Source organism: Dasypus novemcinctus, chromosome 5, assembly GCF_030445035.2.
Source record: "Dasypus novemcinctus isolate mDasNov1 chromosome 5, mDasNov1.1.hap2, whole genome shotgun sequence".
NCBI lineage: Eukaryota > Metazoa > Chordata > Mammalia > Cingulata > Dasypodidae > Dasypus > Dasypus novemcinctus.
Window position 1 is genome coordinate 4,311,565 of NC_080677.1, and position 559,958 is coordinate 4,871,522.

Here is a 559,958-nt window from a genome sequence, read left to right on the forward strand (position 1 = left end):
TTCTAGGAGTAAATCTTCAAGAAGCAAATCTTAGAAGTAACACAAAAAGCACAACTGGAAATATATAGATTAGATATAGACAGAGATAGAGATGGTTGGATAGATATAGATGAAGACATAGATGATTTAGATATATATAGATGAGTTATAGGTATAGATACATAAATTGGACTTCATCAGAATTTTTAATTATTGTGCTTCAAAGGACACTATCAAGAAATTGAAAAGACAGTTCACAGAATAGGAGAAAATATTTGCATCCTATATCTGATTTATGTCCAGACAATGTAAGGAATACTTAAAACTCAGTAATCCAAAGGCAAATAACCCAGATGAAAAATATGCCTAAGATGTAAGCAGACATTTCTCCAAAGAAGTTATTAAAATGGCTAAAAAGCACATGAAAAGATGTCCAACATTATTGGTCACTAGATAAATGCCAATCTCATTCCCTGGTGGGAATGAGACACCATTTCATTCCCACCAGGATGGCTACAAGCAAAAAGATAGAAACCAATAAGTGATAGGGAGTGTTGAAGAAATTGGTACCTTCTTATATTGCTGGTGATAATATAGACTGATACAGCCACTTTAGAGAACAATCTGACAGTTGCTCAAAATGTTGAACATGGCGTTATCACATCACCCAGTAATTCCCCTGGTAAATATGAACCCAAGAAAAAATGAAAACATTAGTCCATGCAAAAATCTCTAGGTGAATGTTCAAAGCCTCATTATTTACCACAAAGTGCAAACAACCCAAGTGTCCATCAGTGATAAACGCACAAACAAAATGCTATGTCTCCACACAATGGAATAGCATTCGGCAATTAAAGGGAGTGAACTACTTGTACCAGCTACGACCTAGAATAACCTTGAAAGCATTATGCTAAGTGAGAGAAGAAGGTCACAAAAGGCCATGTGCCATCTGATTCCATTTAGATGGAATGTCCAGAACAGGTGAATTTATAGAGACATAAAGTAGATTCAGGTACCAGCAGCTGGGGGAAAGGGAGAACGCAGCGGGACTGTTACTGTGTACAGAGTTTCCCGTTGGGGTGATAAAATGTTCTGGATGTAGATAGTGGTGATGGTCACGCCATCCTGTGACTACCCTAAAAGCCACGAATTGTACACATTGGAAAGGTAAATATCTTTGGTCTGTGAATTCTATCTTAATAAAGCTCTTTTTAAAAATGGAATCTGACTCTGAAATAGCAAAGGCATGACCATGGGACTGAGCGAGAGGCAGAAGGCGTGACCTTGCAACAGGCACATTATTTACAACTTCAGTCTTATTTAAGACTTTCAGTCTGCCCTTTTTATCCAGCTACCTCTCTTGCTGCTTACTGATTATGCTGTCTATGTGATTAGTCACCGCACCGCACTGAAACTCAACACTTCTTCCGCATCCGATTAAATCTATCCATCTCCCTGTACGGCTGATTGCCACCAAGTTGGCGGCTGTGATGGGCCACAGTCTATCCACTAAGGAACCGAGGTTTCTGATGTGGAGGTGGCCGAGGCTCACTCCCATTCCTGCCGTGCCCTTCCACCTGGACAGCGAGCTCAAGCATGGTGACTGGAGCAGAGGTGTGGCCTTGAGCCCCTCGTTAGATGAGGGCATTGATTTCAAGTCTGAAGCACGCCTACCTCAGTTTCATTTAGCATTCATCAGGCAGACAATAAACGAGTCTATTTTTTTTTTCACTTGAAGGAATGTGGATAGGAATAATAACATGGCACTTTAGTTATGTGGACATTTGTGGGTGACAGAAATACTGCAAGAAGAGTGAGTCTACTACAATGCATCAGATTAGATTTGGCAGGTCCTTCTGGCCTGAGAACGAGCCCATTATATTACCTGAAAGGGCATACATTTACCCAGAAATTCCACTTGTACAGAATGAAGAACCAGATGCTGGGAATTAGTAAACAGAACAGTGCTTTTTGCAAGGAATCTGGCATCGTGTTAGGATCCGAAAATAGCAATAAGATATGTGAAACGAGAATCTCAGCTCAGAAGCATCTCTTGGATCCACCTCTGCTTCTCTGTTCCCACTGGTGTTACATCGACAGGTCCTGCATCAGCCTTAGCCTGCACTGTATAAATGCCCCTTCACTGTTCCACTGTCTGCCTCAAAGCCCCCCAAACTGTGCAGTCGCTGGAAACAGCGGGCTTGGACTGTGTCTACAATCCACAGGATTGTATTTATTCCATATAGGAAGCTCTTTTTCATCTCGTCTTTGTTACATTGCCCTCGCAATGCTATAAAGAAGAGGTCACTTGCAGCTCTGTAGCACATCTGTCATTAACTGAGCATTTGCTATGAATCAGGCACCAGGCTAAAGGCCTTACTTCTTTTAACATATTTAATCCTCCCAACAAAACTGTACCAATTGACAGGCAAAGACATTAAATAAACTGTAGCATTTCCCCAGGTGGAAAGGGGGTAGCAGTCCCAATTCCTCTAACGGGCACATCCCCACATCAACCCACACAACTGCCGTCTCTCCATCGGCCTTGGTGGGTTTCCATGACATCACACGCACCACCTCCTGTCCATTATCTGCCTGGGAAATGCTTTCAAAGCCCAGGTCATATGTCAGCTCCCCTGTAAAACCTTCCTGACCCCCTAAATATTGCAGTGATGACATTCCCTCTTTATACTTTTGATGTGCCCTCCACTGCTTCTCATAGCACTTTGGATTATTTCAGCTATACGATCTCTGAGTGCCCATGGGGCATAGGCCATTTCCTTTTTGTCACGTATGATGTACCTTGGAAAAACAAAATATTTTTTGAAGATGTGAATTCAGAGATGATTCCAACAGTTCATCACTGACAAGACCTCTTTGGAGTCATAGCTAGCTTTAGCTTGAGAATCTAAAATTTGAAAAATGTCATATTTATATCAAGAGATTGATGAATCTTGTACATGGCATGTACTGTACAAGTTCTATGTATACATTCCTTTATGCAACATCTGTTCCAATCTTTGAAAATTTCCAAGCATGGACTACTCACTATCCCATAAGACAACTCATTCCATTTCTCAAAATAACCCTAGCATACTTGCAGTTTCTAGAATGCCCTAGATACCATTGAACTTCAAGGATAGCCCCTCCTTGAGCTACTCTTCTTCACCCTCTTGACCTCATTAATTCCTGTGATTCTATATAGCTCTGCTTGAATACGTCTTGTCCAAGGAAGCCATTCCTGACTTTCCCGTCTAAATGAGGAGTTACTATCACCACCTCTTGTAGCTCTCTGTACTCCCCCTTCACAGAATTTAGCACAGCAGCAAATAAAGTAAATTTGTGAACTTACTATTTACTGCCTGTCTTCACACCTCAAAAGTTTTCTGATAGCAGGAGTCACGTCTATTTTGTTCATCCCTGTATCCCTGGTTTTTAACAGAATGCCTTGCATAACGTGCTCACTTAATAGCTATTACATGAAATTAAATAAATTCATCTTTGTAATGTTTATTCTGTTATTGGGCTGAAAAGTGTTTCATCATTTCTGACCATTGATCCTATCTGTTAAATTACCCTCTAATGCTAAAGATGCACTGGGTGGGGGATAAGCCTGTTGGTGCAGTATTAGGTAGGGTCAGAGCTAGAAGCGAGGATTGCCAAGTGCTTGATGTGCTCTGAGCCCCCACTTGCTTCAATCTGAATGAATATGTGCTGCATTTCGGGAGAAGAGAGAGACCAGCAGATGCCACCTTGTGCCTCTCAGGATAGTACCCCCAGGTGTGTAACCCCAGACACACCCACCACCTCTGCCAAACCACTGGTTCTGCCATTGCCCTATAAGCAGCTCCTGTGTTTCTGGAAAAGTAGACACATGGCTCTCCTCCATGTGCTGGATCCATCTGTGAAATAATGGCTTTCATTTCAGAGTTGGAGTTTTTTTTGTTCAGAAGCCAGCACACTGGATATGTCTCGGTTTTGCCTGACCTCTTAGTTTTTCCCAGTGTTCTAAAAGGCATTGAGCTAATTGCAGTCAAGCAGACATTATGTTTCTTGGTAAGATAAGCAGTTAAGCAATTAGCTGGACAACTACATGGTTGCTGCATTGCTCTGAAGCATTCTCGACCTAGGCTGTGGATAATTTGGGGGCCAAACTGGGTTTGAGTGGGCCAGAATCATGAAGGGGACAAATGGGACTTTTGCCCAAGAGCTGTGACTGTGGAACCTGCTAACCGTCTCTCTTGCCTGAGGAGTTTGTTTACTGGAAACTTGAGGAATGTTTCCTAAAACACCGGAGGTCTTTGATGACCTTGGGATTTCACCCTTAATTCTGGGCTTAAAACCCCTTGTCTCACATTAGACAGGCTCAGGAATTACACCTTCAGATCCTCAAACGCACAATTCCCAGGAGTGGCCTGAAGACGGTGCTGTTGCAGACCTCCAAGATTGCTAGGTTTGATGGGAGACAAAGACCAGTGAACATAACAGAATAACACCAAGGTAAATAACACGTCCTTACAGAATCCATGGTATTACACAGATGAAATACATTTGGCTGTACACAGGTGGAAGGAAGTAGAAAAGACGATTCTCTCTTTGCATTCTTTGTGAGGCTAAGAAGGATTACAGGACCCATAAAATATCCAGGTAATTTATCCAGGGCCAGATTCCACTGAATTTGCCAAAGTGTTTGGAAGTCGGGTTGGTGAACTCAGATGTTGACCTAGTTAGGGCTGTATTAATCTTGGCCTAGGCAACATTCTTGACTGATTTCTTTAGAGTAATAATGAAGGGAATTGTGGGACTAAGAGATGGACTTTTTCACACACTTGGAGTAGTTCTTTGTCCTATTAATTTGTGGGGTTTCATAAGGCTCAATCCAGCCTTTGGGTGGTCATTCACACAGGACTGGACTTGGTCAGATGGAGATTGCAGTCATCTGGGTCCCTAGTTAGTCCACAAATCTGCTTGCTCTCCCTTCTTAGCCTTTCACAGACTCTATGATGTTCCATTTCTAGCTCTGCTATTTATTAACTGAGCAGCTTGGATAATGTTCCATAACCAGTTTTCTCTGACCCGTATGACATAGAGCAGACCTGTTACCTCTTTCTTCCTAGACATTCTGCCTTGTTAACATAGTTAGAGGCCTCTTAGATGTTTCATTAATGAGCTTTGGTGGTTTGAAGCTATATGGACTCTGGAAAAGTACATTCTTAAAGCTAATCCATTCCTATGGGTATAAACCTCTTACAAGTAGGGTCTTTCAATTAGGCTACTTCAGTTAAAGCCTGGTCCAAGGTGGGTCTTAATCCTTTTACTGAGTTCCTCTTAAAGAATGAAATTCAGTCAAAGAGGAGGAGAAAACCATGGAATCAAGAAGCTGGAATGGGAAGTGGGTGTGGCTCAAGTGATAAGGCCTCCACCTACCTTATGGGAGGACCTGGGGCCAATCCCTGGGGCCTCCTGGTGGAAAAAAGAAGAAGAGAAAGCATGCCTGCTCAGTGAGCCAGTGCCTTATGTGGCAAGCCAAGTGCTCATGTTGTGAGCCAAGTGCCCACATGGTGAGCCAAGTGCCTGCATGAGTGCCCATGTGGTGAGCCAGTGCCCACACAGTGAGCCAGCGCCCACATGGCAAGCCAAGTGCCCGTGCAACAAGATGATGACTCAACAAAAGAGAGACAAAGGAGAGAGTCAAGTAAAGTAGAGCAGAGACCAGGAACTGAGGTGGTACAATTGACCAGGAAACTTTTTCCACATCAGAGGTCCCCAGGATCAAATCCCAGTGAATCCTAGAGAAGAAAGATGAGAAGAGAAGACAAAAAGAGAAATAGATGTTGAAGACAGTGAATGGACACAGACAGCAAAAACAGCAGGGTGGAGGCAGGGGAGGGGGAGGGGGGGGAAATAAAGAAGCTGGAAGCTACATACTAAAAGAGATACCAGCAGATGCCACCATGTGCCTTGCCATGTGACAGAGGAGTCCAGGATCACTGGAAGTTGGTCTTCAGGAAGAAGATATCATCCTGAGAATTCCTTGATTTGGACATTTTCACAGCCTCAGAACTGTAAGCCTGTAAATTAAAAAATTCCCATTGTGAAAGTCAAGCCATTTCTGGTACACTGCATTTCAGCTGCCTAGCATGCTAAAACTCAGGGCCACCACTTTGTTAACTCAGAGTGAGCTGAAATCCAGTCTCTTTTACATATTCTTCCATTTTGCTCCAACTTCCAACCATAAATAAAGATCATAGGCAATTTTGTCAGACAGACCTAAGTTCAAATCCTTGCTTTTCCATAGCTACCTGTGAGATCTTGGATGAATCCCTTGAAGATTCTGAACCTCAGTTTTCTCATCTGTAAAATGAGAATACTGATTCGCTTCCTTCAGGATCACTGTAAAGATTAGATATGATGGCATTAAATTGCTTATTGCCATGCCTCGCTAATTGTATTCCTCAGTTCTTAATCCAAAAGAGAGGTTGATATTACAACCATACTGTTGTTATGTCAGTTATATACTCAAGAATCTTTCAAGGGTCATTTAAAAGGATTCCTATTTTTAAAATCACCTTCAGTCTCTCCTATAGGTTCTAGGTAACTGATGAGCACCACCAGTTGCATACGGATAACCTTGATCAGACCCAGAAGGTGGGTGCCAGGCAGAGGCACTGGGGTCTTTGCCAGGTGAGTACAGAATGGTAGACTGTACAAAATTGGGACTGAAGGCCCATGTTTGTTTTTAGTGTCTTCTGCCTTTTCTGTGGCCTTGTCATTAGAATTCCTTGTAGTGTCCATTTAAAAAAGACCTTCTTTGATAGCTGCCCTGAATCTCACATCTCGTTTCCCTGAGCTTTAAGATGATAATAAGGATGTGGATGGCTTGTCTATCAAGCTGGAGGATGACTCAACACCAGGAGGCATTCACGGGGGTGAATCCAGCATGACAGAATCAGCACAAGTTCATACGCTGAAGTCGTGAGCACAAGCTGACAAGCTGTGGTTTCCCACAGATACATGTAAAACCTGGCTTGGTGTTCGAACCCACACACCCACAGATGTTGATTTGAGAGGCTGCTGAGGCTAACCACATACCATTTTGAATTAATATTTCTTGGGATTGACAATAAAATATTTTAGTACTTGTTTTTTAGTTTGTCAATAGCTGCCAACAGCAATATACCAGAAATGGGTTGGCTTTTATAATGGGAATTTATTAACCTAAAAGTTTAGTTCTGAGGCTGAAAAAAATGTCCAAATAAAGGCACCAAGCCATGCTTTCTTCCCAAAGACTGGCTGCAGGCGATCTTGGCCCTCTCTACATGTGAAGGAATGTGGCAATGTGTGCCAGGCTCTGCCTTCTCCTCTGGTTCCATTGTTTTCAGCTCTGGCTGCTCCATCTATGTCTTTCTCTCCCAGCTTCTGTGGGTTCCTTTCTGAGCGCCTGTGTCTTTTCTCTCTGTATCTCACTGTATTCATCACATTTAAAAAAGATTCCAGTAAGAGGATTAAGAGCCACCCTGGGTCACACCCTACTGAAGTCATCTAATCAAATTCCCTTGACTGAAGCCATTTAATCAGAAGGTCCCACCCACAACAGGGTCACACAACAACAGGGTCACACCCTCAGCAATGGATTAGCACTAAGGACATGATCTTTCCTGGGAAATATACAGTCTCAGATGACCACAGTACCCCTGGAAAATCCAGAAAAGCTTGAAGAAAACAATAGAAAGGTCATGTGGTGCATTGAGTATATATCCCGGGAAACACATGCTCTCAACCTTAACCACAATCCTGTGGGTGTGAACTTATTTTAAATAGGACCCTTTGAAGACATTTTTAGTTAAGGCATGGTCATCTGAATCAGAATGGGCTTCAATCCTATTACTGAAGGTCTCCTGAGAAGAAAGCCATAGGGAAGAATGGGAAGCCAGAAGGCAGCTGAAACCCAGGAGAGAAAGGAGAGGACATCACCTTGTGACAGGAAAGCAAAGGAATTCAAGGATTGCCAGCCCTCCAGAATGCTACTGGCCAATGGAGGAACCAATCTTCCACCCTCTGAAACCATGAGACAATAAATCCACATCATTTAAGCCAAGCCACTAAGTGCTATTTGTCACAGCAGCCAGGAAACTACAACAATCTTTTAAGACCCAGCACCTAGGAATAACAACTATTAAAATTCTCCTGTATTTCTTCCCATTTTTTTTTTCCATCTGTGTGTGTGGAAAGGAGAATGCTTTTCTGCTGGACTATTGTTTCTGAGGGCAATATTCGTGCACAAGGGACACTTGGGAATATCCAGAAACACTTTTGCCTTTCACAAAGCAGAGTTCAGGAATGCTGCCAAACACCCAACAGTGCACAGGACACACATAACAAAGGATTGTCTGGCCCACAACACCAGTACAGTCAAGGCTCAGGAGCATCAGCAGCACCTGGCAGACTCCTTAAAGCATGGATTGCAGGACCTCCCCTTAGAATTTGTGATTCAGCACCCCTGGGGTAGAGTGATATGTGCATTTCCAACCGACTTCCAGGTACTACTGCTACCAATCCCAGAATCACACTTGGAGTAGTGAAAAACCAAGGAAGGTTATGCCCTGCTCACTCTTCCCAATGAGAGAAGGGTCAGATTGCCTGAAGCACTACTGAGGCCCCAGCATTTCAATTGTTAAAGCATTCCCATTAACAGCGCTCACTCTAGAAGCTTCCCTCAAATGTCTTGATCTTGTTCCTGTTCCCAAAGTGCATTGCAGGGAAGGAGAAGAGAGGATCTGTGAACTTCTTGAGGTTGTCCTCAGGCACTTAAAGTCAGACTGCACAACAAGGGCTCAGTGGGAACTGAATTGTTTGTTTTATTCTGTTTTGTTTTGTTAATAAATAAATAATAAGCCTTAAGGGCATCTTTGGATTTCAAGGTCTCAGACAGTGAGCTAGACCATAAAGGAATGATAAATGTTGTCAAGGAGCAGATAACAAGGCGGGAGTGGGTGACATTACACCAGAATGTGCATCTTTGGAGGCTGAGGCTAATTTACCAGGCGAAAGTTAGGAGAAAGCTCAGTAAAACAAAGCACTTGAAACTAGAATGTTTTCTCTAGGAATCCTGTTTCATTTTTCTGTAGGAATCCTGTTTTTTCAGAAAATCAGTGAGAAGCTGGATTGGTTTTAAAACTAGGTTTTGTTGTTAGTGTCATAAAAGTACCAGCTGGAGACTAAAGGGAAAGCTGTGGTGTTCCTGGAGAAGGGCTGTGAAGGTAGGGAGCAGAGTCTAGAGGCCCAGGAAAGGGACAGCAGCTGCTTCAACCCAGAGCTCCTGCTCTTGGAATGACAGAAGAGGGACCTGGTTTGGTTGGCATGGCAGCAGACAGGACGACTGCTGCCCATAGATCTGAGAGAGTAAACTGGAATTGTCAACCAATAGAGATCCCAGAGGGTGCAGCAACTCCTCGTGGGGTTCTCCATCTCCAGAGCATGATGGACACACGCGGATTTGATTGGCTTGGATAGGGAGTGCTTTTGGTAGACCCGGAACTTAGTGATTTTGTAGTTCTCATTTTGAGGGAATCCATGATATAAAATCTAGTAGGACAACTCTCTGACCCCCAACGCAAAAGCTTAAAGGAAGAATAGCACTGCAGTAAACCAGTGTTAGCTCTGTAAAAGGGAAGAACCAACAGACAAAGCCAGGTTCATATATTCGACACCTGGCAAACCTGCAGAAAGGACTAGAGAAGACAGAGAAGGGAACAGAACATTATGCATGTATTTTTCTACTGCCTCGAAGGTAGTGGAACTGAGGTGGCCGTCAAAAGAAAATTGTTTGAGAGACTCAAACGGAGGTGAAAGGCTGCATTCGGCTGTTTCCCATCAAGCAGCACTTGACACAGGCAACTCCCCAAGTGGATGATCAGAGCCAAGAGCTGGGTTGGTTGGAGGGAAGGGGCAGATCTGTCTGTCAGGGATTGTAATGACCTCATGCATGCCCCAGACCTTCAGAACTTGGGGGAAATGAGGAAGGGGGTGAAGGGAAAGGAATCAGGATCGTATTAGATCTCTAACTCAAGTCCGTAAGTGGATAAGATTAGACTGGGCATTCAGTAACTGAGGATGCCTCAAAATCTGTACAATCTGCCTGAGATGGCATTAAGGGATGAGAAAGGGCATCTGGATGATGGCTCTGGCTGGAAGATAAATGGCTTTCATCTTTTTATTTCATCAAGTTTTGACTGTTCAATACTCCCAGGACTCTGGAGCAAGAGTTCTAAAGTGTTCTTATCAATTTTCCCAGGACATCTCTGGCCATAATGTAAAAGGAAAAGAGGTTGAGTAAAGCAATTTAGGAAAGTGCCAGAGGTTTGGAATAGTAGTACCTCAGGAGGGAAAAAGAAAAGGGAAGCAATAAACATAGTACAAGGTGCTCTGATGGAAGAGGGAACAAGGAAATTTTAATAACTGCAATCATCATAGTTATCAAGACCAATCTCTATCAAGGGAGTAGAGGAGTACCTTTTAAGTACACATGCAGTTCTGGGCCATGGTTCCTGGGCTGGAGAGCAAAGGAAGAAGGTCCAAGAGGGGTGGGATAGAAGGAAAGACTGGAGAAGAAGCAGCTCTTTGAGGTTGGTGTGTTAGTTGCAAAGGAAGGTTATTTCAGATTAAATTTGTTGATGGCACTGACTTGGAAGATGTAAAATGAGCTGAAAAATATTGTATTTTAAAAAGTGAAGAGCATGTGTCTTGAGAACTGGGTAGGGGTAGAGAAAGGGATTTGGCCTCCCCAAATTGTCTCAGCTCCTAGGAGGAACCCCTAAATCCTTGCCATTTTTTCCCATGATAGAAATGCCCCAGTGCATACCTGATAATTTGTGCTAATGTGAGTAGGGAGGTGGGCCTGACCCCTGGGGAGGAGTAGAGTTCAACCCCATGGACACCGATTCATTCAGTCATGCCTACCTAATGAAATCCACTGAAACTCTGGACACTGGAGCTCAGGTGAGCTTCCCTGATGGGTAATAGTGGTAGAAGCAGAAGGATGACACATCATGACCCTCTCGGTATCTCCCAGACCTCATACTGTGTGTCTCTTCTTATTTATATCTTTTTTTAATTACTTATATCTTTATTTATTATTATATATTTATAATAAAACTATAATCTCAAATATAGAGCCTTTCTAACTCCCATGAGCAGCTCCAGCAAATTATCCAATATTGAGGAATGCGATAGGAACTCCCAAATTTGTAGCCAATTGGTCAGAAGTGTGGATGGCCTGGGAACCCCCAAATCTGCGGCTGGTGTCTGAGGTGAGGGCAGTCTCATGAGTACTGGGTACATACTCTGTGAAGTCTGGACTAAGTCAGGGCAGTTAGCGTCAAAATTTCCTTGCAGTTAGTATCCAAAGTTACTGCAGTAGGAATTTCACCTAGACATTAATGGAGTAGATTAGAAGACCTAGGAAAATTTCAAACTCCTTAATAAATAGAGGCAAATGGACTGAAGGGTATTTGGTGGCAAGGACAAGGATGACCTGAATGGGTCCTCTGGAAGAAGGGGTACTTGCACAGAAGATGAATGGAAGGGATAAGAAGCATGGAAGAATCCTAGACATTGAAAGGGGACACCAGGAAGACACCACTGTTCCTACCAGAACATGGGTATAGGGTATGTAGAAAAATGGCTAGCCTTATCTCAAAAGGACCACAGAGGGAAACGGTGCCCTCAAGTTTGATCCAGGTTTCCACTAAAGCAAGCAGCTGAAGCATTCATGGAGCGGGATAAGACAGAGGAAGACTGGTTTGTAATACACGGTGGAAAGTTTTGAAAGGGTATGGGATGAATAGCGTGGAGGAGATCTGGAGAAGTATGGAAATAAAGGAACCAAAGAGGATGGAAGAGCAGAGGAAACTGCCTTTTGAGAAACCCCCCCAAGATTAAAGGGCTGAAAGTCTCACCTATTACTGAGAGTCAGTGATCTGCACCCCAGAAATGTGGGGGCTGTGATCAACCATTGGGAATTATAAAGTGAGAGCCCTGTTGTCGGTCTTGGAGTGGGGAGGGGAGCCCTCAGTTCACTCAAAATTTGCTTGGTAGAGATGGTCTCAGTGGATGGTGTCATAAGTTTATTTCTCAGTCTCATAGCTCCTCCCTTTCAGTGCTTCTCATCCCTGCAACCCAGGCTGAGGGACATGGCACTGCAGAGCGTTTACCAGTTGAAGCGTGATGATTAGTCTTAGGAGGGCACCTTCTGTAGGACATGACTGGCAGAGTTCAAGCTTACATATGGAAGGAAAATGATAATAACCACAACTCTTCTGCAATTTTATCACAGGGATAGAGATACAACCACCTCAAATACAGCATACGAATCTAAAACCCTTCATGTGTTTATTTCCTATCACAATCTGCCTTTCAAATGGCTAAATGTAACAGTGCCTGGGTATAAATAGCACAATGACAGCCACCACTTACAGAGTCTTTCTACAAGTGTAACTTTTTTTACTGCACTTTGCTGTGTTGGGCTTTTTACAATTGAAAGCTCGTGGCAGTCCTGTGTTGCACAAGGCTATTGGTGCCATTTTTCCAACAGCATGTGTTCACTTCATGTCTCTGTGCCACAATTTAACTAAGGTATGTACATTGTGGCTTTCTTAGACAAAATGCCATTGCACACTTAATGGAATATAATGAAAACGTAACTTTCATATGCACTGGAACCCAGAAAATTCATGTGACGCACTTTATTGCACTATTTGCTTTATTGTGGTAGTCTGAAATCAAACCTCTCTGTGAGGTATACCTGTGTTGCATTTCAGAACTCACTGTTGAGATATCATCTCGACTAACAGCACAGTAACCCCTTAGGAGGGAGGGCTGAGTCTCCGCATTTTACAGGTAAGAAAATGCTCTTCTATTGTCCAAAGTCATAGAGCCGACTAACGCCTCCTATCTCGAAACTCTATTACTTCTCTGTTATTTTTTTCTATATATTTCTCAAAGGCAGTGCCAATGAAACTCTGCCAACTGTAATTTGAAATAAGATGGAAAAAGTCTTTCCCATTTGAAATATAGTCAAAGCCCTTGAATGGGTTACGAAAGATATTAGTCCTAGGTGGGGAGATGAAATTTTCCACCCGTGCAATCAAGCTCACTGTATTGAGTGCATCTTACCTTTCTAGCCTTTGCTCCTAGTGTGGGTGCAGAATTATGCTTTTTGAGAACAGTAAGTTGGCCCTTCCACCTCCCACAAGAACTCTTCCATATTCACTGGGAGAAGTGATAACATTTTCTGCAGGTCATGGCCAACCATGACTTTCCTAACCATTACTGGTTGTAAGGGCCATGGTTTCTTTCAAGCCAAACAATACAGCTACAGGACCTACTTAGGGAAGATTTCATTTAAAAGAGAAACAAAGGCATTCAGATAGTATTCCTGCAAGAAACTCATTTCTAGAATATCCAAGATTGCGTTTATCCTTCAGTGGTTTATGTGGCATGGGAAATCATTAAGGCACAGTAAATGTTTCAAGGAAACATTCTTTGCATTCTTCCAAGCATTCTGTCACGCTGGCTCAACTGCCATAGTTGGCATCTGCTTTCAGGACCGATGTTTTCATAAAGCACCTTTGCCCCTCCTCAGTCCTTTTGTTTCCTGGGATTCTGCCCTAATTCACAAACTATATAATTATTTACAGCATTGCACCAGCCTGGTAAGTTCATTGAATGTCTGTCTCTCACTCCTCTGGTCTTAAACATGGTAGACCCCCAGCTACTGTTCTTGAGTGAAAGAATGAGCCAAATCAGAGGCACGTAGCGAATAGGCAGCTGTGGCAATGCGCCTTGTTGTGAGATTATCTACCTCTCCTCTTGCTTTTATTATGAGTAATGTGATGCTGGGGGCTCACTGTTACATTGCCGATTCATATTAAATACTAATGAATGATGCATAATGAACAAATGGACATTTATGCTGATAAAAGAGAGACTTTCTGGCCTTCTAATTCAGCCGTGGGGGGCATGTGGGAGGTCCTGGGTGGCCTGGCTAGGGTTGCAGAAGGTCCACGTTCTGGACCCTGATTCTCTCAGCACCCTCGTTCTACTCAGTGAAGAAAATAGCCTGGGTTTAGCCAGCTGTTAGTAAGTGTCCTATCTCCAACTTTCAGCCATCACTCTTCATTTAAAAGAATGCATTCATCATCCAGTAAATGTCTGTACCATACCCAGCCTTCACCAGCCACATTGTGCTAATCTAGCAATTAGAGTAGGTTTTAACTTCCTTAGGCCCTGGCTTTTTCAGACAAAAAAAGAGATCATTAAACTAAATCCTAGTGGTCCATGTGGCTCTCAATTAAAATAATCCTTATAAAATGTAAGTCTTTCCCCCAATACTCATGAGTAACTCTGTTTTTGTTTTTAAAAAAAAAAACCTTTTTTCCTTCTTCCAATAGTTTCTTTTTTTTTAAGTTATTTATTTATTTATTTATTTCATTCCCCTTCCCCCTGTCCACCCACCCACCCCCGTTGTCTGTTCTCTGTGTCTATTTGCTGAGTCTTCTTCTTTGTCCACTTCTGTTGTGTCAGCAGCATGGGAATCTGTGTTTCTTTTTGTTGCGTCATCTTGTTGTGTCAACTCTCCATGTGTGTGGCGCCATTCCTGGGCAGGCTGCACTTTCTTTCGCGCTGGGCGGCTCTCCTTACGGGGCACACTCCTTGCTCTTTGGGCTCCCCTACATGGGGGACATCCCTGCATGGCACAGCACTCCTTGTACACATCAGTACTGTGCATGGGCCAGCTCCACACGGGTCAAGGAGGCCTGGGGTTTGAACCGTGGACCTCCCATGTGGTAGACGGACATCCTAACAATTGGACCAAGTTCACCTCCCCTGAGTAACTCTGTTTTAAGGTCCAGCATAAGGGAGAAAGGCAAATTTGTGCTTTGGGCATTTTGTCAAAATGCCCAAAGTAGATCTCCCTTCAGCTGAGTCCCTGGGGATGGTCACACATGAGTCACGGGTGATGTGACACTTCCCTCCAGACCGTAGCAGCAGGTCAGCATTCTCCTGGCTCAACACGGCCAGAAGAACATTGGAGAACATTTTCTCACCTCTTGAACTAGTTCTCTTTCAACTACAAAAATGGGAAGTGAACTAGCACATCTAGTAGGGATGTTTTGCTTGTGTTTTCGGGAATGATACCAAGGTGGCTCCTGGAGGTGAAGGAATCTCTGAAGCAACCTTAGTTTCTGGAACTGGAACTAGGATTCATTGCTGTCAGGTCCATCTTCCCCCCTCTCCCCTCCCTTCTGTTCTACCTCCTGCTGCCCCCTTATTCTTTCTCCATCTCTCTTCTCTGCTTTTCTCTACCTGGCCTTATTCCATAAGAAAAACTCTTTCCAAGTGGTGGGCAGGAGGGCTGCTAGCAACCCCAGCATGATATTATCACCATCTAATCTTTTTCTAATATCAATATCCAAATATTTATGTACCAAATATTTACTGAAAGCATAATTGTGCTCTATTCTGGGTGTTTGGGCTATGTCAATAAAATAAAAAACAAGGCCAAAAATAAACTGAAAGAAAACTCAGTTCATGGAATGAAAGAAGACTGGCCCTTCTTGGGTCCTGTACCCAGCCAATAGACTGATCCCTTGCTGAGAATGCTAGAATTAACCAGGCCTCAGTCTTATGCCCATTCCCAGAAGGGAGTTACTAAGATTGGCAGCCCTACCAAGCCCATGGAGTGGGGGACAGGCTATTCTCAAGAGGGAATTTAAAAACTAGAGTATGTCTGGAATACAGCCTTACTCCCATAACCCTTCTCTACTCTTTGAACACTATGCCACCAGGCTGAACCATCCCTTCCTTGAGGAGATACACCCTCACATTCACTAAATAATTTGGCCCCTGCCCTGTTTTTCATGCCCTCCATCTCCTCTGCCATGAGAAACTTACAAAATTTAGCAGCTACATGTGACCCATGAAACAATTGTTTTCACAGATTCTAGACCTCTTCCCATCCCAGTTAAATTTAAGCCCAGCCAACAATATAATCTCATCACTAGTCTTTGTCATAAATCAGGATTTCCCTACTTCACAAATAGATATGGAAACCCCTTTCTCTGGCTCTAAGCTCCCATAATCTGCATCTCTCATTCCCATTACCCTCACTCATGAAATTCATCAAAACTCTTGTCCTGGGACCCTAATCTCAACAATCTTCCTGACATCATGTTTCAAACCTTCCCAGACTAAATCCCAGGGCTCACTGCTATTCTTCCGAGTAGTGAAGCCCTCAGCTTTGTAGAGGAGAACCCTGAGAAATCAGACCTCTCAATGCCTCCACGGCATGGCTGGCCATCCACCTGGTGCCCTGGGCCCTGGATGTCTCTGCTGCCCAAAGTTTCCTCACCTGGGCACCACAGAGAGATTGTGAGGCCTTCCCACCTCTTTTCTTGTAGCCTGCTGTCCTTTTTTGTTTCTGCCATCCCATTTATTTCAGCCTTAGTTCTTTCTCCTTTCTTCTCTCACCTTCCTTTCAGAGCCTGAGTCCCTAAATGATTTTTTTCTAATATCATCACCATCTTCCTTACTCTGTGCTTTAGAAGCTCTGTTCTGGGCCAGTCCTGTAGTCCTAATGCCCCTGTAGTCCTGATGTCCCTATGCCACACAAAGAGACTTGATGTGACATGCCCTAAAGACTTGTCCTCTGCTTGGTGACCTTGATAAAAAGGTAATATAGCAATCATTTTTATACTCTAAATTCCTGGCATAGTGTCTGGCACAAATAGGCACTCTCAAAATAAATTGCTGAATTGAAGGAAGTTGAATTTCACTGGGTTGGATCCAATTAAACTACACTATATAATGTATAACCTGTTTTAGTTTGCTAAAGGTTGCCAATGCAAAATACCAGAAATGGGTTGACTTTCACAATAGGCACTCATTAGGGTAGAAGCTTACAGTTCCAAGACTGTGAAAATGTCCAAGTCAAGTCATCATCAAGAGATGCTGACTCACCAAAGCTCAGCAACTGGTGATTCTAGACTCCTGCCACGAGGCAAGGCAAATGGTGGCCAGCCTCTGCTTCTCTAGCTCACCTCCTGGGGCTTGTCCTGGGTAATTGGGCATAGGGCCCGTCTGTCCCCTGGCCTTATCCCTTCAGCTTCAGGTGCCTCTGCTGATTCCAGGCTCCAGCCTCTCTTGTAGCCTCTCAGGGTTCCTCTGTCTTTCCGTGGCTGAGGAGACCCTGGAGTCCTTCGCACATGGCAGCGTAGAGGGACAGCTCCACTTCTCTGTTTCTCCCACTTGTTCAGGACTCCAGCAAGAGGGCTGAGACCCACTCTGGGTCATGCCTGGCTGCAGCGCTCCAGTCAAAGGTCCCCAAGTGAATCCTATCCAATCAAAGGCTCCCACACCCACAAGAATGGATTAACTCCAACAACAGGATCTTTCCTAGAATTCACAAAAAGCTTTAAACTGTCACAGTGCCAGAGCTGGAATGCTGGAAGTTCCCTATCACAGACACAGGTAAATGGAAAATGAAGAACTCACCTGGGTACAGCCTCTGACAACACCACAGAGAGAAAATGCTGCCTGACACCGCAGTGGGCACTCACCTAAATGACCTGTATTTGACAAAGTCTGACAGCCTTAGAATCAGAGTCATTTAAAAGAATTCAGAAACGGCTAAGATTGGTTCTGGGTGAATCTACCTTTAGGAACCATATGATCTGAGAGAGGAGAGAGTTGACAATGTTTGTAATTGGCAAAAAGTGAAATACAGTAATAAGGAAAGAAAATAATTTTTCAGCAGTTTACATGTACACACTGAAAATGATTCCCAAACATTTGTTCAAAAATGGGGTGGAGAACAAAGCTAGCTAAGAAAGCAGTCTCAACTCATAAGCTTGAATCATTTTAATTTAGTCCATCATACTCTTTCACCCCACGTGCCATTACTCACTACCCGCTGCCCTTTACCTAAATATTAATATATTTTAATTGTTATTTAATTCTTAAGATGCCTGAAACGCAGAGACTTCCCCCAAATATACACTAGATTTAATCAAAGATGCTCTCATTACAAACCTACCACCTACAAAGAGCAGAACAAGAACTGGGGTGATGCAAAATTAACCGGACATGGTCCCTGCTCTTCAGGTCTTCCAGTTCACTGTGCAGAGTGGTGCACGCATAAGGATGAGGGATCACTTGTGGTGGAATCTGAGGACTCTTAGAGACAGGCCCTCATTTGCCTATCTCAGCCCCAAAAGACTTTTGAGATTCAGTTGGGGGTGGGGCTTTTTATTTTCCAGCAATCTTCCCTCTGCAAAATGTCAATGACCCCAGAGAGACAGGAAGAAACTCCCTATCTGAGAGGAAACGATAGTTTGCAGCACATGAACCATAAATGAAGTGTGCCTGAGAGATGGTCAAGAAAAGTGCTTGGTATGAGGTGTCTCCTTGGAAGGCTGGAGTGGACCATGGCATGGGGAGAGTTAGGCAGGATGCTCAGACAGCCCACAGGGGCGGCAGCAAGGCGCAGAGCAGCAGCGCCAAGGAGAATCACAGCTCTGCTAAGGGCCACTCTTACCACGTCATCTGAAAAGTATGTTGGCTCTGAAAGGAACTATAGGGACCATCTTGTTTTACAAAGCAGAGAAGTGACTTGCTTAAGAGGACACAAGAACCTGATAGCAAAAGTATGATGGAAATCCTGGTCTTGCGATTCCAAGGCAATGCACGGTCTACAAAGGCAAGCAAAAAACTGCTTAGACACAACTCTGTTCTGCTTTATAGGTCCACTTCACACAAAAATCTCTTGGGCAATACCTGTTTTGGTCCCTTCTGAAGGAGCCTAAAAGTTGGAAACACATGTGGAATCACCCGAGTGTATTGGCAAAATTTGTTGGGGGAAATAACTATTAAAAGCACACATATGGTTCTGTGTTGATGAAGAGAAACGGTTAAATGAGGATGAGCATAAAGCAGTATCTTAAGTGAGGTCAGTAAAATTAGTATCAGAACCATGAGAGAAGTTTATCAATTGAGGGAGAAAATAATACTATCTAGCTAACAATTATGAAAATGTTAGAAACCACTAAATCTGTAGACTCGCTCTTTCAATGTATGGATTGGGCTGTCAGCTACATCAAATCCTTTGTGGAATTAGAATGTCTGCTGCAAGCTTGGTGTCTTCTTTTGTCCCTCTATATCAGGGTTTCCTAACCTTTTTTGTTCAATGAACTCCTTTGCCAGTCAGGTGAAAACCACAGTCCCCTTACTAAGTCCACACGATACTGTGTATTATTTAATAAATATATCACACCTGTATGAACATGTCCTCACAAGAATAATGTTGTTTTGCATTTCAATTCAAGCTCACAGACCCCTTGTTAAGAACCCCTGCTCTATATCAAGAAGCACATCCCAAACACCCACTTAGGTTTCCATGGTGCACAGTGAAAACAATTCCATGTGCCCAGATGATCAAAAGCCCAATAATTCATTAAATTTACACTTACTTATTTTCTTGTTGGTTTTCTAATAAGCTTCAAGCATATATCCATGCAAGAAAATAGTGAAAACTGAGGGTCAGGAAAAGTTCCGTAAGATGTCCAGATAAAGGGATATAATAGATGACAGAAACAAAGCCCAATGAGGCCAAGGCAGTTGATAAAGGGAAGCCAACAAATTGGTTTTGAGGCTCCTTGTATCCAAGGCAAAAAATATTAGCTCTCAGAATGAACCAGGTGCTCTATATAAATTCTTTCAATGACTCTAAGAGATAAGCACTACCATCTCTTTTATTTTAGATGAGGAAACTGAGGTTCAAAGACTTAAGTTTTTTGGCCAAACTCAAAATCCTAATGTGTGCTAAAAGCTGAGGTTCCAGACTAGGTCAGCCTAACTTCAAAGCCCATGCTCACACCATACAAAGTAAGGAGCAGAGATGCTCCTGATTCTGTTATGTCACACTTCCCTCATTGCAGTGTCCAAAGTATCCTTGCTCTCCTTTCCTCAGTGAATGGCAGACTCAGACAATCATTCTATTTTCCTATAGAATCTGGTCACTGTCCACAGCTCTGCCATGATCCAACATGTTGTCCCAGCACAGGTCCCGAGGAAGGTGCCTTAGTTCATGACATCTGCTATCACAAATACTACACATGTTGCATTAAACAATTGGGATTTATTGGCTCATGCTTTTGAGGCTAGAAGAACTCCAAGATGCACATATCCACAAGGCTTGTTTTCCCCTCCAAAATTGTAGCAATCTGGTGCTGGCTGCCAGCAATCCTTGAATTCCTTGGATTCTCACCAATAGTGTTGTCCTCTCCTTTCTTTTCCAAGGCCCTGCTGACCCCCTGCTCCTCCCTGGGGCTTTCTCCACATAAGGCCTCCAGTCACCCAGATGAAGGTCCACCCTGGTTCAGTTGGCCATGCCTTAAGCAAAAGTAGCATCTTCAAGAGGTCCCATTACAGTGTGATCACACACTCAGGGACAGGTTAAAATTAAAATGTGTAAATTGGGAGCACATACCTCAGTCTACCTCAGATTCCTTAATGTAGACAAGGAAAAGTGAGTGAGTACCGGCTTTGGGATCCTAGCTTCATTCTTTGAGCAAGACATTGAACTTCCATGGGTTCCATTTCCCTCATCCAGAAAGCAGAGCTGACACCATAAACTGTTGCTTAGAAAAGACATGACTACTCCTTTCTGGAGTATACTTTCTCTTCCTTGTTCTTATTTTGCCTTGATGTATTACCAGCAAAGGCAACATGCTTTAATTACTTACTCTTGCTCTGTGACAGCTCAGCAGAAGCAGGCAAAGTCCTCAGTGAGACAATGCCTTCTCGCGAAAGTTTCACTTCCCATGAAAGCCTGATTTCAGAGGAAAACCATGTGCCAGTTCCTCACAAGACACAGGTATGGGCACAACCCTTCAAGAAATACCTGAGAGGGAACGCGCTTACCTGCCTGGCACTTCTGATCAAGCTCCCTCGCTTTTGAAGTGGAACCAAAAAGAACTGAAGCTGCTTTCATTTCCGTACAGGACTGTGACTTTGAGAACATGATTGTATCTCATGAGTCTAAAGCGATAAAAAGGAAGCCCCTCAAACACGGGCGCAGTGCCCTCTGTGAGGAGCGCCCACACCCTGTGGTTGTCGGGCTTGGCTTCAGCACGTGGCCCAGAACCTTCCCACCAGCCTCTGCTCTGTGTCTAGCAGCCACGATGGAGACAGCAGCCACCCCTGTCACTCACCAACCCCAGGCACAGTGACCTTAGCTCTGGCCCAAAGAAAGCACATCAGAAATGATTTTGTCTCAGTATTTGGTTGTTTTCCATTTGCATCACATTAGTTACATATCAGTCTCCAACTGCAGTCTCCTTGACTGCAAAAATCCTGCTATGGCAAGAAGTCCCAGGTGGGAAACAAGGCAGCACAAGCCTTCTCTCTGCCCTCATTAGTCAGCTTAGTTATAAAGGAGGGCAGAGAGGCCTTTGCCCCCCAATTCTAATCTGCCCCACCACCATCTCTGCCCCCACCACCACCATTCCCCTTCTACCATCTCCAATCATTCAATGCAATATTTGCTTTCTAAGGCATTGGTTTGGCAAACCTCATTTTTTCTTAATATTTTTAAGTGTATAGTAGTGTTGGAATATCCTTTCTTGCTGGTGAATTTGATTATTTTATATGTCTCATTCTATTTTAACTTCAAGGTCTATGCCAGCTCTTATGCATCTATGTTGCTGTGAATCTTAGTTTCAAGAGATATTTTAAAAAGAAAACCATAAAGGTAAGGAAGGAAAAGGAGAAGCAGATATAGAGTAGCAGAGGAAGGGATTTACTGTTGAAGACTTTAAATATTCTTCTTCTTAGAGTTCTATGATTCACAGTTTCACTTTCATGTGGTAAAGGCTTTGAGAAATCATACGCTAAAGAAATCTGTTGAACTCATACATACCTGAATATATTTCACCAGGATAGGCATTTTTGTTTGCATAACACTTATAATAGAGAAGAAAACACTGACCAATTAAAACCAAGAGATCTCTTGCCCTCATGGGTAATAGGTCTTTGCCTCCCCTCATATATGGGAGTACACCTTCAGAACTTTGCAGGACCAGGACTAAAATTAAAATACTGAAAAGAACAAAACTTCTTCCAGGTGCTTGTAACTGTCTGTGGGCACAAAAGAGGTTCTTAATTGTGTCCAATTCTTCTGTAAAAGAAGACCTAGGACACAGCCAGGGATTGAACACATATAAAAGGTTATCTCTCGAGTGAATGTTGTGGTTAGGAAATGGTATAATGGTTCAACTTAAAATGTGATTATTCAGCTATCCTTGGGAGTGTGTGTGTGTGTGTGTGTGTGTGTGTGTATGTTTGATTCAACAGTTATCCATCACCCATCCAATGACTTAGAAGACTGGGTATATATATCTGCCCCTCATAATGTCATGAGACTTCATAAACGCCCAGTCTTGGAGTGCAAACACCCACTTGGAGTATTACTTTCAACCATGGGTTGGCAAACTTTATCTGTAATGAGCCAAATAATTGGCAATTTAGGCTTTGTAGGCCATATAAAGTTCCTGTCACAACTGCTCTGATATTGTAGCACTTACAAATGCAGTACATAAATGCAGTACATAAATGAATGAGCAAGACTGTGCTCCAATAAAACTTTGTTTACAAAAACAAGTGGTAGGCCAGACTTCTCCTGCTGGCCATAGTTTGCTGACCTCTGCTGTAGTCCAATAGAAGTATCTGCAATAATGGAAATATTTTATATCTGTGTTGTCCAAATCCAGTAGCCACTAGTCAAGTGTGGTGATTGATCAACTGATAAACTGAACTTTTATTAATTTAAATTTTTTGGACAGTGCAATTCTAGCTGAATATATTGGTACAGATACCATATGGCATTGCTGTGTCCTTCAAATGGCCTGGAGGTGACAGGATTCCATCCTTAGGTTTGAATAGCCCTAACAATTAAACCATAGGGTAATCCCCCAAAATTAAACCATATGTTTCTCTAAACAAGGGACAAGGATATTCAAAATGGGGTTTTAAAGAAGGAAGTGGTCTCTAGAAGGAACAAGGACCTAAGAATAGAGGAGCATTGATTGAAATTAAAATGTGCCCATGAAGATAACCCTTTAAGAGTTGAACTTTTGTTGTTTTATTTTTTGGTCATAGAGGATAGTCATCAGAGAAATCAGTTTAAATGATTTTCTTCTTTCATGGTATAATTCCTGTTAGTCAGCCCTACCTCTCCAGTAAATGAATATGCCCATCATATCAAACTTTCTTATGAAGAATAAAGGGAATGAGGGTAAAAGGAAGCATTGTCCACCACAGGTTTACTTTTGCCTTCTGATGGTCAAGTGAAGAGAAGCAGTTTCCTCTTGAGGGAAGACCATATCCTAGGGGCTCTGACCACTGAGCAAGTACCAAGTGAGCTATGGCCCAGGTGGGGATGAAAGCAAGTGGGGAGATCACAGAAAATAGGAGCCGTGGCTGGAGGATCAATGAGGAGGTGGTACAGAACCTACTGTCAAAGGAGACTTGCACTATGGAGGCCAATGTTTGATTAATGGCACACGGAATTGGTGTTCCGTGGAAAGTGTTTTGGCCAACACCACAAATTTACATCTTAGGTGTTTAAAATTTGCACCGGGCGGGGGTGGGGTTCCAGAGGACAAAAATCTTTTTCTACTACTTGGAAACTCAGGATGACAAAATAGGTCTACAAAAGGCCACCCAATTTCCTTTTCCCTCCTCTCTCTCATTTTTCCTTCCAGAGGGCAAAGAGAGGGAGTGATTAGTTCATTTCTCCAATTATAAAACCAGTGGAATTTTCAGCATAAGGAAATTACTCACATTTCCATTATAAACCTGGGACTACTCACTCCATCGGCCTTGACACACGGTACTGGCTTGATGCATCTTCTCTAAAGCCTCTCTCTCTCTCAGCCACAAAAATATTCTGAGATCCACTCAACACCAAACACCAGTTGTGATCTCAGTCCTGATTTATCATATTCATATTCAATGAATGTTACACACTTTAGAACAACCTTCTTTTCCCTTCCTACTCTTTCCTGGACCTCTTGCCATGGATCTCACATTTTGAATCTGACTTCCAGAAAGGAAGACATATCACATCCACTCCTGTGTGAGCCTTCCATTAAAAAAGAAAAGACTTCATTCAACAAGTAGAAAACGGTTCCCCGTGAGCTGCCGTCATAGGCAGCCCCTCATCGACAGATTCAGACGATGTCCCTAAAACAAACAGTGGTGGTAGGGAGCCCATGTTCAGATTAAGACTGAAAACTCTAGCCCAGCCTGAGAGTGGAACATTCCAGTTGGCTGGAATAGAGTCTGTTATTGCATTCACAGTGCTTTATCTTCTCAGATGTTTTCTATAGATTACATTCTAATAGGAAATGTTCACATCAAACTAAGTTTGAACGGTTCATTAATTTATGCAAAAGCACCTACTGAATTCCTGTTGGTGTTAGACTCTGGGATTCAGCAAAGAATAAGACACGAACCCTATCCTCAGGGAGTGTATAGTCAAATAATAACAGTGTGGATCCAGGGCACAGTGCAGTGAGCAAAGGGAAAACTTGGTTATAGTCCAGCTGTAATGAATCATTGAGTAAAGAATACAGAAACCAAACATTAAAATAAAAAGTCATCATTATAATTAATTACAAATTAGTTCCTTTAGAGACATATTTACTACTTTTTAGTTAAAGCCCCTAGGTTCAACATGGAAGCTGACTTTGATGAGAAAGCAATCTTGAGTTGGACTCTGTGGCCTTGTAACTAAGTTTTTACCCCAATAAAAACCCTTTATAAAAGCCAACAGATTTCTGGTACTTTGCATCAGCGTCCCTTTGGCAGTCTAATATACCATACTGAGGGGACATTTTAGAAAATAGAGTCCAGACTCTTCAAATATGTCAAAGATATTTTTAAAAAAACACACACACAAAGGCTGAGGCTCTCTTCCACATTGCAAGAGTCTAAAGAGACATGGAACTGAATGCAATGAGTGGACTAGATCCTGGACTAGAAATTAAATTGCTACAAAAGGTGTTTTGAAACAACTGAGAAACTGGAATGTAGACTGTAATTTTTATAATAATATTGTGTCAATGTTAAATTTCCTGAATTTCACAAAGTTACTGTTATTATGTTAGAGAATATCCTTGTTCTTAGGAAATACACATCGAGGTATTAAAGGGTAAAAAATATGACAGATACATCTTACATTTAAATGGTTTTGAAAAAAAACTGATAGAGCAATTGATAGGTCAATAGAGAAATATGCTAGATAGATAGGTGATACAGATGATATTTGATAGAAAATGATAGATGATATATAATATAGCAAAATAGTAGCAATGATGGGTTTGTGTAACATGTATGCAGGATTCTTTAATCTGCTCTTATAACTTGTCTGTAAGTGAAATTACTTCAAAATTAAAAGGGAAAAAAAGTGACAGATTATATGTCAGAATCATAGAATTGGTTCTTACAAAATTCATTATGTTCTTTCCTTCCTGAGCCTCAGTGTTTTCAGAAGCATAATGGGAAAATAACAATACACTGTCCTGGGCTGTATGTAAGCACTAAATAAAACGTGAAAACAACAATTACAGCAATTCACACATAGTAATGGAATTCGATGAAAGCAAGTGGACTCTAAAATTTTGAGTAATTATCTCCAAAAGATGGGTAAAAGAAAATTGGTGGTGTACATGCTGCTCCACCTTTGTTACTAAGAAAGGGTATTATATATTCAGACCACGCTAACCAAAATGAGTTATGTGTCTATTTAGTTAAGATGTTTCCTTTGTTCAGTTTTATTCTATATACCAGTGTGGTTTTGTGCATAATGCTGACTTAAAAATATTCAGCTTGCAAGCAGCCTCTAAATTAAAATAATAGTAATAAAAAAAAACAGGTACAGTGTGCTGGTTTTGACACTTATTAATACCTGAAATAAAGCAGCAGCAGCCTCAACACCAGTGTCCTCTCTAGAAATAAGGATCAATGTCTGGATACTATTTCCCACCTGAAAAGTTTTGGAAAATTAAATAGGAAACGACGTATTTTTCCAGTGTGAAAGAGATACAGTTCAACTATTATTAGCATTAACGTGAGGCAAGATCCTGTGCCTGCCATTGGAGAATAACTATCATTTAGGTGAGCACCTAATATATGAAAGATACTTGGCGCACCTACCCTGCAAGTTACATGTGTGGCAGTATGAAATTCTTCTTTGAATCCCAAAAAAGGAAAGATGATGTTTTTGAAGTAATCCATTCCTGAGGGCGTGAGACCCTGTTAATGGGACTATGTCAGTGAGGCCTGACTCAGGTTGCGTCTCCACCCTCTTGCTGGGTCTGATATAACAGAGATACAGAGAGAGATACATGGATAAAATAAGCCACCAGATTGCATTTCATCCTGCAGTGTAAGAGATCATCCTGCCGATGAGCAGAGGAGAGAAGCCCTAGAGAGGCTAGAAGAGCTGAGGCCCAGGGAAAGATGAGCCAGATGCCTGAGAGCCTGCAGTTGAACTTGGGAAGAAAGCGGAGCAGCCAAGACTGAGAGAGGGGGCCCGGAAAGAGACAAGCCCTGCGCCTGGTTGCCCACAGCTGAGCTCCAGGAGGCGGTAGATTCTGCAAGGGAACGCAGGGGCCTCGGGAGAGACTGTCAGCCATCTTGCTTCACCCTTTGGCAGTTAACTTTGGTGAGAAAGCATCTCTGCTGATGCCTTGATTGGGACATTTCACAGCCTCAGAACTTTGAATTCCCTGTTATAAAAGCCATCCCATTTCTGGTACTTTGCATCAGCAGCTCTCTGGCAAAGTAAAAAAAAAAAAACATGTTATTATTCTTATTATCTAGGTGAAGAAAGTAAGTTCAAAGAGTTACATATTTGGTCAGATCACACTGTTCACTTGAATGGTAGCTTGCTTTTGCTGACCTTGAGATGAGGTTGTCTAAAATCCACGTGTGGCGTCTTGTACCTGGTGAACACCTGCTGCCTCTTCTCCTCCCACGCTACCCTTTGCTCCTCCCGCCACACTTGATCATGGCTGTTTCTGCCCACTCTACAGGGCAGAGCTGAGGAAGAACAATCTTTTCCAGGTAACTAATTTGCCTCCAGCTTTGTCCCCAGGTTTCCCCGGAGGTGATGACCCAAGATACTTAGGAGTCCCAGCTTGGCCACCACACATGTTACTTATTTCCTTTTGGCTTTGTTTGCCTCCAAACAGTGAGGAATTCAGTCATGCAGACAGTTAAGTCACCAGCTTAGAGTTGCTGAAGGTGGACTTTAGGGATGACATTGCACCAAGGCCCCACCCAGCTCCTGGTTTTAAGAGATCCTCTGCGAGCTGAGAAGGCAAAAGAGGATGGTTCTGGACCTCATGATCATGGGACAAACTAGAATTCTAGAGCCGGGCTGTGAGCCACTGAAGACTTCCCTAATAATCTGTGGGTCAGCATTTCTCAAGATTATAATGCTCTCAGCAGTGGAAGAAAGAGGCTTGATGGGGAAAACTGATGGAAAATGGGAGATGATCCCATTGGGAAAAGCTTGGACTATATTTCCTCTTCCTTTCTTTTGGGGAGGAATTTTAATCCATTTCTACAGCTGCAAAAAGTTCAGAAGAGGGGAAATGAATGGGTGGAACTGGGTATATTTGGGGTGGTGAGATTCTCCTATATGTGATGGACACATGACATTATGCACTTGCCAAGGCCTATGGAACTATACAGTGCAAAGTGTAAACCATAATGTAAACTGTAGACCTTGGTTAGTAGCAATGCTTCGGTATTTTTATCAGCTGTTATAAATGTACAACATAAATCTAAGACGTCAATAATAAGGGAAAGAATGTGTGTGGGTGCGGGGGGGTGAGGGGAGTTATATGGGCATTCCCTATACTTGCACTATATGTTTTCTGTAAATATAAATCTAAAACTTCTCTAAAAATAATTTTTTAAAAAAATCCTGGTCATCCATCCAGCATGACTTACTGCCAAAATATAAAATTCAGGAAGTTAAATAACATCACTGATAAACTTCTGTCTTCTTGGAAGACTCTGTCCACATGTCATTTTGTAGGTTTCCAAGAGCTCATCTAAATATTGTCTTAGTTGTTACTCCCAAAAGGTAAAAATGGTTTCCTTTTATGGCAAACAGGTTAGAAACTCATGCCCAAAGTCACTCAGTTAGCAAGCTTGAAGCCAGGGTTTTGAGTCCATTTCTTTTCTCCACTCTTCCATACTCACTGGTATGGAGTATCCTTGAAATTAGCTTTAACAAAGTCAAGCTCTAATAAGACAATTTGTCCATAAAGTTACTTTCATGTTAACTGAAAAGGCTCCATGGATCATGTTTTATAACCTCATGGAGCAATTGCAGTTCTGCACTCGTGCTCTAGAGTCTGACGCTTCCAAGGGAGGTTAGAAAGCTTCACTGGGCATGCCTTGCTTTACCTCCACTTCATGATGGCCTCGTGAGGAAAACTGGATTATTCCTCTTCTCCTAGCCACTGCATTCCCCTGTGGCATCAAAGATGGGCACAGTGAAGCGATTTATTTCCTTGCTGACAATAATTGCTCTTTTCATAATAAAGTAGCAGCCCGTGACAGGCTAGGAGGGAGGCAGCTACCATTTGCACATTTATCTTGACTAATTAGCCACGAGCAGAGGAAAGCAGCCCCACACAAATGACTGATTTTAATGTGTTTCTCAAAGTTGATTGAACGCAGAAACGCATCTTTGAAATATCCATCTTGTTGTCAAAATGGTAATCATGGCACAAGGCTGCTATATTACACTGTTCCAGAGCCAGGGAGTTATAGAAATGGGAAATAATGTGCTCTACTAATGCTCTCTAAAAAATAAGTAAAACCTGCTTGCACTGCATATAGTCTGTTCTTATAATCTTCTCAAGATAAGTGGAATAAAAATTCCTGAAGCAGGTAGGTGGCCCTGATTCTCGAAAGCAGCTTCCAAATTCCAGATCCAGTAGCAAATTAAACTGACAGCAGCTTCACTGCCAATAACATCACCCCTCCTACCAACTAGAAACACAAGGAGCAAATATTTCCAAGTTTTAGTAAAAAAGGTCTAAAATTCTCCAAAAGGCAGAGAAATGAAGGCTAAATCAACAAGTAATGCCACAGAAGTCAATTAACCATTTATTGGGCAGCAGTTTTTGCTTATCAAGTTGAGGCTTCTTACTTAGGGATTCCCCCTAGCACAGGAAAACTATACCTGCCCTTGTAGGGAAGTTCAGTTTGCGTTAGGCTGCTGATGCAAAGTACCCGAAATGGGTTGACTTTTAAAACAGAAAGTTTACTAGGGGTAAAAGCTTTCAGTTCGGAGGCAGTATAACGTCCAAATCAAAGCCCCATCGGACATGCATTCTTACCAAAGTCAGTTGCTGGTGATCCTGAATTCCCCTGTGATCCTGGCATCCGGCCATGTGGTGAAGATGGCCACCAGTCTCTGCTGAGGTCCCCGCCTTGCCTCCAGAATCTACCTGCTCCCGGACCTCAGCTGTGAGCAACGAGGCACAGGGGTCGTCTCTTTCCAGGCCTCTACCCAGAGTCTCGGCTGCTCCACTTTCTCCCCAAGTTCAGCTCTGAGCCATCAAGCACATGCCTCCTCTCTTTAGCCTTGAGCTGCTCCATGGACCCAGCCTCTTGGGGGGCTTCATGCTTAAGCTTCAGCTCCTGGCGAACCTGGAGTGCTCTCTCATACGGCAGGGTCACAGATGGTGGCCTCCTTTCTCTGCATCTCTCTCTTTCTGTGTCTCCGTTTATATCAGACCCAGCAGGAGGGTAGAGACCAACCTGTGTCACACCTCACTGATGTAGTCTACTCAAGTGGGCTCCACGCCTACAAGAATGGATTAGTTAAAAACATAATTGTTTTCTTTGTGGGATTCATAGAAGAACTTCAAATTGTCACAGTGAGCTAAACGTTTCTGAGGACCTAGCTATGGAGGATATGAAAGAGTAGAGACCAGTGTACATTCCCCTTTATGTATTAAATAGCAAGCCAAGGAGAGATTCACCTTGACCTTTGACTCCTGGCAGATCATCTCTAAGATACCTTCATTTACCTGGGAGCATTGGGACAGAGCAGGCAGCCCAACAGCATGATGTTAGGTGACAGCTTTGAGTCACATATTTTCAGCTTGACCTCATGAAAGCCTGGAGACCAAGGTCAGCCACGTGGGTAGTCAACCAGGTTTGAGCCCCAAGTAATATGAACACCCCAAGGATTCATAGCCCCATCACTGATGATCTTTCTTAGTTGGCAAGTCCATCTGTAATATCACACGTTGTTGCTGGGAAACTTAGTGCTGTCTACAACTCTTCTGGAAAAATACACCTAGAAAGTCTACACATGGACGTTTGCTAGAAAGTCTACACATGGACGTCCAATGCATCTCATCTGGCTGATTTTAATCCTTTATGTAATAAACCATAACCTTGTGTTACAATTTCAGTGAGTTCTGTGAATTACCAAGTGTGAGGACAGACTTGGGGACTGGCCCTAACTTCACACAAGCCATTGGCACAGTGCCTTGCACAGAGCTGCCCAGCATTGTTTGTTGAGCCGATTTGAGTGAGGAGGATCAGCAGACTCGCCCATGGCAACAGAGCAGGAAGAGTGGTTATAATTCTATCAGTGGAGGAATTGTTATCCAAAGAAAGGGGTGCTCTTAATCACTTGCCAAACCCTCCCATTTCATAGTTCCAAGGGAATCCACAAGGTCCAGAAGGGGCCCAGGCTGGAAGGGAGTAGAGACAGAAAACAGTTGTAGGGAGATGACAAAGGAGATAGTCACGTTTTACCAGGAGCTAAGGCAGAAGTAACCCAGAGTTTATTTGGCCCATAACCAAAGGTTAATTCTTATATAAGGTATTCCACAAGAGAAGGTGTGATGCCAGATGTATTAGCCATCCTCCAAGACAGTCCCCAGTGGTCCACTCCACCAGGGAGTCACATTTTTTTAACATTTTTTTGTCTTTATTTTTTTTTTAACGTTACCTTCAAAAAATATGAGGTCCCCATACACTTCCCACCCCCCTGGCCCCACTCCTCCCCCCACAACAACAACCTCCTCCACCATCACGAGACACCCACTGCACTTGGCAAACACATCCCCAAGCACCGCCGCACCTCATGGTCAACGGTATACACCATAGCCCACACTCTCCCACAGTCCACCCAGTGGGCCATGGGAGGACATACACTGTCTGGTAACTGTCCCTGCAGCACCACCCAGGACAACTCCAACCCCCGAAAATGCCCCCACATCACATCTCTTCCTCCCACTCCCTACCCCCAGCAGTCACCATGGCCTCTTTTTCCACACCGATGCCACATTTTCTTCGATTACTAATCACAATAGTTCATGAATAGAATATCAGTAAGTCCACTTGAATCCATACTCTATTCCTCCATCGTGTGGACCATGGAATGTTTGTGTCCACTCCACATCTATATCAAGAGGGGCTTAGATTCCACATGGATGCTGGATGCAATTCTCCTGCTTTCAGTTGTAGGCACTCTTGTCTCCCTGGTGTGGTGGTTGACCTTCTTCACCTCCATGTTAGCTGAATGGGGTAAGTCCAATAAACTAGAGTGTGGGTGTTGCAAGTCTGTTGAGGCTCAGGGCCTGGCTATCACATGGTCAGTCCAGAGATTCAGGTCCCCTGGGTATACACTAAACCCCAGCACCAACTACAGTTCCAGTAAAAGTAACAGGAGAGTCTTGTGGAAAAAGATCACATCAGGTAGTCACATTTTTATGTGGCTCTCTCCAAATATGGCAGAAGGAACTATATCATATATGTTATAAAAGACACTCCAGTTTCCATCTTGGGAACTCTCTTGATTGCTGAAACCTTTTACAGATATCCACAAGGTGAGGAACTGAAGCCTCCTACCAACAGCCATGCACGTGGACTTGAAACTGTATCCTCTAGCCCCATCCCAGCGTTTGCCTGGAAACACCCTGAGCCAGAACCACCCAGCTAGGCCATTCTCAAATTCCTGATCCTCAGAATCTATGCAAGATAAAATATGTGTTATTTTAGGTTAATTTTAGGGGTAATTTATTTCACTACAATAGACAGCCAATACATGTGGCAAAGTAGGAAGCTCTCTGTCAATGAAAGCATCCAATCTAAGTGTGGATGAAAATGAGTCAGAGGTGGTTGGAAGGAGATTCCTGCAATAGGGGTGAATGCTGGAAGGGATGGCTTCCGAGCTGCCTTGCAACACGAATATTCTAGAACCTTCCCACGTTGTGGCCCCTGTCGAGATCTGCCTCATTACTAGACAATTAGAAGAGGTCCCAGTGAGCAAGCTGCATTTTTCAGAAAGAAAAACCCCCACCCAATGTTCTAAAGCCACAGCTCAAAGTCACCCCAAATGTAAATGCCTCCATCAGGGCTCTTTTTCGTTTGTCTAGTAAGAGAGAGTAAGAGTAAGAATGGAAACAGTCTTTCTATACCCTTCCTCCATGCTTCCTCTGGGAACCACTGCTCTGTGATGACACTCAAAACCAGAGTCAGGGTCGGGGGTGGGCTCTGTGCTTATGAAGGGCGTTCACTGCTGTTGGTTGGGCTGAACTCTGGAATGCCCTTTCTGATATCCTTCTTGCTCTTCTAAATGTGTACCCAGAAGCTACTCCGTGATGGCCACAGACAGAATTTAGAACCAGTGGGTTTCTGTGTCTGTTGCAATTATCCAAATGTATGAGAAATACACACTTTACTAAAAGATCAAATTTTGAAATAGATCTTTTTTTTTATTTTTTGGCGTATTCAAAATTCACCCTTAAATAGCTATAAAAGATACAAGTCTTTTCTTTTCCAATGTCCAAGGAGGTGAGAAACTCTTTAATGTCTGGCATGATTAGATAGCTCTGCAGGCTGCCAGAATATCTTGGGAGTGTGTGTTTTACTGCCAGAAGTAAATGACTGTATCAACCAATACGTGAGATTTAATATGCAGAGCTGGAGCTGGCATAAAAAAAAAATGATTCCTCCTATCATTTTGCTATACTCTTCCCATTGATATGGCTTAGAATGTGGAGCTGAAATTAGAGTACAGCATGTGAAACGCTTCCTTATAAAAGCATACAAAATTAACATAAATCTCTGAGAAAATATTGCAGACCCTTGAAAAAGCACAAGACTTAAAATAATATTTAAGTAATATCTTACGATGAAACAAAATAGCTGCTGGTTAAGAAAGATTTACTGGAAAAGAAGTTTATCCTAGTTTGGTTTTCAAACACTGGTTTAGGAGAAGTGGCTGTGGCTCAATTAGCTGGGCTCCCGTCTACCACATGGGAGGCCCTGGGTTCGTGTCCCGGGGCCTCCTTGTGAAGGCAGGCTCGCCCGCGTCCTGCGGAGAACCACCATGCCCGCAGCCACCACGGAGAGCTAACTCAGCAAGATGACACAGCGAAAAAAGGGAGACAAGCAAAAACACAGAAGAGCACACAGCGAATGGACACAGAGAGCAAACAGCATGCAAAAAGCCACAAGCAGGGGGATGAAAAAAAAAAACTGGTTTAGGAGAAGTGGATGGACACCCACCTACTGCAACAGGTTCAGTTCCTTGTGCCTCCTGGGGAAGAAGAGCAAGACAGCAAGCTGATGAAAGGGACTGGTGTGGCAAGCTGATGCAACAAGAGGATGCAACAAAAGGATGCAATGAGATGACACAATGACGAGACACATGGGGAGACAAGGTAAGAGTCCTAATAAGCAGGGAGCAGATGTGGTTCCAGCAGTTGGGTGCCTGCCTACTGCACTAGAGGTGCTGGGTTTGGTTCCTGGTGCCTCCTAAAAAGAAAACAAGCAAGACACAGAGAGCAGACAGCTAGTGCAAGAAACAAGGGGGGGGGGGTGTAGAAATAAATAAAAATAAATCTTTTTAAAAAACTGGATTAGAACTTGGGGAAAGTGGGAAACTTGAATGCCCTCTTGTACTTTCTGGAAACAGAATGTGGAATCCCTCTCCCACATCCCTGACACCTCGTTTTTTATGTACCAGGCATTGTGCTATGTTAAAACATGGAAAGACCATCTACCTTCCAGGAAATCAGTGGCTAAAGAGGGAAATATAGCATTTTACCATAAATTTAATAGGTATAATTGGCTCTTTTAGGCATTGGAATACCCGAGGGACGAAAATATAAACTCTTGTGACCCATGCGATATAAGCTATACAAAGGTAAAGATTATGGAAAAACAAAGCATGGACCTGACTGGACTGAGAGCTGGGGGTAGCCAGGGTCACTCCTTCATTCACCATGCCTTATGAAGTTCTTATATAGATCAAGAGCTCTGCAAAGCACCAGTGATAAAGTGATGGGTAAGGAAGGCCAGGTTTTCCCTCATGGACTTAAAGACTCGAGAGTGACGCTAGGCAATTAAATGAGCAACTAAAGGATTCATCGCAATAAAACTGACAACTGAGAAAGAACAAACTGAGCTGCAAGGCAACAAAGGTGTTTATTTGGGATCTTAGTTGCAATTTGGGGAGCAAGACTCAGGTGACGTCTCAAATTGGGTCCCGTCTTGTCACTTCCAGGCAAGGGTTCTTAAGGAAAAAGAAGATTACATCAGTTGTTTGTGAGTACTGGATTTTCAGGGTGCTCCAAATGTCCTTCAGGTTAGATTACTGATTTCTTTATCTTGTGGTTTGTTTTTGGTGTAGGATGTTTTGAAGAACTTTGCTGCTTAAGGCTTTGCATACTTTAGCAGTTTGATATCTGGCTGATATTTGCATAAGGGTAATCTCCTTAATGGCCTCCCAATTCCATTTTAAATCTCTTAGTCAGAGTAACTTTATTTTGTTTTGTTTCTTCTCACAAGCTTAATTTTCACATAAGAAGTCATGATAATGATGGTTAAATTATATGATAAAATGCCTAGCACAGAGTCGGCTCTCAAAAATGCTCGTTATTTTTAATAAACTAGACATCTTCACTTGTTTGTAGAGATAACCCATAAACAATAGCAAACTGTAATGATTTCAGGCACAAAGAAGGTGAACACAGGAAGTTTTGATGGATCCTATAACCTTGAGTTAAGTGCAAGGTACTTGTTCCTAGTCTCTGTGGACTTCTATTTGCCCAGCCAGATTAATTTTTCTCTCCTAGTTTCTATGTCTATAAGAGCTCATTAAGAGATTTACCTGCTTAGACTAAATGTTTCTTTCCTTAATCCATCTCATTACACTTCCAGCATCCTGGTACTGGCCTAAACATTTGAATTTCATAGCTCCCATTAATGCAAATAGAATCTCATCAAGGTCTAAAGATTCCTAGGAGAGCTGGGATTGAATGTCTTCATTTGAATGCATAAAATCACAGCATCCTCTTGGATATTTCCCTTGTTTACAATATTTCCTTTGGTCAGAGGTGAGATCATCAGTGCTATGCAAAATGACTGAATACATTTCAGATTCATTAAGTATGGGAATGGACCCAGCTCACTTGATTCAACTTCAGACCCATCCAACAAAATGTGTCATGATAAGCTGAGGGAGGCATGGAGTAGCCCCCTGCACAGAAACTTCTGACATTCAAATGTAATTAATACTTAACCCCACCACAATAAAAGAATCAGGAAGAAGAGAAAGACTAAACAAAGGGGGGAATTCCCTATAAAATGTATGGCACAAGGTAATCGCCTCTCTGACTCCATACATAGACAGGAAAAAGACCAGCAACAACCAATGTGGATCTGAATCCTCATCACAGTTTATACCATCTATTTGACCTTGATAGGGCCAGTTAGCAGCTCTTTGTCTTCATTCTCCATCTGTAAAACAAGGATAACAATCTTTACCTCAGAGATAGCAGGGGAGATGAATGAACACAATATTTAGAAAACAGGTAAAGCACAAAAAACAGAAATAACATAGGGATTACGTTTCCATGAGAATCTATGAAGAAAACCATAAAAGTGTAAAATGATTAAAAAAAAAAAAACAAGAAGAAACAGAGAATAAAACAATCATTATTAAGGAAATTGAAGTGGTATTCAGAAATCTACATATGCATGTATAGACCATACAAACACCTACAAGTAATTTCAAAAGACTTTATTCTTTTCTGAAACTATTTCACAGGCTTTTTTAAAAATGGTTTGAAAAGTACCTAGCTCATTATTTGTCTATTATGAGCTTGATACCAGAATTAGAAAAGGATAGTACAAGAGAACGTAATTATAGGTCAATCACACTAGGGACCAATAAGCAAAAACTCTAAATATAAATGTTGTCCTGAATGATATTACAGATACTGACGCAGGACGTCAGATACCCTGCCATAACCCACTGAATGGACTGGGGGAGAGTGTGAACAACAAGGAAAGTTATAATCCATGTGGTGCGGCAGTGCTCCAAAATGTATTCATCAAATGCAATGAATGTGCCACAGTGATGAAAGAGGCTGTTCATGTTGGAGGACTGGGGGGAGTGGGGTATACGGGAATCTCTTATATTTTTTAAGGCAACATTTTGTGTGATCCGTGTATCTTTAAAAAAAAATGACAATGAAGAAATTTGCTAAAAAAAAATGTAAATGCCAAAACATCATTTTCAATAATGTAATAAAAATACCTGATGGCCAAGTGAGTTTTCTCTGAAGAATGAAGATACTGCAACATCAAAAATCAATTTTAATAATATATCATACTTGCAGATTGAAGAAAACCCATTTGATCATTTTAAATGATGGAAAGATGGGAATATTTAATGTTTATTTACAATTAAATAAGGGCACTTAGCAAGATGAAAATAAAAGGAATTTCCTTAACCTGATAAATGGTAGCCAACCTAAATGTAGAACATAACTCATGCTAAAACATCAGCTAGGTACATTCTATTGAGAAATGAAATAAGAAACAATGCAAATTCTCACTTCTGTTCAACATTATACTGGGGATCCTAGCCAATGCAATAAAATTAATGTTCTTTTAAAAAGCAAGAAGATGGGAACGGCTGTGGCTCAGTCAGATGAGCTCCCGTCTTCCATCTGGGAGGCCCTCAGTTCGCACCCAGGGGCCTCCTTGTGAAGGCAGGCTCGCCCGCAGGCTGCAGAGCGCCACCCAGGCCTCAGGCGCTGCAGAGCGCCGCCCCGCCTGCAGACACCTCTACAGAGAGCCACTCAGCAAGGTGATGCAGCAAAAAGAAGGGAGACCAGCCAGAACGCAGAAGAGCCTGAGCCTGCAGCTGAGGGACACGGAGAGCAGACAGCACACAAAAGCCGCAAGGGGGGACAAAAAAAAAACAGAAGACGAGTGAGAACTAGAAAAAAAACAAAATGCTGTGGAAGTAGAAAGATTCATTGATCGCATATTGAAGGCCAGGACTTGAGAAGGAAAAAGATTTCTTATGACCGGCTGGGCTCGGGGACTCCTGTCCAAAACCCAAGCCCTGAATAGCACTTTTGGGTCCCTTTTATAAGAGGATGTAGGAGTGGGGGGTCAAATGGTGTTTTGTGTGAGCATCAGATAAGCTTCAGTTAACACATATGCCCCCCATTCCAGGTAAGCTTGAATTACACATTTAGTCTGCATCCTCCCTGACTATCCAAAGCCTGCAGAGCCTCTGTCACTTACTTGGCTTTGCAGGAGCTAGGCAGACTGGAGGGGGTGGCACGGCTACAAGCGGTGGGGCTGCAGTTCTTACTGTTTGCATCACACGTGGCTTATGCTGGAACCTTAAGCTTTAGCAAGCTTACACACAGCCCCCACACTTAGCCCACGCCATTCCCCCCTTTGATGCCAGCTTGACTTGTCAAGCCTTGGCATCACTGTTGTTGGAGTCATGAGGTGGGTGGCTGTCTGTGTTTTTATTGCATCATTTGTTAAAGCGAGTGCTCTAGCTATTATTAAGGGGAGGAAGCAGGGAAGTATGATGAAAGCGTGGGCGGAGTTTTGGCTGTTCACTATTTTGATTGATCACCCCACCTATCAATTTCCCAGTGAAGGTTCAATGATAAAGTTCTTAGGGAATATCTGGGTTTTTTCTTGCCCCCAGGAGTCTGTTCTGGATGGCAGAATCCTGGGGGTGGGGCTTCCAGCAGCCCTCTTGGGGGTTCCAGATGTCCACGTGGACTCTCTGCCAGGTTCCAGATCCATCTATTAATTCCCTGTTTTATTAGCCTGCTTTATTCTCCCTTCAGAGAGTTAACACCTCTCATCTTAAAGGGGTGCTGAAGGGAGATGATCTTTTTCTTTAGCTACTTCCTGCCGGTTACGGGCCAAGTCCCTACTTGACCAGGTGTAAAAACTGTTATTTTATTTTGACTGGAGGGAGATGGATCTGGCACCCTATGAGAAGTTGGATAAAGTTCTCACATGACCAACAAGATGCTCATTCTGGAAGAAACAAACTCAAAAATTAGAATTTTGAGAATACATGGTTTTTCTAAGAGGACACTGGACCATAGAAGTAGAAAAGTTTAGGTGCTTGCAAAGGTGGCACATTTCTAAAGTTGGTGGGGAACAGTATGTATATATATATTTTTTAAGTTATTTTATGCTGTTGGTTAACCCCAGAGAGAAATTGCAATAGACAACAGGATTAGGCATAAATTGTTATTATCAGTTTTTATGGTACAGAAGAGAAATGAGAGGAAGCATTTCTCTTTTCAGTTAAGCCCAAGGAGATGAAAAGAGCAAGCTTTTTAAAGGGAAGTCCGGTTTGTCTTTTTCTTAGCAATTGGCATTTGGACCAGTATTAAAGGAAACAGTTGATTTTGACATAGACTCTACTTAACTTTGTTTCTTGAAGACATATCCCAGGCTGCTCAAGGACTGGCACCCGAATGTTTCATCAGGTATTTCTGGTGAACTGACACTCTTGGGTAGCTGACTTTATTCAGGATTAGTAAACCAAGCTGCATGTTTGCTTTTTAGCTTTAAAAGCTGTGGGAGTGACTAGAACTACAGAGTAAAGGTTTTATATTTTGGTTTTAATTGAGCGACTCCTGATAAATTTTTTTGACTGTTTTTACCAGGCTTTGTTTTTTTTTTAAACCCGTTTGGCTAAGCTGTTAGGGTATTCCTCTCCAGATGAGTGCCTTGGTGAAGTTTATGAAGTATTTTTACTGCATTGTCCCTGGCAGGTAGACTTGAGCATTTTTAACAAGCCACCTCTCAGTTTCCAGTGTGAACCCCAAGCAAGCTGCCCTGGTTACACTATGGAACTTTAAGTATTAATATAGGTGCTGGAATAAGTTTGATACACCACTATTTGCTCTTCAGGGGTTTTTAGTAATTGAGCTTGGTATTAGTTAACTGACTACCTGTAAGCCACTGGTGGCCCTGGGCTCAAGCACATTTTTTTACCTGGTGTGGGGTGAAGATTGAAAGAGGTTGCCCCAAAGTTAATTTAGTGATTTTTTAATTAAAAACCTGTTGGCTTTACTGCTTTTAGGTAAGGTGGCTATTTTTATCTTATAGATATGCTTATTAACTATTCAAATAATGAAGTTGATCAGGACTTTTAATATGTTCAATGTTCTTCTGCATATGATTTACTAGAAGCATTATCATAGTTATCAGACATATATCTAGAATAGGATATAGGTACAGTACTCAATACTAAAATTAATATATTACTCCATGTATAAGTTTGGGGTTTTTTTGAGCTGCAATTAATAGCTTTAAGCCTCAGGTTTGCAGTACCACACAGGTTATTATTCCATGGGAGCAAGCTATAGTGCCAATTGTGTTTAAGTTCTACTCACAGTATTCTGGTATTCATTGCTCCACTTTGTATGTTCTTCACAGAAGCTGCAGCACCATTGACTCTAGAGAGAAAGTAGGGGGCAGATTTGACCAGCCTGGTGCATAGCGCTCTCTGGTACTATGAAACAGTGCCAGTCTGGAGACAATATTTATTGCACATTTGTCTACACTTAGCCACCGTTGGCTGCTGCAGGAGTTTGAAACTGCAGAGAGTTCTCATTCATTTCAGGAGCACGACCAGAGATGTAGTAGATACTTTTATTGTTTTAGGGATCGGTGACCAAATTAGCCAATGACTCACATGGGGAAGAACCATGCATGTACTGGACACCTGGTTTGAATGCACAAGAGACTTCAACAATGTTCAAGTTTATCTTTTGATTTTTATATTTCTTTTAAACACTTTTAATACAATGTGCCATATATTAAATGAACTTTCAGGACTTTGTTTCTTACTTTTATACTTTTACAATGAAGACATTAATTACACATGTATTTTACTTTAGCAGTGAAGGAAAAAACACCTTTTTATTTTTAAAATGAAAACTGAAAATTCCTAATGGAACCAAGGTAATTTTTACTACCACCACTTGAATATGCACATTGAGATGACTTTCAGACAGGTTTTATTGTTACAAAGTTACTTTTGGATATTAATACTAATTTAGATTTTTAATATACTGGCTTTTTAGAACTAGCCATTTAAATGCTTTAGTTTGAAAGATGTTCTAACAAACTTTTTATACTTAAACACAATTACATAGATTGGTTGATTTACTTTAAATTATAATTGGCAACCGATGGATTTTACTTTATGTGTTTGGGAGAGGTAAGATTTACATTTTTTAACTCAATTTTATTAAACTCAATTTTATTAATAAGCTTTTTATTATTTTAAAGATTTAATACATATAATATTAACTTATTAACCTGGTATCTTGCAAACCAAAGAGTTAACATTCAGGCTAAATACATTGAAACTGTTATTGTTTAAACAAAGAATGTTGTTTTCTTTTACCTTTTTTTCTTTATAGGGGCTTAAAACTTCTTCTCTTTGATAAAACTTTAAAACTGTAAATAATCTTAAAAGCATACTGACTTTTAGCCTTTGGAATATAATATAATTATTTAATTTGCTTTAATTATAAATTAGTAAGGATTTTTTTATAGCTTTCCCAATAGTTTTTATATTGATATTTCTGTATGACTTTTCCATACCACTTGTCTAATTTGAGTTCTAGGAATATTTATCACATATATAACTGCATATTTAATTTTAACCATTTGAGCAAATTGGCAGACATGAACAGTTTGACATGGAAACACAACTTAGTTACTTAAAACTTTTCTTTTTCTTCTTATAAAACAAATTTAACTGTAAAACAACACTTGAAAGATTTTCCTGAAGGCTTTTCTTTGCTGGCTTCTCCAGACTAGGGGTTCATGGTTTCCCCCCTTTATGGCTTTTTTAATTAATGGCTTATAACCAAAATGTTTCTAATGCTATGATATATATATATATATTTTGTTTTAGAACCATAAGCAGAGCGAAGGAGTGAGTCCAGAGTGGCAGTAACCATAAGCAAAAGCACACTCAGTTTATGATTACCATCACAATAATTGAAGTCTAGGGTAGGTGAGGTTGGTTATAAAATAACTATAATTAAAGGTGAATTTAAGTTATAATTACTATTACTATAGTAAGCACTAAATAAATTTGAAGTAGTTATAAACAAAAGTAAATTAGTTTAATATTTCTATTACAGTAGCTGAAATTTAAGCTACATTCTTTCTGCTGTAATAATTTCAGTTATTAACTTATATATATATATATAAAGGCACTTATACAATGATTTCAACTCTTAGTTTCTAGAAAGTTTTACTTAAAATTAATTTGGGTAACTTTATTTATTAATTATGCAATTAAAACAATTTTATTAGTAACAACTTTGTGCAAGTTTTCCACCTTTTCAAGCAATTAAATAAATTTCACTCATGAGTTATGCATTAAATACACTAGCAACACAGTATTGGCATTTAAAGATTCATTTTTAGGTTACTTTTAACCTTTATCCAACTTGTAACCAGTGTACCCCAAATCTGATTTTCTATGCACAAGCATAGAAAATTAAGCTAAATACAGATTTTAAAGCTGAACACAAGGTTATGCACAAATCAAAACAAGAATTTTATATACTTAGCATTTCTGGGAATTCTTTGACCTTAATTGATGGCACATGAGGTTTGGTTTGTTTGTTTGTTTATTTCCTTAAGGAGACACAACATGAGGTTTCTGGGTTTCAGATTTATCTGTCTTTTTTTTTCCTTACTCTGGTTTAACTGGAATTCAGGCTTCTATAGAGAGACAGCTTTCTGATTCCCATTACTCCAGGGAATCATAGAGCTCCTGCCACTGGGCATTCCTGGGGCAATCTTAGACTTGGGAGACAGGCTGACTAGATTTTAACTTGAAGCTGCCAAGCCAAATTGTGCTTTTTCTCCTATTTTTTCAGAATTCTTAGATGTAGTCTCAGTTTTATGACTTTCCTGTCTGTTAGTTTTCCAGTTAAACCAGCTATCAAAAGGCTATTAAATGATCAGAGGTTAATTGCTCTAGCTAACAGGATTTGGGGTTCTGAGAAAATAGCCTTCTTGCTAGACAAAGGCATTTTGATTTTTACAATTTAAAAACATTCCAAAGCATTCTGACACCAACCTGCAAAGAGAAATTCAGTAGCAAGAAGTAGAAAGGTGAAACATGGGTAAAGGTAAATTACGCACGGGTGTCCTGGCCTGTGACCGCCCTGGGAGAGGAACTTCCATGACATCCATTTTGGCTTTTGCCCTCAGCCTTCTTACTTCATTTTCCCAGGTAGCTGAGTGTGGCTAGATAGGAATGCTGCTTATAAAGGTGTGGACCCACTGGGAGGGGTACGTCTTTGGCTTTCACCATTGCCATGCACTCCCCTAGGGGAGAGGGCAGGAGAAGGCAATGGCAGGAGAAGCCCAAGGACAAAGTTTGGCTGCTAAAACGGCTTGAAGAAGCTTTGCAGGGCCCAGTGCTCTCCCAGGGAACCTCTGTCATGGCAAGGCCATGGTTCAAGCACTGCCCTGTGACCCAGCCATCCTGACTGGGGCCAGATTTTACAAGTCTGGGCACATGGCACAGACACAGACATGGAGAATTCCCGAGCCCCGGCAAATGACGAGAGCGGTGCACAAAGGGCAGGAACGGGTTCAGAGGCAGGAGAGCGGAGCACACACATGCTCAGGCTCTGCGGTCTGCTTTATAAACTATTCATTGTTCTACTCCTTTGCTAATGGCAGGAGAAGGGTTCCAGCTTAGCCAAAGTTCATTATTTCACACAATTCAATACCACTATCCAGAGGCATGAAAACACACACTGGCATTGAATAAACCGGCAAACATGAAAGAGCCACGGCACACGGACAGAAATACAAAGCCCATCAATTTCACCCATAATTTCCATTTTTCTGGTCAGGCTGTTTTTAAGCTACAATTATTGCAACCCTAGGGAGGGGTAGCTTCTAACACCAAATGTTTAACAGGACTTTTTGCCCACTTTTGTTGTTTATAAACAAGCTCATTTGCAATCCAGCACCAAAACAAAGATTTATTTCTGGCTAAACCTTTCCACTGTTTAACTTACATTCAGACCAAGCTTTATTACAAAAACCAATCCATTTTTCTGGTAACTAAGATTTTCCAAATCCAGACCAGTTTTTCAGGATGCATTCTAAGTGGAAAGGACTAGGATACTGTTGCCTTATTTTCTATGACAGTGGAAAGAGAGAGAGCAGTCAAAATAAGGGCACAAGTGGCAGCAGGCTGTTTTGTCCTTTTTTAAAATTTTAAACTGAGGTAGCGAACAGAACTTATGCCCATCTCCCACTGTAACCAAACCTTCACTATTTTAATGAAGGCAAAACCAGATGCCAACCCAGTTAGCTAAAACCAAACATCAGGCTTTTTTCCTATCTTTTCAGACCTGGAGAAGATAGCTTTCCCCTGAACTTTTGGAGGTATTAGGGTCTTTTTCGGGGGCTGATCAGGCCCCCTTCTCATGTTAAAGTTAGGTTGTTCTGATACTGTGCCTCCCGGGGGCTCTTACCTCTCTGGCATGCTGAGTTTTTTCATTCCCAGAATTTCCTTTTAGACCTTCCAGTGCATCTGATTTTCCCAAGGAGGACTCTGGCAGAACCCACATCCTCTTTCTGGACTGAAAGGAGTTCAGGGGTGCCCAGACTTGGGGTTCACCTGAACCCTCCTGGCTTCCTCGGAGATGCCTGAAAGGGGCAGTGAAGTGCTGCCATCTCTGGCCTTTGTTGCGATCCCAGACAAGCCCCCAAGAAATGTCGTGGAAGCAGAGAGATTCAGTGATCGCATATTGAAGGCCAGGACTCAGGAATATTTTTTGAGAAGGAAAAAGATTTATTGTGACCACCCAGGCTCAGGGCTTCCTGTCAAAACCCAAGCCCTGAATAGGATTTTCGGTCCCTTTTATAAGAGAATGTAGGAGTGGTGAGTCAAATGGTGCTTTGTTTGAGTATTGGATAAGCTTGAGTTAACACATATGCCCCCCATTCCAGGTAAGTTTGAATTAACACAGTTAGTCTACATCTTCCCTGAATATCCAAAGCCTGTAGAGCCTCTATCACTTACTTGGCTTTCTGGGAACTAGGCAGACTGGAGGGGTTGGCATGGTTACAAAAGGCAGGGCTGCAGTTCTTACTGTTTGCATCACACATGGATTATGCTGGAATCTTAAGTTTTAGCAGGTTTACACACAGAGTCCAGTTTATTCATGAAGAAACACATAGCCCCCACACATAGCCTATATCAGAACCACCTTTACTTATAAACAATAAATCCTTATTTACAATGTGGTATCTCCAAGACAGTCAACGAAATACTACTAAAGCTACTTTAAAAAATAACAAGATAGCTAAAGATAAGGTAAACATACAAAAAATAGTAGTATCCTTGTATATGATGCCAAATATCAAAACATAATAAAATTGTAAAGCACAGTTTCACTTGCAATAGCAACAGGAAACATAAGGCATTTGGATTAAAAAAAAATTTAAGATGTTTCAAATTTTAATGGAAAAAAATATTTATCACTTCTGAATAAAAATTAAATAAGTGTATAATAAATATAATAAATAAATATGTAGGTAACATCTACATAGCTTTACATCTATTGATACAGAAGTAGAATAAACATAGATGCAGATACGGATGCAGACAAAGACTAGAAATAGAGCCACGGGCATAGGTAAGGGTAAGGAAATTGTTCTAGTTTACTTTGCTGCCAAAAGCAGATGCCTTAAAATGTGTTGACTTTAATTTAAATATGGAAATTTATAATCTTAAAAGCTTACAGTTTTGAAGTGGTAAAAATGTCCAAATCTGGGCATCATCAAGATGATCCTTTCTTCCTCAAGATCAGGTGCTGGTGATCCTGGGTTCCTCTGTCACAGGTCGAGGCATATGGCAGCATCTGCTGGTTTCTCCCTTCTCTTCTGGGTTTCATTGCTCCCAGCTTCTTATTTCCATGGCTCTCTCTTTCCCTTCTGAATTTCATTATCTTATAAAAGACTCCAGTAAGAGGATTATGACCCATCCTGAATGAGGTGGGTCACATTTTAACTTGAGATTCTATTCACCCAAAGACCTTACATACAATGGGTTCACACCCACAGGAATGGATTAACTTTAAGAACATACTTTCCTGGGGTACATACAGCTTTAAACCATCACACATATCCTTGGAAAGAACACCAAGACACATGGTCTTTCCATATGCAAACACATTCATCCTATCACAATATCCAGGAAGCCTGAAGTCATTTCAGAAACTGTTTAGGACAAATCTCATCAGATTTTGCAATAGGTGTGATCTGAACTGGGGCACATTTCTCCTCTGCCTGTGGATCTGGGAAACCTGGAGAACAAGTATCTGCTTCCAATATAAAATGGAGGGATTGGCATAGGAAAAATATTCATATTCCCATAGAGAGAAATTGGAAGGAAAAGAGAGGACGCAGGTCCTCAACAATTCCGAAACCATACAGGGCATACTCCATTAGATTTCAAGGTCTGAGAGTCATCAATAAAATGAAGTTCTATCCTCAGGGCTTGATGGAGCAGTGGTCCCACCCTTTCCCATGTGCTTGTGCTGCAGTTCTGCCCTCCCCAAACACTGGTGTGAAGGCTCCAACATCCTAGGACATTGGGGTGATGGTCAGGCTCCTGGCTCAAGTCTTGTCTAACATTGGAATAGCATCCAGCCTCTCCACAATCCCTCAGGCATCTGAGAAACCTAGGGTGATAACACTGTTCCTAAACAACAGAGTGGAAGGCAAGCTCTCTCCAGTCTCCAGGGATGCCCACTCCTTCCACATACAAGAATGGGTCTGCTCTCTTGAGTCCAGACATCACCTTCCATGGTTCTGTCTTTGAAGGTTTCTGCACTTTTTAGTCCAGGCTGGCAGTAGTTCTGTTCCTACAGATCACATGAAAAACTTGTTGGTTTTGCATATAGTACACAGGAGTCCAAACTATCAGTCAGCAGAACTGTCCATGAATCCTTCCTGAATAACTGCACTTCCAGTCCTGACTCGCACTGAAATGACTGACTGGTTCTCTACTCAGTTAAATCCTTACATGGAACACTATTCTCTAGGTACTCATTTTCCAGAAGCTCAGAATTTTCCAAACCATCTATTTCTGGTTTCTTTGTTCCCAAGAGTTCGGCTCTCAGTTTATGCTTTTCCTCTCTTGTTTTCCTATAAGCTTCAAGGAGAAACCAGGACACTTTCCTTATTTAGTTTGGAAATCTCCTCAGCTAAATATTCAAGTTTGTCACTTTCAAATTCTGCCTTCTGTCTGACATCAGAACACAATTTTGCCAAGTTCTTTGCTACTTTAAAACAAGGGTCACCTTTCTTCCAGTTTGCTATGACACATTCATCATTTCTAAGTCCTCGTTAGAAGAATCTTCAGCATCCATATTTCTATCAGCAGTCTCTTCAAAGCAATCCAGGCCTTTTCTATTAAGCACTTCACAATTCTTCCAGAAAATACCCCTTACCCATTTATAAAACCATTCCCAGATTTTGGTATTTGCAATAACAGCACCCCACTTTCCTGGTGCCAGCACCTATTTAAGCCTGGTAGACTGCTGAAATGCAATATAGTATAAATGACATGGCTTTTACAATGGGGATTTATTAGTTTACACTCTCACAGCTCTGAGGCTGTAAAGATGTCCAGTTCAAGTATCATCAGGTGATTCTCTCTCCCTGAAGACTGCCAGTGAGTCAAGACTCCTCTGTCACATGGCAGTGTCTACTGGTCTCTCCCTTCTCTTCTGGGTTTTTTTTTACTTTGAGCTCTGGGTTCCGTGGCTTTCCCTCAGTTTCTGTGGCTTTCTCTCTCCACATTCATTCTGTTCATAAAGGCTCCAGTAAGGATTAAGACCCACCCTGGGCCAGGCCTTAATTGGTAACCTAATCAAAGGCGCTCCTCAACTGAAGTAACCTAATTAAAAGACCCTAGAGATTGCCCAGTGCAGTCACCCCTCGGGCTGAAGTGTGGTTTGCTGGCCTGGTTGGGGAGCAGCTAGGGTGGCTGGTCGGACTCACCGCCACCCCTGAAGGGAGCTCGGCATGGGCGCAGAGTGCCCTCGGGTCTCCCCTTCTCGGCAGCCATGCTTCTGCGGCCGCCCCTCCTCCCAGATAGCGCCACACGATGCCTTCTTTCTCCCTGCGCAGGCGCAGGGCGGAAAATTCCAGTCTGCCCTTTTCCCCTCCCCCGACAGCAGCAACAGCCAGGTGTGGGCGGAAAAATCCAGTCTGCCCTTTTCCCTCCCCCCGACAGCAGCAACAGCCAGGCGTGGGCGGGAAACTCAAGTCTGCCCTCCACCCCAGCAACAGCAGCCACCAATCCCTAAACCCTGCCCCTTCCCCCAGCAACAGCGACAGCCAATCCCTAACCACCACCACTCCCCCGTCCAGTACCGCCCACTGACCTTTCGCTGGCAACCAATCAGAACAGGGCATGGCTTCGACCAATCAGCCTTCCCCAGCCCCTATAAAACTGTTGCCTCTCCCTCAATAAAGTGGACTTGCGTGTTTACCTTGTCTCCGCGGTAGTTCTTCTGCCGTGCGCCCTCCAGTCCTGAGAGCCCCCGACAAGGGCCTGGCCTCCCTTGTCCCCAGTTCATCGCCTGCTTCTCCGGGCGACCCCTTCGTCGCCGGCTTCGCCGGGCGACCCCGTCAGCCGAACCGCGCAACCCCTGTGAGACCGACCCCTCGTCTGCTGCCGGACCGACCCCTCGTCCCAAGTGGGACCGACCCCTCGTCCTAAGCTGGACCGACCCCTCGTCCGCAGCCAGACCCCACCTCTACCGACCGAGCAAGCCGCCGCAGCCCAGTGTTTCTTTCGACAGAGGGACTTTGTCCTGACCCTAGTACAAAGAATCTTGTGCAGCTACACTACAGTCCTTTTGCCAGAGTATATTTTAAGTATTATGTTTACCTGTTGTGGGGCTAAATTTTCAAACCAGAGATAGTTTTTACCTTAGCCATTATCTCTCCATGACCCTGACCCTTTGGTGACTCATGCTACTCAAGGGACACCATCTCCAGCAGAGGAAACAACCTGTCACCTACAAAGACGCTGAGTGAATGAATGAGTGAGAGCGTGAGATAAAGATTGATGAATTCTTTCACCACTTGACAGTGGAAATCAAGAGCCAAAGAACCTACTGCATCACAAATAACTACTGCATCATCATCATACAATCTACACGATGATAACACTTTGCTGTAAACCTCTGTCATTCTATACTGGAGAAAGTACTATTTCATGGACCTGCAAGCTACTATCCCCTTCATTTATCTCTGTCTCCCTGGGTTTACATTCTTTGTCTCCTTTTTGGTTTTTGTTCTTTTTCCTTCCACCTCTCTTTTCCTGATCCCTCCATTTTCTCTTCCTTTCCCTTTTGTCCTCTACTTGCTACCTAAGTTTCTTGGGCAATGATCCTCCTCCCTTTCTCCCTTTTCCTATCTCCTCATTCTTAGTACACTGTCTCCCTCACCCATCCCTCCTAACCTCCTCTGTTTTACATCCTCCCCTGTGCAGCCTGATCATGAAATAATAATGAGAATGACAAATCGAAAATCGTGAAGGTCTCCAAAGCATTCTCAATTCACCCAAGTACACAAATATACTGGCAAGTTTGAAATACTGATGACAAAACCTTTCATGATAAGTTAGATAGAAACCTTTTATTAACCAAACCCAAGGCACAGGCAGGAGCCTGCAAGGTAATCTTTAATTAGAGGAACTTTATCAAACTCCTTTTTCGAGATGACTCATCCTAAATCAGAAGGAATTAAATGAGCAGGGGAGGTAAGGCACAGTCACATATTAACCCTGTTTTGTTTAGTTTCTTTTCCTTCAGAAAGGGGTCAGCCATGCATCTGATAATTTATTGGCACAATGCAACCATCTGGGTGGGCTGCCAGATAAACAAACAAAAAGTCAGGACTCATTTAATGTGATGCAAGCTGTGAATCTGGTGGAAAACGTGAAGTCCTCTGGATACTTTTATGTTGCAACTAGGGACCTGGAGTGTAGTGAGACTTAGATGCCAACCCTAAACAAACATTCACTACTTTAAAATACTGTACTTCTGTACAAACTTTTTGCATCTGCAAGAATTTCTGTCCAGGAAAACAAGCTAACACCTACTGTATTTTGAGACTAGGAAATTAAGGGATGAGTGAGTTTGAAGCTTGATCCTACCCCTGTCAAAGGGGGAGTTAGTAACTTGGACAGCAATATAGGAAGGTAGTTAAGACTGAAGATGATAGAAACAAATACAAGACAGAATTCATTTACAAATCCTTCTTTGGTGTTTACTACCTGCAGAACCGCAGGCTACTTGTTTTGTTTGTCCATTCATTGTTATAGCAAAGATATAACACATTCATATAAAAATATATCAATACTACATATATTATATACAAATATGTATCAAAAACAGACTTCTGCCACTTGTTTGGGTTTTTTTGTTGTTTTTGTTTTTCGTTTAGGAGATACCAGAAATTGAACCCTGGACTTCTACGTGGGAAGCAGGCACTCAACCACTGAGATACATCCCCTCCCCAGTGAGAGTTGGTTTTGTTCATTCATTTGTTTTTAGGAGGTACTAGACATTGAACCCTTGACCTTGTCTATGGGAAGCAGACACTCACTCTCTGGCGCTATATCCACTCCCCATGCCACTTGTTTATGATATACAAAGGTAACATATTTCATTCTTTTGACAGTTTCTTCTAATATTTATATTTTCTGGTGTTGTTACAACCGTGTTTCTTTGTGAAAAAAATTGCTTATGCTATTCCTTGAATTTTCTGTTTTAGATATCATTATTGGCTATTCCTGTGGATATTGCAAATTTAAATCTCTAACATTCTACCCCAGAAACACAAAAGCATTCCTCCCACTAACCCCCCAATTCAGTTATATCAAAAATTATAGTTGGTTCCATATTTGTTTTCTTTTATGAAAATATCTTTATTGTTCACAGCTGAACTGTGTGGTATGAGGTATTAGTCAGCCAAAGGGGAGCTGATGCAAAATAAAAGAAATGTATTGGTTTTTATAAAGGGTATTTATTTGAGGTAGGAGCTTACAGTTCCCAGGCCATAAAGCATAAGTCACTTTCCTCACCAATGTCTATTTTCACATGTTGGAACAAGATGGCTGCCGACGTCTGCAAGGGTTCAGGCTTCCTGGGTCCCTCTCTTCCCAGGGCTTCCTTCTCTCTGGGCTCAGAATTCATCTCTTCCCGGGGCTTGCTTCTCTTTCCTCATAACAGAGCTCCTCTGTGTGTCTACTTCCTGGGGCTCCAGCTCAAGATTCCAGCATCAAAACTCCAACAGCAAAACTCCAGCATCAAAGCTCCAGCATTAAAAAGTTTCCACTCTTTCTCTTGCCATGACTTTTATCGTGAATCTTCACCCACTAAGACACAGGAACTCAACAGCCTATGGGCGTGGCCCAATCAAAACTCTAATTATAATTTAATCATGATCAGGTGCAGACCAGTTTACAAACATAATCCAATATCTATTTTCAGAATTCATAACTACATCAAACTGGTACATATGATTACATCTCTTTTCTGGTACAACTTTGTGTTTTCCTGGAGTCATTGTCCTCTCTCTTTCTCTCTCTCCACCCCTGCCCCCCACCTCCATTCCCCTTTCTCTCTTTCTCTCTCAGTAGAGACAGGGAGATCTCTCAGTGTTCTTTGTATTATCATTAAGGTATACCCCAAATCTCAGAGAAAAGCATAAATCCCATCTCTCTAAGTCCAAATAAATCCCATCTTTTTTATTTCATTTTTTTTCTTTGACACATGCTCTCATGGGCCCTTCATCCTCCTGTTTCACATGCAGGTTCTCACCATCACGTCCAAGAGCCCCTTCTCCTACCCCTGTATAGGATCCCTATTTATTTCCTGGAGCCTGTGCCTTCCTCGTTATGGCTTAAGTCCTTCAGCTCTGGTGGAACACATTCTCCAGATGGTTTTTAAGAAGATGTAAAAGCTAAAATTTTTGAGAGGTGTATGCCTGCATATTTTGCTAATCTACTCCCACACTTAGATGATCATCAGAATGAATATAGATTTCAAATTTGGAGATCATTTTCCCTCAGAATTTTGATGGCAACTTTTGACTATTTCCAGTACATATTTTCATTAGTTTCCGATACCACTGTTTAGGATTCTAGTACCATAGCTACCTAATGTGAGGGTCTGGAAGATTTTACCACCTCCTTGTCGCCAGTGTTCTGAAATTTCACAAAACTGTAAATTGGTACAGATCTATTTTCATCCTGTTTGCAGGGCACTCAAGCTGAGCATTCAGTCTAGATACCTGTGCCTTTCACTATGGGAAATTCATTGACTCATTTCTTAAAAACGGGTTGCCTTCCATTTTCAGAGGTGCTTTTGTTTGCTACTTTTATTATTTGAATCAGACCTCCAGGACTGATGTTCTAATTACTGTTTGTATTTCTTTTGTTCTTTAGTTCTATGTTGACGAACATTGACTCAACTCTGCCTTCCAACTTTTCTATTTAATTTTTCATTGCTGATTATTATTAAGTTCCAAGAGATTTTTTGTTTTCTGAATTTTTAAATAACCTCCTATTGATGTGTCATCAGATGTCCTATTTTCTCTTATCTGACTACATTTTAACTATTTTCAATTTTCCACTCCCTACATGGTTTCTGTTTACTCTAATTTTGTCCCATTGTTTTGTTTTGTTTGCTATTTGTCTTTTAATCTAACTTTCAAGTTAGATCTTTTCTGCAAATATTTAAACATTCTTGGCTGTCAGCACATATTAAAGGATGTACCTAAAAAGCTGACCCAAAGCTTTCTCTGTTTGGATGGGATTTATTACCTGGTGGCATCAACAAAGAAAAATCTGGCTTAACCATTTCAGTGGGTGGTCTCCATATATCAGTATCTGCAGGATTTTCCCATGGGTTGTTCCATTTCTCCAGAGATGAAGTCCCCAATTTTCTGCCAGGGCTGGGGGTGGTAGAAGATCAGGGTCCTTATAAACCTGATTAGATACTAATATTCTTTGTTATCTGAGAACACTTTACCATTTCCTCTAAAGGTTTTCACCTATTATTTCTTGTTTTGTGTAGTACCTCTGCCTTCAGCTGTACCTGGCAAGCTGATTTATCCTTTCCAGAGAGTAAAATTCCAGGTTTCTATTTAGGTTAGGGAGAGGCAGTTGACAGGTTCCTCAAGGTGGAAGAAGGGTTCAAACAACCATCAATCCAGCCCCTACTTTGAGTTCCCACTGTGGAAGTACAAGTTTCCTCTGGCTCCTGAGACTCTGATATTGTACAAATGAATTGGCTTCCACTGAGCTTTCCCAATTGGTGGCTCAGACTCAAATGTCTACAGCCTTCCGAGTTTCTTTTTCTCAGCTATTACAGCTTTAAAAATATTACTGCAGTTGTCTTCTCTCCCATTTTCTTTGACCTTGTGGATCAAATGCTTTTGAATCTGTGGGCAAATGTCTTTTTAAAATATAGCTTTATTATAACTGTAGTGACAGTTCCTGCAAAACCAGCAAACATGTGTGTGCAATGCTCACTTTTCAGGAATCACTACTAGATATATGACCTTAGGCAAGTCAGTTAACCTCTTTGACCCCATTTTCTCATTTTTAATAATATTCAACTTTACAAGATTGCTTTGAGGATAAGGTGGATAATACCTCTAAAGTGCTTGAAGATGAAATAACATACTTTCGGGTACTATGGCACAAGCATGGGTTAAGTCTTCTAACAGGTAATTAAAAGAAGATTGCCCAAAGTTTTTTCCCTTCAAGAATTCAGAGCCCTCTGCTTCTTTGGAAGAAGAGGAAGTTGAGTTTAAATAGAAAAATATCCCAGTTGATATGCATATTATCTGCAACCTACCTAAAGAAAACTATACTATTTAAAATGTGGGTGGGAAATCCTGATGTGTCTAATGATAGAGCATTAGCAAGGGGAAGTTGAGGCAGTTTGAGATAACTTAATGAATCACAAAAAGAGAAAAATTATGTTTGTAAACCATTCCTCTGGGTGTGATACACTTTCAGTTGAGAGGCTTTGATTAGATTACCTGTTAAGATTGCTTTTAGGGCTTTTTTAAGTTGTTCTGGGGATTTTTCCTGATGGATAGTTTATAAGGGCTTTTTGTTGGACTATGTTGGGGAGGTGTGACTCCAGTTCAGTCCCCACCCCTTGCTGGGTCTCCTATAAGCCTACCCTCACAGACAGATAAAGAAGAGAGAGCTCGGTCGTTTTTTGATTCCACCATGTGACAGAAAGGAGAAGGCTCAAACAGCTGAGGACCCCGTGAGAGATGAGCCATTTACCTCAAAACTTAGAGCTGAAATTGGGAAGAGAAGGGAACAGCCAAGACTGTTATAGGAGGCCTGGAAAGATGCAATCCCTATGCAAGGGGAGAGAGGACTACAGGATGACATAAGGATGAAGTCTAAAGAGACTGGGCCCTTGGAACTCAAGAGGAAAGGGCGAGCCAGGAGGGGAAGGCTGGACTTGGGCAGAGATCGGTGGCCATCTTGCTTCAAACGAGGCAGTTGACTTGGATGAGAAAGCACCTTTTATGGTGCCTTGAGGTAGACTTTTCATGGCCTTGTAAGTGCAAGCTTTTACCCCAAATAAATACCCTTTATAAAAGCCAAAACATTTCTGATACTTTGCATTGGCAGCCCTTTGGCAGACTAATATAGAAGTTAAATGGAGTTACATCTGTGGTTACTTGTTTTATGTCATTCCTGATCTCTTTATTGGGCAATTCAAGAGCAGCGTTTTGGTGGAACAAAACCTAGATCTTATCTTGGTTCAACTACTTACTGGCTAATTGGATTTTGTTATGTTACTTACCTATCTGTGACCCTGTTTCAATGTTTGTAAAACAGTGAACACAATAGCTTCTACCTTAAAGAATCTTTGTGAGGGTCACATGAGATAACCTGTAAAGTACTTAAAATTTAGCACACATGGTATCCTCAGTAACAGGTAAGTAGTAGTGTCATTTTATCTTAATGACCAAAAACATATTTTTAGAACCTTGAATAATTTTCACTCAAAACTTAGGTTTTCCAAACTTTTTCTTGTCTAGAAAGTTCACATTGTGTCACACACAGAGGTTTGGGAATCTAACTGTGGTGTTTTAAAGGAAAGGCTTAGTTTTCAGTAGGCAGGAGTTTTGTTTTCACAGCTGCAAAATGTGGTGAGCAACAGTCAAAGGTGGCACTGGAGAAAGGGTGACAGTGGTCAATGCAAATGATCCTATTGCAAATGTAGGGCTGGATGCAATTTCGGCAGAGCTGGTGGGATTTGGGAATTGCTTCTAACTTTTGTTTTTGTTTTTTATCAAAAGAGTAAGTTTAGAAAGTTGGACAAGTAGGTAGGCAGTTGCATGAATAAATGAGATTCCAAAAAGTCCTTGGACTCAAAAATACCGAGAGGTCCATGAGCATAATTGTGAAAAATGAGGCAAAGAGATCTAGGAAGAACAGATGGAAAAGACATCTCACAATGACTCAAAAATTCAGAAAACAACCATTTGCAAAAGTGGTTGTCAGACTCTGCTCCCAGGGGCACTGTGTCGTATGAGCTGGCCAGAGGTATCCTGCCACCAGAACATAACAGTGGCAATCTTTTCATAGAAAGTAATCCCTCTGGTCAGTGAATTTTCCTTAATTGAAGCTTTTCTTTAATTCAAACTTTCTTTGCCTATTCCTGTTTTCTGACTCCAGCCCTCCTGAATATACACAAGCAAGAAACAAGTGAAAATGCCTTGGGCACCTGACCTGGTTGCTAAGCAGCCCTGGCTCAAAAGCCCCTCACTTTCTCCTTCAGCCCTTGGCTAGAATCTTGTCAACTCTACTGTTTACAGGTCTCCTTCACTTTCGTAGTTTCAGGGTGGCAAGTCCAGACCTTACTCAAGGATCACAATGTCCTCATGTTTCAAGCTTGATTATTTTGTTTTAACCTTTTTTGTTTATTTCTTATTATAAAAGTAATTCTTGTCATTGTTGAAAATGTGTAAATTGTAGAGAATCACAAAGAAGAAAATCTTAATTACCAACAGAGATAAGCTCAGTTAATGTTATCTTTCTAGTAATTTTTGTATATATATATATATTTTAACAGCAGCATCATACTGTATGTACTTACTATGTAGAGAATATTTTTCTATTCCTCTACCACATAGTCTCTACTGACTACTGTTTTAGTTTCCTAGGCCATTTAATGAAAATACCATGAAATGGGTCAGGTTGAACAACGGTGATTTATTCGCTCAGTGTTTTGAGTCTGGGTAAATATATCAATCAAGGCATCATCAAGGCAAATGCTTTTGTCCTGAAGAATGGCTGTTGGTGATCCTTGGCACCTCTGTCCTGTGGCCAGGCACATGGCAACATCTGCTGGTTTCTCTCTTCTCTTCTGGGTTTCATTGATGTAGCTTCTTGCTTCCTGTGGCTTTTTCTTCTGAATTTCATTCTCTTATAAAGGACTCTTCTAAGAGGATTAAGTCCCATCGTGGATGAGGTGGGCCACATCTTAACTGAAGAAACATAATCAAAACGTCCTACTTACTTCACACTCACAGAATGGATTAAATTTAAGAACATGTTTTTTGGGGGTACCTACAGTTTCAAAGCACCTTAACTACATATAGAGTCTATCTTTTATGTATGCCAACATTTATTTATTGAATCCCTCCACTTGGGTGCGGCTGGGGTTTGTTTAACCCCGACGCTGACGGGGGGTCTGGAGGGGTCAGGCTAGACCGCAGTGGCGTCTGAGGCTGCGGCAGACAGCCTCAGAGGGGCTCTCAGGTGTGGAGGATGCACGGCAAGGGGAGGAAGAAAGCCGCGGAGACCAGGTCTGTGCGCAAGTCTGGTTTATGGTGGAAGGGATACGGCTTTATAGGATTAGGGACTGCGTGGAGGGATTTGATAGGTGCGGGCGGGTACTGCTTCCTGATAGGTGATTGTAAGCGGTTGCTAGGCAGAGGGCTGGCTGAGAGGTTTGGAATAGGGGAGGGGAAAGGGGGAGTGAGAGCTGGCGGGATGTTGGGCTAGGCGGGAGATAGAAAGGGGGAGGGCAGTGCCGGCCAGCCGCTAGCAGCAAAGGCCTAGTCAGGCGTGGTCACCTTATCTAGGCCCAGTGGGCAGAGGCGGTGTCACCTCTTGCCGCACTGTTTGCTACTGTGGCAAGCCGGGCGCCCTTCCTCCCACATCTCCCCCTTTGTTTTTAAATATGGCGGGGCTCTCAACGCTGGGGGGGGTCAATGGGCTTGGGGTTTTTGGGCCCTTCGTGGCGGGCGTGGCGGCTGTTTGCATCTGCAGGGGTTGGCGGCGCTATCGGCTGATAGCGGGTCTGAGCTCTCGGTGGGGGGGCTTGGAGGGGAATGTGGCAGATGGGGGGCTTTTTGGGCTTCTGTGGCTGACGAGGTTGTCGGCTGCGCTGGCAGGGTCTCGGCTCGGCTGTGTCGGTTGTGGGAAGCCGCTGGTACCGGACCTGCGGGGCTAGACTGGTGACAGAGTTAATCTGGACTTTGACGAGCCGGATAATCCGTTTGATGATCCATGGTCTTAGGGCTAATAGGAGGACAAGGGTGAGGAGCGGGCTTAGAAAGGGGAGAAGGTAAGAAAGGATTCTATTGGGCAGCCCCCAAGAGAAAGACCATCCGGCTTCATGTTCCTGCTTTCTCTTGCGGAGGCTCTCCCTAACTTATGCGAGGTTATCTCGAATGAGGCCAGAGTGGTTAGCATAGAAGAAGCATTCTTCTCCTAACGCTGCACAGAGCCCCCCTCTTTTAGGAGGAGGAGGTCTAGGCCCCTGTGGTTTTGGAGAACGACCTCGGACAGGGAGTTGAGAGATGTTTCAAGGTGGGCCATGGAAGTCTCAAGGCGGGCGATGTCTGCATCGACAGCTTGCCTAAGGGTGGAAAAGGAATTATCTTGGAGGCTGAGAGCTGCAGCTCCAGTGGCTGCGCCGGCAAGACCTAGAAGGGTGGCGGTGAAGACTTTCCATTTCTGCTCGTGCTGCAGGGAGCTGAAGTGCTGCCAGGAGTCAAAGAATTGGTTATCAGTATAAAAGAGAACGCGGGGGGCAATGAGTATGAGCACACAGGTGTCGCCGGTGGAGTTAAGGGTTTGAACATTGAGACATGGAGTGAGGCCGGAGGAAGAGCATAGCCATTTGGTATTATTAGGGGGAATTAGGAACTTGGCGGCTGCACTTGGGAATTCAGTTTGTTTCAGATATTTCATCATTATAAACAATGCTGAAAATATTTCATTGTCTCCTTTAATATAAGCCATGTCTCTTTAGGCTGACCCAACATTTCATATCTGGTATTAAAAAATAGACAATATTCTCTGCTTTGGGAATCAGAGAGTTGTAACTTTAGAAAGATTTTATGAAAAAATTTAAGAAGGTTATTTTTTGAATGGTTAATATTTTAGAGATAGTTGACATTGGGCAAGCTTTATTCATTTACTTGGAAATGTCACTTAAATCCCACCAAATGTCAAGGAATATGAGGAAAATTTCAATGGATTGTCCAATACAGGTGAAATTAGTCACAGCTAACAGATAATTTTTCTTTGCCTCTGCACTGGCTATTACTTTAACTCTCCAGGAAAAGCAAGAGATCAAGAGAAGGTCAACACGGACATAATAATATATGGACAGTTGAGAAGTAAACCCTGAAGGTACTTTATTCTAACCTCCTTCATTATTCAGATGATAAATCTAAGGTTCAAAGAGTAAGTGATGTGCCCAAGGTCAGAGTCAGGGTCACAGAAGAGGCTGGAGCTTCTGATTTCATTCTACTGAGGTAGTTCCCTACACATTTCCTTTTTGAAGATGTCTCACTTTTTCCTAACAGTGTCTTGGACAAAATTTCTCATTCTCTATCTTGTCTTTGTCAAAGCCATGTCCACTGCTGACTTCCCAGAAGAATGCCAAGCAAAGAAAAGTTTGTTAGACTTACTGCAGTGGGGTACACCACCACCTTCACAGAGTCTTAAGATGACTCAGAAGGAGAGAGTCAGGAGAGGATATTTACAGAGCTTGTGCTCTGGCTTAAAATGGTTAAGGTGGATTTTTTTAAAGTGGGAAAGGGATTGGAAATGAGTACGGTTCATGATTTAGGGTTGGTGAACCCAGTGAGGTGGGGGGCTTTTAGCCAGTCTTGATAAGTAAACTATTCCTTGACAAGTGAGCTATTTGCTGAGGTGACCAATCTAGTCCTGAGATAATAACTGTTTGCCCAGATGGGCTAATTATTTTCCTATGCGATTGGGTTTACAGGAATTTCCTAAAGCAAACATTGGTTTGTCTTATAGCCTTATCCTCCCAGAAAAGAATTTCCTGATACAAATAATTAAATCATGTTGTCGCAGATTGTCTTTGTCCTTGGTCCTCAGAGTTAAGCCATGTGAATGTCATTGGCTATAATTTTCGGTCACTTAGGAAAGAGTCTTTAACCACAATCCAGTCTGGTTAGTCAACCACTCATATAAGATGGGGTTATTATTGACTGTGCACTTTGTCACAGACATCAGGGCAACAATCACAGGTGACTGTGTCATAGAGACCTTGGTGAAGTTTTTGCCACCTGCAGCAATTCACATTGAAGCAAATACTTTGCAGAACAGGAAGCCTGGGAAGGCTCCCACTGGGACTAGAGCAGTCCTTCAATAATTACTCATATCTGGAAGGCAAGACTGGACTGTCAGGACCAGGCCATACTTCACCTAACCTCTTTAATCCAGTATCTATTAATTTAATTATCCTTGACTGACTAACCACTAAATGCCAAACACCAAGCATGAATTAAGATGTGTCTCAAAGGATCTGTGATCTGGTGAAGTGGAGATATACATAGCTCCATTTTACAGAGAGAAGTGGTTAGAGAAAGTCTCCCAAAAAAGATGGCATTCAAACTGGATCATAAAGAATGAAGGATTTCACCAAGTGAAGATGGCAGATGAAGGAAGGGACAGTTAACAAAGAGCCTACACAAAGTGATCTTAAAATCTAGGAGTATTCCTAGAGCATTGGAGAGCATAGGATATGCGACAAGGAGATGGAGTGGGAAAGGTAGTTTGGCCATATTTTGGAGGGACTTTTATCTTCAAGCAAATGTGAGGTAGTGAAGATTTTCTAAATCAAAATTTGATATGGGTTTTATTCCAATATTCTTGGTGCTTTGGAGGATTGATTGGAGAAGGGGTCAGAGAAAGCTTCACACATAAGAAAATGGGCTAGAAGGGACCCATAATGGATAAAAGAAGCAAAACAATCACCTCAATCCCCCAGCCTCAGGCTACATTTTACTGGCACCACATGAACAGCAAGTAAAAATAACAGTTTCTGACTCAGAAACAGAGAAAATTTGGCCATTTCTTTAAAATGCCCCTCATCATTTTAAGTGAATAAATCAAGAATCAAAACAAACTCTTTCTTGTGCCTTTGTTTTTATCCCCAGTGAACTGGTGAATTATTCCTTCCATAAAGATTCACTCAGCAAACTCTCATTTATGTCAACTTGACCTTTGGTAAGAATGTTTCAGGTATGGCTTCTCATCCTGGTAACAAACATGATTCCTTTTTATGCAGAGCTCTGCATCATCAACAGTCATTATAAGATTTCAGGGAACGGGTTAGACTCTCCTGAATCCCTAATTGAAGACTGGATCTTCCAATCAGCCGGCTATCTACTCAAGTTTCTGGGAGTAGAGTACAGGTAAAGAAAAATACTGGGACAATTTAAAGAAATTTTGAAGGATTCAAGCACAATTACAGTAGGTTGGCCAGGAGAGTCTGCAGTCCTACCTTGTTGACCTGTATTCTTACCTTTGACTGCTCCCGAATCTGCTGCATGCTCTTCCCATTTTCCATTTTTGAGTGGGCTCTATTAAGCCCATAATGAGATGTTTTAGGTTGAATGTGTCAGATGTTCACAAAGACACATTTGTGGATGTGTCTCTTGAGAAATCTCCCAGAGCAATTGTCCCTAATGATTAGGAATCTGGTCTAATCAACAGTCATAATAGAAATCCACACAGGATGCCCAGATACATCTTCTGAGACGCCCAATGCTAACGCACAGGTACTGTACATCACAAGGCAACAAGGTCCCACCAGTAGATAAGATCACCAGATGATATCTCTGAGAACATACAAATTCCAAGGGGAAGCAAGCCTGAAGTGTAGTCTTAGACATTCCATTTCTCACAATAGTGCCACTGCTGCTACTGAAATATGACTGAGAGTCACAATGTAGGGAGGAGGGCATGGAGAAACCTTATCAACTTTTTAAATTTTTACCTCCTCTAGACTGGCCTTGAGATGTTCCTAACTTCCTCCTATGCTACTTCTGGGCATTATAAGGTCAGTGAATTCTACTTTCCATCTTCAGTAAGTTATCTGAGATCATGCTAAGACAGGTAATTGGTGAGAAGTTCTGGGACTGATATACGACCCTGGAGTCTGGAAGACCTTGCCTTGAATTCTTCCAGAAAGATGAATTAATTTTAACTTCAGCTATTTTAATTATTCTCTCCCCCAGCCTCAGTGTACCTATCTATAAAATAAGACTAATAATATCTGTTATAGAAATCTTATGAAAATTAATTACAGTTAAAAATGAGAAGAAAAAAGGCAATATATTACATGCAAGAAACTAGAAAAATGATACTACATATTGTTTGACTCCATCTGTACAAAATATAAATTCAAATAAAGTAGAAAGGTGGAAACAGAATAGCAGCTATGTATGACAGGGCATAGAGAGATTGTGAGATGATTATCAAGAGGTAGAGCTTTTTGTTTGTCTGGTTTTTGCTTTTTATTATGATTACTATTATTGGAATAATGAAAATGCTCTGCTAATGAGTGAAGTGCTGAATGTACAACTGTGTAAAATTCCATTCATTGTACACTTTGGATGGATTGCAGGCTTTATTAATACATGTCAATAAAACTGATTTTTTTAATGAGAAGAAATATCATTTATTATATCAATTCTGGGCCAGAGACCTTAGATGAATAATCTGGAGAAACCAATTCATAAATAAGGAGAGTTTCTCTTTTATAAAATGAGTTGTTTTTGAAAGTTCTTTATAACTCTAAATCTGGCATTCTTAAAAGCAATTAAATTAGCTTCAGTAAATCTGAAAGGTTTGTTTGCAGGCCACTCTGTGGTTATTGCCTCAACAAGATGACTAATTTTCTCTTTGGCCAAACCTGTGATACAAATGAAAGTCAAATGGACAAACACACTTGACAACAGGGCAGCCACTGCAGCTTCCAAGACGCATTGTGCAATAAATACTCCAAATGCCCGTGAGAGAGTTGCTATCAAATGTCCGTCTGAATACATGAGTTTATGACTCCCACAAGTCAGGAAAAATGGAACTATAAATCAAGGTCCCTGGTGTAAAATTATTGGGATAGCTATCCCCTCAGTACTTGAGGAATGGTCAGCCACTGTGATAATAAATGGGTATGCCTGAAATCCCAAAGTAGGAAGTTTTACCTCCGGGGGAATATATTCAGTTCTGCCTCCTGCCTTTTCAAATAGCATTCTATGGGAAATGTGCAGACCAACTTTTTGAAATTAGGCACTTGATGATGAATTTGAATTGAGACATAGCTATAATGTTTGCATCCATTAGCTTCAATTCATCTTGAGAAATCTGAATTTAGAAACCCAAAGCTGCAGCCTTCTCTGACATACAAATAATTCAGTTTTACCTCTTTTTTTTTAAATTGAAGCTATGGCTGTCTGTGTTTCTGTCTACCACCAAGGATAAAACACAGACCTTCATCCGAAGGTCAATGGCTTTTAATCCCAATATCAGAGAGTGATGTCAGATCATCCAGCAGTGACAATGTCTCCAGTGCTCTAAAGCTCACCGAGCACTTGCGCATCTTATTGTAGGCTGTGGGTGGATTTGTGCCTGCTGCTCTGATGGGTGAACTGAATGCCCAGGAAGTAAAAAGTCCAAGGTAGCTAACTGCAGGAAACAAAAGAATACCCACCTGCAGCAAGAGGAATCCTGCCACGTGAAAGAAGATCTGGTTGAGGCTAAATGTCCAGAAAAGAATAAACGTGACGTGGTGAAGGCGCGCTCGGCAGCTGAGGGTGCACTCAGCAATCACGTTCCACAGATGGGGTGGGCTACGTGTAGGAAACCTTTCCAGAGGTTTGGAGGGGTCTCAGATCTAGGACCTGAAACAGACCTGACGGCAAACCCAAGCTCTCCATAGCACCAAGTCCTGAGAAGCTGGAGAAAACACGTCTCCTGCCTCATTCAACTTTGATTTTCAGTGTGGAAATAGGAAAGAAAATAGCACTGTTCTATCAAGCGTTTGAACAGTGAACTATCCTAGAAACCATTTTTGCAGAGACTATATTAGTGGGCTTAAAAAAATCACCCTCTGCATATGGGAGAAAAGAGCTTTCCTCTGAGGTCAGAAGGGTGTCACACATGTAGATATTTGCCAAGAAAAAAAAAATCAGAATATTTTTTCCTAAGTACTGTAATTCACAAAATTATCTGAAACAGCTGGTCATCTGTTTAGGAGACAATTTCACATCATCCCCTAAAATAAATGCACACCAGGGTAACTGCATTTGCCTATTTGTGACTGTCTTAACTCACAGTTGGAACAAATGATATTAATAATAGATGGTGATCTATAGATGACCTACAGCCTCCCTTTGCCATTTTTGTATATTTCACAGCAGGAAGTTTTGACAAATGTTCAGCTGTAAGACAGCAAAGTCATTTTAGGACTGTCCATATGAGTACATAGCTTCTGCCTCTAACTGTGAGAGAAGACAACTGGCCTTTCTTTACACCAAGGCATAGATGATTTTAAAATTGCAAATCAAGAGGTCTCGTAAGGACTTGCAAAAGAATCCTGGGTCCTTGCAACTTCTGAAGCTCTCAGACATTTCTTCAAACATGGATACAGTAAGGTGCAAGTGAATCTTACACAGTGACTCGTAAGAGATGTTGAAAGTGTTGAACCAAGGAAACCATTGTTCTCTGATCTTCTGCAGCATTTAACTTGGGGACTCTAAGATTATGCCAGGATGAACAACTACTTCATGATCAAAGCTTTGCTCATAACATCAAGAGAAAATGTCAAAAAACACAGTAGAAACTCTTCCCGGCAGCGTGTGCGCATTTAGCCTTCCCTCCACCTGAGGCTGGGGCAGTAGAATTGCAATTGCAAATACTACGCCAGAAAGATGAAAACTGAAAATGCAGAGGTGAAATCTGTGTCACATACGTCCTGGGAGAGGATGCAAGTCAGGGGAGACGTTGGAAAGAGCTGGGAGAAGCTGAGGGATCGGAAACGCAGGGACGTACTGGAGTAAGTACTCAGAGGTGAAAATATTTTCAGTGCAATCACGAGGTGACGATTATGGGTCACCAAAGGCTAGAGAACTGAAACCCAGACCACATACCCGCAGGCCATCTCCCCCCAGCACTCCCCAGCCCTCTCCAGGCCCCAGGCTCATCGCTCTCCGCACGGGCATACCCACTGAAAAGCCATCTCAGTCCTTCTCTAATGTGGGTACCGTCTGAATGGCTCTAGTTGCCATTGTGCATTTGTATTTAGCGCCTTTAAAAAATAAATATATGTATATTAAAAATACTAAATAAATGAAAGGGATGCTCTTGCGTCTGACTTGCTTAGCCAATTCTGACTTAATTAGCTACTGCATGATGTGGTTATTACCCAGCTGCTGTGAGTAGGCTAGCACCTCACTTAGTTGTTGAGAGAATTAAGATCCATTAGCCCTTTAAATCTAAGCTTCAAGAATAATGGAAACAAGCCTATAGGGTTCCCAGAGAATCCGAGCCAGGATGGTCCCAAGGTAGAATTGTCACATTTAACAATGAATGTACAGGTCCAGATTAATTTGAATTTCAGATAATTTTTTTTTATTTTAGTGTAAGCGTGTCCCAAATATCCAGGAAGCTTAGAGACCGTTACAACGACTGCTCACCTGCGTGTTACCTGGCAACGCAGCGCAGCTCTGAGGTGGTTGGTTTGGGACAAAGACGACCGCCCACCCCAAAGGACACCCCCCGCTCTAACTGTGCGGCAGCTCCGCCGTCCACCTGCTCTTCGGCCATGCCAGCGGATCGCAAGTAGGACCAGCTTGAATGGAATCGGCGATCCTCACACATGCGAGAGCCCAAGAGAAACGACATCGGGTTGAACTGTGTTCCCCAACATGCCATGCTCAAGCCGCACGCCCTGCCCTGGAGGTGACCTCACTGGGAAATGAGGACTTGGCCGCTGTTGTTAGGACGAGGACAAGCTGGGTTGGGTTAGGGGGGCTCTCTGTCACCATGACTGGCATCCTTAGAGGGGAGAACTGGACACAGGCTCGGAGGGGAGCCCGCATGGACGGGCAGACAGACCCCAGCCCAATGCCAGCAGCCAGTGAGGAGTCTCCCCCCCAGACTCCAGGGAAAGCCGCCCTGGGACCCCTCGGTTCTGCTCCAGAGCAAGGCAGAACGATGCTTGTGCGCAAAGCCCCCAGTCTGTGAACTGTGTTGGCAGCCCTGAGAACCTGAGGCCAGAGGTGCTCCCTGTCAGGCAGCTAAAGCAGCAGCCCGCTTCAGGGCGGACCCTCCAGTGGGCACCCAGGGACACCCGTGCCCCGAGCTGCCTCCCTGCACCGACGTCGTGTCTGCAGGCACCTGGCAAAATCACCTGCATACTAGTCATCTTTTGATTCCCTTCAGGCCAAGTCCAAGAGCTTCAGTTCTGTTAAAAAAGTAAATAAAGAGAAACTTTGATAGTGAGAGGGAGAGGCTAAGCTAATCGGCCATTCCATTCCAAAAAGCCTCTGGGATACATGCCTGACTCACTGAGAGAAATAGCCACAAATCCTTTATGTCCCACATCATCCTCCTCAAACAATGTGCCTGTTTGCACACACACACACACACACACTCAATTATCTTGGTGGGATCATTACATGGTTAGCATTGGATCCTCAGCTCTTACAAAGAACTATTCTCTTTTTTTACAGTTCAGCCAATATACTGATGATTATGTGGTACACTGGCTTATCTAAAGCCTTAAGGGAAAAGCAAGCCACTCTGAGCTTCAGCTGGGAAAATGGGTTCTTCTGATCATCTCTTACAACTTCTTTTAATAAAACGCAAGAGTCACAACCTCCTTGAGGTCTGTGTCTGCACAAAAACTGCCAGGAAACTTGGAGTTAAGTTTTGACTGCACTCAAGCAGCGCTTTCTCCCGCAGCTGGGGTTTCTGTAGAGACCTCCCAACCAGGCTTCTCCTTCAAATGCAGCTCTTTATCCCCTTTCTTCCCAAGGTAAAGGTTTCTTTATTATATTTTGCCTCAAGTCTTTTGTTCAAATCGGTAAGGTAAAACTACTCATGATTTTGTTTTTAAAGTCAGTTCTCTTTTTCAAATATTCTCTTGAGATGCTAAGAGGGCTTCAAGGAGATACTTAACTAACCAGCAGGTGTAACAGGGGTCTCAGCAGAGAGGCAGCCCCCTTCTTGCACCCACGGACGGCTGGTGGTTCTCCACCCAGCCTGGCAGGGTGGGCCGAGAGTGGGAAATTTCAGAAAGGAGGGCAAACTTTGCAGTTGAAGCACTAAGCTGAGATGTTTTCTTAAGTGGTCGACCTTCGAAGAACCTAGCTAACTAATGATACTTTTCACTAAAAGCCTCTGTGTGCGGGTGCCACCGATTTCCAGCCTCTAATTTAATCCCCTTTGGAGGCCCCGAGGCCCCGTGCTAATGGAGCTGGATGGTGGGGAACATCAATTCCGGTTCCTGGGGTAACACTTTAGCAAGGGCCCCCCCGTGGTCAGAGCCTACATTAAGCACAGGGGAAGAGAAGAGAGCCCGTGTGCTTCTGTGGGCCTCCGGGAGGCGTGCACCTCCAAGCCTCTTGAGCTGACCCCAGAGCTGCCACCCCTGCCGCCACAGACATAGTCCCCATCAGCGGATCCCAGATTCCACCTGAGACCTCAGCTCCAGCCTGCCAGGAGGCATGCATTGCTTTAGAGGTTTTATTTACATTTATTTGTGTGCGTATTTATGTACTTATTTATGCAAATGAACACGCCCCCATTCCTCCTCCCGCTACCTACCCCTGACTCTCAACCTCTAATCTACTTTCTATCCCTGGGAATCTGCTATTCCTGGTCACCTCCTGTAAGTGTTAGCACAGGACATTTGTCTTTATGTATCTTGCTTATTTCACTGAGAATAATGTTTTCAAGGTTCTTCCACGTTGCAACGAATCTCAGAACCTCATTTTTCTTATGGTCGAGTGGACCACGTTTTGTTTATCCATTCATTTGTTGATAGACCCTTGGATTGCTTCCACCTTTGGGCTCTTGTGAATAATGCTGCTATGAGCCTCCGTGCACAGTGTCTGGTTTTCAGTTCCTTTGAGTGGTTTAGAGTTCTAAAGGGTAAAAAAGAAGGGAAAAATGAGAAAAATCCAGAGACCCAGTGGCAGCCATCTTTACATAACTATCCCTGGATTTTAGAAAATTGTTAAGTTACCTTGAATGTAATTATTTCTAACTTTGTGTCTTCTTGAGCAGGAATTTGATTTTCACTTCACCTTTTGGACTTTGAGGGTCTTGTGATATCATTCACCTCCACTGTGGTAGCTCTCAAGGTGTGATGCCCAAAACACAACCTCTTAGAAATGCCCATTATCCACCCCATCCCAGACCTTTGGAATCAAACTCTGGGGGTAGGGCCCAGAAATCTGTTCTTGCTTTTTGTTTTCACTGGGGCAACAGCTATAGCACAAAATTTCCCATTTTTTATGTATACTCTTTAGTGGTATTAATTGCCTTCAGAATGTTTCACTACCATCAGCATCATCCACGACCAAGATGTTTTCATGATCTGTTGAGTACTCAGCAGAGATTCCCAGCCCTGGTAATCTCAAATCCATTTTATGTCTCTATTAGCTAACTTGTTTTAGATACTTTTTGTGGTAGTTTGAGATTACTTTATGAATTCCAAGAAGAGAAATACTGTGTGTGTAATCTGGTCCATTCCTGTGGGTGTAATACCATTTGCCTGCATTAGAATCCACTGAGGGCCCTTTCATTAGATTACTTGGTAAGCTTACTTTAGGGCTTTTGATTGGACTATATCAGTGAGGCATGACTCAGGTTAAGTCTCCATCCTCTGGCTGTGTCTGATATAAACAGGTAGACAGAGACACAGACACACAGTGGAGGAGCAAGCCGGCATATTTGATTCTGCAATGTGATAGAGAGGACTGCAGTGAAGACTCAAAGAGCTGAACTGCCAAGACTGAGAGGAAGTCCAGTAAGACACAAACCCTATGCCAGATTTGCCGACAGCTGCAGAAGTGTGGAGACCTTGGCAAAGATCGGTGGCCATCTTACTCCACCAGCTGGCAGCTGACTTGGGCGAGACAGCATCTCTCAGTGCCTTTTTTTTTTTTAATAATTTTTTAAAATATATTTTTTATTTATTTTTAAGATACATGGATCACACGAAATGTTACGTTAAAATATATAGGAGATTCCCATATGCCCCATTCCCCACACTCCACACTTTTATCCTCATCAACGTCTTTCATTAGTGTCCTACATTCACTGCATTTGATGAGTACATTTTGGAGCACTGCTGCACAGCATGGATTAAAGTTTACATCGTAGTTTACACTCTCCCACTCCATTCAGTGTGTTATGGCAGGATACATAATGTCCTGCATCTGTCCCTGCAGTATCACTCAGGACAACTCCAAGTCCCGAAAATGCCCCCACATCACATGTGTTCTTCCCTCTCCCTGCCCTCAGCAACTACCATGGTCGCTGTCTCCACACCAATGATACAATTTCTTCCATTGCTAGAGTCACAGTAATTCTATTGTAGAATACCAGTAAGTCCACTCTAATCCATATTTTATTCCCCCATCCTGAGGAAGCTGGAGTGGGCTGGGAATGCCCACTCTGCGTCTCAATTGAGAGGGGGCTTTGATCACACATGGCTGATGGAGGGGACTCTCCTGCCGACAGGTGTAGACTCTCTCAGTTCCTTGGTGTGATGGTTGTCCATCCTCACTTCCCTGTCAGCTGACCTGGATAAGTCCAACGAACTGGAGAGTAGGAGCTGCAACTCCACTGAGGCTCAGGGCCCAGCTGGCACATGGACAGCCCAGAGATTCAAGTCTCCTGAGCATACACCAACCCCAGCCACCAACCACAGGTTCAATAAAAGGGACAGAAGAAGCATATATAGAGAAGTCACATCTGAGTCCACCTCCATCACTCTCAAGAGTCTGGTGCCTTGAGTTGGACTTTTGGTGGCCTTGGAACTGTAAGCTTTTACCCCAAATTAATCCTCCTTATAAAAGCCAACCCATTTCTAGTACTTTGCATCAGAACCCCTTTGGCAAACTAAAGCATGTAAGTAAGTGGAATCAGACCGTAGTTGCCCGTTTGTGGCTAATCTCACCTAGTATCATACTTTCAAGGTCTGTCCATGCTGTAACATGGATCGTTACTTCATTCCTTTTTATGGCCAAATAGTCTTCCATCATGTGGATAAACCACATTTTGTTTACCCATTCATCTACTGATGGACACTTGGGTTATTTATACCTTTTTGCAACTGTGAATAATGCCACTAGGATCATTGGTTTCAAGTCCCTGTTTTCAATTCTTTGGGGTACACACCTAAGAGTAAAATTGCTGAGCCACATGATAATTTGAGAAATTGCCAAACTTTTCTCCATTGCCTGTACCATCCTCCTTGTCATTCAGAGAAGTCCCTGTGAGATCCAGCCTTCTGGGGAAATCAGTTCTCACTCCTCCCATTACTACAGAACATTGAACAACAAGACAGAAGCTCTGGTCTTTCAATACCACTTGCCAATCCCAAAAGTTTAACCCTCATTCCTCCTCTAGAATTTCAAATGCCCTGTTCCTCAGAGAGCAATTTGCTGTGGGGGCAGTGTGAGCCTTCACTCAGATGATAGCTCCCTCACAAGTAATGTGGTAACTTAGGGCAAATACTCACCATCTTTGAGAATTCAGCTGTATAACAGTGATGATAGGGATTTCCTCATAGGATCTCCTCATAGGGTGATATAAATACCCATCAAATTAATATATGAAAACCCCACTGTACATAATAGAGGCTTACTAAGGATGATTTCCTTCCTCCTAAAACAACTATCCTTCCCCCACTCTATCTTAATTATAGTATGCATTCTTCAACACCCATTGCAGACGCTAGCACTTTTTTTCCATGAAGCTTCCTTAATCCCGCAAAGAGAAGTGGTCGCTCCCTCTTTTGGGGGAGTTTTTTTAACCTCTTTTAAATCCTGCTTTGTTTTATTGACATGAATGTCATCTTGTACTTCACTACTCAACTCAAGTTGCTTCAGTAACAGGGAGTAAATTTTACTTATCAGTATTACTGCAATGCCTTGCACACAACACATAGGTGATTTGTTGTTGTTGTTTTTTGATGCCCGTGGCTTTGCTAAGTTTGCATCATAATGCAAAGCCCAGGCAATCACCTCACTTCTGATTCGTTCACTTTGCTACTGGTCCATGGTAAAGGAAACAAGGGTTGTTTCATTACAACACCTCACATGTGAATATTTTTCATGGCTTCCTCTAGACTGGGGAATCTTGATTAATGGTCTCAAGGTTTTGATAAGAACCCCACCCTACTGAGTTCAGCATTCAGCAGGTGCTTGATGAAGCACCTTCTCCTACTCCTGATGACAATACATCAAGGAAGACACTGACACTATCAAATAACCTCAAATCCTTCCCAAGAGGAAAATGGAAGGAAAGGGGAATTGTCTTGTTTCTTTGTAAGACATCTATGACTTTGTGTACTATCTTATGGGAAAGATGAGGAGTAAGGAGAGTTGTTTGGCTGCCAACTGGCCAAGAGGACCCCAGAGCTTTCAGCTGAAAGAAGAGATGAGTGAGTAGACTGGAGGTTCCCCATAACTGGCCTCCTAATCCCTAAAGTTCATCAGAGCCATTTGACCCTCAGGAATTGTTCCCTTTCTCTAGAAATAGATGTGCCTTTGACAGAAAGATCCATAGGTACCTAATACACATTGGTAAGCCTCCATGCTCCTGAGCTCCATGAGAAGATAAGGTATTTTTCCCAGTTACTTTTTCTTTATTAAAGGTAAAAAGTGTACTTTTCTAGTTCTGTGAAAAACTCCATCTTCTCAACTTTCAGCAGCTTGTTCTAGGAGTTCCAGGCTACATTTCCCATATGGCCATACCTGTGACCATTTTCTTCCTTGACGCACTGTGTGGATCTCCCCTGGTGCCACCTGCATGTGTGGAGCCTAAAGCTCCCCCACCATCCTGTATATCAGATGTGGGCTTTCCCAGTATAACACCCACCTTCTTCATGGTCAGTTTGTGTTCCAAGGTGGAGGGAGGCAAACCTTCCCCCTACTCACCTCACTTTTTTTTTTTTTAAAGATTTATTTATTTATTTCTCCCCCTCACCCCCCACCCTGGTTGTCTGTTCTCTGTGTCTATTTTGCTGCGTCTTCTTTGTCCACTTCTGTTGTTGTCAGCAGCACGGGAATCTGTGTTTCTTTTGTTGCATCATCTTGTCGTGTTAGCTCTCCGTGTGCGTGGCGCCATTCCTGGGCAGGCTGCACTTTCTTTCGCGCTGGGCGACTTTCCTTATGGGGCGCACTCCTTGCGCGTGGGGCTCCCCTACGCGGGGGACACCCCTGCGTGGCACGGCACTCCTTGTGCGCATCAGCACTGCGCGTGGGCCAGCTCCACATGGGTCAAGGAGGCCCGGGGTTTGAACCGTGGACCTCCCATGTGGTAGACGGACGCCCTAACCACTGGGCTAAGTCCGCTTCCCCTCACCTCACTTCTAATACACATTTTTAATCATTCTCGCCCTCTTCACTGTCCTTAAGGATATCTCAGTAAAACATCTCCTCTGGTTTTTCCTCAATCTTAGTTGATGTTCTTTTGCTAGGTTTGGGCATGTGGATATTGGTTTGGGAATGAGGGACATTCTGTGCCCCAAATCACCCTTCTCATTCTAGCCCACTGACTTTAAACTAAAATGGATTTGTCTCAACTCCATTTACCCTGAGCTCTGTTGGAGAAGGCTCTTTGTCCCTGTTTTTTATGCCATTTGTAGGTCAATCCTCACCTCCTGTCTTTTGGACAAACCTGGGCATTTTTTAATATAAGGTGAAAAAAGTTTAGGCTCAAACTGTAAACTTCTTCTCCTCTAACATTTCTGTTATAATTAATAAACTTTTCTCTATGCTTGTGACAAAGTTACTTTTTGGGGTAAAGGGATACATTTAACAAATTCTAAGGGATAACATAAGTTCTTAAATAATTTTTCCCTTGAGACCTAACATTGACACTCCATGTTCCCTGAAAGGAAAGGCATTCATAAGACACTGAAGTGAACCACAAAGTTTTTACTCCAGAATAAAAAACTGCCCCCAAATTTAACAATATTTTACTTTTTCTTTTCCATTTTTTCTTTTTTTCTATCAGAATGAAAGAAAAAATTCAAACCAGGAATTATAATTCATCTCCCTACTTCTGATCTACCTTTTCATCCACATTCTCAAAAAAGTATCCACCAAGTAAGGCATATAGGCTCTTCCCCATATGAGTAAGATCTTCCTCATCACAATAACTCTCCTTTTCTAGCCTCTTCTCTGGCCCTTCTAGGTCCTTCAGCCCTTGTAATCCAGGTTCCCCCCAGACTATCTATTCCTTATTGCTAGCACCAATAACTTTATGCCTTAGATAATGGTTTTTCCTCCCCAAGTCACTTCTTTTCTCAAGATTCCCCTGTACTCCCACTTAGTCTTTTGGAGTCTACAATATCACATTTTGCATTCTATAGTTACTTATATATGCGTCTTTATTAGTCAGCCAAAGGAGTGCTGATGCAAAATACCAGAAATTGGTTGGTTTTTATAAAGGACATTTATTTGGGGTAGGAACTTACAAATACCAGGCCATAAAGCATAAGTTACTTCCCTCACCAAAGTCTATTTCCACGTATTGGAGCAAGATGGTTGCCAGCATCTGCAAGGGTTCAGGCTTCCTGGGGTCCTCCCTTCCAGGGTCTTGCTTCTATCTGGGTTCAGGTCTCCTCACTTCCCAGGACTCCAGTTTCAGCATCAAACTTCAACATTAAGAACTCTCAACTCTATCCTTTGCCATGTCTTTTATCTGTGAGTCTCCACTCACCAAAGGGTGGGGACTCAATGCCCTACTGGCACAAGATGTTTACATTATTACTTAATCAAGTAAACCTCTGAATCCAATATAATCTAATATGCCCAGAGGAGAAGATCAGTTTACAAACATAATCCAATATTTCTTTTTGGAATTCATCAATAATATCAAACTCTACAGCATCTGTCTCCAGTTGATAGAATCTGAGCTCTTTAAAGAGCTAACTCTCCTTTGCCAGCTGCCTCAGTTTGCCAGAGTTGCTATGACAAATACCACAAAATGGTTTGGCTTCAACAACAAGCATTTATTGTCTCACAGTTTGGGAGGCTAGATGTCCAAAAGCAAGGTGTCACCACAGTTATGCATTCTTTTTTAATTCTGCAGAGTTCTGGTGTTGGCTTGCCACCACCCTTGAGGTCCCTTGTTTACATCGTGACCTCCCTTAATCTCCTCTTTGTGTGTGCTTTTCTGGTTTCCTCTGATGTCCAGCTTCTGGATCCCCTCTGTGGCTTGCTCAAACTGACAGTGTCTGAATTCCTTTTGCTTATAAAGGACACCAGCAATATGGATTAAGACCCATCCTGCTTCAATTGGGCCACACCTTAATGAAAAATGACATCTTCAAAAGGTCCTCTTTACAGCAGGATCATACCCAAAGGAACACGAGTTAAAGTTAAGAGCATGCCTATTGTTGGAGTACATAATTCAATCCTCTGCACTGGCACACAACAACATCAAATTCAATGAGGCATGTCATAAAAATGGATTCAGTTTGGTTGAATGCATTGTTAACACAGTCCTAGGTAAGACTTGTGGCCAAAAGAGTCCCAAATACATTGTTGCCATTGTTGCTATTTAGAATATAAAAGTCATCAGTTTCTAACTAGAATTTTAAAAAGTGTTTCTGGATAAGTCTTAAAATTTGGCAAGCTTGAGATAGGAACACCTAAGTATGTCTTCTTCAGTTTTAAAACAGGAGAGTCTCCTGGCAAACCAAACTGCATGTTGCATACCCTAGAGAAGACCCCACTACCTAGGACAGAGCATGCCAAGGACTTACTACCTGACAAGAGAAGGAGCCCTGGCTGGCTCTCCTAATAGAGTGCCCAGAACAGATACCCTACCATTCTGGGCAGTGGAAGAACCTAAGAGAGTTTGGAAGCTGCCCATAAGAACACTCAGTCCTTTTTGTGTTTGTACCTCCAGTTGGGGATCCCTTAGATCCCTCGGAGCTTATAATATTCTGGATCCCTCCATCTCCATCCTCACCTACGGGCCGAAGTGCCGAGGATAATAAAGGGGTGGAGTGAGGAGGGGCAGAGCCTTCGCTGCAGCTGCCTGCAGCTCTCGTTGCCAGGGTTACCACTAGCCTGTCTCTGTGTTGCCGAGTATTTTGCTCCCAGCTTACAAATCCAATGATTCTCTGAAAACAAGGAAAGGAAGGAATGTTTTTACAAGATTTGTCATGTTCTTGAGAATTCCCACTTAAGAAAACAAATGTCACTGGTTCTCAAATCGAGACTTAGACAGTCTCATTAGGATTCAGAGGAGTCTGGGCATTCCCACAAGACCAACTGGCAGGGAGAAATACAGACAAACAGGCAGACACACACACATGCCTATGTGTGCATATATATGTGTCTGTATATGTGTATAATATGTATATGTGCATGTATCTATACATACACCCAAGGTCATGCACACAGAAACATGCATATTTACATACGTATAAGAGGGTATATATTATATGTTGTGGGTGTATATTAATATAAAGTATAAAGCATGTAGTAAATAGTATATATATATATATATATATATATATATATAAAAACATATGTATTTCCTTAAAAATAATGGAAAGATTAACTTACAGCCTGAAAATCTTCCTGGGAAAGAACAGACTTAATTTAAAAAATGTGGGTAGCAGCTGAGGCTCAAGCAATTGAGCTCCCGTTTACAATATGGAGGATCCGGGTCCAATCCCCGGACCCTCCTGGTAAAAAGAAGAAAAAGGCATTCCAGACTTGAGCGATGTGGAGAGGCGCAGGCCCCCATGCAGCAAAGGGACACCCCAAAGAGAAAATGATGCAACCAGATAGAGAAAAATAATGTGGAGCTCCAGGGGAGAGCTCCAAGTAAATAAATGGTCCTCACAGCTGACAAAATTACATATTCACTTACCCTTTAATCTAGCAATCCTCCTTGCAGGGACTTATCTCAAATATACACAAGCAAAATATGAACTGATATATGAACAAAGCTTGACATTACATCCTTGTGAGAGACACAAAGGTCTGCAGATGTCCCCAGTGTCCTTCAGCAGGGGGTGGTGACTAGCCTTGGGCCAGCTCCACGGAGTACTAGGCAGTCATCGAGAGGAAGAGGGAGATCGCAAGGTGCCCGTGCGGAGTCTCTCCCGTGCATGGTGAGAAGTAAGAGGAGAGTGCAGGAGGATGTGTATGGCATCACCCATACCCATCCTTCCACCTTGGCTGTAAGAAAGATATACCTGTATACATGTACAGGCACATGCATATGTGTGTGCTATACCTTACATATATTTATATTGTATATACGATGTGTTCTTTATTATGCATATTGCTTATTAATATATTATATAATATGTATATGTTATATATACTACATATGCCATGTGTTAATATGTTGCATGCACTATATAGAATATAGAATGTAGAATACGTACTATCTAGTCTATAGATAAACAATGGAAAGACAAATCAAAAACAATAAAATGGAGATCTCATTTACGGGAAGTGGGAGAACAGAAGGGAGAGGACAGATAAGGAAGCCAGATCCTTAAGGCTGCCTGGTCTTAGTTTTGACTTCGGAATCATGCAGATATTTTAAAAAACACAAAACACAAATATTTTTTACAAAAAGCAATTCCTAAAAACGAGAAAAGAAACCAAAACAAGCAGAATCTAACTGTAGTTTAGGCTGTTGGCATAACCACATAGAGAAGAACGATTTCAGGTGAACTGACAACCCATTGTTTTGACTGTGCCGCTTCAGTGGGGTAGAGCCAAAGGATCAGAAGAACTGCTAAAATATCTGCAACTACATCCCAGCTTTTTTGCTAATCGTTGAAGTAGAGTGAGTGTGATGTACCCCCGAAAAAAAAACATATTCCTAATCTAAATCCATCCCTGTGAGTGTGAACCCATTTTAAATAGTACGTTTTGAAGGTCTCACTTTCATTTCTTCAGGGTGTTGGCCACTGACTCAAGGTGGGACTTAGTCCTAGGACTGCAGAAGGCCACAGAGAGAAGGCAGGAGCAGCCGGAAGCCGGAAGAGACAGGAGAAGGCCCCGCCGTGTGCGCCGCCATGGGACAGAAAAGCCAGGAACGCCGAGTGCACAGGCCAACTGGAAGTTACTGATCCCGGTAGGAAACTAGGCTTGTAGCCTTGGAAACCGTGAACCAGTACTTTCCTGTTATTAAGCCAACCCTTACCATTGTTTTGGCAGCAGGAAAACTAAGGCAGTAATAATACTGGCATGTTTATATCTTATACTAATAAATGTATATACATAGGAACATAATGCAAATAAGTAAGTTTAAATTGGAAGTATTAGGAAGAATTCTCAATTTATTTTTCTCCTTCCTTACATTTTCCCGGCTCTGGCTATGGCAAAGTCCTGGAATAACAACCCAGGATTGATGAGCACCCATGATACCTAGAAACCAGATGCCTTGGAGGAATAGGTGGAGCAGGAAATTACAAAGTGAGTTGAGAGATCTAGCTGTACCAGAAAGCTGGGAAGTTATCACTTGCCCCTGGGGTCCTGTGAAAGGGACAAAGCAGTCATCCTGAAGGAGCTCCACCAGCGTGAGCCATCCAAAAGAATAACAGCCACAGGATGTTGAAACACATCCTTTTTATAACAGTAGTAATAATAATGACCTTATTTCTCACCTCAAGATTTCCAAGGCTCCTGTTATTATCAGAAACCTGGAAGTGTTCACGTGTCTACCATAAAGAAGGAAGTCAAGCAGCAATCTTGCCTCTCCTGGATGAACTGTATTTCAAGGTAACCCAATAACTGTGGTGGGAATGTTAGTCTATATAGAATTGTGAATACCAAATGCAGGAGGAAATTTAGAATTTGAAAAATAACCAATTCATAACCCCTAATGGCATAATGATTCTAGGCAACAATCATCTATGGTAGCTAAAACTATTATGTGGAAGGATGATGGGAAAGCCTTAGTTTGGATACACAGTGTATTAATCAGGGATCTCCAGAGAAGCAGAACTGACCAGATATATACATGTAAATATTCTGTAGGGCAGGCTGCAAGTTGGAAACCCCAACGAAGATGAAGTTGAATTACCCAGGGGGAAACTGACTGGCAAATGTAGGGGCAGGAATTCTTCTTAACTTCTCAACTTTTCAACTCTGCTTTAAGATCCCAGGTGCAGGAGGAGACTCCCCTCAATCCTGAGGGCAACCTCCTTCCCTGACTGTGGATGCAATCAGCTAGCCACGGATGCACATCCACCTGCAGCAGCCCCACAGCAACCCCCTGTGGCTTCCCGGTGGCTGTAGTGGCAGTGACCTCCTCACACACATCAGGTACTTGGTTGGCACCTGGAAAGTCAGGTCAGCTTCCTCCTGATGGAAGTTCTACTGAGGAAGGGATGTGTTGGGAGTTGGAGTCAACACAAAGAGAAACACAGCCAGTGAAATTTCTAGAAGCAGGATTTTAGTGCCTATATCCACCAACCCTGCCCTGAAAGGAAAAGTCAGGTGTTTGGGGCTCACCCCATCAGTGATCTCAGCCCCTCAAAATCGAGCCTCTAATAAATCCTCCAGTGTATGAATCCTTCAAAGTGCCTTACTGGAATAAAACACGTGTATGTCCCTTGTTCTTTCCTCTTTCCCTGAAGTGCAGGCTCCCGGTAGCTGATGCCATTCCTAGAGGGGCTGTTTCTGCTCGAATCACAGAAAACTCCAAGTAAAGGAAGACAAAAGGTTGTTAGATTCACCATCAGACCCAGCTCTGCCCTCCCTGCCAATCAGGACAGCCTTTGCAAAGAAAGCTCATCGCATGCACACTCAGAAGTGCCAACCCAGGGCCCCCTACATCAGGGCAAGTTTACGTCGTAAAGCAGGACGGGTTCACACTGCCTGGCTGCATGGACACTGGCTGTGTAGAATGGGACCCAGGTACTCAGGGCCAATGCCCTCGGGGAAATACAGGTGGGAGCCACAGTGAGAAGGCCCCACCACTTAGCTCAGAGCTCCCTCACTCCCAAACCCACTACCCCACCTGCCCACGGAAGCAGGCTTCCTCCCCCGTTTGAGGCGCTCCCCTGGGTTGCTCAAAGCCTCTATTTGTTCTACGGAAGCATCTACCTTATCATTGCCTCCAGGCCTCTGTTCAGATCTGCACTTGCTCCAGAAGTCAAAGACAAACTCTGGAAAAGACTTGAGCACCAAAAAGCCAGACTTAGCTGTCAGGGGGGTGTTCGAAACCCTGGGGTGGATGTGTGACATGGGGTTACAAGTGCCTTAGACCAGGGAGAAGAGGCGAAACTTTAGACTGAGATAAATTTATTTACACGAATGTACTTTCCTGTGAGGCTGGGTTCAAATTCTGAGCTCAAGCAGCTGGAGGTGGGCAGGGTGCTAATTGGTTGCTAGGTTGGTTGACTAAAATTTGCACAGAAGTATGCTGACACTGAATGGAGATGAGATAGCTGCGATTCTTTGCGATAGAAGAAGGAGTAGGAGTCCCAGGGAGATGGCAATGTTGCCGGATTTCCTCTAGGTTCTTGGCTGTTACATAAAAGAATTTAAGAACATGCCAGTTGAATTAGGCCAGCAGTTTATTAAGAAAATGAGAGAGGAGAATAGAAATGGGAGAAAATATCAGATTACTGGTCCCAGGCGTACTTGCTAGTCCAGACAGAAAGAGGAAAAAGGGACAATTTAACCTCTGCACTTGCTTTTATTTTTTTAAGATTTATTTATTTTGTATTTATTTCTCTCCCTTCCCACCTCTCCCCCCCCCCGCCCCCACCCCATTGTCTACTCTCTCTGTCCATTCTCTGTGTGTTCCGCTGTGTCAACTTGGATTCTTTTCAGCGGCACAGGAATCTGTGTCTCTTTTTGTTGTGTCATCCTGTCATGTCAGCTCTCCGTGTGTGCTGCGGCATTCCTGGGAAGGCTGGACTTTCTTTTGTGCTGGGTGGCTCTCCTTACAGGGCGCACTCCTTGCCCATGGGACTCCCCTATGTGGGGGACACCCCTGTGTGGCATGGCGCTCCTTGGGCACATCAGCACTGCGTGTGGGCCAGCTCCACACGAGTCAAGGATGCCCAGGATTTGAACCGTGGACCTCCCATATGGTAGGCAGACGCCCTATCCATTGAGCCAAGTCCACATCCCTACACTTGCTTTTTAAACCATTAATTATTTCTCCCACTTGTTAATGTTCAGGGAAGGGTTCCCAGTTGTTTGCTGTTTTGATTGATTACCCCACCCATCAATGCCCCCAGGGAGGGGGCACCAATGATAAACCCTCTTGAGAATACCCAGGGTTTTTCCTTGATGCTGGACAATCAAGGAAAATTCTCACGGGTTCTTCCAGCAGCTTTTGGCGTGGGGGTGCTCTTTCTCTCAGAGGATTTCCAGGTGGCATTCCATGACCATGTGTCTCATGGCCGTGATTTTCTGCTAGGTCCCAGATTTCCCTTCTCATCCCTAAACTACCTGCTTAAGCAATTTTGGAGTGTTTTGTTTTTGTTTTGTTTTTTTTTATCGTATCTGAACATACTGCATTCAACTGGTAGAAGGAGAAAGAAGCAAGGGAGAAATGTTTGCCCTTCCTGGGAACTGTGGCTCAGAGGTGGCACAGGACATTAATGCTCACAGTCCATTCATTAGAAATAGTCACGTGGCCTTCCTAGCTGAATGGAAAATAGATTTCCTATCTGGCCTGTCCTTCCCAATTAGCACCCTATGCAGTGGAAGGGGAGAAAAGGAGCTGATCAACAGCTGCCCATTTCTGCCTGAGACACCCAGAGCCCTAGGTAGGGAGGCCTGGAAAGCTTGAGGAAGCACATGGAGTCCTCACTGTGAGAATGTACTGATGACCTCCACTTTAGCCTTCTCAGGACTTTACCGAAGTGCCTAAGCTCTGTGAGTCCTGAACTACCCAGGGATAGTCAGCACCTGGCTGTGAACTAATGCTCACCCTGGGGACCCAGCATGGGGCTCCCGTGGACCAGGTAGGAAAGAAATAGATTACATTCTAGGTTTCCATCACAGAGAAGGGAATAATTGCCATTTCTCTCATCACCAGAAAACATGGGTCTCAATATCAGATAGCAAAATATGAGTGGGATTTTGCACCCTCTTGCTAATGTCCCTCATGTCTCAGCAACACTGGGCTCTGTTGCCTTAGAAATCTTGGCACTCAAAGGACAAATGTTTCAACCAGGGTGCAAAAATGATTCCACGGAACTGGAAACTGAGACTGTCACACAACCATTTTAGTAGATTCCTGGTGACACTAGAAAAAAGTCATATAGGAGAGTTTTTATGTCAGTTGGGAGGATTGATCTAGATTATCAAAGGGAAAATGAGAATCTATAAAGTGGAGAGAGGAAATACATCTGGAACTCAGAGAGCATTGGTCTGCTGGCACTGCAGAGGTGAAATGCCCAATGGTCACATGAGAAGAAAACTACAGCATGTCTCTACTGCTATGATCATCAAGGCATCAAACCCCTGAGATAGGAAAGTTTGGGTCACTCAACCATAAAGAACTCCACCCATAAAAATCTCTACTCATAAGGAAACCAACCCATCAAGAACTCCACCCATGAGGAACTCTACCCATAAACTCTAAGGGGAACAGAAATAGGGGATAGGCCGTAAGAGAGGTGATCAAAGCAGCCAAGGCTTTGTTCAGGTCAGAAACAAGGATGCTGTGTCTGCCATATTCTTTCACTAGCTAGGTCATGAATGTTTATATATTGAAATGGATTTCATTTTTCTCCTCCAATTTCCCCATCTTTTACATAAATTATGTTGATACGGTTAGCGTTGCTCCTTAATCAATAGTTACAAAATATCAAAACAGACTCATAATAAAATAAAGAGGACTACCATTACCCAGCATTTCCATGATATCAAATATCTCTCCCCATTATCACTGTTTCCCCTAAACCCTATTTCAAGTCTTCCTTCTTGTCTTTTTTATAACACATTCTTGATTTTATCTTTCAGTATTTATAATCTTCCTCTTGACCTTCTGATTCAAAATTTGTGAAAAACAGTCTGCCCTTGATAATAACGACTCCTAACCTTACATCAGTCCTCTCTAACCTGCGTTTCCTCTAGACCGCTCCCCTGAAACAACGCTGACCGAGGCTTTCCTGGTCTCTAACACGGACAATAGAAACCCTCCTGCATCGCTCCTTGGACGGGGCTTTCCGCCATATTTAACACTGCTGAGTATTCCCTCTATGAACTCCTCAAACTTCATAAGCATCTGTGACCTGTTTTCTTGATAATCTTTGGACTTGGTTAATTTTTTAATTTAGGAAGTATTTACTGGGCCTATGCTATAAGGTGTTTAATGAAAGAATGATACTTGGGGAAATCAGAACTAGCTTTCTGAAGGAGGTGATGTGTAAGCTAATACCTGAAGGAAGAACAAGAATAAATCAGGCAGGAGTAATGTCATCAAAATGGTTACATAAGATATCCCCTGAAAAATCCTCCCCAGAGATTCACTGAAGAAAAAGACAAATCCCACTTGCTCAGAACTCAGGAGGATGGTAGAGATCAGAGAAGGATTTTGCAAACACTAAATCAAAGAAAAAGGAAAATATCAGGTAGGGAACTTCTGTACTAGAGCAACTAGTCCACTCCCTCTTCCTCACTCAGCCCCACGCAGCTTGAGAGTTTCTCAGAAGCAAGCCCTGGGAAAAGAGGAACCCTGAACCCAAAGAGAAGCAAGACCCTGGAAGAAAGGAACCCAGGAAGCCTAAACCCTCGTAGCTGTTGGCAACTATCTTGTTCCAACATATGAAAATAGACTTTGGTTGCAGAAATAACTTATGCTTTATGGCCTGGTATCTGTAAGCTCCTACCCCAAATAAATTCCTTTTATAATGGCCAGCAGATTTCTGGTAGTTTGCATCAGCACCCCTTCGGCTGACTAATATACTACCTAACTCATTCCATGAGACCAACATCACCCTAATACTAAAGTTAGATAAAAATACCACAAGAAAAGAACATTACAGAACAGTTTCTCTAATGAATGTAGATGCAAAAATCCTCAACAAAATAATTGTAAATCAAACCCAACAGCACATTAAAAGAATTACACACCATGGTCAAGTGGTGGTACAACATAGGAAAAATCACATAATATGAGATACCATATTAACAAAAAGAAAAGTTAAAACAATGTAATCATCTCCATTGCTGCAGAAAAGGCATATGACAAAATCTAGCATGCTTTCTTTATAAAAACACTTAGAAAAATAGAAATAGAAGGAAACTTTCTCAACATGATAAAGGCGATATATGAAAAACCCACAGATGGCATCATATTGAACGGTGAAAGATTTAAAACTTTTCCTCTGAGACTTGGAAAAAGACAAGGATGTCCACTGTCAATGATATTATTCAAAATTGTAATGTAAGTGTTGGAGAGGATGTAGAGAAATAGAAACACTCATTCATTGCTGGTGGGAATGTAAAAATGGCACAGCCATTCTGGAAGAGAGTTTGGCAGTTCCTAAGGAAGATAAATATAGAATTACACATGACTGAGCAATCCCACTAATAGGTACAGAACCAGGAGAAATGAAAGCAGGGACTCAAACAGATATTTGCACACCAAAGTTCATAGTGGCTTTGTTCACAATAGTTAAAAGATGAAAGCAATCCAAGTGTCCATCAGGAGAAGAATGGTTAAACAAAATGTGATACACACACACACACACACACACACACACACACACACACGATGGAATTGCATTCAGCTGTAAAAAGGAATGAAGTCCTTATGCATGAGACAACATGGATGAATCTTGAGGCCATTATGCTGTGTGAATAAACCAGATACAAAAGAACAAATATTGTATGAGTGCACTGATATGAACTAACTATAATAAGCAAGGGTATCAGCCTCTTCAACGTCATTTAACCTGGTTTTCCTAGGCTTCTTTGAGCACCAAATCCATTTTTTCACGAACTATCTATTGGCAACCAACAGACCACTAGTTCACAGACCATCAGAAATGCTATTCTGAGATAGAGAAAATCAAAGCATTTTTATCCCTGTTTTACAGATGAGAAAATTAAGGCACAAACAAATCACATGACAAACTTAATATCATCCAACAAAGGTTACTTGGCATTAAGACTTGAATTCAATATTTCTGTTCTGAAATCCTCTTCTTCTTTACTTCAGCATTTTGAGGTCCCACCTTACGTTTGCTAACTTTTCATACATGGGAACTTTGCACAGAAACCCTGACTGCCATGCCAAGCCTGGTTGCCAACCTCTTAAACCTTCCACTCACAAAACGGGAGTCGCTGGATGGCCTCTCAGCCGCCACATGAACAGCAGGTTTAATCTCACTTCATTCTTTCCTAAAATAGGCAGGAGGACTAAGAATTACTCGCCTTGCACTCTTTGGCTCAGCATCGAGTTACTGAGATTGCTGTCACGGCCTGGAACTTGTTTCTCAGTTGTGACAAATAACCTTCTGTCCTATTCCTAAAAACGGCTACCTGCCTCCTTGTACTCAAGTCTCATTAACAGGGTCTCAGTAACGAATTCCCTGTCCAGAACTCCCAAGAACTTCTGGAGAAAGAGTGCCATGTTCTTACAGGAACGCTGACCAGGCAGTCGAGCTGGGACCCCGTCAGCCCATGTAGATAAGGACTTCCATGGGCCAGGGCCAGCCCGTTACGCTCCACCCCTGGCTCTCTTTAGCTGTGCTCTGGCTGTCTGCTGGACCATCACTGGGCCAAGGACTTCAAAGACCAGCAGCGTGCCTCGGTTTTGCTGTGCTGTCCACTGCTACATTCTTCATCTATTATTTTCTCCCTACCCTACTGGACTTTTCCCCACTTCCTTTGGAATACTCCATCTTCCCGTTTCTGGATCCACCTGAAAATCCAAATCCAGTGACAAGTAAGAGATGGCACTGGGATTGCTTAAGACGTTTGAGGGAGAGTCTGTAGATGAAGAAAACTGAGCATTGAGAAGTGAGCTGTGAGCTGCTCAAAGTTCTCAGCTTTTAAAAGTTGGTTAGCAAATCAAGAACCAATGCAGGCAGCAGAGGAGGACACGGTGTGGTAACCAGAGAACCAGGAGTGTGTGCGGTCTGCCAGTCCAGGGAAGAAGATACAAAAATTCTGAGCTGTTGAGGAAGACTGAGTTAATCTTGGGATTTGAGCTCATGGAGTTTTTTGGTGTCCTTGACAATCATAGCATGATGGGGACAAAAGTCCAACTGTAGTGGATTCAAGAGACAGTTATGTGTTTTAAGGGAGTAAAAAGAAAAAAGTAACTGGGAATGACAGAAACTGAAGGGAAGCCAAACTAGAGGAGATTTTGCCACTCATTTGTATGAATTCATGAATGCGTCCTTTGAAAGGGACAAAACTGGTGGTACAATAGAGAGAGGGAGGCTATTAGCAGAATCAAAGGCTCAACTAGGGCGGTGCAGGTGGGGTCCAGTGCTCAGGGAGAGACTGGTTTTGGCGAGGGCAGAGCAAGTTCATTCTGTACCTTTATGGGGCACGGAAGAGGGGTGGAGCTGCCACAGGCAAGGACATTTCAACAGTGTGGAAATGAAGAGGAGTTCTTCCACCTGAAATTATCTATTAGGGGAATAAGAAGGAAGGCATGGGGCGGGGGCGGGGGGCATGCTAGAGAGAGCAGCTGTGATGCAATCTCCAATTGCCCAGGGAAGAGGAGGGGGCTGCCCCGCAGTGCTGGGCCCACTGACCCCTTTGAATGAAATATATCAAAGCATGCCTCTCGCCGTGACCCCCAAGGATTGTATCCCAAAGACATAAATAAAAGGCAACAGCGAAAAACTTTTAAGGCCGAAACATTTGAATCTGAGGAAGTGAATATAAACTCTCTCATGCTACATTTCAGTTATGTGTCAACATAAAAATAAAGTCGAGAGAGAAAACAAGAACAGCAAATATTTGACATATCAAAAGACACCCTATTCCTCTTTTTGACTTAATAGCCACCCATTAATCCTGCACTCCTCTTTCCATTTCAAAGGCTTTGCAATAGAAGACAAAAAGTCAGGCATTCTCTTACATCAAGACTGCAAATATCCAAGATGATTATAGCACGGAGAGAACCAGGCTTTACAAACATTTAAAAATATGCATTTGTACAAAATGAAAGGAAGTCATTTCATTCTTTCCTCGCCTCTCAAGAAACGATGCACTTGGTTAAAAGGGTCATTCAATTACCGAGGAAATAATAACCTCCGGTTTTCAGAATAAATAACATCTTAGTTCGTGTTCCAGTTTGTAATATCAAGATCTCAAACGTGTAGCCCGACTCGCTTCCCAGGAGCTTAAGGCATTTACACATGTTGTCTAATTTATCAGTATAAAAAGGCAGGAGTGGATATTTTAAGGTCTGTTTTGCAGATGGTGAAAGCATAATGCAAAAGGATTGGTATTGTTCAAAGTCATGTAGCTCCTTAATAACACAGTTTCAAGGAGACATAATCATCTGCCATAGTGAGACTTAAAACGAAAAACAGAAACAATATAAAACCATTCTCCAATGGGATATCAATCTTTCACTGCCACTTTAAAATGCATATTTCTATCTTCTACCCAGGGAATTATTTGTAAACATGCATAAACTAATTTTATTTCCCTATCCACAATCGTAGTTCTCATCTGCATCTAAGGATTTCCTTAAAGTGATATTCCAACTCCACAGAGAAACACTGACTGTGGTATGTTTGAAAGAATTAGTTCCTCAATTTAAAGAGCAGTTTTTCTTGTTGACGTCTCACATGGAAGCGAGGAGACGGGCTCCTGGGATGCGCCGGCGTCACCATGGGGCAGAGCGAAGACTCTCGGGCACAGGACACAGCCACGTGCCAAGCTGCCACAGCCAGCTGTGGCCTGAAACAAGCCATTCATTGCTGTGTCTCAGGCTCCTCAGTGTAAAAAGAAGCCTTCAGGTCAGGTGTGCTCAGATCTGCCAAATTTTCAACAGAAACCAGGAAATCAGGGTTCTGTTTTTGTTTCCTAGGCCGATGGAAGCAGGTAACTTTAAATGGGTTGACTTTAACAACGGCAATGTATTAGCTCACGGTTTTGAGGCTGAGAACCTCAAACCTGATCCTTTCTTCCTGAAGACCCGCGGAAGGCAATCCTGGACTCCCCAGCCCTGTGGCAGCATCCGCTGGGCTCTCCCTTCTCTTCTGGATTTCGTTGCTTGCAGCTTCTTGCCTCCGTGGCTTCCTCTGTCTTTCTCTGTATCCAACCCCTTTAAAAAGCATGCCAGGAAGAGGATTAGGACCCACCCTGATTGCCTGGGCCACGCCTTCACCCAAGGAGCCTCGTCAAAGGCCCTGCTAACAATGGGGTCACACCCTCAGGAACGGATGGATTTTAAGAACACAATTTTGCTGAGATACGTCCAGTTTCAAACCACCACCGCGCATTACACGGAATCGCCAAATTTCTCTATGCTGACAGCTCTTTTAATTTTTTCAGTTCACTCTGTGGACCAAACCAAACACGCCTGCAGGCCCCCTGTCATCAGCCCCCAGCTTGTAATGTAATCCAGTCTCCGATCCTTCTCCCGAGTTTTCCCAAGTGACAAAAGTCCTGCTGTCCATCTCAGAAAGGTGAGACTTCTTCTAAAGTAAGAACCACGAGGCCTGCGTCTTCTCCCCTTACCTGTTCACATTGCTTTTAGACTAACTCCCAACTCACACTGGCTTCGATTTTGCTGCTGCTGTGGGTTTCGGTCTAAGAATCACGTGCTGGTGAAGGAGTGCTTGGGTCACTCCCATGGGGTCAGATGGCACGATTCAGAAGATTCAGATTTGGCTCTGGAGCTAGACATTAGCAGAGATGGAAATGGGGGGCCCTGCCCAGTGGCTCTGTCACGGGGGGCAGCCTCTCGACACACTCGTGACCCTGTGGCCTGGATCCCAGCTGGCTGCACGGCTCCCTGGGTTGGCTCTGCCCCTCTGTGTTGGAAGTGAAAGAACCATCCTGGCACAGAAGCCGCCATCCCCCGGACGAATGCGCCGTCACCCTGAGACTTTCATCAGGCTTCATGCACCAGCACCAAGGCAGCCACAGCCCAGGGGTTTCCTGCAAATTCTGGGTCACCTCCATGCTGCACGATGGCAGGGTCAGCTATAGAAATGCAAAAGTGACCCCAGCAGGAGTCCAAAGGGAAATAAATAAATGGCCCCACGCCACCCCAGCACAAGAGCTTTCAGCCCAGTACTGCCAGGCAATGATAGCTGACAGTTGTCCTAGACTCTCGCCTTTTTCAGCTGAGACTCAGAGCAGGCAAACTCTCAGGGTCCGATTCGGCCAGCCTGCCCACTGGGCATGACCCAACTACGTCTGAGGATTCGCCTCTCGCTCCTTCGTTCACACCCCAGGGACACAGCGGAGTCTCCTGGACGTGACATCTGTGCAGTCACGCATGGGACCCTGCCCGATTCAATACTCTGCTCTTACCATCTTGAAATTCTTAACAGCTTCGTCTTTGAACTTGCTTTTCATGAGTGAAGTCTGAGGGGACGGCTCTGCACACGAGCAACTGGGAAGGAAGGGAAAAGCCCCCTGTTTTCATTTTGCACCGTCAAGTAACTGGTCCCGCCTGCGGGAATTGCCTGGTCACTTGAGCCCGCGTCATCGGGAGAAGACTGTCCAGAGGAAGATCTCTCCCTCCAGAAAGTCAAACCATGACCCTTGCGCAGTGCTTGCGGCCGGCTTGATCTGAGGTCATGCCAGTTACAGAGCAGGTCGTGAAGTCTTTCTAAAGGTGGTTTTGAACGCCGTCTCCCTCAGAGTTTTAGTCCACCTACTCTGAGAAGGTCCAGACGAGCCCTCCTGTGACAAGGATACCTTCCACCTCGCCTCCTGCTCACCATCGTAGAGGTTTGCGCCTACGTTTGTTCTGGTCAGTAAATCTGCACCACGAAGAGAAATGGGAGGCAGGACTTGAAGTCGACCCGGCAGGAGGCAGCCTCCTGGTGAGGTGAGACTCTGCAGGCTCCAGATGAAGTTTCCTCCCCTTCTGAGCCCAGGGTCCATGACCTCTGACCCCAGACACCTTTCAAAATTAGAGTCAGTGAGTCTTCCTGGCACGGGAAGCTCCTGGATGCCGGTGCAGTGACAACTTCACGTGGGCAAGGAGGAGAGTTGGGGGTTATTTTTTAGAACCTTAGGGTAATCACATTTAATTTCCTCCCAGTACCTCTGGTGTTCTTTGTGTTCCTAACGGCCTGAATTATTTTTATTTCCTTTGTAACAGCTTTCCTGGGCTGGAGCCTGGGTGACACGGCTCTGGTTATCTTTATTTCACAGTCCATAATTAAATCAGTCTCACCATTGGTAAAAAGACCCATTCGACTATGGGGAAAAAGTTGGGAGAAGAAGAAATAAACAAAAGCAAAAAATAATAATAATAATCCCTGAAGCCACCGCGGTCACTGCAGCTATCGGCATTTAAATTGGAAGTATTTAAGTTACAGTACCGGGACCTAAGAGCCTACTCTATATACAGGTTCAGGCAGTTCAAGTCCCCAAAACTGTACAATTTTTTGTTTTGTGTTATGTGCTCATATACATTTTCTTAAATCAACTGTTGATGGCATTCCAGGCACTGGGCTGGGGATTTTCCATGCAGAAAATCAAGGGTGACCATGAATCTGAATAAACTTAAACTAGCTCCTCTGAGAAGCGAGGGAAAGCTGGGGCAGGAAACTGTTACAACTCTCAAAGCAGAGTAATTATCAGAATGTCCCGATTCTCATGGCTAACTTTCAAGAAGGCTGTGACCCGCTGCTTTCCAGCCATGCAATTGTGGAGAGGTAGGTGCAGCAATTTGATATTGTTGATGACTTCCAAAAAGAAATATTGGATTATGTTTGTAAACTGGTCTTTTCCCCTCGGCAAATGAGATTATATTGGATTACCTAATCAAGTAAACCTCTTGTGCCTGTAGGGTGTAAGGTCTCACAGATAAAAAGCATGACAAAGGACAGAGTTGAGAGTTTTGATGTTGGAGTTTGATGCTGAAGCCTTAAGCTGGAGCCCCAGGAAGTAAGCACACAGAGGAAAGAGAAGCAAGCCCCAAGAAGAGAGGAACCCAGGAAGCCTGAACCCTCCCATCGGCAGCCATCTTGCTCCAACATGTGGAAATAGACTTTGGTGAGGGAGGTAACTTATGCTTTATGGCCTGGTATCTGTAAGCTCCTACCCCAAATAAATACTTTTTATAAAATACAATTTCTGATACTTTGCATCAGCACCCCTTTGGCTGACTAAAACAGCAGGTAACCTCTCGTGCTGTTTGCCATCTGTAAAATGGCACTGACACCTATTGCAGGGGATGCTGTGAGGACTAAATGGAGTAACACATGTAAAGTCCGCAGTCCAGTGCCCCGACCATGGGGGTGAGATAAATGACCACCCCCTTAGCCTCTCCACAGAGCCAGCCTTCCCCCCGCCGCGAGCCAGGCCTCCTGCCTGCATTCTCTGCTTTCCCGTCTCCAGCGTTCTCCACTGCATGAGCCTCCAGAGCCTCCAGCCCAGACACGGACGTGGATGGACTTACCACGGCCACTCTCACCCCTGCCGTGTTACCAGCCCAGCCCGCTGCCTTGCTGGTGCCTGTGAGCATCTCCCACGTGGCTTCTCCATTCCCCAGCAATTCGCAAGCTTCCTTATTCTCTCCCAGCCCAGCTTCCGATTAGCCCATGCCCTGCCCAATGGCCCCTCGCATCCTGAAATCCCAGGTGCGCAGGTGCAGGGCTGCAGGGGAAGAGCTTTCCTCTCCCATGGGCCCTGCCTGGCACAAGGCTGTTCTGGGCAGGTGGGGAAGTCCCTGTGCCTGCCAGTGAGGCACTGGGAAAGATGCAAAGAAGAAAGCCCAAGTCACACCTAACCTCGTTTGACCCAGGAATCGCCCCTTAAGTTTCATTTAAATAGAGCTACTTATAGGAAAAACGTCCAGAGCTACTCCCCCTGATGAAACACTGGTTCTTAACGTCCCCAGACCACATCTCCAGCATCACCTGGAGACTTGTTAGAAATATAAATTCATCAGCCCCCCTTCCAGGCACCTGAATCAGAGCACCTAGGGCTGGGGGACCAGCAATCTTGCTTTAGCAGGTCATCTTGGTGATGCTCAGTGTGAAGACCACTGTGCAAATGTACCTTCTCTGCTCATCTTGGTCAGCGTTCTCTTCTTCTTTCAGGTTTCAGTTCATTATTATGTCTTCATTTGAGCCGTCACTGGAGTTCCCCATTCCTCTAGACACTCAAAGAAAATTAGCCCTCCCCCCTTTCAAGGGCTCCATCCCTTTTTTTCCCAATTTATATCTCTTGGTACAAATTAATTACACCCTACTTCATTCAATTAACCAGTAATTAAGAAAGCCTTCCATGCCCAAGCACCCTACGGATGGGGCATGAAGGACATGGAGCTCCAGAGGGACCTCAGACCTCACATCCATGGAGCTCCTACCAAAATCGGTCACCGTGCTCAGAGCTCTCCATGAGGAAGTTCATGTAATCCTCACCCGTGTCCAACGTGGGAGCAACTCTGGTTATAACCTTGTCATGAAAGAAATACCAGAGGTTCAAGAAGGTCATATAGCTAAGGTCACCCATTGAGAAGTGTGCCTGTGTCTCATATTTTCACCAGGGCAGGGACATTGTCTGACTCTGCCCAGGATGCCCATTGCCTCCAGAGGCCAGCTGTGATCACATATAGTAAATGGGATTTGATTGCACCTCTTTCCACTCCCCCACATTTCATCCCTGGACAGTCCACAAAATTGGTCACCACCTTTAAATAGTCAAGAATAATTCTTGCCAGTCACCGGTCGTTGCATATTACCCAAGCTCCAGGTCTCACATCACCCCAGCTCTGCCTTCAGCCCTAATCGGTTTGGACTCTGCTATGCACTGAATGATGTCCCCCCCATAAGTGTATGTTGAAGTCCTACACTCTAGTACCTGTTAAGGTGACCTTATTTAGAAATCGGGTCTTGACAGATGGAATTGGGCAAGTTAAAATGAGGTCCTACTGGAGTAGAGTGGCTTTTAATCCAATAGGACTGGGTTCGTTTTAAAAAGCAATTTGGACACAGAGCTGGAGGCAGGTACAGGGGACAAGGCCATGGGATGACCGAGGCTGAATGAAATGATTGAAATGCTGCAGACCAGGGAACACTCGAGGTTTCCAGCACTGACAGAAGCCAGGAGGGAGGCATGAAGCAGCTTCCTCCCCGACAGACCTCAGAGAAAGCACGATCCTGCCCGTGCCTTGATTTGAGACTTTCATCCCCTAGAACAGCGAGAAGGTAAGTTACTGTTGCTTGAAGCCACTCACTTTGTGATGCTTTATTATAGCAGCCTGCAGCAGTTTGAGATTATTTATAAGCTCCCAGAAGAGAAAGATTGTTTGTAAACTAATCTATTCTGGGTGTGATACCCTCTGATTCTATTGCGTTCAACTGAGGGGCCCTTGATTAAATCACATGTTATGATAAAGGCTTTGATTTGACCATGTCAGTAAGGCATGACTGCAGTTGAGGCCCAGCCCCCTTGGTGGGCCGATATAAATGGACACTCACTCAAGACCACACACCAGGAAGAGGGGAGAACTTTGCCATGTGGCAGAAAGGAGAAGGCTCAAACAGCAAGGCCCTGGGAGAGATGAGTCGTTCGCCTGATACTCTGCAGCTGATAAAGAAAGCCCGGAAAAACATGAGCCCTAGGCCGAGAGAGGGAGCCCTGAGACACAAGCCCTATGCCAGCCCACAGCTGAGATCAGGAAGAAGCCTGGCCATGGGGCTGCAAGAGGAAGAGGAAGCCCAGGAAGGAGGACCAGGTGGAGATTGGCCGCCATCTTGCTTCAACATGTGGCAGCTGGCTTTGGTGAAGAAGCAGCCTTGAGCGGGACTCTTTAGGGCTTCTACCCTAAATAAAGCCAGCAGATTTCTGGCACTTTGCATCAGCACCCCTTTGGCTGACTATGAAACTAAGACAGCCTCCTTGTTCTCTCTCCACCTTGGTTGTTTCCATTACACAAACTGTGCCCATGCTGGTGTGCACGCCCACACACACACATTTTCTCAGATGCCCTCACATTCTACCCCTTACAGGAAGTGCCTCTTCTAAGCTCCTACCTCGCTTACTTCCGAGCATCACTCACTTGGCTCTAAGCTCACCCCTTCCTTCTAATGTGCCATCACTCCTTCAGGTCTGTAGCTTATCTCTCTAACAAAAGCCGTTGAACTTCTAAAAGCAGGTCCCTTGGCTGTATTCCCTTTTGCTCCCTGCTTCCTCACTAAGCTCAGGCGTGGGAATCCATATGCCATCATCAATTTGGTAAGGCATCACTTTTTAGGATCCCACCATGCAACACCGCTGAGCAAGAGCTCTGCACACGTCATTCATTCATTAGATAATCATCAACTGCTTTCTGTATTACAGGCATGGTATCATCCAGTTCAGACTTCCTTCTATGCACTCTCTCCTGTTTAGACATGGTGATGGGGATTAGTCAATCAGACAAAATTGATTTCATTTATTTGTACTCTAAAATCTTCCTGAATCAGCTCTTTAATCAACTACTGCCAGGAGTGGGGAGGATGTGAGAATATTTGAGAAAGGACAAAATCAATGTGGGATTCAATGAGTTGGAGCTAACATTTCAAATAATCATACAAAATCCACACATGTGCCTGGAGGTTAGCATTCAAGTGGGAATGACCCAAATTCACATGTCTTCAGTTAATGTCCATTTCTTCATCCTTCTGCATAGTATTTTTTCTTTTTTCCTTTTGTATGTCTTGCGATGAACTTACAAAACCTTTCTGAATTTACTAAACAAGTGCTTTCCTCCCATAATTGCATGCTAATCATTTGGGGATGAGTTAGGACCTTGCCATCCACATTTACGGGCGTCTCTTCTGTGGTCCTGTTCCCATGTTCTGGGCTCAATGTCCTCGCCTGCTCTTTTCTGCATCTATCTCGATGCTGTCCTGTCCCGTCCCCCGGGCCCCCATTCTTGTTTTTAAGTCATTCTCCAGGATGGAAAAGAACAAAGAGGCAAGAGGCAGGCTGCCTGGGCCTGAAACAAGGCCCACAGCCTAAGAGCTGGTGGGTTTGGGACAGTTTGCCTCCTCTCAGTGCCCGTTTCCTCATCTCTCAAACAAGCGAACAGGAGTCCCCACTCTCCCGGGGTCTGCAGATTCTGTGTGTTGCTGTGTGTAAGTTCCATCATTATCATTAGGACTTCCTATGACAGGAGTACATTCTGGAAATGTGTCCACCTGGGGGGTGGGGTGCCTGCCACACCTGGGGAGTGGGGTGTCCCGCCACACCTGGGGAGTGGGGTGCCTGCCACACCTGGGGAGTGGGGTGCCTGCCACACCTGGGGAGTGGGGTGTCCCGCCACACCTGGGGAGTGGGGTGTCCCGTCACACCTGGGGAGTGGGGTGCCTGCCACACCTGGGGAGTGGGTGCCCGCCACACCTGGGGAGTGGGGTGCCGCCACACCTGGAGAGTGGGGTGCCCGCCACACCTGGGGAGTGGGGTGCCCGCCACACCTGGGGAGTGGGGTGCCCCGCCACACCTTGGGAGTGGTGGGGTGTCCCGCCACACCTGGGGAGTGGGGTGCCCACCACACCTGGGGAGTGGGGTGCCCCGCCACACCTGGGGAGTGGGGTGCCTGCCACACCAGTTCCTGGCCGCAAGGTCCCACGTGGGCTGCCCTCATCCGCACACTTTGACTCCTGGGTCTCTCTTTGCTCGATGGAAAAGGCCGTTTGTCTCCCTTGCTTTAAGGCAAGAAGTGGCTTCTCCCAGTCAAAGGGGACGCTGTCCCCACCACACTGAATGCCTACACTGCCTGTTCCTTTCTCTCTGTTCAAACACCTTCCTCACCAGAGCAACACAAGGAAGGGCTCACACCTCCCCGAGAGCTGCCACTTCGCTCTGTGCCCGGGAGCAGAACGCTGCAAAGCCTTCGGGCCTTTCAAACCCCTTCATGTCCACCGAGAATGGATTCTGCCCCCTCGTTTTTTATTTACTTTTACGTTTATATTTACAGCCCCCACCTTAGTTCAGAAAGGATTTAACACAGCTTACAATGGTTTCTTTGATAAACAAGACAAAATAGGTTAAAGTTCGGGGTAAAAATAAGAATGAAGGAAGTAAGTTAGAGGAATGAAGCAAGGATTTAGTTTAGTGTTCAGCTGTATATTATGGCCGTGGGTGGACCGCAAATATTTTATTTTCATCTTCTAGCAGTCAGTGTGAGGAGGGAAATAATCAGTTATAAGGCTCCCAGACTCTGGAAGATGAAAAATATGACTGATGCTGACACCTACAGTGGGGAGAATTTCTTCTTTGGGCTGTTGTGAGGGGAAGCTGTGCGAGTGATGGATGCCTCTTGGCCATGGTAGGTGTTCATTACAGGCTTATTGATTTGCAATCTTTCATTTTCTTATCCAAAAAGATTAAAATGAGAATAATAAAGCGAGTGAATTTTCCTTTCTCTGGTCTCTGCATAATTCTCTGTATATTTCTTTTGATGAAATTAAAGGTTTTTCCCTGACAGTATTTTTCAAAATGTACATCCTGAGACACAATTTTTTGAGTTGAGTTTTCTTTTTGCAATTCTATTAATATTGTCCGCTTTCGAAGTTCAGACGACAGATGCATTTCGCTTTTGATTAAAAAGGTGTTAGAAATTATGCTGTAGAAATCATGTGTTTTCTTTTAATACTTGAGGGGGGATTTTTCTAATGCATTATTTCTGTAAAGATTTACTGTTGGAAGAATTTAACGGAACTCAAGTTATAAAATATGTACCATATTTAAATATGGATCTATGCACCTGTTGAGCTGTATCTAAATGAATTCTTTCAGCATGCTGCCATTTCCAAAGCATCAGGGCTGTCCCCTTTCTCATTTCTTTTGGAGTAACTCAGCCCAATTATTGCAAAACCCATGCATAGTCAACGCCTAGGGATACAGCCATGCACACACCTGGAACGAGATGCTGTTGCTCACTGAAAACAGTGAATAAATAATTTAAGGAATTCAGAATTTAAGAATTATTAGTAGGTATCATTTGGTATCACTTTCTCTATTTCTCACTGTATAAATCCACGTCACTTTTTTTAGCCTCCAGAGTTAAGTAGGTTCTGCATAATGTCACTAAAAGAAGAAGCTTGAAAAATAGGGTAGTGAAAAGCACATCAATTCCCAACCTGTTTACCCACTATAAAAAAAAAAAAAAAGTACCAATCTTATTTAAAATGCTGCGCAGTTATTGGCCTTTATGGGAAGACCCAGAGATCCCAGAAGGCGCTGCCAGCCCTCTAGGCAGAAGTGACAACAGAGCTTCTTTCAATCAGACTTCCAATCCTTGTGGTTTAGGAGAAGATATATTTTTTGTTAACTGAACGATTAAGTGTTGCAGCTGAAGCACTTTTTGAAAACATAATCATGGCAGTTTTAGTTTTGAGGGGGCATGCCTTCCAGGATTTCTGTGGTCCAGCAGTGACACCCAGTGGCCAGAAAGCACTTGGGTGCAAAAGAAATGGGCTCTTCACCCTGCAGCAGTGAAGGAAGCTGGATGAAAGGGAGGCTTTAGGGCTCAGGTGGCGGGACCGACTTCATGGAAGGGAAGAATAAATGCAGGCTGGACGGCAGTGTGGGGGCAGGAGGATGCTGTGGCCTGGTGGCACGTTAGGGTGATCCAGGAAACTAAAGGATTCTGGTTAGTCAGGGTTCTGTAGGGAAACAGAACTGTCAGGAGATACCTTTAAAGGTTTTGAGCTTTTATAGAATTGTCTCACGTGACCGTGGGGAGGCGTGAGTCCAAATTCCACAGGGCAGGCTACAAGCCAGGGGCTCCAGTGAAGGTCCTCGAAGAATTCCCCAGGAGAAGCTGGCTGGCTGAAGTACAGACCAAACTTCTCTCTTCCAACCGCTGAAATCATCACTCACCTTTCAAGGTCATCAACTAATTAGATGAGACATCTCATTGTTTAAGGCTATCTCCTTGGTTGCTTGTAGATGTAATCAACTTACTGGCGATTAAAGTCCATGAATTGTCCTCACCATAACAATCAAGACAGAGCTTCTTTTTTTTTTTTTAATTTTTTTATCACCCCCCCGCCCCCCCCCAGCCCCCCGTTGTCTGCTCTCTGTGTCTAGTCGCTGTGTGTTCTTCTGTGATAACTTCTATCCTTATCAGCGGCACCAGGAATCTGGTTCTTTTTGTTGCATCATCTCGTTGTGTCAGTTCGCCGTATGTGCGGCGCCATTCTTGGGCAGGCTGCACTTTCTCTTGCACTGGGTGGCTCTCCTTATGGGGCATGCTCCTTGTGTGTGGGGCTCCCCTACGCGGGGGACACCCCTATGTGGCGCGGCACTACTTGCGCACATCAGCACTGCGCATGGCCAGCTCCACACGGGTCAAGCAGGCCCAGGGTTTGAACCTTGGACCTCCCATGTGGAAGGCAGATACCCTATCCATTGGGCCAAGTCTGCTTCCCTAGAGCTTCTTGATCACATCGCTGGGCACTGATCCCTGGCCAAGCTGACACAGGAGCCCTCCCATCACATGGTCTTCCTGATACAACTGGTTAATTAGTAAGAGAGGCCAGGTGCCATGCTGATGGCAAGGCCTTTCCCAGTGCCAGCTACGTCCAGTGGGATCTGGGGTGTGTGGTCAACAGAAAGTGATGAATGCAACTGGAGGGTTGGTCTAACACCCCAGACTGTTAAAGCTGGGCCAGATCCTCAAGCATCACCAAGGAGCTCTTTCAGATAAGGCAGGGGGAGATTATATGACATGCACACAATTTCAGCCAGTGACTTTGAATTTTGGACAGAATTGCCGTTGTCTGCCTCCTAGGCCAGCATTCTTCTCCATGACATCAGAACATTGTGATCAATTTTGTGGGAATATAACGAAATATATGGGAAAAAGTAAGGATGTGCTTCCAATCACTATACAATTGTAAACTAATATGAAAATATGTGAAATTGAGAATTCATGCACTTAGTTCTGTTAAATATAAACAAGTTGGAGATAAAATCAAGTGCCAAAAATGATTTGTTCCTGTACTAAAATGACATGGCAGTGGAGACTGTGGGTACATATTAAAAACTAGAGGGGTTCTGGAAATGCTCAATGCCATTCCCGTGTTTGATGATGAGTTCCTCTTTCTAAAGGAAGACCAGAGGGCTGACTCAAGGCCAGGAGCTCAGAGCTACTTTTCCAGGAGCAGGACATATGTGACCACCACCCTCCCTCTAACTCTCAAAAGACATTTTCTTCCTACAGTCAGTAAAAGACAAGGCATCTCAATGCAAAGACTTAGATAACGTGGGTGTGAATGTGCGTTCTATCACCTATTTATTGGGCTTTTTGTTGTTGTTGTTGTTGTTTTGGTACCAGGGGCCAGGGACTGAACCCAGGACCTCGTATGTGGGAAGCCAGCCCTCAACCACTGAGCCACGTTGGCTTTCCTAACTTAGTTTTATCATTTGTTTTGCTCGTAGTTTGTGATTTTTCTTTTGTTTTTAAGGAAGCACCAGGAACTGAACCTGGGCCCTCCCATGTGGGAAGTGGGTGATCAACTGTTTGAGCCACATCTGCTCCCTATTAAATGGGTTTTAGTCAACTTCCTTACACAGTCTGAATCCCAGTTTCCAAATACATTTCAAAACAATATTATTTACCTCTTAAAGTTATGGCTAATTAATAATATAAGCAAATTTAAAGTGCCCAGCACTTAAAGCAGGATCATTTATTTTTTTCTCATCTTTTATTGTGAAAATTTTCTTTTTTTTTTCATCTTTTTTTTTTAATTATTTATTTATTTTTAAAAATTACATTAAAAAAATATGAGGTCCCATTCAACCCCACCGCCCCCAGCCCCCACTCCCCCCACAGCAACACTCTCTCCCATCATCGTGACACATCCATTGCACCCGGTAAGCACATCTCTGAGCATCACTGCACCCCATAGTCAATGGTCCACATCATAGCCCACACTCTCCCACGTTCCATCCAGTCGGCCCTGGGGGGACCCACAATGTCCCGCAATTGTCCATGAAGCACCACCCAGGACAGCTCCACGTCCCGAAAACGCCTCCACATCTCATCTCCTCCTCTCACTCCCCAAACCCAGCAGCCACCATGGCCACCCTTCCCACACCCACTCCACACCTTCTCTGTGGACATTGGACTGATTGTGTCCATTGCACATCTATGTCAAGTGGGGGCCTAGATTCCACATGGATACTAGATGCACTCCTCCTGCCTCCAGTTGCAGACACTCCAGGCTCCATGGTGTGGTGGTTGACCTTCTTCAACTCGATGTTAGCTGAGTGGGGTAAGTCCAATAAATCAAAGTGTAGGAGCCAAAGTCTGTTGAGGCTCTGGGCCTGGATGTCATATTATCAGTCCAGAGATTCAAATCCCCTAAATATATCTAAAATCCCAGCACCAACTACAATTCCAATAAAGTAGCATGCAAGTCTTGTGAAAAGCGATCCCCTCTGAGTCCAATTCCACCACGCAGAAACACCAGCTCCAAAGAAGGGCCATCTGCCATGGCAGTGAACCCCATCTGCCACAACCATAGAACCCGTGGGTCTCTTTATTCCTCAAAAGAACCAATACCTGGGGTTGTATCTACTTTATCTGTCTCTTAGACTCTGCTCAGTTGTGCATAAGGGGATTCCTTCTGACAACCTCCAGACTCTTTTTTAGAGACTCATAGCCTTATATTCTCATTTCTCCTTTCCATTTCCCCCTTACATTAGGTCAAACAGCATTTTGAAGTCATGTTATTATATGTAGACAGGGATATTCTGCTGATCTGTATCGAACCTTTAATTCAAGGCCATCTTCTAGTTGCATCTTCAGCTGGTATGTGGTAGTGATCCCTCGGTGCCAGGGAGGCTCATCCCCGGGTGCCATGTCCCATGCTGGGGGGAATGCACTGCATCTACATGCTGAGTTTGGCTGTGAGAGTGGCCACATTTGAGTAACATGAAGGCTGTCAGGAGGAAACTCCCAGGCACAGTGCTACTCTAGGCCCTATTCTCATTGCAGGTGCACAGGCTCAAAAGCACAGCCATTAGCACCAGGAGCCCACTGCTGGGCCCTCCTTCCTTCCCGGTTCTCGCCGTTGCACCTGGGGGACTGCCACTGCTCCCCCAGGGTCCACGACAGTGACCCCCCGGCCAGGGGCCCAGTATCCCCCCAGCTGTTGTTTCTAACTGTCTCCACCATGAGTATATCTAGACATTACTATATACCCTGGGCATATGCCCTGTATAACTCCCTGTCAACCATATATATCCCATCAACAACATCCCACATCAGCATCCCTCCGCTGCCACTGCTGAACCACTCTGCGATCCAAAACTTCCTGCAAAGTGAATCCCAACATAATGTCAGCTTCACAAGAGTCTTAGATCACCGAAACCCATATATACAATATACAGTACTTCCCCAGATTCACCATAAAACCTTTTCCCTTCCACAGCGACAATCCTTTAACTTGTTCATATCGTATTTCCTGAAACTGATGTACAGATTCCGAGACAATAGCTTTCAAACAAGATGACATCCGTGCCCACTATGTGGTCCATACTTTAGGCTGTACAGTCCTCCAAATTTTTTAGCTATCCTATGTTCTGCCTTATGGTCCACATTATTAGTCTGTCGTCCCCTATATGTTCTTGGTGTAATATCACATGTTCCATATTCATCTTCGTGTACTCTCACAAAACTCCTCCCCTGCCCCCATATTTACCTTGGTTCCATCCATTCCACATCCATTTTCCCCTCCCCTTGGGGCGCACAACGCCAGCCAATCTCCATTTCCCGAGAAGCCATGTCCAGAGATACTTGCAGCAGTATTCAGGGCCCGACTTTCTCAATTGCCCTAATGCCCTGGGAGCCATCCTTTCTCACGAGAGATACAGTTCTTTCCACTTGACGGCACCAGTCCTCCCCAGGATGTGGGTCCACCCCAACTCCCACTTCTTGGGTCTCTTCCCAATGGTACAACCCACCTTGGCAAAATGAGCCTTCAGCTATTCGCCCAGAGTCCATCCCGCATCAGACCATACCCCCTGAGCATCCTAAACAGGTAACCCTCCTACTTATACTTTGATACAATTTTCTCAACATTTTGTTCTCAACGAACACCTGACACTCTCCCATGTTCGTATGTTTCCCCTCCCTCCCCCCAATTTTTGGACAATATTACCCCTCTGCCCATCCCCAGCCCCCCTCAAACCCACAAAGCCCCACCCGAAGGCAACCCCCTGCCCCCATTTTGTCCCTTCTTTGTGCTCATACTTACCGCCAGCTCATCACAGATTCCACCCCTGCAGATGTTAACTCACATCCTTCCTCCACCCCCCGATTTCCTGTAAGCCTCTTTTCCGGACTCTAGCTCTCTGAGGCAGTTTGCTTATTTCATATCATTGAGGTCATGTACTATTTGTCCTTCAATGCCTGGGTTGCTTCACTCAACATAAGATTCTCAAGGTTCATCCATGTTATCACGTGTGATTGTAGTGTATTTGTTCTAACAGCTGAGTAGTATTCCATTGTGTGTATATACCACATTTTATTGATCCACTCGTCTGTTGATGGACATCTGGATTGATTCCAACTTTTGGCGATAGTAAACAATGCTGCTATGAACATTGGTGTACATATATCGGTTTGTGTCCTTGTTTTCAGTTCTGATGGGTATATACCCAGCAGTGGTATTGCTGGGTCATATGGCAAATCTATGGTTAGTTTTTTGAGAAACCGCCAAACTGTCCTCCAGAATGGTTGGATCCTTCTGCATTCCCACCAGCAGTGGATGAGTGTTCCCCTTTCTTCACATCCTCTCCAGCATTTGTATTCTTCTGTTTTTTTCATAGCTGCCAATCTTATGAGAGTAAGATGGTATCTCATGGTAGTTTCGATTTGCATTTCCCTGATAGCTAGAGATTTGGAGCATTTTTTCATGTGCTTTTTACCCATTTGTATTTCTTCTTTGGAGAAGTGTCTGTTTAAATCTTTTCCCCATTTTTTAAATGTGTTGTTTATCTTTTTGTTTTCAAGATTTATGAGTTCTTTATATATGCAAGTTATAAGTCTCTTATCAGATATATGGTTGCCAAATATTTTCTCCCATTGTGTGGGTTCCCTTTTTACTTTCTTGACAAACTCCTTTGAGGTGCAGAAGGCTTTAATTTTGAGGAAGTCCCATTTATCTATTTGTTTTTTTTGCTGCTCGTGCTTTTGGTGTGATATTCATGAAGCCATTTCCTATTACAAGGTCCTGTAGATGTTTCCCTACACTGCTTTCCAAGATCTTTATGGTCTTGGCTCTTATATTTAGGTCTTTGATCTATCTTGAGTTGATCTTTGTATATGTTGTGAGATGGTAATCCTCTTTCATTCTTCTACATATAGCTATCCAGTTCTCCAGGCACCATTTGTTGAATAGCCATTCTCTCCCAGTTGAGAGGGTTTGGTGGCTTTATCGAATATTATATGGCTATATACATGAGGTTCTATATCTGAATTTTCAATTCGATTCCATTGGTCTGTGTGTCTCTCCTTATGCCAATACCATGCTGTTTTCACTACTGTAGCTTTGTAGTATGTTTTGAAGTCAGGAAGTGCGGTCACCCCTCGGGCTGAAGTGTGGTTTGCTGGCCTGGCAGGGGAGCGGCCGCGGTAGGCCTAATTCCGCTGCCCCCATAATAGGGTGGTTGGTTGGGCTCACCGCCACCCCTGAAGGAAGCTCGGCATGGGCGCAGAGTGCCCTCGGGTCTCCCCTTCTCGGCAGCCATGCTTCCGCGGCCGCCCCTCCTCCCAGATGGCGCCACCCGATGCCTTGTGGGGCGGCACCCTTCTTCTTCCTTCTCCCTGCGCAGGCGCAGGGCAGAAAATTCCAGTCTGCCCTTTTCCCCTCCCCTGACAGCAGCAACAGCCAGGAGTGGGCGGAGAAATCCAGCCCGCCCTTTTCCCCTCCCCCGACAGCAGCAACAGCCAGGTGTGGGCGGAAAAATCCAGCCCACCCTTTTCCCTTCCCCCGACAGCAGCAACAGCCAGGCGTGGGCGGGAAACTCAAGTCTGCCCTCCACCCCAGCAACAGCAGCCACCAATCCCTAAACCCTGCCCCTTCCCCCAGCAACAGTGACAGCCAATCCCTAACCACCACCCCTCCCCCATCCAGTACCACCCACTGACCTTTCGCTGGCAACCAATCAGAACAGGGCGTGGCTTCGACCAATCAGCCTTCCCCAGCCCCTATAAAACTGTTGCCTCTCCCTCAGTAAAGTGGACTTGCGTGTTTACCTTGTCTCCGCGGTAGTTCTTCTGCCGTGCGCCCTCCAGTCCTGAGAGCCCCCGACAAGGGCCTGGCCTCCCTTGTCCCCAGTTCGTCGCCTGCTTCTCCGGGCGACCCCTTCGTCGCCGGCTTCTCCGGGCGACCCCTTCGTCGCCGGCTTCACCAGGCGACCCCGTCAGCCGAACCGCGCAACCCCTGTGAGACCGATCCCTCGTCTGCTGCCGGACCGACCCCTTGTCCCAAGTGGGACCGACCCCTTGTCCCAAGCGGGACCGACCCCTCGTCCAGAGCTGGACCGACCCCTCGTCCGCAGCCAGACCCCACCTCTACCGACCGAGCAAGCCGCCGCAAGGAAGTGTGATCCTCCTATTTCGTTTTTCTTTTTCAATATGTCTTTGGCTATTCGGGGCCTCTTTCCTTTCCAAATAAATTTCATAGTTAGTTTTTCTAGTTCCTTAAAGAAGGCTGTGTTGATTTATATTGGGATTGCATTGAATGTGTAGATCAGTTTTGGTAGGATAGACATCTTAATAATATTCAGTCTTCTTATCCATGAACAAGGAATATTCTTCCATTTATTTAGGTCTTCTTTGATTTCCTTGAACAGTCTTGTATAGTTCTCGGTGTATAAGTTTTTTACCTCTTTAGTTAAATTTATTCCTAAGTATTTGATTTTTTTATTTACTATTGTGAATGGTATTTGTTTCTTGATTTCCTCCTGATCTTGCTCATTATTGGTGTACAGAAATGCTACTGATTTTTGAGCATTGATCTTATAACCTGCGACTTTGCTGAACTCATTTATGAGTTCTAGAAGCTTTGTTGTAGATCTCTCAGGGGTTTCTATGTATAGGACCATGTCATCTGCAAATAATGAAATTTTGACTTCTTCCCTTCCAATTTGAATGCCTTTTATATCTGGTTCTTGCCTCAGTGCTCGTGCAAGTACTTCCAAGACAATGTTAAATAGGAGCGGAGACAATGGGCATCCTTGTCTTGTTCCTGAGTTTACAGGAAAGGATTTCAGGATTTCGCCATTGTAAATAATGTTGGCTGTAGGGTTTTCATATATACTCTTTATCATGTTCAAAAAGTTTCCTTGTATTCCGATCTTTTGGAGTGTTTTTATCAAGAAGGGGTGCTGTATTTTGTCAAATGCCTTTTCTGCATCTATAGATATAATCATGTGATTTTTTTCCTTCAATCTGTTTATATGGTGTATCACATTAATTGATTTTCTTATGTTGAACCATCCTTGCATACCTGGAATAAATCCCACTTGGTCGTGGTGTATAATTCGTTTAATGTGTTGTTCAATATGATTAGCAAGTATTTTGTTAAGTAGTTTTGCATCTAGGTTCATTAGAGAAATTGGTCTGTAATTTTCCTTTCTTGTGGTGTCTTTGTTTGGCTTTGGTACTAGGATAATGTTGGCCTCATAGAAGGAGTTCGGCAATGTTCCTTCTGTTTCGATTTTTTGGAATAGTTTCAACAGGATTGGTGTTAGTTCTTTCCGGAAAGTTTTGTAGAATTCACCTGTGAAGCTGTCTGGCCCTGGGCTCTTCTTAGTTGGGAGATTTTTAATGACTGATTCTATCTCTTTGCTTGTGATTGGTTTGTTAAGACCCTCAATTTCTTCTTTCATCAATATGGGCTGCTTATGTGTTTCTAGGAATTTGTCCATTTCCTCTAAATTGTCATTTTTGTTGGAATATAGTTTTTCAAAGTATACTCTTATGATAGCCTTTATTTCTGTGGGGTCAGTGGTGATATCACCTTTCTTATTTCTTATTTTGTGTATTTGCATCTTTTCTCTTTTTTTCTTTGTTAGTCTCGCTAAAGGTTTGTCAATTTTGTTGATCTTCTCATAAAACCAGCTCTTGTTCTTGTTTATTTTTTCAAGTGCTTTCTTATTTTCTATTTCATTTAGTTCTGCTCTTATCTTTGTTATTTCCTTCCTTCTTCTTCCTGTTGGGTTACTTTGTTGTTCTTTTTCTAATTCCATCAAAAGTGCAGTTAGTTCTTCAATTTTTGCTCTTTCTTCTTTTCTGATATGTGAATTTATGGCTATAAATTTCCCTCTCAGTACTGCTTTTGCTGCATCCCATAAATTTTGGTATGTTGTGTTATCATTATCATTTGATTCAAGGTAGTCATTGATTTCTTTTGAGATTTCCTCTTTGACCCACTGTTTTTCTAAGATTGTGCTGTTTAATTTCCAAATTGTGGTGTGAAGTCTGGGCCTCCGTCCCTTGCAAATTTCCAGCTTCACTCCACTGTGATCAGAGATATTGTTTTGTATAATTTTGATCTTTCTGAATTCATTAAGCCTTTCTTTGTGGCCTAGCATATGGTCTATCTTGGAGAATGTTCCATGTGCACTTGAGAAAAATGTATATCCTGCTGTGTTTGGGTGTAATGATTTATATATGTCTATTAAATCCAGCTCTTCTAATATACTGTTCAAATGTTTTGTTTCTTTAGTGATTCTCTTTTGAGATGTTCTGTCCAGAGTTGATAGTGGTGTATTAAAATCCCCCACTATAATTGTAGATGCATCTATTTTTTCACTTAGTTTTTCCAGCGTTTGTCTCACGTATTTAGAGGCACCCTTGTTAGGAGCATAAATGTTTATGATCGTTCGATCTTCTTGACAGATTGTCCCTTTCACTAAAATGTAGTATCCTTCTTTGTCTCTCACAATTGTTTCGCACTTAAAGTCTATTTTGTCTGATATTAATATAGCTACTCCTGCCTTTTTTTTATTGTTGTTTGCTTGTATGATTGTTTTCCAGCCATTCACTTTCAACCTCCATGAGTCTCTGGGTCTAAGATGTGTCTCTTGTAGACAGCATATAGATGGGTCAAATTTCATTATCCAGTGTCCCAGTCTGAATCTTTTGATAGGTGAGTTTAATCCATTGACATTCAGTGTTATTACGTTCAGAGAATTATTTGTGGTAGCCATATTTTGGTTGGATTTGTGTTTGTTATATTTTGTTTGTAATATTTTATTTTCCCCTTCTATTTTTGTCTTTTTTGTTGCTCTTACACTCTCCTCCATCTCTGACTGTCCTGTTTTTTCCTTTCTTCCTGCAGAACTCCCTTAAGAATTTCTTGAAGGGGAGGTTTCTTGTTGATATGCTCTTTCAGTTTCTGTTTATCTGTGAATATTTTGAACTCTCCATCATTTTTGAATGCTAGTTTAGCTGGATAGAGTATTCTTGGCTGGAAATTTTTTTCCTTTAGTACCTTGACTATATCATACCACTGCCTTCTTGCCTCCATCATTTCAGATGAGAAATCAGCACTTAATCTTATGGAGCTTCCCTTGTATGTGATGGTTTTCTTTTCTCTTGCTGCTTTTAGAATTTTCTCTTTGTCTTGAGCATTGGATAATTTGACGAGTATATGTCTTGGGGTGGGCTTGTTAGGGTTTATGACCAGTGGAGTGCGCTGTGCTTCTTGGATATGTACATCTGTCTCTTTCAGTAGATTTGGGAAGTTTTCAGTCATTATTTCCTACAACACTCCTTCTGACCCCTTTCCCTTCTCTTCTCCTTCTGGAATGCCTATAATATGTATGTTTGAGTGTTTTGCATTATCATTCAGGTCCCTAAGTCCTATCTGGATTTTTTCTTCCTTTTTATTGACCACTTCTACTATCTGTTTGATTTCCAATGTACTGTCTTCCACATCACTAATTCTCTGCTCTGCCTCTTCTAGTCTGCTGATATTTGCTGCAAGTGTATTTTTGATTTCTTGAATTGTGGTGTTCATTTCCATCATATCTGTTATTTTTTTGCGCATGTCTGCAATTTCCCCTCCAAGTGTTGTCTTCATGTTGTTAACCTCTTTCATTACTTCATCAAATTTGTCGGTGATAAGTGTTCTGAGATCTTTCATTGCTTGTGCGAAGATCTGCTCCCCTTCCTGATTTTTAGTTTGTTGATTGGATTCAGCCATGTTTTCCTGATTACTGGTTTGGTTTGTAGATTTTCGTTGCTGTCTTGTCATCATTTTTTCTTGACGGGTTTAATCAGTTCCTTAACTTCTTTGTCTAGTCTTGGAGATTAATTAGCTGTTGTTTTTGCGTAAGTGTTATATCTTCTCTTTGTCCCTTTGTTCTTCTTATTCCAATTTCTTATTGCTGGTTAAGTTCACTTTAAAGGAAAGTATTAGTGCTGGGGAAAGGCAATTGTGTAAGGAAGGAAAAAGTGTAAAGTAGTATTGGTGATATATGTTAACAAAGCAACAATATGAGTTCTGGGAAGATGGAGGTTAGATCGTGTAAATTGTGTAGAGTTATAGTAGTAGGAAAGTACCTATAATGAGGTAGACGACTGAATATGGGAGGAATATGGTACGTACTAAGAAGCTATTGTTTTCATAAGAGAGGGAAAGAGAAAAGAGAGGTAATAGTTTCAAGGGCGGATACCAGATGGAAAACTAAACAAAGGTATTAGAAATTAAGAGTTAGACACTTTGTGGGTCAAAGAAAGGGAGGTGGAATATAGGAGAGATAGCAGATGGTGGAGGATATCAAGTTGTAGGGGAAAGGGGATAGTGTAGATAGCCTAAATCTATTCACAGAGAAATGAGGCAGTGGAGGATGAGGAAACCCAGCAAATGTGAGGTGTTTCCTGCAGGACCTATTGTATTGTTAAGATAAAATAGAATAAGAAGAAGATCAGGGGCAAGAAAGAGAGGATTAAAAAAAAAAGAGAGAGACTTTGGGGATATGCTGGGAGAAAAGACTAGGGGATAATGAAAATCAGAACATTAAAAAACTAGAATAAAAAATAGAAATAGAATAAAAATAAAAACAAAACAAAATAAAACAAAGAAGAAAAAATGCAAACGTTAGGGCTAGGGCATTCAAGGGCCTCAGATGAACCTCAGGGCATGGTGGATTCAGGGATGGACAGTCTGAGGTATTGAGGCCTCAAGAGGTGTGAGTCTCTGGCATGTGGGCCGCCAGAGTCCAGGGAACTCAGACCTGGCAACCTCGAGTCCAGTTAACAGGAAGCCTGGGAGCACCACAGTGCATCACTGTCTTCAAGGATCCCCGCAGCTGGGTGCCAGCCCTATGGGTGAGGTCTCATCCACAAGCTCTATCCTGTGTTCTGTGTTCTACAATTCACTTACTTACTAGGGTCTATTGTGTGGATATACCACCAATTGACTTCAGGAACCCTCCCACCCTGTGGTCCCCAGGAACGTCCACCCGGGGGCTCCTCTAGGCTGCAGCCAATTTAATGACTCATATCAATATCCAGGTCCGGGGGAGGGGTTCCAGCCAGAAACGCTAATAACAGAGTCCAAACCCGAAATTCCCACGCTTCACAAAATATTCCCCTAATCAGCTTCCAAACGTCTGCCACCCCGCGAGACCCTGGTAGCATCTATTTGTTGCTATCCCTTTGAGACTGCTGTAGGTCAGCAGCCGGGCTTGGGGGGGAGGGGCATGGCTCTAGGCGGAAACGCTATTGTTTGTGTCCGCAATCAAAAATTGCCCCCACTTATTGCATCCAGCATCCAGGTGGAATCTGACCCTCCTCTTGACATAGAGGTGCAATGGACACAACCAATCCAATGTCCACATAGAAGAGGTGGCATTGGATTGGGAAAAGTGGACATAATGGACAAAGGGTATGGGGAAAGGCAGGAAGAGATGAGAGGTGGAGGCGTCTTCGGGACATGGAGCTGCCCTGGATGGTGCTTCAGAGGTAATCACCGGACATTGTAAATCCTCACAGGGCCCACTTGATGGAATAGAGGAGAGTATGGGCCATGATGTGAACCAATGTATATGAGGTGCAGAGGTGCCCAAAGATGTACTTACCAAATCCAATGGATGTGTCATGATGATGGGAACGAGTGTTGTTGGGGGGGGGAGAGGGGGGGTGGGGGGGTGGGGTTGAATGGGACCTCACATATATATTTTTAATGTAATATTATTACAAAGTCAATAAAAAATTAAAAAATTAAAAAAAAAAAAAATTGCCCCCACTTTGCCCTAAAATCCCTGTCTGTCTGCCCAAATGGGTCTGCAAGCACCTCCCTTCCCACCAACCCCCAATAGGCCGCCCAGGGCCCACGAACTCCCCAGTACTGCAGAGCCTCCAAAAAAAAAAAACAAAGAACAGAAACCCGGCCGCCGCTGCTTGGCACTCGGCCCGGCTCCCCCGGCCGCCGCCGCTCGGCGCTCGGCCCGGCTCCCCTTGCCGCCGCCGCTCGGCTCAGCTCCCCTCACCGCTGCAGTGCTAGATGCCTCGGCTCCACCTACCCAAGGAGGGAATCCTCCACACGTAGCTGGGATGTCCGTATATATTTCACAGACGGATCCTCTCTGTTACCTTCCCTCCAAATCAATGTCCAGACACCTCCGGACCAGCAAAAATCCTGAAACAGCCCGGTCCCAAAGAGTCTCCAACGCCGCCCAGCCAACTCCCTGCAGGAGCTAGTAACCGGGAAGTTCACTCAGCCGCCATCTTGACACTCGAAAATTTTCAAACATACAGGTGAGTTGAAAGAAATTTAGTGATAGTTCACAGAACCAACATGAATATTTTATAATTAACATTGTATTATACTTGCTTTACCACTTTTCTGTCCATCTTTCTGTTCCTCTACCCATCCATCATTCATATTAATATTTTTGGTACATTTAAAGGTAAGGTACATGGGGAGTGGATGCAGCTCAGTGGTCGAGCACCTGCTTCTCATGTACACGGTCCTGGGTTCAATCCCTGGTACCTCCTTAAAAAAATAAAAATAGAAAGTAAGACACAGGACATCAGTTCCTTTCCTTGCCACCATATTCTTGAGCATGTATTTCATTATTATAACTAGAGCTCAATGTTTGTTTATGGGCCTTTTTCTTTTGAAATAAAGGTCATATACAATTGGATTATGAAATGTATGAATTTTAAGCATGCCATTCCATGAGTTTTGATAAACGCTCATACCTCACCACCCAAACCCTTGCCAAGATACAGAATACGATGTCACCCCAGAAAGCTTCCTCGAGACCTCTCCCCTTAAATCTCCACCCTCCCTCCAACGACAACAGCTGCTCTGATGGTTTTCATCATATATTATTTCTGCATCATCTGCTTTGGAATTGACGATGTCATCACCAATCCATAATTAGTGCTCATGTTTGGGTTATACACAGCTTTGATCAGCACTTTCTATATTCCCACCTAAAACTGATCCAAAGAGACCCAGGACCTGTGCAATGTGATAGGAGACCTTTCCTCAAGTAGATGCCCATAGATTAATCAACAGTTTTATCCCCAAACATGCATTCTCCATTATTGTTTCTTTTTTCCCCTTTATTGGGGAACTTACGAGTTTACAGAAAAATTGTGCATAAAATGCAGCATTCACTATTAATTAAATTCCATAGTTTAGGGTTCACTGTGCAGTGCAGTTCTGTGAATTATTTTTTAATTTTATTGTGTTACCATATATGCAATCTAACAGTTCCCTTTTAATCATATTCAGATACATATTTCAGTGCTATTAATTGTGCTCACAATGTTGTACAACCAGCACTCCCATCCATTACTGAAATATTTCCATCATCCAAATAGGAACCCTGCACATTTTAAGCTTTGGTTCAATACCAACTTAACTTGAACAGCATGTACATACACCTTTCCTATACCCCTCTGTTCCCCACCATTTTTTTGTGCTTGTTACCACTTATACTTTTTTATATTGTATGTCCAAAAACATAGCTTTATCATTACTTTTTATGCATTTGTATTTTAGCACCTGCAGGAAGTAACAAGTGGAGTGACATATTAAACATTATCCTACAATCATACTGGCATTTATAATTTCCCAAATGGTTACATTTACATGGGTCTTTATTTCTTCATGCTGCTTTCAACCACTGTCCAGTGTCCTCTCCTTTCAGTTTTAAGCTCTCCCGTTAGCATTGCTTGTAGGGCAGGCATAGTGGTGATGCACTCCCTCAGCTTTTGTCTTAATCTCACCCCCATTTCTTAAAGAAAGTCTCATTGGATATAAACTTCTTGGCTGGCAGTTGTTTTCTTTTAGTACTTTACATATTTCAATCCACTGCCTTTTTGCCTCCACAGTTTCTGATTTCTGATGAGAAATCGGCTCTCAATCTAATCAGGACTCCCATCTACATAACACGTTGCTTTTCTCTAGCAGCTTTCAGAACTCTTTCCTGTCCTTTGCATTTGATAGCATGATCAATACACGATAGGGTGTGTTTTTCCTCATGCTTATCCTGTTGGTGTCTTCTGAGCTTCTTTGATGTGCATTTTCACATCTTTTGCTAAGTCTGGGCAGTTCTCATCATTTCTTTGACTATTCCTTCAGTTCCTTTCTCTCTTCTCCTTCTGGGACTCCCTTAATGGGTAAATCAGCGTGGTTGGTGGTGTCTCAAGTTACTTTTGCTTTTACTATTACTTCTTTCTTTCTGTTCCTCAGCCTGACTCATTTCAAGTGTCTAGTCTTCACATTCACTGATTCTTTCTTCTGCCAACTACAATCTATTCTCAAAACCCTCTGGGGCATTTTTCATTTCCATTATTGTGGTCTTCAACTCGAGTTCTGTTGGTTCCTCTCTATCTGTACCTATCCCTTCATCTACACTCCTGTATTGTTCATTCATTGTTTTCCTGGTATCCTGTAGTTCTTTCTCTGTATTTTCCTTCATCTCCTTCAACACTTTTAAGAACATTTTTTAAAGGCTTTATTCAGTATGTCCACATTCTCATCTTCTTTGTTGGTGCTTGCTATATTTTTATCCTCTTCTTTTGGACTGCCATGATTTCCTGTTTCTTTGTTTGTCTTGTACTCTAGTGTTGCACACCGTACATTTTAGTATTTTAAAATGTTAACTCTGAGATTTACATGCTGCTGTGTCTCTGCTTTGGTTTTGTAATCAGATAAGACAGAGATTTTCTTATGCTTCGGCCCACCTTTCAGGAAGGCCTGCCCACAGTGAATGCAGTGTGCAGGTTTTCCTCATTGTCTGGCTCTCTTTCTTGTCCTGGGCCTTTGCTTGCTGGTTGTTTTGGAGTCCTCCTGTTTACAGGAGTTTGGTTGTCCCCTGTTTCCTTTCCCAGGTGTTTAAAGCCAGTAGGCCTTTGTCCAGACTGTCTGCCTCTAGAGTTTCTTACACCCTTTCCTTGTCTCAAGCTGCTTTTGTCTGGAGAGCAAATTCTAGAAAGAGGTTCACCTTCGAGAGTACTTTACCCAGTCGGTCTTTCCCAGCCAAGCAGGGCCAGGTACCCAGGAAGGGATGCAGACTGCTCAGTAGCTGCTGGGAGGCAGTTGGCAAGAGCACCAAGAGCTTCTCCTATAGCCCCAAAGCTGAGCTTTCCTGGATGCCCAGACAATGCAGCCCTCCAGCTCACTGGAAAACTGTATCCACTGCTACTTGAAACAATGACTGCAGCCCTTTGTCCAGGGCGGGTTGAGACAATGGCTGTCCTCAGCGCCCTGCCGCAGCAGCCCTCCTTGAACAGTCTTCTGCCTTATCCATCCTATTGTTGGGAAGAGTATCTTTACGTCCCTTTTTGTCACCAGCAAACTAGGCGCAAAGCAGCCTGCCATGGAAGTGGGAGATGGTGTCAGTAGCCACTGCAGGGAGGGGGTGATTTACTGTTCTTTACTCTAGTTCATCAGCCTCTTCCTCCTGCTCTTCCCTGGATGCTGTACACTGTTCATCTGGGCTCCAGAGTTTGAAATAGTTGTTTCAGGCAGTTCTTGCCTGTTTACTTGCTGCTTTGGTAGGATTGCTTCCTGGAGCTCCCTACTCCACCATTTCTAAAAATGAATCGTATCAACGACATGACAAATGCTTATTCCTGTACAACACAAACCCCTCTCAAGATATCTACCATCCCCATCCACCCAGGACTCTTTTTTCTACTTTGACAATGAAAAGCACGATCGCCAGATCTCGGTAGTAACTCATCTTGAGGGCCAGCATTATCTTCAAATACACCCATTTCATCTTATTCACAAAAATGCCAATTTTTACTAGAAACAAAGATGCAAACAATAAAGAATACCTATATTTAGGAATAAAATTTCTAAACAGGCAATAAATTGACTACTGGAGTAATCCAGAAAGGAAACTGACCAATATGTGAGAAATGTGTGGCCAGGCCTCTATCTCTTCTGGTCTCTTGGGTCAGCTTTAGAAGGGGGTATAGAATGTGCTAACTAGAGCTGCACCTTACACAAATCGGAGCACCGATTACAGAATGTTGATCAAAGAATCAGTTCCCAAAATTTGGTGATATTTAATAGGGATAAAAGAAAGGATCTTGATTTAAGCTTAAGAAAAATAACTGTTCAGTATCCAGGTGTGATGGTGGCTTGCAAACCACCTCTCCATCCTGCCTCTCAAAGTCTAATGTGAAAATTCTGGGCAGATTCACATCTGTACTGGAGAGGAAAGAATGGTACAATCCATAAACAAAAATCATTGCAGAGTATTTTAGAACAGTGAGGAGAGAAGTTAAAGGAAGGTCCCAGGAGGCCAACTCACTAATTCTTTTTAATTAAGTTGTTCAGTATCCTAGGAACCAGGAAAAGTCATCAACTGTGTGACTGTAGAGGAAAGAATTGAACAAATCAAAGTTACAGGAAGGAAAAGACTGGCATAGTTTAAAAAGATCTTCCAACTAATCTTTTTCAACAAGGTAATGGCCTTACTCAGCATTGCGATCCCCCATCATTGAGATAGTGAGGGAGAAGGCAAACAGCCAATATGGGAAGATACTACGGAGAAAAACTCATGTGTCAGTGTGATAGTTAAGTCGTTGTGTCAACTTGTTTAGCTTATAGTGTCCAATTGTTGGTCAAACAAGCACTGGCCTGGTTGTTACCGTCAGGCTATGTCTTGCATTTAAATCATCTGTCGACTGATCACATCTATGGCTGATTACATCTTCAGTCAACAGAGAAGATTGCCTCCAGCCATTAAAAGAAGTCATATTCAGTCAGTTGTAGGCCTTCAGGGAGAACTGATTCCAGCAAGCAGAAAGAATTTCCATCTCTGCTTCAGCCAGCACACTTCTCCTGGGCAATTTGTTGAAAACTTCCATATGAGTTACCAGCTTGTAGCCTGCCCTATGGAATTTGGATTTTCCAATCTCTGGTGTCATGTGAGCCAATTCCTATAATAATCTTATATTTCCAGCATTATAAACATATATTTATCCTGTCAGTTCTGTTTTCATCAGGTAAAGTTTAGAACAGGGCGTGCTTCACGAAGAATGGGATTTGTACCACTGAAGGCATGTGCCATGCCCCATGATTTAGGTTTAAGAGATCATTTAGGAGCCACTTGGACATACACTACATAACAATAACACATGAGAGCAAGTTTAATTCGAGAAACCAGTTGGCGGCCTTGTGAAATCTTGTCTCAGAAACCACAGGCTACCACCTATGCCCCAAGTAAGGCCACAAGAAATGGTTTCATAGTTACTACTCAAGGACCATTTCTCACAGTTTAAGCATTCTCCACTCCTCCCACCCCACGAATCCCAGCCATTTCCCTGCCTCACCAAGCCCTGCTGCCTGGCTTCTTCAGAAGGATGCACTTCTACTCTTTCCTCATGGCAGGTTCTCCCTTATGGCAGCTAGCTAAATAAACATATCTTGGACTACAGGCATGACCCAGTTGCTTTTTCTTGGCCAGTTTCAACAGTCCCTTTACTCTGCTTTGTTCTGACCTTTGGATGATGTCAAGAAGAAAGTCTTGCCTCAGTGAGAGTGGTTCCCTCACAACTCTCTAGCACTTCATAATCTCCATTTAACAGAGAGCTGCACCTGCACTTCCAGCTCTTGGATAGCAACCATGTCTGGCTAGAATTCATTGACATGACATGGTTTAAAGCATATATAGGGAAGCAGACATGGCCCAGTGGTTAGGGCATCCGTCTACCACATGGGAGGTCTGCGGTTCAAACCCCAGGCCTCCTTGACCCATGTGGAGCTGGCCCATGTGCAGTGCTGATGCACGCAAGGAGTGCCCTGCCATGCAGGGGTGTCCCCCACATGAGGAAGCCCCACACACAAGGAGCATGCCCCATAGGGAGAGCTGACCAGCGTGAAATAAAGTGCAGCGAAATAAAGTGCAGCCTGCTCAATGGAGAGTTGACACAACAAGATGACGCAACAAAAAGAAATACAGACAGATTCCCGGTGCCACTGATAAGGATGGAAGAGGTCACAGAAGAACACACAGAGAACAGACAACAGGTGAGGGGGGGTGTAAAAAATAAATCTTTTAAATAAATAAATAAATAAATAATAAAATATATATAGATTGTTTATTGTCAAGTGAGGATGGATTTCTGTTGACAGTCATGATGTAAATGTTTTTTACTAAAGAAATCTATTTAAGTAAAAGAAATGCAAATCGATTTAAAGAATATTAAGTAAATATTAGCAGAAATGATAATCAGATCCAACAGAAACATGGATGGAATACAGGAATGATAGAAAGTTGGAGAAATGAATTAAATGAGCTCTTCAGTTTTTGATAATGTATGGTCAATATTTTAAAGAAATACTCAGGGACCATTTGCCCCAGTAGATATTTTCAATTGTTTCATATAGGGATTTTGTGTTTTTGTTTTTGTTTTTGTTTTGTTTTCTTCTTATTTTCTCTACAAACTCAAATATTTACATTTTTATATTTTTCCTACTTATGAAATCTATCGTACATGAAGCAGTACATATTGGAATCATCTTGTCCCAGACCTCCCTTAAAGAGGAAGTCCATTGACATGGAAGTCCATTTTTGTTATCTTATTAATCCAAAGCGATACAATTGAGCCTTAGGTGATACACATCTCAGCACAAGAGTCCTTTTTCACTCACATGGAAAAATATTAATTTGCAGCCAGTGTTAAGGTCACCTTGAATGATTCAATAATGGTGAAATTACTTTGATTCCTTAGGCTGGCAAGAAAGACATATTAAAGAGTCGCCATAATTGAATATATGTCAAATCCTTAAATAATGATTTAAATGAACAGAGAGTAGTAAGGGGCCTATTCGCCTTCATCAAATGCTTTCAGCTGTCAGTTCATTCATAAAGACAAAGAACAAATAGTTTCTAGGGTAGACAAACTAATATATCAGGTTTAGATTTCAGAAATCTTTTAAAATGTGGGGTATTTTTTTTTTCACTTTGACTAAAGTAAAATATTCTGGACAAATACCTGTTTCACTGCAGTTTTAACTGCAGCACATGGCAGTATTCATTACTCTGAAAAGTTGATTGACTGTTCTCTCCTGGGAAGGGGATATGACATGAGTTGAGTTAATGAAACATTCACATGTGTCATCTCATTTAATGTCATCCTCCCAACCCCAGGGGCAGGGAAACAGATACCCCCATTTATTTGAGGTTCAGAAGATTCAGCAACTTAGTCACTCCACTAACCAGTGTCCTTATGACTTCCTAGTGCCTGATGCAGAGCAAGTAGGTGGCATTTGTTCACTGTTTTCTTTTCCCTTCCCTTCACAAGAAGCAAGCCCTGAAGGAAATTGGCTTTTCTAAAATCACATGAATAGTAGAAGTGATGAGACTAGAACCAAGTTCTGCTGACTTCAGATCCTATCTTTATGCTGAATTTTTCCACTAGCTGTTATCCTTGAATATACTTTTCTCCATTTCTTCCTTTTATACCTTATTTCATTGTGCAAAATAGTCTACTACAATCATAAATTGAATCCATGTGTTAGAGTCATTTGTCATAAGTGCCAAATTCACTCCTTTCCCCCTTAAAATCTCTTGATACCTAGAGCTAGTCTCCCTTTTGTTGACTCTTAGAAGTGGTCCCCTTGCAGATCCCAGTCCTCTCCTGTCTGCATTTGAACCTATCTCCTCACCTCTTCCAGAAGCTTGCCCCTCCACTCCGAATATGCACCACCCCATACTCTCTAGTAGTTCTCTGTTCTTCTGCTCATCCTTCTGCCCCAAACTCATTTCTGCCAAGGCACACAGACCCACCAAATTCGATTCCCCTGGTGGTGGCACAGCTAAACTCCATTTTTCACCCTTGCTTCTAGGTAGGGGTCACTGGGCCGTATGCCCAGTTCCCAAGGAGCAGAACCCTGTGCCACTTCAGGACTTGGCCGCTAAGTGTGTGTGTCCTCTCATGCCCACCTCTGTCTCTCCTCGGTTGGCTGGCTGCACACAGCCCAGAGCAGGACTCTGTGACTCTCCTAGAGGGTGGAGCACCAGGGGGCCGGAGACACTGGACGGGAGTTGCTGGTTCCACTCATTAATGGTTCCTGCTCTTTTAAGCCTCTTTGTACCTTCCCTTCCTTTCATCTTCATATTGGCTCATCCCTCTTCCCATACAAACTTAGCAGTATCCTACCAAGAAAACATCTTCTCTGGATCCCTTTTTTCCCTCAAGTTCTGACTCACTTCTCGCAATTGCTACAGTGAAAATTTTGCTTGAAAGCAGCCTCAGCAGTGCTGCTTTTCTCCCATCCACTCCTTAATCTTTTGCCGTCTGGCTTCCATCCAAGCCTTTGACTGAACCCCTATAACGGCTTTTTCAGAGGTCTTCCTTGGAACAAGACCCACAGCAGGACAGCCTTCCAGTCGCTAGATTTCCTTGACTGTCTCTCACACTGGCCAAGGTTGACCAACACTTCTCTGAAACACACTGAGTTTTTAAACTTCACTCGCTCTTGGTCCTCTTCTGCTCTCTGTGATGGCTTCTCTCTGTCTCATTTACTTTTTTCTCCCTCCTCCCCCAGATCAAACTTTGATTTCAGACATGTGTCGGTTTAAGTCCTGGATCCACCAGAATTTATCTGACCTCAACCAAGTTACTTAAATTCTTTGAGCCTCTGTTGCTTCACCTGGAAACTGAGAATGCTTAGGGAATAATTATAAAGGCTTAAATGAGAAGACTAGCAAAATGCTTAGGAGAGAGTGTATTTAAAAGTTAATTGCCTGTCTGTCTCATTTTCCCATCTATTTGGATTCCATCAGAGTGAACACTCAACAAAATACTTGTTGAACTGACAGAAAATCAGCAGTAATGTGCAATAGCCAGCTTCTGGCATGAGCCATTAAGTTAGCTAAGTGGAGAGTATAAAGTATAACTGGAGAATGGAAGTTTCTCACAAGGCTATTTCTTTGCAGATTTCCTACCTTCTGACCCTTTGTGATACACCCACACTCAGGACACTGTGGCAAGCCCATGTGTTGGCTGGCAGGGGATTGCACAAGCATGGGAGTTTAAATAAGTTTGCCCAAATTGTGTGTCGCTCAGATGTGGACAACAGAGGAATAGAAAGAACATATTTCTTCCTGCCTTCACCCAAAACACATACCTTTAGTGAAAACTCTTTTCTTGCATAAAAGATCTAAAGTTATTGTCATGTTAGAATCAGAATTTTTGATTTTTTTCCCTTTGAAACAGTGTTTATATCCTTGTGTTGAAACCACTGAATTGCCTGGTTATTTTGTTCTGGCTGATAGTACATTCTTGGAATTAGGAAGGCATTACAAATTCTTAGAAACCATGACTAGAAGATTGTTTTAGAAAGCCGGTTCTGGAAGGAGAGAGGATTAATTCCAAGACAGAGTTTCTTGTTTATTGAATTTCAAAACATGATTTAAGAGTTCTTTAATACAAGGAAAGATTTGTTAATATCCCAATAAATGTACATCCTCTCCACTGGAATATCTTGTTTTAGAGAATTTGGCAATCTTTGAAACGCTTTATAAGTTTCATTATACAACAGAATAAAGGCACCCTGTAATACTAGAGAAAATAATTTTAGAAGTTTCATTGATATGTAATTCACATACCATAAATATTCTCATTTAAAATGTCCAATCCAATGGTTTTTAGTATGTTCACAGAGTTGCACAAACATCACCCCAAATTATTTTTAGAACATTCGTTTCTTCTCCCCAAAATGAAACCCCATCCCCATTAGCAGTCCCTCAGCACTTGCCTGCACCTCCACCCCAGACCTAGGCAGCCACTAATCTACTTTCTGTTCTGGAAAGTTCCTGCCAATGGAATCATACAATATGTGGTTTTTTGTGGCTTCTTTGATTGAACATAATGTTTCCAATATTCACCCATGTTACATCATATATCAGTGTTTCAGGCTTTTTAATTGCAAAATACTATTTCATTTTCTGAGTATGCTACATTTTATTTATCCATTCAACAGTTGACAGGCATTTGGGTTGCTTCTACCTTTTGCTACTATGAATAACACTGCTATGATCATTCACGTACAGGAGTTTATATGGACATAAGTTTTCATTTCTCTTGAGTTATATACCTAGCAGTGGAATTGCTGGGTCATATGGTAACCACTTTTTTAGGAAGTGTCAAATTGTTTTTCAAAATGGCTAAACTCTTTCAAATTCCCAACAACAACATATAAGAGTGCCAATATCCTCACTTCCTTATTCTCTATAACCTTTGTCATTTTCTGATTTTCTGTCTTTTTTTTTTTCATAATTCTAGCCACCTTAATGGAAGTGAAGTGGCATCACATCATAGTTTTGATTTGCATTTCCCAAAAGACTAATGAATTTGCCTTACTTAGCCAGGGTTGTTATGATAAATACCATAGAACTGATTGGCTTAAGCAGTAGGAATTTATTGTCTCACAATGTTGGAAGACTAGACCCCCAAAATTAAGGTACTGGCAGGAACAGACTCTCTCCAACATCTATAGCATTCTGGTGGTTACTTGTCTAACCCAAGGGCATAAGAGTTACTCTTACGTTTTCTTCCAGGATTTTTAGAGTTTTACCTCTTACATTAGGTCTTCAATCCATTTTGAATTAATTTTTGTAGATGGTATGAGATAGCAGTCCAAATTCATTCTTTTGTGGGTGGTCATCCAGTTTCCCAGGAACATTTGTTGAAAAGACTATTTCCCCTCCATTGAATTGTCTTGGCAATATTGTCAAAAGTCAATTGAGAGGGAGGGCAAAATGGCAGTGGAGTAAAGAACTCCTAGAGTCAGCTCATGCTACAGGGCAGTTAGCAATCAACCAGAACTATCTAAAGCACCTGTTTGGGGACCCTAAGAGACCAGAAGAGCATCCTGCAGCATCCTTGAAAGAATGAAAGGAGGAAACTCCCCATCTGCAGAGAAGATCCATATTAGAACACTCTATGCCCTGGAGGCTGGTGCCCATCCTTCACTGGTGGCACAAGCCACCTCAGGAGATATTCTGTGGCTGGAGTTGGAAGCTCCAGTTCCCAAAAATGGGGGAGGAAGAGACAGTTGGGCACCAATTTCAGCTACTGATGAGTAAATTTGGCAGGCTAAAGCATAATCCTAAGAACAGCAGCTAAGTTTGAACCAGTCCAAGTCAGAAAGAGTCCAATAGCTGCCATTTTAACCCATCCCCCAGCATGAGGGGAAGAGGGGTGAACTGAAAATCACAGTGATGGTAGGGATCAGCTTCTTTCCATCCAAATCAGACTGCAGCCCTAGCCTAGGCCCCAGCCCCATGTCTGGCAGGGAGGACACTGTACCAGCCTCTCTGGGTAAATACAGGTACATTCAGCTGGCACAGACTGAATAATTGGACACTTGGAGTTCCATCCCTATACCCCCAATAAAATAGGAGAGGAGCTGTGTTTCTTCAGCCTCTCTGGGCAACTTCAGGCACTTTCAGCCCACACAAACTGGTTTGATGAGCACCGCAATTCCAACTCCACCCCTCCAGCCCCATAAGATAGGAAGGGGCTGGTGTTTCTTCAGCCTCTCTGGGAAACTGTAGGTGCTTTCAGCCCACACAGACTGGAAACTCAGGCACCTGTAGCTCCATTCCCATTCCCCAATAGGAAAAGAGAGTTGTGTTTCTTCAGCCTCTCTGGGTAACTGCAGGTGATTTCAGCCCACACAGACTGAATAGTCAGACACCTATAGCTCCATCCCAGCCCCCAAGTAAAGTAAGAGAGGATCTGTGTTTCCTCAGTCTTTCTGGGCAACAACAGTCACTTTTGGCCTGCATTGTGAATACCTGTGGATAAACCCCCAACCCCCAATAGGATAGGATGGGGCTCGTGTTTCCTCAGCCTTTCTGGGCAACAGCAGGCACTTTCAGCCTGCACAGACTGCTAGACTTCAGTGGTTGCCTCCCTACCCCCTAAAGGGCAGAAGGGACAGTACTCCCTTGGCCTCTCAGGAAAACTACAGGTGCATTCAGTCAGGATAAATTAGATTGTTGGGTAGTCAAAAGTTCCATCCCAACCTCAAGCAGGGAGGGGTTTGGTGGTGGTATGTCAGACTACCTGGGCAACTACAGTCATTTTGGACCTGCATGGTATAGATTGCTGCCCACAACTGCAGCTCTATCCCCACCCCAGGCAGAGTAAGAAGGGTCATGAAGCTTCATTAGTCTATCCAGGCAAGTACACATGGTCTTGACCTGCATGACTTGAATTATTCCACATGGCTTTGCCTCTATCCCTACCCCTAGCAAAGGATAAAAGTAGAAGAAGCTTCATTGGACCCTGGGGCAACACAGACAGCTTCAGCATCCACAGCACCAACTACATCCTTGGCTCCTACTGCACAACCATCAAGGGAGAAAGGGCAAGAAAGTCTAAACTAAAAAGAGAAACTGCACCCAGAATAAATGCATCTAGCAATCCAGATGCCAAGACACCAACAAAAAATTACAATACACACCAAGAAACAGAAAATATGGCCCAGTTAAAAGAAAAAGACAAGCCTCTAGATGACATAAAGAAGTTGAGACAATGAATCATAGATGTTCAAACAAATCTCCTTAATAAATCCAATGTGATGGCTAAAGAGATTAAGGATATTAAGAAGACATTGGATGAGCACAAAGAAGAATTTGAAAGCATACATTGAAAAATAGCAGATCTTATGTGAATGAAGGCTCAATAAATGAAATTAAAAATACACTGGATTCATATAACAGCAGATTTGAGGAGATAGAAGAAAGGATTGGTGATTTTGAAGGCATGGCCTCTGAAAGCGAGTGAACAAAAGAACAGATAAAAAAAATGGAAAAAATTATGCAGGGTCTCAAGGACTAAAATATAGCAAGAGACATGCAAACATACATGTCATAGGTGTCCCAGAAGGAGAAGAGAAGAGGAAAGGAGCAGAAGGAATATTTGAAGAAATAATTGTAGAAAATATCCCTACCCTATTGAAAGACATAGATATCTGTGTCCAAGAAGCACAACATACTCGCATCCAAATAAATCCAAATAGACCAACTCTGAGGCACATACTAATCAGAATCTCAAATGCCAATGACAAAGAGAATTGAGAGCAGCAAGAGAAAAGCAATGCATAACATATAAGGGATACCACATAAGATTAAGTTATTGCCACCATAGTTTCTCATTAGAAACCATGATGGGAAGAAGGCAGTGGTATGATATATTTAAGACAGTACAAGAGAAGAGCTGCCAACCAAGAATCTTATATTCAGAATGATTGTTAGATATTCACAGATGGGCAGAACTGAGAGAGTCTATAACAAAAAGACTGGCTTTGCAGGAAATACAAAAGGAAGTGCTAGAGCCTGAAAAGAAAAGAGAGGGGAGAGATGCTTGGAAGAGAGCCTTCAAATAAAGATTACATGAGTACATCAGTAAATGTAACTAAAAGTGTCAAAAGAGTGGTGAAAATAAAATAAACCCAAAGTCAAAAATGGGTGAAATAAGAACTGCCTTTACCATAATAACACTGAATGTTAATGGATTAAATTCCCCAATCAAAAGACACAGACTGGCAGAATGGATAAGAAAATAGGAGCCATCTATATATTGTCTACAAGAGACTCACCTTAGACCCAAGGATGTCAATAGATTGAAAGTAAAAGCCTGGGAAAAGGTATTCCATTCATGTAGTAACCAAAAACCAAAGCCAGAGTAGCTATACTTTTATCAGATGAAATAGGCTTTAAAAGTAAAACTGTTATTAGAGATAAGGAAGGCCATTATAAATTAATATATTAATAAAAAGGAAAATTCACCAGGAAGAAATAACAATCATAAATGTATATGCTTAACCAGGATGCTCCAAGAAACATGAGGCAAATATTGGCAAAAGGGGAGAAATAATCTCTCTACAATATTAGTTTGAGACATGAATACACCACTCTCAGCATTAGATAGAATATCTGGGCAGTGGCTCAATAAAGAAATAAAGAGTTTGAATAATATGATAAATGGACTAAACCTAATATACATATGCAGAACATTGTACCACAAAACAGCAGGATATACATTTTTTCAAGTGCTCCTAGATCTTTCTCTAGAATAGACCATATGTTGGGTCACAAAGCAGATCTCAATAAATTCAATAAGATAGAAATTATACAAAACACTTCCCCTAATCATCATGGAATGAAGTTGGAAATCAACAAGAGATAGAAAAAGGGAAAATTCACAAATACATGGAGATTAAACAACACACTCTGAAATAATCAGTGGGTCAAAGATGAAATTTCAAGAGAAATCAATAAATATCTCTAGACAAATGACAAGGAGAACACAAAATATCAGAAACCATGAGATGCAGTGAAGGCAGTGCTGAGAGGGAAATTTACAGTCCTCAATGCTTACATTAAAAATCAATGCCCTAACTACACAACTACACAGCTGGAAGAACTAAAAGAAGAATAGCAAACTAATCCCAAAGCAAATAGAAGGAATGAAATAACAAAGATAAGAGCAGAAATAAATGAAATTGAGGACCAAAACAAAAACAAAAACAACCCACCAACAGAGAGAATTAACAAAACCAAACCAAAACAAGGAGATTAACAAAATTGACAAACCCTTACCTAGACTGATAAAGAAAAAAAGAGAGAAAGTTCAAATAAATAAAATAAAAAATGAAAATGAGGACATTACTACTGACCCCACAGAAATAAAAAGAGACCATAAAAGGGTACTATGAACAACTGTATACCAAAAAAACTAGACAATGTAGGTGAAATGGAAAAATTCCCAGGAATGTATGTACAACATACACTGATGCTAGAAGAAATAGAAGACCTCAACAAACCAATCACAAGAGATTGAAGCAGTCATCAAACAACTCCCCAAAATGAAAAGCCCAGGACAAGATGGTTTCACAGGTGAGTTCTACCAAGCATTCAAAGAAGATCTAATACCAATCTTATTCAAACTCTTCCAAAAAATGAACAATAAGGAACACTACCAAACTCATTCTATGAGGTCAATATCACCCTAATACCAAAGCCAGATGAAGATATTACAAAAAAGTCAATTACAGCCCCATTTCCCTTATGTGCAAAAATCCTCAACACAATACTTGCTGAACTGATACTTAATGTAGAAGTTTTAATTAACTTTACTGTAAAAGTGTGGAAGTGGATGGAGTTGATTACACATTATAGTGCATAGAAGCTGGTTTATAAATGGGAATGTGGATGGAAAAGGTATGTAAGTGTGTAAATGTCAATTAAAAGAAAGCTAGAGAATAATCTAGGGGCTGAATAACATAGTGAACCCAGAGGTGACTGAGAACTGTGGTTGATGGTGTAGATGCAAATGTGTTCCTTCTGTGAGTTTAAGCAGGTGTACATGACTATTGCAGGGTGGTGGGAATGAGGAGAAAGATGGCAAAAATACAATTGGTGTGACCTATGGACTGTGATTAACAGCAATATTGTAATACTCATGCATCAGCCAAAGATGTACTGTGGTAATAACGGGGAAGTATGGTAAAACTATGCCAAATGTATGCTATTGGTTGTAATAGTCTGGTAATATTATCTCATAATTTGTAACAAATGTTCCACCACAGTGTGGTGCATTGGTGAAGGGGTGTTGTATGGGAATTCTATACTTGTGCATGATTGTTTTGTAAGTTCACAACTTCTACAATAGAAGCATGTTTTAAAAAATAAATAATAGGTGGATTGGGAGAAAAATACACCAACTCTAAGATATGGACTATAGTTAATAGTAAGATTTTTACAATATTCTTTCATAATTTGTAACAAATATTTCACAACAATGCAAGGTGTTGGTGATGCATTGATATATTGGATCCCTGCAATATGTTATGAATGTTTGTTTTCTAAGTTCACAATCTTGCTATACACTTATTGTTTATGTAAGTTCATGTATGAATGATATACTTCAATAAAAAAAATTTAAAGTCATTTGAGCATATATAGGTTTATCTGGACTCTCAGTTCTAATCCATTGATCTAAATGTCTATCTTTTTTTTTTAAAGACCAAAAATTTCCAAGATTTAATGATAAACAATATACATAACCAGGAAGATCAAATAACCCTAGTCAGATGAATTCAAAGAGATCCACATATTACAATCAAACTATGAAAAACAAATGCAAGGTGAAAATAAATGTCTATCTTTACATCAATACTACATAGTGCTGTTACTGCAGTTTTGCAGAAGTTTTGAAATTGAGAAGTATGTGTTCTTTAAACATTTTTTTCTCTTCAAGATTATTTTGCTTAATATGGGTCCCTTGAATTTCTATGTGAATTTTTGGATCAGCTTGTCAATTTCTTCAAAGAAATCCCCAGCTGAAATTTTGACAGGGATTTTGATGAACCTGTAGATCAGTTTGAGAAGCATTATCTTAATATTAAGGCTTTCAACTATGGACACAGATTGTCTTTCCATTTATTTTAAATTTTCTTTAGTTACTTTCAACAATGTTTTGTAATTTTCTGTGTACAATATTGAACTCCTTTTGTTAAATTTAAATATAAGTATTTTGTTCTTTTCATGCTACTGTAAATGTAATTGTTTCTTAATTTTATTATCAGATTGTTCATTGCTAGTGTATAGAAATAAAATCGATCTATAGATAGATAGATGATAGGTAGGTAGGTAGATAGATATAGATAGATGATAGACAGATAGATCAATCTATCTTCTATCTCGATACCGGGTTGAACTCATTTATTAGTTTTAATCATTTTTTCAATTGATTCCTTAGGATATCTGTGTACAAGATCATACCATCTACCATTAGAGATAGTTTTACTTCTTCCTTTCCAATCTGAAAGGAATACTTTTTAATTTTCTTGCCTAATTGTCCTGGTTAGAACTTCAGTAAGAGGATGAATAGAAGTGGCACAAGCAGACATACTTATCTTCTTCCTGATCTTAGAGGGGAAACATTCAGTCTTTCACCATGAAGTATGACATTAACAGTAGGTAAAAATAGATGCCCTTTATCACGTAGAGGAAGTTTCCTTCTATTCCTAGTCTGTTGAGTGCTCTTATCGTGAAATGATATTGGATTTTGTCAAATTCTCTTTCTGAATCTACTAAGATCATGTGTTTTTGTGTCCTTTACTATTAATAAGGCATACTACATTGAGTATTTTTCAGATGTTAATCTAGTATTTCAGGGAAAAACAATGCCACTTGGACATGGTATATATTACTAGATTTGGTTTGCTGGCATTTTGTTGAAGATTATCAGATTTTCTATTTTCTCTTGTGTCAGTTTTGGTAATTTGTGTCTTTCTAAGAATTTTTCCATTTTATTTAAGTTATCTAATTTGCCGTTCTAGTGAAAAGAATTTTTAATGATTTTTAAATGAGCAAATATCTATTGCATCTATTATATGCCAGTTGTTTGTGCTAGAAGCTGCAGATACAATACTTTAGAAAATCTGAATACACCTATAACAAGTAAATGGATTGAATTAATAATTTAATTTTTTTTTCACAAAGTAAAGCGCTGGCACAGATGACTTCATTGGTGAATTCTATCAAACATTTAAAGAAGAATCAATACAAGTTCTCCATAAACTCTTCCAAAAATAGAGAAATGAATATTTGCAAAACCTACCTCTTCTTCTCACCCTTTGTTTATCATAATAGATAACTTCAACTCAGTTTCTGGCACCATTCAGCTCTCTAAATCATAAAATCTAACTCTTGCAGGCCTTGAGCGATACAAATGGGTACCCACATACTCTACACCTAAAATAGTAATGCTTAAATTAAGCTAACCAGTTATTAAGTAAAATAGGCTCTATCCTCTTATTTTTATGCATACACCTTCATGATGACATGGAAGCACACAATAAAATTAGGGCTTCTCAGCAGTCTTGGCATCCTACTCTGCGAGAACTTGAGAGGCACAGGAAAAACTGGCCCTTAGCTCCTGTTGCCTTCACTCACTCCACTCCACCTCCCTTCTCTTCCCATTCATGGCTCCATCCCACACTGTGAGGTGTGGACACCACAGCCTGGAGCTCCAAGCCCTGTCCACACCACTCCCTGGACAACCCCGAGGCCCAGAGACATACACACAGGGGGCTCACTGTGTGTAGCAGGAGATGAGGCTGCTACAAGCCTTAGAAGTGGACTCGGGGACATCTGGGAATGGACATACAGGATACTAAGCACCCAGTACGTGGCCCAGGAGTGGGATTTGTGGTTCAAGTGTGCAGAACCCATGGGCTCTTGCAACCTGGTGGTTGCAGCACAAAAGGAAAAGTTCCAGAGCCCTTTGGACTACCGTGACTCAGGAAGGGGCACCTCTTGCCCAGGTTTAAGGGGAATACTGTCCTCAAGTCCTGCTCAACATTTCCTTTTCCTTTCTCACCATCTCTAATGGAAGCCAGGTATATCAGTCAGGGTTCTCTGGGGAAACAGAACTGACAGGAGGTATCTGTAAATATTATGAGAGGTTATAAAATTGTGTCACATGACTATGGCGATGCACAAATCCAAACTCCATAGAGCAGACTGCAAGCCGAGAACACCAATGACGATTTTTCATGAATTCTCCTAGAGAAGCTAGCTGGCTGAAGTAGAGATGGGAATTCTCCCTTCTGACTGCTGAACTCATCACTTCTTTTAAAGTTTTCAACTGATAGGATGAAATGTCTCTCATTGCTTAAGGCAATCTCCTCAGTTGATTGTAGATGTCATCACCCATAGATGCAACCAACTTACTATGATTTAAGTTTATGAAATGTCCTCACAGTAACAATTAGGCCAGCGTTTGCTTGAATAAACAACTGGGCATCATTGCCTGGCCATGTTGACACAGGAGCTTAACCATCACACCAGATTCTATGGATTCTGCCCTTTAAATATTTTTCCTATCTGTCCACTTTTCTTATGCCAATGCTACCAACTTATGTCACCCTAGTCTTCTGCCTTTCCACCTGACTGGCTTCTCACACCCACTCTTGTCCTCCAATCCATATTGTAGCCAGAGTGATCTTTGAATAATGTAAATCTTATGACCTTCATTCCCTTAAATGCTTTCAACAATTTCTCATCGCTAATCAGGCAAGACATTTCTTGCAATAAAATGGGAATTACCCATTAGGCTAAATAATACATATGGTAAAGGTACCATTTAAGGGGTCCTGTAAGCGGCTGGAGCGTGAGGGTATCTGGTGTTTCTGGCTTGATCAGTAAAAACAGAATGTGTTCAGTCAGATATTTCTGGAGACCATGAAGGTTACAGCAAGTCAGAGGGAGAAACAAAGTCAAAGAGGCCAGTCTTGAACTCTGCCAGGGGCTCAGGCTGCTGGGCCAAGGGACTGGGGAGGACCAATGCAACGCCCCACTCTACTCCTCAATGATGCTACATGAGAACGAAAAAATACTGTGCACATGAAGGTGAGAGTAATTTGTGCAGAATGACACATTAACTGTTTCCACCTCAGGAATAGGAGGTCCAGGGGGATTCTGAGAAAAGTCTGAGTTAGGGATGGAAGAAGGGACCACAGAGGAAAAGGTCTGGGCACACTGCTGGCCTTCTTAACCATAGAACCCTGCTAGGTCACAGCCCACCTGAGTAACGAGGAATGCACACCTCCCGTCTGCTCACCTCCTCTACCCATCTGCGCATTTTCCTGTTGACATTGTAAGCTGGCTTGAGTGCCCGGCAATTTTAGCAGCATGCTGCCTTGATGGTGCTGCCTGCTCCTTGCTACTGTTAGAGAGGATCTCGTTTGCTCCCAGGGAGCACAAAGACAGAAGGTCAACAGCTGCCCTGAGCACAAGGTTCACCATGCTACCTCTTCCTGGCACCTTCTCCTGCATCTACCTGCACACTCTCACACCTGCTCTCTGCAACTGCCATGCTCAACTTCTGTGGGCACCGGCCCCCGCACCACATAGGAGGGCCTTGGAAACACAATCTTTATGGGATGGGAAATATTCTTCCTACCCCGTCTTTCTTGGGTGACTCCTATTCAGTATTTGTAGGGTTTCAGCTTCAATAGCACCTCCATATGCAGGCATTCCCTGATGGATAATGCCATCCCCAAATTAACTTCACATTGGTTGAATACCTTATAATATTCACCACATTTGTAAATACTAGTTTGAAGTGTGTTTAAAAAATTCCAATTTAAACCATAATTGACTACAGCTTCTTTTACATTGAGTGTTTACTGCCATAAATTAGAGGAAGGAAATTGATCCTTTTATTAGGGAAAATAAATACATAAATCTTAAAAAAAAATAGAAATTACATACTTTTTTTATAAAAGTGTCTGTGTGTGATGACGTTTATGGAAAAGGAAATTAAAGAATGAGTCCCTCATCAGGTTCAGCCCGTTAAGGGGTGAAACCAGGTGGAGCTGGCAGTGCAGGCAGGGCTGGCTCCCAATTGCCGTACAAATCCAAGGACAAGTATCCGGTGCCACCTCCTCGTAACACTGGTAGAAGATCTGTTGCCCTCTGGCAGAGACCACAGACCCACTGAGCTTGCACAGGAGCGTAGTGTCCCTTCATAGAAGAATGATGCTTCCCTGCCATGAAAGAGAGAGGTGCACCAAAAAGTTTCACATGCTTTCCATTCTAGAACTTTAAACCCTTTAAAAAACCTTAAGCCAAGAAACTTATCACATACTTTGGGGCAAAATTAATCACATAAAAGAGGCATCTTTGGCTTAAATAGAAAGTAGAGGGTTACCACAAAATTCCTATTAAAATTCATGTGAAAGTTAAGTAGTTGATGCCTACCATTATCCTGCAGGGATAGAAAACGACCCCCAAAGAGGTATAATAGGTGAGGAAAAGTATATTCCTAGAAGGAAGGGATCAAAGACAGAAACATGATTTTATTTAATGTTTTCCTTTATAACCCACAATAACACAAAAACAAATTTTTCATTCTTCAATGGCTTACTTATTCATTTCTTTCGTTGCTTGTTCATTATTTTTGAATAGATGATACATGTATATGGCACAAAACTCAGAAGAAGCAGATGAGAATAAGTGAAAAATTAAATGTCTTTCCATCCGTTTCCCCAAATCCAGGGGCCAGGGTCCCCGGCCCACCCAGAGGCCGTCCTGTGCCTGTGCACGAGCGTGACGCCTGAGGCTTTGAGTCTCAGGACATCAGGGTGCAGCTCCACGTGAGAGACTTCCTTCTCCCAGGACACTCCTCGGCATTCCCGGAAGACCTTATTTCCTGGGCACTCCCACTCAGGCCAGAATGATTCCTGGCCTGATTCCTGGTGATTTCAGCATCCACACAGATGATCTTCGGTGCCCTCACCTCTCGATTCCTAGAGCCCCCTCCTCCTGTGGGCTTGGCTTCCACACCACCCCAACCACCACCTCCCAGGTGACACCCTACTTTGTTTTTTCCATGAAGAGTAAGCCCTCTGTTAACTCAGCCGTGTGCATCTGGCCTTTTTTGCTCAAACTCTCCAGGACCCTAGCCAGAACAAGCCCCACCCTGATATCCAGACCACAAACGGATCAATGTGCTTGTTCAGAATCAGAAGGCATGTATGTATGGCGATAATATAAAGTACAGATTTGCTGGGATGTTGGCTTTCTTTCTACACAGAGACCAGAAACCCACCTTAGAAAGAGCAATAAAAGTTTTATTTTTGGCATGTGTGTGTCACGCACACATGGATTACAAGTTTCTTTTGTGCTGAAAGTTCCTGCATAAATACATGAATATGTCTTCGACCTTTACCCAGTGCTCATGCATTTGGATTTTAAGAACCAGAGTTTTTTTTTTCTTAGAAGTACAGTAATTGTTTCAGAAGCAGATGCCCAGGAAAAGGGCAGCTTCCCTGAACTCAAACTGAAGACTTAGCAGCAGCCGCAACAACCGCCAAAACAAACGCACCACAAAAGCAAATAAATGAAAATCCCCACCTCCACCTAATGCCCTGCTCTGTATTTTAGTGTTTACTGCAAACACGGGATGGATGGATTCAAACCCACTTTAACAACATCTGAGCTGCTACAAGGAACCGCACAACGGGCAGTTCCCTCGCATCCTCTCCATTTAGCCCAAACACATCCCCAACTCTCACCCCACCACCCATCCCACCAGTCCACAGACCAAAAGTAATTTTCTCTCTCCTGCTCCTTAAACATCCCAAGTTTCCCAAAATCTTTATTTTTACTATATACCTATATTGCATTGTTCATTTGCATAATTGGCAGGTCAGTTTTCAGCACTCTCCGACCCCTGCAATCAACAGTCACTGTCTTGAGGCGAACACACCATGGCATTCTATTACACCTGAAAATTTGGATATCATTCCTTGAAATCTGGATAGTAATCACAGCCCCATACCTGTGGCTCCATGAACGGTTCCCCACCAATTCCTCTTACCCCTCTCCCACACCTCCACTCTCACTCACTACACACCAGCCCTACTGACCCTTTTCCTGGACCCTAAAAGTGCCATGCTCCTTCCCATCATGCAACCGACATCAGTGCCCGCATGGCACTGCATCCAGCCCTTTTCTTCATTGGTTCTTTCTTATCTCTCCAGTTTTCATTTGGTGAAAACCATACTCTCAGGTGAAAGGCACAAACCCCCAGTTTCGACAGAAGCACGGTAGATAGAGTGATGAACCCAATTTTGACACGTTCTTACTCCTACTTCACGTTCCTGTCAGGGGGTATCCACCATGGAGGATCTCTTGGAGAGGTTATTCTCGTTAAGGTGTGGCCCTGCTGGGTGAGGCTGAGCCTCAATCCAGGTAACTGGAGTCTTTGGTAATGAGGAGAAAGTCAGACAGTAGTTAGAGAAAGCTAAGGGGGGGAGTTGGAAGCGGAAGTCAACAGGGCCAGAAGAGAAAGGGGGGCTACCAACTTGGCTCAAGGCAGGGGTACAAGCCAGTGAAGCCCAAGGAGCGCCAGCAGCCAGAGGTGGGATTTCACAGACTTTAGGGAGAAAGGTCAGCTGGCTGATACCTCAGTTTTTAACTTCTACTAGCATCAAAACTGTGAACCAATGAAAAAATAAACTAGGACAGTCCTTCAAAGCTAAAGGACCTATTTGGATACAGCTGCATGCTAAATGGAAATAGAACAGAAACAGGGAATCGTAGAGGGCAATGGCTGAGAGAAGTCTAATTCAGATCGCCCAGTGCTGCCGACCCTTGAGTGGCAAGAACAAGCCAAATAAGAGAAGAAATTTCATATGCACGAGGGATCCAGTAGGTGGATGTTTAGGGCAAAGTTTCTCTCCCCAAATTAAATAATATTATAATAATTAAAGCCGTCTGACCCATTAAGGCATGCCCTTGAGGGGCTTCTGCAAAGGTGAGCTGCTAAGAGGAGGGAACGCCATACCTGGGGAATGCCCGTTCAGCTTCAGGATTCAGTGGCTCCACAATGGTCATTGTGGGGAAAATTGCAGGCGGAAGTGGGGGCCAGAGAGGGAAAGACAGCTTTTGTTGGCAACTGGAAAACAAGACGTTAAGGAAAGATGGCAGAGAATGGAGAGACTCGGGAGAAATGAAGAGGCAAGGAAAGCGAAAAGGTGAAGTCTTTAAACCACAGCCCCGCCTCTGCAGTTTGGCTGAGGGGGCTAAAAAAAACTTTTGGCCAGATGTTTTGCTGGGCTCAAATGTGAGGATGCGTTGGTGAAGCCATAGATGCATAATTCTGTAATAGAAAAGATGTGGAGAAAACCTTGGTTGCACTTGGGAAATTTTCTCTTATCAATACCGAAGTAAAAGGGTTAATAAAATTACTCAAATATTATCCTGAACAAACATGCATGGGATATTTGTGTTTGCAGAGTCGTGTTAAGACTGAGAAGTTGGGGAAACGGACTTTGGCCCAGTGGTTAGGGCGTCGTCTACCATATGGGAGGTCCGCAGTTCAAACCCCGGGCCTCCTTGACCCGTGTGGAGCTGGCCCATGCGCAGTGCTGATGCACGCAAGGAGTGCCCTGCCACGCAGGGGTGTCCCCCGGGTAGGGGAGCCCCACGCGCAAGGAGTGTGCCGGTAAGGAGAGCCACCCAGTGCAAAAGAAAGTGCAGCCTGCCCAGGAATGGTGCCGCACACACCTCCCGTGCCGCTGAGGACAACAGAAGCGGACAAAGAAACAAGACGCAGCAAATAGACACAGAGAACAGAAAGAGGGGGGAGGAGGGGATTAAATAAATAAATAAATCTTTAAAAAAAAAAAAAGACTGAGAAGTTAAGGCAAACTGTCATATTATTAAGTAGATTTAATGGTATTACTAAAGATTCACTTACAGCCTGATTAAAAATAGATTTAAAGCGGTCCACGGTTTGTTTACGTATTTGCTCGTTTATCTATTGCCTCTCTGTCCATCTACCTATTTATAACTTCGCTTCATGATGCTGGGGAAATACAAAACACTATCAAGTTCAGGGGCCTGCAGTTTACCTGCGCGACCACTAGATGGAAGTGGTGCCCGCAGATTTATGTCCAAGGCTTCTGACAGCAAGCCCAGCCCCGCTGCGGTGCGAGGCGATGCCCTGGGGAGCTGCGCGCACGCCTGTTTCATCTCTCAGGGGAAGGTTCGCGTCTGGTTCTTGCAGAAAAGCTGTGCTGCCCCTTTCCTGCCTCCACCTAATCCAACCACCGGGTCCTGGCACCCCCGATTCCACTCTGCCCTCCTGCACACGCGCACAAAAAGTGCCCCCGAGGCTGGTGTCTTTTCTCCTCTTTGTGGAGGAGGAACCACCAGCAGGAGCCCGCACCTCACGTCTCACGCCCTCGGGTGCCCGCGCCCCTGCAGCCAGACCGGAAAGCCCCCTGGGCACACCCAGGCCTCGCGCCTGCTCCGCGGGGCCGCTCCCCGCTGCAGGCGGCCTCCAGGGGTGGGGCGTGGTTTCCCTGGCCCCTCCAGCCTGCAGCCCCCCAGCGCACCCCCTGACTGCGGCCATTCATCGGGGATCCCGGAGACGGCGCCGTGGCGGAGTCTCTGGAGTGACACTGTGTCCCTGGACTGGTCTCCCCTGCCCCACCCACCTCATCCAGACTGCCCCTGAGAAGGAGTGTATCCAGGTGCAGCTGGCCGCAGGACACAACTAGGTAAAGGGTGGCAATGAGATTTCAGCTCTAACTCCAGCTCTCAGACTCACAAGTACCAACTACGCCGCACCTGTTCCGTCCACGCCGAATGCACCTGGAGGAACACTTCTGGCCGCTGCCTAAAGTGGGGGTGGCCAGACTGGGCCCCAAGCCGGCACCAGAGTTGTTCCCAGAAGCTGGTCCTCTCGCGGCCGGGGCGAGCCCACGCGGCTGCTTCCCACTGGACGCTTTCAGCGGTGACCCCCATCCCAAAAGGAGGCTTCTCCTCAACCCCAAGGGGCCCATGATTGGAAACCAATTTAGTTGCCTCTTGGAAAATGCTACTGTTAAAAAAAAACATGCCGTCAGGGGGCATGGATGTAGCTCAGTGTGTGAGCACCTGCTTCCCCCATACGACGTCCCAGCCTGGATCCCCAGTACCTCCAAAAAGAGAGAGTGACACCCCTCCAGGTGATTTTAGTACAACGTTTTGCCCTCAGTGGCTCCTCTGGGATATTAGCAAATTTTAACTGACCACATTAGTAAACTCACGCCCAGCTCGTAGAGACAGTGAGATATAGTTTGGGAAATGTGGGTGCAAGATTCCAGGAGACAAGTTCCAGACTAGGAAGTACAAAGACAGGGTAATGGGGGGTCTCCCATGAACACCTGGGAGGGTGGAAAGGAAGCTCTGGGGCCTCTGAAGGGAGTTGGGGGCACAGCTGCCCGGCCTTACTGGATGCCTCCAGCAAACTGCAGCCCACGACAGACAAACACCTGCAACGATTGTTTTGTTCCTCTCACTCCCAAATTTATATTCCCAGTGTTTATAAATACAAAAGTAATGTAAGCCCAGCTTGATGGCAATAAAATTGATGTTACATAATGCTTTCTCTTTATTTAATCTAAGCACCTCCCGTGTTTTTATTTGCCTCCAGCACCTGAATTACCCCTGTTCTAATCAGGCAACAGTTGTCATCTTCATGTAGTCTTTTTCCCTTTTTTGTTTGTTGTACTTCTAATGTGGAATACGTTAAACATATACAAATAACAAAATAAATTGAGAAAAGAGTGAAATGTTCTGCTACAGCCCCTAGCAGCCGCTGCGTTCAGCTACAGTGAGCCAGAATGAAGCCAGCCTTTTCCAGGCCCTGGATCTTTCCAGGTAAGACCATGTCTGGAACGCACTTCCCAACCCTGGATGTTGACTGCAGAGCCTTCCAGGAAAGGGCCTTTGCCCAGATAATCTGACTTCCTGCCACAAATGGAAGTTCCAGAAACCAGCCCCCAGCTGGCCTGCCACACACTGACTGCCAGCGTTTGCCCGGAGCAGCCTGTCCAGATGAGCCTTCACTGAGGAGAGAGAGTCCTGTTCCCAGGAGATCGTTTAATTGGCTTCTACTGTGTCAGATCCTGCATGAAGTGGGCATGAGGGTGGTCCCAATGTGACAGCACCTCCACCCCCCTCCCCAGCTGCAGCGGTCTACCTTTACTGCTAAAGCCAGAGCTAAGTCAGACAGCGTAAATCGACTGGTCAGCTGGTGGAAGTGAGGCCTCCAGGGACCTAAAAATTAGTCTCTCTTTCTAAGAAGGTTAGAGATCAAGACAGTTATTAAAGAAAAGAGAAGACTAAATCCAAGAAAGTCCAGAATATTCTAGAGTTTCTACCTGAAATCTGCCAATCTTGCCTTGGAGTAGCCCAGAAATTTCACGTGAACTTTCAAAGACATTGGAGATGACAGGTCGGAACAATGTTCTGGAGATCCTCCAAACTGGTGTTCAACGGGTTGCTAGTGATGGCCAAAGCAAGGCGTGACCAGACCTTGGTCAAGCCAGGCATGCTTCATCATAAGAATTCCTCTGCTCGTGGGGATGGCGCTCCTGGCATCTGGCTAAGATTTTTCCATGCCTTTGCCTAAGACCTTGATCTCCATGCAGGCAGACGGTGCGGTGGCGACAGTGAGTTGGACCTCAGAACCCATCAGCAGCCATCCCCACACCCCAGTACCAAGCCTTTCTGTAGTGAAGAAGCTAGAATGGCACCAGTTGACATCTCCTGGTCTCCATGGCAGCTGATATGTCAGAATGAAAATTAGTTTGCATCAATTGTGACACCCCAATTGAAGCAGAAATTAGGTGAGGTGTCTCCCCACTGCCTCCACCCTGGCCATGTGGCCACAGAGACCATGCTTCCTTTCCATGCCAGCATTCCAGGATCTTGCCAGGAACTTCATGGGTGCTAGGCGGTGGTTGCAGTGGCAAAGGCCAATCTCAGGATTCCCTGGTCAGGCAGAAGTTTTGTGCATTTTGAGAGACAGGCAGGATGGTAAGCTTTCGACTTCAACGTCAGCAGTGGCCTCCTGACTGACCACACTGGAGTTTGTAGCTCTGCAGCAGCCCAGTTCTATAGGACTTCAGGAGCCATCCCTGTGGCCTGGAGCTCCTAGCTCCTCCTATGATTTTGTAAGCACCAATTCACTGCCTTCATTCCTTTTCTTCTTTTAAAAGCTAGACATGCCCAGGGAGGAAACACATCCTTTCACTCAGCAAGAATCCCAGTCTTTGCACAGAGCAAAGGTGAGAGGCTGCACAGGGCAGAAGAGCGTTCTCCATAGGGTTCCCTAGCAGGCACTGGACAATTTAGACCAACAGAGCCAGGTGGGATATACTTGTTTAGAATAAACAGCTCAGAAATGATTACAGGGGGGTTATGGGAAGATGGAGGTGAACTGACAGGCAGAGCTGAGTGCTCTCAAAAAAACAATGGAGAAAACATCAAAAGCTCTCCGAGGGATGTGCTGTGGGAGTCAGCAGACCAGGACAGTGCTACACAACCCCCAGGAGGGCAAGGGACAGAGAGACAAAGAAGCCGAAAGGACAAACATGAGTCATCAAGCCCTGAGGCAGCCAGGAAGGGCTCCCCTCCCCCACCCAAGATATTAACCTGGGGTAAACCCCTGGTCACCCCAGCAGGGTAAAAGGGGAGCAGACATCTTCCTCCCTGTTAGCCGTTTCAAGGAAAAAGGGAGGGAGATTGGAATGCTTTTCTTCAGTGAATTCAGCCTGCAGAGCCCGCTTTGAATCTCCACTCTGGAGATTCAACACAGGAACACAGGAAAGCTGAAACTGAAACACCTCTGTGGAAAGGTGTGCATATGAGTGCCATCTGCTGGCCAGTCTGGAAATTGCATGGTCAAAAACTGCTTACACTCTCCGTGTCCAACCCCTGGAAGAAAATCTGAGCCCAACTTGTAAGCCAGGCATTTGTAAAGACTAGGAATAAGTTGAACCAAATATCAAAGAAGAGCAGGCGGGGGGAGGGAGAAGGACAATAGGCAAGAGAGAGAAATTAGCCATCAGAGTAAATTCATCAACATATTCAAATGCCTAGACAGCAGCAAAAAAATTATGAGGCATACTAAGAAACAAGAAGTGAGAGCCCAGCCAAAAGAACAAACCAAATACCCTGAAGAGATACAGGATTTAAGAAAATTAATCAGTGATAATCATAAAACTCTCCTAAATAACTTCAAAAAAATTAAAGAAAATACAACTAAAGAAATAAAGGGTATTAAAAAGATACTGGGAGAGCATAAAGAACAATTTGAAAGCCTGCAAAGAAAAGTAACAGACCTTATGGGAATGAGATTAAAAATAAATTTTAATATAAGAGAAGATTTGAATTGCCTGAAAACAAAATTAGTGATTTCCAAGACAGAACATCTGAATACTGGAAAAGACAGAAGAACAGAAAGAGAAGAGAATGGAAAAAATGAAACAATCTCAGGGAATTGAACGACAATGCAAAACACACAAACATTCACATTATTGGTGTCCCAGAATGAGAAGAGAATAGAAAAAGGGCAAAAATAGTATTTGAAAAAATAATGACTGAGAACTTCCCAACCCTTATGAAGGACATAAATATCAATATCCAGAAGGACAATGCACCCCAGACAGAATAAATCCAAAAAGATCTACCCCGAGATACCACTATTCAGAATGACAAATATCAGAGATAAAGAGAAGATTCTGAAAGCAACAAGAGAAAAGCAAAGCATCACACACAAGGGAAACTCAATAAGATTAAGTGCTGACATTTTATCAGAAACCATGGGGAAGAGAAGAAAGTGGTATGATGTATTTAAGGCACTGAAAGAGAAAAAACTGCCAGCAAAGAATTCTGTATCCAGCAAAGTTGTCCTTCAAAAATGAGCCTAAGTTCAAGTCTTCACAGACAAACAAAAACTAATGGAATATGTTACCAAAAGATCAGATTTGTAAATTATTCTAAAGGGGGTGCTGCAGCCTGAAAGGAAAAACAGGGGTGAGAAATTTGGAGAAGAGTTACAAAATGAAGATTATTAGGAAGAGTAAACTAAAGGAATTATTATGATTCATTTGAATCTTTTTTTATTATCAGTTAAAGTTTTAGACATGGGGATATTTATTCTGGAGAATCAAAACTGCTTTTTGTAAGATGAGTTGTCAGATGAAGCATATAAATCTAAATGATAGCATTATTGTATAGTACTTGGACATGCTTTGATAAGTTATAGTTTATACTTAAGATTTAAATTCTTAGCAAAATGTTTTTGATGTATAAGCTTAATTTAATCCAAATATGTGGATGAATGCATTTTAAAGACAACTTGAAAAGCAAATTCTTGAATAGCAAATAACTTGTCAGTATTATTAAAATGTGACTCATTGACTTTTGTTTCATGATAAAGGAAATAAGTGATTGCTTTCCCTCCTAGAAATATACTGCTGTTTCTATTCACTCTATTTTCCTTGCTTCTGTGGAGTAAGTTTGTCACAAAGCTTAAATGTTTTTAATATTCATTTTGATTCAAAGTTGTGGTTTTGTTATATGTGGAATCTTTGAAAATTCAGCCAAAATGCTTGCCTATGTGAACATTCTGAAGTTTCTCTTAATTCTGATTTGTGCTTACGTTTTTTACATTAAAGAAGTTATAACAATGGTAGATTTCTCCTTCAGTATTTGCTAGATGTGTGAAATACTGATAAATATCACAACAATGGTTTTATTTTTTAGCATACTACTGTATGTAGGTTAGTCCTTACTGCAAGTGAGTCATTCTTTTAAATGTTCATTTTTTACTGAGTGGATTTTACAGATACATCATAATAAATTGTGTCACTACATTTTTAAAAATAGGGAAGGATAAGGAAGAGGAAGGGGGATACATGGGAATTCCTCATACTTTTGCTGTAACTTTCTGTAATCTAAATCTCTTTAAAAATAAAGTTTATTGTATTAAAAAATGATTACATAAAAAATGTGGGAGGGAACATAAACCCTCTCTAGCTATCAAAAGGTGAATGTAAAATAAAAAGATATTTTAATCTATCAAAGTGAAAACACTTTAAAATAGTAATATTCAACACTGTATGAGGTGTGGGGAAATAGGCATGCTCCATCAGGTAGAATGACGTCAGCTGCATTTACCCTTTCCCAAGCTTTCAAAAAGTGTTTATAAATTGACCTATACTTACATAAGAATGATATTTTAGTTAATTTTCATTTTTATCTTCTCTACTTTTTACTTTGTATTTTTAAGAGTTTATACTATGCCCAAGTAATTACCTTTATTATCAGAAAAAGATGCCCTGTATTTTAAAAGTTTAAACTCTCTATGATATAATTATTTGGTCTGATGATTTCATTTCTGGCAATACTTGCCATGAAAATATTACAGATGGCACAAGAGAGAGGACACACACATGTGGGTTTTATCCAGCTTTCAAATCATAGTGTTTATGTTAAATATTATAAATTTTATATATTACCCTATGCTCTCCATTTGATAAGTAATTACAAGCATAAGTCAAAAAGTTTCTTTTTAAAGACAAAGCAATTGATAGGTTGTGAGATGATGGTAGGTGTCTTTGTTTGCTTGAGCTGCTATCACAAATCCTACACAACAGGTCGACTTTAACAACGGGATTTTATTGGCTTACGTGTTCAGAAGCTACAAGTCCAAAATGAAGGCATCGCGAGGCCACGCGTCGTCCGTCCCCCAGGGCCACGGCCTTCTGGTGCTGGCTGCCCCTCTTGTTCTTTGGGTCCCTTGGCCTTCTCCTCACACGACGGCGCCCCCTCCTTTCTCCTCTGGGCTCTGTTGACCCCAGCCTTTGGCTCCTCCCTGGGGCTTTCTCTTTAGAAGGTCTCCAGTAATTCAGTCAAAACCCAGCCTTAACAACCTCTTCAGGAGGTCCTCTTTCTAGCAGGTTCACACCCCAAGGAATGTGGATTCTGAGCACTTCTAAACCGGGGTGCATGGCTCAGACGAGAGCACGTCTTTTTTAGCTTTTACGCTGTAGTTCAGCACACACTGGTGGAGTACTTGCTGATGTGTAAATATGCCCTAGGCATCGAGGACCCAGCAGACATCTAAACCAAGCCCCTGCCATCAGAGAGCTTGCCTTCTAGGTGGGAGGGAGAGAGCAAATGAGAAAATGCATAAATAGCATGCCGGGTGATGATAAATTCCTGGGAGAAAAATAAAGCAGGGAAAGAGGACTGGGAAGTACAATTTTAAATATGCCCGTAAGAGAGCACTTCTCTAAGGAGAATGGAGGAATGTAGAGAAGTAAACCATGGGAATGTAAAATAGTGAATCATGGGAGAGTTGCAATCAGAAGGAACAGCAAATGTCATTGCCCAAGGTGAGACAATGTGAAGCATTCAAAGAAGAGCAAGAGCCCAGTGGGGCTGGAGTGCCAGTGAGCTGGCAGATCCTGCCCCCAATGGTGAACAAAAACCAAAGAGTGAATGCTGAGGAATTTTGTGAGTTTGAACTTGGTCATGATGGAAGTGTTCACACCATGGAAATTGGCAAAAACTACAAATTAGGGCTTTTTTTCCCCAGGAATAGCATTTGTTAAACATTTACAGCTCACCGGTGGGTGACACGGAGAGTGGTAGTACTAGACTACAGAGAAATAGCTGGAGCCAGTTCCTGTGGGCTTAGAAGACATAGGCAGGATGTTGGCTTTCCAAGAGGCATGTTAGAGGGCTTTGAGGAAAAGCAAGACACTGTCAGAGTTAACCAGGGCTGCTATAACAAATATCACAGACTGGTTGGTTTAAGCAATATGATTTTATTGTCTCATGGTCTTAGAGGTTAGAGGTTCAAAACCGAAGTGTCCGCAGGCACATGGTTTCTCCAGAACCTCTAGTGTTCTGATGGTAGCTTGCGGCCATCCTTAACCCGTAACTCATGACCATCTTGCCCCATTTTCTACTGACTGTTGCAGTTTCCTCTACATGTAAGGACTCCAGTTATCCTGCGCCAAGGTGCACCCTGATTCAGTTTGTCCTCCCCTTAAGTAAGAGCATCTTCAAAGATCCATCTGCAGACAAGTTCACAGGACTCGGGGTGGGACACGAACGTGTCTTTATGGGGGACATGGGTCAGTCTCCAACAGCTGGACTTTTGTTTTAAAAGGATCACGTTGCAGTCATGCTGGTTATGGATTCCAGGTGGATAGAATCTGACAGGGACAGACCAGCAAGGCGACTCTTGCCAAATTCCAAACTTTCAAAATAATCTGACTTCTTCTTACCACATTTATTTGGAAAGTACCATCATCGGGACAGGCAGTAGCATGTGAGAAAACAAGAGAAGTCAAGGGTAACATCACGGTTTGTAGTATCAGCAGCTGGCAAGAGGAGAAGATGGGGAGTACGACTGGAAGGGCAGGCTTGTGGGGTAAATCCAAAGTTTAAGATGCTTCTTGGTGATGCAAGGGGACCTGCAGGGCAGGCATTGGAATAAATGTCCCTGACTTTCCGAAGAGAGGTTCAGACACACTTCGTATTTCTAACACAAGTATGAATTACGTTTATATGCCTAATAAAACAATGAGTTTTATATACAATTTAAATTATTAGCTCAAGTTTCAAGCTCAACCCCCCAAAAATTCATGAATTGCTGTGTGTAAAATGTTTGCAACCATTTTTCACTAGAGGGCAATATAAATTAATTTTCCCTATTTACTAGTCTTTTCAGAGAGAGGGAAAGCAAATCAAATAAAATGATGAATATTAGGCTAGAGGTGCTCTAAACGTGAATAGCTTTTACTATCAGATTCTGCATTTGATCATGTCGGCATTCTCCATTACGATATCATTTAGGCAAAGCCATTCCAAATATGGCGATTTGAAAATGGAAATGTTCAAAATTAGTGGAAAGTTCGTTCTTTCCTTTGAATTTGGTCCACTGTGTACTGACGTATCTGCCTAGATGGAAGGCAAAGCATTCCCTCTGGTTGCTACGGGAGCTCCTTGCTCCTTTCTCCCTGGAGAAATGGCAGGAGCAGGTCGTGCTGACAGCAGCCCGTAACCTCCCCGCAAGGCTACGTTTGCCTTGTCAGATTGCTGCCCAGGACGTGTGTTGCGGATGGCGGGTAACACATTTCCAAAGAGTTATCAGCTCAGAGGCCACGTCGGGGAGATGAGTAACCAGGTGCAAGATGGTAGAAGACAAGGTCAACATGAGTTAGTTGAGAAAGCAACCGGGGAGAGGAGCCACACAAGTTCAGTGTGCTCTGTTACACATTTTATTAAAAAGTGAGATCACGTGGCACGAGCCAGAGGCAATCCCCTGAGAAGAGGGGTCTCCTTCCCTGGCAAGACTGTCCCCCAGCTGCTGGCTGCCTCGCGCTCAGACCCTCTCACGTCTCTTCTGATTCAGGAGCCCCTCTGCTGCCGAGGCCACAGGGCCCATGCCCAGCTTGGCAGGGGAAAGGCCAAGGGCGAATTCGGCAGCCAGCGCCGGTGGCCACCGAGAGCACGCTGCCTTCGTGACCAAGGAGGGCGCTGAGGCCCAGCACGCGCCCTCCCTGCGGTCTCTGGGCTCAGACCTGTGGCCTCTGGGTCCAGACCGACGCCTGTGCTGACACAATGCCATCGTTTATTTTCCCCCTGAAAGGTGCTTAAAAACAAAGGACCCACTGGTAGGATCGAGGTCGTTTTTCTCAAATACTTGAATATTCCCATAAATACAGTAAGACAAAAACAATTTTCATCCATGTGCTTTCTGGTGGAAGAGTCCAAGAGTGAAGCGCTCCCTTCCTCCTCCAGGAGAAACCACGCTGCCTGGTGTGTGCTGAATACCTTTTTCTAGACGTAGGACATTGCACAGAGCTGCAAGGAAGGGAAAGCATTTTGAAAGCAGTGAGGAGGTATGTATGACAGAGGCTAGAAAACAAAAGGGGGAAGCAGGAAAGCACGTGATGGTTCTTCTAGAATTTAAGATTTAACCTGGGCAATAACAAATCAGCCTGATTGTTTGTAAGCCTTCTTTTTCTAACAGCAGCATCTTATGCTTTCAAGTGGATCAGTAACTGGAATTCCAATGCATGAATTCCCGAAGGGGCTGCTGCTTTGACACAGGCGAGGAGGGGTCTGAGACCCCGTGTCCAGGTGTCTAGCCGAGCCCTCTGCTCAAAAGGCACATCTCCATCTTTAGAACTTTTTTTAAATTCTAGCCACAGCAAGGTTAGGTTTTAGATTAAAAAAAAAACAAAACTACTTAATGTCCAATTAATTTTTAATAATTGAGTTTAATCTATCTATATATATATATATGATTTCATAGCTTAAACCATCAGGGCCTGGGAGCAAGTGAGAAAGTGTTTTCCATTCCCATAAGTAAATAGAATCTCAAGGCTTCTATTTCATGGCCGGGGCTCAGTCAACATATTCATAAATTATCACCTGAAAGAAAAACCACACTTCTACTGAGGTGCCTCATTTCTGTTCTCAGTACCAAGCACGAAGGTCATAAAGAGGCAAAAAATCTTCCTTCCTGGTGTCTCACATTCATTCACTTCCCACTGGCATTGGCCTCTTCTATCCTTGGAATCCTCCATCTCTAGTTTCCTTCATGTCTTGCAGATGATCCTGAAACCTGGTCTTTATCCCATCACCCCCCTGCTCAGTCATCTCCTGTGCTTTCCTGCCCTCCCTAGGAAAAGTCCAAGCTCCTTGGCTGTCAGGTCAGGGGCCACCCCTATGCTGGTCCTGTCCAGAGCCTTATTTCTCACTAAGTGCCCGTCCTGTGTAGTTTGCTGGGAGGTCATCTCTGGGAACAGAGATCCTCAGGCTGAGCTGAAAAGACTGACCTCTCTCAGGGATGGGGAGGTAACATGGATCTCTAATTCATTATCTAGGGGCCAATCTCACGGATGGGAAGAGAACACACAGGACAAAATCCAAGGGTGAGACTAGGAAGAGATGAGGGAAGAGAGGCAGAGCCCAGGAGAGTCAGAGCAGGGGGCAGCGACAGGGCTGAGGAGGACGCAGTGGGGCAAGTGGTTTAGGGCTGAGCCTTGACTGTACAGGAGGCAGCCGCTGTGGGAGAGAGGCAGGTCCAGAAGGAACCACGGTCCACTTTAATTAAATTCACAAAAGCCCAATGTAGATAACCAGAATATGCTCATAATAAATTACAATAAATATTAGTTATTAAGGAAATGAAATTAAAACTACAATGAGATTCCTCTAAAACCACATAAGAATGGCTGAATTTTAAAAGTCTAACAATACCAAGTATTGGTGAGAGTGTGCATGAATTGACTCTCTCATACTCTGCCAGTAGAAATGGAAATTGCTATTTCCACTTTGGAATACCATCAGTAGCTTCTGGAACTAAACATATGCCTGCTCTGTGACCCAACAACTGTATTCCTAGAAATATTCCTAAGAGAAATGAGTGCTCATGTCAACTAAACACATGTACTAGGATGGGCCCAGCGGCTTTGTTCATAATATCCAAAAATTAGAGGAAAAAAACAAATGTGAATCATAGACTAGATAAATAAATTGTACTCTAGCCATATAATAAACTATCACAAAGAAATCAGAAGAACAAATAGCAACTACGTGAACCACATGGATGAATCTCCCAGCCAAAAGAAGTCAGAGACAAAAGATTACGTATGTTTCTTCCAGTTTAGGGAAAGGATACAAAGGATTCTTCAAGCGTACTGAAAATATTCTATATTATGCAGTCTGACCAATATTGTGGTAATGCAGATGGATATGTTTATAAAATTTCATAAAGCCACATAGTTAAGAAATTTGCACTTGAAATATATATGCCATACAATGAAAAGACAAAATAAAAAAACTAAAAGAATTTATTTAGATGTCATTAGAAGTTTATAGAGTAAAACAAAGATTTTATTAGACGAGTGAGAATAACAGGACCCCAAAGACTGGACTGAGAAAACTTCTGGCTCCATATCAAGTCCATCTCAGGCAGCAGCTAATTCCAGTCTAGCCCAGTGTTCCCAGTGCTTAGAAGAATATTTGGAATATATCAGGCCCCCAACAAATATGGTGGTAATTAATAAACAGAATTAGTTAACCTAAGGTGATATAAAGCAATAGCTCAAAACAATAGAACTTTGAGTTGAAGACAATGGTTTAAACCAATAGTAGACACAACAGCAAAATAGTGCTTTTGTTAACCTTCTCTCCCTTCCCCATCTCTCTTTACATATATTTTTCCTCTTTTTTAATGAATATATCCTTTATGGTGGTCTTGAGGCTCATATTTGTTATTCAAATACAATTTGTTCTAATTTTTATAAATCTGATAAGGGAAACCTTGTAAACGAAGATTTAATGCAATTAGAAAATCCTGGAGTTTTGCCAAAAATTGATGATACCAAAATGAACAATGGTAAACTGAAATTACTGCATGGATAAAGGTTTTCTTTGTTCAATTTTTCCAACTTATCGAAACCTGCCTAGCATGTTAAGTATGAAAACGCAGATAGCAAAGTCTCCCAATTGCTAGTTTTGGTCTGTGATGGAAGACAGTTATTTAACACAACGGTGAAGTAAAATCAAATGTAAGTTTTCCCATATGCTGCTCCTTGAAGAAACATCTCACACACATCACCCACTAGGCTCTGAAACAGCGCTTAGTGAACTGGACTGAGTCTGTGTCCAAAAGCCACATCTAAGTTTGGTTTTCTTTACTTGCCTTTCTAGCTTTTCAAGCTCCAGTGTCCAGTTTATAAAAACCTAGCAGACCTCAGGTGGCTACAGTCCACTTGGGAGTATCAGAGACACCCCCTTGACAGCAGAGAAGCAGGCTTAGCAAAGAGGGAACTCACTGGATTCTCATGAAAAGAAATGTGACACCTCCTGGGCAATGGCTGCCTGAAGTGGGTTCAAGGTGGGCTCGGAGTCCACATCCAGGATCAGCAGGAAAGCCCTGCATGGATCAGTGCAGACCGCATCAGGAGTGGGAGAAGCAAGCAGATGGAGAGCGCCCCCTACGGACTCCCTGGAGCAGTGCAAAGAGGCAGGATGGTTCTGATAAAGGGAAAGAACCTTGAGTGTGAAGGAGAATGCCACTTGTGTGTGACTTCAAGGGTCTTTTATGAATATGTTTTTAATATCCTCAGAAGAAACTTTTTTATTGTAGTAACATACATACAACTCAAAATTCCCCATTTTAATCACTTTGGAGTGTATATTTCAGTGGTATTGATGGCATTTACAGTATTGTGCTACCATCACCAATATCCATTACCTCAATTTTTATCATCGTAAACAGTAGCATCCCCTTCCTCTCTCTCCCTAGCCCCTGGCAACCTGTAATACTTGCTGTCTCATGAATTTGCATATTCTAGATATTTCATCTAAGTGAGATCCCACAACACCTGTCCTTTTGAGTCGGGCTTATTTCCCTGGTTCATTCACGTCACCACATCTATCAGAACTTCACTCCTTGCTAGCACTGAATAGTACTCCATTGTGAGAATATAACACATTTGGTTTATCCATTCATCTGGTGATGGACACTTGGGTTGCTTCCACCTTTTGGCTTTCTGAATAATACTGCAATGAACATTGGTGTACAAATATCTGTTCAAGTCTCTGCTTTCAGTTTTTTTGGGTATATACCAAGAAGCTGGATTGCCAGATCATGCAATAATTCTCTGGGCAAATTTCTGAGGAACCATGTCAAGATTCTCTTGCCATTGAAGAGCCATCTCAGCTCAGGGTCTTATCATCAGCCTTTAAATAGAGGTGTATGTATGTGTGAGCCCAACACTGATTGGTTTTAGGAAAATTGATTCACATTAACAAAATTCACAAGAGGCAGATGTAGAAACCAGATATCAGCTTCTGAAATCATGATGAGCTGTATTGTTCTCAAGAAGAGGTATCTTTACTCCTTGTTGGAGAGTCTCCATGGAAAACAAATCATTGCCCAGAGGCAGGGCACTAGTTGTGCACATCTGAAGGCAAAGGCCATTGGGGTGAGATGGCCTGAGGCCGCCATGTCCCATCTAGTTCCTGAGCCGGCTGGTCAGGACATAGTGGAAGAATGACAAAATCTGAACCTGTGGAATTCCTTCGTCTATTCTCCAGGAAGTGCATGGTGCTTCCATGAACACTTTCTTCACAGATGCTAATTCCACCCAGATATCTTTCACATTCGGACCATTCCAGAGTCTGTCAAAAATCGACACATGCTATTTTTTCAGATTATTTCAACAGACTCTTATTCTTATCCACTATGTGCTGATTTTACTTGCTCAATTGTCAGGGTGTAAATTGCAAGTTCTCAGAAGTTCCTTTCTGTAGCTGCCCCTATCTACTACTTACAAGTGACCTTGGGTAAGTAATGTTACTTTTTTTACCTAAAATATGGAATTTATAAAATATTAGTATGTGGGTGAGATTTAGACAAGAGACCTTCTGGAGGTTGCTACCAACCTGAGGTTGATGATTTCAGGGATCAGTGAGCCTCAGACTGGAGTCCTCTTACATAGATTTGCAGGCACCACTGACGTTGTGACTGATCCTCTTCTTTAGAACAATCTTCATGGATTTTCTGCACCAATTTTCTTTAGCAGTCAGTTGTATTGTTTGGCCCACGCAGAAATGCACTTCTCTTTATAACAATTGCTCTTTAGATCAGTTTAACTATTTGTATTTCACAATATACCACTGCCTCACAACAATTATCTAAAGTATTCATTATTATTATTTCCATTTCCAACATTATTATTTCTTTTAAAAAAAAGAGAGAGACTGATAAGTTTTAAGTGATGCCCTAGTTTCTATCACAGTTTATTTCCGGCTGTATTTCAAACCACACGAATTTTAACTTCAAATCCAAGGTTTTTGCCACTAAAAAAGGTACCCAACTTTTGGTTCTATCTGCATTTTCCCAATTTACAGGCAATTTCAGACAATAGGTTCATGCAAGAATCTGCTTTACATCAGCGTCCCCAATAAGTTCAGCAAGAAAGATTTAAGCATGAAAACATGTAAAACAAAGATGAGTAAATGGTCCTTACACGTCAAGCAGAAATGGGCTGCTCTACCCCAGACAAAGCCACTGGTAGAACCAGGACTTATTGCACAGGTCCCTGGGTTTCTGATGTTTCCAGAAGGGAAAGGATGCCAAGACCAACTTGACACCGGAGATCCCATACGTTCTTCCTCGTGGGCTGAAACTCAATCGCTGCTTTAAGACACAAACCCCGAGGATCCTTTGCCTTATTTGGAAGGTGCCATCACAGCTCAGACTGAAACTTGAGTAGGTCTGCTCCTGGACAGCTTGTATTGCGTATCATGGAAGCATCAGATCCAGAGAAAGACACTTGGCATCTTACGTGCTGATTATTTCGTGAGGCTGCACTTGTGAATCTCTGACTTGGAGACTAGCAGACTAATGGATTTTCAAAGAACACACTTATGATAATAAGAAACAGGAAACACAAGGTTTTGCCCAGCAGATACGCTGAGTAACGAAGCCTGGTGGTGAACACCTTTCTTGTATTTCCCTTAACATCTATATAAGCCAAATAGCTCATTAATAACTACTACCAATTAGATCCTATGTTTTAACCTTCTCCAGTTCCCTTTCATTGAAAAGAAGATAAAGAGATAATTTATAGTATGTGCCCATCTAAAATAAAAACTGAATTAAGAGATTCATAATGCAGCAAATCCTCATAGATATATAGATGATTACCAGAAACTATATTTCCTTAACACCTTACATTTGGAAAGAACATGCAAACAATATCTCATTAGTAATAAGCATAGCATATGATTATCTTATTGCATAATGGAAAGTAATTGCCCCAAATGAGATGGGAGAATCCTGTAGCCAACAGGTGAGGAATGAAGAAAGCTGTGGAAAGGAGGTGGAGCTCCATAACTGTGACTACAGTTTTTGTTGTTGTTTTTTTTTTTGGTCTTTTCTCATTTTGCTTTCAAAGTAAAATGATCTGCCCACATTCTCAATCATTACAATCCCAGAACTATATTTCATTCACATGGTAAGGTAAGTCACGTAAAGGCATATAAAGAAAACATATTCTAAGCACATTTTTCTTATAATCTTCTTATAATCTTATTTTTCAAATTATTCAGTCTTTGCTAAAGTTTGTCTCAGATACATTTACCATAAAAAAAGAATATTTTATATTTACTATTTCTGATTCCTTCATCTATAAACATAATCATCAACATGAACAATTCATGTAATCCTTAAAGGGAAAAGACCAGCATTTTCTTTGTCCCCACTTTACAGGTGGGAACAGCGCAGCTCATTTGAGTGCCTTGCTGGGCTGGAAAGCCAGTGGGAGCCTTTTTAGCCTCCATATGCATACCCGCATAGCCCTGGAAGCTATACCCAACTCTTTTTTTTTTTTACAGTTTTCTTTTTAAAGGAACTTTAAATTACATACATGTTACATCGAAAATATAGGAGATTCCCATATACTCCATCCCCTCCCACTCGCACATTTTCCCCCATTAACATCTTTCAGTAGAGAGGTGCATTTGTTACAAGTGATGAATACATATTGAAGCATTGCTACTCACCATGGTCTATAGTTCACATTATGGTTTACACTTTGCGCCACACAATTTCATAGGTTTTGACAAAATGTGTAATGGCAGGTATCCATCATTGTAATATCAAGCAAAACCATTCTAATGTCCCAATAATGCCCCGTGTTATCCCTATTCTTTCCTCTCTCTCCCCTCAGAACCTCTAGTGACCACTGCCTTAATATCAATGTTACAAGTTCTTCCACTGCTAGAATAATAATAAGTCTACTTTGGTTGATAGTTGCATTCCCCCCTTATTTTTGTTCCTTCTCCAGTGTTGAGGACTTTGGGATGGTGATGCCCACTCTACTTCTGATTTGAGAGGGAGCTTAGATCCCATGGGGCAGAGGGATGGAACTGTCTTGTGTGCAGGCAAAGATACTCTCTGCTTCTTGGGTTGGGTGTTGTACATTCTCATCCTTTTGTTAGTTGTCCTGGTTGAGACTGATGAACTGGAGAGTAGGTGTTGGCTGCAACTCTGCTGAGATTCAGGGTTCACCTGGCATAAGAACAACTGGAAGATTTAAGTCTCTGGGGCACATGTTTAATGGGTATAGTGCTAATTATAGGCTCAAGTAAACGGGAAAGAAGAACCATGTGGACGAAAATTATAAAAAGAGTCTAACTCTGACAACACTGGTGGAGATGGGTTATCATCTATTCCAAGGTAAGGCCCACTGACAGGATGCCAGTTTCCTGGGGTTGTCCGCCCTGCCTATTGTGTCTATTTGAGGCACTGTTTACTGTCGCTGTCAATGAGAGTCTCCTGAGATGTGCACAAGAATAAGCACTGGAATAACCTCTGGAGAAGTTTGAAATTAATTATGAATTCCAAAGGAAGAAGGATTATATTTGTAAACTGATCTGTTCCCTTGGGTGTGAGCCCCTTTGATCATATTAGATTCAGCTGAGATGACTTTGATTAAATTATGTTAAGATTAAGGCTTTGATTGATTAGACCATGCCAGTAGGGTGTACCCCAGGTTAAGTCCCCACTCCCTTAGTGGGCTGATATAAATGGGCACTCACTCCAGAAGACACAGAGAAAGGACAAGGGGAGGACTTTGATCCTGTGGCCCCAGGAAGAGAGACAAACGCTATGCCAGCCTGTAGCAGAGAGAGAGAGGCTGAATGTTCACAGGGGTCAGCAACCATTTGCTTCAACACCTGGCTACTGACTTTGGTGAGAAACCAACCTGGAGTTGGATTCTGTAGGGCCTTCTAACTGTAAGCTTTTACCCCAAATAAATACCCTTTATAGAAACCAACAGATTTCTGGTACTTTGCACCAGGACCTCTTTGGTTGACTAATACACCCTTCCAACTCCCTTTGAAATCTCTTAACCATAAAAATTTATCTGCATGTAATATTTCCCCCTTTTGGTCTTTCTCTAAAAGCATCATTAGTTGGTCCTTGCTGTTAATGTCTTGGTGCCAGGGAGGCTTATCCCTGGGAGAGTTATGTCCATATCAGAGGGAAGACAGTGAATTTATAAGCTGAGTTTGGCTTAGAGAGAGGCCACATTTGAGCAGCAAGGAGGCCCTCAGGAGGTAACTCTTAGGCAATATATATTACCTGGGCAGGTTTCAATTTCACAAGAACAAGTTTCATAAGTATAAGCATCAGTATCAATAGCCTGCCACATTGGTCCTCCCTCCTTTGCTAGGCACTGCCCATGTACTCCAGAGATTCTCACCACTCTATGAGAGAATGTAGCAGGCCTTGCCAGGATGGGAATTCAATATTCCTTTGGTTCTTGCATGGGTCTCCACCCACTGAGCAACACCCTATGACCACAGGAACACAGTCACGCTCCACAGAGGCCAGCCTCAGGCACACACCCCCACAAGCATCCCCCCACCACTGACACCCCTGACCAGTGTCCCTCTGCAACCCAAAACCTCCCAAAAAATGAAGCCAACAGAAAAATAAGAAGAATGAAATAAAGCAAAAAAAAAAAAAAGAATTAAAAAGAATTTTTTGTATTGTGCCTTTTATCATTATAAGATCTCTTATCTTTCATGTATATTGACAATTTCTTCTGTATTTCCCCCAATGTCTTTTTTTTTTCCATTTTATTTTCCAAAAAGTTTTAGGTAACAGAAAAGTTACATGGAAAATACAGTAGATTCTCATACACCCCACTTTCTCCCCCCAAACATCCTCCCCTACCAAAAACATCCTACATGAATGTGATACATTTGTAACAATTGATGAACCAATATTGAAGCATTGCTACTAACCATGGTCAGTGGTTTATATTATGGCTTACTTTTTGCATTGTATACTTTTATAGGTTCTGATGAAATGTATAACGGTCTGTATCCATCATTGTAAAATCACACAGAATAACTCCAATGCCCCAAAGATGCCACATGTTCCACCCATTCCCCCTCCCTCTCTTCTCAGATCCTACGGCAACCACTAAGTTTCAATTTTTGAACAATAAGGTTCATAGTTACATGCATTAATACTGAGGTCTTGGCGTACTGGTCTGTTTTCTTCTATTAGGCGCTGCCTATGTACTTGAGATGTTCTTGCCTCTCTATTTGAGAACATAGCAGTACTCTCCAAGATGGGAGTTTAATGTTTTCTTGTTTATTGTGTGGGTCTCCACTGGGATAATATCCTATGCCAAGATAAACACACTCATATATATAGAAGCATGATCCAGATGCAACATTTCCCACATATCCCTCCACCACCAATGCCCTGTACCAGGGATCCATCCTGCCATATTTGCCCCAAAAATAGTTTCAATCACAGACCTACAAACCCCCAAAATTGAGCTGTTTTTCCTTCCATTCCTCCCCTCAGTTCTATAATTAGTCTATCCCAACCCCCCCACACACACCCTGTTCACCCTCAAATTCAGCACCATCGACCCCTTCCACATCCCTGTACCACCTTCACCCTCATCCACTGCCAAACCACCTTTGTTCCACCTGTTCATAGGTTTTGCCCATAGTGAGCATTGGCTCACCACACTGTCTCCCTGTCTCCTGATAGCCTGTCTTCCAGACTCTAACTCTGTGAGTCTGCTCAATTTGCTTAGATCATATCAGTGAGATCAAGTACTATTTGTCTTTTAATGATTGGTTTGTTTCACTCAACATAAGGTCTTCAAGATTCATCCATGCTGTCCTGTGCATCAATACTGCATTCCTTCTTATAGCTGAATAATATTTCATTGTGTGTGTATATATGTACCAAAATTTGCTTATCCATTCACCTGTTATGGACAGTCGGGTTGCTTCCAACTTTTGGTAATAGTGACTAATGCTCTTGTGGAAACTGTGAGCATGTATCAGTTCATGTCCCTGCTTTCACTTCTTCTGGATATATACCTAAAGTGGGATTGCTAGATCATGTGGCACTTCTATAGTCAGCTTCCTAAGGAACAGCCAAACCACCCTCCACAATGGCTGGACCATTCGACATCCCCACCAGCAGTGGATGAGAGTTCCCTTTCCTCCACGTCCTCCCCAACACTTGTAGGCCTCTGTTTTTTTAATAGCCACCAGTCTAATGGGTGTAAAGTAATATTTCATTTTAGTTTTGATATGCATTTGCCTAGTAGCTAGTGATGTTGAGCTTCCTTTCATGTGCCTTTGAGCTATTTGTATTTCCTCTTTGGTAAAGAGTATATTCAAGTCTCTTGCCTATTTTTTAAGTGGGTTGTTTGTGTTTTTATTTTTGAGATGTAGGATTTCTTTATGTATACTGGATATTATTGCCTTATTGGATACATGGTTCCCAAGTATTTTTTCCCATTGAGTAGGCTGCCTTTTCACTCTCTTGACAAATTCCTTTGAAGCGCAGAAGTGTTTAATTTTGAGGAGGTCCCACTTATCTAATTTTTCCTTTGTTGCTCATGCTTGGGGTATAAAGTTTATGAAACCATTTCCTACTACAAGATCTCATAGATACATCCCTACATTATCTTCTAGGATAATGGTCTTGGTCTTGACTCTTATATTTAGGTCTCTGATCATTCTTGAGTTAATTTTTCTATAGAGTGTGAGATGGTGATCCTCTCTCATTTTGGGGGCTGTGGATATCCAGTTCTCCAAGCATCATTTGTTAAAGAGGCCATTCTCTCCCAGTTGAGTGGGTTTGTATAGCCAACTCTTGATGGGCAATCATTTGAAGATTAATTTTTTAAACAAAATCATTAATCTGGAGCTTCCATGTAATGACTGTGCATCCCCCAAAATGATTTCCATTTCTGACAGGTCGTAGGTACCCTATGTGAATGACTGAATCTGTGAACTTCCAAATAATCAAATGGTTGAATGAATGGATCAGCCACATGTGTTTCCATAGTTTGATCACTTGAAAATGTCCCCATCATATCTTTATGTATGACCTTAGGTTCACCACTGAGAAGCGACGGCACCTGAATCTTCAATGATATTTTCAGGCCATTTAAAAATAGCTCTTTAATTTTATAAAAGAAAAAGATACAAATGCAAGATATATATCAAACAATACAGAAATAATTTTAATATGTTTAAAATCTACACAGGGGAGCAGGAATAGCTCAGTAGTTTGAGAGCCTGCCTCCCACGCATGAGGTCCCAGGTTCAATCCCCTGTACCTCCTAAAAAAACACCATAAATCCGACCATCAAAAGTGAACACTCAACATTTTGCTAAATTCTAGTTCAAATCTTTCTATGCATACATATAAATATAGATGTATAAAATTTTACACAAATAGGATCATCCCCTTCCAAAATATTAGAGAGCTTTGATGGATATACTATCATTAAGATAATTCATTGAAAAAAGTCTATATGCAAAAAATGCTTTAATAAAAGCTTATTTAATGTCCAGAATAGCTAGGCAATGATCTTGATTCAATACTAATATATTGTGTCAGCTTAGATTTTAATGGTATGTACAGATTCTTTGATGAGAAAATATTGCTAAAGCCATAATAACACAATTCAACCATTTTCAGATCTAGAATTGCTTGTTAGAAGCTGATTAGAAATTATATTTGATATTAAATCTGTATCAGGATGCAAATATTAAACCTAAAATGAATAATCAAATATCCTTTGGAAATTTCCAGAGTATGACAGCTTAGTATATATGCATTAAAAATATCACCTTTTAAAAGGTAGCTAAAAGGTTTATCCATGGCTTCAAAGACTACCTTGCCTCATCAGTACTGATATTTTATAGCAAGAAGCTTTCTTTGGACTAGAGCTGCCTTAATCTTCTGGCAAATCTTCCTGCATGCTCTTTCCCAGTTTCTCCCTCCTCTCTCTTTCCTTTTACTGGAGGTAGGGGGAGAATTTTTCTTATGTCTGCTAACGTTTGTTGATTTCAGTGGAACTATACTAAAAAGGGAGTTTTCTAGGACATATTTGTATTTTTCAATCCCGTAGGTGCAGGGAGCCATAAAGGAGGAGAGGAAAGTGAAGTCTGAAAATGTACTGAGGGGAATGCAAATTGTAGAAGGCTCATTTATCAGCCCCATGAGTGTTGACAGCTTTTTGTATGGTGGATCCAAACAGAGAGAAACTTTGGAAATAGCCTATACATGGGAAACAGGTAAAAGAGAGGTGTAGAGTCTAATCACCTTGGATGGAGACCCCTTTGAACGAGCAGTCTTCTCCTTGGAGAGAGTGGGGGTCTCCGTAACCAACATTCTGACCATCGAGTCTGTTTGACCATCACACCTGTCAGATGCACCTGCAGACAAAAGACTTTTGTGGATTGTTTGGCACCATCTGTGAGATAGGACTCACAGCTGCTGCTCACGTTCTATTTTGTTTCCTTCCATAGAAAGTGGGAGAAAGGGGGAAGCTCAGATGGTTATCGTACAACTACACAAATGGTCTTTATTTTCCAGGTGGCAAGGCAGCATGTCAATCACCAGAGATGGCCAAGTCATCACCAAGACGGCAGGTTCATCACAAGGAGTTGCTTTTCTCCCTCCACTTTGCTTGAGATTAACAGCAGCTCCCTTCTCACCCTGTTGGCAGGAGAGAATTTATGTTTAGCATTGCACCATTTTATGCCATCTGGTTTCATTTCGACAGCTGATTTAAAAACCAGACAATGAGCATGGCTGTTCAATGAAGAAAAAAGGAGAAAATGCACTCAGCTGCTGATTTTGGCTATTTTGTCAGAAACCGAGACAATATTTATATCACACGCTGGCCCAAATGGCTAATGACTATAACTGTTTATCTGTTTTCCTACTTCTGGATTATTCTACTCTGGGAGTTTGCATGTCTCAACATAACACAATCAGAGAACTGACAAACATGAGAAACAAATTACTAAAAGGCACACACACGCACACACAGCCTAAGACCTTAGCCTATAATCTTATTGTCATGTAAGATCACATCTATGCCTTGCCAGAAAATATTTTCAAAGATCTTTGTTGGGGAAATCAGTCCTCTTTACCTTCTTTGGTGATCGCACAGTCAGCAAAATCCGTTGCCCACTCTGAAAATAATCACTATGTTCAAGGTTCAGAGCTTTCCTGCTCTTCAAGCTAAACAAATCTGTTTGTCAATTATTTTTGGAGTTTTCTGCTACAGTAGTCATAGGGTAAGAAGTACAGAAGAGCTTTTAAAGGGTGATTTTTCAGGGATGTGAATTATATCTTAATTTAAAAAGGACAAAAGGGGAATCCTTCCATGTGTGAACACATACACGCACATGCAAGCACATCTTACTTATGTATTTTCTTCTTTGCTTGTTTGTTTATTTTCTAAGGAGCTACAGTGAATATATTATGAATTTTGTTCACAGTGATGATAAGAGTTTTGTCTCTCTTTCATCTTTAAATGCAGCAATTTTGCATTTCATTAGCTTTATCACTTCTACTTTACTTAGACTTAGTTCTACATTTTCTATATTTACAGATTACTTCTTAAAATCTTTTTATTTTGAAGAAATTTTCAACTCACAAGATGGTTGCAAAACTACTACAAACCCTATACAGTGAATTCCAGCATATCTACTGATATCTATCTGTATATCTATCTCTCCATCTTCACCTACCTTTCTATTTTCTAAATATTTGAGAGTAAGTTGTATGCATCATGCTCCTTGAACACTTAATACATCCACGTACATTTCCTAAAAATAAGGATATTCAGTTTTGTAACCAAGTTAAGTTCAGTTAGCAAGTTTAAGAATTTTAACATTGATATAAAGCTTATAGTCCAGACTCCACTTTTTTTTCAAATGTCCCAAAATATCCTTTTGGGCATTTTCTCCTCCATTACTAGATCCAGTCTGGTAGTATGTTCTGTCTTTAGTTGTTATTTTCTCTTTAATCTCTCTCTCTCTCCTCCTTCCCCCTTAATATTGTAGAAACATATATACAATGTGAACTTTCCCAACTCTACCACTTCCAAGCATACCATCAGTGGAACTGATCACACCACAATGTTGTGCTATCTTCACTACCATCCATTACCAGAACTTTTCCATCATCCCAAAAAGAAACCCGGCTATCATGATGCATTAACTCCCCATTCCCCCTCCTTCCCCACCCTAGTAACCCAAACCCTACTTCCTTCTCTCTATAAATTTGCATATTCTAGCTGTTTTATGTAAGTAGAATTATACAATGCCTGTTCCTTTTTGTCTGACTTACTGCATTCAACAAGTTGTCCTCAAGGTTCATCCATGTAGTAGCACATATTAAAACTTCATTTCTCGTTAAGTCTGAATAATATTCCACTGCATGGATATAACACATTTTGCTTATCCATTCATCTGCCAATTGACGCTTCCACCTTTAGGCGATTATGAATAATTGGTGTACAGATAGCTGTCTGGTAGCTTTCAATTTGTTCGGCAAAATACATGCTCAGAATTGGGATTGCTGGGTCATATGGTAGTCCTATGTTTTTCTATGTTTAACATTTTGAGGAACCTACAATTTTATTTTTTTAGGGACTAAATAAGCATTTATTTATTTATTTGTTTGTTTTTACTATGAAATTTTTTATTCTATTTGTAGCAGCTTATGAAAATACAGCCAAACATAAAGCTTGAGGACAAATTGTACACAAACTTTACAATGTGGGATTTGAATTTAAAATAAGAAACATAAAAATCTACACAAAACTGATGAAAATCAAGCAGAGATACCAGGATTGAAATTTATAATCCATGTGTGAAAGGGAGTTTTGTTTCCTTTCAAGTGCCATATTCCGCCATGGAAGAGATGAAATGAAGACGTAAAGCTTTTTTGATTAGTTTAAAATATGATATCAATTTTTAAAGTTACACATAGACTAACAGAAGTCCATCAGTTCATCTGGATTGATCGGATACTCCAGCTGGATTGCTGAAAACAAATTAGGCAAACATGGAAAGAAAATCCCCCTGTGTACTTGCTGGTTCCTGATGGGCACACTGCCCTCCAGGCCGTGACGGCTGCGCTTTCCTCATCAGAGCTATCATTGTGGGCTTCGCGCCTCTGACACCTCCCAAGCCCCGAGTGCTATCAGACTCCTGAAGCTCTACCTCCTCTGTGTCTCCAAGGACCTTAGGAGCTTCCGGTCTAGATGGCAGAAGATCGTCTAGTTCAGAAAGCTTGTCTGGGTTGATCCGGTTGTTTTCAGAAAACTGTACATCACACTTTATGTAAACAACACCTTTTTCAAAGGGATTCCTGTACTGTGGCATTCCTTCACCTTGAACTACACAAGCACATCCTGGTTCAATTACTTTTCCAGGGAGGTATTTCACAGCAATCTGAGGGCCATCGAGGTGCTTAAATGTGAACTGAAATCCACACAGAGCTTCAACAAGTCCTCTCTTATATGTCACGTGCAAATCGTTTCCAACTCTCTGGAACACCTCATGTTTTTTCTCTTGTAGCAAAACAACAATGCCTCCTGGTTCCACTCCTGGAGCCAGGTCTGCTTCCCCCAGTGGACGTAATTCTCTGTCCATGTCTCATGCTTTTGTCTATGTGGACTTCAAGAATCCTGACTTCTTTAATCACTTTCTTGCCCTCACATTTTGTACAGGGGTCCTCTTCACTAATTACCTCTCCTCCCCCTTACAATCAGAGCACACAGCCTGCATCTGCTGAGCCTTGCCTGGAGCGAGCCTTCTGATCATGATGCAGACACCTCGATCCCACAAGCACTACACTTCTGAACAACTCCTGACTTTCCACCTGGCCACTGCATGCACTACAGAGTTACATTCTTGCTAAGTTATAGTTTGGTGGTCTCGCCATGATACAGATCTTCTAAACATACTTTGAGTGGATGCATCATGTCTTCTCCTCTTCTTCTGCCATTTCAACTTCTACTCTGATTGTCCAGGAAGCCAAACAATCCCTCACCAAAAATGTGAGAGAAAATATCATCCACGCGACCACCTCTGCTGCTACCTTCCCAAAGACCTTGCTTTCCTTATCTGTCACATAACCCATGCTTCTCAGGATTTGAGAGTACTTCATAAGCAAAACTTATTTCTTTCAATTTGTCTCTGGCATTTGAATTCTTACCAGGATCGTGTTCCTTGGCCAATTTTCTGTATGCCTTCTTGAGCTCCTTCTCGCTGGCACCAGGCGGGATGTCCAGGATGTCGTAGAGCTTTGTGTCAGGTCACGTCCGCCATGGTGGCCGGCCCAGGCAGCACGCGGGTAGGAAGGCGGCGCAGGGCACCGAGCGGAGCCAGACCGACGCGCGGCGGTGGTGGCAGTGCAGGCCAAGGCAGACCTGCACTCATTTAATACGAGAGTTTTTACATTTAAGTGATAGCCTTTGCTTTCTTTTTTTTCTTTTTTCTTTTTATTGTTAAAGAAACTTTAGTTACATAAATGTTGCATAAAAAATATAGGGGATTCCCATTTGCCTCACTCCCTCACCGCACACTTTCCAACATTAGTGTGCTATATTTGCTAAAATTGATGAAAATGTATTGAGGCAGTGCTACTAACCATGGACTGTAGTTTACCTTATAGTTTACATTCTATCCCACACAATTTTGTAGGTTATGATAAAATATAGAGTTACCTGTACCCATCATTGCAACGTCATGCAGAACAATTCCAAGATCCCAAAAATGCCCCCATATTACACCCATCCTTCCCTCTTCCTCCCCTCAGAACCTCCGCTAGCCACTGCCTCTATATCGTTCATAGAAGCTCTTCCATTGGCAGAGTAACAGTAACTCTATAATAGAATAATAATAAGTCTATTTCAGTCCATTGTTCATTACCCACTCTTGAGGATTTGGGGTTGGTGATGCCCTCTCTGTTTCTAATTGAGAGAGGGTCTAGGTCCCACGGGACAGATGCATGGGACTGTCTTGCTTGCAGCTGCAGACTCTCTCTGTTCCTTGGGATGGGCATTGTCCATCATCATCTCCATGTTAGTTGTCCTGAGAGAGTCCAATGAAGTGGAGAGTAGGTGTTGCCACTCTGCTGAGATTCAGGGCTCAAATGGCACATGGACAGACCAAAGATTTATGTCTCTGGGACATATATCTAACAAGCATAGTGCTAATTATAGGTTCAAATAAAAGGGACAGAAAAGCCGTGTGTAGGGAAACTATAAAAGAGTCTAAATCTGTCACACTGGGAACCATAAGTTCCAAAGTAAGGCCCATTGACAGGCTGCCTAATTCCTGAGTTTATCTGTCCTGCTTATAGTGTCTAGATATCCCTACAGCCTTGACTTTAAATCCATACTGGCATTGAATTTACACACCCTTAAGGAATCAGTTGTATATTTTCCCTTGCTTCTTTCACTTACTCTCCCTCACCTTCAGCACATGATGTCTTTTTTTATTTCAGTACTACCACAGTTTATGGGTAACCAATCTCAGAATGGACAACCCTGTCCTTGTTTCTTTCAGAACACCTTGAGCCTCAGCATTTCTGCTGTCAAGTCATCCATGCCTTGCTCCACCTCCAGTCCCATCCCTTCACTACCCCAAGGGCTGTAAATCTTTGAACAACTATCGTTTTTAGCTGTGTGCACACAGACATCACTTGTGTCCTGGGCTACTATCTTTGCATTCTTGGCCTTTGGTCCCAATCCGCTGGCCAACTGCTGATGAGCAGAAAAGTTTTCTACTCTCTTTGTGATTCTTTCTTTCTCCTACAATGTCCCCACCCACAGAGGTCAGTCAAGGAATGTTGCTGAATTGCTGGAGCCGCCATTTGCCAAGGGCAGTTCCAACGATAACTTTCATAAGTTTCTAAAATGTAATAGTCAAGGGCCCTGCTCCCCCCACCTAGCTCTGCGTCAGCTGCAAATGCGGGAAGACTGCTTTCCATTCCTCTCACCCAGGTCATTGATAAAGATGTTAAGCAATCCGGGGCCCAGAGCAACCCCTGAAGAACAGCTGCTCTGCAAGACAGGTGTCACTGATGCATTGATAGCCACTCTCTGGCACAAACCTCTTGTCACTTGCACTGTAAAGCTTGAGATGCATTCTCTCCCTCCCATCCTAGAACGTCTGTCTGGAAATAGTTGCTTGTTCAAACATGTTTCATAACTGAGCTACAAGCCCAATTATGATTAGAGATCAATATTTAATGGGATGTGAAATCATTTGCTATGTAAAAGAAAAGATCCATAAAGATTCATTCACATGTCTTGCGTGTACAAGAAAATAAGAAAATTTATGGTTGCATAAAGTAACAGTGTGGAATAATAATCTTTATTTCCCACTTACTAACAAGCTTTAAGGCTTATTAACAGGATATTTGTAACAGGCATGTCATGAATATGGCCCAGAATTGATAGTTTGCACTAATATTCTTTTCATTATTCTGTACACCATTTTTTTCTTATTTGATGCTGTTTCCCATCTAGCTACTTGTAATTTTAAAATGTCTGATTTAATGGTATCTTTCAAGGTTTAAAGTCCTACCTTAACATAAAACCAGACACAAATGGAACACCAGGTTAAATGGCAGAGAGCAGCTGTTAGGTCTTAAGAATGAGAGTAGCCTACAAAGAGCTTTACTTGTCCTTTATGATCGAATTTTAGAATCTCAACGATGGGAAAGGAATTGCCAAATGGTTGTTTCATCTGTGCTTGAGAACTTTTACTGCTGGAAAACTCACAAACTCCAAGGGCTCCTTTTTTCCTCTTTGAGGAGTTTTGTCAGTCGTTTCTTCCTTCTTCCCACCAAAGCTGTCTCCTGGGAGCTCCCAGCCACCCATCCTTCCCGGCATGGGGAGCCCAGCTGTACTGCTTAGAGTTAGAGTGTTGTGCCCCAAGTTCCAACTTTATCTTTAGTAAGTGTGTTAATTCAGACAATTATTTAACTCCCCTAGAACCCAGCTTCCTTGTCTGTCAAATGGAGATAAATCATTACTTCATGGAGTGGTTTTGAGAATTTTAAGTTACTGTAACAAAAACACTTAGCATATCGTCTGTCTCATAGTAAAACAGTCTGTGTAAAAAATTCTAGAAGTCTATGGTGTCCTTGACAAAAATGCCTCCATCTAGCCATGAGAAAAGATCAGACAAACCCAAATTGAGGGACATGCTAGAAAAATAACTGCTCAATACACTTAGTATCAGTACTCAGTATTCAATACACTCAATACCTGAGGAAAGACTAAAGAACTGTCACAAGCTGAAGGAGACTTGGTGACATGACAACACATCCACACTATGGATTAGAATAGAAAAAAACATTTGCAGAATAACTAGTGAATTCCAAATAAAGTGCACAGTTTGGTTGATAGAACTGTTCTGAGGTAGACTTCTTAGCTTTGCTAATGTGGCCACAGCAACGTCACATGTGAACACGATGGGAGGTTGGGTGAGGGGCAGGCAAAGACTCTGTGCTCCTCTTGCAGGTTTTCTGTGAGTCCAGAATGATTTCAAATCAATTATTTGTTTTCAAACTGTAAAAAAAAATCCTAACGTTCTCTTCAGTTATTTTGAATAGCCTCATGGCTTTCCTACTGCCCTTTACTACTCTCTCCTGCTCTTGATGCCTTCTTTGAAGTTCTTCATCATTGTAAACCTCTGCACCTTGAAGAGCCTGCATGGAAAATGAGAACAAAGACCCAACAGCCTGCTTTGCCCACACGCAGGTGGTCTTGACCCAGGCAGGTCCCTTAGCACAGTGGAGCTGGCCTGCAGACCGCCCAAGAGGTTGGCGGCCGAGGCCCCGGGGCCAGCAAGTCCGGGTGGATCTTTCCAGGAGGCTCTAAAGGAGAGCAGGATAGAGGGGTGCAACAAGCAGGACTGGGGGTCAGGAGAGGGTCTTTAGGGCGGGACTCATTCCAGCACATTAGTGTGCTGACGGGACTGCTCTGGTGAAAAGGGAGAATTTAATGATGGAGGTTAAAAAAAAAAAAAGGAGGGGGGAGCATTGCCAAAGGAGAGCCACTGAGTGGTCGGCCTTTGGCCTTCGCAGCAGAAAGGTTCTCCCCTTACAAGGTGAAGGTCGGGCTGAGAGGTGCAGAAGCAGGTGGAGATGGGAAAGAGAGAAAGTGCCTTTCTGACTCTCCTTCCTCACGAGTGATGAGCGTGGTCCCCAGGTAAGGCTGAAGAGCAAGGAGGGGTCTGGAGGTCGCAGGCAATTAAAAAGCAGGGGAAATAGTCTCCGGGATGAGAAGTCCTAAATTCAAAGGAGCCCTCGCTCCCTAGCGGTGTGTTCTCTCCAGCACGTTCGGTGTCTTGAGCGCAGTGTGGACGCGGCACAGAGCAGGGGGCTTCCAGGTGACACGAGGGAGGGTGGGAGGGGCTGTGGGGTCCCATGAGGACAGCATGGGAGAGGAAGGTCCTGGTGGGCTCAGAGGAGCCGGTCTGGTGAGACGGGGGTGTGTGCTGCTTTCAGGTCGTTTTTATACAAGTTGCGATATTTGGTGCACTGTTTCCTTCCTACCCTTTCTCCCACTCCTGAAAAGCCGCTACTAATTAGAGGGTACATCCTGCAATCAGTAGAGTCTCCGAAGAAGGAAAATAAGGCAGATAAAAGCGTAAAGATGCCAGAAGCAGCACCAACTTGCTAACGTCACTAAGGTGCCGTTTACTGCGTTTTAGAAGCAGAGTCCTCGTGCAGAAGCCAAAAGGCCAGCAGCCACCACAGACAACCAAGAAACGGCATGCTGGGGTGCAGCTGTGGGAGGCCGCCAGCAAACAAGGGGTGCAGCTGCGCCCGGGCAAGCCGGTGCAGGCACGGAGGCCAGGGATCTGCTCTTGCGCTCAGCTCCCTCGCCAGCCCTTCTCCATGCTTCCCTCACTTAGGGCCGCGGGCTTTGGCTTCTGCTTTTCCATCGGAACCCCGGCTCTGGAGACCGCCGTGGTGAGCTCCAGCCTCTCCGGCTCTCATCCTTGCTCTTCCGTTTCTCAACTGGGATTGGCAACTCCAGTTTCAAAGAGGTTTGCATGATGTGGACCCTGATCCCTTCAGAATCAGCTTCTAGAACCTGCTCTTGGTGCCACTTCCTGCTTCTGGGGGTCATTAGTGAAGGGTGAGCCCACTATTCCCCCCGCTGCCGCCCCCCAATTCCCATCACAGCTGGGCAGGGGGTGAGCTTTGCCTGAGCACCTGCAATTTCTTGGCAAGACCAGGCATCAGTTTAATTTCTTCTCTACTATGAAATAAGAAATTTTAGAATCTCCCCTAAAATGCATTGTGTACTGCCAGATGCAGTGTTATCAAAAATAAATTATAGGGAGCAGATGTGGCTCAAGCAGCAGAGCTCTCTCTTCCCATATGGGAGGTCCCAGTTTGGTTCCTGGTGCCTCCTAAAAAAATAAAAACAAACAACAAGCAGACAAATGGAAAAAAAAAATTCAGGGGAGCTGATATGGCTCAGTGGTTGAGAACTGGCTTGCCACACACGAGGTCCCAGGTTCAATCCCCATCCCCTGATACTTCAAAAATAAATAAATGAACAAAACAAATCATAAACATATAAATGAATAAATAAATAGTAAAAATGGGTCTCGAAGGGAGAATATCCAAGGATCATTTCTGGCTCATCCTTGTTTCCCTCACTATGGTCCTGCACACATAGCAGGTATTTATTGATACACTTTTTTTGTTGCACGGATGAAGGAGATCCTGGAACACTTCATCATCTTAACATTAAATGACTGGGTAACCACAGATTTGGCTGGACTGCCAAATGGGGATGGGTGGATGGGGGTATCTCCAGCAGTTCTGCCATATGAAAAGCCTGACATAGCCACAAAGAAAATGTGAAAGAGTGCCAGAATCAGAGACATATACATAAAGAACTTTTGGCAAGAGACAGTGGTAAAGACCAGTGGAAACTCACCAGCCACAGGCGGAATATTTTCCAAGTCTCCTCCGTCTTCACTGGGTCACACCAGCATCAGATAAAAGAATCCCAGGGAGAGTCCACAGTTCTTGGTTTGTTGTCCCCAGCCAGAATCATCCCCGGGACACCAAGCTCATGAGCTCCTCTCCTTCCTAATATCTCAAGCATTGTCTTGTGCAATCACCAATGACTTCTGTTATTGCTATGGGTGACCCTTCCTTCTTAGCATTTTCAAGCAGAGGCATCTCCTCCTGTTTCCCAAGATTTATGTTGACACCAAAGTCAGCTCTTAAAAATACCAATGAGGACTTCAGCACAAGCCTACTGCCACAGATCTCCCATTATGCTCCCAAATCTGCTCTCCCATGTCCAGTATCTTAGATCCTATTCTCTGTGGCCACTTGGGACTGATTTCATAAAGAGAGAGCCAGAGAATCCTTAGACGCAAAGCCTAGCATCCTAAAAAAGCACACTCACCCCACCACCCCACCTGCCCCCTATGGCTGAATCTCTTCAAATGTGTCCTTCTCAGAAGACTTTCTCTGTGTTGCCATGGAAACCCTGAGATTTCAGTGGAGATCCTTATGTCCTTATGATTAAGAACCTTAAATCTGATATCTCTGGGCCTGATCACCTCCAAAGTATCTTCACTCATCAACAGAGAGGCCTTTGGGACCCCCATGGAAACAGGACTCCAGGTTGAGGACCCTAGAATGCCCAGGATTCTACGATGTAGGGCCACCTTCCTTGGGGCCCTATGCTCATAAAACTTTGCCCCTATCTAGCCTTTAAGTCCATGAAATTCCATAGCAAACCAAACGGTGCAAGTTTCTGTCACACCAATACAGTTGAAGATCTAAAGTAGCCCTGCAGCCCCACCCTTTCGGGTCAGAAGATTGTTGAAAGGTCCACAAAGCACATGTCATATAAGCCCCCACAAAGAGGAGCTGAAAAGCTTTGGGACCATGTGGCTTGAGCTGCCCACCTCCCTGCCATCAGGTTGAGATGCACTTTGGAATGCACAATCCAAACTGCTCACCAGAGGAAAGCACAGAAGGGAGCAGCCCAGAGTGGAATCAGCAGCAAGAGTGAGGTGAGCTTATTCACTGCTGGCATATTTGGCAAGTGGTTCTCAAATGCAAGTCTGTGCTGGGCACAAGGCACCCTGCAGGTCATGAGGCAATAAGAGCCCAGAATGGGAGAGTGGTAAGGGGTCCCTGAGGTGTAGGATGGCCACGGCAACCAGGGGCAGTTGCCCAGCTCAGACCCTCATGGCAACGGAGTCCTGAAAGGCCAGGTCAGTAGAGGGGTCAAGCCTTGGTGTGACTCTAAACCAGGGCTTCATTAAACCACTGAGTTAGTTTCTTTCCTAGGAACCAAGAAGCATGGACCTGGTTGTCATTTTTTTTCCTTAAATTAATATAAAAATTGAGAACATGGCAGGATTAGGAAACAAGCAGCCACTTCACCCATCCAGCTAATGGGTACCAGTCCCACCTGCCACTGTTCTCCCCTCCCAGGTTGCATTTGTATGGGCAGGAAAAGGGTCCTTATCTCCATTTTCTACACCAGGGGACTGAGGCTTCCCTGGGAAGCCCACACACACACAAAGAAGTCTGGGATTAAGTTCAGCAAGTAGCATGGGAATAAGAGCATAATAATCTATGAAGCAAAGTGTACGAGAAAAACCAAAAGTGACTGTGGACTGGGTGCCAACTAAGAAGATAAGCAATGGAAACTCTCTGTGCTCAAAGGAGGTGTAATAACCAAAAACAAAAGTCTGGGCCTTGATGAGAACCTCCATTCTATTTCCTAGAAATGCTTTAAAACTCTGTGTTTAGCTGGGTTTTCCGTCCTGTGTTGGAGATCCTTGTCCAAGTGAGTTGAAGGCTCTGAATGGTTGTCTGAAGGAATGGAATAAAGTAGTTTCATTGAGTCAGCCTTCCTGTGTGTTCTTTTACTTCAGGGTGACATGATTTGACTTATGGTTGGAGAAACAAGAACCTCTAAAGTGAGAAATACTCATTTTCAGCATTCATATCTTTCTGAAGTTGAAAATTGGCAGGGTTTGGGATATGGTTGGCTTACAGAAATGTTTGGTTTAGTTCAGAGATTCTAAAAACAGCTTTACTAAAGTATAGTTGACATGCAACAAACTGTACATATTTAAAAGGTACAATTTGATAAGTTGTGATGTATTTACTCGTCACAATCAAGATAATGATCAAATCCATCAACCTTCAAAAGTTCCTCATGCACATTTTTACTCACTCCTCCCTCTTCCGTGTACATGTTCAGTCCACCCCATGCTATCTCCAGGTAACCACTGATCTGCTTCCTGCCACATTAGATTAGTTTGCATTTTCAAGAGTTTTATATAAATGGAATCATACAGTATGTATTGATTTTTGTCTGACTTCCTACACTCAATATAATTATAATGTTTTGAGATTCTTCAATGTTGTATCACGTATAGGTAATCCCACCTTAATGATGAATAAGTATTCCATTACATGGCTATACCATAATTGGTTTTTTTTCTTTACCTCTTGTACATTTGGATTGTTTCCAGTTTGGGACTATTATAAAAAAAGGCTGATTTGAACTTTTGCACATCAGTCTTGATATGAACATATGCTCTCATCCCTGTTGGGTAACTACCTAGCAGTGGAATCTCTGGCTCATGTGGTTGGTGTGTTTTGAACTTGTTAAGTAGCTTCCAAACTGTCTTCCAGAGTAGTTACATCAATGTACATTCCCACGAGAAGTGCATGAGAGCTCTGATTCCTCCACATCCTCTCTAACACTTAGCATGATGATTCCTTTGCATTGCAACCATTTCAATAGGTGCATAGTGGCATTTCATTGTGGTTTTAATTTACACGACCATAATGTTTAATGGGGATTTTGATTATCTACTCATTGCTTTTTAGCAATCCATACATCCTCTTTGGTGAAGTGTCTGTTCACATCTTTTGCCCCTGTTTTGTTTTTATTTTGTTCGTTTTTTTGTTTTTTGTTTTTTCTATTTTTTGGCCCATGTTTTTAATGTATTGTTTTTATGATCATTAATGAGTCTTGAGAGTTTTTGTCACATTTTCTGAACACAAGTCCTTCTTCAGGTATATGCATTGCCAACATTTTCTCCCAGTCTGTGGCTTGTATTTTCATTCTACAGAGTCTTTCAATGATCAGCTTTTAATTTTGATAAAGTCCAATTTATAATTTTTCCTTTTATGTATTGCACTTTTGGTATCATAGTTAAGAAATCTTTGCAAGATTGAAAACATGTTTTCTCTGTTTTCTTACAAAAGCTTTATACAAAGTGAATTTGTATATATATATATACACACACACATATATATATATGATTTTTCCAGCACCCTTTGCTGATAAGTCTCTCCAGTACTGAGAAGACCCTTTGTCGAAAATCAGTTTTCCATAAATGGGTCTATTTCTAGATTCTCTATTCTGTTCCATAGTTATATTTGTCTGGGTCTATGCTAATACTGTATTGTCTTGATTGCATATTATGATGGGTCTTTAAATTGGCTAATCTTACTTCTCCAACTTTGTTCTTTTTCAAAGTTATGTGTTTTGCTATTCTAGATCCTGTGCAAATCCATATGAAGTTTAGAATTAGCTTGTCCATTTCTACAAGAAAGTCTACTGGAATTTTTATTGAGAGTCCATTGAATCCACAGATCAGTTTGGAGACTATCGACATCTTAAAATATTAGTGTTCTGTCCCATGAACATGGTATATCTTTTTATTTAGTTAGTTCTTCTTTAACATCTTTAGGGACATAATTTGTAGCTTTCAGTATGCAACAATTTCACATCTTTTGTCAGACTTATCCCTAAATATTTCCTATTTTAACATTATTTTAAGTGGTATTGTTTACTAATTTCCTGTTGTCTGATGCTAGAATATAGACATGCATTTAATTTTATATTGTCATCCTGTATATCACAACCTTATAAAACTACTTTATTAGCTCTAGTAACTTTTCTTGTCATTTCATTTGCTTTTTACATAAACAGTCATGTACATCATGCATATACATCAAGGCAGTTTTATCTTCCCTTTTCCATCTGGATGTTTTTGATTTCTATTTCCTACCTTATTTTACTGGTTGTCTTCAGTGCAGTGTTGAATGGAAGTGGTTAGATCAGATAGCCTTGCCTTGCTCTTGATCTTAGGGGCAAAGTATCCACTCTTTCAGAATTAAGTATGATGTTTGCTATAGGTTTTTCATAGATAATCTTTATTAAGTTGAGTAAATTCCCTTTTATTTCTAATTTGCTGAAAAGGTTTTTTTACTCTGTAATGGATGTTTGAATTGTATCAATGCTTTCTCTGCATTGATTGAGATGACCATGTGATTTTTATCTTTTATTTTATAAATATGGTGAAATATACTGACTTTGGAATAATAAACTAGCATTGCATTCACAAGATATACCCACTCAGTCATAATGTTTTATCATTTTTATACATTGTTGCATTCAATATGCTAAATCTTAAGGTGTTTTACATTATGTGTGTGAGGAGCATTTATTACGGGTTTTTTCCCCTTATAATAGCTTTTTCTGGTGTTTGTATCAAAGTAAGGCTGGCCTCATTGAATAAGTTAGAAAATATTTCTGTCTCTTCAGTTTTCTGGAGGAGTTTCTTTACAATTTGTTTTATTAAATGTTTTGTGGAATTCTCCAGTGAAAACCTCTGGGCCTTGGAGTTTTGTTTGTGGGAAGGTTTTTAACTATAAATTCAATGTGTTTAATAGATATACGGAGTTTCTGGTTATCTGTCTCATCCTGAGCATACTTTAGTGGCTTGTGCCTTTCATGAAATTTGTTCATTTTATCTAAATTGCCAAATCTACTTCCATAAAGTAGCTCAGAATATTTATTTTTTCTCTTTTAGTGTCTGTAGTATCTGTGGTGATGCCATCTCTATCATTGCTAATATTGGTAATTTGTATCTTTCTCTTTTTTCCCTAATCAATATGACTAGAGGTTGGCCAATTTTATTGATCTTCTCTACTGGCTTTTATTTTATTGACTTTCTCTGACATTTTTGTTTGTTTGTTCATTTGTTTTCTATTTCATTTATTTCTGCTCTGATCTTTGTTTCATTTCACCTGCTTAGTTTGGATTTAATTGCTTTGTTTTTTCTGGTCTTTTAAATTGGAAACTGAGGTCTTTGTATTTAGTCCTTTTTTCTTTCTTATGTAGATGTTTAGTAATATATACATTTCCTCAAGTACTGATTTATCAGCATTCCACACATTTTTATATATTTTTATTTTCATTCATTTCAAACTATTTTCTAATTTTCATTTTGGCTTTTTATCTGACCCCTAGGTTATGTAGGAGTACATTATTCAGTTTCCATACTTTGGGGATTTTCAAGATTTAGATTTTACTGATTTCAAATATAATTCCATTGGGGTCAGAGAAGATACTTTATATGATTTGAATCCTTTTTATTTTTGAAATTTATTTTATGTACTGGAATATATTCTCTCTTGATAGATATGTCACATGTACTTGAAAAAAATGTAAGTGCTGTTATAAGGGTAGCATGTTCTATTTGACTTGAACTTAGAAGAACAATAAACTCTAACATGAGAATGTTTAGTCTTCAGCATTTTCCTCTTCTGGAGGTTGGGAATTGGAAGGCCCTGTGCTGCATTTTCCCCATAAAAATATCTGGTTTAGTCCATAGGGTATTTTAAAATATCTAAATAATTTTAACATTTAGAAATTAGGAAATTCAAATTAAATCAAAATTTCTAACTATTTTGAAAAATTCTAAGATCTGGCAACACTGGCCCCATTCTCTCAAAACAAAAATAATTCAAGGATATTCTCAGAGTTAAGATGGGAAATTTTATGTTGTATATATGTTTCATTATTAAAGAGAGAGAGAAACTAAGGAGATAATGACACTTAAATACAATACATATTCCTGGACTGGATCTAAAATGGGTGAGATAATTCTCCAAAGGATATTACTGGGACATAGAAAGAAATTGGTATATAGACTGTATGTTTTATGTCAATGCTAAAATTCTTAAATGTGATAATTCTACTTAAGGTAGAGTTATCTACCAGGACCGGCTGAAAGGTAACGCCATCAGGCCGGATCGGGCTGTTTCTGGAACCTACAAAGCAGGAGGTGTCTGGAGGTCAATCTGGAGAGACTGCTACAAAATTAGTGCTTCCTCAAGGTAAAGCTGTGGGTTTCTAACACTGAACTCGGAAGCTGTGGGAAGGTAAATCCCTTCCCCCAGCAAAGGGCTGCAGCTTCCCCTGAAAACTACCAGCTGCCTGGCAGAGTTCCCAAGCCCCGTGTTCCCTAAATGCGTGAACCCCAAGCCCATGTTCCCTGAACCCCACAACCCACATATCACAGACACACGTACCCCGAGTCCACATTCTCCCGGGCCTCTGTTTCCTGAGCCCAGCAATCCCGGAAATCCAGCACTGCCCTAGCCTGCCAAACTTGGAGTAACTGCAGGAGTAGAAGGGTTAACAGGGGAAGTGCTGAGGGGCCCAAGGAGTCCAGGTTCAATTTTCTGGTCCCCCCCTTTTATTGAGTTTGGAGGAGCAGACCAGCTGACTTGGGGAGAGCCTAGGAAGAGAGCAGAGGCGAATCTGCTGAGAAAGCCTGATTTACCTAAATGCCCTGGGATAGGAAACTTGGTCTGGGAGAAGGTGGGGTCAGAAAATTAACTAGCCCCCCTGTAGCACACTTCAGGGAGAGGGACAGTAGGATGGGCTTTGCAGGCTTACAATAGCATATTTAGGGTTCCTGGCAAGGAGTGGGTGCTCTATCTCAAGAAATTAAGAGACAATATTTTCTGAGATGAGTTGGTTCACCAGGGCCCATTTGTATCTCCTATGGGGGCCCTCAAACAGCCTTCCTACAATGCTGGGAGAGAGGGAAGTGAGGAAGGGAGAAAGGGGGAGGTCAGACTCCTAAGCAGTTTATTCAATTGCAAAGTGGATTCCTTCCTTGAGGACTTATCTGGTCTTTTTTGTTGGTTTGTTTTCTTGTTTTTCCTTCCTCTTTATCCCCCCATGGTCCTTCTTTTCTTTTTTTCCTTTTTCTTTTTCTTGCTAGCTTATTTTTTTTTTCTTTTCCTTTTTCCTTTTTTTCTTCTTTTTTCTTTTATTTTATATTAGGTGCTGCAGGCAACATCTCTTATTTGCTGTGCTTCTTCCTCCTCAATTTCTTCCTTCCTGTGTATACTGATTTTGGTTACCAATTCTATTCCCTTTCCTTTACACCTTTCTATCCTCCATCATTTATTGTTTCTCTTACATTCCACCTTTCTTTGTTTACCCCTAATATTTCTGACTTTTATCTCTAATACCTCTATTCTGATTTCTACCTTTCATTCACTCTTTATGTTATTGTCCTTTCTTTTCTCTTTCCCTCTCTCTGGACCACACTGGCCTTTTAATTCATATTATTTTCCTCCCCATATTCAGTTTACTATCTCATTATAGGTACTCTACTTTTTTACTGTTACAACACTACACAGCTTACATGAATTCAATGTCCATTTTCCTAGATCTCACATGGTTTTTCTGCTAACATTCACTATCATAACTACTATTATATTTTTCTTTTATTACCCCTTTTGCTTTCACTGACTAATATTTTCCTTCAAGGGAACTTAGCCAACAACAAGGAAATAGAATAAGAAGAACATAGTGACAATGGGAAGACTTAACATGCACACAAAAGCAACAACAAATTAAACCCCAACATGAAGAAACTAATCAACTGAATAAAACTATCAAGATAAAATGATGACCAGAAAGCAACAAAAAACTACAACCCATACCAATAATCAGAAAAACATGACCTAATCCAATGAACAAACTAAAAACCAGGAAGAGAAATGGTACACCAAACAACTAATTAAAGCTCTCAAAACATGTATCATGGACCAATTAAATGAAGTGAAGGAAGAGATTAAGGATATTAAGAAAACACTTGGGGAGCATACAGAAGAAATTGTAATCAGGCACAAAAAGATAACAGATATGATGGGGATGAGCAGCACAATCCAAGAAATTAAAAATACACTCTCAGCAAATAACAGCAGATTTGAAGAGGCAGAGGAAAGAATTAGTGATTTGGAAGACAGTACATCTGAAATCAAACAGATAGTAGAATTGGTCAATAAAAAGATAGAAAAAAATCCAGCAGGGACTTAGGGACCTGAATGACAACACAAAACATGCAAACATATACATTATAGGCATCCCAGAAGGATTCAGAAGGGAAAGGGGACATAAGGGGAGTTGGAGGAAATAATGGCTGAAAACTTCCCAAGTCTATTGAGGGAGATGTAGGTACATGTCCAGGAAGTGTTGGGCACCCAGAACAGTAAAAATCTTTACAGGCCTACCCCAAGACATATACTTGTCAAATTATCCAATGCACAAGACAAAGAGAAAATACTGAAGGCAGCAAGAGAAAAGAGAACCATCACATACAAGGGAAGCTCCATAAGATTAAGTGCTGATTTCTCATCTGAAACCATGCAGGCAAGAAGGCAGTGGTATGGCATAGTCAAGGTACTAAAAGAAAAGAATTTCCAACCAAGAATACTCTATCCAGCAAAGCTAGCATTCAAAAATAATGGAGAATTCAGAATATTCACAGATAAACAGAAACTAAGAGAGTATGTCAACAAGAATCCCGCCCTTCAAGAAATACTAAAGGGAGTTCTGCAGGAGGAAAGAAAAAACAGGAGAGACAGGGTTAGAGGAGAGTGTGAGAACAATTAAAAAGACAAAAAGAGATTAAAAACATCTAACAACATATGACAAACACAAATCCAAAGAAAATATGGCTAATATAAGGAATTCCTTGAAAGTAATAACACTGAACATCAATGGATTAAACTCATCTGTTAAGAGACACAGACTGGAAGAAATGGATAAGGAAATAAGACCCATCTATATGCTGTCTACAAGAAACACATCTTAGACCCAGGGATTCAAGGAAATTGAAAATGAATGGCTGGAAAACAATCTTACAGGTAAACAATAACCAAAAAAGGGCATGAGTAACTATATTAATATCAGAAGAAATAGACTTCAAATGCAAAACTATTGTGAGACACAAAGATGGACACTACATATTAGTGAAAGGGATAATATTTCAAGAAGAAAGAACATTCATAAATATTTATGCCCCTAACAAGGATGCCTCCAAATATGTGAGGCAAACACTGCAAAAACTAAGGAAAAGACAAGATGCCTCAACAATTATAGTGGAAGACTTTAACATACCATTGCCACCACTGGACAGAACATCTCAAAAAAGAATCTATAAAAAAGACATTGAATAATATGATAGAGGATGTGGACATCATAGAAATATATACAGAACATTACACCCAAATACAGCAGTATATACATTCTTCTCAAGTGCACATGGATCATTCTCCAAGATAGACCACACACTAGGCCACAAAGAAAGTCTTAATGAATTCAGAAAGATTAAAATCATACCCCAAAGGAAGAAGAAAGAAAAAAATAACAAAGATCAGAGCATAACTAAATGAAATAGAAAATAAGAAAGCACTTGAAAAAATAAACAAAACAAAGAGCTGGTTCTTTGAGAAGATCAATAAAATTGACAAACCCTTAGCTAGATTAACAAAGAAAAAAAGGGAGAAGATGCAAATACACAAAATAAGAAATGAGAAAGGGGATATCACCACTGACCCCACTAAAATAAAGACTATAGTAAGAGAATACTTTGAAAAACTATATTACAACAAGAAAGACAATTTAGAGGAGATCAACAAATTCCTAAAAACACATAAGCAGCCTACATTGACAAAAGAAGAAATCAATGATATCAACAAATCAATCACAAGTAAAAAGATAGAATCAGTCATTAAAAACTTCCCAACTAAGAACAGCCCTGGGCCAGATGGATTCACAGGTGAATTCTACCAAATATTCCAGAAAGAACTAGCACCAGTCTTGCTTAAACTTTCCAAAAAATCAAAATAGAAGGAACATTGCCCAACTCATTTTATGATGCCAACATTACCCTAATATCAAAACCAAACAAAGACACTACAAGAAAGGAAAATTGCAGACCAATCTCTCTAATGAAACTAGATGTGAAAATCCTCGACAAAATATTTGCTAATCATATTCAACAACATATTAAATGAATTATACACCATGACCAAGTGAGTTTCATTCCTGGTATGCAAGGATGGTTCAACATAAGACGATCAATTATTATAATACACCACATAAACAGATTGAAGGAAAAAAAACACATGATCATATCTATATATGCATAAAAGCATTCAATAAAATACAGCACCCTTTCTTGATAAAAGCACTGCAAAAGATAGGAAGAGAAGGAAACTTTCTGACCACAATAAAGGGTATATATGAAAAACCCACAGCTAATATCATTTACAATGGCAAAATCCTAAAATCTTTCCCTCTAAGATCAGGAACAAGGCAAGGATGCCCACTATCATCCCTTCTATTTAACATTGTGTTAGAAGTACTTGCTCGAGCACTGAGGCAAGAACTAGATAAAAGGGATCCAAATAGAAAGGAAGAAGTCAAAATTTCACTATTTGCAGATGACATGATCTTATACATAGAGCACCCTGAGAAATCTACAACAAAACTTCTAGAACTTATAAATGAGTTCAGTAAAGTTGCAGGTTATAAGATCAATGCACAGAAATCAGTAGTATTTCTGTACACTGATGATAAGCAATCTGAGGAGGAAATCAAGAAACAAATACCATTTACAATAGTAAATTAAAAAATCAAATACCTAGGAATAAATTTAACTGAAGAAAACTACACAACACTGTTCAAAGAAATCAAAGAAGAACTAAATAAGTGGAAAAATATTCCCTGTTCATGAATAGGAAGACTAAATATTATTAAGATGTCTATCCTACCAAAACTGATCTACAGATTCAATGCAATTCCAATAAAAATCAACACAGTATTTTTTAATGAACTAGAAAAACTATGAAATTTATTTGGAAAGGAAAGAGGCCCCAAATAGCCAAAGATATACTGAAAAAGAAAAATGAAATCAGAGGAATCACACTACCTGAATTCAAAACATACTATAAAGCTACAGAAATGAAAATGGCTTGGTATTGGCACAAGAATAGACACACTGATCAATGGAACCTAATTGAGAATTCAAATATAGAACCTCATATATACAGTCATCTGATATTCAACAAGGCCACCAAGCCCACTCAACTGGGAGGGAATGGTCTCTTGAACAAATGGTGACTACAGAATTAGATATCCATATGCAGAAGAAGGAAAGAGGATTACCATCTCACACCTTATATAAAAATCAACTAAAGATGGATTAAAGACCTAAATATAAGAGCCAAGACCATAAAGACCTTGGAAAACAATGTAAGGAAGTGTCTACAGGACCTTGTAATAGGAAATGACTCCCTGAACTTCACACCCAAAGCATGAGCAGCAAAAGAAAAAATTGATAAATAGGACTTCCTCAAATTAAAGCCTTTTGCACCTCAAAGGAGTTTATGAAGAAATAGAAAAGAGAGCCTACCCAAAGGGAGAAAATATTTGGTAACCATATATCTGATAGGAGACTTATATCCTGCATATATAAAGAACTCCTATATCTCAAAAATAAAAAGATAACCCATTTTAAAAATGGACAAAAGAACTGAACAGACACTTCTCCAAAGAAGAAATACAAATGGCTAAAAAGTACATGAAACAACGCTCGAAATCACTAGCTATTAGGGAAATACAAATCAAAACTACAATAAGGTACCATCTTACTCCTATAAAAAAACAGAAGACTACAAGTGCTGGAGAGGATGTGGAGGAATGGGAACACTCATCCACTCCTGGTGGGAGTGCAGAAGGATCCAGCTGTTCTGGAGGACAGTTTGGCCATTTCTCAAAAAGTTAACTATAGATTTACCATATGATCCAGCAATGCCATGGCTGGGTATATACCCAAAAGAACTGAAAATAAGGACATAAACTGAAATATGCCCACCAACGTTCATAGCAGCATTATTCACTATTGCCAAAAGTTGGAATCAACCCAAATGCCCATCAACAGATGAGTGGATAAATAAAATGTGGTATATACATACAATGGAACACCACTCATCTGTAAGAAGGAATACAATACAAGCACATGTGATAACATGGATGAATCTTGAAGACCTTATGTTGAGTGAAGCAAGCCAGGCATTGAAGAACAAATACTGCATGACCTCTCTGATATGAAATAAGCAAACCAAGTTGTCTCAGAGAGCTAGAGACTGGAAGATAGGTTTAAAGGAATTTGGTGGGGGGAGAGGAAGCTTGGGAGCTGACGCCTACATGGGTGAAGTTTATGATAAGCTGGAGCTTCCATTTTATCCAGGAGAACTATGAAGAAGTATAAAGGAGGCCAACTGAACTAAGCAGACATACTAATGATAATTTGCTGGGGCAACAAAGTCTCCTGCCTCTGTGAGAAATACCAACAGGTCAATGTTGATGACAGTCTTCTAACACTCACCTGATGTCCCAGATCGTGGACAGATATCCTGCTCCTTCAGTTTGCTGATTAACTGAATGTTGCCCAAGGACATTCCACCCTGATTAACCCATGCACCCCCTCACTCTTTCTCCTCTTGAACAGTCATATAAGCTTCATTCCACAGCTTATCATTTTAAGCAAAAACACCTGCTTTGTGCTTCTCTGCATGCATGATGTTCTTGCTCAATAATAATTTCCTCTAGTTTACTGAAGGTCATCAATTTTTTATTAACATAAATTACCTTTAATATTAATATTAAGAAACCTGGAAATCTTTAATTTGTTAGGATTTAATAAAAGAAGTCACTGGTTGAAAAAATAAATAAACAAAAACATTAAGAAGCACCAAAAAAGAAAGATAGTTTGATAAGGATGGATAGAAAAACAGGAGAGGATGACAGATAGATGAGAGAGAGAGGGAGAGAGAGAGAATAAAATGGCAAATATGACACATTTTTAAAAAGCTGGCGTATCTAGGTCTCCGGGTTGTTGTAGTTTTCTGTATAGTTTTTGTTTTATTTTTGCAATTGTTCTGTAAGTTTGAAATTATTTCAAATAAATATTTTGTAAAAGTTTTAAAAATAAATTTATAACCCAATTGAGAAAAAGAAGCCCAGGGCTGCATACTGGCTGTGCCCCTTTCAATGAGATATGCACTCCTCAGTTCAGCATCTAGTCCCAACTTAGCCCCATCACTCATTTATACTGTTTGCTTGGCCCCTGTAGGCATATGAATTTGCAGCCCCTCTCAGGCCCTTCACTATTTAAGCAGCTCCCCTGGAAAGGATTGGGACCAAAAAGGCATTGAACATTCTAACGGCAATTTAGAATGCATAAGACAACGGAGAAATGCCTTTAGTGTTCTGAAGGAAAATAAATTCTAATCTAGAATTCTACTTACTAGCCAGATTAAATCATTGCTTTATTTACAAACTCTCAAAAAAAAAATGCTAGGAAACTCCTCTTTACCTTCAAACACATTAGGTAACTTATTATTATTTTTCATTCCATGAAGAAACTATCAGATTTTCTGTCAATCTGTTATAAACTAGGCTGATTGCTCTCTAGCTCTCCTGCTACCCTTTTGATCTTTCACCATCAACCTGTGGATTTCCTTCACTTCTATTCTGTGTTGGATACATTTTCTCCTGGATTTCAGTCTTCCTCTTTCTTGGTTTACTCCTTCATTTTGGTGGAGCACATCCTTCTGGTAACATCCTGGGATAAGTTTATGGAGGTAAATTTTAAGGGAACTTATTTTCTATCTTTCAAGTTACTTCTAAAAAGTAGTAAATTTGGACTTCTCCTATACCCAATATTTTGGATGTTAACCCCTTCATTTTCCTATTCTTCTGTTTGAAAATTTTATAATATTATCTTCATTCATTATGTTCTAAAATCCCATAATGACATATTTTAATGTGGTTCTCTTTTTATCCATGCTTTGAGTATCTGCTGGGTCCTTTCAAGTTGTAAATCAATGTTCTTTAGTTTGCAGAAATTTTATTATATTATTTACTTGATAATTTATTTTCTTCCATGTTCTCATATCCTTTCTTCAGAGCATCTATTTCTTAGATAATAGATCTCATGAACTACTGAAGTAATTGTCTTTCATTTTCAAATTCCATCTTTTATTTTATTGTAGTTTGGAAGATTTCCTCTATTTCATCACCTTTGGCTAATTTCCTTAGCTATCTTGATACCAAATTTTTAAAAATATCAGACTCCTCCCTCTTGTCTTCATTTTTATTGAATCTGATGCTGTTTCATGGATGCAATATCTTACTGCTCCAATTTCAATTACAGCATGTGTTTTTAAGTTTTCTTCTGTATTCTGTGTTATCTTTTTTTTTCATCTGAGTTCTTGTCTCTGCTTCTTTCATTCTTTGCTTGTTTGTTGTAGTCTAAATTTTACAGGTATAGGAGCCCCTTAAATGTCCATTCATTTTTAGTGGATGTGCTCTAAAACTTGAAGGTATGTTAATCTGTGGGCTTCAACATATTTTGATAAAGAGACAGATTGGCTTTTTCACTGGAGTATGTCATATATCAGCATTATAGGTAATTTCTGTGAGACCACAAATTTCCCCAGAAAGGAATTCTCTAACCTTCTGCACAGGGATTATCAACATAGCTGTCAGATATCTAGCAGTTGGTAAAGGGAAGGATGGGGTACTTACTATTTAGTACCCAAGGATCAAGGGACTTGAATCAGATAACTCAGATGTGCTAAGGACTCTTTTCTTTCATATGTTTTGTAACATTTGAATTATCTTATTTGTTCATTTGCTCATTGTTGAGCATGGATTCTTGGAAGTCAGTCTATGAGTAAACAAATATTGATGTGTTTCCCACTGTAGTGGGTTTGAAGAGCTTTCTGTGACCCAGCAAAACATGTTTTTAAATCTAATCTAGCCCTGTGGGTGTGAGCCCTTTGTAAGTAGAATCTTTTAATGAGGTTACTTCAGTTGAGGTGTGACCCACCTCACTCAGGCTGGATCTTAATCCTCTTACTGGAGTCATTTATAAGAAAATGAAATTCAGACAAAGAGAGAAAAAGCCTCAGAAGCAAGAAACTGAAAGCAACGAAACGCAGACAAGAAGGGAGAGACAAAAAAAAAAAAAAAAAAAAAAAAGAAAAGGGAAAAAAAAAAAAAAAAAGTTTCTGAGTAGGGATGATATGTCCTGTGCATTAGGAAAATTAATTTAATAATAAAATAGTGAAGTTATCACAGAGGTAGGAAATGAGCTAGGGCATTCTTACATTAACCTTTCATTATGTAACTGTACTTAAGTGTGCCTACTATTAAATATATTTGAAATTTAAAAAAAAAAAAAAAAAAAAGAAGGGAGAGACAAGTAAGTGACACCACATGCCTTGCTATGTGGCAGAGGGACCAAGGAAAACCAGCAGGTGGTTTTTGGGAAGAAAGCATTGCCATAATGATGCTTGATTTGGATATTTTTTGACTTCTAACTATAAGCTAATGAATTCACACTGTTTAAGCTAATTCATTTCCTGGTATCTGCTTTAAGCCACCTAGGAAACTAAAGCAGATTTTGGTACCAGGAGAGTGGGGTGCTTCTATCACAAATATCAAAAATGTGGAACCAGCTTTGGGATTTGTTAATGTACAGAGGCTGGAAGAATTATGAGCTGTGTGATAGAAAAGGCTTATATTTCATTTGAAGAGACTATTGGTAGAACTATGGATGCTACAAATACTTCTGATGAGGACTTACATAGAAATGATGAATGTGTTATTGGAAACTGGAAGAAAGACGATCGTTGTAAAGTGTCAGAGGTCTTGGCAATGTTGAGTTCTGATGTTGCATGGACAGCAGAATTTGAGAAGGGATGAGCTTGTATATTCAGTTGAGATTTCCAAGCTAAGTGTGGAAAGTACAACTTGGTAGTTCCTTTATAGTAAAATGTGAGAGGAAAGAGATAAGCTAAGAAATGAACTTCTGGGAACAAAGAAACCACTTGGAAAATTCTCAGTTTCAGGAAAGCGAATCCCCAGAGAATAGTGTTCCACATGCCGGTTTAAATGACCATGGCACCAGTCAGTTATTTGAGTGCACGTCAGGGTTGGAAATGCAGTAATCTGGAAGGGTCTGAGAAGGACCTTTTGTCTGATGATTTGAACCCCTCTGGTAGGCATGCAAAACCAACAAGTTTTTTTGCGAGATCTGTATGAACAGAACCACTGCCAGCCTGCCTGGATTAAAAGGGACAAAAAGGGACAGATAGAAGAAAAAAATCACTCCAAGGGCAGAACAACAGAAGATGAGGACTGGACCAAAGACATCATCTCTGGTAAAGAGAGTGAGCCCACGCATGTGTGCGGAAAGCTGAGTTTGCCTTGGTCCTTGGGGAAGGTGGGCTTTCTGCTCCATTGTCCAGAAGAGTGCTACCATCCCCGCCTTCTCAGCGGTTGGAGCCCATTCCTCAGGGATTGCGAAGTCTGGCTGCCCACCCAGTTTTCTCAGAGGGGGAAGCCTTCACCCTAGTGTTTGGGGAGCGCAAGGCCATGGCACAAGTGCTTAGAAGGAGTGCTGCTGCTACTCCATCAGGCCCTGAGGGCAAAACATTATTCTATAGATGACACTCAAACTTCGAAATCTAATGTTGGTTGCCCTGCAGGGTTTTGGAACTATTTGGGACTCATGACCCCTGTTTTCCTTCCAGTTTCTCCCTGTAGGAATGGGGATGCTTATCCTCTGCCTGGCCTTCATTGTATGTTGAAAGCAGATAACTTGTTCTCTAGGTTTCATGGTCCAAGAGACAGGGGAATTGTGTCCCAGGACAGACCACACCTGTCTTAATTTTCCAAATGCTGCCAATGCAGAAATACCAAAAATGGGCTGACTTTTATAATGGGAAAGTCACTAGGGGTAAAAAATTACAGTTCCAAGTCTGTGAAAACATCCAAATCAAGGCACCATAGAGATGCTTTCTCAACAAAGTCAGCTACTGGTGATCCTGGGGTCCTGCCACATGGTGAGTCAAGATGGTGGCTGCTCTCTGCCGAGGCCCCTGCCTCCCCCTCCAGGCTCACCATCTCCCAGAGCTCAGCTGTGGGCCCTCAGGCACAGGGCTTGCCTCTGTCCAGGCCTCCTCTCTTAGTCTTGGCTGCTTTGCTCTCTCCCTGAGCCCAGCTGTGGGTGATGAGATGTATGGCTCATCTCTTCAGCCTTGAACTGCCCTGTGGGCTCAGCCTCTTGGGGGCTTCATGCCTCAGCTTCGGCTGCTAGTGATCCTGGAGTCCTCTCTCACAAGTCTGGGTCAAAATGGCAGAGCTTCCTTTTCTAGGTCTCTTCTTTCTCTGTAACTCTGCTTATATAAATCTCTAGTAAGAGGGCAGAGACCAACCTGAGTCACACCTCACTCACATAGTCCACGTCCCTTAACTGAATCTACTACAATCAAAGGGTCTCAATCCACAGGAATGGATTAGTTCAAAAACATAATCTTTTTCTGGGATTCACCAAAATCAAACTGTAAAATACCTATATCTGATTTTAATGAGATTCTGTGCTTTGTATTATTATTGAAACGACTTGAGGATTTTGGGATAGTGTGATGGAATGAATGTATTTGGCAAGGAAGAAGAACCTGTCTTTTGGGAGTGCAGAGTGTGGAGTGTGGTGGTTTGAAGCCCAGAAAAACATGTTCTTAAATCTAATCCATTCCAGTGGGTGTGAACCCGTTGTAAGTGGATCATTTGATGAGGCTTCTTCAGTTAAGGCGAGACCCACCTCAATCAGGATGGGTCTTAATCCTCTTACTGGAGTTATGAATTAATTAGAGGGAGGGAGAGTGAAGTCCCTGGAAGCAAGAAGCTGAAAGCAACCAGCCTGGAAGAGAAGGGGGGAACCAGGAGACCCTGTGCCTTTCCATGTAGCCGGTCTTTGGGGAGAAGCATCATCTTGATGGTGCCTTGATTTGGATATTTTTCTCGGCCTCAGATTGTACGCTAATAAAGTCCCATGGTTTACCCAACCCATTTCAAATTATTGCCTTTAAGCCAGTTAGGAATCTAAAACACTCACTCTCCAGGATCTTCCAGTCTTGTCTTGGGTGTGATGACTTAAAGACAGGTAAACTCAAGATGTTATCAGAGAACAGAGAGGGAAACTAATGCAGAATGAGGATGAGAAATGAGATCATAGAAGGCTCCCCTAGGCTGGCAGGGCCCAAGTTCAGTCTTAAAAGACAAGTATGGTTTCGAGAGGAAGTGGGGCAGCTAAGGGTGCTCTAGGCAGAGGGACTGGAAGTACAAAAACCTGGGGTAAATTCGTCACGGGAACAGCAAAGATTTCAGGGGGCCATTTTGACAAATGTAAGAAGCAGGTGGTAATAAATGAGGAAGAGGAAGTTGGCATCATCAGCCTGTCCTCTTACCTTTAGAGCAGCCCAATCCACATATACAGCACATTCACCAAAGGCAAATTTCTCATCTCCATTTGGGGCCATTACTCTGCCTCCTCCTTGATTATCCTCAATTCTGCCCAGTTCCTCAGCTTCGATCTCTTTTCCTGTTTTGAGCCCTACTTTCATCTTTGTTTTGTCCTAAACTGCACTAATGACTGACTGCCTCCTAGGTTTTTCCCCTCCTTTTGATTACTTGGGGTGGATTCTCTGCCAAAATTCTAGGTCTTGGGGCCCAAATAAACCCTGGCGATGTAGTACTAGGCTAACAAGGACCCCAGCCTGGCCTGGTATATCCAATCCCACCCGAAAGCAGAAAGGTTAAATGGAGGCCAAGCATATAAAAGTATAAATTTACAATGCACACATATGCTTAAACTTGATTTTTTTCAGGGAGTGGGGATCCACTGAGGAATTGTAAGAGGTGTGAGGAGAGTGATGTTGGCTGGTGACTTGAGATTGGACTCAAGTTTTAGTAAGCGCCTTCCTAAGGCGATGCAAATGGTGAAGTAGGGGTGCTGGAAACAGGCTGTGGGGGCTGGCTACAGTCACCCCAGTGTGAAGTCACGCTTGTCTGAATTATTGATCTGGTCATCATCGTGGTGAAACTGCTGAACTCCATTCTAGCCTGGCTCAAGGAAGGCGAGAGCCGGCTTGGTTCCCTGTGATGTAAGCACTGCCAGCAGCCTTCTGCCTCCCGGGTAGCACGGCAAGTCAGGCAGGTTAAACCAGCCTTATGCAAATGCATCTGGGTTTTGTTTTTGGCTCTAAAATCACATCCTTCTGTTCACTCTCATCAAGTTAAACTGTCAAATGAGCAATGAAGAGGGTACAAAAGTCCGAAATTGAGGGCTGACTAAACTTAACACTCCACACTTGTGTTCTCACAGGACCAAGAAATGAAAAGTGCTGGAATTTACCACTCGTTACTTTGCAGTTTAGAATTTTCCCAATTATTTGCTTTCCTTCCCAAAGAGTTGAAGAAGTATATATATAGTTTAAGAAGGAATATTCCAAAGTATTTCCTAAGCATTTCCCTCGAGGCTATAAACAGTGTAACTTAACAAGTGTGTATGGGTGTGTTGATCAGTAGTGGCTCTGGAACAGCTGTCTGAGAGATACCCTAACCGGTTGCATCCACAAATACGTTGCTCAGTCAGGGGTATAATAAAGCAGATTTGGGTTAACCATTCCTGTCTGTAGCTTGGAGAAGCCATTTCCCCACCTAGGAAATGCGTTTCCTTTTCTCCTGGCTCTAGAACTCAGGGCGCTGCCTAGAGAGCTTTTCCTATAGTCTCTCAAAACTTTACATCCAGATTCTATTTTGGAAGGAAATCATCCATCCCTCATTATCCTCAAAACTCAATAGCACCACACGCACACACATACACACATTTATAAGGTGTAGCCCTGCAATATAGAGACTGGGCTTCACACGTGCTCAGTGGACATAAACACCCTCTTCTGGTTTCTTTCCCGGCTGCGATGAACTGAACTGTGCCCCCACAAGTCACGTTCAAGCCCTAGCCCTTGGTACTGGAACGTGATCCTGTTTGGAAATAGGATCTCTGAAGGTGATGAGTTAACATGAGGCCGGCCTGAGCAGTGGGGGGTGGGGGGCATGGTCCAAATGGTGTGCCTAGAGGGAGAGGGACATCTGGCCGGCGATGAAGAGGGGTACGGAGGGAGCATGAGATGGTGAGCCAAGCCACCAGAAGCTACGCCGGTCAGGGCACAGGATCTCCCCGACGGCCTTCAGTGGAAACACAGCTGTGCTGACCCCTTGATTCGGACCTTGCTGACCCCTCGATTCGGACCCTGGCTCCAGCACATGACACAGTACATTTCTGTTGTTTTAAGGCACCCAGGTTTGGGGACTTTGCTTCATCAGCCCTGGGAATCTAGGACACCTACTTACAGCTCTGGGCACTGGCATTTGTGATGGTAAGCTCTTTTTTTCAGAGTGAACTTAGCCAACATCTACTCAAATAAATCACTCCTCCCATGCCAAATACATGCAATAAATACACACACACACATAATGACATCATACATATGCACATGCATACATGCACAGTACACAATAACATGCACACATATGCACGCACATGCATAACTGCAGAGTACACAATAGCATGCAAACTTATGTATGTGTATATGCATAGTATGCAATAACACACGCCCACATGTATGTGCATACATAGTACACAAAAGCATGCACACATTTGTACATTATACCTGCACAAGACACAATAGCATGCACACATATGCATGTGCATACATGCATACCCACACATAAATTCCCTTGCCAGCACAGTATCTGGGCAGACTCAAAGGACAGTTCTCCCTTGTTAAGAGGTCTGATGCTGAGAAGCCCTAGGTTGTTTCTCTTTTTTGAAACATCTGCTGACTTGCACTTGATAGGTTGGTAATGTAGTAACCAAGCACACATGCTGAAATGGCCCTCTAGAAGAAAAGGGGAAAATATCAGTCCTTTCTTGTTGAAGTAAGCTTAGAGGGTGTTGGTGGAATGTGTGCTTATCAAGAAGTGAAATAAAAATAATTGAGTTGGTTTTGTACAGGTAAGAATGAAATACATAGGCATGAACAAACTATGGGAGACAAACTCTGTTATTTTGGTGATCCTGAATACAAGTTAATTTCTCTTATATTTGCATTTCAAACTGGTGCTGTATGACAGGAAAATGAAGAGTAAAATGAATGTTCTTCATTTAAATTTTGAGTTATCTTTACTTAGAACGGCAGTAAGAATCATATAAAAACACACCAGGGCACGTTGGGAGAAAGACCACAGAAGAAAGGAAGAAGCCTTATGCTTTGGTTTTAGTGCCTTTATATTTAATGGCATTTCCCGAGTTTGGAAGAAAGTGTCCTGCATTTTCACTTCTCCTGGGGCCCCATGAACTGCAGAGCTGGTCCTGCCAGTCCAGGCAGCTCCTGCCCTGTGAGCCAGATGATGCTCGCTGGGGCGAGCTAAGGAATCAAGAAGGGCACATGGCAGGATGGTGCCTTCCAAGAGAGTCTTACTGCTCCTCACTCGCAGGAACAAAAGCCACAGGCCACCAAGTCCCTCAGTGCTCACCACCACGTCGCTGCTTTGGTTCTGAACCCTTCACTGATGGCCTCGTCACAGCTCAGAGTGGAGCTCCACGGAGCCCAGGTCTGGAGGCCCCGGCATCCGGCTCTGTCCCTCAACCTCCCCCAGAAGGGCTGAACACTGCCTCCACCTTCACACAGCTGGGCGGGGACTAAAGGCCGTGCCTGGGGCTGGGCGAGCACCTCCGTGGGCCTCCGTCCACGCGGGTTTGCTTTTCCTCTGCTTTAGAAGGTCCAGGCAAAGAGCCACCACAAACCCGCTCTCAGAACCGAGCCGGGGTTTTCCTGGTTATGCCCATGCAGGACGAGCGGGTCCCTTCGACCCCAGGAGGGGGACTTGGAAGGACTGCTGTGTTTTGAGTGGCTGCATCCGTCATCTCACTCAGGTCGGAGCTGAGCAGGAGATGGGACGAGAAGCGGCTTGAGCTCCTTGTCTACGGCATCCAAGATCCTGTCCTCCTGGTTCCTGACTCTTAGTAGAAAGAGCCAGTTGTTAATCGTGGCGACCTGGAAAATCCGATCATAAGCATCGTGAACAAGGCTCTGCCTAGGAAAGCTGGTGGCCCCTGCTGGAACCTGGCCGGCGATTCCTGGGCACCTGGGGGGAGCTCTTCTACACCATTTTGCAGCAACCAATCACACCACTGACCCCCAACCCTGATTTATCCCACGAGGCTCTCGGATGATTCAGAAGTGGGGGAGAAGGCAGATTTGCTGCAAGTAAGTAATTGAATGAAGGAAAGTAATGGCCAGGTACTTAACTGGTAGAAGGAAAGTAAAGTGTAGAGAGGAGGAAACATTCCAGAGACGACCTGCATTTGAGACCCTTGCGACTCAGTGCACATGGACGGCCGGAGCGGGCGGCACCGTTTGCTCGCGCATCCTCTCCATATCCCACCTCCCCCCTCTACTCTCCTTCCATTGAGTAAAACAGAAGAACTCGTAGGACTGCAAGACTGCGCACTGCCCCTTGGAACGCACGGGTCACCTATTCTGTGTTGCTCTGTCGTTTTTAAGAAGTCCCAGCGTTCTTGCCAGGCAGGAGGGGTGCGATCGTGCAGGGTGCAGGGGCCCTCGCGGGACACCCTGGGCTCGGGAGGACGTCCAGTTTCTCCCGGAGAGCCGCCTCCCAACTCCGCGGCGCCGCGATGGACTCCGCGGGCGGCTCGCCGCTCCCCTGCAAGTCCCTACTCTCCTGTTGGCGTCTTGCGCACGTGTGACAGTGGCCACTTAAACAGCGGTGAGCCCGCGTCATGAAAGCATTGCACGGGAAGCGGTGGCCCCTCTGTCTCGAGGAAGCCAGAAGCTGGCCTTGACATCCCTGAAGATTCTCGAGGGTCTCAGGAAACGTTCCTGGAATTTGTTGATGAGAAAACCGGGGTTTCCTTGGCTGCGCTAGCCAGAAAGTTACAATGATGCGCAATGAGACAGGCCAGTGAGCGTCTCCCTGTCTCTATGCTGTTACCCTTGAGGAGGCTGAAACCACGGAGGACACGGGACACGACCAGGATATTCCTCCTGACCGCACACTGCCCCGCCGTGCCCGGCTCAACCCGGGCCCCTCTCCTGCAGCCGTCCCTCCGTGCTGCCGCTGGCCCACGTGGACACTGGCATCCACAGCCGCCCTGCAGCCCGAGCCTTCCCCGCCCTGGGTCACAGGGGGAACACACTCGGGGGCCACTACTGCTGGGCCCCCGGGACCACAGAGCCCCCAGGCTCTGGCCCAGGCCACCACCTGAGTGACACTGGGTTAGCTCAGAGTCCCCCCGCCCATGCCCACCTGACTGATGACAGAGCCGCTTGCCCCCCAGCTGCGCTTGTGCCTTTTCACCTTCAGCCCACAGGACGCAGCCCCTCTAGAGGGCTTCTCCGTCCCTCAGGAAGTGCGTGCCTTCCCAACCTGCCCACGCTGCCCTGTGGCCCGCTAAGGCCTGTGTTACAGCAAAGGTCAGCACAGGTAAAGTGTCTAAAACGTGCGAGGATTCGGGAACACATACCCATGCCCTCCTCTTCTCCTTGGCAAATAGAGCCCATCGGCTCGCTAAAGAGCTGAAGTCATCCCCCCGGGAAGGCGGCCGGGCTGGCACGGCAGCTACCGGTGTTCAAAACCCTAAAACCAAAAGTAAGAAAGGCGGTTACATTCCTCTCCCCACATACTTCTGCTTTAGAACCATGTTAGATAACAGAGTTTTTTCATATACAAGGCAGTGCGAAAGGCGGTATGGAATGCTGCTGATTCCAGCTCTGGGTTTTGGAGTGACATCAGAATGTAATGCAGCTCAGCAAACGGGAAGGGTAGAGTCTCGTCTGCCAGCACGCTCTTCGCCTTCAGCAGATTTCTAACCTGGCAGGTTCTCTAATGCAAAACCATTGGCGAAGGCAGGGCACACATCGGCTGGGGTCAGAAAATCTTCTTGAATTAAAACTCTCTGGATGCGTGTTCTGAAGAGGCTCCTATTTCCCGAAAACACTGCAAGGAATCCTAAACCCAATTGCATAATCCGTGCGTGGGCCGTGGGTGTAGGCGTATGTTACGTAAGTTCATCGGCTGAATATCTTGCCAAGAAGCGAAGAGACGCTTCTTGACAACGCAGGATGGGGAGGCATAGCTCTTTGTATGATTTCGCCAGGAGAGAAGGAGCTTGACAGCTGGGGCTAGAACAAAAACTTCATGACAGAGAGGCGGGAGAGCCAGGCTCACACAGCGAAGGGCTCAGACAATATTCCTGGAGAGTATATTTATTCCATCGCCGGGGTTTCCTAGGCTACACGAGCCTAAAGTAACTCAAGGCCCGATGGTATCTGCTCCTTGGCAATGAGTTCAGCACACACTTGCTGACTGACACTCCGTGACAGGGACAGGTGGGTACTGGGACTCAACGGCCTCTGCATCGAATCTGCTCATAGGAGAGTTGGTGTGGGGCATGGGTTAAAGAATTCGTGTTTCCTTAATGGTGACAAATGTCCCATCTGGGGTAACACTGACTGGGGTAGTCAGTCACCTTACCTAAGACTTAATTTTCTCATCTGCAAAATGGGCAAAATGGGCAAGACAAGAGTATCTAACTTTTGGGTCATTTTAAAGGTTAAAGAATAAAGGCTGGTAGGAGTTTCAAGTGGTAAAACTGTCCTTACTTGTTGGCGATTAATACAGTCAATAGTTCACTAAAGACATATTTAATACCTACTAGGGTATGAGAACTTGATTATTAGAATTATTATTTAAAAAGAGGGAGAAGGAAGCAAGAAGGTGTGTGTCTACTGATAAGGGTGGGACCCGTCCAAAAGAAATGAAGTGGAGATGGGGAAAAAACTGATACAGCTCACTGACTTGTGATTTTTGATGAGTTTCAAAAATATTTATTCTGTAAATTTTTAAGAGGCAGATTGATATTCTCCCAAACAGACTTTAGATTAGGCAATGGTTTCTTAGATATGTCACCAAGAGCACAAGCAACAAAAGGAAAAAATAGATAAATTTGACTTCATCAAAATTGAAAACTTCTCTGCTTCAAAGGGCACTATCAGGAAAGTGAATAGAAAACCCACGATATGGGAGAAAATGCTTGCAAATTATATCTGATAAAGGACTTCAGTCAAGAATACGTAAAGGCCTCTTACAGTTCAACAATTAAAAGACAAATAATTTTAAAAATGGACAGAAGACTTAAATAGACATTTATCCAAAAAATATATACAAATGGCCCAAAAGCACATATAAAAATTCTCAACATCACTGGTCATGTGGGAAATATAATGTAAAAGTGTAATGACAGGGGAGGCGGACTTGGCCCAGTGGTTAGGGCTTCCGTCTACCATATGGGAGGTCCACGGTTCAAGCCCCGGGCCTCCTTGACCCTGTGGAGCTGGCCCATGCGCAGTGCTGATGCGCGCAGGAGTGCCGTGCCATGCAAGGGTGTCCCCCGCGTGGCCCCCACACGCAAGGAGTGCGCCTGTGAGGAAAGCCGCCCAGCGTGAAAAGAAAGAGCAGCCTGCCCAGGAATGGCGCCGCCCACACTTCCCGTGCCACTGACAACAACAGAAGCGGACAAAGAAGAAGATACAGTAAATAGACACAGAGAACAGACAACCGGGGTGGGGTGGGCAGGGCAGGGTGGGGCAAGGGGAGAGAAATAAATAAATAAATAAATCTTTAAAAAATGTAACGACACATCATTTCTAGGATGGCTATAGTGAAAAAGGGACACTAACAGAAATGGTGTGCATGTTGAGAAATTGAAATTCTCATCATTGTTGGCAGGAATTTAAAATGACCCAGGTCCTTGGGAAAACAGTGTAGTAGTTTAAAAAGACACACAGTCATCGTATGACTCAGCAGTTCTACTCCTGGCTACAGACTCAAGAGAAGTGAAAGCACATGTCCATGCAAAACCTTGAGCTCTAATGTTCATAACAGTGTTACTCATGTTAGTGGAAACAAGTGGAAGCTTCCATCTGCCCTCAACAGATGAATGGATAAATAAAATGCAGTGTAGCCACGCAATGGAGTATTATTCAGTCGTAAAAAGAAATGAAGGACTAGTACAACCTGGACGAAACTTGAAAACATTAAACTAAATGAAAGGAGCCTGTTACCAAAGGCTACACATGTTGTATGATTCACTTTTTCTGAAGTGTCCTGAAAAGGCATATCTAGAGAGGCAGAAAACTCACCCATGGCCGCTGGGGCATTCAGGCAGGGTGGAATAGGGACTGACTGCTAATGAGCGCAGGGCTTTTTTTAGAGGTATTGAAAATGTTCAGAAGTTAGATTGTGTGATGGACACACAACTCCGTAAATGTAATAGAGGCCACTAAACTATACATGGTAGAAGGATGAATTTTATGGCAAGTGAATTCTATCTCAAAAAAAGCACTGTACATAAACATTGCTTTGAATTACTATTGTCCATTAATGACCACCCGTGAAACATTTCCCGTTTAAATAACTCACCATCCTGAATAGAAATGTATTAAGTCATCACAAACTTGAGTAAGTGAGAACAGTGTTGGTGGGTGGAGCAGAGGGCTCTGAGTGCTTTCTCGAGGGTCTCCCGGGCCTAATTCCAAACACTCCTTGCTGCAGAGGCTGAGCAGAGGGCTCCGTCCGGGAACAGGCTATCCTGAAGCGCCACTCGAGACCCCCCAGGCTCCCCTGGTGACTTTAAGAAACACAGAGCATCTATGCCCAGGAAAGAGTTTCCAGAGCTGAGGATTTTTTTTAAGCTCCCAAAACATGCTGGTTGGAAAAGTAGATTTTGGACACATAACCGTTTCAGCCCCAAGGCATTGCGTTCACCGGGAAGGGCCTGCTGCTGCTAAGAATCCCCCTGCCCTGTCCAACCTCAGGGGCGCTCACACAGGCTGGCTGCTCTCTGGTAAACAGAGCGGAGGTCAGTGAAGGGCGTTTGCTGGGCTTCGGCTGTGCAGTGTTGAGGGGACCTCGCACGGGAGCGCAGGTGAGAAGAACGTCTGAGCAGGAAGAGGTCAGGCGCAGGATGGCTACAGGCGCCCAGCACCACCGCAAGCATTCACCACCACCGTCTCATTCAGCCCTGCCCCTGACCCACCGAAGCAGGTGTACCCGGCAGAGGCATAGTAGGGCCACGCCCTTCTGCCCATAATCCAGGGCTGCTCTGTTACGTCAACTTTTAAAAACTGTCATTTGTCAGGATGCATCTTCTCACTCAAAATAAATCCTCACGTTGGCGTCTCAATTTGTCTTCACCTTACCGTGTGTGTTTGCTTTTTTTTTTTTTAAATGAACCCTCAAAATACTATGAGATTGAGGCCAGGGGACCGGAACCGCCCCGGCCCCCTGATTACTCTGCTGCTACAGACAAGGAAAGCCAGGCGCAGTGGGGAGCACGAGCGAGCGCAGAAGGCAGCCCTCACTAGCCCAAGTGTGCGGCGCGCGGGCGACAGCGCCTGCCCGCGGAGCTTGCTGGCAACAGTCTCCGGAGCAAGAAAGCCCTCCCTGGAGAGCTAGGGTCTGAGCAGGGGCAGGAGGGATGCGGGCAGGACCAGGACCCAGTGGGAAGAGCTGTCCCTGAGGCCCCCAGCCCAGGTGGAAAGGCGTCTGGGCAATTGGAGAACCCCGAAGCTGGGCCCGGGCGCAAGTTGGTGTCGTGCGCAGACGCCCGTGATCGGGCACCTTGTTGGACCACTGCTGTATGGGCACCACATGAAATTGTCCTATTTGTCCACAGACTGGTCTTTTGTTTGGCCGCTTTGGGGTGGGTTAGGAGGAACGTAGAGGTGGCTGGGAGGAGGGGCCTTTGGGGGCGAAGTTAGGGAGGTCAGAGGTCGCAGAAGCTGGAGGCAGAGCCTCTAGCAGAGCTGGGGAGGATCGGAGGTCCCCGTGGCTGGCCCTCCCTTTGGCTGGACATCCTCCTTCTCTCCTGAGCCCTAAGGCAAGCAGTTGCTACCGCCAGCTCCGCAGAGCAGGTCCTCAACTTGGAGCGCGCGTCCACCTGGAGTGCTTGTGCGAGCACGCATGCTGGCCCCTTCCCCAGTTTCCCGTGCAGGAGGCCCGGGTGCAGCCCAGAACCTGCGTTTCCAACAAGGTTCCCATTGTCGCTGCCGCTGCTCAGGGACCTCGCTTTGGGACGCCCGGCACCAGACGGTGCACCTCGACGGGTTCGAGGCCGAGGGAGAGGCCCTGGCGCCCACGTCTCAGCCTGCACACCGTGGCCCTCCCGCGCTGGTCCGCACACGGGCCTCGCTGCCAGGGTGTCCCCCGCCGCAGCTTCGCCGGGCCCTGGCGGGTCCCAGGCCTCAGGACCCGGCACCTCGGCCCAGAGAGGGGCGCACGCCCTGCCCGGGGAGGGGAAGCCCAAGAAGGAGGCAGCGGAGGGGCGCTGAGGCCGGCGCGCGGGGACCCCGCTCCCCAGGGCGGCGAGGCGCGCCCCGGTGCCCTCCGGACCCTGGCGCGCCGCGCGCCCGGGGCGGCCGGCGGCGGAGGCGGGGCCGGGCGGGGCGGCGGGGCCTGCGGGGCGGGGGCCTGCGGGGCGGGGGCCGGCGTACCTTGCTCGGCGCACCCCCGCCCCGGGCCGCGAGCCCCTCCCTCCCCCTCCCGGGGCGGTTCCGGCCCCCGCCGCGCTCGGCTCCGCCGCTGTCCTGGCCGGCCCCGCGGGGGAGGACGATGGGTCAGCGCGGAAAAAGTGAATGAGCGCGGCGGCGGCGGCGCACAGACGCGCCTGACTCGGCCGCGCCGCCTGCCCCGCGCCCCCCGCGCCCCGGGCGCCATGGACGCGCCGGCCGCCCTGGCAGCCAAGCCCCCCACTGGGTAAGCGGGCGCGCGGGCCCGAGCCGGGGGCCCTGCGCGGCGCGGAGGCGGGCGGGGGCGTGCGGGGCCTGCTGGGGCCGGGGTGCCCTGCGCGCCCGGCTGGTCACCCGGGTAACCGCGGCGGGCACTCCTGGCGCGGGCTGTGTGCGCGAGCGCGCGTGCTTTGCCGGGGTCCCGGCGGGCAGGGCCCCCCGCCCGCTCGCGGCCTTCCTCGGCCCCCTCGGGGTGCTGGCCGCGCGGCGGGGGCTGGTGGGAGACCTGGCTGCTTCTACCTGCAGCCCGGCGCCCACTGCCCGCTGGTCTTGTACCCCTCAAGTCACCCTTCGCGGGCCGCAGCCCGCCGCCCCGCTGGCCCCGCCACGGGCAGGGGGTGGTCTGTGCCTCTCAGGCCGCTGGCCCTGGCCTTCTCTGTAGGTTTGTGTGTAGGGCACTGGCCCGGACGCTTTCGTGGCAACTGCGCCCCTCCCCAGCGCTTTCTTTTCTGGGATTTTCCTTGGGCGGTGTAGAGGGGCGCAGGGGGTCCCATCCTGCCAGGGTTAGGGGCCACAGCCTTGGCTCTCCAAGGCCAGGGCATCGACGCCCTTTCCATGCCTGTTTTCCATCCTCGCACCTTGCGTGTGGGGATTCCGTGTTCCGTTCCGAGTTTTGCTGGCAGGAAGAGCAGCTTGTCTCACTCAGTCCCCACCACGACCCCTTCCCTTAACCCGGAGGTGGAGCCGGTTTCAGCCCTGCGCCTCGGGAGGGCCGAGCGCCTGGTGGCGTGGCTCGCGCAGTGCCCGGCCGCGTCCTTGCGGTCACTCTGTCTCGGGGCGGCGCGCCTGGGACCCTCGGAGCTCTCCGGCTTGCCTGCAGCAAATGTGTGATGAGTCTGGCGAATGGAATGAGTAGCCAGGGTGGGCCCTGCACCTGCTTACCGAATGGGCCGCTTTCCGCCCCAGCAACTGGACTGGGACGTGGCAGCGTTGGGGACAACAAGCTCTTTTCTTCTGCAGTCGTGCCCCACTGACTCAGCCTGCTCTGCCCGTTTCCCACGTGCCCTGCGGCCCGTCTCTGTAAAAGGCTGTCCAACTGACTTTTCTCTTTAGGGAGCCAGGTTAGCAAACGAATAATCCTGAAGCAGAGGCATGGCAAAAAGAACTTTTTTGCACAGAGTTTAGTGGTGGTTGTGTAATTCGTTCTGAGCAAATAAACCTCAAAAAAAAAAAAAAAAAAAAAGGAAATCAATGGGGGAAATCCTCTCTTTCAAGCTAATGGGCATACTAAAATGACACAGGGAACTGTGTAACGGAATTACCTTTCAATCTATCGCTTTAGTGGCCATTTAGTAAGGTCGAAGAGAAAGAATCATTTATGCCGTTATTACTTGTTATTACTTTACGGGTAAATAGGAAGAAAACATTTCAGCGGCCAGCAAAATTGTATCCAAATGTATTTGTAAAAGCCTTAGACGGTGTCTGATTATAGAAGTGAACGGTTGTATTTTAAGATTGTGGCCCTTTTTCCAGCCTGGTTCTGTAGAACCAAGAAGCACCACCAGTGTCTGGTTTCTTCCCAGTGCTATGAAGAGCTCTGATTGGCCTTCACATCTGAGACCCACAGGAGAGCGAGAATGATTTTCACTTGGAAATAATAACAAAGCATGAAATCATGATTACATTTGATTCTGCCCGCCCTCTTGCCGCCAGAATCTCATCTGCTTAGTTGAACATCTTTGTCAAAAGAAATGTGGAAACATTGTTTTTAACTGCGTTGCTCCCTATTATTTTTTTTTTTATCACTTGTCATTTATTTAAATTCCTTCAGTGAAGAGGCATCAGGAAAATTTCAGGGTGCTTCTATTTTGAGTCAAGAATCATGTAGTTAATACAGAAGCTGGTAAAATCTGAGGAAAGAAAGGCTCTTTCAGCGGTGGAGAATTTTATATTTTTTAGGTGAATTGCCTGCCTATCATAAAAGAATAGATATGGGTGTGAGATTTCTGGCTTCAGTATATTACTGAAGGCACTCCGGTTCTGTTTGTTCTTCACTGAAGTTTCCTCTTTTCTATGCCTGCTTCTCTGGTGCTGGAGAAGAAGACACGGCTGACTGTGTGGTTGAGGGAAAACCGCTTGCAATCTGATGCTGCTACAGGTGGTCATAAAATGAAACTTTCGATGAGCTATCCTTTTCCCACATGATCGCAAATGCCTGATGAATTTTTGTTGCTGCTGATAGAAACACCACTCATCCTTGTATTGTGTGGAAACTGGACTGGGAAGACTGATTAAATTAAGAAGATTTCACGTTCTGAAAGGTCTACCAGAGCCTTTCTTGAGGGCAATTGAAAGGACAGATACGTTAGTGGATGTCCAGTCACTGACTGTTTCTCTGTCTGTTATTAGCAGATAATTATTAGCTATCTTTGTTAACCACAAGTATCCACTTTCATTTGGATTGCACTTGCAGGTGTTGAAGGGTAATTTCATTGAAACAATGGCTTACGACTACCTTAACCGAGAGAAGTATTCCTTTAGGAAGGAGGGTGTTTACAAAACCAGCACATCAGACTTGTGACTTGTAAGGAATTTTAGGGCTCAATTGACATATAATAGTGTGGCAGAAATATTCTAGAATACAAGTAAAGGCACATTACCCTGTGGTGAGGCCTTAAAACCTGCTCCATTCTTTAGGCTCTTCTGTTAACTTTTACTTTATTCGCTTGAATGTTGGTGGGATCCACCCCAGGCATTAACTTTCCCATCGAACTTTAGATGAATAAGGGGCAAAATGTGTGGGGTTGGGCAGGATGGTGATTTAATTTTTCCGACAGAGGAAACATCTTTCTGGAAAATAATAGTCTGCAATGGCATGAAATGTCAAAACAGCTGCTGCATTTGGTCAATGGCAGCACACAAGCAGTTTAAGTCTCACTGATTTATGTAAAAATCAGTGAGACTTTGCTGATCAATTTCATCAAAAAATGAGCTTGGCGTTGAGATAGCTGTTACTCATTTCTCTGCATAAATTTGTATTGCTTTCTTGTTCTAAAACCAGATTAAATAAGTAATTTTTAGGCAAAATTAATGGCAGTGCATAACTTGAGCTACTCTGGTCCTGTCAGCACTCCGCATAATAGGACGTACAGAAGGCCTGCTTGTCTTGATAGTAAGTATGGGCTGGCCACGATGCCATTTTCTGTTTAAACCTTATGAGCGTAGCATTATTAATGAGGTATTAATGCTTGCACTCAATACCAAGAAGTTGAGCTTTCTAGACCTTTTTTGCTTTTGACCGGCATGTCAAAGAGCAGGTTTACATTTTAAAAAAATGATAGCGTGAATAATATTGGTTGCATTACATTTTTCCTATCTAACGTAAGCAAAGCTTAAATTATTTATCACTATTATTGTCATTTCTGAACTAGCTGCTTCTTTTAAGAATGTGATATTTAGGTATTGCCTGATGGAAAGTAGAAGGTTGGCCTGGGCATTTTATTCTTTTGAAACTATAGTTTTTATTACTACGTCAGGGAGACTTGGCATTTCCCTGTTACAATATCAAATAATCCTAGAGCAAATTCAGTGTTTCTGGTTGGTTGTGGAAGGACGATTAGCACTTTGTGTAAGACTGTTTTTGAAGACGCCCGTGCTCTCTCGCCTCCAGTCACGCCAGCCTGTAGGTCTTGACTGTTCTCCTCTCCCTCGTGTCTTCCCCCCACACACGGGCGAGAGATATTGAGTGGGGTCTCAATTCAGAAGCAGCACCCGCGCCCCAGCCTGTCTAGGTTCTCTGGCTTCTTTAATTTGGGAACTCAGATATGAAGTCACAATTTATTTGCACCCCAGAGTGTATCCCTAATTATTAAGAAAATAATGATTGTATAGTATCTCTCTGCACTGTACTGTGTGGCTTAGGCTTCTAAGCCTTTTGTACTTTATTACCTTCACTGTTCCTTTTTTTTTTTTTTGAATTGATCAAAAATTCCAGGAAATGATCATAAAAACCAAAGTAGCGTTTAGATTGGGGCTTAAAAAATTTAAGGTTGAGGAACCTTGCTTTTGATTTAGACCAAGTAAAGCCATTTAGTAGAGACTTAGTGTGTTTATTATGTGGCGTTTACCTAAACCATTCCTTATCTCCCCTTCCACATTTAAATTTGGGCCTCAGGGTTTTTATGTGTGGATTAATTTTAGTTATGCATTTTTTTCAGTTGCTTTATGCAATAACAGGACATAGATTTGATATTTTATGGCCCATTAAAAATTTCATATCCCTTCATCTTTGTACTTTTTTACTTGTACTACTTAAAACATTTAATTTTGATTTATGTTATTTCTACAGATTTTTGATAATGATCTTTTAATCTTTTGTGATTTTCCTTTATTTAAATCAGGTTTAGGTGTTAGCAACCACCCCCCCATAATATACCTTTGCCTTCTCCACTTTCACTTTGTTGCTCTGAGGGTTTCTTTATTATTCAAATCCTGCTTGCTGATTCTCACCTTATTTCATTAGTCTTCATGTTTAGATAGTTCTTTTGGTTTTCTCCTCTCTTCCTGTAGGTGGTATTAAAATTTTTTCTCATGCATACTTTATGTAGTTTTCATTGCTTTTTACCGAGCTAATGACAGTAATTGCTTAAGAGCTAATGATATTTACTCTGGGCTAGACTTTGCTGTGTACTCTGGTGTGACGACATGAGTGTGGCTTTCCAAAAATACATTTTTTTGGAGTTCTACCGCCTGTCTCAGGGACAGGTGCCGTGCTTCTCGGCAGCCCCTCCTGGGTCCCCCACCTGCTGGCCCCACTTGGTCCCTCAGCACCCAGGAGCTGCCAGGCTCAGCTAGAGAAAGATCCTCTTTCCCCAACCGGGAGACGCCCTGTAGCCCCGAGGTTTTGACGGTGTTTCCCTCTGCCACCCTCATTAGGTGGTGAGCAGCTCTTTGCCAGGACCATGTCCCCTCCAGGTCAAGTCTAGTTAGAACAGACACCCAGCCAAGCACTTTTATAAAAAAAGAGAGAAAGGGAGAAAGAGAGAGAGAAGGAAAAAAGGGTTTCCCATACCTGTTACAATGTTTTGTTTAGGGACATTGGATTCCCCCCGTTCCCAGGCCACCACTGCTTTTTGCGTTTAGAGCCAGTCCTCACCTCTGTGAAACCCAGTGGTGGCTTCTTAAAAGCCGCTGATGGATGTCGGTAATCCTTCAAGTCCTTCTCCCTTTCAAAGGAAATGGGACACAAGTCCCCAAAGATTCGCCAGAGAACTCGGGGCCTCCGGGTCCGGGGCCTTGTGCATCCTCCCCGCCCACCGCCGGTCCTGTCCCCACCGCCCGAGCACCACAACCTGCCTCGGGGTGCCCCGAGCTCCTCCGGGCCTCTTTGGCATGCCCGGGCGCCCCTGCTCCGGCCCGTGTGGACATGCTGACAGCCTCCTGGGCGCGGCTGGGCAGGAAGGGCCTTCCGGGCTGGGGGCTCGCCCCCCAGCTCAGGCCCACCGCCCCTGCCTTCCCCTCTTTGACCCACACCCTGCTCAGGCAGTCAGGGTGGGGAGTGGCGAGCACGTCGGCCCAGCCAGGAGGGCATCTGGGTCAGTTGTGCGAGATTCGAGCGGCCCGCCTCGGCTAGCGGGGCCCGCTGTGACTGCTTCTCCAGCCAGGCTGCCGGAGAATACGTCCAGAAAATGCCCCACATCACACCTCTTCTTCCCTCTCCCTGCCCTGGGCAACTGCCGTGGTCATTGTCTCCGCATCACTGCTAGTTTCTTCCATTTCCAGTCCCAATAGTTCTATAATAGAATACCAGAATAAATTTGCAGGGACAGATGCTGGACGTTATATACCCTGCCATAACTCACTGGGTGGAGTGGGGGAGAGTGTAAAGTATAATGTACACTATAATCCATGCGGTGCAGCAGGGCTCCGAAATGTGTTCACCAAATGCAGTGAATGTGCCACCATGATGAGAGAGGTGGTTGATGTGGGAGTGGGGTGAGGGGGGTGGGGAGTATGTGGGAACCTCTTGTATTTTTTAATGTAACATTTTTTGTGATCTATGTATCTTCAAAAACACAATAAAAAAATAAAAAAAGGAATATATTCTGCCATGACAGAAGCGTTCTCGGCCTGCGCCGCCCGGTGCGGGAGCCCTGGCAGTGTGGCTAGGCAAACCAAGAGCGGAGTTCTCAGGGCTATTGAATGGTGATTATTTATTTTATTTTATTATTTTTAAAATTTCTCTCCCCCCCCAAGTTGTCTGCTCTCTGTGTCCACCCGCCGTGTGCTCCTCTGTGACCGCTCCCATCCTTCTCGGCGGCACGGGCTCTAACGCGTGGAGGCCTGCCCCTGGGCTCTGAACTGCGTTCTCCACCAGTCTCGAGTCAGCGGTCCCCAGCAGTTTGTGGGTCTCCCAAGGCACCTTGCTGTCACGCATCCCCTCTCTGCCTGGAGGGCTTCTCTTTTCCCTGAAGGATTTTTACTCATTCTCCTTGACATTTTTTTTGTTGAGGTACTGGGGGATTGAGCCCAGGACCTTGAATGTAGGAAGCCAGTGCTCAACCACTGAGCTACATCGGCATCCCTGAGTTTGCTTTTTTCATTTGTTTTCCTTGTTATTTGTTTGTGATTTTTTCAGGAGGCACCAAGGACCTAACCGGGGACCTCCTGTGTGGGAGGTGGGAGCTCAACTGCTCGAGCCACATCAGCTCCCTCTCTGATTTTTGTCCCTGCTGGAGCCGCTGCATTCCCCATTAGAAACCATTGTCCAGGATTAGGAGGTTCAATCTCATGTCTCCCCGACCCACTGCGTTCTGAATTTCTCAGAGGCTGGGAGATTACTTCATGCATCTTTGTCTCAAGAATTTGCAGCACAGCTTATAATACACAGTCAGAATTCAGTCCATCAGCTCTGGTTTTCTATTTGTCAGGGAAAAGAATTGGATAGGATGAACTCAAAGCATTCCCAGAATATTTTAAATCCTTTAAAAAAGTTCTGTTTCTTACACCGATGATTAATTTTGTTTTTCCAAATTGTATGAGCATCGACCGATCTGTTAACACTAAAATATTTCAGACTCATAGGCTTGCCAGGGGCACAGCCTGGTTCTTTGGAGATGTGGGGGGCATGAGATGTCTTATTTTGAGGAACATAAGGGACTGTATTTACTAGGGCAGCCAATGTATTATCATAGCGTCCTGAAGAAGGTACAACGTCACCCCTCCTTAGGCGCAGAGCCCGCACTGGAGCTGGTAGCCCAGGCTTGTAGGCAGTGCTGCCCTCACCGGGGCCCTGCCTCTTTCTGCTTCCTTTCTCTGCCCTGGCCAGTGGGCCGCGTCCCTCTGCTCCAGCTTCCGCCAGCGGCGGGACATAAGGAGAGGATGCACCCTTAGTTTTCAGGGTCCAGGTTGGAAGTTTTACTTCTACTTTGCTCACATCCCATTGACCACAACTTGAATGGCCACGGAGAGGCTTGGAAAAGAGGGTGCCTGGCACCCACCTCCCAGGAAGAGCCCAGGGTTCTCGGCAAGGGGTGTGCCTGAACATTCCTTGGGCCCTCCTGGAAAAGTGAAAAGTGCCTCGCTTGGCTCTCAGCCTGAGCCATGGAACGTGGGGTGGGGCTCTGGAGTTTGGCCGTAAGTGCACTTGAGGCAGGACCTGTTTGGCAGCTCTTGAGACAGGAGCACGAGGACGTGAAGATGCTTCACAGCTCCCCAGCCCTGACCCAGGAGAGCTGGGATGTGACAGCCACGGTCCCTGTGAATCCCCGGGGAAGTGGCACTTAGACTGTAAACCCAAGCCTGGGGACAATGGGGTTTTCCTTGGTGATGTCTGTCCTTGGCTGCTCCCCGCTCTTCCATGGGCTCAGAAGAGGTGCCAGCCTGGGAGGGTGCCGCACAGGATTGCACGGGCTAGGACCAGCCTGCTGGGGTCTGGGCTCCAAAAACCAGAGCGCCCTGCCTTCCTGCAGCTTGGAAGAGTAACCTCGGGTCGGAGAGACTGTTTAAAAACGATGAGCAGGGTCGGCCTGAGCATGCACCCTGCGTGTGCGCCCTGCGTGTGCGCTCTGCGCAGCCTTAGGAGTCAGCGAGAAGACAGGTTCCAGCCGCATTGACTTGACGGTGATGGGAGCATGTGGAGCCACTGAATAATTCAGTAGCAAACTGAGCTGAAGGAACTTGAGGGAAAGCCCTCCGCCAGAGTGCGTGTGTGCCTCCGTGTGCATGTGTGTGGGGAGACAGAGAGAGGCTGAAGCCACTCCCAACATTTGGCAAAGCAGCACTTTCCCCCCAGATCAGACTGGCAGTTTTTCCAAACCTAATGGTTTGGGGTTAGATTTAAAAATAGCTTGGGGGGGAGAGGTCGTGTATCAAAAGTGTATATTTTCATTCGTGGGGCTAATTTTGGGGTCTCTAAAGACAGGTTGGGTGGAGGCCTATTCATTACCTGCAAAACCTGCTAATATTCAATAAACAAACCATTAGTTTAAAAAGAGACAGATTCTCGGTAGCCAGAACCGAGACATTTGCCGCTGGCTGCTCTGTGCTAGGAGTCCGCATCCATCTGTCCCCTGCCATGTAGCTGTCTATAATTATCTTATAGAATTGGTTTTTCAGTAGAGTTGAAAATGCTTTCCTCCCACTCTATATCTAAACCACCTATTACATCATCATGGTTAACGTTGTTCTGACAGCTTGACCAACAAATCTCCCAATTTGATTTTGAAAGCGTTAATTGGGTTAATTAAGCCTGAGTGTTTCTCTTGCCTTAACAACCCCTAAATCACTGCCCTTTACCACCTCTTACGTTTATTTGATTGGCTTTAATGGAACGATCAGTGGTCAGGGAACATTATTTGATTTTAACAACATTCAGAAAATGGAAATGAAAGTAATTGAAATGGAAAAAGCTGTTTCAGTTTGGACTATTTCCTGATTATTTGTCTTTTTTAAAAATTAGCATTATGTGTCACACTTTTTAAATGATGATTTATTTGTTATACCTTTTGTTAAAGGGAGGAAGCAAACATTTTGTTCACACGGACTTCCCTTATTTCAGAGTTTTTGTTCTTTGTCGTAGTGTCAGGCTCCTGAAGCTTGATGTTACCAGGTTTGCCCTCACAGGAGCACCCTGAATTTGTCCGGGCAATAATGAGCGTCTCCGTTTTACAGATGAGAGTGTCACAAAGCTCGTATGTCTGGAACCCTGCGTTTCGACTCCTCATCCTGCGGTCACCCCAGTATACCCAGCAGAAGCTTTGCCAAAGCCACTGTTTTGGCTTCCTCTAGCAGAGCATACGGTGGTGGGGAAGGCACTTCTGAACCGCCTGCATTTCTCAAGGGCGGTCTTCTAACTAATCAGCCCCTTGTGTGCACCAGCGCGGCTTCTTAGGAGAATCATCACCTTACCTGTTTGATGGTTAACAGTAACAGTTCTGATGCATTTCTAGCAACCCAACTCCGGGTTTCATTTTTGAAGGAGCTAGTTGGTGTTTGCTACGTGGGGAGCATCCTGAGCTGGGGCTGAGCACAGCTAAGGCATTTGTGAATTAATAGCATGAGTCAGATCCAGACGTCTTGGTTTCCCCCTCAGCTAGACGCTCCGCCTTGATCCTGGCTTGTGAATTAATAAACAGTGAAAAGCCTCCCCTTTTGGACTGGATAGTGACTCAGCTCATTGTGTCTTGCGCTGATACGTTTAATCAAAGCGCCGACCTCTGCTTTGCCCAATAAGGCATCTTCCTTCAGAGTGGAAGCATAAGCAGAACCCACGCTCGCAAACTTGCCGGTGGCGTTCTCTTGTTGGTAACTTTAGCGGGTCTCACCTGGAGCCCACGACCCTTTTACTGCCTCATTCCTGCAGGTGAGGGGCTCCTTTGCCAGGTGCTCGCTTGGTATTCACGGGACTTGCAGAGGCTAATGTCCCCCGAGTCGGATTTGCCAGCAGCCCTGAGGTAAGCACAGGAAGCCAGGAGGACTCTGCTGTGGCTCTGCAGAACTGGTGTGCACCTGAGTGTGCATGGGGCTGACGCACAGCTGAGTGTGGGTGGAGCTGGTGTGCAGCTGAGTGTGCATGGAGCATTGCTGAGTGCATGGCACTGGCATGCAGCTAATGTATGTGGAGTTGATGTGCTGCTGATTGTGGGCGGAGCTGGCGTGCAGCTGAGTGTACATGGAGCTGGTGCGCAAGTCTTTGTGGGTGGAGCTGGTGTGCACCAGATTGTGGGTGGATCTGTGTGCAGCTGAGTGTGCATGGAGCTGGTGTGCAGCTGAGTGTGCATGGAGCTGGTGTGCAGCTGAGTGTACGTGGAGCTGACGTGCAGCTGATTGTGGATGGAGCTGGCGTGCAGATGAGTATGCAGGGAGTGGTGCTGAGTGCATGGAGCTGACATGCAGCTGATTGTGGGTGGAGCTGGTGTGCAGCTGAGTGTACGTGGAGCTGGTGTGTGGCTGAGTGTGCGTGGAGCTGGCGTGCAGCTGAGTGTGCGTGGAGCTGGTGTGCAGCTGAGTGCATACAGCTGCTGGGGCTGGTTTGGCCTCCTTCGCCTGTATTTCGACTCAGACTTGGAGGCCTTTGTGTACTGAAACGATGCCATCTTCATCAGGTGGAACCTACCAAGCGCCCCTCTGGCATCGTGTGTGGGGCTTTATAGTGTCGTCAAACCCTGACAAGAGACAGTGTATTCTTAGCTTACCCAGGACCTGTGCTAGCAGACATGGAGCTAGTTTCTTCTTTTTTTAAACTTGGGTTTAATCATTTTCACAAAACGAATGTAACCCTCTTTATGATTTTTTTAAATTAGTGAAGTTGAAATTTACAGAGAAATCATGCATAAAGTACAGGAATCCCATATACCACCCTATTATTCTCACTTTGCATTAGTGTGGCACATTTGTTACAACTGATGGAAGGACATTTTGCTAATTGTACTCGAGTCCATGGTTTGCCTTAGAGTTCACTGTGCTGTACAGTCCTATTTTCTTCTAGTGACATGTATTCTGTTTTGTTTATTCTAGTGAATTTTTAACCATATTCAAATACGTAATCAGCACTGCTAATTAACTTCTCGCTGCTGTGCTACCATCACCACCACCATCCATTAACAAAACTTCCATCTCCCCCAGCAAAAACTCTGTACCATTTAACCCTCATTTTGATGTTTTACTTCCCTGCATGGAATTCTCTCCTTTGATCAACAATAACTGATGTTAAAATGACATATGCAAATTTGGAGGACTGTACCTTTTGTCTCATTCTTTTCACTGTGAGTCTGTGGAAAACATTGCTTTTTAGAAAGGCATCTGAGTGGCAACCCCAGAGGAAAACTGTATGTTTAAAATAGCTTCTTGATGTTAGCTTCTTATTTTCTGAGTTTAGAATTTTAAAACATTCTCATGTTAGGGTTGAGACTTTAACTGAAGAGGTTAATGAAAAGTAACAGTTGGTTTGTTTTTAAACTGGGCAGCCTTTAGTAATTAATAAACTCTTATGCCTCAGAAGGGTTTGCACACTCCACTTGTTGACATTTTTACCAAGACAAGTCTAGTGTTTTCATAATGTTAAATATTGAACTTGATATTTTCGCCCAATCCACTTCCCTTGGGTCCCTCGTCACTCTTTTATTTTAGCATTGAAATGTGTTGTTGTTGTTGTTGTTTTTGTACAATGAAAGGTGATATCATTTTTAAAAAACTTTTCCACAAGGTTTCCCTTATGTCCCGTTTCCCCTTGTTAAGGTGATGCATGAAGATCCTGGAGTTTGGAAGGCGGGGGATTTTCCACTAGGGAACACAAGTGGTGCACAGCTATTGGATCGCTTTACAGCTGGACGCCACAGCCTAGCCAAGAGCATGCTTGAACTCAGCCGTCACACATGGCGAGGGTGTCGGTATAAAGAACGGGGCGGTGAAGACAAGGCCTTGAGATCCGTTCTGCGACTCCAAGGAAATCGTTGTCCCCGTTGTGCCTCCGTTCCCTCGTGACGATAAGGGAGATGATTTGTGATGATTACAGATCAGTAGAGGGACTCTGAGTAAAAGGAGCTAGGGGCAGGCCCGTCACATGGTAGCCAAGAGTCAACAGTACTGTTTTTCTACCAGTGAGCCAGTAGGCTGGACCAAGAATATATGATGGCAACTCCACCCCAGTGCCTAGATTTACAAAGACTTGCACTGCTTTTCCAACAGGGGAATGGTCCATTAAAATTTTCTTCCCATCACTGACACCCCACCCCAGTGATCCTCTCCTGCCACTGTTGTGACCCTTCTGTGATCCAAAACCTTTCCAAAAATGAAGCCAACAAAATAACCAAATAAAGGTAATAAGAAAATGAAATAATAATTTAAAAAATAACCAATAAAATACAAAAAAATTGAAATTATAAAAATTTTTTTAGGCATTGTGTCTTTCATCACTAAGATCTGTTGTCTTCTATGTACAGTGGCATTTTCTTCTGGATATTCCCCCAGTGTCTTATTTTTTTAATTTTATCTTCAAAGAAGCTTTAGGATACAGAAAAGTCACATAGAGAATATAGGAGATTCCCATATACCCAATGCCCTTTTTCCCCTTTCCCCTCTCCCCTATTATACCATTTTACATGCAGATGTACATTTGTTACTATTGATGTACAAGTATTGTAGCAGTGCTACTAACCATGGTCAGTGGTTTACATTATAGTTTACGTTTTGAATGGTATACTTTTATAGATTTTGATGATGTTTGAAGTGGCTCGTATCTGTTATTGCAAGGTCATGCTGAACATTTCTATCATCCTACATTCCATCTATTCTGTTCTTTCCTTGCCCTCCTCTTGGAACCTATGGTAACCACTAAGTTTCAGTTTTTAAAGAATAAGATTCATAGTTACTTGCAATAATATTGAGGGCTTGAAATATTAGTCTGTTTTCTTTTATTAGGCACTGCCTATGTTCTGGAGGGATTCTTGTCCCTCTAATTGAGAACATAGCAGGACTCTCCAGGATGGGAGTTTGATATTTTCATGTTTATTGTATGGGTCTCCACCCACTGATATGATACAGTGACAAGATGAACACCTACATATTTCATAGATGCATGGGAAGGAGTTCACCTGGGGCATGCATCTAAGGCAAATGAATATGTTCAAGTGGTCATGGGGCGTTGTCTCGGTGGGTGGAGAGCCACATGATAACCCAAAGAATATTGCATTTCCATCCTGGGGAGTTCTGCTGCATTCTTTTAAAAGGATGGCAAGAATCCCCTGAGTACAAGGGCAGTATCTAGTGAAGGAAGACACATGGTTATGCCAGGCCCTTGATATTGGTGATTATACTTATGAACCTTTTCTTATGGAATTGATGCTTGCGTAAGAGTTACCTACTGAAATTCTCCTTATTGCTCAAATATACCATCTCTCTAAGCCAAACTCAGCATATAAACATACTGCCTTCCCCCCAGCATGGGACATGACTCCCAAGGATGACCCTACCTGGCACCAAGAGATTACTACCAAGCACCAAGTAGCAATGCACCTGGAAAAAGACTTTGACCAAAAGGGGGAAATGGTAAATAAAAATGAGTTTTTCTGGCTAGGAGATTTCAAAGTGAGTTGGGAGGTTGTTGCAGAGGTTATACCTATGCAAGTCTTAGCAGGATCTCATTGACTGCCACAGTAAACAGTGCCTCAAACAGCAGGGCTCCTGAGGGCTCTAAAGACATCGAGACACTGCAGACAGGGCAGACAGCTCAGGAATTCGGCACCCTGTGATTGGGCTTTGCTTTGGAATTTATGCTCCCCAGTGTAACAGACAAACTCATTTATAGGTTCTCTCTACATGGCTCTTCTGTCCCTTTTATTTGAACCTATGTTTAGCACTATATTTAATAAATACATGTCCCAGAGACTGAAATCTTTGGTCTGTTCATGTGATATTTGAGCCCTGACTTTCAGCAGAGTTGCATACCTACTCTTCAGTTCATTGGGTTTACCCAGGACAACTAACAAGGACACGATGATGGACAACACCCATCCCAAGATTCAGAGAGTGTCTGCAATGGCAAGCAAGACAGTTCCATCCATCTGCCCATGGGATCTAAGCTCCCTCTCAATTAGAAGCAGAGTGGGCATCACCACCTCCCAGTCCTCAAGATGGGGGGATGATGAACAATGGACTAAAGTAGACTTATTATTATTCTACTGTAGACTTATTATTATAGCAATGAAAGAACGCTTATCATTGATATAAAGGCAGTGGACACCAGAGGTTCTGATGTATGGAAGAGGGAAGAATAGGTGCAATGGGGGCATTTTTGGGACATTGGAGTTGTCCTGCATGACCTTGCAGTGACAGATACAGGTCATTGTATATTTTGTCATAACCTACAAAATTGTGCAGCACAGAGGGTAAACTATAATGTAAACTGTAGTCCATGGGTAGTAGCAATGCTTCAATATGTGTTCATCGATTTTAACAAATGTACCACACTAATGAAGGATGTTGTTAACGTGGGATAGTGTGGGAGGGGGAGGGAGTGGGACATATGAGAATCCCTTATATTTTTATGTAACATTTATGTAATCTAAAACTCCTTTAAACATGAAAAAATAAATTAAAATAAAATATTTCCTTATAGTAATGAAATGCAGTAAATGTTGCTCCGAAGTTTGGAGCTGTGCCTCAGAAAAACATGTTCTTAAATTCAGTCCATCCCTGTGGGTGGGAACGCACTGGTAGTAGGACCTTTTGATGAGGCAACTTCAGTAAATGTGACCCACTTCAATCAGGCAAATTTTTAAATATTGCTTCAAAACTAGCCATGTAGCTTCTGTGGACAGAAAATAAAGTAAGTAACATGAAATGGAATAGATGATGCCTTTTTAAAAAATAACTTTCACGCACACAGTGAATGGACACAGAGAGCAGATACCTGGCGGGGGGGAAGGGGAGAGAAATACATAAAAAATAAATCTTGAAAAAAAAATAGTGTCCATGATGTTTCTGATAGCTGGTCAAACAGCAGCTAGTCATGCCAGGGTTCTTTGAACTCTTGGGCAGCTTCCGGTTTCCCCTCACCTGGTTCCTCCTTCCTCTGTGAGGCATCATTTTGGAACAGCTATCTAATATATCTAAAATACGTGGCAGTAACAGCAGTAACTTTTTAACTACCACTATATGAAAATATGAATGTTGAAAATGATCAAAGTAAGTGAATTACAACATAATAGAAAACCCAATTATGAGAAATAGGTACCAAGATACCCAATATATATAATGCTACAGAATCTCGGTGTTTGTAGTGTTGAACGGCTGAGAGCCTACGTCCTCTTTGGCGAGCTCTGTCCTTTCAAGAGCTACATTTTGAAATGATTTCTATTTTAATTTTACCAGGGATCCTGGTAAAACTTACTGGAGTCCTTATAAGTGAATGAAATTCAGACAGAGAGAGAGAAAAAGTCACAGGAAGCCAGAGTCCAAAACAGACCCCAGACAAGAACAAGAAGACCAGGACAGACTGCTGTGTCCTGCCGTCTGATGGAGGGACCACGGGTTGCCGGCAGCCAGCTCTAGAACGCCACAGCCTTCGGGGAGAAAGCATCACCCTCATGGGCCTTGATTTGGACATTTTCCCGGCCTCAAAACCACGAGCAAATAAATTCCCTCTATTTAACCCAGCCCATGTCATGGTATTTGCTTTAGCAGCCAAGGAACCTAAAACAGCTGCTGTGGTGGACTGACTCACACCCCTACAAGGGCATGTTAAGTCCTGACCCCTCGTTCTGTGGGTGGGAGCCCATTTTTAAGTAGGAGCTTTGAAGATGTTATTAATTAAGGCAGGGTCAGACTGAATCAGGGTGGGCCTTAGTTCGCTGTGGCTAGAGTCCTTACAGGCAGAGGAAGCTGGGCACAGGAGAAGAGCAGAGACAGATGACTGTGTGCCTGAGGCTTGTGGGCAGGCCACCCCCAGGGCACTGCTGACTTCAGAGAAAGCAGGAGCCGGCAGACCCCTTGCCTTTGGATTCCTCGCCTCCCATGAGTGAACCAACATATTCCTGTGGTTTTAGCCAACCAATTTGTGCTCTTTGTTATAGCAGCCCTAGCAAACTAAGACAGCCTAACTTGATATGCATTGGTGGCAATTGTAATTATCACAAGTATCGTGGGCTTTAAAACAGAATTACAGCAATATGAATATAAAGCTGAGAACGCTTGTTCCCAAGTTGCTTTTAAGCAGTAAACCCAGATTCAGGCTGAACCAGGTAGTTCCCATGAATGAGGATGGAGCAACTGAATGGGCAGGAGCTGGGGGAACTTGCATCCCTTCTCCAGAGCCCAATGTGAATCTGAGGGATGCATCAGCCTGTGACCTTGGCCTTCTTTCTTCTGAAATCAAGATCACCTATATTCGGTTACTGTTGTTTAAATTCTATTCTGGGAAGTGGATGTGGCTCAACTGATAGAGCGTCTGTCTACCATATGGAGGGTCCAGGGTTCGATCCCCAGGGCCTCCTGACCCATGTGGTAAGCTGGCCCACACGCAGTGCTGCCATGTGCAAGGAGTGCCGTGCTACTCAGGGGCGACCCCGTGTAGGGGTGCCCCACGCGCAAGGAGTGCGCCCTGCAAGGAGAGCTGCCCCGTGTGAAAAAAGCACAGCCTGCCCAGGAGTGGCGCTGCAAACACAGAGAGCTGACGCAGCAAGATGATGCAGTGTAAAAGAGACACAGTTTCCCAGTTTTGCCGGATAATGCAAGCGGAAGCAGAAGAACACACAGCAAATGGATGCAGAAAGCAGACGGGGGAGTGGGGAAAGGGAGAGAAATAAATAAATTGTTAAAAAATTTTTTTCTGTTCTCACAGCAGTTCTCCGATGTTCTTCTGGCAAGCTCATGGCTCCTCTTTCATGAAGAGTGTGAGCTGCCTCAGTTTACCAAGTTATCTTCCCGGGTACACTGGCGTTGTAAACACCTGGATGGTCTGGTCTCCTGACTTGGACCACTGGGGTGCTTTGGGATCAGGGTGCGGTGTCCGTGGACCTCCGCTGGGTCCTGGGTATGCCCAGCATTATTGCGTGATAGCCTGACCCCTTTAAAAGGATGTAAAATAAAGCTCTTCCTGAAGTGTTTTCTTGAACAGCATCAGCAGCCCGTCACGTATTCTGTCGGTAGCTTTGACTATTGCACACTGAGAAGATGATACCTTGGCATGGCTTCCTTCCCTCCTGATGCTTGGGTATTAGATAAAGCCCCGAGCAAGCGTGCGCGTGGACTGGAAACGTGTAGGGAAAGGGCTGCTGACCTACACGGAGCAGACCAGGATGCGTTTCCGTTTTCTGTGTCTGGGGTCTGACGGGCGGTCCAGCTAAATTTTGATCTATGTGATGATGCCAGACACTCATAACATCTCAGAGCTTGGTCGACTTCCCACCTGGAGCACGTTAACGCAATAGAAGGTGTTCTGTGAACATTGTTGCTTGGGCAAACTTCTTCTCTCCATCTACTTTTGCTGAGGGAAACTGTGATCGGGGGTTGAACCTGCCTCTGTTCCTTCGCCTGGGAGGGGGAGGCCTGGCGCCGTCCCCACCACCCCACCAGGCTGTCTCGGGTGCGTTGCAGCCAGCCGTGTGCCTAGGCGCGGCTCCTCTTCCGGGACCACAGCTTTTCCTTTCCACATTTGACTGTGCTTTTTGTCTCTAGAGTTTATCAAAAGGCATCAAACATTTATACCTGTCCCTGCTCTCTGCAAGGCAGTGCCAAAGCATACATCTGAAATTATGGTCTGCTGTGTCAACTTTGTAACGAGGCTTGGGGAAACATGGGCTTTTGCTGCTGTGTTAAACCGTTGTAATTTGTGAAGTACAGGTTTCTGTTGCAGATGATGGAAATAATAGCTGACTTCTAAGAGAGCAATTCTGAGTTGTGTATTGTTGTCATTACATTGGGAAAGGGGAGCCAGTGATTTAGCACATGGCAAAACCTGAGTCACCTGGACCGCCTGCCAGTGGGCAGTTGCAACGTCGGTAACTACCACTCCTAGCCTTGTTTTATGCCCCTTAGAGGCCTTTCTTTTAAAATAGCAGCAGTAGTTCATTATTGAGGAGTGAAAATGGACACAGGCTAAGTTCCTGTATTCTGAAAATATAACTGCTATGTGGGTGTGTGTGTGTGCTCTTATCTATCTACTTTAGCAGTAGAATTTCTTATCAAACTTAAAAGTCAGGAAATCAAGACATCACTGCTTCACATTGTCATCCATCCCCAAAGGGGGATGAAGATACAGAGACAGGCAGCCCCATTCCCTGCCCTCAGAGGTGAAGCCATACTATTAAAAACTAACCAAGGGAAGCGGACTTGGCCCAGTGGATAGGGTGTCCGCCTACCACATGGGAGGTCCGTGGTTCAAACCCCGGGCCTCCTTGACCCGTGTGGAGCTGGCCCATGCGCAGTGCTGATGCGCACAAGGAGTGCCGTGTCACGCAGGGGTGTCCCCCACGTAGGGGAGCCCCACATGCAAGGAGTGCGCCCCGTAAGGAGAGCTGCCCAGCGCGAAAGAAAGTGCAGCCTGCCCAGGAATGGCGCTGCACACACAGAGAGCTGACACAACAAGATGACGCAACAAAAAGAGACACAGATTCCCGTGCCGCTGACAACAACAGAAGCGGACAAAGAAGAACACACAGCAAAAGACACAGAGAACAGACAACTGGGGGGGAGAAAAAATAAATAAATAAATAAACCTTATTTAAAAAAAAAGAAACTAACCAAAACCAACCCAAAGAAAGACTTCCTGCGGTGCCTGGTGAGGAGCAGAAGTCGCTGAAGCTGGGAAATGAGGGGAAGCAGGCCAGATTTTGATCTGGGGATTGAAAATGGGAGCGGAGAGGCAGGGGAGCCGTGAATTGGAAGCCTGAGGGCAGGAAAGCCCCCGTGCCTTCCCGGGAAGAGCAGCCCTTCAGCTGCTGAAAGCAAGGGGTTTCCAGCCACAGGAGCTTGGGACGGTCCAGTGATGGCCTCTGAAAGGCCGGAGTGAGGAGCATTCTCCTGAAGAAACCAGGGACCTGTGGGCCGTTTTTGAGCAGAAGAGTGCCGTCCTCGTGAGCCGAGTGTGTTCTAGAATGATGAGCCTAATGGAGGCTGGGTGGGACAGGTCAGAGGTGAAGCAGCAGGGGGCACCGGCTGGGGCGCCCTGTGGTCGAGGCCCAGGCCTGAGGGACAGGGCTCGGCCTCCCCGCCAGCAGCACGGAGAGGAGGGCACCGCCTTCCAGACCCCAGGAAGCCAGACCTGAGTGGGGAGGAGAGCCGGGCGACCCTGACAGGCACGGAGCTGGAGAGAGCGCCTGGAGCATTGCCCCGGCCACCCGCTCGCTCGCTCAGTGCGCCTAGAGCTGCCTGTTGGGAAGAGGATGAGCAGGCGTCTGCCTCCAGACGCTTCCATCTGGTTAGATCAGGGACGAGTGTGACGGGCCCTGAGGTCCGAGGAGGGAGAGCGCTGCCCAGCTCGGGGAGCCAGCGCGGTGCCGCGTGTCCTCCGCGTGCACCCAGTGCCATGCGCCGACCCGGCTGGAGCAGGCTCTGCCGGAAGCCTGCGGAGAGCGCCTCCGTGAACCCTTACAGCCCACTGGGCAGCTGCTGTTAGCCCCCCCATTTCAGAGAAACGAGGGGCGTGCGACAGCGTGCTGCGCCCTTGACCAAGGGCAGCCAGTGCTTGGGGTTGAAGAAACTGCCAGGTGTGTGCGATGCACGGAGAAGGAGGGGAGGGCCGGGAGCGCTAGAGAAGAGGAGCAGCCAGAGAAGAGGAGCAGCCGGGGCCAAATCGGGCCCTTGAGGAAAGCGCAGGGACGCGTAGGGAAGAGCGGGGCCTTGGTGGGGAAGAGCAGGGGTGCGGGCGCCGGGCACTTGTCCTCTCCTGCACCTCATTTCCAGCACTTTCTGCCAGAAGCGGCCCCACCGGGTCCGTGAATGGACCGTGAGCCTCAGACGGCCTGCAGGGTGTGTGCTCCTGCTAGTCAACCGCCGTGACACGCGGGTGTGCGGCTAGCGTGAGCCCCCAGGCCTGAGCGCCCCCGCGCATTCAGAGCTGGGATTTGGGCTCTGGAACCCCAGCAGTCAGCAAGTGGGAAGGGGATCTGGCCTGCTCGCCCTGTCTTGGTGGCCGGAGGGCCCCTTCCCCTTTGGCAGCCGGCCCGCGGCCCGTCGTCGTCCGGGTGTGGCCGGGACCAGCCCGCGAGGAGCCGAGCATGTCGAAGCTCCTGTCGTAGCCGCGCGGTGTCGCGGCTTCGTCCGGGGCGCGGTCGGCGGCCTGGGGGAACAGTGCGCGCGCCTGGGCCGCGGGGCAACGGGAGGCCAGGCCTCTGTGAGCCTTAGCGCCTTCCCTGCACGTGGCCTGCAGGCAGCGGGTCGTTTTGGGGAGGTTAAGTGACCTCGCCCACGAGCTCAGCAGCGGGGGGCCTTGCCCCTCTCCCTCTGCGCCATTTGCAGCCTGCCAGGATGTGCCCACTCTCGGCCCGGGCCAGCCCCGCCTCCTTCCTGCCCCCTCCCCTCCTCCTCCTCCTCTCCTTCCCGCTGTCACAGCGTCTTTAGGGCCCAGAGCCAGCGCCCCAGTGCCCCAGTCCTCACTAGAAGGCTCTGGCTGAGCTGAGAAGCTGCAGCCGTGCCGCTGGCCAGTCCCCCGGCACCCGACACCGTGCTGCAGGGCGAGACGTTCCCCTGTGGGAGGACAGAGGCAGCTGGAGAGGGTGCGCCACAGCTGGACTTCCACACGCCCATTGGTTTATCTCCTCGTCTCTTCCCGAGCCGTGCTGAAGCAAAGCATCGCCAAGCCTTGGGACCAGGCACGGGGCACTCTCAAGCCGACCCCCAGACCCCCAGCGTCTTCGGAACGCCCGGCATGCTCTGTGCAGAGCGAGGTGTGTGCATAGGGCCGGGGAAGGCCGTGTCTCATCTCTGGGTTGGGGCGCGGTGCCACCCGCCCGTCTCCCAGGGCAGAGGAGTCTCGGGCGCACCCGCCGCTCCCACCCCTGTCGTGCCTTGGCCTGGCCTGGGGTAGTTAGTGCAGTTCAGGTGCTGCTTGGGTGACTCCACAGACTTTCGTGGTTGGGAGAGGCTGGTTGAGGGTGACGTGTGGGGAGCCAAGCCCAAGTTCTCAGGAAAGAGCACTCCTGGGAGGGCCCCGTCTGGGGAAAGGGCTGTGCTCCCGGAGCCTCAGGGTCTGCCGTGCGCAGAGAGAATGCCTGCAACTCGGGACTGTCTGCAGTTTTGAGGGGTACAGTGGGGTGCCTCCCAGGTGGCGGGAGCAGGAATTGCCCTTTATGGAATTCGGTTAAGGCTACAGGACGCGAAGTGATAGAATCTAGTGAACAATCATTTACATTTGTGCACCACCTTGCGGCTTTTGCAATACCTCTACACCGACACCGACCTTTTCATTGGACTCTCACTACGAGCGTGGGAGGTTGCAGCACAGGCGTTTGTTTCCCCGCCATGCGCCGATGAAGACCTGTGAGGTGGCTGGACTTGCCAGATGTCACTCAGGAAGAGAGGAACAGTGTCTTCTGATCCTTCTGATCTGGTGCTGGGTCCCACAGCGCACCACTCCTCAGGGCTGGCCTGAGTGCAGGGGGGTAAAGCTTGTCCGTGATGGGCTGACCATTGCTGAAAAGCATGCACAGGCCACAGGCTGCGGTGTTAGCTCCTCGTGGTGAGCAATCTCCTGGAGGCATGGCCTGATCACAGTGGCAACCAGGGTAGAGTCAGGAGGTGTATTAGCTAGGAAATGCTGCGTAGTGAATTGTCCTAAATCTTAAGAGTGTGAAAAAGAAGGACTTTGCTAGACGCTTCTGGCTCAGGATCTTTTGTGAGGCTGCGGTCACGACGTTGACTGGGGCTGCATCACCTGAAGCTCGACAGTGGCTAGACCACCCATGTCCAAGTTGGGTCCATTATGTGGCTTTGACTGGAGGTCTCTCCCTGTCTTCTCTCGTGGAGCCTCGCTTCCCATTGAGCAAGTGACCAGGAGGGTGCAAGGGGGAGGCTTCAGTGTCTTATCACGTTAGTGCTGGAAGTCACACACTGGCATACCAAATTCTGTCCAGACGCAAGGGAAGGAAATTAGCTTCACCATTTGAAGGGAATTGTATGAAAACATTGCGGACTCATTTTAAAACAACCGCAGGGCCCTCTGGGCTTGGCCAGGGCTGCTTGGTGAAAGGCGAGCATCTTGGTTTAGCTGTGAAGGTGCGTGAAAAACGCACATTGAGGGGGCTCAGAGGACGGAATTCTCATAAGCAGCTTCCACTGGGGATGAGTCTGGTACAAGCCTTTCTGATGGTCGGAATCTCCATTTACGAAGGGATGCATGTGGCAGTTTCCTTTGTACGAGTTAAGTGTTGATGTCTTTATAAGGAGTCTCACAGCTCTTAAGACGTATCTCGCCATTTTTTAAGAATACTGGCCTCGGGTACCCAAAGGTGACTGTGTGCCCCACTTTGGGGCAGTCCCAGTTACCTGTTGTCCAGGTATGATTCCCAGTAACGCCCGTTTCACTAACCAGATGGCGGCTGTACGGCTGTCACTGTTGGAAGGCCACACAGCCTTGCTGCTGCCTCTCTTTACATACCTGTAGGGCACCTTCCATCCCAGGGGCCTCGTGCAGCTCCTCAGCATCACCTGCGGGGTTTTTGAGCAAGATGCTCCTAAGCCCCTGCCCCTCCCAGCGAGATGCGAGTCAGCCTGAAAGGGTCCCCCATGACTCAGAGGCGCAGTTCTGCTGACCATTATTATTCATTCTTGCATTCATCAATTCCTTAAGTGTGTATTAAGAAGAGAGTGCCAGCTCTCCAGGGTGCAGCCTGGCAGGAGTTCTGGCCAGCCTAAAAATGGTGTCTAGCAGCACAATTGTTCTCTGTTGCAAAAAAATCCCCCTTTCAGAGGCTTCTCTGTGTATGTTTTTGATGCACCTTCAGGGAGTTTCACCAGACGGCTTTGGAAACAGACAGCCAAGCCCAGACTGTAGGCTCTCAGGCTCTGCTTAGCACCTCGCTGTGCGGAGTCAACATCAAAGTGGTTATAAAGCCTTCAGGAGCATCCTCCAGGGGACAAAAGCTGTTCAGTAAAACACTTTGGGGGTTTTGAATTTAATTGCTGTCCGGCAGAATTGTCTGAAAAAAAAATTATCCTAAGTTACTGATTAAAAGAGAAATAGAATATTTTACTTTCGTAAAATTCTGCTTTGGTATAAATGGAAGGGAAGGCGAGGGGAGGGAAGGGAGAAAGACAGCCTGATTATTTTTGTTTCTCTTATTTGAACAAACATCTAGGAGAAACTCAATTAAAATGATATCTATATGAGAGTCTGTTATTTTTGCCATTCCCTCCTCTATCTGATGGGCTTTTAAAAGTGGAAATGATCCATTTTTACTGAGGCAGACCCATGTTTCAGCTGATTTAATTGAAACGTGAAGTTTTAAAGTGAGCATTAGTTCACATCCGTCTGGGTGCTGGCATCTTGGAGGTGGACAATGACAGATCTGCAATAAGTAATTAGGACAAGCGCAGTGACACGGATGTGTATCAACACTTCAGAAACCCCAGGAAAGGAGCAATTCCTTCTCCTTGTAGGGTGGGGCATAGATATGTCATGCTTTTACGAAGGCCTTCTGAGAAAGGGGTGTTATAAGGCCGTCCTCCCCCCCTGCCCCAGCCCGTGGGGGAGCCAGCCGAAGTCGCTGAGTACTGAGCCAGGGCAGCTCACACACAGAGCTGCGCTGAGTTGTCTTCAACTGGGATTTTTTTTTTAATAATCAAAAAGGGGAGTAAACGGGTGTGGAAAAGGGCAGGGATCCGATTGACCGTCAGGGTCTGAAACTTCTCAGAAAGGTTCTTGACCCTCTGAGCCATGCGCGGGCAGGGACCAGTGGAAAGCCAGAGGCCGGCGGTGAGCGCAGAAGGGCTGAATGCGTGGGTGTGCGCCTCCATGCCGGGCGGCTCCCGACCCAGCGGGCACGGCCCTTCAGGGGCAGTCCAGCAGGACAGTGTCGGTCACGGCCGAGGCAAGCCGAGCCTCCCACGGAATTATTTCTTAGGTTTCGTTTAACTGGGCAGTGTTCTCTAAACATATAAATTGTTTCCATAGCTGTGGTTGAGTAAGTGATTCAGGTGAAACCTTCAATTCCACATCTAGCCAGGCCCAAGTAAGTGATTCAGGTGAAACCTCCAATTCCACATCTAGCCAGGCCCAGAGCGTGTACTAGCCCTGCCGAGGACACCAAAAATGTGAACGTATTCCTGGACCCTGACAGTGTCCCATTTACTTAGAAGCAAGAAAGAGCCACGTAGAGGACAAGATTGACCGTTTCCACAGACAAGGCTAGAAGCAGTTCTTGTCTAAGTAAATGCTCGCCTAAGCTTCCACCAGTCCTGAGAACTGTGGATGAGGAACCACAGGCTTTACAGGTCTGCAATAACGTGCACGGTTGGCAGCTTTGGGAACTGTGCTCTGTGTGCTGAGAGCAGCCCCCTACCCAGTGATGCCCTTGCCCAGCAACGGAGGAACTCGCCTCAGAGCAAGAGTTTCTGTCGACTACTGAAGTATTATTTTGAAGATCAGGAGGATCTCTTCCTCTGCATGAGTGAGAAGGTATACGCCGAGTCTTTTACTTCCTTATTTTTTTTCCTTCTTTATTTTATTTAAATGTTACAATAAAAAAATATGAGGTCCCCATATACCCTCCACCCCCCTCACCCCACCCCTCCCACATCAACAACCTCTTCCATCATCGTGGCTCATTCACTGCACCTGGTGAACACATTTTGGAGCTCTGCTGCACCACATGGACAGTGGTCTACATTGTAGTCTGCGCTCTCCCCCATTCCACCCAGTGGGCCATGGCAGGACATGCAATGTCCAGCAACTGTCCCTGCAGCACCACTCAGGACAACTCCAAGTCCTGAAAACGCCCCCACATCACATCTCTTCTTCCCTCTCCCCACCCTCAGCAGCTACCGTGGCCACTTTCTCCACATCAGTGCTACAGTTTCTTCCATTGCATTTATGCTCAGTAAACTGTACCTATTTAAAGGTGTACTGTTTGATCCATTTTTTTGTTTGTTTGTTCTTTTTTTGGTCCTGGGGTCTTTGTTTTGTTTTTTTTTTTCTTTTCTTACTCCTGTTGCTTTCTCTGGCCCTAATATTTTCTTTCAAGTGAACTTAGCCAACAACAACAAAATAGAATAAGAAGAACAAAAGTGACAAAGAGAAGGCTTAACACGCAGGCAAAAACAACAACTAATTAAACCCCAAGACTAGACAAAGAAGCTAAGGAACTGATTAAATTCGTCAAGATAAAATGATGACCAGACAGCAACAAAAAACTACAAACCAAACCAAAAATCAGGAAAACATGGCCCAATCCAATGAACAAACTAAAACCCAGGAAGAGGAGCAGAACATGGAACAAGTAATTAAAGCTCTGTTTGATCCATTTTAAGGCAAGTTTTTACCCATGAAACCATGGCTATAATCAAGACTCAGAACTTTCTGTCACCTTCAAAAGGCCTTCCCTCCAGCCTTGGCCCCAGGCAGCCAATGCTCTGTAAGTTAGTTTGCATTCTCCAGAATTTGTAAGAGTGGAATCGCAGGGTCACTCTTGTCTGACTTCTTTCGCTCAGCATAATGATCTTGCTGTCCACCGATCCTGTCTGTTCCTAAGTCCATTTATATTTATTGCTGAGCAGAGTTCCATTTCGTGAATTTACGATGCCTTTATCTGTCTCCTATGGACAGACACTCCCAGGCTGTGGCAAACAAAGCTCCTGGAACAGTCACGTACCCATCTTTCCTGGACATGTGTCCCCTTGGGGGGGTTACTCCTTAGGAGTGGAATGGCTGGGTCACAGTGGAGTTGGTTGCGTCATTAACTCTGTAAGAAACTGACAGACTGTTCTGCAGCGGTGTGCCATTTTCCATCCCTGCGTCAGTGGGAGGGTTCCAGTTGCTTGGTATGATCCGTTGATAAAAGTTTAGTCATTCCAGTGTGGGTGCAGTTTGGCTGACTTTTCAGCGTGAACTTCTGATTGGCCCATCAGTTAGGTCACTGCTTCCTGGTGACTCCACTCGGGGGCGGCAGCCTTGGCCGCAGGGCTGTGTTGTCCCTGGGAGGGCTTGCTTGGCTCCCCTGGGCGGCCACAGCCCTGGTCCTCTGGGCTTAGGGCATCGAGGGAGTGAAAGCAGTTGGCACTGAGTGAGTGGGAGGAGCTTCCAACCGCAAGGCTCCTAGAGTTGGAGAGGGCAGAGGGACAGAGGGAGAGCAGGTGCCGACCCAGTCCCCAGGGGCTGGCAGCTCGGCTCTCGGGGGGGGTGGGGGACGGGGCGGGGGGACTGAAGGGCCACGCTGATAGGGAACCTGCAGGGAAGGCTGTGTTCCCGAGCAAACACAGCCTTTGACTTTCTACTACCTGGCATGAGGACACAGAGGGGACAGAGAGTTATACGAACCAGATTAGGTTGGCAGTTATATTTTCCTAGCTTCTGATTAATCGAAATTTTTTTATATTATCATCACTCAGTGAACATCCTAAATGATCAGATGCTAAAAAATAGAGAAAGATAAAAGATAATTTTGAAACATTACTTTCTAGGGACATTCCTAAATCCAATAATAAATTCCATTAACTTCATTCAATCATTACATTTAAATGACTTTAAAAATGGACTCCTCTTCCATTTAAAAAGTCTTTTTGGAAAATTTAAAAAATATATTAAGATAGAGAACATCATACAGGGACCCTCATATGCCCATTATCAATCTTCGAAAATTATCAACATTTGTCTAATTAGTTTCATCTATCCTCCCACTTTTTTGGGGGGGGTGGGTTATTTTGTGGCAAAAGCTGGTTTTCTGTCTTTCACCATAAGTACCGCCATATGCATTGCTAACTAAGGATTGTTTTTTTCCTGAGCACCATATCATTACGTTGCTTAACAAAATTAACAGTCAATCCTTATACCCATTTAGTCCTTGTCCATATTTAGATTTCCCAGATTGTCTTACAGGTGTCTTTCACGGTTGTAAAAATGATCCTTAAGCTGAAACTGTGGTTGATGACGACGGGAACCAGTTTGGCGTCAGTTTTATCGTTTTTAGGTGTTCTCCCTCTGGCTCCCGCTGCAGTGAAAATGCCTCCTGCTTCCTTTCTGCATCTCTGTCATTCGCACCCTCTTGGGATGGGTCAGGATGTCTCGGCTCTACTCGTGCACCCCTGACTGCCCCTGGTTGAGCTGGGTGCCCCTCAGCCGAGCTGTGTGTGCACGTGTGTGTGTGCTCGTGTCTGCGTGCGCGTGAGGTGGGCCGTCTCTGGTTTCGCAGGCTCCGCATCTCACAGGGTTTCTCCCCTGTCGAGGGGGAGGTGGCTTCTGCTTTCCCTTGTGGGTACTTCTCCCACCTGTTCATCCATCTGTGCCCGGTCTTCTCCGGATCCCCCACTGGGAGACAGGTGTGTGCTGGGTGCTGGGGACAGGAAGCAGCTCTGCTCCCTCTGCTCTAGGAGAAGGGCAGGGGATGACTATGGGATTTGGTGCAGGGGGATGAGTGGGTGCCACGATGCAGGCATGCTCGGAGGGGTGGGGTGTGGGCACAGGCGCCCCAAAGGTGGCACCCCATCCAGGGGTTCCTGTGCGGAAAGCCGCATGGCCAGACGGCGGGGAGCCCAGGCGTGTCTGGAGGAGTGGGAGTCACTTAGTGTTGAGTAGGTTAGCAATTTAATCTGCCTGCCGCTTAGAAATGGGGGGCAGCCCATGTTGGGAGGGAAGTGGTCGGGCAGTAGGGAGCCGGGGAAGGTGTGAGCAGGGCTGCGAGGCAATTCAGTTTGCCTTTTAGAAGGATGGCTCGCGGCCTTCACGGCCCCGTTGTCTTTGTTTATTTGTGGGGGTAAACCAAGTTCTGGGGTAAGACAGGCTTTCAAGGAAGGCCTAACACAAGTCATTTGACGAGGCAGGCGCGTTTTTCCCCAGCCCGCTACCTGAGTTGCCCCTTCTCAGGTTGCCATAATCTCTGCTGGGAAACGTTTGCCTGGTGCTTCTGAGCTCAAACTACCCTGTGATTCCCCATTGGGTTCCAAAGTGAGATAAATTAGATGTGTTTGTGGCATTTATTGTCTTCTGGTAACTAATTTATGCGCGTGGCATTTTGACTGGCCGGCTCTGTCGTGTTTCCACGTCATAGTATATGCACTGCATTGTGTTTGCGCAAGTCAAAGTATCAACCTTGCACAATCATTGCTTCTCCAATTCAAATGGAAAGTAAAACCAGTCTCAGGTTACTGCTGCTCAGGTGGACATGGTATTTCCCAGCACTTTATAAACAGCTTTCTCCTCTGTCGTGCTCTGCTGCCGTGCTCCTCTGTATCCTGTCTGTTTTCCAATAAAAACGGAAGCAGAAAATCAGGCCACAGAAAGACACACTGAGGAAACCTTAACCAGCCAAGCAGGTCTGCTTGCGGCGATGGAGCATCCGTTTTATCGTCGTGTTTTCTGACAAGCCAGGCACAAACAGAGCTGGTAATGTGCGTAATTCTCCTTACTGAAAGTAGGACGAGTTCCGGTTCCTCAAAGGAAGAGGCACTTTTCCAGGCACTAAAAAGGTAATGAGTTTTCACTGGTCCCTGCTGGCCACTTGCCTTATTCAGCTTGCTGGAAGTGTTCGTTCGTAATTGACGGGCGCTGTCATAGCCCCTACTGTGTGCTCTGGGGGGTATTAGTAAGTGGGGAACAGGGAGCAGGCATGCTGCAGAGCCCCTCCTAGCATGTGCTGGGTGCAGCAGGCAGGTGACGGCGCAGGTCCGCGCAGGAGGCCGGGGAAGCTCATGGTGCGGGAAGGGCAGGTGGAAAACAAGACCCAGCTGTTCAAACCTAAGGAGCAGCAGGGGCAAGGCGCAGAGCTGCGAGCGGGACTGCTTCCAGAGTGAGGGGCGAGGCGGCCCTCCAGGAGGACAGGCAAGAAGAGAGAAGGGCCGGGGCCGGGATGAGCCTCGGAGAGCGCCGGGTGCCCTCCTGAGGTTGTGAGGGCAGGGAGTGGCCTGGGGAGGGACAAGGTTGGAGCAGTGTGGGGGCAGTCAAGTTTGGGGTGATTGGCAGGGCCCAGGGAAGAGAGGGAGGTTCTGGGCCTTCCCAGGACAGGGACGTGGGGCCAGAAATGGACAGAGGAGGGAATCTGAGTCACGACGTAATCCATAGGACTTGGTGACCAATTGCAAGTGCAGAACAAGGGAAAAATCGAGGTGGCTTTGGGGCTCCTAGATGGTGCGACTTGGTAAACACTGAGGATAATAAGAACACATCTGTATGGCAGGGCCTTTACAAGTCACTCTTGCCAGAATTACACTTCGGTCCTCAAAAGAGTCAAGTCAGGGGGACAGGCATGTCCTCTCGGCCTCAGTTTACAGAGCGGTGCACGAGAGCAGAGCCTTGTTCAAAGTCATAGCCAGCAGTGAAGTGGGAGGAGCAGCTGAGGCCGAGTGCCTCACCAGGCTGCCCTTTGGCAGTCGGCCGAGTGCCAGCTGGAGACTGGAGCCGTCTGTGCCGAGCACGGAGCAGGGTGACAGCTTCCTCCTCGGAACCCGCTCAGACACGGGCTTCCCACCAGACAGGGAGGCGCGGGCCTAAGAATGGGCTTCGGCGTTCGTGAAGTGGGCGCAGGAGCCAGCCTTGCCCGCTAACTCCATAGCAAGAAGTGCTTTCCCACCTGGCCACTCGGGCCCTTGCAGGGCCCACCCATTTTCCTGAGGATACCGGGGCATTGGGTAGCCTGAGAAACATGCCCAGGGTCCAGAGTTGTCAGATAAAATACAGGACACCCAGTTTCAAATGCGAATGTTCCACAGATTTGTTGTCTTTCTGAAGTTCACGTTGACCAGGTATCCTGTATTTTCATTTGCACTCCATCCGGTTTCACAGACCAAGGGTACAACCTGTAAAACCGCTGAGGCTCAGACCGTCTAGTTGTCTGCTGTCCCTTGCTGCAGGAGTCCAGCCACTAGAGCGAGCCAAGATGCAGGAGGCCGTGGGCTACGGACCGAGGGGCAGACGTGGCCTTGTGGGGTGCCCGCCTCCCGAGGGGTGTCCAGCAGTTTGATGATGATGTCTCTGATGTAAATTTCTTTGCGTTTCACCTCTCTTGGGTTTGCCAAGCTTCTTGGGTTTATAGGATTATGTTTCTGCCAAATTTGGGGAATTGTCTGCCCTTATTCCTTTAAAGGTTTTTCTGTATTCTTTCTCCTCTCCTTCTTGGGGTGTCTGATGACACAAATATTAGACCTTTGGTGTTGTCCCATCGGTCCCTGAGTTTGTGTTCATTTTTCCCCATTTCTCTTTCTGTTATTCAGATTGGATAATTTCTATCAGTATCTATTCAAGTTCAGTAAGTCTTTCCTGTTACATCTCATTTCTGCCAATGATCCCATCCGATGAGTTTTTTAAAAATTTCAGTTATTTTATTTCTCAAATCTAAAATTTCCTTTGGTTCTTCTTTATATCTTCTATTTCGTTGCTGAGACTGCTATGTTTCTGTCCATCTCTAGAGTATTTACTCTTACTTCTTGGAGCATTTTTATAATAGGTGCTTTAAGATCCTTGTCAGATAATTCCAATGTATGGTTCATCTTCTTGGGTGGTCTGCTATTGTATTTTCCCATGTGGGTTGAGGTTTTCTGGTTTGTTATATGATGAGTCAAGTTGGATTCTTACACATTTTGAATATTTTATTCTGACACTCTGGTTCTTTTTCAAGTCTTGTGGAGCTTGTTGATACTTTTGTTTTATCAGGGCATTGACCCAGTCAGATTCATGCTGAAATTTCTGACATACCATTTGTGGCTGTCATTTCAGTGTCTATTTATAAATCCTTCCCCGTGCTGTGCAGATCTCCCTGTGTTTGCGCCACGCTGTACCCAGTCTGGGCCTCGGGTGCTGGTTCTCATAGCTCGCTCCTCTTAAGTCAGTGCTGTTAGGGTCAGATCCACTCACAGTCAGCGCCTGGATCCACCCGGGAGTCCCTCGACAAGGGTATGGGGTTGCTTGTCTGAGCTGCTCGCGCTCACGGTCTCTCCAATGCGTTCTGGTTCCCTGGGCCTCACTTCACAGTCCACCAGCAGAAACTGGGGCTTCATTTCCCCTGCTTTGCTGGGCACTTCCTGTGGGTGTGCCCATTCCTGGGGCGGGGTGGAAGAGAGAGAAAAAGCAATGGACATACGCCCCCCTCTTGGGACCATGGCTCTTCTGACCTGAAAGTCTTCCTTCCTTAGAGTTTCAAGGTTCTGGCACCCCCATTTGCTGCCCTGTTCCTGCCATCACAGAATTGCAGGGAAACTAGAGCTCATAAGAGCAGAGAGAAGAAAATAGATGGGGGCTCCCCATTCTCTCTGAGCCTCAGGGACCCTTGCTATCCCTCTGAGTCAGCATAGGGGGTTCTCCTGGAGCGCTCTCTGTGCCATTGCCCACGGCCAGGTTTTAGGTTGCGTTGAGTCCAGTCCTGGAAACAAAGTTGGTAAACTCAGTGCCAGTTTTGTGGTCTTTCAGATTCTGATCTTCCTCCACCGGCCTGCTACCGTTTTCTTTTCAGATTCCTTAAATAGCTATTCCATGTGACCTGATCAAGTTTAATGGCTGCTTTCAGTGGAGACAAGGTGGTGTGTGTTTTTCCCTTCTGAACCCTCTTCCTCTTTCTTCTAATATGTACATGTCAAAATGCATATTAAAGTAATTAGCGGAGTTGGAAAAACCTAGTTGAAAAGTTCAGGTGGTCGGTTATTTTATTTAAAAACAGAAAAGAATTCTATTTTTAAATAAAATAACTTTCTGTGACTGGTAATTCACTTTAGAGAAGTACACCCAGTAAATGCCACATAGTTCATTTATGCTTTAGTAATTAGTACCTGGCTGTTCATTAGCTCCTTCCAGATATTTTCTGATATTTGTCCCTTATTAAAATTATCTGTATGTTAGTAGATAATTTTAGAGACACTGTAACTTCATGATGGACTTAAAATATGTATGATGCCTTTCCCATGAATTTGCCATGTGGCCTCTCAATAAATCATCAGGCTTTTAAAACGCTAAGCCATAGGATCGTTAGCCCCTGGTGCCGGGCGGGTCCCCAGGGCAGGGTCCGATGGTAATCTGAGTATGGCAACAGCTGTATCATTCCTCCAGGACCACAAGTGTCTTGGGAGGAAAGCATTTCCCCAGCCGGAATGGGCAGCGTAGAAAGAGTCCACAAGCTCCGATGTCCAGGGGTTTTGCTGTTTCTGTGATTGCCAGTTTTCTCCAAACTGAAATCATCAGAAAAACTGACAGTGCGTGGGGGGTGATCTTGCCCCCGCTGTCTAAATTGGAGTGGCGGCTTTCATTTGGTTATTGTGCGGTTGGAGGAGCAGCGCGTGGAACTCACTGGCTTCAGCGCCTGGGTCCATGGACTCTAAATATAGTGCCCTCGTCTCTTGGGGGGGGGTGACGGCAGGGGCTGCGTCACCGTGGACGGGGCTGCGTGCTCGGCCCCTGCTCTCTGTGCCCTTCCTAGGCTGGTTCTCGCCCAGACCTCACTCTCCATTAAGTTCATCTCCGGATCAGATTTAGCCTGTTTGGGGTGTGTGAGTGTGTGGGAGTTTCTGTGAATGTGGAGCTTCTAAATTTATTTCTCATTCGATCTGGCTATTTACGGTCTAGCATTTGCGGCTCTGGCACTCAAGGTCGGCCGGTATGTTTTTTAGTTCAGAGATAAGAGTCTGCAGGGACCAGCTTCTTAGGTGTGTGTATCTCTCTGTCACATCTCGTTTAGGCACAGAGAAGGGATCCATAAATAACATGGAACTCATCGACCGATCTGCCCTGTGGTTGAAAAATACAGCCTCTCTCACGTCTCCAGTTCCTCCGAGTCAGGTTTGGAATATTGGTGGGAGTTCAGAAAGTATTTTGAGAGCCTGAACTGGAAGTGAGATGATCTGCCTACCCATCTGCTATCATTTTATTGAATGCTTCTAATATATCAGGCTGTGTGCTCGAGCTTGCCCAGTACGCTGTCTTATTGACTCTTCTAGCAACCGTGACGGGGGGCACTGTTAACACTTCATTGGATGGTGCAGAAATTACAGTGGCGAAAACATGTTCTGTCCTTGTCTTTATCCTACAGTTTGTTTGTATGTCCGTTGGTCATCCATCCACCCGCCCACCCATCCACCCATCCACCCATCCATCCACCCACCCATCCATCCACCCACCCACCCATCCATCCATCCACCCATCCATCCATCCATCCATCCGTTATTTGTTGGCAGTTATATACCCATAGGTCACTGAGCTAAGTTAGCCTGGGCTACAGAATCTTTTGTTTTTATAATTAAGAGCAGACCCACAAAGAAAAAAAAAAAGGTCACATTCAAAGTAAAAAATTAGTTATGTTTTTGTCCAGAGAAAAATTTTTAAAAACCCTTCATTCATGTACTTCTGAAATGTGGAAATGTGAACATAAATCTTATTTGGGAAAACAGAACATTATTCTAAGTAATAAAGTTTCTGAAATTCTTCTTAGATGTTTGTAGCTTATAGACATTCTAAGTAATTAATTAAAAAGACACTGCAAATCCATTTGGAAATTGGGTTCTATATTTGGTGGGTGGGGAAGAGGGGAAGGAATGAGAAAGAGGGAGGAAGGAAAGAAGGAGAGGGGAGGGAGGGAGGGTAGAGGGAGCGTTAGGGAAGTCAGGAGGAGGGCCTGAGGGTACAGTCGAGGGCCCGGTGGGCACCCTGGATGTGGGGCCCCACCTCCCTGGCTGTGGGAAGGTGCTTGGCCGCTGGGCCAGCCCCCGGCTGCTGCCTTTGTTGAAGGTGACAAGGGGCTCCCAGGAGCCAGAAGAGGAGCTGGTTCCGCCTTCCTGGTGTTTTTTATGGGAAGTCATGGTGGGTTTACAGCACAATCACGTATAAAACGCAGGGCTCCGTTACCACCCTGTTACTGACCCCTTGCATTGGTGTGGACACTTGCTTCAGTTAGTGAAGGCACACTTTTGGAATTGTACTGTTAACTAGAGTCCATGGCTTAACTTCGGGTTCACTGGTGGTGGGTGCAGCTCCATGGGTTTTTAAAAAACTTTGTTCTATTCCCCTCTATGCAGCCTCCCGTTGCCACTTTCACCGCGGTCAGGGGTTGGCGTCAGTGTGACAGTCGGCCTGCCTGGCACGTGCAGCCCTTTGCTGTGGGTAAAACCCTTATCTCCTTGACTTAGGAGCTCAGGTGACTCCTTCCCCCCCGGCATGATCCCAGCCAGGCTCTGGGACTTGGGCCCTTCCCATCTGGTCCCCTTGCCCTTTGCGACCGGCACAGGAGCCCCCACCCCTTCCCAGGTCCTGGGGCTCCTCCCTTGCAGCCCACCTCCCCACCCTACAGGCTCCCACCTCCCTTCCCTCACTGCCTCTGGAGCCCAGGGCTCCCCAGCCCCTCCCCTGGCCACGCCCTGCATCCCTTGCACGTGCACCAGGCCTGGAGATCTGCAGAAGGCGGTGAGAGTTTGTCCAGAGTGTGAGAGAACGAATTAGAAGGACCAGTGTGGGCAATGGAAGGAGCGGAAGCCTCGAGAACAAGAAAGCCTAGTGCAGGTAGGGCAGGTAGCAGGGGAGAGGTAAGCCCTGCCTGCTCGGCAGGGCCTTCCCGGGGGGACCCCCCACCTAGTACTGCCCTTTCCAGAAGGCTGGTCCCCCCGCCTCTCCCAGGAAGAGCCCCGCAGTGGCCTCCTCTCCAGTCACCCCTGCTGTGCCCAGGAAGGACTGCCTGGGCACGGCTGTGACTGCTGGGAGGGGCTCCAGCCACTTGAACAGCTTTTAATGACGTACAGGAACGTCTCATCCAGGTTGGAAGTGCATTCCTCAGGGGTGTTGGTCATCCAGCCCAGGTCGGGGAGCACTAATGAGAGAAGATTCCTTACTATTCCTGATTTCTTGTAGCCCTAAGGAGGCGCCTGACTCCGGAGCCTAAATGTCCACATGAGCCACGTGATGTCACTTGATACCGGCCTCTTCCAACAGTCCTTCCCCCAGCGTTTAGAACCATCACATGTATTTTTGAAACCCCAGGGCGTTTCCCAGAACGGGGTGATTGCCCTCCGAGAACAAATAGGCAGAAGACAGGGATTTCTTTATTAAAACTGACAAACCCACAGAACCCTAGCTGGGCACAGGAGAGGACAAAGAAGGTGCAAGTCAGGGAAGGGTGGAGCTACAGATTTTAGTCACAATTCAACACATTCTCCTCCGAAAACAGGGAGAAGGTTTTCTTTTCTTTTCCATAGGTGGTGGTGGAGAAAGATGGAAGTTCTCACCTGCGGGGGGTGGTTCTTGGTTTTTCACTTTGTTAGGATGGAAGGTTGCCCAGCTGGAGGTGTCCCAGGAAGGCGCAGGGACCTCACAGTGGCTGTAGGTGCGAGTTATTTGGGGGCCCCTGGCCGGGCTCGTGGGACAGGGCTTGGGCTTGCGGCTGGGTGAAGGAGAGTCCCATTAGAACAAGGAGGTGGGGAGGCTGGGGTTCTCCCCAGGAACTCAGGTGGGAGAGGGGGCGGTTGAGCCCCTCTAGAGGAAGGCCAACTGCTGAGAACCTCCACGTCGGTGCCGTTCTGCCTCCCAGTTGTCTCCTTGCCTGTCTTCTCCTCAGTGGTAGCGACACTTGGTTTCTGTTTTCTTCCAGGAGTTTCCTCTCAAAGGGGAACCCCCACACCAGCCTTAGGTACCTCCTCTTCTCCATTCTCCCTCCCAACAGATGTGCTTTGGAAGGTGGTGAGGCACATGGGCTCGTGGGCTGCAGGGGCCAGATTTCCAGATCATGGGTCCCAACAATCAAAGGAAAAAATATCTAATGGCAAAAAGGGCATTCTGAACTTTACCCTGAGAACAGCATTGCTGGTGGAGAGAAAGCAGTAGGAGTGGGGGGAGGGAATGTCAAGGTGATATGGGTGTCATCATTTGTGTAAGAATGTACCTTAGTTCTTGCACCTGCCTAATGCCCCTCAAGCCTTATCTTGTACATAGGGAGGCTCGGCGTTTTGTATGAATAGCCTTGGCTCCTCTCCCCTCTGTTCCTGCAGTTGCTGTCCTCTATCTGGAGTGGAATAAACATTTAGTGCTTCCATATGCCTTCCTCTCCACCTGTTCTGATCCTCTTCCCTTCCTAAGAGGAGAAGTGCAATGGGGAGCGCACTATAAGAGCAAGATAAAGAGGCGCTCAATGTGGAGCCCACTGGAAGAGCAGGATAAAGAGGGGCTCGGTCAGAGTTCCAGCACATCAAGAATGGACAAGAAGGGACACGTCTGAGGGTCTTAGGAAGAGGCAGTCAGTGGGCCTTGGCAGGCTTGGGTTTGGGGCAAGAAAGGACAGCTGAAAGCAATGGGTGTACTTTGCTGGGAGACCCTGAGGTGTTGAAGAGACTGGAACCCAGACCCGGGAAGAGGACTGTGTTTGGAAGGGAAGATGTTGACGTCAGGTTGGGTGTGAGTTTGAAGTTCTGAGGCGGGGAGGGAGTGTGGAAGGGACAGAGCCGAACCACGGAGCTCCCTATCAGGCAGATGAAATTCCTAGACTGGAGAAGAGGAGAGTGCCTGGGCTGGAGGAACTGTGAAGGAGGGAGCACCTGCGGCCGTGGCACAGGACACAAGCTGAGGTGCGGGAAGAGAAGGGGGTCAAAGCAGATGGCCCGGGAGGATTGCGCCTACTGGCAGGATGAGGTCCAACAACGGCAGGTAGAGTTGGTGTCACCAGGAAAGAGTTCTGTGTACATGAACCAGGGTGGTTCAGTGACACTTTCAAAAATAAATACCTAAAATAGGTTGTATGAGGTGTTGGAATTCCAGAGTGACCAGAGTGTTTTAGTATTTTGGGATTTGTGTTTGATTATAAACTGACTTAGCAAGTTCTCTATTTTCAAATAGGTAAAATTAGTTTTACCTCTGGTGAAACTTACAAGGTACTTTTAGATTCTCTTTGGAAATGCCAAAATAAATCCAGCCACCATAAACATGCTGCAAAGGTAGTCGCCCAGCTGCTCAGGCAAGTGAGAGAAACCCGTGAGGGTGGTGTTCAGTCTCAGCAAAACAAGCGTGGCAAGGCCAGTCTCATTCCGCGTTATCTAGGAGTTTTCTCCGGAATGTCACTTCAGATCTGAGTTTATTTTTGGCAAAGGGGAATTTTAAAGAGGGACACTTGACTGTATTGTCCCAAATACTTTTGTAACAAGCTAGAATGTATGTTAAACGGTATTTAGCTCTTTACATTGAGGTCATTTTCAATTGCTTATTATCTGACTTCTCTTTCTGGAAAGCTGCTGGGCTCCATAGATGAAAGCTCGGTCACAGAGGGAGAGAGAAGTGCTGCTGCAACTGTGCTATTAAATTCCAGCTTGTCTTCCCCTTACATCCAGGCAAGAGCAGAATCAAGGTTCCTGTTTTGCATCCTGGCTTACTGTGTGGAGGTTCCCAAAGATGGCTTTTATGTGACAACCTCAGAGAAGCAACCTATGACTAGGTGTCTCAGACCCCACCCGTCCAGCTTGTCCCGCCCTTTGTGTATTTGAATATCTGTGTTTTGGATGTCCCGAACACGATTTCACAGACGTTTTAGGATCCAGAATGAAAACTCGGAGAACCTCTGATTGGTCTCTCCTCAGTGTTTTGTTCTTGATAATCTGAACGTTCAATATTAAGGTCCCAAATTTAAATGATTTTCTTCTTGCGTAGCCTGTGGTGGAATGTCAAACAGCAAAAATATTTACAATTCTTACTATTTTAAATGATGTTGAGTTTTGACTTCTCTGGAGTGAAAATAATAGAGTGACGAACTCTTAATAATGGAGTCAGGCTTCCTGGGACTGACCCCACAACTTATGTACCTTGCCATATTACTTAAATCCAAACTCAGTTTCATCACCTGTAAAATGAAGATAAAAATTTACCCTGTTGGAAAAGTTGTAGTTTGAGCAAGGCACACACACACAAAACAGCAGGAAGTTTAAGGCACTGCGAGCACATCACAGTAGCAGCCTTTCTCTGACCAGATCAGGGCTAACAATTGGCTATTCAGTTCATTTTTTAAGTGAGTTAGTTAAAAATGCTAGATGTCTTACAAAAATATGCATTCACATTTGTTTTACAGCATTTTGATAGAGGTCCATACATGGAACTCATTTTCTATGGTTTCCAGTTTCAATTTCTCAAAAGTCCACCAAGAATTTAAAAATAATTGTGAGAACATCTAAGTGCAGAATCCTCCTGGTATTGACAAGTTCTTTTAATGCGAAGGTAAACATTTTCAGCTCCGCCATCTCTGTGGGGACAACTCGACTCAGCCTTTGTAGTTTTCAAAAGCAATGTGCGTGAATGGGCGTGGCTGTGTCCCAATAAACCTTCACTTCGGGACACTGAAATTTTAATTTCATGCCATTTCACATACCATGAAATGCTGTTCTTCTACCCCCGACCACCAACCTTTAAACAACTGTGCAAACCTTTCTTAGCCTGCTGGTCCTACGAAAGCATCGTCGTCCGAGGTCGATGGACCCTGGAGTGGAACATGCCTCTGCCGCTGCAGAACACGTCCTCGAGCAGAAGACACCCAAGTCAAGTCCACTGGTCTTGGGCTTCCTGCATTTATTTTGACATGGTGGTTTCAGCCCGTCCTTTAAAAACACCTGCCTCTCGAAATGTTATAGAAAGTGGGTTGTGAATTGAGTAGATCAGGCGTAGGATGAACAGCTTGGCCCTGCCTCCTCGCTTTAGCGAAACGCCCCCCCCCCCCCCCCCCCCCCCCCCCCCCCCCCCGCCGTCTGCATCAGCTTCAGCCAGAGAGCTTTTAAATATTCAGGAGGCAGGAGGCAGGAGCCCAGCGGAAACGGAATTCCTAAGCCGCTCTCCAGGAGGTTCTTTTATGCTCTAGAGCTTGAGAGCCCCTGCATGACTTCCCATAGGCAAGTAGATCGGGACCCCAGCCGCCCCCCCCCCCCCCCCCCGCAGGGATCACTGGGGGGTCGATGGACTTGGCGGAGACCACAGGAGGAGGAGGATTTAGATTGACTGATGGTGAGGGGGCAAGTTGTCCAGCCCACATGCCGTAGCTGATGGGTTTCCATCCTGTCTCTCTAAAAGTAATTAAACTTAAGCCAACAACTAACACAATTTCAGGGCCATGACTTGGGCACGCACAGATGTACTTGCAGATTTCCCAAATCTGCTTTTCTTTTCTTGTGGAAGTCGGATGATAAATTGTGTTTGGACACATAGTATTGAGTCAGCTGCCATCTCACCAGCAGTGAGGCAGAGACCTCTGGGGCTCTCAGGTTTCCCTCCTGTAACTTCTGCTTCTGTAATTCTTCTCCCTTTTAGCACCTCTCATGTTCTCTAGAGGTGTTTCCCTATTAAATCCCAGGCTCAAGATGGGATGGAAAATGGCTATTTGCGTGAGGATTGTGTCTCTCCCAGGAGTATTTGCGTTTGCAGTGTCTTTATTCATCCAACAGAAAGCACTGTCCCTTCTACAAGTGATCCGAGTGTCAGGAGTCAGGCGAGGAGGACGGCCGAGTTTGTTTTCTGCCAAAATTCACTGTATTCCCTTAGGCTGTCTCCCGCCCAGGCTCCTGGAGACACTGCCGTGCACACAGTAGGCACGTGCTAAATACGTGCATGAATGAGGGCATTGAGGAGATTCGGGGCTCTAACCAAGAATGTGCGTCTTTGGAGGAAACCTCGTTTAGAAGCATTTCTTGAGCGGAACTATCGCTATTCACCACCTCACAGCCCGTCTTGGCTCTGAGCTTCGCTCTGCCTGGGCTGTATAAAGAAACCTTTCTAGAGTAAATGTTTGCTCTTCCTCTCCTAAAAGGGTGCCTTTTACTTTGCTCCGCCCCAGCCATTCCTGCTTAGACAGGTGCTAGAACCTGCCACAGCCCACATGTGACCCTGGGCATGGGCATTTCTGAGACAACACAGGTGCTTTAAAACCCACGTCCACTTCCAAGGCTGTGTAAACACGCCTCCGATGCCATGTGTGTGTTGGCAGCCTTTGGCTTCTCTAGATTTTCTTAATTTGCTGACTTGATTAGGCGCAGCTGGAGGGGACGACGGTCTGCCCTGTGCAAGCACGCATTTCAAATGGTGGAGGCTTTTCTTTGGGTGCCTTTTTTTCCTTCCGCCTCTTTAATCAGAGGAGACAGAGCATACCTTGTTGTTTCTGGACCAAAGATTCTTTGATGAGGAGGATTGAGTTAACTGTCTAGATGAAATGATTACTAAGTGACCAGAAAGTTTCTGTAAAACTATTTTAAAAAAACAATGCCTGTTTCCTGGCTCTGGATTATTATGGTGAGATGAAGCAGCAGTGGAATTTGCTCTTCTCCAGTTTAGGCTAAGTCTTGTCTGTTGACATGAAAGAGAAGGTCTTAGGTTGCCAGGGACTAGGACAAATGGCACTCATTGGTGTGCGTAAGAATTCACCGTCCCGCGGAAGCTCAGGTCTCCCAGCGGTGGCAGGCCTTGCTTCCTCTGAGCCCGGGGCGTCTCGGCCAGCCTCCAGCACATGGTCATCTCTCTCTCCGTGTCTGCTCTGATTCACCCTGCCTCCTGGCTGCTTCCGTGTCCAATTCCATGTCCTCTTCAGCTTGGCCACACCTGAACTAAAAATACCGCTTCATGATATCCTGTTTACAGATGGGGTCACGTCTTCCCCCTGACTCACCCCACAACACATTCAGCAGCCCCACGTGCAAATGGGTGCACGCCACAGGCCGCGAGCACTTCTTTTGTGCGGGGCACGAGTCAGTCCCCAACAGACGACATGCAGTCGAGAAGCTCAAACCGTGGCTCTGAGTTTGCATCCCTGCTGGGCAGTGGTGGCAGATGCCCGGGGAGAGACCCTAACCCAGTGTGGGAGCTGCCCCACATCTGCACCCAGAGCCCCAGCCACCACCTGCTCGGTTCCTGTGACCGCAAACCAGGGGGTGCGAGTGGAGCCTCGTCTCTTCCCTCGTGTCCCACAGGCAGGCACGTGGCAACGCCTGGCCTCCCACGCCACCCATCTCCCTTCTCTGTTCCTGGAGCCCCTGGTGTAGGAGACGACGGAGGACCCATTTGCAGGGAGGAGAGAAGCTTTTTCTTCTGCCCCTCCCGCCCCAGGATTGCTTGGAGATGCGCTAGCGTTTAGAGCCTCCTGTGAAGTGACAGTGAGCAGTTAGCTTGTCCCAAAGCTGCAGGCGGCTGGGTAACAAGCAGACTTGTGCTGCCCTCCCTCTCCCTGCCAGCACCCTTTCCCCCTCTCTCGCGCTCCCCTGGGATTGCTCTCGCCATCGGAGGGCCCGCACAGAAGCTTGGCTTCCAGCTGCCTTCTGGGGAACCTCATTAAGATGCCTTGTGTTCTTGATTCCTCCTTTGTGACCGGGAATTATGAAGGCCATTTAAACACTCGGGGCAGAGGGAGCTGAGGTGGCTCGAGCGGTTGAGCGCCTGCTTCCCACACAGGAGGTCCCAGGTTCTGTCCCTGATTCCTCCTAAAAGCAAAAACAAACAGCAAGTGAACAGATGCGAGAACCAGCTCAGGGAAGCCAGTGTGGCGCAGTGGTTGAGCGCCGGCTTCCCACACACGAGGTCCCAGGTTCAATCCCCAACCCCGGAACCTCAAACAGAGCAAAGCAAAACAAGACACACACACACAAACCTCAGGGCTATTATTATGAATATTTCTCATCATTATGTGAAATCATCATTTCCTTCTACAGAAGGAAATCAATTTCTGCACATCCACTCTTAAGACTTTAGAGTGGCAGGCTTCGTGAAGGAGCTTATAAATTCAGCGGGCCTTGCTCTTGCACACTCGCTTTGTGAAACCGTACCCCTCTGGGAGTTAGCACCAGGTTGCGGGGTGTGTCGGCTGCATTTCCTTTTAGGAACAACTGCTAGGGCCCCGTGGAGCTCTGCTCTATTCCTGGCTCTGTAACGCCCTGCTGGGTAAAATCCCTGGTTGCACATTATCTGTCCGATGAGAAAGAAGTTTCCTTCTTGGAGGTGACAGAAATGATATCCAGATGACACAGTGCTGGGACCCTCAGTAGAACCTCAGTAGGGAGACCCTGCCCTTCAGGGAGGAGAGAAGTCTGTCCAGCTGTCATTTTTCTACCAGTCAGGTCAGAGCACGGTGCGTTCATGTGCGAATTTCTCCGAACAGGGTCTCCAGGTTGTGTGCCACATGATCCGTTGGGTTTGGGAAGAGAATGCTTGTTTTTCATGGTTCCAAGTTCTAGTGTGGTATAATTTGTATAGTGTTCACAATATACTCCTTGTATGTGTATGTCATTATAATTATTTACTGAGATAAAATACACATAATTTAAAGTGAATTATTTAAACATGTTGAGTTTGGTGGCAATTTAGGACATTAACAATGTTGTGCGACCACCACCTCTTTTTAATTCCAAAACATTTTTCATCACCGCATCTTACCCATTAGCGGTCATTTCCCGTTCCCAGTTTGCTTTCTGTCTCTATGGAGTTACCTGCTCTGGATATTCCTACCAATAGAATAATATAAAATGTTTGCATGTGATTTACAAATAAACAAATGTACGGAAATGGAGGTTCAGGCTCAAAGTCTTTTTGGACAGTGTCACTGCCTTAGAGAGTCTGTTTCTCTCAGGACCTGCTCCCGGGTGTGAGTGGCTATTGTCATGAGATCTGACCTTGTGTTCACCTGGTTTCTTGCATTTTGAGTTCCTGGTCCCACTTGACACCATAAGGGGATGCCTGGAGAGGTGTGTGCAAAGAAACTGGAATGCAGCATTCCCTGGCTTTGCATTGTTAAAAACAGGAAGTAATGTTGTTTCAAATTTCATGTATTGAAAAATCAAATTTTAATAGGTGGCACGATTATTTAGGTCAGTGTCCCCTGTGACCTTGAGCTGCCTGTGCTTCAGCATTCTTGGGGCATAAGAGTGGGGGTGAGTGAAGGTTTAAGAAGGGAGATGGCATCTCAGAACCCCTGAGTATTTATCAGCAGCCCCTGTGGAAATCTTGAACATGGTACAATTTTATATGCTTTTTATTTGTAACCATGGATTATTTCATTTTCCTCTGTAATAATCCACTGGTTAGAAGTCAGGAGCAGAAGGGACATTCATTGATCTTTTTTTTTTTAAAATAGACTAAAAAAATTTTTTTAAGGATACATAGATTATACAAAGTGTTACCTTAAAAAATAGGATCCCATATACCCCCACTCCCCACCTCCACCCCCACCCCATCCTTCCCATATCACCAAGCTCTTTCAACAGTGTGGCACACTCGTTGCATTTGGTGAATACATCTTGGAGCACTGCTACACAGCGTGGATTATAGTTTACATTGTAGTTTACACTCTTCCCCAGTCCATTCAGTGGGTTATGGCAGGATATAAAATGTTCAGCATCTGTCCCTGCAATATCATTCAGGACAACTCCAAGTCCCGAAAATGCCCCCATATCACACCTCTTAGTCCCTCTCCCTGCCCTCAGCAACTCCCGTGGCCACTGTCTCCACATCAACGATACAGTTTCTTCCATTGCTAGAGTCACAGTAGTTTTCTAGTAGAATACCAGTAAGTCTACTCTAAGCCATACTCTATTCCTCCATCCTGTGGACCCTAGGATGGTGATGTCCACTCTACCTCTATATCAAGAGGGGGCTTAGATCTCACATGGCTGATGGATGCAATTCTCCTGCTTGCAGTTGTAGACTCTCTTGGTCCCCTGTGGTGTGGTGATTGACATTGATCTTGAAATACAGTTTAATAGTGAACATAAAAATGGGGCTCATTTTGCAAGTTTGTCTTAAGGTCTTCCTCTGGAAGAAACTGGCTAAACTGCATTATCTGAATAAACATTGTATGTCTCTTGGTATAGGTGTCCAAAGCACTTCATAGAACATTTTAAAAATATGTGTGTACTGGTGCTTGTGCCTAAATTTCTTCTTGTGTGGAGAGTAGAGACTGACACATACCACATGATTTGTGCAAAAGTACTTGTGAGTAGCAGCCTGAAAGCCTTTTCTCAACTTGTCATTGAAAACAAGAACCAGTGAATTTTTAAAGGAAAAAAAAGTGAAAAGTTCAGTTCATAAGAGCAGTGTTCCCCATCATACATAGCTAAATTTTAGTCTATGTTTTAATATACATTTGGTTCGATAGAAAAATGAGAATTTATCATTTCATAATCAGCTTGCATCCGCATCAAGTTGTTTCTAAAATAAATTGTCTTAACTGCATGCATCACTTGTTAAATTCAAAGAAGTCAAAATTTGTCTTTGCACTCTAATGAATATTATGAAATACTGTATTAAATTCTCAAGGGGGCTGGTAAGGTTATATATTGCTGCAAAAGGGGATAGTGAGTCAAAAGTGGGCGGGGTGAAACAGGTGCACTGAGTCCCATTAGGCCCTGATTTCCATCGTAAATCATTGTAATTCAGAGATGTGTCCTCGCATGCCGTGGACATCCTTAGGGTTGTTAGCGAATGCACGTTTTCTCATAGGGTATGAAACCTGTCCGCTGGCAGCCAATCCCCATGGCCTTTAAACTCATAATGGAAAGCACGTGAGCGAGTGCCACGGAGCGCTACAAAGCAAGTACACAGGCAGGCAGAGAGAAGCTGTGAGCGACAGCCGGGCCTCCTTGCCTTGCCTGCTCTCCGGGGCCACCGGGCGCTTCCAGCTGGCCGGGATCCTCCGAAGGTCACTCCGCAGGCTCTTTGGCTGACCTCGGTCCTCCCCCCACAGGCGCTCCTTCCTCGCTCCTGTGTGGACACGCGTTTGGGTCTTGGACCTAGATAAGCTCTTCTTTCAGGCTGGACCACAGCTTGCCTCCCCGCCGTGTGCCCTGCTGGTGCGAGGAAACCTCGTGGAGGCTGGCCTTGCTGGCGATGGTTTGAGCCTGGATCCTCTCTGCTGCCAGCTCCGATTGCCCGTCCTGCCCTGGCCCCGTGGGCTGGATTCCGTGGCTGGGGGTGCCCCGTGCTTTCTGGGGTTGCCCTCCTTCAGCTCTGCTCCAGAGTAACCCACAATCTAAGGCTTGCTGGCTTCAGGCGGCCCCCGAAGCAGAGGCAGATGAGCACGTGGCAGCCAACGTTCTCCGGAAATGAAACGAAGGGCGAGGGATTGCCCTGCTGCTCCCAAGGGCGGGTGAGCCAGGTCCGGCTCAGCAGATGCGGGGCTGCTGACCAGAAGCCACGGCCACACGGCTCTTCACGCAGGCCCCGAGTTTCAGCTGTGGGTTGTGGTGGGCCTGCCGGCAGCAGAGAGGCTTTCTGGAGACGCTGGACCTGGAAGCAACAGAGGAGTTGGCGCTGATGGCCTCTTCCTTTCCCACAATTACAAAATAACATTTACTTCTGGAAAATTCCAAACAGTGTACATATACGACTGTGTATATGTGTGTGTGTTTATATTCATGTATAATTAGAACAGCCCAGGGACTGTCAGCGTGGCCTGCTTTGTTTCATCTGTATTCCACTCATCCCCCAGTGCTACATCCCCTGCTTGATGCACGGTTAGATGCGTTTGGTTCATTTTGCTTCAGTTTAGAGATTGCTTTTTGGTTATATTTTGTTCAGCAGTTATGTACGATGTTTGCTTTTACTCAGGGCTTCCATGTTTCTTGGCTCTGCTGCATAGTATTCCACGCTCCACTGTGTGGGTGCCTCATGGTTTATTTGAGCAGTGCCCCGTGCACGGACTTGGGAGTTTTTCCTACTTTTTTAAAAACTAATTTTGCTTTCGCTGTGTACCTTAGTTGTACTTTTACTATCAGTCGGATCCTGGTGCAGAGGCTTGTCATCGGTCTTCTCCGTCCTTGCAGTTTGATCTGGCGGTTCTGAACCTGTAAGAAAGAGCTGTGGCTTAGATACCTTTGTGCCGAGGTCAGCCAGCCCCACTGGCGTCCCTGCCTTCCCAGTGAGCCGTCTTCCGGCAGTGGGCGTCTCAGGTCCGTCTTCTCTTAAGGGGGGTACTACCGCAGCTGTCCTGTGGGCCGCCAGGAAAATGGAGCAGGTTCATGGACCACGTCACCCGCTCCTGTGAGCATTCCCTCAATTAGCTCCTTTCCCTCATTTGAAACGGGGGCGGTGGCATTTATGCAAACTGCTGCTCGGAGAGGAAATCATTACACAATGTGTGCTAATTGCCAGAAAGGTGTTCAGTGACATGAGTCAGCAACAGGATCCAACAAAACCAGTTTGGCGGGTTCTGTGCCTGCCCTTCCAGCCCCGGCCCCTGAATTTACAGCCAGGCTGGCTGGTTCTGAAACTGATTAGCCCAGCCACTCCGGGAGAGCCTGGGAGAGCCTGGGAGCTTCGACTATTAATCAGAGCTCAGCACGGCGCTGTGAACTCAGAAGGTGTGGACCTTCAGCTGCTGTATAAACACACTGAGGCCACCTACCCTAGCCGAAATTTTTTTTGTCTTCTTGTCCCTGGATTAGTTATAGATGGCTTCACAAAAGTTTTTTTCCCCAGCTTGTCTCTGCTGTCAGCCCTTAACCCTTAAACTCCCAAATAATCCTTAATAATGAGCAAGTCTTGCTCCTGTAACTCAATGAGCTCCTCTTTAGGCCGGCCAGCCCTGGAGGCCTCTGATGGGAATGCCTGCCCCTGCCGTGGCTTCTGCACAGCTCAAGTGGCCTGGAGCTGAGCAGAGTCCAAAGGCCTCATTTTGGAGCTGGTCCACTGAGACCTTAATGAAGAGACTTAATTAAATTAGCATGACACAGTGTATAGGCCAGGTGGGTCACTGCCGTGATTTACTAAAGGGCAAGCGAGAGACAGTGCCGGGAGGGTAAGAAGTGGGCATGTCACTCAGCGCTTCCTGAGTCCTCCACTGCCTCATCTCAGAATCCTGACCCGCCACGTCCACCTGTCGTTCAGCCGGACTCCTGGAGGTGGCACGAGATTCGCTGCCTGAGCCTGGGACCACACTTTCTATTCCTGTGGTGCTGCCTTGCTTCTTAGTTCAAGCCCTCATCAGCCCCTTCCTGGGCTCCGCTTTTCTGATTTCCTAGTGTCTAGTCTCATACTTTCCTAAACCACCCTTCCATGCTGCTACCAAAAATAACTCTTGAAAAGTGCAAACTGCCCTTTATCCTCCTGTTTCGAACAGTCCATCTTCTCCCTGTGATCTGGAACAGCGCCACTCAAGCATAGCTGCACCAGGTCCGCCGGGAACTTGTGAGAACGCAGAAGTGCAGGGACTCCACCCAGACTTGCTGCATGAATCAGATCTCAGGTTCCACAAACCTTCCTGAGCCCTGGCCCCTAGCCCCGGTCCTTGACATTTTCCACCCCCAGGAATGTGGCTGATGGATGATGTTAGCAGGCGGGACCTCTCCTCTGAGCTGGTGAACTGGTGGTGACTCTCAACGCTGAGGCTTGGTTACCAACAAGAATGCTGCGTGGGAGTGCTTCCCGCTCGATGTGACTCAGTGGATGGTGACACCGTGGTGCAGAGTCTCTGGCTACAAAAGAAAGTCTAACTGCATTGGCTTAGAAGAGGAGGCTCATCTACGTCTTGCCCTGGCAGCCTCTGGCTCAGCTCTCTTGTGCCATCTGTGCCCCTGAACAGCCCACCTGGTTGAACACTGATGCACCCTTCAAAACGCAGGCGCCCAAGGGCTGCTGCTTCATGAAGCTGCTGCTCAGACTCCCCGGGAGAATTGTCCCCGTGCCTTCTCTGTGCCCTGAAGGAGCTTCCTGGCTGAGGGTCATCCACTCTCTTCACCCACTTGTGGACAACTCTTCACCCACTCGTGGACGTCTCTTCTGTTGGGCTGTGAGCCTCACGAGGGCCAGCTGGCAGCTTGCTCCTCTTTGTATCTCAGCACCCCAGCACTGAGCAGTGCCTAGTAAGTGCTTCGGGGCCGACGCTTCAGTCACTCATTGAGGTTTTAACCCAAGTATGTCTTCAATCTTAGGTCTCCAATCTTCTGCTGATGCGCTGGATGTATAACTTTATGATGAATGTATTTACTAAAATATATAAATATTCATACATATTCACATATAGCCATATATAGTCTTATATATATCACTTGCATTATTTGGTTTTCAGAGTCCGTTTTGTGGTGAATAAGGGAATAAATGTTCATCTCGGTGCTCTCTTAGTTCATGGGCTCAGCTTGCCCTGAGTTTACCAGTCCACCCTTCCTTTGGATGCGTGCATCCCACCCTACACACCTGAGCCACTTGCCCTAGTTGTCTCCAGACTCACTCTTCAAGTCTTCAAGCCCCAGGATCCCTTCCTGCTGCCGCCCCACCCTGAAACTGCCAGCTCAGTCCTTATTTTACTTGCTCTCTGTGCAGCATGCACCTCTGAAAACGATTTCTTCCTTAAAACTCCCTCTTATATGGACTCCTTGGTTGTGATTCCGCCCTCGTGTTTCTCTTGCCTTTTTGTTTCTTCTCAGATGCCTTCAAAGAGTCTTTCTTCTTCGACCCACATCATAAATGTTTGTGTTTCCCCAAGTTTCCTCCTTCCCCTGCATCTCCTCTCATTCTTCTTCCTGGGTATCAGATGCCACCTTCCAGCCTGTGACCCGGAGCAAGTGGGAAACTCTTCTTAGCCATGGAAGAGTAGCCTTCCACCCGTTGTAAGGGCTGTCACTGGTTTTATCTGTCTCCGACTCCGCCGTCACCCACACCCTAACCTGTCATTCCATCCATCAGCCCTCTGCTGAGCAGCTTTGGACTTGCATTTCCCAGCCATCTCCAAATGGAGGTTACCACACAGGAACCGGAAACTCAGCATATGCCAAAGTGAAGAGCTTTTTTTTCCACCTCGCAGTCCTCCCTTTGTCTTGGTGCATGGGCTCCTGCCATTCTCTGTCAACGGAGGAGGAAGTAGGTGAGCCAACTTTTATTCCCTCATTCACTTTCCACATCCAGCTTTTCAGGTGGATTCCTTCCTATCCGGTTGCACTGCCGTTTTCTTAGTTTGGACAAAATCATTTTGGTGTTTTGGACATTTTGGGTCGTTTTCTAACTCTAATCTCACCTCTGTTGATTCATTCATTCATTTATTTGTTCATTTAATAGATGTTCATTGGGGAGCAGATGTAGCTCAAGTGGTTGTACTTCCATCCCTGGTACCTCCTAAAAGCAAGCAAACAAATGAAAAAAACAGCTCTCATCGGGGAGCAGATGGAGCTCAGTGGTGTGAGAGCCTGCTTCCCAAGTATGAGGTCCTGGGTTCTTTCCCTGGTACCTCCTTAAAAAAAAAAGATATTCATTGTGTAACTACCGTTCACCAATGTTTTAAGCACTAAGAATACAGACATAAATTTGATATCCAAGGTTCTCCACCACCAATACATCATATTCTAGTGTGGAAGAGAGGCAATAAATATGCCAACAAATATGTACTGTAATTTCAGGCAGGTGAACCTGGAAGTTGTAAAGAGTTGCCATTTTGGATGGGCTGTCAGGGAGGCTTCTTTGAGGAGGGTTGATGTTATCAAGACCTGAATGAAGAGAGGCAGGAGCCGTGCTGCTGTGTACGGCCGCCTGTGCAAACGGCCTGCAGTGAGGCCGCTTGCCACGCACCTGCGGAGTGGGACAGCGGTCCTGTGGCTGGGGAGGCTGATCTGTGGGGGGACGGCAGGAGGTGAGGTGGGAGAAGGAGGCAGTAAATTCTTCCAAGGGGTGACGGGATGCCCTTGGAGCAAGGGTGAGGTGTGCGCCCCTCCCAGCCCTGCTCACCCCTGCAGGGGTGGGGGACCCAAATGCCAACGCAGTCCTGGTTTTCCCGGCCAGAAGCCCTCCTTGGACTTCCTGTCACCTCTGTGATAAGCCCCTCCTCCTGTGCCTGGTCCCTGCCCCTGTCCACCGCTGCCCACTGCACCATCTGTCCCCAGCCCCGATGTCCTGCAGTTCCAGCTCTTCCCATGTCCCGCCCTCTTAGCAGGGAGCCTTCCCTGCTGCCCCATCTCTTGGCACTCACCTGATCCAGCGCCAACTCGGGAGTCATTCCTGAGCCCCCACCCCTTCCTGAGGTAGAAAGGGGGGACCGTCTCACCTTGAGCTCACAGGGCAGTTCAGGGGAGTTTGTCCTGGCGCAAGCTGTGATGTCTAATAGATAGTTGATCATCTGCCTTCCTACCGGCCCCTGGAATTCTCAGCATTTGTGAACTATGAGTTTGGCTTTGCTTTTCACCTTTGCTTTGATCACTAGGGAGCTAAAAGGCTTGCCTTACTACCGCAGAGAACAAAAAGGGTTTGCAGCATCATGTACCAAACATTCTGGACTTTGGTTTCTGTTATTCTGAGTGTCCTCCTTTGCTCTTAAGAACCTCATCTGTGTTCTGGCCACTCCAGTGACTGCATAAACACAGTTAGGAAAGGAAACGTTTGCTCTGCTCTGTCTGTAGAAAGCGGTCATCACTCACTTTAAACAATAACTTAGGGAAACAGACTGTCGGAAAGGAACAATCTAGGGTTCAACAATGTGGTGAAGGACTACAACCTCTCATCGACGCTGGGTACGCTTCCATCCGGGAGCCTGCTGGTGATCTCCAAGTGCCCGGGTTGCTCTGAGCTTTCCTTTCCTCGCTGGTGGATGGTGATGCTGGCACTGGCCCTGCTCTCAGGGTTGCTCTGAGGAGCCGAAGTAAACGGAGGTGCAGCCACGTGTACGTGGGAAGGTGTGCAGGTGGGATGGACCCCCAGGGTGGGGAGGGGTGAGTGCCGGCCCAGGCATGAGGCTGCTGACGGGCCCGGCTTCTGCGATTTCTTTTCCATGTGATGCCAACTCCTGAAAAAGCACGGAGCCACGTTGCTGTGCTCAGTGCCTCTCTGTCTCGCTCTAAAATTGGACACTGCCTCCAAGTTACTGTGTGTGCCGAAGGGCCCCAACAGTGGGCTTTTCTGATGCACAAAGCCTCGCTTGTGGTCCTGAGAGGCAGCTTTCCAAAGATCCCTGGGAGAAGAATGGGCCAAGGGCGGCCTTTGGCCTTTCCCTCTGCTCGAGTAAATATAGATTGGGCATGCTCATCGGGCCGTCGTGTTCCAGAATACCCAGCGAGCTGTGAGGCGGGGTCCGCTTGCGTGGCTGCAGTCCCAGGCAGACCCCCGGGAACGCTCCGCCGTGGTGCCACAATTTGGGCAGTTGCTGTCGCTCCAGCAGCAGCCCTGGGGCCGGGGTCTCAGCTCAGCCATGGGGCTTTCCGGAGCCCACTTCAGAGGTCCTACCTCGGGGGGTGGGTGGGCATGAGGGGTCAGAGCGGGCATCGGTGCTCTCAGGAGGCTGGCGGCAGGCTGGCCTGTGTCCCTGCCATTGGCTGCTCGTGGGCTGGCCTCGCGGCTGGCCACCCGCTTGGCCCTGGCCGAGTGCTGGCACCTCTACGGCCCGCGGCATTCCCGATTCGGGGATGGGGTGGTTGCCCACACTGACGCGGCGTCAGGGTTTCACAACGTGACGGTCACCGAAGGGCCTGGCTCCGGCCCAGCTCGCGGCGCGTGCCCCTTCTTGCCGTCGTGGGACACGGAGACCTTTTGTCCTTGCCTGCAGGACCCACCGGTCATTCCCAGAACGCGCTCGGTCTCCTGGTGTGTTCCTTCTGTGGCTGAGCCCATGCGCGTTTCAGAGCCTCTTACTCCAGCCTGCCAGACGTGGAGCCCTTCCTCCCCCGTCCACGTCCTGGACGCGCACACGTGGAGAGGAGAGGCACAGGTCCACCTACGTGTAGACGGTGCCCTGGGCAGGGCTGCCTAATGTTTCTCCACTCTGGCCCCTAAAATCTCTTTAAAGAGGAGATACAGGAGAGGCTGCAGAATGGCAATTGCGCTTTTTTCCCCAGAGGAGAGTGGGGTTAAGTTCGTACAGATTGGCTGAAAGCCTACTGTGTGCCCGGAAGTATCCCCGGCATTTTACAGGCATTTTCTCACTGACGCCCTGACAGCAGCTTTTTGAGGTGGCTAGGTGCCTCAGATTATGGGATGCATTTTACACAATTTTAAACAAATTCATTTTTAGGCAAAGGCATTTGATGTATCCTAAATATCAGGGTCAGAAATAGAATGAAATATTTAGTTTGATGCAGGCTTGACATGGATGCTGTGATTTAGCTTCTCAGTAGTACTTTTAAGATACATATGTTCGGCCGATTGTTTAAACTCTATACAAGGTTCTTCATTAGCAGGGAGGAAGAACAAATAGAGACTTAAGGCCTCTACAGGATGTAGCTATTTAAGTACAGAGTATTACCCAAGGACAATCAAATGAATTAATGGACATTTACTGAACGCTATGCGTAGGTTTGGGAAAGATGGTGAAGAAGTTACAAAAAAGAGTTGAGTTCAGCGTCCAGGGATTGGTGTTTTGCTCAGGCTGCTAACCACCCCCCCCCCCACCCCGGGAGGCCAGGAGGTATTTGCAAAGTTCTTGAAAGGACCAAGGGCCTAGAGAGCACTGTGCCTTGCCTGAGAGACCCACAGACTCTCAATAGGCCACTTTCTAGAGACTCTGGTCAGTCCAGACTTCTAGAATCTAGAATTTGGTCTAGAAAAGTGCTGGAGTGAGCAGGGGAGGCTGCTATCTACCTGACTACCTCAGAAAGGTAGAAGAAGGGAGTGAAAAGAGAACGAAAGGAGGTGCAGGGTTATGTTGACATCATTAGGTTTTGTTTGAAGCTTGGCCAATCAGTTTATTTGGTTTGCCTTAGTTCAAGTTCCCAATTAGCTGGTGAAGATATTACATGTCTATTTGTTAAAAACTAATAGACTATTTTCCCTTACATGCAAATTTGCGGTTAGTTCCCAGTTTGACACAAAAAATAATGGATTCTACAATGGAAGGACAACAGTTTCATTCCTAGAAGTCATGTGCTTCTGAGCCTGTTCTTTTGTACACAAAAATGTTGTTCATATTCTCCGACCATCTATTAAAATTACTTTGATCAAGCCATAAAAATGAAAGAGAAAGAATACGCATTGATTTGGAGTGATTTCCAGGAATGATTTTCAAATGAATAGAGCAAGTGAAAAGTGCATGAAGGATGCTACCTTCTCAGTAAGATAAAAGGGAAAATAAGAATGCACTTGTAGCAGTTCCAAAAATAGATATTGGATTATGTTTGTAATCTGGTCTGTATCTGGGCATGATTGAGTTATGATTAGGGCTTTGATTGGGCCGCACCATTAGGGCATTGAATCTCCGCCCCTTGGTGGGTGGAGACTCACAGATAAAAGGCACGGCAAAGGACAGAGTTGAGGGTTCTTAATGTTGGAGTTTTGATGTTGGAGTTTGATGCTTAAGTCTTAAGATGGCGCCTTGGGAAGTCAGCATGCAGAGGAAAATGAAGCCATCCCCAGGAAGAAAGGAACCTTGAACCCAGAGAGAAGCAAGACCCTGGAAGGGAGGAACCCAGGAAGCCTGAACCCTCGCAACTGTCGGCAGCCATCTTGCTCTGACACGTGAAAATAGACTTTGATGAGGGAAGTAACTTATGCTTAATGGCCTGGGATATGTAAGTTCCTACCCCAAATAAATACCCTTTATAAAAACCAACCAATTTCTGATATTTTGCATTAGCACCCCTTTGGCTGACTAATACAACACATAATGTAGGAATAAGGTGACTGACATGAAAATAGAAGTGAGACTTCTTTGAATATGCTTCATTGTGTAATTTCATTATGAACCGTGCAATATTTTACAACTTTGGAAAGAGAAATTGCATAGAAAGGAAGAAGAAAAAAAGCAAAAATTGTATACAAGATAAAGGAACAAACCTAACTATATAAAGTTGGTAACATAACCACCCAGAGTAAAGATTTAAATTTCACAATTTTTTAAAACATTTTTTCTGACTGTCCATCTTTAGTAGAATATATTTGAAGAATGAAAGAAGTGGCAAAGAAGTCTTGAGCATGCCGAGTAGCCTTGCACTTGGAAGTGGTGCTGATGCTGCAATTCTGAAATGATTTTGTGGGTGTTGAGGACAGTGCACATGAGGGAGATAGACTGATCCTGGGAGCAACAGAGTTCCTGTCCCAGTGGGTGAAGAGACCACAGATACGGAGCCGGGAAGGGAGGACCCCCTTGGTGTAGACTGTGAGGGGGAGGGCAGCGTGATGAGCCCTCTTCCTCCCTCCCCCACGTATCTCCAACTCTGTCTCTCTATCTCTTGTCTCTGCCTCTGCCTCTCTCTCTCTCCATCTCTACCTCTATCATTTCTATCTCCATGTCATTGTCTACATAGCTACTAAAAGGCAATGGAATTCCTCTACTGGTCCCATGCTTGGTTTCATTTGCCACATGGATCTTTGGAGAAATGGCAGATTCCGCGTCTTGTGTAGAGGGAGTCTGGGATACCTCGCTGTGCCGGGAGGCAAGAAAGTGTCCTACGACGTATGGAGCCATGTCAGAAAGACCCAGGAGTTGGCCCAAAAGGCTTCCTCCTGGCAAGAATAATCGTAATATTACATCATACTCTAAGTTTATAAAAAGCCGTGAGTACGGAGTATTACACAGATATATAAATGACAGAGAAAGGAGGAATACTAGCTTAATAAATCCAGAAGAAATAAGTACATTTTAAACATCACCATTCTGCATGCTCCAGTATAATAATTAACCTAGGCAAAGATCGTCATTGGCTACTAAAATCCAGTTGGGTGAATAGATAAAATAAAATTGTGTGAAAGACTGATGGAGAGTAGGGTGTTTATACTTTCTCTGTTATCATCACAGTGTACCTCTTATTTATAGTAGTAGAAAATATAATTTTACAATGGAACAATTTAGGAGGCAGCTCCTTAAACCACTAAGAAAACAACATCTTCAGTTATATGCCTCCTTATGTAATGCAAAGGAAAATACCCTAAACACATTTGTAATTTTCTTGCCAAAATGTGTTTAAACCCAATCTAAAGCTGAAGAAGCAATCCAACAAGTTGAATACCTTCTGCAAAACAACTTCTGTCATGTCTTCCACAAAACTTAGTGCCATGACCCTAAAATTCATATGTAAATATAAGGGACACAGAATAGCTAAAACAATCTTGAAAGAGAACAACATTGGAGAATTCACACTTCTCATTGGAAAAATTCACTAAAAAGCAACAGTAATCAAGGCAGTGTAGAAATGACAAAACGATAGATTTATTTATCAGTGGAATAGAATTGAAAGTCCAGATATAAACAATACTTTTAAGTTCAGTTGATTTTTAGTTGTTAAGAGTAACAGGACAATTCATCAGGACAAAGAACAGTCTTCTAAGCAAATGGTGCTGGGTGACTGATATCCATAAGCAAGAGGAAAGTTGGATCCCTACCTCACAATACATAAAAAAATTAACTCCAAACAGATCATATATCTATACGTAAAAGCTAAAACTATAAAACTTGTAGAAAAATGAAAAAGGAGTGAATCTTCTTGTCCTTGGGTTGGGTAAAACCGTAAGGTTGACACCAAAAGCAAGAGCAAGTAAAGAAAACATAGATAAATGGGACTTTATCAAAATCAAAAACTTTTTTGCTTCAAAGGCTACCATCAAGAAAGTGCAAAGATATCCCACAGAATGAGAGAAAATATTTGCAAATCATGTAACTGTTAAGGGCCTTGTGTCTAGAATGTTTAAGGGAATCTTACGTAACAACCATGAAAAGAAAAAAAATTAAACATGGGCAAAGAATTTGGATAGACATTTCTCCAAAAAAGGTATACAAATAGATATTCAACATTATTAGTCACTAGGGAAATGCAATCAAAAACAGGAGATATCAGTTCATAGCTATAATAAAAATCAAATGCTGACAAGGATGTGAAGAAATTGAAACTCTCATACCTACATTGGTGGTGGGAATTTAAAATGCTGCCACCACTTTGGAAGTAGTTTGGCAGTTCCTAAAAATGTTAAACATAGAGTTATCATAGACTCAGCAATTCCAGTCTTGGGTATAGACCTGAGAGAAATGACACTTGGACATGATTGTTCATAGCAGCCTTCTTTATAGTAGCTAAAAGTGGACACAACCAAAATGTCTATCCACAGTCAAATGCATCAATAAAATACCAAATGTCCACACTGGGGAGTATTATTCAACCCCCAAGAATGAATTAAGTACTAATAAGTGTTACAACACTAATGGACCTTGAAAATGCTATGTTAAGTGAAAGAAGCCAGGCATTCTATAAAATGTGCAGAATAGCAAATGCATAGAGACAGAATGTACATTGATGATCGCCCCAGCCTTGATATTTTGGGGGAAATGGGGAGTGACTGCTAATGCTTATGGAGTTTCTTTTTGGGGTGATTACGATGTTCTCAATTGATTGTGGGGATGGTTGCACAACTCTTTGAATATACTAAAGACTAGTGAATTATATATTTTAAATGGGTGAATTAGAATCTCAGTAAATGGGTGAATTAGAATCTCAGTAAAGCTCAATAAAAAACATCAAGCCGCAAACAGCAAAATAAAATAAAAATGCTTGGGAGAATATTCTAGATTAACTGAAATCTAACAATTAAATGTAATGCATAAATGTTGATCAGAGGTTTGATTGAAATTAAAAAGCCATAAAAGATAATCTGGGGACAATTGAGGAAATTTGAGTGTGAATTGGATGCTAGGTGATAGTTTCTTAGGTGCGATAAGAGTATCAAGCTCATGAAGGAAAATGTATTCTTAGGAGGTATTTCAATTTTTTTATTGGAGGAGTTGTGGGTTTACAGAACAAACATGCAGAAAAGATAGGATTCCTAGGCACAGCCCCACCACCAACGCCTGGCACTGGTGTATTTTAGAGTGAAGTGATGTTTTCTCAGCAACTTACTTTCAAATGATTCAGGAAAAAAACTGCATACCCAATATGCCCATAGAAACTGAATTGTGGGGGCTAGTTGAAGAGCGTGCAGATGTTCATTGTTCCAATCTGCCAGCCTTTTTATAGGTTTGAAATTGTCAGATGCTTCGCATCGGTGTTCCAGTTCAATGCACCAGATATTTACTGAGCGCCTCCTAGAGGCCTGTTACTGGAATTGGAGTGTTTAGGAGTTGAGGTTGGTCCTCTTACCTACAGCTTAATTAGTCAGTGAGGAAAATATTGTGTCTAGTGATATCCATGCCATGCGGGTCTTAATACTGAGAATTCAATATAATTTAGAAAGATGATTGGTAGGGATATGTCTCCATCGTGATACTGTATTAAATTTGAAGTGACTTAACTATTTCCAGGTAAGTAGTAGTTTGCTGTTTCCTTTGGCATAGGCTACCAACTTGAGTGATGGAAGTCGGCACAACTCTAGGTAGCTGGCTCCCTCTGGAAGTAAAGGCGGACGCCCTCCAACTCGCAGTTTCCTGCTAGTAGCCCACTGACGTTAGCATCCTCAGCCCTAGACTATTATGAGTTCATAAGACATTGGGTATATTTTGTTCTTCGAGTTCCTAAAGTGCTGTGTGGCATATAGGAAAATGAGCTAGCTGCCATGTCATTATATGCTGTTCTCTCAGCCTCTTTTCCTCAGTCTATTTTATATATCCTGGATTGCAGGTGGTACTAGGTCCTCTGCCACCCACGGGACCTTTACCAGCCGGCTGGCAGTATTTGTTCACCAACTGAGGTTCAGGAGCATGTTTTTAAACATCTCGTTAATGCCTGGACTAGGACCTGCACATATATATCAGATTAATAAACTCTTTTACATTCTTACAATTCCTCCCACCATCTCTTACAATTTTCTTGCCCATATCTAGTTTGAGAATATTTTTAAAAATAAAGATAACCTTTATCAAATCTTCCTAGAGCATTTAACATAATTTTCATGGACAAAGCAACCCTTTTTATTGTCAAACTTTTCTTTCATCAGTTATGTACATACTTAGTTAAACTATGTAATTACAGTGACATCAGCAAGGGGCATGAGAAAGTTTGGAGGCAAAAATAGCATTGCTATATTTATCGTAAAGGCCAACTGGATATGCCAAAGAATGGAAAGCAGGTACTCGGCTACTCACAACCAGTATTCATAGTGGCATTATCCACAATGGCCAGCAGTTGGCAACAACCTAGATGAGAACCGTCAGATGAGTGGATATACGAAAGGGCTGTACCCCTACAATGGAATACTAGTCACCATGAAAAGGAAAGAGGAAGCTCTGATGCATGCTACCACATGGATGAACCTTGAAGACAGTAATCGAAATAAGCTAGACACAAAAGGCAAAATCGTGTATGATTCCACCTCGTATGAAGTAGGTGGAAAAGTCAAATTCACAGAGAGAAGGTAGATGTGACGTTCCCAGGGCCTGGGGAGGAGGTGGGGAGGATGGAGAGCTATTACTTAGTGGGTAGAGTTTCTGTTTGGGGCGATAAAAAGTTTTAGTGAATGGGAGGTGGTGATGGTAACACAATATTGTAAAAGTAATTAATGCCACAGAGTTGTGCCTTAAAAATAGTTGGTATGTCAAATTTTATGATATCCCTATGTTAACACAATTTAAAAGGTAAGGTTGATGGTAACGGTTTGGAAAGGGCTGGTGGCAATGGTAGCACGCTGTTGTGAGTGCGGTCGATAGCACTGAACTCTATAGGTGAATGTGTTTAAAAGGGGAAACCTTACGATGTATATATTACTAGAATAAAAATTAAAAGATAAAACCTAGCATTGTACAACACAGTGACCCGTATTGCAGACGATGGACTACAGCTAATAGTATGGGAATAAGGATAGTCCTTCATGAATTATAACAAAAGAACAACGCTAATACAAGGTGTTAACAATAGGATGGCATATGGGGAAATATTCCTGATGTAAATTATGGAAAAAGAAAAGAGTAAGATTTTAATAATCTTTCATCAGTTGTAACAAAGAAACCACTGTTAACAAAACAGTACAGTTATTTTAAGAAGTGCTGTCATCAGTCGTAACAAATGTTCCACACCAGTGCCAGGCATTGGTCGTGGGGCTGTGCCTAGGAATCCTGTCTTTTCTGCATGTTTGTTCTGTAAACCCACAACTCCTCTAATAAAAAAAATTAAAAATAATAAAACGTAAAAGCCGAGTGATGGGAAAAGTCCCCGAGCCTGTGACAGTCGCCGCTGTCTGGTGAGAGAGCCGGGAGCTCTGCTGAACCAGCCCTGCTGCTTGTGGAGGCTGGTGGCGGCAGCGTGGGCTCTGTTTTATTTGATGGATTTAGTGCCGCGTTTCCGGCATGTCACCGCTGGGCGCACGGGGGCAGCTGTTTGTAGAGCTGGTGAGGGCTGCCTCCTCACACCGTTGTAGGTCTTGTGTCGTCGCGGGAGCATTGGCTGCGAGTAGCATTGTTAACATTCTGATGAATGAAAGAACCACGGTGTAGTGGCCGTGGAGAAGTAATGCTTTAAGAGAGGAGAAAAAGTAAAATAAAATGGAGGCTTAATACAGAAAGCCAAGGAGGTGATAAGAAAATGTGGCTTTTCTCTGCTTTGAAAAAAAGCAGACATGAAATCTATTATGTTCCTCATTTGTTAACAAATGTGTCACAGCAGTCTAAGGTGTTGGTGTTGGGGTGATGTATGAAAAACCTGTATGATATGTATGATTGTTTTGGTAACCCACAGGTCCTTAAATTAAAAAAAAAAAAACTTTAAGAAAAATATAAAGGGAGTAACATTTGGAATCCATTATTATATCAGATTTATCCTTGAAGAGGTTTAAGAAGAATTCATTTCAGGGTTCCGTGCTCTGATCTCTTTTAAAATGTGATTCATTATATAGAAGTGGATTCAGATTCAGCATTGCAGGCGTATGGCCTGTGCAAAGGGCGATGAAAGGGAAGGTCCAAGAATGCTGTGTGCTTAAGGTTTGGCAGTTGATTTTCTTTGTTCACACCCATTCTCTGCCCTGGTAAGGCTTCAGTTTTCTGAGGCACTGATACACTCTTCCTTTCTTGGTTTCACCCTCTCGTGTCTCCTGATGAATGTACGTTTCTGCCTTGGGAAACCCAAAGATGCCTCATAGCTCAGAGCCTAACTCTCGCTTGTTCAGCCCCTTGCTTGCCTTCTTTTGGAAATAGCCGGACCCTGCTGTGGTTTATCTGGATCTGATACAGGAGTCCATTAGTGATAAGAGATAAACAGATAGGTTCAAAAGTTCCATCATTTAAATTTACTGGATGATTATATAAGCAGACCTTGATAAACAAATACTATTTTAGAAAAGGACACATTTAGAATGGGTCTTAGCTCAATTTATTCAGGTATGTCTTCAAAATCTTAGTTCACTGGGGCCTTGCCGTAATCAGCTGTCACAGCTGGAAGAAGTCATTTAGCTTTCTATGGAGCAAAGGTTGTAAAATTCTTTTGATTACATTTTTATCTGAGATACTTCTGCACTTTTTGAGATGACTTGAACCCTTTGCTCTTAAAATCCCAGCCTGACTTCCAGGCAACATTTTGGGGACTGTGGCCATACTATCTGGGAATTCTTTAATTTTTAATAACTTGCATTTAAAATTATGTTTCTAGTTCTTCTAAATTTAAATTCATATGTCTATATTTACAAAGACCTGGTAGACTAAGGAGTGTGAAAACTGCTATCAACCGCAAATGAAGATAGTTTGCGTCATTGGGAAATCTTCCACGAATTGTTTGCGCTCCATTTGCAGAATGGAGAATAACTTATATGTGCGTTTACAGTACCTGCTTTTAGATCCTGCAGTCTCCTGCGGAACATGAGTTTGATTTAACAGGACAGAACTTCTTCCAGCACTTTGGCGAGCAGGCACAGCTGTCCAGGGCTTCTGAGAGTGTGGCTGGCGTGTGCTCCAGGACCTGCCATCCTCTGTTGGTCATGCAGGCTGTGCTCTTCCTCGCCAGCCACACGAGAATTCCAGTTAAGTGGAGTTTTCTCAATGGAAACACCTTGTCTATTTCCTAGTGCACAGCAAATGGACAGAGCACTCCTGCTCTATGTGTCAGCATTGCATAAATAGACGGTGCACAGTAGGAGTGCATCCACTTCTTTCTACGTTAAACTCTTGCCTGTTTGTCGTTCAAGGCGGTGAATTTTAGGTTACAATTCTGTGTGTAGAGCTTGCTTTAAAAAATATAAATAATAATAAACATAGCCTTTGGGACCCTATCTCAAGAGTAATTCAAGTGAACCAACTGCCTTAGAAAAATGTCAGGAGGCTACACTGTGGTCAGAGGGTTGCCTGTTTAGGATGCTGGGAGGGGATGGTCTGATGCGAGACGGGCTCCTGGGGAATGTCTGAATGCTCATTTTGCCAGAGCGGGTGGTACCATTGGGTAGAGACCCAAGTAATGAGAGTGGGGGTGGACCCACATCCTGGGGAGGACTAATGCCATCAGACAGAGGGAACTGTATCTCTCAAGAGAAAAGGTGGCTCCCAGGGCATTGGGGTAGTTGAGCAAGTTAGGCCCTGAACACTGTTGCAAGTATCTCTGGACGGGGCTTCTCGGGAAATGGAGGTTGGCTGTCGCTGTGGGCACCAAGGGGATGGGAAAATAGATGTTAAATGTGTGGAACCAAGGTAAAAGTGGGGTAAGAGAGGAGTTTCGTGAGAGTACACAAGGATGGATATAAAACCTGTAATATTACACCATAAACATATAGGGGATGACAGACTAATAAAGTAAACCACAATGTAAAACATAGGATAACTAAAAATTTAGAAAACTGTATATCCTAAAAGTATGGAACACAATGTAAGCATGGATGTCACCTTGTTTGAAAGCTATTGTCTCAGAGTCTGTACATCACTTTAAGTAAATATGATATGAATAAGTTATAAGAATATCGCTGTGGAAGGGAAAAGGTTTAATGGTAGATGTGGGGGAGTACTGTATATTGTATATATGAATTACTGTGGACTAGGGCTCTTGTGAAGACAAGTTCAATAATTAGGGAAAAAAAAAAAGATAGGATGTAGAATTTTTCCAAGTCAACATGTATTCAATATCTAACCTTTAAACCCATCGCTATATGCCATTTTACTAGTAAGGGAACATGACATTATATTGGGCTTCAATTTTCAGGAAGTTTTGGATCACAGAGTGGTTCAACAATGGCAGTGGAGGAATACTGGTATAGAATACTATTGACAAGTGATATATGGCTGACAGGGAGCTGTACAGGGCATATGTCCAGGGTGCATGGTAATGTTTGGATATATTCATAGTGGCAACAATTAAAAACTACAGCTGGGGGTGTACTGAGTTCCTGGCTGGAGCTCTGTCGTGGTCCCTAGGGGAACAGCGGCAATCCCCCAGGTGCAATGGTAAGGACCAGGAAGGAATGAGGGTCCAACAGGGAAAGCATGATACTAATGACTATGCTTGTGAGCCTATATGCCTGAAATAAGAACAAGGCCTAGAGCAGCACTGTGCCTGGGAATTTCCTCCTGACAGCCTTCATAGTACTCAAATGTGGCCAGTCTCGAAGCCAAACTCAGCATGTAGATGCAGTGCATTCCCCACAGCGTGGGACATGACACCCGGGGATGAGCCTCCCTGGCACCGAGGGATCACTACCAAATACCAGCTGAAGATGGAACTAGAAAATGACCTTGAATTAAAGGTTCAATGCGGATCAGCAGAATATCCCTGTCTACATATAATAACATGACTTTAAAATGCTGTTTGACCTAATGTAAGGGGGAAATGGAAAGCAGAAATGAGTTTATATGGCTACGAGTCTCTAAAAAAGAGTCTGGAGGCTGTCAGAAGGATTGCCCCTGTGTACAGCTGAGCAGAGTCTGGGAGACAGATGAGTGGATGCAATCCCCAGGTGTTGGTTCCTTTGAGGGCTAAAGAGACCCACGGGTTCTATGGTCATGGCAGACGGGGTTCACTGCCATGTCAGATGGCCCTTCTTTGGAGCTGGCGTTTCTGCGTGATGGAACTGGACTCAGATGGGATCTCTTTTCATAAGACTTTCATCCTACTTTATTGGAATTGTAGTTGGTGTTGAGGTTTAAGATATATTTAGGGGATTTGAATCTCTGGACTGACAATAGGATAGCCAGGCCCTGAGCGTCAACAGACTCCAGCTCCTATAATCTGATTTATTGGACTCACCTCACTCAGCTAAGATGGAGTTAAAGAAGGACAACCACCACACCATGGAGCCTAGAGTGCCTACAACTGAAAGCAGGAGGATTGCATCCAGTATCCATGTGGAATCTGAGCCTCCTCTTGACATAGAGGTGCAACAGACACAACCAATCCAAGGCCCACAGAGAAAAGGTAGCATTGGAATGGGAAAAGTGGACATGGTGGCTGATGGATATGGGGAATGGCAGGAAGAGATGAGATGTGGAGGCGCCTTTGGGACTTGGAGTTGCCCTGGATGGTGCTTCAGGGGCAATCACCGGACATTGTAAATCCTCCCAGGGACCATTGGATGGAATGTGGGAGAGTATGGGCCATGATGTGGACCATTGACCATGAGGTGCAGAGATGCCCAGAGATGTACTTACCAAATGCAATGGATGTGTCATGATGAAGGGAGTGAGTGTTGCTGGGCGGGGAGTGGTGGGGCGGGGGTGGTGGGGTTGAATGGGACCTCATATAATTTTTTTTAATGTAATATTTTTACAAAATCAATAAAATATTAAAAAAAAAAAAAAGAATCAACGTGGAGGTTGTTACCAGAGTGATAGGAGACTTACAGAGACCCACCTGGAGGAGGTCAAGGGGAAGACACAGTGCCCAGAAGTGCCTGCCCTTCCTAGGAGGCAGGGAAGAGCGAGGTGCCTCATCCATGGGGGTGAATCACAGGATCTTCTGTAGGCCACCCTGCCCCTACCTGTCCACTTGTCCATCTTGGCACACCTTCCTCCAGAAACGAACGAAAACACGAGTCCTGTCTCAAAGTTGAAAAATTAATTCCTGTGTCCTTTTACAACTGCATATCTCCCAAGGGAGGTATAACCTTATGGGTCATTCTACCTGGCTAGGAAGACCCTCTCTAAATCCTGTACCAAGGTTTTGGTCGTTAGGGGAGAGGAGAATACGATCCCAGCGAGCTTGGCTCAGATGAAGAAACGACCCTCCAAGAAGGAAACCCACCTGAGAGCACGGAACAGACACAGGACAGCCCAGTTTTTCTCAAGGTCAATGTGAGTAGCAGAAGCCCAGTTACTGAGTGGAAGGTCTGAAGGCATGGTGGCCTCTAGGCTTTAAGGTGCAGAGGGGGAAGGGGCCGAGAGGTGGAGCTGGCCCTCGGGCATAAAGAGGCTGTGGTCAATTGCAAAGGCCGTCTGGAAATCCAGCAGATGTCCAGCAGGGTGAGCTGGTGCTATAAGAGGTGGGTTCCTGAAAGCCTGATGTATTTGCAGGGTTGCCGAGCCTGGGTTGGCTGAGCTGCGCTATGCGGCGTGCTGGGCCCAAGGGACATCGCCCTGAGCGGTCAGCGTGCAGCCGAGCTGATGCAAACACTCCTGTCAGTGCCGGTATGCCCCTGGGGCCGCCCTGCCCTCAGGAGGCAGTGGAGGTGGAAGGCAAAGGGAAGCGAATCCTGAAGTCTCATTGCTAGCACGCGGCTTCAGTTTAATTCGCTGCTGCTCTTATTGCAATAAGCCCCTGATCAGCTATGGCTGCATGTCAGTCATCTGTTCGAGGGTGGAGGGAAGATGCTTCTCGTGCAGACAGTTGGCCAAATGCCTGGCACGCCGGCGAAGCCTCAAGTCAGTTCTAATTTTGCCGCTCGTTTCTGGAAGTGAGCTTTCTTGCACCAGGTGTTCTGCTGGATATCTCTATGAGGCGCTTCCCGGGCCTCAACAAACATCCCACAAGCACCTGCCTTCTATTTGGAACGTCCGTGCTAGGGAGTCCAGTTTAACCAGACCCGGCACTCTCGGCTTGTCCAAATTGGGCATATACAGTCCCACTGTGCGCCCCACACACCCCCGACTCTGCCCCTAGCTCATGGACATGCACCTCATAAGGGCCCAGTGTGGCCGTGTGAGCAGGCTGTGGCTGGTGATTCTGTCACCCAGCACCTCGGTAGTAGGGCCCCCGAGAGTTGGGGCTCAGTCTAAATCAGAAAGGCCAGCCAGCCCGAGTCCCTGGTAGACGGAGTTGCATCGTCTGCAGAGAAGGGTTGAAGTGGCCTCCTTAGAGCACACGTCCCAGGTGCAGGCCGCTTCTGGAGTCTAGCTGGGGGACTGCTTCCTCCTGATCCGCCGTCTTTCAGAGCATCGTAGTAACTTGCAGCTTTTATCGCTTGGCTTGCACTTGGGCGCTTCTCCTTCTTTTACTCTGGTTGGGTTTGCCCAGGGTTTAATTTGGAGTCGTCGCTGGGTGATCTCGTTCCCTGCCTGTGAGCCTGACTGCCCCAGCTTGACTCTGCGTGCCCCCTTGAGTTGTGCAACACCTTCCTTGCGCCCATAAAAACAAACCTGGTACGAGCTCTCTAGTTTAGCTTAGACCAAGCTCGTATGTATCCTCCCTAGATTTTTTGACCTTCTGGAAAGTTTCGCGTTTTTCGTTAGGTTAAACACCAGTCTTTAACAAGCCCTTGATTCCCTTATGCTGGTTAAATAATAATGACTGTGAGCAATCATGGCTTGCTTAATTCGCACCTGGTCCTGGAAGTGGGCTCCCTTCAATGTAGTAACTCCCAGTGGCCTCAGAACATCCCTAGGAGGTTGAGGCTGAAAACGCCAGGCAGAGAGGGGTTGGACAGCTTACCCGAGGTGGTGCTGCTGCAGGTCGGAGCTGGAGGACGAGCCCGGGCTGGCCGGCTGCAGAGCCCACGTCTTCACCGCCTCCTTTAAGCTCACCTGTGTCCATGGCCCTGGACCTTGAGCTCCTTGAGACGAGGGCCACGTGCTTTTATTTCTCTATCCCTAGAACCTAGCACTTGGCTTGGTACACGGAAGATGCCAACAACATATCTGTTGAAGGTTCATGCGAAATGAATGATAAACCTCTAATCCCTGATTGGAGAGCTGCTGAATGCGACATGTCCCAACACTGAGCATAAATGGATGGGGGCACAGAGGGATAAAGGCTGCCTTTTTTCATTGAAATGGAGAAGAATCCTTATGTGACAAATGGGCTTGTCTGCAAGAAAGAGCTCTTTATGTGTTTTCAAAAATACTGATGTGGCCTTGCTATAGGAGGAAATAATTCTTTGGATTCTATCAGTACCAGTGATACCAGCCAGACGATAACCTGTCAGGGTCTAAAACTAGCCTGCAGGCCCTAAATGCTTCCCCTGCTCTGGCTTTCATGGGCTCAGTTCATATAATATTTGGGGCAAGTTTCTTTGCTTTGCTGAGTTCATATTCAGATTAGCACAACTGAGCTACATAGCTCAGAATCTCAGTGGCAGGGGGAGTGGATGTGGCTCGAGCAGTTGGGCGCCCACCTCCCTCATGGGCGGTCCCAGGTTTGGTTCCCAGTGCCTTCTGGAGAAGACGAGCAGACGCCACAATGAACAGACACTGCAAGTGCCGCAGCAGATGCTGCAACCCGCAGACTCGGCAGCCAGCAGATGCTGCAGCCCGTGGGGAGCAGAGGTGGCTCAGGCGGTTGGGCATTTGCCACCTATGTGGGAGGTCCCGGGTTCGGTTCCCAGTGCCTCCTAGAGAAGACGAGCAGACATCGAGCAGAAAGACGAGAGCCATCTTGGGGGAAGGGGAGAGGCGGGTAAATAAACCTTAAAAAAAAAAGAATCTCAGAGGGAGCATAGCATGAGATAGTCTTCTGGGAAGGGCCTTGGGTAGCACAGAAACAGTAAACGTGGGTGAGGGGCCAGAACCCCAGCCCAGCCCTGCCATCACCTTGGCCGTGGAAACAAATTTGTGCCCTCCCATTCAGAGTTCATGATACGCAAACTCAGTAGTCCCCAGCATCTGAGGACTGTTTGGGGAGCACACAAGAACATTTCTCCCGGAAGTTTACCAATAGAATCATTGATTTCTCATGCCTTTTAACATAATATTTAAGTCTGTAAATGAGTCATCCCAATAGAAAAGCCCATTTGTTTTTACCAAACTTTGGACAACGTCTACAAGTTAAGGTGATCAATTTGTCAATGACAGGAACCATGACTGAGTCAAGGGCTAATCAGAATCACAGTCACCGATTTTCCTTTTCCTTCCTAAGTACTTGTAAGGCTTCCTCCGTGTTTGGGAGGTTGTATCCGGTCAGTGTAGGCGTTACGGGAGCATGATCTACTTGGCGTTGTGTGCTGGCAGCTCTCCTGCCCCTGCTGGGGCTGGGGTCAGGGTCAGGGCTGGGCTTGGAGTGGGGAGGTAGGCAGCTCCATCCTGCAGCTTTGCAAGTGACCCCTGAGTGGAGGTGGAGCAAGAGGGAGGGCACGGAAGCACAGGTGAGAGGAGGGAACGCTGACGGACGGGAGTTGTGTGGGAAATGTGCCCTATTTCCAAGGCACGGCAATTTCAGCGGGCGACCAGAAAACCCCAGAGCTGGGCAAGGCTGCCTCGCTGAGCTCCGGAGCCAAGGAGGACGGTGCCCTGCTGATTGGGTTCTCCGTGGACTGACGGGCTGCAGGTGATTTGTCTCCCTGGACCAAATCTCTTGAATAAAATGCTGTGTTGTTTGTATATTGCTTTTATTTCAAGGAGGAAATTTTTAGATGCTTAACCTAATTTTCTGCATTAGGATTGAGAGATTTCATTTTCTTTTTTTTTTAGTTTTTGATCCATAGAGTGATAAAAACAAGTGTGAAATATTTTCTAGATATTTTTAGTCATTTCTGCTTAAAAATAAATGACACATACGTACCACATGGCACAATTCTTAGATGTCTTATTTTTCATATGTAGATATTTGCCATAATGGAAATTAAGTTTTTGAATAATTTACTGTTTATATTAAAATAATTTTGCTACCAAATTTCAAGTCATTTTGCAGGTATAAATTGTCTGTTATCTAACTTTGGTTTGCTGACAGTGCTTTGCATAATTTAATAGTGTCAATAATCATAATTTAAAAAATACCAGCATTTGACAAGTTCCTTATGGTTCATAAGATGCTTTTTGCATATTTCACAAATTTTAGTCAAATACTTTATTTTATTCTAAATACTTAAGTCTCTATCTTATTACCTCTAATTGACTAGAAGCTTCTGGAAGTCTAAGACCATAAATTTTAGGATACTGTATGTCACAGACTCCATTCCTAGGAAATACTTTGTATATAGCAAGTCCTTAACCCACCTTTATGGAACTTATTAAGTTGAACTTATAATTTTATATTCGTTATATGCCAGTCTTTCAATGGATGTCATTCATTCACTTGATAGATATTTCCTAGCACTTATTTTCAGCAAGCTCTTGTTCATTAACGTGGGTTATGGAGTTTAGTAAGAGGAAGAAAAGCTTATACTCTGGGTAAGGGGATGAGATGAGTGTCAAAATAGAGAAGGAAGAAGAAAGTGTTTAGTACCACAGAATTGTAATCATACTTTAAAGGATGCAGAAATTACTTCCCATATGGGGAGGAGTGGATGAGGGTGAGGAAGAGGTGGTGGCCCATGCGCAGTGCTGATGCGCGCAAGGAGTGCCGTGCCACGCAGGGGTGTCCCGTTTAGGGGAGCGCCACGTGCAAGGAGTGCGCCCCATAAGGAGAGCCGCCCAGCATGAAAGAAAGTGCAGCCTGCCCAGGAATGGTGCCACACACACAGAGAGCTGACACAGCAAGATGATGCAACAAAAGAGACACAGATTCCCGGGCCGCTGACAACAACAGAAGCAGACAAAGAAGAACACACAGCGAATGGGCACAGAGAGCAGACAACTGGGGGGAAGAGCGGGGGGGGGGGGGGGGGGCGGGGAGAAGGGGAGAGAAATAAATAAAAAACAAATTAAAAAAAAAAACTGCAGGACGGTTTTCAGGAGGCACTCCTGCTCTCTGTGAACTTCAAGGCTTTCTGGCAGAGAAGCAGCCTTCCCCAGAACCTTGCCACAGGAAAGCAGAGGCACCTGTTGGAACAGGGAGCTGCTGGTTGGAAGGGGACGGGGTGTGTAGGGGGGAGGAGGGCCGTTCTCTTGGGAAGGGGGCCTGGGGTCTTGGGCAGAGGTGGTGGACAGGGGTCAGGGAGTGGGTTTCGAGGAAGCCGGGGCAGGGAGCGTAGGGCTCCTCTTTTGAGCGATTTCCCCTTTTGAATGGCAGGGGGCACGGAAAGGGAAAGAGAACACTGCCTGCCAGCGTGTCCTCTCTCTCCAGTGGCGGGGAGAGGAATGGAAGCCAGGGGAGCAGGTGGGAAAGCCGGAGGGCAGAGCCCGGGCCATGCCGGGCCAGCCTTTTCTGTGGGCCACACTGCCCTCAAGGCCACGTGGAGGCAGTGGAGCTGGAGGGCGAGGTCAGGCTAGAGTGCGGGGGGGCGCCTCGAGCCACCGTGTGGGCTACGCCCCCTGAGAAGGCTGCATGGCACCGAAGTCTCGGAGAAGCCGCTTGGGGGCTATGTGGGGCTGAGGGGACACTGCCCATGACCCCAGGCTTGGTCTATGGGCCCCCAGTGCCTCCTGCAGTGCCCTGCAGCCTGGGAGAAAGCAGAGTGATTCAGAGCATGGGGACATGACCCCAGGGGGAGCAAAAGGGAGCGGCTCCAGGAGAGGCAGGGCCCTGGAGACCCACAGAAGGCTGACGGAGGGTGGACGTCTAGGGCAGGCAGAAGCAGACAGGAGAGAACTGCTGTCAGAAAACAATGCCCAAGGTCGAGATCTGAACTTGTGAGTGGCTCTCGCAGCAGCGGGGGGACAGGGACTGTGTGAACAAGTCAAGTGGCAATGAGGCTTGAAGTCGTAGATCCTGTTGCTTACGTCCTGGTGGATGATGACAGGCACAATGCAGGGAGGAAGACAGCAGGGTGCTCGTATTCCGGAGGACCGTGGGATATTATTCTAGAAATCTGCAGGAGGACTTCTAGGATCTCCTGGGCGTGGGGCGGCGTTTTTTGTTTGCTTGGTTTCTGGCACCAGGATATTGCTTACAGCGTTAGGTGTCACTTCGTGCCAGGAGTCTGTCTTGAGGCAGAAGACGCTACCTCCAGGGTGGAGTGTAGCACCCACAAATGTGCAGAGGAGGGGGAATGGGCTAAACCATGCCCCCAGGACCAAGACGGCAGCCCATAGGAGAAACAGGTGCACGGAACGCTTTGGCTTTCTTTAGCGTCTTCTTTTTAACTTTTCATTTGAAAAGTTCGCGTGAAGGTTCAAGATAGGACAGTTTTGCCCAATGGTTACATGATACTTAGCTATAGAGTGATAGCAAAGCCAAGAAACTGGCATCAGTGAGTGTGTCGTTCTGTGTCATTTTCCCCGGTGTGCAGATTTGGGTAGCCACCACCACCAAGACACAGCGCCATTCCACCACCCCCAGGATCTCCCTCGTGCTGTGCTTATAGGCACTCCACCCCCCTCCTCAGCCCACGGCCACCAGGAATCTGTTCTCCATCTGTATAATGTGTCGTTTGGAGAGTGTTACATAAATCAAAGCACACAGTCTGTGACCTCCTGAGATTTGTGTTGCCCTCAGCCCCATGCCCTTGAGATCCTCCCAAGTTGTTCTGTGTCTCAGTAGCTCACCTCCTTTTATTGTCGAGTGCTGTCCCCTGGTGAGGAGGTACCGCAGTTGAAGATCCCACGTGCGAGTTTTTGTAGATATGGACAAGATTATCCCTTAGTTGATTTTTAATTGTAGAAATAATATGAAATGATGGAAAGTTTGTAAAATAAAGATGCATAATCATCCATGATCCTGTCCCTGTGATCCACTGATATTTTTATTCATTCTCCTTCCGCATAGGAAATTTTTTCCATCGGCACATATTAAACATAGCTTATATGAATCATAACTTTCTGTTTTAACATATTGTCACATATTTTAAGCATCCTCATGTTACCACCCAGCCTTCATAATTATAACTTTTAATAGCCATATCTGTTCCACTGATGGGATCTAACATACTTTCAGAAGGCTTAAAGGCTTTTCAGCTAAAATGGAAGGAAAGAATGGAAAGGAAAGCAGAATGACAGTGCGGCAAGTTTGTGACATCGGCGTTCGCGGTCTGACCTGATGTTTGCTTTCAGCGCGTGGTTTATAACCCACGGCCACACACCACTGACCTCCCGCAGAGGGGCGCCGGCCTTGGTGCTGGGCGGTGAGCCGCGTCAGAGCCCCAGTAGTGCTTTGCCTGTATGTTTGTTTCCCCAGCAGATAGATTCCCACCTACTGCAAACTTCTTCAAAATTCTTAAAAATTGTATGAAAACGACTTGCATTTTGCTCTGTACAACAACAAAATGATACGATCAATTAAAGCAAGACCCGCAGTAGCCTTTTCTTTCGGTTTGTGGTGATGACATCTTCTTAGGTGGTGAGTTGTATTTGCAGAAAGCCTGGGTTTAATTCATCTTGACCATCTGTGCCCGTCCTGCGCTCCTGGACATTCAGCAAGAGGGGACCCCGAAACAAGGATCGTAAGGGGTTATGAGGTACACAAGTCCTTTAACAAATCCTGGAGGATCATGGAATCTTATTCTAGAAATAGTATGCTAGATTATTCTAGAAAAGCGCTTCTGGACTTGGCTGTGGTCATGTCAAGGGGTAGGAATGTGGGAATGGAGAACACTGGAGTCAGGATTCCTAGAGGGCAGGGACGTGCTGATTGGGGAAGTGGGAGGAATCTCTCCTTTCCTGGCGGGGAGGACCTTTGTTACTGTGCAGCGTTGAAATGACTCCCAAAGAAACTAGCATTCCTGCTGGGGAACTGGGAAAAATACCCCGACTGAGAAAACTCTGACAACAGTAGTCAGTTGCTAATACATCCGTACCAGCGGAAGCAGGTGCTTCGGGCTGCTCTCCGGCCCTCCTTGCACGTGTTCAGCATCGCCCACTCTCTTTCTCGTGGCTGCGCTGTGCCCAGTTCAGGAACCCCGACTTGGGTGTGTTTTACTGCATTCTCCCCTTCGTTACTGGAAGCACATGCACGCACACACGTGCTTGTACAATCCTAGGAAAGAGTGCAGGCGGATACCGCCCCCAGGGGACTGGGATGCGGGCGTGGCCTTCTCTCGTGGGCCCAGTTCAGTCCCGTTACCACTGTCCCTCTGCTGTCGGTGCTTCCCTTGGAAGTTGCGTCTACAAGGGGCCTCTCATGGGAAACTGAGGCAGGAGCAGGGTAGTGCTGTCCTCAGACCCAGCGTGTACAGGGGACGGAACAAGAAGACCAGAATGTGAAGGGGTTTTCCCCAAACCAGCTCTCTCTGCTCCTGAGAAGAGCACTTACAGCTTCCATAATTCAAGGTACGGGGAGGTAAGATGATACGTCGACCACGTTCAAACCCAGCCAGGGCTCCTAAGGGCCTCCCAGGGCCGAGGCAGGCCCTGGCCCCCCTGGCAGCCTGGCTGCCGCGGACCCCCACGGCTTCCAAAGAGAAGGACGAGTGCCACAGCTTCCAGACTTAAATCCCGAAGTGCTTCCTGGGGGAACTGGTCATTCCGTGCAAACGCCATGCAAACATTGCCTGCTTTCTCCTGTTCCAGCCCTCTGTTTGCATAGTAACATGCAGATGTTTCTGAAATTGAGGTGGCTTTTTGAATCTCCCCCTTGAAAGGTTCTTTCCTCCCTCCCTCCTTTCGTCCTTTCATCAAAGATGTCTTAAAGGTTAGATATAGAATAAACACTAATTTAGAAGAATTAAAGAAATAATGAATTGGGGTATCAAAAAATGAAAAAGCTTTGTTTTTGACATTTTGCCTTTCATCACTGCAATAGGTGTTGCCCTGTATCAACAGTGGCAGGGCAATCTCTTTCATTTCTTTCTCAGTGTCTGCATCCTTTCTTTTTTTCTTGTCTGCCCTGCCATGGCCCACTGGGTGGACTGGGGGAGAGTGTAACCTACATTGTGAACTTTAATCCATGCAGTGCGGCAGTGCTCCAAAATGTATTCACCAAATGCAATGAATGTGCCACGATGATGAAAGAGCTTTTTGATGTGGGAGGGGTGGGGTGAGGGGGTGTGAGGGGTGTATGGGAACCTCTTATATTTTTTGAATGTAACATTTAAAAAAATAGAGAGAGAAAAAAATAAAAAAATAAAAAGCTATTCCTTGACCAAAGGAAAAAAAAAAGATATGTTAGAATTGAGAAAATATGATAATGAGTCTATATATTTTTTTAGTAATACCTAAATAAGATTTCAAAAGGTAGTGACAAAATTGCAGACATGTGGCATAATTTATTACTACAGCTTCTTTTATTTTATAAGTTTAAAGATTTGGCAAAAAAAAAAACCCCACATTTAGGTTTATTGAGATCAACAAGGCTTAACAGTAATTAAGCTGATACACTTTACCTGAATTTATTTTTTGCTAATTTATTTGTCACCTTGCTATTGCATTTTTAAGTGACTTCTTATAAAATTTCCGTGTAGCATTCTGCCAAACATAGGAAGCAAAAAATACCACCTGTAGACAAATTGTTATAATGCAGAGAGATGCGCTGCTTTGTTCACTTAAAATCTTTGATTTCCTTATGAATATGTTAGCATTAAGCTGCAAGAAACTTTAAAGTTTTAACTTTGAAGCTGTTGTATGGTGCTGTCAAAGAGAAGAGTTACAGGTGACTGCTGAAACCTCAGGAGAATGCCAAGGCTCCTTGGACAGGATGGCAGATTCCAGAGTGGAGCGAAGGGAAGGGCCGGAGCTCCTCCTGCAGCGCCTGCCTCTTGAGAGGCCAGAGAAGACAGAAGGCGCAGAGGGCACCCCCTCCGCCCTCCGCCCTCCTCCCTCCTCCGCCCTCCTCCCTCTTCCCAATCTTCCCTCCTCCTTCTTTCCCGTCTCCTCTCCTCCTCCCTCCTCCCTCCCCCATGCTCCTTCCTCTTTTCCGCCTCCTATTTCCCACATCCATCCTCCTCCCTCCCTCCCTCCATTTAAATTTCAAGTTTACGAGGACGCCTGAGGCCCAGGCAGGCCCTGCCTCTTGAGGCCTCCTGCAAGGCCGCAGGCCATCCCTGCCCACCCCTCAGAGGTCCCCGAGGGCGCTGAGCCAGGCGCGCCCTTGCTTGACTCTGGGAGGTCCCCGAGGGCGCTGAGCCAGGCGCGCCCTTGCTTCACTCTGGGTGGCGTTTCGCAGGGTTCCTTTGGTTCGTTTTCTGGGCATTAAACTCGTGACCTTCGTGCTCCCTGGAGCGTGGGGGGGCTGGGTGTGCTGCGTGGCCTGTGTGGCAGTGTCCCCGGGGGGAAGCCGCGGGTCCACGGGGGTGGGAGGGGCCCGGCGCGGGCTGCCCGGCTCAGGTTCCCTCCTCCAGGGATCCCCTGGGAGGCCCAGGCCCTATTTTGAGACACTGGCGGGGCCGCGGTGATCAAGTGTCATACTTGCAGCAGGAATTAAAGGCGCCCAAGACTTAGCGCTCAGCGCCGAGACCGCCCCCGCCCAGCCCTCATCTGCGCCCCCATTTCTGCCTGCGCACCCCTGCCCGCGTCCTCAGGAAGGCGCCTACTATTCCTTACCTTGGGCCCCTTCCGGGTAGGAAAAAGTCACCCTGGGTAACGCGCCCTTTGCTCTTTCTCTAGGCAGTGCAGGTTCTACTTATTAACAGTCAGAAATCAGATCAGGTATTGCACCGGGGGCAAAGGTATGGTGTAGCAGTTTTCCTGGCAGGGAGACCCGAGTCTCTCAGCGGTGGCTCTGGATTGTCGCCAAGTCCTGCTCAGTCCCCGTCCTGCACAGAAATCGGACATTCTATCCACGACATCAGGTGTGGGGCCGTCCCGCCGGCTGGCCTCCTCTTGGGCGGGGATTTCACTTGTCGTGGCCCCAGAAGGGAAGGGAGCTGGGCGCATCTTCCCGAGAACTTTCCAGGGCTCTGTTTGGCTCTCAGCAGCCACTGGCTGGGGCTGAAAGCGGCTGCTTGGGTTTCAGCGCCTTTCAGTTACTTACAGACCTAGAGAGAGATAGCTTATCGCCAGCGGCAGCTGTGCGTCTCTGAGTGCACTTCCTCCTCTCTGGCTGATGGTGCCGCCTATTTTTATCGCAGGATCCCACTGGATTTTCTTTTCTTTTTTGTTTCACACTTTGCTGGAAGGAACTTAATATCGTGCTGCTCGTTTTTTCCCACCGAAGAAGAAAAACGTATTGTGCAGCCTGCTGAGAGCGGATCACTGTCTTTACTATTTTCTTGTCCTCAGGTTGGCATTGCTACTCGGCCTGTGCCCAGGGAATGCGATCCATTCGTTTTTCTCACCCTTCGCCTGTTCTGTTAGTGAAGCAAGAGGAAAGTTGTAGGTTTATGCCATAGGTTTTTTGAAGCAAAGCCACTGCTAGTTGGACCAGCAGGCTTCTTGGAGACTAATGCAAAACCAAGGGGCCCACTAACACTATAAATATCTGGCTGCCTGTGGCACCCCGAAAATGGGGTGAAAGCATTAAAGCACTTCATTGTAATTTATGTTTATAAACGTTTATTCTGATATAGTCAAGGACCTAATTGTGTCTGACATCTAATTTCTCTTGCACCTCATGTAAAAGACTGCTTGCCATTTCCACGGTTATGTGTTGGGTAATAATTCACGGTCATTTCCATGATTATCTGGTGTTTAATGCCTTCATCAGTGAACTCACACTCAACTCCCCGATGATTTCATGGGCTGTGGCTACTAATAACCAAACAGCCCAGGAAGAAATTCCATAAACTTTTAAGAAGAACGCATGAAAATATCTGACCAATATTATCTTTTGGAAACAAATTACCCCATGTCTCCGAATCTCAGTTTAGGCGTGTGGAGCATCTTTCAAGCTCCCCAGCTGTGGCTGCATTTCCAGCCTCTTCAGAGCTCACAGGCAGATGCTGAGGGATTCTAACTCCTACCCACCCCACCTCGTGCTTCAGAAAAAGGGAAGAGGGAGGTACTAGGTCACTTACGTCACTTTCCTTTTTTACGTTCTCTCCTCTTTCTCTCTCTTCTGTTGGGCCATTTACTTTTTTTTTTTTTAAAATATTTATTTATTCTGCCCCCTCCTGCCCTGGCACTTGCTGTCCACCATCTGTGTGCTCTCTGTGTCTGCTTGTCTTCTCTTCTTGTCTTCTCTTTAGGAGGCACCGGGAACCAATCCTGGGACCTTCCGCTGTGGGAGAGAGGCACTCAATTGCTTAAGCCTCCTCAGCTCCCTGGTTGGTTGTATCGCTCATTGCCTTTCCTCTGTGTCTCTTTTTGCTGTTGTTGTGTCGTCTTGTCATGCCAGCTCGCCACATGGGCCAGCTTGCTTTCAGCAGGAGACCCTGTGAACTGAACCCAGGACCTTCCACATGGTAGACGGGAGCCCAATCGCTTGAGCAACTTCCGCTTCCCCATTTCCGTTTTTGAGCAAGAAAACAATGATGCACTGCAGCCCATTTATTGCATGGGTTGGCCTCAGTGGGTTTAAACCTAGCTCTTCGCATTCTCTGGAAAGTGTCTTGGCACATCCCAGAGCTCTCTGTTCTGTATCATCTACCTGAATGTTCTCAGTTCTCAGGTTTCAGCAAGTTCTACCTGGGCTACCTCAACACTTCAATTCCATATCCGATAGAAAGCTCTCCCCGTTCCACCCCACTCCCACTCCACCCTGTTCAGGTGTAGTTGAGGCTCAGCGCCCTGAGTTGTCTTCCCTTTGGGGTGCTGCCTCTGGCTCCTCCACGGCCAGGGGTTGGCCAAGGAAGACCGTGAAGGCGGGGGCAGGTGCTGTCCTTGGCTGGCGCTCCCCGTGGTTCTCCCTGCTGGTGTGTGCGCCCCGGCCCGGCCGGCTCCCGAATGCCCTGTGGGCTGCCCAGCGACAGCTGGGGCCGCCCCTGCAGCTCCTGCCCCGGCGCACCTGCGGCCTCTCGCAGCAGCCCCCTGTCCACACACCTTCAAAGGCCTCTCAGGTCGCTGCCCCTGCAGCCCCCGCCTGTCCTGCCTGCCTCTCACATGGTGGGCCTGCAGATGCCCGCTGGGCCCCTTGCTGTCACGGGCAGCTCCGGCCAGTCCCCTCCTTCAGCATTCCGTTGAAGCACAGCTCTGTGCCTGGATTTCCTGCAACCCTGGGATGCGCGCCCCCAAGCCCTCAGTTCCAGGGAGCCCGGTGGAGCCCGCAGCTCTGGAGACATTTCTGGGGCAGGGGGCTCCGCAGCTACCACCCCCCGTCCCGTCACGCGTTCCTCCTGGAGCACCCTGCCACGTTTGGGTGAAGCCCCCGGCAAGCGGAGGGAAGGTGCAGGCAGCACCTGCAGGGTGTTTCCAGCAGCGGGAGCATGGGCAGACCCGGCTCGGGTGGACCAAGGGTTATGCTCGCTGAGGACTTCTGTGCCAGGCTCGGGACGCGGGTGCCACCAGATGAAACCACCTGATCTTTTTCACGACTGCATGGAGGAGGGGACGTTGTGAACCCATTGTCCAGATGGGGAGATGGAGGCGACGGGGGTGAAATGGGCAGCGTAAGGCCCCTGCGCTGGTAGTGGCGCTGTGGGGACCGGAAGCCAGGAGGCGCTGGCCTCCCCCTGCCACCCGGCCGGGCTCCTTGCCCCCTGTAAGCCCCTCGTTCGCCCCCGGCCTGGGGTGCGCTTCTCCAGTCTGGTCGTGTGACCTCCTTTCACGGCCTCGCTTCTCCGTTGGTTTGCTCACCAGGCGCTGGCGTGCGTCGGCACCACATGAAGGGTTCCAGTGGGGGCCGCGTCAGGGCGCAGGGGGAGACCGCCCCACCTCCGTCAGCGAGGACGTGTGTTGGCGATGGCTTTGGGGACAGTTTGTGAGGGACTCGGGGCTGGGACAGCCACCCGGGAGAAGCCTGGAAAGAGCCGGCATCCGGGACCAGGGGCCAGGCTGAGCGAGGGGAGGGGACGGGGGGAGGGTGAGTAGGCATCGCCGCGGCGCGGTCACTGGACGGGGGACGATGGGTGGTGGAGGAGCGGGAGGTGACCAAGCCACTGAAGGAGGGGAGAGGCAGGGGCACTGCCCGGCCGCTCTCCACCGGGCCTCGCTCAGGCCTGCAAAGAGTTCGTGCAGGGTCTCCGAGGTGTGGGAGAGGGCCTGGGCTTCGAGCAAGCCGGGGTCCCGCTGGAGGTCCGCTGGTGGCTGCACTTGCCCACACCTGCCGAGGTCCCTGGAGTCCCGGGCGCTTCAAGCCAGGGGCAGGCAGTTACCTGAGGGAAGCCGTCACCCTGCACTGAGCCGATTGCAGGGGCCAAAGGCGGGGTGGTGGTCCTGGCAGTCTCCTTCAGGGGCCAGGGGGCTGAAGAGGGTGCCGGCAGCTTCACGCCCAGGCTGCCGCACCCATGGGGCTGCGGGGCCCTGGGCTCTGTGAGAGCTTCGAGCGCGTCTGGTCAGGGGCTCCCTGTGTCCGCAGGTGTTTATCTGTTTGGCAACACTGCTCGTAACTCTGGGACAGTGGTATTTGGTGGAAACTGAAAGTGGCCTTCGAGCTGGGAAAAACACACTGGCTGCGAGAAAACAACGAGCGGCTGGCCACGTCGTTTTTGTTTTCTTTTGTGTTGCATGGGGTCGGTGCGAGGTGGGGGAGAGAAAAGGAGCCTCAAAATTCCTCCAGGAAAGGAAGGTGCTGAAGCTGGCGAGAAGAACTGCTTTATAAAAATGGCATGTTCATCGTCACGAGGCTGTTTAGCCAAGGGAAAGCTCTGAGGTGTACCTCCAGGGAAGGCGGGACGTTCTTCCTGCACCTGCGTTGCCCGCGCTGGAAACCTGGAAGCGGCGGTGGATGCACGTTATGAGAAAGAAGGGGCTGCCGCGGGCGCCGGCGCCGAAGACGACTTTGGAGCCGGCTCCCTCTCCCTCCCTGAGTCTTCCTTTTGAATCCTCATTTTCTGGGTTCTCAACCTTTACACCTCCGAACGAGGGAACCAAAAACATTCCCTCGCTGTCCCTCCGTGAGGTCTGTTCGTGGGGAGCGCCGGCGGTTGGGAGGCACCTCGGCCTGTCCTGGCGCACACAGGCCGGGTAGCAGGAGGCCCCCTGATGAGTGAGTCACCAGGCCGGTGCCATGGGAGGCCAGCCCTGCTGTGTGAACCCGGGAGGGGCAGGGGCCTGCTGCTGTCCTCTCCTGTAGCCCTGGCCTCCAGGCAGAGAGGCCCCTCACTGCCCTTTTGGAAGTGCCGAGACCAAGCAGGGACAGCCCGCCGTGTGCGAACGCGTCGCCGGGCGGTTTGTGCGTCCACGAGTGTCCTCCTTGGGGCTGTTTAATTCCGTGTGCTAAGCTGTTCAGACTCGGCTCAACGAGCACTGCCTCATGTTTGGGAATGGATAGCCTCGTTAGGGAGGGCTCCACCACGCAGGGACTCTCGTTTTCCCCACTGCTCCCACCCTGGGCGACGGGTCGGCTTGGGCACTGAGTGTCGGCCGGCCGTTAGGGGACCCCCACCTCCGGGCTCCTTCTGGGCTCCCTGAGAGTTGGTAATAGCTGTGGGACTCAGCGCTCAAATGTTCCCCTTGGATGATTTTCTTGATGTGTGCTGAGATACCTGCGTTCCCACCTAGCAGGCACCTGGCGTGGAGTTCAGCGAGTGTTATGGATATCTTTTTGTTATTACGTCTCCGCAAATCCTATCGAGAAAGCTGATCTTTTTATGTTGGGTTACAGAAAGCTTCCCCCACTCCCAGGTGAAAAACTGAAATTCCACAGTGAATGGGATTTCTTAGAGAGGGCTTTGAATGCCTCTGCAGGATAAATGAGCTTTGATGGGGCATCTTGAGGAGCTAGTTTCTCCGCTACCCTCACAGGGGCACAGGCTCACTGAGGGCCCTTTTTCAGGTTAGTCTCCAGAAGCGAGGCTGCCAATTATAATAAAAACAATCCTAATAGCTACCGGTCAGTAAGCAAGCCCTGACGGTGCCGGAGCCGGCGGCAAACACTGCAGGCATTGTCTTCTAACCTGATGCCGACCTGACGAGAAATGCTGAACTCTCCCTCCATTCAGCCCTGGAGGAAACCGAGCCTTACAAATTATAGTAATTTGCCCAAATAAAATACTCTGCGGGAGGAGGCACCGCCTGTAAACCCTGGACCTGGATTTGAACTTGAGTTTTCCCCGATCCGGAGCTCGTCCTGGGGCCTGCTGGATGCTTCACAGCCGTAAACGGGCGCCTGGGGGTGTCCCAGGAGAGAGCACCTTCCCGTGTCCTGAAACGCAGCCGTTCTCTGGGCAGAGCTGCTTCCGTGGGGCTCACTGGCACCTGGGGCCCCTGCCTCTCGTTTCGCGTCTCCAGGCTGCGTTTCTCTTTCCGCGTGCCGCCGAGGGGCCGTTTTTCTCGGAACAGGGCCTCTTGGTTCGAGTGTTCCTTGGATACAGGTTCAAGCCCCTGCTTACCTGGATCTTCTGTTGGCTGTTTCTCTGGCTCTGAGTTTTGTTTTTTAGGGCCCAGCCAGTATGGACAGCCTTGGAGGGAGTTTCCTGGGTTTTCTTCTCCTCTCTTAGAACTAGCTCTTGTCTGGGAAGGGAAGTTGACCTGGTCTTGGGAGGTGCTGAGCTCTGAGGAAGTGTCAGGAGCTCGCAACGTGAGGTCCCCACAGTCAGAATAGCAAAGCAGTTTGTGAACATCCGCTCTCTCGACGCGCTGGGGGAGGCCCCGCAGCTTCCGTCAGACCCTTAACGGGGTGCCTCACCCTAACTGTTGACGAGCCCCGAGGAGCGGCCCAGGGCCTGCCCCAGCTCAGCTGCCTCCGATGTCACACCTGGCCAGGTGCTTCCCTCTCAATGACTCCGGCTCCTGCAGCTCCCCATGTCTGCGAGGGGCTTGGAAACCGTTCCTGTGCGTCCCTCTGAGCCACCGTGGAGCCTGGGAGCGCAGCACCAGTCCTCGGGGCACCAACTCTCCTTGCAGGCCTTCAGCAGAGGGCCGGTCTCCTGCCCGCGGCCTGACAGCCTTCACGGGAGGATGGCACGTCCTGAGCCAGCCCCTCTCGTAGCAGCCGCCTCGGCAGGGTGGCCCAGCTTCCAAGTCCAGCCATGTCACGGCCATCCGGCTGGACGCACCAGCAGTGGATGCTCCTGAGAAGTCACGAAGGGGCCGGGCGGTGGCGCGTGGTGGCTGAGGCGGCGCCTGGCCTCAGGAGGGCTCTGCCAGGTGCTACAGCCCTCGGGCTGGTGGCTGAGCCGCTCTGATCCTCGGCATCCCGTCTGTAAGTGGGACGGGTGACCCCAGCATATAAAGTCGTGCCGATCTAAAGGAGCACAGGTCGAATGCCTGCACAGTGGATGGCACGTGTGTCTTCAGGAGGTGGGGTTCAAGGGCCTCTCAGGCTGAACGCGGAGATGTGGAACCCGTCCTGGCTGGGGTGGGGGGGCCTGCCGGGCTCCTTGGCAGCCGGCCCTGTCCGCCGTCCGTTGGTTTCTTGGCATTTGGCCCAAGCCCCTGGGCACCCGTCTTCCTCTAGCAGCATCGCGCCCCTGCAGGGCAGCTGAATCCCGGCGAGATGAATTCAGACAACAAATAGCTCCTGTCGCCGTCTGCGTGCCCGCCCCTCGCTTGTCAGTGATGAACGCCAGAGCCTCGGTCCCCACCCTTTGGAGTGTACGTCCAGAGCCGTGGCCGACTAAATGGCCAAGCAAAAATATGTGAATGCAAATTGGGAGAAGCGCGATGGGAGAAACGCACCAAGGTGCTCCCGTGGAGGGTGCGGGAAGGAGCTGGTTGGGAATTTGGGGCCAGCCTCTCTGGAGAGGGGCATGTACGTTTGGGGAGTGGGAAGGGGAGGAGTTGAAAGGAGAGGAAGCAGCACTTCACGCAGGGGCATGGCAGGTGCGGACCAAGCTGGGAGGGCTTGAGCGCCCCAGGGGGTGGGGTGGGAGCCTCAGAGAGGCTGGGGGTAGAGGAGCCGGGACCCCGGGAGCACGGCCGGCCACGCGGAGGCATTTTGTATTAGTGAAAGTGGGTAGGAAAACACTGGAGGGTTTTAATCAGAGGCTTGAGCGATGTGGTGATTCACACTTTAAGATGATAAGCTCCCTCAGAATTCATCAGAAGGAAGCAAGTGCCGAGAGCAGGGAGGGAGCCCACGGAAGTCACGTGGAGCTGTGAGTGCAGGCTTTGTCTCAGGCTCTTCATCTGGCTTGCAGTCGGCCATCTATCTGAGCCCCTCCGGAATATTCTGAAATATCTCATCTGTGTCCCATATGAAAGAAAAGTCCCTTTAGCAGCGGTGCCACCCCCTTTCCTTTTCTCTTGGCTTTGCAGGAAAGGATGGACAACGTTGTCGCCAGCCCCTATAAATTTCCGGTTCACATTTTTGAGTAGTTTTAAAGGGCATCCTTTCCCACCCTGCTTGTTTTCACATTGATCGTTTTTGGGTTTTTTTTGTTTTTGTTTTTTCCTCATTTCTACCAACTAAATTCATCTCTTCCTGGTCACTGACTCTTGGTGTCTGAGGTCTTTTTCTTCTTTTCTGGGAATTTTATTATCACTTCTAGGACAAAGAGAAGCTCACTGCCAGGGGCTGCAAACCCCCGATTTTACTGCCGCCCAGAGCTGCTCGGGCTGCCTGTCCCGGGCCTTAGCCGCAAGCTGAGGCTGGGCATGTCTGAGAGTTAATGAGCTAACGTGTCTAATGAGCAAATTAACGTGTCTGAATTGCCTCATAACCTTAAGTGTTTGTTGCAAGGAGGGGATTTGAGTCACTAGATAAAATGCCTGTTATAAAAGAAACCTGGCTCGTTTCTCTGTCCCACGCTCAGTGCTTGGGACATCCAAGGCCCTTCTCTGAAATCTAAGCTCGCAAGGCAGGGTTCCGAGCGCAGGAGGCTGACGGAGAGCACCCGAGGAAGGGGGCTCGCAGAGGAGGTCCCAGCCCGCGGCTCGCGACCTGAGGAGGAGCGGGACAGTGCCGGGCGACCGGTTCAGGGCACGGGAGCTAGTCGTGGTTTCCCGCTGCTCAGGAGGAGAGGGTGAAGGGTCCTGCTTCCTGCCACAGAAGCGTTTTGGGGGGCTGTGGGAGGAAGTCTGCCCTGGAGGGGGTCTGCGACCCACGCTGGTTGGGTGGGTTTGGCCCCAGCCCGAGGCCACAGCTGAGGTCCAGGGATGGCTGGAGGTTTGGTCCAGGGCGGAGCATCCCTTTGCTCACCTGGGTGTGTCCTGAGAAGCTCCAGCACATTCTCGGCTGCCGCTGGGACCGTGACCCAAGGTTTGCGTGCTCCCCTTCGCTTCAGAGCTATAGCTCTCTTTGGGCAGATAAATGCGCTCCCCGTGTCCCCTCCCCACCCCAGTCTGAGGATGCTTTGTCCTGAAAGGCTCGCGCCTCGGGGTCAGACGGGCCACGGTGGGAAGCACCTGCGGGCGTGGGGCGTGGATGGCAGCTCTCCGAGGAGTGCCGGCTGGATCCCTTCCTGAGAGGGTGCCCGTGGAGGGCGCCGTGCTCGTCCCTGGCCTGTTCGCATTGGCAGCGAGATGCTGGTCATACCTGGGCATCGGTGGGTGATGGATGTCCCCTGTCCCTCACGCCCAGGTGGAGATGATTTAAAATAATAACTCAATTGAGCAGCAACAGAATGCCATGGTGATGATGCTACCGAGCTCCTGTCCCACTAGTGTCTCAAAGTGGAGCACTGTGTGGATCCGTTGTACAAAAAGCAATCAGAAGGGGACGTGGGCTCCCTTACAACTTTCTAAGATTCCTGCAAGCAGATATTTTGTACTAAACCTAAAGCAGGTTTTCGAAGTGAAATAAAATTAAATGCAAAAGTCACATCAACAAGCTAATTATCGTAGCAGGTTGTGGGAGTCAGCATTCATCACATGCTCCAGCACTGGCGGGCGCCAGAGCAGAGCGCTTTTAAGTGCGATCGTCACAGCCATCCTCCGTACTTCCGTGTCGCCCCTGAAAAGTCACTTCTGATTTCCAGGTAAGGGGACGCAGGCGCAGAGGGGTCACAGGACTCGCCGAAGCCGCACGACTAGTACGGGGCTGTGACGGGGCGGCCAGCAGCCCGGGCGACCTTTTCTCTGCTTCCCAGCCCTGGACTGCCTTTCCGTGATTGATGATAACTGGGCTGAAATCGCCGACATCCGGGTCACCCTGTCGAGAGTCCTGTCTCTGTTTTGCTTCATTAGGGAACACACGCATCGCTTAACTTTCAGATGGTGACCACGATCTGCATCAGTGCCACGGTGCATTTTGGTTGCTTTTTTAATGCAAATAATCTAACCAGATCCCATCTGCATGGACCCACTTAATAGTGCACCCAAACACGATGCCGACAGCAGTTAGGTGAACTGTTCCTCCGCGGCTTTCGCACGCGGCACCCAGAGCCAACAAGGGCAGGACCTGCTCGGCACCTTCTGTGGCCTCAGGACAACAGTGTCGCCAGCTCTGCGCTGGCCCCAGGCCCCCGCGGCGTGATTCAGTTGGCCCAACACGTCCTCTGTTTGAGCTGCCACCACCAAACTGTTGGTCCCTCAATAGCATTTTGCGCTCTGCTGCCAGATTAGTCACAAACCCAAACCCAAACCCTAGCGGGGACACAAACCTTAACAGTGAGGCGAAATCCAGATGACCTGGTGTGAGCTGATACTAGTATTTCTGGAAAAAAGATTCTTGAAGTAGTTACACGTGTTAAAAAACAAAAACAAAAGACTTTCACCCTTTGGGCTGCCAAGGAATCCATTTGGAGATCTTTAGGTCTCAGGAGACTCCAGTTTGAAAGACAATACATTGCTAAGTTGCGGGAGAATTTTTTTTTCACAAAAGTTTTACTTAGTAACTTAGGGATTCTATAATCATTCCAGAATTTTGTGGAGTATCTGTTTAAACAAATAGGAGCACTCCATCACCTTTTGACTTCACCAAGTTTCCACCTTAGGATACATGTTTTTGCTAGAAAAAGGCTCTTAGCACGGTGCTAAAGAAGTGTTAGATTTCATCACTGGTCGAATATCCTCTTTGGGGTCTTGCCTCTTAAGAGACTGCACAGTGAGAAACAGTTGATAGAACCAAGTGCTGAAAATGAGAGTGAGAGAGGGAAGATAGATGACATTTTTGGAGCTTCTGTCCCTTACCAATTGGAAATGAAGTGTGAATCTAAGACTCCCCTGGAGGCTGCTGGGAAGGGGCTCCCCTTTGGGGTGGGGTGTAGGAATGGGGTGAGCTCACAAGAATCTGGGTGGTTCTGGCAGCCACTTTGCAGCTTTCTGAACATCACCCCCTCCAGGCATTGCATGCTGAGGACGGCATTCCTGAAGATGCTCTCCTGCTCTCCACCTGTGCCCAGCTCCTTGCTCTCCTGCCCTCCACCTGTGCCCAGGCTCCTTGCTCTCCTGCTCTCCACCTGTGCCCAGCTCCTTGCTCTCATGCTCTCCACCTGTGCCCAGGCTCCTTGCTCTCCTGCTCTCCACCTGTGCCCAGGCTCCTTGCTCTCCTGCTCTCCACCTGTGCCCAGGCTCCTTGCTCTCCTGCTCTCCACCTGTGCCCAGGCTCCTTGCTCTCCTGCTCTCCACCTGTGCCCAGGCTCCTTGCTCTCCTGCTCTCCACCTGTGCCCAGGCTCCTTGCTCTCCTGCTCTCCACCTGTGCCCAGGCTCCTTGCTCTCCTGCCCTCCACCTGTGCCCAGCTCCTTGCTCTCCTGCCCTCCACCTGTGCCCAGGCTCCTTGCTCTCCTGCTCTCCACCTGTGCCCAGCTCCTTGCTCTCATGCTCTCCACCTGTGCCCAGGCTCCTTGCTCTCCTGCTCTCCACCTGTGCCCAGGCTCCTTGCTCTCCTGCTCTCCACCTGTGCCCAGGCTCCTTGCTCTCCTGCTCTCCACCTGTGCCCAGGCTCCTTGCTCTCCTGCCCTCCACCTGTGCCCAGGCTCCTTGCTCTCCTGCTCTCCACCTGTGCCCAGGCTCTTTGCTCTCCTGCTCTCCACCTGTGCCCAGGCTCCTTGCTCTCCTGCTCTCCACCTGTGCCCAGCTCCTTGCTCTCCTGCTCTCCACCTGTGCCCAGGCTCCTTGCTCTTCTGCCCTCCACCTGTGCCCAGGCTCCTTGCTCTCCTGCTCTCCACCTGTGCCCAGGCTCCTTGCTCTCCTGCTCTCCACCTGTGCCCAGGCTCCTTGCTCTCCTGCCCTCCACCTGTGCCCAGGCTCCTTGCTCTCCTGCCCTCCACCTGTGCCAGGCTCCTTGCTCTCCTGCCCTCCACCTGTGCCCAGGCTCCTTGCTCTCCTGCTCTCCACCTGTGCCCAGGCTCCTTGCTCTCCTGCTCTCCACCTGTGCCCAGGCTCCTTGCTCTCCTGCTCTCCACCTGTGCCCAGCTCCTTGCTCTCCTGCCCTCCACCTGTGCCCAGGCTCCTTGCTCTCCTGCCCTCCACCTGTGCCCAGGCTCCTTGCTCTCCTGCCCTCCACCTGTGCCCAGCTCCTTGCTCTCCTGCCCTCCACCTGTGCCCAGGCTCCTTGCTCTCCTGCTCTCCACCTGTGCCCAGGCTCCTTGCTCTTCTGCTCTCCACCTGTGCCCAGGCTCCTTGCTCTCCTGCCCTCCACCTGTGCCCAGCTCCTTGCTCTCCTGCCCTCCACCTGTGCCCAGGCTCCTTGCTCTCCTGCCCTCCACCTGTGCCCAGGCTCCTTGCTCTCCTGCTCTCCACCTGTGCCCAGCTCCTTGCTCTCATGCTCTCCACCTGTGCCCAGGCTCCTTGCTCTCCTGCTCTCCACCTGTGCCCAGGCTCCTTGCTCTCCTGCTCTCCACCTGTGCCCAGGCTCCTTGCTCTCCTGCCCTCCACCTGTGCCCAGGCTCCTTGCTCTCCTGCTCTCCACCTGTGCCCAGGCTCTTTGCTCTCCTGCTCTCCACCTGTGCCCAGGCTCCTTGCTCTCCTGCTCTCCACCTGTGCCCAGCTCCTTGCTCTCCTGCTCTCCACCTGTGCCCAGGCTCCTTGCTCTTCTGCCCTCCACCTGTGCCCAGGCTCCTTGCTCTCCTGCTCTCCACCTGTGCCCAGGCTCCTTGCTCTCCTGCTCTCCACCTGTGCCCAGGCTCCTTGCTCTCCTGCCCTCCACCTGTGCCCAGGCTCCTTGCTCTCCTGCCCTCCACCTGTGCCAGGCTCCTTGCTCTCCTGCCCTCCACCTGTGCCCAGGCTCCTTGCTCTCCTGCTCTCCACCTGTGCCCAGGCTCCTTGCTCTCCTGCTCTCCACCTGTGCCCAGGCTCCTTGCTCTCCTGCTCTCCACCTGTGCCCAGGCTCTTTGCTCTCCTGCTCTCCACCTGTGCCCAGGCTCCTTGCTCTCCTGCTCTCCACCTGTGCCCAGCTCCTTGCTCTCCTGCTCTCCACCTGTGCCCAGGCTCCTTGCTCTTCTGCCCTCCACCTGTGCCCAGGCTCCTTGCTCTCCTGCTCTCCACCTGTGCCCAGGCTCCTTGCTCTCCTGCTCTCCACCTGTGCCCAGGCTCCTTGCTCTCCTGCCCTCCACCTGTGCCCAGGCTCCTTGCTCTCCTGCTCTCCACCTGTGCCCAGGCTCCTTGCTCTTCTGCTCTCCACCTGTGCCCAGGCTCCTTGCTCTCCTGCCCTCCACCTGTGCCCAGCTCCTTGCTCTCCTGCCCTCCACCTGTGCCCAGGCTCCTTGCTCTCCTGCCCTCCACCTGTGCCCAGGCTCCTTGCTCTCCTGCTCTCCACCTGTGCCCACGCTCCTTGCTCTCCTGCCCTCCACCTGTGCCCAGGCTCCTTGCTCTCATGCTCTCCACCTGTGCCCACGCTCCTTGCTCTCCTGCCCTCCACCTGTGCCCAGACTCCTTGCTCTCATGCTCTCCACCTGTGCCCAGGCTCCTTGCTCTCCTGCTCTCCACCTGTGCCCAGGCTCCTTGCTCTCCTGCCCTCCACCTGTGCCCAGCTCCTTGCTCTCCTGCTCTCCACCTGTGCCCAGCTCCTTGCTCTCCTGCTCTCCACCTGTGCCCAGCTCCTTGCTCTCCTGCTCTCCACCTGTGCCCAGGCTCCTTGCTCTTCTGCTCTCCACCTGTGCCCAGCTCCTTGCTCTTCTGCCCTCCACCTGTGCCCAGCTCCTTGCTCTCATGCTCTCCACCTGTGCCCAGGCTCCTTGCTCTCCTGCCCTCCACCTGTGCCCAGACTCCTTGCTCTCATGCTCTCCACCTGTGCCCAGGCTCCTTGCTCTCCTGCTCTCCACCTGTGCCCAGGCTCCTTGCTCTCCTGCCCTCCACCTGTGCCCAGCTCCTTGCTCTCCTGCTCTCCACCTGTGCCCAGGCTCCTTGCTCTTCTGCTCTCCACCTGTGCCCAGGCTCCTTGCTCTCCTGCTCTCCACCTGTGCCCAGGCTCCTTTCTTATTAACGGCAAGGGCAAACGCTGCAGAGTCAACAGCCTGGAGCAGAACTTGTGCTTAGGGCACGCACTTTCTCCGAGCATGCTTCTAGTTCTTCTGCAGCCCTGCTCATGTGGCTCTTCCTACCTCTAATTCTTTCTAGCCCCTGCCCCTCCCTGCTGCTGCCTCTGATAGTTCTGTTCAGCCTCCAAGACCGAGCCACAGCCCTGCGTCTTTCCCTCTCTCATTCCTATGGATCCCAGATAATTTGATCATCAGCTGCCTTGAACTGCACTTGTATGTGAACTTGGCTCCCTGAACTCATTAGTGTGTGTGAGCTCCTTGTTTTGTTCATAGTTGTCCTTAGGGAAGCACCCAGGGGCTTACCACTCTCCCCCCGCTCATTTCAAGCCGTCCCCTCCTGGGTTCGCTAGCTCCAGCCTTTCTGTACCTTTTCCAGCACTCCAAGCTCCCCCCACCTCAGTGCCTACAGAACGCCTTCCTTGCCCAGAGCAGCCCACACCCACGCTTTTCCTAGATTCCTCCCCCTTGCTTTTCTTGTCACCACTGGAAAGTCACTTCCTGAAACTTCCTGAACTGAGTCTGAGTCGGGATTTCTTCATCATTTTTTAGATAGGGATTCCTTTGTCATTTTTTAAATAGCGTCTCTTCTTCCTGGCACTCACCGTGCCTTTACCATCATTCATGCTTCTCTCAGGTATTTATTTGTGCTGTCACCTCATCAGCGTCATTCTGTCCTTCCAGATCAGGTGCTTCTGGAGGGCAGGGACCTTATCTGTTGTTTTCTGTTTGAATCTGTAGTTGTCAAGGCCATCGATACTGCGCGGACTCAGTAGATGCTAACCAAATACTAGTTTAATGAATGACTAAGTCAGGCTGAGTACACAGTTTGGCTCCTGCATGTCGAAAACCTCAAATAAGTGTCATTATTCAAATCCTATAATTTCTGTTCCACCTTCTTTGATGCTTCCTCCAAGGCCGGGGTTCTCCGATGTTCTGTGTCTGGAATCACCCCGGAGCTTGCTTCAATGCAGAGGCGGATTCGGTCGGGGTGGGCTGAGGCCCGGGAGCCTGCTTCTGTATTCAGCAGCTGGGCGTGCTCCCCTCCGGGGGGCCCAGGCTTCAGGGGAAACCTCCCACAGCCCCGGGCTGTCCTGTTGGTGGGAGTGAGTCAGACAGGCTTGTCCAGCTGCTGGCAGGGAGGGCGGGGTGACGCTGAAGGCCAAGCGACCCTTGGAACAAGAGGCCGCTTACTGACGACTTTCAAAGTCCCTTCCAGAAGGAAGCAACCTGCTACTGCTGAAGAGTCCCCGGGGAGAGCACGGCCCAGTCCACCTGCCTGCAGCGTAAGCACAACCAGAGCTCGCCTTCCGGTCGGGTCAGTGGCCAGCAGAGCCAGGGTGTGCCTGGTTTCTCTGAAACTCCGTTCACTCACGGCCTGCCGGGGGGCCGGCGTGGTGGATGGGCAGAACGCATGCCACTGACGTGAGCTGGCGTCCACGTACCCCTGGACTTGGTCCTCTCTTGGGTGGTAAGCAGGTGCCATGCCATCGTGTCAGCAGGTGATTGCCCTGATCTGCGTGAGCGCAGACAGGCAAACCAGAATAGCCTCTGACTCTGCATTTGGGGAGGAGCAGAGGGGTTCAGGAGCCTCCTGCCCAGGGGGTTCTGAGATCTTTTGCCGCACCTCGCACCTGAGTTTGCGATCACCGAGTCCGGGTGAATTGCCGTCCCCTTTGCCTTAGACCCTCTGGCCGCCTTTGCACAGGGCATATTGCAGGCCTGATGCTCAGACGGGGCGGATGTCAGAGTAAACAGCCCAGCTGGGAGCGTGCCAGCCTTCGGTTAGGGTGAGTTTGCTGGCTAAGATGCGGCGGGAGTCAGCGAGCGCTTCCCTGAAATTCGCACGCTCAGTATGTGATGATTTAAGCTAGAACACGTGGAGCTGGGATTGATGACACGGATCTGATTTTTACATGCGTGTTTCATTTTACAAGTAGTTCCTGCTGAGGCACACCCAGCCTTTGTACCTGGAGGGAATCAGGCAAATGAGTTACGGGCTCTCTGATTCATTCCCTGTGGAGCCCGAGGACCTGCCCCCCACTCCACCTGCTTGCTCCTGGTAGACCGGGATGGAGGAAAGCCCGGTGGAGCCTGCCACGCACCTGGCCCGCCGGGAGCACCTGCCGCGGGGGTGGCAGGAGGAACAGGCGCTGGCAAGGCTTCTGTAGATGTGCGCGGGATCCCTGCTCTGTTTTATATGACCACACGCTTCTTAGCTTAGATTCACGGCTCGACATCTACACAGGCCTTCAGACAGACCAGACATGAACAGCTTTTCGGGGCTTTGCCAGGATGACTCAGGGTCCCCGTTGGAAGCAGCAGCTGCTGTGGCCCACAGTGGAACCCCTCGCCCGGCACGGAAAGCTGAGGGCGTTTATCCTCTAATCCGTGACGGCTCTGTGAAAAATGGGGGCTCCCCCCGAGGAGCTGCCTGCACAGACCAGCCAGCCGGGCTCAGGTCAGACCTGGCTGCTGGGTTCCTGTTCCCTTGCTGGCACGTCATTTATTCCTCAAGAAGCAGAGGTCGACCCCAGAAGTGAGGGCAGCCGATGCTCCAGCGGAGGAGGCTTCGAGGGGAGGGAAGTGGGACGGGCTGCAGCCCACTGCACACCCCCCCTAAGTTAATGCGACTTGCCGTTCCCGTTCTCTCCAGCAGGGGCGCCCTCTTGGGGTCCCTAACCTCCAAATCCCTCTCCCAGGTGGACCCTGCCTGGCCCCGCTTCCCCTTTGTCAGCTCCGCCTCTCACTCCTGCAGCACAGCCAGCAATGGAAGCTTCTGGAACTTGGGAGGGCTAGCGACGAGAAGGCTGAGCAAACCTGAAGGAGGAGACCCGTGAAGGATGGGTGAACGGCCCTGAAAAGAAGAATTACTTAACAGTGTGAGCATGTGAAGTTATTGGGATGAAACATCTAATCCCGATTAAAATTTAACCTAACAGTGAAAGTTTAGGGCAAGTACTTGCTGTGTTTTAGAACAGTGAAGCTAGAAGGGACAAAAGGGTCAAATGATCCAGCCCTGTCTTCTCACCGATGGGGTAAAGATCTCAAAAGAAGAGGCCACCCGCCCAGATCCCGGGGTGCCCTTGACTCAGAGCACGTCGCTCCCCTCCACACCGGGCGGACTTTCACCACCTTCATTTCTGCTGAGTCCAGATGTGGCCCAGAAACTCATTTCAGTGATGTGACGGCCAGTCGTTCCGAAAGGAGAGGAAACGAGGAAAGGCGTCTGCTTGCCCGCCTGCAGCTGGAGAGGAGCCAAGCTCAGGCCAGAATCTCGCCCTCCGTGCTTTCCTCATTCTTCTTTACCTTCCCGTCACCTATGATGAATCCACCACGTCGTGGATCCCATGTGATAATACCACAAGTGCTGCTTTTCAGGTGTTGGGCGAGCTTGCCATTTCCTTGCAAGGCAAGGGATCCCAGCCGAGAGCTCCAGGGTTTTCTCTGAGAACACATACTCTTAAGTTTTACCCAGCCACCCATTGCTATCTGCCCATTTTCACCCCCACTTGGAAATGATACTGTCATCTCAAAGTCAATCCAATCCAAAACCAGCTCATCATCATCTCTCAGAGCAGGTCCTCTAGTACCTGTCTTGAGCCAATGACGTTGTAGAGTCCTACCCGACTCGCCCTAACCCAGTCAGTCTTGAGTTCCGCTGGTTCTTTATGGAATTTCTCTGATCCACATCTTCCCTCCTACACCCACCAGCACACCTGTAACTCAGACCCTGTATCTGGAAGGAACACAAAGTGCTTCACTAACCAGTACCCCTGCCTCCAACCTTCTCTATCTTAAGTTTCCCCACTTGCCACTTCCATGAAATTATTCCTGTGCTCGTTCTCCCGAGTTATCAAAGGACCCCCATGGGCTATCGACAAAGCCAACCTCTCAGAACCAGGCGTCCCTTGGCCAGCTCTTGTTTCACGGGATGGGCACCTCTGCTGAGGAGGCGGAGAGGGCCTGGGCACTGGAACGAAATAGACAGGGAACCCTTCTGTTCCCTCCCTCTTCTCAGCAGCCATGAAAAAGAATTTAGAGGCTCCCCAAATATTTTTGAAATACATATTTATTTAGAACCCAGGTTTTACTTACGAGTTTAGCAAATCCTATCTCCTAGCTGATAAGGCTCAAATGAGATAAGCCTATTCAAAAGGCTCCTTAAAAAATTTTACGTCTCCCATGATGTGTTCACAGTTTGTTTCCCGCCCTCGTACCTGTACTTCTCTCTCCTCCTTCCTCCTCTCCCTTCAGGTCTTCCTCTCATATCGCCACCTCACTCGTGCCCTTCCATAGACAGCTTGACTCTTGCTGACGTGCATCTCCACCCCTGCCGTCTGGGCAGCTTTCTTCTCCTCTGAAATCTTTGCTCATCCTAAGCCTCTCATATTTTCTGGGGAGCTCTCATAATTTCCTGCCTCAAGCTTTTATGCGTCTGCTGTGTTCCTTGAAGCCGAGACCTGTGTATGATTTGCAGCAGTGTTGGCATCATCGCGATCAGTGCTTCCTAGTACCTTCAGTTCTAAAGAGTGCTGTGCTGACTCTGGAGGGGACAAACAGGCTTAACAGATGTACCAGCCCCTGCTCTCCAAATGTTAGCACGTAGTTGAAGTGAGGTGTCAGCATAGCTCCATGCACAGGTTGGTAACACCCAAGAAGACGGAGGCCCAGCGTCCAGTGCGCGGTCTCAGGTACTTTTCTCAGCGCGAGTTGCCTGCGCTTCATGGAGAGGCGCTGAGCTCTGAAGTCCAGCCTTGACTCCATGCACCTCCCAGGCATTGGGGCTGAATTTTTTTCACATGCCCTCATCAAAATCAGCAAATGTAGTTCTGAGAAATAAAAACACAGACTCATAAATTTGTCAACGTATCATACGTGCAGTGTAGATTTATAGAATATATCAACATGCTTTAATCAAATGGTGTGAAAATTGCAGCTTCCTTTTAATACTACATACAGGGCCTTTGTTTTGAAATGAAAAACAGTTGAGATTCATTAACCTAGAGCACCTTTTGGTTTGGATTTCAGTGGTCTGTGGTGGGGCTCTGGCAATTTTTTATGCGTCCCTCGTTTGATTCTGATGTGCAGCCTGGGTAGCAAAATCCCAGTGTCGGCCGTAGGTGCCCTCAGGCACGGGGCACCTAAAGATAGGCGCCTCAGGCACGGGGCACCTAAAGACAGGCGGCCTCGGGCACGGGGCACCTAAAGACAGGCGGCCTCGGGCACGGGGCACCTAAAGACAGGCGGCCTCGGGCACGGGGCGCCTAGAGACAGGCCGCCTCGGGCACGGGGCGCCTAGAGACAGGCGGCCTCGGGCACGGGGCACCTAGAGACAGGCGGCCTCGGGCATGGGGCACCTAGAGACAGGCGGCCTCGGGCACGGGGCGCCTAGAGACAGGCGGCCTCGGGCACGGGGCGCCTAGAGACAGGCTCTCTGGCGATAGAAGAATGGAAGGTAGATGGTACCGCTAGGCCAAGGCCAAGAGGGACGTTCACAGGTTTTCCGGAACTCTGACTGGTTTGCTCCCAGAGCGGGGCAGCCTGAAGCGCGGCTGAAGATTGCAGGGCAAGGGGAGAGTCCCACGTCCCAGGTGCGGTTGGTGGTTTGGATGGCAGCTGCCAGACCTCCCGGGGACACATCTGCAATGCCATTGAGTCAACAGGCCCCTTAGGCACTGGGTCCAGATGAAAACACACAGCCTGTTTTTGCAGTGAAGGTGTCTGGGGCCTTATCAGATCTTTTGTTCTATTTTTTTTTTTCAAAAGATGCCAGAAGTTTGTTTGGTTAGTGTGCGAAGTCCCAACTTGTAGACCGTTGGTTTGCCTCAGCGCACACACAGGACACCGTGCTGGGTAAAGAGTCAACCCAGAGTCCTCTCAAGCTGTGGGCGCGGCCGATGCCATCGTCCCCAGGGAGCAGCCCTGGCAGGTGTGGAGGAATCTATGTAGGAGGTGGCATGAATCGGGAGGGTCTCGGTTCAGGGAGAGGGTGTTGTTGCAGGAGGTGAGCGTGCAGACGGTAGAGGCGAGGGCTTGGGCCAGCGTGTGACGCAGGACGGAGGGAGGACACATTCCAAGGTGGCTCTGGGAAGCTGGAAACAGATTGTTGATTTGGGGTGAGTGTGAGGGGAAGTGGAAACGTCCACCTCTTCCCAGCCTCACTCTTGTCACAGCTCCTGCGTAAGCCAGTGGATCAGTAGCGCTTCCCTTCTCGCTTGGCGTGTTCAGAAGGCATCCAAGCTAGCCTCCTTAGGACCGTTACTACACACGATCCTCACTTGGGAAACACATTTGTTCCCTAAGCTCCATCAGATGCATAACTCTTTTATACTGAAGACACCTTGGGTGACGCTAAAGGCCAAAGGGTCTGCTCAGAGACTGTGCTTCCAGCCGTAGACCCCAAGTGGAAGAGCTCAAGTCTCCAGCTCCTCCTTTCTCTCTGTCTTTACTTTTGTCATCTATGAAATGAGGTGACGTCCATTCTTCCTAATAGAGGCCAAGAAATACAGTAGTTAAAATTCCAGGCTCTGGAACCACATGGTCTGGGTTTGGTGTTAGCTCATCTGCTGTGTGATACTGTAAAGGTGACTTATGCTCTCTGTGCCCACACATCGTTTCCTATGAAATGGGCATAACAATTGAGGCATTATGAGGAATAAACAGATTAATAAATGTATAGCCATTAGCATAAAGAAATAGATATTGCCTCATTTCTCCATAAGTTGAAGGGGAAAAAGTACATAATGGGTAAGAATGTAGTATAAAAATGGTAAGTATTACAGTATAAATGTGAGACTTTTACAAGAGAAAAAAGAGAATTAATTTGTATCTACTTAGCATAGTAGAGGATGAGACCTGAGTGTTATTCCCAAGCCTTGTATTAACATCATTGATCGGAATGCTGGTTATTTTATATCCTCATCAGAATCCCCCTTGCCGTCACTGCCCCCCCATTTAAAAATGACCTCTTTTATTTCACATATGATAGATATGCATGTGATATTAAAGACAAGTTAGAAAATGCTAAGAAATGCAGAAAAAAAGAAGTTATACTATGCTACTACCCAGAAATAATTATCGGTTATTATTTGCTGTATGTATATCTTTCTGGACTGTTTTGTGATATATGATATATACTTCTCTTTTTAAAAAATGGAATTTTCATAACAAATAATATTTTGAAACTTGTTTTAAAAATCTGCATCGAGCATTTTTGCACATCAGATTATATACTTTTAGTGCATGTTTAACATTTACGGGTATAATGTTGCTTTTAAGTACCATAATGTATGGAAATGATCTCTTACTGATGTGTAGTTAGTTTTGTTTGTTTGTTTGCCATTTAAATCATGTTGTCATGAGCATCTCTGAATTTCCACCAAAGCACTCTTATGAGATTATTTTGCTAGGATAAATTTTTAGAAAAGGAATTACTGCGCCTCTGACTCCTTGTGCAGAGGGCCTTCTGGACTGTTGATCTGCCAGTGGAACTTAGGCTGCTTTGAGGGCTCACGTTGCCTCTTTCTGGACCGTCTGCCTTAAGCAGGCTGGGTGGCTGGAGAGTGAGGTGGGCAAGAGTAAGCCCGCTGGAGCCACCCAGGCCTGGTTCCCAGCTCCGCTCCAGCACCAAATAACTGTATGACTTTCAGCTAGTCATTTTCACCCGAGGCTTCATTTTCTCAGCTGAAAAGTATTTTGAGGACTGAATGAAGTAAACTTAGGTTATTATTCACACAGGTCCCAAAGCCTTTGAGGTGCTGAATAAATGCTGGATAATAATATTGTAAAATGTCCGGTGTGCTATCATGTCAGTGGCCTCCCTGACTAATCTGGAGGAGGCAAGCGTATTCTAAAAATGTTCATCGGAGGTGGGTGGCCCTGCAGCCGGTGGGAAGGTGACGGGGTCAGAAAGCTCCTACACGGCGACCTGAACCTTCACAGCATTCTCAGAAATAAGGTGAAAATGGAACGGAAAGGGCTTGTGTGTAAAGACCCTATTCCTCCTAGCTTCTGTGCCAAGCAGCCACGTGCCAGAGTGACATGTGGCAATGAGCGTTGGTCTACGGACCTCCTGGCCAATTTAGTCTGTGTTGAGATGGTCCCAACATGTCCTCAGTATCATGCATCCATGGGTTCCAGATCCTCAGATCTGGGGGTGTGACTTGCTACCTTTAAAAATATGAGAGTATCACTCTTAGGTGGAGAATAGTTTTTAGGATGTCTCTTTGCAGGAGCACTTCCTTTCAAATTGTTCTTCAATTCTTTTTAATTGTTTTTGAAGGATATTATATTTCATATATACTTCTGCATGTGTAAACTTAAAAGAAGGAAAGTTTTGTGCTTTTTCTGTTACCATTGAGGAGTCCTATATATTGGTTTTATTTTATTTTATTTTAAGATTTGTTTTTTATTTATTCCTCTTCCATTCTCCCCCCCCCTCCCCCCACCAGTTGTCTGCTCTCTGTGTCTGTTTGCTGTGTGTTCTTCTTTGTCCACTTCTGTTGTTGTCAGCAGCACTGGGAATCTGTGTTTCTTTTTGTTGCGTCCTCTTGTTGTGTCAGCTTTCCGTGTGTGCAGCTCCGTTCCTGGGCAGGCTGCACTTTCTTTCACGCTGGGCGGCTCTCCTTACGGGGCGCACTCCTTGCGCGTGGGGCTCCCCTGTGCGGGGGACACCCCTGCGTGGCAGGGCACTCCTTGTGCGCATCAGCACTGTGCATGGGCCAGCTCCACACGGGTCAGGAGACCCGGGGTTTGAACCGCGGACCTCCCATGTGGTAGGCGGACACCCTATCCATTGGGCCAAGTCCGCTTCCCTATATTGGTTTTAAAATCAATGGGTTTGTCAGCGTCGATTTCATTTTGATTTTGATTTTACAAAAGCTATGCAACTCAGAAGGCATTTCTAAGGAGAGGTAAATACTTACCAGAATTTATTTTTATTATAAAAGTATTTAAAAGCTGCTGACTACTCTTAGGCAGTTGTATTAACTTCTTCTGTTGAAGAACTGCCTCTTTAGGTGTTTTGCATTTCCTTTTTTCAGGAGAAAGATGAAGGCTCGTGCTCCCCCTCCTCCTGGACAGCCTGCTACTCCAAAGGTTCACGGTGAAAGGAAACCTAACAGAGATTTGGCCCACGGCCCTCAGCAGAACCTTATCAATATGAAGGAAAATCTGTGGACCAGCCTGGTGGATATCACCGTGGTGCTCCCCAGTGGGCTGGAGAAGAAGAGTGTGGTCAATGGAAGGTAAGAGGCCAGGGCATGGCAAGGAGAAGGCACTGGGTTCCAGTTGCAAGTCCAAGGAAGAGGATCTAAGAGCAGATTCTGATGTTACCCTTCCTCCCCCGTCAAGTCTGAGGCACTGGACCTCATGGGTATAAATCTGAGCCTAGGAGGACAGCCTGAAATGACTGGCCTAGCCACAGCTCACCTTAACCCTTTGGAGAGCCCATACCTCACTTCTGCTAGAGTAGTTCAGAAAAGAAGTCAGGTACGGTCAGGTGTACAACTCCAAGTAGGCGACCAACACTCCAGGGTTGACCAGATGGCAGAGTCTGCCGGTGTCTGTGATCCTAAAGTTATAAGGGAGGGCAGCCCCCTGAATTAATCATTCAAACATCCACTTACAAATTCAAATACCCACTTATAAACTTACCTGTAGAGTGTATAAATGTGACTGGCCATCACCTTTTTTAAATGAAAACAATTCAAGTTTAGATTAAGGAGTAGAATCCAATCCATGGATATGGAGTTTAACTCTGTTTATGCCAGGATAAGATGCAGATGTAGTTTGTGTGTGTTGATCTAAACCTGGCTGTTCATCTTTAGTTCTGAAGGCATTATGTGTTTTTGAAATTATTGGTAAAATAAAGAAGGGTGTTTCTGCTGGGATTCAACTACTAGTAACATAGACTCAAGAAAATAAATCCAGAGGGTGGCACTCATTCTGCCGTGGTGGCCCTATAGAGTTGGCCAGGAGTCACAGTTCTTTGATGTCTGCTGCATCGTTCTCAGCAGGGAGAGCCATCCTTAATGTCACCGCATGGCCCAAGGTGGAGCGCCAGGCAGGAGTCTGAAAAATGAGGGGAAGGCAAAATGGAACAGTACCCACCATTTTTCTATTTAGAAGCCTTCTGCAAACTCCCACCTACAACTTCTACTTAAACTCTTTTGCCACTTGTAGGTGTGAAATTAAGATTGGGAGATCTAATTCAGGGTTCTACCTATGGACTGTATGGTTGGAATGCATAGTAAATGAACAAGCAAGTCGCACATGGTGACAGAAGGTTTATACACAGATTTTTAGAAATCCAGAGGGAAAGGAAACTGATTCTTCTAAGACTTGAACTTTTTTAATTTCAGTATTTTGTGAAATACGTTAATGTACATAAGTATATCAGTAGCTCAGTTCTTTTTCTCTCTTTTATTACATTGCAAAAATTAGCACAGCTTACTTATGTGTTGTCCCTTTGGTGGGTGTTTGGGCCGTTTCTGGTTGTTTGCTCCTATAATGAGGCTGTGAAGGCTCTTCGACATCCCTCTTGGAGGAGGCGCAAGAATTTCTTTAGGGCAGCGTTTTCAGCGGGGCGTGTGTGTACTTTACAAATTAAAAGAAGACTTTTTAAGGTCTTGTATGTGGCTAATTGAATGTCTTAAGGGTATCAATTTCAAGATTCTCACAAGTAATTTTCTTAAAACTGATCTACCTGTGAATGTAGCTGTGGTCACAGGCCACTTCTTTTTCTTCCTCCTCTCTCAAAAGGAACGTTTGAAATATTGGCAAAGCCTCCTTCGAGCGTAACATCAAGAATTTTATTACCAGTAGAATTTCAAATTCTATGCTTAATAATTACCAAAATGAATCACAGTTATGATGTTTGATCAAGTTGGTATGACTGTTACTACTATTACTGATAACTCAATCCATAATAGAAACTTGAACAAAAATCACAAGACACAAATGCATATTTTGTTGTAGAGATGTGTGATAGAGGGATCAATTAAAAAATCTTACAAGCGTAAAAATATATTTGTATAATTCTGATGGGGAAGTGAATGGAAATGGTAGTTCTTAGGAAAATGAGTGCAAAAAATGATATATAAGTATTAACTATTAAAAAGGAGTATACAAATACTGTAAAATGGATAGCAGTAGCTATCACATCACTCTGGGTGCTGTTATTCGATGGATACATTTAGAAGAGTGATGTGGCAGTTTTATTTTAAAATATCTGTGTTCAGATTATACGTGAAATTACATCCTTTGAAACTATTAAGATTTTAATGAAAAGTCAAGATGACATTTTAATGGGAAAAGGGGTAAGTAGTCTTTAAATATTTTATGGGATGTGAGAACGAACGTTTGAAAAACATGGCTTCAGGACTAGGGTGTATACCTAGGATTGGAACTGTGGTGTATCAGGAATCAGACATCTTCAGCTGTCCTAGGTAATGTCTATCTGTTTTCCAAAGTGGTGCCACCAGGGAAGCACCAGGCCTTCCTCTCTGATGGGAATCACCCTCACATCAGTTCACATCGCTCAGGGCTCAGGTGCAAGAAGCTAAGATGTACATTCATTCACAGTAGGAACTGGCTTGAAGCCCTGTGACCCCGGGAGACAATATCTTTTGTAGTTAATTCCATAGCCAGGGCTTCCAGGGTGTCTGTGAGAGGCATGCCAGCTTGGAGAGTCACAATACTTCAGCAACCCCAAGCTGCGGAATCTTTATCTGTTCTCCCAGTCCAGATGCACTTTAGCAGTCAGGGGCCCTTTTTACCTTAGGTTTGGTTACGTAGCAACTTAGGCAACATGCTGGTTTATCAGGTTGCCTGGGGAACGGAGTTAAAATGTTAACAATAGGTCACATTAGCAAGCAGAAGGGAAAGTGTTTTGTTAACCATTTACCACTAAACCACTCTCTCAGTTAAGGAAGTTTGTTATTCTAACTATTCTGTAAATAATTTTTTCATCACAAATGAGTGTAGAGATTTTTCAAAATCATCATACATCTTTCTTTAATCTGTTAATTTGGTGAAATTCAATAACATATTTTCTTTTGGGAAACAAACCTTGTATTACAGATATAAACCCAACTTGGTCAGTATGTTGTCTTTTTATATTTTTCTTCAGTTTTCTAATCTTTTGTTCATAAATTTTGTGTCCATGTTGCATGAATTAGATTTAGTTTATAAAGTTCCTTTATTGTTGCATCTGGTTTTGGATGGAGATTATTTAAATTTCATAAAATTGGTTGGATCATATCAAAACTCCTCCCCTTCCCTCTTTTAAAAAAATTTTGGTTCCATAAAAGGAGTTGTGAAAATCTGTGTACGTTCTTAGGGTTTGCTTTCCTCTATTTTCACCTGTTTTTGCTTCTTTTAGATGGAGATTTTTCTCTACTTTTTTGTGGTTTTGGTGCCTAATCGTTTGATTTTTTTTTAACCCTGTTTCTATTCTTTTACTTACTACCCTAGAAATTATGCCAGGTGTATATAATTATAGTGTTCTCCTGAACAATATAAGAACTTAAAATATTTGTAGCTCCAATTTTCTCCTCCTGTGTAAAATATGTATTTTAGTTCTTTATTTTCATTTCTAAAATTAGACATTATTTTTGTTTTATGCAGTCTTTATATAGATTTTCTTGCATATTTGTAATTGTTTAATTCTTCATTCCTCTTGTCTTAGATCTTTCTTCTGGAATTCTTTTTCTTCTTTCTGTAACATATATTTCAATGATTACCTGTCAGTGATTAATGCTGTCATCCTTGTTTCAAATTACCTTTAATTTTTCCTCTCTTAAGAAGTAATTTTGCTAGCTGTACCAATTTGAGGTTAACAATTATTTTTTTCCTGTACGTTGTAGATGTTGTTCCATTATCTTCTGGTTTCCATTATAATTACGGACATGTCCGCTGTCAGTCTAATTATAAATTCTTTGTTAAGTAACATCTCTCTTCATTCTCTTTACCTGATTTTTTCTTTGGTGCTCTGCAATGCCATGATACTCTACCTCTGTATGGAATTATTTGTATTTAACCAGCTTGGAATTCATTGTGTTTCCTGAATATGAAGATCTATATCTTTTATCAATTGCAAGAAATTCTCAATTATTAGCTCTTTCAATATCGACCCTTCCCTCTCTATTGCTTTCTGGAAATTTCTGGCTCTGTTTCTTAAGTTTATGTTCTGAAAGTTCCATGTCTTGATCATTCTGCAATTAATTCTGGACATTTTCTTCACATATTTCAGGGGTTTTTTCTCCTCAATTGAGTTTTGCCTGCCATTTGACCTTCCATTTAATTGTTTTATTTCAAAAATTAGAATATTCATATCTAGTCATTCTGTTTGGTTACTTATAAATCTGTCATTTTGGATTGTCTCCTATACCTTACTCATAATATTAATTCCCTTTGTACTATTAAAATTGTATTAATTTTATACTTTGTATCTGATAATTTCAATACCAGGACTTTTTTATGTCTCTCTTACTTTTGATTTCCTTGCCTATTGACTTTCACTCATGGTACTATATTCCATGTGAATTATATGATTTTTAAAAAATATTAATCATAGTGATTAGAATTTTGATCTGAGAGGAAGCTTTCAGTCCTGGAATAAGCTGCTTTTATCTGGAAGAGACTCATAATTAGTTCTTCTGTTTCACGGGTCACCACTAATTTGGAATCACATTAAACTTAATTCTTCTCTGGCAGCTCACGCTGGTTGCATGCCTCCAGAGTCTAACCAAGAGAAGCACGTGTTTGTTCCCACTTCTAACTCTCAGATGAGTTAATCGCCTGCCCTCACTGCAGGTTTTCCCCCTTGCAAGTCCAGGCTTTCGTGCAGGCTTGGCCAGCGCATTTCAGTTTCAGATGCGGGTTTGACAACCTGCTTGCACCTGCCCAGAGGGTGTCTCCTGATTCCTTGGTCCTGTTAAAATCAGAGAGCAGATGCCCCAGGTAGCTGTCTGCTTCAGAGTTTGCTTACCTCCCTCATTTCTTCCCCTCTGATGTGTTCCATTGATGAGGATATTTGCATCAAAGGAAAAAATAATAATTTCTAGGATAATAAGTAAAAGAACAGAAGAAAAAGCCTCAGCATTTTTAGGTGTTTGTGGCTTTCTCTTGTCATTCTCCAAACCAGAGCTCCCCAGCCATTCTCTATAATTTGGCCTATTAGTTTCTTCATTGTACAGAGTATTAGTTGTACACTTTTCCTATATAACTATCACTTGAGAAATGTATCATGTTATTAAAGTTTTTCAAAAATATTTATTTAATATATGCATAGAGTTTTATAGTGACTGTGTAGTATTTTAGCCATTGTTCTAATATTTTTGTGCATTTAGTTTATTCCCAGTTTTTCCTTGTCATGCACAGTGCTTTGTACCTAACGTACTCCCCCCCACATCTAAAAATATATGTCTGCACAATAGATTCCCAGATTTAGATAACTATATTAAATTTGTTGAGCACTTTAAAGACTACTCTTCAAAATTATATTTAATGCTATTCATGTCAATGATGATAATGGCAGCCTGCCTGCTACTGAGCAGTTACCATGTTCTGTGATGGAGATGGACAAAGAGCTAGTCAGTTGCCACCATAAAGGATCTTAAATCCCAAGATTTAAAGTACATTTGATTTTGCTCAGAATTATAGCATTCCTTATAGAGTAATAGCAGATTAAAATCAAGCAACTGTTATCTTTTAAATCAGATTTCTACCCCAATGTTTTTATTTCAGCTCTTCTTATCTTCTAAAGATTTTCATTTTTATTTACGTATACCTACTAAGAGTTGGGTATTGTTTTAGAAGTAGCACAGGCAAACTTCCTGAATTCATAAAGAAAAGAAAATTGATCTGAAAAATATGTTATCAAGTGTGTGGAAAGGAGGGCCTGATTTTCATTTCCTCCAGGTTAATTTCACAATGGTAGAGTGATTGGAATGTCGGTGAAGAGCTACATCTCTAGGCCCTAATTTCCATTAACATGTTTTATAAGAAAATGGCATTGTGGGCCATTGCTTAGTGCTGAAGCACAATTGCCCAGTTTTACAAAGCCATGGCGGGAAATGGAATACGTGCCTGAGAAGTAGACATGTCATTTCGAACAATGTTTTTAAACTGAGCAGAGTCTTCAAAATTTAAATGTAATTTCTTTTTAGTCCCTTTATAAAGTAGAAGCCACCACCATACAATTTTCCAGCACGGTTATTACGAGACTGCGTATAGCATTAGAGCGTTACAATGCTTCTCTTTTCTATGTAATACATGATAATCCCGCCCCTAAGGTTTTCTGCAGGATTTACTGAGTCAGAGCAGCTACCTTAAATAGGTCGGTAATATGATAAATATTGCTGAGGCGGTAGCTTTGAGCTTTGGGAACTGGTTTTGAAGGCCATACTCTTTACTATTAATAATATAAAATCTAGACTGATGCCAAATTCCTGAACCTCGCTTAAAACAATCCTACTGATTTTTTTTTCTGCCAGTGTGGTTTTTCTCTTTCTGTTTTACATAGTGGATTTAGTAAAGAACATGCATGACTTTTATAGGATAAGCAAAGAGTATTAATTTATAGTCAGCCCTTTAACCATATTATTTCCTGACATGAAAGATGCTCATAAAGAAAACACATTGATAATTGAATTTTGGTGATCCCTTTCTCTACATTCCAGTGATTTTCTCGTTTTTAGCTTCCCTTAGATTTAGAAACATAAACAAAAATTCAAGTCTGATTTCCGGAAATTGACATGGAATCAGCCATCTGGGCTCTTCTAAGGAAAATGCGGGTTTGTAGGAATGGGCGAGCAGTGCCGCAGACAGCTTCTGGAAGGAGGTCTCCAGCCCATCTCTAAGGTCTAGGAGGAAACGACCCCTGGGCCAAAAGGAGCTTCCTGGCAATGGACCGGGCGTTTGGGTTTTGGCGGTGCGTTATCTTCCTGCGTCCTGTTGGTCACGTCCCAGGAGGGGCACCTGCAGTGGCCTGGGGCAGGAGAGAGGCAAGCACTTCCTCTGCAGAAGAGAAGAACTCTCCATCCATACTTTATCTTGTGCATCTGACCCCAGGGGCTGCAGGACCTCTTTTAAAATCAAGTTGCTTACAATGGGGTAAGTTTTTGGAGCGGGTCTGGCCAGGTGGCAGGGTCGGGGCCCTCTGTCCTTCTGGAGAACGCTCACCCGTGCCAGTGGGACAGAAGGGAGGCTGTGAGGGCCCCACAGCGCTGGCTGTTTCTTTGGCCCCTTCCGTCATGGTGCGGTGAAAGCTTTGGTGGCTTGAGGGCTCCCAGCTACGCTGTGAGGAGAGCAGATGTGTGGTCTGTTCCTCGGGTGGGCCCCTCCTACCTACTCTGCTCCAGCACTGACCCCCCAAGGTTTGCAGAGAAGGGAGATGGGTTCAGGGAGTGCACCTGGCCTTGGCCCTTTGATGCAGTGTCCTGGGGTGTCTCACAAAAGAAGACCATTCTCTGAACAGCAGGATGGACCATTGTTTTGTTACATCTTCACTGAAGAGCACTCTTTTAACTGGAGTAAACTGGCTGTGACCAGTGACTGAACGGCCTCTCTGATCGCTCCTGCAGTGCAGTGCATTTGGTCATCCAGGTTTTAATTCCCTTTTCCGGTGACATCCCTTCCCTAAATGCTTCTGCCTCATTGAGACTTTCTTTGGGTTAAGAGCAACAGGTCACAGAAGGCGCAGTTATGGTTATTTTTTATATGGTACTTATGCCAGTCATACAGAGGTGACATCTCAACTCTTAAAATCTTGCTACATTAAAAAAATATATGAAAATGTGCTTCATTCGTTGAGCAAAATATATATTAACTTTTGCACAGTCCTGGGAACCAGAAGGAACTAAATGGCATTTGCAAGATGACCAGTTGTGTGAGAAGCAGATAGTTTCAGTATTACTTGAACTTCAGTGGTGAAGGGGACATGAGCCTGGTCCGTTTGTCTGACCATGTCTCAGGAGATCTTCGGGGCCCCCAACCAGGGACTGCGTACCACCGGGACATGAGGTGGTATTCCAGCGCCAGAGCAGCATGAAAAAACAAAGGTGCATCAGAACGTTAATTACCCTCAAACTAGAGGAAACAATTTCATATTAAAAGTAGAATGCAAAATTCACATGCATTTCTTTCCTTTTTTTTCAAAAGATACATAGATCACATAAAATATTACATTCAAAAATATAAGAGGTCCCCCTATACCCCACTCCCCACGCCCCCACTCCTCCCACATCAACGTCCTCTCTCATCATTGTGGCACCTTCATTGCATTTGATGAGTGCATCTTGGAGCACTGCTGCACAGCATGGATTATAGTTTACATTTTAGTTTACCCTCTCTCCCAGTCCATTCAGTGGGTCAATGAGATTGCAGGGACAGATGCAGGACATTCTATATCCTGCCATAACCCACATCTGTTTTTTTAAGATAAAGGCTGGCGGGTCCCTTGAAAGCTACCTGGGCTGGGTTCCATGTTCCCCAGGGGTACTCATTGAGTTTCATCCGCTGAAGGAGAAGCACACGGAGGGACCGTCGCTGCCTTATAATCTGGGCACACGGTGTTCTAGGTTCTGAAGTAGCCCGACCTCCACGATATAGGTTGGAAGAGGGAGCCTCTCTGCCTGAAACTAACCCCGTCGTGCCCTGGGCGAGGTCGGCTGTCCACAGGGAGCCTTCCCAGACGTCCGTCCTGGGCGGGGTGGCTGTGGTTTCCCGCACGCCCAGCCTAGCCTCCTGCTCTCTGCAGGTGCCAGGGCTCCCCAGCCTGGTCCGTTAAGCAGGGCTAAAATGGAAATGCCTTTCCAGAAGGCATGCCCTCTCCAGTTAAGGCCTCTCCCACTCCTCCGGGCCGACCCTCTGCATCCTCGCGGCGGCTGCGTGGAAGGCCTTTGGGGTTTCGAGGCTTTCGTTCTGATTGCGCCCCGTCGTTAACCGCGGCTCCCGTTTCCGCTGGCCTCTGATGTGTGTCTGAGACGCAGGCACCCCTGCCCGCTTGGCTCCTGCTTGTTCTCCTGCCACGGTTGAAGGGCTCAGGAGCCACGCTCTGGGAGGTGGATCCCCGCGGGGCCCTCTGCCCGCAGGCCCCGCGCCAGGCGTCTCCTCGCCGCCCTTCCCCGAGCTCTGTCTGCTTTCCCTTGCGTCGTCCCCCCCTGGAGACCCGGCTCACGGCTTGGCTGGCCTCAGATGCCAGGTCCTGCCGTCAGACTGGACTTGCTCCAGGGCCTGCTGGAGACTGATGCATCGAGGCAGCCCCACGTGCTGGCCGACCCGAGGCAGGACTGCCCGGGGCCCGCGCAACTCTGTCTGGTGAGCGCTGCAGGAAGGCCGTCTGTGGACTCGGCCCGCAGTGGCCCGTTTGTGGCATCCGCACGACGGTCTCCAGCGCATACCGCCCCAGGAGAGCGGCCGTGGAGCGCCCGGGAACCTGGGCACGTGCAGATGCCCCAGCAGCCCTGCTGGACCTGGTATTCGGTGGCCTGGGACCCCGCAGCCCGTGTTTCACCAGCTTTGGAGGTGCCTGGAGAACCTTGCTCTAAAGCGCGTTCTCGCCAGCCAGATGTCAGCGGGCGTGGGGTGCGCAGTCCTGGGAACAGCTCCCTGGGGGGCGACGTGGAGAAGAGTGTGGGTGCACAGGGGGTTTAAGCAGCTCGAGAAGAACCTTACTGCAGCCCCGTCCTGGCGCAGGCAGTGTGTGTCGCCTGTTTCCACCCGGGCCGAGAGGGCGGGCCTGGCTGGGGTGGCTGGCTTTGTGACTTGGACAGGATACCTGTGGGTTAGAGGGGAGGTCGCCTGGCAGCCCGGCTTGATGCCCCCGCCGTCTTCTGTCTGTCCCCACCGTGTTCTGTCTGTCCCCGCAGCAGCCTGCTGCCTGCCCCCGGGCTCCCGGAGAGGGCGGATGCTGAGCGCACAGCCGTGAAGGCTGAGGTTTCAACATGTGTTCCCCAAATGCAGTGACTGTGCCACAGTGATGAAAGAGGTTGTTGATGTGGGAGGAGTGGGGTGGGGTGTGGGGTATGTGGGAACCCCTTATATATATATTTTTTTTTTAATTTATTGAAATATATCACTCATACATAAGCATACATAAACAATAAGTGTATAATGGTTGTGAACTTACAAAACAAACATATATAACATCAAACAAACATATATAACATTTCACCCTACCACCAATAACTTGCATTGTTTTTAAACCTTTTTAACTAATAATTAAAAAGCATTGTGAAAATATTACTACTAAACAAAGTATTTTCCCCTAACCAATCTGATTGTTATTATCTTTATATCATTTATATATGAACATACATAAACAATTAAGTGTATAGTAAAAGTTGTGAACTTACAAAGCAAACATGCATAACGTCATACAGGGGTCCCATACATCAACCCTCCACCAACACCTTGCATTGTCATGAGACGTTTGTTAGAAACTATGAAAGAACACTGTCAAAATCTTACTACTAATCATATTCCTTATCTTACATTTGGTGTGTTTTTTCCCCAACCCACCCTATTATTATTTTTAAATATATATATATTTTATGACAGAAGTTGTAAGATTATGTTGGGAAATTTTCTAACATTATTTCTTTAAATATTCCTTCTGCCCCTTTTCCCTTCTCTTCTCCTTCTGGGACACCCATGACACATATGTTTGCATGTCTTTTGCTGTCATTTAGTTCCCTGAGACCTTGTTCAATTTTTTCCATTCTTTTCTTCATCTGTTCTTTCATATGTTGGCTTTCAGAGGCCATTTCTTCAAACTCACCAATCCTTTCTTCTGCATCCTCAAATCTGCTATTATATGATTCCAATTTTTAAAAATTTCATTGATTGTACCTTTCATTCCCATAAGATCTGCTGTTTTTCTTTGTATGCTTTCAAATTCTTCCTTGTGCTCATCCAATGTCTTCTTAATATCCTTAATCTCTTTAGCCATCTCATTGAATTTATTAAGAAGATTTGTTTCAACACCTGTAATTAGTTGTCTCAACTCCTTTATGTCATCTGGAGGCTTATCTATCCCTTTAACTGGGTCATAGCTTCCTGTTTCTTGGTGTGGACTGTAATTTTTGTTGGTGTCTTGGCATCTGGCTTATTAGAGTGTTTATTCTGGGTGCAGTTTTTCTCTTTAGTTTAGGGCTTCCTATCGTTTCTCCCTAGCTGGTTGTGCAGTAGGAGCCAAGCATGTAGTTGGTGCTGTAAGCTGTAGGGGCTCAAGTTGCCCTCATTGCACCAGGGACCCATGAAGCTTCTTCCAACTTTCTCCTTCGCCAGGGGAAGGGACAGAGTCTCAGCTGTGTGGAATAACCCATGTGTAGGCCAAGACTGTAGTTGCCCAGAGAGACTGATGAAGCTTCACATCCCTTTCTCCCCTACCTGGGGCTGGGATGGAGCTGCAGGTGTGGGCAGCAATCTATGCAGTGCAGGTCCAAGATGACCACAGTTGCCCTGGTAGACTTCTGATTTTCAGTCTATGCCAGCCAGAGTTACCTGCAGTTACCTGTATAGGCTGGTGCAGGGTCCACCAGCCTCCTCCCCACGAGAAGCGGGCTGAAGCCTAGGCTAGGACTGCAGGCTGATCTGTGTGAAAGAAACTGGTTCCTGCTGACGCTGAGAGTTTCAGTCAGCCTGGTTTCCCCTCAGGCTGGGGTGGAGTCAGAATGGCAGCTACAGGCCTCTTTCTGACTTGGGCTGGTTCTCACCCCAGCTGTTCCCAGGGTTATCTCTTAGCCAGCCCAGTCTCCCAATCAGTAGCTGAAATCGGCAGCCAACTGTCTCCTCCTCCTGCGTTTCTGGGAAATGGAGCTTCCAATTCCCATCACAGAACAACTCCTGGGGCGGCTCGTGCCACCAGAGTAGGACAATCACTGGCCTTTGCAGCTTGGCCGGTAATTTCCCGGAGAGGCTGGCTCAGGTCCCCGCAGCTTCCTCCCTGCTGGAGGTGGCACTGGGGCCTAGGGTAGACCTGCAATCTGACCTGGATGGAAAGAAGCCGGTCCCCACCAGCACTGGGATCCTCAGTCTGCCCCACTTCCCCTTGTGCCAGGTGCAGAGTTAAGATGGCGCCTCCCGGCCTCTTTCTCACTTGGATAAACTTGAGCTTTAGCTGTTCTCAGGATTATACTGTAGCCCACTGAGTTTCCTCATCAATAGCTGAAGCTGGTGCCCAACCGTCTCTTCATCCCCCATTTTGGGGAAGTGGAGCTTTCAATTCCAGCCACGAAACAGCTCCCAAGGCGGCTTGTGCCTCCAGTGGAGGATGGGCACTGGCCTCTGGGGCATGGAGCCTCTACTTACAGGTCTTCTGTGCAGACAGGCGTCTCCTCCTTCCACTCCTTCAAAGACATTGTAGGATGCTCTTCTGGCCTCCTGAACAGGTGCTTCAGCTGGCTCCAGAGAGCGCTGGGTGTTTGCTAACTGCCCTGTAGCAGGAGCTGACTCTAGGAGCTTCTTACTCTGCTGCCATCTTGCTGGTTGTACATATATATATATATTTTTTAAAGATTTATTTTATTTATTCCTCTCCCCTTCCCCCCCACCTCTTGTCTGCTCTCTGTTTCAACTTGCTGTGTGTTCTTCTGTGCCAAATGCATCTCTTTTTTGTTATGTCATCTTGCTGCGTCAGCTCTTGTGTGTGGGGTGCCACTCCTGGGTGGGCTGTGCTTTTCTCATGCAGGCAGCTTTCCTTGTGGGGTGTACTCCTTGCATGTAGGACATCCCTACACAGGGTGCACGGCACAGCACTCATTGTGCACGGGAGCTCTGCACGTGGACCAGCTCATCATGTGGGCCAGGAGGGCCTGGGTATCGAACCCTGGACCCTCCATATGGTAGGTGGATGCTCTTTCAGTTGAGCCACGTCTACTTATATTTTTTAATGTAACAATTTTTGTGATCTGTGTATCTTTAAAAAAAAAAGGCAATTAAATAAAAAAAGTTTTTAGGTTAAAAAAAAAGAAATTTGAAAAAGAAAAAAAAAGCCGTAGAGGCAAGAAGACTATTTTACTGAGTTACTGGCTCATGAAAAAAAAGAGTACACACATTTGAAAAGGAATTAGTACTTTTTTTTTGAAAAGTACAAATCATCTACTCATTTTTAAAATTTAAAAGAGAGACCATAACAAATGCTAAAAATTAAATTTCCCCTCTACCTGATGAGCACTGAACAAAGATTTGATGAATAGAGAGATAAAGAAGTTAGAAGGAAAAGAATATTGAGGTGCAAGGGAGAGAAAAATCGATTTACTCTCAGAACCCTCCACCCTGTGTACTTGGTTTAGGGGTAATCCCCTTTATTACTATCTTTTGCAGGATTTAACCTGAGTTTTATATGTATGTATATATAATATATAAGAATATATAATATGAAGATATATATAATATAGGTATATAGTATATACAAGTATATAATACATATATTTATGTATAATATAAAGGTACGTATGTAAGTATATATAATATGTAGGTAAATATACATATAAGCATATATAAATATAGGTATATAATACATATAGATATATATAATACATAGATATATATAATTCATGTAGGTATATGTAATATGTAGGTATGTATCACATAGGTATATATAATATATAGGTATACATAATATATGTAAGTATATCTAGTACATGTAAGTATGATATGTGAATATATGATAATATAGCTATATATACTTTTAGGTATATATATATAATATGTAAGTGTATACCACATATAGGTATATATAATGCATAGGACTATATAATACATGTAGGTATATACATATACGTACATATATACAGAGGTATATATAATATATGGGTATATAACATAAGTATAGAATACATATAGGTATATAATACATACAGGTATATAATAATGTAGGTATATATAATATATGTAGGTCTATATAGTATATGTAGGTATATAATACATGTAGGTATATAATGCATGTCAGTATACATATGTAGGTATATAACACATATAGGTATCTATTATGTATAGATATATATAGCATATAGGTATATATTATGCAGGCGTACATGGATAGTGTATATCCATATGTACGTGTGTATGTCCATGTCTGATGTGCAGTCGATTCTCGTTATTCATGGTAGCTCAGCTCTGTGAAGTCCTGGGAGCACTGATTTTGCAAATACTCCACCCTGCTGCTAGGGGAGATGCAGAGCCCCGGTCACAACATTTTCCTCAGTCTATCAATGCATAACCTTGTTTATGTGGTTCTATTTAAAGGTATCTTCTACCTTTTTTCCTCTTTGCATTGCATACCAGGAATCCGTACCAGGTTCTTTGTCACACCCAGCCACGTTGAGCTGGCCTCCCTTTGGCCCCAGTATCGTAACTGCCTCTGAACATCTTAGGACAACATTTAAACAAAGCCCTAAAGGTAAAGTTTTAAAAGTTTAATCATCAACTTGGAGCTCGCTCCATGAGGTGTTGATTCGCTAACACTGAACCCACGGCCAGCAGCGGTGCGCTCCTGCCCGCGCCGCGTTTAACACGGTATTTTCTCCAGAAGGCACATGGCAGCCTTCTTGGCTGACACAGAGAGCACCTCAGCCCTGTGCTTGGGGGCCATTTCAGAAAGAACGATCTCCAATAAAATCGCAAACACGTGGGAAGCAGACAGACCGCGAAAGCTCCCTTGTTTTCAGCACGAGCGCTGAAACTAGAAGGCAGCCTGTTCCCTTGCTGGACCTCAGCTGGGAAGGCATGCGCCGGCAACTCAGATTTTTTGCAGTCCTGCGCTGGTCCGCGAATGGTCATGGAAGTGTCACGAGGCTTGAATTTGGGCTTACAAATAAATTTTAGCAAGTAGGTGAATTTGCAAAGACAGACTGTCAATAATGGAGCTCGACTGTGTGTGTAGATTGCCCCTGCTTCTCTTGAGGTCTCAGAAGACAGGCTTACTGTGGAAAGCTCCCTCGAGCCCAGGAGGGGAGCTTTGGATTCCTGGCCTTGACAGGCCAGTCAGCTCCTAAACGCACCTGACTTCATTTTTCACCACCTTCATTATACTTGTAACATCTCAGCACCTTTGTCCTGCAGGGCCTCCAGGATGTTACCTGCAGAGGCTCAGATTTCGTGGTATTTGCTGAGGGCAGAGTGGCACACAGCCAAACACAGACAGGTGATCATGCTGGGACATAGCCTCCAGAATAGAAAGAGGCAGGAACGGCTTTCATTTATTTAGCCGATGCTTGGATACCTGGCGCTGTCACTAGCTGCCTTCCAGTGTTGACTTACTACGTCGCACTCTAACAACTCCGGGGGGGCCTCGACCATCCCACGTCCTCGCAGAGGAGGAAATAAGGCATGAGGACATCAGGATGGGAAGTGGTGGCACTAGCATGCGCCTCGGGCAGGCTGCCCCTGGAGTCTCTTCACACAGCCACCCTGCTGCTGCGGGAAGAGAGACCCAATCCTGAACGAAAGGGCGGGCCTTTGCCAACCTGTGGGCGGGAGGGCAGGGGGGACCCAGCTGGCTCAGGCAGCCTCTTTCCGAACTAGAAAGTCCTTTCCTGTGGCTGGGTGGCCCAGGGGCCTGCTCAGCCGCCGCGGAGGGATTTCCCCAGACTCCCAGCAGAGGAGACCTTCATTCTCAGGCAGTGCGAGGCGGTGGGGATCTGGGAACAGGTCAAGAAAGGCCAGGGGGGACCGGGCCACCCCTGGAAACCTCTTTTTCCATTGTTGGGCTCTGGCAATTGTGCTGTCTTTCGGGGAGAATTTCCCTGATAGCATAAAAGAGCCTTAAAGAAACGACTTCCTGTTGGGATTCGGCATTTTCAAATGACAGCCCAATAGCAGGTGAAAAGTTGTGGCGGACGTGGCAGACATGCTGCCTCTTCACGGTATCCTCCTGCACCTCATTTTATGGAGGACGCGTGCCTGAAGACTGTAGAGGTGAACAGTGAGAACAAGTCGTGCTCTGCAGGAGCCTGGGGAACTGACTGTGCCAGGCGGGTCCATCCCTTTGCTGCCAGGTGCCAAGATGTTTGTGTTCCTGCACACCTAGCTGCATTGTCTTTTTAGCAAAATTTTTTATTGTCTTTTTTTAAAAACATACATAGATCACACAAAATGTTCCATTAAAAACTATAAGGTTCCCATATACCCCACTACCCCCTCACCCCACTCCTCCCACATCAACCCCCTTTTCCATCATCATGGCACAGTCATTGCATTTGGTGAATACATCTTGGAGCACTGCTGCACCGCATGGATTATAGTTTACATTGTAGTTTACACTCTCTCCCAGTCCATTCAGTGGGTTATGGCAGGATATATAATGTTCTGCATCTGTCCCTGCAATATCGTTCAGGACAACTCCAAGTCTGGCTTGGCTCTTCATTAACATGCAGAGACTCCAAAATTGAGATGTCCTGAAAGAGAAGAAAGCAAGCATCAGCCTTCAAACTAATGTCACCCCCCAACTTCCTCAGTCTTCACGTAGAAACCCCTATGTCCTAACATGGGTTCTACACCACCAGCAAAGCTTGGGTTCTGATTGGCTTGTCCAGGTTGAGTTGATATTGGCCTTTCTACTCCTCAAGTCATTTAAGCATCCCCGATGACCTGCGTCCAAGGTGAGTCCCTTTTACTCTTGTGCTCTGACAGTGGTGTTTTCTTTTTCTTTCTTCAGCGTGTGTATTTGTTTTCCCCCCTCCCCTCAAATTTAATAGTTACGTGGACTAGGTTGGCCTCTGTCTCGCAGGGTTTTCTGCTTGGTAGTTTTCCCTTCCTCCCCCCATAAACATTTTGTTGGTCAACAACTTCCACCCCCTGCTGTTGAAAATGCAGCTGCAACTTTCCCATGAAGAAGTGCCAGCTGGAAAGAATTGGTCCTACATTAGGGTCATGGAAGAGTGACGGCTGAAATCAGCTGATTTTGGACGAAATCCTTCTGACACACTGGTAGAGACACGGGCACCCGATTATCTATTGAGACAGGAAATAAATGATCAAGCCTTACTCTGCTAGTATATTAAACCATAAGTTCTGGTTTCTGTTACAGCAAGACAGGTTTATTCTCTATATAGAGAAAAGCATGTCAAGCCAAAGTCATTCCAGGTTGTCCTTTCAGAACACACCTCGCTCTAGCTAGGTGTTTCTAGAAGTTGCCATTGGTAGCCTTTGTGTTCTTCGTGGTTTCAGTTTGAAAACGAATTCAAGTATTTGGTCATTCTTTACCTTCACTGATCAAGTGGAAAGAGCCTCTGAGTAGAGATGGTAGAGGGCAGGTGCAGAGCCATTTTCAGGTGGAGTGGTGTTTGCATCTCAGCTGGACCTCCTGGGCAAGCCCAGGCTAGGTCCCCAGGCCTCAGGCTCTGCAGAACCAAACGAGGTGAAGTTCTGTGAGTGGCACAGCATGGCGCCCGGCCCATCATAGATCTACCCCAGATCGCGGTAAGGAGTCCCTTGTTGTTTTCGCATGTATACCGATTGTCCTCGATGCTGAGACTTTTTCGGTAGAAAATCTCATCCCCGGGTCTTTGGTGACTTCGCGCCTCATGTCAGTTCACTGAGTCCGCTGTGCATATGAAGGTGATTAACCAGCAGTGTTAACCAGCAAGCCCGTTGATGCGGCTTCTGACCTTCTCAGCTGGAGTTAGGGAGCCTCGAGAGCTGCAGGTGTGGGAGGTGTCGCCCCTGGTTAAGGAACACGCTGTTGCGTCAGTGCTTCCGAGATAGGCGATGGCGTCAGTGCTGGTCCAGTGAGTTCAGCGCTCAGACGCCCCGTTGGTGACACCTGGGATGCCTAATTGTGACCTGAAATCGTTGCCATGTAAGTTACTTACTAGAAATAAATCACGGGAAAGGAGCTGTGCTTTAGGGGAGGTTTACCCCTAATGCCTTCTCTGGGAATTGGGAGGACAAAGAGAAGTTGGTATTGAATATGAAAACATTCTGCTGGCCCAAAATAAAAGATGTAAATAAACTTTTCTCTTATTTGACGCCATCTGAATTATTATTCCCTTCCCTTAGCAGCAATAATTGCCTGTGATGGAGGATATTAGGAAAACATTTTTCTTGAAAAAGATAATGGCATCCATTTTCCACTTAAAAAGAAAGGTGTCAAATTCATCTCCGCATTTTCTGGGTTTAAGATACGTTCTATTTGTGAATGACTGAAACTTTGGTGCCTTGGGCCTACGAGTAACGTCGTTCACGTTCACTGAGCTGAGAGGATGCCGTGCAAGCTGGCCGTGGCCCGACCTGACATAGAACTAGTTCCCCAGCTCCTAGGCTTTTGATCCCCTGGTTGTCCTTTCGGCAGTGCTGTTCATTAGTACTGAAACTGTTGAGATTTGGCTGTATGATTTACGCGTGCGGAGTTCATGGGCTGCTGTCGTCGTCACGAGCAGTCGAGTTGCTCGCTCGTTCGTTTGTCCGTCCATTCGTTCTATGCTCATTCAGTTGGACGGCAGTGAGGTCACCATGTTCTTCTCCTCCTTCAGCCACGCCATGATGGACCTCCTCGTTGAACTTTGCCTGCAGAACCACCTGAACCCATCCCTCCATGCCCTGGAGATCAGGTCTTCGGACACCCAACAGCCTCTGAGTTTTAAGCCAAATACTTTGGTCGGGGCGCTGAACGTGCACACTGTGTTTCTGAAAGAAAAGGTTCCCGAGGAGAAGGCCAGTAACAAGCCTGGCCCACCCAAGCTGCCCGAGGTCAGTCCGTGCGGCCGGGAAACCTGTCCTGTCTGAGGCGGGCAAGGATCCCTGTGGCCGAGGGCGCTGGGGCGCCGAGTGGGGGGCTGGGAGGGCTCTTCCCATCCAAGGACCACACCTGTGCTGGAGGGGTCCACTCTCACGCCGGCAAAGTCAGGCACAGAACCAAGCTGATTTTAGGAGATGGTCGTTTGCAGGATTTACCAGTGTTTGTTGCTGTAACATTGCTCCTTTAAGCACTACAGACGAGGGGTTAGTCTAGAGCAGTGCTGTCCTTTAGAACTTTCTGTGATGATGGAAATACATGTTCTTGAATTCTGCAGTGTCCAGTACAATGGCCACTGGCCACTTCTTGCTCTTGAGTACATGAATTGTAAAGGAGCAACTGGTTTTTCAGTTTAACTAAATTTTAAGTAATTTAAATTTAAAGAGCCACATGTAGGTAGCAGTTACTCTTTGGACATTGTAGTCTTAGAGTTCTTCATATCCAAGGAAATGATTGGATCCATAGAGGGTTTGACCACCTTCCTAGAGAGAAAGAGGGCATGGGAGTAAGGTGTTTTTCCTTATTAAAAGTTTTGGTTGAAAATATTTGCTCACTGTGATGAGAATATCTTCACATATGCATAGTTTTATTCAAGCTTTTGTTTATTAGCAAAAATTAACTCCAGCTGCTTGTTGTACTTTTTTAATAAGCGTCTTGTAGCTCCATTTAAAAGCAGTGCTGTTTCATTCTTTCAGATTCTTGGAGGATTTGCTAAATTTTTCTGCCTTTAAAAATGGCAGCCAGACTGTTTAGTCAAACTGATTGGTTTTCTTCCTATTTATTATACACTTAGTGTTTAAAAAAAACAACTTTCTAGCTTAAAATGTGTATGTAACGTAGTGTGTATATCTAAATATACATATGTGTATACATACATACACACACTATGTATAGTGTATGTACATATAAACAGGGTACTATATATTATAGATATACATATTTAAATAGATATTCATATGTTTGTGTAGCTATTTTAGCTTCTGAAACAGAAATTTGAAAATGCCTTGTTTGTGAAGGTTTTCCTTTAAATTAAATTTTTCACATTACTTCCAAGCTAGTTCTCTTTTGGAAAATGTCAGTGCTTTGTGATTGAATCTGATCAACATCCTTGAGAGACAGTGTATGCATTAGAATGTAAACTTAGAGCCCTTCACTTTAGATGTAATTTTTTCTGTCTTGTTGACTGTTTGCTTGTTAGTAGGATAAAGTGATTACTCCAGGCATTTAATTTTCACTGTTCATCACGCCATCCCCACCCCCCCCCCCCGCCCCCACAGCTCCCTGGTTAATGAATGAAAGATTCGAGTGGCACCAAATCTTGCTCTTCTCAATTAGGCTATTAAAATAGGAGCTGAAGCCATTGGGGGAAGTTGTATTTACCGAATTCTGTTTCTGGCATGTGCTTCCAGAAGTCTGTGCGCTTGGTAGTGAATTACCTGCGGACGCAGAAAGCCGTCGTGCGCGTCAGTCCCGAGGTGCCTCTCCGGAATATTCTCCCAGTCATTTGTGCGAAATGCGAAGTCAGCCCGGAGAGCGTGCTTCTCCTCAGGGACAACATCACCGGCGAGGAGCTGGAGCTCTCCAAGTCCCTGAACGAGCTGGGCATCAAGGAGCTGTACGCGTGGGACAATAAAAGAGGTGAGGGGCCCTGAGCCGGGCGCTCAGGTGGCCGCCTCGCGGCTGCGGCCTGCGGCGCTGCGTAGAGACTGTGGGCGAGTTTCCTGACAGGCTGAATTTTGTCCGGCCCGGAGTTGAAGGGAGCCCTCTCGGTGGCCCTCTGTGGTGAGCCTGCCTCTCGCCCAGGCCTGGGCACGCGCTTGACCCCTTGCCTGCTCAGGAGCCGTGGGAGGCCAGGTAGAGGGGGATGAGGTGAGAGGAAACCGGAGGGTCCCCAGAAAGCACGCCTCAAAACCACGGACCATCCTCTCCTTCCCGCTGCCTTTACCTACTCCCAGGTTTAAACATTGCTCAGGTCCACAACCAGTGGCAAAACACGCATTTAGCCGGCCCCTAAGTCCGCCAAGTTAGGGTTCCTGAGATCAGTTCCTCGAGGCGGTTCTTCCCCCCTCCCTTTTTTAATCTTTTTTTTAAAAGATACATAGATCACACTAAATGTAACATTAAAATTACGAGGTTCCCATATACCGCACATCCCACCCCAGGCCACTCCTCCCACATCAACAACCTCTTTCATCAGTGTGGCACATCCATTGCATTTGGTGAATACATTTTGGAGCACTGCTGTACCACATGGATTATAGTTCATGTTGTAGTTGACACTCTCCCCTAGTCCATTCAGTGGGTTATGGCAGGATATATGATGTCCTGCATCTGTCCCTGCAATGTCATTCAGGGCCACTCAAGTCCTGAAAATACCCCACATCCCACCTCTAGATCTTCCCTCTCCCTGCCCTCAGCATCTCCCACCTGAGGCTTTCTCATTGTTGCTTCTAGAGACAGCTTTATCACGTGAATTAGCAGCTTTTAGGTCGAGGTCACAGCACAGGTGGGAGGTGCTGACCCCAGAAGGCCAGTGGTGGCACAAAAACTGATGTCTTATGTCAGCAGATCTTTCTGATCGATTTAAGGGGTTGACCGAGTATATTTAAGCAGCTGCCGATCAAACAAAGACTTTTAATATTCCTTCACCTTAGAGTTATTAAAATAGACTTTTTAAAAGTTTCTACTTTGACGAATTTCAGAGGCTCCCTTGACCTCTCTAGCTTCCTGCTGCTTCATTTATTCCAGAAACATTGAATAGGCTGGGCTTTTCTATATATACATATGCAAGCTTTTCACAGTTTTCTATAGCTCTTTTTCAGTTTTCCCCAAAAATGTGTTTTTCGCACCTATCTTAAATATTTTCACATGTTTGCAATAGCCTAGCTTGAGTAATACAGTTTTTCTTATTACCAAATTTATCATGAAGTTAATGACCCTAGGGGAACCCCTGTATCTCCTGCCCCCCCACCCCCATGTCACCCACCTCTTCCAGAGATTCTGGGTCCTAGATCTAATTTGATAGTCAAGAAAGGGTTTTAGTTCAATCAACTGTATGCTACATAGACTCTTCCATGGGATAAAAAAGTGCCCTGAAATTTGAGAAAATGCACCTTGTGGTTTCTCCTGTATCCCTTTAAAACCCATGGCTGGAATTCTCTCCACACTCCCTGCTTAGAGCGGGTCCATCTGTCTGGCTCTGTCAGCCCGATGTCAATTGTGGTGTGTGTGATCCCTTTGGAACCAGAGCTTTCATCTGGCAAGAGGGAAGGAAAGACGCCCCACATGTAAAAATCTGGAAGGAACCGGCCTCTGAAACAAGTGTTTCAGTTGAGCGGCCACCTTTCAGGCATATTTTGAAAGTGGACCGGAGTCTCCTCCCTGGGAAAAATCTCCCTCTCTGCTAAGGAGGGCACCCAACCAAGCCATTGTTGCCTGGACCGTGGGAGCTCAAGGAGCAGCATGGAAACCCCTCGCTCCCGCAGTCGGGAGGCGGCACCCTGCTTTTCCGAGGTACCAGGGAATGAGCCCGAGACCTCGTGCCTGCAAAGCAGGTGCTCAGCCACTGAGCTTCCCTGCTCCTCCCTGCCCTGTCCACCCACAGGCAGGGCAGTCATCAGGCGTGCACCAGGATGGCCGGCTCGGCTGGGGAGACCGAGAAGGGCCTCTACGCTCGGTGGGAAGCAGCTGCTCCCAAGTCCCGCGTCCCCGCTCCACTGCCTTCAGCCTCTCGCCCCTCCCCTGGGACCCCCCAGCACTCCCAAAGCAGACGGTGGAGGAGAGAGGCCTGGCCATTCCCCGATGATTCTTTCTTCAACACAACAATGTCTGGGCAATGCCGGAGTAAAGGTTTTGGTTGCAGGCCCTGCCATAGCCTTGGCCCCATTGCATCTGCCCTCAAATATTTCAGAAGAAAAGAGAGTTCTCTTCGGCCGGGCAGGCCTGCCCTGCAGTGCCAGTGGAGAAGCCCTTTCTTCTGTCTCTGGTACCTGGGGGAGGGGAGGGAGGGGTGCCCCATCCCCAGCCCAGCTGCTGCCAGGGCTCTGCCTTCAGTGCTCGCTGAGGCCGGCCGTCCTCTGGAATTCCTGGCGGCTCTTGGCAGCCCAGGCAGCCGCAGGGCTTTGGGAGACCAGGCCCCCAAGTCCAGGCCTGGTGCCCCCTCGAGCGCCACTTGGCCCTCCCAGGGCCTTGGCCACAGGACGCCCCCTCCCAGGCTTTTGGGGGAGCCGGGGGTCGTGGGTAGGCGCTGCTGCAGGTCCTGAAGTCGTCCTCATTCTCTCACTGCCTGCCTTTTTTCAGTTCTTCTGACCAAAACGCAGTCCGAGCCTTCCCTGAGCCGTCGAGGTACAGTGAGTGGGCTGGGGTGCGGCTGCACCGTGCATGGCTCCAGCCAGGGCGGAGGGGCTCTCGGAGGGGCGCCCTGGAGGAGGGGCGCATGGCTTGCGGGACCCCCGGGGTTCCTGGCTTGAAAGGAGGTTACAGCCTGGCCTTGATTCCCTGGTTGGCTAAGAGAACCCTTTGTGTGAGAGCTGCTGTGTGCTTCACCTGGGATGAGGACAGCTATGGAGGAGAATGGTTCATTTAAGAAGACGGAATTTCAGACAGATGGGAAGGTGTGCATGCAGAAAAGGAACAAATCCTTCCTTCCTTCCCTCCTTTCCTCCCTCCCTCCCTCCCTTCTTCCTTCCTTCCTTCCTTTTCTTCTCTCTCTCCCTCTTTCTCTCTTCTTCCCTCCCTCCCTCCCTCCTCCCACCTCACCCCTCTCCTCCTCCTTTCCACCTTTCTTTGCCTGCACTTACCTGCCCTCACCTGGCCTCCCCTCCCTTCAAAGTCCTCCAGTATGCTGCAGAATTTGGTGCAGTGTGGATTTTGAAAGTTACCCTTTCCAGTCATAGGCAAGTGTGTAAGTGAGTGCACCTTTTGCCTTTATCCTGACACCTTTTACTTTTAAATCTATAAAGTGTGTACACACAAACACACACAGTCTCTTTTTCCAAAGCCTCACTAAAATCCCGGAGTATTCCTGTGTTATGGTAGTTTCTGTCCATGTTTAAGATATTTAACAATAGATTTTATTTGGTTTCTGGGAAAAAAAATAAGTTAATGAAAGGAAAACCGGACACTGCTCTGAGAACCATGTATGTTCTTGGTTTGGTGTCTGAGAGCAGTTAGCTGAGACTACACTCAGTACTCCTTATCTACTGTTTTTCTACTCCATCTTATGGTAGAAATTAACAGTGAAAAGATGCAAATTCTCTATTTATTTATTTATTTAGGAGATACCGGGCATTGAACTCAGGACCCTCATACATACAAGGCAGGTGCTCAGCCACTGGGCTTTGCCTGCTCCGCCAGATTCTCTTTTAAGGAGCAGCATGAGTGGGCAGTAATTGTGGGCAGAAGACTCATATATGAAAGCTTTATCTATTCTGCTTGACTTTATTTGGGCCTTGAACAGACCATGAGAGCAGAAAAGGTGGCTGAAAAGGCTATTTCTTTCTTACCGTTTCATACGTATGGTCTAGTGGTGGTGACTGGAATTTACTGCTTTAAACAACATTCGCGGAAGCCCAGTGGTTGAGGGCCTGCTTCCCATGTACGAGGTCCTGGGTTCAATCCCCAGTACCTCCTAAAAAACAACAGAAATGTGCTTTCTTATGGACGAAGCAAGAAACACCCCCAAACTTGTGCTGGGATTCCGTTTTTGGTAAATTACAGTAAATGCAAATAATATAAATTTCGTGCTCGGGTTATCATCCATTTGGAACTGTGACTCTTCAGTGCGTGTGTTCTCCAGGCCTGGCTGTGAAGGACTAGCTTGTTACCACCCTGGCCATACAGCAGGGTGTCCCGGGGACAGTTTGGGTGATGGGAACACTGTGGGGAAAACTGAGCACTCTGGCTTAGCTCTCAAGCCCACCCTTCGGCGGGGCCTGCCGAGCCCCAGCACCCCTCCTGGCAGCCCCTCTGCTTCTGTTGCCGAAGCCTCGCCTCTCAGACTAGACCCTCTGCCTTAGGCTGCAGCTCACAGCTTTGGCCTGGCCCTGCTGCCCCCAGACAGCTGCAGGTCATGGGGGCATGAGAACGTGCCTCCCGGCCACGCTGAGTCTGTCCTGCAGCCAAGGCTGTCCCAAAGCCTTCGTCCCTGGGGCCAAGCTCTGTCCTGCAGGGCCACCAGCAGCCATCAGAGCTCATGGAAAGAAACAAGAGACGTGACTTGGTGGCAGTTTTCTGGTCCAGCCTGTCATATTTTCGTGGTTGGTCTAATAGCCTATAGTCCAGTCACATGTTTGCCCACTTATTTACTTGCAGGGTAGCACTTGTGATAACGCCTATTCTTCATATATTCTCGTCACATTTCCTTCAATCCTAGAAACACTGTAGTTATGAATAGGCACACATGCATATAGACTAGTTTATATATATTTTCTCTCGTAGTATGGTATGTTTCACTCTTTATAGCTCTGTATACAATACAGATTTTGATGCAATTAGCTGTGAAATGGGAGTTCACAGGTGTACCTGCTGACTTGCAGCCTGGTCCCCTGGTTTGGATGTGTGTGATGTGCAGCCTGCCGCCCCTCTGCTAGAGCTGCTTGCGTGTCCCGGGAGCCCCAGCTCTCCTGAGCCTTTCGTTATTTACAACGTGGTTCCAGGAGCACATCTGCTTGATTCTGCTTCGCTGGGTGCTCCTTGCATATTGTGCTAACACGCTGATTTTTACATTGGTCTCTAACTCCAATACCAAGTTACATACTAATAAAGAAGGTTTCGTTGATGCTTACCTTGTCTGGGTCGATTTTATGGTGACAGCTGCAAAACCCCTGTCCAGGACTCCCCGACCACTTGGAGATACAGCTCTGCAGCCCTTGGCAGGGGCGCAGGGGAGCCGTCGTTCTGTCCTTCAGGAGCACCTGAACTTCCCCTGGTCTTGTTTGGATGACTCGGCAGGGACAGGGGATGAACTGAGGATGGGGAGCTCTGCGGGCGGACTCTGCACGCTGCCCCCTTAACCCCCGTGCTTGGCCGAGTCTCCCCCAGTCTGCGCCCGAGGGCCTGGAGGGCTCAGAGGCTGAGCAAGCGGAAGCGCGCCACGCCCCAGGGCTGGCCACCCCCACCCCCGGCTTTGAGGGTGGGCCCCCCACCTGCAGCTTGCCCATCACTGAGGAGGGTGCTGGGCGGTGACCCAGCGCTTCCCACCCAGGACGTCCTCACAAGTCCCCCGGGGAAGCTGACCCGCGGGTCCCGCACAGGAGGTGTTGTCAGCTCCCTGACAGGTCCGGGCTGCACTTCCCCACGTGGAAAAGGGGGAAATGCTGATGAAGGAGAAGGGGAAGACGAGCACTTTGTGCTCAAGAGGCTCTTTCCAATCGTTCCCTTAGAAGAAGAATAAAAAAAAATCGGCCCACTGGGGAATATCATTGAAAAGGAAATCTTTCTGGCTGGGGCAAATGAAAGGCAATCTAGAAATGCGGTTCACGAAAGATCTGATGTGATGGTTTCAAAGACCATCCTGTAAACCCATCACTGTGCTCCAGGTTTGGAAGACAAGAGGGGGCTTGTCGAGCAGGAAAGCTGTTGATTTGTTTAATCCGTGTTTTGGCCTCACTTGGAATTCTTCAAGCAGATGAGGTTGGCACAGATTTCACAGCCAGTCCACACCCACGAGCCACGTGTGGCTGCTGAGCACCTGAAACGTGGCTGCTCCAAACTGAGTGTTACACGTGTAAAGGACACACTTGGCTGTCGATATTTAATGCCATAAAAGAATGCAAAAGATCCTCTTAATGTTTATATTGTTTGTATGATGGAATGATAATATTTGGGGTATATTGGGTTAAATAAAATATATTAAAATTTCATTTTATCTTTAAAAAATTAACATGGCTACTTTTAAAAGAAAACTTAGAGTAATCCACATCGTTCTCATTATATTTGCAGTGGGCAGCACTGCTCTAGAACTCTCACTTGCTTATTTATTTTTGTTCTGTTTTTCCTTCGGATGAAGGCACAGCCACACCTGCAGGAAATACCATGCAGCTCATGGAAAGGTTTGAGAACCTCCCATTTCCTCAGTGGCCCAGAGGCTCCGAGGTGGCTCAGAAGCTTTAAAAGAACTCTTCTGAACAACAGTTTTCCTCTTTGACAAGAACTAAAATAAGTTTACTAGTAGAGGATTCATTTGTTGACCTTTTGAAAGTGATGCATGTAATCTCCTTTCTAAGTCTGAAAAATAATCTAGGACTTTGTTGTTGCTTTCTTTTTCCAGAAACCATTAGAAAATCTTCGCTTGGCAATGATGAAACAGATAAGGAGAAGAAAAAATTTCTGGGATTTTTCAAAGTTAATAAAAGACGCAGTAGTAAGGTAATGAATCGAATGCCCACGTGATTTTGCATTAAGTAAGAATAGTTTCTCAAGATATCTGTGCTCAACTTATCTTGGAATTTTTCTAAGTAACTATGTCTAGGAATGCTAATTCTTTCGGTAAAAGGGGACTTACCAGAGTGCATTGGAACGGCTGCCCCGCATTTCCTCGAGTGATCCCTTGGGCCATGATCTTGGGCCGTGATCGTGTTATTTACCAGTAGATCTTGAAGCCTCGGGCTTGCCCCCGGCCAGAGCTGGGGCCCTTCTGCCCGGGAGGCCTTCTGGTTGGTAGGCAGTACCTGGCCTGTGGTTGAAATTCAATAAACGTTCAATAAACGTTCTCTGGATCGATGGGTGAGTGAATGCATGTTAAAATTAAGTTTCTAGAAAGTAGTCAATACCCCAATAAAATGATCTGTAGCTTCAAAACTGAAGCCCTAAGGAGCCAGTGTTCAGGGCACTTAGAGAGAATATCAATTGCTGCACTGGTCCATTTCTTAGTAATTGTTACATGTTCTTTGGGCCTCCCAATATAATTTGGGAAAATACTAAATCAGTGAATTTTGTTAATATTTGGGGGTCTTTGAATCTTATAGTCAAATTTTGGATACAGTGTTATAGAGTAAGTGAAAGTCATAATAAAGAGGTCTGATACAAATGAAGATTGTTTTTACTATTACATGAGCTTTTCAAGCCTATAAATGATGACTAACCACCAAGAAAATGCACATTATCCATATTATATCTGTTTTAAAGGATATTTTGCTAATATCTAGTATTTTTTCTTACTGGTAAATGGGCATAAAAGGAGAAACACAAGTGATGGACACTGTCCTTTATACCTTAGGTTTACGGGGGAAGTGTTCACTGTCTATAGCTGTGGAAGCAGTGGGGGCTGAGTGAACTCACGCTGGTTTAGCAGCCACGCCTGCACCGCTGCAGAGCCGTGTGCCTGGCATGAGGCTTTACAGCCACTCTTTCACTTCCTGCTCTCCAGGAGCCCGTGGGGTTGGAGTTTGCAGATGAAGACACAGGAGCCCAGAAAAGCAAAGGAGTTGGCTCAGGGTACCACGATTCAATCCCGAGTGGCTCTCTCTGCAAAGCCACTGTTTTCCCTGCTAGCCCGTTGTGCTGGGAGGGCAGTGAAGCCAGGTGGGCGAAACTTGAAGGTCCCCGTCGGGCTCAGGAGGCTGCATGAGCGGAGGCTTTTCACAAACCTCAGCTCACTCTGTTCCTTACCGCTCCTGATGCTTTGATTTTCGTCCTGTGACTCTCTAATGCCACTCACTGCTAGCCATCCTCTGCTCCATGTTTCTGTGTGTTCTCTATCTTTTTTCAGGGTTCGTCTCTCCAAGTAAGAGCTTTTGAGACCTCCCCTTCCTTCCCCTCTCCTGCCCTTTTCTTTCCTTTTCTGTTTTGGTTACTTACAATTATAACAATCGGAATTTTGCGCTTGAGTTTCCCATCACTCTTTAAAAACTTTTTTTGTCCCTGCCGTTTTTGAAATATGTTTGCCGGGCCGGTGTTCTCCGCTGCCTTCCTTGGGGCTCACGACATCAGTTCAGGGTCGATTTCTCACCGTTGCCCTGTTCTTGCTTTTCGAGGGCAGGCAGCTGTTGGCATGGCTTCTTCCTTTCGAGGGCAAGTGAAACCCTCAGAAGTGCTTTTGTTTGTGCAAAACTGGGTGGCCCAGAGAGAGATTTGGCGACTTCCTGACTTCACTTTTCAAAGTTCTGAGGAGACACCCTTGTGGATGGATGTCTGTTGAAAAGGTCAGGAAAGGAAGCGGATGTGGCTCAAGCCACTGAGCGCCTGCTTCCCACATGAGAGGTCCCAGGTTCAGTTCCCAGTGCCTCCTAAAAATAAAAACAACAACAAGCAAAACAAATGAAGAAGCGACTCCGGGGAGCCAATATGGCTCAGTATTGAGCACTAGCTTCCTCCATGTGGGGTCCTGGGTTTACGCCCCAGCCCTGGCACCTTAGAAAGCAAACGAGCACAAAAGGCCAGGAACATATGAAAGATCAGTGACAATGACACAAATGATAACATCTCCTTTTTTGATTACAAGTGACTTTTCTTTCTAGCCTGAAGAAAACCCTGTTTTTTTTCCTCTGTCTTAGACTCACTATAATTATTTCTCATTTTAACATATTTCACTTATAACTTTCCCTCTCATTTATTTTATTTTCCTCCGGACATGCCTTATTCAGTTTTCTCCTTATTGGATTATTTTGATTTTTTTCAGCAGCCTCTTAATTCCTTATTTTCTTCTTTTTTTATTTTATGAGATAATAAATACAACCCCAGTTCAGAAAACAGGTGAAAGAGGGGTTAACTCATTTCACAGGTAAGAGGCTACGGCTGAGACCTCTAAGCTAATCCCAGCACTAGGAAATTCCGAAAGGAGCAAAGCCACACTTCAAACCCAGGTCGCTCTCTCCATCGCCTTTGCACTTATTCACCTACGTACATTGGGCATTGCTTGGCACATAAGGGTTTTGTTCTCTTTGCCAATGGTTTTTGTAGTGGTTTCTAAAATCTTATGATGTGACATGGTCTGCAGATGTCTCAGTGACTATGACACTAAGAGTGGAGAAATAGCAAGTCAGTGAATGCTAAAGTGGCTCTTTTCTATCATCCCCTTAAGAGGAAAAAAATGTATACATATGTGTATATATGAGCATGTGTGTGTATATATATATATTTTTATATGTGTGCATATGTGCATGGGTGTGTATATGAAACCTCACTAGAGAATATACTCAAAAGGGGTATAACCTTTCCTTGTTTTAAAGTTTTTGTGTTTTAATGGTTTTGTATATATTTGATAACTTGGTATCATTTGGGCATTATTTATTCTTCCAACCAAAAGATTTAGAAAAATACTCAAGAATCACCTAAGATCTCGTTTAACAATTAACTCTCAGAGCTCTAGAGGTCAGGTTGGGGCCCAGGAAGTATATTTCATAAATCACAGCCCAGATGATTGTGTTGCTGACACATCAGAATGTACAAACTCCTGCCTTAGACAACGGGATGAGACCTTATCATTTCTCCTGTATTGCGTGGAAATGAGACGTCTGGTGAATTACCATTCCATTAGCAAGGCAGTGGCAAAACTCAAGTTCATAAGCTGGCCGAAAAACTCTCTAGGGCAGATTCTTCTGCCTTGAAGCATAGCGCCACTGACAACTCTGCCTGAGTAATTGCAAAGTACCACATTTTCTGTTTCAACACACTGTCACACGTGGTGATCATTGGGGCACCTGCTTGTGTTCCAGGCTGAGCAGCTCGGGCTGTTGGGCGTGGACAACCAGGACGATGTCTCAGAGTCGACGGCGGGAAGGGACTTGGATGTGAGTACTAACGCCCAGCAGCTGCTTTGCGCTAACATGGTGGTGCTTCTCGCTGCTTTGCACAGCCTTCCAGAAAATGGATTTATAGGTTAGAGTTACACTTCTTTCCTTTTCTCCTTCCTCCCTGCCTCCTTTTCTCTCTTTCTTTCTTTCTTTCTTTCTTTCTTTCTTTCTTTCTTTCTTTCTTTCTTTCTTTCTTTCTTTCTTTCTTTCTTTCTTTCTTTCTTTCTTTCTTTCTTTCTTTCTCTCTCTTTCTTTCTTTCTTTCCTTTTCTTCTCCTCTCTCTCTCTCTCTTCCCCTCCCTCCCTCCCTCTCCCCCCTCTCCCCCCCCCCCCATTCTTTCATCTGAATAGATTCACAAGGTCTCATGTGGTTACCTTAGTTCATATTTCTTTCCACAATCGTCAGCATGAAGAGTAGACTCCTTCATTCAATTAACTGAATTTACACTTTCTGGATTGCTTTCATACATTATCAGAAGTAGCCTAATGCTTTTGGAGCCAGACAGACCAGTTTTCCAGCCATGGAAAGTAACTAACTCAATGACCTCGGGAAGATCATGCAACCCAATTGCTTTAAATTTTTTGCTCATGCAGACCTCGAAAGAATTTTTTTGAAACTACACATGCCCTCATATTTTAAAGTTCTCATGTAAAAAATTTCTTTCTGAGCTGAAGCACTTGAAACAATGTAATTCAAGGCATCTTGTAAATATTGACATTTTAAATGTAGCTAACAAAAGTATCATTACTCACCACTATCACCTTTTCAAAGTTACTTGAATAAACCCTTCTGTAACAGTGGGAAATTATGTATCATTGCTTTTATTCTTGATTTCATGTTTCCATCACTGTCCCCACATAAAATATTATTCTACTCAATATATTTTATGTTTGAAAGTCTTTTACAGATTACCCTATAGAATTTCTTGAAATAAAGATATGTATCTAAATTAATTTTTTTAAAATGTGATCATAAGGTCTAAGAAGAAAATATTCTTCTGGGTTGAGTTATTACAATTGCAAAGAATCATGACAACAAAAATATATTTCAAATGTTGATATAAAATTGTTAGCCATGAAAAGTAAATTTTTTTGAGATGACATCTCTTAATGAGATGAATTGTGATTAGATTTTCATTCAGTTCATGTCTTTTAATGACCATGATTTATTGAAAATAGAAAAGGCTCAACATTAATTCTGTGCTTTCCCCCTCTTTTGTATTGGTATAAACATCCTGAAAGCTTTTTTACATAAATAAGTACATGAAGATGGAAAAATTTTGTTATAGCTGTGTCTTTAAATCTTGAAGTTCTACTGGAAAACATGCCAAAAACCACATAGGGATCTATCATCAAAAATTACTTTGAATAATTTTTTATCTATACCTGATTATGTTCTCTTTCAAAATTGTCAGTTGTCAAAATGTATAAGCCATCTGACTTGCAAAGAGCTTTTTACTCTATCACAGGAGTTACTTATTTTGGGGATGTATAAGGGAAAAAAAACCTTTACAAAACTTAGCAAACAATAGTGTCCATAAGCACCTTTTGAAACCTAAAATCTCATCAGCAACTTGAAATTGAGGAAACTGTGATATTGTCAGTTTTCACTCTTCTTTCCAATATAGGGCTTTTTAGTGAAATATCTGTTGTTGTTTCTGTTGTTTATCATACCCTAAACTTTAAATACATTTTTGTCAAGATCCTGGCTGTATGGATTTAACCAAATCAGTTTATGGAAAATACATGTCATATAAATTAATTGACAAAATGAGCCCGTATTGTACAACCAAAATCAAATTTATTTTTAGTTAAAAATAGTAAATGTGATTTATTTTAAATTTAAGTGAATGTGTTACTATGTATGCCATGACAACTCTCTTGCTTCTGAATCTAAGAGTAGCTGTGTTGAGATGTTCTCATTTCATCACACTTTAAAATAAGTTTATAACCCTGGACTTAATATGATTTTTCCTTTTAATGTGTATATATTAACACTGTGCAAATTAGGTGTCAGCTTTTATGGCAACCAAATCTTATTTGTGACCATTTCCATATGAAACCAAATGTACTGGAATAGAATTATATAATGATTTTTAAAGAGAATCTCTTCTTTGCTTGATATTTTAAGCAAATCTTTACCTGCCATAATCATATCAGAAATTCTGTTTTATTTGCTCTAAAACAGTCTTCCGTCAACTGAGACTGATTTGAAATGTCCATTGACTTACAAGTTTGTAAGGCTTGTCTTTTATCAGTCTCTGCTTTGGCCACAAACTGCTGAAAAATGTTTTCCAATATTTCGTGTAGTCCACAAACTATTTTTGTGTTTCACTAAGGAATGTATTTAATTACACAGAAAGGCTTGGCATCTCACATTGCTATGGCTATTACAGTTTAGCAAGTGTTACAACTTTTTCTACAGCAATAAATGATAACCTAGATTTCTTTAATTTAATTAGAGAAGCTAAAGTTTAGAGAGAAATCATGTAGAAAATACAGAGTTCCCATATTTCCCCCCCACACATGCAGTTTTCCCTATTATTAACACCTTGCATTGGTGTGGTACCTTCGTTACAACTGATGAAACAATATTATTATAATTTTACTATTAACTCTAGTCCACAGTTTTCATTAGGGTTCACTTTTTGTGTTGTATAAACCTATGATTTTTAAAATTTATTCTAGTAACATAGAAACCACCTAAAACATCCCCTTCCAGCCACATCCAAATTCAGTCATGTTAACTGCATTCACAATGTTGTGCTACATCACCACCATCCATCACCTAAACTGTTCAGTGGTGAATGCACAGCACTGTGATTATCCCAAGAGCCACTGATTGTGTACTTCGGATAGACTGTACAGCATGAGAGTATAGCTCAACAAAACGGCTTTAAAAAAAACTTTTCCAAATAGAAATTCTGTATCAATTAAGCATGAAATCCCCATTCCCTAATCCCACCCTGGTCCTGGTAACCTGTGTTCTAGTTTCTGACCCTATGAATTGGCTTCATAGTCACATCAGTGTGATCATCCAGTACTTGCCCTTTATTAGCTGGCTCTTTTCACGCAGCATCATGTCTTCAAGGTCCGTCCATGTTGTTGCAGGCATCAGAACTCCTTTCCTTGGTAGGGCTAATAGTCTTCCATGAAGTGTACAGACCACATTTTCTTTATCCATTCATCTGTTGGTGGATACTTGTGTTGCTTGCATCTTCTGGCAGTTGTGAATAATGCTGATTCACGTTGGTGGACAAATATCTGTTCGAGTCCCTGCTTTCAATTATTTTGGGTGTATACCTAGAAGTAGGCTTGTCAGGTCAGATAGTAATTTTATACACTAGTGAGCAATGCGGATTTGCATGAGGTTTTTTTCCCTCACTAATGGAACAGAAGAATAATTCATGATATAAATTAATGTATTTATTCCATGCAAAAATGTTATCGGAAATGTCCAACGCATTTATGAGGAAAATAGACAATAGTTGAATGATACAAATGGAAAGGCATGCTACATTCTTAGGTAAGGAGACTCAACATCAAAATGCCAATCAGGATTTTTTTTTAGGGGCTAAATAAGTTGATTATAAAGTTAACTTGAGAAAATAACTAAGGAAGAATAGCCAGGAAAACCCTGGAAAGAAAGAGGGGTAAGGTAAGCCTTGCTAGTTTTTAAAATGTTTTTTAAAGCCTCCACAATTAAAGCTGTGGTCTACTGGTACACAAATAGCGGGATCAGTGGAATAGAATGGAAAATCCAGAGCATACGAAAGATGCTGTGTAATGCAGTTGGCACCTCAAATCAGTGGAGGGAAGGTAAACTTATTAAGAAGTGAATTTGTGATAATTGTGTAGTGTGAAAGGATAAAAGTGTATATGTTTCTCACACTTTTCATTAGGATACATTCCAAATGGATCAAGAATATAAATGTAAAAAATCGAAGCTACACTAGAACTCATAGAAAACATGAGTGAATACATGTTCAAACTGAAAAGGGTTACAGTCTCCCATGTATAACATAAATCTGGATGCAATAAAGGAAATAATTTGACATCAAATTTGACATCATTGAAAACAAACAAACAATAACTGTCCTGAATGACAAAAAAGAGAGAGAGAAGGAAATAATATAAGAAAATAAATATCCACATGACAAAATGGGGGAATGGTGCTTTTAGAAATGGAGAAGTTCACAACCTGATATAAAGAGGCATGAATGGAAAGTTTACAAAAAAAGAAATGCATGTGTTATGAAAATAAATGATAAAAAGCTCAGACTCACTTATAATGAGAAACGCAAGTGAAACCTACAGTGAAATTCTGTTTATCACGTATGACATGGCCAAAAATCCAAAAATTTGTCAATACACTCTGTTGGTTAAGCTATGGGACCCTTATATACATGGCTGAACAGAATGCCAAATTTTACGTACAGTCCATCTGGCAATATCCAAGTCAAATTATATATGCATTTTTTCTTTGACTCAGAATTCCTACTTTAGAAATATATTGAAAAGACATTGGCAATATGCATGTGCACAGCTGTTTACTACATCACTGTTTTAAGTGCAAAAAATAGAAGCAACCCAAGTGCTCATCAGTAGGTGATTAGTAGATGAAACCGTGGTGCATCCCCATGACTGAGTGATTGAGTACTGCAAAACTTAAGGGCAATTGCCTGCTACATGGAGTGTTCTCTTGGATATGTATTTTTTTCCTTACTTATTAAAAGGCTAAATTTTACTATAAATCAAAAGTCCGTAAATGAAGCCACACTGTGGTAGGTTCATTATTGGCCTGGAAATAAGAATTTATGGGTGTTGAACCCTAAAGCAGGACAGCACTTAAGAAAATGATGAGTGATGGCTGCGAGGCCCATGGCTGCCACATGGCTGCCTCGTGACAGGCACTTTCATTCCGTTCTCTGCACAACACTGTAAGGTAGGTATAATCTGCCTGAGAGGTGCAGAAAATTTTCAACTCTCAGAGGTCAAGGTGTTGATCAAATTTATTGAGGCCCCCTTATTTCAGCTTGATATTATTCTCTCTTCCATCGAGCATGTTGGCTATGTATATTTCTAAGAGCACTCTGCTATGATTTTTAGAAATATACCAAATCATTGACTTCTTTTTTTTTTTTAGAGGATAAATCCAATTTCTCTCTTTTTATTTTAAGATTTATTTTATTTATTTATTTCTCTCCCCTTCCCCTCCCCCCACCCCAGTTGTCTGTTCTCTGTGTCTGTTTGCTGCATCTTCTTTGTCCACTTCTGTTGTCAGCGGCACGGGAATCTGTGTTTCTTTTTGTTGTGTCATCTTGTGTCAGCTCTCCGTGTGTGTGGCACCATTCCTGGGCAGGCTGCACTTTCTTTCGTGCTGAGCAGCTCTCCTTACAGGGTGCACTCCTTGCACGTGGGGCTCCCCTACACAGGGGATACCCCTGTGTGGCACGGCACTCCTTGCGCGCATCAGCACTGCGCATGGGCCAGCTCCACACGGGTCAAGGAGGCCCGGGGTTTGAACCGCGGACCTCCCATGTGGTAGATGGACGCCCATGCCAGACTTCTGTTTCTCTATGTCAAGGGATTTGGTAGTTCTTCCTTCCTTCAGTTGCGTTGCGTGCCCTTTTTGCATTATCAAGTAGTAAAATATAATCCAGCTCCAGCTCCTTGTGTCTTCCTACTTTAAGTACCATAAAGCCCTCGGATGTTCCTTTGCAAGCAAACGTGGAGTTGCAATGGAACATGTTTGCCTCACTGGAGGTGGCCCTGCCCTGCTGTTTCTGTGCCTGTTTGCACTCTCAATACCTTTTGTTTGAGTGCCAAATCACAGTGTAACCTTCTGGAAGGCATTTTAAGGGGCAATTAATTGCATAACATGTGGACTGTGATGCTGATGACTCGATGGAGGTGACAACAGGACAGCGGGAGAGCAGGAACACGATGACCAGGCGCTTGGCACAGATTCATGAAAGCTGAAGTTCACCCTATTCTGTGCCTGCCCTTTCTTAATCAAAGGTTGCTTGAATCACGGTAACTATACTCTCCTCCCAAATCGTTTCATGACTGTTTCCTGGAATTTTGTATTTTCCAGGAGTCTTTCCCTTCTATATCCGGTTGGAAGGAAATGCATAGCCCAGGCTCTGGAAATGGCCCCAGGGGTTATAAAACTGGGCTGCATTTGATACCCTACAGTGGACGGGATTAGTGTCTTTGGTCTTTATTTTCCTCAAACTCAGAATATGAAAATATTAAAGCATGGAGTAGATCATAGTACAGTCACTTCATTGACCACATTTGGGCCCTGAGATGCAGGAAGTTGCAGTGGTCTCCTACTGGTCTCGCTGCTGCTTAGTGATAAAGTGGGAACTAGCCCTCACAGCTTCTGTCTCCATACATTGTACATCGTACATTGCACATTTTACATGTACATTGCACATTGTTGGAAGAATGGTGAGCCTTTCCCAAGAAGTATATATGCATTTTGCCTAATGCCAACTATGATATACATACAGTTTTTTTTTTTTTCATTTTCCTAAGTCTTTTCATTACTCTTGAGTTCATTTATAACTCGGCACACAAAACTTAAAAAAAAAAAAAAAAAGTACTATGTCAGTCTAATCAAATGGAAAACACGTTGGTTTTGGAGTCAGTTGACCAGAGTTCTAGTCCTGGATCTGTTAGCAACTTTGGGATGTTGGGCAAGTCAAAAGAATCAAGTTCTACGCATTTGCCCAATGTAAAGTTGATCCACGTGAGTAACAGAAACTATTTTATTGCTTCTTGATTTATAAAATTACTGCTGCAATTTTTATAAAAAGCTATCTGTGTATGTTTTGCCCCTTTACCCTGATAAAATACTTATTGAAATATTCTGTGATTGTAAAGCACTTTGTTTTCATGAACAGAGGGCTTTACTCTCTAGTTTTAAAGAGCTTTCCATATCCAAAACCACCAAAAAATGGTCCGGGAGTCCAGGCTGAAGTGTTTGCTGTAAGAGTATGTCATTGGCCGCTCTCCCTGAAGCACCGCTGCAGTTTTGATGCCCAACATTTAGAATCCAGAATTTTACAGGGACGCCTGCTAGTAAAAACAACACTATCGAGAAAGTTACTAAAACTGAATCTAGAGGAAATTCTGGACTGTAGCTGACCCGACTACCGTGTTTATAGGAGTTCCTGAATTGATAAGCCAGCTTTCCCAGGCCTGTAAACGATTCTCAGGAACGTTTAAATATTTACAGGGAGCGTGTGCTGAGGCAGTGCTGCCACGGGGTGTCAGTGTCTCCCCAGGCACAGTGAATGGGCTGGAACCCGATCTGCTCTGGCCGGAGAAGCTAAAATTAGCCTTGTTTATAGTGTTCACAAATGGAGAGCAGGGAAATGCGTCCCAAGGGCTGAGCCACATGTTTGTGATGTAGAACCAATTTTTGCTATAAATCAGTTCTGTAGAGGTATTTTAAATGAGGGCATCTGTCTTTTGAAATGGTTTTAGATTTCAATTTGTAAAATAAATAAAACAATATAGAAAGTTGTAACAGTGGGGTGGGAGAAATCACATAGAGTGCCTCCAGTCGAACACAATGTATTGCCACTTGGCACATTTCCTTGAGCCTCTCTTCATGGGTGTATCTTCTTTTTGTATAATGTTGACTGTAGATAGACTATAGAGTTTGCTTTTTTTTTCCATTTACAGTTTGCCCTGCTCCAGAATGGTCTTTTAATAATTTCTAAAGGTTGTATGATCTTCTAAGAAGAAGGAAATGCATGGATTTTCTTTGTGTGGATTTGGATTCTGACTTTAGCACTCTGACCTCTGTATGTTCTGACTTTAGCGTTTATCAGCTCTGACCTCATCTTATGGTCTGAGGTCGATCTCGTTGTCACCGCCAGGGTCCTTGGAACTCAGGGACGGTGGCCAGAGAGCAGGGGGAAGAGCGGAGCTCACCCTCCATGAAGGCTGCGCCTCTGCCCTGCTGGTCTTTGCTTCTTGCATGATTATAAACAAGGGGAGGGCTCTCTTGGCCTCCATCTGGGGCTTTTCCTTACGAAACACCCCTAAAAGGCAGTGGCAGTGACAGTGGCCCAGGGCGTGGCGGTTCAGCGGGCGTGAGTGGGAATGGCCGCTTTAGGCTTTCAGCACAGCATATGTTGCCGTGTCGTGTGCTAAGAGCAAGTGCCCTGTAATGCTGCCACCAGCAGTGTAAGGCTGTCCCTTAGCGTGGCAATCCAGCACTTTCTACTTCTCATCCAGTACCTCTTGGTAAAACTCCTTTCCAGTCATGGAAAGTGAGCAGCTCATAAGCCGTAATTTGGAACACCTGTTTGGTCATTAAAAGAAGTTATTAAATTTTTCATATCATAGTCTCTCTAATGCAAACCTGAAGTGCTTCAGGGAGAGTTTTGTTTTTTAAGGTTCAATTGTCTTTTTTTTTTTTTTTTCCATAGCAGTTGGTTCTTAGAATAGAGATAATATTCTCTGCAGCCGGCAGAGTTGAATGACAGTATCTAATGCCAATACTTAGTCCTAAAAGCCTAAAGAAGAAAGGGAGATTTCCAACCTCTCGGCCGAAAATTTGTTTGTAGGTATACTGAGGGACAGAAAATGTCCTTTTCAAAATACTGGTTTTCCTTGTGTTCCCTTAAAACACGAGTACCTCGTTTTCCCTAATGCCTTTGTAATAAGAAGACTCTGTTTCGGACTTATGATAGGCCTGCGCCTTGGAATCCCCATCCCTCTTCTCCTACGCACCATCTACTGCCCATCAGATCAGCCCAGCTCCTTGAGGGGCTCTTCTCCTTGCTGAAATTTTGACATTATTGCAACTCTTGAAATTGCAGGATAAAAGAAACAGCAGGGATCAGCCATCCACAACGAAAATGAACATTTAGCCAAAGTTGCTTCCTTTCTCGTCAGTCGATTTCTGCAGAATACGAGCTTGCGTTCCGCTTCTACCGGTGAGGCTGCCTGCCCAGCCCTAACCCAGCCGCGCCTCTCCTCCCTGCCTTCAAAGATCTTTCCAAGATCTTTTACTTAAGTAAATATAGTGATGGCTGTGTATACACACATACAATGCCCATTTCTGTGTATTTTTAAATGTATTTGATGACTTCTAAAGTCTGACTTCTGTTCTATAGAATAGGAATAGTTAATGCTGAAAGAGAAGTGGACAGAAACAAAATAGAGAGTGAGGCACATGAGCACCCGAGAGCACGGGACTCTTTGGAACAGTGGCCCCCGGTAAAGCCTGAAGTTTATGGGGGATGTATCCTGCTGGGCTGACTCCCCGGTGAACCTGCATCTCCTTTTGGAGAAGATACTGAGAGCAACTCTCAGAAATTCCAGAAATTCTGGCACTGAGCTTCATACTGAAATAATTTGGTAAACTTGAACAATAACTAGTGCTTAGACATTCTGGGGAGGGAAAAAAAGAAAAAAATAGTTTTTAAAAGAGGTAAGAAAGGAATTTTCTTTCCTCCATGACTTGAAAGGCATATGTTTATATTTATGTTTGGGGGGTCACAGTCCTTTGGTCAAACTATAAGAATACATGTTTAGTGATATTTCCTAAATGGATTGTTTTTTTATGTTTGTTTTCCATTAGTGTAATGCCTGTTTGTTTTAAATTGCCTGCTGGCTTTATGGCAGAAAAATATAAGCAAATTATAAATGCAGATGATTATGACACATATTCCTTGGAAAATACAGTGATTTAAAGGAAATATGATTTTCATTTGCATTTGAATTTCCTTAATATCCACTCTGTTGGTATGATATGAAGTCTGGAAATTGGAAGAAGTTAAATGTTAGCAATGTAATTACTGGCGATGTGAATTCTCCTGCATAGAAAGCATTGTAATCGTACTTAGAACAGATGTTTTAGGTTGATCCTAAACAATGGACAAAGTAAAACTCAAATACTATTTAACAGTTTTTGTTTATCTATGTAGATCCCATTAAATCACTTATTTACTGGTTTGGATCCCATTCTGTTGAATATAGGAATTTAGGTAGCCAGCTTTATGCACTCCTTAATTCAGGGTAAAGGGAGAGAAAATCTGATTAAAGGAAGCCAGGGGTCCTTTTATTACCAGGTAAAATTCGATTTTTCAACAGACGTTATTTTATGACTCTGGTAATGAGTGGTGTCCAACCTTCTCATTCTGGTTGTCTGAATCAGCTTGGCTGTGCCCCAGATCACCTCTACCTCTTCTTTTTAAATTTCTCTTCTGACCTGTGACCATTTGAAGCCTGGTTTTGTTGAAACTTTGAAGACGATAGGTGGCAAAATGGGAAATGACTCGGAGCTCTCTGGGGTCAAGAGCCATTTTATTATTGTTGTTATTGTGATTCAAGATTGTATCCCTCGCTACTAGGGCAGTGCCTGGAATCAAGGGTAGGGCTCTTACATATCCGTTGAATGAATGAATGAATCCATGTACAGAAATATGGCTGATGAAAACACTTCCTGGTTCAAATTGTTAGTACTTTATATCTGACACTATGACAGGCATTTCCAAGTAGTGTAAGCAAAGTTAGGTTGCAGACGAAACAAGGGAAGTCACCAGGGCTGAAGCATATATCCCAGGTGCCAAACCCTAGGAATTTCCCTGCAGAGATTTTGAATCACGAAAAAGAGGAGCCTAGAAGACCTTCGGAATGAGCTGGTGCTTTGGTCCACTGTCTGTGCCCTCCACTCCCCTGGCACTGCTGGTTCTGTGCACTTGGCCAGAGGCTGTGTTGAGCGGGCAGCTGTGCTGGTGCTCGCCTGGCTGGCCTCCTGCCAGGCAGGAATCACCCATCTTGACCCCAGCCTGTGTTACAACGATGCCAGTGTCTCCAAAAGAGAGGAGGGAGAGGTGCTCCAGGGCCCCCTGAGAGATACTGGGACAGAGGCAGTTGAGAGAGAAACTGATGAGTCACAATGATATTGATGGCTTTCTTTAAATAAAATCGTGCCAAGTTTTTGATGCTTCCTTTAGAATGTCACCTGCTTTCCTGGAACTCTCAGTCATGTCAACGGTCTGGTTCCAGTTGTCTGCAGCTTTCTAAGCCGCTTCCTATCTCGGCCTCCGTGCTGGCTGCTCAGGGAGCAGCAGTAAAATCCTCCCTCTGTTCTCCAAGGTTCTGGGTTTGAACCACATCTCACTCCTGGACTTGGTAGAGTAGCGTCCTCCACCTTCTGTCCAGAGGAGGCAGGTGTGGGGTAGCGATGAGCATGCAGCATCTAGAGCATGTAGCTTACTTTTTTTTTTTCCCCCAACATTTTTGTAACGTGTATAACATAAAATTTGGTATTTTAACCATTTTCAAGTGCACAGCTCAGTGGCACAGTGGCATTAATTCCATCTTCATTGTTGTATTGCCATCCATTACCAAAACTTTAAATCACCCCAGGCAGAAACTCCTGCCCTTAAGCACTAACTCCCCATTCTGTCCTCCCCACAGTCGTAGGTAACCTGTAATCTACTTTCCATCTCTATGAATTGGCTCGTTCTAGATACCTCATGTAAGTGGAATCGCACAATTTTTGTCCTTTTATGTCTGTCTGCTTTCACTCAGGATTACGTTTTCAAGGTTCATCCGTGGTGTAGCACGTTAGTTTACTCCTGAGAAACCAAGTCAGGGTGTGATGGTTAGAAATGAAACGACACGGACGACGGATGTACCTGTTTGTTGTCGGGTAGTTCTTGGGAGTACAAGTTACATCCTGTGGATGCTGCACATTCAACAGGACCCGACGAGTCATGTGGGCCGATGGGAGGTCGAGGCTCGAGCCTGGCGGAGAGCAGGAGACTTGTCCCTTGGGAGAATGAAGCCAGGGGAGGGTGTAGAAGCTGAGCACAGAAGCAAGGTGGCCAGCCGGCATCCAAGAAGTCAGGAAGGCTGGCCTATGGGACCCTCGTCTAGGGGCGGTGTGTTCCCTTACGGGCTCCTAAGACGTGGAAGGGCTGTCAAGTACCATTTTCAGATCCAGCAGCCAGCCTCCTTCTTGGACTCTGTTCTTTGGGCGATGGCTTCAAATTCATGCATGTTCCTTCCAGGGCTTCTCTTCTAGGTTAATACTGGTGCCCTTCACACTGGTGGACCAGTGCCACCCTCTAAGTAAGGATTGGGCAAACGCCTATAATAAGCACGTTCCCAGCACTCAGAGGCTGAGGGCTGAAGCTTATTGCTTTCTCAGTAACGACTCCCCAGGTTGGAGGCATGTAGGCTTGGTGCCACCAGCATTTCCACGACACGAGGCTCCAAGCTGGACTCCGTTCTATGCGTCTCCATCAGTTGGAAGGGAACTCTCAGGGAAGGACATGGGCATGAGGCTCTTACAGGCCAGCGCTGGGAGCTGCAGGTGCATCCGTCACTCACACTGCATTGGACAGAACGAGTGGCATGGCAGCTCACAACCGCAGGGAGCCTGGAAACCCAGGGTAGCTGGCCTCCGTGCAGTGTGCTTCTACTGAAATGAAAGAAGGACAGACGATTTTTCTGGACATCTCCAGTCCCTGACATTACCCCTTACTTGGGGAAAAGGGCCGCAGGGCCTGCTTATCATGTCTGCTTCCACTCTGTCTTATACCCCCTTTCCTTGATGGCAAGAAAGGAGAGCATCTCATGAACTGGTGGTGGTTAACTTGCTGCTAGCCGCTCTATTGCTCATTTCCTTTATAAGAGAATATAATCCTGCATGGGAGCTTTCATGTAATAGAATAAGCTTTAAACCCAAAACAGCAATAATAACAAAATCCTCGGCAATTTTATTTAAATACGTATTTATTGGCAGCAACTCTGTGATGAAATATTTTTATACAGTCATGTTTGGGTGAGATGTTGGGTCCATTTGCTTTAACAATAATTGTATCAATTATTTTTAAAATTCTAGTTATTTGAAATTCTTTGCTAAATATCTTGCTGCTGCAAATATTTAATGATTAGCAATAATATTTAATAGTTATATAGGAAAATTATCATAATATATTAAGAATCCAGAAGAGCGGCGCCGGGAGGCCTCGGCCACCTCGGGGCATTAGCCTCCTTTCTTTACGCTGTGGGCATCTCAACGGAACGGGCTACTGCATGGTAAGACCTTCACAGTCCTGCAGGGCAGCCAGGGCCCAAAGCAGGGGACAAGATGAGAAACCCGAGTAAACTCCAACACCATGGGGTCCCAGGAGTACAAAATACCAGTGGCCCTCCAGCAGGCTCCTGGTGAGTTGTGCTTCGCCCTGGGTGAAACTCTAAGTCTTGGAGCTGAAAGACTTGCAGCTGGTGTCGGCCCGTGGCCTGCTCTGCCGATGCTCGAGGCTGGCCACGGGCAGGATCTGAGCGAGCAGGGCCTGGACTGGCTTCCTCCCATAAATCCACAAGGCATGTCGTCCGCGAGGGCGGGAAGAGACGCCGCTCCCCAGCACACCACGTGGGCACTGCAGGGAGTTTGCGCAGGAAACGGTTCTTAGTTTGGGAATTGTTGACTGCCGATTCCTCCCTAGCAGCAGGAAGGCTAGTGATGGTCCCAGTAAGCCTTGGAGGCCTGGAGGCTCAAACAGTGTGGCCGTGACTCTCACCAAAGGAAAGGATTACCTGGGAACCTTCGGAAATTAAATCGGGCGTTTATTGCTAAATGTTTTCTCTTGCTTTTGGTCTGGCAAGTGTGCTAACGAGATACTGGACAGAGATAGTTTGTTCAACAATGCAGACAGCTCTGCGAGTGTAAATGTTTGATTGGCTAGAAGGGGAGATTCAAGAGACCTCTCATAAAAGGACAAAAGTGAACAGTGATGCCGGCTAATTTTTTTCATTAGACTTGAGGGTTTTACCAAGAAATCGTGCAGAAAATACAGGATTTCCATATACTAACCTATTATTAGCACCTTGCATTGGTGTGATATATTTGTTACAATCGATGAAAGCACGTTTTGCTAATTGTACTATGAACTATAGTCCACAGTTCACATAACTGATGACTGCTTTTGTTATATATATGTGTGTGTGTGTTTAAATTTTATTTCAGTAACATAAACCACCTAAAATTTCCCCTTTTAACCACATCCAAATATATAATTAAGCACTGTGAATTACAGTCACAATGTTGTGCTACCATCACCACCATCCATTACCAAAACTTTTCCACTGTCCCAAACAGAAATTCTCTACAATCAAGCATTAACTGCTCATTCTCTTCTGACACCCCAGCCCCTGGAAACCTGTATTTTAGTTTCTAACTCTATGACTTTGCTTATTCTAATTATTTCATATCCGTGAGGTCGTATAGTATTAATCCTTTGTGTGAGATCCTAAAATATTTGTCCTTTTTGGTCTGGCTCATTTCATTTAATGTAAAATCCTCAGGGTTCATCCATGTTGTCATATGTATCAGAACACTATTTTTTACAGCTGAATAATACTTCATTGTGGACACATACCACACTTTATTCATTTGTTGATATACACTTGGGTTGCTTCCATCTTTTGGCAACTGTGAATAATGCCATACCCATGTGCAAATACCTATTTAAGTCCTTGCTTTCAGTTTCTTTTGGTAATATCTTAAAGTGGGATGGCTGGATCAAGTGATAATTCTATACTTAGCTTTCTGAGGAGCTGCCAAGCTATCTTCCACAGCAGTGCACCATTTTTCGCTCCCACCAGCAATGAATGAGTGCTTCTATTTTTCTACATCCTCTCTAACACTTGTAATTTCTGGTTGTTTTTTTTTTAATAGAAATGGTGTCTCATTGTGGTCTTGATTTGCATTTCCCTAATGGCTAATGATGTTGAACATCTTTTCATGTGCTTTTGTGTCAACTACCCTTATCTGGCACTAAATACCTAGATTATATAAGGGGTGGGAGCTACAGATACAAGGGATTTTCTAGTAATACAAACAGTTGATTTTTATTTTGACATATAATTAAAGTGGCCCCCTTTTCTTAAGCTGCTTCTACTGTAAATCCGAAATTAACAGGTATCTCTGGGACACTTGCCGTGAGTGTTTATGGTTTGTCTTGTGCTAGAACACCTGTCCTGGGGTGTTGTTCTTGCCTTTGTAGATTGTATTTTGGCAGTTTCCTCTAATCCTGCGTAAATCTTTATAACATAGCTACAGTGTGTGTGCATCAAAAATATGACCTTGAGTAACAGTCTGTTTTGTCCTGAGATCAAATGACAAGAGAAATAGAGTTGGCTATTAAACCAGCATCAGGCTGTTACAGCATTCGCTGGCTTTTCCTTGTGTACGTCTGGGGTAAGTCATGTCTCCCGGTCACTGGAGGTGCCGGGCTCTGGCTGAGGACCTGGGACCACGCTGCCATGTCCTGGGACCCCTGCAGGAGGCGCTGCGCCCGTCTCCACAGGCATCATGCCGTGCAAGCTGCGAGCCTCTCCAGAGGGCCTTTGTGCTCTTGCAGAAATGATTCGGGGGCCTGTCCTAACCAAGCCAGCCAGGAAATACCCCCTTTCTCTCTCTTATTTTGTGCTGGTATTTTTTTGCAGTTTGTTTTAGAACTGTAGCTTCCTGTTGACCGAGAAATTTCTGGACTTGGCTGGCCTCTGTTGCGGGTCAGCTGTCACCTACTCTTCCTCTCTGTATGATTTGATTATGTGTACAATATCGTAAAGGATGTACTCTGACCTTTTAACAAAGCTCTTTTGGAAAAAAAAAAGTACATTGATTTTCGCCTCTCTTTTCTCAACCACATCGGTCTCCTGTAATCATCTCGTGGAGAGCGAATACGGTGGTTCCCCACCAGCAGGGGACAGCAGCTGCGCGGCTTTCGGTTTCTGACCTGTGGCATCTGCAGGAGGGTGTGCATGGGGATTCGGGGTGCACACGGGGATTCGGGGTGTGCATGGGGATTTGGGGTGCGGGAACTCAGCCTTCTTACGGTGGGACAGCAGCTAAGAAACAAAAGGACGTAGATCGTGGGCGTCTGTGGAACAGAGCTGGAGAACTTGGACAGAAATTAAGGAACTTAGATGGAAAGCCTCTCCAAGTGTGCAGCAGCCTGCATGAGACCAGATTTGGTAAGGAGCGCCTGCGGGAAACCTGAGGATTCTCGTTGACGGCAGCATGCGCTTGCTGCAGAGCCTGTGTGCTTTGGGTCTATACAGGGCCTCGCCAGGCCCCAGTTTGCCGAGGTCGGTATCAGAGGAGCTGCTCCGGCTGCGGTTCAGGAGCACCGGCACTGCAGCCCCAGGAGGGGTTGCCTTCCCACCGGGAGGGGCCACTGGACGTCCAAAGAGAGAGTCCTTGTGAGCTCGAGTCTGGGCGAGAGTCCACCCGGCGGCCTTCGAGACCCGATGAGTTTTCTCTGGACAAAATGAAGCGCTCCCCCCAAAAGCCGGGTCCCCTGGGCAGGGGACAGTCGGCCTTGACTTGGGGCCCTTCTTGTCTCTGTTCAGCCTGGATGGCCAGAGGTGGCCATCACGTGAAGTCAGCTGGGCCCTCCGCTGCACGGGGCCCGGGGCTTGTCACCCTCGTCTCACCTTCCAGGCTGGACGAAGGCCGGGCTCTGCTCAGGAGGACCTGTCCAGCCCCTGCAGTTTCTCCAGGCCTCTCTGGGAAATGCTGCCACGTATGCCGAGGACAGTCTGCCTTTTAACAGGCTTCATCAGATACAATCTGAGTGCACAGGACATTATTTTACTCTTTGCAGGGGGTGGGGTGGATTCTTCTAGACTCAGATTACACTCCCCAAAAGTAAATAGAAATGTGGATTTCATGTGTGTCCCCCGCCATGTGTCGACCAGGCGTGCCTCCCGGAACACTGCATTGAGGTTTCTGGGGTCAGAAGTGACAGCCACCAGTCTTGGTGTGGGGTGAGCGCAGCCACCGTGCGCCTTCCGTGCTTTGCCTACGCGTACATCCCAGCCGTGTTCCTCACCAGAAGTGTGGGAAGCCGTCCACACTGCAGGCTTGCAGGGCAGGGGTGTGGACACCTGGGCATTTCAGCGGGTCGGGGTTGACCCTGAAGGTCGGCCTGTCTGCTGCGGCCGGCAGGTGCGCAGGCCCAGGCCACTTGGCGGACGCTGAGCCCAAGGCTTGCCGTTCCCTGGCTCACGGCGGGCTCAGCCCCTCGGTGTTCCCCGGCTCACGGCGGGCTCAGCCCCTCGCCGTTCCCCGGACCACGGCGGGCTCACCCCCTCGCCGTTCCCCGGCCCACGGCGGGCTCAGCCCCTCGGTGTTCCCCGGCCCACGGCGGGCTCAGCCCCTCGCCGTTCCCCGGCTCACGGCGGGCTCAGCCCCTCGGTGTTCCCCGGCTCACGGCGGGCTCAGCCCCTCGGTGTTCCCCGGCTCACGGCGGGCTCAGCCCCTCGCCGTTCCCCGGCTCACGGCGGGCTCAGCCCCTCGCCGTTCCCCGGCCCACGGCGGGCTCAGCCCCTCGGTGTTCCCCGGCCCACGTCGGGCTCAGCCCCTCGCCGTTCCCCGGCCCACGGCGGGCTCACCCCCTCGCCGTTCCCCGGCCCACGTCGGGCTCAGCCCCTCGCCGTTCCCCGGCCCACGTCGGGCTCAGCCCCTCGGTGTTCCCCGGCCCACGGCGGGCTCAGCCCCTCGGTGTTCCCCGGCCCACGGCGGGCTCACCCCCTCGCCGTTCCCCGGCCCACGTCGGGCTCAGCCCCTCGCCGTTCCCCGGCCCACGGCGGGCACAGCCCCTCGCCGTTCCCCGGCTCACGGCGGGCTCACCCCCTCGCCGTTCCCCGGCTCACGGCGGGCTCAGCCCCTCGGTGTTCCCCGGCCCACGGCGGGCACAGCCCCTCGCCGTTCCCCGGCTCACGGCGGGCTCAGCCCCTCGGTGTTCCCCGGCTCACGGCGGGCACAGCCCCTCGCCGTTCCCCGGCCCACGGCGGGCACAGCCCCTCGCCGTTCCCCGGCCCACGGCGGGCTCAGCCCCTCGGTGTTCCCCGGCCCACGGCGGGCACAGCCCCTCGCCGTTCCCCGGCTCACGGCGGGCTCAGCCCCTCGGTGTTCCCCGGCCCACGGCGGGCTCAGCCCCTCGCCGTTCCCCGGCCCACGGCGGGCACAGCCCCTCGCCGTTCCCCGGCCCACGGCGGGCTCAGCCCCTCGCCGTTCCCCGGCCCACGGCGGGCTCAGCCCCTCGGTGTTCCCCGGCCCACGGCGGGCTCAGCCCCTCGGTGTTCCCCGGCCCACGGCGGGCACAGCCCCTCGCCGTTCCCCGGCCCACGGCGGGCTCACCCCCTCGCCGTTCCCCGGCCCACGGCGGGCTCAGCCCCTCGCCGTTCCCCGGCCCACGGCGGGCACAGCCCCTCGCCGTTCCCCGGCCCACGGCGGGCTCAGCCCCTCGGTGTTCCCCGGCCCACGGCGGGCACAGCCCCTCGCCGTTCCCCGGCTCACGGCGGGCTCACCCCCTCGCCGTTCCCCGGCCCACGGCGGGCTCACCCCCTCGGTGTTCCCCGGCTCACGGCGGGCTCAGCCCCTCGCCGTTCCCCGGCCCACGGCGGGCTCACCCCCTCGGTGTTCCCCAGCTCACGGCGGGCTCAGCCCCTCGCCGTTCCCCGGCCCACGGCGGGCTCACCCCCTCGGTGTTCCCCGGCTCACGGCGGGCTCAGCCCCTCGCCGTTCCCCGGACCACGGCGGGCTCAGCCCCTCGGTGTTCCCTGGCTCACGGCGGGCTCAGCCCCTCGGTGTTCCCCGGCCCACGGCGGGCACAGCCCCTCGCCGTTCCCCGGCTCACGGCGGGCTCAGCCCCTCGGTGTTCCCCGGCTCACGGCGGGCACAGCCCCTCGCCGTTCCCCGGCCCACGGCGGGCTCACCCCCTCGGTGTTCCCCAGCTCACGGCGGGCTCAGCCCCTCGCCGTTCCCCGGCCCACGGCGGGCTCACCCCCTCGCCGTTCCCCGGCTCACGGCGGGCTCACCCCCTCGCCGTTCCCCGGCTCACGGCAGGCTCACCCCCTCGCCGTTCCCCGGCCCACGGCGGGCTCAGCCCCTCGGTGTTCCCCGGCCCACGGCGGGCTCAGCCCCTCAGAGGGCCTCAGCGGGCCCTGAGATGACGGGTTGGCCAGGGCGAGGAAGGCTCTTCTGACCCAGCTCAAGGAAGCCCTCGAGGGGTGGGCGTGGCAGGCTGGCAGAAGGCGCGCTGCCAGGAGCGTTCTCCCGGGAAGGGCCAGGCGCCCCGACTGTGCTTCCCTGAGGGCTGGCGAGCCTTTCTCCTCCCCTGTGGAAGGCCGGCTTCGGTCGGGCCGTCCTGGAGAGAACGTTCATGGCGCTGCGTCATTGAGCAAGGGCCGTCCTGGAGAGAACGTTCATGGCGCTGCGTCGTTGAGCAAGGGCGCTCCCTCCACCCTCCGCCATTCCCGCTCCCATTCAGGAGACAGGAAGACCCCAACTCGCCTTGCGTCGCAAACACATCGCAGGATCTGCTTTCCAGTTTTCTCACTGACTGTGTCAGCCAGACTTGGTCTCCTTAAGCAGAAGGCGGTCATGGAAACTATTGTGGTTGTTTGGTTTCCCTCCTGATTGTCTTTACTCATTCACCTTAGACTGGAGAGACTTAACAGAATACCATTAATCATCCTTGATTTCCCCTCTCGATTTCCTGCCGTTCAGTGGGAAAATCCGTGCCACGCCTTTTGTTCCAGCGTTCCTTCCAATTGGCCCTGCTTCCCTGGGACTCCGGGCTGCTCCCACGCCCTGTGTTTTGACACTTGCAGCTCCTTTGAAATCCCCTTCCCCTCTCCTCTCGGTTCTTATTCCCAAAAAGAGGGACTGTCTTAACAGCAGAATGCAGCGGGAGTCATGCTCAAAACAACCACGACATCTGGCCCTAAAGTTCAGACCCAACAGGAAAGGGCTAAATGAAATGATTACAAGGAGAACCTAAAGAAAACTGGAAAGAAATTCTAATCAGCTTAATTTCCACCTTCTAATGACACAGTTTCCTGGCATCCAAAGAAGCCTCATCTGCCAATCAGGAAGTGGCAATCAGTTTTCTTGCAAAGAGATTCGATCTCGTTTTCGTGTTGCTTCTATATGATGTAGAGGTGTCCTGAGCGCCAGCAGTTGGGCAGGCATGAGTTTCTTGCTTCCCTTTCTAATTCTAATCCATAGTATTAATAAAATGCTGGTGAACCACTTAATGTAAAATGCCCAAGTTAGTTTAGACTTACCCATTTGTCGTAAATGTGGGCAGATGCAAGTCTTACTCTGGATGAGGTATATTAAGCTGAAACATGTAAATCAATATTGAAAACATGCCACTACTTATATTAGAGGAGATTTACATGCACATGTGAAAGGAAACATCTTTGCTTAAGTTTTCTTTGTTATCAGAGCATTATTGTTTATGTAAATTAGAAACTTTTTGCCCCAAAATTGTACCTAATTTTTGCTTGTCTCGGCTGAAGTTCCATAGCAAACTAGAAGCCATTTTATGTGTGTATATATATATATATATGCACATCACTACTCATTATTTGCGGATTCCATATTTGCAAATCTGCCTATTCACTAAAATTTATATATAAATTCCAGATCGGTACTTGTGGTCACTTGTGGACATGCACACAGTGAAAACTTTGACTTGCCTAATGCACACATTCCCAGCTGACGTAGAACAAGGCAACGCTCTGCCTTCAGCTCTTACACTATTATTATCAGGTGTCTTTTTTGTGGTCAAGTGCCATGTCCTTCACCTTTGTGTGATTTGGGGTGACTTCAGTGTTGGAAATGGCGCCCAAACAAAGTGCCCAAGAGCTGTTCAGCAAGCCTAAGCCCAAGAAGACTGTGAAGTGCCTTACGGAGGAAACTTGTGAGTTAGATTAGCTTTGCTCAGACATGTTGCTCATGAGTTCAATGTTAGAGAATCAACAATATATATTTTATAAGATGTCATCCAACAGAGACACATAAAACAAGGGTTCTGTACTAACCAGCTGATGAAAATGCTGTGCCCTGAGGCTCACAGGAACCTCCACTTGTATTTCCCCTGGAAGCAGCGGCTCAGTCTTTGCTAATTCCACGGTCACGGTGACGTTATAGACCATCACTCCTGAGTGACAAGAACCACCTGAATATATGTGCGCACACACTCACATGCGTGTCCAGTAACCCCGCTCACACCGCGGTGGCTTGGAGGTGCGTGCACTGCAGAGGGACATGTTCCTACACGTCCTCCACTCCTGTTGGCGTGAGCCCCTTGCAGGGAGGAGCTTCGCTGCGGTTCCTTCAGTGAAGCGGTGCCCTCTCCAGCCGCACGGGCCTTCATCCTCCGCCTGGAGGCGCAGTAGCAGACCCACTCTGCCTGCCACGTGGCCTTGCCTTAAGGAGGGTCCCATCACACGAGCCTTTACGGAGCATTCTCACTCACTACCAAGCCCTTCACTGAGTTCTGTTCAGAGAAGCAAACGCTACCAGGTGGACAATGTTTGCTCCTCTTGAACGATCGTATCAGAAGAGCGATAATCCAGAATCGCTCTCCGGTTCTTAACCATCAGGGAGCACTTTGCTGTCTGTCCCGAACCAAATAGCTTCTTTCTTCTCCTGAAGACTTCAGATGCCCTCCCAGGGCCTTCTCACGCTTGATCTTGGCCAAGGGATTATTATCCCCGATTACCCTCACATTCTAGAAATGAGACTCCTAAGTTCCATGTCCCTGGCGATTAGTTTGCGTGACATTGGCAGGCGCCCCACGTCTTGGGTTGCCTTGCGCTCGGAATCGCGCCGTTTCCAGGGTGCGGGGGACACAGCAGGGCCCTTGGCTGAGGGCGTCGGTGCAGGGCATGTGCATCAGGAAGGCTGTTCTTTAGGATAAGAAGCTGCAGGTGTGCGAACGCCCTGCCTGGAAGCCAGCTGTGCCTGCCCTCTTGCCCGCGAGAGTCCTGGGAAGCAGGGACCTCCCTTTCTCCCCCGAAGCTGTCAGCAGTGCTGATGGGCCTGGGCTGGTCTGCCCGGCGGGCCTCGGTGTTCGGGGAAGGAAGAGGTGTCTGCTGCCTGATCTGGCTCATGACACACGGCCCTGCCTGGATGCCTGCCAGAACCTGTATTCCAGCAGGCTCTCAGCTGAAGCTTCCCTCCAGCTTGATTCTCCAACAAAGCATGCGTCAAAAAGTAGTAAGTGCTTTTTCACAAGGAGAGAGAAGGGTATAAGGAGACTGATTCAGGGAACCGAATTCCAGTCTAATTCTATCTGAGGGAGCCCGAGTTTATCAGTCCCTTCAGGCCTTAATTTTTTTCACCATTTTCTCACCATTAAAACCCAGAGGGCTGGGTAAGACATGGGAACCCCATGTCTTCCCAAAGCCGTCTGGTCTGAATTAGCTTGGTGTGCTGGTAGGATTGTTGACTGCTATTGTAGACTACACTTAGATGTAGCGAAAATATTTTCCTGACCCTTTCGAAAAAAATCAGTATCTGAATTCCTCGATAGCCATGACAAATGCCAATGTATTGTTTGTGATTTTTTCTCACAAGGTACATTCTTACTTGTCAGAATGGTCCAGTTTGAGAAATGGAAACAAAATGACCGTGTTCGTCCTCATTTAAAAATTTCAGATGTTCTTAAACAATAAAGTGTTTAAGTACAGCCTTTACCCAGCTGCCTCTAGAAGCATTTTATTATAGTCAGTTCACAGAGCCCCTTGCTATTTCTTTGGATAGATTGATTCCATCCTTAGGTTTTCTAAAAGGCTGCATTTGCCAAGCTACTTTCGTGCAGACGTGTACAAAGAACCTAAGCAAAGGCGAAATAAAACATTGCAGTTTGTCCTCACTTGAAAAGAGGACCTACTAAGGTTCTGGACTGGTGCCGTGTCTGGTACTTGTCTGATCATTTATACGTAAATGAGTAAGGAAAAAAAAACCAGCTATTTTCAGTGTCTATAAACCCCAAGTTATTCTAGGAAAATCTAGCGTCCGAAGAGCCTCCATTCCTGGTTGTAGGGACAAGTGCCCCTTCTGCCTTAGTGCTGGAATTCAGAGCCTTGTGAACTGAAGAGAGCGACATTCCAGAGGAGAAGCCCAAGGCCCCGCGCTGGCATCCCCCCGCCAGCTGTGCGCTGCCCGGAAGCCTCTCCAGCCACGAAGCGCCAGTGTTGCCTGGAGCGCGTGCAGATGGCTCCGAGGTCCTGCTGGCAGCCCACTGCTCCACGGTGACAATGCAAGCCACATACAAGGGAAAGAAGGCTTCCTGAGATGTCAACGCAAGCCATCAGCGATGTATATATTTTTTTATTTAAAATTATATGTCCATGGCCACTTCAGCCACCACAGACAGAACCTGCCCCTTTTTGAGCTGATGCTCAGATCCTGGAATTACTTGTTTCCAATTTCCTACTTCCCTCCTCCAGAATGTGTGGGATACATGCACGGGATTGGCATTTTAAACGTAATAAACGGATGAATGGATGAATGTGTCAACCGGCCACCAGCAGGGCTGTGGCCATGCACGGCTTTGAATCATCTCTGGCAGGGCGACGCTAGGTGTGATTTCGACTCCAGCTGAAGGCGCTTTCTCTAGGGGAGATTTATTCCCAACAGGCCCGAGCCCAGGAAGCCTTGTATGGAAAAGTTGTGTTTGCTTTGCTCCTTTTTCTGTTATCCGTTGCTCTTCATACTGATTCCTCTGGAGACACCCCCTGTAAATGCTGCACTCACGGAAGAAAGTCCTAAAAAAAAATCTGGTAAGATGAGGCGCGCCAAGATCTGAGGAGTTTAGTGCCAAACTTTGGGGAAAGACATGACTCAATCCCCCGCAAGGAAAGGACTTGGTCTTTTAAAAATGATCCTGACCAGTTTGGACAGGCAAGCAGCGGTCTGTCCTTCGTGGAATTTTGGATGTCACTTTGTAGCAGGAGCAGCCCCAAAGAAACGAGGATAATAGGACACGGGCCATGCGGTTTTGACTCCAGCTGTATGGACAAAGCCCTTAGTTTTCCATTATATCTAATGTTTTTACGTGTCAGCGTGTTAAAGGACAACCAGTATTTAAGGGTGTTTTCCACCCAATGCATTTTGCGATTATTTTCTCAATTCTGTGCACAAATTCTGAGTGGGGGAAGAAAGAATATATGCGTTAAGCTACAGGTGTTCTCTGGGCAGGAAGTGTTTGCAGCTGCCCGTGGGTAGAAGCACTGTTGTTAGCACAATTCACATTCAGGTCTGGCGAGCCGAGCTCGACACTGGCTGTGAACTCGGCCTGCTTGGGTTATGTTGCAGTGAGAGATGGTTGTGGACTGCGGAGGAGATTCTGAGCAAAAATTACTCGTGGTGTCAAAATTCCCTTACTTTCTAGAGACTCTGATGATGGGGAGTAAGAAGCCCTTTGTCCAAGGCTGATGGGTGTTGGACTTGGCAGAGGACCTGGGGTGGGCAGGTGTCCCCCGGGTGTCTCGTTCTGCCATCCGAGTCATCTCACTGTAGCCCAAAGAGGTCAAGAATACGTAGAGAAGAAGGAAACTCCATCCAATGGAAACCTCTAACATGGCAGAAACATGCCAGAGGCTCTAGGCAAGTCGAGTCCTTTGCTGCGTTTAACAACTTGGAGGTAGACGGAGTCTCTACCACTTGGAAGGCAGGGACAGGCCTTGCCGGGTGCTCTGGGCCCATGTGTGTGGGTGGACGTCGCGTTAGGAGACTTGTAGCTCAGCCCCTGACTCACCTCGGTGCCCTCGTGGGGGCACCAGGATAGCAGGGCTGGAGGCCTCCAGTGGGCGAGTTAGAACGGCCTCTCAGGGCATAGCCGTCCACAGCCTGGTCCCTGCTTGTGGCATTTGAAGGACAGAGGTAAATTCATGGCAGTGTTGCGTGGTCAGCCAGGCTCACATAGTTGTGGTGAGAAGTGGAATGGGAAGGTCCGTGTCTAGACAGGGTGGAGTGAAGAAAAGCAATTAGACACCGGGTTGTGCAATTTCTTGTCATGAGCCTCGTGGCTCCAGACGCCAAGCAAGTGTATTCCAGAGATAACGCTGGCATGTGGACAGTTCTCCATTGTCTTTCACGAGCCGCAGCTGGCCTCTGTAACATGAGCGTCCGTAGAATCCCTGTCAGCAAATAACATGGACCAAGAAGCTGAGCAGCCTGGAAGATGCCGCAGTCCGTGCTTCTGGCGAGTGCTGCGTAATGGGGGTGAGGACAGATGGGGTGTGCTTTGCTTCCTGAATGTGGGATATCTGAGTGAACGAGCCCACCAGGAAACACCTGCATCCCACTCGAGACCTCGGGTTAGCAAGGCCCCTCTCTGGTTTCCTTCATTTGCTTCCTTCCGTAATCTGGACTCTGCTTCTTTAAGTAAATCTTTGTACTCTCTCCTTGGGCCTTCACAGTTGCTATGGAAGTAGATGTAAGGCAGAGGGAAATATTTAACTTTTTGCAGTGGCTTATTTGCTTGGTAACGAGCACTGTGTTTGCAGGACTCAGGGACTGAGAAGAACGCTTTACGTTTTTTCATAAGAGCCTAAACAGACCTTGAGGAGCTTTCTGGGAGTCAGACTAGTTTCTCAGATCCCTCACTTGTATTTGATGAGCCAGTGATTAGGTGAAGCAAGGCACGAGTGCTTTTATCTGATGGCCAAGGCACTGATGTCGGTCCTTCTGCGTCTCACAAGGAAGCATGAACTGGCAGACAAGAATAGCCTTTATGGAACCTTTTGTCCTTTGGCATCACTATTTAAGGACGAAGAATATCTGACTCAAGTTTCTCAGGAAACTGAATGGTAGTATAATTGGCAGAACATCATAGAAATAATGTCTGAGCACAAGTAATCCTGAGTTGCTGTGTCATATGATCATTTCCCTTTAAATACTCATTTTAAATACGTGAAACCAGTTCTTCAAATGATACTTCCCCGGGAGTTCTTTATGTGAAACACGAAGCAGGCTTGCTCATCCATTGACTCTTCCCAGCAAACGCTAACTTGAGGGCCCTCCAAGTGCCAGGAAGTGCCCTAGGACCTGGGGACGAACAGGCAGTAATCACCACCCTCATGCACTCTCATTTTAATAGGGGAGAAAACTAGGGAATAAATCTCTAATGCTCATAGTAACATAACACATCTGGGGCTTACTTTGTGCCAAGTACTCTTCAAAGCCTTTTCCCTATGGCGTATAGTTCACACGATAACTTGATGATATAGATATTATTTGCTCCAGTGGTAGGAGATAAACTGAGGTAGAGAGAAGTGAAGGAACTTGCCCAAGGTCATGCATCTGGTAAGTGATAAAGTCAGAAATGAAATCCGGGTGCTGTGTCTCCAGAACCTGTGGAGTTAAGCCTGGGACTGCCCTGGCCCTAAGCGTGTAACATACCTGGGCTTGCAAGTGCTTGGAGGAAAGTCAAACAGGATGGGGGAAGGGCTGCTGGTCTTGCCTATGGCCTCCATTAAAAAATGCCTTAAAATTAGAGTGCCACCTCTCTGAGCACTCTTTCTGCATTAATATTTATAGGAGTCTATTAAGTAGACCATAAGAAGAAAATAAACATGCATATGTACCCTTTAGCCTGCTCCTCTGTTACAGGAGGCGCTCCTTGGGAGCAATTAACTGATGGGCTGGGTTGCATTTATTTTCCATTTCTTTGATATCCATCTCTAGGTACTGTGTGTGAAGGTCCTGGAGAGCCTTCCCGCTGGGTTGTTTATCTCACACAGGTATTTGCTCGTAACTTCTGACACTTCTAACCCTGCCTGGAGCCCCTTCCTGGTAGCAGGTGACGGGCTCCTTAAGACAGGACCATGGGCGTCCGCCTCCAAGGGGAAAGAACTCCTCCCTCCGTTCCCCTCACTTGTCAGTGTTTGCGTTCACTCCGACAACGGGGCAAAGTTTTGATTTTATTTTTGCGTTCTTGTTATTCTTAGGAGGTGCAAAGCATTTTGTTTGTTTGCTTGTCTTTTAGGAGGTACTGGGGATCGAACCCAGGACCTCATCTGTGGGAAGCAGTGCGCAACCACTTGAGCTACATCCTCTCCCCAGTGAGAGTTGCGTTCTTCGTCTGCTTGCTTGTTTGTTTTTTCAGGTGGTACCAGGGATCGAACCTGCAACCTCGTTCATGGAAAGCTCAACCACTTGAGCTCCATCCGCTCCCTGGTTAAAGTTTTTAAGGAGGCCAAGAGGCTGTACTCTAATGGCCAAGGGTGTTAAGTGGTTCTAGCCAGAAAGCGTTCTTCTTAGAGGTTGAAGGAGCCTGCCGTTTCCTTTGTGATTAGGAAAGTAGAGCATGCAGCATTACCCCGGGTCGCCGTGCTCTGAGGACCGTGAAAGTGTAGGCTCTTGTCGGGTTATACAGCCTGTCCAGGGCACGGACGCTGTTAGGATGGTAGCTGAATGCTCCGTGGGAGTGTTACTCCCAAGAGAGGCCTCCTACTGATGCGATGTGTGTCTCCTCCCCGCCACAGGGCTGTTTAACGACCCCCAACTCCCCGTCGGTGATTTCCCGGTCCATGACGTTGGGTCCGTCCCTCTCGCTCAGCAACATCTCAGGGATGTCGGTGAAGTCGGAGATGAAGAAGCGCCGGGCCCCTCCGCCTCCGTCCACGCCGAGTTCGGGAACGCCTGTGCAGGACAAGGCTTCGGAAAAGGTAGGGAGCGGGGGGCCTTCATCGCCAGCGCGTCGCTTAAATAAACCAGCCGCGTCCCCAGAAGTTCCCTTCCAGCAGTATCATCCCTCGCAAGCTTGTGGCCATAGCAGCTAGGGTGCGAAGATTGGCTATTTATGCTTTATTTAGGAATAAAGGTGAGGTGTCCCTCGACTTCAGTTTCCTAAAAGACTTAGGCCTGTCGGTTAACATTTGTTTTATTTTTATCATTGAAATTTTGGGCATCATCACGATTGCTTAATGACGTCATGGATGAAGGGAACTTGAAAGAAATCTGGCCCTTGTACAGGAAAGTGGTGGTATAGAATAGAATGTCGAGGCCCCAAATGATCCAGACTCACAGGAAACCTGAGAATACTTTGGCATTTTAACTTGCTCTATGGATGATATTACGTTTGTTTTCTTAAGCCTGCCTGCCTGGAATCTAAGCTATTAGACCCACCCTGCTGGGTGAAGATAATGATGTCTTGTTCCTCCTTTAAGCTGAGAAGTCTCTGATGGACTTGAATCCTGTCTTCCCATCACAAAATGAAAACTACCATTTACACGAAGTGCACTAAAATCCAGTTATTCTCTGGCACGAGTTTAATTTCCTGTTCCTGTCCTCCTGCCTGGGTATCATGTGCCCTTTCTCTGCCTCATACTGCACGACAGCGTCACATCCCCTGCTCATCTTGATGTTTGTGCCAGGTTTTCCCTGTTTATAAAAGGAGTTTTCCCTAAAGTCAACTAAAAGCCACACCTGTCCCTCCCAAACCTGGGGCCCGTTCCTAGGTTCTTGGCAAGAAACGACAGTGCTGGTGGGTCTCGGTCGGCCTGGTGACCGTCCCATCAGCTTGGTCATCTCAAGTTCCTCATTAGCCTGATGGTCAGTGTGTTGGTACATCAGTCTGTCCATCTGTCATTATAACTCAGCCTTCTGTCTGTGCTCCGGAAGGATTCTTTAACCCCACGCCACAAATCTATGGATGTTTTCATTCATAACCCAAAAAACCTGTCCAAAAGGCCTGTGTACAGCACATTTTAGGAAAAAAAGTTTTTTTAAAAATTTTGTTCTGCATGTTCTGATGCCACTAACTGATATTGAATCTTCCAGGATATTTTAGCTGGGTTTTGATTGAAGGAAATCTACCCCAATGGGGCATCATCTTGTCATCTATTTGTGTGTTGACATGACCAGTGGAGCATGATGCTGGTCCCTCTGATGGCCAATAGTGTGTCTTTTGGAACTTTTATTATATTATTACTATTATTACTTCAACTTTTTAATTGTAGGAACATATATACAACTCAAAATGTCCCATTTTAACCACTTTCAGGTGTAGAGTTCTACAGTATTAGTATATCCATAATACTGTGCTACCATCACCACCATGCATTTCCCTCCCTTTTCATCCCCTCCCATGGATCCTCTACACCCATCAAGCAATGCTAAATGGCATCAGCTTTGTAAAAATCACTTCCATCCAGAGAAGAACTTGTGTTTTTCTGATTTTAATGTGCTTGTCCAACAATGGATAAAGTCCACTTGAGTGAGAAAATGTACAGTGATTAGAGAATTGGGAATTCCAAATGCAAAATAAATAGGACTTTGTACCCTTTCGAATGAATAGAGTTCCCTCTCAGGCAGTAAAAGTTTTTCACTAAAATCTGTTTTATTTGGCTCAAAATGAGCAGAGAAATTGGCTCACTGAAACTGTCTCTTTTTTAAGCATATGAGTGGCATATGGATTAGATTTAGGCTTTTGCTGTGAACATGCTTTTTCTTTTCTCTTTAAATGAAAGGTATTTTGTTATTTTCTAATTTATGGGAAAGAAACCCAAAAAAATGTATTGTCATCGCTGGGGAAAAACGTCAATTCCTTCTCCATGGACTTCCTTCCCTAAAAAGATAAGATGTTTATTTGGAAGCCTTATTTATGTGTAACTGTTGCTAACACCAAGATTCTGAATACAGAGAAAAGGTTTATTTTCAAGAACATGACTCGTTTATAAGGAAATTAGAATGCGTATGTTTTCGTATTTTAAAAAACTTTAAAAAAATTACTAGAGGTGGAATGATTCCAGCCACCTTCAGTTTCATCTGAAACTTAAAAAATAATAAAATCTTTGCAGTTAGTATTCGTTACCTGATTATTTGACTCATAATTTGATCATTAGTATTTGTTATTCGATTTTTCCAAAGGTGTTAAAGCCAGTGAAATAAATGAATGGTGTCCTTGTGCACATCTGTCAGCTGAGAAGTTGGTGAAGGACACGTCATCCTTTGAGAGGGTGACAGAGCTCCTCTTTTGTGTTTGACTTTCCTCTCTGTTCCTTCAATAGTGTGACTATTTTTAAACTATGTGGACCGTGCAGACACTAGCGATACGTTAGAGACAGTGAAGCTACCATGTGCTGATGCAGCGTTTCTCAAGCTCAAGTGAGCATCAGAGTCAACCAGATGGTGTCTTAAGACAGATTGCCGAGTCCCACCTGCAGAGGGTCTGCTGTGGGGTGGGGCCCAGTAATTTGCATATTCCACAAGTTCCCAGGTGGTGCTGTAGCTGCGCTGGGGAACCCGCTTAGAGAACCGCCACCACTCCAGAGACTGCTGCTTCCCTCATCTGCCCACTCGGAATTTTGATCAATCAAATGCGAGAGAGAGTCACTCAGTGCAAGTAGTTTTAATAGTGCTGGAGAGATTCTTCAGCAGAGGAGGTATCTGACAATGAATGACTCTATGCTGTGAAATAATAGTTTTATGTAATTTATTACAACCATAGAGGTATCTGGCCGCTGAAGTTTTGTGTGACAGTAAAAGAACATTGAGTGGGCTCAGATATTAGCTTTCACTTCTCTCTGGGACACCAGGAGTTATTATTATCCTAGAGTGAACTGAAGGCTAAAGCTATCTGTTAAAATAAAAATAAATATAGTGTGGCTCAGATATTAGCTTTCACCTCTCTCTGGGACACGGGGAAAGCTTGCTTGAGGGTGCTGAGGATCTGTCTGTGCCGCTCAGTATTTTTCTTTCTCTTCCTGTAAGTTCCGTGCTGTCCTCACCCCTCCCTGCTCTATGTTTGGAGCTCTCTTCCTTTGTCTTTGGCCCAGGGTCACTGCTGAGAACTCCTGGTGGTGCACCTGCATTGGGGCCGGAGGTCCCTTTCTCCATCGAGTCCTTGGCAACATGGTCCCAAGTAGTTTGTTTGCCCCTTTTGTTCCTAACCCAGCCCTGCTTTTTCCCCACTTGTGCTGCCCTTGTATCAGCAAGGCGCAGTATTAGGATTGCAGGAGTAAGATTACAGCTTGAGAATCCCTGAGCTCTGCCCCGGCCCTCAGTTTCCTCATCTGTTGGATGGGAATGAGCAGTCAGCCTTGACGGTGCATGCTGAAGTGCAGCAGGCGCGGGCTCCAAGCCACCTCCCTGGGGTCACATCATGGCTCTGCCACTATGAAGACATGGTCTTGGGCAAGAGACTCAACCTTCTGGGGCTCATTTCCTTTTACACGTGCCTTGCGCACAGCGCTGCTGCAACAAATACCACCGCGTGGCTGAAGCAAGAGGAGTCCATTGTCTCGTGGCTTTGGAGGGGGCGAGGCCAACGTCCGCTCTCGGCAGGAGGCCGCTGCGTTCCGGCAGTCCCTCGACACGGGCTCTGCCCCTCTGTGTCTGCGCCCCTCGTTTCCGACGACTTCTGGCGACTGCTGACTCTGGCTGTGTCCAGATTTCCTCTGGTTCTGTGACTCCAGTTACGAAAGGCCCACCCTGGTTCAATCCGGCCTCACCTAAGTAGGACCTTTGAAGGCAGATCTTACGCACAAAGGGGCCCATGCCTTCCCTAAGGACAGCGTCTTCAAAGGCGCGAATTACAGATGGGCTCACGGCATCTGTGGCGGGGGGTTAGGACGTGAACGTGCCTTTCGTGGGGGGACACGATTCAATCGCCAGCAGCGTGCATTCTGTACAAAGGAGTGACGGCAGGGCAGGGGCCATCCTGTTGAAGGGCCGGGACCCCAGTGTGTCCAAGCAGGGGAGCTGGGCTGCAGGGGTGACAGCGCTGCACTCACCAGAGGCAGACTGTATTTAAAATCTGAATTCCCCATTGCTACCCACACCAGATGTCTAATAAAAACCCCCCAAGCCCCGGGAAGAGGCTCATTTCATTAAACAATGCCGGTACCCTCTCCCTCTCTCATCTCAGCGTCTTGTACTTAAAATGTAATTCAATCATATTTTAAGTGGTTTAAGCGTCTTTTTAGACTGTGTTTTCTGAATTGTTGCATTCCTTATTTTCAGCACTACAGAATTCCAAAATGACAATTGCATTTGTACGTCCCCTCGAGTTTATTGCACCCAGACTAAAACAACCAGCGACATTGGCTATCAAAATGAGAGATGATGATGTTGTGATTAGTTATTAGTATCATGTGAAATGGAATTGTCCATGAAAAATGTGCCCATGTATTCTACAAATATTAGTTGAACAGCTACTATGTGCAGAGCCCTGTACTGGAAAACATGAATTGACATTCATTACATTAATATCAAACTAAAACAGAGACTGGAGACTTGAGTCTGGGGCCCCGCCGGTGCTGTGGAAGTACCACGGTGGAGGCTTGAAGCCTCTGCACCCCAGAAAAAAACATGTTCTTAAGTTTAATACATTCCTGTGGGTATGATCCGGATGTAAGTAGGACCTTCGGATGAGGCTCCGTCAGCTAAGGTGTGACCCGCCTCCTTCAGGCTGGGTCTTAGTCCTCTTACTGGAGTCCTCTATAAATGGAATGAAACTCAGAGGGGAGAGAGCGAGCCATGGAAGCCAGAAGCTGCACGCAGCAGAACCCAGAAGAGAAGAGACGGAGCTCCGCCTCGCCACGAGCCAGGGGTCCACGCTCACCTGCAGCTCATCTTCCGGAAAGAAAGCACCGCCGGAGGATGCCTTGGTGTGGATGTTTTCCCAGTCTCCACTCCACGAGCAAAGCAATTCCCATCACTCCACCTGACGTAATTCATCCTATTTGTTTACTAAAATGAACATTAGTGTTTCCTCATGTGCCCAACAGGGACGTTGAGGTAGAGGTGTGTTCTTCCCATAGCACAGCCATCGTTAGAGTGCTTTTCCTGGAGGGAAGTGTGCTGTATGTCTTTAGCCTGTACTAATTTGTTTTTGGCACAGTGGATGATGCTGGCAGACATTTTTAAAAATTATTTTTCACAGTGAGTAAATATCTTTGACTAGCCCCGGCACATTGGTTGTGTCTCGCACGACTGCTAAGTGCCCAGTGGCTTCCGGGAGTGCTGTGTTGAGAAGGATTCTGAGGTTGGATAGGGATCCAGCCAAGCAGAGTGCTCCCTTCAGTTAGCCCCGGGACCCGGGGATGCAGGGGGAGGTGAAGGGAGGGGACCCCTGGACCCCAACCCGCTGTTTGAGATAGTGAGGACAGGTCTTTAAATGCAGTCTTGAAGCCACTCCCTCACGTGCCACATCTGACCTGTCAACACATCCCGTCTACTTCACCTTCGAGATGTAGCCCAGCCCTTGTCAGCCCCTCCTCCCAGGTCCCCCCGGCCCAGGCCGTGCCACCCTCAGGCAGCCCCGACTGCAGGGCCTCCTGGTTCTTGCTCGCTTCTGCCCGTGCCTTCGGCTGCCGGTCATTCTCTGCCCATTTGCAGAGGCATCCCTTCCCCGCGCAAGGCTCTGGTCACGCCCCGGTGGCTTCCCCTCGTGCTTGGCCACAGCCCAAGGCCTCGCCTCACCCCTAGGGCTGGCTGGGTTGGACCCCAGGGCCCACCCACGTGCACCTGCCCCTGTGGGCACCCCCACTCATCTCCCTCACAGTCCCCACTGCCCCCAGCCCTGCCCATGTGCCACATCCTTGGTGGCCCGTCAGCTGGCCCTCACTGACCAGACGCCCTCCTGGGGCCCCGCTGTGCCCTGGCTCCTTCGCCCCTGGCCCTGCCTCCTCACTGCTCTGGCGCCAGCGGCTGAGAGTGTGCTGTTGTGTGAGCGCATGTCCACACTCACTCGCTTTATCTTCCCTGAGTCTGTTATCAAGCACATAGCGCTCAATCCCTGTAGCAGTTTGACGTGGTTATGAAGTCCAAAAATAGACATTGGATTATGTTTGTAATCTGGTCTGTACCTGGGCGTGATTGAGTTATGATTAGGGCATTGATTGGGCCATGTCATTAGGGCGTTGAGTCCCCACTCCTTGGTGGGTGGGGACTCAAAGATAAAAGGCATGGCAAAGAACAGAGTTGAGGGGTTTTGATGTTGGAGTTGGATGCTGAAGCCTTAAGCTGGAGCCCCAGGAAGAAAGCTCACAGAGGAAAGAGAAGCAAGCCCCAGGAAGAGAGGAACCCTGAGCCCGGAAAGAAGACCCTGGAAGGGAGGAACCCAGGAAGCCTGAACCCTCGCAGACATCGGCAGCCATCTTGCTCCAACACGTGGAAACAGACTTTGTTAAGGGAAGTAACTTATGCTTTATGGCCTGGTATCTATAAGTTTCTACCCCAAATAAATACCCTTTATAAAAACCAACCAATTTCTGGTATTTTGCATCAGCACCCCTTTGGCTGACTAATACAATCCCGTATTTAAGTGAAAAACACTGCTTTCACGACATAAGTGCAAGTAGCACGTGCGAGTGCTTCGGGCACAGAGCCCACTTAGTATCTAAGGAGCAAGTGGTGACAACTTGGGCCAATAGTCCTAATATTTGCTCGCACTAAGGAGAAAAGACACTTCCCCATCCTGATGTCAGCCGGCAGCTTCTCCTCCACCAGTCCCATCCCCTCCTCTCTCCTCTTTGCTCCTCCTCCTCCTCCTCCATCTCCTCGTCTCTTCCGACCTTGCCTGGCTCCCTGCCTTGCTCCTGTGTTTCCTTGTCTCCCTCCTCACCCTGCGCTGGACGCTTTCCTGCAGCGTCGGGGTTGCTCCTTTGCTCTTCGGGTAGCCTGTTAAATGTCCTCTCTGCGTGGCCTTCCAGCCCCTCCAAAGCAGGCTCCTTCAAAGTCACGAAGCTGGGCTGCTTCTTTTGGCCCTTTGTAAAATGCTTCCACATGCATTGCTTGACTCGAGCCCCACCAGGGTCCCAGGAAGTTTGGTAACCGTGCGCCCCTTCCTCCTTTGTGGACACTTGAGTTTGGGGCAGGAACCACCACATCTGAGGGACCGTGGGACTGGCCACAGTCCAGGGCTGGTTCCTCGGGCACGGCGGCTCTCCCCACCGCCCGTGGTCCCTCCTGACCAGGGGGGCACAGGCTTCCTTCCTGGCTGCAGAAGGGGCAGGCGAGACCCGGCCGGTCTCCCTGCACAGGATACATTTGCCCCGTCGCTTTGCAGAAGTCAAACAAACAACTTACGAAGGAAGAAGGTGTCAGGAACGAGTCCTTGTCCAGGGACTCATCTTAGAGTTTGAAGAGGCTTCAGATTAAATAAACTCTGGACTTCCCCTCAGCCAGGATTTTCTTTCCGAAGTCTTCCCACCTTCCTTCATGGTGAACTTGTAAAACGCAACTTAGAGCCTTCAACTATCACGGAGTGCTGTGTTTCCTTTCCATTGTATAGGGGCGGTCCCCCCCCGGCGAGGTCCAGAACAAGGCGTGACACTAGCGTGTTGTGTTCTGCCAGAGGTTGTTAACTCCACAACACATCTTTTCCCCAAAAGAGCTGAATGCATTCCGATTGCTCCTTTCCCTCTTTCAGGTGACACTAAGCCTGGAAAAGTGTGCCCATTGTTCTAAAACCCACCCCAATGCCTTCTCCTCTTCCCTTAGACAGGAAAGGAGTTTTCCCCTGCCAGGGTTTTGCTCTGCCAGACCCTTTGGTTTCCTTGGCATGTTTGTTTGTGTTTTAGGACCTATTGTGAATGAGTTTCTTTCTTGGGAAAATTCAGTCTTCGTTGGCAATGGAATTGCCAAACACTGTCTCCCCAACAAGGCCCGCCTCCCCACTTTTCCAAGGCAGGATGCAGCGGGGAGTTCCCATCAAGAAAACCTGCCCATCCTCCCCTTTTGCTTTAGCAGAGTGTGAGGTCTTCTAGGTGCACCCCCTGTTTCTTTGATCGCCCTCGAGATAAAAACAGAGTGATTCCTCAGGCGCCAGCCATCCTCTTCCTTGGGGGTAGATGGCCAGCATAGCACACGCCGGGAGTTGAGCGCCTCACCTCACAAATGCACCTGTCCTTGCCATCAGCCTGACAGGCTATTTCAAGAAATTATGCCTGTGATTTTCTAGTTCTGTCTTTGTAGAGCTTACTCGTGTTTCCAGCTCTTCTCTGAATAGTGTTTAAGGGGTCACTGATACTCCAGCATATACGCAGGGTCCACCAGCCTCACACTTCAACACACCCAAAGCGCCCATTTCCACCCCACGGCCTTGGGCACAGGGGCTGGCACTGCCCACTGCCTCCACTGAACCCCGAGGCAGGGACAACGAGTGGTCCCCACTGTCCCCAGCTGCAAGCACACCACACCTGGCCCACGGTGGCCCCTCAGGCAGCATTTTAGGCCCAGGCAAACCTGGACTCTGATCAGATCCTGAGACACTAAGAGCTTTGTCTTCAGTTGTGATAAAGGAACAGCGCTTCCCCTGGAAGAGGGTCTCCGTGACACATACAGGGAGGTTTCCCTGGTATGGAGCCAGAGGCGTGGCAGTGTGTAGACCAAGTGGAGGCCGACAGGTGGCAGTCAGGGGCAGAACAACTTAAAAAGCCAGCCCTGGGGTCTCTGCTTAGGCAATGGTGCTGGGTGGGGTGGGGGGTCCAGGCTAACCCTAACCCTAACCCAACTCTAACCCTAACCCTGACCCTAACCCCTAACCCTAACCCTAACGCCTTACGTCCCGGTCATTGGTGCCTCCATCACACGCTTCTGGGCTCTACATGCTGCAGAACCTGGAAAGAGGGCCAGGCCCTTGACTCCCCCCACCCAGGCTCCTCTATATGCCCCGATATGGCCCTGTAGGTTTCAAGTGTAGGAATGGAGGTGCCTAGGTAAATAAAAAGACCCCTGTGTTTTGGTGGTACAAAGAGTCAGTTGACACCATTAAAATAGAAATGGTTTTAGCAGCCTTAGCCTATCTTTAAGGGAAAGATGCTAAAAGGTGCCTAGATAAGAACATTCTGGGAATTGAAGAGTTTAAAATTTACTACGACTTCTGAAAAATAGCAGAAATTATAATACTTAATTGAGAAAAGCTAAGATTCACTGAAAGTTACATAGGTTATGAACTCATCAGACAGAGAAGGGATAAGGACGCTGTGGCTATATGGAAAGATTGCCGTGTGACCATAGATTTAGCACTTACATGATCGTGTTTAATTCTCTCCAGATCCCTGCAAAATAGGCAGTTTTCTTGGCCATGTGGAATGATTAAGATGAATAAGAACAGTCCTTCCTTTACAAGTTCTCAGTATTTCATTGGGGCAGGTAATTTATGCCCCCAGATCACCAGAGATTGACTTTCCTGGAGAGATTGTGGCAAGTGGACCCTGTACAATAACTAGAACATGAGTTTTTGTTTGTTTGTGTTTGTTTGTTTTGAGGTACCAGGGTCCAGGGAATGAACCCAGGACCTTGTAGGTGGGAAGCTGGCGCTCACCCACTGAGCCACATCAGCTCCCCTGAACTGATTTTTTTCATAAGTTTTGCTTGTTGTTTATTTTTTTCTTCTAGGAGGCCCTGGGAACCAAACCCAGGACCTACCATGTGGGAAGCAGGTGCCCAACCACTTGAGCCACTTCCACTCCCCAGAACATTGTTACAGGCATTTATTACCTCCTGGTTCAAAGACAAAAAGTCCAAACTCAAGGTGTCGCAAGGCTGTGCTTTCTCCCCAAAGTCCTCCTGTGTAGCCTTCTCTAACTTCTGGCTTCTTGCCTTTGCACTTTTCCAGTAATGTGGATTAAGACCCACCCTGATTCAGTTAGCCACACCCTAACTCAAAATAACATCTTTACAAGGTCCAGTTTTCACATGACTTCCCACCCACAGGAAAGCAGATTAAGGTCAAGAACCTGTCTTCCTTTGGGGTACATGATTCAACTTCCCACACACCCTAGGCAGTATTGGAAAGGCCATCTTTGATACAAGGCCAGAGACAAAACTGGGTGAAGGCACCACTTCCAAATTTTTGCCCCCTAGGTAGCCTGCAGATCATTGAGAAATTGACTGCAGAGAACTTTCTTTCCTGGTTGGGAGTGTTTAAACTGTTAATCAATTGGAGATGAAAGGCCAGTGGACTAGACTAAGCATTTGTATAAAAGCAATTACCAGCACAAAGACTTTTTCCATAGCTTCTGGGCAACAAAGGCACATCCAAGCCGTCCTCACCCAACCAGTGCCAGGATGAAGAAATAGTGAGAGTATTATAACCATCCACAGTTAACTGGAGCCAACAGCAGCAGCGATGTATATTCAGCTCTAGCTGGGTTTCAAGTACTATGCTAAGACCTTTATGTATACCTCCTCAGTGAATGCGATCTGTACTATTGAAAATAGGTATATTATTATTATCTGTACCTTAGAAAATAGGTATGTTATTATTATCTTCATTTTACCAGTGAGGGCAGCAAGGCTTGCAAAGGTTTAAGCAAGGTTACAGGGTGTTTTAGTTTGCTCGAAGCTGCTAGGAGCAATATACCAGAAATGGGTTGGCTTTTACAATGGGGATTTCTTAGTTTAAAAATTTGCAGTTCTGAGGCCATGGAAGTGTCCACATCAAGGCATCCTCAAGAGAGCCTTCCTTTCTGAGCTGCCACTATGAGTGATTAGGTACACGGCAGTGTCTGCTCATCTCCCCCCTCTCCCCTGGGCCTCACTGCTTCCAGCTTTTGGCTAAAGCTTCTGGCTAAAGTGGCTTCCTCTCAGCTTCTGTGTTCCACCGACTTCAACTTCTGCTTCCCTGGGACTTCTCTCTCGGCTTCTGGGTTCTTCTCTGTCTCTGTAGCTTCTTTCTGTGTCTGCAGCTTTTTATTCCTTCATTTGTAAAGGACTTCAGTAAGAGGACTAAGACCCATCCTGAATCACACAATCTAATTAAAGGCCCCTAACTGAAGTGATTTAATCAGAAGGACCTGCCTACAATAGGTTTACATACACAGGAATTAATTAGCTCAGGAACATAATTTTTGGGGGTCCACAAAATACTCAAACCACCACACAGGACTACTATCAGCAGGAGATAGAAGGCAAGGCTGCTGGACATATTTCATGCATGCAGCTGTAATGTATCAATGCTGAATTGGGATGAAAAGGAAATGTGTGACCGTCGGAGGCAGTGTGCTAAAATGGAAAAAGCACAGACTCAAATCCCAGCTCTCCCACCTCCAGAAACGCAAGAGAAGATGAAAGTAAGATGGTAGCACAACGCTGGTACATAGCACAACATTGCAATAAGTAGCTTCTGCTACTATTTTCTTGTTTGCCCTAGAAATTCTGAAAAATGGATCGAAATTTTGAAATCGAAAACCTTGTTTACTTATCATTGATGGGGAAATGATGTGTTTGCTATTCAAGCCTCAAAACTAAAAGCAATTTTACACACACTGGAAGAAGAGCTTTCCACCAATATTCTCAACAGACCTTGGAGTTGTCAATAGAACAGTTTCTTACTGCCCTAAGTTCATGGAGTAAATGGTGGCTCTCTCTCAACAGCCCATTCTGCGTGTCTTGGGACTAACACTGTACTTTAGACATCTGGCGTGACCAGGATAGAACTGATTCACCTCTACGTGTGACCTGTGTCAAAAAAAAATCAACAAAACTGGCAACATAGAGAGGAAGGAGACTGGCCTATTGTTTTGTATAACCCGTTCTCTCAGTGGAACTGTTAAATAAATGGATTTAGCTTTATCTTTCTTGCCAATTCCAAAGACCTATAAACTTGAGAAGTTTGAAAGCCATATTAAACTAATTAAAGGAAATGAAGTACAAGGCATTGCTGTAGGCTTAGCCAAATACACGGTGATTATATGTACAGACTAGTATGTAGAGTATCCTAGCGAATGTGTGCATATGCTATAATGTACACTACACTCTTGAGCCAGCTACAGCCTGGTTTTTGAGATACTTTCTTTACATTTTGGTGCTACCCAGTTTCCAAAAATCTGTTTTTCTGTTTATATAATAAGTTTGATATGGGCTATGGGTAGGGGCTGTGCATCTCTTCGTGAATAACCTGGGCTGTGTGTGTCAAACAATAGAAACTGCAGCCCCACCTTTCATAACCATGCCAACCACTCCAGCCCCGGAAAGCCACTTAAGCGTTATAGGCTCTACAGATTTCGAATATTCAGGGAGGAGGCCAACTAAATATGTTAATTCAAGCCTACCTGGAATGTGGGAAATAGGTGTTAACTCAAGCTTATCTAATACTCAAACAAAGCACCGTTTAAGGCTTCACTCCTACATCCTCTGTATAAAAAGAACCCAAAAATCTTATTTGGGGCTCGGGGTTTTCGTCAAGAGTTCCCGAGCCTGGCCAGTCGTTAATAAGTTTTCCTTCCCAAAATTATTCCTGAGTCCTGGCCTTCCATACGCCATCACTGAATCTCTCTGCTTCCACGACAAGTTAAGGGATTTCAAAAGTCTCGACAGGACTGAAAAATAAAACAGGTAGAGCTGCCTGAAGCTCTTTGGAGACTAGTCAGACTGCCTTCGAGTCCACTTTTTAATTAACTTTCAATGTTCCAAATATGAAGTATATTATCTAAATGTTGACTAAATGACCCACGCTAACTCAAAACAAAACAACTGGATTTGCAGTAATTCCCTTTGTTATAGCAGCCGATTATAGGTTTTCTTTATATCCTAAAATATGGAAAAACAAAAACGAATTTATGGTACAGATACCTCTTTTTAAAAAGGTTGAGGGAAATGGAAATGCTGAAGTTATCCGAGGATGTTTGCGTTCCTTGCTTTCACACTGGAAATGCCAACGAGGAGAACTTCATTGTATTCAGAGAAATGGAGGAAGTTGAATTCCCCTGCCAGAATAAACATCCTTGGGAACCTCGGGAGTCTACCCACTGCGAAGCCTGTGAAAATAGTCTGCACAGCAAAGGAACTTCCTCAGGCGGAATAACAGGGGGCACCTAAGAATGGAATTTTGCAGAGGAGGAAATTGGAGCTATTTTAATTGTTTTACATCTACATTTTGTTTATGGATTGTTTCCTCTCTGACACTTCCCACTAAAGAAGCAAGTGTTTATTTGAAGAAGATTAGATTCTTATATTTTTTTAACTGCTGTGAGAGTGTGACATTTTACAAAGGCTCTCCATAATAAAAACAAAATCAAAGTGAGCTTGCCTCTTCCCTACACGTTGACATTTTAGTGACATGAAGGAAATAAAAGCTGGCCTTGGTATTATAAAGTCACACTGTTCAAATATTCAGTTTTGGTATTGGTATCTTGTTCTTTTTCTATGTGCGTTTATATCAAACACACATATATATATTATCCTCATACTTTGCCATTTTTATCATTTTGAGTTTGCCTTTCGATCATGTTAACAGCCAGTATATTTCTCATTGTATAAAGTGGTAAAATCATAGTTCCATTATTTTTCTTCCCTTTCCATTTTGCTTCTTTATATCCAAATATTTTGATGATTCTTTCCAATCACCTTGATGAAACATCAGAATAGTGGGTTTTAGAATAGAACTCAGTATTTTAAACGTAAAGTGTAAAAGGCCCCCCATTGCCTTCCTTCCAGGCATTATTCAGCCTTTGGAACTCCAAGCAGAGAGGTGAGCCCTAGGCTCCTTAAGCTGCCTTCTTGTCTGGAACTTTCAATCCTGACTCAACCTCATCTTCTCTGGCTTAGCTGTGGCAAATTGACATCCATGTCTAGAAACCTCGGAGTTACTCCTCAACTAATCTCCTAAATATTTAGCCTCTGTGAAGCTTTTATTCAAAAGAAGTAATGTCACCATTTCCTTTCAATAAAACCTTTTTACTTCAATATGGTAAATATATCTTTCCACAATGCCTTACTTGTAGCATATTTTTAGGTAAATTATTTTCAGTTCCCAGGTGCCTTTTTGATAGGTAGATTTATTTGACTGTGAAAGTATTTGAGTTTAAGTCATTTACCCTCCCTCTCCTTTCAGTTCCTTTCTCTTTTACACATCGCACCATGATAACTGCACAATTTTGCCCCTCTTTGATACACACAGTCTGAAGTCATAAAGGGCTGTTGTTTCCTTTTTTTTCACTGCCATATTTACTATGTTTACTCCCTCCTGTCACAGCAAGACATCAATAGGTTGAAAGCAGAAAGCTGCAAGCATGTGAAGACACCTTTTCTTCAAGTGAGAGCCAGTGATTTAGAGGTTGAGTGGTTCTTCTTCTCCATTTACTATCTGTACAACTTTGAGCAACAAGAAGGCTTTCAGGAGGTAGCTCTCAGGCAATATAGAATACTAGGCTAAGTTTCAGTTTCACTGGAAAAGGTTATAAGTGCAATCATCAATAACGAGGGTCTGGCGTAATGGTCTGTCTCCCTTCACTAGGCCCTGCCCTTGTACTCTGGGGATTCTTACTGTCCTGTTAGAGAATGTAGCAGAACTCCCCAGGATGGGAATTCAATATTCTCTTGGTTATTGTGGGTTTCCACCTACCAAGACAATGCCCCATGAACACTTGAACATATTCCTATGCCTTAGAGGTATGCCCCAGGTGCACCCCTTGCCATGCCACCAACAACCTGCAACATTGCCCCTCCCCTGCCATGGTTGTGACCCTTCTGTGATCCAAAACCTCTCCAAAGATGAAGCAAGAAAATAACCAAATGAAATAATAGTAATAGTTTTTAAAATGACAAATAAAATTTTAAAAAGTGAAAAAAATTTTAGATTGAAATAAAAGTGCATTAGATCAGTGAACGGAGACCCACATAGTAAACAAGACAGTATTAAACTCCCATCCTGGGGAGCGCTGCTATGCTGTCAATTAGAGGAACAAGAGTCTTCCTAGAACACTGGCACTGCCTAATAAAAGGAAACGGACCAGAATGCCAAGCCCTCAATATTATTGCAAGTAACTATGAATCTTATTCTTCAAAAATGGAAACTTAGTGGTTAGCATAGGTTCTGAGGGGAAGGAAAGGGAGGAATAGAATAGGGCATTAGAATTCTTCCGCATGTTCTTGCAATAATGGGTACCAGCCATTTTAAATTTCATCAGAAAATTAAAAGTGTACAATCCAAAACGTAAACCATAATGTAAACCACTGACCATGGTTGGTAGCACTGCTTCAATATTTGTTCATCGATTGGAATCCCCTATATTCTCTGTATGACTTTTCTATAACCTAAAGCTTCTTTGAAGATAAAATGGGGGGAAAAAAAGACCCTGGGGGAATATACAGAAGAAAATGTTACTGTACACACAAGACAACAGATCTTAGTGATGAAAGACACAATGTCTAAAATAGATATTCTTTTTAAGAGAGTGGTTTTACTATGGAAATAAAATGGGAAACATCAACATAAAACCCAACTGTCATTATTTCCCATTTGTGCAGAAATCATACACATTTAAGAATTTAGTTTAGCAGTCAGTTGACCTGTATTTGTGGTACAAAATCTTTATTTTTTCCATTAATAAGTTAACTGGCTTTCCAGTTTCTCTATTAATATAGGCCTAAGATACAGTTTCCAGTTTTAGAGGTAAAGATGACCTTGCAAATTGAGCATGCATCTTAGCTCCCATCTTCTACTTTATAATCAAAGGCCCAAAGCTAATAAACTTGCACACACAAGCCTGCTAGTAATAGTTTCTCAGAAAGAATTTGGTTATTTGATGGATGCTTTTACAAGTATTATATCTGAAACTAGTGTTTCTATTAGTATTCAGCTATTCCTTGATGTCAACTATTACAAAATACCATATCTGTCATTAGGATAATAAAAGATTCTAGATTACACTGCATGACTACAAGGGTGATTTAGAATAATTAATAAAATTTTCCAGAGAACTTAATTTTCAACCAAACTGAGAGAATCTGTATTTGCCAGTAACATCCTGTAACTGATAGGTGTATCTCATCATCTGAATTAAACTCTGTATTGGCTGCACTTCCCTATGTGAAAGTCCCCAGTGACTTTAATTATGGAGAAGGAAATGAAGTGCTTTCAAGAGATGCTGACACTTAGGAAACTCATTTCATGTCTCAGGGTTCTGAGCTGGGAACTTTGTTGTGACATCTCCCATGACTCAAGAAAGGTTGGACAGCACTGGTTTGCAGATGTCTTGCTTTTTTAAAAAGTTGGTATCTCTGTGTGCCTAAGTTCCGCCTGCCCCAACGGTGCAGGGCATAGCTTTGCTTGTTTGGGTCTATGTGGTACACTCGGAGAACATAGGCTGTGCCTTGTTTTTAATCCAAGGCCCCACCACAACCTTGGGAGTTATCTAACTTCTGAATTATAGGACAGCAGGGTCAGCTTTTGGTCCTTGAGGCAAGCATGGCCTAATGTGACCCTGAATGACACACACCCACGTATAGTCCCCTGTCCTCCCATGCACTTTGAACCTGTGACTTGCTTCTAACCCGTAGGTTAGAAGGTGATGGAAAGTCACCCCCTTGAATTCCTTTTGTTTTATAATATTCCTTCTTAGAAAGTCTCCTGTCTGTTTTGAAGAAGCAAACATTGATCTTGTGAACTGCCTTTGTAGAGGCCATGTGACGGAATTGTGTGCAGCCACTAGAACCTGCAAGCCAGGAAGGAACCAGGCCTCTCAGGTATACAGCTGCAAGGAGATGGACCCTTCCAGCAGCCTGAGTGAGCTTGGAGAAGTGTATTTTCTTCTGAGATAGGCCAACAGATAACACCTGGGTCGGAGCCTTGTGAGGCTCTGGGCAGAGAACACAGCTAAGCTGTGTATGGACCCCTGACCCATGGGAACTGTGAGATAAGAAATGTATGCATGTGTTTTAAGCTACTAAGTGTGTGGCAAGTTGTTATGTGGTATTAGAAAACTAATAGAGTACTCAAAAGATTTTTGTATAGACTCAACAAAGTAATCCATGACCCCAGCCTTTGTGGCCTGAAAAAGCATGGTCAGAATTCAGGACAGCCACCAGGCTCTGGAAAATAAGAGAAGAATACCAGAGAGGATAGAGTCAGAACAGAGGGAGCCATAAACTCTGAGTATAAACTGTGACTCAAATTCTGGCTGGTCCTTGAACCTTGCGTACAAGAGAGAGGCTCCAAGTAGCCTACCCAAGGGTTAAAGCACTTAACTGAGATCTTGTACTACTGCCCAAGAGGCAAGAATTTCCGTGTCAGTCCAATCAACTGTTTGCCTGATAAAACAGAAGAATTAATACTCTTCACATTAAAAAAATTTTTTAATAAAAATAAAAAACACTTTACACAGGCTATAAGAGAACCCAGCATCTCCTAAAAGTGTATTCACTAGGTCTAGGACCCAAGTCAACATTATTCAATGTATGAGGAATGAGGAAAATGTGACCCATTCTCAATACAAAATAGAGTCAACAGAGACCAACGAGGGTGATTAGTGGCAGAAAGATTTTATCAGAATCTGTAAGTATGCTTAATGACAAAAAGGAAAATGTTTATAATGAAAGAAAAATAGAAAAATCTCAGAAAGTTAATTTTAAAAGGGCCAAGTAGAAATTTTTAAATGGAAACACAATATCATAAATGAAAGTTAACTCACAGGCCTTAACAACAGAATGGGTTCCAAATTCAGAAGAAAAGTTTTTACAAGAAATAGAGCCTCAAAGTTCTGTGTAAAGATTCCAGATGATCACATATATATCAAAAAAGCTCATAAAAAGATAAGAGTAAAAATATTGGAAGAAATGAGGCCTAAAGTTTTCCCAAATTTTGTGAAAGATGTAAATTTATACAAATAGAAAGCTCAGTGACTCCAAACCAAAATAAATAAAAAGAAAACTATGCCTTGGTACATTACAATGAAACTACAGAAAATATATATAAGGAAAACATCTTAAAAACAACCAGGGACAAAAAAAATGACATAGTCTATACAGGGAAAAAACAATTTTAATATATGCTGACTTATCATCAGAAACAATAGAAGCCAAGTGACAGTGGAACAACCTTTACCATTTTCCATGCTGCTGGCAGACCAAAAAAATAATAATAATAATAAAAGCAGTTGTTTTAGTTTGCTAAAAGCTGCAATATACCAGAAATTGATGTGTTGGCTTCTACAAGGGGGACTTATTAAGTTAAAAGCTTACTGTACTGAGGGCATGTCAGTGTTCAGATCAAGGCACCGTGAGGAGATGCGTTCTCCCTGAGCCACAGCTGTGGGTGATTGAGCACATGGTGCATCCTCTCTTGTCTCGCCCCTCTCCTCCAGACCTCATTGCTTTCTCCTTCTGGCTAAAGTGGCTTCCTCTCAGTTTCTGTGTTCTATTGATTTCAGCTTCTATGTTCCTGTCTGTTTCTGCAGCTTTTTACTGTTTTCTGAGGCTTTTTATTCCTCATTTTAGAAAAGACTCTGGTAAGAGGATTAAGACCCACTCCGGGTCACACAATCGAACCAAGGACCCTTAACTGAAGTATTTAATCAAAAGGTCCCACCTAAATATGTTTCCATGCACAGGAGTGGATTAGCCTTAGGAACATGATTTTTCTGGGGTCCACAAAAGGTTCAAACTGCCACAGCGATCAAATCGGGAGTCTGTGTTCAGCAAAATTATCTTCAAGAATGAAGGCAGAATGCAAGTACAAAATGCCAGAGTGGGAAATTTTACAAATCACTCCCTCCACTGGAAAAATGAGAGTTGGAAAAGGACACTGGAATTAACTAGGTGGTAACCCTGGAACTAGATGACCAGCCCCTATTGCTCAGTTCTGCAGCAGTGGCTGCAGAAACAGTTGCAGCTGTGCAACATGGCCCAGATTCCAGGAGCAGCTGGCTGCAGCCAGGCTGGCAGGGAAAGCCTCCTCCTCTAAAACCTGGAGTTGTGGGTAGAGGTTGGTCTGGGGAATCCCCAAGGGACAAGGGTGGAAACTGGCTCCGTTTCAGCCCTCTAGGCAACAGCATTTCCAGCCTGCCACCAGCATCCAACTGAATTTAAAGAGCTAGTGCCCCTTCTTTGGCTGTATTTCTTTCTTTTTTTCCTTCTGTGTGTGGGCGTTTCCTGGTATGGCAGAGCTCTGAGGGCACTTTGTTTCAGCCCTCTGTGCAGCAGCAGCTTCTTTCTTACCAGTTTCTACCTGGCCTTAAAGACCCAGTGTACTTTTTCATTGGTTGGGTTTCTTCTTTATTTTTCTTGTGTTGTTTAATCTGACAGATCCCTGAGAGCCCAATGCAGATGCTACCCTTGGTTTTTCTCGTCAGCATCATCTTCTAGCTTTACGCCAGTATCAATAGCGACATTCAGAGCCAGTGCACCTCTTTCTACTTTTTTTTTTTTTTTGGTTGACTTATTTCTCTGTTTTATATTTTTGGGTCTGCTTGGACCCAGAGGCATGAGCAGGGATGCTGGCCTAGGTTTTAGCCTTGAAAGCAGCAGCTTCTGATTTCCCACAGGCACATAACAAGAGTTTTGGAAAGGCAGTGAATTTCATTCTTTTCCTTGCCTTTTTTTGTGTGTGTGTGGTGGGTGCTTTTGTATATGTTTATCTTTTTCCTCTCTCTCTTTCTTTCCTTTCTTTTTCTTTCTTTTTTTCTTGTTCTTAGTCTAGCAGACAGAATAGTGGGAGATCTATATTTCCAGAGTGACCACAGCATAATACTCAGAATATCCAGTTCTTAACAAAAAATTACACAGCATGCAAAGAGAAAGTATGACCCAGTCACAGGAAAGAAAGAATGTGATGGAAAAGATTCCAAAGGAATTGAGGTAGATAGTAGAACAACTCTCATACGCAGGATCAGAGAATTAAAGGAAAACATGGACAAGAACTAAAGGAAATCAGCAGGACAATATAGAAATGATAATATCAGTAATGAGATAGAAATTAAAAAGAAGAATCAAATGAAAATCCTGGAACTCAGCAGTACAATAACAGAAGTGAAAAATTTGATAGAAGGGTTCAAGAGCAGATTGGAGTAGCAGAAGAAAGGACCAGCAAACTCAAAGGCAAACAATTGAAACTGCCCAGGTTGAGAAGCAGAAAGATAAAGGAATTTTTAAAAATGAACAAAGACTGAGGAACCTCTGGAACATCATCAAGTATATTAACGATACACACATTATAGGAGTCCCAGAAGGAGAAGAGCGAGATAAAGAACCAGAAAAAATATTTAAAGAAATAATGGTAGAAAACTTTGCGAATCCAGTAAAAGATAGGAGCATACAAATCTAAGATGCTCAACATATGCCAAGCAGGAAGAACGAAAAATACATCTTCACTGAGGCATATTATGTCCGATGGCAAGGAAAAAGACAATCTTAAAAACAGCAAGAGATAAGTGACTTGTCACATAAAAAGGATCCATAGTAAGATTAACATTCAGTTTCTCAGTAGAAACCATGGAGGACAGAAGGCAACGGGAGGGCATATTTAAAGTGCTAAAAGTAAAAAGCCATTACTCAAGAACAATATATGTAGCAAAGTTGTCATTCAAAATACTAGGAGAGAAATTAAGACATTCCTAGACTAACTGAGGGAGTTCACTACCACTAGACCTGCCTGACAAGAAATGCTCAAGGAAGACCTCCATGTTGAAATGGAAGGACACAAGACAGTATTTCAATGCTGGATGAAGAAATAAAACACCTTGGTATAAGTAGCAACATAAATGTAAAATCTAGTATTATTTCATTATTCTTTCTTATAAGGCTTAAATAGAAAAACGATTGAGAGAATTAAAAAACAAAAAGTGGGTTCTTTGAAAAATAAAAAAAAGGCAAATCTTTGGTTAGAGTGACAATGAGTAAAATAGAAAAGATGGCAATAGCTAAAATCAGAAAGGAAAATGGTGATATCACTACAGACCTTATAGAACTAAAAAGGATTATAAGAGAATATTATGACTAAGTTATCCACGAACAAACTGGATAATTAGAAGAAATGGAAAAATTCCTAGAAATACATCCATTACCCAGATTGACTCAAGAAGAAATAGAAAACATCAACCACCTCATAACAAGCACAGAGATTGAATCAATAATCAAAAACCATTCACCAAAGAAAAGCCCAGGACCAGATGCTCCACTGGTGAATTCTACCAAATATTTGACAAAATTTAGTACAATCCTTCTCAAATACCTCCAAAAATTTCAAGAGGAGGTAACACTTCCTAATTCATTCTATGAAGCAAGACTTACTCTGATAAAGCCTGGTAAAGAAATCACAATAAAAGAAAATTACAGACCAATTTCATTTATGACTATAGATGTAAGATTCTTTAACCGAATGCTGTCAAATGAAATCCAATGGCATATTATAAAGACTATATATACCATGACCAAGTGGGATTCATTCCAGGTACGCAAGGGTGTTTCAACATATGAAATTCAACCAATATAATACATTACATAGAGAGAATGAAGGGGAAAAAAAGGCACAGAATATCTCAACAGATTCTGAAAAGGCATTCAACAAAATCCAGCACCCTTTCTTTAGAAGAGGATTTTATCAACATGAAAAAGGCCATTTATGAAAAACCTACAGGAAACATAATGTTCATTGGTAAAAAAGCATAAAGCTTTCCCCCTAATATCAGAACAAGAAAGTGATGCCCACTTTCACCACTGCTATTCAATATTGTACTAGAAGTTCTTGCCAGAGCAATTGGGCAAGGAAAAGAAAGAAAAGGTATCCAAATTGGAAAGAAAGAACTAAAACTATATTTGCAGATGACATGATCTTATGTATAGAAAATCCAAAGGAACCCACAAGAAAACTATTAGAGCTAATAAATAAATTCAACAAAGTAACCAAGTACAAGATCAAAACACACACACACAAATACAATTGTGTTCCTAGACATTAGCAATGAACCGTCCAAAGAGGAAATTAAGAAAAAAATCCATATACAATAGCACCATTATAAAATAATAAAATATCTAGGAATAAATTTAACTAAATATACAAAGGATTTATGTACTGAGAACTACAGAACACAGCTGAAAGAAATTAAAGACATCTGTGTTCATTAATTGAAAGAGCTAACATTGTTATTATGTCAGTATTAATCAAAGGCAAATTAAAATCCCTATTAAAATTCCAGAAGATTTTTTTTTCAGAAATGGGAAAACTGATCCTCAAATTAATATGGAATTGCAAGGAGACTCAAATAGCCAAAGCAATCTTGAAAAAGAAGAACAGGGTTGGAGGATTCATACTTCCCAATCGAATCAGTATGGTACTAGCACAAAAGTAGACAATTAATCAGTGGAATAAAATGTAAAGTCCAGAAATAGACCTACAAATTGATTTTTGTCTTTAATACACTACAATTTTTAATAAAACATGGCCATTTTTGTGAGGTGGGGGAGATTTTTTTCATCTTAAAAGCCATGTTCCATTAAGCTCTTTTGTAAAGAAATTTCCCTCATGGCTGATACTGTTGTAGGACTCACATGGTAAACATAAGAGTCCTACACACTTATTTGGTAGTATACGTGGAATGGAAAACAAAAAGGCATCAATAACAGCCACTTCTTTGAAGAAGTGATGCAAATAAAAACCTGAGGTACTAGGATTAAGTTGATAATACAGTTAATGCAATTCAATTGGTATATATTTGGGTGGCCAGAGTTTAACTCATTACAATAAGTACTTTCCATTCGTAGTGTTATATCCCTGCTGTCCTGTTACAAAAATAAGCTTGCCAAGGCAGGGGAGGTATGTGAATGCTCGGAACCTCACAGAACTGCAATCGAGTGCAACTATAAATAATACTGAATAAAGTTTACCATTTGACCAGGGGATAATACTTTCAAGGCCTTCGATTAGCTTACCCTTGGCAGTACTGTAAGCTATTCACTTTGACATCCACAGTGATTGTAGCACTTGCTGCAAGGGAGACATTTAACCAGTTGTGATTCTAACTGCTAGCTTAAGACAGAAAGGCATTCCTTGGTTTGTACCCAAAAGTAACAGTGTTGAACAGTCTAATCACAATCACTGATAGGCTACTTAAATGAATGATACCGCCTTTATTCATTGTGTTGGAATGGCCCAGTGAGAAGGGAAAGCAAGAAAAAAATTAAATAAACCTTAAACAGAGTTGAAAAAATCTCTTAAGATCCAGATGACACTTGACTATCATTTTGTAAGGGTTGTCCTCCAAGTGAAACTATATATTGCCTCCCAATTTCTCTCCCAAGTGTTGAGCACTCAATATCACCTAAGCCATTTACTTGACACTTGTGTTTAAAATTGTTAATTTCTTCTTTAATTGCATCTTTAGATCTATCATAAGTCATCTTGCTTTTTTAAGGTGCATTTTCAGGTGCCCCTAATAAACAAACTAGGTCTTCTTTCTTAGACTCTTTTGTTTTGCATGTGGCATCATACAAAGCATATTAGTAATCATTTGGAGGTAGCAACTTCATGAAAGATGTGTAGGGGTCCTTGTCCAGTGGGTAATGTCCAGTGTCACCCACCAAGATCAACTTTACATGCTCTATGGTTATTTGTCTGTCATTTCTTAAACAGAAGAGAAGTGGGTTTTCTTTCTTTGTTTCATCTCCTCTTGCACAGATTTCCTTACTTGCATGTCATTTAAAACTGATGACTTGATCATTTACCATAACTCCAGAAACCATAGTGCCCATATCTGTGGCTGCAGTGACAAACTTAAGAGAAATAACACCAGATGGAAACCTGAACTCTCAGAAAGGAATGAAAAGTGGTAAATGCCTGGAAAAAAAAGTGGTAAATGCCTGGAAAAAAAATATTTAAAAAACAAATTTTTATCTTAATTTAAAATATATATATATATATGATTGTTTAAAACAGCATTTATCATAGCTGGGTTGAAAGTTTGTGCATGAAAAATAATCAGTGCAAATAGTAAGTATAAGAAGGTCATAGAGGCTATATAAATAGCACATAAAATAGACTTCACAAAAGGATATTATCAAAGTTAAAGAGGAACATTTCATAATGATAAAGGAGTCAATACATCAGGAAGAAATAATAATCTTTTATGTGTATGTGTGTAATAACAGAGCCTCAAAATATATGAAACAAAAATTGACAGAATTAGAAGAAAAATAGACAAATCCACAGTGATACTGAGAGAACAGAACAACTCTGATAGAACTGATATCTCAGTAAATAGAGAGGATCCAGTGCTATTTACTACCTTAGCTAAATACTTATAGACCACAGCAAATTACACATTTTCTTCAAGTAAAACATGGTATGTTCCCCAGGAAGTCTTAATACATTTTAAAGGATTGAAATCATACAGAGTATGAAGTTAGCAATCAACAAATAATTACATATCTAGGAAAACCCCAAATATTTGATAAGAACATACTTCTAAATAATTGTTGGGTCAAAGAAGAAATCACAAAAGAAATGAGAAAAGATTTTTAAGTGAATGATAATGAAAATGACATTTAAAACTTTGTGGGATGCAGGTAATGCAATGCTTAGAGGGAAATTTATAGCTTTAAATATTTAGGTTAAAAAAGAGGGTGAAACCCAATGACTTAAGGTATCACTATAAGAGGCTAGAAAAAGTTAAACAACTTAATCCAAAGTAAGAAGGAAAGACATAATAAAGATAAGACCAAAAATCAATGAAATTGTAAAACAGAAAAAGAATAGAGAAAATTAGTGAGACCAAAAGTCATTTACTGGATGTCATCAACACAATGATCAACTCCTGTATAGATTGATACAGGAAAAAAGAGAGAGAACACAAATTATCAATGTTAGAGATGAAAGAGGGGCACTACAACAAATACTGTAGACATTCAAAGAAAAATAAGCAAATGTGATGAACTTTATGCCAACAATTTTGAAATTTTAAATAAATTGGAAAATTTCCTTTCTTAATACAACATACAGAGATTGACACAAGAAGAAAACAATATGAATAGTACATCAAGTATTGTGGTTATGGTGATTTCACTAGTGGTAGTGAAATAATATTTAACATTAATATATTCATTCATTTATTCATTCAAATATTTTGACTGCCTGTTCTGTGCCACAAGACTAACTTAAGCCCATGTCCCAATGGAACTAGTGTGGAGATATAGGAATAAAAATCATGTAAACAAACAATACACAAAGTATTTTCAGATATAGGTAAATAAGAATGACATAGAACATGGTAACTAGCTTAGATTCTAAAGTAGGGGAGCACCTCTCTGTGCTGAAAACTAAATGTTTAGAAGGAGCTGGCCATCTATCAGTCTGGGGGAAGCAAATTCCAATCAAAGGGACTTCCTAGTGCCAAGTCTCTAAGGCCAGGACAAAATTATGTTCAAGAACAGAGAATGGCTCATATATCATTTGTAAGAAAACTTCCAGGTTAGACTTCTCATTATTCTAATATTATGCCATGGATTAGATGTATTTCCTTTGTCAGCATTCTTTAGTTTCATACCCTAAATAAAAATGAATTACACAAACTTATTTCTGAAGCTTGAAGAGAACTACTTTGAAATCACATTCAATTTGGTGATCTTTAATTGCTCTATGTCACAGATGCAGACTAGATTATGGGAATTATTCCTCAGTGAGATGGGACAAATGATGCCATGTTGCACTGCTCCCTTGACTGTGTCAATTTCCTTCAAATAGGAAAATTCATTAAAATGATATGGAGTCTTGCCAGATAAGGTTCTCAGAGTCCTATGCAGAAGAGCCTCTAAGCAGCTGAGGGTGCCATGTTTGTCAAGATAATAAATACCCTTAGAAAATCTGTCCAGCTTTACTAGAGAAACCAGTGTTAGCGTGGGTTTCTAGCACACTAATTTATTAGTGTTAAAATAATTGATTTAAAATTTTCTCCTAAATGTGATGTTTTAGTTTCACAGGATGCTTCTCAAGTTAAGTGTCCAATCAAAACCAGTTCCTATTGTCTCCTCAAATCTCAATGTTCACAGCAGTTATGTTCTTGGAAGTTGCCACAATGCTGACCTGGTGAATCACTGCTTCTAGGGGAAATACAGGGTTAGGTTCCCATGAGTCTCTGCTCACATTTTCATCAACCGATCAATTCATAACCTTGTTTTATGTGTGTTTCTCTTTAAGTCACCTTATTTCCTAGATAGTGTTGATTTCTTTGCATGGGACCCTTGGCTATGGCACTGTAACACGTACCGAATGAAGCTGATCTAATGCATGTGTTTTCCCCATAAGGCACATCTCAGCCTTCTTGCACTTAGGAACACTAGACAGCACTTCAGCACTACGTTTGGGGGCCTTTTAAAACTGTGAAATTACCACAAAAAAGCACAAAGGTGTGAAATTTATGACACTGCCTATACCACGAAAGACACTTGTTTACAAGCAAGAGCTGGAACAAGAAGGCAGAGCGTTGCCTAGTTTGACCTCAGCTGGGAACACGCATGATTGAATGACACAAATATTTCACTGCTCTGTGCACGTACACAAATGACCATGAAAGCACGAGTATTAATGTGGAGATTACAAATACATCCACAAATATGGAATCCACAAATAACTAGCAGTGATTGTGTGCAGGAACCACCCTAGCTGTGATGACCAGTAGCATGAGGACAGCAGAGTAAAGATGTAGGGGCCTGCTCACACCAACCCATATTTGATGGGTGGAGCTGGGATGGGAGTCAACCTTGTGCGCCTTGCTGCTATGGAAGGCGCTCCCTCTCTTGCTAGGGCTAGCTTTAGCAGAGCTGAAGCAGGACTGGCAGAGCCCGATTCCAGCATTGTCACAGATACAGACCTACACTGCAGCGTTCTTTCCAGCAGGCTTACTGTAGGTTTGGAGATGGACATTTCTGATGCAGACCCAGAGTCTAAGGTTTGGATCCTTCACAGGAGTTTAGAATGCTTGCCACATTCTTAAGATATCTAATTGGCAGGAGAGTGAGGATCAGATAAAATAACCCAGAAGACATGCACCTTTGCCAAAGCTGCCTTTCACATCTTGTGTGGCCTGCAAGTAGAGGAAGGCAAAGAACAATTTGTACGTGAAGAAATGGGTCACACGGAAATGTTTCAGCTCAGTCATAGGCCCTCGATTATTTTTAGACAGTGCCTATAAAATAGACTCATTGCGTTATATGACAAGAAACAATAATCCCACCAAGTTCACATTTGTTTCATATTTCCATTAACCTAAAATGTTAAGTGCTAAGACTAGCAAATAACACATTTCTACTATGGAAGGGAAATTACTTTCAATAATATTGGAAAGGCTTAATTTCTTTATAAAGGACTCATTCAACCATAGAAAAAATTTTTGCTATGTTTTTCAAAATCTATTGTTTGGGTAGATATAATTACCCAAAAAATCCACAATATTCTTTGTGAAGTTCTTTATGACTTTCTGTTTAGCCTCTAATGTTCATCAAGGAACAAAATGTTAAGGAACTGCTTCAGTAGTTTTAGTCCATGGAATTGGGTGATAGTAAAGCTTCCAGTCACTAAAAAACTTCTTAACAAAGAATGTTTTGTAAGAGAAGATAGAAGACTTGGAGAGAAATTAGACAAAATTAGAAGTTTGATTTTCAATGGAAACTTTATAAACAATAGCATAGCAGTTCATAAAAGCTTTTACTCTTCATTACGTAGTTCTAATAGCTGATGGAAGAGTAAAACTTAAGTATTTATATGGTTCATATTTTATTTCCTTTGTATATTTGAAGTATTAGTTTGCATTTATCACATCCGTTTGTAGCCTAAAAATATTGGCTAGAATCCGGTTCCTAAAATCAACCAAACCTGTGATGAAGAATAGATGCTCCACATCATCCACAGTGAAGGTCCATCCCCTGGTTCCTCCCTGAGGGTGTGTCACTGCAGAGTGAACGCGTTTCAGCACTAGATCTAGTGCCAAGGAGTACCATTTCCAGAAGAAAATTGAGATGCCCAATTCTCCCACTTCTGAGTCCATGGAAGACCGTAACAAGTGTAACATCAGTCAGTTCATTTTAGCTTATAGGGGGTTTTATATTTTGTTTGTGGTAAACGCTTGCCCCCTGGTAATGAGGGCGGGGTGGCTAGGGAGTATCGTTAAGTTATTGGCATTGAGAGTTCACGTGCCGTTACTAGGTTCAAAACAGAACTGGGTATGGGCACCCAAAACTAACAAGAAGTGTGCTTGGTGCCAGCCCGAACGAGCCTCCATGCAGGAGCTCTCATAGTTATCTACATGTGGGTTCCTCTGTGTAGAATGGAAACAGCACAGGCTTAGTTTTACTCTGAGTGCCACCTACAAGGCCAAAGAAAAGCTGTCTCTACACTCAATCTAAGAGCATCTTCCAGGTGAACGAAGGAGCTCTAACTGGCAGCAGGGACGGATTAGAGCCCTTTGTCAAACTCAGATGCTCAGATGTACAACCTCTCCCAGAAATACCTGGGATGTAGAAGTGGACACTGTAAACCTGGGACAATAAAAGCTCAGGGGGAAAAGGTACTCAGCGAGGATGAAGAGTCACGTGCTGATTTCTCTGCTGCTTTGGAAGACATTCTCTTATCTGATATTAATTCACATGTTAAAGTAAATAATACTTTTGAAAAGTGGTCCAAGTCTTAGAAACTCTATAGAGCTTCCAACTTTTCTTTCAGGGCAAAAAAATCTAGTCTACAGGGCTTTCAAGAAAGCAGGCTGATTCCATCAGTGGTAAACTGGAATAGAATAGTTATACCTATCAAGGATAATCATTCTGTGTATAAAGTATAATTCTTAAACCCATCCCATGCATTCTATTTTATTTTTCTACTTTATATTTTTGCCATCATTATTTATATTGTTGCCAAGCTAATGCAAGGGTGTGTGTGTGTATATGCGTGTGTGTGAGAGAGAGAGAGAGAAATTTGGGTGAAAATGGAAATGGAGATCCACCTGAAAACATCTATGGGATGCATGCTAACCCAGCTAAACCTCTTCATAATGGTTTGCTGGTTCCAGCGCAAGCTCACAAACGTGTTGCCCACCCTTCACATCTTTCTAAGGCCATGCTTTATGTTTATGTCACGGTGGAATAAGTGTTAAGAGAGTTGTGTGAATAAATCACGCTACATGTTCTCAGTTTCACCTTTCAAAAGTATGCCCCTTTAACTTCCTGTTTTTGAATACTCGCTGAGGACAAGTTACTTGCCCTGGCTGGTGCTGGGCTAGGTGTCAAGGACACAGAGATGGAAAGGGCTTCGTTCCTGCTTCGGGGAGGCCAGGGTCTGAGAAGGGGTATACATGGTCTGGTGTGGTCAGTGCTGAGGTAGAAACGGGAGCCCAGTGCCCTGGAGCCCGGGGTGCGGGGACTGAAAGTGACGTTTCAGCCAGATCTTGAAGGATGGTGGGAGCCTGTAAACACAAGGATGGAGCCCTGCAAATGGATTGCCTGTGCTGTGCTGCCGAAGCTGAGGCGGATGGGAGAACGGTGGGATGAGGCAGCAAGGAAGAATAGGGGCTGCATGTGGGAAGCTCGGCGCCATGCCAGCGACATAGTTTGGGCTTTATCCTATTTGTAAGTTTAAAAAGGGAGTGGCATCGGACAAAAGCCAAGCTCCTTTCCAAGGCTGGTGACGCCGTGTATGGCCTCTGTTCACACCCGCTGCTGATCCTCTTCTAGTATTTAAAAAGCCAGGCAGCTGCCCGCCTTCTTTTTTCGTTATCTGAAATGCTCTGACTGCTCATTTGCATGGGCCAGTCCCTTCTTGTTCCAGGAAATGGCTATCTCCTCAAGAGTCCCTCCTTGACCATCCAGAGCAGTTTGATATTGTTGATGAATTCCAAAAGGAAATACTGGATTATGTTTGTAAACTGGTCTTTTCCTCTGGGCATATTAGAGTGTATTGGACTCAGAGCCTTTACTTAAAACTGATTAAATAATGAGTAAGGCTTTGATTGGGCCACATCAGTAGGACGTTGAGTCCCCTCCTCTTGGTGGGCAGGGACTCCCAGAGAAACGCCACCACAGAGAAGGGAGGTTGGAGTCTTGAGCTGGAGCCCTGGGAAGTGAGCACACAGAGGAGCCTGGTCATGAGGAAAGAGAGAAGGCCCTGGGAAGAGAAACAAGCTGTTCACCTAAGAGTCTAGAGCTGGCCTTGTGGAGAAAAAAGAGGTGCTGAACCTGGAGAGAGGCAAGCTCCAGGAAGAGAGGAACCCAGGAAGCCTGAACCCTGGCAGATGTCGGCAGCCATCTTGCTCCAACACATGGAAAGAGACTTTGGTGAGGAAAGTCATTTATGCTTTATGCCCTGGTATCTGTAAGCTTCTACCCCAAATAAATACCCTTTGTAAAAGCCAACACATTTCTGGTATTTTGCATCAGCACCCCTTTGGCTAATACAATACCCTCTTTTTACTGTGTACGTTAGCTCGCACTGCCACTACCGGTTTGGTTTGGTTAATGAAAAGGATCCTTACCTAAAATTTTTTCATCATTTATTCATTTCTGTCTTCCTTCACTAAGACATACTATGCTCCGTGAGGATAAAGAAGGAATGCTTCCTTTTGTGAGGCTCTACCTACTTCAGCACATAGTAGGACCATAGTAACATTCAGAATAAATTGGCAAGGGGTGAAACCTGGTGACAGTGTGAAAGGGAATCAGGGAAGGGAGAGCGCACAGGCCAGACAAGGACTTAGCCGGCTCTTAGAATGCCTGAGGGGGTGCCAGGGAGGAGGGGGCTGACTGGGTGGAGCACAGAGCATTTTCAGGGCAGTGACGCGGCCTGATACCACAGTGGCGGGGCCATGACACGCTGCATTTGTGAAAACCCGTAGAAAGGTACAGGACAGAAAGCAGACCCTAATGTAAGCCATGGACTCAACTTACTAACGGGTTATCAGTTTTGCTTCCTCAGTCCTACAGACATACCACAGTAATGTGAAATGTCAATAACAGGGAGGTCCAGGGTTCAAACCCCGGGCCTCCTTGACCCGTGTGGAGCTGGCCCACGAGCAGTGCTGATGCGCGCAAGGAGTGCCCTGCCACGCAGGGGTGTCCCCTGGGTAGGGGAGCCCCACGCACAAGGAGTGCGCCCCGTAAGGAGAGCCGCCCAGCGCAAAGGAGGGAGCAGCCTGCCCAGGAATGGTGCTGCACACACGGAGAGCTGACACAAGATGACACAACAAAAAGAAACACAGATTCCCGTGCCGCTGACAACAGAAGCGGGCAAAGAAGAACATGCAGCAGATAGACACAGAGAACAGACAACTGGGGAGGAGGGGCAGAAGGGGAGAGAAATAAATTTTTAAAAAATGTCTTTTAAAAAATAAAAAAATAATAGGGAACATCATGTGCTGGGCCACAAAAGAAGAGGGCGTGCGGGAATTCTGTACTTTTTGCACAATTTTTCTATAAACTAAAACTGCTCTCAAAATGATCTATTAAAAATCAAAAGAAGAAGGAAAAAACATCTAGGCAAGAAACCATCAGGGCCTGAGGAGAGGCAGGAGCTCGGGCGCTGTGAGACGTTGGAAGGCAGCGGTGAAGGCTGCAGGAGGTCCTGGGAGAGGAAGAGAGGGCGAGGGCGCCCTCAGCGTCGGAGACGCACCGGCAGGGACGGGATTTAGAGAGAAGCAGGTGGCCACGGGGCGTGGGCAGGAACAGGGATTCGGGAGAGGTTTCGCGGGAGCATCTGCAGGAACACAAGGCCAGGGCAGGCGGCCGAGCAGCTGGCGCCCAAGGCGGGGTGCCGTGGCGAGGGAGCCTGGAGAAGGGGCGGCGGGGCGTCGCGGGGCGCAGGGTGAAGGAAGGGCGGCAAGGGAGGAAGGGCGGAGATGGGACCGCGGGGGCGCAGTGCAGAGCGAGAAAACCCGGGGGCGACCACGCCACTCCAGAGGGCAAGTGTGAGGGAGGCGGCGCTGCGCACAGGTGACGAGAGCGCGCAGCGTGAAGGAACGAGCCCGCGGGTGCCCGGATGTGGCGCGCTGGGCGGGCGGGGGCGCTCCTGGGGACGCGGCCTGAGGGGAGCGGTGGGCGCGCGCAGCAGGACCCGCCCGTTCAGGAAACGTGGCGCAAGGGAGGGTTTCTTCCGATTTTTTGCTTCGTGTGCATCACATTCGTGACAGGAGAGGCCTGTCGCTGTGGTCGTGAAGGAGTCGCGGGCGCTCAGGGCGCATTCCCCTCGGCAGGCCCCGAAGCCGGGGCTCCGACCCCAAGGGCCGGGTGGGTTTGGGGGAGCCCTGCACGTCGCACGCTCGGCTCTCCTTCCGTGACCTGGGTTCAGGTGTCCTCTCCCACGGGGGAGGAGCAGGGCCGCCTGGCAGCGGCCGCAGGAGGGGAGTGAATGCTGGCCAGTGGGGCGGCGAAGGCAAAGGAGGACGAGCGTTGGGAACAGCCACCCTTACACTGTCCGGGCTCCTAAAGCTCAATGCGCGCGTGCCCTGCGGCCCAGGCGCTTCCCGCTGCGGCGCAGGCCTCCGGAAGCCGCGTGTGCGCCGTGCGCGGCCATTCCCAGTAACCCCGAGCCGGACGCCCGCCGAGTGCGTCCCCCGCAGGCGAATGAAGCGAGGCACGCACTTACTACCGCAGCAGAGAGAAGGGATCACCTGCAGCTGTAGGCGGCAGCTCGGGTGAGCTCACAGAGCAGAAGCAGCCGGACATACTTTAAGGAAAATTTTAAAAAATGAAACGGGCAAAGCGGATCTAAGCCCTGGGGAGCCAGGAGAGCGGTTTCTCCTGGGTGAGAGTGAGGGAAATCGGCTTCGGGCCAGAGCGTCCTTGAAATGACTGGAGACATCACAGGTCAAGAGAACAAGCCAGGGGCCAGTGCCGGGGGCATGGGGGACAGGTAGAGAGGGACAGGGCAAGAGAGGAGGGTCAGGGCCAAGAAGGAGGTCTGACCGTTACCCCGATTCCACGGCCCGGGTTTGGGCGGTGGCTGAGGTTGCTGAAGGGGAGTGGCGGGCCCCAAGTGACGAGGCAAGCAGGATGGGGAAGCAGGCACAGCGCGCAGGCCCCCTGGGACTGTGGGAATTGTTTGCTCCCGGTGGGAGATGCTCCTAAGTGTCCTGGCTTGCTTTGGCCTGTCATCGCTTCTGTCTGGTGAGGTGTCTCTTGGGCCTTCACGGGCTTCTTTCTCAGTGGTATGCCCCTCATCTTTGGTCACAGTCTTTGCATGGTGGTAGGACAGAGTCTTGTGCCGGGTTCCACCGTCTCTAATGCAGTCAGTATTCGTAGATGTTTTACATGTGGCAACTACTTCCTTTTATTTTAAAAGAATTTTTCCCCATTTCTTTTAGAAATGTAAAAAGATTATAACTGTCTATGCACACATTTCTAGCTAATCCAATTACAGCAGAAAAAGTAGCCTTTAACAGCTCTTGGTTGAAATGGGACAAGGTTCTTTGGCACACATTGGGGAACAGGAAGAGAAATCAGATCCGAGACCTCAGTGTTAAAATCTCCTCATTTTACACTTACAGCACGTGGTAAGTGTTCCCTTTTCTGGCATTTTGTTCTAAGTGAGGTAAAAAGAAAGTGCTTAAACAGCAACTTTTGTTTCTTCTCATAACTTTCCATGAAGCATGCCCAGTGTTTTTCTTTTTGGAATTACCAAAGATGGTGATGATAGAAATTGTTTTCACTGGCAACCAGCATGCTCCCACCTGCGAAGAGGGCTTTAATTTTAACAGATGAAATATAAACAACTAAATGAAGTGATTTAGTTGCCCTGAGGCATTTGAGTTTGGTGAGAGTCTCTTCAGCTTTTTTAGGAGCCTTATGAATTAAGCAGAACCCCGAAACATTTAGTACATACTGTAATTTCCATTGTAGAAAATATGATGAGCTTATCTTGATCTAGCATCAGCAAATAAATGATAAAAGTTCCTCACATCCTGAGTATAGCTCTAAGATGAAACTATACAATCTGTGCGATTTCTGGGACGACTCATCTTTTCTAAAATTTTGGAGTGAAATGGCTCCAAATCAGTGAAATTAGAAGTACCATGCAGCCCTCTTTCTAGATGTCACATAACTGGAATATTACTTTCATTAAATATATGTTTTACTAACACAGGATGAACACCACTGTATTTATAATGACTAAAATAAAATGGCAGCATATCCTCTGGCAGCAAGATTAATTTTAGAAATGAGCCTTCTACAGGGGGATTTCACAGCCAGAGTCCCTCTGTTTTATAATTCACTGGATGGTAGAGTAGATATATTCATTATGGTATATCCATAAAGCACTGAATTGTCCCAGATCATTCCTATAAGGTCAGAATATGATGTCACTGTCTCCTTCAACGCCCTCCTAAAGTTCCAGGGAGGCCCACTATTCTTTTGCATTAATGCAAGGTCTTCAGCAGACTGTCTTTCACTTTGAAAAGGATCTGGGCACTAGGGTGTTCTAGAAACCCCCTGGAGGCTGATACTGAGGGCTCCATTCGGAGAACATATCTAAAGAAAAGTTTCCTTGGGGAGATCCCAGTTAAAACAAAAACACCCATGGGGCAAACCACAGCCATGGTCTTAGGGACTTCTCATTTCCTCATCAGACTCTTGGACCCAAATCCCACAGTCCACTGAACTCTGCTTTTTCCTTTCCTTTTCTGCCCTTTCCTGAAATCCGCACTCTGTGGCCATTATCATCGGTATGTTTTTCTTGAGCCCATGCCTTGGAGAGCGAAGCTTTGGTCATCCCAACTCTCCACATTCTCAGCTCCCGCTCCCTCGAGCAGCACTGGAAGAAAACCACATGGTCGCTCAGGTTGATGTCCAAGCGCTGACAGTAACTGATCAGGAGGCCCCGTGGTAGTGGTTCAACTCTGAGTTTCCCCTCTCCTCGAAACTGCTGCCTGCCAGCTGGCATTCCACCATATACTTCTACAGAAGAGGAGGAGTGGACTTCTCCCTCACCGACTACCACCTCTTCAAGTCCATGTCCACGCAGAGACATCCTCTCACTGGGCGAAGTTCTCCATCCCTTATGCCACCTCTTCTTTGTCTTCCACCACATCATCTCTCCTGGCTTCTTCCATTGTATTCATTCATTCAGTAAACATTTATTAAGCACCTACTCTGTGCCAAATCCTGGACTAGGTGTGAGGATACACATGGAACAAAGCAAATCCTCTATTCGTAGGGAATTTGTATTCTGTAGGAGGAGACAGACAATAAGCAAATTTACGAAAATGCCATACATCTAGTGGTGACAGGTGCCATGAAGTAAAATGAAGCAGGTGAGTGGGAGGATGTGATAGGACAAGGGTCGTTTTAGGGAAGGTCAGGATCCTGGGCAGAACTTCAGGCAGAAGAAAGAGCCAAGGGCAGGCCGAGCAGGGAGCAGGCGTGGGAGGCCAGGGGGCTGGAGGCAGGAGATGGAGGTGGCCAGAGTTAAGAGAGAGGGCAGAGGTGGGGGACCCGGCATGGTCAGGACTATGGGTTTTACTCTGGGTGCGGTGGAAGGTGTTGAGACTTCTGAGCAGGCCAGTGGCGTGACCGCAGATGGAGCTTAAAGAAAAGGCTGGTTTGCAGCCACATGGAGGAGGATCCGGGGGCAGATGGAAGCAGCAGCCCAGTCAGGCGGTGGTGGCAGTGTCTGGAGAGATGGATGTGCCTTCCGCTGAGTGGTGCTGAGGCCCAGGAGGAGAAGCCCAGCAGGATGAACAGAGAGGGAAGTGTGTGGGTATACCCAGTGGTACCTGGGTATACAGGACCTGAGGCTCCTGTGGGGAAATGAAACCAGAAGTCTGTGTGTTTTCTGACAGGAGACATACAATGAATGAAATGGAGCACCGCATTCCTCGAGGGAAAGCTCCCTTTCGTAGCCATACCAGTTCCTCGGCATTTCTGCTCCATTTAAGGAGATGATTGCATTTGAAGTCCCCGCACAATTTTTTGAGAACTTGATAAAAAGATTTTCAAGTGCATACATGATGCTTTGTTTAAGATACAGGTAATTCTTCAAATCAGTGTGGAGAAGATAGATGACAGGTGGATTACAAAACAGATGCATTTTGTTGTAAGCCAGTCATTTGCGGAAAATGCATAGCGCTGCCCCAAATCATACCACAAAATTACATACAGGATGATTTAAAGTATAATGTAAAAAAATAAAGACTTAAAAGTACTTTTAAAACAATAGGGACTTTAAGCATTTGGAATCAAGGGGCTCTTTGTTAGTTCAACACAGGGTTAGAAGCCAAAAAAAAAAAAAAAAAAAGGAAAAAATTGAAAAATTGAACCAGATAAAATTTTGCCTTCTAAAAAAGAAAAATATGCAAAAAGGAAAAGGCCGTGGCAAATGAGGGAAAATATTCACAATAATATGCAATTTAGAGGATTACTATCGCCAAGAGAAGCCTGGTATAACAATAGAAAGGAAAAAGAAAAGCTTAATGCTCTCTTTCTCTCATACACATACACACAAATAATAATCATTAAAAATGCAAAATTGATTTTAAAGAGCATAGATTTTAAAAGTAATTGAATACTTTTTACTTACTCTGGTAAAAACTAAAATAGTTACTGAAGCTCTGTTGTTGAAAGCAGGGCACAGGAATTCTGAGGCTACGGAGAAGGTTGAAACTGATGCAGCCCTTCAGAAGACTTGTTGGGCAACGTGGATCGAGTTTTCCACACGTTGCTCTTGAGCCAGTGAGTTCATGGAACTGTCACAGGGAACAGGCCAGCGTGGGCCACGGAGCCGTATCAGGCTGCTCACGGCAGTCTTATTAAAACAGCTGACACGGTCCTCTAGAGCTGGCTGAACCCATCCTGGCCACACAGGGAGTGCGTCCCCATCTGTTCTTCAGAGCAGCCACCATAGATTTGTGTCTAGCAGACAACAAAGTGGACAAGGGTTCATAGCTAAGAGAATGTAGTATGCTTTCATTTTTGTAAATATGTATGTATGTATAGATACAGAGAAGAAAGGTTGAGGAGCTGTAAATCAAACTTTATGGAGGTTATCCCTTAGGGTAGAGCTAAGGAGGGATTTTCACTATTATTTACAGTGTTTTCAGTGAGCATGTGTACCTTTTGTTTATCAGTAAAACTAATATGGTGTTTTCATTTCAAATGAAATAGATCAGATTATGGGGGCAGGGCTGTGTTTGACTCCTGAGCGCTAATTGAAGAGGAGTACTGATGAACGCTTTCCATGTATGCTCCATTGCTATAAAAGGCCTGCTTCATTGCTGCTTGTATTCAGCACATATTTATGTATTCCTAAAATGCAGAGGTACTGTGCTAGGGATTGTGCAAAGACAGAAATCTGTTACTCCTGAGCTTAGAGAATTTAGGGGCGAATGGGGAGTCTGCCATGAAACCAGCCAGCCCGAACGGAGGGAGCTAATCTGGACTTGAAGCGATGTGGTATTTATTTATGTCAGCAAAGTGCTCGGGGAAACTTCCCTGGGAGGCAGCTTTACAGAGCGAGATTTCAGCTGTTAGAGGTGTTGGAGAAGGAAGAATGTTCTAGGCTGAAGGACAGACTGCAATAAGGCGAGCATGAGCCCACTGTGACACAGCTGAGAACAAATAGGCCACCAGTTCAGCATGGCTGGGAGAAATCCACCTGGCCTTTCTTTGCTCACTGCTGTGTACTCACTGCCCAGCACGGAGCGTGGCTCTGAGTGAACGTGTTTAAATAGATGAATGAAGATCGAGTGAATCGGCACATACACAGACGCAGCTGCTGAACCCTGCTCCTTTTATTTCACAACATGTGCAGACCTGCAGTTCTACTGATGTCACTCTTTGGATAAACATTCGAAAGCCAGAGGAGTATACACGTTTACCCTAAGAGTGACGTGAACACAGCCTTGCGTAGCAATAAAAGCTGCAAAGGAACGTGGAAAATGACCCCACACACACGCAGGCGTTTAACCACTTCTTACTGAGTTGGAGGAGGGAGCCAGGGCTTCAGTTCCGCATCTTCTCTTTACATCGGGAACCACCCCCTTCTCCACAAATGTCTTCCGACCTCGCGCCTGGCGTTGCACATGACTGGCACCATGAGACTGAGACCAAAGCGGCCACCGTGGGGTGGATGCTTTCTAGAAGGCCAAGAAATCGCATGCTCTGTTTTGGCTGTTGGGGGAAAGCTTCCTGGCTACCACAGACCAGGTGGGAGGCAGGCTTACATCAGCCCTCACCAACCCAAACAGGCCACTTCATTTCTTACTTCTAGGAAGGGAAAAGGGGCAGAGGTCAGCTTGGGAGAGCTGGTGGGACAGGATTTCAAGTGTCCCTCCAAGAATATGTTAAAGATGTGCATTGGGTTTGCTTTTTTTCATAAAAAGCATTAGTTTCAAGCACAAATGGGTTGCTGCTATACCCAGTAGGAGGATATTTACCACATGTGACAACTGAAAAAACCAGAGGGGTTTTAATCACTTATGGCATGCCGTTGTTAAAGGAATAGAAATTTCCATTTGGAACGGCAGAAGCTATTTCTTCCAGACCCGTTGGCCTGAGGCCAGGAGGCATATGACGAATGAGATTTGGGAGCGTGGGCTTTGAGTCAGGTCAAGGTGCAGTCTGACTTTCCCCTTCTGTGACTGTGGACAAGTTATCCTCTGTAGACTTCACGTCCTTCATTTATGAAACAGACATAGTAAAACTGCCTTCCTAATAGGGATTTTGAGACTATCATAAGAGACAACATGTATGCGGTTGAATTAGAATCATTTGTGGCGCCCTCAGTTCAATGAATCTTTGCCACTGCCAATGTTAACATTTTCTGGATACCCATGAAAACTAACAAGGACTCTAGGGGAAAAAAGCATTTGTGCATTAGATATCAGCTTGATTAGAGCTCCCCAACCCTTGCCACACACTGTTCAAATATTGTACCTTAATTCATCAGGAGCAGCACCACACCTGGAGCATGGATGGTATTCAGCAAGCGATTGTTGAATGAATGTTATCTCTGGGAGAACTACCAGTGGGTGAAACTGGGCAATCTTGGCAAAGGCTGGAGGATTTTAATACTTCTCCAAATCCTGTAACAAGGGAGTGAGCCAGAGCCATCTTTCAACAGCTGAAATTGCTTTTCCAAATTGGGTAAACCAGAATGCTTCTCTACTCCCCTCTTCTAATTCCCTCCCTCTTGATGTTGACACCCCATGGAATTCTGGAATATGTCCTCATTATACAAACAGTGAGTGAGGACTTAGAGGGCTTTGATTACCAAGCATGGAGTCACAGAACAAACCATGTCCCCAAATTAACCCCAAATTACAATTTTAGCAACGTTCCCAGCCCAGAATATAATGTACGTTTTATAGCTTTATCTCTTCTTCATTAGACTGTGAATAGCTTGAGGTCAATAACTTTAAACAATTTGAATCCTCTGCTGTTCCTATCACAAAACAAGTATTCTACAACTGTTTGCTTGTTAGCTGGGGGAGTGAAATAATGACATGGAACAAAGTCTCTCACTATTTTAAGAAGCAGCAGAGAAATAGGGACTAGAAGATAATACAAGTAAGTAAATCGTAGCATTCTAACGATCATAATAAATGAATGGATTGATGTCACATCTCAAAGACGTCAAGGTTACTGAGTCAAAGCTCTTTGCCTTTCACCGTTATCATCAACAGGCAGGATAGAAATTGCAGGCTGGCATATAATACCTTACCAAGGAGCACCCCCATAGTAGGTAGAAAGTTGACCAGACTACAGGGTACCTAGCTCACACACCACACTGGCATCCAGTCCCAGAGAAGTCTTGCAGTGTTCCAACGTTAAGACAATTGACCAACTTGTCTTGTTTTTAAGTAGCTATTGGAAAACCGAAAATTTTGATATCCATTTATTTACAAAAGTCCTGGCAGCTTTATTGAAATCCTGATGTGTCAAATGCCAAGCCATATGTCAAGGATTCTTGCTGTCATCCCTCCAAATTTCACATTCCCCTTACTTGAAAAGTTACACTTAAAAGGTTTCATTGAAAACTCAAAAGGAAAAAAAGAAGCAATGTGTGCAAATACAAAACTACAAGGGCATTCAAAAGAAGTTTAATTTTAATAGCAAACACAAAACAATCTTAACGGTCAGCCAAAGCAGAGGGAGTTAATTAATAAATTACGGCTCGCCGATCCAATGGAGTGTTTTACAGTCTCTGGGAAAATAAGGGTAAATGAAACAAAGCAGTTTTTCTCTCTCTCCTTTTAAATCCCCACTGAAATGAATACAATGTTTAAGTACACTAAGGTAAAGATGGAGGGAAGAAGCAGGAACAGTTATCAATGAACATTTTGGACGCTGGAATGTCTTTCACATGTGGTGCCTCCCTCATGAAGCAGTTGCGCTGAAACCTGTCCCCCTGGCTGGCTGAGAAAGAGAAGAGAACCCCAGGGAGGCTCAGGGAGTGGAGGCAGAGGGTCCCCTGCCCCCTGGGGGCAAGGCCGGCTGGGAGCGTGGACGCGGAGCAGCTGAAGCCAGCAGAGGGCTGCCTGCCCATGGGACCCGAGACCCCAGGACCGCAGAGAGGAAGGCCGAACTCAGAGGCGAAGGAGAGCTCTCGGCCCTCCCGCGAGACCCACACTCTGAAAGACGAGTGTCCCCCCCAGGCAGTGGGTGGGAGGGTCACTGCGTGGATTGCTCAGAGAGAATCCTGCAGGAACTGATATTTGGGGGTTCCCTGGGGAGTCGGCCAGATTTCTGCCCAGACCACAGGGAAGCCCATCTGTTTGCCAACCACCCCGGAAATGAGGGAGTGAGGAAGCTCAGTCTACGCTTCAGGAACAGCCGGAACCGGCAGGTACAGGTCTACAGGCAAAACCGATGTCACTTTGAATAGACTTGCCCAATATTGACAGGCTGCCTTTAGAAGATGCAAGTTTTTCGGTGCCCGATATCTTTGAGCAGAAGCTGGATTTCTGCACTGGGTGGGAGATGGGTGAGCTGGGCCCCCTGGGCCCCAGTTCTGGTAAACGATTCCAGACCCAGTGGCGGTCAGCCTGTGGAGGTTTGCGCCAGCTGCTTTGGAGGGGGCCAGGGCTGGAGAGCCAGCCCACACCAGGGCAGGTGAGGAGCACGCTGCCTTCTTGCTTTGCTCGGGCACAGATCGTGGCGGCCCTGGATGAGGCTCCCAGAAGGGATTTAAAGAAGGGCTAAAGAGCCCTTTCTCACACTTAGGCAGAGGGGAAGTTCCAAGGGTGTAGGGTTGAATCGTGCCCCCCGAAAAAGCCGTGTGCTTCACCATTCTCCCCATGCCTGCGGGTGTGGAGCCGGTGGGAACAGGAGCTTTTGGAGACAGTTTGGGCTACTGACTCAGGGTGTGTCTGGACCCACAGTCCAAGAGGCCATAGACAGAGAAGAAACTGGAAGGCAGGGGTCAGAGGAGGCTGCTGGAAGGCAGCGTCAGACAGAAGGACAGCCAGAGGGGAGGCCGGCACCCCGCGGTGAAGGGAGCTCCGAGCCCTGGAGCTCCAGGAAGTGCGGGCACCGCCGACACCCCCGGGAGGCAGGCCTGGCATCTTCATTTCCGACTTGTTCTAGCCTTAAAACCACGAGCCAGCAAATGCTTGCTTCTCAGCCAACGCCTCGTGTGGTGTTGGCCCAGCAGCCTGGCAACCCCCGGGCAGCGGGGAGTGGACCCCAGAGCCTTCGGCACGTTGGGGCGGCGGGGAGCCCCCGTGCGCCAGCTGCCGCATCTGCTTCCACCTCCGCCTCAACGTTCACCCCAAAGGGGCCGGCAAACCAACAGCCCTCCTTTTAGCGCCGAGTCACACGGACCCGGGTTATGCCCGCCTCCTCCCCCTCCCCCGAACAGTCGCCCTGACGCCCGTCTCCCCTTCCTTGTACCTTACAGGTGTCGCTGGGGTCCCAGATGGACCTACAGAAGAAGAAGAGGCGGGCGCCCGCCCCGCCGCCCCCACAGCCCCCGCCGCCGAGCCCCTCGGTCCCCAGCCGCATGGAGGACACCGAGGACAAACGGAGGAGCGCCGCGGGTGAGTGAGGGCCTGCGGGCCGCGTCCGCATGTGCTGGTGCTGCATGCGCCTTGGCTCTTCACTGCGCGGCAGCCGTGCACCCGGCTGTGCCTGGCGAGGAAGGGAAGTCTGGGGGCGACTGCTGAGGTCCCTGAAGAGCCCTGTGGCTCGGTGTCACGGGCCCTGTGTGGGCATCTAGAGGGGGGCACGGGGAGGGAGGCTGAAGGAGCCAGAGAGCGGGGAGACCTGCCAAGCCAGCGAGCATGGAAGGCGACTCAGCCTCTGAGGGAACAGGGACCCCTGCTCAAGACGGCCCCTTGGGACGCGGGTCTGGAAGACATGTGGCCTGTGACATTCACAGAGCAGCTGACAGCAGCTCAGGAATTTGGAGTATCCTGTGTAGAACTGGTGTACCTCTTGTATAGGTAGCAGAGAGCAGTCTATGAGAAAAAGAAGGCCAAGGAAAAGAGGGTGGAGTCGTCATATCCTTGAGCAGAAAGAGACCCCTTAGAGCAGGGCTTGGTAACGTCTCCTGGTCCGCGGACCCCTTCGCCAGCCGGGCCAAAACCACAGCCCCCTCACCAAGTCCACACTGACTGTGTGTGACTTAATAAATAGGTCCCCCCCGCACCACACATCCCCACAGGAATGACATGCTCCTGAACGCCTGTCCGAGCTCACAGACCCCTGGTGAGATCCCTGCAGCCCACTCCCACATTGCACGGGCGGTGGCACGAGGCCTGCGGGACAGGGCCTCCAGACCCGCCGGCCGGGCGAGGCTCATTCAGTTTTAAGATCTCGCCGTGCTCCTATTCCATCCACCCGGGACCGAAAGGCTGGGAAGGGGAGGGGCCCGTGAGGAGGCAGCTCAGGGCTCAGACGCTCCAGCCAGAGTGGGACCCCGCGGCTGCACCCCCAGAGCACCCGGGAGCCCGTCAGCCTGCCCTTCACGGGCAGTTTAACTGCAGGGGCCTGATCCCGCAACCCCAGAAGTGAATCCGCCCCAAGGAGAAGCGGCTGCAGCCTCTGAGACGTCACTCGGCACTCGGCACTTCTGGGCTCTTGGCCAGCGTCCTCCCCCTAGTCAGGACATCAGTTTTAATGTCGTAGCCTTTGACAGCCCGGCAATCAATTCTGCCAAGGAACAACCACCTGTATTTCATGTCAGTCCATCTTTTTCCCCCAAGGAGAATGCCGTCCGGTTTAAAGAAAGCATTACGCTGTTTTCTGACAGTCGTTAAAATAAACCTCGTTTTCTCCTGTCCGGGGGTGACCCCCCAGGCCCCCTCCCACCCTCCCCCTGCCCTTTTCTTAAAGGGACCGAAGCCCTCCGATCTGGAAGCTCCTTGGTGAGCCTCCAAGGAAGGCCCACTTCAACTGGCACCGGGGTATCCTGCAAGCCTCCAGGCGCCTCCTGACCCAGCCCCCGAGAGGCCAAGGTGTCTTCCCACCTTGGAGAACCTGGTCTGCCGGTGCCGGGCCCTCGGCTGGCAGCTCAGGTGGACGGGGGGCAGCATGGAGAATTGTAGCAACAACTCTCTAGCTAAGAAGCAGGTTAGAAAGAAGAAGTGTGCATAGAAGAATCTCACAAGTCCTTCTCTCTAGTCCACAAAATATTCTTTGTCGAAACTGAAAGGAGACCAGACATCCCTTTCCTACTAAAAATAAATTTGAATATTTTTGGGGCGGGGAATGGTAGAGAATATCTTGATGGCCATTTCGAGTCAGGCTTCCATCCCTACCCCAAATCCGAAGAATTTAAAGAAACAGCATCACACACCAAACTCACTTTTAACCCAAGTCTTTAGGTTTAAAAACAAGCAAACAAAAAGCACCCCCCGTCCAAAAAGAAGGTTGAGTGCCTTCTCTATTCAGCCCCCCAGAAGAAAAAGATCTGGGACTTGGGCTACAATTGTACTATAGCTGGCCCAGTATTTCCTGACCCATATTTCTTGGGAAACAAAAATCAGACTTCAGGAAAGGAGACCGTTTTCCTATGTGCTTTGCCCAGGCCGCCTTGCTCTGAAGGAGTGTTTGCTCACGTACAGGTGCATTAGGTCTGACAAGCAGCACCTACCCAGGCTGATTCTGGCTTATTTGCTTTTTGGAGATGCAACTTTGAGGGAGGAAATGATATGCAGACATGGAGCAATTAATGTTTTTCTCTGTCTAAAGAACTATAACCAAGCAGAGGAGTAAATGGCTACAGCACTTGATGGAGAACTGGTGTTTCTTCATAAATTTATTTATAGTCTGGAGAACAGCATAAAGCATGGAATCTAGTAGATATCAGAACACTATACACGTTAAACTTTTGAAGGAAGTGGTTTAGAAAGTATGCTAGTACAGATGGCTTATGTCCCTAAGAATTCATATCTTTTATTACCTTCAGCCATCCATTTTTTAAAAAAATTTGCAGCATAACGACATTGTTTCTATAAAATTGTAAATGGATCCTTAGCAGATTAAAAAAAAAGTGACTGTTTCAGTTGCCCCCAAAGTGCAGTGGAGTGAGGAATGCCCCCCCTACTCTTTCTCCAAACTGAGGAAGTTCCTCAAAACAAAATCTGGAAACCATTCTCCTAAACCCTGAAAGGGGTTGAAAGTCTAAGCAGTCTTAAAAAGAGCCATACTAAATTAATGGTTAATCAAGCCATAGTAGGTCAATGGATGTAGGAAAGCAGGGAGAGTAAACGAAAACATCAACAAAAAGATTCCATGAAACTTCAAAAGGCTAAAGTGAATAGAAGGAGCTCCTTCTAACGTCACAGAGTGGTTTCAGGGGCTTTTAAGAAGGGTTTTAAAGTCCAGCATTTGAGTCATTGTGCCTGCCAAAAACAAATTCCGACCAGGCAGGCATTTCCCAGTTGGCCCCCCATGAGGACACCGGGGAGGTGAGGTTTGGGAGAGCGAGTGAGGCTGGACCCAGTGCAGGTGGGTTGGCCCTGGCGTAGGTGGGCTGGCCCTGGCATAGGTGGGCTGGCCCTGGCGCAGGTGAGGCTGGCCCTGGCGCAGGTGGACAGGACCTGGTGCAGGTGAGGCTGGCCCTGGCGCAGGTGGGCAGGCCCTGGTGCAGGTGAGGCTAGTCCCGGTGCAGGTGGGTTGGCCCTGGCATAGGTGACGCTGGCCCTGGCATAGGTGGGCTGGCCCTGGTGCAGGTGAGGCTGGCCCTGGCACAGGTGAGGCTGGCCCTGGCGCAGGTGAGGCTAGTCCCGGTGCAGGTGGGTTGGCCCTGGCATAGGTGACGCTGGCCCTGGCATAGGTGGGCTGGCCCTGGCATAGGTGGGCTGGCCCTGGCACAGGTGAGGCTGGCCCTGGCGCAGGTGAGGCTAGTCCCGGTGCAGGTGGGTTGGCCCTGGCATAGGTGACGCTGGCCCTGGCATAGGTGGGCTGGCCCTGGTGCAGGTGAGGCTGGCCCTGGCACAGGTGAGGCTGGCCCTGGCGCAGGTGAGGCTGGCCCTGGTGCAGGTGGGCTGGCCCCGGCATAGGGCAGGTGGCAGCGCCATGGCTCCTGAGGGCAGGTCCTCCTGCGGCTTGCCCTCCTGAAGTAACCCCCTTGATTCCGTGTAGGTGTTGGACGGCAGGTGCCACAAAAGCCTCCGAGAGGCAGCGCTCGGGGCCCACCCCAGTTAGTGCTGCCCCCACCCCCGCCCTACCCACCTCCAGATGCCGACGGGATGGAGGCGCTCAGCTTTCCGGGGGAAGGCGCCGCTCCCGAGGCCTCGGACCCAAGACCCAAACGTAGGTGCCTGTCGTCTTCATTGCAACCGTTGACCGTCCATCTCTCTGGTCACTCCTGGTGTCAGAGCTGGGTCCCCAGACTTTCCATCCTTGCCTCTGGGTGTGTGTGCTTTTCCTCTCCAGCTCTTCTTCTTAATGCTCGATGCAGTGTGTCCGATGAGCAGTGAATGCACTTTGAGTGCCCGTAAAGCGGGATCTACCCCTTCAGCGGTTCCACTCTGGGCATAGACTCCCGCTAGAGTGGCCCCTTTGCGAGCTGAGATGGTCAGCGAGGAGCAGGTGCTCCTCAGACTGGAGCTGCCCCAGCTCACCTGAAATGGCAATGCTAAGGGCAGACGCGGTGGTGCCTGTCAGCCCACCCGGGCAGACTGTGACGGCGTGGGAGCGCTGCGTGCGATGGCGCGGAGGGCTGAGAAATTAGAGCCTTTGAGCCAGTGGCCAAGTATTAGTACTTCCACTCTGCAGAGAAGGAAACTGAGGCACAAAAAAGGGAACCTGCTTGAGTCCAGCAGTAGCCAAAATTAGAATCCTATTTTGGTGGCGGACTTTGGCCCAGTGGTTAGGGCATCCGTCTACCACATGGGAGGTCCATGGTTCAAACCCCGGGCCTCCTTGACCCGTGTGGAGCTGGCCCATGCGCAGTGCTGATGCGCGCAAGGAGTGCCCTGCCACGCAGGGGTGTCCCCCGTGTAGGGGAGCCCCACGCGCAAGGAGTGCGCCCTGTAAGGAGAGCCGCCCAGCGCGAAAGAAAGTGCAGCCTGCCCAGGAATGGTGCCGCACACATGGAGAGCTGATGCAGCAAGATGATGCAACAAAAAGAAACACAGATTCCTGTGCCGCTGACAACAGCAGAAGCAAACGAAGAATACGCAGCAAATAGACACAGAGAACAGACAACTGGGGTGGGGAGGAAGGGGAGAGAAATAAATAAACAAATCTTTCAAAAAGAAGAATCCTATTTTGCTTCTAGGACTGGTTTCACCCTGTCTGAGATAGGGCTTCCCTCACTGTTTGCTTAGGCACATTGGGGCGTTAATGAGCGCTATGCATAGCACTCCAGCCTCCAGGCTGGGAAGGGCTTTCCCCGAGTATCTATCTACACCCAGGGGCGTCGTCCGCTGTCCAACCTGAGCTTGTCCCTCTTCCTGTATGGCTCTGCCCGGGGTTGCCCGGTTATAAGCTACGTCCACGGAGCCACCAGCCACTCCCCAGTCTGAGTCCACAGAGGGTCTCCCACCTCCCGGTAAGGACGCCATCTCCACCGCGAGACCGCAGGACCTTTTTCTGTCTTCCTGGGAAACGACTAGCCGACCTGAGAAAGGAAGGTAACTGGTTGGTTCCTCTTCTCCGCTCTCTAAGCAAGCCATCCCGAGTCATCATTCTGTCTTCACCGATCGTTCTTTTTCGCCCTGACACTAAGTGTGCCCTCCTTGAACTTGTTCATGCTTCCAAATGCAGAGGAATTCTCAGAGTGTGCTGAAAACTTAAGAGCAGACGCATCAGTCGGAGGATGACAACGACAGTGCGGCGGACTCATTCCCTCTCCCCCGGGAAGAGAGCCCATCGTCAACCCGCACGGGAGGACTCGCTGGGCACGAGGCCATGGCTGAGGATCACCCACCGTCCACAAGGCCGGGAGCTCCGTGGGTCTGCACCCGTGAAGGCCAGGACCGGCTCCAGGCCCACGTGCCAACACCTGACTTGGTGCAGACTCCAGCACTGGCGGGTCCACGGCACCGGACCTGGAGGCTGCTAACAAGCCCCACATGTGGGCTGCAGGGACCCTAGAAGACTCTCACGGCAATGACTGCATAAGGAAGGAGCGGAGCAGCAAACAGACCTGCTTTCCTCTTTTCTCGCATGACCGTGTCCCCTGGCCGCCCCTGTTGGCTTCCTCTGTGCTTGCCATCGGGAACTTCCTTTACCCTCAGAATTGCCCGTGCTGTTCCCCGTCCTCCTCCCTCCACACAGCCCAGGGATGCCGAGAGCAGGGTGAAGAAGAGGGGGAGGTACAGCAGGAGGCCCCCAGATAGCAGTGGAATGGACCCACCTCCCTCCCCAGCCGTGGGGGCAGCAGGGGCTGCGCAGGAGGCTCCCCTCCACCCTCCACCCCTACTGTTCTCTCCCAGCTGCTTCCAGCACCGAGTGACTGCATCCCATGCCACGCTTCAATTTTACCTCATTAGCAGAATGGCCAGCCCTTTGTTTACAGCACTGAAGACTGGAATCGGGCAAGTGGATGTGGTTCAACTGAAAGAGCATCTGCCTATCACAGGGGAGGTCCAGGGTTCAAACCCAGGGCCTTCTGGCCCGTGTGGTGAGCTGGCCCATGTGCAGTGCTGATGCACGCAAGTAGCGCCCTTCCATGCAGGGGTGTCCCCCGCATAGGGAAGCCTCATGCACAAGGAGTGTGCCCCTCAAGGAGAGCTGCCCCGCATGAAAAAAAGCGCAGCCTGCCCAGGAGTGGCACCCCACACACACATAGCTGACACAGCAAGATGACAACAAAAAGAGACACAGGTTCCTGGTGCCACTGACAAGAATGCAGACAGACAGAGAATGGATACAGAGAGCAGACAATGGAGGCGGGGGGAGCAAGGAAAGGGAGAAAAATAAAAAAAAAATAAACTGGGATCGCCTGCCGAACCGGGTGGAAAGCAACATGCCTTCGTTGATTCAGGTCTTTAAAGAAGAGGAGAGCACATCCTTTGTTTCCTTGTTTTATTTCTTCGTGCAGTGTTGCACTCCAGGTCCTACTTTTGCCTGTCTCGAGAGCTGTAGGTTGTTAGCACAGAAGGTGTTGGATGTTAATTGTGCCTCTCTTGTCTTATGCTTTCCATCAACAGCCCCAGTCAAATTTCTGAATGTTTTTAGTTGTATGGAAGCTCAGCGGGGACATTTTCATTTCTCCTGCAAGGTCTTGCATGGCTCTTGGGAGTTCAGTTTTAGACCTGGGATCCTTGCAAGAGGAATGGGTGTATTTGTCGTGGAAGCGTGAACTGCCCACCTAAGAACAGGCCTTGTACACATAAGCTGTCCCTCAGCCCTTAACACAGCTCTGTGTGCTTGACGCTGGTGTCGGGCTCCTGTCCTGCGGTAACTGAGGCCGGGAAAGGTACGGAACAAGCCTGAGGTCTCCCCGCCAAAGAGTGAGAGCGCTGCAGTTTTCACTATGGCAACCCTGACCCTAAAACTTAGTTCCTGCCATCACGCTGCACTTTTCTCCTGCTGTGCCCCAAATGCCCACGTGTTGCTTTTGGCTTTCACACATCCACTGGGATTTGTTCAATGGATGACATCACCCACTATCCTTAAAAAGGAGGCAAATCCATTTTCTTGAAAACCAGAAGCACAGCTGACGTTCACAAGATAAGAATTTAAGAAGCTAACAGATAATGGATTTGGGAGCAGACATAAGAGGACATGAAATAGGTCCACTACACTCCACCTTTCTTTGATCTCTCTCACACTGGGCCTTCCTGTCCCAACCGTTCCCTTCTCCCCTCCGTTGTCCTCTGTGGGATCGACCCTGCCCCAGTCCTGGGGGCTTTGCTGGCATACTCCTTCACATGCCCAGGGCGTCCTTCCTGCGCCACCTCCCAACCAGCCTACCTGAGAAGTAGCGAGGTCTCAGGCCCTGAATCCAGGAACAAACCCCCTTTCTTCCCAGTTTAGTGCTTCAGTGTTACCAGCACAGGGCCATTAAACTGCATTTGCCTGGAACAAAGGCCTCATGGAGATGACTGTATTTTCTAGTCCAGTGCCACTTGTCTCTGGGATTCCTGAACTCTTTTTGATGAAATATCCTGTTTGCAGTCATGAGTTTCAGATGTGGGAGAATGACTTTCCCCTAATGTATATATATGGCTCAAAGAGGGACCCAGCGCCCTCCACGTTCCCAGCTCAGCATGGATATCCGATGGCCATGAGCCCTTTGCAAGCATTAGCCACAGTCAATGGGTAGAGTTATCTGTCCACACCCTGCTGCCTTTTACCCAGCCTCAAGCATGTCTTTGCTGTTTAATCACTCCAGGCTCTCTGTCCAGGTCTGCACTGTCCAATAGAGTAGGCACTATTAAACTAAAAATTCAGATCCATGGTCACACCAGCCATATTCCAAGGACTCAGTAGCCAAGGTGATTAGTGGCTACCATTTTGGAGAGTACAGGTCTAGAATATCTACCCGCAGCCATCTGAACCAAGCCCAGCCTACATCCCCTTCCTCTGGCTAAGGCCATCTCATGAGGCGGTTTTTGGCATGCCTACCCCTTCTTCCAGTGTTCATTTCTTCCATTATACTCTAGCCATTTGTCTTTTACTTTGCTTACTGTACTGCTTCCTACAATAGTTTCAGTTAGTTGAAGGCTTGAACAGCCTTATTCATATCTGGATCCATTCTTTACTTCAGCTCCGTGCCTGATACACAATATTTGCCTGACATATATTAAGTAAAGTAAGATACAGAATACATCTTACTGTGTGAATTTTAAGTATCAGATTACAATGCTGCCCTTCAAATTCATTAACCAGAGGTATTTTCTGATCCCAACATTTTAGTTGTGTAGAATAGTCTCATACAAGTCAAGATCACATCAAAGACTCTTAGAGATGTACCAGAATAAGCTGTGAAAAGCGCTGTGCTATTCAGCCACCCAGCCTTTACTTTCTCTTTGGTTGGCTCCTAGTCTGGGATCTCTGTTGCGATGTCTTCATTTGAGTACTAGGCAACCTCAAAGGCAGACCCCAGGGATCCTCACCTCCTGGTCTTGACACATTTGTGTAAGCCTTGGAGGTGGACAGGGTTTAGTAACTCCTATCTAGTGAATGGAATATAGCAGAAGTAGTGGCATATCACTCCCCACTTCAGAGATTAGGTTACAAAAAGACTGTTGGCTTCTGTCTCATGCACACTCTCTTACTTGTGCACTCTAAAGAAATCCAGCTTCCAGGTTGTGAGCTACTCTATGGAGAGGCTCACATAGAAAGGAATTGAGACCCTCAGTCCAAGAGGCCACGAGGGACTGAATTCTGCCAGCAGCCACTTCCGTGAGCTTAGAGGTAGGTCCTCCCCTGTTTGAGCCTTGAGATGAAACCACAGCTCAGGCCAACAACTTGGTTTCAGCCTTGTGAGAGACCTTGAGTCAGAGGCACCTTGATAATTGTGCCCAGGTTCCAGACCCCCAGATACTATGAGATAATAAATGCTTATTGTTTTAGGCCATTACATATTGTGGTGATTTCTTATGCAACATTAGAGAAGTAATATAAGTTTGCAAGTAAGAGAAACACAGTTTCAAACCTACTTAAGCATGTAAAAAATATCTTCTTTCATATAACTAAAATCTCAGAGCAGAGCAGACCTCAGGGTGAGTTGATTCTGAAGCCTAAAATTATCATTGGGGATCCAGGGTCTTTCATTGTATCATCGTCTTTGGTGTGAGCATCTTCCTCAGACCAGTAGCAAGGAGGCCATAGCAATTCCATGCATCACATCCAGACATCAAAATTTTCAGAGAGGGAAGAAAGACTTTTCTAATAGCTTAATAGGAGAAAGAAAACCTTCTCCAGCAATTTCCCCTGCAGATTTCATCTGGGAAATTCTTTTGGCAAGACAAGCCCATCTCAGGAACTGGGGTTGAGGTTGACTTTCCCTAAGGTGAATGGAACTAGCGTATCAAAATTGGGATCCTGTTAATTAGGAAAAATGGATGTTGTGTAAACAGCCAACCATGTCCACTGTATTTGTTGCAGCTTGTAGCTTGGTTGCAGTCTGGATAATATAAGACATGTTATGAGTACTATGAATGAAGAGGGGACTGTATGGTAATGGAGAGGATTGGGTGAATGACTTGGGTCAAAGTTATGCTCAAGGGAGAACTTCTGGGAAAATGGCAGAGGAGGGAGCAACAAGACTCAGTCCTACTTCCAAAACAGCTATAATACAAGCAGGAACTGCTTGAAACAACTGTTCTGAGGCTCCAGAGGAGAGAAGAACAATAAATAACGTTGAAGGAAGAGGCTGATAAGCTACAGTAAAGAATAATTAGTAGGTCTATCCATGCAGTGGCTGTCAGCACCCATCCCCCACTCTTGCAATGAACCACCTTGAGGTCCAGTCCTTGGCTAGCTGCTTCCCCAAGAACAAAGGTGGACATGATTAAGCAATGATTATGACTTTTGATTAGCAAATTCAGATCACTAGCTCTTGGCTGTGAGCTATTCTTTCAACCCACTCTGGACAAAGGTGTAGGCAGCCTCTCCCTGAAGAGCAACGGAGGCAGCAGAGATTTAAAGATGGGCTGTGAGGAACAGTCTGCTCAACACCAAGAAAGCATAACTTGGGGAGCCATTAAAGGGACTTTGGGCATCATTTCTGGTCCCATACCCAGGGCAGTTTGGAGCCATTCTGCACACACTTTGTTGTTCACAGGCCTAATTTGGCTGGGAAATACTAAATTGGGAAATCCTTTCTGGGATGACCTTTTCCCAGAATTTGTTCTCCAGGCAAAATTACCTAGATACAATGAAAGTAATGTACAAAAACTATGCAGGCAAACTAAAAACAAACAGAAAACATCAAGATTCCTAGAGAAGGAACAGAGGAAAAGAAGCTTTCTCCTGGAGGTGCAAAAATTTCACACAAAAAAATGCAATCTTAAAAATTGTATCACATATCTAGAGCATGAATCAGATAAGGAGGAGCTTAAAAAATGTGATTAACACAGGCTATTCTAAAGATCTAGAATAAGTTGAACCAAGCATTAGCAGAAAGCCAATTAGCAGTAAAACCTTAGGCAAGACAGAGAAACTGATCTTCCGAGTAAACTCATCAAGATAAGCAAATGCTTATTCATCAGCAAAAAATTACAAGCCACGCTCAGGAACAGGAAGGCATGGTCCAGGCAAGGGAGCAAATTAAAACTTTAGAGAATGCAGAGAATTTGGAACAACCAAAGATGTTCAAACAAATCTCCAAAGTCAATTCAAGGAGATAAAGGAAAATAGGATTAAAGAGAAAAAAGATATTAAGAATATGTGAGCATAAAAAGAATATTGAAAGTATAAAAAGAAACATAACAAACTATGGGGTTGAAATGCACAATAGAAGAAATTAAAAATACCCAAGAGGCATAGAACACCAGACTTGAACAAGCAGAAGAAAGAATCAGCAAAGTAGAAGACTAGATAATCAAAATCTTACAGGCAGAAAGAACAGAGAAAGAATGGGGAAAAACTGAGCAAGGTCTCAGAGATTTGAATGACAGTATAAAGTGCACAAACATAAATGTCCTGGGTGTCCTGGGAGGATAAGAGAAGGCAAAGGGGCAGAAAGAATATTTGAGGAAATAATGGCCAAAAATTTCTCACCTCCCATGAAGAACATAAATATATGTGTCCAAGAAGTACAACATACTTCAAACAGAATAAATTCTGATATACTCCTAGATACATGTTAATCAGAATGCCAAATGCCAAAGATAATGAGTTCCAAAAGCAGCAAGAGAAAAGTGATTTGTCACATATAAGGGATCCACAGTAGTCTATGTGCCAGTTTCTCATCAGAAACCATGGAGAAGAGAAGGCAGTGGTATGATATATTTTAGGTACTGAAAGAGAAAAACTGGCAGACCAAAATTATTTATCCAGAAAAACTGTCCTTCAAAACTGAGAGAGAGTTTAAAATATTCACAGATAAACAGAAACTGATAGAGTTCATCAATGAAAGACCTACAAAAAATAAAGTGAATTCTTCTGGCTGAAACAGAAAGATAGGAGTGAGAAGCTTGGAGTAGAATAAACAAATGCAGATTATCAGCATGGGTAACTGAAAGGATAAAAAAGAGCCAAAAAAAGCTATGACATATGAAAACCAAAGTATAAAGTGGCTGAAGCAAGTACTGCCTTTACAGTAATAACATGGAATGTTAGTGGATTATACTCCCACATCAAAACATGCAGACTTCAGAATGCATAGGAAAGTATAATCCAACTGTATGCAGTTTACAAGAGACTGACCTTAAGCTCAAGATACAAATAAATTGAAAGTGAAGGGCTGTAAAAAGATAATCCATGCAAATAGTAACCACAGAAGAGCTGGGTATACTATACTAATAGCAGACAAAACAGATTTTAATTGAAAAATTGTTACATGAGACAATGAAGGATGCTATATATATAAAAGCGGCAATCCACCAAAAAGAAATAAAAGTCATAAATATTTATGCAACTAACAATGGTCCCCAAAATAATGAGACAAATGCTGGCAAAACTGAAGGGAGAAATTGACAATTGTTGAAGATTTCCATATACCATTCTCTTCAATAGATAGAACATCTAGACAAAGGATAAGTAAGGAAACAGAGAACTTGAATAATATGATAAATGAACTGGACCTAACAGGCATATACAGAACATTGTACCCCAAAACAGCAGGATATATATTTTCTCAAGTATTCATGGGTCATTCTCTGGGATGGACCACATGTTGGGTCACAAAACAAGTTGCAATAAATTTGAAGAGATTGAAATTATTCAAAGCACTTTCTCTGACCATAATAGAATGAAGCTAGAAATCAATAACAGGCAGAGAACTGGAAAATTCACAAGTATTTGGATTTAAACAACATACTCTTAAACAATCAGTGAGCCAAAGAAGAAATTGCAAGTAAAATCAGCGTATGTCATGAGAAGAATGAAAATGAGAACACAACATGTGAGATCTTATGGGGTACATTGATGGAATTCCTGAGAGAGAAATTTGTAGCCCTAAATGCTTACATTAAAAAAGAAGACAGAGCTAAAATGAAAGACCTAACTGCACACTAGGGGGAACTAGATAAAGAATAGCAACTAATCTCAAAGCAAACAGAAGGAAATGAATTACAAAAACTAGAGCAGAAATAACTGAAATTGAGAATAAAAAAAAAATAGAATTAACAAAACCAAAAAGTTGGTTCTTTGGAAAGAACAATAAAATTGACAAATGTTTAGTGTGCCTTTTGTGGACCCCAGGAAATCTTGTTTTTAAAGTGGATCCCTTCCTATGTCTGTATACCCATTGCAGATGGGACCTTTGATTAGATTCAGTCAAGAGGTCTTTGGATTAGATCAGTTTTGATCAGATCACTTCATTTAAGGGCTTTTGATTAGATTGCTAGTTCCAGGGTGGGTCTTAATCCACTTACTGGAGTCCTTTGTAAACTGGGGACCTAAAAGCTGCAGACATAGAAAGAAGCTTCAGAGACAGAGAAATCTCAAGAGGCTGGGAAAGAGGTCCTGCAGTGCCAGAGGCTGGAATCAGTGGAGCCCAGGGGCATGGAAAGAGGCCCTAGAGAGGCTGAAAGAGTCGAGGCCCAGAGGAGAGGGAAGAGATGAGCCACATGCCTAACTGCCCACAGCTGAGTTCTGGAGAAAGTAAGCCTGAAGAAGAAGGCAGAGATACAATTATGTCCAACCATGTGCCTGATAAAGATGAGCTTGGAGAGAAAGCATCTTTATATGACACTGCTATGTGCCTGATATCCCACGGCTGCAACTTGGTAAGATAGCGTATCTTGATGATGCCTTGATTTGGATACCTCCTAGGCCTCATAACTGTAATCCTTTAACCTAATAAATTCCCATTATAAAAGCCAACCCATTTCTAATATATTGTTCCCAGCAGCTTTTGGCAAACTAAAACACTTAGCTACACTGACCAAAAAATTGTGAAGATGCAAATAAATAAAATCATAAATGAGAGGGGGACATTATTACTGACCCCACGTAAATTTAAAAAATCATAAGAGGATACTATGAACAACTCTTATGCCAACAAGTTAGACAACTTAGATGAAACAGACGAATTCCTAGAAACATCCAAACCTCCTACCTGACCCTAGAAGGAAAAGACCAATTAAAGAGATTGAATAAGTTCATTAAAAACCTCCCAAAAGAGAAAAGCCCTGGGCCAGCTGGCTTCACAGATGAATTCTGCCAATCATTTCAAGAAGAACTAATACCAGTCCTGCTAAAACTCTTCCATGAAATTGACGAGAGGGGAATACATCCTAACTCATTCTTTGAGGCCAACATTATCCTAATACCAAAGCCAGATAAAGATACACTATAAGAAAAGATAATCACGAACCAATTTCTCTTATGAATATGGACACCAAAACCCTCAACAAAATACTGGCAAATCGAATCCAATGGCACATTAAAAAAATATATATACACTATGATCAAATGGATTTTAACCCAGCTATGCAAGGGTGGATCAACACAAGAAAATCAATTGTTACACACCACATTAGCAAAACAAGTGGAAAAAACACATGATCATCTCCATCAAAGCAGAAGAGACATTTGACAATATCCAGCATCTTTTCTTGACAAAAACACTTAGAAAACTAGGAATAGAAGGAAATTTCCTCAACATGATAAGGGGGTTATATGAAAAAGCCATAGCTAAACTTATACTCAGTTGTAAAAGACTGAAGTTTTCCCTCTAAGATCTAAGAAAAGGATGCCCATTGTTAACTACTTTTATTCAACATTGTGCTAAGAGTTTTAGCCAGGGCAATTAGACAATAAAAAATAAATAAAAGGATACAAATTGGAAAAGAAGTAAAATTTCTCTATATGCAGATAACAAGATCCTATATATAGAAAGTCCAGAAAAACAAAGCTACTAGAACTAATAAACCAGTTCAGCAAAGGGGTGGATCAACAGGCAAAAAAAAAAAAAAAAGTAGTGTTTCTATGCACTAGTAATGAGCAATTCCATTTACAATAAAAACTAAAAGAATAAAATATCTAGGCATAAATTTAACCAAGGATATAAACAATTTGCACACAGAAAACTACAAAAGATTGTTAGAAGAAATTTTAAAAGATCAAAATAAATGGAAGGACATTCACTGTTAATGGATTTGAAGACAAAATATTGGTAAGATGTCAAATTTACCCAAGTTGATTTACAGATCCAACATAATCCCAAACAAAATTCCAACAGCCTCCTTTGCAGAAGTGGAAATGCCAATTATTAAGTTTATTTGGAAGAATAAGAGACCCTGAATTGCCAAAAGTCTCTTGAAAAAGAGCAAAGTTGGAGAACTCTATTTCCTTGTTTTAAAGCATATAACAAAGCTACAATGGTCAAAAAAGCACAGTACTGGCATAAGGATAGATATACTGAACAAGTGAATGGAATTGAGTGTTCAGAAATAGACCCTCACACCTATGGCCAATTAATTTTTGGCAAGGCTGTCAAATCCAATCAACAGGGGAAATTTGTCTTCTCAATAATTGGTGCTGGAAGAACTGGATAGCCATGTACAAAAGAATGAAGGAGGACCCCTATCTCACACCATATACAAAAATTAACTAAAATGAATCAAAACCCTAAATAGGAGAGCTAGGACCATAAAACTCTTAGAAGAAAATGTAGGGAAGTATCTTCAAGATCTTGTAGTTTGTAATGATTTCTTAGATTTTACACCCAAAGGACAAGCAGCAAAAGAAAAAATAATTAAATAGGACCTCTAAAAATGAAAAGCTTTTGTGCATCAAATGACTTGATCAAGAATGTAAAATGTCATATTTTCTCAATGGGAGAAAATATTTGGAAACCACATATCCAACAATGGTTTAATATCCATAATATATGAAGAAATTCTACAACTCAGAAATAAAATAACAAACAACACAATTAAAAATGGTCAAAAATATTGAATAGACATTTTCCAAAGAAGAAATACAAATGGCTAAAAGGCACATAAAAAGTTGCTCAACATCACTAGCTATCATGGAAATGCAAATCTAAACCACTACGAGATATCATTTCATACTCACTAGAATGGTCACTATTTTTAAAAAACCAGAAAACTGTAAGTGTTGTAAAGCATGTAGAGAAATAGAAACATTCATTGCTGGTGGAAATATAAAGTGGTACAGCTACTGTGGAAGACAGTTTGGCAGTACCTCAGACAGCTAAGTACAGAACTACCACATGATCTGGCAATCACACTACTAAGTATATACTCAGAAGAACTGAAAGCAGGGACTTGAATAGAGATTTCCATGTCATTGTTCATAGTGCTATTATTCACAACTTCCAAAAAATGGAAACAACCCCAGTGTCCATCACCTGATGAACAGCTAAACAAAATGTGGTGTAACATATGATGGAAGTTTATTCAGCTGTAAAAAGGAATGAAGTCCCAATACATGCAACTACATGGATGGACCTTGAGAACATTATGTTGGCTGGAATAAGCTAGACACAAAAGGAGAAATATAATATGATTTCACATTATGAGCTAATTATAATAAGCAAACTCTTGGAGTTAGGGTCTAGAATATAGGTTACCCGGGGATAGATTGGGATTAGAATGGGGAGTTCATACTTAGCTTGTGCAGATTTTCTATCTAGTCTGATGGTAAAGGTTTGGAAATGACAGTAGTGATGTTAGCACATTATTGTGAGTGTAATGAACAGCACTGAAATGTAGAGGTGAACACGGTTGAAAGAGGAAACTTCAGCATCTGTATATTACTAGAATAAAAATTAAAAGATTTTTAAAGACAGTATGGTTAAGTTTCTGAAAGTCACAAATCATCAAAGACCCTTCTTCCTTGAGGGACTGGCCTCTACAGACATGCCTCTGTTCAGTTTTCATAGTCCAGAGGAACTCCTGGAAATGCCCATAGTATTCAAATATGCCCACTTAGTATCCATGGACTGAAGGGTCTTGTTTCTTGATAATCATAGTAGCCAGGAGGATAAAGGAATACTGTTGGGTGGATGTTGAACTTGTGAATCTTCAGAATCCATCATCTCATATGAAAGTATTTCTAGTTATAGAAAGCATAATTTTACCTCTTCTGAAGTGAGTTTACAGGAGACAAAACACACCCTTTTATTTTTTATTTTTATTGTTTTTTTTGAAGATACATAGATCACAAAAAAATGTTACATTAAAAAATATAAGAGGTTCCCACACTGAACCCCCCTCCACTCCTCCCAGATCAACAACTTCTTTCATCATTATGGCTCATTCATTGCATTTGGTGAATACATTTTGGAGGACTACTGCACTGCATGGATTATTGTTTACATTGTAGTTTACATTGTAGTTTCCACTCTCCCCTAGTACTTTCAGTGGGATATGGTAGGATATACATTGTCCATCATCTGTCCCTACAATATCATTTAGGAAAACTCCATGTCCCAAAAATGCCCCCATATCACATCTCTTCTTCCCTCTCCCTGCCCTCAGCAACTACCATGACTACTTTCTCCACATCAATGCTACAGTTTCTTCTATTACTAGTCACAATAGTTCTATAGTAGAATACCAGTAAGTCAAGTTTAATCCATATTTTATTCCTCCACCCTGTGGACACTGGGATGGTGAGGTCCACTCAACCTCTCTATTGAGAGGGGGCTTAGATCCCACATGGTTGATGGATGAGATTCTCCTGCTTGGAGTTGTAGGCACTCTCGGTTCCCTGGTGTGGTGGTTGACCATCTTACCTCCCCGTTAGCTGAGCTGGGTAAGTCCAATGAACCAGAGAATAGGTGTTGCAACTCTACTGAGGCTCAGGGCCCAGCTGGCACATGGACAGTTCAGAGATTCAAGTCTCCTGAGTCTACACCAACCCCAGCGCCAACCACAGGTTCAGTAAAAGTGACAGAAGAGGCATGTATAGAAAGGTCACATCTGAGTCCAACTCCATCACACTCAGGAACACAAATTACAAAGTAGGGCACACTGACAAGGCACTGAACTCCAGAGCCATCTGCCATGACCGTAGAACCTGTGTGTTTCCATAGCCCTCAGGAACACCAGTACCTCGGATTGCATCTACTTGGGCTGTCCCTGGGATCCTGCTGAGGTGTGTGTAAATGCGACCCCTTGATGACCTCCCAACTCTTTTTTGAACACTCTTAGCCATATAAACTCATTTGTCTTTACCATTTCCCCTTTTTACTCAAGGTCTTTTTCTAGTTTGAATCACCAATTAGTGATTGGTAGTAATCCCTCAGTGCCAAGGAGGCTCATCCCCGGAAGTCATGTCTCACACTGGGGGGTAAGTAATGCATTTACATGCTGAGTTTGGTTTAGGGAGTGGCCACATTTGAGCAACATGGAGGCTCTCAGAAGGTAACTCTTAGGCACCCTGACGCTCTAGGCCTAGTTCAAATTTCAGGCACACAGCCTCATAAGCATTGTCATCAGTATCAAGGGCTCATCATTGGACCATCCTTCTTCACTGTTCTTTGCCATTGCACTTGGGGGATTGTTGCTGTCCCATTGGGGAATGAGACAGAGCTCCCCTTGCTAAGAACTCGGCACTCCCTTAGTTGTTTGTAACTATTACTACCATGAAAACACCCAACAAATATCTGAACATTTTTATATACCCTATATACATGCCCTGGATAACTCCCTCCCAGCCATGTGTCCCCCATCAATAACGCTCCATACCAGTGTTCCTCCCCTGCCATAGTTGAACCCCTCTGTGGTCCACAACTTCTTTAAAAATGGAGCCTATCTTATTGCCAAATTCAGTTAACAGGAAAATGAAATAGTAATGATAGGTTTAAATATTAGAAATAGAATACATACTAATTCAGAAAAACTAAAATAAAGTAAAAATAAACTGAGGTTATTAAAAAATGAAAAATATAAAACTTTGTTTCTGACATTTTGCCTTTCATCACTCTAATAGGTGTTTCCCAGTATGTACAGTGGCAAGGCAATTTCTTTCATTTCTTCCTCATTGTCTACATTCTCTTTTTTTTAATTTTTAATTTTCTCTTCAAAAAAGTTTTAGATCACAGTAAATTCACAAATACAATATAGAGGACTCCTGTATATCCAACATCAAACTCTTTTCCCCTTTCCACAACAATTTTACATGTTCATGTTATATTTGCTGTAGCTGATATACAGATATTGAAACAAAGCTACCAAACATGGTTCCATTTTGGTTTACATTATGGTTTATATTTTAGACTGTATAATTTTCTAAATTTTTAGTTACATTATGGTTTACATTTTAGCCTATAGACTTTTATACATTTTTGGTGAAATTTAACATGTCCTATATCCATCATTGCACAGTCTTGTGGAACACTTCCATTGCTCCCCACATACCCTGCTTCCATCTGTCTTATTTCTCTCTCCCCATCTCCTCAGGACCCACAGTGACAAACAAACTTCACTGCTTGAAGGTCCAGATTAACAGATACTTACAACAATGCTGAGGACTTAACATTCTAAACTGTCCTTCCCCATTGGGAGCCACCAATTCTCTCGAGAGACACAGTTCCCTCTGTTGGAGAACATCAGGCCTCCCCAGGATGTGGGTACACCTTCTGGCTCATTGATGGGTCTCCACCCAATGATATAACACACTGTATGAGATGAGCACTCACACACTCCCTAGAAGCCTGCCCCTGTGCCAGATGCCCCCCTTTAAGCACCATTAATAGGTAATCCTTCCTTATTATATTTTCTAAAGAATTTTCTCAACATTATACTTTAAACCACATACCCGACAACCTCCCATGTTCAACTGTTCCTCCCAACCCTCCCCACAATTCCTTGGCGATCTGACCCATCCTCACAACCCTAGCCCTCCTCAAGCCTGCAAATCCCCATGCAAAACTATCCCCTATGCCCCTGGGCATAGGATAAAATATCCTTATCCCTCCCCTGTACAAATACTTACCTCTACTTTATGATAGATGCCACCCATGTAGGTGTCAGCTCACAACCTTCCTCCCCCAATTTCCTGTAGGCCTATCATCCAGTCTCTAGCTCCCTGAGACAGCTTGGTTTGCTTATTTCATATCAGAGAGGTCATGTAGTGTTTGTCCTTCAATGCCTGGCTTGCTTCACCCAATATAAGCTCCTTGAAATTCATCCAAGTTATCCCATGTGTTTGTACTATATTCCTTCTTATAGCTGAATAGTATTCCATTGTATGTATATACCACATCTGTTGATGGGCATTTGGGTTGATCCCAACGTTTGGCAATAGTGAATAATGTCACTATGAACATTGCTGTGCATATATTGGTTTGTGTCCTTGTTTTCAGTTCTTCTGGGTATATACCCAGCAGTGGAATTGCTGGGTCACATGGCAAATCTATAGCTAGTTTTTTGAGAAATCACCAAACAGTCCTCCAGAATGGCTGGATCCTTCTGCATTCCCACCAACAGTGGATGAGTGTTCCCATTCCTTCACATCCTCTCCAACACTTTTAGTCTTCTGTTTTTTTGATAGCCACCAGTCTTATGGGAATAAGATGGTATCTCATTGTCATTATGATTTGCATTTCCCTAATAGCTAGTGCTTTTGAGCATCTTTTCATGTGCTTTTTAGCCATTTGTATTTCTTCTTTGGAGAAGCATCTGTTCAAATCTCTTGCCCGTTTTTTGAGTGGGTTGTTTGTCTTTTTATTTTCAAGATACAGGAGTTCTTTATATATGCAGGATATTAGTCTCCTATCAGATATACGGTTACCAAATATATTCTTCCATTGGGTCGGCTGTCTTTTCACTTTGTTGACAAAATTCTTTGAGGTGCAAAAGGCTTTAATTTTGAGGAGGCCCCATTTATCTATTTGTTCTTTCATTGCTCATGCTTTGGGTGTGAAGTTCATGAATCCATTTCCTATTACAAGGTCATGTAGATGCTTCCCTACATTGTTTTCCAAGGTCTTCATGGTCTTGGTTCTTATATTTATGTCTTTGATCCATCTTGATTTGATTTTTGTATAAGGTATGAGATGGTAATCCTCTTTACTTCTTTTACATATGGATATCCAGTTCTCCAGGCACCATTTGATGATGAGGCAATCCTTCCCAGTTGAGTGAGTTGGTGGCCTTGTACAATATCAAATGACTGTATATATGAGGATCTATATCAGAACTCTCAATTCAGTTCCATTGGTCAGTGTGTCTATCCTTGTGCCAATACCATACCATTTTCACTACTGTAGCTTTGTAATATGTTTTGAAGTCAGGTAGTGTGATTCCTCCAATTTCATTTTTTTCTTTCTCAGTATGTCTTTGGCTACTGAGGGCCTCTTTGCTTTCCAAATAAATTTCATAGTTAGTTTTTCTAGTTCATTAAAAAATGCTGTGTTGTTTTTTATTAGGATTGCTTTGAATCTGTAGATCATTTTGGGTAGGATAGACATCTTAATGATACTTAGTCATCCTATCCATGAACAGGGAATATTCTTCAATTTATTTAAGTCTTCTTTGATTTCCTTGAATAGTGTTGTGTAGTTTTCCATGTATAGGTCTTTTACATCTTTAGTTAAATTTATTCATATTTGATTTTTACATTTACTATTGTGAATGGTATTTGAGTCCTGATTTCCTCCTCAGATTGCTCATTATTGGTGTACAGAAATGCTACTGATTTTTGTGCATTGATCCTTTAACCTGCAACATTACTTAACTCAATTATAAATTATAGACCCTTTGTGGTAGATTTCTCAGGACTTTCTATGTATAGGATCGTGTCATCTGCAAAGAGTGAAATTTTGACCTTTTCCTTTCCAATATGCATGCCTCTTGTATCTGGTTCTTGCCTCAGTGCTCGAACAAGTACTTCTAACACAATGCTAAATAGGACGGGTGATAGTGGATATCCTTGTCTTGTTCCTGATCTTAGAGGGAAAGATTTTAGGATTTCATGATTGTAAATGATTTTAGCTGTGGGTTTTTCATATATATCCTTTATCATGTTCAGAAAGTTTCCTTCTATTCCTATCTTTTGCAGTGTTTTTATCAAGAAAGGGTGATGTATTTTGTCAAATGCTTTATCTGCATCTATGGATGATCTTGTGATTTTTTTCCTTCAATCTGTTTATGTGATATATTACATTAATTGATTTTCTTATGTTGAACCATCCTTGCATACCAGGAATGAAATCCACTTGGTCATGGTGTATAATTTTTTTAATGTGTTGTTGAATACGATTAGCAAGTATTTTGTTGAGGATTTTCACATCTAAATTCATTAGAGAAATTGGTGTGTAATTTTTCTTTCTTGTATCTTTGTTTGGCTTTGGTATTAGGATAATGTTGGTATCATAGAATGAGTTAGGCAATGTTCCTTCTATTTTGATTTTTTTGGAAGAGTTTAAGCAAGATTGGTGTTAGTTCTTTCCAGAATGTTTGGTAGAATTCATCTGTGAAGCTATCTGGCCCTGGGCTCTTCTTAGTTGGGAGGTTTTTAATTACTGATTCTATCTCTTTACTTGTGATTGATTTGCCGATATCATCAGTTTCTTCTTTTGTCAATGTAGGCTGCTTATGTGTTTCTAGGAATTTGTCCATTTCCTCTATGCCTTCCTTATTGCCATATAGTTTTTCAAAGTATCCTCTTATGATAGTCTTTATTTCAGTAGGGTCAGTGGTGATATCCCCTTTCTCATTTCTTATTTTGTGTATTCACATCTTCTCTTTTTTTTCTTTGTTAGTCTAGCTAAGGGTTTGTCAATTTTATTGATCTTCTCAAAGAACCAGCTCTTGGTTTTGTTTATTTTTTCTAGTGCTCTCTTATTATCTATTTATTTTAGTTCTACTCCGATCTTTGTTATTTCTTTCTTCTTCCTTTTGGGTTAGTTTGTTGTTTTTTCACTAATTCCTCCAACTGTGCAGTTAGGTCTTCAATTTTAGCTCTTCTTTTTTGATGTATGAATTTATGGCTATGAATTTCCTTCTCAGTACAGCTTTTGCTGCATTCCATAAGTTTTAATAAATTTTGTTGTCATTTTCATTTGTTTCAGGGTAGTTACTGATCTCTTTTGAGAGTTCCTCCTTGATCCACTGTTTGTCTAAGAATATGTTGTTTAACTTCCATATATTGGTGCCAAATCTGGGTCTGTGGCCCTTGCAGATTTCCAGCTTCATTCCATTGTGGTCAGAGAAATTATTTTGTATGATTTCAATCTTTCTGAATTCATTGAAACTTTCTCTGTGGCCTAGCTTATCATCTATCTTGTAGGATATTCTATGTGTGCTTGAGAAGAATTAATATCCTGGTGTATTTGGCTGTAATGTTCTGTATATGTCTATTAGGTCTAGCTCCTCTAATATATTGTTCAAAGTCTTTGTTTCTTTATTCATTCTCTATTGAGATGTTCTGTGCAATGGTGTTAGTGTATTAATGTCCCCTGTACAGGCATCTATTTCTTCACTTAGTTTTTCCAGTGTTTGCCTCATGTATTTGGAGGCACCCTTGTAAGGAGCATAAATGTTTATGATTGTTCTTTCTTCTTGAAAGATTATCCCTTTCACTAATTGTAGTGTCCATCTTTGGCTCTCACAATAGTTTTGCATTTAAAGTCTATTTGGTCAGATATTAATATAGCTACTCCTGCCTTTTTTTGGTTATTGTTTGCCTATAAGATTGTTTTCCAGCCATTCACTTTCAATCTCCTTGAATTCTTGGGTCTAAGATGTGTTTCTTGTAAACAGCATATAGATGGGTGTTATTTTCTTATCCATTCTTCCAATCTGTGTCTCTTGACAGGTGAGTTTAATCCATTGACATTCAGTGTTATTACTCTTAAGGAATTACTTACATTAGCCATATTTTCTTGGGATTTTATTTTCTCTCTCTCTCTTTTTGTTTTTTTAGTTGTTCTTACACTCTCCTCCAACTTGGTCTCTCCTGTTTTTTTTCTTTCCTCCTGCAGAACTCCCTTTAGTATTTCTTGAAGGGCAGGTTTCTTGTTGGCATAGTCTCAGTTTCTGTTTATCTGTGAGTATTTTGAACTCTCCATCAGTTTTGAACACCAGCTTTGCTGGATAGAGTATTCTTGGTTGGAAATTTTTTTCTTTTAGTATCTTGACTATGTCATACTACTGCCTTCTTGCCTCCATGGTTTCAGATGAGAAATAACCACTTAATCTTATGGAGCCTCCCTTGTATATGATGGTTCTCTTTTCTCTTGCTGCTTTCAATATTTTCTCTTTGTCTTGAGCTTTGGATCATTTGACAAGTATATATCTTGGGGTAGGCCTGTTGGGATATATGCTCTTTGGAGCACATTTGTGCTTCCTGAACATGTACATCCAACTCCCTCAATAGGTTTTGGAAGTTTTCAGCCATTATTTCCACAACACCCCTTCTATCTGCCTTCCCTTCTCTTCTCCTTCTGAGATGCCTATAATGAATATGTTTATGCATTTTGCATTGTCATTCAAGTCCCTAAGTCCCTGCTGGATTTTGTCTTATCTTTTTGTCAATCTGTTCTACTATCCTTTTGAATCAGATGTCCTGTTTTCCACATCACTAATTCTTTCCTCTGCCTCTTCAAATGAGCTATTATTTGCTGAGAGTGTATTTTTTATTTCTTGGATTGTGCTGCTCATCACCATTGTATCTGTTATCTTTTTGTGCATGATTACAATTTCTTCTGTATGCTCTCCAAGTGTTTTCTTAATATCCATAATCTCTTCTTTCACTTCATTAAATTGGTCCATGATATATGTTTTGAGAGCTTTGATTAGTTGTTCAATGTTCTGCTCCTCTTCCTAGTTTTTAGGTTGTTCATTGGATTGGGACATGTTTTCCTGAGTGTTGGTATGGTTTGTAATTTTTGTTGCTGTCTAGTCATCATTTTATCTTGATGGGTTTATTCAGTTGATTGGCTTCTCCGTCTATTCTTGGGGTTTTTTTATGTGTTGTTTTGTGTTCATATTAAGTCTTCTCTTTGACACTTTGTTCTTCTTTTTCTGTTTCCTTGTTGTTATCTACGTTCCCTTGAAGGAAAATATTAGAGCCAGGGAAAGCAAAAGAGGTAAACAAAAGAAAATTTATAATAGTAGTATTGATAATAAATATTAGCAGAAGAAACATGTGAGATCTAGGAGAATGGGTATTAAATTTATGTAAGCTGTGTAGAATTATAATAGTAGAAAAGTAGAATACCTACAATGAGATGGTAAACTGAATATGGGGAAGAATATGACTTAAAAGGCCAGTGTGGTCAAGAGAGGGAAAGAGAAAAGAAAGCACAATAACATAAAGAGTGAATAAAAGATAGAAAACAGAATAGAGGTGTTAGAAATAAAAAGTCAGAAAAATTGGGAGTTAAACAGAGATGGAATATAAGAGAAGCGATAGACAATGAAAGATAGAAAGATGTAAAGGAAAGGGGATAGCATTGGTGGCCAAAAGCACTACACACAGAAAAGAGGAAATCAAGGATAAGGCAGCACAGCAAATAAGAAACACTGCCTGCAGCACCGAATAGAAAAAAAGAAAAAAGAAGAAAAAAAAAGGGGAGGGGGCGGCACTTGTAGGGATTATAAAGAGGAAGGAAAGACAAAACAAACCAACAAAAAGGACCAGACAATGCCTCAAGCAAGGATTCCTCTTTGAAACTGAATAAACTGCTTAGGAGTCTATCGTTCCCCTTTCTCCCTTCCCAGGGCAGCAGGAAGGCTGTGTGAGGGCTGCCCTTGGGGATTCAAATGGGACCCTGGTGAGCCAGCTCACCACCGAGCACAATGACTCAGTCTCTTTGAGAGAGCACCCACCCCTTGCCGCAAGCCCTCAGTATGCTATTGGAAGCCTGCAAAGCCCATCCTGCTGTGCCCCTCCCTCAGGTGTGCTACAGAGGACTAGTTAATTTCCTGACTCCCCCTTCTCCCAGACCACGTTTCCCTATCCCAGGGCTTCCAGGTAAATCGGGCTCTTGCAGCAGATTACCTCACCTCTCTTCCTCTCCCCAACCCAGCTGATATGCTCCTCCAAGCTTGAAAAAAAGGGGGACCAGACAATTGAACCTGCACTCCTTGGGCCCCTTTGCACCCCTCACCAAAACCCTCCCACTCTTGGAGTTTGTCGGAGACCAGAGGGCTAGGGGAGTGCTGGAGTTCAGGGAGTGCTGCGTTCAGGTAGGGCGGGCTTGGGAGAATGAGGGCTCGGGGTACATGCGTTTGGGGAATGTGGGTTACAGGGATTGAGGGGTTCCCGGCACGCGAGGTTCAGGGAACACAGGCTTGGGGGTTGCATGTTTGGGGAACACGGGGCTCAGGAACACTGCCTTGTGACTAGTGCTGTTCAGGAAATGCTGTGGCTAGCAGCCCCGGGGAAAGAGCTTAGCCTTCCCCCAGCTTCCAGCTCCTGTGCCAGAAACCCGCAGTTCTACCTTGAGCGAGCACTCCTTTTGTCGCCCCCTCTCCAGATCAATGTCCAGACACCTCCTGCTTTGTATGTTCCTAAAACTGCTCACTCTAGCAGGATTCTGCCCCCACGCAGCTGGTTTTTGCAGGAGTGATGACAAGTCGCACTCACTCAGACGCCATCTTGCCTGCTTATGGCTTGCGTAAGCTGGGTGTGTGTCCAAAGAACAAGAACTTGCTCTCTGCCCTGACTTACGGAGAAGTGCGCATCCTCTTTTCTGATGTGTTCTTTTTGCGTCTTCCTGTCAGCCATGTCCAGGACAACTTAAAGCATCTGAGTGAATAAATACATATTGCACATGTTGCAGAAGAATAAGCTATGTAGTGTCTCAGACATTTTTGGCACCAAGGACATCGTGCATGGGTCTTTGGTGATCTGTTTGAGCTTTCCTACCAGATTGTAAGAAAATGGGATAATGGTTCTCTGGCCTGTGTACATTAATCTTCTTTTTCTTACTAAATATACTTTCTTCCTAACCTTTGGATGTCTAATCACGTGCCTAGGTGGCTTGCACGCATGTCTGAAACAATGGACTTGTGCGCCTAGGGTTTTTTCCCTTAACTTCCTAATCAGCTTTCTTCCAGCTGCCGTTGGATTTCCCTTGAACCTTGTGGTTCCTAATGAAGTGGAGCCTGGAGGGTTGCATGGGATTGTTTTGCTCTCAATTTTTGCAGTGCCAGTGGTGGATGGACTGTTATGGCATTATTGATTACTTACTCTAATTAGAAGCCTTTGGGGATTTAAAGATCACTGCAGAGAGACTTCAAATTATAGACCCCCCAGTTTGTATTTTTATTTAAATTGTCAACATTAAACTGTTCGATAACTGCCGTTTTCTTCTGTAATACATTTTTCTATCTTGGGTTTGAGCAAATAAAACTTTCTTTAGGTGTCTATTCATAGGGTCCTTGGGAAAGAATTGTGAAAAAGCAGAGTGAAAAAATGGGCCATGCTCTTCATTTCAAATAAGTGCCATTGACCACCACCATGAAGTGGCTGGCTGATTGGCTTTAAATCTGTGAACAAATGCCCTATTGTAAAGAACTCCAAGGAAATTTTGAAATAGGAAAATAAAAAGGTAAACACAAACTCTCTAGTTCAAGTTTGAAGATTATCTGACTTTGCTCAATTTTAAATTGAGTAATAATGACAACAACATTTTAGGTAGACTGATGCAGCAGAAAGACTGTGACAAAGGGCCGCCATCAAATCCCTGAACAGGAGCAGGCGACCCCTGCAGCCACTGGCCGGTGAGCGGCCCCGAGTGCTGCCGGCCCTTTCTCGGGCCCGGTCCTCTCTGAAGCGGGCTAAGGGCACACTCTGAAATTTCAGACAAAGCTGAACACTTGGCCTGCTTCAAAACAAAGTCTTTCATTTTAAAATGTGTGACCCAACTGCAACTGTGTGAGTCTTGTTTGTCCCAGGAAGTGCCCCTGAAACCCCACAGGTGCTGCACCTCAAAGCAAGCCCAGGGAAGAACTCCTGGCCCTGGTCCCGCCCGTATTTGCCCATTTCCTTCCCGTTGGCAAGAAAGCCATTCGCACAGCTGCCCCTGCCACCGCGGGAAATGGCGCAGCTCCAGGAAAACAGGAAGTGGAGGGTGGACACATCACCCTTCCCACAGAATGGGAGGAAACCGTCGACTGTGGGAGCAGGGTTTGACTGCTAGCATGTCCCGATTCAGAAGTACGTTAGGAAAGACAGAATTTGAGTTTCCAGCCTTTTACCGTGGTATCTTAAAAACCATTCAGTCCGCTCAATGGAAACTAAGATTGAGTGCTGCTTAGAGGCAAAGCAATGTCAGTCACAGTAGAGCACCGTATAGCATTTAGGGACAATCTTTTGGACTTTTTTCTTTTTGCCAATTACTTCTTAGACCTTTATTTCTGAAGTACTCTGTCCCTGAATTTAGAGAGAATCGAAGAACTCAATCACAACTCAAATGAGCAGCAACGTGTTGCTGCTGGCTTGAGCCAGTTAGTGAAAACCAATTGTTAAATTTTCAGGAATTTTGCAAGCTACTCACAAGCCAAGCCATAATGAAAAATAAATTATATAAAATTCCAATGAAATAAATAAAAATAAAATGAAGAGAATAAATATTGAAAATTCATCATGTCTAATTTTACTACATTTTACTATTTCTGTGTTCCTGAGGTTACTTACATGTATTGATTCTGTATGTGAAAATACTGTATGTCAGTGTGCTGTTGGGCATCTCTTCCCAAGACTGCATTCAGTGATTTCTTAGAATCAGCTGTGGTGTGACTATTTACACTGTGAAATTTGGCAAAGTTTACAAACCAGGTCTTGATTTATTGATTTGTTAATTGTCTAGATATAAGAAAGTGATGGAGGAAATATTAATAATGCATATTAAATTTAAAATGTGTCATATTTATAGCCAATACATGGTGAATAGGACAGAAAAAAAAGAATTGTTCTTCTTTTTTTCAAACACTGTTTTCCAATTCGACAAAAAAAAGTCATTCAGATGATAGATGAACAAGTGAAGTTCCAACATCAGTCTTCGTGGTTTCATTTTCATCTTTACTCCTTAACGAACAAAAATATCAACCAGCATTCATGTCAAGACTACAGTTGTTTGCCAATAGTAATAATATGTTGGCTGCAGATATAAGAGTTCAGCAAAAATTAATGCAAAGCATCTGTGAGGATCAACTGGCTATATGGAATTTACCACAAAGAATATTGTATATTTTATTACTACTTATCAATTTTAATACTACTTGTAAATTTTGTCCTGCACATCCTTTATATCTAGTAAAATTTATAATCAATATATGTGTGTATATGTGCATATGTATATACACACTTCTTTTTAATTAGAGAAATTGTAAGTTTACAAAACAATCATGCATAAAATACAGGATTTGCATATACTTTTCTACCACCAACACCCTGCAATAGTGTGGAAATTTCTTATGATTGATAATAACACTTTGTTTTTTACAAGGATACTATTTTTTGACAATAGTTACCTTTCTTGCAATTGATAAAAAGCTATTAAAATGGTTAATCTTCCTTTTTTTAAGATGAAAAAATTGTTTTTAATTAATGAAATTATCTTCATAAAAGTCCCTTAAAATTTATTTTGCCTGAAATAAATTGACTAGTTTTTTTTGCATTGCTGTTATTTTTATTTTTATTTATTTATTTTCATAATTATCCTTTATTTACATTAGGTATATAATTTCCCATATGCCACCTTATTATGGCCTTGTATTAGTATCATACATTTTATTCCAGAGAACTGGTTGCAAAATATTTACCAACATGCCACCACAGAGGAATAACAAATTGTAAATAAGAATGTTGAAAAGAAGAATTCTTTAGTTGAAAGAAAAATTAGGACAAATGTAAGTTTGATTTTCCTAAGTAAACATTCAAATACTAAACTGACACAAAGAGTCACAACTGATGTCTGTTATGGTTAGGCATAACGACATCCAGCTTTAGAGAGCATCCTTTTTCTGGTTAATATAAATGTAAGTTTTTCCCAGGATTAAGGAATGGACTTCTTGATTTATCCAGAACTGTTCAATTTTGAACTAGATTATCCTTATTTGCCAGTTAAAAGATACGTAGGAGTTATGAACCAAGCATTCCCTTTCTGACAAGAGCTTTCTTAACTACTTGTCTTAGGCACTATTATGAGATAGTATAAATTCAGGCCTTATCTTATCTCCCAACATATTCGGGGACTTGAAACTATGACCTTAAAGTGGTCCTTTATAAGATAGGTCAGTTTTCCTCCAGAGGGAAATAGCAAGACTCTGGAGGAGTGGGCTCCTTGAAAACAGTGAATTTCAGCATTCGTTTGCCGTGGAAGTCTATACCCAACCCTGGGAATCAACCAGTATTTTCAGGGTTTATACTTGAGCCCTGCTTAGGGTCATCATAATCAAAGCTGGCTAGATTGAGCTGAAATTGAGAGCACCATAAAGCAATCGGATCTAATATTCCTTGGAGTTCTACAAGCAATTTACACTTGTTTTTCAAGGGATAAGAAACGACTGATGTGATGTCTCTGCTTTCAAAACTTTGTTTTGTTTCGAATTCAGAATAACGGTATTCGACATACCAATGGTCAGTAGAGTTATACTTCTGATAGAACTCTTAGAAGAGACAGAGTCGCACATGCTGGATCAATAGACCCTTTTGACAACTCACAGAAGAAAACGAAAAGGAAATGGGAAAAAACAACAGTGCTAAAATTTGGCCATTATCCCACTCTTTCTGCAGTGGTAAATCCCTGAGAGCTTCAGGAGGAGTAATGATGGCAAGCAGGCGGGGATTTTGCCGTAGAGTGTACATTCATGCCTTGTCATTTATTCCCCCCTACAGTTTACTGCTGTGCGTCATTCCCCACCCATGCCAAGCGCGTCTGAGAGAAGGGCTCTTCCTAGGCCTCTGCCCTCACCTCCCACCGTCTCGGCTCTCCTGGCTCAGCTCCACCTTTTGGGCTTCCTCCTTACAGGAAAAAAGGGCTCATTTGTACACAGCAATGTCCTTTCTTTGGAATTCACATATAAATGCATAAATAACAGATTTGTTTGATTCAGGTTCATATTTCCGTAGGAGGTAAAACTTTTATATGTGAATTTACATTGTCTGAATATTCACCTGTCTGAAATTCTCCTTTCATTGATACAAGGATATTTTAACTAACTGTTAATTCATGTTTTTCCTTTTCCTATTCTGTTCCAGAATTTATTCTCATTTCTTCCTTTAAACTCAATGGTGTTCAGAGATTGAACAGTATAGTTTATTTGGGCAGAACTGAAATATTCTGTCTACCCGCAAAACTAAGTGCCAAATGTACAAACCATAAATTTAATCTTTAGGAACACACAACTTACATATCTATCCATTCAGGGATATGTTGAAACCCACTTTTTTGGAAGTGTTTTTGGAGTTTTCATATTATTTGCACACAGCCATTTAGATGGTTTACAAAAAGAGAAAAGAGGGAGAAAAGGAAAAAAGCAGAAGAAAAAGTGTATGTCTCACTTCATTCGGCCATTTATTCCACAGACCTTGAGTGCTTACTGTATGCTAGGCACTGTGCTAACTCTGGGGCTGTAAAAGTGAGGCGCAGAGGGCCCCTGCCCTTGGATTGTGCTTTCCTGTGGGGAATACACACTTGGAAAGCAGTAGCAGTGGTTCTGTAGGATAAATGCTAGTATGCAGGTTGAGCTAGTGGCAGTAGCCACTGCATCTGATTTGGGTGTTGTCTACCCTTCCTTACCCTGCTTGAGAAAGCACATCCGTTTACTGAGAAGAGCCACTAAACTCAGTAGCCCTCAGGTATACAGAAGAGGCGGAATCAATCCTAGGTTAAGATTTAGGGCTTAGAACAGAAGACTAAACAGCTCTTGCTTGCTCAGATTATCCTTTGGTTCATTTGAACTTGAGAGGCTTCTTATGTTTCAGTTCAAAAGATTTTAAAATTCTGTTGCTCAAGTTAAGATAAAAAGGATCAGCAAATATTTCTTACTTGGATGACTACTGTCTGGCTGATCACAATGAAAATGTTAACTATACTAATGTAGAACTTATCACAGCTGATAGTAGTATTAATCATATATAAGCCAGAGTGACATCTAACCAATGCTAGGGCCATATGTAGGTAAAACAATAGACAGCTGCAGAAATTACTCAAAAAAATACAGAACAAGCCGGAGGGTTTTGCACTGAAATAAAGAACTTTTGTCTGATAAGTAGCAGTCATTTGACCTCAAATCATTAAGTGGGGAAAATCTAAACAAGAAAAGGTAATGGTTACCTCACTGTGGGGGAAAGCATCAGAATTTGACCCAGACGTTAAAGATTGTATGTAATTACAGCAGTACGCGTCTGTGCAAGAGTAGCTATTATGCTGAAGAAAGATGGCAGTGGGAAAATCTCAAGGCAGAAAAGTTAGGCAGAGAATCAGATAAAGTTATAGTGCACGTAGAATTAATACTTATAGAGGCAAATAATTATTAAAATATATTAAACTCTTGTAAAATAGAGGATATACCTGTAGGAAGGGGAAAGGCAAACTCAATAGAGTGAGATGAATGTACTTGATGACAATAGCTTCTTCTGGTGCCCTTGATTTAATTAATCAGGAAGTTATCAAAGATAACAGTGGCCAGCTTTTCACTTACCTTAGTGGCTTTGATGGCATTTCGCTAAGATTCCTTGATACATGATTGGATAAAAATTCCAGGTGATTCATTGAACAGTTCTTGCAGATCTACATGTGTCTTAGTCCTGGGCTAACCAGCATTTGAATCTTCTAGAACCAGACAAATTAATCAGTTGAAACATTTTTTTCCCTAAGCACTTGCATTTCAGAGAGGCTTCCTTCCCTCTCCATTTCCCCTCAGAAACCATCCTTCTTTGTGGGTCATTTCTTCTCCTTTTAAGCCAACATGAGAAGTACCATCTGTTTCTTTTCTCAGTAATGTTATGTATATGCTGTCAACAAAGTTATACTAAAACAGAAGTTTGGAGAAGTGAACATTTTCCGACCAGAGACATGCACATCAAGAATGCCGAGTTACTGGCCTGTACCATCCCTACAAATTCACAGAATAAAGAGTTCCATGGGGACCTCAACAGGTAGCTTAAATTCTTACATTTTCATCACAGCAGCAATGTGGTCGGTGGACAACAGAATGTACTGTGATTTCCAAACTGCAATCCAGTTCATATGATAATGTCTCATCTTTTTCTTCAGTACTTTTGATCGTTTCATATGAGAGTTCTAAAATTAGTTAGTTGCAAATAAATTCTCTTTTTTCTATAGATGAAACAATAATTTGGAAAAAAATCTATTTATGCACTGGTATTTTATTTGAGTACCTGTGACAGTCAATCACACATTGCATCTCTAAGTGTTTGCCAAGTTTACCAGCTAGTTTTTGTAGTTCTCATGTTAATTTGGGTCCATAATATGATAGTTTGGTCACAACTTTCAAAATTCATGTAATCTGATTCAAAAAATGTCCACCTTGAACGCTGTTTTCATAACAAGACAAACTTCTCTATCACTGGGACAGGATTGCATTTTCCAAAAATTACAAAAGGAATGTGGGTCCTCCCCACAGGATTTAGGTGTCGTGAATCATCATTTCTCTGCTTACAGAGCACTTACTTCGGCTCTGCCCTTGGAACGCACTGTGTGTGTGTGCGTGTGTGTCTGTGTGCTTCTTTTAACTATTTCATCATTCATACCCAAAGAATGTGGAGCAGGAGAAAAACCCAGGATAGTTTTCTCCTTGTTAGTCACCATGGTAAAGCAACAACAAGCAAGCTCCAAGCACTTCAGTGCAGACGAAGGTCCAAGTATTAAATAAAATGAGGCTCGGGGATTATCTGTGTGTTTTTGGTTCCCATGCTTTATTTGTCACCAATAGCAACACGTAATCGGTAACCCTCACACACGATACCTCTCTTCAATGGAAGTCGTGCAATTAAAGCTCCTCATCAATTCCTTTATTGTAGCCATAGATGCTCGGAGAACCCTTCTTTTTCCTTCTTCTTAAGAAAAGAATACATTTTTCTTACTATCAGTGAAGCTGTGTGAAAGGTTGTGCCCACTCTTATCCTTCAGTAAAGGAAAAAATAAAAGACATTAGGGCTTTTGAAATTATTTAGATGGCTCCTGTGTTTCCAGGTTGAGAAATCTGCTCCCTGGTATTAGGGAAGAAGGGGAGGGGGGAGTGACCAAAACCTGTAACTGGAATCAAAAGGGAACAGCCAGTGTCTATTATTCTTTCCTCTTGGCCATGCAGAGGAACGAGGGTTAAAAAGCAAACATAGATCCTCATGGATTTTACATGAAGAGGAAGTGGTAATGCGGAACAGAAAGCCTTCCTGAATAGCACAACTCCTGAGCCCGTGTTTGCCAAATCTGCCCATGGATGTGTTCTCTTAGCCCTGCACAATTGCCAGTATTAACATTCAAAATACAAGCTCCTCCTGGACAGTGTAAAGAGCTTCCACACTGGCTCACAGTCCTCCAAGATGACCATCGGAGCAGACGCCAGCAGGTGCTACCCAGGGACCAGAGGGGCCGGGCATTTGCCGTGTCCTGGGGACACTTCCCTGGCAATGATGCTGAGAGCCAGTTTGATTCATCATTATTCTTGAGCTTCTGTTTTTCTGAAAGGAGAATTAAAGGAAAAGCAGTTATATTTTATAATCAGGCTCTTGTCAATCATGGGAAAATGAAGCTCAAACCTGCCATCTCAAGAAAAAGCGGAGAAAGTGTAGTTCTTGGTGAAGACTATTTGCACCTCTGGCCCATTCCACTTGTTGATATTTTCTACCCAGTTCCTGTAGCATTTGATTTACAAACTCTTTCCCAAGCATCTCTCTCTCCCCACTGTCTTTTTTTGTACAGGCAAACAATCCGTAGAATCTGTACCCAGTGCTGTTAATGACAAGACTGGGAAGAGGATGCCCCTGGAGAGCAAGGGTTTTTCTGTGCCCTCCCATCACAGTTGTCACACGAGGAGGGGCACTGGCATCCTGAGGGGCAGTCTGATGGGCCAGAACCCTCACTACCTGGATAAACAGGCCCCATTTGGAGACTTAGGCTCAGTTACAGAAATATAATGCGTGAAGGCTGAATTCATGAAAGTTCGATTAAGGTGAAATAATAGTAAATGGTTCTAAATTGAGATTTTGTTTTTACTCTCTAGTCATAGATTTAGAAAAGACTCCATGTAACATTGTGCATTGAAATCTAAAAAGAGCTTTGTGGGAATTCATTTTTTATGTTTTATTTCTCATCTTTTATTTTTAATAGCTTTACTGATGTGAAATCGGCACATAATAAACTGCAGATACGTAAAGAAATTTTACAATTTGATAAGTTTTGGCACTTGTATACACTTGTGAAACCCTTGCCAAAATCAAGACAATAAGCATCCATCACCCTAAAGTTTCCTTTGGCCCTTTGTAATAGCTTTTAATCCATATGTGTGTGTGTGTGTATATACACAAATAACTATTTCACCTTAAGACAATCCTGTAAATATAAGGCAGTTAGCAAAATGCAATTTTCAATGAAAGATTTTTTTTTTAAGATTTATTTTTATTTATTTCTCTCCCCTTCCCTCCCCCCGCCCCAGTTGTCTGTTCTCTGTGTCCATTTGCTGCGTGTTCTTCTTTTTGTCCCCTTCTGTTGTCAGTGGCACCGGGAATCTGTGTTTCTTTTTGTTGTGTCGGCTCTCCATGTGTGCAGCGCCATTCCTGGGCAGGCTGCACTTTCTTTCGCACTGGGCGGCTCTCCTTACGGGGCGCACTCCTTGTGCGTGGGGCTCCCCTATGCGGGGGGCATCCCTGCGTGGCACAGCACTCCTTGCGCGCATCAGCACTGCGCATGGGCCAGCTCCACATGGGTCAAGGAGGTCCTGGGTTTAAACCGCAGACCTTCCATGTGGTAGGCGGACACCCTATCCACTGGACCAAGTCCGCTTCCCATGACTGAGATTCTAAATAAATTGACAAGTAAATCTCTATTAAATCTGTTTAGGAAGTATTGTCTTATTAAAATGCTGAACATCAAGTGTTAAAATCAGTGGCTTTAAAGATGAAGTCGCATACTGATCTGACTAGCAGTAAAACTGGTCACAGCAGTTTTACAGTCAGAGCAAGAATTTGAATGCGTTATTTGTGGAGTGTAAATACATACATGCACGCATGCTTCCAGGCCCACGCCATTTAACGATATCCCCACTTCTAACTTTTTAAGAGGAAACAAGAGGTTGTTCTCCACCACAGTTTCCCCCTGCCAGACAGGCACGAATGTGTTAGCAACCATGTGTGCTAAGTCGGTTACGAGGGGCTGAGCTCAAGCACCTCAGAGAGAGGACCGGCTGTCCTGGCAGCTGGGCCGCCCAGCCAGGGGTCAGCAGTAGCAGCTGCCAGGGGCCGCGGGCTGGGCTCCACTGAGGGGGCCAGTGCCCCATCAACCCTCAGCCCCTCTGCCAGGGCAGCAAGCTGCTACAGCCTATGGAGGGTATGTGCTCAGATCAACAGCCCCCTTGCACTGTTGCTAGTGTGGTGTGTACCCTCAAGTATCCAGCCATTACACAGTATGTATCCATAAATTCCTAAGCAGTAATTTATCTACATATGTAAATAAAAGTTTACTATCAGACTCTATATAAAAATGACATCAGACTACATATATCCATTCAGATACCCATAGAGAAACTTAAATCTGTAAGAATCACCATCCGACTATATGTGTGTGCATACATACACACGTGTGTAAATTCCCTTTTTAGAAATTGATTGCTAAATCACTCCACACGCACATACACTCACACATACACATACACACTCTGCAAACACAGAGGTACAGAGACCGCCAGGCCTTGGAGGAGAGGCTCTCCTGGGCCCATCTGCCTGGGAAGTTAATGTGTTGGTTAAGATTTGGGCCCAGTTTCCTCAGAAGCCACATTAACCGGGAGAAAGCAGTGACAGTCTGGCAGCTTTTAAGATACATAGAATTCATTACGTTAGAATGGGGTGAAAGACAGTGGTTTCAGGAGGAACATTTAAAAGTTGGCATGTATAATGCATCTTCACAGCACTCTCACAAACACACATGGGACAGAAGGAAAAACAAAAATAGCAATAAGGGAAACGTGTTCCCAGTTAGCTCCCATGTCTCAGAGGTGGCAACAGGACAGTACAGCCTTCGTTTGTGTGTGTGTGTGTGTGTGTGTAGACTTGTCTTGCTCAACCCAGCAGGGTTCCTTAAACTGAAGAAGCTACTGAATCAGTCGGGGCGCTTTGCCTGCAACCAAAAAAGCACCTCGGACTGGCCTAACCCCCGGGGAAATGTAGAGGTCCCCCGCTGCTGCTCTGGAGGCGGGGTGGGCTCCGGGAGCCAGGCTCAGTCCCGTGTCAGTTCCTGAACCCAACGCCGCGGCCAGGGGATTCCAAGCACCCCCTGGGTGTGGTCCAGATGCAGGAACCAGTCACCAGCAAGGAGGGTGGCATCGCCACGCTGGAGTGGACATAGGGACCCACCTCCCTGACACCACGGCGCTGCCTGAAGGGGGAGGACGGGGCCGGGGTTCTATGAGTGAAGTCCGCTGGGTGCTCTGGAGAGCCGTCACCGCAGGCTGTGGCTGACCTGGGCTCTGTTACTTGCTGACCCTGTGCGTGACCTTGGGCAACTTGCTCACCTCTGTGCCTGACCTTCTTTATCTTGAAAGGAAAGCTAGTTTTGAGAATTACACCTGCGAACACCGAAAGCATTTAGAGCACTGGCTGGCAGTAAGTAAATCTTAACTATTACGAAAATGGCCAACATTTAAAATGGGGGAGAGCATGTTTAAAAAAATTTCAGCTTTTCCAAAAAAATTGAGCGGTGCGGCCCCCCTGATATTTCCACGTGAAAGTAGCAGTCTGAGCCGTAGAGCTGCTGCCTGTGACGGGCCACAGGCTTTCCTGGTCTCTTGTGGCCCTTGGATTCCATCCCTGTGGGCACACCCGTGTTTCCTGATTAGTCAAGCTGGATGGTGAAGTAACTCATTTTAAAAGTCAGAAAAACGTACAGAGTCTATCGTCACATTAGCCTTAAATAAAATGCTAAGCTCTCCCCTTGCTCCGCGTGCACACAAGTGCTGCAAGGCTATTCCTCTCTTCCTCCTTTTACTTAGGACTACCAATAAGTGCTTTTGAAGAGTGTTCTTCATGCGCCCGTTTGTAGCTTATGAAAATGCAGCGGCCCACGCTCGGGCCATCCTTTGTACTTTCCGGAGCACTGTTTCAGTGGCTGCGAGGTTGGAGGTCTTTCCCACTGTGGGGTGGACGGGGGGACCCTGGGGTGTGGGCCGCAGAGCCCGGCCTGGGGTCCAGTGCTTCCCAGCTCCACAGCCCCCTCCAGGAGCTGAGCAGCGGCGCGGGCCTCCAGCCGTCTCCAGGGAGCCCTGAGGGCCTGGGCTCCTCCTGGGACAGGCTTGGCGCTGCACGCCCGGTCCACGGAGCCGTGCCCACGGCTGACGAGGGAACGTGCCTCTCCTCTGCCAGCTCCTGCACATCAGCAAGGCCTAGGTTTCCTGGTAGTGAAGAAACACAGAAGTAAATAAGCGCGGCGCCATCTGGGAATGCTTCAGCCAGTGCCGCCGGCTTTAAACTGACCCAGTCTCCTTGAGACACTGGGAGCAGCGGCTCAGAGGCCACTCCAGAGAAACCATCGGTGCTCCGTTGGGGCCTCCCTCCCAGGCTCAGCTGTCACCCCCAGGCCCCGCCGCCGAGGCTCTGACCCCAGCTTCGCTCGGCGCTAACTTGCTCGACGCAGGGTTCTGACTCTAGAACCAGGGATTCCGAGGCATCGGAGAAGCAGCTCTGCCTTGAGCACATTCATTTGGTTTGTCTGCTGCCACCTCTCCCGGGCACAAGACTGGAAAAGAAGAGGAGGGAAAACAGGCCATGTCATGGTGCAGCATCAAGCATCACGCTGAATCTGCCGCTCCAGTCCTGTTACTCTGTCGGGGTCTCTCACTGGGAAAGCTAGCTTTGCAGACTTAAAATCATGAGGAATTCCATCATTACTAAATATCTGTTTTATCTCTCAGAACAATTTCAAAGCATTAGAAAAGTAACGAAGAGACTTTTTTTTAAAAAGGAATATTTAAATCCTCCCTGCTGTTTAGCCCTAATGGGATTGTTGCATATAACCTTCAAAAATGTGTTTCTTAGCATGGTGTAAGAGAATAATTAATAATAAAAACTCATTTACTGATTAGTTAATGTATTTGAGGCACTGGCAATACAGAGCCACCAGGTATGGAAGGATTAAAAAAACAGCTGGAGCTGCAGTTGCCATTCAAAACCCATTAGAGCTTTACCAGTGCAGAGTGCAGCCCACTCCTTATCAGCCTCTGGAGAGGCTCAGACCAGAAAACGGGCTGAATAGTATCTGTCTGATATCTTAGGTAGTGCTGTCCTCAGAAAACAAAGTGAGCAGATGAGGAAGAGCATGTCACCTTGTGAGGCCAGAAATGCCTATCTTGCTGGAATGTCATGCCAGAAGAGCCCCTAGCATCCTGTCCTTGGGAACTCGAGAAAATCAGAGCTGCGGAGAAGTGCAGACACAAAGCTTTGCCTTTCCCCTTCCTCCTGGGAATGCAGAATTCCTCGGTGTGCAGTTTTTGGCATTGGGACATACAGGTGTTTTGGAGATAGAGGTTCCAGGTTGTGTGAAGGTGCTGCTCTAGCCAGGATGACTCTGCCCTCCAAGAGCCTTGCCCCATCCCGGGATATTTAGAACACTGAAGAGGGGAAGGTCCTTACGAGCAAGTGATGCTGTGTTTTTCCACCAAATGTTCTAAGACCTTGGCTGAGTCTACCTCACTGCTTAATCAGACAGCCATAACAAGGGGGAAAATGCATGGGGAAAAAACATGTTTCACCAGTTTGGATGATGGTTGCTTGATTTTGTCCAGCAGTTGTCAGCAAAATTCTACTGACTAGTAGAGGGAAATCCATGTACCCCAATATATGATTAGGTCAAATTTATTAAGGAAAATCAGGGTTGGAGGATGGGAGTACCCTGGAGGGCTGAAAAGTACTCTCCTCGCTGACCGAGTTCTCGTGGTCAGCACCCATGAAACCAGATGTGCAGGAAAGGTCGCTGGGATGTGCCTTTACAGTGGTAGGGATGTTTGCCTCTGCCTTTTAAAAATATTCATGGACTGCACATGCAGTTGTCCTGCAAAATAACCTTGAATAAAATAGACCTCTTCTAAAGAATGTGCCAAACACTGCAACATGGCATTTACGATTACCCTTAGTCTAGTGAATAAGCCTGATGAGAAAATGAATCTCATTTTTCTTAGTCACTCTTTTTTTTTAAGATTTATTAATTTCTCGCCCCTCCCCCCCACCCCAGTTATCTGTTCTCTGTGTCCATTTGCTGCATGTTCTTCTTTTTGTCCGCTTCTGTTGTTGTCAGCGGCACAGAAATCCTTGTCTCTTTTTATTGCATCATCTTGCTGTGTCAACTCTCCGTGTGTGCGGCACCATTCCTGGGCAGGCTGCAATTTCTTTTGCACTGTGTGGCTCTCCTTATGGGTCACACTCCTTGCACGTGGGGCTCCCCTAGGCAGGGGACACCCCTGCGTGGCATGGCACTCCTTGCACACATCAGCACTGCACATAGACCAGCTCCACACGGGTCAAGGAGGCCCGGGGTTTGAACCGCGGACTCCTATGTCATAGACGGATGCCTTATCCACTGGGCCAAGTTCACTTCCCTCTTAGTCACTCTTTGCTGTGATTAAAATAATTTTACCCAGCTCTATCACACTATGGACTCACCTGACCGAGAACTAAAATAACTTGCATACAAATCCAGACACACTACTCTTAAAGGCAAGTCATTTCTAAGGGCAGTCATAAGCAGATCAAATGTGGAGTGTGCATTCCTCGGGGTTCTCTATTGAAACAGAACCAACAGGAGCACACCATAAACTGGGAACCCTATTAAAATTGACACTGAAGCCCTTTGCCTCAATTCCCCAGGGGAAAGCTGGCTGGCTGGGAATTCTGGCAAGTAATGCTAAAGTGGAGCAGAAATTCCTCTTCTGACCTCTGCAGTCCTCTGTGGAAGGTTTTAAAACCTCCATCTTGATTGCATGAGCAGAGAACCCACATTGCTGAAGGAAATCACTTTTGTTGATTGTAGATGTAATCAACTGACTAAAGAAGCAAATCCCCTCACCATGACAAGCAGGCTGTGCTTCACTGCACACTGGACACCATAAGCCATAACCGAGCTCAGCTGACTCAGGGAATTGATAGTCAAAGAGCAAAATGACTCAGGGCCATTTAATCTACACCTGGCGTGACTAATAAGCAGGGAGGTGTTTGACAAGCCATTTAATCTGTTTGGGCCTTGCTTTCAGGTAAGCATTTGGACAAGGCGATGTCTACAGCTAGGGATAAAGCATCTCCAACCCAACTCCAGACAGGCATGGGGAACCCAGGCAGAGGTGGGACAGGAACCTGAGCAGAGAGGCCGGGTCCCTGAAATCCATCTGTAAATTTTCAGGGGAAACGGAAACGCGTCGCATTGGGTGATGCAAAGAAAACCTACCAGAAACTCCACAGTTCACCAGGACTCAAAAAAAATGGCCAATAGAAGGCAACACATGTGGGTTGTATTTCGAGATGTGATGAGTGGAGCTGGGTGCTACCACCAAAGTGAGAGAACCAGCAGTGGGGAAGCTGGGTGAGCACACCAGCAGAACAGCCCCTCGATGATGATTTTCCGTGCCTTGCAAGGACTTGCTGACGACTGGGCTGCTAACTCCTTTTCTCAGTTGGACCAGCCGCCCCAGGCCTCCCTTCGCCACCTGAAGCCCCCAGGGCTCCTGCCCTGGAGCCCCCAACACACCAGGGCCTGGGGCAGCCCCAGATGGGGCCCCCACGCCCGGCTCCGCCGCCCGCCCAGTCCCGGCCTGCACGGCCGCCCGCATGGACCCCACGGCCGGGGCAGATGTGCTGAGCGGGGTCCGCGGCCCCGTCCCTCCGGGAGCCAGCTCCCGGAGGAGGCCTCTCTCCTCCCGCCTCCTGGGCACGGCAGACGCACCTGCTTTAAGAAAGTGCTCACAGGGTCCTTAGTTCTCGGTTTCTGAAATCTCCATGCAGCCAAGTGTGTTCGTAAATTTGCCAGGTTTTCTAACATTTTAACCACTCATGATTATTTTTTCCTGGGGGCTGATAACAGATTAAAATCACGGTAATCAAACTCAGAACACGAGCTTGCGTTTCTTGAGCCGTTAATATGCTCCAGGTGCTGTTTGCTTTACCTGTGTGACTGCACACGACCTTCATGAGGCGTCCTTGAAAGCGGGATGATGATGATGATTATCCCCATTTTACCAGTGAGAAAATAAAAGCCTGTAGAGAATTACAGATTCGCTCAGGGCCACAGGGGTTGAATCAGCACATTATAACATAATTGCTTAAATTGATAGAAAGGATGTGGGAGAAAAATTGTGGCTTTAATCTGCTGAATATCAAGTGAGTCACTAAACATTATAGTGGGTGATAGATCTGGTTTTCTTCACTTAAGAGTTTTTTAATGTATTGCGATGGGTTAATTTCATGTATCAATTTGGCTGGTTTATGGTGTCCACTTGTTTGGCCAAGCTCTGGCCAGAATATTGCTGTGAGGGCATTTCATAGATGGATTTGCATGTATAGTCAGTTGATTGTATCTATGATTAATTGCGTCTACAATTAACAAAGGAGATTTCCCTCAGCAGAGGTGGCAGGGGAGGTTTTCTTCTCATCTGTTTATTTGGAGGTCTTAAAAACTAGCAGTGAGGATTTCAGAAAGCAAAAAGAATTATTCCTGCCTCTACTCAGGCAGCCAGCTTCTCCTGGGGAATTTAAAGTCACCTTCACTGAAGTTTCCAACTTGTGGCCTGCTCTATGGAATTCAAACTTTGCCAGTCCTCGTGGACAATGGTCACATGAGCCAATTCCTATAATAATTCTCTCTCTCCTGTTTTTCTGGAGAACTCTGACAAATACACATATCTATTTATATAAAAGGTTCCTAAAATATAGACTGAAGGAAAAGCAACCAAATGAACATCGTGATTTTCTTTGGATTGGGTGATTATTTCTTTTCCAATTATTTGTAGTTTCCTGGTTCTTCTGTGCTAGAGAAAAAGAAGATAAACTTTACGTTAAAACCAAAAAGAATTCTAATAGAAAAACCGCTGGTGGAGTGGAGTTCTGGTAAAGACATCCGTGAACCTGAGCGGCATGGCCAGAAGGGCAGGTGGGCTGGCTGTCCTTTCTGGTACGAGGATAGATAGAGTCATCACTTCACAGGGGGCGTGGATACCGCTGAATCCTTGGAATGGACCCCAAAAACCCAGCTCTGGAGCCGCAACATCTCCTGTGAGGTTATTTTAGGTATTGGTGGGCTTTGTCGAGGTGAGTGTTTTCTGGCCAGTAACACCAAGTTATTTTGGGCCATCGTAATTGTGCATTAGCAGGTGGTTTGTGCGTGAAACGTTTAATTAACCAGCCGTAGAGTCTGTTGACTTTGGATGAGGCTAGAAGCAATTACTTGCAAGTTTTCTAAAATGATGGGCTATGATGCTGACCTTTTCATTGTTACCACAGATACACATTCCCACGGCACACTGGCCTTTGGCAAATAGTAAAAAGCAGAGCATTGCTTTTTTTTCCCTTATTTTTTTCTTTTTATTATCTTTTTTTTAAAAATACATAGATCACAAAAAAATGTTCCATTAAAAAATATGAGGTTCCCATATACCCCACACTCCACCCCACTCCTCCCACATCAACAGCCTCTTTCATCAGTGTGGCACATTCACTGCATTTGGTGAATACATTTTGGAGCACTGCTATGCAGCATGGATTATAGTTTAAATTGTAGTTTACACTCTCTCCCAGTCCATTCAGGGGGTTATGGCAGGATGTGTAATGTCCTGCATCTGTCCCTACAATATCATTGAGGACAACTCCAAGTACCGAAAATGCCCCCAAAGCACACATCCTTTTCCCTCTCCTTGCCCTCAGCACCTTCCACAGCCACTGTCTCCACAGCAGTGATATAGTTTCTTCCATTACTGGAGTCACAATGACTGTGTAGTAGAATACCAGTAAGTCCACTCTAGTCCAGTTGCTTTTCATTATTGGTGTGCTGACAGCTGAATACTGGCCTGAGTTGCTTTCCCGTAGTGGTTCTGCTGTGTGTGTCTCAGAAGAGCACGGCATATGTTCCTAGTTATTTTGCTTTTCGCCACTCACATGTTTTGTCACCCACTTTTGACAGAACATAAGCTTTTCTAAATAGTAAAGGAAACTTCCCTTGAATTGAGCACCTCTTTAGCATCTTTTCAGTATTAAAAATTGTGTTGTATTCACAGACCCAAGTTACAGTTTGAATCCGGTCTGTAGTGTGTGCTAGTAAGCTGTCCCAACTCTCAGGCACTTGACACAAAAAATTACCATGGCAAAAGTCACCGAGTGGCCGGCTGAACTGCCTGGGCTGGGACTGGGCTTGCTGGCCAACATGAGGAGGTGGAAGGGTGGGACGACAACCTCGAGGTTTAGACTTCCGCCCTGCCCTCGTGGACGCCGTCTTCCCCTGCGCAGCTTGCTCTGTGACCGCCTTGGCCACACCTGTGGCTGGTGCATCGCTTTCTGTCTCATCCATTCAAAGGCCCGGGGGGTCTTCAGAGCTCAGGGAGTGTGAATTCCAGGACGCGGGCTCGGGGAAGAAGGATATTTTCATACTGATCGACTGGAAATGTTCATTTAATAGATTTTAGCAGTGGTACCATTTAGATAACTGTCCATAAGGAAATTAAAGGACAGAACTGAGGGTGAAAGAACTTACAGTCTACATTTTTAAAAAGTAAGCAAAAAGTTAACAGCTTTTTCCCCCTTAAATACACCAATTAAAATATTTTATTGCAAAAAAATCAGTGGCAATTGTTCCGGTAAGCACTGACCTCCAGTGGAGGGGTGGGAACACGGTGATGGGAAGAGGGCTCCCTGGGGCAGGCTGGCCAGCTGGGTGGGGGAGAGCCTCTCAGAGCCCCCAGGACGTGTGGGAAACACAGGTAGCCCCCGCCCTGTGTTGCATCCTCCTGGGCACTGGCAGCAGTGTGGGGATGCCAGCCCACATCCGTGAACCTCGCAAGCTATAGACATTCCCTTACCGCACAGGACATCTTCTCTGTGACTTATTACAAATAATGTGCTCTCGACTCATGAATAAGGATGGGTTTTGATGTCTAGATCCTTCAGTTTGGTCAAAGAATGCTCTTTTCCATTATTGAGCCCTAAAAAGGTTCATCATTTCATCAAGAACTGAAGTCACATGGTGCACCTACTTGGGGAGACCTTCCTTAGTGTGTGAGCTGCCCCGGACCCCAGATATTCATTCCTTTTTCACAAGACACCAGTCCTGTGGGCTCTGGCACCATGGCAGGGTTGCACACAAGTTGCTTAGTGCAAATTGTCTTCATCAATTCAGGCAAGAGAATGGTCTAATTCTTCTACTGTCATTGTATACATAAATGACTTATTTATCATTTAAATCACACTGAATTTCAAAGTACATTCAAGGCAGTTTGTGTGTATATCAGTATTATTCAAATATAGATAAATCTAGGGGAAAACCATCATTTTTATTTTAAATGCTTTGTAATAATAAAAATATATAGATGAAAGTGATTTTTAAAAACCACATTTGCCTAAAGCAGTTAAAAAATAAACACCAAGAAAGCTCAGTAACATATGTGATGGAAAGAGGGAAGGGGAGGTCAGAATCCGTGTAAAAATTGTATTAAATACTAAATTTGATTCTGAGCTTCCTGGGTACCAAGGCAAAAGGGGAGAGGGGAATGCCACAGCAAAGAGCACTCATTCATTTAATTAAAAGGGAGTGGGCAGGCAGGGAGATCTAAATTTTGGGATAAGAGGCATTGAATAATATAACAGATCTCCAGCATCATTTCTATATAAGATGAAAAATCACCTTTATTTGGTCCTTTTTTTATATCAACTATGGATCAATGGTTAAGGCTGAACAATGCATTTTAAAAACTAAACAAGAATAGAACACATACTTTGCTCTTTAAAGTTCTGTAAACAAGAAGACAGAACTTGGAAAATAGTAGCATAGGAAAGGGACAATGTTTTTCTTAGCTGGCCTATTAAAGGTCAGATGGTACAACTCTGCTTTATGCCAGATCTGAATTGTAGGCGTTTGAGATGGAGCCCCTTGATAAATCCCTGAACTTCAGATTTTCTGAAGTGTTGAGTAAATAAAATTCATGTGATTTAATATACTAGACAACCTGGAGACAGGATTTCTATTTCGATGATGAAAATTAAGGTATCATCTTTTGTTCTTGGCAAGACAAACTGCCGTCCTATCTACCACACTTGTATTAGAAGTTAGGCCCCAGAAATAGAAAGGACTGAATTTTTTTTTTTCAAAAATAATTTTGAATATATTGAAATTACTAGACAAATGAAATCAATATTTAATTCATAGAATGAGGGAAAAAAAACCTAGAAAATCTTAAGTGTAGGAATTCTCAGGGAGATTCATTTAACATTTTCTTGGTGAAAAACCTTAGTTCGACTCTTGGCTAACATCTGATTTTGTGTGATTATGAATGGGCTTGCCCCTTTTATGAGCCTGGCTGAGTATGTTACTGCAACACATAGCTCCAGGGATAGATGAAATAATTTGTTGGCTGGAACACTTATAATTTGTAAAATAGGGTTAGTAATATTCACACTGACATTTAAAGAAGGAAATATTATCCATTTGAACATTGTAGAATGTCAAAACCAACTATCATTACATAGTTTTCAAATATCAATTCTCAGCTGTACTATCTGATAGTAATTAGCCAATTAGCTAATATTTTACATCATTTCTAAAGCCGTAACATCAGAGTAGAGGAAGAATCTTAGTTACCTACTCGCTAATACCCACATGTGATAACTGAACGAATGAAGCTCCACTTTCAAGATGGCTGAGTTGAGTTAAGGACCAACATCCAAAGTCTAGGAGAAGCCGGCCACACTGTCCCAGTGGAGCCCTAGCCCCAGAGCACCAACCTCCCTCTCTTTCGTGGAACTCCGCTTAGGTAAATCCAGTCTACCCACTGAGCCCAAGGCTACTCTCATTAACTTTCTGCTCTGTATTAAGGGAACAGTGATGCTCACATGTGCAAAGAAATGTACTCCTGTGACTGATACCCTCATTTAAACTCACAAAAAAACAACCAAGAACTACTAAAAAAAAAGAATACATACATACATACATACATATATACATACATATATATGTATGTATTTAAAATAAGGAAACACTTGAAAGGGAGGCAATAAACTGATCAGAGCAACTGACTCCGAAGGAACTAGAGCTAATTTAGGAACCAGAAGAGAATTTTTAAATAAAGATATTTTTAGTCATTGTCCCAGAAAATTTTGATAGAATAGCGTGTCCATATAAAGAGCAGGTTTTAGTGAAAAACCAATAAATAAACATCAAAACATTCTTGGAAATTAAACACTCACCCTTGGAAGCATACAACTTTAGATACGTTTTGTTGAATTTTTTATATCCAAGGAGAAAAAGAAAATTCTTAGTAGGTTCTAGAGATACGGTTCTATGTAGTTGGAAAAGAATCATACTAGCATAAGTTTCTCAGCTGTGAGGCAAATGCTAAAAAATAGCAGAGCTGAGAATACAGTCCTGAAGAAAGATGTTGATTTCCCATATAGATTTTGCCATACTGAAAGTCAAGGAAGAGGGTACAATGGAGATCTCTTCAGACATAGTAGGGCTTAGAAAGTATACCACTCTAAACAAAATTATTCTGAAAAAATAATTGCTTAAATGTGTAATTCAAATAGTGGGAAATGAACCCAAGAAAGGAAACATTTATATGCAGTTGTCATATTTTTAATATAGTTTGTAAATAAAGATTCCTATAATAGAAATAGATATTGCACAATGTAAAATTTTATACACATATACATGCATGTACATACACAATAATGAGGGTAATTTTGATAGTTATAAGCCAGGGCTTTTTAATTCCCAAGAGACAGAAACATGTGCTGGACTAGTTCATAAGCAAAATCAATCTTCCCCACATCCCTGGGAATTCCAAGGGCTGCATCTTTGTGGCAGGCATGGATGGGCACAAGAGCTCAGACATTGCTGTGTTGATCCCTTGGACAAGCTCAGTCCATGTGTTGGTCCAAATGACTGCCATTGAGCCAAGACTCATGGCCAATCCATTTATTCTGCCAATAGAAGCCATCTTTCCCAAAAGCAATACCTCTGGCAGAAACGTCACGAGAGGGACTGTGATTGGTCCAGCCAGGGACATTTGCCCATCCTTGAACCTCTCACTGTGTCCAGGGGTTGTTTCATCTATGCTCACCCTCTTGTGACCTGGGTTAGGGACAGTTAGAGCCACTTGGATGATGAGGAATAGGATACCCACAAGAGGGGGGTTCAGTGAATACAAACAGGGTGGGTGATGGTGCTAGACAGATGAAAGCTATGGCTGTTTCCTACATACGCTTTGTGTCTTAAACTTTTTATTTAGAAATAATTTTAACTTACAGGATAGCTGAAAAAATAAATTTTTAAAAAACCATATCGAGAACTCCAGGATACCCTGTCCCCAGGTACACAGATCCACTAATTTTTAACATCTTGCTACATTTGCACTATCATTCTGTCACTCTATTGTCTAAGCATTTGAGAGTAGGTTGTTTCCTTGTTATCATGATCCTTGATCACATAATACTTCCATATGCATTTCCCAAGAACAAGGATATTCACTTATGTAACCAGCTTAAGTACAGTTATGAAGTTCAAGAAGTTTAACGTTGATAGAAAGCTTTCAGTCAATATTCCAATTTTTCATATGTCCAAATAATGTCCTTTTGGGTCTTTTCTCCTCCATTATTAGATCCAGTCCAGGATCTTTTCTTTTTTAATTGTGGAAACATAAATACAACATAAACTTTCCCATTCAAACTACTCCCAACCATACCATTCAGAAGTATTCATCACATTTGAAATGTAGTGTTACTCTCACCAACAACCATTACCAGAACTTTCCTCTCACCCCAAAAAGAAGCCCTAATCCCATTATGCACTAACACCCTGTTTCCCCTTCCCACCCCAGCCCTGGTAACTCTAATATTTGTTTCTGTGCATTTGTATATGCAGCTATTTCATGTAAGTGGAATCATACAATATCTGCCTCACTGCCTCTGACTTATTTCACTCAAGGTTCACTTCAAAGCTCATCCATGTAGTGGCATGTGTGTCGTGACTTCGTTTCTTTTTAGGACTGAATAATATCCCATTGTGTGTATATACACATTTTGTTGATCTTTTCATCTGTTGATGGACACTTGGGTTGCTTCCATCTTCGGCAACTGTAAATAATGCCACTATGAACATTTTTTGATGGACAAATATCTGCTTGAGTCCCTGCTTTCAATTCTTTGGGTATATATCAAGAAGTGGGATTGCTGGATTGTATGATAGTTCTATGTTTAACTTTCTCAGGAATCACCATTCTGGTTCCCACAGAAGCTGCACCCTTTTGCCTTCCCATCAAAGGCTCAGCTTCCTCACCAACACTTACTATTTTACATGTTTTTAAATAGACTTTCTAGTAGATCCAAGCTTGCGTGTGTTTGTTTGTTTGTTTTTAATGGCAATTGGAACACAGGCTTGCCTTACAATGTTAAAACTTAGAATTTTCTCTGCCCAAACACTCTTGGATTCTCACAAGGATTCTAGGCTTAGCATTATGGCTCAGGCTTTGGAGAAGTGCAGGTAGCTCGATAACAAGATTACATCACTTGACTCTTAAGAGAACCCAAGTCTGGGTTAGATACATAAATGCTTTGAAAAGGCCTCATTATCTTACTTTCCTGAAAAGGTGAAAAACATGTATTTTGGCATTACTATTGGGACCTGGCTGTTCTGTTACATTCATTATGCAATATCTTTTAGGAGTCCAGGTCTGTGGGGTTTTATTTTACAAGAACATTGATATAAAATATTGAATAGTGTCCATAAAGCCAAAGAGGCTATGATTTTGCAGAAGAATGATCAATTTCTCTTTGAGGAAACTGCCCCTAAAGAATTAATTAGAGGAAAACAGTGTAGTAGAGACTGGAGCTGCCCACTCGGGGCAAAATCCACATAATGCTGGTGATAGAGGCTGTCCTGACCAACCTCCCCTCCATCCAGAGTATCTGCGTACATGTGCACACACCTCCCAACAGCAGGCACAGAGACTCTACAGTTCAAAAAAAGGTCACCTTTTCCATGTGCACCAGGCCACCTCTGTTTCCGTGCATTTGCCCATACTTTGATTTGACTGCCCTTCTATACCTGCAAAACCACACCTGCCTCAAGACCTAGTTCAGTGATTGCCTCCCTGTCTCCTCTAGTTAGAACTGGTGACCCCACCTCTACATTCCTGTGGCATTCTCTATATGCTCCTGTCTTTGCCCACATCCCCAAAGTGACTCATATATATCGTGTGCCTGGGTGGGCTTCGCCAAGGTCTGCGTTCCCCTGGGAGTACTCCAAGACTTGGCAAGGACATCCGGTTCCCCAAGGTGATGCTTCACTAGGCATTCTTACCTAAACTGAGCGTCTGAAAGCGCCCCGTCACCAGCATCATTTAGGCTCCCCTTCCCCAACTCCCACTTCACAGATTTCCTTCTCTGACTCTACAACGAGTCGGGAACCTGACCAGTGTGCATTTCCGTAAGGAGGACAGACCCTAGTCCTGATGCCAGACAAAAAGACAAATTGAAATACCAGTAAAATGTTGAGAAAATAAGTAACTCTCAGGACTTCACATATCTATCAGGTGGCTTTCCAGGTTTTTCCCAATGTTACTTTCCAACCAAATTGATGAAGGACCTAATCAATTTGCCAGATTAAACATATCATTAAATATAATTTTTGTGACAGGTCAGTTGAATGGTTTTTGGTATATCACAGAGGAAAAGTTTAATAACTGAATAGAGTGATACTGTCATTCACCTTTACTTATGTGAATGAAGTTTTTTTGGTGCTTATATCTATAAAGATGAAATATATGAATTGAATTTATGCCAAACCATGCCTCGTTCCAGCAATAAGTAATCCAGCTATTTGTAGTGAATTAATGGAAAAATGCCTCATCTAGTTCATTATGAGATGAATTTCCAATGACATTTTACTTTTTTAACAAATGTCAGCATTTCTAATTATTTATGCAATTTTTATTGATTATTTCCTATCAATTATTACAATGATAACAGTATAGAAAAAAATTAAGCACAAGAGATCAAACTAAAATTTCAATTTGTATATGCATTTTATGCAAAGAAGGCTGATCAATTTAAAACTCTCAAGCATAAAAGAACATTTAATTAGGGTGAGAATCTGTGGGGTGATGGGCTAGAAATAAGAGTTCAAGGAAGAAGAGACGTGCTTTAAAACTTATACTCTGATAGAAAGGGCTTATTCATTGAATTTTATGTGGTATATGGAGACTAACAGGCATCAAAATTCTCTGATGCTTGAATTCTTTTTATTATATTTCAAAAAGTAATGAAATGATCTATTTTTAAAATATCAATATTTACAGAAGAGTATAAATTGCACCTCTTGCAACCAGTTGAACTCATGATAGAAATTTTCAGATTGTGTATATGATTTTTCAAGGTTATTTGGAGGGATAAATGAAGAACATTATCAGCATACAATGTCCCAATAGTTTGGGAACCTTTATAAGTGACTTATCTATTCCTTTTTCCCAGTTCCTAGGACATAAAGAACTAACTCAAGGGGATGAAGGGTGAGCATCATGTGTAAGCCCGTGAATGACATGTGCAAAACAGGCACCAGAGTGGGCTGGAGGGATATTTTGTCTTCCTTTCAGACATTGTCTCTGGGCCATATAAACTTGGTGAAATTGACTCTTGGGAAAATCTCCTTTCTTAATGACTGGCAAATAAGCAATATCATAGGTGTTTTAGTTTGCTAAAGGGCTGCCAGTGCAAAGTACCAGACATGGGTTGGCTTTTATAATGGGATTTTACTTAAGACAAAAGCTTACGGTTCTAAGACCATGAAACATCCAAATCAAGGCACCATCAGAGATGCCTTCTCAGGGTCCTGCCACATGGTGAAGCAAGATGACCACCTGCCTTCCCAGAGTCTACCGTCTCCCTGAACTCAGCTGTGGGCAGCAGGCCCAGGGCTTGTCTCTTCCCAGACCTCCTCTCTCAGTCTTGGCTGCTTCACTTTCTTTCAGAGGTCATCTCTAAGCTTTCAGGCATATGGCTCTTCTCCTCTGGAGCTGCTCTGTGAGCACAGCCTACTGGGCGCCTCCTTCTGTGCCTCTGTCCTCTGCTGATTCCAGACTTCTGGACCTCTCTCACCCTCTCGGGGCTTCTCTGCTTTCCTGAGTGAGGTTCTCTCTCACACATGGCAGGATCAATATGACGTCTTTCTTTCCTTCTGTGTCTTCTTTTACATCAGACCCAGCAAGAGGGCAGAGACTCAACCTGAGTCACGCCTACTGGCGAATTCCAATCGCAAGGTTCTCACATGCACAGGAATGGATTAGTTCAAAACTATAATCTTTCTCTTTTTGGATTTTGTAAAAGAATTTCAAACTGTCACAATGGATTACAAGATATGAATCCCTTACCACAGACCTTGGAAAATATTCATTTTCAGTGTTTAAAATTTCCTTTGGTGACTTTGTCAAGAAAGAACTCGATGGAACCAGTACCAAACTGAGAATGCATTCCTCGTGAGCGAGTGGTAGCCCTAAATTAGCATTTTCTTCTTTATACTTGAGCTAGAGGATTTCCCAAATCTCTCATTTAGATATAATGTTTGAACCATGGGATATATCACTTAGGTGAAAGACAATAGAAGGGTTATTAGTTCTTACTTAGACTCTGTGGCTGTTCATTTGGAAGAATTTATATCATGAATTTATATTTAATTGATATCATGATTTTATTTTAGACTTCTGCAAAAACAAATCGCATCTTTTTTTCCACATTAGCAAAAATCTTGCAATAATGTTTTAGTTCAATAAGATTGTTCACACCTTAAGAAACAGGCAAATTTCCCAGGGCATTAATTAACTCAAAAATAATGACTTACACTCTTAAGGCAGACAGAAAATAGCGGAAAGGATAAAGGCAATATTGTATGGCAACTTCCTAATTAGTTGCCAATCAATTTATAAAAATAATATTTCTATCATCTCTTCTGGTTTGGCACTTCAAAGAATACCGGAATTTTAGACCTAGAATGGATTTTAGTGCTTGTCAGGACCAACTGACTTATTTTACAGAAAGAGGAAAGGATTGTCTAAAGTTGAGGTTAGGGCATGAGGCATGGTAAGTGGGGTACACAGAAGGAGCTAGAGCCCCAACCTCTGGTCCCCCAATCCCATCACAGCCAGAGCAGCTCCAAGTTTTCCTTTTGTGTTTTGGGCTTCCGTTTCGAATGGTTAAAAAAAAAATCTGCACCATTATCTCATTCAGCAATTGTCAAAACATGTTACGGTTCCTGGGGTTAATAATTGGAACAAGCCAAAAGGAGAAAGAGAAAAAGGGGGCAGGATGAGTGAGACAGGGATGTCTGGTTCCAAACAAAGGATTCTTAAACAGATAGAGCAGACTGCGGAAAGAACTTGTCAGAAACCAACTGGGAACTAATAGGGACACAGTTTGGGGCCTCCCAGGAAAATGCATTTCTGTCTTCCTTAGACAGCCCCCCTGGAGGATCTGGGGAAAGTTACTCATGCATCTCTTGAGCTCCCACCACAGAGCCTTTGGGCATGCTTGTTTCTCTTCCTGGAGACAGCAAACCCACCCCACCCTGCCCCCTGCTCCAAGCTGGGCTCAGCTCTGAAGTCCTCAGAGAAGGGCCCACTGTCCTCCACAGAAGGCCCAAGCCCCTGGGGCAGACAGCATCTGATCTCCACTTCTCTCCTCCACGTCCACAGTCTCCCTTTCTAACCCTTCGTGACTCTCCGTCCATGCTTGTCCTCACTGGGCTCAGGAATGCCCCCAGAGGGCGCGGGTTCCTCACCTGCTCAGGCTTGGCACCATCTCCCCAGTCCCCACTGAGAGGCCCTCACTCAACACCTGTGAAAGGACTCTGGGGTGGGTGAGGATGGTATTACTTCTTGGGGGTGGTGGCCTGGTAAGAAGGCACCCGGGAAAGAAGATCCTAGAGAAATCCAGGGCTCCCTTGGGCAGGAGGGTTAGAACACTCGATTATACATCTTTAACTCATCTAAGCACATGGGCACACTGAATGTGTAAGTTCTCACACCTTGTTGACTTAAGGGTTGTTTGCAGTTGCCTTAATTGAGAGCAGTGATGCAGTGACTTCAACCTATTTTTTTGCCTCGAAACTTCTGAAGGGGGTCTGATATACCTCATATATAAAGAAATCCTACATCTTGAAAATGAAAAGTCAAACAATCCACTTAAAAAATGGACAAGAGATTTGAATAGACATTTTTCCAAAGAAGAAATACAAATGGCTAAAAAGCACATGAAAAAGATGTGTATCATCACTAGCTTTCAGAAATGCAAGTCAAAACCACAATGAGATATCATCTCACACCTATTAGACTGCTGACTATTTTTAAAAATATAAGAAGCCAGTATTGGAGAGGATATGGAGAAAGGGAACTCTTGTCCACTGATGGTGTGATGGTGGGAATGTAGAATGGTGCAACCATGTGGAGGACAGGCAGGCAGTTCCTCAGGAAGCTAACTGTAGAACTGCTGTATGGTCCAGCAATCCCACTGCTGGGCATATACCCAGAAAATTGAAAGCAGGTACACAAACACGTATACACACACCAATGCTCATAGCAGCATTACTATTGTCAAAAGTTGGAAGCAACTCAAGTGTCCATCAACAGAAGAATGGATAAGCAACCTGTGGTATATACATACAATGGAATATTACTCAGCTGTAAGAAAGAATGCAATATCAACACATGGGGCAACATGTGTGAATCTTGAAGACTTTTTATTGAGTGAAGCAAGCCAGTCACTGAAGGACAAATATTACGTGGCCTAACTGATATGATTCAAACTAATTGAATTAATTAATTAAGTCACTGAGTTAGAGTCTAGAAGATAGGCTATCAAGAGACAGAAAGGGAGACAATGTGGTGAGCCAATCCCATAGGGACAAAACCTACAAGGTGAAAGAAGATGGTAGGGCAATGGGTGAGGGTGATAGTGGTACAGGGATGTGAGTGGGCTCAACAGTGCTGGAACGTGAGGCTGAGCAGGGTGGGGGGTTGGGTTGAGCTATCCACGGAACTGGGGGCAAGGCTGGAGGAAGGAACAGGTGAACTCTGGGCACTTGTAGGTCTGTGGTTAAAACTACAGTGGTGGGAATGTTCTTTTGGCAAATATGGCAGGGGAGGGTTACTGGTGTAGGGTGTCGGAATGGGGGCATATGTGGGAAATGGTGCACCTGGGGCAGGCTTCTATGGAATATGAAAGTGTTTATCTTGTCATAGGGAATTATTGCAGTGGGTGGAGACCCACATAATAAACAAGAAAATACTAAAGTCCCATCCTGGGGAATCCTGCTATGTTCTCAATTAGAGGGGCAAGAATCCCTAAAGAACATAGGCAGTGCCTAATTAAAGAAGATATGTCAAGTCCTCAATATTAGTGTATATAACCGTGAAATTTATTCTTCAAAAATTGCAACTTAGTGGCTACCATGGGTTCCGAGGGGAGAGGGAGGGAAGAATGGATGGAGCATGGGGTATTTTTGGGGCATTGTATTGTTTTGCATGATCTTGCATGGTAGATACAGGCCATTATGCATTTTGTTAGAACCAGTAACAGTGTATGGTACAGAATGTGAACCATAATGTAAACCATTGACCCTGGTTAGAGGCAATGCTTCAATATTTCTTCATCAATTGTAACAAATGTACCATTCTCATGTAAGATGTTATCAATAGGGGAAAAGTGAGGGGGGAGGGGTATATGGGAATCCCCTTATTTTCTATGTGACTTTTCTGTGAAAATAAAGTGAAAAAAATAAGACACTGAGGGAACATACAGAAGAAATTGTCATGGTACATAAAACAGCTCTTATGGGAATGAAAGACACAATGCCAAAAATTATTTTATTTTTAAATTTTTTATTATTTTTATTCATTTATTTTTTACTTTATTTTGGGGGAGGTTTTGGATTTCAAAAGAGTTGCAGCTGTTGCAGGGGAGGACCCTAGTGTAGGATGTCAGTGGTGGGGGGAGTATGTGGGAAAGGGTGCACCTGGGGCATGCCTCTATGGAATATGATTGTGTTCAGGTGGTCATGGGTATTGTTTTGGTGGGTGAGGACCCATAGAAAAACTGACAAAATATTGAATTCCCATTCTGGGGAATCCTGCTACATTTTCTCATAGAGTAGCAGGATTTCCCCAAGTACATAGGTAGTGCGTAGCAAAGGAGGACAGACCAGTACACAAGACCATTGATACTGATGCTTATACTTAAAGACCTCAGTCTTGTAATTAAAATTTTGCCTAGTATTATATATTGCCTAAGAGTTACTTGTTGCACTACCTTCCCCCTGGCATGGGATATGACTCCCAGGGATGAGCCTCCCTGGCACCAAGGAATTATTACCAAGAACCAACTAGTGATGCATTTGGAAAAAGACCTTGACCAAAAGGGGGGAATATTAAATACAAATGAGTTTTTTATGGCTAAAAGATTTCAAAGTTGGTCAGGAGGTCATTCCAGAGGTTATGCGTATGCTTGTCTTAGGAGGCTCTCACTGACTGCGACAGTAAACAGTGTGCCTCAAGCAGGGAGGCTTCTGAGGGCTCTGGAGACATCTGGACACTATTAAGGGCAGACAACCCCAGGAATTTGGCACCCCATCAGTGGGTGTTACCTTGGAAAATATGAAAACCTATCTCCCCAATGTATCAGAATTAGACTCATTTATAATTTTCTTATACATTGTTCTTCTGCTCCTTTTATTTGAACTTATAATTAGTTCTATACCCATTAAATATGGGTCCCAGATATTTGTGTCTTCCATGTATTCCTATGCCAGCTGAGCCCTGAATCTCAGCAGAGTTGCACCCAACACCTACTCTCCAGTTCATTGGACTCACCCAGGATATCTAACAAAAGGATGATGACAGACAATGCCCATCCCAAAAACCACACAGTATCTACAACTGCAAGCAAGACAGTTACATCCATCTGCCCCATGGGATCTAAACCTCCTCTCAATCAGAAGCAGAGTGGGCATCACCATCCCCAAATCCTCTAGATTGAGGAATGAACAAACATAAGGGGGGAATGCAACTATGGACTAAAGTAGACTTATTATATTATTCTCGCATTGGAAGAACTTGTATCACTGATATAAAGGCAGTGGCCACCAGAGGTTCTGAGGAGAGGGAGAGGGAAGAATAGGGGTAACAAGCGGCATTCCTGGGACTTAGAATTGTCCTGCATAGCATTGCAATGACAGATAGAGGCCATTACACATTTTGTCAAAACCTATAAAATTGTGCACTGCAAAGTGTAAATCATAATGTAAACTATTGACCATGGTTAGTAGCAACGTTTCAGTATGTGTTTATCAAATGTAACAAATGTATCATACTAATGAAAGATATTGATGGGGAAAAGCAGGGGAGGGGGAGGATGTGAAGTATATGGGAATCCCCCTATATTTTTGATACAACATTTATGTATTCTAAAGCTTCTTTAAAAAATAAAATAAAATAAACTTCCAAAAGATATAAAATAAGTCCAGACAGGAAAACAGGCTCATAACCAGATAGAAATGGAGTGGGGGGGGGGGGTACGGTGGGAGCAGCCCATCCACCACTCTGGCATTCCCAGTCTCCAGGGGATAAGCCTGCCAGGAAGCATCCTGGCTGCAGTGGGGCCAGTTGGGAAAACCCTTCAGGGAGTAGATGCCCTGAGGTGACCTTGCACTTGACTATCGCTGCGGGGGCTGTAGGAGGGGAGCTGTGCTGCAGGGCGAATGTACCTGGGCCTGCCGTGTGCTGACCTCTCTCTGCTGGGCCCTCCTACCATCCGCCCTGCTCAGCCTGTTTAAACACACCTGGTGTCGGCACCGTCGTTCTCCATGTATGCGTCTCTCCCGGGTGAAGCATGAGTCACTGGGGAACCTGGCCTTTCTGGTTTGAGACACGCCTGGAGCATGGCACAGAGATTCACATCTCATGGTTCATCCTCATGGCCTTTCTGTGGTCTCTGGTCTGCATTATCACCCTGACTCGAAGGTGAAACTGGGACACAGAAAGGCTCGGTCCCCTGCCCAGGGCACAGGCAGTAAGTTGCTTGGCTGGAATTTGAAAGCAGGGCTCTCAGACCTAAAATCTACAAAATCTTTTTCACTGTATCATGCTGTGTATAATCTCAGTAGATGGGGTGGGGGTTAGTTTTCACTGTCCTATTGTTCAGGGATGGTGACAAAGGGGAAAGCAGGAGAGGAAAGCACCCAGAGGGGATGTCACCTTCCAGGGCTGCTGTGCAGAAACTGAGCAGAACTGGCCATCCTGTCTGGCTCCAATGGAGCAACATCTCCGTCCTGATTTACGTCCAAGGTGTGGCAGCTTATCAGTAAATCCCTGGCAGAAAATGTTTAGGGATGGATTGATCCAGAGGCAGTGTCTCTTCATATTCACCCCCTACTTAAAGAGCCTTGCACCAAAAGCCAGAAGGAAAGGTAGAAGACAGAGGGTATTGTTAAAAAGCATTCACTGCATTCAGATATATTGCCTTGTGCATTTGTGCTTCTGCCAACTTTCTCTGTGTTCTCTTCTTTACTTTTGAGCTCCTTTGTGAAATGTATGTTCTTTCAAAGATGTTGTTCTTTTGTCTTTTCTATCCTTTGGGATCTCCAATAAACCGCCATCTTCAGAAATGTTCTCCTTGGTACTCTTTGGCTTTGTTAGTTTTATGTCATTGTTCCACTGTCCACTTACAACTGTGGTGCCGTTGGGTATAACTATGACATCACAATCAGTGTATGATTGCACAGAGAGGTCGATGAGCCCTCCTCAACTTAGGCATTTCATGACTGTAGATTAGAGGCAGAATTTTAAAACGAAATGCACTGAAATACAACAAAACACGATCCTTATTTCCTGGATTGTTATAAGCAGTGCTCACATTGTGTATCTTAAAGTTTCCTGAGGTTTAAAATCTATTTCTACATTAAGATAAAAAACCTCTGGTATGCAGGGGTCTGGAGCTGTGGGCATCTTTGTCTTTCACACTCCAGTGTTTGTAAGAGATTTCTTCTCGGGGCATAGAGCTTTCAGTGATCTCGGAGACCCCAAAAGCTCATGAAGGAAAATAAAATAACTCATGCTACCTTCATGGGTCTCTGAATATCTAAATAGATGCACAAAATGGGTACAGCATTCCCTGCTATTCCATTAATGTTTGAACTTGGACTTTGATAGAGAATTTCAACTCTGTACATCTCAGTGCTTCTGTACCTTAAGTCACATTTAGTGCTCAGGAGCCAAATAACTCCAACCAAGGATACTTTTGTTTTGTTTCTTTTTAATTTTACTTAACAGTTCTCAACTAAGATCTCCTCATTTTTAGAGGAGAGCTTACTGTCTCATATATAAAAATGAGAGGAGAACTGTGTAGCTGTGAAATATTTGTCAGAAGTGCCCAAACCAGTATAATTGATCTCTAAGTTTGTTTACGTTTCTAGACACTTTAATTATTCATCTATTTTTTTAAAAGGACTCACTTTAAAACAACTTCAGTTAAACAAAGGGTGCACCTAGGTACGATTGCTTTCACACTATCATTAGCTGGTATTGTTAAAGACGTTTGCCCATAGGTTTATATGATAAACATTTAAAAAGCTAATTAATACTGTATTAATTTTTCAAGGCGGGTATCTTACTTTCCATCACACATAGGCATAAGGCTCATTGCAAGTCAAAATGTTTTCTGGGGAAGCCGTCGTCTTGCAAAGTGTCTGGCTCTTTGCACAGCACCCTGAAGTCCGCATTCCAGATTAGGCAGGCAGAGGGAGGCTGCCCCCGCTAGGGGCTGAAAGCCGTGGCGTGGTTTCTGCTGACCTGTCCTTGCCGTGTCTCCTCCAGCGAGCCCGGCCCTGGGGCCCGGCAGAGCCTGCCCCGCCGAGGGAGCCCCGCTGCTGCTCTCGGAGGCCGAGGAGACTGTGTCGGTGGGCAGCTGCTTCACCTCGGAGGACACCACCGAGGACTCTGGGGTGATGAGCTCCCCGTCGGACGTCGTCTCTCTGGACTCACAGCACGACAGCGTGAAATCCAGAGACAAGTGGGCCACGGACCAGGAGGACTGCAGCGACCAGGACCTCCCGGGAACCCCGGAGCCGGGGCCGCCGCCGAGCCCTGCGCCGCGGGAGCCTAAGGACCCGGGACACGGGCCCCCAAGGTGAGTCGGGGGACGGCCGAGAGGCCCGACCCTCAGCGCCGGGCGGCCCGCGCTCCCGCAAGGCTCTTTTCACACGTGATGTCGTTTTATCTGTTTTCACGCTTTATGTACCTGGCACCATACTCTTAGCATACTTTTCCACTTAACGTTGTCTTCTTTGAGACCGACGCATGATGACAGATGTGTCGTGGGGTCCGTTTATTTAACCGTTTCCGCGTGCAGTACAACTTGGTTGTTGACCTTTTCACCACTGGAAACAGTAGGCAGGTTAGAGCTCTGTTGATTGGTAGAAACTTTTTGAGAAGAATTCTTAGACCAGCGGGTGGACTCATCTTCGACTTTATGGAATATTGAACAATTGCCCTCTAAAATGGTTGTCCAGCCTGTGACATCCCGTCACCCCAAACCAACACGAAGACTTGGTCTTTTTTTTTCTTTTTGTCTTTATTTTTTTAATATTACTTTCAAAAAATATGAGGTCCCCATATACCCCCCACCCCCCTCACCCCATTCCTCCCCCCATAGCAACAACCTCCTCCATCGTCATGGGACATTCATTGCATTTGGTGAATAGCCAATCAGGTGCCTCGCTGTGGCTTTAATTTACAAGTCTCTGATAAGGAAGATTGAGCATCTCATCATATGTTTTATTGCTAATTCACTTTTCTCCTTCTCTGAATTGTTCAGTCTTTTTTCAATTGTGGTTTTACCTTTTTTTTCATTCTTAATTTGTCTTTTGTCAGCTATTTGCACACAGAGGGTCTCTAAGTCAGTGACTTGATTTTGACATTTTTTAAAAATGGCTGAATTCATCTTTTTCCTCCTGAATATATGTGACCCTGGCATCCTGAAGAGGTTCTGCCCATACCCTCAAGTACTAACGAGAGTCGAAATTCCTTGTGTAAGTTGTAGCATTGCTTTCTCACATTTGGGCTTTCAGTCTACCTGGAGTTTATTTTGGGGACAGTGTGGAGAAGGATTCTGTTTTTTCCGGCTGATTTCTAGCCCCACTGTGGCCGCGAGCCCATCGCCAGGCTCTTTTCCACAGTGCTGGTGTGTCTCTGTGCCAAGGTCACACTGTTCCAGCGCCTCTCTTCATTCTTAAGTAGAAGGCATGTTAAGTCTCTGTGGCACATCAATGTTTTTCTCCCTTTATGTAATTTTAAGTAGCAGTCCTACACTATTTGAGCAACATGACTAGAAATAAAGGAAAATGACTTTTTAAAACATCAGCCACAGGGCTTTTTTCATGTTTTGTTCCAGTCCTTCTCCATAGGAACACACAAAACTTGTCCTGGTTAATGTAATTGTCCTAAGATGATTCTGATTTACTTTTTGCCCATTGACATAAGCATCTCCTCATGTTGGGATAGTCCCTTCCTAATCATTTAGAAAACATAGCCTTCCGTCTTAAGGACTATGCCAAGGCCAAGTTTATATTTCACTAGAAGGTAAATTAGGAGGAAACTGCTCCATTCCTCTTCCAGATTGGCCTCTGTTGGATGCATCTCTGCGAGCAGAGCGGAATGAGGGCATTTTCCGTTTTGTCCATTTACGGGAAGGAAGACTCACTCTCTGAAAGAACATTTTGGTCTGTCTGTTCTGTTAGTTTACTGGGGACTGTCCAAGTTTGATCTCTACATCTGGAACTAATCAGACCTGTTCTAACTCGGTGCCCCTGTGGACCTGAGGTCAATGTAAAATCGCTTTGCTGGTGCTGACCCCCACTGGAAAATCACGCTGCTATCCACCCAAACGTGACAGCGCCTGTGGACCCCGGCCACAGCCCAGGGTAATCACTGTGTCTTTGGAACCCGAAGCTTGTTCTAAACGGGAAGCAGGGGAGGCTTTTCTGCCCCGAAGCTGAATTGGAAAGTAGCGTGGCGGGAAGGAGGGGACTTGGGACCCCAGACCTACAACTGAATTCCACCCCCACCCTGGAGTGGCTGGAATTTGGCAGTCACAAACTCTGCCCATCCCTACCTTCTCATGCGGTGAAGATCACGAGGCCTCCTGACAGAGTGTGGCGTGCTGCATGGCTACCCACTGTCAGAAGTCCTCCCGTGACCCCAGGGATTTTCATGGCAGGTGGCTCTCCTCCTTGGGACCCTGGGTGGGAGTGTATCAGTCAAATGAGGGACAATGACCTCTAAGCATCCCCAGCTCTGCGTGTGATTCCAGGTTACTTGCCCAAGAGTCAGGGTTGACCCATACCTTTTTCAGGCAATGGCATCACTTTCAGGAATTATCTCAATGGACTTTTAGATATAACCAGAGACTTCAGCATGGTATATCACATATTTATTTCCAAGTAGGCAATTTGGGGTAAATTTCAGCATTTCTTAAAAGTGCCTTTCGTGTAAATCCAGGATTGCAAACTCCAGTGCCTAAGGGGTCAGCAGATAAAGAAGTGGAGTGACCACAACTCACCAGGAACCCAAGTCCAGGGAGTGGCGGAGAGCCCACATTTTCCCCCAAAAGAGCAGCCTTACCTCCTCCTTCTCACGGGTGCCCTGCGGGATTATGGATGCAGCACTGCCAGTTTTGAAAAGATGCTGGAAATCTAGACTTTTATGTGAAGCCTCCCAAATTTATATGTTGGCAACCAATTCAAACGTTCAGGGCCAAACTAAACACATCTGCGAGCTGGGTGTGCCTGGTTCCCAGATATTTGCTCTGCTGTGTATTAAAGGATATGCTGGCTTTTCCTCTTCTCTTCCAAAGAACCAGTATTATTCCAGTTGCTTATTTTCCAAATTTGGAATGTGGCTGCAGTTACTCAGGTATTTCCAGTGATCTATCTCTTGAAAAATATCTACTCATCAATAAATTTGGGAAGCCATTATTATATTACCCTCTTAGGCACAGTAAAATGCTAAGAGTTCTTCCAAATCCTATGGCAAAGAAACCAGTTTAAATTGCCATTACATAGCACCTCTTAAAATTCTTTAGGATGAGTGTTCCATCAAAACCTTAGGGAATGCTTAACTTGTCACCAGACATCCACCTCATTTCAAAATTAAAGCATATACTTATATACATATGCACACATCATTTATGCAGACTTTGAAAAAATATACTTCTTTTTAAAAATATTTTGTAATAGAGAATTTGTGAGCTTAAAAACAATCATGCATAATATACAGAATTCCCATTCATCCCCCATGTCACCAACACCTTACATTGTTGTGGAACATTTGTTACAGATTATGAAAGAACATGATGAGACTATTACCACTAACTCTAAGTGGTCCATTATGTACACTTGGAATGTGTACCCCCTATTATTAACACCATGTATTAGTGTAGTTAATTTGTTATAGTGCATGAGAGAACCGTCTCCTATTTGTCCTATTAACCACAGTCTCTCTTCCACCACATATTTCACTGTTACACAGTCCCATGCCTTGCACAATCTATCCAAAGTGTACACTCAGTGGCTCTCCTTTCATCACAGAGTTATGCAGTCATCACCCCAGTAAACCTTTGAATGGTTTCTTTAGTCCAAAAAAAAAACTCCATACCCCCTGTGATATTTATTTATCCCCCCAAAAAAGAAAAATTATGTTTGTAAACTGGTTTTTTCCCCTGATACCCTTTGATTGTATTAAATTCAAAGGTTTCATCTTTACTTGGTAAAATCAATGTAGGGCTCCTGGTAGGGCTACAGCAGTAAGGTGTATCTTGGGTTGAGTCCCTGGCCCCTTTGGCCTATATAAATAGACATTCATTCAAGAAGACACATGGAAGAGGAGAGAACTTTCTCAGTTTCGATCCTGGAGTCCCCAGGAGAGATGAGCAGCCATGCTCCTGATAGTTTGCAGCTGAGCAGCTGATAAGGCCTGGAAAGAAACCAGCCCTATGCCAGACTAATACAGGAAGCCCTGAGAGATGAACCAGCCTACAGCTGAGATCAGAAGAAGATGGGCCCATGGAGCCTTTAGACAAAGAAGGAAGGAGAGCCCAGCCAGAGATCGCCCACCATCCTGCTTTAACACATGACAACTGTCTTTGGTGAGGAAGTACCTCTTATGGCACCTTGAGTTGGATTCTTTAGGGCCTTGTCACTGTAAGCTGCTACCCCAAATAAATACCCTTTATAAAGCCAACCAATTTGTGGAATTTGCATTAGCCCCCCTTTGACTGCCTAACGAACTCCCTCTTATTGACCTTAGCATTGATAAGGGAGAACCCACCTCGTTTGAGAAGAATGCATCCAGTGAGGTGTTTCGTGGTCAAGTCCACATCAATGTTGAGATCCTGGGCAGCAAAAGGGCACTGAAGACCGGAGCAGACAGGGCTGGGGTGTGGCCAGACTGCAGAGGCTGACTGGTATCAGGGTCCAAAGACGAGTCTGAAAAAGGCAGGTAGGGCACAATGTGGCAGGCCAAGTTCAGAGCTCCAGACTGAAGAACGGTCAAGCTCAGTGAGATCAGATCCCAGGCCAGGAGGTTGACAGCCCAGAAACAAATGAAACTGTGAGCCCAAAGCCCATCCTATCCACAGGGTAGGGCTTCACCTTGACCCCCTGGGCAGATCTGGATCAGAGCTCTGCCCGGTGGCACGGATGTTCAGGAAAGAGGGACAGTAATGGAGAGAAATCATAACAGAGGGCCACTTCCTGGTAGCATGCCCTCCAGTGCAGCTAACCGTCGCCAAGCAGGAGTCCACCCTCGACTTGTCAGCCTCCTCTTTCATTGCACCCCAGGGGTGTGCTTCCTGAGACCGCCTTCGCCACTGGCCTCAGTCCCAGTGCCTGTTCCCTGGTCCCTGGTCCCAGCTCCTGGCCCAGCCCAAAGGATTCAGAGTCCTGGTTTCTGCACCTAACCCCTGAGGTGGCCGTTTGTGTTCTCAGAAGGAGTGGCAGCCTCGGAGCCCAGCTCGGGCTCCCGGACCGCGCCATTCCCTTACCGAGATGAGCCTGTCGAATGCCGCAGCCGAGGGGCTCGGGCAAAGCAGGGGTTACCCTTTGCCACCGCTGGCAAGGCTGGGTCTCCAGGCCGGAGGTGGGGGCTGAAAGATTGTGGAGCTGTCCCCAACAGCCTGGACACCTGCCGCTCACAGAGCGTTTCCATCGGGGCAGCAGGATTTCTCCTGGCTTCCTCCGCCAGAATGCCCTGGGCTTTTGCCACCTCTCCGTTCCTTGAGTATTCATTGAACGCTGTTGAAAACAGTGTAAGACTTCTGTGACCCCAAACGACATACCTTTGTAAACCATGCACAGTGAGTTCTGGTTTCCTTGGATAGTTCTTTCTCTGAACCCTGCAAATGTCAAGGTCATCTAGACTTCTTTGGCTAGGATTGTCTGAGTGTACACATTGACAAATTGGAAGCAAATACTCTTTCCTCGAAGGCTGTTGCCTCCAGTCAACGGTGAGCCTGGCACATTGGCCTCAGCAAGAGACCCTGCTTTCACTGTCCAGCCATGTGGTGGAGCAAAGCTGCTGTTCCCACAGTGGGCCTACAGGCCCCCCTCCAGTGGCAGCACTAACTGCTTCACCCGCGGTGGCACCCAAGGAGTTAAACTCCAGGCTCTCGAGAATAAATGCGAGTCTTCTAGAAAGAGCAAGTGTGAGGCCTTGGTAATAATTGGAATATGTTTTGCATCCTCTGATTGAAAAAGATATGTTTTCCATCAAGTCATTTGACTGAACCTTACTATAATTTTTTTTTACTGCAAAATAAGTCTGCGCCCTCAATTCAAACTTGACCCTAGAAGCAGTACATCACATTTCCAGAGTCTTCCCCTCAACCTCATACACTCAGGAAGTAAGCTCCTGATAAGGAATGCAGCCCAGAGCTGAACATGCACAACACAATGGGCACGTGGCCCTGCCCACTCATCTGGTGACACTGAGACGGTGGCGTCTCGGGATTCTGTGAACACCATACCCAGCTTGTCCTGGGCGAGACTTTTGAATCTGCTCTATGGTCCCTTTTTTGAAGGTGATCTGGGCCATCAGCTCTATACTTAAAGAACAGCTGCAGGTAAAGAGCCTAAGGCCGTTGTCAGATCTGCTTGTGGCTAGCAATGGTGTGACCTTGGGCCAGTGACCCAACTTTTCCCTTCAATTTCATTGTTAGTGAAAGTGAGATAATATAGTACCTTCCCGTGAGAACAGTGCCAGCAGATTGCCAGCCTTTGTTAATATCAGTATCAGTATTAGTATTAGAATTAGTGTATTACTATCAGTCTTAGTATTAGTATCGGTATCAGTAATAGGGTTACTATCAGTATTAGTATCAGTACAGTATTAGTATTGGCATGGGTATTAATATTAGTGTTAGTATCAGTGTAAGTTCTAGTGTTACTATCAATATTAGAATTAGTATCAGTACCAGAATTAATATTAGTGTCAGCTTTGGTATAAGTATTAGTATTACTATCAGAACTAGTATCAGTATCAGTAGTACTATTAGTATTAGTGTCAGAATTACTACCAGTATCAATTCCAGTATCAGTATTAGTATAGGTATTACTATCAGTATCAGTATTAAGATCTGTATAGTACCAGTAGCATTAGTACTGCTGACAGCATGAGTATCAGCACTTCTAAGTGCCCGAGGAAGAAGAGAACTTTGACTTTGTGGAGAATCCCTGTACCCTGAAGGCAGCTCTTTAACCCACCCCACCCCCGTAGCATGTGTGTTTAAAAAGAAGCCGCCTCACATGTCTGTGGGTGGGTATTAGCACACAGACGGGGTGCAGGGAGGACCCTTCCTCCTCCTGCCTGGGGGGAGTCACCCGGGATCCCCCACTGTCTCCAGGCCGTGAATCCCTGAGGCAGCCTTGTCTTGAGGCGGGGTCTCGTCTTGAGCGTCTACCAGGGCACTCTCTCCTGGGATGCCTGCTGGAGCCTCCGTTCTGCAGGATTGCCGTGGGGAGGAAATGAGAACGAGGGAGCAAGTCCACTTCGGGCAGTAGACCACCGGAAGTCCCAGGCAGGCCACAGGGGTGCTGAGGGCAGCTCCCCGGGTGAAGGGACACCCCCCAGCGCCCCGCCCCTCCGGGTCCTTCTCAGCCCCCAGCCATCAGCAGGCGGCGGTCGCCCGGGGCGGCGGTGGCGGGCTGCGCAAGGGCCCGGGTCCTGGACGCCCACTGCCGCACGCCGCTCTCGAGTCCTGGCCTTCGTAAATACGACCAGAGGAGCGTTTAGAATACCGAGCGCCCTCAGCGCCCTGCGGCTTTGCACCCCTCGGCACCGCAGGGGCGCTGAAGGCCCACGTGGCTGCCGAGCCCCTGCAGTGCGGCTGGGCTAGACTGAGGTACGGTGCACAGGCGAGGGGCACACCGGCTTTCAGAGACTCGGTGTGGAAAGTGAACTTTTCTGTTAATTGCATATAGAAATGATAATGCTTGGGCTAATTGTTGGGTTGCATAAAATCTATCATTAAATTAAAATTAATTTCATGTATTTCTTTTTACTTTTTAAGAAATGTGATTGCTAGGAAGTCTTCAATTACATTGGTGGCTCCTATTACGTTTCTGTTGGACACCGCTCTTCTAGAACTTTGTAGCTACACAGACATTTAAAACTGGAATGGGGAAGTGAAGCACATACAGCTGCCCTCAACTGTCTATTTCCCCAGGTTTCTCCTGGCCGTTAGTTTACCAAGTGAACATTCTGACGTGGCCTGGCGTGGTTTGGTTCACTTGTCAGCAAGGAGACTTGCCACCTGAAAGCAGCGTGATTTTTCCCGTCGGGTTTTTATTTTTCTCCATTCGTTTCGGCATTGGTTAAGTTACTTAAACTCTCCTAGCCCCATCAGAAATCGCCCAGGCTCCCAGGGCTGTGATGATATCTCACACGCTCCAGATGGGTCAGAATCAGCCCATTCTTTTTTCTTTCCCATAGGCAACAAAAACAAAGAGCAAAGAGCACGGAGGTCTGCTGCTGCGGGCTGACGTCGCCTCTCCTCCTTGCGCGTTCGACGCGGGGCGGGGGCTGGCGAGGCCACGTGGGCTGGCGTGGTGCCCCGGCTCTGGCAGCCTCCCAGCGGAAGCACGCCAGGGCTGTCCTCTGTCCCTCGTACTTCAGGGCGGCAGGGACCGAAACGTTATCACGTCCCCCGCCGAATCCCACACCCCGTGTGAGAAAGTACCTCTGGTCCTGTTTATTCAGCATGTGCAGCCTGATAGCGAAATGTCTGCCCTGTATTTACTCACTCTTCATTTTCTTGGGCTTAAGCCAGAACAAACTGTCGACAAGACACATGTCTAAAGATTGGGGGGCGGGAGGATGTTAGGTGGGGCAGGGGGGGCTGGTAGGGATGGCCGGGGGAGAAACAGCTGTGCGCAGTTCTCGGCAGCTCACGGAAGCTTCCGTCCCTTGCCGCTGCTGACTCTTCAGTTAGGTGCCTCGGGCTGTGCTGCCCTGCCCACAGGGAGCTGCCCTCTCTGAGCCATGGTGTACACCCAGGGTCTGGCCAGGAGAAGGGAACAGCGCAGCCCCCCTTCACCCTCTGGGGAGAGGTAAGTGGAGGTGAGGTCGCAAGGAAAGGCCAGTACCACCGAATGGTCCCTCCTCAAATTGAGGATTGGGAAGCAAACTGGACACACTGCCATTGGCTGGGCTTCTGCCAGATACTTCACCCCGCTCACACCTGGGGTCCGGAGGGTGGCAGCGCCTCCGCAGGGGCCTGTCCTGTGCAGCCCTCTGGAGAAGCGCCAGCCGCTTTACGCAGGGCTCTCGAGGGAAACAGTCAACAAAGGCATCTGCCAATAGTATGCGATTCTGCAGGAGCGTCTCACACAGGGAGGCACAAGTCCAGATTCCGAGGCAGGTGCAACCAGGGGCTGCAGGGAAAGTCCAGTGAAGGTCCTTGGCGAGTTCTGGGAGACGCTGGCTGTCGGAAGAGGAGCTGGGAAATTCTCTCTCAATGCTGGAATCATTTCCCCTTTTAAGGTATTCGAGCGATTGGGTTAAGCACCACTCACTGCTGATGGCAAACTGTAACCAGCTCCCTATGATATACCACTGCAGTAAGGTCAGTGGTGACTCAAGTCCATAGATGCCCTTGTATTACAGTTAGCCCAGAGCTTGCTTGACCAAACCACTGGGCACAGTCACCTGGCCGAGTTGACACGATAGCCTGACCATCACATCAGCCCAGGACCTGGCTGCTGTGGCCAGGCCGTCCGTCCCTCCATGGCACCCCTGAGGCCCCTGTGTCCTGGCCCGCGGCCGCAGGCCCCCAGCCATGCCAGGGAACGAGGCTCAGGGCAGGTGGAGTGGAGCTGAAGGGCCGCAGCCAGGAGAACTGTGCCGGCTCGGTGAGGTAGAGGGGGAGGGGCTGGGCGAGTGGGTCCTTCACCAGGGTAAGGCTAGCCCGGGTGGCAGGGCTGGAGGGAGGGGCCAGCAGCTCTGACACGGAGCCCCGGGGGCTGGGCGACGGTGCTGTTGAAGGGCTGAGGAGCCCCGCGCTGGCTGCAGCGGGCCTCGGTTACCGTCTCCAGGCTCGCTCTCCACCCTGGGGTCCTCAGGCATTCTGTATCAAAATGAAGGCGTGCGTACCGCTGGCAGGGTGACGGAACTGTAAGCTACTCTGCAAGAGTCATTACTAATTGGAGGACCGGTTATCTTACATTTGGACCCTTTAAAAAAATGTTTTAGCACTCCAGCTGAATTTTCCAAATTCTCAAGAAAAGGGAGAAAATATTCACCCTAATCCATCCATTTCAACCAGCACATGGGCTGGTTGGGTTTGATCTGGTTTTCCATCTCACCCTTACCTGTTTTTATATCATCGTTATCACCCTACATGTATAAATGTTCTGATTTGCTCACAGGGCATACTAGCTTCTCATTCATCTCTGTGTCTGTATATACCTCCTATCACCATTCTACTGATTGCCATGCCCTTTGAAATCAACATGTGTGATTTCCTTACCTCTCCCTGCTCCAGGAATTCTCAGATTTCTTCCCAGGAATATAATGAATAGTGTTATGTTGATATTTTTCCTTCTATTAGATTATTTCCTTAGAGCAAAGGATTAAAAGAGAGGCTAATGAACCAAAGTTCTTACAAAGGCTAAACTTGTTTCCTTGATGTGTGTTTCTACAGTGCTGTCCAAGAAAGCAGGATCAGTTTTTTTTTTTAAGTACCAACAAGTGTAGTGTCTGGTTTACATTTTCCTCAGCTCACAGTGATCTTTTATTTTTTTTGGCTACTATAGCATTTATGAAATGGTAGGGCTGGGGGGTATGCGAGAATATTTATTTCAACTTGTTTTAAATTCTTATTAATATTCTGTTCAATGTCTCATAAAGTGATATAATTATGCATAATACTTTAGAGTAAGAACAAATACTTTGAAGTAAAAGAAAAAATTTTTGTTTGACTGGTCCCCTTGACCATCCTAAATTAAGAGCAAGCATTTACAAAGTGCTCGGTTTTTCCTTTTCAAATTCTATTTTAGGTAACACTTCCCAGTTTTTTCTTTGCCGTGTATTTTATTAAATATTTAAATGTAAATTCATTTAGAGGCTCATGTTCCGTGACAGAGGAAAGACAAAACTCTAGTAAAATGCATTAGAATAATTAAAGTTCCAGGCAAATGGGACAGGAAAGGCTGTCACGCAGTTTCGGGTCCTTGTTAATTGGTCCACAAGTGCATGCCTCGCCAGACACGCTGTCAGGCGATGTTAGCAGAGCCTAGCGGGAAGCCGCTTCCAGAAGGCCCAGCCACCAAAGGAGAAGGGCTCCTTTATCTGAGCGACGCCACTAACAGCCCAGGAGGATTGTGCAGAGCACGTATCACGCACCAGCGTCGGGCCCGAATGGCCAAGACGGACGTCGGTCCTCGGGGTTAGCCATCGGCCGAAAAGCCTTGGACTCCCGCCGAGAACAGACGCCCGCCTTGGGCCTGTCTCTGTTTTTGCCCAGTGGAGGTGGACGCGAGAGCCGTGGCGAAGAGAGCCCACCCATTGTTTTGGCAGCGGCTGTCCCTCAGACGCTCCTGTCCCTGTGACGCCCGCAGGGCCCTGTCCCCAGCTGCCAACCAGGCGGCCTGACGCTGTCCTGCGCCCCGGGCAGCAGGGACCCCGCAGCGCCCCTTTGGCCCCGGCCTGGCCAGCCTGCCCGTGGGAAGCAGCCCCGCGCGCGGGTCCCCCGAGGCCTTGGGCAGGGTGTCAGCTGTTCAGTGCCGTTTCCTCTGGGTAAAACGGGTGTGAACATACCTACCTGAGGGACTGGTGGAGGCCAGTGGCCAGGTGGTTCTCAGAGCTCCGTCCGGGCCGGCGAAGGCTGCTTGCTCCTGCCACACCTGGGGAGGCCCAGGAGGGGCGCAGGGCTAGAGCGAGGTGCTCCCAGGGCAGAGCTGCCGTCGCAGCCGCCGCGGTGGCCCTTTCTGCTCCAGTCCCCTCCCTTTTCTTTATTGGCCTCCTTAAGGAGTCTGGGAGTGCAGCTTGGCAGTGGCCTGTGTGGGCCCTGGAGCCCCTCTCCCCCTGCCAGCACCCTGTGGCAGTTACGCCAGAGCGAAAGCACCTGAAAGGGACAGAGTAGAGAGTGGGTAAAAGGCCTGCACTGGAGAGGAGTGAAGTGGCTTCCTCTTTTGAATCCGACAGGCGCGTCCTGCTGGGGTGGGCACAGGTGGAGACTGAATTTGGAAAGCTGGCAAGCCCTGGGACCCTCAGCACCCCTCCCCAGGGCTCTCCCCACCACGAAGCACTCTTCTCAGCTAGGACACAGCCCTGCAGTTCCCTTGTGCCAGAGCCCTCATCTCTGGCACCTGGGAGGGCATGGAGGGAAAACTCACCCATAATGTCTAGGAATAGCCTGGTCGTGGCTTTTCTACGTAGGGCGAGAAGACAAAACAGACGCTGGCCTGCTGCGGGCATCCGTAAGCTCCACGTCCCGTGCCACCCAGCCCCTTGTTGTCAGTCCAAGCTAGGGTATCGCGTGTGAGTGGCTGCCGTAGAGGACACAGGTATGCAAGTCCTGTTTGCACACTGCCTGGTCTTTGTGCAGCTGAGTTAAGACATTCAGCCGCAAACGGACAGGGAGCCGTTTGTACCTGGGTCTTGCTGACACTTTGTGGCCACACACCCACCACGCAATCTGTGCGTCGTGGACATCGGTGGCCTGGTGAGTGTGTCACAGCTGGGATTTGAATGTGAGATCTACCTTCCTTGGGTATTTCTGGAAGGGCATAAATAAAGTAAATAATAAGAGATATGCATGCTTGCACTTTCTCTTTGGTCTTGCTTAGATCTGAAAAAGCAGTTGCATCCTCAAATGATGATGAGGACCTAGTCATTGCCGGACAGTTCCAGAAAACGCTTGCAGAACTGGATGACGATTTGGAAGGTACAAACACCCTACCAGCTACTTTCATGCCTTACCTTGCGATGGTTGTCTTTTCTCATCACACATCTTGTGTAGCTAAGAGAGGAAAAGTTCTTCAGAGGGACTGACATAAAACAAATTTGAAGAAAGCCTTGATCTATGGCGTGAGCACTCAGCTGGAGTATAGTTCTCCATAGACTGCTTTTTATCTGGGCTGCCAAACAGCTTCTTAAAAAGCACTCTGAACAATATTGCATGTTAGAAAGTATTCCACATACATTTAAAAAACCGTTTCAGAGTGCTTAACTAACATAGGGGTAAGCAGGGGCTTGTGAGTGACACAAACGTAGAAAGAAGTAGTATGACGTCGAGGCCTTCCCTTCTCAATATGGCAGCGCTCTCAAAAGGAAAAACAGGACACATTTCGAGGACAAAATCCATTTGTGAGGGAGCATTTCATGGGTACATTTTTAGATCTAATTGTGTAGATCCTAAGCAGATGCCAACAGTCTCAGCGAACAACTAGGGAGCCTTCCCAGCAGAGGAGCTGTGTTGTTTTCAATGAGGTACATGATGAAAATAAACTAGAAACTAAACGCTGGTCATGTCTTAAGACAACAGAGAGGAGGAGGAGGAGGCCGGCCGTGGGGATCACCAGGCGCTCGGGTCTGGCTTTCCCGTGCCTGTCCTCAGAGTACACGGTTGACAGAGCTGGAAAGTCTGCATCAGACAGCGCCTGCCCGCGTGGGCCACTGTGTCACGTAAGGCTCTGAATCGTCCCGGCAGTGTCAAGGTGCTCCAAGCAGTTAAACTAGGGCAGGTTGGCTCGTTTGCTTTCTTGCGCTTCTGGTGAACATAGGGGTCGAAACCCCAAGTTCACAGTCACGAGCCTATGATGCGAGAGTCTGTCCAGAGGCCTTGGATTTAGAAATCTCTGCTTTAAGCGGGAGATCTCGGCAAAACCTTATATCGGAATACGTTCCCTTGAAGCAGCGTGGACTTACGCAGGGCTCTCCTGTTGAACAATGAAAGTTGAGCTTCTGGCCCCAGACTTAAGTAGATTACAAATGGAAATGACATTGTAAATGTGTGGAAATACCTTGCACAAACAGTGGCCTCAGGGAAATCAAACGCACGCTGGCGATTACGGAGTAAGTGGCGTAGGGATAGAGCAAGCGGTGCCAATTCATGACTTCTGTCTCTGCCTTTGCAGACATGGAGGACAGTTACGCCACGGACGCCAGCTCCCCCTGCAGCTCCGTAAATGGTGTGACCAGCTGTCGCGCCCAGGACGCCCCTGCCTCCAGCCACGACGCAGATGCAATCCCCGTCACCTTCATCGGGGAAGTGCTCGATGATCCCGTTGACGCGGGGTTCTTCCCCAACAGCAACAACAACGCAGGCTCCTTCAACGGGGGCAGCGTCGCCAGCAGAAGAGCCCACGTGCCGCCGTTCCAGGACGCGCACAGCCAGCGCCTGGGAGAGAAGAGGGAGGACGTGCCTGAATCGCACACTCCTTCCCGCGACGTGGGGGACGACACCTGCCAACACGGGAATTCGGTGGAACTTGGGAGCCACGTGACTTCTGCTCCGAAGGTTCGCACGGGCGACCGCGACGCCACGGAGCAGAGCCAGGTGCGCGTCCCCGCCTGCAGGGAAAGCGTGCAGGCTGCAGAGAGGGCGGCTGCCCGGCCACCGAGGGAAACGCCAAGTAGTGGTGAAAACAGTGGCCCCGCGTCGCCACCGCACCACCCAGGGGGCAGTTACGGCCTCAAGTACGGCCTCACCACCTATAAGATCGTCCCTCCTAAGTCAGAGACGAGGCGCTACGACAGGGGCGTGTCGCTGTCCACGGGCGCCATCAAGATCGACGAGCTCGGCAACCTGGTGAACCCCCACGGCAGGGGCAGCAGGACGCTACCCCTGTCGTCACCCATGCCTGAGGCCAGCTCCACACCCATCGGGAAAGCAAGAGAATTCTGGAGGTCGGGCTCCGGGGAAAAGGACCCCGCTGGGCCCACGGCCGGGAGGTTAGCCAGCGTCCTGCCGGCCCAGCCACCGGCACCACCCGCAGAAGGCGGGTCACCCGTGCCCACGCTCACGCACCCCCCACGGGCGCCGCCCCAGCCGCAGCCCGCCCACCGAGACGACGAGAGGCAGCCGAAGGAGGTGACCAGCCGGCCCCCGGCGGCAGGCCCGCGGCGGGCGACCGTGCCAGCGGCCGGCACGTTCCTCGTGCCCCAGAGAAGAACATCCAGCCAGTATGTGGCCTCTGCCATCGCCAAGCGCTTCGGGCCCGCCAAAGGCCATGTCGACCCAGGGACGAGGCCTCAGCCCAGGAGGAGCGCCGGGCCTGAGCTCACCGGACAGCCGCCCCCCGGGAAGGACGACGCGTCGGCAGACGCACACGCACCACGGCCAGGCGACGCAGGGCGGCCCTGCTCCAGCCTCCCCGGCAGCACCGGGGCCGAGCTGGCGGGGGGAGCCCGTCCCATGGGGGAGGTCGGTAGCCCGCGTGGAAAGTCACCTCCTCCGGTCCATCCTGCCGGGATCCAAGCGGGCCCCCGCGGCCCGCGCGGGGCCTCCCTGAGAGATGGCGTTCCTGCGGGACAGAGCTGTGGTTTCGGTGGGAAGCCGAGAACAAGCCACCCAACGGCCAGCTCGGCTTCTGACCCCAAGGCCGAGGCGGGCAGCGCGCACCCTGCCCTGCCTCGCTCCCACGGCACCACGGTGAACGGCGCCGGGTGGCCCCCAGGGACTGGCCTGCCTCCTCACTCTCTCAAAGTCCCCGCGGCCCCCAGCCGCATCGTTCCAGAACGGGAAGACAAGCCCCCCGAACTCTCCGCGAGTGGACCGGAAACCAATGGTCCTTTGCCGCCCAGCATCTTTGGGCCCAAGAAGAAGTTCAGGCCTGTGGTCCAGAGGCCGGCGCCCAAAGACACGTCGCTGCACGCGTCGCTGATGGAGGCCATCCACGCGGCGGGAGGGAAGGAGAAGCTCCGTAAGGTGAATGTGCAGCACTGGCTCGCCTGGAGGGACCAGGTAGGGTGGGGGGTCGTGGCCAAAATGATGAGTGCTGTGGGCGCAGGCTTGGAAAAGCACCGGGGGGAAGCACAAGGCTGTAGAGGACGCCACCTCTGCCAGGTCTCACTTCAGCCAGAGTTTCTGTCTCCTTCCCTACAGACCATCTGAACAGAACGAGGAAAGGGGCTAAAACAGGTGGATTTTAGGCTCGTCTGCCCTGACCTCAGACCCTGTCTGCTCTGTGCAAGGGATGGCCACCAATTAGTAGACCGAGCATCGGGCCCAGAGCGAGTGGGGGGTGGGGGTAGATCTCTCAGAGATTGATCCTTGAAGAACGGAGAGTGTGAACAAAAAGTCCAGCCAGGCCCACTCCTTCTTTCCTCTAGCTGTGTATTTTTTTAAGCATCCGTATGCTGTAACTCTTCAAGAACAATCAGGAGTGATGCTCTCCTCCCCCAGGGTCTAACATTGAACTCATTACACCTGTTATCTTATTTATCCCTGCAACAGGCCTGATGCTGAGGAATTATTAGCCCCATTTTGCAGATGAGGAAACCGAGGCAGAAAGGGGCTAAGGGACGTACTAGCTAGCGTGAATTCAGGATCCTCATCCAACCTGCAGGCCACAAAAACACTTACCAGCTCTGAAAAACTAGGATGCCTGGAGCAGGAGCGATATGACGTTAAAAGAGAACCCCGAACGTACAGCCTTTGCTTTGGGTATTGCTTAGGGTCAGTGCCAAATCTCCAGGAGATATGGAGCCACACACACACAAAAGGTGTCCGTTCTAGCAGAGCAGAGCTGCAGGCTTGGTCCCACAGGCTTCGGCTGAAGTGTGTTGGCTGGTGTCTGCCCGAGCTGCCTGACGTTCGCCCTTCCCCAGCCTTCCAATGCGATCTGTTGACACTATTAATATTCTAGACTGCAGAACACATCGCAGAGGGAGGGCCGAAGAAACCGTCCCCCACGGAGGCGGAGAGTGAGCGGTCGGCCCTGTTAGCCGCCATCCGAGGGCACAGCGGCGCCTGCGGCCTGAGGAAGGTGAGAGCAGAAGGGCGGCCTGCCGTGGACCTGGGTGGATGGCCCCTGATTTCCCAAGGGCATGGCACGCTGTCAGGGGAGGGGCCCCCAGGAGGTGGGGAGGCCGGGCGAGAGCTCCTGGGGCACTTCCAGCCTCAGCGCCTCCTCCCCAGGCACCGAAGATGCAGCACACGTCCAGGTTCCGCCGGACGGTCGGGCCTGGCGTCGGGGCTGGGAAGGCCCATCCGCACGGGGCGTCCGGCTCTCCGCACCTCCTGGCGCGGTCACTGCCCGGCCAGGCCCTGCGCCTCTGGAGGCTCAGGAGCCGGCGCGGCCCGTGGTGACAAGGGGGATGCCCTCCAGGTGGCGCTCAGGCCCAGGCGCCTTGCGTGTGTCCCTCTCCCCGCGCTCGGTTGGTCGGTCGTGTCCACACTCAGCGTCTCTCGCACACCAAGGGAAGCTCCGAGAAGAGATGGGAGACCGGGGCAGCCTCAGTGAACACGGCACGTGGTGCAAGGCCGGCCTGCAAGCCCTTGACCCCGCTCGGTCGGCCGGACGCCGGAGCGGGGGCGGGTAAACAAGTGGAGTCAGGTTCCCGGGCCCCTTGCAGAAGAGATCCCCAGGTCCGAGGGAGAGCTGGTAGCTGTGCGCCGCGCCTGGCACAGGCTCCGGGGCGGTTCTCATTTAACCCTTCCGTCCGCAGGTGACATCCTCAGCCTCTGAGGAGCTGCAGAGCTTCCGGGACGCCCAGCTCTCTGTGCACGGGTCGGCGGTCGCTCAGCAGGGACACCTGCAGGGCCCTCGCCCGCCGGTCACGCCGCCCGCACCGCCTCCCCCTGCTCCCCAGGCGCCCCCCTCGTCGAGGATCAGCACGGGCGCCCTCAGCCACCCCGGCGATGCCAGGCAGGCCCTGCTGGATGCCATCCGCTCGGGCACAGGGGCTGCAAGATTGAAAAAGGTGACGCATGAGCGGGGGCGGGCATTTGTGTCTGGGTAAAAGGAGTGCCAGGGGCGCGTGGTCGCGGTCCACCTGCGGGAGCCAGTGCAGCCTGTTGGCGTTATCTTGTCCGCTGACGAGGGAAGAGGCACAGCTTCTCACCCGGGTGGCCTCCCGGAGGCCGGGCACGCACCAGCTTGGCACTGAGGTCACATCCGGCCCACCGCCGCCCTTCGTGGGTTCCCTTCCACCCTCCACCAGTGGCTTCTGGTCCAGGAGCAGGTGGGTGACCATCAGCTATGCCTACAGATTCCAAAATCCAGATACAAGGCCCGTGTCCCGAACTCTTCATTGGCCTAGCTGCATCTTTTTTTCTTTTTCTTGGCCAGGAGAACGTTTGAATGTGACTGCGTTTGAAGTCGGTTAGGCAAGGCATGCATTTTCTGGCTCTCCGGTTTCTTCTTCTCTGTGGTCTTTTGCTGGGTCCCTAAAGGCAATGGAATTTGTAGCCTCTGTGATGGGATTTCCACATTAAAAGGGTACTTGGAACGATGGTCCCAAATGCTCCAGCCTGATTCTGGGAAGGCACCGGCCTGCTCCACCTGTGCAGAGGGCTGGGCGAGTTGTGGGATCCCCAGGAGGCTGATATGAGGGAGAAGCACTTGCCAGTCCCTGAGCTCTCGTTTCAGTGTACCTGAAGAGGTGGAAGCCAAGAGCCTCCTCTTCTGTAGAGTGAACAAGCCTCAAGAGGAGCCGAGCGGGCCTTGGCCCAGGGAGGGAACGGCAGCTGGGACTCGGACACTGAAGGGCCCCCGTCCACGCTGGCAGAGCAGGTGACCCCGGGCGGTGGGTGGCTCACGGCCGTCTAAGGGGCAAGGAAGGCTGCCCTGCCTGTCCCCCCACCAGCGCCTCTGGGAGTGAGAGGCGAGGCAGCTGTTGCCACCTGCTCACAGGCTGGGAAGGGCCACCCCTGGCTCTGCAGGGCTGGTGGAAGCCAGGGAGCCCCCGCGCCGCCCGCCTGTGCCTGAGTGGGCTGAGCGCCCGCCGCCCGGAGCCCCGAGGAGCCATCCGTAGGGAGTGCCAGTCCACCCCTGAAAGCCCAGCTGCACCTCAGGACGCTGGGGAGAGCGGCCCCTAGCCAAGGAGCGCCGGGAGGCTGGCAAGTTCTACCCCGTCTCCTCGGGAGGGGAGCAGTTAGGCGTTATTGTGAGCTCTTTGTTTTTCTCATTTTTATGGAATTTATGCACCAGTGAATTTATGTATTGACATGTAGAATGAGGGGGAGTGAAGTAATTGGCAAACTAAGGGGAAGAAAAATTAGACAAAATTTCTAGTAGCGGTAGCTCTGTCAGTCCAGCCCTGTGCGCTGTACCCTCTCTTCCAAGGCCAAGGCCAACCTTTAAACACCCTTCTCTAGGAGCCTGAGCAGGGCCGAGCCAGGGAGCGTCACCTCCAGAGGTGCCGCCGGCCCCCAGATGCACTTCTGAGTTTCTCAAAGGGAAATCCACAGGCCCCCCGCCTGCTACACCAGATTTTTCTGGGATTTGAGCCCGGACATCTGCAATTATGAAACGTTTGCCAGGTGACTTTACATTAAAGTTTGAGAAAATTGTTCATCTCATTTGAGGTTTTGATCCATTCTGACTAAAACCAGATGGGATTATAGGAAGGGTGTGAGCACACGCTGCATTCACCGCTTGCTGTCACCTCCCTGGCTGGTTTGGGATCTTTCCACGGCCAACACTACTCCTCATCTTGTGGGTGTCATGACGACCCTGGACGCACAGAGGCCTAAAGCTTGCCTTGCTAGGGAGCGAAGGGGTGGTCTGAAAACATAAACCTGGGGTGGCGTAGCTTGTCTGAGCTGGTATGACAAGCACCACACAAGGCGTGGGCTTAAACGACGGGAACTGGTTGTGTCACGGTTTGGGGGTGGAAGGCTTGCTTTCTCCTGGGGTTGACGGGGTTCCAGGCTGGCTCGCCACGAACCCTGGGAGCATTTGTGGCTTTGCTCCCTGCTTCACATCACGAGGCGACGTCCTCTCCTGTCTGGCACCCGTGACTCGTGGGCTGTCTTATAAGACCTCCAGGAACCCTGAGGAAGGTCCACGCTGCTTCCGTGGGCCACGCCCCGACTGAAAAGAACATCTCCACGAGGTCCCGTGTGCAGTGGGTTCCCACCACAGGAACGGGTTAAGGTTGAGAACGTGTGTTTGTTGGGGTACTTACCTCAACCAGCCCCACAGGAGCTTGGAGCTTCTCTGAGCCCCAAGTGCTCTCCTCTGCCTTCCAGAAGGAAAAGTGTGAGAGTTCTCCAAGAGAACAGAAGACCTTGTTTGACCTGTGAGAAAGAAAGCAGGGAGAATGTGAGGGGAAGGGGAGTGTCTGAAGAGAAGGAGAGTGCAGGGCCCAGGCGAGGCAGCTGGACGTTTGGGGAGCAGGTAAAGCAGGCCACCTCAAGGCACTGCGAGACCCGGCCTGCGAGGGGAAGGTCTCTGGCCGTGACATCCTGGTGCAAGCGTTTCCCATACCTTCTCAGCATCCCCTCAGCTGCTTCAAATGGCATTCAGATGCCCAAGGCGTACTTGTTCCTGGATCCCTCTGAGTCTCGTGGCCTGCCTTATCCACCCTGAAAAGCTCTAGGCAATAAATATTTATATGCATTTCCAAGATTTTGAGGCTCTAAGCAGTTTATAGGGGGCCCTTGGCAGAAAGCCATGCCTTTCCTGAAGAGGGCGGGTCCAACCCTGGAGTGCTCTTATGCCCAAATGGCCCCTGGGCCTTCTACCCACTCACACTCTTCACGCAGCTTCATGAAACCTGCTGGAGAAAGCAGGCCTGAGGGCGCCAGGAATTGGGCCATCTGCTTCACATTGGAACCCACCCAGGCAGCCTCCTCGGGCAGACAGGTGCAGCTTGGCCAAACTGACTTCACCTGGAATCAATAATACCTTCTCTTGAAGGCATTCACCCAACTTTGTTTTCTAACAGCTTGTGCCGGTTTCCTCTTCTGCACTGAGCAGTACACCCAGGGTGCATTTGCAACTCAGACAACAAGGGAAGACTGTGTATTTTCTTATAAGCCTGATGAGAATGCACTTTTTTCCTGCCCAGGGGCGGACTGTGGAGGTTTAAGTGAGCTTTGCAGTCGCTTATTCTATCTTTAGATTCTTTTCCCTTTGGGGCTTTTAAAGCAATAGAATCCCAAGGGAAATGTAGTAAACATAGGGGCTACGGGCTCCACATGGGGTGGGCTAGGCTCCCCCTCGGCACTTGGCGTATGCAGATTGTCCTTCCCCTGCTCTTGGGTTCCTGTGCGGGCTCCAGGACAGGTGCTGGCAGGAGAACGTCCTGGAACAGAGGGGCCTTAGGGCTTTCTCAGGGCAGGTGGGGGGTTGCAGTGCAAGCATCTACAAGCTCCCCGGTAATGGTTCCCACACAACCACCTCCTCTTAACTCAGATGACCTACTGCTCGGTTAGCCTGGCACGGACCGTTCCAATGCTAGAACCAGAAGAAGGCAAGCAAACTGGGATAACTGGTCACCCTGCTTTTAACAATTTCATGGTCAGAATAATCCTGCATATGATAAAATACAGAAGGGTCGATTTTATGTGTAAGGGATACTCACCTTAAAAAAGTCCTTGCCATTTTTCAAGACAAGGGAAGTTACAGTGCCTTCCACAGTGGAAGTCAAGTAATTCTACACCTTTGTATCTGTGTTGTCAAAGGCATTGCCAACCTCTGTTGGCATGCCTCTCCTCCAGCGCCACACAAGAGCGCTCGCAGCTCTGTGTCGAATGCTGCCTTGTCTTTAGGAGATCATCCACTCTTCTTGAATATGGCATTCAGATGTAACCCTCCATACCGGGGTCTTTCCTCTGCGACGTCCTGCATTCACAGGAAAGTTTAAAGGGTCTGCATCTGACTGCCATCATTGGTGTGTTTGAAGATGCGTGATTTCTGAGGGCCTGAAATGCACACCCAACACCCTTTTGCAAACGTATATGCAAAACATTCCCATATTCAGCAAGCATTTTCTAAGAACCTACTAGTTCCTATCAGAGTAGGTCACGAAAGCAGGATCAGTTGACATGTCGTCTGTGCCCTCGGGGAACCCTCAGCCAAAAGAGAGAGAAGCTGCGGGCTTTGCTGGCCATAGGAACTTTGTTGAAAGAGGTAGGGCCCTGGTCCTAATCCCCTAGCGCTTTCCCTTGTGTGTTCTATCTTCCTCCAGGAGGAGAGCAGAGCAAACATTTACTCAGTCACCTGGAAGTAAAGGTGGCTGTCACTTCCATTCCCCAGGTGGGAAAATGGGGCATAGACGTTGTAACTTAGGTATCCCGGGCCTTAACTGGGTCAGTGACATGGCCAAGCCCAGACGTCTTATCAGCCAGGTGTGGAGAGCTGCTGCCCGCCGTGGGAACGGCCATGCTCAAGCCCAGAGCCCCCGCTGCCACCCCCGGGCCAGCCCTGGCCATGCCCTCACAGCTGCTGCTTTCCCACTGCAGGAATTCGCTGAGGCAAACCGCACGGGCATCACAACTCTTGGCCCGTCCACAGACCCCATGAGCAATCACCCAACAAGTGACACCATCACCAGAAAGGCTCCAGACCAGGAAAAAAATGTCTTCTGAGGCTGTGTGCCTTTACTTGTGGGTTAGAGAAATCCAAGTTCCTTTAACGAGGGAATGGTGATTTATGTCGGAACATGAAAATGAATCATAGGTACAAATTGCATCACGCACTGCGTTCCCATGCTCATGACATGAATCTTTGGCATACGCTGGTTAACTCAGAGCCGTGCAGAGGTGCAGCACGTTCAACCCTGTCCTCACTGACCCTGGGTATGGCTGTGCTGCCCTTTGCAGCTCTGGCCACTGACAGCCTCAGGGGCTTACCAGTGTGGCTTGAGCTGAGGTTGCCATCGCTGGCCCTCAGTATTGATGTCCCCCGCATGTGTGGTGAGGTCAATCTGCCCACTGCCCCGGGCAGACACTCCCTCCTCTGTGGCTTCATCACCATCAGATGCCCAATGGCCCCACCCTCAGTGCCTCCGTCCCTGCTTCTCCAGTGCGTGGGACCTGTGCACCCAGCCCCTCCCACCCATCTTTGTCATGGGTCCCATTGGCTCCCACCCAGTAGGCTCAGAACTGAGTCTGTCCCTCAGCATCCCCAGAACCCAGTCCTCGCTGTGTTTCATTCCTCAGTACATGAGTACAGACCACCCTTTCCCTTCTGCTAACTCAGAACATGCATTGAGTGCCCCCCTGTGCTGGCCACAGGCCAATCCTGTTCACTGTACCCCTAAGCATCTCATCATTCCGCATTGCCCCCGGCGCGGCGTGGCCCCCCTCCTTCTGGATTGCTGGGGTGCCTGTCTCCCACTTTAGCCCATAATCAGCTACTGGCACACACGCACTGTCACTGCCTGCGTCCACTGGCTCTCTGGCTGTGGGACAAAGTGCATGTGTCCCACAGGGTCTGCCATAAACCCGTCTCTGCTAACCTCTGCCGGCCTGTTCCCTCCTCACTCCCCAACCGACGGCCAGTGCGTTCAGAATCCTTTTAACCATATCCCCATCCCTTGCCTCAGGACCTTTGCACACATCTTTCCTTCAGCCAGCAATATTCCCAGCCCAGTTCCCACCGGTCTGCCTCCTGGGTACAGGCTTAAGTGTCCTTTCCACAGAAAGCACTTTCTGGGTGATTTGCTGGTGCTGCTCAGTGATCAGCCTCTGCTTGCAGTGGCCTATCTCCATTCCACCTGGGAATGACCACTCGTGCATGTCTAACCCTGGGAGGGCAGAGGGCCATAGCTGCCTCGTCCATTCAGGAGGCCGCAGAAGCAACCCCAAAGCCCGCCCCGCAGTAAATATTTATGACTCGAGAGACAGCAAAGCCATTGGCAGAGATGACCATATGGGTCTGACGGTAAAGATGGTGCCTCCCGTTTCTAGTAGCCGGGTACTTGAGGAGGCATTGGCTTAAATGGAGAGAAGGAGCTCTGCCCCTCCATTGGTGTCTAGTGAAAGCGACGGCGTGAGAGAAGACAGAGCGAGGGGGAAGTCAGAGAAGAGGAGGCCGCTGCGGAGCATCAAGAAAGAACCAAGAGGGCCTTGGTGTCAGACAGACCTGAGCCGGCTTCTAATGGTTCTGCACCCTTGGAGCTTATTTCCTAGCTGTGAGATGGGAGAGAGACCTTTTAACAATGTACACACATATAGTCAGGACTGCCCTAAGAGAGCCATATGCGCTAAGGTGCACAGGGATGGCCTGCCCCCAGCGCAAAGAAGAGGCTTAGCACATGGCGGGGATAGTCTTAGCCCCTTCTCACTCCCGAGCACCGTGAGAAGTGAGGAGGAACAGCTGGGTGTGGACGTCCCTGAAGCTGGGGAGCGTTGGAGCCCCAGGGAGGAGGGAGAGTGTGGACCTCATCAAGACAGAGAACACCTGGAACCTTGGGGTGACTGCTCCCCACTCGGACTGCCAAGTCACCCTGCACGTCCCAGCTTCCCCGTCTTCGCATTGCAAGCCGTGCCCATCATCAGGATAATGGCAAAGATGCATCGCTCGTTTGGTTGGAGGTGAAGCTCCAGTGAGAAAAGACTTCGTATTTTAGGTGCCATCCGTGTGTTCACTGTGGTTGTTGGAGTTGTCACTGTTCAACGAAATCTGTATCCCCACCTATCTACTTGGATTGCAGGTTGAAAGAGAGCTGGGACCAGGTGCAGCCCTCACAGCACGGCCAATCCAGAGGGTACTGAGAAAGGCAACTGGGAGAAATCCAGTTTCTTCCCACCTGGTGTCCCCTGGCTCTGTCTCTTCCTTTCAAAACTCTGTATTTAACCTTTGCCTTTCAAGGCCATAAAATCTTCCCTTCAAAGCTCCATCTATCAAATTCCGTGTAGTGGGTGATCATAAGGAGAATGCAGGGCTGAGGTCTGAAAGCGTGAGGTTTCTGTTTCCCCTCAAATGGAATAGAAACTTGGATGTTTGCATTAATTTGTCCCTGCCACAGGTATTTACTCCACATAAACAGTCCCGGTCCTGTGCTCTGGAGACGTGGTGATGGGTCAGCCAGGGGTCCTTCCCTCGGGAAATGCATTTCAGTGGTCAGAGGGACAAGCCCTTCCGAAAGCTTGTTCCTGGATAAAGAGCAGCAGACATTCTTGACAAAGAAGCGCCATGTGCAGAGAAGGGCCCAGAAGAGGGAACGGTCAGGGCAGATTCAGAGAAACTAGGAGGGGAGTGCAGGGAGGGACAGGTGCCTGTCTCAGTCTTCTGGAGCTGCTATGACAAACACCACCCACCAGCTGGCTTAAACAATAGGAATGTATTATCCCTTGTATTTGGAGGCTAGGTGTCTTATTTTGTTTCCTGGGCCACTCAAAGCAAATACCATGAAATGATTCAGCTTGCACCATGGTAATTTATTAGCTTACAGCGTTGAGGTTGAGAAAATGTCCAAATCAAGGCATTCTCAAGGCAATGCTTTCTTCCCAGAGACCAGCTTCCAGCAATCCTTGGCTCCTCTGCCACATGGCAAGGCATGTGGTGGCGTCCTCTGGCCTCTCCTATCTCTTCTAGGTCTTATGATTTCAGCATTTTTGCTTCTGTGGCTTTCTTGTTCTCTTTCTGAATTTCATTCTCTTATAAAGGACTCGAGTCATAGGATTTATTCATCCTGGTTGAAGTGGGATACACCTTAACTGAAGTAGCCTCCTCAAAAGGTCCTTTTTTATAATGGGCTCACACCTGCAGGGATGGATTTCCTTTAGAACATGTTTTTCTGGGGTCTAGACAGCTTCGGGCCATCACAGTGTCTAACACCAGGGGATCAGCAGGGCTTGCTTTCTCCCAGAATCTGCGGCCTTCCAGCAGCCCTCCATCACATGGTGAGCAAGCTCTCTGTTTCTGCTTATTCCTCTGGTTTCCACCCCTTCTGGCTTCTTCTGACTGTGTCTGAAATTCCTCTGCTTATGAGGACTCTGATTATGTGGATTAAGGCCCACCCTGATTCGATTTGACCTCATCCGTTTGGGATCTTTGAAGATCCTATTCTCAAATGAATCCACACCTTACCTGAAAATAATGTCTTCCCAGGTCCTATTGATAAATGGGCTCGCACCCACAGGAACATAGGATTAAGAACTGAACGTGTCTTTTGTGGGGGATTGAATTCAGTCCCCAGCAAGGCCTGGGGGCAGCAGAGGGTTCTGAAAGAATGGCATGGTCCTGGGAATAAATCCAAAAGATGGCATATTTTGGTTTTGAATGGACCAGCAAGTCATTGAATGCTTTTAAGCATATTTGTGTTACAGAAAGATTACTCCTTGGTGCTAATAAAACAGCTCGGGGTCCTCAGAGGGTAATGGTACAAAGAGGGGTTTGTACAAAGCTATTTAGCTTCCAGATATCTGCACCCTTGCCTTACCAACATATGCTGAGTACCTGTACATTTTTCTTCCTTGCAGGTGCCCTTGCTGGTATGAATTGCTGATAGCGGTCAGAAAAGGGCAAAACCCAACTGTAAGATGTCCATAACCACCGCTCAAGGACTCTGTATAGCAAGCAGCATCAGGATTTGGTGTTACTTTCGTGTCTACAGGCCAAAATATGAGGAGTTGAGTTTCAGCGTGTTTCTATATAATGGTTCAAAGGGAGGGGGAAAAAAACATTGCTTTACTGCATGGCTTGTGTGCCAAGGACAAGTATTTTGCCTCTGAATATTTAAAGTTGCCAATAAACTATCCTTGTTGGCAGGCTAAAGGGAGAGTCGGTGCTGCAGTCCAGCACTCCTAACTATATTTCTGGGCAGAATGAAAAGAAGCACACCTTATACCGAGGTGGGGACCTACAGACTTTGACCACATGTAGGTGGTGCAAACCATTCACTTGTTTAAATCTTTTGAATCCTGGAGAAAATCTAAATAACTTGGAACAAATCAGAATGTAATATGCTGCAATGACACTACATGTTTTAGTTGTAAGAAAAAGAGTCGGGAGCCGTCTTCAAAGGTGAAATTATTGTGCAATGAAACCATTGGATTCCTATTCCGCAGAATCTGCCGAACACCTCCCAGAGGGTTGTCGACTGTGATCTGACCCCTCTGAGTTTTTCAAAAGAAGCTATTTTCATCCAGAATACTAAAAATATGTGGCTGTATGGAGAGAGCATTTCTGAGTTTCCAGAGGTAGCGGGTGGCTGAATTCCAGAGCACCGTTAGAGTGGACAGTTGGAGAACAGGCCGCCGTTTTGACAGTGGCGCCACGGTGGGTTATGACGTTCAGTGAACTTCCCCAAAGGAAGGCTCTGTACTGAGCCCAGCGACTTTCCTCGGAACCTTCTGGAATCCCTCCCAGGCCAAGGAGTGGAGATGCTGGGTGTTTGTATGTCACAAAGATTGAATCAAAATTGTGCTCCATATATATGTTTATATATATATATTCTCATAATTTGGGTTCGGTCTTGACCCTTTTCTCCAACAGAGCGGTGACTCCATTACATTAAAGGCACAGCATCTCTAAAAGCGCCGGGGATTCAGTCACCATGATTTATAATAAAGCTCAACTACAGTAGTAGTTTTTCATATATATGTCTCTACAACATTTTGTTATATGGAGGGATAAAACCTTTAAGAGATTAATAGAACTCAAGAGGAGTTCATTAAATAAAATCTCTGTCTTAATGAAACCACAAATACGATGGATCATGTTAATATTTTCCCGCTACTTCAGATCCGGGCATCAGGTAGAATGGACACACTTTGCTTTGCCTTGTCTAATTAATGTTGCTAAAATTCCTTTGCAAAGAAAGAGCACCCAGCCAATTGCTCTTAACCACGACTGTCTCTACTGTTTGTCTTTTAGTGCCACAAATAAAAATAAAATTGCAGTTATTGTGTGAATTTCATGACTTCGTACTACAACTTGTCTTGAAGGCTATAGGATACCCAGCCCCCAAAAGTGGAAGCAGGAGTTCATTTATTCCATCAGCAGAAAGAGTAACTAGGCACTGAGTAACAGGCGGTAACAAAACAGAAGTCTCCACCTTCATAGGGTTTGCATTTCAGTGGTGGAGACAAGCCGTAGCCAAGACTTGTTTGCAAAATTTGAATATATATTGATGTTGGTAAGTACCAAGGAGAAAATCAAGCAGGGAAAGGAGTTTGGGAGTGAAACGTGGGGTGATCAAGAAAGGTTTCAGTGAGACCATGACATCTGAGTAAAAAGCCTGAAGGAAATGAGGGAGCAAAGCACGGATGGAAAGCTTGCCTGGCTGAGAGAAGCACATGCAAAGGCCCTGAGGCAAGATTTTGCCTGGAGTTCTAAGGAACAAGACAGAAGCTAGTGTAAGCAGAGTGGCAATCATATACATCCTGGTGCTTCATTGCCCAGAGCTCCACAGCCGGACCAGGAGAGCAGCAGATGTGGGGAGCCCAGAGGTGGGTCCCAAGGAGGAGAAAGATTGTCCAGTTGAGTGCAGTCCCTCCCACTGGTTCACTTTGCTCATAAGGAAGGGATCAAGTTCATGCTAAGTTTATGCATTATTGAAAATAGACTAGGTTCTCTCTCTCAGACTGTGCTGAAGCTGTGGGTTTTGAGATAATGCTGTAAGGGATTATTACAGCCTTTTGCATCAAGCTTAATATGTTGGCAAAGCATCTTCATGGTCGTTCTTGGTTCACCGACTCAGCAAACCTGAGAGGTAGCTAAGGCACCATTATCCAGGTGAGCAAACTGAAGCCCAAAATCATGTTGTTCTCATGCCCCAGACAGCCTTTCTATGACTCCCTGTTGCTACAGAATTAATTCAGAACTCCTTAGCCTACAAGACTCTTGTTGGCCTAGATCCTACACCCTCTCTCCACCCACCCTAATGCTAACCCCAATCCTGAACCTAATCCTGACTCTCACCTTCACCCCCACCTCCCTAGCCTCAGCCTCAGCCTCTCTTCCTTCATTTCTTGTGCCTTGAGGGACCCAGCAACAATTTATTGCATGCACTAGAGAGCTCATGTGCCTTCCTCATATGGTACACATGCTTCTCCTGCCCCAAATGACCCCCTACCCCCCACCACCCTGACTGGCAAAATCCAGCCCTCCCTTTCAAGGCTCAAGGGTCTTCTGCACAGTGACACCTTCCTCACAGGGTCCCTGCACGGTCACTGCTGCCTCTGGTTGCCCTCCTGTCCCCTATGCCTCTCGCAGTTCAACGCTGTTTCCACCCGCCTCCCTGACTATAGTGAGCAGCTTGAAGGCAGGAAGTGGATCCTGTTTAACTCTCTAAGTCCAGAGCCCGACACATTGACCCACTGTGCCCAAGAAAAGTCCTGGTGCACACTGTGACCTCAGCAGAGCAGCTCCTCACTACCCAAAAGTCCCACTTTAGAAAATTATCTGGTCTCTCTTATTGTCTGGTCCAGATGATGTACTCAATAAGTGTTCAGTGAAAGAATGAATATCATAGGAAGCAAGAAGCTGAGCTGGATCAGTCTCAGGCTTCCTCATATCTAGTCTAGTCTGGGTTGTTGACGTTTCTCTCTGCCTCTGGATTATACATTGTGGGAGTCTGAGATTTATGAATCCTGAAAAGGAGAGATTGTTTGTAAACTGGTCCATTCCTCTGGGTGTGATCCCCTTTGATTGTATTAGATTCACCTGAGATTTCTTTGCTTAAATTACCTGTTAAGATTAGGGTTTTGATTCAACCATATCAGTAGGGCATTACTCAGGTTGAGTCCCCACCCCCTTGATGGGCTGATATAAACGGATACCCACTCAAGAAGACACAGGAAAGAGGAGAGAAGTTGGCCATTTCAGTCCTGCCATATGAAGAAAGGTGAGCCATTTGCCTGATAGTTTGCTGAGCTGCTGAGAAGGCCCAAGAGACCAGGCAGAGATCATCCGCCATCTTGCAACACGTGGCAGCTGACCTTTGTGAGAAAGTACCTCCTATGATGCATTGAGTTGGACTCTTTGGGGCCTTGCAACTGTAAGCTTTTACCCCAAATAAATACCCTTTATAAAAGCCAACAGATTTCTGGTACTTTGCATCAGCACCCCTTTGGCTTATACATGCGTCATACCCAGAAGTAAGCCCTGGCACACCTGGGCCTCCCTCCAGGGGCGTGTCCAGAAGCAAGGAGGAGCGTGTCTGTCAAGAACCTGCTCTGACAGGTCTAGCTCTGCAACCTGCTCATCACCCAAAAATAGTAACTTGTTCATAACACGGCCTAGATGTTTGGCATCTGCCTGACAGTTTCACGTGGTCTCTGGCACTGCCGTCCATAATGGCCTTTTCCAGGCCTCTCTTTGTAATCCCAGACTGCTTCACCTGCGCTGATGGTACCCACCTCTATGTCCCTGGGTAGCCTGTCCCCCAAGCTCCTGACCTGAAGTTTCAGTCACCTGCAAACCATCTCGCTTGGATGTCCTGCCAACTTCTCATGTCTAAACTTGTGCCCGTACCTTCTGGAGTCATCCCACCTCCTTGGTCCTGCCATCACCCAGACAAATTATTCTTTCTTTTTACCTCCCACAGCCATCACTTCCTTGGCCATCTCCATCTCTAATGACCTTTTAATTCTTCCAGCCCTGTCTTTAAGCTTACCATCTTACCTTTTTACATCTTCCTTCCTCTGACCCCAGAGGTAACCTTTGAGTCTTCAAGGGATCATAAGGCCGTTTTGTCTGTGACCTGGTAGGCAAGTTCAGCTCAATGGAGAAGCAATAGAGAACCCAATATGGAGCCATGTTTTAATTTGGTCTTCATGCTACTCTTATGTCCTTGATTCAGAAAGGATATAGTTGACACCTTATCACAAAAAAAAAGAACAAGAAACAAGAAAGGAAAAGGGAAAAGAGAAAAATGCTGCTACCAACCCTAAGGTATTGGGGCCTCCTCCCTGCCCAGGAGTCAAGGGCTCCATTCGAGTGAGAACCTGACTCCCCAGCCTGCCTGTGCTCATTGACACCTGTTGTAGGACCTGGACCCTGCCTGGGCACCTGAGAGAGGACCACAAGCACAGAGCAGGGCACCATTGCCTAGCACAAAAGGTGGCCGGTGTTCTGAAACCTGACCAAAGATGGTTTGGATGAAGAGGGGAAGGTAAGGAAAAGAGGGAAAAGGGCCTCCTGAGTTTGTTCAGTGAACTTTCTAGAGCCAAACCCATGATTATTACCTGTTTGATCTCATTGCTGATGCTTTGGTATAGGGAAGGGACAGCTGTGTGCTTCACATGCTTGCCCATGTCAACTCAGCCTTCAGAGATGCTGATTTGTCACACCATTTGCCCAAGATGAAGAGCTTTAGTAGAGTGGAGATCCCTGATGCTCTCTCTTAAGAATGGAATAAGAGCATGTTCTCACTGTGGACAGGGTTGGACCTGCAGCTGGAGGCACCAAGGAGAAGGTCTGGCATGTCCAGCAAGGGACTGCAAAGCTGATTTAGGCAGCAGCAATGGAAATGGCAAAGAGGGGAGACCGAGGCATGCCTGAGACTGGCGGGGTTTGGTGTCCTCTTGATTTGGGAGGAGAGGCGAGTGAGTAGATGATGGGTTTCCAGCCAGCCCAAGGCACAAGCTGGGAGGCAGGCTCTGGGTGGAACTGTGGAGCCTGTGGAGGGCTGTGCCCAGGAAGGCCCTCCTGCACTTCCACAGAGGAGTTTAGGCTCCTCGGATAGAAGGTGGCTTGACCTGCTGCCACAGCCTATGGGTGAGACACCCTAGAATAGCCCCCGCATATTGCTTAGCACCCGCATATTGAAGCCCTCCACTCACTGCTTTCTTAATGGCTCTCCGTGGACCTCTGGGATACCAGGTCCTACAAGAGGTGTCAGTGTCCTCATCACCACCAGCTCCTTGGGATTCTGGGACTGGGAGGCTGGTCCTGGGCCCTAGTCTGGGCAGAGACCCTGGAAGTCCTCAGGATCCAGGTAAGAGGTCCTGGGGCCTGCTTGGGAATGTCCTGTGGAAGGACTTCCCCCAGCCCTCAGGGTAAAGAGTACCGGTGACTGCAGGCAGCCTTGTGTTTCTTTATCCACCAGAGGCGAGACAGCCTTTCTTCCTTTCCTTTGCCCTAGAACTCCTATTGATCCTCCAAAACCCGTCTGTCACCAACACACTGTCCAGTAGAATGGGCTAAACTCTTCCTGGAACCTCTAAACAGCTCCTCTCATTACCTCACATTGTAATTCTTTAGCTTTCAGGACTGTCCTCCCACAGGACACATCTCACTCATATAGGCTTCTTTAGCCTGGGGATGCAATGCTAGAACAGTGGACGTTTCCAACATGACCAATAGGAAAGTCTAAGTGAAGGACATATGGTTCCAGATCACAGGCATGGCAGGGAGGGTGGATGCTGGGACCCCAGACTAGGAGCAGGTAGGATGGTCTTGGGTTGCCCGAAGTCTGCAGTACAACCCAAGGCAACACCCAAGGACTCCAGTAGGTCACCAAGGAGCCTGAAAGGAGCTAGGAGAAGGGCTTCAAGTCAAACCATGCTGACCTTTCTCTATCCCTAGAGCCTTCTGGTGCTTCTTGGAAAGCCAAGGCTCCTCCCTCTCTCCCAAGCTGCATAGCTAACCCATGCAGGGGCTGCTCTTCTCCACTTCCACGGACCTTATCTAGTCCCCTCAGCAGGCCCATAGGTCAGGGCGATGACAATGTCACAGTACCCTTCTTATTGAGAAGTCTCAATTTAAGAGAAACTATGAGCACAGGGCAGTAGCTCATAGTTACTGGCTGCCCCAGGCCTCTGTGTGCAGATACTCCAGGATGTGCTATGCCACCCAGCATCCACAGGCTCCCCTGTTGACCAAAGCCCAGAGGAGGCCTGAGGGTCCAATCTAGGTCCACCTCCCCACCCCCATGGTTCTCCCTCTCCTGCCAAGTCCTGAAGCTGCCAAACATATCACCCCCAGGTAGAAATTCCTAAAGGTCCTGCTTACCCAATAGCTACTGGAAAAATGCCTAATCATGGTGAGGAAGGAGCTTTCCTAGAGCCAGCTCAGAGCTCCTGGGAAGACTCCAAATGGCAGCGAATTGGGGGAGTGGTGGGGAAAGAGGAATTACTGCCAGTTTTTCTGTCAAAGGACTCAGCTGGCCAAGCACCAGGCTTGAGGGGAGAGACAGACAAGCAACTCAGAAGTAAGGCTGTGAGAGCAAGGAGGCTGTGGCATGAGGCTGGCAGGATGTTCACGTAGACTACACATCCTGGCCCAGGAGTAAGGCTGTGTGAGCAGGAGCCACAGGAAGAGGCTGAAATGATGCTTGTATAGACCACATCTACCCCAGGGACTCCTTGCATCCCTGAACACAATGAAGTGTGAGACTAACAAGTGAATAAGGATGGGGAGTGTTTTAATTTGCCATAAGGCTGTGATGGTAAGTCACGGAAACTGGTTGGCTTTTATTAGAGGGAAATCTTATAGTTCCAAGGCCATGAAATGTCCAAATCAAAGCACCATCAGAGATGCTTTCACACCAAAGTCAGCTGCTGGTGATCCTGTCGTCCTGGCACATGGTGAAGCAAGATGGCGGCTAACCTCAGCTGAGGTGCCTGCCTTCCCCTCCAGAATCTACCATTGCCCAAAGCTCAGCTGTGAGCAACCAGGCAGAGGGCTTCTCTTCTTTCAGTCTCAGCAGCTCTGCTTCCTCCCCAAGCCCAGCTTTGGGTTATCAGGCACGTGGCTCCTCTCTTCAGCTTGAGCTGCTCCATGGACCCAGCCTCCTGGGGGCTTCATGCTTCAGCTTTGGCTGCTAGTGAGCCTGGAGTCCTCTCTCACAGGGCATCTTCAAAAACGGCAGCTTCCTTTCTTAGTCTGTTCTTTGTGTCTCCATTCATATAAGGCAGGGTTTCTTAACAAGGGGTCCATGAGCTGAGTTGAAATTCAAAAAGATATTATTTATGGGATCCTCTTATATTTTTTAAAGTAACATTTTGTATGATCTATGTATCTTTTTAAATTCTTAAAAATCAATTAAAAATAAATTCCTTTTCTAAAAAAAAAAAAGATATTATTCATGTGGGGATGTGTTGGTGCAAGTATGATATATTTACTAAATAATACATGGTATAGTGTGGACTTAGTAAGGGTCCATGGTTTTCACCTGACTGGCACAGGGGTCTGTGGAACAAAAAGGGTAAGAACCCCTGATGTAAGGCCTGGCAGAAGGGCAGACATACAAGCTGGTTCATGCCTCACTGATGAAGTCCAGTCGAAAGCCCTGAAACCACCTCATCAAGTAACCTAATCAAAGGACCCTCAGCTGAATTGAATGCAGTCAAAAGGCCCCACACCCACAGGAATGGGTTAGTTTAGTAACATAATCTTTTGAGATTCCGGAAAAGAACTTCTTTCTGTTGCAGGGTCATGGGTATCTTCAGGGTTCACCAACAGGACTTATGTGTACAAAGGTGAGGTTTATTTTAAGGAGTGGGCTCGCAGAATTGTGGACTCTGGCAAGTCCTAAATCTATAGGTGAGGTTGGCAGGCTGGAAACTCAGGCAGGAGTTGATGCTGCAGTCTAGAGATAGAATTTCTTCCCAGGGAAACCACCGATCTTGCTCTTAAGGCCTTCAGCCAATTGTATGAGGTCCACCCAGATTACTGAGCATAGTGTCTTTAACTTAAAGGCATCTGACAGTAGATGTTAATCACATCTACAAAATACCTTCACAGCGATACCTAGAGTTCAGTAAACAGCGGGGCACCAAAGTCTAGGCAAGATGACCCATAAAACTAACCAACACGAACAACATTGTTTCGGCAAATTAATGTTTCTACCTTTTGATTTCCTGGTAGCGACGTTAAAAATGAAGGTTTAGGATGTTTTTACTGGAGCATAATTAATATTTAAAGAAGAAAATAATAGTTCTACTGCCAGGATCTCTGGTATGTGGAGTCAATATTTTTAAGACTTGATGGCAGTACACTGGACATATAATAAATGGTGCATATTTAAAGTATGCAATTTGATAAGTATCAGCATATGTATACAACACAAGCTAGACAATGACATATCCATCCTCCCCATGTGTCCTCTTGTTCCTCTGTCAGCATTCTCTCATCCCTTCTATCTGCCCCCAGTGCCCCCAAACCCCTTTCCCTAGGCTACCACTCATCTGCTTTCTGTCACTATGCATTAGCTTGCATTACCTGGAGTTTTATTAAGGTTGATTCATGCAGTGTGTCCTGTTTTCTGTGTCGGACTTGTTTCACTCTGGATGGTTATTTTGAGATCCATCCATGTGATAGCATGTATCAGTTTGTTATTGTTTTATCATTGTCATGTAGTATTTCACTGAATAGATTTATCCATTCATTGTTGATGGACCATTTGCATTGTTTCCAGTTTAGGGCTATTTCAAATAAAACTGTTATGATAAAAAAAATTAACCATCATAGCCTGGAAATAAGAAGATCTGAGTTTTCACCCCAAATAGTATGTGTCCTACAGCAAAGAAGTTCATGCAAAGAGATCTATCTAGTTCCCTCCTTGTATGACATGGACATATTACTGTTCACCATTCAAACTTTTCCAAGGATGGATGCAATCACGAGTGTGAGAATGAGCAAGCACAACAGTGCCCACAGCAGAGTCCTTGTGCTGGGAGTGCTTGTCTTTTAAACAGTGATGTTGGTTTGAAGTCTCCTTCCTGCCCTGGAGCCTATAGCTGCCTCCTTCCTTGCTGGTGCTGGTTTGCTTGCCCAGTTTCCCTTCCTTTGTGAAAACCAGGGCAGTTAATAAGTCAAATAAACTTGGGACCTCCTAAAAGTTTAGATGATTCAGCCAAGGAGAGTCAGTGAGCATTTCCTGAGTTGACCTCTGCACTGGGGTTTCAGCCAAGTAGCCCCATAAACCAGCACCACATCCCTAAGTAGCTTTCCCCAACTTACTGCTGAGGGACAGAAGTTCAGAGACATACACAGCCACATGGCTCATGCTGGGCAAAGCTGTGTTCACTCTTGAACCCAGGGACAAGTCTGATCCTCCCCTTGTGAAAACTCCAGGGCTGACTGCAGCAGTAAAGGAAGTGCACCCGCTTCAGGAGACAGGGGCATAAAGCATCATTCAAGTTTGCTTAATGTCGTGGAAAGGAAAGGTCTATCTCCTCCTTCCCAACAGGGTTCAAGGTGAGCACAGAGTCCTATATTTAGAAAGCATCCCACGCACTGTCTTCAGGGCCTAAAGTGGGCCTAATATGCCAAAGGTGTGTCCAGTTAAGGTGAAGCAGAGACTTTGCCAAAATTCTAGAACCAGGGATCTTACAGGTGCAAAGGTGCCTCCATGGAAGTCCATGGCTACAGGCCCTGTGCTGTAACCTCCTGGGTCCAGTGGGTGAGCTTATCTTCCTAACTGCTTTGGGGGCAGCCAGGCCATAGGAGTCTCTTTCCTAAGAAATATGACTGGGAGAGCAAGAAAAGACAGACGAACTTTCCTGGTGAGCAATGGCATGACCTCATCAAAATATTTGCAGGCACCAGGGATTAGTGCCAAGAGAGTGCCCACAGAAAGCCACATGAGAAAGGCCAGGTCACCAGCTGACGCAGGGAACTGGCCATGCAGGAGTTTCCGGGGCTGCCCAGCTCTGGTTTAGGCAGTGGGTTCCCATGGGGGGATTTCCTGGCCTTGGGACATGCGACTCTGAGTCACTCTAAGCCCAGGCAGCTGTGGCCTCAGCCCTCGTTGAAAAGTCTGTGTGGAAAAAATACAATGAAAACAGAGTCTCTTGAGGCCAAAATGCCAGGCTCTCTGAAAGTAACTTTGCTAAGCCTTGTTCCCATGTAAATATCCAACTATAACAGGATGGCATGAACGGTTAGAACTGTTCAGGCAGAAAGTCTTTTGCTCCTCTTATGGTGAAGGAAACAGGAGCTCAGAGAAATTAAGAGACTTCCTCACCATGGGATAGCCAGGGAGGGTGGGGACTGAGTGTCGAGGAGCCAGGGCTCCTTACTGCAGCTTTGGGGGCATTAAGGGGTGATTCAGGCAGCCCGCAGGAATAGGCGTGGGGCCCGGAGGGGTTGCAGCATGGACTGGCACACCCCAACCATCTCACCCAAAGATATACTCACCCAGCCATGGATGCTTGCAGTGAACACTGAGCACATTCCTGAGGTGGGAAGGTGTGTTAGTCGGCAAAGGGGTGCTGATGCAAAATACCAGAAATCTGTTGGCTTTTATAAAAGATATTACAGTTACCAGGCCATAAAGCATAAATTACTTCCCTCCCCAAAATCTGTTGCCATGTTTTGGAACAAGATGGTTGCCGACATTCAACCTCCCTCTTCTTCTTAAGACTCTGTGGTCCCAGCTTCTTCCAGTATCAGCTGTAGGCTGGGATAAGTCTTGTCTCTCTCCCAGGGCTCATTTCTCTTCGGACTCAGCAGCTCTGGTCTCTCCACAAGGTCAACTGTAGACTATCAGGCTCTCCAGGCTTTGTCTCTCACCCTGGGCTCATTTCTCTCTGGGCTCAGCTGCTCTGCTCTCTCCCATGTGTTTACTTCTTGGGCTTCAGCTCAAAACTCTAACCTCCCTTCTCTGTGGTATGGTTTCTCTGTGAGTCCCCACCCACCAAGGGGGCGGGGACTCCACATCCTACTGGCATGGTCCAATCAAAGCCTTAATCATTATTTAATCATACCCAGAGGAAGAGACCAGTTTACAGACATAATCCAGTATCTATTTTTGGAATTCTTAAACATAATATCAAATGGCCACAGAAAGTTAATTTTCTTTTTTCCATTTCCTCATTTTACTGGGTTTTCTTTATTACACAAGTACTAATTTCATCATTAACAAAAGACTTGAATCATGCCAAGTGAAATAAACCAGATACAAAAAGACACTGCATAATATTGCTTATATGAAATACCTAGGATATGCTAATTCATTGGGACGGCTGGGCAATTACAGGTTCACAGGGGATGGGGTGAGGGGAAGGGGACATCGGTGCTTAACGGGCGGGAAGTTGCTGTTTGCAGTGGTGAACACTTGGGGTAATGGATGTTAGTGAGGTGACACAGCACTGTGACTGTAATTAATACCACCGAATCATGCACTTGAAGGTGGTAAAAATGGGAGACTCTAAAGTCTATATATTTTACTACAATAAAACGTTTGAAAGAGAGAGATGGAGAGTTGCTATAGGTCATTCTTGAAGCACCCCTGAGCGAGAGTAATGGCTTTTGGTTGAAAAATACCCAAGTGCTCCTGGTTTCCCAAGTTTCTGGCAGTTCCCCACTTCTCACTCTGGGTTCCAGCTTGGCTCCCGGCCCTGGGGGCCCCCTGGGAGTCTGCCTCAGTGACAGCCCCACCCTGTTCCCGCACCTGACCGGCAAGTGCAGCCTGCCGGCAGTTTCCCACACAGACCCACAGCTTGGTTTTTCTGCACATTGACTTCACTGGGGCAGCACAATTTGGCCTCCATGTGTCTGGGTTGAAAGGTAAATCTCTTGACAGCGATGTCCAGGGCTTGTCAATGCATTCCCGTGAGCTCCTGCCTGATCTCACCCATTAGAAAGGCTATTTCGACGGTGGTGGGCCTGGAACCATGTGGCTGATGGTGAGAAGTCAATACCCACCCACTGGCTAAATGACTCAGCGACCTTCCTGCCTCCTAGCAGCTCTCTTGCAATCTATTGGCATTTTGTCTGAACTCTTGGGCATTTCATTGGTTTGAGATTCAGTCTACCTGGTGGGTAATGGCAAGAGGACAATGAGCATGGCTCTGGGGTTGGAGAGACCAGTGTGGATCCTGGCTCTGTCACATCCCCCAGGCCACATGACTCGAGATGTTTCCTTACCTGTACCCTCAGCACAAGGGTGGTAACTACGCCAGAAGGTGGTGAGAATTCAAGATAATCCACACAAACGCTTAGCACAGAGCATATGACTGGAGTTCTTCATCTTTTCTGTTCCACAGACCCCTCTACCAGTCAGATGAAATGAATACTACTGTAATTTATTTATTGTATACATTCATAAACGAAGGAAATGCTAGATTTCAGAGGTCAGGGAAAATAGAGTAAGTTGATTTTTTTTCCAATTCAGGCTCACAGACTCCCTGAAATCTTTCCATGAGCCCCTTGGAAACCTATGCCTGATTAAGAAGACCTGGCATGGGAAGTCCTCAACAACATCTACCTAATCTAGCAGGGATTCTAATGATTCTTAATAAGGGAGCTCAGTTATTTGGTTCACCCCATGATCTCTATGAGCCTAAACATCTTTATTGGCAAAATGAGCTGCCTAGAGTTGATGAGCTCTAAGCATCTAGCATTCTGGAATTTTGTCTGTCAAGCAGAAAGATTTTTGACATGTGTTCTAGCAGAGTCCCTGAATGAAGAAAGGTCCGTCACATGGGTGATTTGGGAAGAATTTAATACAGGGGTTAATCACCAAGGTGAAGTCAGGGTTAAAGGAGACCACCTAGGAGTGGGGTAGCAAGCCCGGGGTCAGCCACCGGGGAATGCTCCCCACTCCTCAATCTGAAGAGACTGGGGAAGAAGCAGACACCAGAACCTGGGGAGGGGGGCAGCTGCTGGAAGGAGAAGCACTCGTGGGAGAGGACCACAGCTACTGCCAACCATGGTCTGGCAGAGGTGTAAATGCCGATCTGTCAGTCCACCTGCCCCCCAAGCTCTTCCAGAGTGTCCCTTTGTCCAGACCCAACCAGAACCCACTCTGGCAAGGGCACTTGTTGATGCAATCTGGCGGTCAGCCTGCCCTGCCTGCAGAGTGGGGAAGGGTAGAAAGAAGTTCCAGGAGTACAAATGGAGTTTTCATCCCAATGTCTAATGAGGAGAAGGCAAAGAAAACAAAATCTTAATACATACCCTAACACTGGTGTTTTAAAGTGATAAAAGATGACTTGGAATGAGCCACACCAATGAATATCTGAATTTAATTTGACTTTGTAACTCTTCCAAGCAAAACAGGGTTTAATCTTTCTCTGTACCGTTGCAGTTGTGCCGTTTCCTCTTAGTTATTACGACAGAGGAAATGTGCCTCCACTTCTCTCATTAGCCAAAAGCTAAAGTAATCATTCATTCGTTTCCCTTCCTAAATAATGCATGCAGCCAAGAAGTCCAAACTGCTCCTACTTTACTCCGCAATTAATAAGCTTTCCTGAATGGAAAGATAAAAAGGTAGACTCTCATATTTTAATCATTATGTTTCAGCATGCCACTTTATTCCTGTCTCCTAAGGGCCTAAAATGGCCCAACTGCAAGAGGGAAAATAAGAAATGTTTAAGAAATTAGATCATATTGATGAATTATAGATTTTTTGCAAAGAGTAGTGATTCACTGGTACTGTGGAATTTCCAGTGACCCAAGTGGGACAGGCAGGATGGTGCCGATGGCATGAATGAGACACCAACAATTTTTTATTGGAAATTGGATGGCCAGGTGACAAATAAATCAGCATGGGAACCCCTAAGGAAGGAAGGGAGAAAAGAAGAAATCTTGAGCAAAGTCAGACATCCATGGGGTGTGCACACGGCTGTAGCCTTCCTCTGCCTTAAATTCCACAAACACTGAGGGGTCTTCTGTGCCAGGCCCTGGGCTTCGTACTGGAGAAACCATGATCGCAGTCATATCCCTCCTCACAAGGAGTTCACATCCTCGTGGAAGAAGGGGAGGGCAAGTGGAGAGTTTGTCAGAACAAGTGTGTGGTAGTAAGAAAGGAGAGCTATAGACATGTAGAAGACAGGACCCAAACCCTGGTCAGGGGTGTTAGGAAAGCTTCCTGGAAGAGGTGTCATCTGAGTTCATAACCAAAGAATGAGAAGGAGTTAGCAGGTCATTCTAGACAGATGGTTCAGTAAAACTGAAGCAAAAAAAAAAAAAAAGAGGAAGGGAGAAGTTTTCAGAAAACAAGGCTTCAGAGAGAAGCAAGATTAGTTTAGAAACATCATTCTCACGATAGAATGGTTAATAAAGTGGAGAACAACAAGAGTGAAGAGGTAAAACCAATTAGGAAGTGATCTGAAAAGTGAGGAAAGAGGCAAGAAGGGGCAGTTTGGGGCGGGGGGTGGTGGCTAAGAGAGTTTTCTTGGCTGCGTACAACATTGAACCCATGGGTAGATTCCTGAACAGTGTTGGAAGCTGAAAGCAGGCGCAAGCTCCCCACAATGTCCTGTACATGGAGGAGAAGGAGCCAAGGGTCAGTATCCAAGATGTGGAAAGTAAAATATAATGAACGAGAAGCCACAAGATTTGCCCTTGTCCAGATGAAATCAACACAATTCACACAATTATAGCCTATGGCATGCTGTCTGTTACTGTCGCTTTTTATTGTAAGGATGCTAAGGGAGCTCTTTCTACAGACCCACTACCCCAGAAGGGACTAAGAATGGGCACTGGGAGTGCAGCTACCCTAGATCCTTCCATCACAGCACTCCTCATGTGACCCTGAAACCCAAGACTTCTTGGCATCTCCCTCCCCTCTCCCCATCGCCAGTCCATCACCAAAACGCTCCATTTTTTCAATAAAAAACAAGAATAACTTCCGTCTATTTTTCTCTTCCACCACATCCAAATTTCTAAATAGTCACATGATATTGTTTTTATTTCTGTTTTTCCTCTTTTGTTTCATCCTAGCTATGCATATATAACACACTTCTTTATAGAGATTTATCAATCATACCTATGTTTTCATAAATGGAAGAGCTAGCCTTCCAAAATTTCTCTGTTTTCAGGATTTCCTGGCTAGTCTAGATTTTTTTCTTCCAAATTCATTTTAAAATCAAATTCTTTAACTTCAGAAAAAAATTGTGTTTCATGGAATAGCATTAAATGCATAAATTTCAGAAAATCAACATGATATGTGTACACTTAGATGCTTACATGGATATCATTAGTCCAGGTCCATTTCTGTTTTATAGTTTTTGCATATTTATGCTAAGTGTATTCCTGCCTATTTTATTTAATTTTTGCTATTGTAATTATATGTATTTCTTTTTTATTATTATTAATAAATTTTTTATTATTAAAGAGGCTTTAGATTGCATGAATCTTACATAAAAAATATGGGTAATTCCCATATCCCTCTTTCCTCTCCATCCCACACTTTCAGATGTTAACAGCATCCTTCATTAGTGTGGTACATTTGTTACAATTGAGGAACACATATTGAAGCATTGCTACTAACCATGGACTATAGCTTACACTATAGTTTATACTACCTGTCCTAAACAATTTTGACAAAATGCACAATGGCCTGTATCCATCACTGCAATGTCATGCAGGGCAAATCCAGTGACCCAAAAATGCCCCCATATGACAACTATTCTTCCCTCTCCCATCCCTCAAAACCTCTGGTGGCCACTGCCTTTGCATCAATGATAAGAGTTCTTCCATTGCTAGAATAATAATAAGTCTACTTTAATTCATTGTTCATTCCCCAATCTTGAGGATTCTGGGATGGTGATGCCTACTCTGCTTCTAATAGACAGGGGGCTTTGATCCCATGGGTCAGATGGATAGAGCTCTCTTGCTTACAGTTGCAGACACTCCCTGTTCCTATTGATGGGCGTTGTTGATCATCATCTCCTTGTTAGTTGTCCTGGGAGAGTACAATGAACTGGAGAGCAGATGTTGCAACTTTGTAGAAATTCAGGGCAAAACTGGCACATGGGTAGACCAAAGATTTAAGTCTCTGGGATATATATTATTAGGTATAGTATTAATTTGGGGTTCGAATAAAAGGGTCAGAAGAGCCAGGTGTAAAAAACCTATAAATGAGTCTAACTCTGTTACACTGGGGAGCATAAATTCCGAAGTAAGGCCCACTGAGAGGGTGCCAAATTCCTGAGCTGTCTGCCCTGCTTATAGTTTCTGGATAACTCTAGAGCCTTCAGGAGCCCCGTTATTTGAGGCACTGTTTACTGTGACAGTCAATGAGATCCTGCTGAGATGTGCATAAGCATAACCTCTCGAATGATCTCCCAACTCACTTTTGAAAACTCTTAGCCATAAAATCTCATTTGTAGTTACCATTTCCCCCTTTTGGTCAAAGTCTTTTTCCAGATGCATTGATAGCTGGTGCTTGGTAATAATCCCTGGTACCAGGAAGGCTCATCCCTGGGAGTCAAGTCCCATGCTGGAGGGAAAGTGGTGTGTTCATATGCCGAGTCTGGCTTAGAGAGATCCCACATTTGAGCAACAAGGAGGCTTTCAGGAGGTAACACTTAGGCAGTATATAATACTAGGCTATGTTTCAATTTCACAAGAAAATGTTCTTAAGTACAATCATAAATATTAAGTGCCTGGCATATATGGTCTGTCTTCCTTCACTAGGCACTGCCCTTGTACTTGGAGGATTCTTGCCATTCTATTAGAGAATGTATCAGAATTCCCCAGGGTAGGAATTCAATATTCTTTCAGTTATTGTGTGGTTTTCCACCCACCAATTCAATGCTTCATGATCACTTGAACATATTCATGTGCCCTAGAAGCATGCCGCAGGTGTACCCCTCCCCATGCATCCCACCATCACTGACATCCTGCACCAGTGATCCTCCCCTGCCACAGCTGGACCCTTCTGTGATCCAAAACTCTCCAAAAATGAAGCCAACAAAATAACCAAATAAAATTAATGAAATAAATGAAATAATAATAACAGTTTTAAAAATAACAAATAAAATACAAAAATTTAAAATATCACAATAATTTGAAATTTAAAAATTTTAGGCATTGTGTCTTTCATCACTGTAAGATCTGTTGTCTTGTATGTACAGTGAACATTTTCTTCTGTATATTCCCCTAGTGTCTTAATTTTTTCATTGTATCTTCAAAGAAGCTATAGTTTACAGAAAAGTCACATAGAGAATATAGGGGATTCCAATATACCCAATACTGTCCCTTTTTCCACTTTCCCCTCTTAATAACATTTTACCTGCAATGGTACATTTGTTACAATTGATTTGCAAATATTGAAGCATTGCTACTAACCGTGATCAATGGTTTACCTTATGGTTTACATTTTGGGCCATACATTTTTGTAGGATTTGACAATATTTAAAATGGCCTGTATCCATTATTGCAAGTTCATGCAGAACAATTCAAATGCCCTAAAAAATGTGCTATGTTCCATCTATTCTATTCTCCCCTCCCCCACCCCTCAGAACCTATGGTAACCACTAAATTTCCATTTTTGAAGAATAAGATTTATAGTTACTTGCAATAATATTGAGGGCTTGACATATTGGTCTGTTTTCTTTTATTAGGCACTGCCTATGTTCTTGAGGGATTCTTGTCCCTCTAATTTGAGAAGATGGCAGGACTCCCCAGGATGGGAGTTTAATATTTTCTCGTTTATTGTGTGAGTCTCCACCCACTGAGATAACACAGTATGACAAGATGAACACTTAGATATTCCATAGAAACCTGCCCCAGGTACCCCCCATTCTGTGTATCCCTCCACATACCCAACAGCCTACACCAATAACCCTCCCCTACCTTATTTGCCAAAAGAACATTTCCCCAATGTGGTATTGACCACAGACCTGCAGTCCCCAGAGTTTACCTGCTCCTTCCCCCAAAACTCCCCCATTTTCCATGGATAGTCCAACCCATCCTCCCACACTATCCCCCTCACAGACCAGCACCGATGAACCCAATCACATCATTTCACCAGCGTCATGCTCATCTATGGCACAGCCACATCCTTCCATCTTATCATAGATTTTTCTCATTTGGACATCAGCTTACCACCCTCTACTCCCTTTCTGTGTCCTGTAAACCTATGTTCAGGACTCTAGCTCTGTGAGTCTGCTCAGTTTGCTTAATTCAGATCAGTGAGGTCATATAATATTAGGTCTTCAGTGCCTGGCTTGCTTTACTCAACATAAGGTCTTCAAGATTCATCCATGTTATCCCATGTGTTAATATTTCATTCCTTCTAAAAGCTGAGTAATATTTCTATTCCATCACATCTCCTAACATTAGTTGGTATATATGAAGATTATTGATTCTACCTTATAAATCATACCAGTGTTTGTAGTAGTATTTCTCATTGATATTTTTGGTTTTAGACATGCAGTGATGTCTCCTGTCAATAGAGATAGTTTTACCTGTTCCTGTCTAAGTTATATGCTTTTAACTCCTTTCAAATTGCATTGTTTAATGCTTCCAGTATGATGTCAAATAATAGCAGAGATTGTAGATGTCTTGTATCTCTTTTTCTCTCTCTCTTTCTTTCTCTTTCTCTGTATGTGTGTGTGGGGGGCGGGGGAGTGATGGTCAATTTCATGTGTCAACTTGGCTGGGTTCTGGTGTCCAGTTGTTTGGTCAACCAAGCACTGTTTTTACAGATAGTTATTGTGAGCGGATTTCATAGATGGATCTGAACCATTAGTCAGTTGATTGTATCTACAATCAATGAAGGAAACTGTCTCCAGCTGTAAGAAGTCTCCTTATCCCATCAGTTGAAGGCCTCAAAAAGAGAACAGAGTACTTCAATGGAAAAAATCCTCTCTCTACTTCAGCTAGTCTGGAGAATACATCCCCACCTTCACTGGAGTTCCCAAGTTGAGGCTTCTGCTGGTGTACTCAGTTTCACCATTGACTTCCCAACTTGCATCCTGCCCTACAGAATTTGGACTTGTCAGTCCCCATGGTAACGTAAGCCAATACCTATAATACATCTCTTAATATTGACATGTGTAAATATATCTATGGCTGATAGATAGACAGACAGATAGATAGATAGATAGATAGATAGATAGATAGATAGATAGATAGATAGATAGATAGATAGATGGATGGATGATAGACAGATAGATAGATGATAGATATCCTGGTACGAATGTCTGTAAGTTTTCCCCAGTGCTGCAACAATGAAGGAGGTTGTGGATGTGGGAGGAGTGGGTGGGTTGGACTGTGGGTATGTGGGAACCTCTTACATTTTTAATGTAACATTTTTTTGTGAGCTATATATCTTCAAAAAAATACAATAAAAAAAGTAAATGCACAAAAAAAAAAGAGGATCATTCTTAAAATATTACAACTAACCAAAAAAAAAAGAGTCTGGCTTTTGAAATGAGTTATATAAATTTTATTTAAGAAACGATTCATTTTTTATTAAGTGGTTTTTTAAAATCATTAACAGATGTTGAATTTTTTAAAAAACCCTTTTGGGCATCTAGAGAAAAAGACGTATTATTTTTCTCCTTAGATTCATTTATAAGCTGATCATATTAATAGATTCCCTAATTTGGAATCACCTTTGCATTTATGAAATAAGCGCCATTTAGTTACAATGGATTCATTTTTAAGTGAGAGGTTGAATTTGATTTGACACTGCTTTATTTAAAATTTTTGTACTGTATTCATATGTGAGATTGATCTATAGTTATTTTTCATACTGTATTTGTCAAGCTTTGGTATCTGTGGCATACTCACTTCATTTCCTTCATTTTAAGACTCTGGAATAATTTGTGTAGCACTAAAATTACTTGATTGTTAATGATTTAGTAGAATTTTCCTGAGAAAATTTTTGGCAATGGTGCTTATATTTGGCAGTATTTTTACAACTTTATTTCTTCTATGGAAATTGGTATGACTTCCTATCTCTATTTGGGTCAGCTTTGGTAAATTACAGTTTCCTGAAAAGTAACCCATTTTATTTAATTTATCATATTTATTTATAGAAAGTTCTGCTAAATGCATAATTTCTTTATATTTCCTATCTTTGGCTGGTTATTTTTCTATTTTCCTTTCTTACTTCTAAACTTTTGCTCTTTCTTTCATTATTTATATTATTAAGCTAGCTAGTGGTTTGTCATTATTGTTTTGCTTTCAAAGAAAAGCTTCATATTTCCTTATTTTAAGATCTTTAACTTCTGTTCTCATGTTATTAATTTGTCCATCTTTCTTTAAGTTTACTTTGTTGGTCTTTTTCTAGCTTTGAAACCTGGAAAACCATTCAATATTTTCATTTTTATCGTAATAACAATATACTGCCATGGATTTTAGATTTTGATATTCTGTTTCTATTATTGCTATTTTCTAGAAGTTTGGACAGTTAGTTCTGTATTTCCCCTTTAAATCAAGAGCAGTTTAGTAACTGTTTAATCTGAATAGTTGTTTAATGAAGCAGTCCCTGGCAAAAGGAAAACAAATATTGTGAGCCCTGTGATGATACCAGCTTACTGCTTTGAGAGCATTTAACTGCTTTGATCATGTTTTTAAATTGTTGTTAATTTTTGGAGTGGCTTAAGATTTTGTTTGTCCTCAAATATGGTAATTTTAAGAAAGTTCCATTTCCACTGGAAAAGAAGGTAGATTCTCTGTAGCCTGGTCTCAGAGTCCCATTTACAGCTTAACTGATTCGTGGCTCAGGTCTCCGGATCCTTGATGTTTGTTTCTATTGGGATTTGGTTTGGCTCTTTGTGGCCTCACTTCTACCTGCTCTCATTATCCTTTTGGTTTGGATTTCCCTGAGCTAGGCTCTGAGACCAGGATTCAAAGTCCAGTGGTTTGGAGGTGAAGAAAACGCTGGTGAGCGAGTGAGAAAGTGAGGCGGGAAAGGTGGGCAGTCCATGAACGAACGAGGCTTTAGAAAGCCAGCCACCATCGTGGACAACGGGCGACTTACTCCACTTGGACCCCCGTGGCCAGTGTGACGCCCAGGCCTTCACGCCCTGCCACTCAGGGGCACAGGTCATGGGGTGCTCCTAAACCAACGCCCTCATGCATTGATTGACAGCTGCTCCTGGAGGGTATTAATTCTCCAGAACTGCTAGCAAGCTACGTGCGGGGGTAGCCGAGAAGACTTTGGATGCCAGAGAAAACCATCATGCAAACATTTGGTGTTAGAAGTTGGAAACTGGGGTTAGTGTGCTGTGCAGTAGAGTGAGGAGATGTGAGCAGGGAGTGGCAGGGTCTGCGCTAGCTATCAACCAGACCAGGCATCCTGCTTTCATGTTATTGGTATTTGTCTGGGAAATCTAAGTTTCATTTTGAAGTCTCTGAATCTCTTTATTTTAGCTGTGCATCTTAAAGCAGTGGAGAATTGAATTTTACTTTGTTAGCCCACCCAAAATTGATTTCTTTTTAATATGGGAGTTAAGCCAAATTTTTTTTTAAAGATTTATTTATTTTATTTTATTTCTCCCCCACCCTCTTCCCTGCCCCAGTTATCTGTTCTCTGTGTCTATTTGCTGCGTGTTCTTCTTTGTCCGCTTCTGTTGTTGTCAGCAGCATGGGAATTTGTGTTACTTTTTGTTGTGTCATCTTGCTGTGTCAGCTCTCCATGTGTCTGGCACCATTCCTGGGCAGGTTGCACTTTCTTTCGCACTGGGTGGCTCTCCTTACGGGGTGCACTCCCTGCGCATGGGGCTCCCCTAGGCAGGGGACACCCCTGCATGGCACGGCACTCCTTGTGCGCATCAGCACTGCGCATGGGCCAGCTGCACACAGGTCAAGGAGGCCCGGGGTTTGAACCGCGGACCTCCCATGTGGTAGGCAGACGCCCTAACCACTCTGCTTTCCTAAGCCAAATTATTGATACATCCATTAGTATAACCAATATGTTTTGGCCTTGTGTATGTTATATTTCAACATGTAAGTATCTTATATTTGAATGTAATGTCTTACCAACTTCCAGTTCTGACCAAAATAGGGTTACAGGGAATAGATTTGCCCTCCGCCCAAGCTGAAACAACCACAAAACCGACAAAATAAATGACACAACAGTTTTCGAGAACATCTGGCAGTGAAGTGACCCCTGACAAAAAGAAAACAGACCAGATGAGCCCTGTGTTTGCACTGTCTTACTGCTCTGAGCGTGCTCCCTGGCTGGAGCGCAGGGAGAACCCGGCAGGGCCAGGCAGACTTCTTGAGTAGAGGGGCTGAGCTGAGCATCCCAGAGCCCAAGGCAGCTGGGGCCCAGAGAAAGCAGCCCTGCAGGGGAGAGAGGCCCCAGAGATAATTCCAGAGATCTGCAGCGCTCTTTCCCCCGGACTGAGCAGAGCACTCCTCAGAGAATGCCTACGAGGAGCGTCCCCAAGGCTGGGGAAAGACCACCCTAAAGGAAATACGGAGTGTTTTCCTTTTGGCCTGGCTTCCTTCACTCAGCCTAATGAGTTTGTGCTTCGCCGATGGTGTATCATGTATCAGAAGTTCATTCCTTTTTGTCGCAGCGTAGTGCTCAATGGTCTAGGTATACCACAGTGGCTTCAGCCATTCACGGGCTGGTGGACGTCGGGCGGCCTCTGGTCAGGGCTATGACTACAAAGCGGCCTGAACATTTGTGGACAAGTGCCTGCATGGGCACGTGCTTCATGACCCTTAGGCCAGAGCCCAGGGCCTTTCTGGGGATCCACTTTTGTGCTCTCCTGGTGCCCACTGCCCCTCTTGTTTCGGGGAGACACAGGCATTCTCCAGCTGGCAAATCCGTGTCTGAGCCAGCACGCCTGTCCACAGTACTGGAGGGAACCGTAATGAAAGGTAGTGTATAGTTCTGTGTCAAAGAAAAAAGCAAACGGCAAACCTAGGAGTGGACTGGCCGTACTCCATGGTAGGCATACATTGACTTTTTTAAGCAATGGTCAAAATGTTTTTACACGATGGCTCCACCAGTTTTCATTCCAACTAGCAGTGTGTGAAAGTCCCAATTCCGGTAGGTCCTCTTTGACACATGGTATGGTCATTCTTTTAAATTGTGGTCATTCTCATAGGAATGTTTTCTATTTTTAATCCATTTTTATATTTAAGACTTGTTTTTTTCACTCTAATGATGACTTTGTACTAATATTTTTTTAAGATTTATTTTTTATTTATTTATCTCCCCCCTTTGTGGCTTGCCTGCTGTCTGCTCTCTGAGTCCATTCGCTGCACGTTCTTCTGTGTCTGCTTGTCTCCCTTTGCTGCATCATCTCACAGTGCCAGCTCTCCGTGGACGCGGGCTGTCAGCTCTCTGCAGGGTGCGGGCCAGCCTGCCTTCACAAAGAGACCCCGGGATGTGAACCCAGGGCCTCCCATATGGTAGACAGGAGCCCAATTGATTGAGCCACAACTGCTTCCTATACTAATATTTTTATATTACACCTTTTACTCCCCATCTTGACACTCTTGGTTCACAAATATGAACAATAAAATTAAGCTGATCCACTTATTTCACTTTCCCTCTCTCTCCCCCAGTATCTAATTGAATGTAACAAACTTTTCACCCCCATTTATCCCTAAGAAGCAGTCAGCAAGTGTATTCTGAGGTCCATAATTCTCCCCTTCTTGACTCACCTTTGTTAGCTGAATTCATTCATAGTACCAACACATGCAATGCTCAAGTACTATTCTGTCACATTTACCACTGTCATTTAGCCTCGAGTCTATGCTTACATGCTCACCATCAGGACTTACGTTGGCACTTCAGTGATTCCTTGATTATCTGAAGTTCATTCCCAGGCTGACTCCACAAGGAATGGTATGCAGAAACTCTATTCCCTGAGCTCTTGAATGTGCATCACTCTTTTTCTAACCCTTTTAAACTTGAAGTTGAGTTTGGAAGCCATGCAAGATAGTCTCCTTTTGCCCCTCCAGATTCATCCTTTGCTTCACCCTGTGCTGTGGGGTGCTGACTTCTATGGAGAGTTTTATCTGGACTTGTCTTCTGACTTCAGATAGATTTAGCCAATGTAAGGCACCGGCAAGGTAAGAGCATGGGAAGAGAGAAAGAGTCATATATTTATCCTTCCAACTCCCTCCATGGAAAACTAATTTTGTCAGGGGCCCCATTACTTTCCCTCTAGCCTCAGCTCCTGTTCGGGGTGCCCTCCCGTGGTTATTGCTCGTATTGTTTCAGGTAGAATCACCTTCTCCTCTTGCCCCTTTGATGCTGGGGAAGTATTTATTTCTTGCTTTTGTTACTCCCTTGACCCTTTACATTCCTTGTCAGCTTCCATAGTCCTGCACACTTCTCTAAATAGACCCTTTATTAAATTATCTTTGATTAATCCTTGGAGTGTGGCAGCTGTTTCCCACAGAGATCTGGCCTGATGAAATCATCTATAAAACCCTAGGCACACATTTTCTTTCCTTCATTACCATAAATATTTTGCTCCGTTGTCTTCTAGCCTAAAGTGTTGCTATGGAGAAGGCAGATGCCAATCAGATTCCCTTTCCCTTAATTGAGATCATATGCCTAGACAAGTTCTTATTTATTTTTTAGGTCCAGTAGTTTTACTAGAATACATCTCTGTGCTAACTCTACTGCTGGAGGGCGGGAACCGAGGAAGTCAGCTGGCCAAGGAGAGTGTTGTTTGCACCAGGGAACTGTCATGTTACAGGTTCATGGGGGAGAGGTGCTGAGTTTCGAATCTTGTCCATCCCCCCAGAAGACTTGTTCATGTCTTAATCCACGTCCGTTTGTAAATTGGACATTGAAGACATTATCACTAGTTAAGGTGCTGCCAAACTGAAGGTAGGCAGACCTTTACTCGCAGGCCTGGAATCCTTACAAGCAAAGGAAAGCAAACATGGAAGTCAGTAGAACAGAGCGAGAGATTGCCACGTGGCCGAGGACCACGTTCACCGAACCCTACGAACTTTGGAGCAAGTGGCCTTGCCGACACCTCGATTTGGGACTTCCAGCCTCCAAAATTGGGAGACAATAAATTCCCATGGTTTAAGCCAACCCATTGAGTGCTACTTGTCATAGCAGGCATGGCAAACTAAGACAGGGGGCATCTCCAAAGACCCCTTCAATGAGAGAGAAAGTCACGTAGAGATGTGACAAAGTGGATTCAACAGCCATGGGAGAAAGACAGGGCGTTCTGGCTGTGCAAAATACTCATGTCCCTGTTCCTTTGACCCCTCCTCAGTGCCCCCAGCCTGGAGTGGCTGCCTGAGTGACAAGAGAAAATGAAGGTCAAGGATCAAAGCCCAGCAATGCCCCCTTCCTTCCTGTTGGCTGTGGACCACCAGGACAGCCTGCAGCTGAAGTTTCATCTCAGGCAGGCTTATCTTGTTCATTCCAAAAAGAACGTGCAAATCTTTGAAACTTACCATAAAACTAGAAAACCAGCCCTCGCTGTCACCAAGGGGAGGAAACGGGGTTCTAAGGCACTGTGAGAGAATAAAGGGGCTCCCTGATTGTACTTTTTTGAAGTCAACCTGATTAATAAGGTGCTTACACATCCTTTTCTTTAACAAGTCACATGTTGAGACCATTGGCATCATTTTACACTTCTAAGTTAGGAACAATGGCCATTGTACACTGATTTCCATTCACCCTTTCCTGTTTAAATGTTTCATAACCTCCCATCCTAGTGTGGGCAGGTTATTTGACCTCTCGCAGAGTTAGTTGGCTTTTTTTCTCTACAATAAAGAGTGATAGTCACCACCTGTGTTTTTGCAATGCACATGATGAATTATTCTTGTACGTGATGAATTATTCTTGCTCTCCCTTATTTGGCAGAAGGGCAATGAAGGAATCTATCAGTTATTTTCTTCCTTATTTTAGGGTGGCAAATTCCCAGAGGTGGCCAAAAGGGAGTTTGCTTTAAACGAGTAGGGAATGAGTAAATCATTTTCCCTTCAAGAAAAGTCTCCACGTTTCCGTTTTGAGTTCTCCTGGCAAGGAGCTGGGGAAGTGAGCACACTTCTATCCCATCGGACGAACCCTCTGCTCCTCGCCCTTCATTCCTGCATCTGCCCGCATTTCCTGACACCTGTCTGTGCCAGGCCGCAGGGTTTCCCGGGGGACTAGAGCCAGCCAGGACCTGGTCTTTGTCCTCGCTGCTTCCTCTAGTGGGAGGAGACCGAGACTTGCAAACACCACCATGTAGCAGGCCTGTGCCAGCTCTCCACCAGGCCACGGAGACACAGGAGCCAGGAGCACGGAGGCGCCTGGGGACGGCTTCCTGGGGGAGACCATCGCGGGGTCATCAGGAGCCAGGGGGTGTTAGCGTAGATCTATGGGGACGGGGGTGCAGCCATAAGGAAGGACGTCAGGAGGATGACCAGTCCTTGCACTTGGAGAGTGCTTTACAGCGCACAAACTACATCCTGGGAGTTGGGTCCGTGGAGCGGGAAACTGAGGGCAGCAGAGATTACGAGATTTGCCTGAGTTCCCACCGCTGGTCCAGGCCAACTCAGCCAGGACTGAAATCCTGCTCCGCTGCTCCATGTTCGGAGCTTCTCCCCAGCTGCCTCTCGTGGAGAATGTGCTTCCTGCGAGGAAGGGCCAGGCTCGGCGCCCCGGCTGCCCTGGAGGGTGGACCCCAGTGGGAGGGACCAGGCTCGGCACCCCGGCTGTGCTGGAGGGTGGACCCCATGGGCGTCTGCAGGAGACGACCCCCACCACCCCTAGCGGCCCCTTCTCCCCCTTGCCTGCCTCGTCCCACAGTCCCGCCGTGTTCACAGCTTGTCTTAGTCAGGCCGTTCTGGGATGTAAGGAAACGAGCAAATGGAAACACAAATGGGAAATTATGAAGTGGCCCTGGGACATGCCGGGCAGAGGCAGGGTCGGGTCAAGGCAGGGGCTGGCTTCTGGACTGGAGCGGTGTGGCATCTTGGGAGGCCTGTTCTTTCCGCCGCTCTTGCCCGCGCCCACTGCACGGAGGCCTCGTTTTTCTGGAGCTCTACGCCGCCCAACGCTGGCCGAAGGGCAGTGCCCCCTGGAAGATCCCAAGGAGCCCACAACACGAAGCAAGCCCCCGAAGAATTTCAACCGCTCTCCAGGGGTTCTCATCCCAAAATCCCGGCAAGAGAGGGCCCCAGCTCACCCGGGTCCAGGCGCACGTGCCGGTACAACCACCTGTGGCAAAGGCGACAGCGTCACATGGCCCACTGTCCACAGGAACCCCGTAAGAGGGGCATGGGGGTTTGCCCTTTGGGAAGAAGCACTGCCTTACTGCCCAGGTCCCCTTGTGGTTCCAAGACTTAGCCTAAGGTTTTCCATCAAGATTTAGAAATCGGAGCAACCTTCTGGCAATGCATCTCCCTTAAACTTTAGTCAGCCTTCTGCTAATTTCCTACGGGGGAGGAGACTTCATTGCCTAAGAACCAACACCAGAAATCTTCACAGGTCCCCCCCTTTGGACACCCCATTTTGGTAAGTGGAACAAAAAAGCTGGGGCTCCTTTCTGTCTTTACCCCAGGCCTGGATTTCCATCCTCAACCAACATCCATCCTACAGAACAACAGGGAGACCATCTGCAGCCAGGTGTGAGATCTCGCACCTGTCGATTCTGCCCACGCCATCCCAGGTAGCCACCTTTGCTCAGCCTCCACGGCTTTTCCATGCCAGGGAGTCTCATGCATGTCCAGCAAAACAGAGCCCTGAAGCTTGGAACCTGAGCACCGCCAATGCTTCAGAATGGCCCTTTTCAATTTGCTCATTCTTTCCATGATGCGTACTGAGCCCTAGTTATATGCCAGCCTAGCTAACCCAGTGATGTAAAATATACCAAAGCCCAGTCCTCACCAGCTATGTAAGCTGCTGGCCTTCCGTGCTGACTTTGGCGGTAGGTGCAGCTGCGGTTCAGCAGGGCACACTATTATTTTACCTGCCATTGTATCAGAGGGCTGCCTACAGGCAGAAAGGGTTTCTTTCACAGTCATGTGCATTTCCTATCACTTTTATCCAGTGGTGTCTCAGACCCACTTACAGGAGGCTCAAGCAGCTCACAGTAATGTCCTGACCGTGAGCTACCAAGGCACCTAGGTCTCATGACCTTGCCACAAGACAAGAGCAGGTGGCTTCATCACTTGCCATATTATCATATAACTAGGACCATCAGCCCCCAGCCCCTAATGGAGGGATTCCCCTTGCATTCCTCCAGGTTTTGCCTCATTTTCTTGGATGGTCTGGTACTTCCGATAAGCCATCCCTGTTAACCATTCCTGCATCGGAACCAATCATAGGTTTAAAAAACACCCTGAAATTGCCTAAGTGGGAAAGAGAATCGAATGGAAAGATACCCAATCCTCTCATTTGATGTGACACCTTGGCTAGGCTGTGATGAGCAGTTGATTGGTCAACTAGCCTCAATGTTGCTATGGAGGTATTTTGCAGATGCATTTAGCATCTGTCATCAGTCAACACTAAGCGAAAGAGGTATTCCCCCACCACATGAGTAGGCCTCATCCCACCAGTTGAGGGTCTGAAGAGCAAAACACAGAATTCCCAAAGAAGAAGAAATTCTGCCTCACAAACACAACATCAACTCTTGACTCAACTTCCAGCCCACTGGCTTGCCCAACAGATTTCAAATTGCCAGACCCCCAGGTCACATGAGCCAGTTCCTTAAAATAAACCTGTGATAATACACATACCCTGTTGGCTCCATTTCTCTGAAGGATCCTGACTGATACAGGAGTCAGTGTGAGAAAGACCGGAGAATGAGCTGGACCCAGGAAGTCTCTGTCTCACGCCTGTGTCTCCCTTTCCCCTCACTGTAGACCAGTTCTCTGTTCTTTGCTTCCAGGGAAAGAGCTGCCATCGGCTCCCAGGTATCACTTGGCGTAGGTGGGCACCTGGAGAAGCTGAGGTGACTCTCTTACTTCTCATTAAAATTTCCCCGAGAAGCACATCACTGGCCCAGCTGGGCAAGGTACCCACCATCCTTGGACCAATCCCTTGCTACCAAGGAGCAGAGTATGTGGTACAGACAGCAGTGGACAGCCTCGACCCTGCTCACATATCCACTCCAAATCCTCTCCTAATCTTTATGTCAATGTGTGTTTTATCTCCTAGTGGATGGTGAATTCCTTGAAGGTGGGGATTTGCTTTTTATCTCCACTCCCAGCGTACACACATACACACATGCCTTTAATTAGGTATGAAGTATTAGATCAACAAGGCAATGGTAATCTATCGGTGACCTTAGAACTTCTAATCTGATCAGAAGAAAGAAATGGGAACCCATGTGTCTGAAATTCTCACAACAGAATGTTCAATGCCATATTCTCTACCAAAGCGAGACATCCCTCTTTGCTCAGAAAATGTTAATTACACCCAGATACTTCACCTCTTCGACTTACGTCAACAACGATTATGTTGCATGACATATTTTATTTTAAACCTGTAATTACTTCGGTGGATTCCAAAGAAAAGAATGTAAGAAAAATTCCTCTCTCTTCAATAGAGCTCTGGGTGTCTTCACCTCAGCTAAAAATAATTGAACTAAGAGACTAATCCTGAGTTTGTTCTGAATATGGAAAGAATGAAGGAATTGATAATTGATGGAAAAACAGTATTTGGATTTTTTATGTTGCCTTTATTCTGATCATTATACAGCAATAAATAAATGCTGCGTATATGTAAAATTCCATTTCAGGTGACTGTCACCAAGAATTAACTCTCAATTGTCATAGAGTATAAATCTGAGAAAGCTCATCAATGAGGTGATTAGAATGGAAAGATAGTTGTTTAATAGTGAAGATGTTTCAAATACTGTCATAATGTGTTCTTTCTCTGCCCTTCCAAGGGAACGATTACTTTTTTTAATGTTCTTTTTCTGTCATGAAGTGCTGTAAAGTACACATTGTGGGGCAATGGCGGCCAAATCCAAGATGAGACTTTTTGTTTTAATTGAGATGAAATTCAAATGCCATACAATTCACCATTTTAAAGTGTTCAATTCAGTGGCATTTAGGGCGTTCACGCTGTTGTGCAATCACCACCTCTCTCGAGTTTCAAAATTTTTTCATCTCCCCCGAAGAACTCCCATACCCGTTAAGTAATCACTCCCCACTTCTCCCTCTGGTCTTCAGGAAACCACTGATCTACTTTCAGTCTCTATGGAATTTGCTTTTCTGGATATTTCATATAAAGGAACCATATAATCTGTGACTTTTTGTCAGCATAAAATTTTCAAGATTCCTCCAATTTATAGCATGTATCATTATTTCATTCTTTTTATGGCAGAATATTAGTCTCCTTGTGTGGCTATACCATACTTTTTTTTTTGTCTTTATTTTTTTAATGTTACATTCAAAAAATATGAGGTCTCCATATACCCCACACCCCCTCACCCCACTCCTCCCCCCATAGCAACAACCTCCTCCTTCATCATGAGACATTCATTGTATTTGGTGAATACATCTCTGAGCACCGCTGCACCTCATGGTCAATGGTCCACATCATAGCCCACACTCTCCCCCAGTCCACCCAGTGGGCCATGGGAGGACATACAATGTCCGGTAACTGTCCCTGCAGCACCACCCAGGACAACTCCAAGTCCCGAAAATGCCCCCACATCACATCTCTTCCTACTTGTTTATCCATTCATCTATGGAAGGGGGGGTTATTTCCACCTTTTGACCATCATGAATAATGTCACTCTAAACATTTGTGTACAAGTTTCTGAGTGAGTGCAGGTTTTCATCTCTTTTAGGTATATACCACAGAGTGGAACTTCTCAGTTACCTGGTAATACTATGCCTAACTTCTTGAGGAGCTGCCAAAATGTTTTTTCACAGCAGCATCACTATTTTGCATTCCCTCCACCACTGTATAAAGACCCTGATTTCTCCACATCCTTGGCAACACTTGTTATTTTCTGTGTTTTTCAATCGTTTCCATCTCAGTTTGTGTGAAATGACAGCTCTTTGTGGTTTTGATTTGCACTTCCTTAATGACCTATGATGTTGTGAGCTTTCTGGCCATTTGTACATATTCTATGGAGAGATGTCTATTCAAGTTCTTTTACCTTTTCTTCAATTGGGCTGTCATTTGTACATATTCTATGGAGAGATGTCTATTCAAGTCCTTTTACCTTTTCTTCAATTGGGCTGTCTTTTGTTGTTGAGTTGTAAGAGTATTAAGCCCTTAGCAAATAACTGATTTGCAAATATTTTCTTCCGTTCGGTAGATTACCTTTACATTCTGATAAAGCCCTTTGATTTTCAAAATCTTTAAGTTTTTATGAAGTGTAATGTATCTATTTTTTTAAGATGATACTTTTAAGTAGATGAAGCCAGTGCTTCCTGGATGATGCCAAGAGTTTTGTAGCAAAGACTATTTCTGCTCGTGCCCTGTAGATAAAATGCCTTTGTTTGATGAAGAGATGGTGAAAACTATAACGACCTTATTAGTAGAGAGATGGCTTCCAAATTGTCCATGTGGAGTATAATATGGTCAACTCTCCTTCATACTCACTAAAAGAAAACATCACACTAATAATTTAAAAAGCATATGCCATAATATTTAGACTGAAGAGAAGCAAGAAGACAAAGCCCCTATTATAAATCTCTAAGACTTTGATAAAATCTTAAAGATTGTCCAAACCAAATTAATGCTGCTCTCCCCAGCTACGTCCATCTTTTATGTCCTCTGTTTATTCAGCACACACATACTGAGCATCCCCTTTGTTCTGACATTGCTGCAGAATCAGCAAAGAAAGAGACACATGCACGGCCCTCCCGGAGTTTAGAGACCCATGGGGAAGTCCTATTCCCCAGGCAGGAATCCCCCTCATTTGGATCCTCTGCCATTAAGAGTGAGTTGCCAGTGGGTCCTGGAGCAACCTCAGAGAGAGTTTGAAAGACAAAGTCATCATTTTGTTTTCTTTGTTGCTCTCTGTATTAGGGTTCTCCAGGGAATCAGAACCTGCAGAAGATACATACACGTACATATGTAGATATTATGGGATTTATTACAGGAATTGTCTCACACAGTTGTTGAGATGGACAAGCCCAAATTCCACAGAGCAGGTTGCAAGCTGAGAACTCTGACCAGTGATGCTACATTCATTATTTTCATTCTCTTTCCTCTCTGCATTTCATTTTGGATAGTTTCTATTGCTATGCGTTTTTTTAAACACTTTTTAAAAAATTAAAGTTAATAGATCACATAGAATGTTACATTAAACAAAATGTAAGAAGTTCCCATATAACCCACTCCCACCCCCCGCCCCATCATTTTTGTAAATTGTATTTTTTGAAGATACATACATCACAAAAAAGGTTACATTATAAAAAAATGTAAGGTTCCCATATACCCCCCACTTCCCCACCCCACTCCTCCCACACCAACAGCCTCCCCTATCATTGTGGCACACTCATCACACTCGGCGAACACATTTTGGAGCACTGCTGCACCACATGGATAATACTTTACCCTCTAGTTTACAGTCTCCCCCAGCACATTCAGAGGGTTATGACAGGATATATAATGTCAAGCATCTGTCCCTGCAATATTATTTAGGACAACTCCAAGTCCCAAAAGTGCCCCCTCATCACATCTCTTCTTCCCTCTCCTTGCCCTCAGCAACTACTGTGACCACTTTCTCCACGTCAATAATACAATTTCTTCTATTAGTAGTCACAATAGTTTTATAGTAGAATATCAGTAAGTCCACTCTAATCCATATTTTATTCCTCCATTCTGTGGGCCCTGGGATGGTGATGTCCACTCCACCTTTATATCAAGAGGGGGCTTAGATTCCACATGGTTGAGGGATGCAATTCTCCTCCTTCCAGTTGTAGGCACTCTTGGTTCCCTGGTGTGGTGGTTGACCATCTTCACCTCCCTGTTAGCTGACCTGGGTAAGTCCAATGAACCAGAGAGTAGGAGTTGCAACTCTGCTGAGGCTCAGGGCTCAGCTGGTAAATGGGCAGTTCAGAGATTCAAGTCCCCTGAGTATACACCATCCCTAACACCAATCACATGTTCAGGAAAAGTGACAGAAGAGGCATGTGTAGAAAGATCACATCTGAGTCCAGCTCCATCACTCTCAGGAGCACAAATACCAAGGTAGGGCCCATGGACATGGCACAGAACTCAAAATCCATCTGCCATGACCATAAACCACCCTGTGGGCCTCAGTAGTCTTCAGGGTTGTATCTACTTTAGCTGTTTCTGGGGTCCTGCTGAGGCATGTGTAAGCATAACCCTCTGATGACCTTCCAACTCTTTTTTGAAGACTCTTTTAGCCATAGAAACTCATTTCTATTTGCCATTTCCCTTTTATTTAATGTCAAAAAGCTGTTTTTAATATATGATCATACATGTAGGCTGAGATAATCTGCTGGTCTGATTTGACCCTTTTATTCAAGGTCTCTTTCTAGCTGTATCACCAGTAAGTGATTGGTAGTAATCCCTCGGCACCAGGGAAGCTCATCCATGGGAGTCATGTCCTGCTCTGGGGGGAAGTTAATGCATTTACATTATGAGTTTGGCTTAGAGAGTAGCCACATTTGAACAACTTGGAAGCTCTCAGGAGGTAACTCTTAGGCACCCTGCAGCTCTAGGCCTAGTTCATATTTTAGGCACACAACCTCATAAGCATTGTCATCAGTACCAATGGCTCATTGTTGAACCATCCTTCCTTGTTGGTCATTGCCATTGCACTTGGAGGATTATTGTTGTTCCATTGAGGAATGTGACAGAGCTCCCCTGAGTAGGAACTCTGCACTCCCTCAGTTGTCATTTGTAACTGTAACTACCATGAAAATACCCAACATATATCAGAACATTTTTATGTACCCTATATACATACCCTGGACAACTCCCTCCCAACCATGTACCCCCCAGCAGTAACACCCCCACACCAGTGCTCCTCCCCTGCCATAGTTGCAGCTCTCTGTGGTCCAAAACTTTTTCAACAATGAAGCCTAATATATCACCAAATTCAATTAATAGGAAAATGAAATATAGTGATGGGTTTAAATATTAGAAATATACATACTAATTTAGAAATACTAAAAGTAAAAATAAATTGGTGTATTTAAAAAAATGAAAAATATTATAAAGCTTTGTTTTTAATGTTTTGCTTTTCATCACTGTAATGGTTGTTGCCCCATATGTATGGTGGCAAGGCACTTTCTTTCATTTCTTCCTCAGTATCTACATCCTTTCTTTCTTTTTTCTAATTTTTAATTTTGTCTTCAAAAAAGTTTTAGATCACAGTAATTCACATATATAATATAGATGACTCCCATATCTCCAATGTCAAACCCTTTCCCCCTTCTCCAGCAATGATCTTTTTACATGTTCATGTTACATTTGCTGCAGCTGATGTGCAGATTTTGGAACATAGCTTTCAAACATGGTTCCATTTGGTTTACATTATGGTTTACATTTTAGACTATACAAATTTCTAAATTTTTAGTTTCCTTATGTTTTACATTATGATTTACATTTTAGCTTATAGACTTGTATACATTTTTGGTGTACATTAACATGTCCTATATCCAACATTGCATGATCTTATGGAGAACTTCCATTGTCCCCCAGTTGCCCTGCTTCCATCTGTTCTATACCTCTCTCTCCCTCCCCTCAGGGCCCACAGTGACAATCAATCCTCACCACCTGAGGGACCAGATTTATAGATACCTGCAACAATGCTAAGGGCTTGACATACTAGACTGTCCTCCCCCATTCTCTCGAGGGACACAATTCTCTGTTTGAGAACAACAGGTCTCCCCATGATGTGGATACACCTTCACATTCATTGTATGGTATCCACCCAATGATTTAACACACTATGACAAAATGAGTACTCACCCATCCCTAGCAGCGTGCCCCTGTGCCAGATGCCCTCCCTTAAGCACCTTAAACACATCATCCTTCCTTATTATATTTTCTGAAGAGTTCTAAACCTTGTCATTTCAACCATATACCTGACAGTCTCCCATATTTAACTGTTCCCCACAGCCCTCCCCCCACTTCCTTGGGCCATCTGACCCATCCCCCCAACCCCAACCCCCCTCAAGCCTGCAAAGCTCCACCCAAAGTTATCCCTTTGCCCCCATATTATTCTTTCCCTGTGCACTTACCTCCAGCTTATCATAGACTTCACCCATGTAGGCATAAGCTCGCAACCTTCCTCTCCCCACCAAATTCCTTTAAGCCTACCTTCCAGTCTCTAGCTCTCTGACACAGCTTGGTTTGCTTATTTCATATCAGAGAGGTCATGTAGTATTTGTCCTTCAATGCATGGCTCGTTTCACTCAACATAAGGTCTTTAAGATTCATCCATGTTATCATATGTGTTTGTACTGTATTCCTTCTTATAACTGAGTAGTATTCCATTGTAGGCATATACCACATTTTATTTATCCATTCATCTGTTGATGGGCATTTGGGTTGATTCTAACTTTTAACAATAGTGAATAAGGCTGCTATGAACATTGGTGTGCATAAATCAGTTTGTGTCCTTATTTTCAGTTATTCTGGGTATATACCCAGCTGTGGAATTGCTGGGTCATATGGCAAATCTATAACTAACTTTTTGAGAAACCGCCAAACTGTCCTCCAGAATGGCTGGATCCTTCTGCATTCCCACCAGCAGGGGATGAGTGTTCCCATTCCTTCACATTCTCTCCAGCACTTGTAGTCTTCTGTTTTTTTAATAGCTGCCAATCTTATGGGAATAAGATGGTATCTCATTGGTAGTATTGAATTGCATTTCCCTAATAGCTAGTGATTTTGAGCATTTCTTCATGTGCTTTCTAGCCATTTATATTTCTTCTTTGGAGAAGTGTCTGTTCAGTTCTTTAGCCCATTTTTTAAAATGGGTTTTTTGTTTTTTTTATTTTTGAGAAATAAAAGTTCTTTATATATGCAGAGTATAAGTCTCCTATCAGATATAAGGTTACCAAATATTTTCTCTGATCAGGTAAGCTCTCTTTTCACTTTCTTGACAAACCCCTTTGATGTGCAAAAGGCTTAATTTTGAGGAAGTCCCATTATTCTATTTGTTCTTTTGCTGCTTATGCTTTGGGTATGAAGTTCATGGAGCCATTTCCTATCACAAGGTCCTGTCGATGATTCCCTACATTGTTTTCCAAGGTCTTCATGATCTTGGCTCTTATATTTAGGTCTTTCATCCATCTTGAGTTGATTTTTGTATAAGGTGTGAGATGGTAATCCTCTTTCCTTCTTTTGCATATGGATATCCAAATCTCTAGGCACCATTTGTTGAAGAGGCCATTCTCTCCCAGTTGAGTGGGATTGGTGGCCCTGTTGAATATCAGATGACTGTATATATGAGGATCTATATTGGAATTCTCAATTCAGTTCCATTGGTCAGTGTGTCTATTCTTGTGCCAAGACCGTGTCATTTTCAAAACTGTAGCTTTGCAGTATGTTTTGAAGTCAGGTATTGTGATTCCTCCAATTTCATTTTTCTTTTTCAATATGCCTTTGGCTATTCAGGGCCTCTTTCCTTTCCAAATAAATTTCATAGTTAGTTTTTCTAGGTCATTAAAAAGTGCTGTGTTGATTTTTATTGGGATTGCTTTGAATTGGTAGATTAGTTTTGGTAGGATAGACATCTTAATAATATTTAGTGTTCCTATGCATGAACAGGAAATATTCTTTCATTTATTTAGGTCTTCTTTGATTTCCTTGAACAATGTTGTGTAGTTTTCTGTGTATAAGTCTTTTACATCTTTAGTAAAATTTATTCCTAGGTATTTGAATTTTTTAATTTACTATTGTAAATGGTATTTATTTCTTGATTTCCTCTTCAAATTGCTCATCATCAGTGTACAGAAATGCTACTGATTTTGGTGCTTTGATCTTATAACCTGTGACTTTACTGAACTCATTCGTAAGTTCTAGAAGCTTTGTTGTAGATTTCTCTGTCTATGTATAGGATCATGTCATCCACAAATAGTGAAATTTTGACTTCTTCCTTTCCTATCTAGATGCGTTTTATATCTGGTTCTAACCTCAGTGCTTGAGCAAGTACTTCTAAGACAATGTTAAATAGAAAGGGTGATAGTGGGCATCCTGGCCTTGTTCCTGATTTTAGAGGGAAAGATTTTAGGATTTTACCATTGTAAATGATATTAGCTGTGGGTTTTTCATATATACCCTTTATCGTGTTCAGAAAGTTTCCTTCTATTCCTATCTTTTGCACTGTTTTTATCAAAAAAGGGTGCTGTATTTTATCAAATGCTTTTTCTGCATCTATAAATATGATCATGTGTTTTTTACCTTCAATCTGTTTATGTGGTGTATTACTTTAATTGATTTTCTTATGTTGAACCATCCTTGCATACCAGGAATGAAACCCACTTGGTCATCATGTATAATTCATTTAATGTGTTGTTGAATACAGTTAACAAGTATTTTGTTTCAGGAGTTTTGCATCTAGGTTCATTAGAGGAATTGGTCTGTAACTTTCCTTTCTTGTGGTGCCTTTCTTTGGTTTTGGTATTAGGGTAATGTCAGCATCATAAAATGAGTTAGGCAATGTTCCTTCTATTTTGATTTTTTTTGGAAAAGTTTGAGCAAGATTGGTGTTAGTTCTTTCCAAAATGTTTGGTAGAATTCACCTGTGAAGTCATCTGGCCTAGGGCTCTTCTTAGTTGGGAAGTTTATAATGACTGATTCTATCTCTTTACTTGTGATTGTTTTGTTGATATCATCGATTTCTTCTTTCATCAATGTAGGCTCTTATGTGTTTCTAGAAATTTGTCCATTTCCTCTAAATATTTTTTCTTTTCCTTTTTTTTTTTAAAGATTTATTTATTTTTATTTAATTCCCCACCCCTCCCCTGGTTGTCTGTTCTCTGTGTCTATTTGCTGCATCTTGTTTCTTTGTCCGCTTCTGTTGTCAGCGGCACGGGAAGTGTGGGCGGCGCCATTCCTGGGCAGGCTGCACTTTCTTTCGTGCTGGGTGGCTCTCCTTACGGGGCACACTCCTTGCGCATGGGGCTCCCCTATGCAGGGGACACCCCTGCATGGCAGGGCACTCCTTGCATGCATCAGCACTGCACATGGGCCAGCTCCACACGGGTAAAGGAGGCCCGGGGTTTGAACCGCGGACCTCCCATGTGATAGAAGGATGCCCTAACCACTGGGCCAAGTCCGTTTCCCTAAATATTTTTTCTTATTGAAATACAGTTTTTCAAATTATCCTCTTATGATAGTCTTTATTTCAGTGGGGTCAGTAGTGATATCCCCTTTCTCATTTCTTATTTTGTATGTTTGCATCTTCTCTTTTTTTTTCTTTGGTAGTCTAGCTAAGCGTTTGTCAATTTTATTGATCTTCTCAAAGAACCAGCGGTGTGTTTTGTTTATTTTTTTGAGTGCTTTCTTATTATCTATTTCATTTAGTTCTGCTCTGATCTTTGTTATTTCTTTCTTTCTTCTTTCTTTGGGGTTAGTTTGTTGTTGTTTTTTTCTAATTCCTCCAATTGTGCCATTAGTTTTTCTTTTTTAGCTCTTCTTTTTTGATGTATGAATTTATGACTATGAATTTCCCTCGCAGTACAGCTTTTGCTGCATCTTGTAAGTTTTGATGTGTTGTATTATTTTCATTAGTTTCAAGGTAGTTATTGATTTCTGTTGAGATTTCCTCCTTGACCCACTGTTTTTCTAAGAATGTGTTGTTTAACTTCTTGGTGCCAAATCTGGATTTATGTCCCTTGCAGATTTCCAGCTTCATTACACTGTGGTCTGAGAAATTGTCTGATATTAATATAGCTACTCCTGCCCTTTTTTGTTTATTGTTTGCCTGTAAGATTGTTTCCAGCCATTCTCTTTCAATCTCCTTGAATCCCTGAGTCTAAGCTGTGTTTCTCGTAGACAGCATATAGATGGTCCATATTTCCTTTTCCAATCTGTGTCTCTAAACAGGTGAGTTTAATCCATTGACATTCAGTGTTAATACTTTCAAGGAATTACTTACATTAGCCATATTTTCTTTGGATTTGTGTTTGTCGTATGTTGTTAGATTTGTTTTATCTCTTTTTGATGTTTTAGTTGTTCTACACTCTCCTCCAATTCTGTCTCTCCTGTTTTTTTCTTTCCTCCTGCAGAACTTCCTTTAGTATTTATTGAAGGGCAGGTTTTTGTTGGCATACTCTCTTAATTTCTGTTTATCTGTGAATATTTTTAACTCTCCACTATTTTTTAATGCTAGCTTTGCTGGATAGAGTATTCTTGGTTGGAAATTATTTTCTTTTAGTACCTTGACTTGTCATACCACTGCCTTCTTGCCTCCATGGGTTTCAGGTGAGAAATCAGTGCTTAATCTTATGGAGCCTCCCTTATATGTGATGGTTCTCTTTTCTCTTCCTGCTTTTAGTATTTTCTCTTTGTCTTGTGCGTTCAGTAATCTGACAAGTGTATGTCTTGGGGTAGACCTGTTGGGATTTATCCTGGTTGGGGTGCATTGTGCTTCCTGGACATGTGCATGCATCTCCCTCAGTAGGTTTGGGAAGTTTTCAGCCATTATTACCTCCAACACCCCTTCTGTCCCCTTTCCCTTCTCTTCTCCTTCTGGGATGCCTATAATACATATGTTTGTGTGTTTTGCATTGTCATTCAGATCCCTAAGTCCCTGCTGGATTTTTTCTATCATTTTATCTATCAGTTCTACTATCTGTTTGATTTCAGATGAACTGTCTTCCACATCACTAATTCTTTCCTCTGCCTCTTCAAATCTGCTGTTATTTGCTGAGAGTGTATTTTTTTATTTCTTGGATTGCACTGTTCATTACCATCATATCTTTTATCTTTTTGCACATGATTACAATTTCTTCTCTATGCTCTCCAAGTGTTTTCTTAATATCCTTAATCTCTTCCTTCATTTCATTTAATTGGTCCATGAGACATGTTTTGAAAATTTTAATTAGATTTTCAGTGTTCCACTATTCTTCCTGGTTTTCAGTTTGTTCATTGGATTGGGTCATGTTTTCCTGGTTATCAGTATGGTTTGTAGTTTCTTGTTGCTGTCTGGTCATCATTTTATCTTGATGAATTTATTCAGTTCATTAGTTTCTTCCTGTTGGGGTTTAATTAGTTGTTGTTTGTGTGTGTGGGGGAGTGTTGTCTTCCCTTTGTCATTTTGTTCTTCTTATTCTATTTCCTTATTGTTGGCTAAGTTTCCTCAAAGGAAAATATTAGGGCCAGAGAAAGCAAAAGGTGTAAGGAAAGAAAAGACAATAGTAGTATTGATAGTGAATTTTAGCAGAAGAACCATGTGAGATCTAGGTGAATGGATATTGAACTCACGTAAGCTGTGTAGAGTTATAACAATAAAAAAGTGAAGTACCTATAATGATATAGTAAACTGAATATGGGGAGGAATATAGTATGAATTAAAAGGCCAGTGTGGTCCAGAGAGAGGGAAAGGGGGGGAAAAAAGGACAATAATATAAAGAGTGAATAAAAGATAGAAAATAGAATAGAGATTAAAAGTCAGAAATATTGGGGTATAAACAAGAGAGATGGAATGGAAGAGAAACAATAAATGATGGAGGATAGAAAGGTGTAAAGAAAAGGGGACAGAGTTGGTAGCCAAAATCAGTACACACAGGAAGGAGGAAATCGAGGTTGAGGAAGCGCACTAAATAAGAAATGTTGCCTGCACCACCCAATATTTTTTTAAAAAGAAGAAAGAAGAAAAAAATGGGGGGGTGGGGGGGAGGAAAAGAATAAAAAAGCAAGAAAGAAAAAGAGAAAGGAAAAAAAGAAAAAGGGTCATGGGGGGATAAAGAGGAAGGAAAAACAAGAAAACAAACCAACAAAAGACCAAAAAAGGCCTCAAGGAAGGAATCCTCTTTGCAATTGAATAAACTGCTTAGAAATCTGACCTTCCCCCTTTCTCCCTTCCTCACTTCCCTCTCTCCCAGCATTGTAGGAAGGCTGTTTGAGGGCCCCCATAGGAGATACAAATGGGCCCTGGTGAACCAACTCATCTCAGAAAATAATGTCTCTTAATTTCTTGAGAGAAAGCACCTACCCCATGCCAGGAACCCTAAATATGCTATTGTAAGCCTGCAAAGCATGTCCTACTATCCCACTCCTCTAGGTATGCTACAGGGGGGCTAGTTAATTTTCTGACTCCACCTTCTCCCAGACCAAGTTTCCTATCCCAGGGCATTTAGGTAAATCAGGCTTTCTCAGCAGATTCGCCTCTCCTCTCTTCCTAGGCTCTCCCCAAGTCAGCTGGTATGCTCCTCCAAACTCAGTAAAAGGGGGGGACCAGAAAATTGAACCTGGACTCCTTGGGCCCCTCTGCACCTCCCCCTAAACCCTCCCACTCCTGGGGTTTGTCCAAGACTGGTGGGCTGGGGCAATACTGGATTTCCTGGAGTGCTGGGTTGGGGAAACAGGCCCGGGAGAATGTGGACTCGGGGTACGTGGGTTTGTGAGCTGTGGGTTGCAGGGGTTCAGAGAACATGGGCTTGGGGTTCACATGTTTAGGGAATATGGTGCTTGGGAACTCTGCCGGGAGGCGGGTAGCTGCAGCCCTTTGCCGTGGGGAGAAAGGTTTTACTTTCCCACAACTTCTGAGTTTAGTGTTAGAAACCTGCAGTTTTACATTGAGGAAGCACTTATTTTACAGCAGTCTCTCCAGATCGACTTCCAGACACCTCCTGCTTTGTAGGTTCCAGAAACAGCCCAATCCGGCAGGATGGTGTCACCTCTCAGCCAGTCCTGGGGTCCACGTGGTCTTTCGTGGAGAGCTGAGTGGATGCTTTTCAGCCAGCTGTCAGGACCTTGGTGAGCCCTGACTCCAGCTCGCCCTCGCACTCCTGGGGCTGGGGGAGGACTGCAGGGCGGGGGTCCCTGCTCCAGCAGCCTGGCTCACAGTAAAGTCCCCTTGCTGGCCCTGGAGACAGGCGCTAACTGCCTGCCTGTGGCTCCCCTCTCACGCTCCCCTCTATTGATATGTCTTTACGTTCACTAATCTTTTCTTCTGTGATGTCTAATCCCATTAATCCTCTCCAATGTGTTTTTCATCTCACACACTCTACTTTCTATGTCTATAATTGTGATTTGGAAATTTTTTAACATTTTTCATATTTCTACCTAAATTTGCAAGAATTTTTAAGAATACAGCTATAATTCCTGTTTTAATATACTTGTCTGCTAATTCTAGCATCTCTATCAGTTCTGGGTTAGTTTCGATCAATTGATTTTATATCATTGTGGTACATAATTAAGGTATTTGAAACTGTTTGATCCCTTCAAATTGTTCTTCTAAAAATTTTCAGGTGGAACTAAAAGAGTACTCAGTCTAGCCTTAATTATTCCACCCTAGATTCACTTCTGTTAACCTCATTTCCCATGGATATTGTGGTTTTCCATTCTGGCTGGTGGGAAGAGGTACTATTCTGTAACCTGTATTTGGGTCTCAAATCCTTTCTGAGGGTTCTTTTCCCAGTCTCCGGTAGTTTCCTCACGTGCAGCACTCAGTGAGTACTGGAGGTGGACCCTCTCCAGATCTGCAGCATTCTTTCTCTCTCTGTCTCCCTCTGCAGCTCTCTATTCCAGGGTACTCAGTAATTACAAACTCTAGCTGCTTTGTCTTCCTGTACTCTCGGCTCGGTTACCTCATCTCATGGTGTCCACTGGGCTCTACCAGAGCTCTACCCCATGTGCTAGGGGTCTAGAAATTAGGCATTAAGTCTGCAAAATCAAAGATCTCACCTTGTTTTTCCCCATGATGGAGAGAGAACTGTTCTTCATGTCTGCTCTCTAGTGTCTTGAATACCACTGTTTCATATATTTTGTCTGGTTTTGGGGTTGTTTCAGGCAGGAGCGAAAGTCTAGTTTCTGGTACTCTATCTTGGAAGGAAATGGAAGTCCTGGTTATTATTTTAACAAGAAAATGTACAAATTAATGAAGGTTATAATAGGGAGAGGTGAAAAAATTGAAGGATTGAAAACTGAATACTCCAATGACCCAGAGATGAGAAATTTCCAAACTCAGTGACTCCCCACATCATATCGACCCCAAGATTGTTCAGTCTGGGAAAGAGAATCAAGGAAAGCAGCATGAGTGGGGGTAGATGTTGGAAGAATTATTAGATTTTTAGCCTGTGCTTCCATCTTTTCTTATACTTTCCTTTCCACTCTCTACCTAAACCACTTTACCCCAGAACCAGCTGAAGAACAGCCTACCATCATCACCAGAGAATGTAATTCCTTTCTCTCTCTTCCCATCTCCCAGGTAAAGCATTCTGTCTTCTGCACCATTCTTTAAAAGGCTTGCAATATGATTTATCTATCCAATAAAAATGATGAATTGAAATGTGCAGAGCAATTTATGGGGCATAATAGCTTATGGTATTTTGCATCCCAGAAAACTCAACAACCTTGTCAAAGTCCAAGCATTTATCTCATGACAGAATGATAATGGTGGAATGGTGAGGCAGAGCCTGGCTTGTGATTACGGGTCAGCAAAAGCAACTAGTTATTTTATTTATGGCGAGGACCCGCCCTGTGAATTGGGACCCTTTTAAAGTAGGGCCTAAGGAACCCAGTGTTCTGCCCTCAAACCTATTGTTCAGCCAGGCCTCAAAGACCAGAGTGTATAATGAACAGACAGTTGAGAATAATGGAAATTAATGAGGAGTTGAAAAATCTTTGTTGGACTTGTAGTCAGAATCAAAATCCTGGAGTTAGTCTTGACATTCTTACAAAGTCAACTCAATGCTGACAACAATTTATCACAAGATGATAGTCTTTACATGAATGATGGGAAAATTAGCTTACTCACTAGAGTGATAGTTCTAATATACTTAGTTTAATATATTTAGACCAACATAGGCCCAGGAATGTTAGAAGATAACAGTGGCCTAGGGTTACCTCCACAGACACCCAAAATGGACAGTTTCAGAGATGAGGTGCCCTCTTTCATCCAGAAAACGTGACAAGTTAAACCAGCATCCACTGATAAAGTCACCAGTGCCTCGAAAGTTTGCAGAGTCGTTGCAATGGGGGTTTCACTAACCTTGACTCTGCCACACAACAGAGAGAGTTGTCGGCTGCGTTATCCTCCCACTGGAGCCTCCTGCTACACAAGGAGATGGCGACCGTCACTGATGTTCAAACCTTACTTTCATTTTGAATAAAAACCAAGCAATCTCTTGCCTTTTTATTGTCAATCAGTGTTCTCAGATAATTAAGACTCTGTTAATTCCTGGCAGACTGTGTAATTAAGAGGCTTAATTATGTCTGTGTGGAGTAAGGGGACACAGCAGGGCAGAAAGCAGAGGCTCTCAAACTTTAATTGCATTATAATCACACTGGGAGCTTGTTAAAAATGCAAATATCCTGGCTTCTTGCCAAGACATTCTGATTCAAGGGGTCTGAGTGGGATTTAGGAATCCATACCCTATGTATTCTACAGGTTACCCTAGTGCAGGCAACTCTTCTGGGTGGACAACACTTTGAGAAGCACTTGTCTCATAAAAAAGAAAACCAGTAGGTGAAGTCAGAAAAGACCTGCAACTCTGAGGCTCTCAGTGTGGCCCTGGTCACATCTGTAAGAAGGGAGGTCCTAGATTCCTGCATTGCGCATCTGTGAGGTAACATCTTTGAAAATGCAGCATAAACTTTAAAGTGCTTTGTAATCCTCCTAACAAAGCCATGGTTTGCTGAGGTCTTACCACAAGCCCAACACGAAGTACAAAGTATGTGTGAAGTCTGTATTATTACCGCCATTTTATAGAAGAGGAAGCTGAGATGAGCAGAATAATCTCCTCATGGTCACGCAGCCGAGACCCTACCATACCCACTCTACAAAGCCAGGTTCCTAACTTGTCTGTGATTTTATGATGAATGTGTTGGTTTGGACCTCAGCAGCTAGAAATGCCATCAATGACCAATGGTTTTCTCCTTTACATTGCCATCTTGGTACAGCCCGTGAAGAATTCCTTCAGGTTTTAGAATCTTAAGAACCAAACCGGTCACGCAAGGGACTTGGAGGTAGATCTCCTTCCCAAACCCAGCCCAGGCACGTGTTCTGCAGTCCTTTCTGGGGCGGTTGGTGTCCCTCTAAGTCACATGGACCCAAAGGCCAGTGCATTTCTTCATAGGTGAAAGGAGCTCCGGCTGAAAACTGAGCTCATCGAGGTGGTGGCCCATGGTGCTAGTTCTTCCAGAGTGAGCCTGATACCAGGTGACTCAACCATGTCCACTTTCCTGTCTCCTAAGGCAGGACACGACCCCACTGTGAGGGGCTGAGGGGCTGACCACTTCCCTAACACAGACTAAATAAATGCAAAGGGATAGTGGGATGCAGTCGGTCCTTCTTTTCGTTTCTACCAATGACATCTGCTGATGTGAGCCTCGCACCCCGGTCACCTACACGTGCCTGTGGAGCTGCCTGGTGGCTGGAGGCCCCTGAGATGCCCCTCCACCCACTCACTGCCTCTGAAGCCCTAGCAACCACAGCCTGTGGTTCAGGTGACAGAAATGTTCAGATCGGTGGCTGCAAGTTCCTGCAGATCGCCTGGAAGTGCTGCTGTTCAGGTGACAAAGGGCAGACGGATTTGGCTACATTTCTTAGGCAAAAGAGAGATGAAAACTCAAAATTTTCTATAATGTCCTAATTTCAAGTTTAAAAAAATTAATAGCCTTCACAGTAATAAATAATATCCACAAAATATAAGGGTTTTTATTCTTTCATTATACATGCTTTAATTTAATTGAAATCTTATCTGTCCATCGTAGAAGTTGACAGACGCTACAAGCAGAAAGAAAAACTGAGAAAGGCCTGCTCACTTAGACCATCCCTGGGAACTATCACGTTCTTTTGCTGTTTTGACTTTCAGCAAAAAAACAAAAACCAAAAAACCCAAACTGGATTTAATTATCACTGAAGTAATGTGGCAACAGTTTGCATTTTTTAGCTTTGTCTTAAAAACCAGTCACCGTGTGTTGGCAGATGCTGCACCTGAAACTTCAAGGCACTCACTCATCTACCGCACAACCTGTGCCAATAAAATATTACAAAGGTCACGGTGATGTGAGTACTGGAAGGAACAGGCCTGAGTGTCTGCTATGCGCCAAGCACTCTTCACACACTGTTCATTTCAACTTTTAAATGATCCAGACGACTCATAGGTGACACTGCTGGACACTAAAGCCAGGCCTGTCTGAGTCCAGAGCCAAGGCTTTCATTCTCCTGGAGGACCACACTGCCAGCTCCTGAGAGCCCTGGACAACCGTCTCCCACCGCTATGCCAGGCAGGAAAGTCCTTTCCTTCTTTATTAGAGAAGTTGTGGGTTTACAGAACAATCATACATGAAAGACAGGATTTCCATACACCATCCTATTACTAACACCTTGCATCGGTGCGCAACATTTGTTACACGTGATGAAAGCACATTTTTAGAATTGTACTATTAACTATATTCCATAGTTTAACTTAGACTTCACTGAGTAGAGTAGTTCCATGGATTTTTAACATATATTTTTATTAGAGAAGTTATGACCTTACAAAACAATCATGCAAAATGTGCAGAATTCCCATACAACACCCCTCCACCAACTTCTTACATTCTTGTGGAACATTTGTTACAGATTATGAAAGGACATCATCAGACTATCAGCATTAACTATGGTCCAGAGCGCACACCTGGTATATTTTTTCCATACCCCCGCATTATTAACACCATGTATTAGTATTGTCCATTTGTTACAATTCATGAGAGAACACTCTCAAATTTGTCCTGTTAACCACAGTCCCTCTCCCACCTTACTGTTCACATGGTTCATAAAGTCCCATACTTACGCAATCGCTCTTACCTTTAACACAGAGTTGTGCAGTCATCACCTCAGTAAATTTTTGAACATTTTCCCCATTGGAAAAATACAATGTATGAGAGTGGTTTAAAGGGAAAGTCTAAGGTCAGGTATGTTGCTAAAAGGAAAGCTTAAAAATGTAACATGAGACTATATAGCACAGTAAAACCACATGTGAAATATGAATATGGGTAAAATTGTATATATTAGACTGATTTCTTTGAAACTGAACAAATGATTGTTAGTATTAATACTACAAGATGTTAATATCAGACAGAAAAAGAAACCAGACACAAAATAATACATATTATTGATTCCATTTATAGAAATTGTAAATATAAAGCAATTTATAAGGATGAAATTAGATAAATGGTTATATAGGGCTGGGAAAGGACTGCTGAGGGGTATAGAGTTTTTCTTTTGGAGTAAAGATATTGTTCTAATGTTTTTGTGGTGATGAATGCACAACATTGTGATTATACTAAAAGCCATTGATTATACACTTTGGATAGATCATATGGTATGTGAATATATCTCAAGAAAACTGCTTAATAAATAAATAACTGCAAGAACAGCCAGAAATAGCAGGAATGCACAGCAGATGAAGCATAGGGAGACTGAGAGGTGAAGAATATTTTTGTTTGTTTGTCAGGTTTTTTGTTTTTTATTATTCGAATTATTGATGAAATAATGAAAAAGCTCTCATAATGATTGAAGAGATGAATGCACAACTATGTGATTATACCAGATACCATTGATTGTATACTTTGGATGAATTGTATGCTTTATTAATATGTATCAATAAAACTGATTTGTTTAAAAAATGTTCCTCAGATGAAAAAATAAGGACTATAGTTAGCAACAATATTATAATACTCTTGCATTAATGTCAAAGAAGGTGCTGTATCGACACTAAGGGTCAATAATACGGGGTATGGGAATTTTTTTTTGATTGCATGGATTTTTTATGAAGCATTTTTACTGTTACCATCTATAATCTATACACTCTAATATTTCCCCCAGACAGAAAAGTCTTGAAGTGAATGATTGAAGTAAGTAATGTCCTTGAAATGCCCAGATCCTGAGTGTATTCTTCATTGCTAAGAAAATAAATCACCACAAAGGATGTCTGCTAGTCAACATTTCAAAATGGGGCAACAGAGCCATTTGCAGATGTTGTCTTTTCTCCTCTTCAGACAGCACCCCCTGTTTGCTGAATGTCACTTGGGATGGAGCTTCCACCAGAGGAACTGACTGAAACAGTGCACCAGGGAATGGGATACCCCGAGAATGATACAGTGGTGGAGGGGCACCCCATGAATGGTGCACTGAGGATGGACTCCTCCTAAGAAGGTGCAGTGGGATGGCCTCCTCCAAGGAAGGTGCAGTGGGATGGACTCCTCCAGGGAAGGCGCCATGGGATGGACTCCTCCAGGGAAAGTGCAGTGGGGATGGACTCCTCCTTGGAAGGTGCAGTGGGGATGGACTCCTCCTAAGAAGGTGCAGTGGGGATGGATTCCTCCTAAGAAGGTGCAGTGGGATGGACTCCTCCAGGGAAGGTGCAGTGGGGATGGACTCCTCCAGGGAAGGTGCAGTGGGATGGACTCCTTCTAAGAAGATGCAGTGGGGATGGACTCCTCCAGGGAAGGTGCCGTGGGATGGACTCCTCCTAAGAAATTGCAGTGGGACTGGACTTCTCCAGGGAAGGTGCAGTGGGATGGACTCTTTCAGGGACGGTGCCATGGGATGGACTCACCTAGAGATGATACAGTTGGAGAGGAACTCACTGTTCCTTACAGCTATTCTTTGAGCTGTACAATTATTTCATCCATTTATTGTTGTAAACTTTTCTGAATTCAATAAATGTTGAAGTGCATGCCATCCTCCCCTACTGCCTCCTCATTAGATTCCAAGGCACAGAACTTCCTTTGTCTTCACCGTGTTGCTCTGGTAAATCCAGACACCTCATGGTGTCCCTAGAGGGGATCCTGGCACAGATAGCAGCTACAGGTGAGTGTTTTGGGGGGGAGGGGTGGTAATTGAGTAAAAGGAGTAGATCACAGGACTCATAGAATGATTTTAATGAGAAGAGGACACAAAGAAAAAAAGCTACTATGAATTGTTGTTACCCTGATAATATTATACCTTCTACAGGATGTTTTCAAGTAGTTACTACATTTGATGCTTGCAAAAATCCAGAAAGATAACTGTCATTAATTGACTATTACAGATGAGAAAACTGAGGCAGAGAGAGTGTTACGGTTTGAAGCATGTCCCCAGGACACAAACCCCAGTCCTGTGAACATGACCACATTTGTAAACAGAATCTTTGACGATGTAATTAATTAGGCTGAGGCAAACGGAATGATGGTGGGCCTTGGTCCAACAGGGCTGGAGTCCTTGTAGATGAGGAAATTTGGACACAGCAGGAGCGAGGAGGAGACAGATGGCCATGTGATGGATCTCTGGGAAGCTACCACCAGAACGCACCACAATTCAGAGGAGGTATGGCCTGACCGTATCTCAATTGATTTTGGACTTCTAGTCTCCCAAACGGTGATGCAATAGATTGCTGCTGTTTAAGCCAACTAGTCAGTGCTATTTGTTATAGCAGCCTTGGCAACCAAAGACAGAGGGTTAGTGACAGAGGGTAAGACAGTGAGTGGTTAAGATAGAATGTAAGTCTGGATTTTCCATGCTCTAAATCTCACACATTTGTGAGCATCTGGACTCTAAAAAATCCTGAGGAGGCCCAGAAGAGAGGTGCAGGCTGGGTCAGCTGCCTGGGATGGGAGCAGGATTTCAAGATCAGGCCATTTGAGGGTTTACTGTCACAGAAAACCTGAGGAACAGGGAGAACTCTTGGTTGGACCTTGAAATAATATGTCAACAGGCAATGGATGAAGACCTTTCATTGCCATGTTTGGAAAGGAAGTGGCTTCCTGGGAAGGCATAGGGTGATGGCAGAGATGGGACCACGCTCCTGTGGGGAAACCCTGCATAGTGAGACCAGGCCAAGAGTCAGGGAGGTCAGGCTGATTCAGAGGATGCTGCACTGGGAGAAGCTGGAGAAGCTCATGCAGCAGGGGGCCACCGAGGCTGGCCTCACTGAGTCAGGGCTGAGGCACCCTGAGGGGGAGCCAGCATCCCAGGCTGCGGAAGAACCAGGGCAAGGAATCTGCAGGCAGCCCAAGGTGCTCAGATGTAGAGGTCTCACAATTGGTGGAATCCAGGGCAAAGGATGAAAGGCAAATTAAAGCCTGCTTCATCTCATGACCTTCTGAGGAAAGTCTATATGGCTTAAGACTGTGCTTTTTTTAAAAAAAAAATTTCTATCATGCATAAAATGCAAGGTTCCCGTATACCACACTAATTATTAACACCTTGCATAAGTGCAGGTTTTAATAGTAAAAAAATTGGTTCTCCAGAATTTCAAGAAAATGACAATTTAAATAACAATGTGGTAATGCCTCTTCTGTCACTTTTACTGAACCTGTGGTTGGCCCTGGGGTTGATGTATACTCAGGAGATGTTTATCTCTGGACTGTCCATGTGACAGCCAGGCCTGAGCCTCAGCAGATGTGCAACAACTACCCTCTGGTTTATTGGACTTACCCCAGACACCTAACAGGGACGTGAAGGTCAGCCACCACACCAGGGAGCCAAGAGTGCCTACAACTGCCAGCAGGAGAATTGCATCTATCATCCATGTGGAATCTAAGTCCCCTCTTGATATAGAGGTGGAGTGGACATCACCATCCCAGGGCCCACAGGATGGAGGAATAGAGTATGGATTCGAGTGGACTTACTAATATTCTACTATGGAACTATTGTGATTAGTAATGGAAGAATTTGTAGCATTAATGTGGAGAAAGTGGCCACGGTAGCTGCTGAGGGTGGGGAGAGGGAAGAAGAGATGGGATGTGGGGGCATTTTCAGAACTTAGAGTTGTCCTGGGTGGTACTGCAGGGACAGATGCTGGACACTGTATGTCCTGCCATGGCCCACTGGGTGGACTGGGGGAGAGTGTAAACTACAATGTAAACCACTATCCATGTGATGCAGCAGAGCTCCAAAATGTATTCACCAAATGTAGTGAATGCGCCATGATGACGAAAGAGGTTGTTGATGTGGGAGGAGTGGGGTGAGGGGGCTGGAGGATATGTGGAGACCTCTTATAGTTTTTGAATGCAACATTTTTTTTTAAATAAAGAGAAAAAATTTTCAAAAAATAAAAAAAGCTAAGACCAAAATAAATTATACTGATGAGGGTATTGGGAAATGAACACTCTCTCATATAGCTCCTGGTGAAAAAGTAAATTATTACAATGCTTCAGAAAGGATTTGGATATATATGGTCACAAAGGCCTGGGCTGGTTTCTGGCTTTCCCACTTGTTAGCCATGGCAGCTAAATTGAGTTACTCTCGCCAACTCTCCGCTCCAGGTGCCAGGATCGAGGCACAAACTGTGTCTCGCCATCAAGTCTCCACTGCCCTTGACTTTCCCCTAACTTCGGTTCTCCTTGACTTTCGCCTCTAACAGTTCATGGGCCATGGGTGACAAGAAGCATCCACACCCAATAACTGCATCAGAGCCTGACCCCTGAGGGGCCCACGGGAAGGAACGTTTCAGCAGCCTTGGCCGTGGGCGTGGAAAACACTCTTCCCACCAGCCAAGCCCATGAAAGCAGTGCACTTCAAAAGATTTCAACATGAGCGAATTTTCTTGACATTCTAGCTACAGGGTAATTAAACAGATGCGATATTTTATTACGGCATGAGGCCACCATAACAATGTTGACGTGCAATCCCCTAAATATTTGAACATACACTAGAGGGAAGAAGTAATTCATTCCGTCAGCTGTGTAACCTTTAAGTCCCCCTCCTCCTAATTCCTGTTTGTCTAAGCAATTGCAACTACTAATTACATAGCACGGAAGAAACGATGAACATAGCCGAGGAATGATATCACAATAGATTAATTTTCAAATTTCTCTTTGTCTCCAAAGGACATGTTTATTTCTCTGTGGGACACTATAATAAAGCATAGCATGCCTAAATTATTATGCTGTGCAAAGAGCTGGGGTGACTGTGTGTGTGTCACTAATGTGTCTACATCTCTTCTGAAAGTGCTTTGATCTCAGCGGGGACTTTAGCCAGAAGGCTTCAAAAGCCTTTTTCAGAATCAGTAAACACAAAGACCACTTGTGGAGGTGTGGCGAGTTCTCTAATGTAGAAGTATGCCAAAATATTAGTCAAACATATTAATCGTGTATTGGTTGGTGTCATTGACTTCAAGGAGAGGTGCAAATGGATTTCAGATTTCTAATTATATCTTTAAATTTTGGCATTGTCTGGTGTGACTGGTTGAGTTACTAAGAACCAGTTTGAGAGCCCTTTGATTTTTTCATCTGGCTTTGAGTCGTTTAAGGCACACCACGGGTCTATAGTGTTTATCAGAGATAAAACAATTTAAGTCTAAAAGCTCAGGCAACTGGAAACTGAGAAGTGCTCAGTGTGCTTGCTCATGCCAAGTCACAAAAACATTCTGTTTTCTCAAATTTGAAAACTTGGTCGTATTAGTAATACCAATTTCTACTCAGAAAAGATTTGTCGTCTGTTTTTGCTTGAAGTTATGTGATTATTCCTTTGTTGAAGTCTTCTCTTGTTTTAAACATACATCGCAGTGTCCTTATTTTGTTCTTGCCCTGTATCCTTTCCTCTTTCTGTTAACAGCATCCTTTTTTCCTTTAAGAGCCATCTTTCTGGGGCTGTTAATAATTTTCCACTCTCCCTGCACTGGAGGGCACTGACGTCTCCCAGGCTGGCCACTCTGAGAGCCCTAGCTCTGCTCTGGCTTCAGCTTGAGTCCTAGTTATTGGAGCCATTCATAAACATCTCTCTGGCCACTGAGCTCAATTATTAGAAAGGATTAGTGATCCAGAGGTTGGCAAACTTCCTCTGTAAAGGGTCAGATGGTAAATATTTTAGGCCTTGTGGGCCATTAAGTCTCTGCTGTGATGACTTGACTCTGCCACTGTAGTGAGACATCACCTTTGCTTTCTCCCAACCCCCATGTCATCACAACTTGTATTGAAGGGTTCTACAGGCATCATCTGAAAACTGTACCTACTCTTTGTTGAATATTATAGGAAATTGGTATGAGGACAAATAGTAATACACATGTTTCTCTCTTTTTTTTGGTGAGCAAGTTCATCATTTATTATACTGGCTTGACCAAAACCAGCAGCAGTAAAAACATGCCAGCAGCACCTGAAAGTTCTCACATGCTCAACGGCTCCAAGTATCCTTTTACACTTACCCTCAGCTCGCCCGTAACCCATCTGATTTTTGTCATCAGAGTATGTGCAAGTGTGCAACATTCAGTAGTTTGCCCCTCCGTTTGTCTGTTCCTCCATAAGCTCTGGGAGACCCAGCCCCTGTCTGTTCGGACTCTGTACATTCTATTTCTATTATGCTAGCAGATATCCCACCTGAGATCTGACCTTCCTCCTTGCTGATCGCACCATTTACAAAGCAGCCCTTCCTTATTTGGCCTGTGCTCCTTGCTCCCCTCTCACTCTGGGTCTTAGGAAAATGGAGACCTGGATGCTATGCATCAAACACAAACTTGCAAACAACACAGTGATGAGGTATAGAAAGTGTGGACATGCAGAAAACAGTCCCCTGCAGTGCCCAGATGCAGTGCAGCAGGGACCATGCGCTCAGCTACATTCACCACTTCTACACTTTTGAATGCATTGCTGGATCTTCTTCATAAAGCCACTAAATACATTTTGGAGATAATTCTGAAAAACACAATCCTGGTTGACTAGGTGTGCCAGGTCACCGCAACTTCTCACCAACATAGTTTGAATTCAGTCCCTGTAAACAGACAAGCCAATATGTAAAATGACTTTCAGTTACCACCTCGAGGGTTTGCATTCAAAGCTAGTGTTTCTTTATATGCCCATCATCAAACAGGAGAGGAGGAGAAAAGGATCTTAGTGGGAAACTTGGAGGTGATTATTTGACTTTTTAATAAGTTTTTAGTGAGAAAAGTTTCAAATGATCATGGAATTAAGAAAGTTGGGGTGATATCTATTCTCTCCTTGCATTTTACCTTCTGAGATCCTAGATGCAACCCCAGTCTGGAATATTTATTTTTATGCTTTTGCAGCCCAGAGTTCTCAAGATTAAAATAACCAGGAAAAGGAAATTATATTGGCTTCAACTGAAAGGACCAGAGATAGTAAAAAATGAAAGGGAGACTGCAGAACCCCTGACTACCATGGCAAGGAAGCTGCCTGGAAAAAAGTGCCCATTACAGACAAGGACCAGAAAGGAAGGATAACTCAGAGGGCGTGGTCCAAAACCTGGAGCCCAGAGCCAAGAGACACAGTGATTCAATGCTGGCAGGGGGACTGTGTTCTAACCAAGGCACAGGCAATCTGTGCCCAACTCAATTTCAGAACTGCTACGAGCCGGTGGCAGCTGCGTTCCTCCAGGTTTCGTCCTATTTGAACAAGGGTGGCTCTAGGGTTTCCCGGTCTGTGTCACCACAGTAGGTTGGGCGTGTGGCGGCAGACCACTTCTTTCTTCAGCCGTGGTGTGTCTTCAGGTCAGGAAGAAGAGTGCTCAAGGAAGTGTGTCCAGGAAGCATGCCTGATGCATCGCACCCACACCAGACCTGATCTAGGTGCTGAGATTCTAGACCTTGACACTGGGTCCTGTAACAGAATGAGACTTTGACTGACCTTAGAAGGAAGGTAAATAATTTGTGGCCATAAGGACGAGGACACAGAGGACCAGAGGCAGGAGGTGATCGTTTTAAAACATGCGCCCCAAGTGTTCCGGCTCTCTTACATGGGTAGGTAAGCTCTACGACCCCTCCTTTGAGCCTGCGTTGGCTGTGACTGTGTCAGTGAATCGAGTAGGGTGGGAGTAATTCTGTATTATTCTTGTGGCTAACAACCCTGCCTGATTTTAGGGGGGTGCTTGCTCTGGGGAGAGCCAGCTGCCATGTAAGGAGTCTAACCACTATGAGTGGCCATGTACATGTATACTGTATACAGTAAACAGCAGTCCCAGCTGAACTCTCAGCTTGCAGACAGCAATTGCTGTAAGCCATCGCGGGCAGCCAGCTCAGCCAAGCCTTGGGATGACTGTAGCCCAGCCAGTGTCAGACTGCCTCTGCCCAAGAGACCCCGCAAAGGCCTTATGGACAGGATGACGCCTTATGCACAAAGATATCATTACGGTGTATTCTGTGGAAGTGAAAAAGTAGAAGTTGCCTACATGCCCAATAGTAAAGAGATAGTTACGTGAACTGAAGTGCATTCCCTTAAACAATAAACATGAGCCATTAGAGACTCGGATCATGAAGACATGTGAAATTCTTTGTGATGAAATTACCACAGAAATGATATACAAGGCATGAGCCACTTGCTTATACAGCATGAATGCATTGAAGTTTGCCCACCGAAGAATAAACAATAGGTTACAAAATACCAAAACGTTCACAGAGATGGACTACTCAAAACGGGACTCTCGTTTCTTTCTTCCTTTACTAAAATTCTGTATTCCTTCAGTTGTTGGTCGTTTATGACAGGGAGACAGCCTAGCATGATACGGTTTTGCAATAAATCACGCCCCCTCTCCCATGTCTATCTCCTTCAGCTGTGCTTTGAAGAGCGCTTTCTCTCAGGGTGAGCGGAGAGGAGCCCCCGCGCGGGGGCTTGCCTTGCAGCACACCAGGCCGCTCCGCCCAGCTCTGCCCTTCTGCTCGGATGTCACTGTGTTCAGCCTTGGAGTGGGGGTGCTGGCAGCTGGCTCTCCGCGGTGGGCTGGCTTTGGGGAACCTGGCCACAGCTGGGGCTTCCTTATGCTCCCGCCACCCTCCACAGCCAGACTGTGGGGCACCTGCCGTGGAGTGGCAGGATTTGTAAGGCGTATTTTTGGTGATAATGGCCCCAAGTGTTCTTGGCCCCCAAATCTCGATAAGTCCCCTCAACCCACCCCAAATAAATATGACTTCTAAGTAACCATATTGTGTCTCCTAAGGAAATATACCTTCAAAACAAATCTCCCGGCGTGTCCCTTCTGGAAATATTGCCACCACAAAACCCTCCTACGTAGAGATTCCAGAGCTGAGTCCTCCAATTCTGAAGGTCAAAGAGAAGCTGCTCCTGCCACGCTGACGGAGACAGGGGCCGGCTCTACCACCGAGTAGAGGTGTCACTTCGGGTGAGCTGCTTCACCTTTCTAAATCTCAGTTTACCTCGGCTATAAAATGGGGGGCAATAACGGAATCCAGCAGAGAGTTCTTTGAGGGTTAGGTGAAACAAAACTAAAAACGCTCTGCTCGTTCTGGCGCAAGGTCAGTGCTCACCAGGTGTGAGCCGCTGTGAGTGTGGCTGCTTGGGATTGCGGAGGGTCTCAGGGAGGCTGGAGGGGAGCCCAGGGCTCTGGGTGGCTGCAGCCCACCGCCCCTGCCACCACCCTGGGCCAGACCATCCTCAGAGCCCCCGGGAACGTCCTGTTTCCATTCCCCACTCCGTTCCACCCCCCCGGCCATCCAGGGTCCACACACAAACAGAGAGATCCTGACAGCGTCCTGCTTTCTAGCGGGTTCTCAGGACCTGAGGACGAGAGAGAACTGCTTCGTCCCGCCTCCGCCCCCGCCTTCCCCTCTGACTGCACCGCGGGCGCCTCACCTGTGCCCAGTTCCTCCCCGCCTCAGCCCCTGGCACCCGCGGTCCTCCCCGCAGAAAGGTCGCCCGTTTCCTCCACACAGACAGGGTATCAGCCTTGAGGCTTGGCTGAGCCATCGCTCCCTCCGAGTGCCCTTCCCGCCGCCTTCCCTTGTCCCTGGGTAGCTTAGCCCCTCCCCGACGCTGCCCCACAGCCCTCTGCCCTCTGTCCCCAGTGCTCCCTCCCCGTGGACTCAGCCGGAGACCTGAGTAAATGCGTCCTGAGTCCTGAATAGGCAGACGGTGGAGGTGGGCGACAAAGTTACTGGGGAGGGGACTTCCAACAGCTTTACATAATTCTATTTTAAAAACCTACTCTAGTCATTTCATGCTTAAAACCTCCTGTGGGTTGGATGCAAATTTCATCCTAGTGCTCATTACGTAATGACAAGAGACCACCTCTCAGCTGATGTCCAGGGCTTCAAAAGGGAAAAAGGAGGCCTGTGTGAGGCAAATCAGACGCATGAATGCATTCAAAGAAAGCTTTGTTCTCTACATGAAACGACCGCATATCTGACGAGTCTGAGTAATTCTAGAAGCAGTTCTGATAGTGTCATTATGACTGAACTAACAACTTTTTAGAATGTGTAATAGGCACACAGAAAAAGATGTTACATGGGAAACACTGAAGAGTAGAGCCAACCTCAAGCATCTCAGAGCCTTGAAAACTGCACAGATGTTGAGAGAAAGAAGAGTAGATCAGCGTTGACAGTAGAATAGAGTTCAGCAAGCGCTGTCTTCACACATCCCTTGTCACCCAGGGTGAATTTTATTGCTAGAGCTAAGACCAGAAACTTGCATATATTCCCCAACAAAAAGCAACTAAAACAGATCCTTTGAGCTCCAAGTTTTTACTGAATAGCAAAACCCATTTGTCTTTCTGGGTCTTTTGTTTGTTTGTTTTTCAAAAGGGAATTTTTGTCAACTCCATGAAGAATTCACCTATCCTTTCTGCAATATTACTCAGTGATCCATTTCTGGGAGACCCAATGACACCACTTTTCCATTTTTCTCCTGCTGTTTTTTAGTTTGTTTCCCTAATTTCCCCACAAAGCAGTCCCAAATTAGAAATAATTTTGGAGGGATGCTACATTCAATTGCTTACTATAACTATTTAATTTGTCATTAAATTTCTCTCTGCCCGGATGGCGTGTGTGTGAGAATGCAGGAAGGGGAATGAAGAATTGCAGACCAAGCCTGAATGCTTGTTAGCTGTGGTAGTGGTCTGTGTGAAGCAATCCTGAAGCAGTTAGATGTTGAGCGAGTAAATGTGTCAGCATTGATGGGGGCAGGGCTCTCCTAGAAGAAGGGCCATATAAACATGAAGAAAGGAGAGGCATAGAAGAACCCTGTGGGAAGGTTTAAATTGGAGATCCCAGCTTTTTCCACGAAAAAGGCCATGAAAGAATGACACCCCAATCGCACTGAGCACCCAGGGCACAGATCTTGGTCTCTAAGGGAACCAGAGCTCCTTGGAGAAATGGTAGATTCCAGGCTAAAGTAAAATAGGTACAAGGATGGGCCAGGAAAGTTCTATTATGCCAGAAAGAAAGAAAGTACTTAAAAAATGATGCACATATCACAGGGACACAGGAGCAAGCCTGAAAGAGCTCTCACGGGCCAAATCTGAGCATTAATATAATTGGGTATGGTAATGAATTATAAACCATTGGGGAAAAAAAGGAATGCACAGATGTCCATGCCAGTAATAAAAACATTGATAATTAGTTCATGGGTGAGGAGGGAAGAGGTTAACCTGGCAGGATGGCAGGTGCATGTGGAGAGATGCACAAATGGAAGGAAACGTCAGATTAATCCCAAACGAGGAATGCCCTACCAGAAGAGAGGAATAGGCTGGGAACCATTTTCTTCCCAAAGTCAAAGTTATAAAAGATGAAGGAAGCCTGGAAATTATCCATATAGTGGAATATGATTCAGTGATAAAGTGAAATGAGCTATCTAGTCACAAAATTCATGGAAGAATGAAAGAGGCTACAGACTGTGTGGTTCCAATTACACGACATTGTGAAAAAGGCAAAACGACAGAGACAGGAAAGAGATCTGTGGTTGCCACGTCTTAGAGGCCCCTGGGGGGGAGGGGGCAGGCAGAGCTAAGAACAGGAGGGGCACATGGCATTTTTAGGGCAGTCAAGATGTTCTGTGATGCTGTAAACCATGGATAAATGACATTAAGCATTCGTCAAAACCCACAGAACTGTACAACACAAAGAGGGAGCCCTAAAGTAAGCGAGATCTTTAGTTACTAATCAGGTATCAATCTCTGGTTTGTTCATGATGACAAATGTGCTGCACTAATGCTAGATGGTTAATAATAGCGAGAACTCTGTGTGGGGTGTTACATGGGAACTCTGTACATTTTGTGAAATTTTTCTGTAAACTTAGTTCTTCTCTAAAAACAGAGTTCATTATTAAAAATAAAAACAAAAACACAAAGACAAGAGAAGACAGAAAATGTTCCAGATTAAAGGAAACTAAAGAGACGTAACAACAAAATGCAATATTTGATGCTAGACTCTATTGGAGAGGAATAAAGTCTAAGGCAGACATTATTGGGTCAACTGACAAAAAAATGAAATACAAACAGAAGATAAAAGAATTGTGTACATGTTAAATAGATTGTGGATGACACTGTGCTGAGGTTATGTAGGACAATATCTCCGTTCCTAGGAAATATACACTAAACTATTGAAGGCCCTGATGTATGTACCTTACTCTCAGCTGGTTCAGAAAAAGTACACAGAGAGAACGCACACAATAAGCAAATCAAACAAATAGAACAGGCAAAGTGGAAAAAGATTTACAAGACTGCTCTCTGCTATTTCTATTTTTGCAACTTTCTTCTAAGTTTGAAATTGTTTCCAAATGAAAAGATGTATTGTTTCCTTTAAAAAATGTCTCCCCATCCTATCCCTTCCTCCTAAACTCCTTCCACTCTCATTCTAGAATTAACTGCTGACCCACGTGTGTCGTGCAAACCGCCAGTGGTTGTCACGGCGAGCAATCAGACCAAGAAAAGGGGCAGGAGAAGCCCCGCGCGCACCTTTCCGGTTTGCGCCGCTGTGAAAACACCCAGATTCTGAACCCAGCCACACCTTGGTGGAAACTATCCCAGAACAACAACGCGCTAATTCAAACCGCACTAAAATCTCAAAAGCTAGAGAAAGCTCAGTGCATGCTCTTCCCGCAGATGCCGCACTTCCACGGGGTTGTCACGAAGTGACAGTGTTTTGTCCCAGCGGATGTGATCCCGAAGGGAGGATTTCCCAGCCCGGGGGCTCGCTTGGGGCAGAGCCAGGGACCCTTCCAGCTTCATTCCAGCCGCGCGCTGCAGGTGATCAAGTCACGTCCTCCTGGGCCTGCGAGGGGAGCACAGCTTCCCCAGGCGCGCCACGGTCCCTGCTTTTATAGGCAGCCTGCCCCTGCCGTGAACGTCCTTGGGAATCTAACTTGAAAACGTTGGTGCCCGTTGCGAATACCTTCCTGAGCTCGTTTCTGTTATTGGGAGCAGCAGCTTTGCTCATACCCGGTCAGCTCCCGCTCTCAGTAGAAATAACATTGATTTTATATAATTAAAACTCTACATAGGATTGTTATGGAGAACTTGGAAAATGGACTGCGGTAACGTCTTGGCACATCATGAATGTAATTAACATCACTGAGTCTTATGTTATATAATTGGATATAATGTCAACATTTAGGCTGTATATATGTTACCAGAACAGAAATTAAAAAACAAAACAGAACACAGAGCTGTGCAAAAAGAGCAAATCCCAATGTAAGCTGCAGACTATCGTTAATAGTGTAATTATAACAATATTTTATACCAATTGTAACAAAGTTAACACATGAATTCGAAATGTTATTAATGGGGAAAACTGCATGTGGGAGGCCAGGTATATGGCAACTCTACCATCTGCATGATTTTTCTGTAAACCTATAACTGCGCGAATAAAATTTTTAGATTTTTTTTTTAACTTGGAAAATACAGAAAGGTATAGAGAAAAAAAATCACTCACCATCCATCATTGGGAAATAGTCTGTGATAAATCTGGGTGCTTTTCCTTTGAGCCTTTTTTTCCTATGTGTGAAGGAGGAAAAATGAAATCAAACATGCTATGAAGTCCCCAGTGTGTTCTAAAGGGCACACTGAATTAAGCCACGCTTCTCCTTCCCAGGCCTGCGTGCAGCTAAGCACCTGGAAAGGATTCCCCAAGGCTGAGCTGAACTTGGCCTTCGGAGGAGTGGCAGGAGCAAGGGATGGAATTTGAGTTTCTGAGGGAGGAGGAGAGCTAGGAAGCAAGAGGGCTGGGAAGGGCAGCCCACAGAAAGGTGCTCCTCTTGGGGGGGTGGTGGCAGGGAGTTTTCCTCGCTCGGATGCGCGTTGGAAATGGTGGGCAGCCAGCACCCGGCTAGAATTGCCTCGGGCCGCCCTGACTCCTCCACCAGTGAGCCGGCCCCGCCTTCCTGACCGCTGACCTCGCCCGCCCTCGCGGCCCTCCCCTCTCTGGGGCCAGCGCAGGTCAGGAGCGCTGCGGACAGAGCCCGAGAGCGGGAGCCGCGGCTGGACCCGAGCCCCCGGGGGAAGGAGCCCCTGCCCCGGCCCCCAGCATCTGCCTGGCCCTGGGGACAGGCAGCTCCCCACCCGCAGGCCTGCCCTCCCTCGAGTGACTCCCCGCACAGCAACGTGGGGGAGACTCCTTCATGGACAGCGGCCAAGGCTTCCATGGCACAGTCCCCTGGAGGAGGGAGGACCGCAGCAAAGGAAGAAACAGAAGACGAGGACAAGTGCCTGGAGCGAAATATGGACAAGAAGGGGGGGCATTTCCATGGGGGAAGGAAGGGCCCTTTAAGGAAGCGCCATTTCTGCCAACAATGAGCCGGCCTTGAGCAGACCAGAGCAGGCGCTTGTTCTCCAGGAGGGAGCACAGCACAACGTGGCTCCCAGGTGGGACACGTCTAGAATCACCGGGATCTAGCACTCTGGAGCCTCCTGAGCAGAAGGGAGAGGGCAGGCTGTGGGTTTGAGTCCTGGTTCCCCAGCCCTGGTCTCGAGGTCCATCATCCCATTTCAGAGGAGACGCCTCTCGGACTGCAGCCCCACCCTGGCCCCGCTCCCTGCTGGGCCTCTGCCCCTGGAGTTCGGGAAGCTTCCTCCCGCTGAGTCGCCTGCCAGGGCCTGCTCTCCGCACTCTGCGGCGAGACCCCCGCCTCTTCCAGGGCTGTGACCTCCGTGACACAAGCAGGGGCTCGGCACACTCCACAGGCGTCCTCCTCCTGCACGGCCCGAGGGCGTGAGCCTGTGAAGAGCCGGGAGGAGCGCGCTGCGCCCGCCACCAGCTTTGCTTCTGTGCCTGCTGCGGCTGTGGAATGATTTCCAGCGAACCCTGGTCCTGCTGGGGGCACGCACGAGGCAGCCCTGGGCTTCCCGGGCATTTTCTCCAGTCTCCCAGAGACCCGCGTGCGGGTGGGACTCCTCCTCGGGCAAGGTGGGAAACTGAGGCCCTGTGCAGAGGCGGGGAGCCCGGGTGTCCGAGGCTCCCGAGCCCGTCTTCCCTCCACCTCCGCGGGCTGCCTGTGTCGTCTGTCCTCATGGGGTATTTCAGGGCTGGCTCAAGCCTTCCCAGCTCAGCGCATCTCCTCGAGCAGCAAAACCTCGCTCCGCGGCGTCTTAGCCCGCAGGAGTCTGCGGGGCCCTCTTCCCCACAAAGAAGGTCCCGATGCCAGAAAGCAGGCAGAGAGGAGGAGGAGGGTGACGGAGGGTGGGACAGACTCGCTGAGGACAAAGGGGCAGCCGGAGGCGCCTGCAGAGAGCCTGGCCCTGGAGCAAGGGCTGGGCGAGGGCCAGAAGCCGACAACCCAGGAGCGACTGAAACCCTGGCTGGGTGACTCAGCAGCGGGGACAGCGGGCCCGGAGGGACAGATGGCAGCCCCACAGGGGCCGGGTCGCATCACTAAAGGCTGCCGCCTTTGCTGACAGGAGGGGTGGAGGACAGCGGAGGAGCCCCAGCCGTCCACAGGCTTAGCTGGTCTCCCAGCTCTGGAGAGAAGCCGCGCAGTAAGTCCCCGATTCTGCATTAGCCCTGAGCTCACGGTCACGAAGCCCTGGTGCCAACGGTCTGCCATGGAAAGTGGTATCATCGTACCCACCTTAAAAAGGAGGTGGGGATGCACTAAGCCATGCCCCAAGGTCACGAAGTCGCGGAGAGGCAGAGCCGGGCTTCACGCAGAATCCCCTGCTTTGGGCCGCCGTGGTCGGGGCGTCCTGGGATTTGCCCAGCTGCTTCGCCTGCGCAGTCTCCTTCCTCGTCCTACGCCCCTCTTACCAGCCCATTGGGCGACATTTGTCACAGCAGCTCTGGAAAACTACGACCAACGTCTAAGAAGGTCTCTGCGCTTCTGTGTCCCAGCCAGAGCTCTCGCCTTTCTCCCTCCCAGCTGCTGCTAGGCAAATCTCCTCCCTTGCCATGAAAGCGTCACCATTCACTCACACCCTCAGGCCCGAAACCTAGAATATCCTTAATTTCCCGCTTTTTCATCACTGCCAGTCCTGGGCCTTGGGTTTCCGCCTCTGCAGTATGCCCTGACTGGGCCCACTTCTCCCTACAGCAGCCCCATCGCCCGGCGGGTCCTCCCCCCTCTAAGAAACACCCCGTGTCCTGAGCTTCGCCTGCAGCCCCTGCAGGGTCTGCCTCCTGCCCGCTGCGCTCACCCACGGCCCTCCAGTCTCCCCTTGGCTCCGCCGCAGTGGCCTTCTCTGTTACTCTGAAATGTTTCTCAGAGTGTGGTCCCCAGAAGCAGCCCCTTGGGCCTCATCCAGACCCCTGCTGGGTTCTAACCGGCTTTTAGGTGCTCCTGGGGAGCAAAGCTCTCTCACACTGACTCGGTCCCACCTGAGCATCCGGACTCGAGCTGCTGCCCCCACCCAAAACAGCCACCCCAACTTTCCATGCCAACTCCTTCCCCTTGTCCAGGCCTGTGCTTGATGGCCCTGCTCGTCAGAGAATGCTTCCCTGGTGACCCCACGCACAGTGGCCCCCCACCTCACAGCCCCCACCCCTCCTTCCAATGGGCACCCCCATAGCCTCTCTGTGAGCACTTGTCACTGTCGAACACCGCGTTTGTTTGTAGTCACTTGCTTATCATCTCTCTCCTGGGATAAAGATCCTTCAAAGCAGAACCCTTTTATTTCTTGGTCAGCCTTAATTCCCAGCACTCAGAGCGCACCTCAGTGAAGGGTGAGTACTCAGGCATTAGAGAGCGGCTGAGGGTTTCCCTCGTGGCACAGTCAAAGGGCTCTGTGCTCAGAGGAGCTGACAGGTGAGAGCTGGGGATCACGCTGAATAGGACCTACCCTTGGACTTGTGGCTGCAACAGAAACGTGCAAGAATCCAACACACAAGCGCAGGAGCACGGAATCTGGAGCCAAACCCTAGTATTCAAATTTTAGCTCTGCCATTTACCAGCTGAGGGCCTTAGACAAGTTACTCCAACTCACCAGTAATGCAGGATAGCATTGTGGTTCTTAGGATGATGATGGCTGAAGCACAGAAAGAAAAGCCAAATGCTATGAGCTCATTCTTTCTTGAAAGTCTGGGCAAGGGGGAATCAGAGAAGGAGCCTTCTAAAAGGATTCTGTGGCCGTTCCTCCGCAGCCACGTGGGACCCTCGCAAGGGGACAGGCTGCCACGGGGTACACCACCAGGGCAGTGGCCACCTCACAACTGAAGCCCCACCCTGCAGGGCCCTCCTTGGCAGAGCAGACCCCCTGGTAGACCACCTATGGCCAGTGCTATGTCTGCAGTGTCCTGGAGACTGGAAGCCTCTCCAGCTGGAAAAGATGGGCTTTGTGATGATGGGTCTGGGAAATCACCAGCCTGGAGACTGGCATCTCTGAACTTCTCCGTGGTCCCTCACTGAACACCTCCATCTCAGTCTGTCCGAGCTGTTGTGACAAATACCACACAATGTGCTGGCTTAAACAACAGGAATTAATTGTCTCATGGTTGGGAAGCTGGACATCCAACATCAAGGTCTTGCTTTCCCCTGAAGTCTGGAACATTGCAGCCATCCTCTGCCACATGCCATCCCTCTCTTCTTGTGTCTGCGCCTCTGATTCCTGCTGACTTCTGGCTTCTGTTGGCTCATTACACTCAATTGTCCTCTGCTTTCTAAGGACTCCAGTCACATGGGTTGAGGTTCAATTTGGCCTCATTTCGGTAGGCTCTTCAAAGATCCTATTCATGAATGTGTCTACACCTTAACTAGCAACAACAACTTCCAAGGTCCCATTTACAAGTGGGTTCACACCCACAGGAGCACAGATTAAGACTTGAACATGTCCTTTGTGGGGGACACGATTCGAGCCCCAACGACTTCCAAGGACATGGTGCTCTGGAGCATAAAGAAACCAGCCAGACGCTGATATCTCCACTCCCACGGACGGGCTCCTGAAGGCCATGGCACAGGGCAGCGGCTCGAGGGGTGATAACTGCAGGTGGGGCCCACTGAGGCAGGCTTTCCTTTGCATCTGGCAGCAGAAGGAAGACATTAAGGTAGAAGTTGAAATGACCCTTTCCAAGAGCTGCTCATTTCTAGGCTCCAAAAGTCAAGAATAGAATAAAGAGGTTGTAAAAATACATGAGTGAGTGGTTTTGAATTTTGGTGAACTTTTTTACTCCAGGCTGCTTGGGGACTGCTGTAAATCGTATATGGATCTCACCATGAAAATATCCATGATAAACCATTAGACTTGATCATGGTTCTGGTACCATTCAAGGTAACATGCGTCCATGCGGTAAGGATCACATTTTGAATTATGCCCGTGCAAGGCTCTGCCAACTGCTATTGTTAGCACAGTAACAGGAAATGTTTCTCCCCTTCCTCTGAGCCCTCTCTGGATAAAGGAACCTTTGCATATGCTGGCCCTTCCTACACCTTCCCATCATGTGAGAATGCACTTCCTCTAGGAACCCTGGAGGACCATCACAGAGATGCACGGATGATGAGGGATTCGAAAGGGCAATGCTATTTGGGGCATAAATTCACACCTGAGCTACAAAAGTCAGATGAGGTTCAACGTGTTCTGAGTTCTTGTGAAGCGAGACTTTTCTCACTAACACTGCAATTGAAGAATGAGCAGAAATTTGCAGAATGACAATTCTGGAGTCCCTGTATTTAACCAGATAGAAGGAAATAGTGCCTGTTCCTGGGCAGGACTAAGTTCTAGTCAAAGAATATTTCACAAGATTGGAGATTCCTAAAAATACTAAATGGATGAATCCACTTTACATATTCTTCAATAGTTTCTGATATAATATCTTTAGATTGGCAAGAGGCTAACTTACAGAAATGGATGTTTTGCCCTCTAGGGCATGTCTTTATATATATATAGGTGTGTGTATATATATGTGTGTATATATATGTATATAAATAAATATATATATTTAAAGATATTTATATTACATAAATGATACATAAAAATATAGGGGATTCCCATACATAGGGCACCATTTTTGAGTTTCAGGAAGGAAGGGATCATCTCCCCAGAGGTTTGTTGAATTTTATGTATTTCTTTTTTACTTTCATAACCTGAAAGAGTAATATTAGTAACTATTACATTCCAGGCATTGTTTTAAATAGTCTTTCTGTAATGTAAATGCTATTAGCTCTTCCCATTTTACAGGTGAGCAAACAAAGGTTTAGGGAGTATTCCAATGCAGATCTGATTCCAAAGTGCTTCACACTAATCTATGTTATTCCTGCTTCAATAATGGCAACCCAAGTCATTTGGACTAACCCTACTCAAAAAACAAAAAGCCTGAGGAAATGTTTAAGAGTCTATCTTCTTTTTTTTTTTTAATAAATTTTTAAAATTTTTAATTTATTTCTCTCCCCTTCCTCCCCCACCCCCCACTAGTTGTCTGTTCTCTGTGTCTATTTGCTGTGTGTTCTTCTTTGTCCTCTTCTGTTGTTGTCAGCGGCATGGGAATCTGTGTTTCTTTTTGTTGTGTCATCTTGCTGTGTCAGCTCTCCGTGTGTACGGCACCATTCCTGGACAGGCTGAACTTTCTTTCAAGCTGGGCAGCTCTCCTTACAGGGCGCACTCCTTGCGCATGGGGCGCATGGGGTGTCCCCCGCGTGGCAGGGCACTCCTTGCGCGCATCAGCAATGGACGTGGGCCAGCTGCACACGGGTCAAGGAGGCCGGGATTTGAACCGCGGACCTCCCATGTGGTAGGCAGACGCCCTAACCACTGGGCCAAGTCCGCTTCCCAGAGTCTATCTTCTTAAAAGCAGTGAAGAGCCGGTAGGTAGTAAGGAATTGCCAATCCTAAAATGGTGGTAAAATAAGGATTCAGAGACGTCATTGGGACTCACGAGCTGTTCCTAGTTGGAAGACATTTAACAAAACAGGGACTTGGACTTTTGCTCTTGAAGATCTCGTGGAGCCCAGGAACAGAAATCAAAGCCCAGGTTCATACCAGGCTCTGAGTCTAACAGGAGATCACCCACAATATGCTGGGGCCCCTAGGTGCTACATCCTGAGGGTGGGGTGGGCTGGAGGAGTCTGTCTCAAGAGCTGCAGCACAGTATTGGATCACATGGTAGATCCAGTTTATTTTAAGACTTGAATTTGGTTGAAGGTGGCCCTGGATCAGTGCTGCTGCCAGCAACCGTGAAATGTAAATCCTTTCTAAGAGAGTTACTTTCATATCGTATCATAAATTTTGCTATATTTTTAAAGAATGACTGGCATACAAAGATAACCAAGCAAACATGGAAACTAGACACCATGACTAAGAGCAAGCAAGAACAACAGTCAACACAATATAACAGCAAAACCTGAGCTAGTAGAATTATCGGACATAGACTGTAAAAGTATTCTGCTGACTATACTTAAAACTTTAAAAGGCAAACTTGAAGATAAGTACAGGGAAAAGGAAACTGTAAAGTGTCAGAGTAGGTCTGGAAAAAAAATAGAACTCTAAATTACATTACAATAACTAAAATTTAAAATGCATTGGATAGGTTTAAGAGCATATCAGACACAACTAAAGACAGAATTTATCATCTGGTAGGTAGTGGAGAAATTCTGTAAAATAGCATAAGGAGGCAAAAAAGAGAAACGTGAAAGAGATGGTGAGAGACATTGGGATGGAATGGAAGGACTAGCAGCCATGTAATCAGAGTCGCAGCAGGAAAGGGAGAGAAACCGAGGCTGAGTTAATAATTAAAGAGATAATGACTGAAGTGTTTTCTTGAACTGCTAAAGACATCACTCCTCAATTTCCAGAAGCCCAGTGACTCTCCAGCAAGAACATTAGGGGAATCTGCACCTGGACAAATCATAGTGAAACCACAGAAAACCAAAGATAAACCATCTTAGAAGCAGTCCAAGAAAGAAGTCAGAAGTTATCAAATCAAGTGAGTTAAGCATGACAGGAATTATCCAATTTTAATATGTACCAAGATTTTCACTGCTTTGCAGTGAAAATTCTCACTGGAATTGGGAGACCAGGGAAGAGGGTGGCTCTTAAACTGTGAATCTTGGAGTACATTCTGAGCCTCTGCCTCCTTACTTGTAAAACACAGGTGTAGACAAGTTTGTTCTAAAATCACTTCTAGCAAAAAAAAAAATATCTAACATCACTTACAAAACAAATATTCTGCAAATCTAAGTATTTTTCTGGATGTAATAATAACAAGCAAAGAGATGCTCACACTTTCTGGCATTGTGCTTTCCTTTCACTTGTGAAATTTGAAACCAGTGGAGGTTTAAAAATACTGAAAAAGACAGATCCGCAGAGTCACACCAGTACCTCAGTGTTGCAGGCTAAATTGCACGGACTTTGTGCTTTTCTTGCATGTTCTAGACACATTGAATATAGTGAGCCCTGGTTGATTGCTTTGCTTCCTCTATGGGGACTGTATTAGTCAATGTTCTCCAAGGAAACAGATCCAACAGGATACAGATAGAGAGAAATAAGATAGGTTTACTAAGGTATTTATTATACGAATTGGCTCACATGACCATGGGGTTTGGCATGCCGATAAAGGTGGCTCTGAAATCTGGCATATCCAAGCCCCATAAGGTAGGCCACAAGCTGGAGACTCTGGGAAAGGTGAGATTGGGTTCCCCAGGAGAAGCCAGCTGGCTGAAGGAGAAGCAGATATTCCTTCTGACATCCAAAATTCTCAGTTCCATCTTTTAAGACCTCCAACTGACTGGATGAGGTGACTCCCCATGTGTCTGAGAGCAATCTCATCTCTTGATTGTGGTTGTAATTGACTGATTATAGCTGCAAATCCTATCAGCTAAAAACTGTCACCCTAACAATCAGACCAATGCTTGCTTGAACCAACAACTGGACACCATAACCTAGCCAAGTTGACACATGGAGCTTGACATCACAGGGAAGATCCCTTTCCCTGGGGCATGGCAACTTGGTTTGAAAACCAAGGCAGAGAGATCCTTGCCTCCTTCTCTACCCTGTCACCAGGGAATGGACACGGGACCCAGCTCAGCCACGTGGACAGTTCCCGCCTGCCCCCACCCCCACCCTACTGGAACCTGGCTAAGGGGTACATGGCGGCAGCAGGAGCAGCTTCCAGCCTAGACCACTGCCACTGCTGCCAGTGGCCACACAAAACCTCTCCTCACCTTCCTTTTGCTCTTTGTCCCTTGTTAAGAGAGCAATTCCTTGCTCTCCAGCCCCAGGGCGGCCCCAGTCCCCACTCACCCTCTGGGACTATCCTCACACAGGTTCCTTCACTCCCCTGGGATTTGCCTGGGCACTGTGTCTTGCAACCAGGAAGCCTCATGGGTTTATGGGGACGTCTTAGGTTTTTATGTTTTTTTTATGTTTTTTAATGTAACACTTGCGGGCAGTGGCGGGCCTCCGGGAGGGTCGGTGCGGTTGGCCGGGCGGGCTCTCCAGACGGGGGCTGCCTCGCGGTCGAAGGAGAGGAGGGGGTTCGGCACGAAGCCGTTGGGCCCTCGCTCTCTCCGCTCAGGCACGGGGGACGCGCGGTGCAAGCAAGAACACCACGGAGACAAGGTCTGGGCACAAGTCTGCTTTATTGTTGAAGGGGACATGGTTTTATAGGGTCTAGGGATACGTAAAGGGACTTGATTGGTGCCAGCAGGTGCTGTTGCTTGCGTAGACGGTTACTGGACAGTAGGCGGTTACTGGACAGTAGGCGGTTACTGGACAGTAGGTGGTTACTGGACAGTAGGTGGCTAAGGGGTTAGGAGCAAGGGAGGGGAAGGGGAAAGTGTGGGCTGTCTAGATAACGGCTAGGCGGAAGACGGAGAAGGGGAGAAGGAGGGGAAGCGCCGGCTGCCAATACTGGGCGGGAAGGAGACGGGGACAATTGCTCCCTTTTGTTTAAAAGTATGTGCTTCAGGGGAGGTGAACTGGTGGCAGCAGGGGCAGTATGGGACGGGGTACTGGGGTAAGACGAGGGGAGGAGGGAGACCACGAGGACCGGCTGGCGGCGAGAAGCAGAGGGCCCTCCCAGCTGCTCTCAGCTGCAGAGGACACAGCGTCTGGCCAGGACGCATGTGCCTGCTGCTGGGGTCAGCGCACGCCGGCGCCTGGCGCGCACCGAGCTCTGCCAGCAAAACGGGGTCATGATGTTCCTGAACCCCTCGCCCAATTGGGGGAGAAGGAGGGAGATGAGTGAGGAAAGGGAGACAGGAGGTTACAGGCGTGCGGTTTGGTGTTTGTGGCGGGGGCGGGAGGAGCACGGCGGATGGCTTGGTGGTGGCTCTTTAGTGGCGAGGCGTTGATAATGAACCTGCACAAAGGAGCTGAATACTGCGTTGGCTTGGTCTTTGGCGAGGCGGACTATTTTTTTGACGGCCCAGGGTCCTACAGTGAGGGCTAAGATGATGATGATGAGTGGGCCTAAAAATGGAAGGAGGTATGGGAGGAGGGTATGGAGAACACTGGAAAAATAGTTCGCATTTTCTCGCTCTTTGCGGCGCTTATCCAATCCCTCCTGGACCTTTCTCAGGTTGTCCTCGACTAAGCCGGTGGAGTTGTCGTATACGCAGCACTCCTCTCCAAGGGCGGCACAGAGACCCCCTTCCTTAAGGAGGAGGAGGTCGAGGCCGTGGCGGTTCTGGAGGACTACCTCAGAGAGAGAATTGAGAGAATTTTTTAGATGTTTTACAGCATTTTGAAGGTAGGTGATATCTTCGTCGACGGCCTGTCTGAGAGAGGAGAGGGCAGAGGACTGTGTGGCGAGGGCGGCAATCCCTGTGCCTGCCCCTGCAAGACCTAGAAGGGTAGCGACTGTTAGGACTGCAGTGACAGGCTCTCTCCTTTGTAAGTGGAGGGAGGTTTGTCTGCTCAGCACGCGGCGGAAAAATTCGTGGTCAGAATGGTAAACGACTCGAGGAGCGAGAAGGATGAGCAGGCAAGTCTCATGGGTAGCGTTGAGGGTGGCGACATTGAGGCAGGGGGTTAGCCCGGTGGAGGTGCAAAGCCATTGGGAGGTGTTAAGGGGGATTAAGAACTTGGCGGAAGCGCTGGGAGAGGAGTAGTTAGAGCAAGCACTAAGGGAGGGGTGGGAACCTTGACGAGAATGAACACAGCATCCTGTGGAGGAAACAGATTGAAGGGTTAGGGGGACGGAGGAAGTGTTCCAGTTACACTCGGCTGGGGCTACTGAAGTGGATTCGTTGAACGTGAGGTTAACGGCGACAGGCTCATAGATAGGAAGGGAGGGGGAGAGGCAGAGCCAACAGTTCTTGGTGAGGTTGGGGTGAGAGGTATTTAGAGATAAGTAGGATGCATAGATTAACGCGAGAAGGGGACTGGAATACTTGGTAGGGAGGGCCATGGCTGGGGAGCGATGGACGAGGGGGGGGTGCTGCTGGAGGGGGGGGAGGCGGGGGGATTGAGGACTTTATTGGGGCCAACGGCGAGGGGTGGGGATTCAGGCGTGGGCAGTAGTTTTCTGATGATGAGGAAGGCTTCCTCTTGCCAGCGCTGGAGGGTCCAATTGGAGCGTTGATGGGCCGAGTTGACAACGGCCGGGGAGATGAAGGGAAGCATGACGATGAGAGCAATGGGAAGAACGGAACTACCCGCGTTGCGGTGAATCATCTGTGGAGACAAAAGAGAGAGAGAAAACTACAAAGGAAACAGCGATGGGAAGGAGGCAAGTTAGGTAGGCAACTCATTAGGAGGATCATTGGTGTCAGCGTTAGCGGAAGCCTCGGCGGTGTGGGGCTTGATGAGATGTCCTGGGATCCAGATGGGCTGCGGCTCTGATTCAGGGAAAATGCAGGCGAATCCCCGTCCTTGGGCTAAGAGAGGGGCAGGTCCATGCCATTGGGTGGTCTGCAGGTCACGCCAGAGGACAAGCGGTGCAGGGGTGGGCCGGAAGATAGGCCCCCAGTGCATGTGGACCGGTGAAAAGCCTTGGGCATTGAAGGTCATCAGGTTGTGTCGGATCAGGGCCTCTGTGACGACGTCGCGAGGGGTGCGACGCGGCTGGTCGGCAGATGTCTTGAGAATGAGGGTTTTGAGAGACTGGTGAGCACGCTCTACTAGGCCTTGTCCCTGCGGATTGTAGGGAATGCCGAAGTGATGGGTGATGTCGTAGAGCTTGAGGAATTCGGCAAAGGAGGCGCTCCGGTAGGCAGGTCCGTTGTCTGTCTTGATGTCCCATGGAACGCCCATGAAAAGAATAGATTCTCTGAGCGCTTGGATGGCGTGCTTGGCCGTTTCTCCGGTGAGCGCGGTTGTGTAGCAGAGATGAGAGAAGGTGTCGATGGCTACGTGGAGGTATTTCCATCGGCCAAACTGGGGGACGTGAGTGACGTCCAGTTGCCATCTGGAATTGGGGCGGAGCCCACGAGGGTTAACTCCCTGCGGTTGGAGCGGCCCCAAGGGCAGCAATGGAGCGCACGTTCGGCATGACTGCACAAGGTGTTTGCAGGTATGGATTGGGAGGTCTGGAAAGAGTTTGTGGAGGCCAGCTGCTGAGAAGTGAAATCTGGCGTGCAGCAGCTTGGCCTGATTGATGAGGTCTCCGACTGCGACGGTGGTCTCGGCTGGAAGCAGGTGAACGGCCTGATCAGCAAGGTGGTTGCCGTGGGCCAGGGGCCCGGGAAGGCCGGAATGGCTGCGGATGTGAGCGATGAATCAAGGCTGTCGGCGGTTATCTATGAGCTCTTGAAGGTCCAGGAGAGCGACGTTGATGCTTTCACTCGCTGAGTTGTCGGGCGGAAAAAACGCAGAAAAGGCGATGACTTGGCAGACTTGTAGGCAGTAGAGGCTGTCTGTAAAGATGTTCAGTGGACAGTGGGGATGGGTTTGGAGTGCTAAGATGACAGCACGCAGTTCGGCCACTTGCACAGAGGATTGATGGAGGCGCACATGTGAACGTGGCTGGTGCTCGCCGGGTGCGAAGACAACGGCGGCAAACTTAGTCTTGGAGGCGTCTGTGAAGATGATGGTGGTGTCTGGAAGAGGCTTGCTGGACGGAAAAGGGAAATGGCCGGGGGCGGCGATTTCTAGCAGGGGAAGGCCCTGCAGTAACCGATGCTGTGGAAAGTGGTTATCGAAGTTGCCATGATAAAGCTCCATAAGAGTTTGCATATCAGTGGAGCTGCGTAGCAGGGTGGTGACTTGCCCGGCGGTGAAGGGCCACACAATGGTGTCAGGTGGGCACCCATAATGATGGGTGGCTTGTGTGACTAGGGCGGTGGCGAGCTGAACGAGTAGGGTGGTTTGAGGTCCAATCTTTTGGAGCTTGCTCTTTGCCATATGGACCCAGAGGAGCGGTCCGTCTTGCCAAAGAAGGCCAGTAGGTGTTCCCCAAGTGGGTAAGACTAGGCCTAACAACGGTTTCCCAGGCTCATGTCGCTGGAGTTGGCACTGTTCGATGGCTCTATTTGCCCGGGCCAGGGCATTTTTGGCCTCTTCGGTGAGGCGAATCCTCTTTCCGGGTGCGGATGATGGCGGAGCGTTGGAGCAGAGTAGCCGGTACAGGGGCTGGAGTTGCTCTGTGGTAAGCGGCAGCGCTGGGCGCAACCAATTGATCTGTCCGCAGAGTTGTTGTAATTCGAGGAGCGTAAGCAGGTCAGGAATTCTGATGTGTGGCGTTTGGGGCGCAACGGTGGAAGTGATGGAGAACCCTAGGAACTGGTAGGGTGGATGAACCATTAGCTTCTGTGTATTGACTTTGAGATCTAGGTCTCGAAGGTGGCGCAGCAGTTGCTCCAGGACTGCGTGCAGGCCTGACTCTGAGGGATGGGCCACGAGCAAGTCGTCCATATAGTGGATGATGTTAGCGTACTTCACTAGTGGCTGGATGGCTTCACGTACATACATCTGGCAAATGGCAGGGCTGTTTCGCATGCCCTGAGGCAGAACGCGCCAGTGGTATCGCAGTGCCGGTTCCCGATGGTTGATCTGAGGAACCGTAAAGGCGAATTTCGGTAGGTCGTCCGGGTGCAACGGGATGGAGAAAAAGCAGTCTTTAATATCTATCACTGCAACAAACCAATGCCGGGGCACCGTGGTAGGGTGGGGGAGGCCAGGCTGCGGTGATCCCATAGGCTTGATGTGTTTGTTGATTTCTCTTAAGTCTTGAAGTAGACGGGACTTCCCGTTCATCTTTTGAATGAAGAAAATTGGCGAGTTGTATGGGCTGGTGGAGGGCTCGATGTGGCCCACGTGAAGCTGCTTATCGACAAGCCCCTTAAGAATGTCCAGTTTAGGGATTGGGAAAGGCCATTGCTCCACCCAAATGGGCTCCTCTGTATCCCATTGCAGAGGAACGGGTGCTGGAGGTCGAACGCGAGCAATGGCTGAAACTATTGGGGGGGCAGCTGCGGTGGCGTGGCAGTGAGAACGGCTCCCGACTGATGCAGGATATCACGGTCCCAAAGAACTTGCGAGATTTCCTTCAGAACGAGGGGGCGGAAGGTTTCCTGTCGACCTTCTGCGTCTCTCCAGACGACGTCCTGGGCAACTTGCTGGGAGGGCGCTTGGCCGGTGGCTCCCACCACTAGGGGGCCATTGGTCAGAGGGAGGTGTCTGGCCTGGTCGAGTGGGATGCAGGAAATTTCTGCTCCTGTGTCGAGTAGCCCTGTGAGCCAGCGGCCGGAGACTTGGATAGAGAGAAGAGGCCTGGTGGAGGGTGCGATGGGAATAGACCAGAGTACTTTCATGGGCGGGGGCGCTGAGTCGTTGCGGCCTCTTTGTTGCGGGGCTGAGGCCTGCCCCCATGGCCATTTAAAGGCTTGCAGCTGGTGTTAGGGACGCGGCAGTCGCGGGCCCAGTGGTATCCTTTTCCGCACTGCGGGCACGGAGTGGAAGGAGGCCGTGGAGGATGGCCTATGTTGGGCACATCCGGCGGCGGCCGTGGCTTGTTGGGGCAGTCTCGAGCGAAGTGGCCGAGTTCGCCACAGCGGAAGCATTCATTGGAGGCCAAGACGGCAGCGAGGACAGCCTGGGCCACAGCGGAGGCCTGGGCGTTGACTCCGGAGCAGGCGAGGACCCAGTCGTGGAGGGGCTTGTCTCTCAGCGGCCTGATGATCGCCTTGCAAGTTGGGTTTGCGCCCTCCTGAACAATGTCCTTGATGAAGGAGGTCTGGGCCTGCGTGCCAACGACCTTGCGCTTGGCCGCGGCCTGGACACGCGCCATGAAGTCGGAGAACGATTCCTCTGGTTTCTGGAAAAGTCTGGTGAGTGGCTTGGGTGCGGAGGTCGCGCAGTTGCGGAAGGCACGGAGGGCACACTGCCTTAGCTGGATGTAGAAGCCTTGAGGGAGGGCGACATAGCTCTGTGGCATGGCGTAGCGCCCCAGTCCGAGGAACGTGTTGGCAGGATATCGGGTGCTGTCGCGGGCGTTCTCGGCGATTTGTTTTTCGTTCTCGGCAGTGAAATGTGCGTGCCAGTCAATAAACTGCCCCAAGGGAAGTATGCCTCTCGCGAGGGATATCCAGTCATAAGGGAGACAGTGGGCAAAGGTCATACGTTCAAGGAGGTCTTGAGCATGGGGGCTGGCGAGACCATCCTCTCGGATAGCGCTGCGGAGGGTTTGCACGTCTTTTGGGGAGAAGGGAACCCATATTTGGGGGTTCGCTCGAGAACGATTGGGATTTAGCGGATACATATCAGCGATTGGAGCAGTGGGGGGCTCGAAGAGAAGATTATTAGAGCGCGGGAGGGGGTGTCTATTCGGCGGCACATAAGATGGCGGGTGCTCGAACGCATCATCTAGGTCGTCATCAGAAGATGGCGGATGAAGCGCTTCTGGTTCCGGGTAAGGGCAAGATGACGCCGGTTCCAGGTAGGGGCAAGATGGCGCCGAGGCAGGAAGGGGAGGGTACAACGGTGGATAGTCCTTCCGTGAAGAAGCAGGAAGGGGCAGGGAGTGCGGCTTCTTCCTCTTTTGGGAGGAAGAAGGAGGGAGCGCGCCCTCTTGGGTGGGCTTTCCTTTGTTTCGTGAGGAAGAAGGTGGAAGTGTGCCATCCTGGTCGGAGTCAGAATCAGCGGCGCGAGGGGGGTCAAGCTCAAGCGCGGCCTCCAACTGAGCCGAGAGCGATTCGGCATCGGAGTCGTTACCAGGAGCGCTGTCTTGGCGGCCGCGCCCTTCCCCTGACTCATGCACGGTATCGCATGGGAAGGCCTTGGCCTCGGGAGCGGGCATGCCTTGCAAACAAGCGTGAATGGCCACAAGAGCGGGGAGGAGGCCGGGGGGAAAGACCCGGCCCTTATGTTCCATGGCTGAGGCTACTCGTTCGATTAGCCGGGCATAAGTCTGAGGACTCCAGAGCGGGCAGGTGATGAGCCAGGGATTGAACGGGAGAAGTAAGTCCCAGTAGCGCTGAAGCTGGTGGACGGAAACTCTAACCTGGTTAGTTTCCAGGAGGGCAGCCAGAGCCCAAACCTGCAGGACCTGACGGGAGGAGAGCGAAGCACCCATTCTGGTTTGAATGGAAGACGCCGAAGAGTTCCTACCTTAAGCGAAGCGTGGGGGGTAGGCGTTAGAGTGGGCCCCACGTTGGGCGCCAAATGCGGGCAGGGGCGGGCCTCCAGGAGGGTCGGCGGTTGGCCGGGCGGGCTCTCCGGACGGGGGCTGCCTCACGGTCGAAGGAGAGGAGGGGGTTCGGCACGAAGCCGTTGGGCCCTCGCTCTCTCCGCTCAGGCACGGGGGACGCGCGGTGCAAGCAAGAACACCACGGAGACAAGGTCTGGGCACAAGTCTGCTTTATTGTTGAAGGGGACATGGTTTTATAGGGTCTAGGGATACGTAAAGGGACTTGATTGGTGCCAGCAGGTGCTGTTGCTTGTGTAGACGGTTACTGGACAGTAGGCGGTTACTGGAAAGTAAGCTGGCTAAGGGGTTAGGAGCAAGGGAGGGGAAGGGGAAAGTGTGGGCTGTCTAGATAACGGCTAGGCAGAAGACGGAGAAGGGGAGAAGGAGGGGCAGCGCTGGCTGCCAATACTGGGCGGGAAGGAGACGGGGACAAACACTCTTTTTGATCTATTAACTTTAATAAAAAAAAAATCTTAGAAACCAATTTCAGCTGAGCTGTTGAGGTTTGTTTGAGCTCTACCATGAACTGAGGTAGAAAACTTACATTGGGTACAGTAAATCTTGTCGTCGACTGTTATTTTAAAGGACTGAAATGTGCTTTTATAGCAAAATTGTCTTAAATTAAAAATACGTTTTTACAGTTTCAAAAAAAAAAGAACCTCATGGGGATATACGTCCTGCAAATGCATGCCCAGAGTCCATCAACCAGGTGCTGCAGCAGGGGCCCGCAGCTTACAAAAGGACCTTTCTGGGACCAAACTCTTTTTGGTCAGCCTTCTACTAAGTTCCATGGTATTTTGAAAACTCATTTATTTATCTGGCACTATACATTCCTATATATCTGTCTGTTTAGAGACACATCCACCCACACCCATACTTACCTACACATATAAATACCCACAACAGCCTGGATGAAAATCAATCTCAGAATGAAACCCCATGTGCACCCACATTCCAGGGAGGAGAAAAGTGATGAAAAATCTTTACCCAACCTTAATACCTAATCCACTCTATTCTTTACTAATTCCTCTGGAAGGTTGATGTTTGAACGTTTCTTAATTTTTCTACAGAATTTCATTGCATTTTCAGGGTCTGCCAGAACAGGTACTATTATTACAATTCGTGTTTCGTAAATAAGGAAAGGAAGACTCTGAGGTCAAGCCACATTCCCTGGCTTGCTCAGCCAGTAGCGGGAGCTGCGCATCACTGAGGGGTCCCGTGTGTTAACGGCTGCCCGTCGCGATTTCACAGCTGCCAGGCGCCTCGGCACCTCGCCGATGGGCCTGGAATGGACCAGCAGGACCCACGAGAGGGGCATCAAGCTTTTCTTCTTTGCCTTTCTTGTCTACTCCACCCCCCACCCCCCCGCAAAAAAATAGGGAAGACTTCTCATTCAGAGTTAGATGTTAAACTAAAAAATCCTCACCAAGTTATTCTTCAAAAGAATTGGCCCAGATGGTCTCCTCTAACCCCAATACAAAACCTACTGAAAAGCGTGGGGGAAGAGCTCCCTGAATCCTTCAAGGGCTGCGGTATGCGTTGCAACACCCAGCCTCATTTGCCAGAAGAGGCACGGGTCTTGGGGTCAAGCTCCTTCGCGCACTGACAATAGGACACTGGGCAAGCCATTAAAACAACTGAGACCAGATTGCCGGCCTGTCCGCATCATCTCTCTTTCTGGATGTTCATTCCGTCTAATTTTGCAATGCAAGGTTGACTCATGAGAAGTCTTTGAAGTCTTCAGAGCACATTCTGTTAAGCTTCTTCCCCTGTATGTGCCCTCAGTTTAAGGACTGCAGGAAAAGGACTCAAGTTTATTCCTGATTTTTTTTTTTAGATTTATTTATTTATTTCTCTCCCCTTCCTCGCCCCCACCCTGGTTGTCTGTTCTCTGTGTCTATTTGCTGCATCTTCTTCTTTGTCCGCTTCTGTTGTTGTCAGCGGCACGGGAATCTGTGTTTCTTTTTGTTGCGTCATCTTGTTGTGTCAGCTCTCCGTGTGTGTGGTGCCATTCCTGGGCAGGCTGCACTTTCTTTCGCACTGGGCGGCTCTCCTTACAGGGTGCACTCCTTGCGCGTGGGGCTCCCCGACGCGGGGGACACCCCTGCATGGCACGGCACTCCTTGCGTGCATCAGCACTGCGCATGGGCCAGCTCCACACGGGTCAAGGAGGCCCGGGGTTTGAACCGCAGACCTCCCATGTGGTAGGCGGACGCCCTAACCACTGGGCCAAGTCCACCGCCCTGATCGTTTTTTAATTCATCTAGTTTGATACCCAGTCCTTTCTGTCAGCTCTTGGAGAATTTGGGATACCAAACTTGTTGGTATAGGGGCCTCCCAGCCCCTCCCAGCTTCCTTGCATTTGTCAATAAGAGCAGCTACCGTCTGTGTCTTTAGCCACATCCCTGAGGAAGATGGAGGCAAGGACAGAACCAAGGGTAGAGAGCTTCTCCTGCCACGGAACCCTCCATGAATACTGCTCTGACCCATAGCGTCACCTTTGGGGAGTGGCCGCCCCCCCTTTACACATCTACCTGGACTCACTCCTGTGTGCTTTCTCCATTTGCTTTCAGTTAGTGCCCTGTATCTTTCTTCTCCACTGATGCAACGCTTTACGGGAACATCATGAACTGAATGTTCCAAAAGAATTACCCAAGTGTCTGTCTGCTTTGGAAAAATATTTTATTTACGTTATCTGTGCAAGGCAAGTGGTAAAGCTCTCACACGCTCTTGGAGGCTGGACAGCCCCAGGTGGAGTGGGTCAGTAGGTGGTTGGCAGAGGGGGTGGAGAACAAGGAAGAAACTGTCCCTGTTACCAACAAATGAGCCTGAGAAAGGGATTCCACAGGAATCAAGGTCTTCTCGGTGTTTTCCTTTGTACCCAAGGACTTACCCTCAAGCTGCTCCCTCCTCCCCGCAGGAGTTTCCTGGTTCTACTTGGAAAAAACCCTCTGTTCACACCCTGTGCCTTGACTTTCCCAGTGCTTCGTGGACCGCAAAGGAGCATGGAGTTATGCCTCTCTCTAGTCGCTGGGCTGCATTATGGGATGCCTGAAATTGTATTTTCCTCCAGGCATCTTAGAGTTTCTTCTTAAAGGAAAAATTAAACCACCTGTCTGCCTTCCAGTTTGTGAAAATATTTTTTTCACACGCTGCCAAGAAAGGATGTGTTGCCAAGCAAGCTTAGTGGTAATTAAAATGTGATGGCACCTATCAAAAAGAGCTCAAACACGTCGTAAAGAGCAGCACAAAGTTTCCCAACTGGGAGCAGGCTCCAGCACCGCCTCTGTAGGGCAGGTACCTGTGTCTGTATCCACAGTGTCAGAGTCGGCTCTCAATTCCAAAACCTAGTCCTCTAATGTTCGCGTGACTTCTGATTGCTTAACAGAGCACATTTTAAATAGTGAAAGTCTGTACCAAGTTTTGGGAATTATCGAAGTGCAAACAGTATGAAACAGTGAAGGGGGTGGTGAAGTCTTTGTTCAGCTGACATCTTCTCAGACATGCTTGGCTGCATCTACCGGCAGAGTCCTTGGCAGGTTTGGCTAATAGGTTTAAGTAGCAAGCAAAAGAGACAAGCAAACAATGCTGTCTCCAGTTCCTGACTCACAAAGGGCTCCTGCAGGCAGCAATGCTCAAAGCATCCCAGGTCAGCCCCTCAACTGGAGGCCCGCTACCTGTGCTGGAGGTGACTTGGGTGAAAAGAGGGCCCCCCACAAATTACGTCATTAACCCTCCATGTCTCTGGGAGCTGAGTCGTGGGAATATTATCCCTACTTTAAAGATGAGGATATACAAAAGGATGCATGCCGTTACTGAATAAAAGGCAAGGCCTGGCAGCAAACCCAGATCCATTCAATTCCAAAGCCTGTGATTTTTAATTGTGAAGGATACTATTTAGAAGTTTTTACCCCTGAAAAAGTCTGCTGTTAAAACTGATTTCCTACCTGGGGGGAAAAAAACGTTTTCTGTGGTAGGAATTCCAGATATTCCCAATGAGGAATAAATTCATAATGAGGATTAGGGTTTCAAAGTCTCTCTCTTTTTAGTAGATTTTCTGCAAGAATTAGGCAGTAGAGTCTTTGGAGAAGAAGTTCTCCTTCCCCTTTATCTCTGTCTGCCCCTACCAGGTGGGACCTGGTAAATGTCAGAGAAAGAGTATAAAGTTCAGAAAATGTTTAGGAACATGTACCTTTGTTTAACACATATCCCAATGACCGTAGTTTTCATTTAGACTTCTGATGAGTTCTTTTTTGCATGCACCATTTTAAAGTCATTTCTACCTTGTTTTATCTCATAGTTTGGGTTATTATGGATATTGAATTTTCATTTATAACTCTAAGCTATTTCAGAAAAACTCATTTCATAGTCTTTGTCAGACTATTCTATTATTGTAATTCCACCCAGCCCAGACTAATTTCACCCAGTGTTTATTGAATTAGAAAAACCTTTTAATACTATGTTTCTTCAAGAGATTTTGAGATTTCATTTGCATATGCAATCTGAGCTCGAAGGATTATCTATTCATCTCTCTCTAAAAGTACTGATCTGAAATTTAAGATGCCTCCCAAGATAGTTTGAATCTAACCAAGTTAATTGCACTCTAAAAACAAAGTCAACAGTCTTTGAAAGGTTATAGTAAAATCCAGAGTCTTCACAAAATAGTATTCACAATGCCCAGGCTACAATACAAAATTACTCAACATATAAAGAATTAGAATAGAAAAGACAATTAATGCAAAACAAGCTGAGATGGCCTAGAGTACATAATTATTATACAGCGGTTTAAAAGCAGCTATTATATTCAGTAACCTATAACAAAAATATGATTGTATGTAATGAAAATAGAGACTATCACAGAAGGTAAATAGAAATCCTGTTTTTAAAATAGAAATCCTAGAAGTGAAAAATACAATATTTGAAATAAAAATTTCACTGGGTGAGAAAAGAAAGAACCAGCAACTTGGAGAGAGATCAATAAAACTATTCAATCTGAAAAAACAGAAAAAGATTTAAAAAACTGAACACAGCCTCAGGAACTTCTGAGTCAATAGCAAAATGTTGATGATCCATGTAATTGAAAAATATATTTGAAAGGAAGTAAAAAGATTAAAAATCATTTCTGCACAAGAAGTTCAGGAAAATGAGTGGAGAGAGATTCTGGATCTGAAACAAAACAAATAGATAAGATAAATCATAACAGATCACATGTATTTGTATAGAATGAAAATAAGATTATGACTTTAATCATATAAATGAGAACATACCAAGACATATTGCAAATGGCCAAAGTTTAAAAAGAGAGAGAATTATGATATTCTCACAAATGATCTGAGACTTATTATAAGAACAGTGTCAAAGTCATTCTTTAAGAAATGATCTGAGGTAGCAGAGGCATGAAGTTTCATAGAAAATGTGTGGTCTCTTTCACTGCATGTTGAGTTGAGCACACATCATTCCATAAGTGAATGTAAATAGACAATTTTTTTTAAGTGACTCATGGAGTGGTTCTCCTGCTTGGTCTCAAAGAAGTAAGTTGACATTTTGAGAGGGTAAAAGGAACTATCCCTGGTCTTTAAGAATTGAGAGCTAAAATCAGGAAAACAGGGGCCTCACTCCTACAATTACAAAGAACTGAATTTGTCGACAACCATACAAACTAGGAAAGAACTTTAAGCTCATAAAAGCAATGTAGGTGGCCACCATCTAGACTGCAACCTCACGAGATGCTTAGTAGAAGACCCAGCCAAGATATGCCTGGACTCCTGAACCACAGAAACTGGGAGATAATAAATGTTTGTTGCATGAAAAATGTTCAACATCACTAGTAATTAGGGAAATGTAAATCAAAATTACAATGATATATAATTTCATACCCATCAGAATGACCGCTATTAAAAAGACAGAAAACTACAAGTGTTGGAGAAGATGTGGAGAGATAGTAAAGCTTAGTCACTGTTGGTGGGAATGTAGAGTGGTACAGCCACTGTGGAGAACTGTTTGGCAGTTCCTAAGGAAGTTGAATACAGATGTGCCATGTGACCAGCAGTACCATTACTAGGTGTATACCCAGAAGAACTGAGAGCAGAGACATGAACAGACATCTGCACACTGATGTTCATAGTTACATTATTCACAATTGCCAAAAGATGGAAACAACCCAGGTATCCATCAACGGATGAATTG

General features: G+C 45.5%; 1 protein-coding gene and 1 long non-coding RNA gene across 35 annotated transcripts; one reads left to right on the forward strand and one right to left on the reverse strand.

The window, feature by feature from the left end:
* Nucleotides 1-186,264: 186,264 nt before the first annotated feature.
* Nucleotides 186,265-192,559, reverse strand: LOC131278600 (uncharacterized). Of its 2 annotated transcripts, none has more exons than XR_009185982.2 (3): nt 191,562-192,559; nt 188,605-188,717; nt 186,265-187,114 (listed from the first exon to the last, which is right to left on the reverse strand). It is a non-coding gene; the product is annotated as an uncharacterized lncRNA (long non-coding RNA). The 2 variants fall into 2 exon arrangements; XR_009185981.2 differs by having other exon boundaries at nt 186,266-187,114; nt 191,967-192,552.
* A 1,051-nt stretch (nt 192,560-193,610) lies between these two features.
* COBL (cordon-bleu WH2 repeat protein) lies at nt 193,611-478,365 on the forward strand. 33 transcript variants are annotated; one of them, XM_058296587.1, is made up of 17 exons: nt 193,658-193,895; nt 291,196-291,399; nt 309,634-309,850; nt 311,306-311,534; nt 314,196-314,240; nt 318,166-318,263; nt 321,551-321,625; nt 348,970-349,152; nt 391,014-391,152; nt 394,703-394,873; nt 450,886-451,198; nt 463,410-463,507; nt 464,700-466,528; nt 467,433-467,552; nt 468,235-468,489; nt 476,275-476,365; nt 476,945-478,365. In XM_058296587.1, exons 1-17 carry the CDS (start codon nt 193,855-193,857, stop codon nt 476,968-476,970), a joined length of 4,134 nt encoding a protein of 1,377 aa, XP_058152570.1. In that variant the 5' UTR covers nt 193,658-193,854; the 3' UTR covers nt 476,971-478,365. The 33 variants fall into 33 exon arrangements, with proteins under 33 accessions (XP_058152581.1, XP_058152589.1, XP_058152593.1 ...); XM_058296589.1 differs by having other exon boundaries at nt 464,700-466,492; XM_058296585.2 differs by lacking the exon at nt 193,658-193,895 and adding an exon at nt 222,251-222,478.
* The last annotated feature ends 81,593 nt before the right edge of the window (nt 478,366-559,958 follow it).

What these genes read in the sequence shown, in the direction of transcription:
- COBL (XM_058296585.2), top strand. Translation starts at nt 222,399, where the DNA reads ATGTGCGTAATTCTCCTTACTGAAAGTAGGACGAGTTCCGGTTCCTCA. An exon ending in ACTGGATGACGATTTGGAAG is followed by an intron (nt 463,508 to 464,699) that starts GTACAAACACCC and finishes CTGCCTTTGCAG; the next exon opens with ACATGGAGGACAGTTACGCC. An exon ending in GGCTCGCCTGGAGGGACCAG is followed by an intron (nt 466,529 to 467,432) that starts GTAGGGTGGGGG and finishes TTAATATTCTAG; the next exon opens with ACTGCAGAACACATCGCAGA.